Source organism: Daphnia pulicaria, chromosome 11 (assembly GCF_021234035.1).
Source record: "Daphnia pulicaria isolate SC F1-1A chromosome 11, SC_F0-13Bv2, whole genome shotgun sequence".
Lineage (NCBI taxonomy): Eukaryota > Metazoa > Arthropoda > Branchiopoda > Diplostraca > Daphniidae > Daphnia > Daphnia pulicaria.
The window spans coordinates 197849-724628 of record NC_060923.1 but is presented as its reverse complement, the minus strand read 5'-3'; the positions used below and the strand labels follow the sequence as shown (position 1 = coordinate 724628).

The 526780-nt window shown below is 41.4% G+C and overlaps 82 protein-coding genes, 17 long non-coding RNA genes and 1 pseudogene across 151 annotated transcripts; 60 read left to right on the top strand and 40 right to left on the bottom strand.

Annotated features, from left to right (window-relative positions):
• Window positions 1-3634: 3634 nt before the first annotated feature.
• LOC124315902 (aminopeptidase N-like) lies at window positions 3635-7216 on the top strand. The gene is made up of 15 exons (XM_046781640.1): window positions 3635-3877; window positions 3950-4158; window positions 4223-4378; window positions 4445-4612; window positions 4687-4796; window positions 4868-4901; window positions 4998-5117; window positions 5183-5246; window positions 5314-5552; window positions 5634-5755; window positions 5823-5881; window positions 5958-6156; window positions 6213-6497; window positions 6561-6751; window positions 6810-7216. The coding sequence occupies exons 1-13, from the start codon at window positions 3635-3637 to the stop codon at window positions 6308-6310; spliced, it is 1821 nt and encodes a 606-aa protein (XP_046637596.1). The 3' UTR covers window positions 6311-6497; window positions 6561-6751; window positions 6810-7216.
• A 1561-nt stretch (window positions 7217-8777) lies between these two features.
• Window positions 8778-9765, top strand: LOC124315936 (phosphatidylinositol 4-phosphate 5-kinase type-1 alpha-like). The gene is made up of 3 exons (XM_046781688.1): window positions 8778-9289; window positions 9376-9508; window positions 9581-9765. Exons 1-3 carry the CDS (start codon window positions 9030-9032, stop codon window positions 9671-9673), a joined length of 486 nt encoding a protein of 161 aa, XP_046637644.1. The 5' UTR covers window positions 8778-9029; the 3' UTR covers window positions 9674-9765.
• Window positions 9766-25105: 15340 nt separating this feature from the next.
• Window positions 25106-25716, bottom strand: LOC124315947 (46 kDa FK506-binding nuclear protein-like). Its single transcript, XM_046781699.1, has 2 exons — window positions 25549-25716; window positions 25106-25468 (listed from the first exon to the last, which is right to left on the bottom strand). The coding sequence occupies exons 1-2, from the start codon at window positions 25586-25588 to the stop codon at window positions 25116-25118; spliced, it is 393 nt and encodes a 130-aa protein (XP_046637655.1). The 5' UTR covers window positions 25589-25716; the 3' UTR covers window positions 25106-25115.
• Window positions 25717-25787: 71 nt separating this feature from the next.
• LOC124315874 (aminopeptidase N-like) lies at window positions 25788-32457 on the top strand. 4 transcript variants are annotated; one of them, XM_046781595.1, is made up of 19 exons: window positions 25788-25914; window positions 28076-28541; window positions 28613-28833; window positions 28941-29096; window positions 29181-29348; window positions 29429-29572; window positions 29631-29750; window positions 29812-29875; window positions 29940-30096; window positions 30165-30246; window positions 30321-30442; window positions 30547-30605; window positions 30663-30861; window positions 30920-31194; window positions 31265-31455; window positions 31517-31687; window positions 31770-31913; window positions 32017-32095; window positions 32158-32457. In XM_046781595.1, exons 2-19 carry the CDS (start codon window positions 28143-28145, stop codon window positions 32320-32322), a joined length of 2916 nt encoding a protein of 971 aa, XP_046637551.1. In that variant the 5' UTR covers window positions 25788-25914; window positions 28076-28142; the 3' UTR covers window positions 32323-32457. The 4 variants fall into 4 exon arrangements, with proteins under 4 accessions (XP_046637551.1, XP_046637547.1, XP_046637549.1 ...); XM_046781593.1 differs by lacking the exon at window positions 25788-25914 and adding an exon at window positions 27367-27711; XM_046781592.1 differs by lacking the exon at window positions 25788-25914 and adding an exon at window positions 27367-27751.
• Window positions 32458-33960: 1503 nt separating this feature from the next.
• Window positions 33961-40281, top strand: LOC124315878 (aminopeptidase N-like). Its single transcript, XM_046781599.1, has 18 exons — window positions 33961-34198; window positions 35668-36166; window positions 36249-36469; window positions 36588-36743; window positions 36900-37067; window positions 37156-37265; window positions 37344-37377; window positions 37440-37559; window positions 37642-37685; window positions 37749-38007; window positions 38076-38197; window positions 38265-38323; window positions 38385-38583; window positions 38643-39108; window positions 39175-39345; window positions 39405-39548; window positions 39613-39694; window positions 39770-40281. Exons 2-18 carry the CDS (start codon window positions 35762-35764, stop codon window positions 39914-39916), a joined length of 2907 nt encoding a protein of 968 aa, XP_046637555.1. The 5' UTR covers window positions 33961-34198; window positions 35668-35761; the 3' UTR covers window positions 39917-40281.
• A 122-nt stretch (window positions 40282-40403) lies between these two features.
• Window positions 40404-45045, bottom strand: LOC124315875 (aminopeptidase N-like). The gene is made up of 19 exons (XM_046781596.1): window positions 44470-45045; window positions 44203-44405; window positions 43967-44125; window positions 43719-43883; window positions 43538-43625; window positions 43445-43466; window positions 43308-43341; window positions 43123-43242; window positions 42980-43043; window positions 42736-42892; window positions 42586-42667; window positions 42295-42475; window positions 42026-42224; window positions 41678-41952; window positions 41410-41600; window positions 41193-41351; window positions 40969-41115; window positions 40821-40896; window positions 40404-40754 (listed from the first exon to the last, which is right to left on the bottom strand). Exons 1-19 carry the CDS (start codon window positions 44929-44931, stop codon window positions 40500-40502), a joined length of 3039 nt encoding a protein of 1012 aa, XP_046637552.1. The 5' UTR covers window positions 44932-45045; the 3' UTR covers window positions 40404-40499.
• Window positions 45046-45650: 605 nt separating this feature from the next.
• Window positions 45651-46682, top strand: LOC124315978. Its single transcript, XR_006911764.1, has 3 exons — window positions 45651-45711; window positions 45911-46016; window positions 46220-46682. It is a non-coding gene; the product is annotated as an uncharacterized LOC124315978 (long non-coding RNA).
• Window positions 46683-46739: 57 nt separating this feature from the next.
• On the bottom strand, window positions 46740-51528 carry LOC124315871 (annotated as a pseudogene).
• Window positions 51529-52885: 1357 nt separating this feature from the next.
• Window positions 52886-57230, bottom strand: LOC124315873 (aminopeptidase N-like). Its single transcript, XM_046781590.1, has 14 exons — window positions 56759-57230; window positions 56474-56676; window positions 56212-56367; window positions 55963-56130; window positions 55747-55890; window positions 55563-55679; window positions 55423-55486; window positions 55126-55352; window positions 54869-55052; window positions 54165-54811; window positions 53927-54085; window positions 53722-53862; window positions 53568-53643; window positions 52886-53485 (listed from the first exon to the last, which is right to left on the bottom strand). Exons 1-14 carry the CDS (start codon window positions 57128-57130, stop codon window positions 53060-53062), a joined length of 3084 nt encoding a protein of 1027 aa, XP_046637546.1. The 5' UTR covers window positions 57131-57230; the 3' UTR covers window positions 52886-53059.
• Window positions 57231-58723: 1493 nt separating this feature from the next.
• LOC124315959 lies at window positions 58724-60080 on the top strand. The gene is made up of 4 exons (XR_006911727.1): window positions 58724-58877; window positions 58942-59105; window positions 59174-59326; window positions 59571-60080. It is a non-coding gene; the product is annotated as an uncharacterized LOC124315959 (long non-coding RNA).
• A 3350-nt stretch (window positions 60081-63430) lies between these two features.
• Window positions 63431-69348, bottom strand: LOC124315867. The gene is made up of 9 exons (XM_046781584.1): window positions 69247-69348; window positions 68832-68945; window positions 68602-68769; window positions 67976-68122; window positions 67837-67914; window positions 66468-67770; window positions 65369-66402; window positions 63993-65194; window positions 63431-63919 (listed from the first exon to the last, which is right to left on the bottom strand). The coding sequence occupies exons 2-8, from the start codon at window positions 68943-68945 to the stop codon at window positions 64049-64051; spliced, it is 3990 nt and encodes a 1329-aa protein (XP_046637540.1). The 5' UTR covers window positions 69247-69348; the 3' UTR covers window positions 63431-63919; window positions 63993-64048.
• A 693-nt stretch (window positions 69349-70041) lies between these two features.
• LOC124315876 (aminopeptidase N-like) lies at window positions 70042-74767 on the bottom strand. Its single transcript, XM_046781597.1, has 21 exons — window positions 74650-74767; window positions 74221-74589; window positions 73946-74148; window positions 73726-73884; window positions 73578-73650; window positions 73376-73473; window positions 73180-73292; window positions 73071-73104; window positions 72851-72970; window positions 72757-72782; window positions 72653-72690; window positions 72434-72590; window positions 72268-72349; window positions 72010-72193; window positions 71739-71934; window positions 71399-71673; window positions 71128-71318; window positions 70898-71065; window positions 70662-70805; window positions 70509-70602; window positions 70042-70402 (listed from the first exon to the last, which is right to left on the bottom strand). The coding sequence occupies exons 2-21, from the start codon at window positions 74581-74583 to the stop codon at window positions 70103-70105; spliced, it is 3018 nt and encodes a 1005-aa protein (XP_046637553.1). The 5' UTR covers window positions 74584-74589; window positions 74650-74767; the 3' UTR covers window positions 70042-70102.
• A 619-nt stretch (window positions 74768-75386) lies between these two features.
• Window positions 75387-79900, top strand: LOC124315879 (aminopeptidase N-like). Its single transcript, XM_046781600.1, has 12 exons — window positions 75387-76539; window positions 76599-76754; window positions 76809-76973; window positions 77034-77294; window positions 77366-77429; window positions 77489-77727; window positions 77795-78171; window positions 78246-78523; window positions 78580-78947; window positions 79008-79151; window positions 79221-79293; window positions 79363-79900. Exons 1-12 carry the CDS (start codon window positions 76061-76063, stop codon window positions 79495-79497), a joined length of 2739 nt encoding a protein of 912 aa, XP_046637556.1. The 5' UTR covers window positions 75387-76060; the 3' UTR covers window positions 79498-79900.
• On the bottom strand, window positions 79791-84722 carry LOC124315909 (G1/S-specific cyclin-E1-like). Of its 3 annotated transcripts, none has more exons than XM_046781651.1 (9): window positions 84570-84722; window positions 82651-82733; window positions 82497-82590; window positions 82376-82432; window positions 82249-82316; window positions 81990-82191; window positions 81818-81929; window positions 81188-81756; window positions 79791-81122 (listed from the first exon to the last, which is right to left on the bottom strand). In XM_046781651.1, exons 2-9 carry the CDS (start codon window positions 82662-82664, stop codon window positions 80868-80870), a joined length of 1371 nt encoding a protein of 456 aa, XP_046637607.1. In that variant the 5' UTR covers window positions 82665-82733; window positions 84570-84722; the 3' UTR covers window positions 79791-80867. The 3 variants fall into 3 exon arrangements, with proteins under 3 accessions (XP_046637607.1, XP_046637608.1, XP_046637609.1); XM_046781652.1 differs by lacking the exon at window positions 84570-84722 and adding an exon at window positions 83332-83423; XM_046781653.1 differs by lacking the exon at window positions 84570-84722 and adding an exon at window positions 82974-83291.
• LOC124315880 (GPI ethanolamine phosphate transferase 1-like) lies at window positions 84588-90052 on the bottom strand. The gene is made up of 11 exons (XM_046781601.1): window positions 89730-90052; window positions 89544-89664; window positions 89375-89474; window positions 89080-89308; window positions 88896-89023; window positions 88651-88832; window positions 88353-88583; window positions 88048-88291; window positions 87618-87978; window positions 87347-87546; window positions 84588-87283 (listed from the first exon to the last, which is right to left on the bottom strand). The coding sequence occupies exons 1-11, from the start codon at window positions 89945-89947 to the stop codon at window positions 86625-86627; spliced, it is 2673 nt and encodes an 890-aa protein (XP_046637557.1). The 5' UTR covers window positions 89948-90052; the 3' UTR covers window positions 84588-86624.
• A 198-nt stretch (window positions 90053-90250) lies between these two features.
• LOC124315957 (transcription and mRNA export factor ENY2-like) lies at window positions 90251-91239 on the top strand. Its single transcript, XM_046781710.1, has 4 exons — window positions 90251-90361; window positions 90443-90499; window positions 90860-91005; window positions 91082-91239. Exons 1-4 carry the CDS (start codon window positions 90351-90353, stop codon window positions 91159-91161), a joined length of 294 nt encoding a protein of 97 aa, XP_046637666.1. The 5' UTR covers window positions 90251-90350; the 3' UTR covers window positions 91162-91239.
• A 105-nt stretch (window positions 91240-91344) lies between these two features.
• Window positions 91345-99691, top strand: LOC124315886 (protein CBFA2T1-like). Of its 2 annotated transcripts, none has more exons than XM_046781608.1 (6): window positions 91345-92316; window positions 95864-96280; window positions 96983-97159; window positions 97269-97558; window positions 97880-98171; window positions 98243-99691. In XM_046781608.1, the coding sequence occupies exons 1-6, from the start codon at window positions 92281-92283 to the stop codon at window positions 98999-99001; spliced, it is 1971 nt and encodes a 656-aa protein (XP_046637564.1). In that variant the 5' UTR covers window positions 91345-92280; the 3' UTR covers window positions 99002-99691. The 2 variants fall into 2 exon arrangements, with proteins under 2 accessions (XP_046637564.1, XP_046637565.1); XM_046781609.1 differs by lacking the exon at window positions 91345-92316 and adding an exon at window positions 93527-95323.
• Window positions 99692-101740: 2049 nt separating this feature from the next.
• Window positions 101741-103063, bottom strand: LOC124315962. 2 transcript variants are annotated; one of them, XR_006911735.1, is made up of 5 exons: window positions 102783-103063; window positions 102528-102716; window positions 102327-102461; window positions 102124-102253; window positions 101741-101798 (listed from the first exon to the last, which is right to left on the bottom strand). It is a non-coding gene; the product is annotated as an uncharacterized LOC124315962 (long non-coding RNA). The 2 variants fall into 2 exon arrangements; XR_006911734.1 differs by lacking the exon at window positions 101741-101798 and having other exon boundaries at window positions 101816-102253.
• Window positions 103064-104592: 1529 nt separating this feature from the next.
• Window positions 104593-106796, bottom strand: LOC124315889. Its single transcript, XM_046781617.1, has 4 exons — window positions 106250-106796; window positions 106028-106169; window positions 105780-105958; window positions 104593-105710 (listed from the first exon to the last, which is right to left on the bottom strand). Exons 1-4 carry the CDS (start codon window positions 106760-106762, stop codon window positions 104625-104627), a joined length of 1920 nt encoding a protein of 639 aa, XP_046637573.1. The 5' UTR covers window positions 106763-106796; the 3' UTR covers window positions 104593-104624.
• Window positions 106797-109548: 2752 nt separating this feature from the next.
• Window positions 109549-110796, top strand: LOC124315994 (E3 ubiquitin-protein ligase UBR3-like). The gene is made up of 5 exons (XM_046781729.1): window positions 109549-109664; window positions 109734-109867; window positions 109952-110094; window positions 110198-110300; window positions 110792-110796. Exons 1-5 carry the CDS (start codon window positions 109549-109551, stop codon window positions 110794-110796), a joined length of 501 nt encoding a protein of 166 aa, XP_046637685.1.
• Window positions 110797-115580: 4784 nt separating this feature from the next.
• On the bottom strand, window positions 115581-117860 carry LOC124315993. Its single transcript, XM_046781727.1, has one exon. It carries the CDS (start codon window positions 117858-117860, stop codon window positions 115581-115583), a length of 2280 nt encoding a protein of 759 aa, XP_046637683.1.
• Window positions 117861-118378: 518 nt separating this feature from the next.
• Window positions 118379-120697, bottom strand: LOC124315891 (nucleolar protein 9-like). The gene is made up of 7 exons (XM_046781621.1): window positions 120448-120697; window positions 120181-120377; window positions 119783-120125; window positions 119405-119721; window positions 119209-119337; window positions 118550-119147; window positions 118379-118489 (listed from the first exon to the last, which is right to left on the bottom strand). The coding sequence occupies exons 1-7, from the start codon at window positions 120641-120643 to the stop codon at window positions 118437-118439; spliced, it is 1833 nt and encodes a 610-aa protein (XP_046637577.1). The 5' UTR covers window positions 120644-120697; the 3' UTR covers window positions 118379-118436.
• A 120-nt stretch (window positions 120698-120817) lies between these two features.
• On the bottom strand, window positions 120818-121453 carry LOC124315956. Its single transcript, XM_046781709.1, has 2 exons — window positions 121365-121453; window positions 120818-121276 (listed from the first exon to the last, which is right to left on the bottom strand). The coding sequence occupies exons 1-2, from the start codon at window positions 121377-121379 to the stop codon at window positions 120971-120973; spliced, it is 321 nt and encodes a 106-aa protein (XP_046637665.1). The 5' UTR covers window positions 121380-121453; the 3' UTR covers window positions 120818-120970.
• Window positions 121454-122300: 847 nt separating this feature from the next.
• Window positions 122301-122957, top strand: LOC124315950. Of its 2 annotated transcripts, XM_046781702.1 has the most exons (3): window positions 122301-122441; window positions 122523-122546; window positions 122577-122957. In XM_046781702.1, the coding sequence occupies exons 1-3, from the start codon at window positions 122402-122404 to the stop codon at window positions 122870-122872; spliced, it is 360 nt and encodes a 119-aa protein (XP_046637658.1). In that variant the 5' UTR covers window positions 122301-122401; the 3' UTR covers window positions 122873-122957. The 2 variants fall into 2 exon arrangements, with proteins under 2 accessions (XP_046637658.1, XP_046637657.1); XM_046781701.1 differs by having other exon boundaries at window positions 122523-122957.
• Window positions 122958-123069: 112 nt separating this feature from the next.
• Window positions 123070-124302, bottom strand: LOC124315939 (regulator of G-protein signaling 18-like). Its single transcript, XM_046781690.1, has 3 exons — window positions 124044-124302; window positions 123591-123763; window positions 123070-123512 (listed from the first exon to the last, which is right to left on the bottom strand). Exons 1-3 carry the CDS (start codon window positions 124126-124128, stop codon window positions 123297-123299), a joined length of 474 nt encoding a protein of 157 aa, XP_046637646.1. The 5' UTR covers window positions 124129-124302; the 3' UTR covers window positions 123070-123296.
• A 4192-nt stretch (window positions 124303-128494) lies between these two features.
• Window positions 128495-137004, top strand: LOC124315868 (C-Maf-inducing protein-like). The gene is made up of 15 exons (XM_046781585.1): window positions 128495-128963; window positions 129978-131288; window positions 131363-131599; window positions 133300-133350; window positions 133435-133506; window positions 133588-133683; window positions 133846-134085; window positions 134161-134264; window positions 134345-134686; window positions 134784-134876; window positions 134966-135122; window positions 135203-135511; window positions 135576-135773; window positions 135850-135955; window positions 136035-137004. Exons 2-15 carry the CDS (start codon window positions 130041-130043, stop codon window positions 136157-136159), a joined length of 3378 nt encoding a protein of 1125 aa, XP_046637541.1. The 5' UTR covers window positions 128495-128963; window positions 129978-130040; the 3' UTR covers window positions 136160-137004.
• Window positions 137005-137065: 61 nt separating this feature from the next.
• On the bottom strand, window positions 137066-139319 carry LOC124315907 (unconventional prefoldin RPB5 interactor-like). Its single transcript, XM_046781649.1, has 5 exons — window positions 139043-139319; window positions 138665-138914; window positions 138451-138591; window positions 138227-138383; window positions 137066-138144 (listed from the first exon to the last, which is right to left on the bottom strand). The coding sequence occupies exons 1-5, from the start codon at window positions 139127-139129 to the stop codon at window positions 137373-137375; spliced, it is 1407 nt and encodes a 468-aa protein (XP_046637605.1). The 5' UTR covers window positions 139130-139319; the 3' UTR covers window positions 137066-137372.
• A 362-nt stretch (window positions 139320-139681) lies between these two features.
• Window positions 139682-153501, top strand: LOC124315882 (BMP-binding endothelial regulator protein-like). Its single transcript, XM_046781602.1, has 9 exons — window positions 139682-141446; window positions 146146-146246; window positions 148579-148684; window positions 149204-149271; window positions 149530-150369; window positions 151092-151589; window positions 151676-151814; window positions 151907-152459; window positions 152551-153501. Exons 1-9 carry the CDS (start codon window positions 141350-141352, stop codon window positions 152750-152752), a joined length of 2604 nt encoding a protein of 867 aa, XP_046637558.1. The 5' UTR covers window positions 139682-141349; the 3' UTR covers window positions 152753-153501.
• Window positions 153502-156415: 2914 nt separating this feature from the next.
• On the top strand, window positions 156416-160795 carry LOC124315887 (WD repeat-containing protein 26-like). 7 transcript variants are annotated; one of them, XM_046781613.1, is made up of 14 exons: window positions 156416-156810; window positions 157136-157392; window positions 157482-157615; window positions 157682-157926; window positions 157989-158417; window positions 158479-158598; window positions 158667-158805; window positions 158897-159157; window positions 159231-159376; window positions 159446-159548; window positions 159612-159717; window positions 159780-160094; window positions 160337-160383; window positions 160466-160795. In XM_046781613.1, exons 3-13 carry the CDS (start codon window positions 157592-157594, stop codon window positions 160375-160377), a joined length of 1929 nt encoding a protein of 642 aa, XP_046637569.1. In that variant the 5' UTR covers window positions 156416-156810; window positions 157136-157392; window positions 157482-157591; the 3' UTR covers window positions 160378-160383; window positions 160466-160795. The 7 variants fall into 7 exon arrangements, with proteins under 7 accessions (XP_046637569.1, XP_046637572.1, XP_046637570.1 ...); XM_046781614.1 differs by having other exon boundaries at window positions 156417-156612; window positions 156754-156810; window positions 157139-157392; window positions 160337-160795; XM_046781612.1 differs by having other exon boundaries at window positions 156417-156612; window positions 156754-156810; window positions 160337-160795.
• A 5-nt stretch (window positions 160796-160800) lies between these two features.
• Window positions 160801-162835, bottom strand: LOC124315900 (RNA polymerase II-associated factor 1 homolog). Its single transcript, XM_046781634.1, has 5 exons — window positions 162566-162835; window positions 162242-162433; window positions 161906-162185; window positions 161046-161833; window positions 160801-160974 (listed from the first exon to the last, which is right to left on the bottom strand). The coding sequence occupies exons 1-5, from the start codon at window positions 162739-162741 to the stop codon at window positions 160887-160889; spliced, it is 1524 nt and encodes a 507-aa protein (XP_046637590.1). The 5' UTR covers window positions 162742-162835; the 3' UTR covers window positions 160801-160886.
• Window positions 162836-163872: 1037 nt separating this feature from the next.
• LOC124315911 (transcription factor kayak-like) lies at window positions 163873-166424 on the top strand. Of its 2 annotated transcripts, none has more exons than XM_046781654.1 (6): window positions 163873-164121; window positions 164260-164366; window positions 164435-164654; window positions 164727-164941; window positions 165008-165112; window positions 165180-166424. In XM_046781654.1, exons 1-6 carry the CDS (start codon window positions 164106-164108, stop codon window positions 165816-165818), a joined length of 1302 nt encoding a protein of 433 aa, XP_046637610.1. In that variant the 5' UTR covers window positions 163873-164105; the 3' UTR covers window positions 165819-166424. The 2 variants fall into 2 exon arrangements, with proteins under 2 accessions (XP_046637610.1, XP_046637611.1); XM_046781655.1 differs by having other exon boundaries at window positions 163877-164061.
• A 158-nt stretch (window positions 166425-166582) lies between these two features.
• On the top strand, window positions 166583-169805 carry LOC124315883 (tetratricopeptide repeat protein 27-like). Its single transcript, XM_046781603.1, has 11 exons — window positions 166583-166770; window positions 166845-166998; window positions 167058-167292; window positions 167355-167619; window positions 167685-167922; window positions 167983-168049; window positions 168110-168442; window positions 168498-168671; window positions 168739-168891; window positions 168955-169116; window positions 169177-169805. Exons 1-11 carry the CDS (start codon window positions 166674-166676, stop codon window positions 169738-169740), a joined length of 2442 nt encoding a protein of 813 aa, XP_046637559.1. The 5' UTR covers window positions 166583-166673; the 3' UTR covers window positions 169741-169805.
• Window positions 169794-170500, bottom strand: LOC124315955 (signal recognition particle 14 kDa protein-like). The gene is made up of 4 exons (XM_046781708.1): window positions 170361-170500; window positions 170224-170296; window positions 170047-170159; window positions 169794-169980 (listed from the first exon to the last, which is right to left on the bottom strand). The coding sequence occupies exons 1-4, from the start codon at window positions 170382-170384 to the stop codon at window positions 169852-169854; spliced, it is 339 nt and encodes a 112-aa protein (XP_046637664.1). The 5' UTR covers window positions 170385-170500; the 3' UTR covers window positions 169794-169851.
• A 75-nt stretch (window positions 170501-170575) lies between these two features.
• Window positions 170576-172813, top strand: LOC124315893 (chloride channel CLIC-like protein 1). The gene is made up of 5 exons (XM_046781624.1): window positions 170576-171197; window positions 171261-171497; window positions 171561-171707; window positions 171773-172055; window positions 172121-172813. The coding sequence occupies exons 1-5, from the start codon at window positions 170769-170771 to the stop codon at window positions 172693-172695; spliced, it is 1671 nt and encodes a 556-aa protein (XP_046637580.1). The 5' UTR covers window positions 170576-170768; the 3' UTR covers window positions 172696-172813.
• Window positions 172814-172830: 17 nt separating this feature from the next.
• Window positions 172831-174597, bottom strand: LOC124315914 (uncharacterized protein C19orf47-like). Its single transcript, XM_046781659.1, has 8 exons — window positions 174458-174597; window positions 174190-174386; window positions 174076-174127; window positions 173934-174008; window positions 173577-173872; window positions 173362-173512; window positions 173140-173300; window positions 172831-173077 (listed from the first exon to the last, which is right to left on the bottom strand). Exons 1-8 carry the CDS (start codon window positions 174477-174479, stop codon window positions 172910-172912), a joined length of 1122 nt encoding a protein of 373 aa, XP_046637615.1. The 5' UTR covers window positions 174480-174597; the 3' UTR covers window positions 172831-172909.
• A 1217-nt stretch (window positions 174598-175814) lies between these two features.
• Window positions 175815-182092, top strand: LOC124315866 (centrosomin-like). The gene is made up of 9 exons (XM_046781583.1): window positions 175815-176213; window positions 177228-177289; window positions 177368-177726; window positions 177787-178038; window positions 178110-180222; window positions 180283-181244; window positions 181308-181479; window positions 181545-181771; window positions 181833-182092. The coding sequence occupies exons 1-9, from the start codon at window positions 176137-176139 to the stop codon at window positions 181872-181874; spliced, it is 4266 nt and encodes a 1421-aa protein (XP_046637539.1). The 5' UTR covers window positions 175815-176136; the 3' UTR covers window positions 181875-182092.
• Window positions 182093-182104: 12 nt separating this feature from the next.
• LOC124315926 (DNA repair protein XRCC2-like) lies at window positions 182105-183085 on the bottom strand. Its single transcript, XM_046781676.1, has 2 exons — window positions 182487-183085; window positions 182105-182431 (listed from the first exon to the last, which is right to left on the bottom strand). The coding sequence occupies exons 1-2, from the start codon at window positions 182987-182989 to the stop codon at window positions 182125-182127; spliced, it is 810 nt and encodes a 269-aa protein (XP_046637632.1). The 5' UTR covers window positions 182990-183085; the 3' UTR covers window positions 182105-182124.
• Window positions 183086-183293: 208 nt separating this feature from the next.
• LOC124315968 lies at window positions 183294-185007 on the top strand. The gene is made up of 5 exons (XR_006911745.1): window positions 183294-183369; window positions 183438-183696; window positions 184115-184275; window positions 184342-184473; window positions 184538-185007. It is a non-coding gene; the product is annotated as an uncharacterized LOC124315968 (long non-coding RNA).
• A 257-nt stretch (window positions 185008-185264) lies between these two features.
• Window positions 185265-187303, top strand: LOC124315965. 2 transcript variants are annotated; one of them, XR_006911739.1, is made up of 5 exons: window positions 185265-185456; window positions 185518-185721; window positions 185787-185883; window positions 185952-186178; window positions 186996-187303. It is a non-coding gene; the product is annotated as an uncharacterized LOC124315965 (long non-coding RNA). The 2 variants fall into 2 exon arrangements; XR_006911738.1 differs by having other exon boundaries at window positions 185267-185452.
• A 237-nt stretch (window positions 187304-187540) lies between these two features.
• LOC124315960 lies at window positions 187541-193361 on the bottom strand. Its single transcript, XR_006911728.1, has 16 exons — window positions 193279-193361; window positions 193005-193179; window positions 192588-192862; window positions 192144-192523; window positions 191983-192081; window positions 191641-191920; window positions 191084-191251; window positions 190868-191019; window positions 190668-190810; window positions 190522-190601; window positions 189670-190167; window positions 189437-189562; window positions 189028-189256; window positions 188820-188963; window positions 188484-188664; window positions 187541-188377 (listed from the first exon to the last, which is right to left on the bottom strand). It is a non-coding gene; the product is annotated as an uncharacterized LOC124315960 (long non-coding RNA).
• A 1230-nt stretch (window positions 193362-194591) lies between these two features.
• LOC124315877 (aminopeptidase N-like) lies at window positions 194592-199141 on the top strand. The gene is made up of 18 exons (XM_046781598.1): window positions 194592-194657; window positions 194737-195183; window positions 195264-195478; window positions 195596-195751; window positions 195867-196034; window positions 196119-196228; window positions 196296-196329; window positions 196398-196517; window positions 196575-196618; window positions 196697-196955; window positions 197035-197156; window positions 197218-197276; window positions 197338-197536; window positions 197596-198061; window positions 198129-198299; window positions 198360-198503; window positions 198564-198639; window positions 198705-199141. The coding sequence occupies exons 1-18, from the start codon at window positions 194643-194645 to the stop codon at window positions 198849-198851; spliced, it is 2952 nt and encodes a 983-aa protein (XP_046637554.1). The 5' UTR covers window positions 194592-194642; the 3' UTR covers window positions 198852-199141.
• LOC124315970 lies at window positions 197969-200038 on the bottom strand. Of its 2 annotated transcripts, none has more exons than XR_006911749.1 (4): window positions 199680-200038; window positions 199364-199545; window positions 198145-198284; window positions 197969-198048 (listed from the first exon to the last, which is right to left on the bottom strand). It is a non-coding gene; the product is annotated as an uncharacterized LOC124315970 (long non-coding RNA). The 2 variants fall into 2 exon arrangements; XR_006911748.1 differs by having other exon boundaries at window positions 199364-199531; window positions 199680-200032.
• A 92-nt stretch (window positions 200039-200130) lies between these two features.
• On the top strand, window positions 200131-202815 carry LOC124315892 (beta-hexosaminidase subunit alpha-like). Of its 2 annotated transcripts, XM_046781623.1 has the most exons (10): window positions 200131-200300; window positions 200570-200643; window positions 200703-200919; window positions 201042-201172; window positions 201238-201559; window positions 201629-201842; window positions 201913-202061; window positions 202126-202220; window positions 202280-202414; window positions 202475-202815. In XM_046781623.1, the coding sequence occupies exons 2-10, from the start codon at window positions 200629-200631 to the stop codon at window positions 202709-202711; spliced, it is 1515 nt and encodes a 504-aa protein (XP_046637579.1). In that variant the 5' UTR covers window positions 200131-200300; window positions 200570-200628; the 3' UTR covers window positions 202712-202815. The 2 variants fall into 2 exon arrangements, with proteins under 2 accessions (XP_046637579.1, XP_046637578.1); XM_046781622.1 differs by having other exon boundaries at window positions 200131-200643.
• Window positions 202816-203642: 827 nt separating this feature from the next.
• Window positions 203643-207073, top strand: LOC124315890. 2 transcript variants are annotated; one of them, XM_046781620.1, is made up of 9 exons: window positions 203643-203876; window positions 203948-204361; window positions 204437-204500; window positions 204534-204896; window positions 204969-205128; window positions 205219-205406; window positions 205491-206329; window positions 206400-206522; window positions 206627-207073. In XM_046781620.1, the coding sequence occupies exons 1-7, from the start codon at window positions 203749-203751 to the stop codon at window positions 205998-206000; spliced, it is 1827 nt and encodes a 608-aa protein (XP_046637576.1). In that variant the 5' UTR covers window positions 203643-203748; the 3' UTR covers window positions 206001-206329; window positions 206400-206522; window positions 206627-207073. The 2 variants fall into 2 exon arrangements, with proteins under 2 accessions (XP_046637576.1, XP_046637574.1); XM_046781618.1 differs by having other exon boundaries at window positions 204437-204896.
• Window positions 207074-207701: 628 nt separating this feature from the next.
• Window positions 207702-210853, top strand: LOC124315935. 2 transcript variants are annotated; one of them, XM_046781687.1, is made up of 3 exons: window positions 207702-207809; window positions 207904-208329; window positions 210659-210853. In XM_046781687.1, the coding sequence occupies exons 1-2, from the start codon at window positions 207717-207719 to the stop codon at window positions 208321-208323; spliced, it is 513 nt and encodes a 170-aa protein (XP_046637643.1). In that variant the 5' UTR covers window positions 207702-207716; the 3' UTR covers window positions 208324-208329; window positions 210659-210853. The 2 variants fall into 2 exon arrangements, with proteins under 2 accessions (XP_046637643.1, XP_046637642.1); XM_046781686.1 differs by lacking the exon at window positions 210659-210853 and having other exon boundaries at window positions 207904-208526.
• LOC124315948 lies at window positions 209398-212456 on the bottom strand. 2 transcript variants are annotated; one of them, XR_006911726.1, is made up of 3 exons: window positions 212348-212456; window positions 211799-212245; window positions 209398-209524 (listed from the first exon to the last, which is right to left on the bottom strand). XR_006911726.1 is itself a non-coding variant. In XM_046781700.1 (2 exons), the coding sequence occupies exons 1-2, from the start codon at window positions 212360-212362 to the stop codon at window positions 211871-211873; spliced, it is 390 nt and encodes a 129-aa protein (XP_046637656.1). In that variant the 5' UTR covers window positions 212363-212456; the 3' UTR covers window positions 211661-211870. The 2 variants fall into 2 exon arrangements, 1 of the variants encoding a protein (XP_046637656.1); XM_046781700.1 differs by lacking the exon at window positions 209398-209524 and having other exon boundaries at window positions 211661-212245.
• On the top strand, window positions 210098-210652 carry LOC124315952. Its single transcript, XM_046781705.1, has 2 exons — window positions 210098-210185; window positions 210290-210652. The coding sequence occupies exons 1-2, from the start codon at window positions 210177-210179 to the stop codon at window positions 210650-210652; spliced, it is 372 nt and encodes a 123-aa protein (XP_046637661.1). The 5' UTR covers window positions 210098-210176.
• Window positions 212457-214324: 1868 nt separating the features above from the next.
• On the top strand, window positions 214325-215117 carry LOC124315951. The gene is made up of 2 exons (XM_046781703.1): window positions 214325-214435; window positions 214548-215117. Exons 1-2 carry the CDS (start codon window positions 214421-214423, stop codon window positions 214905-214907), a joined length of 375 nt encoding a protein of 124 aa, XP_046637659.1. The 5' UTR covers window positions 214325-214420; the 3' UTR covers window positions 214908-215117.
• A 570-nt stretch (window positions 215118-215687) lies between these two features.
• Window positions 215688-216412, top strand: LOC124315992. Its single transcript, XM_046781726.1, has 2 exons — window positions 215688-215875; window positions 215960-216412. The coding sequence occupies exons 1-2, from the start codon at window positions 215858-215860 to the stop codon at window positions 216410-216412; spliced, it is 471 nt and encodes a 156-aa protein (XP_046637682.1). The 5' UTR covers window positions 215688-215857.
• A 1131-nt stretch (window positions 216413-217543) lies between these two features.
• LOC124315862 (unconventional myosin-XVIIIa-like) lies at window positions 217544-243228 on the top strand. Of its 2 annotated transcripts, XM_046781573.1 has the most exons (22): window positions 217544-217668; window positions 218375-219605; window positions 219755-219938; window positions 221047-221181; window positions 229996-230388; window positions 230464-231142; window positions 231245-232350; window positions 232458-232604; window positions 232760-232993; window positions 235452-235580; window positions 235659-235802; window positions 235935-236024; window positions 238816-238935; window positions 239010-239573; window positions 240432-240581; window positions 240657-240822; window positions 240909-241324; window positions 241398-241544; window positions 241649-241786; window positions 241917-242251; window positions 242322-242471; window positions 242583-243228. In XM_046781573.1, exons 2-22 carry the CDS (start codon window positions 218386-218388, stop codon window positions 242620-242622), a joined length of 6687 nt encoding a protein of 2228 aa, XP_046637529.1. In that variant the 5' UTR covers window positions 217544-217668; window positions 218375-218385; the 3' UTR covers window positions 242623-243228. The 2 variants fall into 2 exon arrangements, with proteins under 2 accessions (XP_046637529.1, XP_046637530.1); XM_046781574.1 differs by lacking the exons at window positions 217544-217668; window positions 218375-219605; window positions 219755-219938; window positions 221047-221181 and adding an exon at window positions 224506-226660.
• A 708-nt stretch (window positions 243229-243936) lies between these two features.
• Window positions 243937-244446, top strand: LOC124315964. Its single transcript, XR_006911737.1, has 2 exons — window positions 243937-244127; window positions 244192-244446. It is a non-coding gene; the product is annotated as an uncharacterized LOC124315964 (long non-coding RNA).
• A 2712-nt stretch (window positions 244447-247158) lies between these two features.
• LOC124315927 (aminopeptidase N-like) lies at window positions 247159-248683 on the bottom strand. Its single transcript, XM_046781677.1, has 6 exons — window positions 248546-248683; window positions 248275-248465; window positions 248045-248212; window positions 247809-247952; window positions 247656-247749; window positions 247159-247549 (listed from the first exon to the last, which is right to left on the bottom strand). Exons 2-6 carry the CDS (start codon window positions 248292-248294, stop codon window positions 247250-247252), a joined length of 726 nt encoding a protein of 241 aa, XP_046637633.1. The 5' UTR covers window positions 248295-248465; window positions 248546-248683; the 3' UTR covers window positions 247159-247249.
• Window positions 248684-250456: 1773 nt separating this feature from the next.
• LOC124315966 lies at window positions 250457-253651 on the bottom strand. 5 transcript variants are annotated; one of them, XR_006911744.1, is made up of 6 exons: window positions 253615-253651; window positions 253409-253541; window positions 252630-253347; window positions 252195-252575; window positions 251018-251203; window positions 250457-250874 (listed from the first exon to the last, which is right to left on the bottom strand). It is a non-coding gene; the product is annotated as an uncharacterized LOC124315966 (long non-coding RNA). The 5 variants fall into 5 exon arrangements; XR_006911741.1 differs by having other exon boundaries at window positions 252195-252777; window positions 252971-253347; XR_006911740.1 differs by having other exon boundaries at window positions 252195-253347.
• A 65-nt stretch (window positions 253652-253716) lies between these two features.
• LOC124315977 lies at window positions 253717-254455 on the bottom strand. The gene is made up of 3 exons (XR_006911763.1): window positions 254118-254455; window positions 253891-254040; window positions 253717-253816 (listed from the first exon to the last, which is right to left on the bottom strand). It is a non-coding gene; the product is annotated as an uncharacterized LOC124315977 (long non-coding RNA).
• Window positions 254456-254786: 331 nt separating this feature from the next.
• On the top strand, window positions 254787-255915 carry LOC124315945 (fatty acid-binding protein-like). The gene is made up of 4 exons (XM_046781697.1): window positions 254787-255198; window positions 255270-255442; window positions 255508-255609; window positions 255690-255915. The coding sequence occupies exons 1-4, from the start codon at window positions 255120-255122 to the stop codon at window positions 255738-255740; spliced, it is 405 nt and encodes a 134-aa protein (XP_046637653.1). The 5' UTR covers window positions 254787-255119; the 3' UTR covers window positions 255741-255915.
• A 279-nt stretch (window positions 255916-256194) lies between these two features.
• Window positions 256195-257180, top strand: LOC124315940 (14 kDa fatty acid-binding protein-like). Its single transcript, XM_046781691.1, has 4 exons — window positions 256195-256490; window positions 256550-256725; window positions 256798-256920; window positions 257010-257180. The coding sequence occupies exons 1-4, from the start codon at window positions 256373-256375 to the stop codon at window positions 257058-257060; spliced, it is 468 nt and encodes a 155-aa protein (XP_046637647.1). The 5' UTR covers window positions 256195-256372; the 3' UTR covers window positions 257061-257180.
• A 2299-nt stretch (window positions 257181-259479) lies between these two features.
• Window positions 259480-260842, top strand: LOC124315946 (fatty acid-binding protein, heart-like). Its single transcript, XM_046781698.1, has 4 exons — window positions 259480-259634; window positions 260254-260272; window positions 260353-260608; window positions 260678-260842. The coding sequence occupies exons 1-4, from the start codon at window positions 259568-259570 to the stop codon at window positions 260726-260728; spliced, it is 393 nt and encodes a 130-aa protein (XP_046637654.1). The 5' UTR covers window positions 259480-259567; the 3' UTR covers window positions 260729-260842.
• A 1589-nt stretch (window positions 260843-262431) lies between these two features.
• Window positions 262432-263309, top strand: LOC124315941 (fatty acid-binding protein, muscle-like). Its single transcript, XM_046781692.1, has 4 exons — window positions 262432-262590; window positions 262671-262846; window positions 262926-263033; window positions 263114-263309. Exons 1-4 carry the CDS (start codon window positions 262512-262514, stop codon window positions 263162-263164), a joined length of 414 nt encoding a protein of 137 aa, XP_046637648.1. The 5' UTR covers window positions 262432-262511; the 3' UTR covers window positions 263165-263309.
• A 1038-nt stretch (window positions 263310-264347) lies between these two features.
• Window positions 264348-265202, top strand: LOC124315943 (fatty acid-binding protein, muscle-like). Its single transcript, XM_046781695.1, has 4 exons — window positions 264348-264506; window positions 264590-264765; window positions 264838-264942; window positions 265012-265202. The coding sequence occupies exons 1-4, from the start codon at window positions 264428-264430 to the stop codon at window positions 265060-265062; spliced, it is 411 nt and encodes a 136-aa protein (XP_046637651.1). The 5' UTR covers window positions 264348-264427; the 3' UTR covers window positions 265063-265202.
• Window positions 265203-266212: 1010 nt separating this feature from the next.
• Window positions 266213-267071, top strand: LOC124315942 (fatty acid-binding protein, muscle-like). The gene is made up of 4 exons (XM_046781694.1): window positions 266213-266374; window positions 266450-266625; window positions 266706-266810; window positions 266905-267071. The coding sequence occupies exons 1-4, from the start codon at window positions 266296-266298 to the stop codon at window positions 266953-266955; spliced, it is 411 nt and encodes a 136-aa protein (XP_046637650.1). The 5' UTR covers window positions 266213-266295; the 3' UTR covers window positions 266956-267071.
• An 897-nt stretch (window positions 267072-267968) lies between these two features.
• On the top strand, window positions 267969-268846 carry LOC124315944 (fatty acid-binding protein-like). Its single transcript, XM_046781696.1, has 4 exons — window positions 267969-268128; window positions 268217-268392; window positions 268484-268588; window positions 268660-268846. The coding sequence occupies exons 1-4, from the start codon at window positions 268053-268055 to the stop codon at window positions 268708-268710; spliced, it is 408 nt and encodes a 135-aa protein (XP_046637652.1). The 5' UTR covers window positions 267969-268052; the 3' UTR covers window positions 268711-268846.
• A 983-nt stretch (window positions 268847-269829) lies between these two features.
• On the top strand, window positions 269830-270850 carry LOC124315991 (coronin-6-like). The gene is made up of 5 exons (XM_046781725.1): window positions 269830-269889; window positions 269969-270084; window positions 270155-270278; window positions 270342-270453; window positions 270515-270850. The coding sequence occupies exons 3-5, from the start codon at window positions 270184-270186 to the stop codon at window positions 270848-270850; spliced, it is 543 nt and encodes a 180-aa protein (XP_046637681.1). The 5' UTR covers window positions 269830-269889; window positions 269969-270084; window positions 270155-270183.
• Window positions 270851-270994: 144 nt separating this feature from the next.
• LOC124315990 lies at window positions 270995-273060 on the top strand. The gene is made up of 5 exons (XM_046781724.1): window positions 270995-271159; window positions 271224-271468; window positions 271532-271749; window positions 271816-272387; window positions 272506-273060. The coding sequence occupies exons 1-4, from the start codon at window positions 270995-270997 to the stop codon at window positions 272010-272012; spliced, it is 825 nt and encodes a 274-aa protein (XP_046637680.1). The 3' UTR covers window positions 272013-272387; window positions 272506-273060.
• Window positions 273061-274751: 1691 nt separating this feature from the next.
• Window positions 274752-276783, top strand: LOC124315894. 2 transcript variants are annotated; one of them, XM_046781626.1, is made up of 4 exons: window positions 274752-275138; window positions 275204-275334; window positions 275408-275547; window positions 275606-276783. In XM_046781626.1, the coding sequence occupies exons 1-4, from the start codon at window positions 274988-274990 to the stop codon at window positions 276747-276749; spliced, it is 1566 nt and encodes a 521-aa protein (XP_046637582.1). In that variant the 5' UTR covers window positions 274752-274987; the 3' UTR covers window positions 276750-276783. The 2 variants fall into 2 exon arrangements, with proteins under 2 accessions (XP_046637582.1, XP_046637581.1); XM_046781625.1 differs by having other exon boundaries at window positions 274754-275138; window positions 275195-275334.
• Window positions 276784-277340: 557 nt separating this feature from the next.
• LOC124315961 lies at window positions 277341-281362 on the top strand. 5 transcript variants are annotated; one of them, XR_006911730.1, is made up of 10 exons: window positions 277341-277528; window positions 277830-277956; window positions 278298-278601; window positions 278740-278804; window positions 278886-279051; window positions 279417-279865; window positions 279932-280044; window positions 280116-280252; window positions 280357-280479; window positions 281095-281362. It is a non-coding gene; the product is annotated as an uncharacterized LOC124315961 (long non-coding RNA). The 5 variants fall into 5 exon arrangements; XR_006911732.1 differs by having other exon boundaries at window positions 277341-277681; window positions 278740-278799; XR_006911729.1 differs by having other exon boundaries at window positions 277341-277681.
• A 1535-nt stretch (window positions 281363-282897) lies between these two features.
• Window positions 282898-284319, top strand: LOC124315928 (peroxiredoxin-2-like). The gene is made up of 7 exons (XM_046781678.1): window positions 282898-283037; window positions 283102-283171; window positions 283385-283526; window positions 283589-283724; window positions 283783-283911; window positions 283981-284086; window positions 284151-284319. Exons 1-7 carry the CDS (start codon window positions 283014-283016, stop codon window positions 284234-284236), a joined length of 693 nt encoding a protein of 230 aa, XP_046637634.1. The 5' UTR covers window positions 282898-283013; the 3' UTR covers window positions 284237-284319.
• Window positions 284320-284401: 82 nt separating this feature from the next.
• Window positions 284402-285816, bottom strand: LOC124315922. The gene is made up of 3 exons (XM_046781671.1): window positions 285554-285816; window positions 285358-285473; window positions 284402-285282 (listed from the first exon to the last, which is right to left on the bottom strand). The coding sequence occupies exons 1-3, from the start codon at window positions 285671-285673 to the stop codon at window positions 284592-284594; spliced, it is 927 nt and encodes a 308-aa protein (XP_046637627.1). The 5' UTR covers window positions 285674-285816; the 3' UTR covers window positions 284402-284591.
• A 410-nt stretch (window positions 285817-286226) lies between these two features.
• Window positions 286227-287518, top strand: LOC124315933. The gene is made up of 5 exons (XM_046781684.1): window positions 286227-286379; window positions 286476-286522; window positions 286732-286919; window positions 286995-287132; window positions 287202-287518. Exons 2-5 carry the CDS (start codon window positions 286495-286497, stop codon window positions 287472-287474), a joined length of 627 nt encoding a protein of 208 aa, XP_046637640.1. The 5' UTR covers window positions 286227-286379; window positions 286476-286494; the 3' UTR covers window positions 287475-287518.
• Window positions 287519-288016: 498 nt separating this feature from the next.
• On the top strand, window positions 288017-289280 carry LOC124315932. Its single transcript, XM_046781683.1, has 5 exons — window positions 288017-288158; window positions 288221-288280; window positions 288522-288712; window positions 288781-288918; window positions 288978-289280. Exons 2-5 carry the CDS (start codon window positions 288259-288261, stop codon window positions 289260-289262), a joined length of 636 nt encoding a protein of 211 aa, XP_046637639.1. The 5' UTR covers window positions 288017-288158; window positions 288221-288258; the 3' UTR covers window positions 289263-289280.
• A 590-nt stretch (window positions 289281-289870) lies between these two features.
• On the top strand, window positions 289871-292808 carry LOC124315919. The gene is made up of 6 exons (XM_046781666.1): window positions 289871-289949; window positions 290023-290045; window positions 290850-291156; window positions 291223-291714; window positions 291775-292312; window positions 292389-292808. Exons 3-6 carry the CDS (start codon window positions 290884-290886, stop codon window positions 292544-292546), a joined length of 1461 nt encoding a protein of 486 aa, XP_046637622.1. The 5' UTR covers window positions 289871-289949; window positions 290023-290045; window positions 290850-290883; the 3' UTR covers window positions 292547-292808.
• A 579-nt stretch (window positions 292809-293387) lies between these two features.
• LOC124315974 lies at window positions 293388-294899 on the top strand. Its single transcript, XR_006911759.1, has 7 exons — window positions 293388-293470; window positions 293541-293727; window positions 293810-293891; window positions 293966-294111; window positions 294183-294316; window positions 294411-294497; window positions 294565-294899. It is a non-coding gene; the product is annotated as an uncharacterized LOC124315974 (long non-coding RNA).
• Window positions 294900-296370: 1471 nt separating this feature from the next.
• LOC124315901 lies at window positions 296371-345990 on the bottom strand. Of its 5 annotated transcripts, none has more exons than XM_046781636.1 (10): window positions 345907-345990; window positions 345588-345673; window positions 345219-345369; window positions 299774-299930; window positions 299313-299623; window positions 298732-299223; window positions 298144-298663; window positions 297559-298061; window positions 296911-297018; window positions 296371-296568 (listed from the first exon to the last, which is right to left on the bottom strand). In XM_046781636.1, the coding sequence occupies exons 5-8, from the start codon at window positions 299598-299600 to the stop codon at window positions 297904-297906; spliced, it is 1458 nt and encodes a 485-aa protein (XP_046637592.1). In that variant the 5' UTR covers window positions 299601-299623; window positions 299774-299930; window positions 345219-345369; window positions 345588-345673; window positions 345907-345990; the 3' UTR covers window positions 296371-296568; window positions 296911-297018; window positions 297559-297903. The 5 variants fall into 5 exon arrangements, with proteins under 5 accessions (XP_046637592.1, XP_046637593.1, XP_046637591.1 ...); XM_046781637.1 differs by having other exon boundaries at window positions 345903-345928; XM_046781635.1 differs by having other exon boundaries at window positions 297529-298061; window positions 345903-345920.
• Window positions 306805-312855, bottom strand: LOC124315863. Its single transcript, XM_046781575.1, has 2 exons — window positions 312735-312855; window positions 306805-312676 (listed from the first exon to the last, which is right to left on the bottom strand). The coding sequence occupies exons 1-2, from the start codon at window positions 312807-312809 to the stop codon at window positions 306824-306826; spliced, it is 5928 nt and encodes a 1975-aa protein (XP_046637531.1). The 5' UTR covers window positions 312810-312855; the 3' UTR covers window positions 306805-306823.
• Window positions 335005-344316, top strand: LOC124315861. Its single transcript, XM_046781572.1, has 3 exons — window positions 335005-338075; window positions 338159-338296; window positions 338358-344316. The coding sequence occupies exons 1-3, from the start codon at window positions 335046-335048 to the stop codon at window positions 344193-344195; spliced, it is 9006 nt and encodes a 3001-aa protein (XP_046637528.1). The 5' UTR covers window positions 335005-335045; the 3' UTR covers window positions 344196-344316.
• An 8988-nt stretch (window positions 345991-354978) lies between the features above and the next one.
• On the bottom strand, window positions 354979-356808 carry LOC124315989 (translation initiation factor IF-2-like). The gene has a single exon (XM_046781723.1). It carries the CDS (start codon window positions 356806-356808, stop codon window positions 354979-354981), a length of 1830 nt encoding a protein of 609 aa, XP_046637679.1.
• A 780-nt stretch (window positions 356809-357588) lies between these two features.
• LOC124315913 lies at window positions 357589-359201 on the top strand. The gene is made up of 4 exons (XM_046781658.1): window positions 357589-357807; window positions 357877-358368; window positions 358427-358913; window positions 358980-359201. Exons 1-4 carry the CDS (start codon window positions 357718-357720, stop codon window positions 359138-359140), a joined length of 1230 nt encoding a protein of 409 aa, XP_046637614.1. The 5' UTR covers window positions 357589-357717; the 3' UTR covers window positions 359141-359201.
• An 878-nt stretch (window positions 359202-360079) lies between these two features.
• On the top strand, window positions 360080-362548 carry LOC124315898 (F-box/WD repeat-containing protein 11-like). Its single transcript, XM_046781631.1, has 9 exons — window positions 360080-360223; window positions 360297-360436; window positions 360511-360666; window positions 360742-360921; window positions 360989-361138; window positions 361200-361322; window positions 361389-361726; window positions 361785-361856; window positions 361934-362548. The coding sequence occupies exons 1-9, from the start codon at window positions 360184-360186 to the stop codon at window positions 362277-362279; spliced, it is 1545 nt and encodes a 514-aa protein (XP_046637587.1). The 5' UTR covers window positions 360080-360183; the 3' UTR covers window positions 362280-362548.
• LOC124315979 lies at window positions 362330-378614 on the bottom strand. Its single transcript, XR_006911765.1, has 2 exons — window positions 378472-378614; window positions 362330-362455 (listed from the first exon to the last, which is right to left on the bottom strand). It is a non-coding gene; the product is annotated as an uncharacterized LOC124315979 (long non-coding RNA).
• On the top strand, window positions 363031-365419 carry LOC124315904. 2 transcript variants are annotated; one of them, XM_046781642.1, is made up of 5 exons: window positions 363031-363210; window positions 363280-363608; window positions 363917-364408; window positions 364473-364968; window positions 365083-365419. In XM_046781642.1, the coding sequence occupies exons 2-5, from the start codon at window positions 363330-363332 to the stop codon at window positions 365241-365243; spliced, it is 1428 nt and encodes a 475-aa protein (XP_046637598.1). In that variant the 5' UTR covers window positions 363031-363210; window positions 363280-363329; the 3' UTR covers window positions 365244-365419. The 2 variants fall into 2 exon arrangements, with proteins under 2 accessions (XP_046637598.1, XP_046637597.1); XM_046781641.1 differs by having other exon boundaries at window positions 363032-363210; window positions 363295-363608.
• On the top strand, window positions 365855-368097 carry LOC124315906. 2 transcript variants are annotated; one of them, XM_046781648.1, is made up of 5 exons: window positions 365855-366107; window positions 366209-366506; window positions 366580-367071; window positions 367136-367622; window positions 367682-368097. In XM_046781648.1, exons 2-5 carry the CDS (start codon window positions 366225-366227, stop codon window positions 367840-367842), a joined length of 1422 nt encoding a protein of 473 aa, XP_046637604.1. In that variant the 5' UTR covers window positions 365855-366107; window positions 366209-366224; the 3' UTR covers window positions 367843-368097. The 2 variants fall into 2 exon arrangements, with proteins under 2 accessions (XP_046637604.1, XP_046637603.1); XM_046781647.1 differs by having other exon boundaries at window positions 365855-366506.
• Window positions 368427-375442, top strand: LOC124315975. 3 transcript variants are annotated; one of them, XR_006911761.1, is made up of 7 exons: window positions 368428-368642; window positions 368712-368814; window positions 369032-369249; window positions 374590-374729; window positions 374793-374902; window positions 374990-375140; window positions 375202-375442. It is a non-coding gene; the product is annotated as an uncharacterized LOC124315975 (long non-coding RNA). The 3 variants fall into 3 exon arrangements; XR_006911762.1 differs by having other exon boundaries at window positions 368427-368642; window positions 374799-374902; window positions 374990-375442; XR_006911760.1 differs by having other exon boundaries at window positions 374990-375442.
• Window positions 370099-370891, bottom strand: LOC124315954 (cuticle protein 2-like). Its single transcript, XM_046781707.1, has 3 exons — window positions 370779-370891; window positions 370508-370714; window positions 370099-370427 (listed from the first exon to the last, which is right to left on the bottom strand). Exons 1-3 carry the CDS (start codon window positions 370788-370790, stop codon window positions 370281-370283), a joined length of 366 nt encoding a protein of 121 aa, XP_046637663.1. The 5' UTR covers window positions 370791-370891; the 3' UTR covers window positions 370099-370280.
• LOC124315930 lies at window positions 371877-373017 on the bottom strand. Its single transcript, XM_046781679.1, has 4 exons — window positions 372737-373017; window positions 372528-372665; window positions 372196-372466; window positions 371877-372107 (listed from the first exon to the last, which is right to left on the bottom strand). The coding sequence occupies exons 1-4, from the start codon at window positions 372917-372919 to the stop codon at window positions 372007-372009; spliced, it is 693 nt and encodes a 230-aa protein (XP_046637635.1). The 5' UTR covers window positions 372920-373017; the 3' UTR covers window positions 371877-372006.
• On the top strand, window positions 376047-378408 carry LOC124315899 (F-box/WD repeat-containing protein 11-like). The gene is made up of 9 exons (XM_046781633.1): window positions 376047-376181; window positions 376250-376389; window positions 376470-376622; window positions 376696-376875; window positions 376943-377080; window positions 377137-377259; window positions 377326-377672; window positions 377729-377800; window positions 377878-378408. The coding sequence occupies exons 1-9, from the start codon at window positions 376142-376144 to the stop codon at window positions 378218-378220; spliced, it is 1536 nt and encodes a 511-aa protein (XP_046637589.1). The 5' UTR covers window positions 376047-376141; the 3' UTR covers window positions 378221-378408.
• A 150-nt stretch (window positions 378615-378764) lies between the features above and the next one.
• LOC124315931 lies at window positions 378765-380277 on the bottom strand. 2 transcript variants are annotated; one of them, XM_046781681.1, is made up of 5 exons: window positions 379888-380277; window positions 379674-379808; window positions 379347-379593; window positions 379146-379260; window positions 378765-379112 (listed from the first exon to the last, which is right to left on the bottom strand). In XM_046781681.1, the coding sequence occupies exons 1-4, from the start codon at window positions 380080-380082 to the stop codon at window positions 379166-379168; spliced, it is 672 nt and encodes a 223-aa protein (XP_046637637.1). In that variant the 5' UTR covers window positions 380083-380277; the 3' UTR covers window positions 378765-379112; window positions 379146-379165. The 2 variants fall into 2 exon arrangements, with proteins under 2 accessions (XP_046637637.1, XP_046637636.1); XM_046781680.1 differs by having other exon boundaries at window positions 378765-379260.
• A 380-nt stretch (window positions 380278-380657) lies between these two features.
• On the bottom strand, window positions 380658-382442 carry LOC124315912 (UPF0415 protein C7orf25 homolog). The gene is made up of 5 exons (XM_046781656.1): window positions 382209-382442; window positions 382017-382133; window positions 381746-381961; window positions 381019-381675; window positions 380658-380960 (listed from the first exon to the last, which is right to left on the bottom strand). The coding sequence occupies exons 1-5, from the start codon at window positions 382362-382364 to the stop codon at window positions 380856-380858; spliced, it is 1251 nt and encodes a 416-aa protein (XP_046637612.1). The 5' UTR covers window positions 382365-382442; the 3' UTR covers window positions 380658-380855.
• A 594-nt stretch (window positions 382443-383036) lies between these two features.
• LOC124315916 (putative E3 ubiquitin-protein ligase UBR7) lies at window positions 383037-385300 on the top strand. 2 transcript variants are annotated; one of them, XM_046781662.1, is made up of 7 exons: window positions 383037-383412; window positions 383558-383764; window positions 383824-383963; window positions 384024-384084; window positions 384153-384302; window positions 384356-384589; window positions 384662-385300. In XM_046781662.1, the coding sequence occupies exons 2-7, from the start codon at window positions 383588-383590 to the stop codon at window positions 384995-384997; spliced, it is 1098 nt and encodes a 365-aa protein (XP_046637618.1). In that variant the 5' UTR covers window positions 383037-383412; window positions 383558-383587; the 3' UTR covers window positions 384998-385300. The 2 variants fall into 2 exon arrangements, with proteins under 2 accessions (XP_046637618.1, XP_046637617.1); XM_046781661.1 differs by having other exon boundaries at window positions 383039-383412; window positions 383541-383764.
• Window positions 385301-385608: 308 nt separating this feature from the next.
• On the top strand, window positions 385609-398757 carry LOC124315860 (E3 ubiquitin-protein ligase Ufd4-like). Its single transcript, XM_046781571.1, has 9 exons — window positions 385609-386112; window positions 387200-387453; window positions 387522-387756; window positions 387852-388919; window positions 388999-391461; window positions 391554-393454; window positions 393570-395261; window positions 395348-396602; window positions 396683-398757. The coding sequence occupies exons 2-9, from the start codon at window positions 387302-387304 to the stop codon at window positions 397226-397228; spliced, it is 9312 nt and encodes a 3103-aa protein (XP_046637527.1). The 5' UTR covers window positions 385609-386112; window positions 387200-387301; the 3' UTR covers window positions 397229-398757.
• A 460-nt stretch (window positions 398758-399217) lies between these two features.
• On the top strand, window positions 399218-401251 carry LOC124315971. 3 transcript variants are annotated; one of them, XR_006911751.1, is made up of 6 exons: window positions 399218-399315; window positions 399788-399907; window positions 399999-400155; window positions 400228-400497; window positions 400896-401061; window positions 401127-401251. It is a non-coding gene; the product is annotated as an uncharacterized LOC124315971 (long non-coding RNA). The 3 variants fall into 3 exon arrangements; XR_006911750.1 differs by having other exon boundaries at window positions 399788-400155; XR_006911752.1 differs by lacking the exon at window positions 399218-399315 and adding an exon at window positions 399322-399455 and having other exon boundaries at window positions 399788-400155.
• A 2555-nt stretch (window positions 401252-403806) lies between these two features.
• On the bottom strand, window positions 403807-405088 carry LOC124316070. Its single transcript, XR_006911788.1, has 4 exons — window positions 404828-405088; window positions 404666-404759; window positions 404265-404343; window positions 403807-404202 (listed from the first exon to the last, which is right to left on the bottom strand). It is a non-coding gene; the product is annotated as an uncharacterized LOC124316070 (long non-coding RNA).
• A 1846-nt stretch (window positions 405089-406934) lies between these two features.
• Window positions 406935-408104, bottom strand: LOC124316062. 3 transcript variants are annotated; one of them, XR_006911782.1, is made up of 3 exons: window positions 407996-408088; window positions 407189-407691; window positions 406935-406986 (listed from the first exon to the last, which is right to left on the bottom strand). It is a non-coding gene; the product is annotated as an uncharacterized LOC124316062 (long non-coding RNA). The 3 variants fall into 3 exon arrangements; XR_006911783.1 differs by having other exon boundaries at window positions 406940-407111; window positions 407189-407679; window positions 407996-408104; XR_006911781.1 differs by having other exon boundaries at window positions 406940-407111.
• Window positions 408105-410633: 2529 nt separating this feature from the next.
• Window positions 410634-411910, top strand: LOC124316079 (diphthine methyl ester synthase-like). Its single transcript, XM_046781819.1, has 6 exons — window positions 410634-410847; window positions 410926-411031; window positions 411097-411224; window positions 411292-411412; window positions 411478-411612; window positions 411665-411910. The coding sequence occupies exons 1-6, from the start codon at window positions 410713-410715 to the stop codon at window positions 411868-411870; spliced, it is 831 nt and encodes a 276-aa protein (XP_046637775.1). The 5' UTR covers window positions 410634-410712; the 3' UTR covers window positions 411871-411910.
• Window positions 411911-411986: 76 nt separating this feature from the next.
• Window positions 411987-414996, bottom strand: LOC124316075 (eukaryotic translation initiation factor 4E-binding protein Mextli-like). Of its 2 annotated transcripts, XM_046781814.1 has the most exons (11): window positions 414838-414996; window positions 414527-414668; window positions 414321-414461; window positions 414088-414254; window positions 413807-414014; window positions 413647-413718; window positions 413366-413426; window positions 413072-413300; window positions 412929-413005; window positions 412666-412852; window positions 411987-412165 (listed from the first exon to the last, which is right to left on the bottom strand). In XM_046781814.1, exons 2-11 carry the CDS (start codon window positions 414645-414647, stop codon window positions 412049-412051), a joined length of 1380 nt encoding a protein of 459 aa, XP_046637770.1. In that variant the 5' UTR covers window positions 414648-414668; window positions 414838-414996; the 3' UTR covers window positions 411987-412048. The 2 variants fall into 2 exon arrangements, with proteins under 2 accessions (XP_046637770.1, XP_046637771.1); XM_046781815.1 differs by lacking the exon at window positions 413647-413718.
• Window positions 414997-415306: 310 nt separating this feature from the next.
• LOC124316080 lies at window positions 415307-416716 on the top strand. Its single transcript, XM_046781820.1, has 3 exons — window positions 415307-415629; window positions 415716-416473; window positions 416542-416716. Exons 1-3 carry the CDS (start codon window positions 415606-415608, stop codon window positions 416558-416560), a joined length of 801 nt encoding a protein of 266 aa, XP_046637776.1. The 5' UTR covers window positions 415307-415605; the 3' UTR covers window positions 416561-416716.
• A 3-nt stretch (window positions 416717-416719) lies between these two features.
• LOC124316074 (coiled-coil domain-containing protein 102A-like) lies at window positions 416720-419642 on the bottom strand. The gene is made up of 9 exons (XM_046781813.1): window positions 419149-419642; window positions 418890-419086; window positions 418483-418820; window positions 418127-418417; window positions 417717-418062; window positions 417412-417639; window positions 417261-417349; window positions 417113-417190; window positions 416720-417048 (listed from the first exon to the last, which is right to left on the bottom strand). The coding sequence occupies exons 1-9, from the start codon at window positions 419186-419188 to the stop codon at window positions 416952-416954; spliced, it is 1704 nt and encodes a 567-aa protein (XP_046637769.1). The 5' UTR covers window positions 419189-419642; the 3' UTR covers window positions 416720-416951.
• LOC124316081 lies at window positions 417205-436672 on the top strand. 5 transcript variants are annotated; one of them, XR_006911793.1, is made up of 7 exons: window positions 433365-433436; window positions 434282-434428; window positions 434505-434611; window positions 434687-434885; window positions 434945-436043; window positions 436155-436257; window positions 436339-436672. XR_006911793.1 is itself a non-coding variant. In XM_046781821.1 (4 exons), exons 2-4 carry the CDS (start codon window positions 436026-436028, stop codon window positions 436518-436520), a joined length of 303 nt encoding a protein of 100 aa, XP_046637777.1. In that variant the 5' UTR covers window positions 417205-417215; window positions 434945-436025; the 3' UTR covers window positions 436521-436672. The 5 variants fall into 5 exon arrangements, 1 of the variants encoding a protein (XP_046637777.1); XR_006911791.1 differs by lacking the exon at window positions 433365-433436 and having other exon boundaries at window positions 433818-434428; window positions 434945-435251; window positions 435346-436043; XR_006911792.1 differs by lacking the exon at window positions 433365-433436 and having other exon boundaries at window positions 433818-434428; window positions 434945-435814; window positions 435905-436043.
• LOC124316073 (low-density lipoprotein receptor-related protein 12-like) lies at window positions 419652-422608 on the top strand. Of its 3 annotated transcripts, none has more exons than XM_046781811.1 (8): window positions 419652-419758; window positions 419828-419868; window positions 420093-420300; window positions 420372-420643; window positions 420717-420965; window positions 421036-421277; window positions 421343-421491; window positions 421559-422608. In XM_046781811.1, the coding sequence occupies exons 1-8, from the start codon at window positions 419742-419744 to the stop codon at window positions 422208-422210; spliced, it is 1830 nt and encodes a 609-aa protein (XP_046637767.1). In that variant the 5' UTR covers window positions 419652-419741; the 3' UTR covers window positions 422211-422608. The 3 variants fall into 3 exon arrangements, with proteins under 3 accessions (XP_046637767.1, XP_046637766.1, XP_046637768.1); XM_046781810.1 differs by having other exon boundaries at window positions 421556-422608; XM_046781812.1 differs by having other exon boundaries at window positions 419668-419753; window positions 421556-422608.
• Window positions 422810-425411, bottom strand: LOC124316077. Its single transcript, XM_046781816.1, has 7 exons — window positions 424708-425411; window positions 424465-424643; window positions 424318-424400; window positions 424066-424255; window positions 423886-423998; window positions 423544-423812; window positions 422810-423467 (listed from the first exon to the last, which is right to left on the bottom strand). Exons 1-7 carry the CDS (start codon window positions 424954-424956, stop codon window positions 423306-423308), a joined length of 1245 nt encoding a protein of 414 aa, XP_046637772.1. The 5' UTR covers window positions 424957-425411; the 3' UTR covers window positions 422810-423305.
• On the top strand, window positions 427165-432045 carry LOC124316072 (putative mediator of RNA polymerase II transcription subunit 26). Its single transcript, XM_046781809.1, has 6 exons — window positions 427165-427431; window positions 427500-427616; window positions 427676-427813; window positions 427878-428036; window positions 428104-428194; window positions 428251-432045. Exons 2-6 carry the CDS (start codon window positions 427509-427511, stop codon window positions 431736-431738), a joined length of 3984 nt encoding a protein of 1327 aa, XP_046637765.1. The 5' UTR covers window positions 427165-427431; window positions 427500-427508; the 3' UTR covers window positions 431739-432045.
• Window positions 432051-433795, bottom strand: LOC124316078. The gene is made up of 4 exons (XM_046781817.1): window positions 433285-433795; window positions 432780-433220; window positions 432671-432724; window positions 432051-432601 (listed from the first exon to the last, which is right to left on the bottom strand). Exons 1-4 carry the CDS (start codon window positions 433497-433499, stop codon window positions 432397-432399), a joined length of 915 nt encoding a protein of 304 aa, XP_046637773.1. The 5' UTR covers window positions 433500-433795; the 3' UTR covers window positions 432051-432396.
• Window positions 436673-526780: the final 90108 nt, after the last annotated feature.

Genomic DNA, 526780 nt, shown 5'->3' with positions numbered 1-526780 from the left:
CTTTATTGAGGTTTCACGTTGCCTCTTTAAAGGTTCTAGGCTGTCAGCTTGAAGAGCAAGTATTCAGTGCGCAATGTTTTTATGAATATTTAATATTTAGACATCTTCAATTTCATATTTATTTATTTAGTTAATTTAAGAATTTTTTTTCACATATATTTCAAAAAGAAAATTTTAATTTAAATAATTTCATTAGCACTTTTTGTTTATTTTAGTAACGTTCGTTATCAGAATGGAAAGGCTTGCGGTTTTTTGGTGGCGAGACCACAACTTCTGCGTTTCATATATGTATACGAGTAACCTGAGCCCCGTTCAAATCCGGGGAACTTTTGTCTAGCGTAAAGATGGAAAGAAAATGATGGATCTTACTTGCTTCCTTGCTACTGGTGGAGATTTTCATTTGGATTTTCACAGGATCCTTTTGGCATGGAATGAACGAGCGATCCTGGATGGGCTTAATGGTCTGCACTTATGCTTTGACGGATCTCAGTTGGATGATCCTGTACATGCCACAAAGTCGGCTAAATATTCGATCGGCCTTTAACGCGTACAGCTGGATTTATCTCGTCAGTTTTGGAATAACTTCTTTCATGACTGGTCTTTCGTCTTACTTACAAGCGCTGCACGCAATGAACTTCATCGAAGAAATCAACTTCTCTCCAACTCCCAGTCCTAACCATCTTCATAGGGTAAAACAGCGAACTGGGACAGCGTTTTTCCTAATAGACTTTCTTATGGCATTTACGTGTATCGACGAAATGCGAATTATGGGACAAAACGTGTAATCATGGGACAAAAAATGCTAATTGGGACAGACTTATTTTAAAAAACTAATTATTTCATTCGACGCAGAATTTTTTTCTGAATCGAATTGCTTAAGACACTAAGTATGGTGCAATAGAAAAATATTAAGATATTCTGATTTAAAAAATCAAAATATTGAGCTGTCAAAAAGTTTTTCAGTCTGCTAAACAATTTCGATCGTGTTTCAAAACTGTTCAACAGCACAAAAATGTGATTTTGAAAATCTTATGAACTTATTAGCTTAATCTAAAAGGTATAACATACGATTTACAAAATAAAAAACTTAACTAAATTCTGTTGTTCATTTATCGAGAAATTCGATTGGGAAGTTGGACGTCCGTGTTGCGAATGTCCCAAACTTACGCAAAACGAGGTTTAGCTTTACCTTAAATTTCATCAATATTTAATGGCGTAGCGGTATAATCACGGCGAACGAAGAAGATTGTTGTGAGTTCGATACTCATAAATGACCAAACAATTAATTGTGTTATCGGCAACAATTATTATTCTCTTTGATAATTGCGATCATTTGAAATGAAATCGCGATATAAAATGAAAATAGATATGAAATTGGGTGGTTGGCTTAGGTTTCGCTAATCAGATGTTAACATGTTATGATTAAAAAAATTGTTATTGGTGGTCTAGTGGATAAGGTAGTAGATTGCTACTACAAAGGTCGTAGGTTCAAGTCTTGAATCTGTTGAAGATCTTACTAGTGATTTATGGCGGGATCAGAGCGGGAATTCTTACCGAATAACTTTTTCAAAAAATTCATTTGACAATGGACGTTAATCAGGAATTTTTTAAAGATATAAATACAATTGGAATTAAACCACGAATTAATTATTTTTTTTTTACCGGATATGTGATTCGAACCTCATACCCCAAGGATACCGCGCATTCCAATCTAGCATTAAACCTCGGAGCTACGATTTGTTTCGAAGATGTCTGCGATAGAGTATTGTATAGTATAGACAAAGTCCCCCATTCGGCTGTCCCAATTAGCATCATAGCACCTTATGGCAGCAAAACTGCAACTATTTTTTCAAAAAAATATCGGTTTTTCGTTCTTTTAGCATTTTTTAAAGCGAATCCCAAACATTTTATGAAAGTGTAAGGGATTAATTAAAAAAGTTAAGAATTAAATAATATTGCCAATAAAATAATAAGGGGCTATAGTTTGGGACATAAGATAGGGCACTATGAGAAAGAAAAGCCATTATCTAATTCAAATATTGACATAAAATTCAAACATTTTCGCGAAAATTCCTGAAACCCTATTCGCTTTCAATGCCATTTTATGAAAAGAATAAAAAACAAATAAGTTGAAATGACAATTTTCTTGAACCTGGATAGAATCGATCCTGAGTCCCTGAAATATTATTTTTCAAAAAATGCTTAAATGACAAAATGAAACCCTAAACCTTATACATCAATCGATTCGCCTTCAAATTCTGCGTCGATTGATGTACAGACATGGCGAAATAACGAAAAAAAAAATTTTTTCAAAATTTTTTGTCCCAATTCGCGTCTGCTGTCCCAAATTCGCATTTTTCTTCCATTTCCTGGTAATGAAATATTTCGATAAATATTCAAAATACTGACAAAACCTTTTACAATATTGTAGAACTTTTCATTCTCTATCTTTTGATATAATTATTTAAGGGATTACTTCACTTATACTCTAGATATTCCTTATGCCGTAACTATTTTTGCTAACAGCCAACACAGAGCCCAAATTTCTTGGCCGTAAGCAAAATTCTGAAATTTCAATTAACGATATCTCGTTTAATTCTGAATATTATATGACGCCCTTTTGCTTAATTGCGTATCCCCCCCCCCCAATATTTTAAATTTAATTAATTAGATTTTGCAATAAACCTCAAAATTTTTTGTATTTTACTTTAAGAAAAAAAAGTCGATTTGTGTCCCAATTCGCGTTTTCGCCGGCCGTGTCCCAGTTCGCTGTTTTACCCTATTTGTTTCGTCTGCGCTAAGATAAGCAACTACGTCTACTGGAAGCTTAAAAAGTATTACATGACCAGGAATGTAACTGTTGAAACGCAAATAAATCAAAACACGATCATTTTCGACGACGGCGTGTGCGCAATTTGCATGGGTCCGCACGACAACGCGTCGCGGCCTCACTGCGGCCACACCTTTTGCTTCAGTTGCCTCTGAAGTTGGTGCCGCATCAAGTTTGCGTGCCCTATCTGAGCGTACACCAAATTATGTCGACGGCGATGACCTCCGATTCGACACACCTCGTCTGTTTAATTTCAACGTTGATCAGACTTTACTAAATCATGAAATGTTCGAGATTGTCTGCGACGTAATTGTGTTTGTGCAAATGATCATAAGTGTTTGGATACCCTGTATTGTGTGGGTTTATTCAACTGCTTGGCTGAGCGGCTTGGATTTCTAATCAGGCAATAAGCCAATAAACAATTCAATTTTTTTTTTCACCGCAACACATTTAAATGGAATCGATCGTCTATAACCGACAAATAAATACACAGATTTGTGATAAATATTTAAAGCGCATTATTTTTTCTAAAATATTAAAACTTCATTTAATTCTCTCGTAATGATATCTCTTATAATCCAAAAGCAGAGATTTGGGACGAAATCCAATTTAAATAGAAAAATAAAAGTACCCCAAGGCTACAACATCCTATTGGCAAGATTCGCTTTAATCTGATCGAATGTGAATAAACTCACAATTCATTCTTCCCGTCGCACAATGCGTGTTGTTTTCTGGATAACGGTACTTGGTGGTTGGTATATATACTCGTCCCGACTCGTTCGCACTGCACAAAGCGCTATAACAATGAACGCACCAGTATTTCTGGCTTCCTTGTTATTTGTGGCACATCAAACTCTTTCTGGTGCTGATGTCCGTCTACCCCAAACAGTTTCCCCTCGCCATTATGACGTTCGCCTTTTTCCCATATTGGACAAAGGCAATTTCTCCATTTTAGGGCAAGTTTCCATTGACTTGGAATGCAGCGAGGACACCAACCGTATCGAGTTACACAGTGCAGACATTGTCGTCGATCCACAATCAGTTCAGGTACAGTTTTATAATATCTTGAATCATCTAATTGCAGTTGCATAACATCAAATTTAATTCTATGATTTATAGGTAATTGAGCGATGCAAAACCGACAAGCTTCTCGAAGTCGAAGGGATTGAATACGACACTAAATTGGAATTCCTTATCGTCCATCTGAATCCCAAAGTCAAGTTAACTGCAGGGTCCAATTACACGCTCTCTATGAGTTTCGTCGGGAATCTAACGGACCAAATGAGGGGATTTTATCGTTCGGTTTACACTGAAGATGGTACAGAAAGGTATGCAAGCTAGAAGCTGATGTTTATTCGCTACTTTATTTAGAATTAAATAATTGCCAAACAGATACATGGCCTCGTCGCAAATGCAGCCGACGGATGCCCGCCGAGCATTCCCGTGCTTCGATGAGCCGAATTTGAAGGCTACTTTCACCGTCACTTTGGGCCGCCATGGAGACATGATTTCTCTTTCCAATATGCCGTTGATCGACACGACTCCAATGTAAAAAAGCATTCCATTATTTTGTTTATCTATTTGCTTCAAATTTTGAGTTGTTGTTCTTATAAGGATCGGCATGGAGAATTTCTTCTGGGATCATTTTCAACCGTCCGTGCCAATGTCGACGTACCTTTTGGCGTTCGCTGTGGCCAACTACGCTCAAGTTCCATCGGTGAAAACGAAAGGCAAATGGAATTTTAATATTTATTCCCGTCCATCGGCCTATAATCAGACTCGGTAGGTTATAAAAGAACTGACAAATTTCACCAAGAAACATTTTTTTGTTATTATTATCTTTTATGCGACAAAAGATACGCCAGTGATATAGGCCCAAGAATTCTGTCGTTCTTTGAAGATTATTTCAATATTTCATTCCCACTACCCAAACAAGACATGATCGCCGTTCCAGAATTTGCATTGGGTTTGTTTCCTTGATGACTATTATCTTTAATCCATCAGTTTTATAGTTTTATGATTCATTTTCTAAATCAGGTGCCATGGAGAACTGGGGGCTGATCACTTACAGGTACCATCGGGTACCATAATCAAATTCGCTAATTAATCTCATAAAATCGAATGCAGACCTGGGGAAATTAGTGTTTTATTTTCCGATTATTTGCAGAGAAAAGTATTTGTTGTACGACGAAACAGTTTCCTCGTTTGATCACAAAGAATTAGTGATTAAGGTAATCGCTCACGAGCTATCCCATCAGTGGTTCGGCAATCTCGTCACTATGCAATGGTTAGCAATTTTTTCTTATTTAGAAAATAGCGACTTGTTGTATTCATATTTGAAATATTTGAAAGGTGGACTGATTTGTGGTTGAACGAAGGATTCGCATCGTATGCAGAACATATTGGAGCCGACCACGTAAGAATTCGCAATCTGGCTTATTAAATTTTTCCTATAGTGATTATTACCCGAATCAATTATCCAGGTTGAACCGGGCTTCAAGTTTCTTGAGCAGATAGTAACGTTCGCATTGCATCAAGCCATGAATCTCGACGCACTAGAATCCAGCCATCCCGTAAGTGTAGTGGTACACCACCCGTCCGAAATCGCAGAGATATTCGACGTTATCTCGTACCAGAAAGGAGCGGCGATTATACGCATGCTGGCCAGCTTCATTGGTGAAGACAATTTTAAAAAGGCGCTCTTCAATTTTTTGGATAAACGGTATGTTAAAATGACGAATAACAAATATCCTTTTCCGTCAACGATTTTCCTTTTACATTTATTGTTCGTCTCATTGTCAAGTCAATACGGCAATGCGGTGCAGGACGATTTGTGGAACGCGTTCGACAACCAAGCCAAAGTCGATCATATCATACTGCCCGCCAATGTCAAAACGATTATGGACACTTGGACTCTCAAGATGGGTATAACGACTACTTTTTTGTAAAAACCTATCAACTAAAACTCAGTAGGATGTTTTCTTCCTTATAGGTTTTCCCGTCGTTACAATTCGGCGCGATTATCAAAGTCTGAACGTTTCAATTAGCCAGGTGATTGTCGCTTATTATTTCCTTTTAAAAGTTTTCACCGATTAAGTTTAGAATTGGTGCTATCTTCTTAATTCAGGAACGATTCTTGCTCCACAAGTCTGAAAAAGCCACCGATGATCCGACCGTCTACCTTTGGTGGGTTCCCCTGACCTATACGACTGACTACAAGACAATTGGATCCACCTGGTTGGCAGACAGCCAGCCCTCAAAAAATCTCACGCTAGAATCTGAAATCGGAATGAATGACTGGATCATCTTTAACGTCGACGAAACTGGTAAGTTCAGATTTCTTGTACCTGGATCTAATATTACTAATCTATAACGTGAACAGGCTACTATCGGGTCAATTACGACGCGCACAATTGGAAGTTGATTGGCCAACAACTGATGACGAACGATGACGAATCACTCGGCCATTTCAGTTATTAATCGAGCTCAAATTATGGACGATTCGCTTAATTTGGCCAGAGTTGGATTGGTCGATTATGAAACTGCTTTCAATTTAACTGAATACCTGAAATTCGAAGGCGAGGTCCTGCCATGGGAATCCACATTTGCAGCCCTAACGTACATTGACTCGATGATGTGGCAGAAACCTGGTTACGACCTTCTTAAAGTAGGCTAATGGTTTTCCTTTTTAACACGGCGAGAAATATTTTTGGCCTTTTCTTTTTTATAGAAACACTTCCGTAATATTTTGTCGCCGATTTTCTCCTCGTTGGGATTCCGCCAAAATACCGAGGATTCTCCCTTGACAAGCAAACTGCGTCTTCTCATTTCAAAATGGGCCTGTTATTATGGCAACGAAGAATGTATTCGACAAGCCATTGAATTGTATCGCCAATGGATGGCCGATCCTGAAAATCCCACGTTAGATTGCCATTTTATTATTTAGCCAAGATTTTATACTGACTCGTTTTTTAAACAGGATTGTCCCGATTGACGTGAAATCGGTCGTTGTCTCCACGGCTATCCGCGAAGGTGGTGAAAGAGAATGGAAATTCGCGTTCGATCGCAATTAATAGTCCTATTTCGCTCAATACAAAATGGCTAACAATTCCATTTATAGTGCTGACGAGATTGCCAAATCACTGATGGAATCACCAATAGACTACTTTTTGTGATCATCCATGTGGGGAAAATAACTGTTATTTCGTTGTTAGAACAAAACATTTTATCCATGCAAATTAAACGGAAAATGCTGAACAACTGATTTTCCCAGGTTATTTATATGTTATTCGAATCAATCAAAGCGAAGGTTGGCAAGAGAGGATTATTAAATAGCCTTAAGGGAATTTTGTTTTTATGTTAAATTCAATTTCATCTCAAATAAAACTGATTGCTGCTTGTTATATTGTAATATGATATTTCATATGATATAGGATTTACGCCTGCGAGAGAATGAAATGATGAAACTGTTAGTATATATATGTGTGAAAAGAAATCTGTGATGTATTATTCATTTGCGACATTTGAACATTTGATTGTGATGCGCGCGGTAACATTTGTATTAATTAATTGATGCTGATGAAAATCCAATTAAGCCAAGCCGTCAACTTCGTTCATTAACTTCAACAACGCCAAACAAAAAACCACAGTTGAGCATAATATCAGCTTGTAGGCCATGACGCTTTCGACAATTTCATAGAATTCTCGTTCTAGAACATCCCAATCCTCGTCCGCATGTCGGTCGAAATCAAATAGAGCTTCAGCTGGAACAAGCAGATCTTCTGCACTCGGTGTTCGGTCGTATAATACTTTAGTAACGGGCCTTCTGCACACGGGACACGTTGCTGACCGTACGCGGCACCAGGTATGAATGCAATGACAGCAAAAGACATGACCGCAAAAGGGCTTCGTCGGGTTTCTATGAGGGCCCATGCAAATTGGGCATTCACCGTCGTCCGGCATGTTGGCGAACTGGGCTAAAAATCGATTTTTTTCTTCCTCGTATTCAAAGTGGCTGACGGTTACTGCGGGGTTTCTTGTTTGTCTTGAAAAGAATTGGTAGTGGGAAAATGCATAGCAGACGTCGAGACAGCAAAAAACCAGATGGATATTATTAGAGATGGTAAGTCTGTAGATCTGCTGTAATATCGCCATTATTAGGTTCAAAGCTTTTAGCGCTTGGAAGCGAGACGAAAGTCCTGCTATCAGTGATGTCGGTGCCCAATAGCCGAGGTAGGCCCAACTAAAGGCGTTGAATAACCATCGTATGTCTGGTCGGATAGCCGAAATAGTCGTGAAAGTGAGGCATATAGTTAGGAAAGACAATATGCATTCAACGAAGGCAATGACACCGGTCCAGGAAAACTCCAGGCGACACACTCCATGCCAAAAGACAGCTGAGATTACCAACGTGAAAATCTGTGTCACGAGAAGGGTGAAAGTGTTTTTTTCTATCATTATGTTGCTGGATTTCGAACATGCAAGCTCTACGGAATATTGTTTTCGCCACATCCTTGTATAAATTGCCTTTATATAAATGCTTTAGACTTTTGGTTGCACTGCAAACCTCCCATCTTCTGATTTTTCGTCATTTACGATCAAAATCTCAAATGGAAATTAGCAAGAGATGACATTTTCAGTCAATCAGTAATTTTACGCATTTTATTCAAAATTAATTTCACACATAATTTGAAAAACAAAATATGCAAAATCGAATTGAAAAAAAAGCTATAGTCTATCTATAGTATTCCTAATATGCGTGCATGGACCAATGTTGCGCCATCTTGTGTTGTTGCTTCATTGTCATTTCGACTGATGATGCAAGCGATCGTCGAAGGGCAAAAGCATTTGGGGCGTGGGGCCGTTTGGGGGCTTCGTATAGGGGTGTTAAAATAATTAAATTTAATTAATTAATAATTGAATTAAAAAATAATTTCGTACCCCTCCATGATGACGTATCGGCTATAGCTATTACGTAACACGTATTACTTGGCCTTTTGAGGATAACGGCCGAAGCCAAGCCCTTGTCTGGGCTTGTCTAGACTTGCAAAACACGAATTGGCGGGAACTCTATAATAGCGGATAAGATAGAAAAGCAAGCTTATCAGCTCGCCGAAGGGATATACAGGAAGCGGAGATATACAACGCGCTGATTAATTCCATCCAGCGAGACTGCCGTGTTTTGGAAAGCTTCAAAATTATGGACTACAGTCTTTTGGTTGCCATCCACAATCTCGATTTGGCGGCTAAAGACGATGCCGAGCATCGGCGCAACAATTCGATTGACGGAGAAAACAGTGCGGGAACTAAAACTTCGTTTCGGACAGCCAAAACTAGTCAATCGCCAATTATTCTTCGAAAGGGTTCCATCGTCAGTCGACGAAAACTAGTGGCCCATTCAACTACGCTAGAAAGTATCCAGATGAGAAATGAACCCAGTGGCAAGGGAGATTATAGTCGGTAACTATTTAAGGCTTTTCAATTTTCCACATAACAGATTATTTAATATATTTATTGGGTTTTCTTTCGATTTGGCAACTAAACAGACTTGACGGTATACCAGCTCGTAACGCCAAGGGCGACAGATTGATTGTGTTTCTAGGCATCATCGACATTTTGCAGAACTATCGACTGGCGAAAAAAATTGAACATGCGCTAAAGGCAACCATTCACGATGGAGTACGTTTGGCTTTAAATAAATTTTTTTGGAAAAGGGCAAATAGCTTAACTCTTCATTTGTGAATTATATAGGATTCGATATCGGTTCACCATCCTGCTTTGTACTCCCAGCGTTTCCAAAACTTCATGGCAAATCAGGTCTTTCGAAAAATTTCCTCGTGTTAATCAAAATGGATAAATTATTTGTCATTCCATGCCAAAAGTTCGTTCGATCTGGCGTTTTGATATTATCAAACCTTGAAAATACATTTGTTGTTTACATGGAATTTAGTTGTTTCCACTTTGACTTCATTCAAGCACCTTTCTCGGATCGGTTTTCTTTTTTTAAGTCGCTGTGTGGCAGTTTCGTGCCGTTCCGAAAATAGCCTAAATGATTCTGGTTATGAAATAAAAAATTATTAATTAATATAGGGATTTTAGTGATTTGCCATTTTACCAAGGGGTCCGCAACTCAAATTTACTACAATAAAAAAGGTAAAAAAGCAAAAAAAAGTGAAAAAAGGAAAAAAAAAGGAAATTTACTTTACGTGCTAAAAGAAGGGCGCGCGCGAACGAACCCCCCCTCCTCCCCATCCCCTCCCTACCCTTTTATTTTCGCTTGAAGGAAAGCCTATCTCAAAAGTAAAAAAGGAAAAATAAAGCAAGGAAAAAGTAAAAAAAATAAAAAGTAAATTTGAGTTGCGGACCCCTTGCATTTTACCGCAATGGCGCGTATTCCTGTCACCTGGCGTCGGTTACAGAAGCTTATGAATAGTCCATCTGTAGACGACGTTTTTTTTTTTAAGTGTGTTCAACTGTTTCAAAACAATCACATCCGTGGAGTCGCTCGATTATTCCGGCTAATAAAATGGAACCTATACAATGAGGCGAAATAAACGGAGGGACGTGATGCTGGACAGCAGCAGGATTCCGATCTAGAAAAAGCAGTTGAGTTTGATAAGCTATAGACTATATAGAATATTGTTAGTTCATCAACGGTTTGAGGAGAGCCGAGAGCGCGTGCCGAGACGGGCGCGGCGGGCTGCTGTGGGACACAAATAACCGGCGAAGATATCGGCCGGCCATGTAGCTTCGCCCTTCGGGCTCGCAATCATCATAATCATTTTTCAGATGGCATAAAATGATCCCTTTCTTATCATCACAATCCACCATAAGAGTTTTTATATGCATACTACTGCTGTATGGCGATGAGAAATCATAAACAGCTTTGGAAATGTGGAAAGACCGTTCAACAGTGAAGGAATATGTGGTACCGGTTGGATAATCATACCTTGATATATGTTGTTTTTTTAAATCACTTACCCCAGAATGACTTTTCTTTTGGGTTATTTGTCATTTTGATGGAAAACTATCAAGGCTATCAAATCGAAAAACGGATTATTTCAAGACACAGTGGTGAAACGTCCTGTGTTAAGATTGTGCTCTGCGCTAGCTTGTTGCTTACTTGCTTGATTGATAGACGATAGTAAATAGTTGGTAATCGCCAGTACCGCATTCCCGATGTTGCCTGATATCAGTCAACTCCCTACCAATATGGCAATACCAAAACCAACCAAAGCTTCTTCTCAAAAGCGCTTTCTGTTTATTAAAAATTAAGACATGGTCCTAATTTTACCACTTCGAAAAAATTCTGGATTAGAGAATCGAGCTTTTCTTTACTGTAGAGTCTGGTTGCTTTTTCACGGCTGTGTTGGCTTCCCTATCCCGGTTTCAGGGTAAACGTTCAAAATTCTATCTTTCTTACTTCTCTTGACGGGGGCAAATATTGCTGCCGGACAGAGTTCTGAAAGTTGACTGTCAGAACCCTTTTAACCCTTTTAAACCCAGAACGTGAATTATGATTTTGAAAAAAACGAGCGCTCTTGTACAAATATTTCAAAGCTCTGTCCAGGATGATTAATGCCCAGTAAATAAGATAGCCGGGACGATCTGGCTTTGCTGATGACTTAATCTGTCATCAGATGAAATCTCGTTGGAATGACGCAGCAGTAGTTAGTTACATACGTCGCAGCAGCAGCAGCCCAGGTGGAATCAGTGCGCGGACAGACGGAATTATTAATAGAAACGAGCCACAACTAGTCGACAAATCGTTCCCCCCCCCCAACCCCACCAAATAAATTCGATCGCAGGGGAAAAAGGGAGGGAGATGGTGGGTAGTAACTACACACACACACAAGTCTAATCTGATTACAACTCCTAGAGAGAGTCCGGTGCAGCTTTGATTAGAGATCAACGACTAAATAGGGCCGGGCTTCCTCGTCATGGTTCCAGCAGCTCTTCGTGTTTTCTCTAGCTCTTTTCTGGTGCAGATTATGCACCGCAGTGGTAGGCCATGCACGAATCATGAGCCCCTCCCCACCGCCAAGCATTTGTGACGTTGTGGCCGTGTAACAGTAGTAGTTGGGAAAAGTCATTATCGACTTGATAAGACACGCGGTAATTTGAGAGAATTGATCATCATTCCCCTCCCATTTCCAAGACTTCCAAGCGCGAATAAATAAATTCAAATATTATTACGCAGTAAATCATTTCCCCGGTCACAAATAAAAAAAGAAAGAAATGCGAAACTCAAATTTCTCTTCCCCAATTTCAAATTCGTAAGCCGCTTATTTTTGTTTCTACCCGAGCGAATCGTACACAACATTATTCGACAGACGATATAAACTACCGAATCCAAATACAAATTTTTAGTTTAAAAAAAATTAAATTAAACGAATAAAATAGTGTCCGCTCAGCCGGATCTCATCCCTCCAAAAAGGAATCTCTCAACGAAAAATGACTCATTATTCAAAATGGGACCCCCACGCTCGGCCTCTATTATAGACAGAAACAGAAGTGTCTTTCTCTCTTTTTGAACTAAAAAAGACCACACAATCACCGAAAACCAAAATGAATTCAAATAAATTTGAACTAAAATGACCACACAATGACCAAAAAAGAAATAGATGAACCCATTGATACCTTTCCAGGAATCCAGTCTTGGTAAACTACTAGCATGTGGAAATCCCAACAATTTCAATTTCGAACATTTAGTAGGAAGAGACAGAGCCATTCAATCACAAACTTCGACATGGTTTTCAAATGCAAATAATATTACTTGGAATGATGTTTGGAACACACAACCAAAGTGGAGAAAAAAAAACCACAAATTTAATTTTTTTTTTTTTTTTTTTAAATTCTTTCATATGCAAGTAAGATTGCTTAGATTGATGTCTGCCCTATTAACACACTACCGAGAGTGGGGAAATAAACTGTTTCCAACAAGTCACGAAGCAACAGGTAACTTGATGAAACCAAAAAGCAAATCTGAAGATACGACCTAGACAATGTAGGTTGTTGTCAGCTAACTCACACAACCACCGAAAAAATATTGAATAACTGAAATTCAAATTGGTACCTTGCTAGTCTTGCGAACACACTACCAGAGTGGGGGAAAACCCCACAATTTCAATTTTGAAAAACAATTGGTAGGAAACAAGTTACAAAGAGCCATTCAATCACAAACGTTGGCAACGTTTTCATATGCAAAGAAGATTGCTTAGATTGATCATAAACTATAAACCATCACCAGTTTATAGACCCAAGGATATGGTGTTTGGAACACACCAAAGTGAAGCAAAAACCCACAAATTGAATTTCAAACATACATCGTTGGAAATAAATGATTTTAATGACTTATCTGATTGAATCCAATTTTTTCGGCTTCCAGCAAGTCATGAGGCAACAGGCAACTCGATGAAAGAAGTCAAAGAACACCAATGGCTGTTTAATCAGAAGAAACAACAACCGAGACAACAACAGCTGTAAATGATTGACGAAGTTCGTCTGAATTTTTTCAATTTTTGTCGACGTTGCAAATTTTACTAATTGCAACCGGGGGCGGATTCAACACAGAATCAAATCTTTTCAAATTAAACATTGAAAATCCAACATAATTATTTTAAATTTCTAGAGAGATTCTGAAAATCTTCCAAGAGACAATTTCGGATGATGACGTCAGCCGAGTCTATCTATCTCCAATCAAGCTTTTAAAAACGAGAGTCTATAATGAATTTGAATCCATTAGCACCTGCCGAAGTAAAGAATCGCTGAATTCTTCATCATGTTGAGGTTTTTCACCTCCGCGTTTAAGGTAAAAGTCAATATTTGAATTTTGATTTTTACCATGATAAATGGATTTTTCATGTGTAATCTGCCGAAGACAAACAGATGCCACCAATATTATTATAGAGAATCAGAGAGCCCACCACAAACAAGACTCGTATATCTATTCATTCTTGATAGATTCTCCTTCATTGGGTTTCCCGCGCCGTCTGTGACACACGCACAACATGGCCCCTTTTTATTCACTACTAAATCTATTGGGAGGGGGATGGGAGGGGTTCCATCCATTCCGGATGAAGAAACTAAGACAGACTATAGAGCACTCGGCTCTTTTCTGTACATGTGCTGCTGACATGAAAGTTGCTATCGTTAACCACCCAAAGTCATTTTGAAACGGCTTCAACCGCTTCATCCCCGGAATTGTGTTAAAACAACCTTACTTGACCCCATAATGGAAGAGTAGCTTCTCTACTCATCTTCTTTATATTACCCTATTTATTTATTTATTTTTTTCCCGGCGGCTGATGACTCCTGCGGGAATCGATGGCGTTTGAAAGAGCCATTACAGTATAAAGAGGGGGAGCGCCTGCTACTGGTGCTTTGACAGCCGCATTATCATGCGACACTCTGCCCCATTGCACCTCGAAGACTCACTCAATAATAGCGAGTTATAGAGACGTATACAGACGACACACACATACACACACCAGAGCATACGGTTGTTTTGTGTGTGCGCCCATTTGGAGGACCCAAAGCCCCTGATGGCTTTCAACTTCATTATTCCCCGACTAGACGCAGCCAGAAAGAACTCTCTCCCACATAATATAGCTGCGCTTTATTTATAGATAAAGACCCCCCCCCCCCTTTAATACCCTATTACGTACTGTATATAGTATGACTTGACTGGATAGATCTTCGACTCTCTCTCTCTTTTACAACATTCTACACGTAAACCCGCAACGGGAGAAAATGGCGGCGCCTATATCGACACTCGCCAGAATATTCAAGTTGTTTGATTGGGTCTCTCCCTCACTGGCATAATAGCAAGACACATTTTTTCGTCTCCAGATATTTCGTGACGGTGAAAATCTCCTATTTGCAGCCGTACGAAGTTACATACGCAACACGGCGGTGTCATACCCCCCCCCCCCCCTCTACCATATTTAACCTCAATCCTTTTGCTAATCATCATGTCACATTTTTTTGTCGCCCAGCTCCCAGACTAATAGGCAAAAATGTTTTCAAAGAGAAGAAAGGGATGGTGCCCCATCTACTTAAGGATTGTTGGCATGCATTAGCCATTCTAGGTGATCCTGTACACATTTGGAGAGAGAGAGAGAGGTGGAAATGGATGGAGCTGGGACGAAATGGTATTAAGGGGACAGGACAAAATGATCAAGTCTCAGTCGAGAGTTTTTGATCGTTTTTCGGGATTTGCTGTCGCTTAGTTAGAAGACCCAACTGTGTCCAAGCTTTTCTTTGACATCCAGCGACTGTCCGGCGCTAATAATACTCTAGACCCCCTCTGAATTCCCTACTCTGACCCCAAAACAGTTAAAAGTTTCTTTCAACACTTGTTTTCTGTTTTAAAGAATTTTTTTTGGGGGGTGTTTTAAAAACTATTCATTTTCGGATAGAAAAAACAACAGTAAAATCACAGATAAAGACCTTTATCTTATCAATTTGGTCAATTGAATTTTGTGACGGACAGCCCTATTGTAAGGATCCGTCAACCGTGCTCTGACCCCCCCACCTACGTATATCGACACTCGCCGGAATAATTATTCAAGGCGCGGTGTTTGATTGCGTATTATTTTTTATTTAAATGACCCCCCGACAAAAATGTGAAATCCCCCCCCCCCACGGTTAAAGTCTATTTTAACCAGCCCCAAAACAGCAAAAAAATTTTTTGCAATGTTTTATAATTTTTTTTTGGAAGGGTTGGAAAAGTATTAAAACCTTTTTGGGGTATTGTTCAGGTTACCCCCGAACGGCTGACAATAGCAGCTGCGATCCCATTTGTGGCCAGTAGTGCCTGCACGGAACTTGGTAAAATAACACAACCACTATATAATACTATATAATATAATATATTAAATGACCCCCCGACTTAAATGTCAAATCCCCCCCCCCCTCCCGTAATACGATAACTGCTGCCCCCCCCCCCTTTCTCTCCGTACAAAACAGAAGAAGAAAATTTGATTTTTCTATATTCTTTCAGCTTTTATATGTGTGTGTATGCTCATTCGTTTCCGTTCTATTTGCCGCGACTGTATACAGTAATGTCCCATATATGTGTCATTATTATTTCCCTCGGGGTTTGTATTTTGTAACTATTAGGCCTAAGTTTTGGTGATTCTTCTTTCTTAACATTGTAGTTTCCGAAATTTCCCAACCATCTCAACACGCTGCTCACGCTGCTACTGAAAAAGCGGATGATAGCCCCAAAACGGCTAAAAGTTTTTTTTCAAAACTTGTTTTCTGCAATAAATTTTTTTTTTTTTGGTTGGGGGAGGGGGGGGGGGGTTTAATCACTAAAGGCAATTTTTGGATAGCCTAAACAACAAACAACAGCCCAGGTATTCCGACCTAAAAGTGAAAAAGTAGTCACAGCCGCCGATTGGCTTTACGACTATCCCTTCGGCGAGCTGATAAGCTTGCTTTTCTATCTTATTATGGCCACACCATAAATGACCCCCCGACTTAAATGTTAAATCCCCCCCTCCCGTTATCCCTACAAGTTAAAATTCCCTTCCCCCAATCCGAACCGCAAAAACCCTCTTGGAAGCCAAGAGGGAATTATAAAGTTGGCTAACGTTCAAAGTTGCCAGTTCGATGAAATTGTGATTGATACTGGTTCGGTGTCCAATCGAATATCAATTATCAATTGATCACCGAACCAGTAGCAATACCCAAATGGAGCAGTTGGTGATCCTGCGTTGCCAGGTCTGGAAAACAATTTTGTGTCCAATAGAGCCGATCAGCGTACAGCCTCTTTAAAACGCTGTACGCTGATTGGCCTTATTGGACACAGAATTAATTTCTAGACCCCATGTCCAACTGCTCCATTCCCATTGCCAGCGAATATGAAAACATCGGTCATGTCCGGCAATGAACTCAAATCGCAGCAAGTGCAGAAAATTCTTCCGCACTTGCTGCGACTTGCCTCGTTCACCGACATCCACCGACTGTTCTGAATCGTTTATCCGTTCAACAAGCCAATATATAACACTCGAACGGCGTCTAACCGCAATACGATAACTGCTGCCCCCCTCCCCACCCTTAGTTACACACTCACACCCGTGAACGAAATCGGAGCGCCTGTAGCTAGGCTACTGATGCTGTTGGGACGACGTGGGTTTTTCTCGAGTTTCTCGTTTCACAAACGAAGAAAAGCGAAACTCATTCATCAGTTCGTGCCACGAGAAATTGGATCCACCCCGTCGATTCCCGTTCGCTTGAAATTGGGATCCAATTTAATTAATTGGCAATGGTATCCTACCGAATTGTCGACATGTTTGTAAAATATAATGACGTTTGAAAATTATTTCCTTTTTTGTATTTGTTTATCCATTTCCATTTGGTGGGAATATTTTATATTATGGCCACAGTCAATGATGCGAGGGTATTTAGACAGCACGGCATTAATAATAAGTAGAGTGACACACGCTGATGGAGAGAATAAAAAAAGATTCAAAATAATACGGCCAATGGAATGACGACAAACGGAGAGAATCAAGGACGAGACACATTTCCTTTTTTTAAAAATGAGCGAATATTTAGCACAACCGACCGAATAAGATTAAATTTTGTATTAAATTAAGAAAATGGAAGAAAAACGACAACATTCAACAATGGAAAAGAGACCCGACCATACGGACACACAACAAAAAACGGCTAAGATTTAACGCAATTGTAATTAAGTATCAACGCGGTGGGGAATGAAATTAAGTTAAAAAAGATTCCGCACAATCGACCGAAATCAAAGCGTTTTTCATTTTGATAATTTTTTTTTTTCAAAACAAAACGGGACGATGCAAATGACTAAATGCGCCAAACTCAATTTTAATCAAATAAACCCTCAAGCGATATTAGCGCAACTTTTGCTGATGTACAGCAGATCAAATAAACCGTTATAGCGGCTCATCCTGTGACGACGCTGCCGCTGTGAGGGTTTTGAACCAATCAGACCATTCCCGTGAGTGGAGATCGTGACGAATTGCCGGCGGCTGCCGGTCCGTGATGCGGGTTGTGCTGGTGATGGGGGAGATGGTGAACGCCCCCAACCTGATTGGTCGATGAAGACATTGAGCCCACGCTGCTGCTGCTACTGCTCCCGCTCCCGCTGCTGTTGCTGTAGAGCGACGCGGCTGCCGCGGCCGCCGCTGCCGCCGCCGCGTGAGTGTAGAACAGCGACGAGAACGGGAGTTGCGCAGACGCGCCCGATGAAGTCACTGACGAAGGAGCCGCCATGTTGCCCCCACTGTTGTTGTTATTCCCGTTTTGCTGCTGCTGTTGTTGCTGTTGTTGTTGAGGGGATAATAGCGGAGAGGTTTTGTTGTTGTTGCCTCCGCTGTAATTGACCTGCTGGTTGCCGGAAGAGTTTGTGGGCGGAGCTCCGCTGGAGCTGCATGGTCGGAGTGTTGGGACCGATGGGGTGGCGGAGGTGATTCAGAGAGGAAGAAGATTCGGAAGTCGACGTAGTCATGTTGGATGAAACGCCGGAATTGTTGTTGGGAAAGTTCTCGTGGTAGGGGATGGAACGCGGACGATGCGCTGGTGTCCAGCAGCAGCGGCCGCTGCCATGTTGGCCGCCATATTATTGAGGGGAGCTGATTTTTTTTTTCTACCAAATCGTAATTTAATTGCGTTGCCTATTGCGAAGAGTGGGTTTTCCCCTTGCAACCGTGAGGGAAAAACCCTTGGTTGAATCGTTAAAAAAACAAATTCTAAGATTTCTAGCGGCTAAATTCTTAACCATAAAACGTGTTGGTTGCGTAACATTGGTCCACGCAGCATAACATCCCCCATCCCTCAATTACGTGGTAGAACTGTAACTGTTTTTCCATTTAGATTTTTTATTTTTTTTAAATTGTGTGTGATTAATATTGAATTATATGCGTAAAACTACTAGTTAACTGAAAATATCATCACTTGCTAACTGCTTTTTGAGATTTTGATCGTAAATTACGAAAAATCAGATGATGGAGGGTTTGCTCATATCGCAGTGCAACAAAACGTCTATATTAAGGGAACAGCGAGGTGACGTAAATAACACGATATCTTGAAGCATTTTCATTCACAAAAGAAAATGATTAAAGTAAATATTTCCCCATTGATTGTTTTGGAAATGTTGATTTGGATTATGACAGGAGTCTTTTGGCACGGAATTTTCGTATTTTCCTGGATCGGCTCAATTGCCGGAATTTGTGCTTTAATGGCTATCAGTCATATATTTTTTTTTATACCGATAAGTCGGCCGATAATTCGATGGATGTTTAACGCCTATAGTTGGAATTATCTTGCCTATTGCGGAATGACCCTTTTCACCACTGGCCTGTCGTCTTTGGCACAAGCGCTAAACGATATGAGAATAATCGAAGGATTCATCCCGCTGATGACGTTCATTTTCAGCCCTTTAATCTTCCATGCATGTGCTGTCTTGCAAATGACAATCAGAAAAATGTACTCGAAGATAAGAATTTTGTATTGGCATTACACGACCAGTAATCAACATGGAGCAATTTTTTCCAACAACTCCGATTGCACAATTTGTGTAGGGCCGGCTGTCAACGCGTCGTGGCCTGACTGCGACCACATCACGTTTTGTTTCGATTGCTTCTGGACGTGCTGGCCACATATAAAGACAGCATGCCCTGCATGCAAAGGAGAAGTCACCACCATCAAGGCAGAGCGTACACTAAACGGCGATTACAATGGCTTTCCTATCGTAAAGATCGATTTTGATGAGACTTTATTGAAAGAAGAAATCAATTACATCATCAACTGCATCATTGGCTACGTGCTCAATTGTACCACTTGTTTTTGCTGTTTTTTATGTATCAACCTGGCAGAGGCAATAATAAACTGAAAATGTTATTAGCCTACGGCCTACCACATACAGACCACATAATAATAATAAGATGGATCAATCGTCAATGAATACACAGATTTCTGTTCACAATTACATTTCACATTTTCTTTAATTTTCTGACCCGATTCTACAATTGACTCGTAAAACCGTTTGAAGATAAAGTTCCACGACTAACGCTCGCATCATTTCGTATAAATCATTTGATTCATAATCATATTTTAATAATAAATAAGGCGAATAATTTTTGCCTGCGTACCATTTCTTAAGTTATAAACGAAATGAAGGGCATTTTGGTGAAGGTTTTACTGTATTTTAATTTCTTGATTATTAGAATTTGTGTGTAAACAAACAATAGGTCTCTGTAGTAATTAATACCCATTACAACAGCGTGCTAGAGAGTAATCTCATATAACCCGACAAATGGATTGTTAACGTTTGGTAGCGATAAAGCTAGAGATATAGAGAAACACAAAAAACATGTTTATTGGATCGTCGGCTTTGAACCATTTAGTGCCGGTGTTTGGTGTTAGTCTTTGTTGTGTCAATCTGTGTCATCTGTTTAACGATTGTTAAACCGAAACAAATCGAAAGCAGACGACACAAAGTAATGCGCAATCAAAAACGGCGCCTTGTTGGTTGTGTTTTGAATCAATACCTGACAAGCAGACGCAGGTGCCGTTGACGGGGTCGCAATGGGTATCGTTCTTGCAAGTGCAGACGTTTCGACAGCCCAAACCAAATATGTGTAGGTTGGACACAGGGCCTCGAGCACGTTTAGCCGTCCCAGCCGGCCTTACAAATGCATTCACCAGTCCACGGATGGCACCTTATAAGAAAAAAAAAAAAAAAAAGAGAAAAGTGAATTTTCAGACGAAAAAAATCAAGAAAAAGATGAAAACACAAATAACAAAACAATCAAAAAAGAATAGAAATACTCGAGACAGACAATAAAAAGCAAACTTACAATTCAGTATTGTTTGTTTGGCACGGACAGATCTGAGTGCATCCAGGGCCGTAAAGCTTCCTATAACTGGTAAAAAAAAAAACGCACTATCAAAGGTCATCAAACTTAAACCTGATTTAACAATGACGAAATAAAAAAAAATAAAAATGTCGTTACCAGATTCTTGTCCAGACAAGATTTGATCATATTCCTAATGCTAGCGATTGTCTGGACTTGTTTGATCTGTTTCGTCATACCCATTAAAGATACACAAGCAGACATGAAGAACAAACCAATTAAAGTTACATGCAACGATGACAAAATTAACTACCCGATTGTAGCCTATACAGAAGCGCTCGCTCGCAAATTGAAATGTTTACACATGTAACGTGTCAAATGTTTGCCAGCATGTTATTAACCTTCATATTGAAAATAATAAGCCGATCAGAAAAGAAATCAATCATACGTTATTTCGGTTATTTCTTTAGATGCTATGGATTTTTATCGTTAATTACTGGATCAGTTTTTGTATGGCTATGGGTGGACAACGGCCCCACTGAAACGTTGGCTCCCAACTTCCTAGCAGCCTGCAAACCTCATGGGTTTGATCTCCTTTGCAGTCCCGACAGCCATCCTGAAGATTGGAACCAGGTTGTTTGGGTGACATGTACAACGCCTCCTGAAATGTGGATTCCAGCCCTATCCAATGCGCTGCCCCCTTGGGCTGCAATACAAGCTTACATGACATTTGCATTGGTAATTCATAACATTTACAACTGGAAGTGGAAGGGGCTGGCAATTAAATTTATTAATATGCTTTTCTCTTTGCTCTCAATTTTATTCTTCGGGTCAATTGTATTCAACCTCATCACAGATAATTTTGTAAATTTCGACAAAGAATTTGTTTCCGGCTACCTAAAATGCTTCGTTGTAGCTTGTGTGTGGTTAGCAGTGGATAGTTTTTGGCAGAAAACTAAAAAAGAACCAAAACTTCCACGTTACTGGAATGACACCACACCCCAAGGTGGCCAAATTCAAACTAACGTGACACCTTCGTTGCACGAACCTCCTGCGGCAACAGAATCAACAACGCGAGATACTACGGAAAATGTATATCAAACCATTTACCCGGTTCTGCCGCCGGAATATGAATATCCCCCCAGTTACGGAGCCTCGGTCACCGCCCGATACTAAACGTTTGAGACGGGACAGCTACTATCCATTTGTCATTAAAAACATGTTATTGTCTGGATTAAAATGCATGACGATCGAATTCAATAAAATAAATTTCAAACTGTTCATTTCATTTGTTATTTCGAAATTATTTAAATGAAACTTAGTATCATAAGTTCGACTTAATATCAATTATTCTTATTTCTTTTTTGTGTGTTTGAACAGTTTATCAAGTTCCGGAATGAACAACTCGAGTCGGTACAGAGTGTGACTCAAACCGTCCAGCAATCTTTGGATGTAATCGCTTGTAACATTAACTGGATTACGTTCCGTCGTCAAAACGTTGTCGACCGGCTCCAGCGTCAAGATTAGACATCCTTACAGTTTATGACGATCCTATAGACAACAATGCAAGATCAAATAATAATTATTGGGTCCTCATATTTGTTTTGTTATTTGCATCGGTTATGAAAGAAATTTAATAGATTTGGGTTTTAAACTTTGACATTTGTGTTAAAAAACTTTGACATTCGGCTTTCGCGAAAATACGCCCATTATTCACAAATTCATATCCTGACAGATGGATTCTTGGTGTGAGTGGTGGGTTCATAGGATGAGCCACCCCATCAGGGTAAAGTACTGCAGTATAAAGGGTTAGTTCTTGTCCAACACGAAAGTGTACGTCTAGGTCGGCTTCGGGCTTCAACATTTTTGTACTATCGTATCTCTGAAGATTGCATAAGATGATCCCTTTTTTATCATCACAGTCCACTATAAGACTTGCTACACTGGATTGAGTTCTTTCTGGCGATGAGAAATCAATTTCGCTTTGGAAATGTGGAAAGACCGTTCGACAGTGAAGGAATATGTGTTACACGGATGGATAACCATACCTTGGTAGAAGAATCCTAAAAATAAGTATAAACGCGCATGCAGTCGTAAATGTTTTGGTCACTTACTCCAGAATGACTTTTCTTTATGACCATTTGTCATTTTGATGGGAAATTCTCAAGGCTACAGAAATTAATTTGAAAAACGGATTGTTTCAAGAAATTATGTTGAAACGCCCTGCCGGGCTGCCCCTGCCTTATTAAGATTGTGCTACTGCTTGGTAGTTGATAATCGGCTGCAATAGTACCGCATTCCCGATGTTGCCTGATATTAATCAACCTCCCGCAATACCGAAAATTCTTCTCAGAATCACTTCCTACTTATTAAAAATTAATACGCACCGTTAATTTTACCATCTTGAAGAAAGTGTGGATTAGAAATTGAGCCTTTATTTAAAATTGTATTTGTGTTTCAGTTAACAGTGAACTACGTTAATTTATACGTATTTTAGCGTCGTTAACCCGCTAACTTTTCTAATTTTCTTTGATTTCCCGAACCGATTATACAAGGACTTGTAGCATAAAACCGTTTGAAGATGAAGTTCCACGATCCGTCTGCGTCTGTCGCTCCTCTTTTCTTCCTTATTGACTTATGCTGATCATTCGATCCCTTTACTACTTCCTTTTCGTTCCCATTAACTGTGATTTTTTTTTACTGTTGCAAAAAAAAACTTAAAAATAACGAGACATATTGTAATTTTAATGGCGTCGGCTATTGCGAACGAGTGGGTTTTTTCCTTGCAACCGTGAGGGGAAAACCCTTGGTTGAATCGTTAAAAAAAACAAATTCTAGCGGCTAAATTCTTAACCATAATATTTGTTGGTTGCGCAACATTGGTCCACGCAGCATAACATTCCGTCCTTTACCTGGTAGAACTGTAGTCTTTTTTTCCATTAAGATTTTTTATTTGTTTTAAATTGGATGTGATTAATATTGAATAATATGCGTAAAACAACTAGTTAACTGAAAAATCATCACTTGCTAATTGCTTTTTGAGATTTTGATCGTAAATTACGAAAAATCAGACGATGGAGGGTTTGCTCATCATGCAGCGCAACACAACGTCTATATTAAGGGAACAGCGAGGTGACGTAAATAACACGATATCTTGAAGCATTTTCATCTAAAAACGAAAATGATTCAAATAAGTACTTTCACATTGCTTGTGATGAAGATTTTGATTTCGATTATCGCCGGAGTCTTTTGGCACGGGCTCTACGAAATTGTCTACGAATTTTCTTGGATCGGCTCAATGGCCTACATTCTTGCTTTAATGACTCTTGGTCTGACTTTCATTTTCATTCCACTTAGTCGTCCAGTAATTCGATCTGTGTTTGACGCCTACAGTTGGATTTTTGACTTTTATTTCCCAATCATTACATCTATAACTTGCCTGACGTCTTTGTTACTAAGGTTGAATATCGTCGAAGGAATAACGTGGTCTCTAAAAAGTCCTTACCATATTCACGTTTGGTTCGTCTGCCTTCTCATAAACGAAAACTGCTTCAAAAAGATTAAATCGTATTACATGAACAGAAATTTAAATCAAGAAGCGAAAGAGAAAAACGCGATCATTTTCGACGACGGAGTATGCTCTATATGCCTGGGTCCCCATGTCAACGCGTCGCGACCTCGCTGTGGCCACACTTATTGCTACAGTTGCCTCTGGAATTGGATTCAGCTCAAATCATCCTGTCCTTTATGTAAGGAACCAACAACCGCTTCCGCTATAACATCGGAGCAGAAACCAAAAGATGACTTCCCATTCAATTCCCCTTTGTTTAATTTCAATATTGACGAGGATGAACAACTACACCAAGAACTTCTTGAGATTGGGAACAGCATTAATGTCTATACGCACAAATTGTTCTCAACTTTGGTTTTCTGCCTTTGCTGTTTAGCACCGTTTCTTGTGTTGGATTTACACACTTTTCAGGATTTGCACAAATTGGCCTCAACTTTGGTTTTCTGCTTTTTCTGTGTTGTAGTCCCCAATGTGTTTGATTTTCTGCAACCCGCCACAGGGAATTAACGAAAAACCACATCACATAAAAAAATTGGATCAATCGTTGCCGAAAAATGAATAAACAGATTAATGTTCAAAAATATTTCACAATTTTCTTTAATTTTCTGAACCAATTCTACAATGACTCGTAAAACCGTTTGAAGATAAAGTTCCTTGATTGACGCTCGAATCATTTGGTAAATAATTTGATTCATAATCAGATTTTAATAATACATAAGGCGAATAATTTTTGCCTGTGTACCCTTTCTTACTATAAACGAAATGAAATGCATTTTGGTAAAGGTTTTAAGTTGTATTTTAATTTCTTGATTATTAGAATTTGTGTGTAAACAAACAATAGGTCTCTGTAGTAATTAATACCCATTACAGCAGCGTGCTAGAGAGTAATCTCATAACCCGACAAATGGATTGTTAACGTTTGGTAGAGATTATTAGTGGACTCGTCGGGGTGAAGTTTGGCGGAATAAAGTGTGATTTCCTGCCCAGTTTGAAAGTGTACGTCTAGGTCAGCTTCTGGCCTCAGCATTTTCTTGGTTTCTTGATTGCCAAGATTGCAAAGGATGATTCCCTTTTGATCCCCACAGTCCACCACTAGACTTGTCATGGCGGAATGAAGGTAAACCCCGTAATTATCGCGAGGGCGTGACGAGAAATCAATAACAGCTTTGGAAATGTGGAAAGACCGTTCAACAGTGAACGAATACTTGTTCTTCGGTTTGATGACCATACCTTGGGGCAAGAATTTAATTAAGGAAACGCGCAAAGTCATATAAAAGTCGATAAAAGTTTTGTTTTTAAAAATCACTTACTCCAAAATGACTTTGGAGAACAAGTGTTAATGCACGACATTTTGATGGGGAGATGTTAGGGTTTTAGACAACGAGGTTGTTAAACTGAAAGCGCCAAGAAATGCCGTTAAGACTGTACTCAACTGCTGTACTGCGCTCCGATGAGACGACGAGTGACCATAAAAATTGAGATGCGCGTCGTATTATAGGGAAATCAACGTCGATAAGATGAGAGAAAAGCGAGACAAACAAGGTCGGTCTAGGTCATTACAATTAATAACAGTTGATTTCCACGTAAAAGTGGAGGAATGAAAGGTTGAAAATCCAAGATTTGTGCAACGCGACTGTAAGCATTAATGCGGACCGCTGCTGTGTTCAACAGAATAGGTGAGCAAATTTTACCTGGTTTAGCTTTAAAAATATTTAACCGTATTTAGCCTATACTCTGCAGTTTGAGGTGAAACATTCTTTCGCCGACCGTTTTCTGTTGCTGAATCGATAATTATTGTTTGCGCTAGATATTTCTGTCACTCTAAACGACTGGTGGATTAAAGACACAATAATAGAAAGTATCAAATTCTATAGCGACAACTTCTTTGAAGAAACCCCTTATTTATTTTTCAAAGGTAATATGATTTTGTTGTTTAAAAAGGAATGAGAGTTGGTGGAGGGGGGGGGGCGGATGCCTTTTCCTTTTGCATTTTCTAGGAATAAAAAGGTATACTTTATGGCTTTATGAGCTGTCTAGAAGGAATGTTCAATGGATAGGCAAGTAAGGTTTTAAAGTATTTTAAAATTCAGCTGCTGAACTCGACAGGTAGTGACAATAAACACGGAGATATTGATTTAGAGGGAGAAATTGTAAATTTAGTCAAAGACATTCTCAGAGAAAATGTCAAGTGAAACTATCATTGAAACATGTCAGGGATATAACTAGGGTCTCGTCCTTGAATTTACCTTGAATTTACCGAAATAAACGTTCCATCCTGTTTACCTGAGGAGGTTTTCACTGCGCCTAGTACGACTCACGCTTAATTGGAAGTTGAATGGCCGTAGTCTGACAGTCAGAAACCGCACCCAGATCGTGACAACGATGCCTCCCAAATTTGGCAAAAGTTTGGCTTGTTTGAACTCGGGAAAACAGGAAAACGACGATCTGTCTTATAAGTTAAACTATAGGAGCCAATGCAAATAGCGTTGACGTCCATCGATTGAGAAAATAATTTGACAAGACAGCTGGCTGGTCACGTCTCCATCCAACCATTATAAAGATTGCGTAAGAATAATAAAACGCAATCACGGTCCAAGAATTTGTTTTGGATCGTCCGCCAACTGATGGAAAGGCGATATCACCGATGAAAAACTATCCGAATGAGTTGCAAAAGAACAGTGACCAAATGTGGAGAGGCGCCTGACTCGAATTCTCCTTATTTATACATATTCACGATTATTCATCACAGCTGCTGAAACCTGACCAAAGTTAATTAGAAAGTCAAATACGTTTAATTAGAAAATTTCGCGGAATGGATTGAGTGTTGCTCCCGTTTTTTAATGCAACTGCTCAGACATTCAGCACGTCACTTGTTGAGTTATTAATGGCAGTGCGATTCATCAACGACAGTCTGAGAAGCTTTTGTTTTTCCCCTTGGGCCGTTATAGCCTGCTGTGAGTGTATACGATGGGAACGTTTTCATCGAACTGGGCGGGCCCAAACTTGGAGATTCAAATGGAACTAGCGATGAGGCAAGTCTTAAAGAGAAAGAAAGAACCCAATGTCTCTTTTCCAGCACTATATATACGCTGTATAACCTGTAACTCAAGTTTTAGTCGCCCAAAGGCACTTTTGTACTACCAGAAGACACACACACGGAACCGCAAAGAGTTGGGTCCGGTCCGAGTTGCCCACTAGTTGAATCGGTTTCCAAGCCAGCACACAGTGCAGCTAGCAGCCAATGGTGTATTGGTACACAGTTTCTACCAAAACATCCGCCAGTGTGGAACTATACACGGCCATAATATAGACGTGATTTAATAACCCTCTCACTTTTGTTTTTCAAATTGCTCTTGTTCATTTCTTATTATTCTGGCTGCTGGGCAACCAACAATTCTATTTATTCAATCTCGCGGGGTCCTTGGCATCACCGACGGCCTTCAAAACTTGTGGAAATTCACCTCGACAGTCAGGTGTGTAAACACTACACAGCAATCACAGTTGCTAGGAAACGTGAGTATCTCCTTGAATTCAAAAGTGTCGAACGTGCGAGGAATTTCTCCGTCGTGACCCTTGTGCTTATCGTCTGGTCGTAAATCAGTCCCATGATTTGCCAAATTTGAACAAAAAAAAATTAAATCAAAAAAGAAAACTGGAAATATTGTGTACAGAGAAATAAAGAAAGAGAAGCTGGTGACTTTTCCTTTTCTTCTTGCCAGTCCACTTTCTTATTGTTTCGAGTCGCACAAAACCTTGGATGGAAGAAGAGAAAAAAGCAGAAAGACGTGACGCTGCTGCTGCAACAGTTGTAGTTTTCACTTTCGTGCGTGATTGCAGGCGTGCTGCTGCCACACCGGGACGACGACGACAACGTTTGGAGACTATTGACGTGAACGACGAAGCGATGTCTGATGGTGGTCCTCGCTTGACTGTGACCAAATGTCGAGCCCTGGCAGTCATCCTCTTCTTCGTCGGCTGTGTGATGGCCGTTGGTCTTTCCGTCTACTTTCTTGCCCGCCCTCATTACCCGACGGCCAACAGCTGTTCAACGGCGCCCACCAAGAGGCAGCCGCTTTCTCAATCGTTCCTCGGGGCTGGCGCTTTATCTCAGCTCGTACAAAACGTCACCAGACTACCCCGCACCGTTTTGCCTCGCCATTATGACGTCCGTCTATTGCCCATCTTGGAAAAGGGCAACTTTACCGTGCTGGGCCGAGTGTCTATCGACGTCCAATGTTTGCAATCGACCGACCGCATAGTTCTCCACAGTTCAGACATTAAAGTTGATCTCAAATCTGTACAGGTATTATAATTCCGCGACCACATCTTTTGGCGATTAAATTCTATAATGATGACATTTTCTTTTGTCGATAGGTAATTGAACGTGGAGCGAACAAGACGCTTTCAATCGAGCGGATCGATTACGAAACAATGGCGGAATTCCTCGTCATCCGCTTAAATGTCGGCCAGCAGCAGGGTAAAGCCAATCTTACCAAAGGAAGCAACTACACGGTGTCGATGAATTTCGTGGCCAATCTAACAGAGACGTCGGCTGGATTCTTCCGCTCTGTTTACATGGAAGATGGCGTGGAGAGGTGAGCGCCTTTTTTCAAATTTGTGTGACAGATGTTATTCCAACAAGATCAGCCGTGCGTCCGTGACCTCATCTAGTTGATGCATGTGTCTACTTGGATTTATTCAGGTACATGGCCGTGTCCCAGATGGAGCCAACGGACGCCAGACGAGTTTTCCCATGCTTCGACGAGCCCAACATGAAGGCTATTTTTACTGTCACTCTCGGACGTCATCGCGACATGATGGCCCTGTCCAACATGCCGTTGATCAACACAACTCAAATGTACATACAGTATTAATCCAAGTGGAGAGAAATTCCAAATGAAACCATAAACAACTTTCTTGTTTTTATTGGACGCTTTTATAGTGACGGAATGGACGATTTCTATTGGGATCATTTTGCTCCATCCTTGCTAATGTCAACTTATCTCGTGGCGTTCGCGGTGGCCAATTTCACCAAAATCGAGGCCGATGTCGCCCACGGAAAATGGAAATTCAACATCTATGTCCGTACGTCAGCCATCAGCCAAGCTCAGTAGAAAAACTAGAAACCAAATCCGTTTTGACATTTGGCATCGATGATTATATACATTTCTCCTTCATTGCGAAAATTAGGTACGCCAAAGTCATAGGACCCAAGACACAGGCCTTTTATGAGGATTATTTCCAAGTGCCATTTCCTTTGCCTAAGCAAGACTTGATGGCCATACCTAGCGCATTCGTTGGAGCCATGGAGAACTGGGGCCTATTGACTTTCGGGTATTCAATTTCCATTGAGCATAATCGACTATACTTATTTGATATTTGGGTTTTTTAGAGAGTCCGTTCTATTATATGATGAGGATGTGTCGTCATTGGACGATCGTCAAACCGTGGTTGAATTGGTAACTCACGAATTAGCACACCAGTGGTTCGGGAACTTGGTTACGATGGACTGGTAAGACTATATAGCGTATTAAAGAAAAATTGCGTCATATTTATCCGCTTGATTTTTAAAGGTGGACAGAGTTGTGGTTAAAGGAGGGGTTCACTTCTTATGTTGAATGCCTTGGAGCGGATTTTGTAAGTTATCACATTGAAATGTAGAAGTGAATTTATTAAATTACGATTGTGAATAAATTAATAGGTGGATCCTAGTCTTGAGAGGCTTCAGCAGTTTGTGACTAGTGGACTCCAAACAGTCATGAGACTGGACGCGCTAGAATCAAGTCATCCAATCAGCGTACTAGTCAATCATCCCGATGAAATTGGCGAATTATTTGATGACATCTCGTACAAAAAAGGTGTTGAATTATTGCCGAATACAAAATAAGGGCATTAATTAAAAACGGTCCGATTGACAAATGCGCAGGAGCCGCCATAACTCGTATGCTGGCCAGTTTCATCGGCGACAAGTCCTTCAGAGATGGACTCACAAACTACTTGAGAATACAGTAAAAAACGAGACGCCAATAACGAACGTTACCAACGATTTGCTTTACACAGTATTTCTTCTCATATTGTCAAGTCAATACGGCAATGCGGTGCAAGACGATCTGTGGAACGCGTTCGACAAACAAGCCAAAGTCGACCAGGTTTTCCTGCCCACCAAAGTCGAAACGATTATGGACGCTTGGACGGCCAAGATGGGTTAGCGCTAAGCTCTGCAATAATTGATTTTACTACCTTACCTTAATAAGACTGATTTAAATTAAATTTAAAACTAAACGAGCGTTTGACACTATTATAATTAGGTTTTCCGGTAATAACAGTTCAGCGGGACTACAAGAGTCGCAACATTTTAGTTACTCAGGTAGATTTTCGCTCGTTTTTAACTTCACTTTATTAATTTATTTTTACACCTTTACAGAAACGATTCTTGATTCGAAAATCCAATTCATCTACAGCCGATACGACCGTTTACCTTTGGTGGGTCCCCCTTACCTACACGACTGATTTCCAAACAATTTGGTCCACTTGGTTGGCGGATAATCAAACTTCAAAAAATTTAACGTTGGAATTTGAAGTAGAGGACAATCAGTGGATCATCTTTAATGTTGACGAAACTGGTAAGTTCAGATTTCTGGATTCTGGATCTAAAAAATTACTAATCTATAATGTGAACAGGCTATTATCGGGTCAATTACGACGCGCACAATTGGAAGTTGATTGGCCAACAACTGATGACGAATCACACGGCCATTTCAGTCATCAATCGAGCTCAAATTATGAACGACGCGCTCAACTTGGCGAGAGCTGGCCTGTTGGATTACGAAACGCCACTCAATTTGACGGAATACCTGGAACGAGAAGAGGAATTTCTGCCGTGGGAATCGACGCTGACTGCGCTATCTTATCTCAATTCAATGATGCAGCGGACACCAGGCTACGGCCTTCTCAAGGTGAACAGCAAGAAATCCAATCATTTAATTGACACCCAGCATCAATCAGTGTGACCTTTTCTTTCTCCAGAATTACGTCATGAAGATTTTGATGCCACTTTACAATTCCTTGGGATTCGTGCACAGATCAACCGATTCCCACTTGACGGGCAAACTGCGTCGCAAAGTTGTCGAGCGTTGTTGTTTTATGGGCCACAAGGACTGCGTCACAAAGGCTATCCAGTCTTACAGTCAATGGATGGCTGATCCTGGAAACACCACGTAATAATTACGTCGTCGCATCTTTAATTCTGCCAATTCATTTAGATTTTGTTTTCTACAGGATCGTTCCTTCCGTCCTGAAAGGAGTTGTCGCTTGCACGGCAATCCGACACGGTGGCGAACTGGAATGGAATTTTGCTTTCAAACGCTTCCGGCAAAGCAATGTGGCCAGTGAGAAAGCCACACTTCTTTCTTCGTTGACTTGCACCCAAGAGTCCTGGATTTTGGCTCGGTTGGTTTTGCCGATTTCTAATCTAAATTTAATATGTTATCTGCCATTATACACATTTCGTGATTGCGTGGGGTATATTTAGATTGCTGGAAATGTGCCTGAATCCGGCTGTGGGATTCCGCACGCAAGACGCTCTCGACGTAATCAAGACGCTGGCCGAAAATCCGATTGGTCGCTTCATGACTTTCAATTTCGTGCGTGAAAAATGGACGGAAATGACGAAAATGTAAGACGAGCCAATTTTATTCCCCTCCCCGCGGGCAATCAAATCCAATACGACAGCCGGAATCCCATTACTATAATGTTGTTTTTTTTCTTTCTCCGTGTAGTTTCAATTCGATCCACAGTTTGGCCCACGTCTTTGAATCGGTGACGAAATCGTTCAACACCGACATGGAATTGAAAGAGGTGAGTTCTAAAAACAGAAATATTTAACGGTCCGTACCTGACGATTATGGCTTCATTTTTAGCTGTCAGATTTCGTCGGAAAGAACAAGGAACTGCTGGTCAACGCCATGACACGTTCCACTCAACAGTCCATCGATCGGGTTAGAAGTAATGTGAGCTGGATGAGACTAAACTATCGGCAGGTAGTCAACTGGCTCCAGCAAAACAATCCTGCCACCTCTCAGTAAAGTATAGTACCTGATCAGCTGTTTCCCATTTCTCAACGCAATAAAACACAATACATGTTGTGACGTGTGGGATGGCGTGAGATTGTTGACACAGCTGCACGGAATGATTCATAAAATAAATGTTGAAAAAACAAACATGTGGTTCCGGCATTATTAATGTATCTATAGCTACTCATCAACGACGCGGGATTGCCGCTCTCAAAGTTATTTTCGAAAATACTGTTCAGTCCGTTAGTCGTTCATTTGTTGCAGTGTCAACAGATTTGTTAATCGCTGCACGTCATGTGACCTTGTTCCATATTTGTGGTTGCACTGGCAAGTTTTTTGAAAAATAAGTCGAGTCCGATTGACACAGCTGGACACGCGCCAGCAGCCTTTACTCTCGGCCGTGTTGCGTTGAACCGCATGCTTGCTGCTGGCAACTCCCGACTATATTGTTGACAATTCACCGGCTGCTTAACTCTTTAAGAACGCACAAAAAAGATACAGATGATCACCGTCAAACATAAAATGTATCTTCTTTGCGGGGGTTTTTGTTGAATAGAAAAAAGGTCGTGTAGGAAAAACCCGGCGCATTGGGAAAACCTAGGAAGAAAAAATCAGTAGGGGAACATAGGAAAGGTGAAACAGGTAAAGAAAAATGAAATTTTATTTAAAAGAATTGGACTGAAACAAGAGAGAAAGTAGAAACAAAAATGGTAGTGAAAATTGTTGGAGAAATGGTTAGAATCACCCATATCCTTTAGAACAAATTTTTGGTGTGGGTATACAATATTATGTTACCCTCTCCCATAAAAATGAATTAAGGACACACAAAAAACAAAGCATTATTTCACCAAATAAAAAAAAACCGCCTGTTAGCTAACTAATAGCCTCAGGTGGCAGGTCTTTTGAACTGTTGATAAAAGTAATTTCACAAGCAATTAAAAACAACTGCGCATATAATCTATTTGAATGATTTCTTTCGATTGAAAAGAAAAGTCCAAAAAGCAGTGGTCCCCCCGAAGCCATTATAAACCTTTTAAAACCCGAACAAAGGCTACAGATACAAAATGTATCGACTCAAATAAAGATTTAAAAAAAGCGCAGTCCTCTGGGAAAGTTGACCCGGTGCCCTGATTCTGTACAGCAGCGACTGCTGCCAGTCAATCTATGCCAACACACACTTTTGTCGTTTCTTTGTGCTCATATGAGATGATGTTGCCTTATTTTCTTTTGCGCTGCTTACGGACAGAGTGAAGGAATTATGTTGAATTACAAGATGGGCGGTGGGCCAAGGTCGACCACACCTGTCAAACCTTTTTATTTGGCATACAAGAGGAGGACGACAGGTCTAAGAGTGCTCATAGTACTCAATAAAAAAAACGAGTCTTATAATTTCATCGTGATGCCCTGTAAGTACCTGTTTAGTTGGCCCACTCTCCAAATAGTCGGTCGACTATATTTGCGATATCGTTAAGGAGAGAAAGCCAGCCGAAAGTAGCGAGGTGACAGTAAAAAAAAATCCAAAAGAGATTACATAACAACCTTAAGGCTTATGTAGTATGTATACCATGCGCATGGGATATGGCGATATAGTGATGTTATGATGATACGTGGCTCCACCGTACCGCGTAGCTGAGGATGTAAACACCCCGTTCGCGTGTCTAACCGACACCCAGTCCGTCGCTAGCGCTCGCTGCAAGTGGACGCGCGCCTTTTGCGTTCCACGGTAAATTACATTTTCTCCCCCACTCTCTCTCTCTCATTCTCTCTTGTTTGTTTCTTTTTTTTTCACCGCGAGCTTTTCTCTATTCATCACTTTCTCCTTGATCGTTTTCCCGTTACGTATTGTTGGCGCTTCTCTCTCTCTCATCGGCATCTATACATTTTCCAGGTAACGTTTTCTTTTATTCTTTGCCACTTTCATCTCTTTACTTTTCAATTGGCTTTATTGTGCGGCGAATACGTTTCATCGTTTCGACTAGAAACAAATTTAAAAGATGTGGGAAAGGACAATCAGATTGATGGGAAAATGGCGACTATAAAAGAGTGGGTTGACGTTTGCAATTGTTTATGACGTTGTACATCTTTCTCTCTACGTCCGAGTGTTGAGAGAGCACTCTCATTTAGCATCGCAGTGTATATATGTGTTTGTTGTCTTGTCTCATGTCGTGGGTGGTGGGGGTTTCTTTCCGCTCCCAAAGACAAGAGGGGGGAAAACCTATTTTAAGAAAAATGGCTTGCGCGTTTCCCGCGTGATGGACGAGATTGTTTATTTGCACCGAGCCCATCTATAGCGAGCGCTTGGTAGTTTCTTGCATGTGCTTTCTTTCTTTGACTCTTATCATCAAACCGTTTTGGAAAAAGACAAAACAAACAGACCAACGACTCGAGAATCTTTCCGTTCTTAATATAGCTGACGCCATACCGTCCAAAAAACGGGGGTGGTTTAAATAGTGCGGAGCGAAAATAATAGCATTTTGATTTTGAATGACGTAGGCACTAGAAATTTATGTGGAAATGTCGGAGGTACAGGCCCTTGAATCTTGCGGGGGTGAAATATTGCGCTGCGGACTGAATTTCAAATTTGTTTGATTGCGAGCCGCGCGTTCAAGTGAACCGTTTCCAACCCGATGGCAATCGTCGAGTTTTGGGAGGAACCCATTCAATAACAAGTTCATCTTGCACCACTCCACTTTGGGCCGATAGGAGATATATTTTTTATTTTTCATCCAGTACATGAGCAGTTCATGCAGCGCAGTCATGGCCTCGAGTCTCGTAGTACTTAAATAGAGGGCCGTATCGCTCTATTGAAATCCGATCGCTGCTCTCTCTCTAGCCCACGGCCAGATATTTCAATTATAAAAGAGTCAACTTGTTCGCATTGCATTGATAATGGCACTTGTCGTGTAATCTAAACGTCTGGCGTGTGTGGGCCTGACCGACTTTGAATGATGGAACAATATGCCAGCGGCAGCCAGACGGATTTGAATTGCGACTCGGAATTCCATTCGACGTCAAAGTCACTGGATCGGACAAAGACAAATTCATCCCCGAGAATGCGGACGACAATGGCCTATAGTACTACCCCCCCCCCCCCTCCGTACCGTACCGTACGTGAGTTTTGGAATGTTATTTCCTATTCACCGTCGTAGTTGCGCAGAGCGCGCACATACGCGCAGAGATGATTTGTTTGGAACAATAGCCCCGGGAAAAATGCATATCGTATTCCATTACATGCCAGGCAGCGAGCGATATACGTGTACAGTTTCCTTTTGTCTAACTTTTGTTTGTTCTTCGTTTGTATAACATCAATTCCGTTTTGTTATTTTTACTTCCTTTAACATTGTATAAATGTGATAGAGATTGGAGAGCGGACGAGCCCATTATTCTGACCACCCCGCAGGGAAAAGCACTTTGAAAGACGAAAACATTTGAAATATAATAACAATCGACAATGAAAACGACCAGTGGTGGTTACGTGGTGTCCAAATGCCGGGCGCTCCTACTACTTTTTGCTTTCATCGGCTCGCTCATTGCCGTCGGTGTATTGGTCTACTTTCTGGCCGATCGCCCGTACCCGGCGGCCGCCCTTACCAACGGCAATGGAGCCGCTGCTTCCGCTTCATCTTCGTCTGGTAGCGGCAAAAAAGACCAGCCTCACGACATGGCTAGCAATAAGAACGTCCGTTTGCCGCGGGCCGTCCTGCCTATTCATTATGATGTCCGACTCTTCCCCGTCTTGGAGAAAGGCAACTTTTCCATTTTGGGTCACGTGTCTATCGATATCCAATGCAAAATGGAAACGGACCGCATTGTCCTCCACAGCGCCGACATTGTCGTCGATCCCAAATCCGTCAAGGTATTTAGACGGCCCAGTATATCCAGCAGCATCTAGAAGATAATGAGGGTTATAATTGGAACATTTTGTTTTTCTCTCCCAGGTATTTGAACAGGGAAAACCTGGAAAAACCCTAATGGTGGCTAGCGACGGGATCCATTATGATACGGATATGGAGTTTCTAGTCATTCGTCTCTGCCCCAAACATAAGGACAAGCTGGCCAAAGGAGCCAACTACACATTGTCGATGAATTACGTCGGCAACCTGACCGATCAGCTGCGGGGCTTGTACCGTTCCACTTATAAGGAGGATGGAGTTGAAAAGTAAACACTCACAAACTACTATTACCTTGTCTTCAGCCTCGCTCAGACCCCATCCAATCAATTCCCCCATTTCCTTGATGGGTGAAAGCGTTGATATTGATTTACTCTTCGACATTAGGTACATTGCCGTGTCTCAGATGGAGCCAACGGATGCCCGCCGAGCATTCCCGTGCTTTGACGAACCCAACATGAAGGCAACTTTCACCGTCACTTTGGGCCGTCATCGCGACATGATTGCTCTTTCCAACATGCCGTTGATCAACACAACGCAAATGCAAGTCACGCTGTATCTCATTATCTAGACGTTATTCAACAATTTTATATTTTCAATTGGCATCCGTTGGTGATTGCATTTCAGTTTGACGGCAGTTTCACTTGCATTCACGCCTAGATGATTATGAATATCCTTTTTAAAAATTTGACTCGACAGGGAAAGTATGGAAGGATTTTATTGGGACCATTTTGCCCCTTCAGTTCCGATGTCAACTTATTTGGTCGCCTTCGTTGTGGCCAATTTCACGCAAGTCGAGGCCGACGTCGGCAACGCAACGTGGAAGTTCAACATTTATGCACGCCCTTCGGCTCGCAACCAAGCCCAGTGAGTTTATTCCTTCCTCCTTATGTTGACTAATCAAATTTTAACTCCCGAATTTTGAAATTAAAATTTCATTTGTGCGTATTCAAAGATACGCGAGCGAAATTGGGCCGAAAATCCAAGCCTTCTTTGAAGACTATTTTCAGATTCCGTTTCCGTTGCCGAAACAGGATATGATTGCCATTCCCGACTTTGCTGCAGGTCTTTTTTCATTTCATTCAATTTGTTTCGACTCTTTGGGTTTTTAACTGAGATTCGTTTGCATTTCTCCGAGTTCAGGTGCCATGGAGAATTGGGGATTGATTACCTACAGGTTTTAAAGGAAGATTCTTTGGCATTTTGACAACATAATTCTCATTTCTGTTTTGGTACCAGAGAAACTGCGTTGCTGTATGATGAAAAGAAATCGTCGGTTAGCAACAAAGAAAGAGTGTGCGAGGTTGTCGCTCACGAATTGGCCCATCAGTGGTTCGGAAATCTCGTCACAATGGACTGGTAAAAATTGGATATTTTCCATTTGTATTATTGCTTGAACACAATATCACCATTGTTTTATTTTTAATTAATAATTTTAAAGGTGGACGGACTTGTGGTTGAACGAGGGTTTCGCAAGCTACGCAGGTACATTTTAATTTGCTATTTATTTGCTATTGTTCAATTATTGAATGTTTTAATTTGATGCAGAGTACCTCGGCTCCCAACATGTCGAACCAGGGCTGAAATGGCTGCAGCAGTTCGTGACTAGAGATCTGCAGGACGTGATGAGCTTGGACGCCCTTGAATCAAGTCACCCAATCAGCGTCGTCGTTCACCACCCGAATGAAATCAACGAAATTTTCGATCGCATTTCTTATGGAAAAGGTGCCACCATCATCCGGATGTTGGCCGCTTTCCTCGGCGAAAAAACTTTCAGACAGGGTCTTACAAACTATTTAAAATCACGGTAAGTGATGTGTAATAAAACACCGAAACCTGTTTGCTGTTTAAGCTGATTCTATTTGTCGCCAACAGCCAATACGGTAACGCCGTTCAAGACGATCTCTGGGACGCGCTAACTAAACAAGCCAAAGTCAACAAGGTCTCACTGCCCACTGGTGTGAAACAAATTATGGACACCTGGACTTTGAAGATGGGTAATTGGGCGTGAAACTCTCGAATGTACATCAATCTAATCTTGTTATCTAAATTGTGGTGTTGCAGGTTTCCCGGTCGTCACGGTGACTCGAGAATACGAAAATAGTTCCGTTTCCCTCAGCCAGGTAATACTAATGGCGCATAAGATTTGGACAGGGAATAAAATGTTTATCAAATGGAAATCAGGAACGCTTCTTGATGCAACGCTCCAACGCCAGCAGCCAGGACAAAACGGTTTACCTTTGGTGGGTGCCACTGACCTACACGACAGACTTCCAGACGGTAGGATCCACCTGGTTGGCTGACGGACAGACTGGCAAGAAACACGAACTGAGCATTCCAGCCGATAAAAATCAATGGGTCATTTTCAACGTTGACCAGATGGGTAATAAGGCTTCCGCAAATAATCCGTCCGGATTCATTACTAACGCGCATTAATTCCAGGTTATTATCGCATCAACTACGATTCGAAAAATTGGCAGATGATTGGCCAGCAGTTGATGACTAACCACTCAGCCATTTCCGTCATCAACCGAGCTCAAATTATGGACGATTCACTGAATTTGGCCGAAGCCGGCCTGTTGGATTACGAAACTGCGCTGAACCTGACGCGCTACCTGGAACAAGAAACCGATTACGTTCCATGGGATGCCGCCCTTTCCAGTCTGGGTTACATTTCCTCAATGATGTCTCGCACTTCCGGTTACGGGTTGCTGAAGAAACATTTCCGCACAATCATCACGCCGCTGTACAACCTGGTGGGATTCGACCAAAAGGTCGGCGAGGATCTTCTAATGACCAAATTGCGTACCAACGCCGTTTCATGGGCTTGTTCCATGGGCAACAAGGACTGCATCAGCCGTGCTGTCAATTCCTACGCTCAATGGATGGCCGATCCTGAGAATATTGAGTAAATAAGAATTAGAATAATTATAGTCTTGATTTACTTATAGCTTTTTGTTTCCCTTTTGTTTAGTATTATTTCGCCTAACCTGAAAGGCACTGTGACGTGCACAGCCATCAGGGAAGGCGATGAAGTCGAATGGGAATTCGCTTTGAACCGCTACATGGCCAGCAACGTGGCCAGCGAACAGGCCGTTCTTCTTTCTTCCATGTCGTGTTCAGAAAAGCCCTGGATTTTAGCAAAGTAAACTATAAAGTAGGATTTAATTTACTTGATTTTTAAATTGTTTGAGTGTATGTTAGGATGTTGGAGATGAGTCTCAACTCGACCTCAGGAATCCGAAAACAAGACGCTGCTCGCGTCATCAGCCAAGTTGCTTACAATTCACTTGGCCGCTACATGTCTTTCAACTTTATTCGTGACAAGTGGACAGAATTGCGCAAAGTGTAAGTGCTTACTACTGCTTAAATCTTTCCTGAGCAATAATTACAATTTACCGTCTTTTGATAGGTTCCCGTCCACGTTTAGCTCAATGTCTGGCATCATCAAAGCAGTGGCGACGTCGTTCAACACCGAACTTGAACTGAAAGAAGTAAATCAAGTTGCAAAAAAAATTTTACTCACTGATCAATGTTAAAAATCATTTCCTGTTTGATGTGCGCAATAGTTGATTCAGTTCCGGGAGGAAAAGAGTGAAGGGCTTAGCGGTGCGGAACGAGCTACTCAGCAGTCGATCGACCGGGCCAAGAACAATCTCAACTGGATGAGACAAAATTACCAGAAAGTGGTGGACTGGCTTCAACGTGTCTACTAATCGAGTTGACAACACAAAAAATCCTGATAAATTTCTACAGTATAAATCTCCTCACTTTTTGCCTTTTCTCTTTTTGGTTCCCCGCAACATTTCACACCCCCAACTAATAATGATGACGAATCAGGTCATTACCGATTTCCAGAGGTGATTCCTTCTGGAAATTCTTAAGGAAATCAGGAATTCCCTTTGGTTGATTACCTGTCGTCAATGAAACACCAATAAGCTCTATATGAATTATCGATAATCGATTGATAAAAAAAATAGGTCACGAGCACAGCCGGAGAGAAATTGAAATTTCACTCTAGGTTCGAGTGCCAAAATTATATGTATGAATCGATGAACGGCAGTAAACAGTTTTCGTGTTATTATGGCCAATTTTTTTTTATGTTTCTCATCGCTAATTTAAAATCTAAGTACAGGTTTATTTTGGGTGCATATTTTGAGGATCGAGCAGCTACAGGAAAGCCAACAACAAAAAATAATAACTAAATATTTGCTTTATCTTTTTGCGGATGACACCCCTTTTATGGTTAAGGATTGGGTATTATCTCAACTACCGGTGGACAAAAATCTGTTGAATTATTCAAGGCTTGAAAAACATTCCGAAAAATATCACCGCTAACATGAAAGCAGCATTCATTTTTGCATTTCCGTTGGCGAAAGAGGGAGTTGCTTGGGTAGTTGTTGTGGCAGGCGGGATGTTGTCCGCCAACCAATTTCCAATTTCATTTTGATGCAGTTCCATCCACTTGATGTTCTCGACAACGACGTCAATACCTTGTTGGACGGTGTTGGAACTTCCAAGGATGTCGACATGAGTGTTGCGCAATTCCAGCAACTGAAAGGTTAAATAACCCAATTTAGGTTAGTGTATTGGATATTGCCAAAGACGAGATTCACTCACCCTGTCGAGTTGCGCTTGCGTGTTCTGACGGTTGCACACGTAACGGAAGAAACTGACGAAATAGCCAGTCCCCAACCTAACCATTTTTATTCGCGTTACAAATTCTCTTATTATTAGTTCTCAACAGGTTGTCATGTAGTGAACTTACCAGGATTGTTCAATAGCGTCCCACTGATTCACAAGGAAATCGGTGGCCACTGCGTTACCCACCGGATTGGACGCTACGTTATTGAACAAATTGTTGACGTCTCCCAGACGGATACCGGACTCGCTGTCCAGCATCTTGTTCAGCAAACTAGCGGATAAAATCATTTTAATCAGACAAAAATTATGCACTACTAATGGCTAATAAATAATAAATGATGCGCATACCTGTTCAGTCGCGAAACATTTTTGCTGCTGGCTGCAGCGATGAGGAAGGAAGTGTCATATTTGCTTGTGTACTGAGTGAACGCGAAATCATATTCGGCCTGGCCGCCATTTTCCACACCTGTTTTAAGGATGGTGCTCTTCTGGTTCGGCGACAAAATTCTGAATGAACCAGACATGAGTTTTTGTTAATTGAATAAATGGTAGGCAATTGAATTACAAGCTGTTGTCTGGCTCTTTCATCAGCTCCGCGTATTTGGCTTTGGAGTTGTCGACACAGTCTGCGATTTGTAATTTACAAGCCCAGCTCATTGCGTCACTGCGAGCGAAAACCGTCAAATGCGCATCCAATGTCGACTCTTGGAAACCGACGTGGCTGTAGTATGGCGTCACCAAATTCATCATGTGAGTCTACGACAAAAACAAATGATAAAAAAAGAATTAATGCTCAAATTTCAATAATCCCAAATCGTTTTGACGGTATGTACAAGCCAGTGCGAGTATTGTGGCTGGCTGTACAGCATGGAATCGATGTAGCTGAGCTCAGAAAGGACAGCATTCCAAGGCACGTATTCCTTCTCATATTTCAGATAGAGAGACAAGTCCAGGGCGGATTTGTAGGGAAGCAAATGGACAGAGGCCAGCACGAAAGCGTCGTCCAGTAGCTGGGCACGGTTGTTGTCCAAGATTCGTTCATGATCGACCATGAGTTGTTGGGCAATCAAACGATAGTTTTCACTGTCGTAAGCTACGCGGTATAAATCTATACGTACAACCAAAAAGTAGAACGTGTGCTGAGAGTCTGGCAATTCATTCAACAACTTAATTGCGCTTACTTTGCTGGTCATAATTGAAAATAACCCAGTTATCTGAACTAGCTCCGAGATTGCCAATCGTTGTGGATGGTTGGTCTTTGGAAATCCATTCTGTTTTGCGCACCAGCAAATCGCCTCCGTTGGTGTGAGTCAACGGTACCCACCAGCTGTAGACGTGGGTATCGGTCGAGTTGGGATTTCTGCGGATCAAAAATCGATCCTGAATGACAAATCAGAAACGGAGTTAATAATGGCACACTGGATACCAAATTTTCTATCCAGATTTTTACCTGCGATACCGAAGCACCGCCAGTGGTGTAATCTCGAGTCACGGTAATGAGCGGGAAACCCATTTGTAAGGTCCAAGTTTCCATAATGTCCTTGACGGTGGTAGGGAGGCTAATTCCGTCTTCGTCGACTTGCTGCTGCAACGCCAACCATAGGTCATCTTCCACGGCATTTTTATAAGACCTATTACCGTTACGTGTAAATGTGGTGTTCGTTATACCACGTCATTATCGTATAGATTTGATTCATGATCGGAATCCATTAATAATCTCATAGTGCTTATTGATTGCTACCTGGCGTTGAGATAGCGAGTGAGACCCCGATTGAACGTCTCCAACCCAATGAAATCAGCGGCCATTCGGATGATGCAGGATCCTATGACAAGGGAATAAAGAGCCATTGAAAAGGTTAAATTATAATGAAATGAAAAATATGTCAAATGCCTTTGTCATAGGAAATGGCGTCAAACATTCGAGTGATCTCATCCGGAGTAGTCGCTGGGTAATTAATGGGTCTGGACGTCTCCAGGGCGTCAACACCGAAGACATAGTGCAGTTCACGGACGACAAACTGATCGAGCATTCTGAAATCAGGTTCCACCTATGCGAACCATAGCCATCAAGCGTCAAATCATTCAGCTCGACAGCAGTTCATTCATTTCTACGGATTTTAATTTAAGAAATTTACCGCGTTCGTGCCAAGAAATTCTACATAAGTAGCAAAGCCTTCGTTCAACCAAATAATACTCCACCTATGAAATTCAAACATCAAATGTGATTAGCAGTATTTTTTAAAGGGATCATTCTTTTTTTTTACAAGAAGTTATTTACCAGTCGGTTGTCACCAAGTCGCCAAACCATTGGTGAGCTAATTCGTGAGCGTTGATATCAGCTACGCTCTGCTTCCGGCTTCTGCTCTCGCGTGGGACATCAATAAGCAAGGCGCTTTCCCTATATTACATATTACATTTTTATTACGCGAAGTTACGTGAATTATACATGTTTATGTAACTGACCTGTATGTCACCAATCCCCAGTTTTCCATAGCCCCTGCCAAGAGATATAGATAAACAAACAGTGTAAGTAAATGCCACCAGCATATGACCTATCTACTGATAGTGCTGAATAAATAAAGAGACAGATAAACATGTACCTGCTGAAAAGTCTGGAATCGCCTAAAAATACACAAGAGAAACATGATGATTGTATAACCTAAAAGAGAATCATATTGTCATGTCTAAATTACGGCCAAATCTTGTTTAGGTAGCGGATAGGCTATTTTGAAGTAGCTCTCGTAGAATTCTTGCATACCAGGAGCAACGCTCAAGCTATATCTATTAAAATATATTTGAAAAATAATTAACAACATGTATCATAACGCACAGGAGCATAAACAGCTTATATAATTTTGGTCAAGAAATATCTACCCAGCAAGATCGCGAGATTCTGGCTTCACCCAGAGACGGAACGGAACTCGGTGGGACGTAGTTGTTGCAACATCCTCAAATTCCGACACCAAACAGGCCACCAAATAGGACGACATTTTCAAAGTTGTTTCATAGTAGTCCCAAACGTAGTCGGGCATTCCCTCACTGCGTATACAAAAAAACATAATAGGGGTATAAATAAAGAACCTAGAATAAAGAATTATATAGACTATATTAGAATGACAGACATTGGGGTGGAGGAAATAATGTTCATATTGCTTGCAGTCCTCATGGTTGTCTTCCGTCCGAGAATGATGGAAAACTCGGCTTTCATATTCGGTTCGTCGAAGCAAGGAAATGCTCGACGGGTGTTTGATGGGGCTTCCATTTGAGTTACAGCCAACCACCTGAGCACACATAAGGAAAACAGAAAAAGTTCAGATATGCACGAGACCACCCAATCTGATTTACATTGGAAACATACTTCCGGACACCGTTCTCCATGTAAGAAGAGCGATAGAAGCCGCGGAGTTCGTCGTTCAAAATGGAAACAAAGTCCATCGAGATCTTGTAACGTTTGCCAGCCATCAACTTTTCAGCCGTACGAATGGTGACGATTTCTCGAGTGCTCTGCTCGTCAATAAAATCGACCATCGTCAGTGGATTATTGTTGGAGAGGTCCAGCACCTTAAATCGGAAGTCGAGCCATTGAGAAAATACAAAGAAGGGACGGTTTTAGTCGTATTTTTACCGAAATAGACAACTTTTTAAAAGTGATATCAGCCGCGTTCATGGAAATGCTATTGGTATCTCGAACGCAGTCAACGAAGATGTCGATATGGCCATCGGTGGTAAAATTTCCTTCTTCGATAAACGGTAGCAACCGAATGGTGTAGTTGCTTGGCAAGACGTCGCTAGGAAGGCGCAAATCTTCGTCGACTTTGTTGGACAGCATCAGACTTTGCATCAATCGGCTTTTGGATTTGCCGGAATGGATGTGAGCTTTGCGCGATGGAGTGTACCACCACCGGCCACCGTCTTCCGGTTCGGGCACGATGGCCGGCTCCATCAGACTTAACCCATCTTCAGACAATTCCAGTGTTGATGGATACTGCTGAGCGGAAGATAATACTGGTCGTGATTTGGGCGACGAGCTTTCTACTTGCAGTAAACAAGCCACAGCCAAAAGGAACACGAAGCTTCGTTGCTGCATGTCGGGGAAACCAAAATTTGCTGGTACGATTAATTGACGACGTAAAAACGACAATGATCTGCCACTTTGTCAAAGTCGAGTGAGAGTCACTTTCACTCGAATAAATTTTAAACGTCAATTGTTTAGCCTTATAAGTTTTCCTTTATCACTTGACGAAACGGAAAGATAAAAATGATCCCGACGAAGATGACAATGAGCTTATTTGTTTGCCATCGAAAAAGCATATGCTGGTCTGAAATCTATATGGCTTTGTCTAAATTTTTAAGTAATCCTAGCTGTCAAATGTGCATTAAAAGTCATCAGCTGTCACCATTTAAAAAAATATCCGTTGCCATCTTATTGTTTGGTTTTCCTATCGCGAACAAATACATTATATTGCATAACAGCATCAGCATGATGGTGCTGACAATAAATTTTCCGAAAGTTGCTCAACATGATTAAGTGCATGCATTAAGTGACTTTTATTTGCTTGATCTCGAACTTTCGATCGTCGTGTTGGATTCGATCGATTAAACTTCGCTACGCTAGTGGCCTTGGGCCTAGGGAACTGCCTCTACTGGGAATTATACACCAAACAGAAATGGTATTAAATTAAACTAAAACTTATTCCCTCAACTTATTCCCTATTATCGTTTTTGAACGATTTGAATAAAATTTGTATAAATTTCTATCGATATCGTAACTTCGTAAAGTGTCGTCTGCTCTGCTTTCGAAACAGTCAGAGACAAAGTTCAAGATTTTTGATAACCGTGTTCTTCATGCTGTTTAAGTGTTTAGCGGGTAAATAACACTACAAAACTATAAATAAAAGAATACAAATAGAATGATTGTGGGAGCTATAGATGAGTTAAACCTAGTCCAAATCTGAAATATTAGGACACAAGGTCCTGACTAGCATTTATATATTATGGCATTTGCCCTGTCGATTCATGGCAGTTTGTTTGTACTACCGGTATGTAACATTTTTCTTTTTTTGCAGATTTAAGGCCAGGGCCTGCCATCATAACCACACAGTATGCAAGTTGTTTTTGTGCAGGTATTAATAACCTGTCATCAGCAACAATCTCAGGATCATCGCTTCCAGGGTAATGATTTCCTTTACTTTTATTGACCTGTGATCTACTAGATATTTTAATGCTGCATTACCTGCATCAATGCAGTGCATTACATGTAAACCTTTGATTCTCCCATTTATTTACAATTAGGGTTTACCCAGTGTCTCATTTTCAACTTTTCCTGACGTTTCTGTCAATATTTTTTTGTAACTCATTTTCTATTTTTCATTTAGATAAAAAACACCCCATTGCATTGGAATGCAATCGAATTACGAATCTCTTCCTTCCTCTCCCTTTCTTTCAATGTCCTCGTGTACGCCCATGTGAATGTGGGTGTATTCACGAGGACACCCTTTTTACCCTATCCTGCCTGGTGGATTCGACTTTTCAGCGGATGGATGGAGCACCTGGATCAGTGGATGCCTGGCTGTATTTCCCAGGCATAAAGGTAGGAAAAAATTGATCTCTATTCTTCTTTTATTTGATAGTTTTTGGTGGCGTTGATTTGAAATCGTTACGTAGTCACGGGGTACGCGAGAGTACGTTTATTCCTGAGATAGGCGGTTGACTGCAACTGTTTTCTCTCTCCGTTTTGGTTTTATCTCGGTAAGGGATCACTTAAAATCTCATTTGTCGAACGACTGAAGATCAGGCCTGTTTTATGTTTTTTGAACCCCACAACTTTTTCTGTGGGTCACGTTCGAAATACTTGAACTTTTAAACTTTATATTTGAACTTTTTAAACACTTGAAGCAAAGTGCAACAAGACAATTTATTGACCAAGAGGGACCTGCCGCCACACCGGCACCTACTCGTTGTAGCACTTTTTTAATTGGTTTAATGCACAATAAATTTCCCTAGTAACATCACGGCAAAAATGAAAGCAGCGTTCATTTTTACGATTCCACTGGCGGCTGAAGGAGTGGTTGTTGCTTGGGTAGTTGTTGTAGGTGAGGCAGTTGTACTGGATACTGTCGATTGTGTTGTTGAAGAAGTTGTCGGGATAACAGTAGTTGATGGGGTTTTAGTCGGAGTAGTTGTTGGGATAGTAGTCGGAGTAGTTTCTACGGTAGGTGACGAGGGTTCTGTCGCTGACGGATCGGCCAACCAGTTTCCGATTTCGTCTTGATGCAGATCCATCCAGACAATGTTCTCTGTGACGATGTCTAAGCCTTGTTGGACTGTTTTGGAATTTCCCAGAATATCGAAATGGTCAGCTCGCAACTTCAATAACTGTAAAATGAACAACCGTCAATAATGTGAACGTTATTCATTGGATAGGATTTGCCTTGTAAGTTCAAACTCACCGTATCCAATTGCTTCTGCGTGTTTTGTCGGTTGCAAACGTCGCGGAAGAAATTTACGAAATAATTGGTTCCCAACCTAGTCAAAAGTTCCAGTTTAAATAACCGGGGAATTTTCATTTTTCAAGTCATACACTTACCAAGAATTCTCTATGTCATTCCATCGATTGACAAGGAAATCAGTAGCGATGAGGTTTCCCAACGGATTAGACGCGACGTTATTAAACAAAGTGTTGACGTCGCTGAGCCGAATACCAGATTCACTGTCTAACATTTTCTCCAGCAAACTGAGAGTCAAAATTAGATTTCGATATTTTTAAAAAAAGTTATTGATTTTTTTCATACTTGTTAAGACGGGAAGAATCTTTGCTGCTAGTTGCAGCGATGAGGAAGGACGTATCATATTTGCTTGTGTATTGATTGAATGCGAAATCATATTCGGCCTGGCCGCCGTTTTCCACACCTGTTTTAAGGATGACGCTCTTCTGGTTGGCTGACAAAATCCTATAAATGAAACAATAATTTTTGGTTCTTTGTCGAATATTTCATTCCAATCATATTTGCTTACGTGTTATTGTCTGGGTCTCTCATAAGCTCTGCGTATTTGGCTTTGGAGTTATCGACACAGTCTGCGATTTTCAGTCTACAGGCCCAGCTCATTGCGTCAGTGCGAGCGTAGAGGGTGAGCTGTGCATCCGTCTTGGATTCTTGAAATCCGACGTGTTCGTAATACGGAGTCACCAATTTGGTCAAGTGAATCTACGTAGAAAAATGTAATTAAAAGAATAATCATTGAAAATAACTTCATTCGTATTATTACAGTCCAATCGGGAAACTGTGCTTGATTGTGCAACATTGAGTCAATGTAGTTGAATTCAGCCAGGACAGCGTTCCAGGGAACGTATTCCTTTTCTTGCGCTAAATACAACGACAAGTCCAAGGCTCTTTTGTAAGGGACCGTGTGAACTGACGCAAGGATGAAAGTGTCGTCTAGCAGCTGGGCTCGATTGTTGGGGACGATTTGTTCGTGATCTTCCATAAGCTGCTCAGTGATTAGACGGTAATTATCCTTGTCATAGGCGACGCGGTAGTAGTCTAAGATTTGAAATAATCGAATGAGCAAATAAATGTCGAATATTTGCATTTGAAATAATAGGACAAACTTTGTTGGTCGGCGTTGAAAATGACCCATTGATCGGCACTTGCCCCAAGGTTGCTCAGCGAAACACTGATTTCGTCTTTCGACATCCATTCGCTCAACTTTTCAGCAACGTTAACTTTGGAGTTGATGTAAGTGAGAGGAACCCACCACTGATAGACGGTCGGGTCGACCTCCGGTGTGTTGCTTTTTCTCAACAAAAATCTTTCCTGTAAACGTTAAATAAATTTTTGTAACGCTCCTCTACAGACTACAGAGTAAACATAGAATATGAGATATTGTGTCGTCATATACCTGAGTTACCAGTGCACCTCCAGTTGCGTAATCTCTCGTCACTGTGACGACTGGGTATCCCATTTTATAAGTCCATGTGTCAAGGATCTCTTTGACGGTAGCGGGTAAAACGATGCCTTCTTCGTCAGCCTGTTCTTGCATTGCTTGCCAGAGATCATCTTGTTGGGCGTTACCATAAGCACTAGGGAAAATCAATCATCCAATACAAAATTCCGTTCCGCTAAATATGATATTTTTACGGTAATAATCGTACTTGGTACTGAGATAGCGATTCAGTCCGCGTTTGAAAGTCTCAATGCCCAACATATCGGCGCACATTCTAACAACACACGATCCTATAGTTGAAGTTAAAAATGAAATGATTCTACCAATTGAACTGCAATTAATGATTTGCTTATTTTTATCATGTACCTTTTTCGTAAGAAATGGCATCGAAGAGCGATGAAATTTCTTCCGGTGTGTTCACTTCGATGTTAATCGGTCTAGACGTTTCCAAGGCATCGATTCCGAAAACGTATTGCAGATTTTCTATGACAAATTGGTCGTTCATTTTGAAGTCGGGCTCCACCTTTTGTTCGTAAAAATGTTAGATGATTTTGATGTTCTGAGTACTACCGTAGTTCACATTTGATAGTCGATTATACCGAATCAGTGCCGATGAACTCCATGTAAGATGCCTTTGCAAGTGAAAATTGTAAGATATCTATATTACTACCATAGGAACTTTTGACTTGTATAAGGTATAATTACGAAGCCTTCGTTGAGCCAAATTGCGTTCCACCACTCCATGGTCACCAAATCACCAAACCATTGGTGAGCCAACTCGTGAGCCATCACAATTGCCACTCGCTGTTTCTGTCGGGCACTGGCCGTCTCAGTATCGATGAGTAAATCCTGCTCTCTTTAAGGATGAAAATCGAATACGCGAAATGTTAACGCATTTGAAAATGGTGACGCTTTAATTCAATTACCTGTATGTAATCAATCCCCAATTCTCCATAGCACCTATACAGTGAAAGATAAAGATGTCAAATGTACCCATTAATTGGGATATTTAAAAAATTACCAGCTGCAAAATCAGGAATGGCGGCCATATCTTGTTTCGCTAATGGATAGTCGATGCTGAAATAGCTTTCGTAATATTCTAAAATTCTGGGTCCAATGTCGATGGCGTACCTTTTAAAACCATTAACACAAAATAACTTATTGAAATCGAATAAGCTCATTTTTATTCGCAAAATAATAAAAACGTACTAAGTGATGTTTGCAGCGTTTGCTCGAGCCCAGATGCGGAATTGCACATTACTGACTCCCGGCTTGGCTGGAATGTTAATGAAGTCAGATACCAAAAAGGCGACCAAATAGGAAGACATTTTAACGGAAGGGGCAAAATAATCCCAGACGTATCCGGTCATTCCAGCTCTGCAAAAAAAAAAATTTGTTTCAGTACCAACTTGTTTGATATAATTTCTGTTTTGGGCGTATACAAGTGAATCAATTCTCAACTCACATGGGCCCACTTTTGGTTTGAGGCATGTTGCTGACAGACGTCATTGTATCCTTCCGACCCAGGGTAACTGTGAAATTGGCTTTCATACTCGGTTCGTCGAAACAGGGAAACGCTCGACGAGCGTCGGTTGATTCGAACTGAGTTACGGCCAACCACCTTCAATTCAAATTGATTAAGAACTTATTAACATTCACAATATTGAGAATAAATTGTTGCCTACTTTCTTTCTCCTTCCTCTACGTAAGAGGAGCGATAGAAGCCTCGCAATTCGTTATTGAGAGTCGAAAGGAAACTCATGGAAATTTTGTACCGTTTACCAACAGCGAGTGGAACGGCCGTCTGAATAGTTACGATTTCACGAGACGATTGCTCGTCAATGAAATTGACCATCGCAATCGGACTATTGCTTTCCATGTCCAAGATCTGAATTTTTTAAAAGAAATTGTGTTTATTAGAGCTATTTTATTTAAATTTTTATTAACGCAGTTAAAATAACGTACGGAAATGGTTCCTATTTTAATGTCAAGATCAGCGCTGTTGATGGAAATGTTACTGGTCGCTGTGACGCACTCGGCGACGATTTCGACGTAGCCGTCGGTAGTGAAATTTCCGGATGCAATTAATTCAACGAACGGGAGCATTCGAATATTGTACGTGATGGGAATGATATCGCCAGGCAAGCGCATGTCTTCACCTTGCTTGCTATTGGTTCTCTTTTTGTTATATTCCTGTTGCAAGTTCCTAATGGCTTTGCTGTACCGGTGCTTGTGAATATGAGCCTTTCTCGATGGAGTGTACCACCAAGTACTTCCGTCTTCCGGTTCAGGTACAATTTGTGGCTCCATCATCTCAATTTCATCATCAATTAAGTTAGCCGTTCTCACAATAGTTTCATCTCCCCATTGCTGCTTAATAGATCCATTTGACACCGTCAAACAAAAGGCCAAGACGAGAGCAATAAGACCGCGTTGGAATGCCGCCATTTCTCTTCTAATAAGAATTAATGTCGTATATTGAAATTAAATGTGCAATCAAAACTGATGGACTAATAAATAAGTGAATAACTGAAAATGTTATTATATGGTGGTTACGAGATGCGTAAATTGTTAGCATGTCTTTGAGTGAGGAAATACTAAAATTCGTAAAGAAAACCGAACGAATGTCTTACCTAAAATGTAGAGGAGCAGAAGACGTCCAAGAGTGATCAGTCCCGCTATCGATCTTACTGCACTCATTTTCACAGCGGCTGCGTTCATATAACCGACATGACGATTGTCACGTGAAAAACTTGTGCTTGATTATTTGAGGCTACATTTCTTATCAGTGTCAGGAATGAATCCAATAGACGTAATCACCGGCTAAATGAACGACCCTGTACAAAATGAAAGAATGGGAAGAGGGAGAAAATGCACGAATAGGGGAAGATGCTATACAATCATGATGTGTCGGATTTTTCATTGTCCAAATGGCCGGTGCTTTGAGCATTGGCCAAACGCGGGGCTAAACGTCGTAATATATTTTCAAGAATCCTCCTCTGTTTTAATCAAAACTTTAATGAGGAAATAATTGAAGAAATTGAGTCACAATGCATTTCATCTTATTAGTGTACACTAGACTCTTGCTTTAAAAAATACCTACATCGAATCTATTACAGTTCACCTTTGACGCAGGCCAATATGTTTAGCGATAACAGTAAAGTTCTGTAATCTTGAGTGGACCGGTGGACCTGTACAAGTATCGAGATGGTGCCAGTCGTGTGGTATATAATGCTGCGACGCCAAGACGGAACTTGTTCAATAATACAGGATGTTGAAGTATATATTATCAATTCATGATACAAACATCTATTAGATATCCAGGTCAGCGCTTGACTCGATAAACTCATGCAAACCCAAAGGGAAATTTATTATTTGCTTCCTTCTTGTCTCAATTTAAAAAAGAATTAAAAATAAAGCTGAAATTTCCTCGAATCACTCGCAACAAACAACAGCGAAAACAGCCTTATCGCAAGTTCCTTTAATAAAGTCTAGTCATTGGTTAACTTAACATAACTAACAAACAGTTCAAACTTCCCGCGCCAAAGTCTACATACATTAATAACCAAAGATCGTATAGATAGATCACAACAACAGATCCGGGTTCATCGCTCATTATGAAGGCTCAGACCGGTATTGCTTAATTAAGTGATAATAATGTGATGCAACGCTGTCATTCGAATGGGAAAGGAACTTTTTCATGGACAAATTTAGGCAAAAATTAGTTATATTTTTTTTTCAGCAGTCTCTTCTCCCTAATAAATTGAGGTGAATGTATCCAGATCATAAATTTGTAATAATCTGTGTACCAAATCCAAAAGTTTTATGGCTTTACGAAGCGCATTTATATCGACTTGGATTACTTTCAGCACTACCTAGCTTTTGTGTCCAACCTTGAAAGTCTAAGATATAATACTTGTACACCAGGCAATATTTTATCGCGTTGATAGCCTATTATTGTACACGGTTACGTTGCATGTATATCCTAATAATGCAGGGGTTTTTGGAGGTTCATGTTACGCATTATTTTCTTTAGAAACACTTGATATTTTCGCTGTTTTATTATTTATTATGAATAGAGACGAAGATAGAAAATCTCTGATTGGAACGTAGTATATTGGATTATTGGTATACTCAATCGTCTATCGTAATCTTTTTATTTTCCCCTCAATCGTTTAATGAGGAAAAATGGCACAAGTAAATTTGCTGGATTTTTCCGTTGCAAGAGTTCGATAAAAAAATTTACTCTTCATAGTAGTTATTCCAAAAGCTTAGTTATGGAGAATCCAACGACCAAAGACAGCAAATAGGAGTGTAAGACACAAGTAGGGTTGAATAGTGGCACCAGATGATGATGGTGCCGCGGTAGTGGTTGGTGCTGTGGTAGTGGTTGGTGCCGGGGTAGTAGTGGTCGGTGCTGGGGTAGTGGTCGAGGAGGCCGTGGAAGAAGCGGTCGATGTAGTAGTGTCTTCAGTTCCAGGTTCTACCGTAGTTGTCACTATCACGATCTCCGTTGTGGTCACGGTGGTTGGCTCAGTTGTAGGCAATGCCGTCGCTGTCGAAGGGTTTTTGAGCCATCCGCCGATTTCCTCTTGGTTTAGAGTCATCCATTCAACGTTAGCTCGGACAATATCAAGGCCTTGCTCGACCGTAGTCGAATTCAGAATATCGATGTGATCGTCGCGCAATTTGATCATCTAAAAATTCCATTCAAGGGTTATTTAAGTGAATTGTCTATATTCAGGATGAATTCACAATCTGACTCTGACGAATTTATACCTGATCGTATTGGGCTGGTGTGTTAAGGCGGTCACACAGCGATCGGAAGAAGTAAACAAAATGGCTTGTTCCCAATCTGTGGATGAAAGACACATAGTTTGACTTTTGTTATTCGCGCCACTTTTTTCGAAATAGTATTTATAGACTAGCGTACGCTTTTTCGATATCATTCCAGCGCCGAGTTAAGAAATCCAGAGCCATGGTGTTTCCAATCGGATTAGCGGCCAAATTGCCAAAAAGCGTGTCGACATCCTCGGATCGAATCGAGTTGGGATCCAACATCTTGCTCAGCAAACTGTATACAACACCCAAAATCAATCAGTTTAATAGCTACACAATAAAAAACAAAAGTTTCGTACTCGTAGATGATGCTGCTCTCTCTGGTGCACGTCATGGCGACAAGGAAATTGCCATTGTCTGTTGAGCGATACTGATCATATGCGAAATTCCACTCGGGTTGACGGCCGTTTTCTACTCCGGCGCACAAGATAAAGTTTCTCTGATTCGGCGACAACCTCCTGTTGTTTTCATTTTTACAAGAAGCCGTTTTAACTATTGTTTGTCTGAGAATTCAATAATAAATAGATGTATACGTACATGTCTGGTTCTTGCATCAAAGCGGCGTATTGGCTTTGTACGTTGGTGACACAGTCGGCAATCTTCAGTTTGCAGGCCCAGTTCAAAGCGTCGTTTCGGGACAAAATGGTCAAATGAGCGTCCGATTCCGTCTCTTGGAATCCGACAAATTCGTAATAGGGTTTCACCAACGAGGTCATGTAAATCTTCCAATCGGCATACTGGGATTCCTTGTAGAACATGGTGTCGATGTAGTTGAGCTCATCGAGGACAGCGCGCCATGGAACGTATTCCCGCTCGTATTTCAAAAAGAGGGTCAAATCAAAAGCGATGGTGTAGGAAATCTTTTCGACTTTGGCCAGCACGAAGGCGTCGTCGAGCAGCTGGGCGCGGTTCATGATGGAGATGCGCCTGTGATCGGCGATCAGTTGGTCGGCAATCAGTCCGTAGTTGGTTTCGTCGTAGGCCACACGATAGAAACCTGACTGGTCAACGTTGAAGATGACCCACTGGTCTTTTGTGGCTGCCAGAGAAACCAGCTGTCTGGTTTTGGTTGACATCCAGGCGGTGGTAGGACGAAGGCTGAAGTCGTGAGTATAGGTCAACGGCACCCACCAAACGGTCTCTTCATCCTCGATATTATCTTCGATTGGCAATAAGAAACGACTCTAGAATAAAAATTCAGAATTAATACGAGTATTTTCTAGGTAGAATTCGGGACAAACCTGCAGGACCAGAGCTCCATCTCCTTCGATGTAGGTTCGTTTGACCGTGATCAGCGGGTAATTTTCAGTTTGGGTCCATGAGGCCATAATAGTGGCAAGAGAATCCGGTAGGATAACGCCATCAATGTTGGCTTGCTCTTCCAGAGTGTTCCAGAGATCTTCTTCCATTGTATTGCTGTAGGAGCTGTATAGATGTTGCAACATTAATATTACTCTGGCCGATATCAAATACAAGAGTTTTGTGTGTTTTATTATACTGTTTAGTGAGGTAGCGGTTGAGGCCACGGCGGAAAGTGTCTATGCCAAGGAAGTGAGCGGACATCCGGATCACGCTAGCGCCTTTGTCGTATTCAATGGTGTCGAAAACGTGACTTTTCAACTCTGGATCGCTCATCGGGTGAGTTGTGCTGAGGGAATCAGTAACAAACACTTTCTGCAATGTGTTGACAACGAATTGCTCGTGCAAGCGGTAGCTGGGCTCAACCTGGCATTGTAGAAAATCGGAAGCATAAACAAGACAACGTCATTGATTCAAATTTTTTGTGACATTGTACCGAATCGGCGCCGAAATACTGCAGGTATCTTGCAAACCCTTCGTTCAGCCATATGTTTGTCCACCTAGTTAATAAAAATTATATTTTTTATAGTTTTATTTGTATACTGAATTAAACTATCAAGACTTGAGATATTATACCATTCCATAGTTACAAGATCACCGAACCACATGTGAGCTAATTCATGTGCAATGACTTCCGGAACGCGTTGTTTGCTAGCAGCTGTCGTATTCTCATCAATAATCAGATAACTCTCTCTAAATAAAAAAATAATCTTGATCAATAACAGAGAAGTAAATATTGAAATGCTAATATGATACGCACTTGAAATTAATATGCCCCCAGTTTTCCATGGCGCCAGGTCCAAAATCCGGAATGGCGGCTAAATCTTCTTTGGCCAAAGGATAATCAACGCCCAAAAAGGACTCGAAGAATTCCAAAATCCTTGGTCCAACATTGGCCGCATATCTATGCATTGAGATAAGAAAAATCAATAGCAGAGTTATACAAGGCTTTGAATAAATAAAAAATAATAATTACGCAGCATTTTCTTGGAGTTCTGGCCTCGTCAAAACACGGAACTTGACGTTGCTCAACGAAGGATCGGAAGGAGTGCTGACAAATTCAGAGACCATCATGGCCACCAAATAGGTTGACATGACGGGTGTCGTGTCGAAGTAGTCCCACACATAGCCAGGCATGCCATCACTGTTTATCCAGATTAATAAAATAAAAAAATAATTCATAAGTTGTATAGCACAGTCGACAAATGAATATAGAATGACTTACATTGGATTCGTTCCTATTTTTTCCATGTTACTGGAAGCAGCCCAAGATGCTTTGCGACCCAAAATGATGGAGAAACGAGCTTTCATGTCGGGCTCATCGAAACAAGGGAAGGCGACACGGGCGTCAGCTGGCTCCATGTCAGATGTGGCCATAAACCTATCACACAAAAATTTATTCTCAATCTACCTTTTTTTGTGTGTAAATAGATTTTATTCGACTATAACCGTTCTTATAATATTTAGATTTAAAAAAATGGTCTTACTTAGTGACACCGTCTTCGACGTAGGACGAGCGGTAGAATCCAATCAGCTTATCGTTGAGGATGGATGTGAATCCCATGGAGATTTTGTAGCGATTACCAGATTTCAAACTGTCGGCTGTTTTAATAACGATTTTCTGGAGAGTCGACTGCAAGTCTTCAAGACCGACTACAGCCAACGGACTGTTGGTATCTAAATCTAGTACCTTTAATTTAAAAAAAAGAAACCGGTTTAGTTGGTAGCTCCTAACCAAAAAGTACTGTAAATGAGATTTTTTTAAAAATTACCGTGATTGTCGCTTTATGAATGTCAATGTCGATGCTGTTCAACACAATGTTTTTCGTATCGTTGACGCAGTCGACGAAGATTGTAACGTGGCCATCGGTGGTGAAATTGCCTTCTTCTATGAAAGGCAGAAGTCGTAAGGTGTAGACGCTGGGCAGAAGATCGCCTGGTAGTCGGTATACTTCATCGTTCCAGTCAACCGCCGAAGGTCCGTTGTCGGCTCTCCAAGAAGGCAGATCCGGGTCGAAAGGATCATAACTACCTTGTTTACCGTTGGCCAAGACTTTACCTTTTACCGACAAGGTCGAGGAAATAGCAACCAGGCTCGTTAAAACAACGGCCGCTATTAAAAAGGCGTTTACAAGTCGATTCATCCCGAGCGGAGTTTTAGTTTATCTAATTGGCCCGCCGAGATGTGTAATCCTGGCGATCAATAAAACTAGAATGAGAACAGATGGATTGTCAACCTAGAGTCTAGTCTCAAATATACGACTTCTTATCATTATTTGTCGTTGAGAATTGTTTGATGACTCGGAGCAGTAAATATGCACGAGTGCCTATTGCATCTCGAATCTCCAATGCTCTGAAATTGTGTAACTTGCTAGCTATTTGGTCCACATCTCGAAACGAGAGATATCACAAGTTTGATGGACAGGACGTGCCCTGTAAGCTGTAAGAGATTTTTATCGTCTTTGCCAATCATTCCTGAAGGCTTTTCCGTCCAACGTTCGTCAAAAACTTGACACTGCTCTGCTAGCTAATAAGTCTAACGCTGTCGTCACGTCAAATATAAAACAAAAAGGATATCTATTTAACGGAAAAATGTGTGTGTGTATGACGTGAGGTTCACATGATTCCGTCATGAAGACATTCTATTGTTTGTTCAGTTTTGAGTTTAACCTCGGACATTGCATCAATGAGGCAACCTTTAGTAACTGCTTGGAAATGTGACAAGGCCTTTTCAAGTTAAAGAGATTATAATTTAAAGATTAAAGCATTGCAAAGTGCAGTCACACACATCAGTTGACAGTTGACAGTTGACTGTATTTATTTTATTACTCTCTTCATGGGCTTAGAGAGAATCTCTCTTGCAAATTGAAATTAAAATGTAATGAAAATGTGAGAGAGCAGTCAAGCAGCACCATGTTAATATGCCGTGATGCTATTTAAGCACGCACTATGTATTTGAAATTTGAACTAAACCTTATTGAAAAGGATAATTTTAGATTAAAGATAGTGTATTTTTTTCAGACATTTGAAGGTTATATCCTGTTTTGCACGGCAAACAATCATCAGTCATATCCTGTTTTGCCATGTTTTGCATCGCAAACAACCCTTCGGGGGGTACCTTGCTAAATGCTAACGCAGGTATCTGACAATGGTTATGGCTTGGTCACTGGGGACATCTGTGGCGGCTGCGACCAGTACTTCATGTACGACTACCAGAAATTTTGGAATGATTACTTCGTGCAATCTGCAAACTGCATAGTGAACTACTGGTCTCTGATGGTGCGCCAGTACGTTCCCTACCACACGTTCTTTTATTTGACTTGCATTTGTGATTTTTCACTAGCCCGGTCGAATTTTAGCTGCGTGACGATAAAGAAAAATCCCAAACAACTTATCTTTTATCGCTTTTATCCTGTCTCTTGGTTTGTAATTCTTTTTTCTGTATAAAAAGTAAACAAAAAAAAAAAAACAGTCTATCGGAACCGGAGCATTAATAAAGATAAGGTGTGCTGAAGTGTTTTCTTAATCATGGAGATTCTATAGACTTGTCACTGTTGATCTCGGATCTGGAACGGGTTTTTCTTTATTAAAGATTCTAACACAATTTTATTTTTAAATTAGTCGTCAAGCCCAGCCGGTTATGATGCTGAACAGAGAACATTTTATATTCACAGTTCACACTTCACACAGTCAAACTTTTGGCGCTTTGGCTAATTGGCTCTTAGCAGGGATGCCAGGTGCGGAGTGTTTAATTGTAAAACTGATAATGGCAATGTTGCGCCTTGCTTTCAAGATGGCTGCTGACAGTCTGACAGCCTCGACCGGCCTCGACGATCTGAGTGACTGAGTCATCGCAACTTATTTTCCCTGACATTATTCGTCATAAAAATGGTAACTTATGCTTGTATTCATTTAAGGCTATTAAATGCAAATTTTTTGTGTTGTGCATTTACAGATAAAATAGCCTACAATTTAAACTTGCCAATTCCATCTGTTCATGTGGCCTGAAACTGCTGTTTCCCAAAATGTCGTCTCTTGCTGCACGTACCAGCTGTGTGTTTCGTCACATGTAGAAATACTTCACAACAGTAACAGTGATCATGTTGGTGTAACCCTAAGGTTACATGTTTTGTTATTTGATGAGTTTGTTTCCGATAATAATTGAGTTTTTATTTTTCTACTAACAGCATGGTGAAGTCTGAGCTTCTTCATGGCATTCCAATGTGCTGTGCAGTGTGATTTGTTGCAGCCAGCTGTTGAAAGGTGTTCCTCTTGCAGTCTTGCTACCTCTACCGTTTGTAGCTTTCGTCACATGCAGAAACACTTCCGAACTATTCAAAGTAATTAAGTTGATCAACTTTTTTACAGTAAGGCTACACATGTACTTAGTTGATGACTATCTCTTTGCTTCATATCTGTTGACTTTTCAGTTAAGACTGTATTAAAAGCTTGCCAACTGTTGATTCCTTTGTTATGTTTTCAAAAGTAATTCTTAGAGATTGCTTAGTTTAACTATGCTTCTGTTATTTTCTTGTGTTACATGTCCCTTTGTTTTCTGATAGTAATTGATTTTTTTTCTCCTAGTAGGATTAACAGCCTCTTGAGATCTGAGCCTCTTTGTTGCAGTCCAATGAGTACATGAATTTTGTGCAGCCAGCTAGTGAACGGTGAGGTGAGCTGTTGCATGCAGACTGAGGTGCTGGTGTCGGTCATTCGAGTTATGCTGTTGCTGTTCTTTGGTGCCGGACTGCTGGTGTTGTGCACAAGAGTTGCATCCAGTTTTAATTGTAATTTGTGTCTATGCAGTTAACCGTTTTTATGTTGAAAAGGAACAGAAAAGTTCCTTGGTGTTGAATCGCTGGTGTTGTGCTACATAAGTTACATCCAGTATTTTGTTTAATTGCTATTTGCGTCTATGAAGTTAACCGTTTATATGTTGAGAATGAAAAAAATAGTAATACGGGGAATTTTTACGTTGTACAAATAATAAACATGCCTTCGCGATTGGGAAACCAGCGAGGAGGAGATTGGGGGGGGGGGGGTGTAAATGATTTTCATTAACTAGAAGAAGTTGTGGTTTGTTTTAATAAGGTAAAAATTAAATCCTTTGTCTTATCACATCCATATACCTACCTATATAACCGCATCTATTTCTCAAACCCCATAACTTCCACCAACATCCATTCCTTAAATCCTATAACTCCCAACAACATCCATTCCTTAAACTCCCAACAACATCTATTCCTTAAACTCCCATTTCCCAACAAATATCTGTAATATGTAAAATTTATTATTGAATAAATAAACTGGTAATTCATTTATATGTAAAACTCATTTTTATTCTGGAAAACTTACAAAATAAATAATTCATTAAACAGAGCGTCCGGTTCGAGACAATTTTTTTTTGTGCGAGGCGTTTTAGCAAGTAATCCGCCACCCAATTTGACAAAAAAGTGATAGTTTGTTTTCACGAATTGCGTCAGACGGTTAAAAAATTTCTAGTTCAACAATCTCAAGTAGAAATTTGCATCTAGTCTACTGGTGAAAATTGCGATTCTTTAAGCTTGATTATTTAGGAGATGTGTTAGAAAAATTGTAAGTAGCCAATAAATTGAACTAATTCGCTTTTTCAGAATATTTTGAAGATAGATCACAAGAAAATCTAAAAACAACAAAGTGATCTAAAACCAAAATATCCAGAAAAAATGGATTAGTTCAATTGTTAAGCTACCCAGAATTGCTTTCTAACACATCAACTAAATTAATCAAGCTTAAAGAATCACAATTTACATCAGTAGACTAGATGCAAATTTCAACATGAGGTTGTTGAATTAGAAATTTTGTAACCGTCTGACGAAATTTCCGTGAAAACAAACTATCACTTTTTTGTCAAATTGGGTGGCGGATACTTGCTAAAACTCGCACATGCAGTGTCGGCGTAGATCCAGGGAGATTACCTGGAAATGGAAGAAGAGAGAAGAGTGCGAGGCAAGTTTTACTGGGGAGCGATTAGTCATAATAGGCTTCCGGGTTAGACTCATGACCCTCTAAAAGTTTTCGTCGGATCATGCGCCTTCCAAGTCCCCGTTCAACCAGAGCCCTCCCCTCCTCCTGGTTTCACAGCGGGTGAGTGACCACCGGCGGGCGTTGGTTAGTGGTTAGTTAGGGAAACGGGGCCACAGAAAAGAAGGGAGCCCAGAAATGCACTTGTAATTTAATCTAACTACACAATTTATCAGTCTTGGATTACAGCATTCTCTCGTCGGTTTTCAGTTTCACCAAAGAAGTCCATGATCAGTAGCGAAGGATTACCCTGTAAGCAGAATGAACATTTAATTGGATGACAATAATTTTCTATAAGATTGTAGCGACAAAAACCAATACCTCAAACCAAGAGGTATTGGTACAAACTGTGTAAGGAGCTAAATAGGGAGATTCAAGGGTAGCAGCCATTGGATTAGCACACAAGGGATAAGGGACCTCGTTGACTTTCTTGAAAGAACATTACTTTTCATATGTAGGAACCTGAAGGTTAGAACCTGTAAATGAAAAAAAAAAAAAAAAAAAAAAAAAAACATTTTTAAAATAAGTAAAAGAATAATTAAACAGTTTTAAGTATATAACTCACGCAATCTTTTTCTCGCCAAAATCATCATCTCGTCCAAGGAAACGCCATCACACATCGCGAACAGCCAAAAATCTAACAGTAAAACTCCGTGCTGTGTTCATGAGAGCAGGGTAGTAGAACCCGGTTGGGTAGTCGAATGATGCTGGCCGCCTAAATGATGTTCATGTAGGCCGCATCTTCTCGGTCATTACCTAAATGGCTAAATCAAGAAACAAAATGTAAACAAAATTTAAATTCAGTGACATGACAATGAAGTTACACAGGTAACACCAATCAGCTTTCCTAAGCAATCCAGAAGATGGAATGAGTCAAGTTCGATGACACCACACATTTGGTCTTATAGGCAACATCTAAATAAGAAACCAAACAATCGTTAAAATTGCTATTAGTATGACAACTTCTCTAAATTCAATGTAAACACAACTTACAATGATGGTAGTATGATCACAATATTTAACCTCTTTTTTTGTTGTTGACAAATAGGGAGATTCATGGGTAGCAGCCAACAGGTTAGCAAACAAGGAATCTTGTTGACTGTAAGTCCTTTTCTTGGAAGGACATAACTTCTCATATAGTCAGTCATGCCAATTTAGAAACCTGTAAATAAAACAAAAATGCATATTAGACTGCAATTAATAAAGTTCAGTAACATGACAAGTGAACTTTTATACATATGAAACCACAAATCAGTTATCCAAGATTCTCTATAAGATGGAATGAGAGATTGTTCCATGCTGGGGTCGGTGATCTAGCAAGTTCAATAGAAACAGCCGATAATTAAGATTAATCCTAATAAAACTAGTGTTGGTTTTTACCTGTATCATTTCGATCACATTCAGTACAGTACTGGTCCACTTATAGAACCGGCCTGTGCGCGGTTCTATAACCGGGTGGTTCGATATGCGAGCACTTGATCCCATCGCCATCTACCTTCGATTTTGTCCATACGTAAAAGCTTATTGAGTAAAAGTAACATCAAGTAACATCGAGTTATTCAATGTGCCGTGGGTGGCGCTGAAACACGGCAGAGCCATTTCACTCTGACTGAGTTGATGAAAAACATTAAAGTTATCCAACATATACACGGAATAGAATACATCACCGACAAGTTATTACAGACGAAATCACTCGAGTTTACCTAAGAATCATTGGTAATTTTCGAAGCTAGCTTAACGTTGATTGTTGACTCAAGATGAAGTGATTTTACAACTTCTCACGTGGGGAAGGGAATTTTGCATGCAGTTCTATATTTGACCGCTAGATAGCGTGGCGAAACTTTTTTTTTAAATTTAAACATTTTGTTTGGGACTCTTTCGGCGTGCCATAAATTATGAAGAAATTCACAAAGGAAGACGTACCGAATGATCAACCACCATCAAGGCATCAACCTAGACAAATGCTGGCATCCCGTTCCGGTTTGCGAGGTTCCCGTAGGAAATAATATCAATTAAAAATTAAAAAAAGCAAAAGTAAAGTAAACATGAAATTCAAAATTAATTACATGAATCTATCGGTATGGTGAATGGGGGGGGGGGGGACGGGGGTTGGCGGGCGAAGCCCGCCACCCCCGTCCCCCCCCCCCCCTTCTTGCTTCGTTAATCGCTTAAATTACTGTTATACTTTTACATTAAATAGTATCAATCAAACATAAGCCTATCGGAACATCAAAAAAATATCTGTGAATCATAAGGGGTGCTTAAGCTTAAGTAACAACAAAATTTATTATTTTCATAAGCAATATGAAATAAAAAATTATTAGTTATAGTTACAGATTAATCTATAAACAGTTAGAACAAACCAAACCACAACACCCACCAACCCTTGCACCAACCCCCACCCCCTCTTACGCTTCGTTTTTCGTTTAAGTTATTTTGATATTTTTACTTGAAATCGTATACTTATAAAAAATAATACATATCGAAATCAATTAAAACATATCGAAACATTCAAAAGTTATGTCAAACATTGGGGTGTGACTTGGGGTGTGGGTGGCGGAGCCTCTAAGCCGCCTAGAGCCTAGATAGATGCCAGTTAACTTTTACTTTTGGTCGCTAGAGCCTAGATGCCAGTTTCTACGAGCGCAGTTCAAACTGTTTTTCATTTTCGAGGCGCGCAGTTCAAACCGTTTTCCAATTTCTACGCGCGCAGTTCAAAATTCCAAAAAGCCATCTATTGGCGAAATTTGAACTATCAGGATCTTGATGAGAATCTTCAGTTTCCTGTTCTGTCGTAAATAGCATGTCCACTGATGTTTTATCAGAAGGCAAATTGTTGATATATCCGATTCTTCGACGTCCTGGAAAAACTGCAAAAGAAACAGAAAAAAAATAGAAGGTAATGGATGAGACGTTATTTTAAGGCAATATTGTTGTGCATACCGACTTCAGCTTGCACGTTTCCTGACTACCAACAAATTGCCAATAATTCATTCCATTCAATCAGTCCCGTGTTTGTTAATCGAAGCCGTCAGCTGTTCTCCTTGGACGAATGCCCTGGCTTGCGTTAGTGGAAGAATAGCTATTTCATGTGACATCTCAAAAAGGTCATTTCCTAGAGCACAAAATGCAGCCACCGGTGCTCCAACAGTTTCACCGTTTGTTGCTGCCCGGGCTCCCGACATTAGACGTCCAAATCCAATGGAAGCATCTGATCTTGCAGGATTGTTGTCTGAGACGACATGCAGATCAGCCTCCTTTTCAATCTCATCCGCTACTTGTTGTTCTTTGAGAAGTCTTCGTTCTTCATATGCATTTAATGAACGCATAAGTTCAGCTAAGGCCTTTCCGTTTTCGGAACTGTACTTGGAAGCATAGGCGCCATAGTAAAGACTGATTTTCTGATTCTCTACGTAACGCGTGCAGTTGTTACAACCCAAAACAGCCATCACTGATGGATTACAATCAGTCATGAACATGAAAACGGCACGTTTCTTCAGGCTGATGTTAAGATACACGATTTCTTTAGACGCTGATGACAGAGTCGGATCCTCGTCTTCCGTCCGATTCGTAGATTTTGCATAAACAGGAGTGACGTTTGTTTCTTGCACTGTGTCGTGAGGCGTGTTGTAACGACAGAACAGTCTGCCGTTCTTAAAACAACTGCTGCGATGCTTCCAGTCATGCATGTTCACGAGCACTTGAATCGAAGCGAAATGTAACAGCCACCGATCGAAAGCGTTAACGTCTTCTGCGTTGGGTTGCAGTGGCATGCCCAACCAGATTAAATCAATAACTTCTTTTTTCGTCAATTGCTCTTTTCCAAAACACCTTCTGTATCCACTTTGAAGTGCAGCGTCTATGCGACTGGTTACAGTGTAGGTAACTTGGCAGATTGGACACTTTAAACCATGCGGTTCAATGTCGATGTTTTTTGGACGGCTTCTTAACATGTCTTGAGCGGCGCTACTGGCTAATTCTAATTCCCCAGGACAATTGTACACTGGGCATTTCGTTATCAACGCCATTTCCGTTTCAGGTAGCCGTAGCTCGCCAGTTGAAAAGCTTTCAATATTTTTGGCCAACAATTGCAATACTTTGGCAAGGTGGGTCAAGTGGTCTTCGTCATTCGCACCAACAGTTCTCTGGGGCGAAAAAATGGCACATACAAAAATTAGTTTCGACTTCATCCAGTACTTATTTTTATAGCATATTTTACAATTCTGGTATTATTAAACCATAAATTACGTAAAAAAATTATGATCTTTTTGTCTTTTGGATGCAAAAAAAAATTAGAAATAAAAATTAAGGAAATTAACCTGGAATAATTCGTGCATGTTGTGGGATACATCATTCGCTTTGCGTTCTTCTTCGTCCAGTCTAGACGCGCGGAGCAGTTGTCGTTCTATATTCTCATGGCCGTAAAGCCATATAAGAAAATGAGCGTGCAGTGTGAGCCTCGATTGTTCTTCAACGAGATACAGGTAACCTTTAGGAACACCAAACACACCTCCCGATCTGTATGGCAATAGCTGGCTTCGATTCCAACCCAAGACTTTTTTTATAACCATCTTCAAAATACGTTGAAAATGAAGGGCAGCTGCAACGGGATGTTTGGCCAACAGTTTGAATCGCTTTTCCCCTGTTGGAACGGGATTTTCGAAATTAACTGCTTGAGATCCCAGTGCGTTCACAACGATCTTGAATGATTGAGTGTCGTCGGGACTCACGGTAAACCATATTTGAGCTTTTCCCAGTGAATTGTGTGCTGCATACACCTTTTGGCGATTTCGATTTGCTGCTGCCTGTGAATGCTGCATGGGTTGCGTAGAAATTCCGATGTCCGTGAAGAAATCTATTGCTAATCCGTTTAAACTCGCTGGAGGCAAGGGAAACCGGCAGTCTTGACTTGCTGCTTCGGCGCAGGTAACTTTATAACCATGGGCAGCTCTCAAATCTTCCATCGAAACTCGTCCATACACTTCTCCTTTGGAATTTGTAGTGCCCCTCTCTGATCCTGACAATCGAGAAGGAAGAATGGAACGTACATACGCCATATTGGACACTTGCTGGCGTGTCACCATGTCGTAAATGGGTAAAACAAAATCCACTTGCTGGAATTGTCTTGAACTTAAATTAAGGAGGTGCTGAACTAATGCTTTTCTCGAAATTGGATTCTTCCGTTGCTCTCCGAATCCACCACATCCAAATGGGAATAAATCCGGATAATGGAGCTCAAGGTAATCAGGGTTGGAATCCGACATGAATTCCTTTTCTGGGCGAACAACATAAGTAGACGAACTTTTATTCGTTCCCAGATCATCTTTGCTAGTCACCTCATTTGAAGATGTGCCTTTAAATGCATATAAATATAATTTTAATATAATATTTAACGCCAAACCAATAATAATCAATTACCTTCGTCAAGTATCGTGTGTAATACACGAGCTATTTTCCCATGATCGTTGATCTCTTCCGGTTCTACAGTTCCAATTGTAACAGTTGCGGATTCAAAAACCCCGTCAAGAAATTCTTCATTTGATCTAGACAGAGAAGGTCCACCTGTACCGTTGTCGAATTCAACTGATTGAACTAAATCAGGATCTTGATGAGAATCTTCAGTTTCCTGTTCTGTCGTAAATAGCATGTCCACTGATGTTTTATCAGAAGGCAAATTGTTGATTGCATCTTGATCTATTTCAACGTTTTTCATGACTTTGTTACCAACATCTCGGAAAAAGCGTAAAGAACTAGCAATCTTTTCGGGTTCAATAATATAATCGGACTTCACTGATGCCATCTTCCCTCTTGATACAGCTGTTTGGTCGGAAGCCATTGGGGAAACGATCAATACCCGAATTGCTGTAGTTGCAGGGGCCATCGGAAGCTTCTGCCTTACTAGGGCTGTATTTAGACGGTTTGAATAAACATGACCTGTTAGCCGCGTTCCACTAGTATCAGAGTAACAAGCCATTCGACCGAATGAAGTTATTGGCCGAATTAAGGATCTAGAGGCAAATGTCATTTCTCGTATCGCTTCCGGAAGTTGACCAATATAGTTGCCATGAGCAATCGCAAACTTGGGGATCTTGTTGTGTTGAAGGGCTGTTAAACATCCGTTAGTAACGCAAATGTAAAGTTGACATTCACAACAGTTCTGATTTTTCACTAAGCAGTTTTTGCGGTGAATTTCCAGACCTCGAGGTGATATTAATACTCCCTGGAACCGTGGATCAGCTGGAAAGTAATGACTAACATCATATTGCTGTAGAAGAAGTGGATGTAAAGCTGGGACTTCATTAGGCGATCCAGAAGGTTTACGTAAAACACTGAAAAAACCGTTAGGAAGATCCTCTGCACTGAGAAGTTTGGTTTCTGAATAACTAAACATTTCATCACAAACAGCACAGACGACGATTTCGGAATGATATTCTTTGTAAATTGCTTCTGTAATAGATACTAATCGCTCAGTCGTAATTGGATGCGGAATCCCAGCATTTTCTAAGCAAGCAAGTTCTTCGGGAGTGAACAATTCGTCATTTAATCTCAATGTGTGTCTGCTCTCAGATGACTCAAAACTTTTTTCTGTTCTTCGCTGTGGCTTTCCAACACCTTTTCGAGCGTTTAGGATTATCCGGGATAGTGGAACACGTCTCTTCAATTCAATATTTTCGCTTATTTCATTATCGTCTGAGTTAGGAATATTTTTAACACCAATAGTCTACAAAAATGGCAATGTTAGGAGAAGAAAAGAACTAAATTGTGTAAAAAATATTTTTTAAATTACCTGATCAATCATTTCAACACTTTCGCTTATTATATTATCATCAGCATCTATTTCAGACAGATTTTTAGCTCCAAATGTCTAAAAAAAACAATTAAATATTATATTGACTTAATTAGAAATATACTGCCGTTATTATTACTTGTTTACGCTTCGAAAGTTTCGCAGGTTTTGTACTTGTGTTTCCAATACCTTCTTGTAGAACTTCAGCAACATCCTCATCAGAATCCATATCATTTAAAATAACACAGACTTCATCTTTTTCAGGTAGATTGTTAGCTCCAAATGTCTTAGAAAAAACAAAAAAATTAATTGATTTTGAATAAAATTATACTGCCGTTATTATTAGGGGAGACCGGGGCTATGTGGGACATGGGGCTACATGGGACATCGCAGTTTTGAGCATGTTCCCGTAATTTTTTTAAAATAATTTTTTTACTATATTTGAGCATTAACCATGCCCCATGTTGGGTAAAAAAATTATTTAAAAAAAATTACGGGAACATGCTCAAAACTGCGATGTCCCATGTAGCCCCATGTCCCACATAGCCCCGGTCTCCCCTACTTGTTTACGCTTCGAAAGTTTCGCAGGTTTTGTACTTGTGTTTCCAATACCTTCTTGTAGAACTGCAACACCCTCATTAGAATCCATATGATTAAAAATAACACAGACTTCATCTTTTTCAGGTAGATTGTTAGCTCCAAATGCCTTAAAAAAACAAAAAAATTAATTGATTTTGAATAAAATTATACTGTCGTTATTATTACTTGTTTACTCTTCGAACGTTTTGCAGGTTTTATATTTGTAGGCCTATTTGTATTTCCAATACATTCTTGGACACATTCCTTTATAGGTTCACGTGAAATTTCAGCAACAGCCTCACTAAAATCCACACAGACTTCATCTATTTCAGGCAGATTGTTAGCCCCAAATGTCTTTAAAAAACAAATAAATTAGACATTGATTTTCATAAGAATTATCCTGTCATTATTTATACTTGTTTACGCTTCGAACGTTTCGCAGGATTTTTATTTGTATTTCCATTATATTCATGGACATATTCTTGTATAGGTACACGTGAAACTTCAGCAACAGCCTCTTTAGAATCCATCTGATTAAAAATAACACAGACCATGAAACTTTAGGTTATATCAAATGAATTAACCACATGATGAATGTCCGAATACACAGCAATTTAACAAAGAATTCTCATTCCATTTTCATTGAACCCATTATTATATCAGATGAACCCATTAGATAAAACATACACTGTACTGTAGGCTCTATAAAATTCACTTTACCAGATTAAGCCTTTTAATTTTTTTTTTATACATTGAGATGTACATTAGTCAACAGGGCTGTATGCAAAAACCCCTAAATGAAATACAGAAATAGAAATCAGTCATATTCACCTGATTAGAGAGACAGTGGATTACTAAAAATAATGTTATTGACAATCCATTTTAGGAGACCCTGCAACCCAAAAAAGCATAAAAAATCTCAGAACAAAATCCTATATCTGATAAAACAAACAAATATTATAAATGGAACATGACAGGCAAGACTGCAAAAAAACCTTAAACTACGCGCGCAGTTCAAACCGTTTTCCATTTTCTACGCGCGCAGTTCAAAATTCCAAAAAGCCATCTATTGGCGAAAATTTGAACTAATCCTCCCGTATGCCAAAAAACCTGTACAGAATCCCTACGGGAAACAGGAAGTCACGCGTTATGCGTGAAGAAAGCAGACGACAGAATAAACTGGATTCCATAAAGTAGTACCAAATTTCTCTACCAGGTGCCTCTGATAAAGAAAACAAATTGTGCGGTTTTTTTTTTCAAAAACGGTGAGTAGCCTAGTTTCAGCTTTTAGCATTTCACTTCCGAGTTTCGAAAAAAATAGTGCGGCATTTGTATCGTGATGAATGATGCAGATAAAGCAAATTATGGCTAACGTTGAAGGCCCTTCGGCTTAGTTACGTTGTCAGAGTTAAGAGAAAGCTTGTAAGCTTTCGCAATTGGCGACCTTACTAATATCCAATTGGTGCAAGTTGCGAAAAAGTGGAAAAGTGAAAAAAAAAAAAAACAAAAAACAGGTGACTTTGGTCGGAGTATATCACGAGATTCCGGCTTACCAATTTTAGACTGTACCACTAGACTATCTATCAGGTAACGTGGAACACAAGCGCGGGAATACAGTTTAATCAATCATTTGTAAAATTTATTGTTTCGCAAATTTGCATCTCCCTCTTTTATAGTCTCCTAAGTTTCATGGAAAAGAACAAAAACGCGTCAAACTCCAGAATCCAGCCAATACGACCATTATCAAAGTGGAAAAGTTGTCAAGGTAAACACTGGAAGCTGTCGAAGGAGTGGTGGCAACTGTCGAAGGAGTCGTGGCAACTGTTGGTTGTGTGGTCGCCGCAGATTGTTGGCTCTTGAGCCAATTGACGATGGTATCGTAATGTTGTTGAACCCACAGGACGTTGGCCTCAGCCACTTCCATTCCTTGGCTAACTGATTTGGAAGAACCCAATTCAGCCGGGTGATCGCTCCGCAACTTCTTCAACTACACGATGGAGACGATAACGAACATGAAAACGTGATTGATATAAATATCTTGATAAACAAATAAGAGCATCAACTAAATTTTGATTCAAATGAAAAGGCTATACCTGATTCAGCTTCGCTTGAGTGTTGACTCGATTGCAAAGAGAGCGGAACAGTCTCGCCATGGTCCCTCCGCCGAAGCCTTGAAAGCCGCCGAAACTGTGGACAATAATTGTTATTTAAAAGAGTCGCACTTTCGTAAATGTCGATGTGCTTACTAAGCGGAGGTTTCATTCCAACGATTGGTCAAGAAATCCATCGCCACTTGATGTCCCACTGGATTGGCAGCAATGTTGCTGAAAAGGGTACTGGCATCTTGAAGTCTTATATCCGAGTTGTTAGTTATCATCATAACAAGCATTCTGTGTCATCCAACGCATCCAGTGGAAGGATAGTTTTAATTTGAATAAATTCAAGTGAAATAGTCATTGGAAAATTATTGTTGATTATTTACTCGTTGAGAATGGTGACATTCACGGTGCAAGTGATGGCTCGGAGCAGTTCAGTTTTCTCGTTGGGCAAAGTCGAATTCACGTATTTATCGAAGCCAAATTTCCATTCGGGTCGACTTCCGTCAGCGATGGCCGTGCAGGAAATCAATCGGCGTAAATTCGGCGACAGTCTGCGGTAAAGATTCAACACATGAATTGTCCGCCAAATTTAGCTTTTTAGAAATGAATATACTCATTGGCGTCGTTGGCCATCCAGGCATGGTAATCTCTATCGGCGTTCTGGACACAGTCGGATATGTTTAATTTGCCGCAAGCCCAATAGACGGCTTGAGACCGTGTGAAAACTGTCAAGTGAACGTCGCTGGCACTCTCGGTATATTTTACGTGATTGTATAGAGGAATCACCAAACCGGTCATGTAATCCTGGATAAATGGAAATTGGTAAAAGATTAATCAGCTGTAAAGGCAGGTATTTTAAAATTCCAAATAATTATGAAGCATACCTTCCAGTCTTTTTCATCAAGTAAACCATAAAACATGACGTCAATATAATCGAGAGCCACAGAAGCAGCTGTCCACGGTGCGTAGTCGTGTTCGTTGGTGAGATAGCGGGTCAGTTCCATGGCGGATACGTAGGACGTCAGATTCGCCCGGGCCATGTTCAAATAATCGTCCAAAATTTGAGCTCGATTCTTCTTCGAAATGACAGTGTGGCTCTTCATCAGTTGCTCTCGGATCATATTTAAGTTTCGTTCATCGTAAATCACCCGGTAATAGCCTGTGAATTCAATTGAGATATTTTCACCAATTACATTTGATTTATATAGACGGGTATTAAAGAACCTTCTTGACCGACGTTAAATATAATCCAATCTGATGATGAGCCAGGGAGTCTTGAAATCTGAATCGATTCAGCACTACCGGGCAACCAAGAGCTCTCTGCTGGAGCTGAAAAGTTGTTGGTGTAGGTGAGCGGTACCCACCATTTGTAGACGTTTGTGTCAGTGGAATTTGGATTCTTGCGCAACAAAAATCTTTGCTGCAAATCAAAAGAATAAAGGAGAACGAATTACAATAACAGCTAATTATTAAAAATAGAAACCAACTGTCTCACCTGTGAGGCGGTAGCACCATTGTTCGCATTGTATGACCTAGTGACGTTGATAACAGGGAAACCCATCTGTCTAGTCCATGTTTCCATAATTTTTTCAACAGTGTCCGGAAGAACAATTTTATCGATACCCGCTTGCTCCTGCAGTGCTTTCCACAGATCTTGTTGTACCGTATTACCATAAGCGCTAGAAATTAAAACCATGAACACCGCATTATTACAAATAGATTTGCAGTAAAGGAAAGGTATAATCAGACATACTGAGCGTTTAGGTAGCGTGTCACGCCACGTCTAAAAACTGGTTCTCCCAAAAAGTTGGCGCACATGCGGATGATACAGCTGCCTGTTTTTTAAGTGATTAAAGTTGGTTAACTAAACCATTAATTCTGTGATTCGAAATGAACAAATGATGTTCTTGTATTTTTACCTTTTTCGTATGAAATGGCGTCAAACATTTGATTGATTTCGTCGGGCGTGTTAACTTGGAAATCGATGGGCCGTGACGACTCCAATGCGTCGATGCCGAACACGTAATGCAAATCAGTCACGGTGAATTGTTCGTTCATTTCAAATCCAGGCTCAACCTGCATAATTTTGCCAATAATAAATAGACATGTAAAATATAGCTTAATTAAATTTGATTTACATATTCGGTGCCAGGATACTCCATATAAGATGCAAAACCTAAAATTTAACATTGACCAAACGTGAATTACGCAATAAATTCAGGAATTTTTATAATTAGCTAACCTTCATTTAGCCAAAGGACGTTCCACCTGTAAAATTTAATGGTGAATAAAGCTTTACTTTTCTCCTATGACGTACAAGCCAATAACATTAATACCAGTCCATTGTTACGTAATCACCGAACCACTGGTGAGCTAATTCGTGGGCGATGATGGCGGCCACCCTTTGCTTTGCCGAAGCCGAAGACCGTTTTGGATCGTATAACAAATCTGCTTCTCTGTAAAACGAGATATTTCGGTTTCATTGTTCTATATATATCTTAACGACCCTCAAGTGATCTCACAGGATTCTATAAGCTTTATGTCTTTTGTTCATACCTGTAGGTGACCAGACCCCAGTTCTCCATGGCACCTACAAGCGAAAAACAAACAATACATTGAAACTATAATTATAAAAAAATAAGTTTAAGAACTTGATGAAACGAACCTGCGGCAAAATCAGGAATAGCGGCCATGTCCATTTTTGGAAGAGGGAAGTCAATCAGGAAATAGTTTTTGGCGTAATCGGTCAAAATTTTCGGACCGATATCGGCGGAATATCTATAAGTCAATTCAATCAAGATATTAACATCACGCGTACATTAAACTGGAAGAAAAAAAAATCGTTTTTTACAAATACTTACGCTGTTTGGTTGCGGAAACTTGGTCTTGCCCAGATCTTGTATACAATTCCAGGACTAAATGAAGAATTGGAAGTTTCGCTCACAAACTCGGAGACCATCTAAATGATAAAATGAGAATTTTGAAAATAAGTGCTGATGGATACGGATATGGATATGGATGGGCAAAGAGCTTCAAAATTTTTTAAAAATCTTTTCGGCGTACCATTGCAACGAGGTAAGATGACATTTTCACAGACGGATCAAAATGGTTCCACATGTAGCCCGGCATATTTTCACTGAAATATCAATTTAAATATTTAACTTAATTATTAAAAGCATCCTATTGATGAACATATTCGAATTGTGCTCACATGGGTTCCGTTTTATTGACAGGCATGTTGCTGATGGCCGACATTGTATCATTTTTGTAACCGACAATGATGGTGAACACAGCCTTCATGTTGGGTTCGTCAAAGCAAGGAAAAGCACGACGTGCATCGGGCGCCTCCATTTGTGAAATTGCCAAGTACCTGTACACACAAATTTAAAATGCTGCAGGAAAAAACCAAGCAAATGATTTACTCTTTTTACTTTGTAACGCCGTTCTCTTCATAAGTTGACCGATAAAATCCGCGCAATTCGTCGTTCAAGATGGAAACAAATTTCATCGAGATCTTGTACGTTTTGCCGTCAACCAATGATGTTTTCAAATTAATTGTAATGATTTCCCGTTCAGTCTGTTGGTCAATCAAGCTAACCACTTCAAACGGCGTGTTGTTCTCATTATCCACGACCTAAATGTGGAAGTATATCAGCAATAGCCCTTACTTAAACTTAACTCATGGTTATTAATATGTGGCGCTTACGGTAATTGATTCGGTATCAATGGTGAGGGCGGCAGCGTTCATGGATATACTGGAAGTGGCCTTTTTACATTCGACCAATATTTCGATATAGCCATCCGTGGTGAAATTGCCCACTTCAATAAAAGGTAGCAATCGAATGGTGTACGATGTGGGCAAGACATCTGTGGGTAGTCGCATGTCCTCTCCTTGTCTAGCGGCCGCTCTTACCAACTGGTTCCGAATCCCTTGGTATTTGTGTTCGTAGAGCGGAGCCTTCCGTGACGGAGCGTACCACCAACGGCCGCCTTCCTCAGTTTTTAGCTCTTCGACGGCCATCCCAATGGCCGCAATCAACAGCAGCCCGAATAAAACGACGACTCTCATTTCTTCCTGAAATGTTTAAATCAAATAAATGTCAATTCATATTTTTTTTAATGTACTGTAATATACCTGTTGGGTGTGTCAAGTTGGAGACGGCGGGTAGCGTGAGCACTCTCTCGAGTGAGAATAACTCAGAATAGTGTTGAACATCCGTTTAAAATACATTGATAGCCCCACGTAGCGTTTGGTTATTCGGTGCATTTATTTTAATCTTTCCTGCTTATTTTTTTCGTATCTAAAGCTTTTAAATGTAATTTATAAGCTTGTAAGGAAGTTTTAGTTATGATTTTTATCAAGGGGTGCTACTAGGAGTATAATTCGACAAACAACATAGTTATTTATTTACGATGACGCTATTTAAGAGCCCAGGATAGAAAGTCTCGGTTTCACACATCACAGAGCATTAGATAATCTTTCACATAAGCCCCACGAGTATGGTGAGCTACTTATATTTATGACACTAGTCGGTGCCCTCCAATAACATTTTGTTTTTTTCATTTAACACAAAACCTTTTGCAATTTCACGGTGCAATACGTAAAATACAACGACGGTGTAAAAAATGTTCTATAGACCAGAGAAACTTTAGGATTCTGCACTGGCACAAACTGGGTTAGTACTGAAGCAATTTGCCAATAGCTCTTCACACGACCGTGTAGTTGGTTATGTAATGATCACCAAACTTTTCTGTTTCTACCTGCATCGACCTTACGTCATTCCAGGGAATGACAATAAATCGACTGTGGGGGTTAGAAACGATAAAAAAACAAAGGATCTTGCCGTCGTATTTTCTAACTATATCGAGAAATTGAGTTCAAAAATATACCGAAATAAATGGAAAATAATGCGCCGAAACGGTTGGTGTTAACCGACACGATTGTGTAAGCACGTCAACAAAGTTGACTGATTGATCATCGTGAAAAATTATTAAGGTTTCGAGAGCAACGCGCTGTAACACTTTTTGAAGCAACACGGAATGGGGGCCTTACTCCGCCATCATATTATTCAACCGGAACAATCCACCGCCAATACCACAACAACAACAGTGAATCCAACATTATACCGTTGACCTTATTGTTGGTTTATTGCAAAAGTTGTTTCATCCTTTTCTTCTTCCTGGAATCGTCCATCATTCTGTCGATTGGTGTAAATAAGACACTTGGTGAGGACACGGTGCATATCGGACGCGTGACAAAATAACAAGTGGTCTTTGATGTGCACCTGCCGGCCCGCGCTGTGACACATTCCCAATACGACTTACTGCTGGTCTACGTCTTTATACAGCTGTATGATTCACCACCATGGCTCCGCCTTTTAAAATTTCATTAAATTCTCTATTGATTCGTGTACACCATCACCTATATATCGGGTCGGTCGCTACACAAGTTTCCTTATGCGTCGCCTCTTTCTGCTATAAAAACTCGCAGTCGCTAGACAAGCACCAACCAGTCGGCTTGACATTTTCTTCGCAGTAAAGTAAAGATGCAGCCTCAGTGGTGTCGTGTGCTTGTGATTTTGTCAACGGTGCTGATAACTGTCACTGCCAATAATACACTTCAGGGTGGAGGGATGAGATTGTCACGAAATCTCATACCTCGTCACTACACGCTCCGGTTGCTGCCACACGTCCTCGACGAGAGCGAAAACGCCATCATTGACGGTTTCGTTCAAATCGACGTCCGCTGCACTAAAAGTACTCGGCAGATCGTTTTGAACGCTGATGATGTCCGCGTCAACTTGGAATCCATCAAAGTGTACGATCGTGCATCGAGAGAGCGTTTCTCCGTTGAAAACATCACGCAAGATGTTGACAACCAGTTCGTGATCCTCCACTTGAGACGCAAGACCCTGATTAAAGGAGCCAATTACGTGATTGCCATGAATTTCATCAGTCAACTCAACAGTCAGGAAAAATCTCGAGGGTTTTACCGCTTAAAGTACACGGAAGCTGGCCAGCCAAGGTATATTCGATTTTAGATATTTGACGTGTATCGCAATATTTATTGATTTTGATCATTAGCGTGATGGCGTTGACTCAAATGGAACCTGTCGATGCTCGGAAAGTGTTTCCGTGTTTTGACGAGCCGAATATGAAAGCTGATTTCACCATTATCGTCGGCAGACCCGCCAATATGATTTCTGTCAGTAACATGCCTCTCTACAAATCGTCACCTGTGTAAGTCAATTGTCACTTTCTAATCAAACAAAAGGCTGAAATCATTATTGACAGGGAGGAGAAACCTGGATACGAATGGGATTTTTTCCATCGATCCTTTTCCATGTCGACCTATTTGGTCTCGATTGCCATTTTAGACGGTCCGTCTTGGCTCAGTTTGTCGGACGGTAATGTCAAATTGAGACTTTGGGCTCGCCCGTCACTTCTCAATCAGACAAGGTACTTGAATTCAATTACAACATCCATTCGTGAATAATCAATTCTTCTTCTTTAAAAAAGGTACTTTTTAAAAGTGGCTAGAAAAATGCTGGATTTCTATCAAAGCTATTTGGCGCTGGATTTCCCGCTGCCCAAGCAGGATTTGATCGCTGTCCCGAATATCGAAACAGCCATGGAAAACTGGGGCCTCATGATTTTCGGAGAGCAATTCCTAACCTATGAAAACGGAATCACGTCATCGGATAAAGTAGAATTCAACACTTTGGCGATGGCTCACGAAACGGCGCATCAATGGTTCGGCAACTTGGTCACCTTGGACTGGTGTGGACTTTTACCAACATCGACTTAACTGCTCAAATAATACTAACTCGCATTTGTTTCCTAATTTACAGGTGGGCAGAATTGTGGTTAAACGAAGGGCTGGCAACTTTTCTATCTTACGTCGCAGTCGATCAGGTACGCACAGGTTACTTTTATCTTATAAAGTCATAATCATCTGATGATTAAAAACGTAGGTCTTTCCCGAGTACAAAATGGAAGAAACATTCGTCCTTAATGAGATGCAAAAAGTGATGCAAGACGACGCGTCCCTAACTTCTCATCCCATTTCTCAGCAAGTCAACCAACCAGAGGAAATCATTTCGGTTTTCGATGCAATTTCGTACAAGAAAGGCGCATCCATTTTACGGATGTTGAACGAGTTTCTCGGTCACAAGACTTTCAAACAAGGACTAACGCGTTATCTAAAAAAGCTGTAATATACCTTAATTGGTTTACTGTTTTCAATTCCGTTATTATCGCGGGTTCCTGGGCATTTTTAGAGAATACGGGAACGCCGTCCAGGACGATTTATGGGCAGCGTTTACTCGGCAGGCGGCCATCAACAAAGTGAAACTCCCCTACGATATCAAGTTCATTATGCAAACGTGGACGCATAACGTGGGATATCCAGTCGTGACAATCGCCCGCAATTATTCGGCTCGAACGGCCACTGCATCGCAGTCACGTTTTCTGGTTTACCCAGGCAAAAATTTCTCCCAGGACGAGAACGACCTTTGGGTAATTCCTCTCACTTTTATTACGCCATTATCGAAAGAAACAAAACTGAGGTGGTTGCCACCGTCGAGCCGCGCTGAGAACATGACGGATTTAAATGTTGATGCCGACCAGTGGCTTATCTCCAATGTGAATCGTTCAGGTATTATTTTACAATCGCCCTATCTGCTATAGATAAAATGTTTACCCGTGTCTTATTTTTTAAATTGGTGCAAGGATTTTACCGAGTGAATTACGACGAGCGCAACTGGAACTTAATCTGGGCTCAATTACTTCACGACCCAAAACAAATCCCCACCATCAGCCGGGCTGAACTGATCGACGATGCGTTTCATTTAGCAAGAGCTGACCTCTTGCCGTACCGAACGGCACTAAACTTGGCCAATTATTTGAGAAAGGAAACGGAATATTTGCCGTGGAGATCGGCTTTCGACGTCTTCCAATACATCGACGCCATGTTGACTCGCATGCCGTCGACCTACGAAGCTTTCAAGGTGATGAAACTTTATTACTTTGAAAATGCAATCGTAATCTGACTTGTTATTTACAGCAATTCATCGTCGGAATTCTTGCACCTTTGTACGAACAATTGACAGTTATTGGCCAGACTGACGGCGACGATTTAACGACTCTGCGACTTCTTTCGGAAGCGACTAAATGGGCTTGTCGTTGGGATCAAAAAGATTGCGTCGAAATGGCGTTGGTCGTTTATCGGGAGTGGATGGCACGACCAAACGACCCGGAAGTGATAGTCCCGGCCGATTTGAAAAGGGTAATCACTTGCACGGCAGTACGTCATTTGAACTGGACTGAATGGCAATTCGCTTGGACCAAATTTCAAGAGTCCAACATTCAAACAGAAAAGAGCGATTTGTTGAACGGAATGGCTTGCACAACCAACACTTCTCTACTTTCAACGTAATATCGGCGATAGCTATCGAATGAATTTAAATTATTAGCTAATCTGTTTGCAATTAGAATGTTGGACTGGACGCTGTCCTCTTCGAATGAGGAAAATATTTACTTCCACGGTGTCATAAAGAGCATCGCATCCGAGTCCTTGGTGGGCAGAGATCTCGCCTTTAACTTTCTAAAATCTCATTGGGGTGCGCTAAAACAAAGGTTCGTTTAAAATGCAATTTTTTTAAAAGGATTTTCGTTTAAAAGTGGGAATCTATATTCTATACGCAGATATAACGGAAGACCTGACTCTGCATTGGAGGGTGTCACTTCATCTTTCAATAATTTATCCGATTTGGAAAAGGTATACGTCAACAAATGTCAATCATTATCAGTTTTTTAGGCGATAACGATTGATTTTCAAATGATGCAGTTGGAATCTTTCCAAAGCGAAAATGGAGAAGAGGATTTAATCTCTTACCTTAACGGAATCACCGAAGCCAATGTCCTGTGGATGGCAAAGCACTACCAATCCATCGATGAGTGGCTGCATCAGTTGTTGGTTTAACCTATTTTTAAAATAATTTATTGTGAGCTGTTAAATTATAAGCGTTGTTGATTTAAGAAAATACAATTTGAGACACTAATTTCGTTAAATAATCAAGGTAAAACGGATGTGAAACAGATTACCTGGAGAATGAATTCCCTAGTCCAAAGGGTCCAAGAAATTGCTGCATCACTCATGACGCAATGCAGACAGATGAAAGTGTTATCTCACCGGATGCCAAAATCCTTGAAGGTCAGCCAACAGACACAGAGACGTGTAGCACATCATCCATGCAGTGTTTAAAAGTACTGGTATAATTGAAATATAGTTTATTTATTAACCTCAGGGAGACAAAAAGGGAATCAAGAGACTGATGTGATGGCATGACAAAATCATAATGGGAAAATCCAGAAAAATGGAAAAAGAAATGGATAAGAAATGGATGATGAAAATGTACAAAAATGGCAGGTAAAATATGCTGAATTCAAGAATTGAAGAGAGAAACACACAAAAACGAAGAAGGAATGAATGTCTAGATGTCAATCCAAGTCCGCAAACTTTTCAACTTTCTTCTGTTCAAGTCTTTTACTGACACGTTCGATGTCTGTGCACATTTTCGTTGAATTTGGCGAATCAATACGAATACAGGTATGAGGCACGGCATGGGCAAATACAGGGGTGAATTGGTCGTCGGCAAACACTTAACACTTACCACAGACAATTATTATACGACATTGAGGCTGTTGGAAGTTCAATAGCAATGGCGTCAGTCGCATAAAATACACTGCGCTTTCAGACGATAGGCTCAGGCAGTTGTTTTAAAACGAAACCGTTAAAAAAAGAGAAAAATGAATTAAAAATGAAACGGCTCATAAAAAGAAATCAAATGCAAAGGACGTCCTTGAGATGTGAACTGTACGGCGTTATGAAGTTGAGAATGGCTTCAACCCCACCTAACCCAAGGCATTATTGCAACTGAAAGGACTAGACTATCATGCGAGCTTCGTTAATTCTCTGATGAACCAAAAATGAAAGAAATTAAGTAAAATCCTCAAATCAGGTTTTCATTAAGAAAAGATGAATTGTTTTTTGTAAAAATAATGCCTTTCCCTGAACAAAAAAAGATTATCAAAAAGCTTGTGGAACCATTGATCCTGTCAAATAATTACCGGTGACATGGAAATTCTTCAAACTCTTTTGTAAAACAAGGAAAAGGGAGGGGAGGAATGGCACTCTTATTGCGGTCGTCCAGCTTCCAACAACAAAAAAGAAGAATTGAAAAGAACGTTTGTAGCCATGTCCTGTGTCGAACAACGAACGATAACGCGCGCAAAATGACGCCGTTTGAAATGATGATCGAATTTAAAACGAAGAAGAAAGGAAATTTTGTTTTACGAATACGAAATGGCTGACTGAGCATCGTCATTCCACTCGGATGTTATGGTCGAACAACGAGGGCTTTCAGAGTTCAGAGTGGAAGGTGTCAGTACTACGGCATTGGCAGTGGTGTTATTATTGACGGGTGAAAGGGGAGCGCTCGTCCGGCCCTTGTTTTTGCTTTGCGGAGGCGTCAGCATACCCAGAGGGCCCAGCGCTGGACTGGGTGGCGACGCGGCAGACTCTGTTAACCGGCTTTGAGCAGCTTCCTTAAGGTGCAAACAATTAATTAATAGTGAACCTTAAAATTTTAAAAGAAATTCAAATAAAATACCAGTATGCTGAGGTCGATGTTGTGCGTCTGTATGTTATGCGTGTCCTCGATGGGAATCTGTGAAAAGGTCTTAATTTCCACAGGTCCGGCTTCGCGCAAGGTCAGTGCAAATGGTGCCATCCAATAAATGCACGATGAAATTTCCTCCCAAGAATACCCAGAGCATTGAAGCGCCACCCGCTCGCCCACGATGTGGTAGACGGCGGCTGCGGCGATGGCGCTGTACGTATAGCGAAGACTGAGAATATCCATTGTGGAAAGGTCGAGCAGACGGGCAGCTTGAACAAAGGTGTGACTGGAAAACTGTTTAGTCTCCATCTTGCTGCCGCTATTCTCCTTGGATTCCAATTCTTCCTTGTCACCAAGTGCGTTGGCCAATTGCATGTAAATTCCCAGCCAACAGTTGGCAGTGGCGGGCGACAGTTCCCAATTTAAGCTCTTCATGATAACAAGCTCCTTCATCATGATCTCGGCCTCGCTACAGGCACCGTCAGTGACGTAGGCAAACTCGTTCAACTTGGGAGGATAAATCTCTTCGATCTTGGCAGCGATAAACAAAGCGGCGATACCTAGAAATCCAAGTGTAATCATTACGATCTGTTTAACATCAATTAAATATCAAAAACGTACCAATCAACTGAAGTTGCTGTTTGGGTATGTCGGTCTGGGTGGCCAAGTAACGGTCGACAAAGTCCAGCGCCAGATGGTAGGTCTCACGATGCAACCGGTACACTTCACACACCTTGAAATCAAAATTATTAGTCGCCATTCAAAGCAAAATTGAAGTAGAAATGGAACATACCTCAACAAGCCAGTCGAGGAGGATGGCCCGCATTCTTGGTTGCAGAGATGGATGAGCAAGGATGTAGTCGTGATTCCGCTTGTAAAGGCGATCCTTACGACACAAAGAATTCCAAACCTCATCCGGATCTGCCCAGTTGAACTTGGGGAAAGGGCTGAGTCGCGATGTTAAAATTTGCGACGAGACAGCCAGTCGGCGGAAGCTGTGAAATCAAAATATTAAAATCTATTCTTGTTACATTAATGAAACAAATACGTACTCTGAAGTAGAATTGCTGACAGATGATGACTGACTTGATGTCTCCCATCCTACATTCTCCTCCCAAGCCTGCAAGAAACAAAGATGCTGAGGACATTCGATAAAATTCAGAATGAAAGTGAAGCTACCTGTTGCTGATGGTACGGCTGCCTTGCCCTCATGTCCCTCACATCATTCTCGTAATCCTACATCAAGAAAAATTAGCTGAGTAATCAAAGACACCACACTATCAGTGAACTAGTTATTTACCTGCACATGAGTTTCAGATTTTCGCTTGCGGTTAAGGATGACAGGAAGTAGTTTCTGTCCTGGCAGCGATTCCCTCTTGTTAGTCACTCTGCATCTGCAAGGAAATGATGGAATATAAATAATTGCAATAAATCGAAAGTAAAAGAAATCATACCCTCTCCTGGACATTTTCCAGTAAATTCAGACAGAGTGAGATAAGTTGAGGGCAGTCAGTTCTTTCTACACCTCTGGTGAAACCTGCAACAAATGTAGTGAGATGATGAATCTCTCCAAGAAAGAAAAAACGATTGCGAAAGTGGGAGCAAGTTCAACGAAAGCGAATTCGCTTTCTTATTAACATGAAACAAAAAGTGAAACGCCACCGGCTTCTGACACGAGAAGAGGCCATGGCCACGTCCAAGGCTGGGGGATTTAGAGGCCAACGAGTAAAACCCCGTGAAATGGAAACAAGTAATGGTGGAATTGGAATAAACTTACAGTTTTCGATAGAGGAATGAAAATGGCACACATTGGTATCAATCACTTAAAAATGTGAAGCCATCAAGTTGGGAAACTAAGGCGTCAAAGATTTGACATATTCATCGTGGGGGATAAGAGCAGCGGTGGCGGGGCCCACTTGGCGCCCAATATGGGACAATGGGAAAAAACGCGCGCGGGGACCAACAGGTCGCACTTAATGGTGGGTTTTCAAATCCGTCCGAAATTAAAACGAATAGGCCGATTGATGAAATTTTTACACGGTCGTGGAGCTCAGCATGTCAACTTTCGATTGGTGCAATCAAATGTCCATTGCGATGAACGTGGGTGAATAAAACGAGTTGGATACGAGTGTTACCTTTTGGTGTGAACGGGTCGGCGTTGGTGGATACGAGTGCCCGTTCGCAGTGGGCGCGGGGAATTGACAAGTAAAGAGGGGCAGGGAAAAAATGGGAACTGGGGCGCAGCGCCGCCAGTCGGTGGTCCGTCTCTACTTTTTTCCAAATATCCAGCGGGGGCGCATCCGGTGCTGCCATCCGCAACTTTTTGACAATTTCAATAGCTTTATCTTCTTCTTCTTCAGAGCATTTATCAAACATGATAAATGATGATGATAAAAAGGACAACCATCGGTGTATGACTACAATTTCACAATTTTTAGAAAAGAAAGAGAATGGCCTGTCGGAGTAGAAAGAAGCCGGACGCAAAAGATTCGCCAATAAATGAACTGTAAAGTTAAACAACAACATGTTTGTTGGGACTTTTTTTTCCTAACGTATAAATCACAATAAGAAGTGAGCGGCATTGACCAGAAAAATGTGAGTGCAGAAATTGTTGATTCACGCGGAATGGACCGCGTCTCGACCAGCATTGCAATAACCCAGAGGGGATTCACATCGAAATAATAAATCTCAGTGTAAAAGAAGATGGAAAGAAGAGCGAACTGCAGGAATGTCATCAACATAATCATCATCTGCCCCAGCAGTCTGAAAACGCAATCTGTTTCGAGCCGGCTGAGCCTATTCATTGGACGCCAGTGGTCCCCCCCCCCCCACCCTTCGATATCAAATCGACATGGGGTTGGACAACAACTGCAGCAGCTCTATATTGAATGATAGCACATACGTATATAATAATAGTACCACCGATGAAAATGCATTCAAACGTTTTGATATTGAGTGAGTTTCACAGAGGCTTTGAGGGGGTGCTGCTAGGCTAACAGGGGGGACACACAGAGAAGGGGAGAATGGAGGGAAAAATGAACAAAAGGTGCATCTAGGATATCTCTCTCTCTAGCTGCGTTAGATTCCACCCTCCGGGCGCCCGGTTTTTTCCACCCTCGACACACACACACACTGTACACACCCGAATTCTAAGTTAAGTCGATGATAAAAAAGAGAAACGCGCGCCAAATCTTTTTTCATCAGTGAAAGCAATTTTGTCTCTCTCTCTCAAGAGTGGTTTAGACTTCATTTGGAGATTTATAATCAATTCTGCAAATCTTTTTGATGGACTTTTTCGAGCAAATCAGTTTGGGGAGACATAAGGATTGGGAACAAGAAATATTTTTGGGAAAGAGGAAGACACCAATAATACCTGTGATGGTTGAATGAGTTCAAATCCAGTTTGTGTATGGAAAAGCGTATAAAAAGACAAAAATCACTGAAATAATAAAACTAAAATATCGAGTAGGTGGTAGATGAAGCAAGTGAGAAAACAGAATCCGTGTCGTCGAGGAAGTACAGTGAAACTGGGAAGAAGAATCTCTTTCATGGTCAAGATCGAGAGCGAGCGCCCTCTCCATTTGAAAAATTGTCAGCGGCTCCACCTAGGATCCAGCGGGAAAGGAGGACTCTGATTGGTCCAACTCGAGATATGGGCGGAGTCGAGCCACAAAAGACTCACGTGGGGAGCTACTAGTCGATCAGCTGTTTCCGACTATTTTCGCGGCAAAAACAGGTGACTGAGACTGACTGGGCGGGAAATGAAAACAAACGGGACTCGAACAAGGGATAGAGTAGACGTAACCCACCGGTGTCGATTTCACGTAGACTAGACAAGATAAAAAAATTCTTTCCATCGTCTTGAATAACGCATCAATTCCCATCTGGTTCTTTTTTTGATGGGCCTGGAAAAAATAAAAGTATTGAACCAGAAAAAAGGAAAACGATTAAATTTCAACCAAGTTTTTGGAACGGGGAAAAGCCCGCGCGCGCTCTTTTTTTACTCTTCTTCCGGAAATGGAAAAACTGGTTACGGCAACCTTGATCAGACTGTTCTTTTTTGGGGGGGGGCTAGTCTTTTGATTGTTATCGTTCACTGTCATTTTCTTTTTTTGTTATTCTTGTCATTTGAACTTTGTAACTTGAAACTATTCAAAATTGAATATCCTGTTCAAGAGGGGGGGACTACCAATGCAAGTAGAATATCAGCTAAAAGACCATCTGAATCTATTGGTTTCGGATGGGAAACCGAGTTTGTTTGCTGTCATTTCTTGATAGTTGCCGAACCCGATCGAGTGGCTCTGCTTGGCATTTTGGACACAATAAAAAGGAAGAAAGAAGAAGAGGCGCGCGCTAAAGAAGAAAAACTTAAATGAGAATTCACCCTCGAGTGACGAAGAAGAGAAGAGGGGTTGGTATAGTTGGATGGACTCTTTTCCCAGAATGCCTGGACCTTCACTGGGGGTGAACTGGACAAGAGTAAATTTATTTTTTATTTTTTCGAAATCTGTTGTTTCCAACATTTATCAATTTTTCCCAGAATAAATATTAATTAACCTTAATGCGCTACCCAGAATATTTCGTCTGATTAAGAGCCAAAACAGGGTGGGGTTAAAAGACGTGACTGTAATATTAAAATGACTGGTGACAAGTGTACAAAACGTATTGAGAAACGTCCAGTCACGCTTAAGACGTGTTTATAAACTCAGACGTTCTTATAGCTTGATGGTCAATTATTATTTGATGGTTCTTTCTTCTCCCCCCCGAAATGCCCTCAAATGGCAAAGTCAACATATCATGAATGCCAAGGTCATTTTTAAAACAGCAGAGGAACACGAAAGACAACGGCCAAAAGAGTTGGCGAGTTTGAACTCTGCCGTGTTCAAATCTAATAATCCCAAGGTTTTATGCGTTCCTCCAAGCTAAAATAATAAAAGAAGCCAACCCCCCGGTTCTGCTGAATAATTCACGAGAGAGAAAGGAGTTGGTTAAAGATAACACAGTGGCATAATCTGCAACAAAAGGAAAATGTAGCGCCTTTGGACTGACCAATCGCGCGGTTCTCTCGGCGGCCCTGTATCCACGTGTATATTTTTACATGAGAAGACTGTGTCCTCCACCTGATCTCTCCCTAAAGGGGACAGGTAAAATACCTGTGCGCGGCCGCTGCTGCCCACGTATAGCGCACAAAAGAGGAAACCCCACAAGGAAAAAAATAGAAAGGGAAATCAAAAGAAAAGAAACAGCAGCAGGTGAATGAACTGCGGCATGGGGATTGGCCAGTTTCAACTCATTAGACGGCCGAAACATTTTTCCCATTTTATTGTTGTTGTGTGTGCGCGAATTATTTCAAAAGGAGGAGGAGTAAATGAACTAGAATTTCCACTGGATTTTGGTGGATGCCATTCTTCTCGTCGTCGTCGGCAGCTCAGTCTTTGTCGTATTTACTGGCGGTGGGTCGTGTGGCGTGGAAATAGATGGGGCCGTGTGTCAGGAACTGGACGACGGAACGGAGGAGCATCACAAAGACAACGGTGAATTGAACGATAACGTAGTGAGACAGGGAGGTGCCAATGTCTAGCCAACTGCCGCGCGAGGTCACCCAGTGGAAGAACTGGACGGCCATGGCTGCCGATAGCAACAGAATCATCAGGTAAACATTCTTCATCGACAGTTGGTGCTGGACTGTAATTGCCCAAAGGGCCGACGAGACGGCAATGAACGGCACGGTAATCTTCCACAGGAGAAGGCCGGCCATGGTGAAGGGTGAGAAGGTCGTGACGAAACAGCGGACGCTGCTAGGATCGAAACTGTTGAGACTGGCCAAATTGCCCAGTCCAAAGAAGGAGAGAAACGTGAGAAAGAGGAAAAAATACGAGCGCCGAAGTTGAGTCCAAAAGGAATCCGTGGCCGGAATGGCGGCCTCCAATCTGATCCAAATGGCCAACGCCACGACTAGAACGGCGAAAAAGATTCCCTCGTAAGACAATGACAAGAGCAGAAAGGACGGTGTCAACGTGATGACGATGCCAATCAAACGAGGCCAAACTAAAGACGGACCAATCAGAGGTAATGTCAATGGCAAACCTGCAATAAGTTTTCAAATGATTAGAGATTAATTTAGGAATAAATTGCATTTAAATGTGTTACAGAGAAGAATCCAAGAAAGGGCTTGTTCCAGTACTGGGAGTCCTTGCCCTTGGACCAGACTATCGCTGACACTGTGGCGGACGTAGAGTGTGATTGGAATGGCAATCGTGTAGCAAACTAGAACCGTTCGATCACGGTCGTGGTGCATGACCAATGAACTCCAGAAGGCCATGACCGTCAAAATCATTCCTCCGATATCTCTGATCAATTCAATTCCAAATCAGTCAAGTGAGTATACAAAAGGCCATTTTAACCTACGTAACAAACTTACACGAGGATTGGGACGGAATGTTTTCCAACAGGAGGAAAGACGGGAAACATGGCCAAAATGAGGAAAGTGAACATCCATAAACTCTTGAACGTTTCGTGGTGTCGCCATCGGCTGGATGAGTGTTGGTCCCAGTGCGGCCAAAGTGACATGAAAACCAGTCCGACAGAGAGAAACCACCGGTAAAAGAACCCGGCCACAATGAATTCAAGTCCACCGAGAATGAAGGTGGTCCATACAAAATGGCGGATGCGGATTAGACGGATAGTTTGGCGGAGCATCTGTTTCGACTGCCGTAAGCAATACCACCACAACATCAAAGGCAGTAAGTGATAGGCGTAATAGAGAAACGGGACTCCCTCCACTGTCAATTTAAAAGAATCAAAGATTGGCATGACATCCCAACAAAATGGAATTTATAATTATTATGTACCCGTTAGAACGATGAAGATGACCACAGATAATCCGAAAACGATTTGATCAATTAGCCGGAACTGATGACCAGTTTTCTTTTTAGATGTCGTGACTAGTCGTTCTTGAATAATAAACACGGCGAGGATGCCAGCCCATCCGATGTAAGCCAACGTGATAAACATTTTCAGTTGAAACTCGTCGTAGCGATAAAAATAATCCATGCCTTGAAGGCAAAGGTCCATTAAATTGAGACTTTGCTGGATCTATTGAAATAAAAATTGTCAAAAAGATGAATCACATTTTATAAAACTTTAGTAGGCCTACCGATTCATTGTAGTAACCAGAGCGGATTGACGCTTCAATCTGTTGAAGATTATGGGCGCTCACTTGGTTGGATTCCAGCGGCCAGAAAGGCCGGAACCGCAACGAAAGACTCCGGTCTTGCTGACGTTGAGAAAGAGCTTGAAAAGATCGGCTCAGTTGTTGGACATTGGCTAAGGCACAGTGTGACTTCCAAAGCATTTCGTCGGCCAGATAAGCTAAAGGTAGTTTTCCCTAATAAGATAAACAAGTATTAGTTAGTTATTAGTTTATGAAAATGACAATGATTTCCATTTTTTACCACAGAATTGACTGGAAAATTGATTCCCAGTAATGCAGCCATCAAAGGTGCAACATCAGCTTGTTCCATGTCGTTTCTGTTATTCTCCCAGTGTATGGCATCAATGTTTTTCGTATTGATTCCAGCGCCCCATGCCACTACCGGGGTTTGTGTTTCGGACGGATGACCCGCTCCATGAGATCCTATGATTAGAAATTTGTATCAGTCAAGTTTTATTTATTTAGATTTATAAGTTGAAAACGTACCCCAATCGGTCATTCCGTGATCGGCAGTAAAAATAAAGGCAGTTTGATTGTCTTTGAAATATTCGTTGATTAACCCTTCAATTTTGGCAATCCCTTGGTCCACGTACCGAAGATTATCGGTATAAAATCTAAACAAATTGCAAATTAAAATACAAACTTATGAAATGAAAGAAGCTGGAATTACGTAGAGTGGGGTTTGTTCGTATGGCCGTTGGTGTCCAATCCCAGAAGGTGGATGAAAAATATCAACTTTCGCTCTTGCAACATGCTCGAAAGTGTGGCGTTATGAGGAGCCATTTTAATGAATCGCTCAAAATGTTCAAATACCCATTCGTCTAGTTTGTAGGCGTCATGCCCAGTAAATTGTTCACTCTCTGACGAATAAGTATATGACATAACATTACCCTTTGTTCCTGTAGAAATTGATATTTTTTAATATTTCCTGATTAAAAACTAAGAAAATTCTGTAAATTACAAACCTTTTGAAAACATGGAAAGAATATCTGGGCTACCCCAGCCAAATGTGTAACTGCTTTGATTGAAAACAGAGTCAAATTCAACTGGGTTCTCTTTCCAGCCCTGAAAATAATCACATTTTTATTCGGATTTCCCAAATTTATTTTAAGTTTAAGTTTTCTAATAATTTACTCTGAAAACGGCAGAAGGATCTTCATACAATCCAGCGATCATGGCTACATGTCCAGGACGGGATTCAGTTGGCACTCTAGTGTTGGACAATCCCCATTTTCCTCTACTGCTCGCTATTGATCTGTAGTGAAATATTATCAACATATTAAATTTTGAGGATTTCCCCTCTTGAATACAAAATCAAACCTGAGAAATTTCGCATTTGGTTCTCGATCGTTGCCGTAACTGAGAAATGTGTCGAATCTTAATCCATCAGCTGAGAAAAGTACCAATCTTTTGGCCGGTGCCGGGATAGGGTTAGCATACGGAGTCATTCCCTTTACTATCGGTGAATGAAAATGAATATCAAACACTGAAAGAAGAAAGACTATTTGCACGAAAACGGCGCTCAAAATAATCCACATTTTGGCGTGTTTTTAAACGGATACTTAAAATCACAACATGATCTCGGGAAATGCTAACTTAAATGTTGTTTGACGTAAACAACAATTTGACGTCTACTGCTATTGTCTCGTTGACAGCGATGCCGTCAACAATAAACAATAACTTTCTTATGTGACACTTCGGGCATTATTGGAGTTCTGCGCAAATAAATTAAGAAAATTACATTATAATACCTTTAAATCATCATTTTCCTAATTTATAAGGCCTAATTTAAACTCTGAAGTAAATTATTTTCAAAATTCATATTGACCGACAATGTTGCCAACACCATTAGCAGACGACGTGCATTGAAATTCAAGAAAAGAAATCTCGTTCTGTGTGACGTTTCGCTCTTCACTAAGCTCATGCTTTTAACGTTTTAAAATGTCTAATGAGTAAGTTTTTACATTTATACATTGCTTTCTAAAGCTGTAAAAAAAATGAAATCAATTACAATATTTTTGGATTTATTTTAGCGACAGAGAGTACGCCATCATCAACCAAAGATTGGTGGAAAAAGGAGACAAAGAAAGGTATGATGCTTACTTAATTGCTTAGTCAATCTAAAATCAAATTAAGGATTGTTTATGTGACATTTGACATTATCCCTTTGGTTGTTTACTTTTAAATGTTCTCAACCATTTCTACAGTAATACGATGCTGGTGGATTGAAAAGATTACATTATTCCGCAGTGACATCTCACTTTGAGAAATAAGCCTATACATGCCATTAAACTTGTAGATGAAAAAGCTTGGTTATAGTTGAGTCCACCTTTAACCAAATTGCCTGTTACTTTTGCTTAGATGTTTACACCCAAAATGGCAAAGTGTCTTGTAAACATTATGTACCCAATGACAGTTTATTGTAATTCTATTCATTTGAATATTGACAGATTAAGAGCCGTGCTGCGTGAGCAGTTGATCAAATCGGGTTGGCGAGATGCTCTGAAGCTGGAATGCCGCAAAGTCGTCCAGGAACAAGGTCTGGACAACATCAGCGTGGACGAGATTATCAAACAGGTGACGCCACACGCACGGGGTAAGTCCTCACCTACCAATTATCTTTTGACGTGGACTAGTTGTTGTTGATTTTGGCCTTGTTTGGTTTCATGCAGCCACGATTCCTAGCGACGTCAAACAAGATTTGCTGAACCGCATCAAAGAAATTGTCCAGAACGAGTCTGATTCATTCTGAACGAAGCAAGTTAACGTGAATCGTGATGTTTTCTATGAAAATCGAATAATAAAAATTGCTCCCATTTGACGAAAAAAAGGGCCTTTCTTGTTCCGAATGCGTGTGTGTGGGTGGTCGCCTTGGTAACAGATCGTGGCGTGAAACGTTTGTCGAATTCTCACGAGTCGATGGGGGGAGGGACATGCACAATGGCCCTCGCCTGCAGTGTGTGGGAGACGCGTCGATGACGGATCATCCCGGGAGAAGAAGAAGAAATAGTCAGGAGAAGAAGAAGGTTCTCAGCAGTGCTGGGCGCCCGTTGCATTCATTCACACGCATCAGCATGTCTCTGTATAAATACACAGAGTGAGCGACTACATCATTCGCAGGTAATAAGAAGGGCGCGCCAGCCGAGGAAATAAGTAATAGGAAAAAGCGCATCTGCTTTTGGGGGGGGCTCGGTACTTTTATTTTTCTCTTCTTGTTGGCCAAGAGAGAAAATGGCGATGGCAGGTGTCGTCATTCTCTTGAGAAAAGGACCAGACGACGTCGTCGCGTAACAACCGAAGGAAAAAACGGAAATTGGAATGACGACAAGATGGAACAAATCAAAAAAATTGGAATTAGAAAGAGCACAAATGACAATATCAGCTGTCAAAAAACGGGTGAGGGGGGGGAAGGAGAGCAGATGGCACTTGGTTATTGATAAAAACGCCATGCAGCACACACAACTGGGATAGGAAGAAAAGAAAATGGGAAACACCTGGAACAGCTAGGAGGAACTAGCTGCTGAAGCATCTGACCCATTTGTACTGCTACGTGTGCACGCGCGCGCTTGTCGCTTGTGATACAATTGTGAAACGATTGAATAGATTCGAGCGACGATCAAGAGGGGCCATCACGATAAGGGGGGTGACTAGAGAGAAGGAGGCAGGTGGCCATGAAACCACTTTCCAGTTTGTGTTTGCTCCGCTAAACCCCTATATTACAATGGGATTCGAGTGTTGGGTTGGGGGGGATTCCATATGAACATCTGTCGTGTATACTGCGCCTTTTTCGGTCCATTTGAGTCCCAATTTTTTTGCGCCAGTTTGTGTCGGCATTCGCTGGTGAACGGACCGCCAAAAAATCGACTCTTGAATGTTTTTACCGAGTCATCCGATCGTTCGAATGAAGGTGAGTCCCGATTTCCCTATTTTGTTTGTGCGTTTAGCTAAGAAAAAAAGGGGAAAGTTTTATTTTATTTTTTAATATTTCGGGTTCACGCGGGGGGAGATTGAGAGTCGTGAGTGTTGTTGAGCGGCTGGGCGGTCGGGTGTCAACGACACTAGTTACACGGTCGGTGTTTGGTGATGGCGTGTTGATAATGAAAAAAGACGAGCGCGAATATAAGCCGCTGCTGCTGCCGAGCTCTGGATAAAATGAAATAAATAATAAAGAAGAAGGGAAAGGCCAAGTTGAAAGGATCGAGAGAGAAGAAAGAAAAAACGTGATTCGTGATGGCTCCAGACTGCGTTGAAGGAGCAGCAGCAGCAGCGACTGGAAAGGAGATTTGCTGCTGGGCAGTCTCTGCTCTGCTGTGCTTTAGAGCTCTGCTGCTGCTGTTTGTGTATGAAGGAGGGCTGGGCTGTGCAGACGTTTTCGAGTAGTCTTTCTGTCACGACCAGATGTGCTGACTGCCTGCCTGCGTGAGCCCTTCCTTACTACTGTGAAAAGCGTTCACCACCACTGTTGAACTGTCTGCAGCACTCGGCCGTCACCTTCTTCTTTCTTGTTGTTGTTTTCTTTTATCACGTTCAAATCTCTCAGACGTTTTTTCCCCTGGGTGAATTGCCCTCGTCTGTGATTGACACGACTCTCAGAGTCCACGACTGGGCTGGGCACTAGTGAAATATCTCGGCTGGCTATGATGGATCCTTCTTCTTCTTATTTCTAGTCGATTTATCATTTGATTTCTCGTCGCCCAGTTCAACCCGAAATAGTCGTCGTCGCGTCCCTGCTGTAGTGCGTTGCGCCATTAAACGTACCTATCGCATCATGTCGTAGTACTAGTATCTCTAATAATAATAAGCTGTGCAGTTGGCGGTGCGGGAAAGGAACGGAACGCGGGCGATCCAGGTGCGATTCGGCTGAGAACGGAGGCATCTGCCGACGGTGTAGATATTCTATTATCCCCCCCCCCCTGTCCTCCCTATACGTGTGGCCGCGATGCCTGTTGTAGAGCTGCACAGTGCGGATATGTATAGGTTGTAGTAGTAACTCTTGTATGGGATAAGTCCCGTCTCTCTCTCTCTGCTTTTCCCAGGTTATGAATCCTCCGTTCTCACTATTTCATCTTCTTCTCGGTGCCTCAAGAGTCCGGCAGAACACCCAAACAGTCCCGACTGGCCGGGAAAAAAGAATATCTCTGTGAAAGGAAACAAACTGGAATGATCCAATGATATTACGTTTACATCCCCACCCACCCACCCCATACTAAAACTCCCCATGTGAATCTGGATGTCTGTCGGCAATCATTTCTTCTTCCTTTTTTTATTTTTATCTTTCCGCTCAAACGGTGTCTGTCGTCGTGAGGGATGTTCGTTTCGTTTTTCAGATGATGAGTTGTTGTCGATCGATGGCAACAACAACAACGACACAAGTTGCCACCGCCGCTGATGTGATATGACACGTGTGGATTGTCCCACATTAGGATTTCCTTCTCCCCTTTTTCTTATTTTTTCCTCGCGCAAAACTCGAACGGGACTACTTTTGTGATATCACGAAGGGGGCTGTCTTGTCCCGGCGTCATCGCACCATGTGATATGGGACTGGACCCCTTTCGTCGTCGTTTTTCCGTGAGAAAGTGAATCGAGTCGAGCAGCAGCCGCAGGAAGAAGAAGAAGATGCACACAGTCGGCGTTCACGTGCTGCTGTTTGTTGTCTCACGCTCCTAGTCCTTCATCTGAATGGGGCGGAGCGATTTTGATGGATGGGATTCGGATGTGCTGAACGATTGCCTCGTTTCACAACCGCACCAGAGACAAAGTTGCGCTGCTGCTGCTGGCCGTTTCAACAAGAAGATTCGATTGTGTTTTCTCTACATCAGCAGATGAGGAGGAGGTTATTATCGTCCGTCCGGCGTCTATTCCATTGGCGTTAAGCCTCGGATCGGATGGAATGAAGAGGAGGCGCAGCTGTGCGGATTTTTCAGCTTCGCGTAATGATATCAGTTCACACACACGACGGGCGGGCGGGTGGTAGTAGTTGCGACGCAAACACCTTGACGGACGCCCGAGCTCAACAGTTTTAGAGTTTCTGTCCGTGTGTGACATGGCAGCGACGATGGCGACGACAGTTGGTCCACCTGGCGTCCGTCCGTCCCGTTGACAAGACACCGACAGCCGTCGTCGACCCACCAAACCAAAGAGAAACGACAAACTACACACAAAAGAAATAGAAGGAAAACAAACCAATTTAGAAACTCGGTCCCACCGCTATAGGCGGTGCTGGGGTCGGTACATTTCCGCCAAAAATGATGTCGATCAGAAATTTCGAATTTTTTTAAAAATGGTCCGTCATCACCAACTCTTATTGTGTGGCGATGATATGTTGTCCGTCTTCTTTTCCCCCTCATCAGGGCAACTTTTCGAAAAATATTGGAAAAGAAAATAAATACGTCCGCCATACGTAGAGGCCAACGTATTATTATTATTATTATTACTTATAGCTTTCCATCTTGTTTCTCTGGCCGGGAGACTCTGAGCTGTGAAAACCATTCCGGCCGCTCTTTTTATTTTTGATCCTGTGGCACCTTCTGGTGCCGGCTGATACTGAGCCCATGTAACACAAAAACCTTTGCAGATCCTCCTTTTTTTATTTTTGTTGATGTATCGTAAAAAATAATGATGGTCGCCTTTAAATCAAAGACATTAGCAGAAATGTCATTTTGCCAAAATCGCCAAATTTTTCGGTGGCGGGTGCGCGCGCAGCTCCCGCACAATTCTTTCCTTTTAAAAAGTGGAGGAGATGTGTGTTATAGCTGGGCTTATTTGGTGCCAAGCCCAGCAGTTCCTCTACGACCATCCGTCCGTCCAGTTGCTGGGGAAAGACGCTCGTCAGAAAGAGACACACACAGCTCATTTCTCCGTGTGTTTATTTGGATAATTTCTCAAGTTGTTGATTGTTGATTCATCATCAAAAGGTAAGTCGATGATATTTAAAGAATAGTCGCCATTTCATTTGCTCCCAATCGAGAAGCAATGCCATAAAAAGGTTGTCAGATATGTGGAGCAGAGGTGTCACATCATGCGGGTCGGCCTCGATGCCAACCATTTCGATTTATTATTTTTATTCGTCTGCTGTGTACACACAGACGTGGAAAATTCTTTTTTTCTTTTTTTCTGTCCGTCTGTTTTATATATATGCCTCCGTTTTTTGTTCCCCTCCTCCATATGGGATGTCAGCATGTGTTTGCGCTGAGCGCATGTGGCGGATGAATGGCGCAGCTCGGTCGCAACAGCTGGGCCACCACCCATCCCGCCCTGTCGTTGAGAGGAAAAAGAGAGTAGTATCTGGCATATCGCACATGTGTTACTTACACACCGCAGCAGAGTCCACAGTGCAACTTATTAGTAGCCAGCCCCCACTATTACACCACTGTGCACTTATATAAGAGTCTCTGCGATTCCATTTTAAACTTGAATTACGGATCAATGATTGAATTGCTAATTGATCCTGACAGGTCGCCATCAAGAAAAAGAGAATGCCGGATGAGAATTTATCACCAGAGTGTCAGGAAGAAGAAGAATCTGTCGGCATCAGTGGCGGCGAAGAAGAAGAATCTTCGGCCACCAGGAGGAAACGGTCGGGAAGATATTCCCCCCACAGCACGACGACTACGGGAACGACTCCGCCCAGCCGGAAGAGACATCCAGTGACGCCCAAAACCGAAGAAGAAGAAGATGAAGAAGTTGCTGCTGTCCATGCCGGAAGTTCAGCCGCTTCCGATTCGGATGTGGACACGTCAGCCGACAAGAATCTGGAAGCGGAAGCGACGACGATCCCTTTGAAACAAATTTTGGTGGCCGCCATCAAATTGTCCGGCTCCATTTCCCGGCAGCATTGCGACAGGGCCCTTCAGATCATCACCGATCTTCTGGTCAGTCCATTTTTTAAATTTATTTTATCACCAAATGTTGCACGACCTCACATAAAAGCGCCTATTTTGATCAACATTTTCCATCTGTTGGGGTTGGGGGGATAATTTCGTGTTATTTGGGGTGGGGGAAAAGAGCCTACACCGCCGATTTTGACACGTACGGCATCGTGAGCCGAGGGTGGGATATAGTGAAGAACAGCTGCGTTCATCCGGCCACAACTGCTGCTCCTTATATTCCCGTCCGTCCGCGTTTCTTGCCTTTTCATTCGTCGTCATCTATATAGGCTCCTGATTCCTCGGGGCTATATATCCCGGCTCCTTCCTCTCTCTCTATGGGCCGCCCATAGAGGCCAACGACCATTATAACCCCCGTCTGTGCCGACGCTACAATATAATTCCCCCTCCCACAAGTCTATCTGCGTGCAGACTGGGAAAAGGAAAAAGAGTTGGCCAGTCAGTCAGTCAGTCTGAGGAGGAGGAGATGCGAGATCAGCAGCGGTGACGTGCTAACAACATCTGTTTCGCCACCAACTTTTTCTCTCTAGGGGCGACGGACGGCGTCGTCACAGCAGAGGCCGTCCGTTTTTATTTTCTTCTTTTTCCGGCTGGGCTTTTTTCTCTTTCTGTTGCATCCAGCAGTCGCCTCGTTCTTCTCTGATTCTGAATTTCCTCCCTTTTATTTTTTGGGGTGGCCGTGAGTAGATTGGAGCCATCGATTCGACGGAATTTCAACAACGGATGACTCAGCTCGTCCATCTGCCGTTCCGGCCGCTCGTCTTGCCTCTGCTGGACAAACATCTCAATTGGCTGCGCAGGGAATTGGCTGCCAGACTTCATCCTGTCCGTCTGCTAGCCCAGCACAGTTCCGGACAACAACAGGTATAATAGGCCTACACACTACGCGTTTTAAATATTAAGAATGAAGAAGAAGAAGATGTCAATTTCAAGTAATTTGATTTTTATTTTTATTATCCCCGCGGTTGCCTAGACGACGACACACTTCGTCAAGGAGCATGTGAAAGCCCTGCTGTCGCTGGACCGTCAGCTGCTCCAAGATTCGACCGAATCCTCAGCCTCGTCGCAGCACCAGCCCCAACTCGGCGTCTGGCAGGTGTTCCAACCAGGTGTAGGAGCCGAAGGAAGCCCCAGGACTCCTCCTTCTGGGGGAAGTGGCACGGCTGCTCCTGCATCGCTGATCATGGCGGAGGCCACGCAACTGCAGCAACAACCGCACAACAACAACAACAATAATACGAGGAAACGTCGGGCTTCGGCCAGGTTGGTGACACACTTGATGTAGCGTGCATTATGAAGACTCCCGCCTGTTGTTTGAATTGTTGATGATGTAACCGAACGATCCAGCACGCCCAAAAGGCTCATCATTTATGAAGAGTGGACTTCTTGTTGACTTGGTCCCGTGTCCCGATGTGAATAATTGAGCAACGGAATTGGGAGTGGTGCTCAATCACTGGCTTGGATTGCATCGTTCAATTTTGATCGAGTTCGTGATCCCGCGTGCAACTCAGCCGGAGAGAGATGGGAGGGAAAATGATGTCCGCGATTATTGACGTTTTTCTTGTTTATTTGATGATGACGCAGTTTGGTGGAAAATGGTGGAGGATCGGGAGGAGATGACGCGGTGGAAGAGACGAGGAAAAGAGTCGCCTTGTATTCGACTCATCCGCCCGTTTGGCCCATTCCGCCCAAAGGCAACAGCCAACCACAACAACAACAAGAATATCCAGCCACCAACGGCCAGCAACGTCAACACGATCGGGAAATGTCATCGACCAAAAGTTCATCCTCTTCTTCGTTTTCTGCTTATCCATCGACGTTGATGACGTCATTTCAACCGAAACAAGGCGACGAGGAATGGGCAAACATTCACACGGTCCGTCTTTCATCCATCGTTACTTATTTCACAAAATCGTAAATTAATTGTAAATTTAATGATGTGTTTAGATGCTAAATTGTATCCTGTCGATGGTGGAAAAGACGAGACGGGCGCTGGGCATTCTCCAGCAACGGGCCAGCAACGACAAACAAGTGCAGCAACAAAAGCGCCGGGATTCTTCATCGTCGTCGTCGTCTCTCATCCACCATCAGCAAGTGACGTACGAGGCGTCGGAATTGCGTCGCCAGGCCGGCGAGTTGATCGCCCAAACGCTCAAAGCCACCGAGGATCGCGTCAGTCAAGTCAAACGCAAAGCGGAGGAGGCCGTTCACGACGTGAGACGGGCGGCCATGGCCGAACTGCAAAGGGCCCTGTCGGCCGAGCGGCTCAGAGCCGAGCGATTGGCGGCGGAAGCGCGTCGCCAGGGAGCGGAAGAAGCTCTTTCGGCACTCGGCCAACACGCCATGATGGGCGCTGGAAGTCACCACCATCATCCAACATCATCGCCAGCCAATAAGGAAGTGTGCTGGAATTGCGGGAGACGGGCCAACGAGACCTGCAGCGGCTGCAACGTGGCCCGTTATTGCTCCACGTTTTGTCAGCACAAACATTGGGAGATCCACCACAAAATCTGCGGAAGGGTTTCACAGGTGATGCTGGCGGCCGCCGCAGCTCCTTCGACAGGATCGTCGATGGATCACCAAAGTGAATCCGGTGGCAGTCCGTCCTCTTCGTCGCAGCAGCACGGCCATCGGCACAGTTCGAAAACCCCTAGCCCAGTCCAGCAGCAGACAAATGGATCGGGTCCTGCTTCATATGTTCACTGATTGATAGTTGAGTTAAATTATTGTTCGACACTTCAGATTTCCTTAATTATTAAGCTCCCACCTAATTGTCCCTTTTTTAAAATAGAATTGCTAGTCACCTCTTAACCATGTAATTCAATGTTTGTTTTTGTGTGTTTTATGCCCATAACCCACCCAGGATCCTACGATTGATATTATTATTATATTGTATTAACAGTTCCATAATTATTGGTCATCATGTCACACACGATCTCACCCCTATTATTAATCTCGTTTCTTTTTATGGTGCACTCACTGGCGGTTCCTATTTGAAATAATCTCACTCACCTTTTCTTTTTTTTTACTAATCACCACAAACGATTTCTGGTCACAGTCACTTAAATGTCATTTTCTCTATCATTATTATTATTTATTTTTTCCTGTTTTTAAAAACCGTGTATTGTGACCGAAACCAATCGAGTTCCTAGTCAATAACCCAAAATGCAGAATGCAATGGAACGTATATCCTCTTTGACAGGCAGCGAGTTTCGTTCAAATGTTTAGTCAAATTATTCGTCAAACATGAGCTGTCCTATCTGTACTATTGAAAATCACCATCAGTGACAGAAATAATCAAACGGTATAATATTTAACCATTCAAAAGTCTTTTTCATTCGAGCAGGAAGAAATATCGAGCTTAATTTTAAAATAAACACTATAAACTAATATTGACATGGAATGTTATTCGGTTTATTGTTATCATCATATCGGTTAGACTACACCATACTTTTGTATGAGAATTGTTCGGATTGAATTTTAGTAATGGGGTCGTATTCGTGTTGCAAATACGTGGACCAATCGACCACGTCCTCCTCTTCTTCTTCCTCCTCGTTAATCGGGTATCCAAACCATTGACGCAATCGGATCATTTTCGGCCAGTGAAATCGCCAATGGGCTACAATCAAGTACAGGGCGTACAAAATGGCGACGCAAAGTGGCGCTAGAAAAGATTCTTCGACCAAGTGAGCGACTGATTTATTGCTGCCCATTTGAATGATCCGGTAGCCGAGCAATGCCGAAGGCGAAAAAATGGATAAGCAAATCACCTGGTCGATCGGCTCCCTGTGCAATTCGGGACTCGTGTTGTAGAGCCTTTTCCTCCTTCTCCTTCTCCTTCTCCTTCTCCTTCTCCTTCTCCTTCTCCTTCTCCTTCTCCTTCTCCTTCTCCTTCCGTCCCGTTCCATTCCTTTCAATTCCATTCCTTCCATTTCTCCAATTTCTTATAGACACATTATTTTGTAATACTTTTTTTTAAGAACAAGTTGAGTTTGGATTCAAGATCAAGTTCAAAATCAAGATCAAAAATATCAAAAATATCAAAATTGCAGAAATCTCACCACCATAGCAGCAGTCTGGCCACACTTTACAGCAAAAGATGAAAACGATTATCAACAAGACTGATAAAACCGAAAGTGCTGCAATGCCCAATGCATCAATTGTGCTTTTGTGCGAAATGATGACTTCGGGTTCAACGGGAATTATAGTTCTCGTGATATTGGGTTGGGAGTTTATAGACTCCGATTGGGAAATGGTTTCAGAAATTGTTTTCGAATAAGTTGTTGCTTCTTCAATAACAATATTATTTTCTTGTATGTCAGGTAAGTTAACGTCCGTATTCGTGGGGCACGGACTTCGGGTAAGGCATGCTATGGTAGGTTGGTGTGTAGCCAACATAACTATGAAACCAATCAAAAAGCCAATAGCAACAATAGATGAAAAGAACGCAACACATTTGGCAGGGTTCAAGGTGTGTCCTTCCATTTTGATGTAGGCCGATTTAATAGCTTTTTGATTCTTACCCTCGAACAGCATCCCCCTTTATGCATTCGTGCAGCGAGTAAGCGCGTTCGCAGATCTCATTTCACCTGATTTAAAGTAGTTTTACCCCAATTTAATTATTAATTCAACATTTTTTTTAACTTGAATCGATTCCTTTGATTTATTCCAACATTTTTCAGTAGTAATATTGAAGTAAAGTGTAATACTTTTTTTTAAAACCAAGTTTGAAATAATTTTGTACAGGAATTCCCAACAGTTTTGACTTAGCAACTAGCGGTCAAAAAGAGAACTAGCGCTATCATTGGTTATTGTGAAACCGGTGTTACTATGGAGTTGAACGAAAAACTTGTGATTAGATTTAGTCGGATTTAGTATTGCATTTGAAGACTGTTCCAAATCAATCTCAGACAAAAAAAATTAGATGTTTTGTAAACTACTACAAACAAGGGTTATCTGGAAGTTGCTTCCGTGGATGCCTCAAAAGTACTGGGCCATCCGAAAATCGGTTTGCTCATCACCCACGGTGGACTCAATAGCAAACAAGAGGCCGTCCGTTCATCGCTTTGCCCGTCTTTGCCGACCAGCCCATCAACGCCCAAAAGGTCCACGACGACGGGTACGCCGTACGCCATTCGACTCGTTTGGGACCATTTGACGGAAGAAATTCTTTTCGGCGACATCTAAGGTTTGGTGTTGGTCAATGAATTATTAGTTTATTATTATAGTCCAATATTTTATCCGGCTTTATCCATTACAGTTACATTGAAAGAATGAATCAAGTAATCGGCTGTGATGCGTGACTAAACAGACCGTCTTCTAGACCAAGCCATCTACTGGATCGAGTAAGTCGTCATCAAGGAGCGCCTCATCTCTGTTTGGTTTGGCGCAAGCTTTCCCTTTTCCAGCGCTGCCTCATCGATGTTTCGCTTTTTACTTTGTTTCTTCTGATTTCTCTGTTAATTTCAATCTTACTCCTCTGCTTTTTATTCGGCCACCAAAACTGCAAAAAGTTCATCACGAAACCTCTACAAACCTCCACTCTAAAAAAATTTAACAATCTCCTAGACAAACGTTGCGCATTATTAGCAGTTATTAAAATTGGATTAAAATCACCCTCCTTTAATCAATTAAGATTCATATGAACGTATATTATTATTACCTAATGTTATGTTATAACAAATACAAGACCCAACATGTTTCAACAAGTCAGAATTAAAATTTCTGAGTAATTTCTGAGTAAAATTTCAGTAGTATGTATAACCGATGATGATAATAATAAACCGAATAAAATTCCATGTAAACATTTTTATTTTTGGTTGTTATACCTTTATATTCATCTGGTGGTTCAGGACCTGGAAGACTTTCTAGAGACTTTTCATACATCCTTTGTGCCTCTTTCATAAACTGAGCATATTCTGAATCACCTGAAGGGACTTCAGTTAGGTGAGCATAAAGCTGTGTAAAGATACAATCACAGTAATTAGTACAAATGAATTGATTTTATTCAAAAAATAACAATTGATCATACTTGTGGGCTAATTAGTGCTGATGTCATGACATGTCTCATAGCTGCTCCCATTCCACTATATAGTCATGCAACATAGTGATGAAACAGTCTGCATCTTGAACAGATTGGAGTTGATCTTCCAAAATGTCTGTTATACTGGAAAAAAAGATGAATATGTATAAACAGTCTGTGAACACAGAGAAAGGATTAAACAATTCTTACCTGTGTGATCTCAAATGTTGAAGCAATTGTAAAATAATTAGTGGCATTACAGCTTGAGAAATAGCAAGCAGTTCAGGTGGCAGAATGGGTTTCCCTACATGAGCATGGGGACCATGATGACGTTCACAAAAACCAGCTTCTTTCATGACACTAGTATCACCACAATCACATGCACCTCCAACCTGTGACCTAGATTTTTGAAATAATTACTTAATGAAGGAAGTAATGGGAGTACAAAAATTTTAATGTACATACCTGAACATGTTGAAATCATGACCTTCATGATTTCCTTTTTGAAAACATTCAGCACATAGAGTCATACATGGAGATATTACTCGTAAACTAATAATTCATTGACCAACACCAAACCTTAGATGTCGCCGAAAAGAATTTCTTCCGTCAAATGGTCCCAAACGAGTCGAATGGCGTACGGCGTACCCGTCGTCGTGGGCCTTTTGGGCGTTGATGGGCTGGTCGGCAAAGACGGGCAAAGCGATGAACGGAACCCCGTGGTAGACGGCCTCTTGTTTGCTGTTGAGTCCACCGTGGGTGATGAGCAAACGGATTTTTGGATGGCCCAGTAAATCCTGTTGAGGCATCCACGGAAGCAATTTAACGTTGGACGGAATAGAATCTCTTTCGAGTTTATCTTCTTCCAGATAACCCTTGTTTGTAGTAGTTTACAAAACATCTCATTTTTTTTTGTCTGAGATTGATTTGGAACAGTCTTCAAATGCAATACTAAATCCGACTAAATCTAATCACAAGTTTTTCGTTCAACTCCATAGTAACACCGGTTACACAATAACCAATGATAGCGCTAGTTCTCTTTTTGACCGCTAGTTGCTAAGTCAAAACTGTTGGGAATTCCTGTACAAAATTATTTCAAACTAGGTTTTAAAAAAAAGTATTACACTTTACTTCAATATTACTACTGAAAAATGTTGGAATAAATCAAAGGAATCGATTCAAATTTAAAAAAATGTTGAATTAATATTTAAATTGGGGTAAAACTACTTTAAATCAGGTGAAATGAGATCTGCGAACGCGCTGACTCGCTGCACGAATGCATAAAAGGGGATGCTGTTCAAGGGTAAGAATCAAAAAGCTATTACAAAATCAAAATGGAAGGACATACCTTGAACCCTGCCAAATGTGTTGCGTTCTTTTCATCTATTGTTGCTATTGGCTTTTTGATTGGTTTCATAGTTATGTTGGCTACACACCAACCTACCATATCAGCATGCCCAACCCGAAGTCCGTGCCCCACGAATACGGACGTTAACTTACCTGACATACAAGAAAATAATATTGTTATTGAAGACGCGAATTCGATAACAATTTCTGAAACCATTCCCCAATCGGAGTCTATAAACTCCCAACCCAATATCACGAGAACTATAATTCCCGTTGAACCCGAAGTCATCATTTCGCACAATAGCACAATTAATGCATTTGGCATTGCAGCACTTTCGGTTATATCAATCTCGTTGATAATCGGTTGCATCTATTGCTGTATACAGGCCGTGGCCGCACCTTATGAAGTGCGGCCAGACAGCTGCGCTGATTGTATGGCCAAGGTTTTTGCTTCATTTTTGGTAACTGTAATCCCGTTTTTGATTGTGATGATTTCAAACTTGTTTTAAAAAAAAAGTATTACACTTTACTTCAATATTACTACTACTAGATTCAAGAAATGAAGATCGAAACTTAGATTCATAGAAACGAACATGTAATGCCGGAGGCGATTTCCCAGAAATGTAAATGGTGTATTGCTTTAAAAAAAGGAGTGAGTACATACCAAAAATAGGAAGAGAAAGGGAAGAACACTCACAGCAACTGGATTGATATTGGCTAATCTCTAACTACTACTACCGAATATTACTACATTGCCAAACCGAAACGCTTGAAAAAGATGAAACTAAATAATACGAAAAGGGTATTTTTTGTTTTTTTAAATAATCTCAAGTGTTTTCAAAAATTTTAGCAAAATCTGGAAAATGGCCACATGGCCAGACATACTGAAAATAGCCAAAATGGCCAAAAATAGCCACTTGTGGACGCACTGCCGTCTGCGGATGTATAATTGAATTCTTTTTATGGGAAAATCATGTAATGCGAAAAGTTGAGAGTAGCGATGCGGAGAGCGATGTACCCACCAAATCCAGGCTGACCTTTGTGATAGATACCGATTCCTGTCAACCAGGTTGATGGTTGATTGGTTACAGGAGTAGATTCTATAAATGGCACCGTATTTTGAGAAACGTCCTTTTCCAATGATGAGTCCTGGAATTCAACGAACTGATTGGAAGCTGAATCTGGAACTGAAGGCTTTAAGGAACGAGTGGGCACATCAGGGGACAAAAGAGCAAGTTTTGTACGCGGATTTAATTCTGGAGAGACTGGAGTGTTGTCGTTGGATACCCAAATGGCCCGTTCGTTGTCGATTGCTCCAGTCGTAAAATCGATGGGCGACGCTTCAACTTCCAAATTCAAGTGTCCACCCAGTTTTCGGAAACGCAAGCCAGTAACGACGTGGCCTTTCGGAGCAACTAAATCATCCAGGTCAATTGCTCGTTCTTCATAGCGCAAAGTGGCATAGCCAAGCCCATCTTCTACCGATTCTTCTTGACCCTTTAATACAGTGAGAGGCGGTGTAGGCAGCCATTGGACCGTTGATTCGTTAATTGAACCTCTTGGTAGGGCTTCGCCTTCTTGTATTTGGATGTGAAGAATGCGGTTAATTTTTACGAACCGCACTCCCGTTACTAGTCGGTTTCTGGAAGTAGATGCCATTGTCCATTGTAGGCTAACGTAGCGGTCGGAATGTAGCCCTGGTTGATCACACAGGCACATATAGTAGGAGCAGTGGTAGAGAAAGCGCCACCACGAATCGACTTTGTGATTCTTGTTGCTGGGCGCCTTGCATTCCGACTTTTGACCGATTACTTTCCCACTTTTGTATTTGATCCAATCGTACCTTCTTCCGGGCGAATTGTTGACGCAAATGTTTGAATCGGCTTCGATGACATCGCAATTGTAAATGCGGCCGCTGGAGCATCTGCGTGAACTAGCACAAATTGTTTTGTCGAAGCAACCTTTTTCTTGGGTATTTGTGTAAGCGGAGCAGCTGTCTTTGCAAGTGTTGTCTTGATTGAGATCCACCTCGTTGACAACGTAACCCTGAGGGAAAAAAAAGAGGAAAGCATCAGTAGGCGGAGTTATTAACTTTTCTCGTCTCAATGGCCTTACTTGCAATAATTCTTTGAATCGAATGTAGGTTTCGTTCTCGATCTGGTCGTTTGTGGGTGGATCGCATTTCCACATCCAAGTGGATAGCTGTGATAACACTTTTTGTGCAGCTTCAGCCTTTTCAGTCATGCGCTTTTCGAAATCGACTCGAGCTTTTTCTGTCTCGTTGGAATTATTTCCTGGAAAAACCCCCAAAATCCAGCTTAGAATCGCTGGTTAGGCCTATGTCTGTTTGACTTAAACAGTACCTCTTCCGTATAGACGCAAAATCATCCAAGAGAACTGCATCATTGCGTAACCCTTGGCGTCAGTCAAAGTTAAAAGGGCATAAAGGTCATAGACGAGTTGGTGCGTAGATTTGGGCAAAGAGCAGATAAAGCTATCGTTGGCCTGTTGATTTCAAAATATAAACAAATCCTTGATTAGTTTGAAACTGCTCTTGACATAGTAAAAATACTGAACATTCGAACCCGAGTTATATCCGTTTGCAAAGTCTCCAGAACTCCTCCGCGACAGATATCTGTGCTGTTATTTTCGCTTTCCGTGTAATCGTCGTAGGCGTCGTCCATGCTGAACGGGCAGACAGCCTTGTGGATTGAAATCAAAGCTTGACCAATGGTTAGCCCATCCGTGCTATGAACGGTGTCAGCATAGTCGCTCAAAGTACGTCTGTTGACGACAGTAGCGTTACGTTGGAAGCGGTCGAACAAGTCGTGTAGATTACCGACTGTGTGTATCAATGTTTGCAATTGCGGCCAGATACGAGTCCACGTTGTCATCGATGTGTTTAGAGCAGCCAGCTCGTTGAGTTGCTCTTCGATACCTCCATCTTGTCCTTGGTTGAGTCTCTTTTCCAGTGAGGCAAAGTGAGGTCGCATTTCCGCGAATCGTTTTAGAATCTCACGGTCACCACCAAGAGCTCGCAGCATGGCCTGCCAATTTCGTATATTCATCTCTCGATTCAAGGCATCTGTTACGTGCATGACTGCAATTTGTAACGACAACGGCTGAGCGAACTCTGTTCCTTCTAGTTCTCCTTCTAGTTCGAACAAACGCTGTTCTGCTTGAGCTTGATGAATCAATTCTATGACTTTTTCACGAGCCACGATGGCTGACCAGGCGGGTTGCAAAAACACCAAAAGTAGTAAACAGGAACCGAGTAACTTGTTATTGATTAACGGCTTCATCGTCTTATCTGCTTTGCGTCTTCTGTTTCCAATAAACTTAGTTCTACAACTGTGAAACTGTGAAAGTAGGCCTAAATGAAAATGAATCAAACAATTACACATACATCAATATAAACCAATCGAAAGTAACTAGTTACAGATAGGATATTCACTATTCAGAAGCAAAATGGCGTCTTAAACCTTTAAAGTAAAGAATCATGAGCATGATCCCCACATGGTACGTGGATTACTACTAGGTAGGCTTAAAACCTCAGAAAATAAGAAAAAGCTCAGGTCTCAGGTCTCAGCTTACTAGCGACATCTGCGAGGGAAATTTTCATAAAAGGATTTGGATTTGATTTGGATTTTAGACAATATTTCAAATCAAATCCAAATCCAAATCCATGCATAAAAAATCTTTTAAAATCAAAATCAAAATCCGGAAGGAAACCAGCTGATGGGTCAATCCATGCGAAATCGACCAAAGTGGGTTGCGACCAAGTCGCCAATTTTGTTTAAAATTTTACCAGTTATAGGTCTATATGTTAAGTTTAATATGTGTAAAGGATTTTTTTTAAATTAAATACAACAAAAGTTATGGAATATTTAATTTTTAATGTTTTTATTTTTCCGCGTTTTGCGCGTTTTCTTTTTTTCAGTTTAATTTCCTCAATTATCGTTGTATATTTTTAAAAATTTGTTGAAAGTGAAATTGTAGTGTTAGAAACAAAGTTCACTTTTTAAAACAGAAAATTTAATTACAATTAAGTTTTTTTTTAAGAATTAAGTGTAAAATGGGCCCTTAAGTGTAATTTAGATTGCTAGAAACCTCCCTGAAATTTAAGAGATCCGATTATGCGAAATGAAAGTTGATATCGTCAACTATATTCCTTGAAAGAATCGCCGAGGTTTTTTTAAAATTGATCATGCTGTGTGCCCTTGGCGGTATTTGAAGACGCGCACTCTAGGAAAAATGGCCGAGAAAAGACGAAACAATCCTAAAAATGGCTAATCTTTGAATGGACACAGCATGATCAATTTTAAAAATGGCCGAGAAAAGACGAAACAATCCTAAAAATGGCTAATGGATGGATGGATGGATGGATGGCTAATGGACACAGCATGATCAATTTTAAAAAAACCTCGGTGATTCTTTCAAGGAATATAGTTGACGATATCAACTTTCATTTCGCATAATCGGATCTCTAAAATTTCAGGGAGGTTTCTAGCAATCTAAATTACACTTAAGGGCCCATTTTACACTTAATTCTTTAAAAAAAACTTAATTGTAATTAAATTTTTTGTTTTAAAAAGTGAACTTTGTTTCTAACACTACAATTTCACTTTCAACAAATTTTTAAAAATATATGACGATAATTGAGGAAATTAAACTGAAAAAAAGAAAACGCGCAAAACGCAGAAAAATAAAAACATTAAAAATTAAATATTCCATAACTTTTGTTGTATTTAATGAAAAAAAAAATCCTTTACACATATTAAACGTAACATATAGACCTATAACTGGTAAAATTTTAAACAAAATCAGCGACTTGGTCGCAACCATCTTTGGTCGATTTCGCAGCGATTGACCCTACACTAAATAATAACGAACGTAGAAATGCCGGAGGCGACTTCCCCAAAATGTAAATGGTGTAGGCCTATTGGTTTTAAAAAGGAAGTGAGTACATACCAAATATAGGAAGAGAAAAGGGAAGAACACTGGATTGATATTAGCTATTCTCAACTGACAGTTCTAACTATAACTCAGGTCTGGTCTCGGAATAGCAATGCCAATACTAACTTAAAACATCAGCTTTTATGCCCAAACATTTCTATTGCCACGTAGTTGACGTCTAACTACGCAGTTCTAGAAATGATTAGGTTACATTTTATGACACGTATACGGAAATGCAATTACAATAAAGTAACGCACTATGAACTCATGGATCCTCCATACGAGTCCCACAAGACGCCAAACGTTCAATCAGCACGTTCGGAACACCTGCAGAGCTCAGAAATACGAACAACACGACATCATTAATCAATATAAATCTGGTGCAACATGATCCGTTACAGTTGCCAGAGGGAATTGTTAAGGCCTTGACGATGAAGGGGGGAGTAAGTCGAACTGCTGCTTCCATCTGAGATCTTCCCTTCCTGTTATTGCCGTATTTTTTCGTCGTCCCTAAACTTTGTTATGAATAAAACCAAAATTCTGAAAATTATATGAAGGCTGTTAACAAAATGGCCCTAGCAATAACGGATTTAGTCGATGCAATCGTCCAGTTTTCTTATTTAACTATTTTAATTAGTATTTTAAAAGATTTACTGAAAATTCAAATTCTACTACACTAGAGATGAAAAATATAAATATTTATTTATTTTCGCTTCATTACGTAACCAACCAATGCCGATTGAGCAAACTGGTTCAACCCTTAATTCTTATTTTATTTCAAACTAAATTAATTTAAAAAAAAAATCTGCTTGTTCTTTTTTCTATAAAGTAGGCTAATAACATTTTGTAATTTTTTTTATAGGCTGCTTTCTATGAAATTCTTTCTGGTTTGTGGGTACGAAATGGATTGCAAATCAAGGGACAAGCAATGTCTTACACCCACTGTCATTTTGGCAACTCGATGGTGAATGCGGATATTTATCTCCTTCAAATTTGCGCAACACAGTTGTCTCCCACCTTAGTCTTACCAACAATTTTCGAGAGGTAAGTTGGACAACTAAAATCATGTTTTCCGTGCGTTTTGCTTTAATTATTATGTCTCTGTCGTTTCAGATTTCACGTCATGGAGCTTCTCTCCATGAATCCTCTGCTGAAATCGAATTTTCTAGAAGGAGAACAAGAATCCACTATGCTAGAAAGCTGCCTAATGTTTATTGCTAGCCTCATGTCTATCAGGACCAACATCGGTATAAAAAACATTACTGAATGTTATGTTGGCACAAGTTGCGAACGCCAGTTTTCTTACAACGTATTTTCATGAATTTTTTCAGGTGCAAATGAATCTGATCTTGATCGATTAGAAATGGTATCGCTGTTGTGTATGAGTGACCGCACGCATAGCCAGCTCATGGAATTGCTACCCAAAAAATGCTGGGCACCCCAAAACAAAGATTTTGACGCAATTCTTGCTCAGGTATTTATTCCAACTTGAAGCTGAACCTTTTGCCATATGGATTTGTTAATTTACTGAAGCTCAAGCTGAAGCTATAAAACGTTGTCGTGCGATTTTTTCCTAGGTCGCTGATTACAAGGCTCGCAATTTCGAAGCTAGTGGATCAAAGCAGCAGGGAATGTATGCACCGAAAGCTGTCGTCTGGGAACAAATACGATCCCGTATACGTATAAATTCCTTCCTTCCTTCCTTCCTTCCTTCCTTCCTTCCTTCCTTCCTTCCTTCCTTCCTTCCTTCCTTCCTTCCTTCCTTCCTTCCTTCCTTCCTTCCTTCCTTCCTTCCTTCCTTCCTTCCTTCCTTCCTTCCTTCCTTCCTTCCTTCCTTCCTTCCTTCCTTCCTTCCTTCCTTCCTTCCTTCCTTCCTTCCTTCCTTCCTTCCTTCCTTCCTTCCTTCCTTCCTTCCTTCCTTCCTTCCTTCCTTCCTTCCTTCCTTCCTTCCTTCCTTCCTTCCTTCCTTCCTTCCTTCCTTCCTTCCTTCCTTCCTTCCTTCCTTCCTTCCTTCCTTCCTTCCTTCCTTCCTTCCTTCCTTCCTTCCTTCCTTCCTTCCTTCCTTCCTTCCTTCCTTCCTTCCTTCCTTCCTTCCTTCCTTCCTTCCTTCCTTCCTTCCTTCCTTCCTTCCCTCCCTTCCTTCCCTTCCTTCTCATTCCTTCCTTCACTAGCTTGACTAATTAAACAAAAAAAAGTCGTAGAAAAGAAAATAATATTTGTATTTTATTTTATATTTTTACTTTTCAAATAAATATCAAATAAATATTAAATACTGTGTTTTATTTGGTATTTTATTTTATTTTATCGGTCGGTTTCTCGTACAACCTGTAAAAAGTCTGTAGAACCCAAGTGACTATGGTATACACTAGTACGCCTACGCGTACACTTACCCTCCTTTATATTTACCTCCACGTCAATACAAGCTTTTCCCACTGGATTGTGAGACTTGTCGTATAATTGCATCCGAATGATGCCCGAGTGCTTTCGCGTGATGTCGATCAAGTTGGTCACGGGAGTTTCAACGAAACCGACCAAGGTACCAAGACGAAACCGTGATTTCGAAAAAGTTTTTAGTTTGATGGTCAGGGACAACTTTTCTTGACTCATTGAGTCGATGATGAAGTCATCATTCCACTCGGGATTGCTATTAGGTAAATTGTTGATTGGTTTTTCGTAGAATTCAATTTTACTTTTCACGCCTAACCAATTGACTTTATGGAGCTGCATGGTAAGGAAATACTTGTCAGAATTCTTCACATCCGGAAGGTTTACTGCTCTCAGAACTCTGATTTCGACATGCTTTCGCCTCTTGTCAACCACAATCGGGAGTTTAAGTCTGGGTTGACTATCTTTCTTGTCAAATAAATAGAATTTTTCTTGATTTTTAAGCAATACATGTGCTGTGTGTTCTGGTTTAAGTCGTGGTTGATTATCTTTATCTTCCAAATAATCAGATTTTTCTGAATTTTGGGGCAAAACATTTCTTTCTTCTGGTATATGTTGGGGTTCATTATATTTCTTCTCACACAAATCAGATTTTTCGGGATTTTTAGGCAATGTATGTGGGTCTTCCGGTTTGAGTCGGGGTTGATTTTCTTTCTTCTCCAAATAATCAGATTTTTCTGGATTTTTGGGCAAAACATTTCCTTCTTCTGGTATATGTTGGGGTTCATTATATTTCTTCTCACACAAATCAGATTTTTCAGGGTTTGTTGGGTCTTCTGGTTTAGGATGAGTGTCTTTTGTCTCCAACAAATCAGATTTTTCTTGATTTTGAGGCAATGCATGTTGGTCTTCTGGTTGAAGTCGGGGTTGTTTGATTTTCTTCTCAAACGAATCAATTTTGTCGGCATTTAAGTGCAGTAGCTGTGGATCTTCTGGCTTAAGACGGAATTCATCTGATGTCTGTAGGTCTTCCACTAAATCAGGTTTTTCTGGATTGAATGATTCGAGAAAACGCCGTTGTTTCCATGGTTTTTTTTTAGACGTTATTTGATTTGATGATCTAACTTCTCGTAGAAGCGACCACGGATATAACAATTCATTTGAATCTTTCTCATCCGTGTATCTAAGCAAATCCTTGGCCTTTTCCGCATAGGGAGGGTGTTGAGATCTAACTAACTCTGCTGTGTTCGAATAATGCTGTACATCACAATCAGATTCAAATAACGTCCGATGAGGTGTAAATTGGACGGGATCTTCCTCAGATTCTTGAAAATACGTCCAGTGAGGAGCTGAAGGCCTCAAAGCAATCACCCGACTGGATTGGACACTTTCCTTTTTTTTGAGTTCGCTGCTTTTGATGACTGCTAATTCATCACGTACGTTCTGAAGCATTTGCAGCTTGGAGTTGGATTCTGTCAGTTGGGAATAAAGCAGACTTAACTCATTCGTCAAACGTTCTGTTTTCAATAAAATCAGTTTTTTCTCATCCATCACTTTCGCCATCAAACGAAGAAAAATTTTTTGGGTCATGTCATCTTCGCTGGTAGTCGAAATTCCATCGTTAATTACATCAGGTTTGGTTACGCAAAGACCTTCCGGTTCAATCTTCTTTGGATTAACAGCTGAAAGCTGTCTATCCCTGTCTTCAATGTTTCGCCTTAACAGCGAATCATCATTTTTCAAGCGGATATTTATCTCTGTGATGTCAGTAATGACACTTTTCTCTTTTTCGAGTTCGCTTTTGGTGATTTCTAATTCATCGTGTACATTCTGCAGCACTTGCAGCTTGGAGTTGGAGTCTGTCAGTTGGGATTTAAGCAGACTTAACTCATTCGCCAAGTGTTCTTTTTCTAATAAAATCAGGTTTTTCTCATCCATCACTTTCGCCATCAAACGAAGAAAACTTTGTTGGGTCAAGTCTTCTCCGCTGGTAGTCGAAATTCCATCGTTGATTACAGATTCAGTTACGTAATTAACGTCAGGTTCAATCTTCTTTTGGTTGACAGCTAAAAGCTGAATTCGTGTTTCGTTGGATTGAATTGAATCCATGATCCAGCAGCTTCAAGCAAAAGGCAAAATCAAAATAGTGACTGCCAAAATGTCTATAATTTTCACCACAGTTAGATTGGGTTTTTACAATTCAAAATTGCTATGTAAGCTTTTGCCGTTGGGGTTGGCTTTATAGACTTGCCAGGGGAAATCCTTTCTTGCAGGGTGCATTTCCGCTGTTTTAATCAGATTTCTAGTTAAGTTTATGCTATTTAACTTTTTGCATCGAATTGTTCTCATAGTTTAAGGTGTAAAGAACATTGTTCAATTTGTTCAGAATAAATTTTAACAAGATTCCTTCGGTAATGTCCTTCGGGAATTTTTTTAAACGTTAAAGAGACAGAAATTCAATATTAAATAGTAGAAAGTAAATAGTAAACATACTATTATGTTTGGAAAATCCTGTTTCCCTTTATTCTCTTAAATGATTTGATTCTTATTACTTATTGACTAATAATCTGTCAATATTATGAGTGGTGCGACTTAGGTGTGGCGGAGGCTTCGCCCCGCCACCCCACGTCGCACTTCATGTTTAGATTAAGTTAAAGTAACACTTATTACTATAGTAACAATACAATTATATCATGCGGTCACATGTTGCATTACATGAATCTTGGCTAATAGATAGCGAGCTACCATCATTTTTTCCCTTCCAATTATAACAATGATGGTCTAATGGTCATCATCCCAGGCTGCTATTCGCATGGTTGGCGGTTCAAATCTCGATCAAGTCGGAAAGGAAAACTAAGTTTGTAATTTTGAAAAATTCCTCTTAATAAGCTTTCGGAGGTAAATGGAAGTGGAAGATCGGTGGTAACTCTTCACGACCGCAAGAAGATCTTGATGACCGAGGAGAGGACAGAGGAAGAAGGGAGAGATTACCCAGAGCTTCAAAATGAATATAATATAACATTTTTCAAATGTTCCTCAACTTCTTGGTTGATGACCAACTGTTAAAAAAGGAGGCATAGAAATTTTACTGACAACCAAATTTATTAAAATCAAGATAAAAAATAGTAAACAAAAAGAGGTAATAATAAAACAAAAAAGGTTAAAAAAATAAGAGTGTGAAAATACAAAGTAAAAAGAAGAATAAAGACGAAATCGAAATCAAACATAAAAACCAAATCAAATAATTAATACTCTCCACTCCCATAGCAGAAAACTTGTCTTGCTAGGGAAGATCCAAACTGTTTTTTTCTTTTTGTTTACACTGCTGAGCATGCACTGACAGTTGGAAGGTTACGCAAAAAAAGCGAATTCACTGCCTAGGATTCGGCAACCAGCTAGGTAACAAGTACGCAAATTAAATTTTTAAAACAGTAATGAAAACAAATGAAAACCCCACTACGCAATGTATCAAATTTTGACAGAATTATGTACAAAATTTGGTGACGATTTGTCATTCAGGGAAGAAACGTATAAAGGATTACCAAATGGACATTAAACCCTCTGAATTTCACTACTAGCTACTACTACCCTACCCCCTATACCCCACACCCTATATTGTTAAGGACCTTCGTATATAAATATACCTCAGGGATAAACTTTAATCTTTTATTTGCATTTTGAAATCAATTCAATGTTCCCGATCTGGAAAACGGCAGGGCGCTCATAGCGGTAAGTTCGCAAACTAAGAAGAAGGAAATTGAAGAATTAAAACTTTAAATGTCAATTTCAAACTTTAATGTCATTCCGTTTGCAATAAACCAATAATCTCCATTCAAATTTTAGCATTTTGTAACCGTCACAATGTTTTCAAAATTCGCCGAAAAAAAAATATTTGCCGCTATGGTTCCTAAAAACGCCGCCGCATACATAGTGCGTTTAGTGCGCAACCTTGTTAAAAATATTTGTGATTCAATCAAAAATCAGAATAAGCAATATGCGTTTGAACTTTTGTCGTCTTTGCAGCGAGCCATATGTTTTTTTCCGTGTTTTGTTTGTTTGTATGTTTCTATTTTATTTTATGACAAGTGCGGATGTAAAATTTGAAGAAATTTTAAGCCTGAAAACATTTTGGCCAATCAAATTATTGAATGTCACCCAGCAAAGATGGACATTCTTGTTCCACCATTTTCCATTTGAATTCTTTTATTATACATGGATGATGATATTTTATGATTGTAAAAAACGTTGTAATGTGACCAAAGCCAATCGAGTTCCAGTCAATGACACAATATACAGAATTCGGCAGAATTCAATGGAACGTATATCCTCTTTGACAGGCAGCGAGTTTCGTTCAAATGTTTAGTCAAAGGATTCGTCAAACATGAGCTGTCGTATCTGTGCTATTGAAGGTCACCATCAGTGACAGAAATAATCAAACGGTATAATATTTAATCATTCAAAAGTCTTTTTCATTCGAGCAGGAAGAAATACCGAGCTTAATTTTAAAATAAACACTATAAACTAATATTGACATGGAATGTTATTCGGTTTATTATTATCATCATATCGGTTAGATTACACCATACTTTTGTATGAGAATTGTTCGGATTGAATTTTAGTAATGGGGTCGTATTCGTGTTGCAAATACGTGGACCAATCGACCACGTCCTCCTCTTCTTCTTCCTCCTCGTTAATCGGGTATCCAAACCATTGACGCAATCGGATCATTTTCGGCCAGTGAAATCGCCAATGGGCTACAATCAAGTACAGGGCGTACAAAATGGCGACGCAAAGTGGCGCTAGAAAAGATTCTTCGACCAAGTGAGCGACTGATTTGCTGCCCATTTGAATGATCCGGTAGCCGAGCAATGCCAAAGGCGAAAAAATGGATAAGCAAATCACCTGGTCGATCGGCTCCCTGTGCAATTCGGGACTCGTGTTGCTGATGGCGTACATCTCCATCAGGGCGGCCCTATCGCTTAAAAATCGACAAATGCCACAGACCCACGACACCACTCCGATGACCGGGAACATGATGAAAATGAGCATCGTCAGGCCAAAATTACTAGTCAATTCCGCGTAATTGGCCGCAAAGTCAAACTCGAGACGGTAGTTCCTCCTCCAGGTGATCTGCTCCGCGTTCGACCGAAAAGTGAACCATTTCAATAGGTAACTTGTCAGAAATTCTAATCGAACGTGATTCATTAAAATCCCACTTGCAGTGTTGACAATGATGGCGCAAGTGATGAAACTACCATGTTCCGGGAAAAATAGGCACGCCCAGCTAATATCCCCATAAGTGAATCTTCCAATGAATAATTCCGCCAGCGGTTTTGTCGCCATCATCCGGATCAAGTAGAGGATGGCCGATAGATTGCATATTGATCGAAATCTACCCAATTCGATGCTGGAAACAAACTGGTGATGTCGGTACATGTCGATGTTGGTCACTAACTCGGTCAGTTTGCTGGTGAAGAAAGACGCCAGGGTGGGCAAAATGAAGACATTCCACGATACAGAAAAATGATCCGATCCATGTCCTACCAAATGTAACAATTCGACAATGTATCCGGGTGCGGCCAATAGAACAATGTAGAGAAAATATGTGGCTGCTAAAATTAGCAAGACGACCAAGGTCTTCCAAAGCGGACGTGGTTCTTTCAATTGCGACCAATTGATCTGCGAGCCGGGAGGGGCGTATTCGACGGACCATTTGGAAGGCCGGAATTCCTGGTTTTCCACCACATCATTCCAGAATCTAGCGGATTGCTGGAGTTTTCGCAGTTCCTTTTTGGTAGCCTTGGCATCGGCCGGACTGTTGAACCGGACAAAAGCTGTTCCGGTGAATTTTCGGTTACTTAACATTTCGTCCTTCCGGGCCAATAGAATTGCTTCTCTTTCGCTGTAGAACTTCATAGCGTCGACGTTGTCGTATTTGCTGGTAATTAGGGAACTGGGATGTAGGACTCGTCCGCTCTCAACGGCTTCAGTTAATCCATCGCTGTAAAAGAAATCCATTAAGCGATTCTGAATCACTTCCGGTCCGGAAGTCGCCAATGTTTGTTTTACTTCTCGTAAGAATTTCAATTCGTCCAACACGGGCTGCAGTTTGGTGAGATCGTAGGCAAGTTTGATTTCTTCACGGGAAATTCCTTTCGATTTGAATCTGCCCTTCAAGTAATCAAACAAGGAATCAGCCGTAGTGGTAAGCGGCAATCCTGAAATCATTAGCCAACGTCTGTTGCGAAATCTGTTTGGGATGCTGGGACTAGCCAAAGACCTGATGTTCCGTTCTTGCCCGTGTAGGTACATCAACAGGCCCAAAACGCCCAAAACGGTCAAGGAGAAAACGGGGTGGATGCCATTCACTCCGATGTTACTAAGAGTTGTAGAGCTTAGATGTTGGTCTGATCCTTGCTTTTCACCAAACATGTGTAACACGATGAGAACAACGCTGACGATCATAATCCAACTGTTGACGACCATTTTTCGGGCTTGAAACCATAGGTAAGTGGCTCCATCTTGGCCGACTGCTTGCTCGTCGATCCAACCGGAACAACTCTTATTCTTCTTATTCTGCTCGGAAGGCTCGGCATGGCCGACAAATCTTTCGGTAAGCCATTGCCAACTGAATATCCGACGGAGTGAATAGATAATTGCAAAGAATAGGAGTGCAATTATAAGCCAATAAACAACGTGAAAGGCGATTCCGCCTTCCCAGACTATCCACTGGTCAAAAAAGCCGAAATTTGTAGCATTTTTTTCGAAATTGAAATCGAAATTATCCTGGCTTTTGCACAGTGAAGTATCTACGCTTGAGTACGAATCGCTGATGAGACGCGTATCCACACTCATTTTTGGGAATTTTAATCATCAAAGTTTTACCCTCCTTATATCAACATCTGACCATCACCATGGCGTGGCAAGTGCCGATCAGGCACCTAAAACCCTGTTAATATAATTACTTTGAATGATAATGAATTACCTATTGGTTAAAAATGAGTAAAATAATATTACGAATATTATTCAATAAAAAATTCGACCAAAAGTATTAATTTTAACCTTAACACGTTAAGTTAAATAATGACAAGCTTTAAAGGGCAATCTACTACGCAGTAGATTTAAAGATTTCCTCATTGCACCACCTCACCTGTAGATGATGCAACTACATCCGGGATTGCGTCACAAAAATTTAAAAAAAAATTAAAATAAATAAATTTAATTTAAAATTAAATTTAAAAAAAGTTTAAAGTTAATAAAAAACCTTTTGGTTAAAAATGCGTTAATTAATATTACGAATATAGTTCAATTAAAATATTCGACGAAAAGGATTAATTTTAACCTTAACACGTTAAGTAAAGTACAAGCTAACGTGAATTGTCCACGCTGTATTGGAAAATTATCAAACGGTGATAATAATAACTTTTGAATTTATGCCTTCTTCTTTTTCTTGACTCGATCGGAATTGGAGCTCTCGCCGCCATCTATTGATATCCGTCATTAAATAATAATTCGAAACGGGGAAATAATAAATTCAAACTCACCGGCAAGTGGATCGACGATACCTGCAAACAGTTTCCTCTTTTTGCTCTCCTTGTCCTGTATCGTCTTCCAGTCGGACTTTTGTCTCTTGAGAAGAGGCAACGCGTAATTCTCGAAGATGATACGGCCGAAATAATTGCCCTGCAAGGCCGTTTCTTTCTGCAAAAGTTCTTCGCCAATCGCTATCCTCGTCTTGACAGGGCTTGATCGCCAAACGGAGTCCAGGGAGCGAGAACCAAATTTGGTCGTGGCCAGGGAATAGAAACTTCCTTGAAGCTTCTGAATGAGTTTGTCGTGGCTCTTTTCACCGACAAATTCGGCGCTGAAGAAAGCGTCCATGATTCGACTACCAAATGTGTCGCTCAGCAAGTCCCTCAACTGGCTCGTCTCCATTTCGAGCAGACTTTGGACGATTTTGATGGGTTTCCCAAAGTGAAGCAACGTCTGGACAATTTGCGAGCCAATAATGTGGCAATTAAAAGACGGTTTGTCATCACCTGGCTGCTCAGCCACTTCGTAAGTGATAAGTCGAGAAACCAAAGGCACAATCTTCATCTGGCGGGTTTCGGGAGTGAAACAATGGAAAGTTTCCATCAAATGCTATCGTACAACAGAAATATTAACATCATTGTTATTTACACACAAAAAACATTAAATTCACCTGTAAAAACTTGGCCTGTAGTGTGGAAAGGCGTTTGCATGCGTTTGCCAAACCCAAAACGACTGTTCCGCAGCCGGCAGCGAATATGTCTTCCATGAATGGAGCCAGTTCTTCAAATATCTCTGTAAACTGTACGACAAGAACATGAATTCATTGTAAAATAAATATGTCAGATGTCAATTTCAAATATAATTACCAGTTCTTTATCCTTGACGGCTTCCAATAGTTTCAGAACGGAGAATTTAAGATCAAAATTCTCTGCCAAAGTCTTCAATCGACCTTTGAAGTAAGTTTGATAAAGCTGTTGGAAGATTTCTTCGTCACTGACAGTCAAGCACGTTTCTAGGGTGTGAACGATAGCAGCACTGGAGAAGATGTCATCAACTTGCATAGCTGACAGAATTTCTTTGACAATAAAGTCCAATAACTTCTTGCAAAGATCAGGAGCAGTTTTGTGCAAGCAAAATAAAACCGTTTGGATAACAGCAGAAGAATCTTGGGAAAGCACCATGTCTAATCGTTCAAATAAATTGTAAGTATAAACGAAGAATGGATTACAATATGAATGGATTACCGTGAAGCTGGGGCCAGCTGGAAAATCGTTCGCCAAAATCCCTCAACATAGTGACGAATTCCTCCGATTCGTATTTGGGTATGGAGCTTGAAGCCTCGGTGTGATCCAGATGTCTTCTAGACCGATAGCTTTTCATCAGCAAGGTGTCTAGTTCAATGCCACTGAGACATTGCAATGATGTCCGTAGAATGTGGCTGGCATAAATATCTGAAATAAATTCTTCAACATTGTTGAAGGCGTAGCGGCTGACAGAGGAGAGCCACTTGAGGCAGAAAGCTGAATGTTCATCTTTGCCGTCAGTTGGATTGGTTTTAGAGATGGTCTCCAAACAAATTCGCATGACCTATGTAAATGAAAAGTAAGCATCCTTGTGGTACATGCAAAAATAAGTAGCATACTTTTTCCAAAACGTGGCTGGCATAAGGGTCTGTACAAATAATTCGCATGTCATTCAACATCAAATCAGCAAAGTGTTGGAGATTTTCACTGTTGGCGAGTGGCAGAAGCTTCTCCATGATTTTTGACACAACTTGATTGCAAATCAGATCCATTTCTTTTCCTTTGGTCTGTTCAAAAACGTTGACGACAAACATTTCTGTGTGGCAAAAGAATTCGCCGTAAATTGATTTAAATTTAAATGAAAACATTAAAAAACAAAAGTGTACCTTTTTCTTCTTCATCCTCAAATTCATCTTTGAGTCTTTCCATGACACGGACGAAATAGTTGTAGGTTTCTTCATCAATATTTTTTCCTCTGCCATATAATCCTTTACTTGCGTATTTTCGAGCTTTGGTAAGAAAAGAATGTTTCTTTTTTACACGACCTCCTCCTCGTCCACCTCTAGAAAATCTTGACGCCATGCTCGAAAAGTCAATAGTCAACTCAATGCTTTTATTTTTTGAAAATTTGTCTGCTCAATCACTGCTAGTTAAGTCTGGGAAAGGCAAGCCTCTTCTCACTAGACGATGAAAAAGAACCAAATAATTTTTTAAAAATTCGAATGCGAAATAATTTGAAATTTGAATACAGTAGAATAATATGCAACTAAATTTATTTTTTTTAAGCATTATTCCAAAGTGTAACAAACAAAAGTCATCATGAAAATTGGGAAAATTAAAAGTGACAGAGCATTCAACATGAGCACAGCTCAGTTTTAATAGCTCATCAACTTTAATCAAAGAACGTATTTAGGCCTTTTTGGCAGGAGTGGCTTCGGGAACGGGAGCGACGTAAGGGATAGCGCCATAAGGGTAAGCACCGTAAGCGTAAGGGTAGGGGGCGTAAGGATAGGCTACATTCTTAACTCCGGCGACGGCAGCTGGATAACCGGTGAAAGGGTAGCCGGGGAAGGCGCGGACTCCGTTGAAAGCGATACCATATGGGTACCACGATGGGTAGAAACCATGGATGCGGTAGTACTGCTCAGCAGATTCCTGATCCTGGGCCTCCATGGCGAAAGCGCAAGCGGCCAAAGCCACCAAAACCAAAAGGGTCTGCGCAATAATATTAAATACGATTAGACAGAATTCATAGCAAACCAGGGATTTAATAAAACAATGTTATATTTAAAAGAATATTTACCATTGACTTGTACATGTTGAAGAAGAGGAGGGTTGCTGTTGAGCTGATACTTGGTGATCAAGTGTGCCTTTCCACCGTCCAGCTGGATCAATTTATACCCCATCATCTCCCATCATGCGAATATTTAATTGCACGATCCACCTTTCTCTCTAATCACAACCACACCCAAAGTCACATTTCTTCCACGTTCACAACCAGTTTCGATCGCATTGCTTCTGTATTATCACGACATTGAAATTGTTCGTTAGGATCATGATGGTAACTCCACCCTAAGTGACTTTTTTTTCGACATTGTCCTTGAAATAATAACATAACAGCGAATGTGTAGCTCTCGGTTGAGGGGCGTTGGTTATATTTTTATTTTTGCTAAACTTGCTTTGGCAGAAGATTACACAATAGTCGTGTGAATCTTTGGTGAATTCAGTATCTAAGCGGATTTCTTCCACGTATGTTACTAACTCAGTTTTAAGGAAAAATGTGATTTCAACATCTTTCAATCTTAATAGAAATATTAAAGTCAAAATTGAAGCTCAAAGAAATTCGGATTTGAGTTAATTTAACATTGATGTGATTTTTTTTAGCAGCAGCATCGTGATACTTTTATGCAAGTTTGGCGTTACAACTTTTACAAGGAAGGCTCTCGAATCTGTCGAAAAATATTCTCCACACTTAACTTCATTTAACTTAATTTTAATCTCTCTTGATTCACCCCTCTCCTTCCGTGTTGCTCAACTCCCTCCTTTGTCTTCAACACCCTCTAGCTATAACAGATTCGCCTATCGTCTTTTGTTTTCACCACATTTCTTTCTCACCCCCTTCTTCTCCCCCCCCCCCTAATTGTTCAGCTTCAGTTCGCAGTTTTGCACCCTCGTTTCGACAACGAACAGTCGCACTATTCTGATCTCCCATCTCTAGATTTTACTTTTACGACATCGTCTTATCGGAGCGCAGTACAGTACAGTACTTTCATTTCTTGGCACAATCAGTTTTACAAATTAAAACCTCGTTTTCTAAAACCCTGACAACTCCACATCAAAATGTCGTGCATTAACACTTGTTCTCCAAAGTCATTCTGGAGTAAGTGATTTCAAGCAAAACATTACTTTTGCGTCTTGCATGTTTACTTTCAGCATTTTCTAAATTTTCTTATATCCATAGGTATGATTATCGATCCGAACTGCACTATCAATCATCTTCATTTCGACTGCCATCTGAAAAAGTTCACTGTTGAACGGTCTTTCCACATTTCCAAAGCCGTTCTTGATTGGCCATATCCTAGGGATGAGAGTCCAATTACACGTCTCATGGTGGATTGTGATGATAAAAAAGGGATTATCTTGTGCGAACTAATGAAAAATGATCCCGAGAAATCATTGAAGCACGAAGCTGACCTAGACGTACACTTCCGTGTTGGACAGAAGATAACACTTTATTCCGAATTTGTTGGGATTGGAGTTGGTGGAACACCAATAAGAATCCATCTGTCAGGATATGAATTTTTAGTTTAGCGCACCAATAGGCGTAGTGATCTACCCCTATTCACTGTAATTTCTTTTACAACCAAAGGTGTAAAATACAATACAAATGATATGACGGCCATGATTGTTATTTTTATAGATTCGTCATATTATATGATGCTAGCAAAAGGATGTATCCTTAAGGGAATTTTTTTTTTTAAATCTGAATTGAGATCTGTTGTCTTGGGTGTTTAATATCAATTGTATTCGAATAGACTAGATCTATCGTGATTCAGCGAAATAATTCAAACATCTGATGCTGTGATCCATCATCCGGAAACAATTTGAATTTGTACGTGTGTCAATGAGAATTTCCTGTTACACATGTTATTAAATTTTGGCCAGCGTATATAATCGAGTCCAATTTGCACCTAATAAACTTCAATGAAATTACATAATAATATGAGAGGTATATTTAGGGTAGAGAAGATGACAAGGAAAGGAATCTTTTCCAATTGCTGGCTCCATTGACACGTCCGAGATAGGCTTCGGACTTGAGGAAACGTTGGTAAGAATCCCGTTCCATCATGTGCTGGATCCTCCTCTGGGCCCGATCGAAGGCGTGCTGGTCAGGATTGTTGCACTGGATGTTGGCCAGCGTGATGGATCTCGTCTCCGCGTCCAGATTGACCTACAACGAATATAGTAAGATGAACAATCAACCCAAATAAGGGAATACCCCCAAAAAAGGGGTTGACTTTTGGTGTACTTGTTGCTTTTTGGATGATTGATTGACAGTCAAAAAGTCCTTGTAAATCTGCTGGGCTTTAGCGGCCATATCTTTGGGTTTGCTGTTCTTGTAGTCCTCGACGGCCTGCCAAAATTCCAAATTTTCGTTGCTGAATTCCAGCTGTAGGAATTCGTGGTAGAGCGCCGATCCCTCTGCAACAAAATAACGTGAGTTCTTAAATTTATTTGTGTGTTGTTTTCCACCCAAAAGAAAATTCCTCTGTAACGGTAAAAAAGCCAACAAAAGCCCTGGGGCCATGATTCATCGAAGTTGCAGCAGCACTGCTGGGCGTCTATGATTCGACATTGGGCCATCAACTTGTACAACACGTCGAAAAAGAATAAACTTGCCCGACTATATAAACACGTACGAAACTAAAAATAGTTTTGCGCTTGTGATCACGAGAGATGACGTAATGAAAAAACAACTCACGTTTGGAAGCCATGAGAACCGTGAACGATTCCGCCCATTTTTGCGCCTCTTCCGACCCTGGCGATAATTTGATCCTGGCCAGCATTTTTGATTCACTCGAGCGACTAATTGTTCGTCAATGTGTTTCTACCCCCCGTAAAAGGTGGAACGAGCGAACTTTAGTCACAGGTGGAAAATCTGACGGAATCACACGTCCCTGCCAGACGACGCCGCACGGCATACTGCTGCTGCGTGTGAACCAGCAGCAGACACGTTGTGCTGCTGCTGGAGCTTCGTGAATAGCAGTTCTTTTGTTGTGTGTGTGCGGTCGTTTCCTTTTTAGCTCATGGGCAGCGGCGACCTTGAAAGACACGGATGATTTGCATGTTTAGATGTTTATGTGCAGAGCTGAACGCTTGTGCTGTATACTTGCAATGGGCGTACCATCATCGTTTGTCGTGTGCTGTTGACTCACTCCCGGAGGGTAAAAAAAACAAACAAATTCACGTTCTTTTTTTGCGCATATAACACCGGAAGTCTGCATTGGAAGTTGTTATCCTCGAATATCCGGACGACTATAGACGAGATTTCAAAAAATATAAAACGAGTTATTCGACCTCTTCCGTTTTGACCATAATTTTCAGCCAATGTCGATCCTTTCACTTGCGACGAGAAATTGTCGCCGCGCTAGAATTGGCAGGTGTATAGCCAAATTTATGCACGTCCATATACACAGCACGTGTGTATGGTCTATAAAAAGAGCAGTTGCTGCCAACAAGGAACGAGATGTGAATTCATTTCTCACGCGACATTGAAATTTTCAGTCAAAGTCAATTTCAGTTTTGGACATTTCCTCGTGTGCACAACGGCGTGTACACCTTGAAAATGCAGGGGAGGAAGTAGTCATATCCGGTGCTTCGTATAATATGAAAAGACTTTTGGCAGGAAACGGGAAATTCCCTTTAATTAGACGTACCCGCTAAAAAATGTTGAAGAATAACTTTAACGGAATCCTATACAATTTATTTATTATTTTACGCCAATAAGACGACGTGCAAAAGAAATTGCGCATCGTCAAAGGTTTCGGCGAAAACGGACGCACATAAAATCCCGTGGGGGGGAGGGAATAAATAGTTGCAGCTGCTATTCACGGAGTTATATGTATAGCGACGTAGTACAAATTGTGTTTGTTTGTTCAAAATTTTAAAAAAAGACACTAGAGAGCAGCACTGTGTGTATATAATCTCCTTCCGCCTTATTCATCTCTCGGCCAACCCAAATCTGAATTCGAGCGACATCACAGCACAGCAGCAGCTTATAAGGTCGTCGCCACACACAATGATCCGACTCTAAGGATCGTGACTATGAGAATCTCTCGTTTTAATAACCATTAAGGGCCGATGAAGGCCATTAAATGACGCAGCAACAATCATCCCAGCATGGCAAACATTTCTGATGATGCCAAGATGAAACATTCAATGGCCGGATATTCGCTTCTATTCTTTTTTGAATGGTATATTAACTAATCATTGTGCTGCTGCTGTCCTATCAGTTAAAAATACTTGCCTTAATATTATACATCCGCCCGGTGGAAGCGCAGCTGCCAAGGATCGGCCGCGTTCAGAACCGATCAAAGGCATCGGCAGGATCAAACGACACATCTGCCAAATCTTTTTTTTTTCCATTTTTATTTTAAAAGAAAGAAAAGAATTTTTGGCGAAAAGTGAGCGGCGTCACGCACGATTCTGCCAAATCATTTGACCCGAACGTAAAAAAACCAACGTCCGCCATGGATGTCGTGCATAATAATACAAGACGGACGCCGACTCGAATGTCATCATTGCATGTTCAGTTTTATGTTTCCCGTGATGTGTACAGAAAAACGTATTATTACTGCTGCACATACATCCTTTGTGAATGCTGTTGGCCATTTGTTCATGCGTAGACGTGAAATGACGAAAGCTCCGGCGACTATATAAGATTGTAAACATAAAAGCCACCTAACGCTTGGACCGCTCACTACTTTTATGGCCCATATCTTATACCCTAGCTCTTTCTTAATCGGCGGCTACTATTTTCGTATCGTCAAATGTAAATCGACGCAATTCATTAATATTTAAAAACGGAATTTCAACCGACTTTGAATGTATTATTAAGATTACTGGACAGATTTTATGTCGATGTTTCGTAATTGAATTAGGCCCCTAGACGGCCCCCCTATACTGCCTATATGGGCCGATCTTTTTCTAAGGTTTCTATAACCCTCATATTAAATAATCCCGTATACATATTTATCAGTTTGAAGGCGATGATTTAATTATTCATAATTTTAAATCCTATCGACTTACACACCGTGTATTTCTTTTTTTAAATCCCCCAAAAAAGATATGGTGGGTTTTTACAATAGGAAAGCTGACTCGTTCAACCGGATTTACCTCCGAGTTTGTCCAAGCAATTTGCACTTCATCACCTGGGACTGAACACCTTATCGGTGCTGCGAATTACGACATAAGCAATTACAGGGGGGGAACCCCGTTTCTCCAAAGATTAGACACCGACGTCGTAGATAGAATAAGATTGTAAACACCCGACGAGTCGTATAACAATTCCACGACGTATTGACAAGAGTCACACGATGATTGAAATAAAGGCGATCATTGGCGAAAGTTGTCTGTGATGCCAGTAGCAAATATTATCGTGAAAACTTAGACGAGGCCACACAGAGCAGCACAGAGAAACTGCTGTGAGAATGTAATCCCTGAAAATATATTAATGGAGGAACAGATAGGAGCAGCTGCTGTTAAGGGCATAACACAACTTTGTCCGTCTGTTCGTCCGGCAGGCGTCCCTGGCCTACTTGTGCGGTCGAGTCATAGTGCAGTCATCACACAGCAACAACAATATCACCAAGTTGACTTGACACACTACCGGGTTATTTCTTATAGGCACAGCACATGATCTGTCTGCTGCTGTGCCATCGGAACCCAATTCGAGGACGGCCTTGCTGTCGTGACTGTTGGACGTTTCGCAGAAAAGAGATAACAGCCGCTAGGCCATGCATATAAATTGCATAACAGAATAGGGAACGAAACTAGGTTGATGTTGTTGTTGTTGTTCTACGGCATTGGGGGATGACGAAAACTGACAATTATGAAGCACCTGATCCTGCCAACGTTTTCACTGCGCCTTTTGCTGGGTCGTGACACGCGTGATCGAGTAGCGCTTATCCCCACGTGATGTAATTCATTTGATTTATTTCGTGACGGCAGCAGCAGCAGTCTGTGACCTCGAACGTTTCCCTTTTTTCTTCTCCCGCAAGAGTGTACAAACCGGTCTGCCCCGATGATTAGCATCATTATAGTATGCACACACAAGAGCTGGAATCAAACTAGGCCAACAGTCCCACCGGTGAGGGGAAAAATAGAGCGAAAAGGAAGTGATCGATTGGTCGAGTCTGTTGTGTTATGCAGTACTACCTCAGTTTATATTGCGGTCCATATTTTCTAGGATGATGATTGGCGAGTCTCTTAAGTTGAACAGGAAGTGAAATTTCCTGATTGTTGCCGATGGGAAATTGGGTCGGAATTATTCACGACGAATGTCTATTTGAGCTAATTATTCTCAACCGCAGCAGCAGCTGAGAGAGACTCATCTTCCTGCATGACAAGCAAATTGTGCAAGTCTATAGCAGCAACCAAGGTTATCGTGCGTCTATATTAGAGAGAGACGGGCGGCGGCCAATCGACATTTTCGTGACCCAATCAACATTTATGGCGGAAATTTCCAATTGCATCAACTGGGATCATGTTTATTATTCAATTCAACATTGACGCACTTGACGCCAACCCCACCAAGATATTTTCTGTTCTGGTGTGATGACGACAACAACGTTCCCTCCCGTCGTGAGGGATTTTCGACGAAAAGTCACGCGGCCGTGAACCGAGCGAGTCTAAACCTTGAAACCTTTTAGTGATGTGTGCAATATGTTGTGCCCTAGTCTAAATAGGTTTTGACAAGAAAAAGAGTCTTATGTATAGTTAAGACCAAGTATATGATGAAAGCCTTGATAATAATAATGCAATTTGCATACATCAAAGTCACACACAAAAGGAGAGAAAAGTGTGTGGGGGTGGCACTGGGTCCTTGTCATCGCTAGACACATTGCCAACAGGATCAAATGGTAGTGAAAATCCTCTTTTTGCTGCAGGGCTTCTTCTGATTTGATTATGAGCTCCGGTTATTATTATCTATTATTCCTTAGGAAAAAGCCTCGCTCGCTTTTCTTCTAATAGCCTCTAGATATAGTATATTATAGAGTAGGTCTACAAAACATCAATGGCGGCCGAATGACGTCACGGGGCTCGTTTTCCTTCCAAGCCGCCGGGAACGCCACTACCGCCTCCAGGCACTACTAGGCCACACCCCCTTTAAAAAAAGGATGGGAGAGAATACCCCCTACAGGGTCCACAGTAGCCAGTCAGTCGTCCATGCGTTCGGTTCTCTTCATCTCCTCTGGTTATTTCTCTCGATGGTGAAAATCAAATTCTATTCTCCAGTGTGTGTGTGAAATGGATTTCGTGTGTTGTTGAAAAAGAATGGCCATTTTTTTGCTAGTCCGAGTGTGTCGGACGTGAAACAATCGCGTGTACAGTTGGAGAGTAAAGTGACGAGTGTATAACGATCGATTAAGTTTTTGGGTATATTTATATCCAACACTCATATAACCCCCACCGTCCGGTTTTTTACACCCGGATCTAAAATTAGGTCGTCGGCTCTACTGCACTGCCGATCGTTTCGTTTTCGTTCATTTCTGTGTTGTGTGTGCACAGCTGTTATTCGTGTTGTTGTTGCAGTGCTGCCCCATTCCAGTCCAACAGCCCAAAAAGTTTTCAACGAGAAACTGGCTGATTATGTCTCTGTTGTTGCATAGTTTCCATCAAGGTAAATATTGCGTTTTTTGGGTGGTTTAATTATTGTGTTTTTGAATTGGCAAAGTCGTGAGCTCAGTGGAGAGTGTCGTGAGCAGTGCGTCGCCGCCATGGCGGACATGGCCAGAGTATTGATCCGCTTCTTCTACACACACACACACTGCAGTCTCTGTCGTATATAAGAGTTAAACACACACAAGTTAATAATATTAAGTACTACACACAAAGTATAGGCGTGTGATTTCCAGGGAATGTCAATGCCGTTGATCTCCAGTTATAATTCTGTTGGAGAAAAGAGAAAACCTTGGCTGGGCCCTGTACAAGGCGATGGCCGACTTTCTATTGTTCATTCATACATGTAGATTCTCCCTTTTTTGTTTTATTTTTATTTTTTATTTTGGATGTTGTTGGCGAGTGGTGGGAGAGAAACGGGACGGAACAATCCGGACGCCATCACCGCAACCACAATGAAAATATTGTTTTGTTTTTCCACTATTTTTATGAGCATTTTCTCTTTTTTCGCTTGGCAAAGATTCTTGTGTCATCCAATTGTCAATTGAACCACAGCTGCACGCCAAAACAGTTGGCACACAACAATTAGTAAAAAATCCGTTCCGCGACCCCGAGTCTCACAACGTCGCCGGAAGGGCTGGAAAAATAATAATAATAATAATAAAAAGGGAATTTCCCTTTGCCAGAAAATATGGCACAGCCTAATCAATAACAAAAAAAAAGGGAAGTCCCCTTCTTGCTCCCAGGCATTCCGCAATTATTAGGAAACAGAATTTTTAACTTTTTGAGCAGATTCATCCACTTCCGTGTAAACTTTGTTGACTTTGGAAGCCAACGGACGGAATTTGCTGGTCCAGTCCTCCTATTTCTAGACCGGGCCAATGTCGTCATCCGATTACATTTGAAAGAAAAAACAGTCCAGGATGTGGCGCAATTCCCACCCAATGTGCACACATGATTCCGCCTTTTTCCTGTCCGTTTCATTGATTCCGCTTTTCTCTTTTTCTCCCCACAGGCACAGAGGGAAGCAGAGTCGTCGGATGCGGCCGTTTCGTCTTGTCGTAAACTCCCGACCGACATGAAGTGCTGCGATTTACTGGTCAGCGCCAGCCGACTGCTCCTGACTCCTTCCCAGGATTCGACGGCCATCATGTCGTCGTCGTCATCGACTCCGCCGACGACGGCCAAGGAATCCATCAAAAGTCAACAGTCGACCATTTGGTTGAATCAGCCAACGTCGACGATGAAACGTCGAAGTCAAACGCTTCCCGATTTGTATTCAAATGGCAACAACAACACGACGGCCTCGGCCGCTGCTCTCGAACGACGACTGTCGAGTCACGGGGGCGTCACCCCGACCCACAGGAGGCGTCGCCGGAAAGACGTCGTCGCCACCGCTGGAAGTACCCAGGAACAGGTGATGGAGAAAGACGAGTCGTCGGCTGGTACAATCATCAGTGACGTCGTCGTTGACGGCCCTACGGCGGTGGCACAAGGCACAAGTTTTATCAGTGACAAGGGGCCGGTAGTGAAGCAAGAGCAACAGATACCGCAGGTCCATTGCTCGTTTATCGGCGGGAGTAGACGGGACGAGCTTAAAAAAGTGGCGGCCACCACCACAAAATCGTTGGACTTGTTTATCCGATCCGGTCGCCATTCCAGTTGGTCATCCAAGACGTCGCTCCTGTCCATCCACCGTTGCTACAGCCAATCGGCGCTCGTCTTGACTGGCCACAATCCCGAAACGGTTCTCGTTCGTTCGTCTTCTTCCGCCTCGACAGGGGATGATGGAGGTCTTGTTGATTTTGTGACATTGATGGACGATGACAAACGATCCGGCAGCAGCAGCAGCGAGACCGTTCATCATCATCCGGCGAGCTCGACAGGGCGACGATTGCTAGGCACTTGCAATTCCGCACCAACCACTCCGCATTTGCAGCCGCGCTGCCATCAACAGCAACTAAGAAATTCGAAATCTTCTTACGGATTCAACGATCCAGTGGCAGTCGTGGCGGCCAGCGCCACGATGGCCGTCGAGGACCAAACGACGACCAATTCACCGACGACGCATAATGGCCAAGACCCAAAATCTTGTTCTTCTTTAGTTGTCCCTCCTCATTCCTCCGAGACTCCAGCGGAATCGTTTCCTGGACCTCCGCCCGTCCTCCATCGGCGCTTCCTCAAACTCTTGTCGGAAGGCGACATCCAGCTCTGCCGCGTCACCCATTCCGGCACCGTCATCGGCAAGATTCTGAGCTCGAAATTCTTGCGACGCTGGGAGACGCACCACCTCTACCTCAACGACGCTCAAATCTCGTCGAAAACGGTACCGTCCATTTATCTCATTTTTTGAATTAAATAATTGAATGACATTTTTTAATATTCATTCGGGTGTAATAGCCGTCGGGTTTCATGGAAGAGTCGACGCCTTATTCTTCCATGAAGGAAATTAGTCTTGTCGTATCATCTTCCTCTTCCTTGACTTCATCCGGTTACTTGTGGGATCGCAGCTACTCGGATGCGGCCGTCGGTCCGGCAACGGTTGAAACCCAAAATTCTCTTCTGACGGCGGCCAATAATTCGCCGCAGCACTGCCTGATCCGCATCGTCTTGCCGGAAGGATGTCTCCTCCTTCAGGTAGTACTACTACGCACTTATTGCCAACGCTCCTTCGATTGATTTCGGCGTGATACCCTCGTCTATTTTTAGTTGTAACCCATTACACCCCTACGTTATATCCGACAGGATCTCTCACGTGTTTGACTCAAAAAAATCCACCCCGGGTTGCAGATGTAATGGCGTCAAAACAAAACTTTGCCATTTCCAGACATAGAGAAAGAGATAGAGGGAAGACATTTTGTCTTTTTTTTTTATTATTCCCGGGATATTTTCGTTCATGCAGTTTCCATGGAAATTACCAGTGTGGGTGGGACGCCGCGCCGTTTGACGTCGGAAGAAATGACGCTGGCGGTTTGGGAGTTGCTGGTGTAGTAGGATCTGTTCTAGACGAAGCCTCTTTTGATAGCTCTTTGATCTTTTTGATTGAGTTGCTGCACCAGGAGCAAGAAAGACGTAGGAATAAATATAGAGACAGGCAGGCAGGCAGGCCGTGTGTGACCTGTTGGTCTCGTGTGCAATCTTGGGGTTGGCTGGTAGCGGGAATAGAATCACGGGTGGTGGGTGGAGGGGCTATTAGTAGTCAGAGTCCATAGCTTCTTATATAGATTCGCTGCTGGGCGTGTTCTCTCTGCCTAGTATTTATAGAGTACGACGTGGTGTTTAGTTCCATCCACTCACGAGCATGATTATTATAACACGACGCGCATCATTTCATCTTCTTTTTTATTGACTTTCGACGGCCCGAGAAAAAATTCGTCGGATGGCGTGGCAATCGAATAGATTAAACGCCCAGTGCAATATGCGACAGAGAGATAATAATAATAAAAAAGGGAAAAAAACAAGTTGGGACTGTTTATCAGCTGCTGTAGACGTCAACTCGTGGCGAGAGCATAGCACACACACATCATCTCTCGAACCGGATATGAACCAACACAGGACAAAAGGGTCTGCGCCCGTAAATGCTCCGCCCGTCGAAAAATGTCTGTGCACATTCGGTGATGAAGGGGGTGACGCAAGGTGGCCGACAACCAAGACAACACGCCAGGATATTTAATATATATAAGAAGATGAAACGAACAAAACGACCAGGAAAAAGATGGCGTCGGCTCTTAAATATACATTGGCCGGGCGACGTCACGGCACACGCGAGATGCATTGACGTCAGAGAGGAACCAAAGTTGAGCTGCTCCCCTTTTCATATCACGACGGACGACAAATCTTTTTTTTTTTTATTTCGTGAGTGAGAAACCCGTGGGCACGTTTCACATTTCGTCCACCACCGCAAATTCAATTTGCCTTTTCCTTGGAAATGATTTGTTACTGTGTCCGACTTGTCAATCAACAACTACCCCGAGCTCACAAATGAAATGTTACGTGAGTGTCTGCGTGTGTGGAAAGGTCGAACGTTGGGGAGGATATCGATTTCCGATGGAATCCACCGGGGTAAAATAAACGGCCCGGATCGATTTAGTTTTTTCGGTACTTTGGCGACCAGTTTGTGATTTTCAAACACACGCCCATTTTACAATCCCTTTGCAGGGCGACCGGAATAAATAAATAAATAAAAAATAAAAATAATAAAAAAAAAGATGTCGGATCAATAATTTCCTTCCAGCCCTCCTTTACGTGTGTAATATCCCCAACAATTTTCAACTCTCTCTCCACCAGCCCGCCCCAATCTAAATTCTAATGATTTTTTTCCTTTTTCTTTTATCCAGGCCAACAACGCTTACGTGCGCGATCAGTGGTACCACTCCATCATTTGGAAGGTATTTCCCAGCAGCTTATTTTTAATACGTTTTCTTAATGAGAAATTATTTTTTTCTTTAATGTCTTTATCTTTTTTATTAAAGAAAAATCTGTTTCGGTACCATCAAATTACGCGAAGGACAACCAGACAGGAAGTGTTACTTAAAGAAGTCAAGGTATTACAATTATTGTAGAGAGAAGATAATGCCCAACAGGACATGACAATGTGTTTTTTTCCCTTCCATTTTGTCAATTAGAGCATGGTGGAATTGGCGACTTCTACCCCGTTACAGGATCACTGCATCGCTCAGGCGCCATTCCAAGTCATTTCGTCGCTGCTCTCCACCGTCAGCGTGAGTGCCACCGCTCATACATATCAAAATATATATAGCGCGGCCAATGACGTCAATGGGCGCAACCTTCAAATGCTTTTTCCATAGAAAAGCGATAAAAATGAAAAGAAAAAAAAAGATGAAAATGTTTTGATCTTTTCCTCCGCTCGCGGTTTAATATAGGAAGAAAAATCTGCACATCATCAGCAAAGTCGTGTCTGCATCGGCATGCCCGGCGGCTGTTATTATTCTCAAACGGTCCTAGAGGATTTGCTGTTGACCTTGTCGCCTCTGCTGGAACGCCAACCGCCATCGCGGGAAATGTGCACAGCCTTCAGCCGACACTGTCGACTCCACCCGAGGTCCTCGCTCGTTCGCGGATTGTTCACTTCCGTCGTCCATCGCATCCTCAAACACAACGTCGTCAGTCATTTCTAAATCCCTTTTTTTAGCCAGTTTTTAATTTTATTCAAATTTATTAATTCCATTTTGACGCAGGATTTCGGGAAAAATCCGTTTATGCGCCGATTCGTTCACGACTACATCCGGGTCCTCTACGCCCACAACGACGGCCCACAAGCCGTCCGCGACTTTGTTCGCAAGTGCGTCACACGAAATTTTGTTTTTCATTCGAATTATGAATCCTTATAATAAATTCGATGATTTGCATTTGATTTGACAGCGCCCACGGCGAAGGAAGCGCCTGCCCCCATCCTCGAGTCCTTCCCAATTTGGTGGCCGTTTGTTTGGCCGCCGTTTTCAGCATTTACGAGTATCGACGCCGACGTCAGCGCCATCCATCCGACTGGGTCAATATCCAAGCCAATCATCCCGTCGATCACAATGAAGACAAAATGACGCAATCGTCGCCCGTTCTCCCGGATGAGCGACCAACGTCATCCGCCAGCAGCCAAGACCATCGCCAGAAAATTAACAATAAAACCAGCAACATTGGCAGCAGCAGCAGCAGCAACAACAACAACATCTGGGATATGCAGTGTTACCTGGCCATCATCAAGACTGCGTCAGTTGCCCATTTTCTAAATATTTTATTGTCCTTATGAAAAACCTTTTTCAGCTTTTGTTACGACGTTTTCTTTATGGCAATTGACGTCATTTAGTTGCGAGTTTGAAGACTGGCGTCCCGGATTAGCCCAACTGTTGCAGCCGGTTCCGTTCCCGGACGAAGCCCTGGTGGACGACGTTTTCATCAAGTAAAAGTTTCCCATCTCGAATTGTTTCCCCCTTTTAGAAATTGGGGACAAATAATTTAAATTTGTAATTGGATTTGCCAACGTCACAGGGGAATGGGGATTGTGGTCGGGGCCATAGGTAACGACCCTCGATGTGCCGTCCATCAGTGCGTGCTGGGCATCCGCGAGGGCAAAGAAGGCTGGTTCCACGTCATTTGTCCTTCATCCGCCGCCTGCTCCGACGACGGATCCCTTTGGGCTTCCATCGTAACCAATTAGAAATAAATACGACAACCATTTTGACGATTCGGGAAATGATGAAAAATTCTTTTTTTCCATTTTGACAGTTGAAGACGTTGCTGAACTGCTGTTGTCGCCGCAAAGCATTTTTGGCTTCGATGACGAAATTGGTGGGCGCTTGCCAATTGCTGGCCCTCAGGGATCACTCGTCTGCCCAGGAAACCCTGTGCCTCATGCTCGAATGGAATCTACTTGAAGTCGCCGACGAGAATAATTCCAGCCATCCATCTGGCGGATGCGGTGCCGAAGAACGCAATTCGCTTCCGCTTCAAATTGCCACGACATTGCAGAGCACCGAGTCCGGCCGGCGACTCTATTTCGAACTCTGCGATCGCCAACTTCACTTGAAAGAATTGGTAATTTTAAATATTCAAATGTTTGTTATTTATTTATTTTTCAACTTTTGGCAATGACAAATAGCAACAAAAAGGTGGACCGAAAAAGTTGACATTACCCAACCGATCGACGGACGAGGATTTATCGAAATTGCTTCTCAATTGCGGCTCGCTGGGTAACCTCGAATGTCTGAGTTTGGCCTTCACTCAGGTGACTAGCGCCTGCGCCCAGCATCTCATCAAATTGCCGTCGTTGCGTTACCTCAATCTCTGGTCCACCCAGGTAACGTTTTAATCACACCAACACCTTCGTTTTCCAAATTGATCCAGACGGCCGCAACAATTGATTTTATTTACAGTTTGGTGATGCTGGCCTTCAGCTGATTAGCGAACACCTCCACAAATTGCAGGTGCTCAACCTGTGCGAGACGCCCGTCACCGACAAAGGCCTCGCATGTCTGGCCAGTAAGTCGTCAATAATTCGTGAATTTCACTAGTCGTATAGTATTTCTTAATTTTTATTTCCAATTGTCCACCGAAAAAGGCATGAAGAGTTTGCGCAAGTTGAATTTGAACAGCACGACCCTGTCCGTGTCGACATTCGAGAAGTTGAAGCAGAAACTGCCGTCCCTTCAAGAATGCGACGTCCGCTACACGGACGCCTGGTGACAAGATGGGCCGAGGGAACAACATCAGTCAGGAGGTGGACAACAGTCCACTCCAATTCCCTCGAATGCCCAGTCTTTCTTCTGCATCCGACCACCACAACAACATCCATCGTCGTCGATGACGTCATCGGCCGCCAATCCCAACCGCAACGCCAATCTCTTTTTCTGCACTCGATATCATTCGACACGTCAAGCACCGGCCAACTTCCTCGAATTGGCCGATCAATTCCGTTGAATTGCGTCAAGAAGAGAATTCTTATTTATTTTGGTTGGATGCCACCGCTAGTCCAGCTTGTCCGTCGCTAATAATGTGAGAACTAGCCCAGACAACTATACTTCTTCCCGCCCTACTTTTTTTGTGTATCACCAAAAAACAGAAAAATCTCGTCATTTCTTATTATCAAATCCATTTTTCCTACCAGCGGCAGCTGTTTTGCAGTTATAAATATTTTATTTATATATATATATATAACTAAATTGGTGCGTTTATATATGATCATGTCAAAAAGGGAAATTTCTTGTTTGGCTCTTTTTATTTTTTAAATGTTTGGTCCTCTTTCAATTTTTGATTCGCCCCCGAAAGTGTAAGCCCTCAGTGATGGGCATCATCGCGTACAGCCTTTTTAGCTGATGTGTTATATATTATATAATTCTTTATGATTTCTCTAAATTTACTTTTCTGTGCGAGCTTTTCATTTCCTTGTTCATCATCTCCTTTTGTGCGAGCCTCTCTGAATTTATATACTCTCTCCAATGACAAGTCAGTCCCCCTATCTCTCTCCTTTTATCACGTATTCTAATATTTAACGTCATCTAAGAAAAAAAAAAGCCACCAACCGATTGCAAGAAAAACAAGATTTTGTTATCTCTATTTTTTGATTGGAGGAAGGAAAAAAAGATTCGTGGGAAATGTGAAAAATGAATCTATTTTGGTTGATCTTCTGAACGCGTTGCTGTACCGATTCACTTCGGCACTCAATACAATTTGGTACAACAAAACAAGCAAAGATTCCGCAAACATTTTCTTTGTTCATCTTTCACGCCATCACTCACTCGTCGCCCGCCGAGATAGAAAAAAAGTAGTCGACTGCATCCGCAATAACACAACAACAGACATCCGTCATTTATCCGTTAGATGGCGGCGTAGATTGTGTGATTATTATTGTGTTTTTTTTTTCGAGGGCACAGAGATATGTTGTTGTTTCTTGCCCATCTCAGAGTTTCTTGCCCATCCGGGCGGCCCTGAAGCGACTGACGGGTCGGTGGGTGTTGACAGATTCGTCTCCTCCTCCTTCTGCTGCTGCTCCGACTTGTGAGGATGCTGTTTCTCCTCTCTCCTTGACCTCATCACCAACGGCCGTTATTTGTTGTTGTTGTAAAAGGCTCGACCGATCTGGATCTGCAGCTGGACCGCTCGCGTCTGGTCCCTCCTCCAGCAGCTTCTGCTTTTGTTTCTGTCTCTGCACAATCTCAATCACCGGCGTCGTCGATTTTTTCACTTTCAATATCGATTTGGGCTCGCTGCTGCTGCTGCTGCTCGGCTCCCCACCGGAAGGCTCCGTCGTGTGGCTCCTAAACTTGCGAAAGATTTCAGACGGACTGGACACCACCGACGACGACGACGACGACGACGACGGATCGGCCTCGGCGATAAAAGAGGCAAACTTGGCTTTTCTCTTGTTTGAACTGGCCGCTGCTGACGACGACGACACGGGCGAATGTTTAAAGGTGATTTTCAACGTGTCTTGGTTCTTGTCCTCTTCGTGGCCGTCGTGGGCGGCACCAGGAAGGATCAGCTCGTCACGCCGAAACTGTTTGACAGCGTCAGGACTCTCTGACCATCTCACGCTCTTCTTTTTATTTTCTTCTTCCTGTGGTTCTTCTTCTTCTGGTGGTTCTTCGACGCTAATGGCTTCGTCTTCTTCTTCTTCTTCTTCTTCTACCAACTCATCCCCCCAGTCGATATCGCCATTTCCCACACCTAACCTTGATATAAAGTCACGCAGAAACAAGATTCATTTGGCAATCGTTAAGAGAGAAAGTGATTAAAAGACGTTCAAAATCGTACTTGGCCAGCTCGTCTTGCAGCTCCTCTTCCATTTCCAGCTCGTCCAACCTCCTAAACAATTCCTCCTCTTCGGACCTTTCTTGAGATTCCTCGGCTGATGCTTGTTTCAGTGCGGCCATCTTCTGCTTGTATTCTCGGACTCGCTTTCGGTGCTCCTCTGTGACAAGGCAAATAATCAGTGTGACTCACTGCCACGTCTAGACAGCAACAACAACAAATCATACCTCTCCATTGTTCGTCCTCTTCCTCTGTCTCCAATATGTTGAGTCCCTGATTGAGGTCCTTTTTGTACTTGTTGGCCTGATCACACCAGCTGTTCACCGATTTCAGCTCAGCGTCAAACCTTTTCAGAGATTCATTGCAGCCTAAGTTCAAAGTAATGAGCAGTTGGTTTAATTAGATTGGGACTCTTGGGATTCAGATGATCTGGGGGGTTACCTTGTATCCTCCGCTCCACAATCTTGGCGGCCTGCTTGGCAGATCTCTCGACAAACCAGTTGTCACCCAGCAGACAGAGGATCTCGTTTGTGTGCTTGACTCTGCCAGGTACGAAGGCCAGGCTTCCAAAAGGGACCATGACTTGGTGTGAGACTTTGTCAGGCAGTGATTCCAATCTGGCTTTGAGGGCTTCATAGTCTTCCTTGAACTTTGTCAATTTCTTCACCTTCTCCTTGACGATATCCGCTGCCTGTGGGGATCAACAAGATTAATCGGAATCATCAGACTTGCGTCAGTGGAGACGACGACGGGTATAATGTAAACATCAAAGAGATACCAATGTTAATGGATGTCGTCACCCAAACATATTCGACTCACTTTGGTTTGGTGTTGAAGCAATTGGACGAGAGGATTACTACTACCGGATGTGACTGGCGAAACCTGCACATCGTCGGCCGTCGCCATTGTTTTTATTTTATTAATTAATCTATGTTATAATGTCTCTCGTGGCTCTTTTTTATTATTTCAAATCCGATTCTCCAGCAGAAGAAAAAAGTGTGACACACACACCGAGAGCGACGAGTGGCAGTCAGGCGTTGCCGCACCGGATTCCCGACCGCAACGAACGTTCGAGGAAATTGAAATTACAACACGTCATTCTCTGCCTGCGATTCCGTCATGTGCTTGCGGAATGATGAATCACGCGTTTCAATATATATATCATTTCACGATCAATAATAAGCACATCAGCAACTTTGTTCATTTGGATGAGTCACAGTGCCAAATGTGGACGCTAGATGACACTCTTGCCAATTGGCGCAATCGGAAATATTTTGGCTGGACGGATTCGGACAGGAAGAAACGACGTTTTTTGGTCGAGCCGACCAAATTCGCGCACAGGGAATTAATCGCAACCACCAGATACATACCACAGTAGTAGAAAATAGAGACGACTGCAAACACACACACACACACACACATTGTGTGTGGTGTGTCAGCCAAATCCAATTGGGTGGCGCGCGGTCTTTTTGAATGGGAAGAAGAATAAAAATAGAAATAAGCTCGGGCGGCAGCGCCTAATAATATAATACAGGACAAATAAATCTATACACTAAACACAGAGAGAAAAGAAAGAAAAAGGAATATAATAAAAAAAGAACAATTTTTAAAGCGGGGACTTGAAGGGAGTGTGCCGATCGACTCTGGAGACTGTCGCGACGTCCATCCGCGAGACTCTGAAAAACAAATTCCCGTCGCCTTTTTCATTGTGTTGTGTGTCCACCTTTTCTATTTCTTTCCTTCTGCTACCAAGGCACACCGCTACTGTCAACTCTAATCAAGTGGAAAAAAAAAAGTTGGAAAATTGATTCATCTGAGGGGAATAGAGGAATGCGCGTCCGATACAAAGTTGTGGCTTCTTTTTTATTTTCTAATAATATTCCAAATCTGCGCTGAAAAGTTCAAAAGGTTAGAGCCCCAAATGGAAATAGTTCGTGTTACATATTCGTAGAAAACAACACGACGACTCGTGTCCATCGATAATGGCGACGGAGCAATTGGTGGTGAACGGATTAACGACGCTAATCCCCCTTCATTCGCTAATCCTGGGCTGGTTAACATGCGTGGTTAGCAGCTTGTTTGCAGTTATTGACGATGACCAAGCAAATTTGAGTTCAATTCGCTCAACTCTAGTTTAAATAGAGAGATAGTAGACAGATAGAGAAACAAGGAGCTTGTGTGCAGTTACGGCGGTTAAGTTGGTGGTGGGCAAAAGGGACTGTGAGGGGGTTAAGCGGCTTTTATTTGGTCGACGGCCAATGAGAGGAAGGCGGAGCTTGTTAAGAGAGAAAGGAGGCGGAGCTTATAGACTCTCTCTCTCTCGTGTGTGTGTGTGTGTTAAGTTTAGGCAGCAGCCAAAAGACTAGCAGCAGCAGCAGCAGCTCTTTGGGTGTGTATACGTAGTGGCCGTCTCTCTCTCTTTTACTTTTGGGTTGGACTGGTGGTCGGTTGGTCCTTGTCCGTCAGTTGGGGCTCAACATTGTCGGCCATCGGACGGGACACGTCTCTCCCACCCAGCACAGCACACACGAACTCTCTCTCAATCATTCCCCCCCCCCTCCAGCTTCGTTCAAACATTTTTTCATTTCACTTTTGGTCCAAACGAATCGATCGTAATGAAGTTCACGTCGTGATTGTGCCACCGCGTTCCAGTTGTTGTCTCGTCCCGTGTGTTGTGTCCCGTGTTTTTTTCTTGTTCGACATTTTGTGCGGGTGATCAACAACATGCGACAATTCTTCCTGTTGTAACAACAACAACAACAACATCGACAACAAGTTGAATGTTGGGTGAAAGTTTCGTCAGCGATGAACGACGGGCAGTGCCAGTGCCAGCCAATCCCGTTTTGAACTGAGAAAAACTTGAAATTCACGATCGTTTTTTTGTTGTTGTGTTGTTGTGTGTGTTGTTGTGTTACCGAGAAAATAAAAAACCTGAAAACTCGTTGGCCAGCACTCTGAATTTCGTGTAAACTTTGAATTCAGAAATTTCGACTGGGGCCAGAAGATTATCGGATTAAATTGTCGTCGTCGTGTCCGGCCGTTGGATTCCAAAGTGAAAAGAAAGAAAAGTGTGTGTGTCTCGTTTCGTGTTGTGTGTTTTGATATTTTCACGACGAAATAATAATAATGGTGATGGCCGTGAACGCCGGTCGCTGGTTGGTGTTGGCCGTTGTGTTGGCGACGTCGTTGATCGGCGGCAAACCGTCCGACGCCTTTCAAATCGGTCAGTTTTGTCTTTACTTTTTCGTTTTCTTTTGTTATTTGGTTGGTTGGTGGGCCTACATATTTTGGCTGGCCCTGCCGCCCGTCTGCTGCTGGGATATGTTGTTGTGATTTTCAAAAGGGGTCAGGTGATATTCATCACGGAGCACAAACAACAAGGCCGGCGGCGACCTTTTTCTTTTCGTGAGCTGCTGCTGCTGCTGGGCTGTTCCATCAAAGAGCAACAGCACAGCACAGACTCTCTTCATCATCATCTTATCTCCTTTTTTTCTTCTTCTTCTTCTTACTCTTCGTCTCCCATCTCCCAAGGTTTTGGTTACCTTGGCAACCGGCCGCCTTTTGATTGCCAAAGCTTTCGCCCGACTGCAGTCCAGTCGGTACTACTTTGCTTGTTTGTGTTTTCTTCTTCTTCTTCTTCTTCTCCTTCTTCTGCTTTATTCGTCCAGCAGCAGCACAGCAGTATACAGCAGACACAGGAGCAGCATCAATCAAAAGGCATCGCTTTTGGCTGTGCTGTGCTGACGTTGCAGCCGCAGCAGCAGCACAACGGCGGCGGCGGACGGACAGACGGACTTGATTTTTTGGCGAAATAGACTTTTACTCGGCGTGAGCGAATAATCGAATTGCGTCGGCCGGCTAGCAATCGGCAAGGGCGCCTGGTTGCGCAATTGGGCGCAGAAATAAAAAGAGAGAAAGAATAGGAAAGAGAATAAGAATAATCAGACGGGCAGGAATAATGGATGACGTCCCAGCGCCAAGGTCCGCGGCGTGAATCAATCAGTGCGACGTGCTGGCCAGTGGGAGATGCTGGGCAACCAAACGTCTAACTGTAAACCACTTTTTTCTCTTCTTCATCTTCATCTTTTTCTTTTTGTCGGGCAAAAGGAAAAAGTTGGTCGGTCGGTCGGTCGGTGGTGGCTGGGCGGACTGTGTGGCTCTTATTAGTGGCTGCTGCTGCTGGCCTCCAGCAGGAGTTGGTATAAATGCACACGAGAAGTAAGAACGAAAGAAGAAGGAACAAGTTTTCTCTTCTTCTTTTTCCAGCCCAAGTCCAGCAGCAGCAGCAGCGGCGGCTATGCAAATTGCAGCCCGAATAACACACACATCGACACGGAGCTGCTGCTGCTGCTGCTGGCCGGGATAGGAGAGGATAGAGGAGGTGGGCAATAAATACAGGTGGGCAGAGAAGGAGAAGGAGAAGGAGAGAGAGTTGAGCGAAAGAGGAGAGAATGGAGGAATAGAATGGCGCTAGCTGTTCTCTCTCTTTCCTCCCGACCAACTCCCGACAGTCCCGTCTGCACAAGACACGACCCACAACAACAACAACACCAACAACCCTCATATAACCATCTTCTTCAACCCGGCCAAGCAACTTCCTATATATCCATTGTGTCCAGCTACAAGCAGCAGTCTTAGCCTGGCCAGCAGAGAGCGGCTGATGGCGGCCAATAAGCCAACAGATCGCGGGAGGACGGGGGGACGGGGGTGAGAAAACTCACGTGTGTGACGTCAATGGGCTCCCGGCCAATAACAAGAAGAAGAAGAAGAAGAAGAAGAAGAAATTTGTTTTCTTCTTTATTATTCTCCCGCCGGCATTCACGAATGAATCTGATTAGAATTTCAGTTTTTGTATTTTTATTTATTTTCGGTTACAAAACAATTCCGGCCTAAAATAATTTTTCCGATGTTATCAAACGGATGCAGATGTCTTTATATATTGAGAAAAGAAAAGAGAAAGAAAGAAGAAAAATGTGTTTTTTTAGTGTTTTCGATGATGCGGTGGTGATGTGATGGAATTCACGCGGGAGTGTTATAAACTTTGGCTGGCCCGTCGGCTGCTGCTGCTGCTGTCATCGGATCCGGGTCAAGTCGAAAAAACTTTTATACGAGAAAAAATTTGTATTTCTTCTTCTTCTCGTCTGTTTGGAGAAAAGGAAAAAATCCGATCGGGAAAATTCCCAATGAACTTTGACAGGAAAAAATTTAAAAAGAAAAAGAAGAAAAAAAGGGAAAAAAATTCAATTCGTATCGTTCGTTCGTTGCTATGAGAGACGCTGACACGAGGACGACATGTGACTACTCCCGCCGACGTGTCGACACCAATTTCTTTTTCTTCTTCTTTTCCCTTTAAAAGGACTTCCGCTTTTGGCGGGCGGCTGTGACGTCATCGCCGCCCGCCATTCCGCCAATTGAAATTCCTCCTTTTACCGAAATTTTGTCGCAGCTAATCGTTCGGCGTCCGCTGTCACTTTTTTTTTTCTTTTTTCCTTTTTTTTTTTGTAAACGGGACAAGAAACAAAACAAAAAAATCAGCTGCTGCTGCTGCTGCTGTGCGTTGCCCGCCAGCTATTTCGGGAGTCGCATTTTTTTTTTCTTCTGCCGGGATGCCCAGCTGTTGCAGCCAAAAAAAGTTTCTTCTTCTTCTTCTTCATTTTGGCATATCTCCGTCGGTCGGTTTCGGGACCTGAATGTCTGATCAGCTTCTCTCTCGTCTCTCTCAGCGGGAACTTTTTTGCCCGTTTTTTTTTCGTGAAAAAACGGGCAGCCGCAAAAAAAAAGTCAACGCGCACGCGCGGGACTGGAGATCTGAAGAAGAAGAAAAAAATGTTTGGGTTTTTGCTGGCCGGCTGCGGAATGCGGCGGGAGCCACACGTCGCGGGTTTTTATTTTATTTATTTTTTCTTTTCATTTGACACGAGAATTTCGCCAAAAATAAGAAAAAGAAGAAAAATAAGAAAAGGGAGAAATTTGAATAGGCAAATAGGCGCGGGCGAAGGAGAGGAAGTTGTTGTTATTGCACACAAGATCCGTGTGTCGCACATTTGCATGGCGTCGTTAATTTTTCTTCTTATTTGCGATAAGAGCCTGTTTACGAGATTCGGCCCGCCGTGACTTATCGGCCATAAAAAGACGGACGCTGGAAAAACGAGAAAAATGTCCGGCCAGTCGACATTTATTCAAATGAGGTGGTGGTGGTGGTGGTGGTGGTGGTGGGGGAGAGCGTCGGCCGGCCAGCCAGGCGCCGCCTGCTTGTAAGAAAAAGTTAGGCAACCGGCAGCTCAACAATTACGTTGATGGATTCGCGGCCGTTGAGTCTAGAGGCGCCAGTTGGCTGACGTCAGCCGCCGTGGCCATTTGTATATTGGCGGGACCGAGCGGCGATTCAAATTCAAATTCATCATCGGCCGCCCTGCGCACCGACTGCGCCGGACTGCCCGGACCGAGAGGCAATTTAATGACGACGGCGACCGCGGGAATAAAGCAAGAAAAAAAACCAACAACAACAACAACCAGTTATTTTATTTTTTTTCGGTTTGGCACGTCCTTGCGCCTCTCAGTTTTGTGTTGTATAAGACGGTCGTCGGTGTAACCTCTCAAGGCCGTCACCTGATGGACGACGACACCTTTGTGTCCGTTTCCTCGTCCGTCGGTTGGTGTGCTGGGTCGGCGGCGGCGTCCGGTCGGTCCGTAGAGAATGTGATTATTTATCCATCCATTCAATTGGCGTGACACGCGAGGGGCGCCGGCCTCTGCCGCTGCTGCTGCTGCTGCCCAGTCGCGCTGTTTGGCTGTTGCAGTTTGTCATCGACGGGGTTGCCGGCCTGCTGTCGTCCCACGCGCCTCACGGCACGGCTGGATGGTCGTGAAATATCCTGGTCGATGCATCATCATCATCTTCTTCTTCTACCACTACCAGCACCTTCCACATTCCACATTCGCCAATCATTGATTGATTGTGATTAACCAAACTCGGTCCGTTTTATTTCATTATTTGGAGATGATGTGATTTGAGCGAGAATAGCTCCGCCCAGCTGGAACAAGGCAGGAACAAAAAGTTGCAGGTTTTTCCAGGGGGGTTCAATTAGTTGTGGAATTTTGATTCTGCTGGGCGTGAAAATTGTTTTTTGTTTTTCGCGGAAGAAGAAGACGGACAAAATGTCTATACGCCGATTATTGGGTCCTGTTTTTTGTTTGATGGGAAATTGTTGGTTGTTGGAGGTTGTTGGAGGTTGTTGGAGGTCGGCTCCTTTTTGATTATTTCGGAAAAGAGAAGAAACAAAAACGGGAGGGGGTGAGTGTGGGGGGGTTGCGTGCATACCACAACTAAAAAGAAGAGGAAGAAGAAGAAGAAGATTTTTTTTTCCCAGGCACCGCGGGATGACGTGCGTGCACGCCATCTATCAGCTCAAAGAGCCGACACATGATTGAAAAAAAGAAAAAGGGGCCCAGGCAAAGAAGAAAAGACAATAAGTCTCTTCCCCCTCCTCCTACTCATCGTCAAACGGTTGAAACGACCGAAACAAAACCGTGAAACCTGCAAAGAAAACCAACCGATGAGATGGAGAGACGAGTAGGGGGTGGATCAGTGGGTTCGACCTTTTTTAAATTTTTCTTTTCCCTGGAAAATTGACTCGTTTTACCGTAAAGGTAAAAAGAAGCGGCGGCTCCTTGATTGTTTTTCCCCCTCTTTCTCTCTTATGTAATAATAATAACCAAATATAATAAAAAGAGTTACCTTTCTTTACCCTCTCCCCCCTCTGTGTCTGTGTGTGTGTCTAGCGGTGAAATTTATTTTGTGTGCGCATGCGGTTTTTCTCTTTTGAGAAAAGAAAAAGAAGGGCGGAGCCGCCCTGGAAGTAAAAATGGAAATTGATTTTTGTTTTCTTAACGTTTTTCTTTTTCTTTTGTTTTTCCCATAGCGAGTTTGACGGCGACCAATCAGAACTGCACCAACGAGGGCCAAACGGTGGTCGTGAAAATCGTCGAGGAATTCATTCCCTGCATGACCTGCATGTGCAAGGTAAAAGAAGAGCCCTGGCCGGCCCGTTTGAAAATCTTTTGTCTTGTTGCCCAGTTATTGTTGATTGAGATTTGGGTGGTCCCATTTTTTTGGCCCCTGGGCGGCGGCTGTGGCGGCGGCGGCGTGAGGGAACATTAGAAAAAGGAAAAAATTTGACCGACGACAAAATCATCCGGGGCGTCCGCCTCATTCCTCCCGGATGAATCAATGCGGAGCAGCTGCTGCTCCTGCTGCTGCCCTTGGGCCATCGTCTCCTGGTGGGGGTCTTTGTGGGTTTTTCAGTGGTTGTTTGGCGGTCGTGACTGTGACCTCTTTTATCTCCCGCCGCCCCTTGTGTTTGCCAGTCTAAAAGTCACGCTTCTTCTTCTTCTTCTTCTTTTTTAATATTATTTTTGGGGGAAATTTTATAATTTGGTTGTTGTTGTTGTTGTTTGTGGTTGTTGTTCCGGGATGTTGTCACTAAATGGTCGCAACGCCTCCCTGATTAGTTTTTTCCGAGTCGAGTCGAGGGATTGTCGAGGGGGGAGGTGAAATGAGACTTGATGAATTTGATTTTTTAAAAAATATCCGGGCTCTTTATTTAGACTCTGGTCGATTTGAAATAGTTTTGAGTCGTGTGTTGTGTGTGGGGGGCTTGAATGAATGAGGGATAGGTATAGGCTTGGCTAGGCCGGAGTGGATTTAAAAAAATAAATCAGGTGTGTCTAAGCGCCTATAGCTTCTCTTTTTCTTATTCTTTTTTTTTTAAAATAAGAAGAAATAGAAAAAGGGGAGAATTTGTGTGTGCGGTCGGTGCTGGGTGGATTGGATGAGCCCCCCATCCATCCATCCATTTCTCTTCCATTCTCCGTGTGTGTTTAAGTGTAGAGATGAGCCGTCAGAGGAATGAGCCGAGCCAAAGGAATCAGAGAGAAGAAGAAGCCCCACCATTTCTTCCTCTATAGACTCGGACACCCAACAACATGGTCGAAAGGGAAGATGGAAAACCCATTAAAAACACTCTTCTTCTTCTTTTTTACTCTTCCATTTCTTCTTCTGGTGATAGATAGCCATCGACCAGAAGAACACAGGACCCCTGAGTGGGTGGGGAAGGGGAGGAAAGGAAAAAAGGGGAAAACTAAAAGCAGAAAATCATATCCAATTCACCTTCTTTTTTAATTCTTTCTTTGAGTTTCTGCTCATCTCTACTCGCTGATGAATGAGCAACCGATTGCGTCATTCCGATCGGATGACTCCCACGTCGTCATTCCTTCGAATTGCGCCATCGACCGAAACTCGTCCAACACCACCACGTCCACCACCACGTCCACCACCACGTCCACCAGTGTCCAATTGAACATATAGAGCCCCCAATGACACGCCGATTAGATGAATCATATACCTGACTCTCTCCCTGTGTGTTATTGGATATACAAGAAAATAAAAATTAAAAAAAGGAAAGAGAAAAAAGGGGCTCAAGGGCGGCGTGTTTCCGCATTTCAACCGTTTCCCTTTTTTCTTCTTTTCTTTTCTTCTAAACTCCAAACTGTCAACTGAGCAAATAGACACACAGAGACACAATAACCGCCCAGGCTGCTACCCTCCCCCACCCCCAGCAGCCCAGCTCAGCTCAGCCTCAAAGTCTTTTATTTAAACCGTCTTAAGAGTTATTGGCCGGCCTGCTGCTGAGCACTGCTGGCCACAGTCGAGATAGAGAGAGCCTTTAACCCCCTGCCAACACACACACACAACACGCACAGCCTATAGCTGGAAAATCATCAATTCATATTCCACCTGCTGGGAAAGAGAGGCATGTGAATAGAGGGGGGAGAAAACAAAAAGAAAAGAGATGGAATTTCAATACAAAAGAAAAAGAAGAAGAAGAAGTAAAACGATACACAGATAATGTAAATAAAACACACACACAAATATCTGATGATTTTGGAATTCCTTTTGTGCTGTGGGTTCGATCCACTTTTTGGGTGTGCGTTCCTTATTTCTTCTTCCCCTTATTGAAAATGGTTTGGTTCTTTTCAAATCCGGTTTTCTGTTTCAACAATCCGGATCGAATGTTGTTCGGGTAGTACTAGTAGATTATATACCTTGAAGGATTGACCATCCGGTGATGGCCGGCAGAAATAGATAGATAGAAGGACGACGTACGTACAAGGGCCCGCCGCCCGTTTCAATCAGATGAAATTACCAACCACCGCCGCCGCCCCATTTGTGATGAACTGGATCTCCTGTTTTTTATTCAGTGTGTCCTTGTGTGTGCTCAGAAAACTCTGCTAATGGAAAAAGACTCTAATGTTCTTCTATTTTTTTCTATTTTATTTATGCGATTGTGAAACAGGATGGCCACGTCCAGTGCAAGAAGGAGATTTGTCCCAGCACGGGCAACTGTTACGTGTTGCAACAGAACAAGAGCGCCGCCGCCAAGTGCTGCCAAGTTTGCAAAGGTAAAAACAACAACAACATTTTAAAAGCTTCGCGACCACTTATAGACATCTCTAACCACTTTTTCTCCTTATGTTCTATAAATAATTGGATTGGATATATAAATCCCAATGTCTTTTTTTCGGTTTTAACTTTTAAGTTGCACAATTTCGGTTGAAAAATTGGTTTGTTTTTACAACCTTTTTGGGGTGGTGGTGGTGGAGGGGGGGATTGTTTTGTTACGCCTTTGTTGATTGTTTCCCATGGCATTCCACGACTAGAGCGGATGACCTTTTTTGTCTTTTAGCTCCGTCCTGCTGGATGGATGGATGGAATTTTTTTGGGTTTGTTTTCTATAGTCGAGAGCGACAACTAATTAGAGACGAATTGAAAGTTATTGTCGGGTCGTGTGGTTTTATTGGATCGGCTCCTCGTTTGATTTACGACCGTCTGCACTCAGACATTGAGACGCAAACCCCAGAAAATGAAACTAAAAATTTGTTTTTTTTCCCTTTTTGATTTTGCCGCCCGTCTGATTGCAGGTTGCCATTACCAAGGTGTTCATTACCAGAGTGGCAGCCAATGGAACGATCCCGACGATCCTTGTCAGGTAAATTTCATTGATTTTTTCTTTTCTTCTTTTATAACCGAATAAGAGCAAAAAGTGGACGGGCCACTTTTTTTTATTTGACTCGTTTTGGCTGGGCAAAAAGAAGAAAATGAGTCACCGACGGGACTGGTGACTCATTTCAATTTCCTTTCCCCCGAGTCAAATAAGCATAAATTAGCATAAAATTGCACGCAGACAGACAAAAAAGACAAATAAAAATGTAATCTAATGTGACTCGCTTTGATCCAATTATTGTAGACGATGACGTGCCAGGGCGGCGTGGTGACCCTGTCCCGTCAAACGTGTCGCTGGAATTGGCCAGCAGACGGACAACAAATGGCCAGCAGCGGGTCCGAGCCGACCAGCAGCCAGGACGGGACTTGCCATCATCTCTTACCGCCCAGGACGGGCGAGTGCTGCCCGCGATGCAAAACCTGCAAGTGGAACGGCGGCGGACGCAATAACGTGACAACAACCGACAACGGCCAAGGCCCAGTCAGTCCCGACCCGCAAAAGGAGCCGTGCACTCTATGCCAATGTCTGCCAAACGGACAAGGCATGACGTGCACCCGCCAAACTTGCCCAGTCTTGCCCTGCCCGGCTAATAAAGCCCTCCTACAACCGGGCGCCTGTTGCCCAGTCTGCCAGGGCGTCCGCAAGGAGATTGTCCCGTCTCCGCCGTCGGCCATCAGCAGCAATTGTCACATTGGCAAAAAGACGTTTGAATTGGGCGCCAAATTTCGGCCGGACCCTTGCACCAATTGCACGTGCCAGGCCAATTCGACGACGGTGTGCGTGCGGGACAACAGCCGACGGCTGGGCGGCGGCGTCGGTTCCTGTCCCAACGTCCACCCGGCCACCATCACCGTGGCTCCTCCTCCAGCAGCAGCCAGGACGGGCGATGACACGACGACGGAGCCGTCGGCCTTGCCCGTCGTCGATTCCTTCCAGCGGCAACAAGAAGCAACTTCGTCGTCTATTCCGGCTGGTAGTGGTAAAGCCATTGGGACGGCGGGAGTAGCAGCTGCGATGGCGACGCCGACGGCCCTGCCGGCCTCACGACCTCTGACCTGCGCCTACCGCGGCGTCACTTACCAGGTACGAGCCGGCGTCTCTTTTTTAATAATAATTATTATTATTATTCTTCTTCTTCTCATGGACGGGCGGTGGAATTTGTTGGGTGGGTGGCGTGTAGAACGCGGGACGGACCACCCGGTGGTGGTGGTGGTGGGGAGTCGATGACGTCGTTAAGAGAAGAAGATCAAAAACTGGGGCCCGTTTGTCTTTTTCTCGTTTGTTTTGTCTTTTCATCCTCGCCGCCTTCCATTTTATTTTTATTTTTCTGTACAGTCACAAATGGGTTGTTGGGTTGTTGGGTTGTTGTTGCTCCTTTTACGAGACGATGATTATCCACCACCACCACCTAGCGTGAGAGGGGGGATTTCTTCTTCTTGTTCCGTGTGCTTGTGGACAATTATCCACGGCGGTACTGCTGGGCTGGGCTGGGCCCCCTCCTGTCCATTGTTTTCCCTTTTGTGTAAACAGCCGAGTATAAGTCGACTGGCGCGGTCGTCGTTCATTTCTCTCTCCCCACATTTTTCCAAATCATAATAATAATGACTCTCTTCTTTCCTATACCCCCCCTACACGCCGACACACACACACACAAAAGACAATCGTGGGCAGCAAACGCCGAACAAATATTTGACCTTTACCTAACCAGAAACAATTGACTCGACACAACCCCTAAAACTACAATTCCCCCAACCAACCGAAACTCAATTTCCTCAATTTTCTTTATTTAAAATAAAAATAAAAAGGACGGAGCTGGTTGGTCGCTGGATCCGTGCACTCAATGCAGCTGCGCCCAGGGTGAAGTCCGCTGCGCTGTCCAGCAATGCCCAGTCTACCGGCCCAAGGATCACAACCCGAACCGGCGCAAACACAAATCCTCGTCGTCGTCGGCCGATTCTCCTTCCGACTCGTCCGCATCCGCATCTTCTTCTTCTCATTCCGGCAACAACAACAACGTCCAGCCGACTCTGCAAGGGGGAGGTAGCAGCCAACCTTGTCCGCCTGGGCGTCATCCCGTCAAGGAGCCGGGCCAGTGCTGCCCCAAATGCGTGGAGGACGACGCCGTGTGCACCGTGTTTGGCGACCCGCACTACCGGACGTTCGACGGGCGGGTTTTTAATTTCCAGGGGGCCTGCAAGTACCTGCTGACTTCCGACTGCCGCAACGACAGTTTCTCCGTCCGGGTCACCAACGACGCCCGTTCCTCACGCTCCTTCTCCTGGACAAAGACCGTCACTCTCACGGTAATTTTAAAAATTTCAAATTTCCCGCCGCTTACATTCGACTGGCAGCTCATTTTAATTTTGTTTTTTATTTATTAATTTGAAAGATTGAAGATTTGAAAGTGACGCTGGGCCAGAATATGAAAGTCAAAGTCAACCACAAACGAGTGTCGCTGCCGTTCGTCAGCCTGGGCGTCCTCTCCGTCGTCCAGGAGGGTTACAGCGTCGTCGTCCGGACGAATCTCGGTGAGTTTAGGCTCCTCCTTTTTTTCTGTCCATCCGCGTTGTATCCATTTGGGAATTTGTGTCTAAAATCGGTTGTCATCCAATTTGTCCAGGAGTGAAATTGCTGTGGGACGGCGAGAGCTTCCTGGAAGTGACGGTGCCGCCGGCGTTCAAGCGCCGACTCTGCGGCCTCTGCGGCAACTTCAACGGCCGCCGGCGCGACGACCTCCGCATGCGATCCGGCCAATTGGCCCAAACCGTCGAACAGTTTGGCGCCTCCTGGAAAGTGGGCGGACCCAAATCTTGTAGTCCCAGCGCCACTTCCAGTTCTTCATCTTCTCCTCACCAACGGATAGAACAGCCGTCGCCTTCCTCCTCCCTGGAACACAACCAGCGGCGACTGCAACTCCAACAACAACAACAACAACAACAACATCCCAACCAATTGGCCAGTTCCTCTTCTTCTTCTTCTTCCGCCATCCGGAAAAAGACGACAGTAGCGGCGGCAGCGGCAGTGGCGGCGGCGACGGTAGTGACACCGGCGGAAGAGCCGCTGTGCCAGAGGCAATGGCACATTCGCATCCGGGCCGTCCGGGAGTGCAGCGTCCTCAAAGCCGCCACGTTCGCCCAGTGCCACCCTCAAGTCAGTCCCGTTCGGTTTTTCAAGTAAGTCCTATTTTTATTTTTAAAATTTTTAATTCAATTTGGTTCAATTTTAATTCATTTATTCATTTTTTAAATTTAAATTTGAAAACAGATCGTGTCTATTGGACATGTGCGAGTGCCCGTCGGGAAAGCAGTGCTACTGCGAGGCTCTGACGGCCTACGCTCACGAATGCGCCCGTCACGGCGTCACGCAGATCGACCCCAAATGGCGGGAGGTGACGGCCTGCACCGGCCACCACCACCACTCCTCCTCCTCCTCCTCAACGACCAGCGCCCTCGTCACTCAACTCTGAAAAAATTAAACAAAAATTAAACAAAAATAATTAATAATAATTAATAATTAAAATAATAATAAAAAACGACAAATTTTTGTTCATTTTTTCAAAAAATGCCAAAACTCGTTCTCCTCCTCCTCCTCCCCCGAGCGCCATCTTTTCTTGTCTGTCCAATTTCAGATTGGAAAATTGTTTTTCTCTTTTCTCTCTCTCTCTCTCACCCAGTGGCCATCAGCAAATTGTTTTGACAAACGGACAAAAAAAAGTTTCACGATTTTACCCGATTCAATTTTAAGAAAAGAAAAGAAATATAATCATAATCCGATCAATTGTTTTTTAAAAATCCCCGAAAAGAAAAAGAGAAAAATTATCGGTCCAATGCGTTTTTATCATTCTATACTAATTATAATTTGATTGTCCATATGAATATAAAAAAATTGGCCAATCAGCTCCTCCTCCTGTGTCTGATGAATCAAGTCAACTGCGTGTGGCTCTCGTCGCGATCTCTTCCCTCCCCCCTCCCGCCCCCTCCTCCTCCTCTTATTCTTAATTATTATTTCATTATTGATGATGTAATATCATTTTATTATTTTTGGCTTTTTTTTTTTTCAATTTTTTTGTTCCAGCCCCCAACATTATTTGTTTTGTTCGTCGTCGTCATTCTCATAATTTGTGCGTGTCTTTTTTGCTGGGGATGTTCCACATTCAAGTGCTGTAAATAACTAGGCCTCTTTTTATATATATTATATATATCAATTCAACCAACATTTTCTTGGTGTTTTCTCCAATTATTTCATCTTATTTCCTTTTGTTTCTCAAATTTTTTCTTTTCCTTTTCGCCTGGGAGGGTCTTTTTTATTTTTGGTCCTTTTTGGGTTTTTAATTTTTTCCAAAAATCGAAAAAAGAAAAAAGAAATCCGCCCATTTTCTTTTTTCTTTGGACAAAACAATTTTGAATTTGACGCAATTTGATAATAATAACGATTGGATTTCTCCTTTGTTGTCTCAGTGATGTGTGTGCTCTTCTCCTAATAATTCTATTTGGCTGCGCTGTAAATACTTTGATATATCTCTATCAATATATCTTAACCGAGCTCTGTACAATTAAAAAAGGAAAGACAAACAAACAAACAGACCGACCCAAATTGCCTCGTTCAATTAAGCGACGTGTCGCCTACAGAATCGGGAGAAATAAGAAGACGGACTGACAGACGGGCGGGTGTGATGAATGAAACATTGGGTGCCGTTTTCTTGCGCTGGATGTGTCCGGAGCTGAGCGACGCGTCTCTTATCGAATTCATAACAACAACAAGAGAAGAAGAAGAAGAAGGAAATGATCAAAGGAATAGGGGGGGGGGGCCCATCTACTAGACGAGACGAAACCAGACGAGACCGGAGACGAGGTCGAACAAGAAGAAGAAGAAGAAGAAGAAAAGACATTACCAAATCATCGGCGTGGACGATTATTTTAATGGATGGGTGGAGAGAAAAAGAATAAGAAAAAAGACACTTAACTTTTTCTTTTTCTTTCTATGTGTGTGCAGAGAGGACGACCCCCCTCACATCTATAGGAAAAAGGAAAAAATGTCCGTCTCTTTTTTGTGTGTTGGCCGGGCAAGAGCACTTAAGTGGGGTCTAGAGTCTCTAGCTGCTTTTAATTGGTCGGAAGAGAGTCACACACGTCGAGAAAAAGAGAAAAAAAAGACAAGAGATTGAGTGAGAGAGAAGAAGAGAAAAAGGTCACCCACAAAAAGTGGCCACTCTGCCACTGGAATGTTGTCGCCGCCCTTAACTTTTTTTTTATTTTTCTCTCTTGTCCTTTTTTATTTTAATTTTTTATCTTCTTCTCCACGGCATACTGCTGCTGCTCCTGCTGTTGGCCAGCACTAATAATAACGAGTTCAAGTGAACAACAACAACAACAACAACAGTTGATCCACGTTCGAGATTCTTTCTTGGGTAGTGGTGTTATTGTCTTATTGGCCAGCAGCCCCGGTTTATTATTATTATCCACCAACCCTCATATCCTCTTCAGGCTGACTGGCTGGCCACTGTACACCTTAAAGACACAAAATAATAAGAAAAAAGGTCATCCGGAAGGGGTCAGCTATTCCTGCGACCGACCGATGATGATGGCGGTGGTGCTGGGCCCACCATCTGTCGTTATTTGGAAAAGTTGAAGGGTCTCTCCTCTCACAGTTCAAAACTCTTAACCTGAAAAAGGGACGCCAGCCTACATATAATCATATCAACCAACTGCTGGGCATTATTTAGTCACGATGCCAATGTTCATAAAGACAAGGGGGAAAAAAATCTCGTCCAAACAGCACGGAATAATTTCTATTTTGTCCGTCCATGTCATTTTTGAGGGAAACGACATTGGCACGTCAGACGGACAAACAGAAAAACACGTAACCATTTTCTCTTTTTAATTTTTTAAAATTTACTCCGTCCGATTACCGAATTTTTCCATTTTTCCAGTTTCGTATCGCCGCTTTTGTTTGGCTGGAAAATAAAGAAAAAGAAAAAAGAGTCTTTTATTATTATTTGTTCACGCTGCTGCTGCTGCTGCTGCTGCTGCGACGCGACATCTGCTCCTCTCTCTCTCCTTTTCGTCTTTTTGCGCCGGCTGGATCGTGTCGGCCCGCACGTCTCGTCGAACGGGAGAACGTGACTCGAGCCCAGCTGCCGACATTCTACACGCTCGATCAAATATCAAAAACCTGCACCGGGCCAGTGCCAGCCTCTCTTTTTCTACTAGAATTAAAAGAATTTTGAAAAAAAACAAAATGACTTTTTTTTTTCCCGCGTGAAAAATTATTTTTAAAAATTTTATTTTATTTAAAAGAATAAGAAAAAGAAATGTCTGGGTGAAATGGATTCAGTCGGATGCTGATGAACATTCCGACAATTTCAAGTTGGGGCGTGACACATTAGATGGCGATGACTGGGGTGTCGATTGCACACGCGGGACCGGTAAGCGTCTCTCGTCGCTCAGACCCGTCCGTCCGTCCGTCGCAGCAGCCGCCGCCCAGTCAAAACTTCACGAACCAACGCACCGACGTCCGACGCATGTGCTGATGGGGCGCGGCTTCATTTCACTTCTTGCTGCCCGCCATCTCGTCTGACTCATTTCAAAGTCCTTGGACCAAACTTTTTTTTTATTTTTTCAATTTTATTTTATTTTCGCTTTTTATTTATTTGGTTTTAGTTTTGTTGTTGGTTGGCTCATTACATTGACCGCGCGTCTCTCCAGCAACTCTCGGGCCGCGCATCTCCATTTCCATCCATCACCGACTTTGTTTCCTAGTCGCATTTTCGCTGATTATTCGGAATTTTCAGCTTTTCCTTTTCTCCCTTGTCTTATTTTTCATTTTCGTTTAGTGGAGCGGATCTTGAACCCCGTTTGACAAGCCTCTGCCCAGAGCAGTCGGATGGCCCGTCCTTCCTCCCCCGGTGCACATTGAAACGGGAGAAGGCGTCTGGTTGCAATTGAGTTTCGTAATACTTATTCCATAACTGCTGCTCATTGCCTCATTACGACGTTCATTTCGTCTTTTTTTGATGACTTTTCAAATATTTCGCCACTTTTTTTTGTTTTCGTGCTCATCCGCATCGATAGATGGCGTTGTACTTGTAGTTATGGAAACGACCGCTAGGTAGCGGGCGCAGCTTGGCGTTTTCCAAGGGGAAAAGAAGAAAGCTCTCAGCTCTCTGCTGGGTTTTTTCAGAGTTTTTGATCAAAACATCTTGGTCAGCTGTTCAGCTTTTCCTGTTTTTTTTTCTTTTTCGTTTCCACTTCGCCATATCTTTTGGGTGGGAAGAAAAGGGAAAAGGACAAGCAGTGCCACCCTCCCATTAGCACCGAGACGACCCCAGTGAGTCTCCTCTCTCTCTCTTGTCTGTTTTGTGTGTACACAGTTTTTTGGCAACAAGGGCTCGCTCGCTCCACCATCATTCGACTCTGATCGCCCGTTTAACCTACGTATTTTATTTCGCCCCGTGCTACCACCAATTAGGCACGAACGGAAATTTATTTAACGTCGCAGACGAGGTCGAGGAATCGTGTTACAAAGGTATACACGTAAAAGCTATTCTCATCGAAATTCGATGTTGCTTTGTTTGGGGTCACTCTCTCCCCCCCCTCTTTGTCCTTGACGGCTGCACTTGCACAGACACGAGTAATGAACAGTGGCGAAACGTTCGATTTCTTTTCGAATCGGCACTTTTCTCTCTCTCTATTTTGATGTGCGTTGCAAATTCGTCCTCGTTCTCTGATTTTGCAACCCATTTTGATTGGACTTGATTGATTTCTGCTTTGTATCCTTGACCAATTGACAATCATCTGTTGTGTTGGCCATTTCTCTAGTGACATTTTCTCTTTTTTTTTCTTCAATTCAGCAGGTGTGTGAGTGTCTCTTGTGTGTGGAAAAAGTGTTGTGGTGGACATGCAGCCTGCTCCCCGAAGAAGTTGAAGACCTACAACACCACCCCCTACTTACCAGGGAGAAGAGATTGACGGTGGCTCCTCAACTTGGGCAAGATTCCGCGTAAGGTGTCTGGCATCCCGCCGTCTCTTGAAGGAAGAGCAGCGTGGATTGGTGAGCAACAGCAACTTGGTGGGGAGGCGCAGTTGGCCGGTCATCTGGCCTCACTAGGTCTCATTACTTGGCCCCAGTTGCATCAGCCCTGGCCTCTGTTCTAACCCCCCGTTTCTCTCTTTGTTTTCTTTTGCCTTCCTGTTCAGGCCACGCCATACTGGCCTCGAACAGTGAAGAATCCGATGAAGGTGGAGCAGCCCAGCCACCCAAAAAGAAGCTCCGCTCCTCACCCTGCTCAGCTCTACCCAGCACCAATATGCAGCAGCAGCAAGCTACAGCAGTACGATATATATGAAAATCAATAGGCTCACTGCCTGCGTTCCTAATCATCTCTCTTTTCATGCAGGCCAAGAATGGCTGTTCATCAAAAGATGCCAATAATGGCAATAAAAACGAAGACGGAATCGAGTCGCTCTACGGATTGAAGGAAGTCGACGGCGTCGTGGGAGGCATCAAGCATGGATTACTTCATTCCGACGCCGATCCCAGTTTCGCCGAATTGGATGGGCTCATTCAGCCCAAAAACGTTTCGAAAACTGACCAGGAGATTGTGCGCATCATCGGCCAGCATTTGACCTCGATAGGACTCCAGTGAGTTTCCCTTAGTAACGTGTCAATGTCGATTGATTTTATAAAACTATTTTCCCATCCAGTCGGAGCGCAGAGGTGCTCATGCAAGAGTCGGGGTGCAGATTGGACCACCCGGCCGCCGCCAAGTTCTGCCAGCACGTCATGGATGGCGATTGGAATAAGGCCGAGATGGATCTGAGCGAATTGAAGAATGTCCTGGTTTGCCCTCAGAATTTGGTGGAAATGAAATTTCTGCTCCAGGAGCAGAAATACCTCGAGTGCCTGGAAGACGGTCGTGTTATGGAGGCGCTGAACGTTCTGCGCCACGAGTTGACGCCTCTCGGACACAATGTGGTACGCGTTCACGAGCTCTCCGGTTTTATGATGTGCTCCACTGGCGAAGAGCTGCGCGAAATTGCCCGATGGCAGGGCAAAGGACACGTGTCACGCGGAGCTCTCATGGAGAGACTTCAGCGCTTCTTGCCCGCCTCAATCATGTTACCTCCTAGAAGGTGAGTGTTTCTATGCCATTCAAGTCTTATTGATCTCATGTGGGTCGATTGATTGATTCAGGCTCCAGACTTTGCTGACGCAAGCCGTGGATTCCCAGAAGGAGCGCTGTCCCTATCATAATGTGAAATCTAATGCCCCTTTTGACAACGTCTCTCTGTTGAGTGATCACCTGTGCTCCAAGTAAGAGGAATATTGTCTTTGTTGCCGTTTGACGTGCGCTAATCGTTTCATCTCGTTTCCTTTTTCAGGGATCAGCTTCCATTGGAGACGTGGCAAGTTCTCAACGATCACTGTGATGAAGTTTGGTTCTGTCGCTTCTCCCCCGACGGCACCAAACTTGCTACCGGATCTAAAGACACCACTGTGATGATTTGGAATGTTGATCCGGTTCGTTCAATTCTCATAAATATCTCAAACATCTGTCTGGCAGCAGCTTTTTTCTCATATTTATTTTCTTCTTTTTAAAATTTCATGACAGGAAAACTGTTCGCTGACGCATTTGAAGACGCTAGAAGGCCATTCGTACGGCGTGGCTTATTTATCGTGGAGCCCAGACAGCAGCCACCTGGCCGCGTGTGGTCCAGACGATTGTCCGGAACTGTGGGTTTGGCAAGTGGAGACGGGACAACTTCGGGTCAAACTGTCACACGCATCCGAGGACTCGCTGACGTCGTGCTCCTGGCACCCGGATGGAAGACGCTTTGTGGCCGGCGGTTGCCGTGGCCAATTTTATCTTTGCGTAAATGGGTTTTTCTTCTTTTATTGTCTCTTCACCTGACCATCTTCACATTTATTTTATTTTGTTATCAAAGGATTTGGAGGGCAACGTTCTGGAATCGTGGGAGGGAGTTCGCGTCCAGGCATTGGCCTGGAAGGCGGACGGCAAGACTGTGTTGGCCGCTGACACGCATCATCGCATTCGTGGTTACAATTTCGATGACCTGACCGACTGCAACATGTGAGGATTTCCTCCTTTCATTACTGCTCTTCTACATTTTATAATAATTATTATCTTCGCGTTAAATAGATTGCAGGAAGACCATCCCATCATGTCGTTCACGGTCAACAGTACAGGCCGTTTGGCTTTGCTCAACGTTGCCACTCAGGGTGTCCACCTGTGGGATCTTCAGGTTCGCATTTTCTTGTTATTTTATTCCCCCTACAAACGTCAATTTCTTCTTTTTTTTGTTCAGGATCGCATTTTGGTACGCAAGTACCAAGGCTTGACCCAAGGCTTTTACACGATCCACTCAGGTTTTGGTGGACTAGGACAAGAGTTCATTGCCAGCGGCAGCGAAGGTGACGGTTTCACATGAAATTGTCAAATGACATCCAACTAAAGTTTCAATTAATCAAAACAGATAACAAGGTCTTTGTATGGCACATACGTCGCGAATTACCTCTGGCAACACTGACGGGTCACTCCAGAACGGTCAATTGTGTTCACTGGAACCCGCGTTGGCCCCATCTCCTCGCTTCAGCTTCAGATGATGGTACAGTACGCCTGTGGGGCCCGTCACAGGAGTGCCGAACTGCTGCTGCTGCTGCTGCTGCTGCTGCTGCTGCCGCCGCCACCGCCGCCAGTACCCAAGCCACTACTAATAATTCGGCCGCTGCTCCAGGATCGGCCGTCACTAATCATTCGTCTGGTAGCCCCAAACCATCGTCTAACTCAGGTCCGTAATTCCTTCATGTCCTCGGGGGGGCCACGTTAAAAAAGCACGACTCTGAAATTGAAATAAAAGAATAATAATAATAATTTGCTATTATAAGAGAAAAAAGAAATCGGACTATTTTTTTTTTGTCTTTTTTTTTTGTTTATTCGTGAAAAAATAATAAAAAAAAAACCCTTAAAAATCAATCGACTGAGTGGCTTTTTTTTTCTCTTTTTGCATTGTTTTCTCTATCTGATGTACAGGTCACCCAACTTTTATTGGCGGTGCGTCGAATGGATCCTAGTTTAATGTATGCAAATGTTTCTGTCTGCAAAAAAAAAGGAGATAGTGTGGCGGGTTGCTAATAACCAGTTCTCTCCCTCCCGTTATAGATGTTTATGTACATACGACATTCGAGCGATTTGGCGATGGAAAGTGTATTGCAGAGAAAGTGATGCATTTCTGGGAAGGGGAGGGCCACCATTTTGCTTCACTTTCGATGGGCGTCCGTCAATTCTTAATAATAAAAGATAACTTGTTCATTTTTTTTCTGCTATTGCTAGGCGCGTCATTTTCTGTCCCCCATCACATCATTCAAAACAGTCAAGTCGAAAAATAGACAATTCGAAGTTCACTCATTTGGACGTCTTGTGTTTGAATGTCTTCGTTTATTTGACCGTTCATCCCCTTTGATGACAAATAAAAGTAATTTGGAAAACCAATGGGACAAAGTGAAAAAGTTGTTTTGTATTCAATGCCGATTTGTAAACAAAAAATTTGTGAAAAAAGGAAAAATCTCAATGTAGAGGAGGCTCACTCGCTGTCGCTGCTGCTTCCACTGCTACTTCCACTACTGCTGGCACTCGACGACGAGGACGAACTACCGCTGCCACTGCTGCTCCTGTTTTCCCATCAGAGAAAGAATTACATTACAACGTGAGAAGTAAAAAACGGGTAAAATCCTGAAAATACTTTTTGTCACGCGGTTGGTCCTCAACCTTAACTGGTACAGGTGAGGCAGATCGGTGAGAGGAGGCTGCACTAGATGACCGTGAGCGACTGCTGGAACCTCCGCTGCTGGCCGATCGGGGAGATTTGGACTTGGATCGGGAGCGAGATCGAGAGCGATCGCTTTGAGCGTCACTGTCTGCATCTTCTTTCCCTTCGTCTTCTTTGTCGTCGTCCTTGATGACTCTCTGGCCACCGACAGCTCCTCCTTCGTCTTCGTCAATTTCTTCGTCATCCTCTTCCATCTCCTCTTCATCTTCAGCTTGATTGGCTGGTTCCAGCTGCCTCTCTCTCTGGCGGAACATGCGATGCTCACGGGATGTCAGCGAACGATGTTTGAGAACCAGACGGGTGTTTGACGTGGCAGGCTCGCCAGGCTTGGGTCTCCTCTTGGTCAATCGAACGCGCGTCTCCAGCTCGTTGTAGTAGACGGCATCGTCCCGGAAAACGATAAAGTAATTCTCCTCGTAACCTTTGGACGCTTTGCTTTTGACGTTCCAGTGGTACTGTCGGGCCATTTTGTAGTCGTACTCGTCGTTGTCGTCGTAATCCACCGACTGGGAAGCGTCGCGAGCTCGCTTCGTCAATGTCTCCGAAGTTGGAAGGAAGTAGGCGACAAACTGTTCACCAGTTTCGTCCATTACACCTCGAATCATGGCCTGGGACATCTCCTCCACTTGTATATTGGATGGTCGATCTACAGGTGCCGGATTGGCGTCGAAGATGACCTGAGCGCACGGATACTTCCACAACTATTTAAGAAAAAAGAGACTCCACAGTTTAGCAACAAGTTTGAGGTAAGTTGTGATTAAGTCAAGGCAAACCTTGAAATCGGGAATGACAGGCAAGACTTCAACTGCAGTGACACCCTTTTTGGTTGAGTGTTCCAAGATGGGTTTCTTGGCATCAGCAAATGTCTTTTCAATGGCTTTGAGCTGGCTCTCATGATCCATGTAGGCATTCTCTTCCTTTAGAGCCTTCTTCATGCTGTATCCCACTTTAGCCTCAACCTTCTCAATTGACATGGGCTGGAAACGTGTGGCTTCAGTTGAAATGTACTCTGTGCGCCTCAACCAGGATACATTCTTGGCATGCTGTGCTTTCCTGAAGATGGAGTGAACATGAGCCTAATAACAACTGATTTAAAATATGGAAATTACCTTCTGGCATCTTGAGGTGCGTGGTGAGTATCTTCTTCAAGCAATCTTTCATCAGCCGGATCTAAATGGGCATTTTTCTCTTTGGCGTAGGCTTCAGGGTTAATAAGATCAATGGTAATGCCAAGATCATATTCAGCAAGTAACTCATACTTGTAGCTTTTTTCTAATGATGTAGCATTATAATTGATAAACCTAGGAATGAACATTAAACATCAATGTTTACCACTATAAGTTTGTTTGTAGTTTTAATCAAGAGCTTTTTCAGTAAGGATTTCGTTCTACCCCATCTAAAAAGAAGATCAATAATAATAAAACAACACATACCGATTAGAGTCGAACGGATAAGTTATGAATTTAGGATCGAACGGAATGTCAGGAAGAGTGTTGCAGTATTTCACTCGACAGACAAGATCAGTTCTCCTCTCTCCAGGTGCTGCTGCTGCTGCTGGGCGTCGTCGATCTCTATCCGCATTTTGCGGTGGATTTATCGTCGGAGGCATTCAATAACTTGTAAGTTTTATTCCTTGAAGAAAACGGGGAAGAAAAACAACTAGAGTGAAAAAATACAGCCGAATGAAATGAGCCGACAACAGCAATATACATACGGTTGCCAGATTGTAGTATTTGTTTATCAAAAATAGTTTTCGAGGTTAGTAAAGTCAGTTGTTATTATATATAGATGGTACACTTGAAGACTAAAAAATTGGACTTAATTATCTATAATTTTGTATTCATATCAATTATTCGTTAAAAAAATTATTTCGTTGAATATTATCATACGTTTTAGGAACAACAGATGGCGTATAGCATTAAGAGTTCACGACATCGCGTGGCACGCGTGCCAATCTAAAACATTGTCGCCGTCTCGCCACTATAAAAATTGACGTATAAGCTCTTTATCATTTAAAAACATTGAGAATTAGTGTGAGTGTAAATAAACAGAGGGGCATTGACGTAAGAATATCGTAATGGACGTCATAACAGACTGAAAAATGACTGGAACTACGCCCTTGATATGACTAGTTAAACTTAAAATAACTGTTTTGAAATACCGCCCAAAGTTTTATTTATACAACAAGATTTTTTAAATGAATATTCTACCCAGTCCGTTATTATGACTTGCAGCTCAGCAATCGCAACATGTCAGCAAAGCTGATGTTAGTGAGAAGTTGCTTTCGGAGCGAATCGCTTATCGAAATCTTTAAAATAATAATTCATTGGTTCCCAAGTTGTTAAGTTAAAACTAAATTATCATTCCTACAATAGTAGAATCAACTATAATTTATTGACTTTCAACACAGAGTTGTCTGGGCGGGGAGAATTTCGCTTTGACGTACTCTATTGGTCCCTATTTTCCCGCTACAATTTTTATTTTTAAAAAAACGTTCTCCAAGAAGAGAGAGTTGGTTTTTTCCAAATCCGGCTGACGTCACGATTCCTTGTAGTCACGTGACCTGCTCAGCGCGATGAGATCATCGCCAAACATAGTAAAAGGAAAAAAGAGAGGCAACTTTTCTGTGGCCCCTAGACGCAGCGGCTATTGCCTAGACTGGCGAGACGAAGTTGGAAAAATGACGAACGCATAGCGAAATACGACTCGGCCATTGCCTCCGGCACAGAGTTGTCGATGCTCTTTTATGCTTGACCAAAAGTGTACCCAGGGAAAATAGTGGAACGTATAAAGGCTTCCCCCAATCGTACGGAATTATGAGTCACCCTCTTGTGTTGCAGTAAAGTTTGTTGTGTGGATAACGAACAGAGTGTTTTTCCAACCATTCATACTAGTTTGAACTTCAGGGATTGTATCAAACATAAGCTGAGTAAGTAAATATACCAGACCTTCTGTTGAAAACCGTCGTGTTTCATGGCTGCCAGGAAGGGTATGATCATGGCCTTGAATTGTCTTATCGAAATAACCGTGCTAGGCGTCACTAACATCTGCGTCTTAATAATTAAACTTAGTCTTATCAAATAGAATATATCAGTTTTTTAAATGAAATGTTTGTGAATCTTTGCAGAAATCATGTATTCAGCACCTCACGAAAACCATGATGCCACCCGTCTGACTGTGGCAGACATCCTCTCCACAATGGCCAATTCTGTTGACGCAATGACACCTACTACGGTAAGACTGTCTCAACAATTCAATTTTGTGTGCAGGAAACATGATTGATGTTCCATTTATCTTCATAGCTGTCTTTACTGGATGGACTTACCGGTGTGCCTACTAGAACAACACCCACTTTAACACCTACAACACTTAGAAGCATTGAACAGACTTTCTTGGACATGGCAGCCAACCAGATGTCTCATGATAGGGAAGCTGGTTTTGTACCACCTATGGTGCCCTCAAATTCATTTTCGTCCACAGCTTCAAATTATACTGTGACTGTTACAACGTCAACTGAGCAAGGTATAATTTACCACAAAAAAAAAAAACATGAAACAAAACAGCCATTTTATTCTGACAAATTCAAACTTACAGATGTGAAACCCCAATGGCCTGGAGCCTCTTCTGTTCCTAATAATAATAATAGTGATTCACCACCAGCAGGACCAAGAAATACAGGAAGACGAATGAGTGTGGGCAGTAACAGCAGCAGTAGCAACAGTGGCTACAGCAGTACAGCAATGAGCTTCACTTCCGGTTCTGCACGTCGTGGTGGTGGTCGACGCAAAGAGGATCGTGACAGAGACGAGGTAATAATCGAGTTGATTTTCTATATCATTGAAATCAAAACTAAAATTACTTTCCATGTTCTTTAGCCCGGTGAGGACTCGGGCAAAAGGTTGATGCGGCGCGAACGAAATAAACAAGCTGCTGCCCGTTGCCGTAAACGACGTCTGGACCATACGATGGCTCTCCAACAGGTAATAATTATGCCAGCGTTATTTGTAGAAACAATTGCAAACTTTGTTTTCTTTATTCCGTCAATAGGAAACGGAGTTGTGGGAAGACAAGAAACAAATCTTGCAGAATGAGATCCGTCAGTTGCAAAAACACAAGGAAGAGCTGGAACAGCTTTTGGATTCTCATAGACCTCAGTGCAAGATGATGAGAAAGACGGGCCATTATCCGTCGAACAACAAAGCACCTCTACTTCCCGCTATGCCTAACCTAATGCCGATACCAAATGTCCAGCAACCCCAACAACAACAGCAGCAACAGCAACAACAACAACACTCCCACGTTCAGCAGCAACCAATCAAAGAGGAACGTCACGAAAGCGATGAATCTTCATCAGACGGCGTCGGCTTAATCGAGTTCACCCGACCTACCATAGCACCACGCCCTCGTCCTACAACGCTACCCGTCGCTTCCCCCTTTACAAATGCTCCACCGCGTAATTCTAGTTGGCATGAAATCGCCGGTATCGCAATCACTACACCTTCATCCGGAATCCCTGGATTCAACTTTGACTCGCTCATGGAGGGTGGGACAGGGCTCACTCCCGTTGTGCCTAGCCCATCGTGTGGCACTCAGCAACAACGTAGTAACGCAGGAAGTAATGGAACAACTCTGCCCGTTGATTTGTCCAGTCCTGAGGCTGTAAACCGAAAACTGGTTTCACTTTGATGCGTTTCTTAGTAGATAATTATAATCTGAAGTTACTTTTTTAGGGGAAAAACTGGGTAAAACTTATATGAGGTTGCAAATAGATTTGTATACCTTTTGCCCCCTATATTTATTTTTTAAACAACTGAAAGAAAACAATTGTAGTATGTTACATACTAAAAAAATTCTTCAAGCTCATTCAATCACTATCGATTGACCTATGCAAATCAATGTCTTTAAAAGCCTTAATAATTGCGGGAATCGCTTTTAAAAAATTTCTTCCTACTATTTCTAAGTTTAGTTTTTAATCCAACAGAAACTAACATTGGGTTGTTTGAATTCACACGTGGTTTACCCCTTTGCTCTCCCACAGGACCCTTTTGCATTCCCGTTGCTCCACTAGTCTCGAGCGACTCGATAACGAGCGCCGTTTCTTCTCCTTTTTTTTTGTTAGCTCCCGTCCCTTGGTTTTTTCCCTACGCAGAATTTATGTAGATTGGCTACAACGAAGTCTATTGCCAATCCATGCCTTTATTTGTTTTCAAATTGTATTTTGTCATAAAATCGAATGCCACCCTTGTATAATCCGCTTACATTGATGCAATAAACAACATTTGATAGCTTCAATTTTGAACGATTCTTTGTAATTACTTATTAAACTCAAATTGAGCTGAATTGAGTCGCTCTATTCGAATATATTTGGAAAACCTAGGTTAATGAGTCATCATGAAGCAAGCTGATCCAGTCATCCGCATTCCGCTGTTTAAGAGAAGTTTTAAAAAAATTATCGTCGTCTGCTAGTAGACATTTCCCACGTGTTGTTTCAATCTCTTCATCTGCGACATTTAGGATTACATTTTTCGAAGCCCACAGAAAATGCCAGAAGTGTGTCGAAAGCAAGTAACTCTTGAAGTAGAGCTATCCCTATTGGATCCTCAACTTAGATCAACAGATCTGACACATTTATGTGATGGTGAGTTTAATTAATGTGACAGTGTAGTACTCAGTTAAAAAATGACATGATTTGACAGCTGTAAAATTTCTTAGATCTCAAAGACCTGATTGAACACATCCAAAAAGGAAACTTTGAAGATGTTCTAAAGCACTGTCCAATTAGGATTTTTGGAGCAGGTATTCAACAATCGTCAATCAAAGAAGCAGTTGAACGATTTTGCCATGATAATTCAAGTGATGAAACCAGGTAGAATTGATATTATATAAATTGAACAGCAGTAATTCTTATATTATGATTTTGTTCAGTTTATTTCAGTTGCTTTGCATTGGGATATCTGCCTTGCAGCGGTTTATTCAAAGTAACTGGCTTGGATGCAACAAATGTGAAATGTCATCTGATGATGACATGATAGACAGTGCATCCAAAGAATGCTTAATTATTGATGCAGAATGCTTATTTCCCACCATTAAAGACCTACAATTGCTCTTGGCTGCAAAAACCATCTTATTTGACTTCAAGGAACAGTTCATGCACTTCAAGGTTATTTAAAGTTGTTTAACAAATTGAATAGCAAATTGATTCTCATTGTATTTTATGAAAAGCTTTCAGGTTGGTGGCTCATGAGGTATTTATATGTCCACCAACGAGTCTTAGAGGAGTCATCCCAATTGCTGCATTCTGCATTCCTTGAAAACATTATTGGCAAGATTGATCAGCTTGAAGAATCACTTGGAGGTAACTTGCTTTTCAACTCTCTGTTGCAGTTGGAGCTCGGTTACACCTACTTGCTGTATGGTGAAGTGCAAAAAACCAAACTTCATTTTGAAAAAGCTAATGAGATTGTTGGTTTTAGATGTGAATGGACAGGTAGGTTACAAAATTTAAAACATAAAAGACACCCCAAATATGTTGAAAATGTTTGTTTACTATAGGAGCAATGGGGAAAAGGACGCAGTATCAACAAACTCCGCTACCCCAATTAACTATCAGAGTTCATTTCAACATGGATGAGGCGCTGCTGACAGATACTACCGGACGAGCAAGTGATCTGCCAAGAGACGTGCGATTAGAGGATGACACCCGTTTGAATCAGATCGCCTTTATCAACAAAGATGACAATATTCTCCCTGATCTTCCTCCTCTGTACCAATCTCTTTTGATTGCTCATGCGTAAGGAAAATTCTAACTTTTTTTCAGTGGCGTAAATTAAATTTATGGATTCTGTTTTAGAACTCAAATTGAAAAATTCCATCCTAAAGATGACCTTCTTGGAGAAGAACTATCACCTTTACTAAACGTGAGACAAATATTTCCATTTTTTTTACAGTAACATTGAGTTGAAGAATATGTTTTACAGTGTATCTTAGGCTATCCAAAAATCTGGTCTTTTCATGTCAGCTCTTTGGTGATGCGCTCCAAGTTGGAGTCTACGCAGCGCCGCGCTGTTGAACGAGCTCTTTCTCAGTTGCAAGAGCTAGCAGATTCTCTAGCAAAAGTCAGCCCTGATGCACATCGTCGAATTGAATATTTTTATGTTTCGCGAATTCCGCTCGAGTGTGAACTTCAAAGCGAATTGGCCGAAGTTCTTAAAAGTCTTGGAGCAATCAGCAGTGCGTTAGACATTTATATTCGTCTCCAGCTGTGGGATGGTGTTATTGCTTGTTACCAACAACTCGACAGAAAACATAAGGTAAACTCGTGTTGTATCAATAAATCCTCAGTAGCTTGTAAAATTTAACATTTAGGCAGAGGAAATTGTCCGCCAAGAATTGGCAAAAGGTGAAACACCCAAGCTGTGGTGTCTACTTGGAAATTGCACTGATGATGTGACATATTACGAAAAAGCATGGGAATTGTCCAAGCACTCGAGCGCTAGAGCTCAACGAGATTGGGCAATGCACTTTTACAACAAAAAACAGGTCCGATTTTTTTTTAAATTTACTTTTACGAAGCTTTTTTACTTACATTAAATTTGTCTTTGAATAGCTTCGCGAAGCTATCCCCCACTTTCAAGAGTCCTTAAGAGTCAATGGATTACAGGAAAATATCTGGATTCGATTGGCCTTTTGTGCTATGGATATGGAAGACTGGGAAATTGCCGCCTCTGCATACCGTCGATATTGCGGTCTGAACTCTGAGGTATGTGCTCTAAACGTTCACAAAAAATTAATTAATAAATCGTCAACGTTTACATCTTCTTAGTCGTTTGAGGCTTGGAATAATGTAGCCAAATGTTATGCCAAACTGGGCCAGAAAACTCGGGCTTGGAGAGCTTTGCAGGAAGCCGTCAAGTGTAACTATGAAAATTGGAAGATTTGGGACAATCTAATGATCGTATCCATCGATTGCTGCGAATATGAAGAAGTAAGTTGCTTTAATCGTGTTGCATCTGCACAACATTTTATCGAATGATCATATTTATAGGCCATACGTTCATACAACCGTATCCTTGAACTGAAAGAAAAACATGTCGACGTTCAAGTGCTGAAAATATTGGTTCAAGCAATCGTGGAGAACAAAGAAGATAATTACGGCCAAGAAGTCAATCGACTCGGTGCAGTTGTTCAAAAACTTTTTGGCCGCTTAACTTCACAGGTGACCAATGACGCACAAGTTTGGGAAGTGTATGCCGACCTTTTGGCTGGCAACGGAAGTACGGAAACAACGACGGCCTTTCGAGTGGCTCAACTCATGCAAAAATCCTATCGAAGTGCCATCCAGGAAAAGAACTGGGAAAAGGATATTCAATCTTGTACGTTTACTCTTAGGTTGTGTAGAAAGTACGTAGAAAGTTGTCTAGACTTGATGAACAAGGATTCATCCAAAGAAAATTTTCAACTTGCTAGTTCTGCAAAACTAAGTTTAAGGTCTGCTATAAGCCAGGTTAAACTTTGCTATGAGTTGGACCTTCCAGAGGAAATTAAAGAAATTCTTGATGCCCTGGAAAATCTACAAAAAGATTTACAAAATAAATTAACTACTAACTAAATTTGCTACTACTGATATTGCAGTGATTGTATGTGAATAAACTTGAATAAAAATTTTATATAACACTTTTTATTTTCCACCACTGATTGGATATGGGAATGATTGGACAGGTCATTGGGTGGCTGTGGCTTTAGATTTACGTTTTCCCTTTGATTTTTTCTGCTTCTTCAAGCCATCCATGTTAGATCTAATGGTGGAACTGAAGGCAGCTTGAAATTCTGATAAAGCATTTGCAGTCACCTATATAAATGAATAAAAAATTTGAAGTTGTTCTAAATACATGTAAAATAAAAAGGACTTGTTTACAATTGTGCTGATTTTCTTGCTGGCTAGTGTAGCTCTGAAAATACAACTGTACTCTGGTTCCTCATTGTTGGCTGTAGCCTCAACTCTAGGCACTGGTTTTGTCCGTCCATCGTCTGAAAAAAATATGAATTTTGTTTTAGAATTTGGAAACTTAAACCCGATGTAAGTGATTGATACATCTTTTCAGTGTCACTCGCACAGATCCATGTAGCCTGGCTTTCTGGTACATCAAAGTGAGCGACGTCAAAAACTAGGAAGTTGAAGATTGAAAGAAAATCATTGGCATATACTTTAAATGTGATTATTTAACTCACGGCATCGTTTTCGAGAACAACCATGGCTTCAAAATACGGTTTCTACTTCAAAATTTCAAAGAATAAATTTACTGGAGCCAGCTGGACATGCAAAATCTATTTTCAGCAGACAACATGTCATTGTACGTGGTACTTGGTAGATATTTTCATCGCTAGGTGTCACATTTCGAGACCTGACACGATAGCAGACGAAATAAAAAATTCAGGTTTTCTTGCTTCAAAATGCGCGTTTTCCGATGTGATCGTTTGAATGTACACGCAAATAGCACTTGGATTAACAAGTATCAGTATACTCTTTATCAAGAAAGTGGTGCGAAGGGGTGCAGAAAAAGTAACCGACAAATTGGACCTAGCTGATGTGTTGCAGAAGACACGTGACCAGTGCACCCAATCTTGAAAGAAAAAAAAATGCATTTTTTTCGAATAACAATATCAGTTTTCGTGACTGTCCAGTTGTTTTTATTAGTCTGTTGTGATTTCGAAGATGACGATACATATCCGGAATTTGAGTTTACCAACATTGATCGATCTAATTATGTTGATCCTCATGATATGCTCAATTACGATAGACCCAAAATCAAAGCCACTTCAAAGGAAACAGCTGAATCAAGAACACATTGTGATGAATGTACTGCCATGGTGTGTAAACCAAGTGACCAAAACTTGGATTCCCAAGAAGAAACTGAACTTCCAGCTTTGGTTGTAGGTTCTGAAAATTCCACACAATTAAACCAAGAGGGCCAGGAAGCAGTTAACTGTTCAAAAAACACAACATTGATTGAGTTACCTTTTCTTGGACGATTTGTTAAAACTTTAACAGTAACACTACAAATAAAGGTTTGTTGCAATCTTATTGCTCTTTAATATCAATACTTTTCTTAAATTTTGAACATTGAACAGGATAAGCTTATGGAAGACAATGATGTTCTGTATGTACCTCTGCTAGCAGTTGTAAGTAAAAGAACACAGTTTATTCTAAATGAAATCATAAAGGAAGGAGAAGGTATCCAGCTCAAACACTTGGCTGATTTGGATGAAATTCTTACCAATCTTCTAATACTAAATGAAGAAAAACAAGATTCACCAGATCTTTTTTCTATTAAAAGCATTTTCAGCAGTGATTTACTCCAGCCTAAGGTACTCAGTTATGAGATGTGTTAAAATACTTTCATCTTTGATTAATGACAAATGTTATTGTAGGATTGGATTATGGTTATGTTTGTCTTTAGCCTTTGGTTTGTGTTGTGGCTGACGTTTAAGGGCTATTCGTATTCATATATCTTATCTCGATCGTTTCTGCCGTTCTTCACCGTATGTTGGTTCTGGCACTGGCACTACATGCAGCAGGTACTTCAACCATTTATTCAATCATCTATTTCAAACCATTTATTTATGATGTTAAACCTTCACAGGTGGTTTCTGCTAAACGACATTCAGACTTGTCAAAAAATGTCGATATTCCTGTAGAATGTAATCTGGAAAAATTAACAGCGTGGGATACAATGAGGCTATATATAAGTAAAAATGTTTTGAGAAATCCTGATCCGTGTGAAGAATATTACCGAGTTTTGATGACCGACCCCAGCTATGAAGTAAATCCGTTTGTCGCGCTGATTGACATGCTTGTGATTGGAGTATTTCAACCTTTGGAATACATCGGAACTAAAATTGGGAGCTTTTTCGATGGACTTCTTAGTAAGTAAAATTCAAACTCTTCGTAATTGTGTCTCTATTTTAATCCGAGTTTTTACTATTTTCAGCGTCAACAGGATGGCTGTACAAAATCCCAGTTTTAGTAGTCGTTCTTCTCATAATTCTCATGATTCTTCTAATGTGTTTTAATTATGAAATCCGTCTTCCATTTGTCAAATTGGCCCCCTCAGCCCCATTGCCTTTACGGCCTACAGAAGCTACTAAAAGTGTGCAGCAGTCTATAACAGGTTCTCATAATGTGCAACAGGTTCCAAGATTGGCGCCTGAACATCACCGAATAGTAAGTCATCCAGCACTAAATGTGGCTATGGGTGATCCCAGGCATCAGTACGTCTATGAAGAACAATCTGTTACAATAAAGCGAACATATTCGCAAGTGCAACCTGTTGAACAACGTGCGCAAGAATCAGTTGAGGATTCTCCAGAAGACTCTACTGTTCCCTCCGGAACTATAGAAGAGCTTGCCGGTAACACACTTCCCATCCTGAAGGCGAATGATGTAAATAATCGAAAACTCCCCCAACCTGACGAATTGGTGTCCGCAGATTTGGCAGAAGGGTCTGAAAAAATATCTGAGGATTTCACATCAACTGAAACAACTTGTAAAGGTATTGATCCCTGATTTCATTAAATCCGAAAACCATACGTTCAAAACTGCTTGCCTTTGTATCCGCTATAAGCAACTTCCAATCACAAATTTTTATATTCATGTAACTCAATAAATGCTTTTTACTCAATAATTATGTAGCTTAAAAAATAGAATGTGAAGATGAGTGTATTATCAATAGTCTTAACTGTTTATGATTAAGAAGAAAAGTAAAAAATCACAATCGATTTCATTTCTTATTAACGCCAAGTCGATTGAAAACGCTAGAAGACGTCGTCGATGAGCTGCTTTTAATAACAGCAACAGATCCTAAACGTTGTTTCACTCCACTTGACTGATGTTTTATTGATGACGATGATGATTGAGGTGGCCTGACAAGCCGTTTTTGTTGGATCTCCTGTTAAAAAAAAATTGTGGATGACTTAACACATAATTTAAATTAAGAATAAAAATAAAAACCTTGGGTGAGACTATAGTTCTTATGGGATTTTTTGGAGCCACCTTTGTAGAAACGACACTTATCTTGGAGCTGCTTGGCCTGTCAAGCCCAAGTCGCTCTCTTGCACTCTGTTTAATAGCTGAATTTTCGATGTCCATTCTGAGGAAAGACTTACTCGAATCTACGATAATATCACTAATTTATTATTATACTCATTGACAGAAAAAACCTAAGACAATTACCTGACGCTTTGCTTGGTTTCGTCGCGACTTTCTTAACCGTTTTGCCTGGTAAAGTACTGATCAGCGTTCTTGTGACGGCTTTGACGTCCATTGGAGATTCTTTCTTCTCTTGAATACCACCCAATCGGCGAAAAACTGAACTCGGTTGTATCTATTTAAATATAATGTTTCATGATTTGAATGCTAGATACGGATTTAATATTGCGATTAATTACCTTGGAGGCGGCAGTGGCATTAGTAGGAGAGTCTTGAATTTCAGGAGTGGTGCTTGTCACGTTGCTCTCTCCTAGGCGGTCAAAGACTGAAGTCTTTTTGACCACTTTAGTTGGATTCACAACTGGTGCAGCTTTTTTAGTAGGCAATTTGGGAGGGATGACTTTCCTCTTAAGTTCCTCAAACTCTTCTACCTCCTCTACCCATTCAATTTCTTCTGTATCCTTTAAGACTTCAGGTTTGGTGGTTTTTAATTTTTTAGGAGGAGAAGGCCTTGTCACTGTATTGATTTTCGGAACTGTCAAGGAAATAAAACCATGATTAAAAAGTTCAGAGCTGACCTTAAAGGATATTATTACCTGATATTTTAACATTATTAACTACCGATTTGGGTATATCATCTTTTAGCAGCATTTCATTCAAATGCTTTGTTGCTGAGGGAAACAAAATAAACATTATTTCTTTATGAAACAGGACATACAATTATAACTATATCATTACCTTTCATTACTGAAGTCTCTTTGTCAATAGCAAGAACTTTCTCTCTTGCAACCTAGGTAAAAAATTGTTGGTAAACTTTCCTCCCCTTCAATGTTTCTACACGTAAACAAATACCTTCTCATGGTAACGTTTGGAATGCTTGAGAATGGCAATTACATCCCCTAAGACAGTGATTCCCATATCTTTGAGGTATTCCTTGGTTAAATCGAGCAGCATGTGTTTTTGAATACGATTTTCTGTGAATATTATGGCGTAGTTTGCTGCAGCCGCTGGAGGTATTCCAGCTTCGACGAAAAATGAGATCCAGAATGCTGTGTAGGTTTCAAACATGTTATTTAACAAATGGTTTAATTTAACTAGAAAAGAAAATCTAGTTACTCACGAGCAGTTACTTCCTCGTCCATTTCGTGATAAAGTTGTAGAAAAGGGTGAAACGAACAACTTCTATTTTTAAAAACAAGCCTACCCGAGTTTACGTCTTCGTCAATTTTGCAGACGTCTGTAGATGGCCTTGTCTTCGGCGTCAGTTTTGAAAACGCTCAAAATCTAATTAATTTTAAAAAACAATTTAACAATGTGGATTCATAGAATTCTAATGTTAAAATAAATATTTATTACAAATTTATGTTTAAAAAAATAAATACAAATCGTTCATACAATTTCAACCCATTTCACCAACACCCAATATTACCGAACCGGCAACAGAGCAAATTCAATTTTGAAAATGAAGGATGAGAAATCATCTGTTGAGACAGACCAATTTTCACAAACGACACAACGGTTTAGCTCTTACAACTTTAAATACCTTTGATTTTATTACTCTGAAATAAATATTACATAATCTATCATTGCCGTTGTTTTAAAACAAGTTACATTTCTATCAGTGTTAATTTTTTCTATAATAAATCAGGTAATACTCAGTTTCCAGTGTCTCAAATTCTTTTGGCTAATTCAATCCACATCAATCTTTTATTCTATCAATTTTTTATTCTTTTATTTATTGTAAGCATTTGAATTCATATGCTGTACAGACATTCCTTATATAATTTACACAGAAAAACAAAATGAATAATATTTATCGAATCAGATTTCCTTGTCTTGACTTATTCTAGGTTTTATGGTTTTAAAATGGGATGTAACATTCAAGTTGACATTTATGCTTAACTTTTTTGATTAACTTTGTATAAAACGACTTAGTAATTCACATCTTGTTTTATTGTTACAGGAGACTCGTCCAGACAGAATGGACAATCTTAGTGTAAGGTGAGTCTTCCAGCCATGTTTGTTTTCTATTTATGGATGCTACTACTTGATTTTTTGAAAGGAGTCTGCTGTTGTGTTTTGAACAATTTTCACCTTAAAAAAAAGCGAAATGATAAAAGGCTTTGTTAAAGAATTTAGAATTTCACACCCAGTTAATTCTGTGTTTGGGGTTGTTTTGGGGTGGTCCACTCTTAGATTGTTAGATGAGACCATTAGTGATGTGTGGGAAGTTAGATTAAGAGTAGTTGAGTGATGCCCTGTTGTAGGACCAATGTTGAGCTTGAACGTTTCGGCCGATTACGTATTTGGGGGGGAACGAGAGATAAGCCTGGCTGGCCTATGTTCAATAGTCTTTAAGCAGCTGTAACAGTCGGGTGTTTTCCTCATGCTGGCCTTCCTCCCCACCCAACCCCGAGACTCACACATACCGATACTACTACTGCTGGTTTCTCTTATTTTGCCTCTCTTCCGCTAGCCCCTCCTCCCCACATCCGCGCGCATTCTCTAGGCGGCGTCGACGCAGATGCGGCCTCTGGGAAGTTGTAAACCGAGAGATGAGAGAGGGGAGAGTGCAAGATGAAAGACATCTGCTGCAGAAACAAGACGTCGAAACGCGAAGAACATTTGCTGCCACCATCGAGTGTAGATCGCGATAAACAGTTGTCTTCTTCTTGTTTTATATCAGTTGAAAAGTGCGAGTCTTTGCGATTGTGTCGCTCGGTATTTCTTGCGTGAAATGGATAAATTCGTCTTGACCACGTGACAGTTGAGAGCAAGTTAACTGAAAATTACTAACTGATGGCTTCATTCCGGCTTGGTCCGTTGAAAAGTCCGAATCGACGCTTGTTGAGTCATCAAAACACGCCGCCGTTTAGGTGAATTGAAAAATAACTATTTTTGCGGTTTGATTGTTTTTGTATTGTTCGTGCGCAGTTCAGCTTGACGTCACTCGTTTTCTGCACAAGTAGCAGATCGATAGCGGCCCAGCTGTGCTTTAATATGTGTGTGCTGGCCTAAATATTTTCCCGTGAGATGATGTGTGCAGCTCTTTCTTTTAAAAAATGTATGGGACTGCCAAGCCTGTCGGAAGTGGGAGAGGCCGACAAAAAAGAAGAGAAAACGGTCTGGGGGACTAGTAGTAGTAGTAGTAGGTGACATTTCTGGAACAAGACGCCCCAAACCTTCCCAATTTAAAACTCTCGCAAGGTCCTCTCTTTCTTTCTCTTTGGCACCCTATACTACACACCATGTGGCCTTCTCTTCCTGCTCCCAGTCCACTAGTATACTCGAGGGTATTTTTATAGTTTGGTGGGACCCACCATCTCTTCTTCACATGCTTCCAAGCATGAGGATGGTGCAACTCTTTTCCACAGCCGTCAAAGTTCGTCATCCCGACTAGCGGGAATGTCGCTATCATTCCTCACTCATCAAACGACACGATACACTTGATTCCCGTGGCATTTTTGGCAGCCCACATCTTCTTTGACACCTGATTTTTGCCACATCACGATATTATATGCGTTACGTTGCGGACCGGTTTGAAGTCTCACTTCAAAAATGTATTTCTCATCGTCTCCTCTGACGTGTTGTCCGGCGCAGCCCACCAAAAAACAAATAAAGATAGCTTGGGCGATAATGAACTCTAAGTATAGCTTCTCTGCCTTTTCTTTGCGATCGTCATGCGTAACGTGCGACACGCACAGCATTCTCTCGCGTAGACCGTAAATTGCAAAAATGGAAACAGACTAGGGCGTTTGAATCGGAGCCAGGTTACGTTAGATTTATTTATCTTGTCTCGAGAGAGAGAGAACCACAACAACTGCGTGTTTGTTTTTTCTTTGCTCAAAAGACTTTTAGTATTCATTTGGTTTTTTCGCTGTTTCTTTTAGCATCGATCCTTCGCAATTGCAAGTATCTCTGGAACAGACACAAGGTGCTCCCCCGACGCCTCGTAAGTTGTAACTTCTAGTTTCAACACGAATTTAATTTTGAAAAATTCTTCATCGCGTTCTTTGTTGTTTTTGTACAGAGGCCAATAGACAATCCTCTGGCAAGTCATCTCCGTTACGAGGTCGCTGTGTCAAAGAATACGAAGAGCAATTGCAGCAGCTGCAGCACGAGAATTTCAACTTGAAACTTCGCGTTTTCCTGTTGGAAGAAAGAGTGGGCAAAGCTTTGGGTAGGACCGATGCGGCCGATATTATCAAGAACAATATTGAATTGAAAGTTGAAAACGAGACATTGAAAAAGTCTCTTGCTGAGAAATGCCAGTTATTGGCTCAAGCTTCGGGCGCTATCGAAGAGCTCGAGAATCAACAGCGCGCCTCTCTAGCTTCTCATCAGGCGGAACAACGATCTCTACAGCAGCAACTGCAGCATCTTCAAAAGGTAAATAGTCACTAAAAATACCTTCTCATGTTAAATGCTTAAATTTCCTGAAATATTTAGGAGTTGGCTGAAGCTGAAGAAGCTCGCGTCAATGGTCGGATGAGTCTCATGCCGGATGAATCCAACGACTTGTATGCCCAAGCCTTTGGCTCCTTTCTATTGAATCCGAATCAGCCAACCTGCAACTACTCTGATCATCACAGCAAGAAGGAGATGGATGAGCTGCAAGAAAAAGTGGATCAGCTCGTCAGTGAGGCCACTGCCCGTGTGGAAGAAATGGACAAGTTGAGCAGCGAAGTGAGTCAGTCGCAGGTAACTCCATTATACATCTATTCTTGTGATTTTGTCAATTAATAGCCTTGATTGCCTTGACATATTTTTAGGGTCAATTGAAAGAGTTCCAGCAACGAGTCCAGGCTCTCGAGAATGACATCACTCAAATGGAGAACAATCGAGTTGAAAAGGACTTGAAAATAGCTAATTTAACTTCCCTGCTGGACAACCAGACTAAAGAAAGCAAAATCCGTCATCCGGCTGTCGAAAAAGACAAGATAATTGAAGAGAAACAACATCAACTGGAACAGCAAAACAAAATTCTTGTCGAAATTCAGATTACTTTGGACGAGAAACAAAAGCAAATAGCTGAACTGGAAGGATCCCTCAACGACAAGAAGAAAAAGGTTGTCGAGTTGGAAAAAAGCCTATCAAAAGCTGGCCGTACGCTCCAAGGTTTCGTGACAGACATCCAAAAGAAAGAAAAAGAACTGGAACATTTGAAGGTTGAAGGCCGCAAAAAAGATAAACGCGTCAAGGATTTGACGGCCGAACTCAAAGAAGCGCAAGAGTTATTCAACAAGACGAAATGGGAGACGGAGGTGTCCGGTAAAGAAGACAACATCAAAGCTATGGCTGAAGAAGAGAATGAGCGTTTATGGGCCGAATTGGAGGAGAAGAAGAAACTTTTGATTGCCGCCGAACAACAAAAAGCACGTCTACAGCTCGATGCCGATCAACTGGCTTCGTTACGGCTAGAAGTAGGCCAGAAGGAGCAAGCTGTTGCGGAAGCTGAGACGCAGATTGCCACCCTGAAGCGCCAGATGATGGATCTTCAGCAAGAGATGAATTCTCGAGCAGCTATTCCTTCAAGCCATCGATCAGAACTGAGATCTCGACATTCCTTGGATTCGACAGAACAACAACAACAACAACCTTCTGCCCTCGCTGCCCAGTTGGCAGCCTACGTCCGTGAGCGCCAGGATCTTACCGAGACTGTACAAAGTCTAAAAAACCAGCTGTTGGCCTATCAAAATGGCAATGGCGAACCTACAGAAGCCGCGTCATGGAAATTACGCTATGAAGAATCGCAAGAAAAGGCTGAGCGTATGGATAAGGAACTGCAGCGTCTCAAGGCGGAGATTCGCAGTTGGAAGAAACAAGCAGAAACGAGTTTCAACGGGTCTGTGCGGGCAGGTGATCATGAAGTGAGAAGCTACAAAAAGGAGTTGACTGCGTTACGACAACGTTTGGCAGATTCAACCAATGCCTGTGATTTGTTACGTACGCGTCTTGAAGAGATGGCTGACTTTTTGGAAGAGATTTTGTCGATGAGCCAACAAGAGCTGCTCAATCTGAGCAATTGGTCGGCTGCCAGTAAACGTCGACAAGCGTTGCAGCATTCCATCCTGCAAAGCAGAGAATTGTCTCGAACTCTTTCGCAATCGCTGATGATTGGCGTCGATCCCGACGACCAGCAACAACATTCGAGCAGTTCCCTCTCGACTACGAGCAGCAATTGGAGCTCTCATAGCAACGAACAGCAGCTGAAAATGAGTCGAGAAAAGTCTGTCGACAGTCTACCTCCGCCTTGCTTAGACACGGAAGAAATCGGTTGCCAAGTCCAGCTGGAACTCTCGGCGGCCAACGAACCGTCTCGTAAGATGTTGGTGGATCAATTGCGTGAAACGGTCAAGGAGTTGGAAGACCAGGTCAAGCAGCGCGATGAAGAAATTGCTCGAATGAAAATTACCAACAACACTGTGGCTAATAATAAATCCATGCAGACAGATCGACTTTCGTTAGCTACGCAACCTCAAAACAAAAACTTGCTGATCAGCAGCACGCCTTATCATCGCCCAGGGCAGTCTGGTGCCACGTTCTTATCTCCGGTGGCAATGACGAGAGGTAAAACGCAGCCGACAGCTTTCTCTGGCGGAGAACTTTTCCCTCCGGAACCAACAAATTCGATTAACTTTTCGGCAAAGGAAAGCATAAGTCCTCAGAAGGCGCCGTTGCAACCTCGTGACGTCGGGATGTCGGAATCTGAGGCTTGGTCGGAACCAGATCGAACTGTTTCATTCGCCCGTATTGGCTTACCTGTTCAGCATCAAATCGAAATCAATTCGATCGCCGCCCTCCTTTCGAACAAGAAACCCATCGCACATTCCAACGCCGGTCTCCTGACTACGGTCGACAGTAGTGATTCTTCCAAGCGGACAGGTAACACATGATAATTTGATAATCTAATGCAACTAATTTGATTTTATGTGTTCTCATTAGCGAGACGCTCGAGGTCTGATCCCTGCGAAGTCAAGCGCACCGGTAACCGACTACGATCGCTGGAGCAGGAAAACAGTAAACTTCGCTTGCAATTAGCGGAATTGGTCAACTGTCTGCGTTCCACCTATGACATCCAATTTTCCAAAGACGAGTCCGTTCTGTTAGAAGATTCGCAAGATAAGGAGGAATCGATCAATGCCAGTGAAAGGCGTAATTCCATCGATGATCTGGCTGGTGCTGGTGACCTGACTACAGCACAATACATCATTGATGCGCTGAAAAATCGTCTTCTGAAGATGAAGGAAGTCATTAAACGGAGAGAATCGCGATTGCGCGAAGCCAAGGATTTGAATACGCAACTTGAATTCAAAGTCAGGGAAAAGTACTACCGAGAGTGTGAAATTCAATTGCAGCTCAAAGAGGTACAGGAGAGACTTGGCGACAAAAACCGCGAAGTGGAGCTGCTGGAAGCTCGCTGGATTGAAGCGCAATCGCAATGGATGTCGACCACCGCCGCCAAGGATCGCCAAGCCGCTGAGCTCCGCAGCGCACTAGACGCCCGTGAAACTGAGCTCCGCACTGCTCTGATGAAAGCTCAACTGTGGGAGACGTCTTACAATGATGGACAGAAAACTATGCGTCAAGTGGAGAGTGAGCTGAAATCGCAGCAGGAGCGTTTGATACAATCCATGTCCTTGTTGGAACAGCAAGTCCGTGTGTTGAAAGAGGATTTGGAATCGGTCAGGGAAGATCGAAGTAGGCTGCAAAAGGAATTGGAGATGTTTAGAGAACAAGCTGCTAACGCTGAATTGTCGCAAAATTCTCCAATCCTCCATGCTGCTCTCCAGTCGACATCACGTCGGCGTAGTAGTCAAGGAATTCAACGTCAGGCTAGCCAAATGTCGGATTACGTGTCGGATCAAGCAGTTTCAGAAGATCAAGCCCCTAATCTCGTCATCCAGGTAGAACGAGTTTACCTTGCCTTGTTGAATGATGTGGCAATTAAAAGTATTTTACTTTGACAGGCTGGAAAGAATAATGAGTCCAACGCCAGTGCAAATGCTTCAAGACCTTCGGCACTTCATCTTTCACCAGATTTGGGAATTGATTCCGATCCTGGGCGGTTCTCCAGTTTGGAACATTCAGCTGTGGAGCATAAAGATGCTCATGGCTTTAATTCGTGGGCTACTAATAAAGGTAATTACTTTTTATTTAATCAACGATATTAGCGGCAATCTTACATTTAAACCATTATTCCGTAGTGAGTCCTAAGCAAAAAGAAGCGGTACTTCATAAGGATGGCCTTTCGCCTGATGTTTTGAACTCTTCCAGTTGTGTCAACTGTAACAGATGGGAAAATAAATATATCAAAGCTAAACAAACGTTGGCAGCTACGTTGGAAAAACTTCAAGCCGCCAATGTGCGCAAGGAAAAGGTTGATCGAGCTTTAAACAAAGAATTGGGCAAAACCCACAACATTCTCTGTCAGGTAAACGTTTATCGACTTAATTAATGTAAACACATGTAAACATTTCTTTTCTGTTTTGCAGGCTAGAGGCTTATTGGAACAGGCTAATCATGCCGGCAATTAATTTTTTTTTACGTACTTTTACATTTCGGAGAGCCTTTAAACATTGGAAGAATGTGCCTCATGTTTTAATGTGATTCTTGTAAATGATAATAATTCACCTTTTTTTTCTATTGTTCTATAAATTGGATCTAGGTATATAGAAATTCAGTCGATATTGAATACTTGTTTTACATCGCTTTCTTGTCTCGTTGTGCGGAATACAATCGGTATAATAACGTGCGCAAACAGTGGTTTATCAATTTAAAATATATTTATTTAATTAACAAATCTCCTTTCAGAATTTCAATTTTTTTTGAAAATTTTTTGGCATTTCTTCTGTCTTCTATGTGAATCATAGTTTGGGATTCGTTTTCTAGAGATAGGGAGTATATTAATAACTGATCTTCAGCACTCTCTCTTTCATGAGATTCCCTAAGGAATTGCTGGACAGTGTATATAATGGTAATGTTGGTTTGCTTCAATTTTTCAATAAGGCAGAGTAGAAGAGATTGGCAATATTTGTCAAGGCTTTGCATTGTAGAAGCTGACAGTCGGTCTTCCCAGTAGAATGCTGATAGACTATTAAAAGGTAGAATTAATAATACCCCTTAATGTTTCATGCTAAAAATATTACCTGTCAAGCATCACAACCGAAGACTTAGGGTGGGAGAGAATGTAGGTTTTTGTAGAACAGAAATTAAAGAGTAGCTCAGTCTTATTAAAACTTTCATACACAGAAAGTCTTTTGAGGGAATCCTTGACAATTTCTTCAACTATGGAAATCCCAGAAGCAGGTAATAATTCATGGTACTGACGAAGATTTCTTTTCAATGTCCTTTCAAGCACAGTGACTAAGTTTAGAAGTGAAAAGTGATGATCAGTAGAGAGGAAAACCACTCCCACTTCTAGTCCACCAATTTTTATTCCTTTCCATATTGATGGAAGAATACACCTTATGATCCATTGAGTCAACAAAACAGTTTTGAGGTTTGTATTCTTTTCAGAGATCTCTATCACGTCACCTGGTTGGGGTCCATTTTCGCCAAAGACTTCAGTTTGTAATCCTATGAGTTTAGGCCTGACAGAGAGCCTTTGCAATAGATCGATACCACTTTCTGTCTTGACAATATTTGCCATTTAATTCAAATTGCTAATTACAGAAAAAAGAAAAAGACCATTATTAACCCAATCAATCATTGTGCAATTAAGCAGACGACAAAATTCAAACAATAATAGAAGCAGCGGCTGTGCGACAGGATCGTGATTCGTGAAGTACAAACGTACATGACAAGCCATTCAATAACTATTTCCAGATAAGAATTTATTTTTTTTTTCATTCACGAATTCAGTGGATTTAATTTGTTTAAGAAAAAAACCACTTAACTCTATTTTTCTCTTTATCTAAAATGTGGCAACGTCGCCCTTTCCTCTTTTCTGGGCCTCTGGCATTCCGAATGGCGGAGCCCAGGTGAAATGTCGTTTGTTGCTGTCCTATTCCGTGGCGTTAAATCATAAAAGTTATTTCTTTTTGTTACAATCTTACATGCAATTTCAAAATCTAAAGTCACCTCCATTATCGTTTCAGGTTAACCTGTGCCGCTATTCCATGGACTGAATCCATTGGTGGAAACTGACGACAAATCAGTGACAACTGACTGACGTGATGTCATTCAGCAATACTTCTCACATGCGTGCCCAAAGAGGCAAAGACACGGGGGAGTTGTGCCTGCTTCAGCTACGAGGCCAGCATAATTCGACTACCCAACCGACGGCCTGGTGGGTCAACTCACCCATCACTGACTCCTACTACCCCTGCTCTCAACATAGCAAAGGACAACAATGTTGTGAGTTTTGTTTTTTGTGTGTGTCTTATTTTTTTTGTGGTTTGTAGTTGGGTGTTGATGAGCTAGAGCAGGGATGCTTTCATTTTAAACATATCTTCTTTTGACGGTAGATGTCTATAACATGGCCTTAGTTCATTTCTCAGCTGTCAGTTGCACCAGCTTCTTATTTTGCACTTTTCTAAAGACAATTATCAGAGTTACTGAAAGATAATTTTGGGTAATGTTTGAAAGTGTATTGTTCAAGTTTTTTTTAGTATTTAAAAGACTCATCTGCCCATACACCCACGATGTTTAAGAGACGAGTTTGAGTGTATACTAGTAATTCTTTAATTATTCTTTTAGATCATAGACGTCAAGCACATTGATCATTAACACAAATTAGAAACAAGGTGACTTATTTTTCTTTTTTTATTTACAGGTTCTAAACTACAGGTTTCTAAATCTGCATGACAGAATTTCTGAGAAGTCATGTCCTTTGAAGAGAAAGGACAAAAACTATACATTCAACAAGGTCCCTTATTTGGTAACCAGTTGGCTGCTACCATTAAATCTCCCTCTTTACTTCCTTCTCGATTTGAGGTATTGCTTTCTGTCGATACAATCTTATTCAAAATTATTGTCATCCAATGTTTATTCTGCTTACAGGGTAACTCCTTTGCTACTTATCATGGACTTCATCCATTGGTGAAAACGACAGAAGAGTGTTGTAATTCAAGACTGATAATTTCTATGCATTTTGTCGATATGTCGTCTCTTGCTACCTGTACCGCCGTTGAGGTAATGCTTGATGTACAGTCTCATTTAATTATTGTCTAGGTTAATATCTCCGTTTTCATTTCAGTTGATTCGTTCGTCGCCGTTCCTTAGACTTGATCCAGTGGTGAAACTATGAAGACGTTACTGAAATTCAAGATCGATATATCATATAAATGTTCATAAATTACAAGTGCATATCTGGGCTCCCTTCTTCAGTGGCCCCGTTTCCCTAAATAACCACTAACCAACGCCCGCCGGTGGTCACTCACTTGCTGCGACAACCAGGAGGAAGGGAGATGTTTGGTCGAACGGGGACTTGCAAGGCGCATGATTCGATGAAATCTGTTGGAGGGTCATGAGTCTAAGCCGGAAGCCTACTATGACACACTGCTCTCATAATAACTGCTCCTCAGCTCTCTTCGCTCTTTTTCCGGTTTCTCTTAACCATGGCCGGGTAATCTCCCTGGTCGAGTCAGTCGCGCAGTGTCTCCCCCTGCTCGACTGGCAGCAATTTGGACTGGACGGTCTGTTTAGTATATAAACCATGCACAAAAATTACAGTTTCCTCATTGTATAATTTATTTTTCATCATATAAATATACAGACTCATCAAATTTTTATAAAATAATTTATTAATCAGACCGTCGTAACGATGTAAACATGGGCGACATCTGTTGTATTGCCGCATTTTTTAAATAGTTTTTAAAAATTTCTTTGTATGCGACAGTAGAACTCCATTTTTAAAAATTATTAAAAATACCCGACAATAGAACTCCAGTGTCGACAGTAGAACTCCAATACGCGACAATATAACTCCGATAATTTGAGCTGCGAGTCTGCGACTGTGCAACCAACTTCAAAACTCATTTACCAGATGTCGCTAGTGTTACCATTGTTGTTTTTGCATCGTGAAACGAGGCAAAATAGGCGAAACAATTGGATGCTAATTAATACTTATATTCCTGTGATTTCATATACCAAATTGAACTTCGTAACTTATGTAGGTTTATCTTCACCTAATTTCCTTATTTTTATACTGTACCAACTTATTTCTTCAAATTCTAGATGCATACTGTCAGTCATTCCAAAAAGTTGACTTAGCGCTCAGTCACTTTCCATCCAATAGACCCATCATGTTGTCAAAAGCCTAAAACTAATGTGTGAAGCTCACATATCGTGGAATACAAATGTGTGGAGACAAGGTATTTCCCCATTACTGCTACCACACCAACCACACCAAACCAATCGCCTTACTAAATTCAGCACAAGGTAAGCATCAATATAACCTATCGCCACGCTACTGCAATACTTCATGACACTTTTTTTAACATCAGGAAATTTACCTCAACCTAAGGAGTAAGGCTGTTGGTTGCTGTGATTTCCATTCTTACGATTTTTATCATGAAAACTTCCGTGTGCTTGTTAGTATAGGTAAAGATTGAAATGCTTTATTAACTGTTATATTTTCAATTCATTAATGCAATACACTTTTTTTACAGAGCACATAATAGATCCTTAAGCCAATGCTGACCTTTGTCCATGAAGGAAGAGGGACATCAAGCAACGTTCTGCTCCATCCTTATCTTCCCAACGTACGCTCATCTAGCTTCACTGCTTTTGCTGCTACAACTTGTCTTATTACTTCACCGACGAGTTGGAACACTTCAGTGGTCGCTACCCTTTGCTGTTACACACCTGCAGTTACTCACCACGGGATTATGCCCAGGTAACCGACAATTGACTTACTTTCGTAGATTATCTACTAATAATCTAGTTGCGTTAAACTCTGTGTCTATGCAATAATTCCAAAATCAGGCCCTTCTTGCGCGCAAACAAAGTTTTACTTGGAGGTTTCTTTTTTCTAACGCTAGATGGCTTTTTGAAAATTTGCAGCTGTCAAAACAGTCAGTTTCAGTTACTTTGCACATCTTTTTAAACATTTATTGGCAGTTATTTTGTTGAAATATTTAGTTATAACTAACGATAACTAATCCCCCAACAAAGCTCATTTGGTAGATTTTTAAAAATGTGTTTTTTTTTCTACTTCCGGTTTTCTCATTTCTGTCAGTAGTTTAGTAAATATTCATCTGACGTATGAAAGAACCACAAATTCGTGATCCTCGTCAAATTTGTGGTAAAGTTCATGTTTTGTTTTTTACGTATTCGTACTTCCGGTTTCGAAAATTTTCCTGAACTATATATAGTTCAGGAAAATTCTCGATTTTGGCCAAATTTTGGATTTCGTTTAAATTACATCTAATCGACCCTAAATTTCATGGGGATCACGAATATGTGATTTAATTTGACGACAGCTCAATGGTTGAGGCGCTGTGGCTACTTCCGGTTTACTTCCGGAATTTTTTTTAAAGACTAGCAAGTGAGCTTTGTTCTGTTAACAGTTCTCAACATTGCAAGCTTGATTTAAACTTTAAAAAATTGCATATTTAAATCTTTGAGCTAAAAAACCTGATTATTGTTTCTTTCTGTATTATGTAACTTTCATTGACATGTCAGTAAATAAGAATTGTTGTCTCTTTATTCAGGTAATGCAGAGGAAATTTCGAGAAGATGGACACCATAACGTCGCCGGTATCTCCAAAGTGTCAGCGCGGATCATCATTTGTTGTTGGTAATATGTGTTCGTTTGTGTTAGTTAACCCGTTGTCTGCCACGCCTTTGTTCTCCCCTAGCTCCTTTGCACGGGCCGCGCTGGCCGGCCTCGTGGATTTCATGCCGCGAGGTCGGAGTGTCGCCAAGCCCAAAATTTGCCGCAAGGCAAGCCTGTTAGGAAATGCACCATAGGGACTTCCCCCTTGTCGATACGGTGATGGATTCTCCTGTCACCGTGTCAGCCCGGACTTGTCAGCAATGGCAAGTCCCACCTTGGCCATGGATCCTTCAGACGTGGCGCGTAGAGTAGTAGAGTACAACCTACGGGTTGTATGGCGTGGCAGCCAACGGGTTAACTTAAGTGTATGTATGTATGTGATTGTAAAATGTGGTGGAATTGTGGGTGGAGGTGGGACAATAAAGCAATTCCTTTTAATGTTTCTGTTGCTGTGTCTCATAACTTATAATAAAAAAATGTTTAGTTCACGACTTGTACATTTTTTACAACTTTGAAGTTTTACATGAGTTATGGGCAAGTGACTGATCAACTCCAGACCCTTCAAATAAACTTCTATGAGAAACCAAACACTATATACAACTCCTTTGTCCAAACACTAGAATACGTCGGAGCTTCAGTGTAGCTGGTCGGAGCAGCGTGAGTAGTGGTACTCAGGTGCCTTGGTAGCGTAGTACTTAGGTGCCTCGGTGTAGTAGCTAGGTGTAGCGTAGGTTGTGGTGTAGTAAACTGGAGCCTCGGTGTAGTATTCTGGTTCAACGTAGTACGAAGGAGCAGCAGCCGCTGTGTAGTAAGTCTGTGTAGCTTGAGGCAGAGTAATACTTCGGGGCTTCAGTGTAGTGGCTCGGGGAAGCATAAGTTGTGGTGTAATACTCTGGAGCCTTGGTGGTGTAGTATTTGGGCGGCTCGTTGTATATTCAGCCGCTTTGGTGGTGTAATAAGTTGGAGCTTCGGTGTAGTAGCGAGAACTGAGTAATACTTGGGAGCCTCGGTGTATAAGATGGGGCAACATACGTGTAGTACTCCGGTGACTTGGTGGTGTAGTACTTGGGAGCCTCGGTGTAGTACTCAGGATCTTTGGTGATTTAGCTCGGGGCAGCATTAGCTGCGGTGTAATACTCTAGAGCCTTGGTGGTGTAGTAATTGTGGTCCTCAGTGTAGTAACCAGTTGGTGCGAATGTTGTTGTTGTGTAGCAAGGCGGCGGCGTGGTGCTTTGGTATCCGCCTTACCCAGGAGCCACGAGTACAACAGTGATCGACCCAACCTTCAACGATACGACAAACGGCAACAGCACGACACTACAATCAAATAGGCGGTAATTGATTTGAACATTAATACTCAATATGGTACATTAACAGATAAAAACAAATAATTGATGCAAACTCCATGAAACAGAATATTTACCCGATTGCGTACTGATAATACGACGAAGAATGAACTTGGTGACAGTGCACTGCAGTTGTTCATCCATGTTTCGTTGCCAGTAGTGTTCTCTCCAGCAATCGCCCTGATACAACAGCAAAGTGATGATGTTCCGTACCACGCAGCCCAATTTGATATCACAAAAAGACGTAACATCTCCAGCCTAATAAAAAATAAAGTCCATACCCAATAATTAGAATCTAATTTAACAAGAACTTCATATACTATCTAACAACAACATCAGAGCAGTCAATGTTGGTTAAGTTTCAGTCACAAGTATTACAATTTATATGAAATAAAATGTTCAAGAATTCTTACTAACCAGACGTTCGATCGTGCTTCAAGCTCGGTATTGACTCGATAACCACCAAAATTGGAATCTATTTCCGAACCAGAAACGACAGCCAAATCCGTGAAGTTTGCGTCCCAATCGACAACAGCGACGTTATGGCCAGTTTAAATCTGCTGAAATGAATTCTAGATTTTAATTAACATCGCTATAACATGTACTGAAATAACTGTTTACCTTTTGACCATCGTTTAAAGTCAATGCGACCTTGTCTTCTTTCAAAATTGCACCCTCAACATTGGCTTTGGACAACACATTGACACCTTGCGCTTTCACCTTCTCGGAAGTCGATTGGCTCAAATATTTAGGGAGGACTCGGCCTATGTTACCGCCATCGATGTTGCGGAACAGCATTACGTGCTCGTGGACATCTTTGAGGGCACCGCTCAAAGATTTTTGTTACCACCTAACAAGAAAATAAAAGCCATTTTTAGAGTGATTCGTAACCACAGAAATAAATTGCTAGCAGTTTAAGTAGACTCTCCGATACTATCAAGCAGGAGATTGTCAAAGTTGTTCAACATTCCATAAAGGAGTAATCATTGAGACTTTTATAGATGAATTTCGTTTGGCATAAAATGTTTACCTGTGGCAATAAGGCACTTGTCGTAGACTTATGGCACGGCCATCGTCAAGTTCGGCTTTCCGACCGACAATGTCAAGTTTAACGACGCGGTGTACACGTACGAATGCTACGCCACCGTTATCTTTGCTATTCGATTAGACGGGATTGCAGTAAATTCGTCCGAAAAACAGACAAGGAAGGAAAACAAGTCATTAGTAAATGTTCCAAAAAAATTACAATAATAAAGAGCTCACCCTCACTCTTTGTCGTTCCACTGTTTGAAACGAATATTATTCGAAACTTCGGGGCTGCCGTGTTGCGTGTCGGAGAAGCTCACTTGACTGACTTCTATCGTACTTGGGCGCTCCAGTGTAGTATTCGACAGCTTTAGTGGTGTAATAAGCTGGAGCCTCGGTGTCATAGGTTGGGTCAGCATACGTAGTTGCGTAGTCTCAGTAGGTGCCTCGGTGGTGTAGTACTTAGGAGCCTCGGTGTAGTACTCTGCGCTTCGGTAGTGTAGCTAGGGGAGCGGCACAAGTTGTGGTGTAATAATCTGAATCCTTGGTGGTTTAACTGTAAACCCAACTGTGCAACCTCGGTGTAGTAACTGGTCGTTGCGTATGTTGTTGTGTAGTAAGGCGGCGGCGGCGTTGCGGTTTGGTATCCGCCTTATCCAGGAGACATCGGTACACCAGTGGTCGACCCAGCCATCAACGATACAACAACCAATAGCAGCACGACGGCATAGTTAACTAGACAATATTAAATATTCAACAATAACGGACATAAATGGAAATTGATACAAAATTCCACGTAGAAATACAGATTATTTACCCGTGATTGCGACCTGGTAATACGACGAAGAATGCAGTTGTTGCAGGGTCGGAGATGCTCACTCGATTGACTTCTGTTGCCTTTTCTCTTTCCTTTTTAAAGATTTTCTCTCGTGGTCGACATCAACGATACAACACCCAACAACAACACAATGCCATAATTACCTATGCAATAAACAATCGGAAATTATTTTTCGAAGGTAAACTAGTCCTATCAACAACTAATGACAAGATAGAATAGATTTACGACTCGAAATAAAAATGAACATTTACCCGTGATTGCGAACTGATATTACGACGAAATATGGAGTTGTTGCCGTGTCGGAGATGCTCACTCGACTGATCCCTGTCAACTTTTCTCTCGCCTTTTTATACAATTTCTTTCTCACCCCTCCTCTTAAGCCTAATAGTTATTTTACCTTCTTGATAATGAAGCAAAACGTCCCGTTCTCACCCAACCTTTACACCAATGCCTGACACCTTTTACGTAATGATATCCATGACCTTCGATTGAAATGCAAACTGGCCTTTCCTTCTGCAGGTGACTTTGCCGGGGATGGGTCTACAATAACCAATATCAAAATGAATACCAAATTGCTTACACTTGCGGCTATTGTACCTTTTAGATAATGAAGCAACACGTGTCATTCTCACCCAACCTCTACACCACTGCATGACACGTTTTACGTAATGATCTCCGTGACCTTCGAGCGTCAAGGTCATAGAAACTGACCTTTTTCTTTCTGCAGGTTGACGTTGCTGGGAATGGGTCTACAAAAACCAATATCAAAATAAATATCAAATCATAAATGATTATGACTTAAATTTTAGTTACTTTAAAAATACCACATTTGAGTCATTTGACTCGTGTCTTCGGTGAGTGAATTCCATTTCGAACCGTTTGAAGGACTGTCGTTATTTTTTTTTTTTTAATATTCTACCGTTCTACACTTTTCTAAGTTTCAAACACATAATCCTTGCACCTGCGGTCGGAGAAGAAAATCTAAAAAAAGGATAAAAAAAAGGTAAATTATTAATATAAAAAAATACAAATCAAAGCTTCTCATTAAACAGTTGAATAAAATCAATAAAATAAGAAATTAAGACGCAATTGCTTAAGCTCGATAGACTGTCAGAGTTCGTCCGCTACGTTCACAACGCATAACTAAAAAATTAACTTCAATGATCCTAAGTAAACACCCAGGAGAAGCGAGGGGGGGGGGATCGTATTTCCACAACTAATTTAGGAGCATCTAAAACGCAAATCAAATGATTGATTGACAATGCCTGAACTCTAGGGCTATGGATTTTGTAACCGCAAATCAACAATGAGATCCTACTAGCAGCTATTTAATAACATAAATGAATAGCATTTACAGGAGCTACCCTTACCCTGTCTTTTACATTGACAGGTCTATCATCTTGAATAGTTGATTACCGCCAGAACCTATCGCGTGTCGTTTGATGCTGCTTCAAAAAAAGGGAAAACAAATTTCACCCTGTTACATGACCAACGCGTTTCTGCCACAATAAAGTATGTACAAGTAAAACAATGTTTTGACACTCGCTTTGTTTTCGTTGCTAAGCAGTAAAATGTGTTAAATTCGGGTTTTGCTCTTCACACCGAATGTTGACGGAAAGGACTCGGCTCGGATGTATAAAGGATCGTTGGCTGCAAACAAATTCACATTATTTTCTGCAAAAGCAAAAGCTTCCTGTCGTATCTAGCATTACCTTTTTTAATATATATATATTTTTTTTCATTTGGTTTAGCGTTTCGTTCAGTGACTCCTTGTCACCAAAACTTCTCAATAGGAAACACCCCCGCGTCATCTGGTAATACAAACAATTGAATAAGTAGCTTTAGCAATTTGACTAACGTGTAATTACGTAACCTCGTTTAAGCCTCGATGGAATGGCAACCCTAAAGGTTTCAGGATAACCTAACCATAGTAGGCTTCCGGCTTAGAGAGACTCATGACCCTCCAACAGATTTCATCGAATCATGCGCCTTGCAAGTCCCCGTTCGACCAAACATCTCCTTTCCTCCTGGTTATCGCAGCGAGTGAGTGACCACCGGCGGGCGTTGGTTAGTCGTTGGTTAGTCGTTGGTTAGTGGTTAGTTAGGGAAACGGGGCCACTGAAGAAGGGAGCCCAGATATGCACTTGTAATTTATATACATCTACATAATTTATTGATCAATCTTGAATTTCAGCGACGTCTTCTTAGTTTCACCGGTGAATCAAGTCTAATGAACGGCGACGAACGAATCAACTGAAATGAAAACGGAGATATTAACTTAGGCAATAATTAAATGAGACTGTACATCAAGCATTACCTCGACGGAAGTACAGGTAGCAAGAGACGACATATCGACAAAATGCTGCCGATAAAATAAGCCCGACAGCCATAACGCAACATTGACTATTTTGCACAACAGTTCAACACTGCATGGACACCAAAATAGGAAAATGACACATTAAAGTATGATGTCCAACTGCAAGTCTGCACAAGCTCCATTTCAGCGCATCTCTCAACTGGAAAAATGTCTGCAAAACCACTGTACCCCAAACAGCAACACCGTAAACAGCTCGTAGAACTGCCCATGGAAATCTACAAAGCAAAAGAACATAAATGAACGGAATTTCTGTTATGTAACATCAACAAAAGTTTACAACTCTTTACAAAAGCACAAGCAGAAGCACAAAATTAGACGTCACTTGTCTTCGACATCAAGAACGAAATGTTAACCTACTTTGCCCCCTGGTGGACACAATTTAGGGTTCATAGTTAAATCATCTGGAGTGTTCCTGGATGTGACAAAAGCTACAACCGGTAGCAAGGTTGCAAGAGGAACACCTTTCGCCAGCTGGCTGCAACAAATCCATGTACACGTTGGACTGCAATGAAGAAGCTCAGACTTCACCATGCTGTTAATAGAAAAATAATTACTATTTAAAAAAAAAAACACCAAATAAGAAAATGTGTAACCTAAGGGTTAAAAAGTTAATCAACATAATTACTTTTACCTTTTACTGTTCTGAAGTATTTCCCCATGTGACGAACAAGAAACGTACAGCCGGTAATGCAGCAAGAGAAAAAGTTAATCAACATAATTACTTTTACCTTTTACTGTTCTGAAGTATTTCCCCATGTGACGAACAAGAAACGTACAGCCGGTAATGCAGCAAGATACGACATTTTGAGAAAATGTACAGCAGTTTCAGCCCAAAGGATCAGATGGAATTGCCAAGTAAATTGCAGGCTATGTTACCTGTAAATTCACCACACAAAAATGTATATTTGATAACCTTAAAGAATAATAGTAGGATTTACCATTAATATGAAGAAAAATGTCGGAAAAAAGTGTCCTCGTAATAACTAACGTGTACATTGTCGAACTTAAGAACAACAAGTCTCGTTAAGAAATGGCAGACTACATTTTCTAAAGAAGACACCCGCGCCGTCTAGCGGACTTAATTTTGGCCACCTAGTGACAGCCCATTTATTTTTTGAATTTTAAATCAAAATAGCACATGACTTATTATAGTCCGGAAAATTAAAAATATCATTACATGGTGCAATCAGCAAGCCATGTGCTATTTTGATTTATTAAAAAAAAATAAAAAACAGCCCTTCGGGTACCTCTCTAATGCAGGTAGATGACAATGGCGAATGGGAACAACAATAATGCGATTAGCGCCATCTTTTGGATGTTTCCATTAAAGGAGAAAATGTTAAATTTTAAATGATAAAATCAATGATGCAACGCATTTCACACTCAAATGAAATATTAATTTGCTAACAATTATAACGGCTGTTCACGAAAAGTATAAAATGTTTTATTCAATATTATTTTTCAATTTTTACAAAAAAATGTGTTTAGGGAACTTTTCGGTATTCATATGTCTTATTACCGAAACCCGTTCTTTAATACCGACTGCGCACCGCCTTGCAAATAATTTCTTTTTTAAGATTATAAATCAAAACTGAATACGAGCGAATCTTTGTAATTCATTATTCAATTCATACTTGGACCAAACCAACACCCCTTCGATCATGTGACGCATAAGTGACTGGAGCCTGCGGGAAAGGGAATTCCAGAGGGGCACCCCCGCGGACGTGAGAAGATGTGTTATTCCAATTTGGCCAGCGAAACTGAAAAACAGATTCAGTGTCGTGATAACACCAAACAAGTCGAAAGGAAATTGCGAAGGAGACAAGAAACAAGTTGGCTCATGCAAATTAATTCTTTGGGTGTGGACCATACAAGGTGAGGATCATGCGGTTTCAAACAACAACTTGAGGGTATAAAATGATTCACCCCAACGATGGAAAAGACACAGTTGATTGCAGTTGATCGTCAAGTATCACCTCAGCAACTCTCCTCAACATGTGCAAGTCAATGGTAATTATTCCAACTTATATATTCTCTTCTTACCAAAGAGTGTCATGCGATTAAAAATGTGCCATCTTATCCATTCCAGCCCCTTTTGGTTTTGGTGGCTTTGGCCACTTACGTATTCGCCATGGAGGGTCATCAGGATCAGGAAGCAGCTGAACAATACTACCACATCCATGGTGTCTACCCAACCTGGTCCTTGGCTGTTCCAGCTGCTGACGTGGGTAAATTGGTCTCCTTTCTGCCCAATCAACCTTATCCGGTGGCCGCTACCAATGGAGCCGCTGCTTCCGCTTCGTCTTCTTCTCGTGGCAGCAAGAAAGACAAGTCTCACGAAAAATCCAGCAATGATAACATTCGTTTGCCGCGGGACGTCCTGCCTATTCGTTATGATGTCCGACTCTTCCCCGTCTTGGAGAAAGGCAACTTTTCCATTTTGGGTCACGTGGCTATCGACATCCAATGCAAAATGGAAACGGACCGCATTGTCCTCCACAGCGCTGACATTGTCGTCGATCCCAAATCCGTCAAGGTAGAGACGGCCCAGTATATCCAGCAGCATCTAGAAGATAATGAGGGTTATAATTGGAACATTTTATTTTTCTCTCCCAGGTATTTGAACAGGGAAAGCCTGGAAAAACCCTAATGGTTGCTAGGGACGGCATCCACTATGATACGGATATGGAGTTTCTCGTCATTCGTCTTATAGATAAGGACAAGCTGGCCAAAGGAGCCAACTACACATTGTCGATGAATTACGTTGGTAACCTGACGGATGGGCTGCGGGGCTTGTACCGCTCTACTTATAAGGAGGATGGAGTTGAAAAGTAAACACACAAACTACTATTACCTTGTCTTCAGTCTGGCTCACCCAATTCAATTAATTCGTCCATTTCTTTGATGGGAAAAGAAAGCGTTGATTTTGATTTTCTCTTCGACGTCAGGTACATGGCCGTGTCTCAGATGCAGGCGACGGATGCCCGACGAGCATTCCCGTGCTTCGACGAACCCAACATGAAGGCAACTTTCACCGTCACTTTGGGCCGTCATCGGGACATGATTTCACTATCCAACATGCCGTTGGTTAACACAACATCAATGCAAGTCACGCTCCATAATTAGCCTACCTATTCAATATTTTTCTATTTTACGATCACGTTGTTCACGCCTAGATGATTAAGTAATAATATCCTTTTAAAATATTTGACTCGACAGGGAAGGCATGGAAGGATTTTATTGGGACCATTTCGCCCCTTCAGTTCCCATGTCAACTTACCTCATCGCCTTCGTTGTGGCCGATTTCACGAAATTTGAGGCCGACGTCGGCAACGCAACGTGGAAGTTCAACATTTACGCACGCCCTTCGGCTCGCAACCAAGCCCAGTGAGTTTATTCCTTCCTCTTTATGTTGACTAATCAAATTTTAACTCCCGAATTTTAAATAATCTCATTTGTCCGTACTCAAAGATACGCGAGCGAGATTGGGCCGAAAATACAAGCCTTCTTTGAAGACTATTTCCAGATTCCATATGCTTTGCCCAAACAGGATATGATTGCCATTCCCGACTTTGCTGCAGGTCTTTTTTCAATTGTTCGACTATTTGGGTTTTTGACTGAAATTCGTTTGCATTTCTCCGAGTTCAGGTGCCATGGAGAATTGGGGATTGATTACCTACAGGTTTTTAAATTGAGAAAATTCTTTGGCATTTTGACAACATAATTCTCATTTCTGTTTTGGTAACCCAGAGAAACTAGGTTGTTGTACGATGAAAAGAAATCGTCGGTTAGCGACAGAGAAAAAGTGGTCGAGGTTGTCGCTCACGAATTGGCCCATCAGTGGTTCGGAAATCTCGTCACAATGGACTGGTAAGGATTGGATATTTGCCATTTGAATTATTAATTATTAACTTAATAATTTAAAAGGTGGACGGACTTGTGGTTGAACGAAGGTTTCGCAAGCTACGCAGGTATACCTTAATTTGCTATTATTCCGTACTTACCCTATGATATTGTTTTTTAATTATTTAGTTTTTGATTTGATGCAGAGTATCTCGGTACCGATCACGCCGAACCAGGGTTGAAATGGCCGCAGCAGTTCGTGACTAGAGATCTGCAGAGCGCGATGAGATTGGACGCCCTTGAATCAAGTCACCCGATCAACGTTGTCGTTCACCATCCGGATGAAGTCACTGAGATTTCCAGCAAGGTTACTTACGAAAAAGGTGCCACCGTTATCCGGATGTTGGCCGCATTTCTTGGCGAAAAAACCTTCAGACAGGGACTTATAAACTATTTGAAATCACGGTAAGTGGCCTAATAGTGTAATAATAACCTGCTAGCTGTTTTAAGACCTTCTTTAGCTGATTCTGTTTGTCGTTAAAAGCCAATACGGTAACGCCGTTCAAGACGATCTCTGGGACGCGCTAACTAAACAAGCCAAAGTCGACAAGGTCCCACTGCCCACTGGTGTGAAACAAATTATGGACACTTGGACTTTAAAGATGGGTAATTTGGCGTCAAGCTCTCGAATGTACATCAATGTTGTTGTTAAATGGTGTTGTTGCAGGTTTCCCGGTCGTCACGGTGACTCGAGAATACGAAAATAGTTCCGTTTCCCTCAGCCAGGTAACACTAATGGCGCATAAGATTTGGACAGGCAATAAAATGTTTATCAAATGGAAATCAGGAACGCTTCTTGATGCAACGCTCCAACGCCAGCAGCCAGGACAAAACGGTTTACCTTTGGTGGGTCCCGCTGACCTACACGACAGACTTCCAGACGGTAGGATCCACCTGGTTGGCTGACGGACAGACTGGCAAAAAACACGAACTGAGCATTCCTGCCGATAAAAATCAATGGGTCATTTTCAACGTTGACCAGATGGGTAATAAGGCTTCCGCAAATAATCCGTCCGGATTCATTACTAACGCGCATTAATTCCAGGTTATTATCGCATCAACTACGATTCGAAAAATTGGCAGATGATTGGCCAGCAGCTGATGAGTAACCACTCGGCCATTTCCGTCATCAACCGAGCTCAAATTATGGACGATTCACTGAATTTGGCCGAAGCCGGCCTGCTGGATTACGAAACTGCGCTGAACCTGACGCGTTACCTGGAACACGAAACCGAATACGTTCCGTGGAATGCCGCCCTTTCCAGTATGGGTTACATTTCCTCAATGATGTCTCGCACTTCTGGCTACGGGTTGCTGAAGAAACATTTCCGCACAATCATCACGCCGCTGTACAACCTGGTAGGGTTCGACCAAAAGGTCGGCGAGGATCTTTTAATGACCATGTTGCGTACCAAAGCCGTTTCGTGGGCTTGTTCCATGGGCAACAAGGACTGCATCAGTCGCGCTGTCAAATCCTACGCTCAATGGATGGCCGATCCTGAGAATATTGAGTAAATAAGAATTATTTGAGTAATTTAGTCTTGATTAATTTTTATAATTAATTTTTTCCTTTTATAGTGTTATTTCACCTGACCTGAAAGGCACTGTGACGTGCATAGCCATCCGGGAAGGCGACGAAGTTGAATGGGAATTTGCTTTGAACCGCTACATGGCCAGCAACGTGGCCAGCGAACGAGACTTTCTCCTTTCTTCCATGTCGTGTTCAGAACAGCCCTGGATTTTAGCCAAGTAAATTCAGCCATAAAATAGAATTTGATTTGATTTTTAAATTGTTTGACTGTATGTTAGGATGTTGGAGATGAGTCTCGACCCGAACTCAGGAATCCGAAAACAAGACGCTGCTCGCGTCATCAGCCAAGTTGCTTCCCATTCACTTGGTCGCTACTTGTCTTTCAACTTTATTCGTGAAAAGTGGACGAAATTGCGCGAAATGTAAGTGCTTACTACTGCCAGTATCCTTCATCCTAAAAAATTTGTTTGATTTACCATCAGGGTTCCGACCAAGTTCTTTCCTGCCATCATCACAGCAGTGTCGACGTCGTTCAACACTGAACTTGAATTGAAAGAAGTAAATCAAGATGCAAAAATTACTCACTGATCAATTCTAAATTTCCTGTTTGATGTGCGCAATAGTTGATTCAGTTCCGGGAGGAAAAGAGTGACGTATTTAGCGGTGCGGAACGAGCTACTCGGCAATCGATCGAACAAGCCAATAACAATCTCAACTGGATGAGACAAAATTACCAGAAAGTGGTGGATTGGCTTCAACGCGTCTACTAGAGTTGGCAATAATCCTGATAAATTTCTACAGTATAAATCTTCTCACTTTTGGCCTTTTCTCTTTTTGGTTCCCCGCAACATTTCACACCTCCCAACTAATAATGATGACGGATCAAGTCATTGCCGATTTTCAGAGGTGATTCCTACTAGAAATTTTTAAGGAAATCAGGAATTCCCTTTGGTTGATTACCTGTCGTAAAAAAAATTTTGGAAAATGGAGAGAAATTTTACTCTAGGTTCCAAAGTTATATTTGAGAATCGAAGAACGGCAGTAAACGGTTTTCACGGTATTCTTGTTAAATTGTTTCCCTTAGCGTTAAAGACCAAAAAATAGGTTTATCTGGGACATTCGACGGTACTATGATAAATGACATATGATGGATAATGCAACAACAAAGGCAACTACTGAAACTATCAAACTGTTGATCCAAACCACAGTTGTGTTGTTGATATCATCCATAAGTGAGATGTAGAAAACACATGGTCTAAGCTATGTGCGATGATCAACTTACCCTGACTGAAGGTTTCCTTGGACCCAGAAGAGATGAGTAGAGGAGAGATAAGAATGCCCAGAGCAACACGAGATGAGATTAGAAGAAGAGAGCTGCACAGGATGGATCAGTGGAGATCAGAAGACTGGAGCATGATCCACTCATGATCCAATCGCTGTCAGGTGTAATCTGAAATGAAAATTCTGAAGTCAAATCCATATTACTTAAAAAAACATTTGACAGACAACAACCTGCACTCGCAGTACAATTCTAAAAAGTTATCAGTTGAATTATTTACAATAGGTATACTACTAGTATGATCTAAAAATATTCGTACCAAGCATCATACCCTGAGAATGGATAGAATGTTCAATGTTGGCAATTTTAATAATTGTTCAGTTTATCCAAACTTCCATGTGCACAGAAAATTCGACCATGGAAATCCGAGGCAGGGAAAGGCGGGAAATGTTAATGGCACTGAAGGAAGAAAGAGTTAACTGCCAAAGCCGAAGTCTTACAATTTGCAGTCCTGCGAGTTTATAGGCCTGAAATAACCTGCGTTACATATCATTTTCAAGTCACTTGCTATATACACGCCATTTTCTAACAAGAGTACAAGACACTAAGACAGGATAAGAAGAAAAATAATCACACAAGATACAGACCGCAACACCGCATCCGCATGCTATGGACCACGACAGCAATAAAGTAATGGCGGCAATTGGGCCAACCACACAGCAGACGACAAAATTCAACATTTCGTTAGTGAATGTAGCAAAACGAGGAAGCAGGAAAACGAGCTACTTCATTGAAAATAAATGCACAAAATGATTTCTATTAAGCCCTAATATCTGTCAAAATCCTAATCGGCTCTGACGTGATGTGGTCCATCATCGCTTCGTCTCTATTGAAATCTGAGATTACACCAGTGGGCGACACTCCATCATTTTTCAAACCTGTAAAGCAAATAACCTATCTCTGAAGATTTTTTGGTGGCAGATAGCATTTATTTGGACAATCCATATTTTCCTTTATTTGCATCATGATACCATTGGCATATCGGTTCATTTACCGTCTACCAATTGCCTTGTTTGGACATCACCATGCATCTTCGTTCCGTATTGTTGCTGGTGTTTTTGTGCATGGCCATGAAATGGGTTCCATCGAAATCTGTGCCATTTGTTATTCCATATTACGGCCGCTGGATCCTTCCAACCGTTGGACAAGTGTGGCCGAAACCACAGCAGCAAACATACAGTGAAACCTTCTTCGTGCTCAGGCCCACCATGTTCCAATTTCAAGTTAGTAGGCTCTATATTGTATTTGTTAAATTTTCTGGGTTTAAAACTTGAAATATTAGGTAGTCGGGGAGCGATGTGATATTATTGACGAGGCCGTCCAGCGTTATTATCAACTCATCTTTTATCCCGGAGCTGCTGCTAGTGCTCCGTTGGCTTATCCTCCGACACTGTCCGTCATCCAAGATAATCCACAATTTCGTGCATTCCTCGATTCAGTCGACATCGATTTGAAACAACCTTGTGAATACCTCCCGTCCGCTGACATGATTGAAAGCTGTAAGTATTTTTATTTATTTTTAGTACAATTAAAAAGACAGAAGAACAATCAAATTTAGATATGTAAATAGAGGAATGAAAATGTTCTAATCCTAATGTTGTTGTTGATTTTGTGTGAACAGATAATATCAAAATTGACACCCCTGATAACCCGCTGAAAGCCACCATCAGTAGCGATAGCGTCTGGGGTATTTTGAGAGGCCTGGAAAGTCTGAGTCAACTGGTCTACTCATCTACCGAGACTGGTGTGGCTGTAAGATCAATTGGAATAACAATAATAAGATTTTTTAAAATCATTCAACATTTTTCTTTATATAGTATCAAATAAATGCGACCGAAATAGTCGACTTTCCCCGATTTTCGTATCGCGGTTTGATGATGGACTCGGCTCGTCATTACATGCCATTAAAGACGATCAAAAAGATGACGGATTTGATGGCTCAGAACAAGATGAACGTCTTACACTGGCACTTGACCGATGACGCCTCTTTCCCGTACGAAAGTACACTCTTTCCCAACATCAGTCGGTACGGATCGTTCCAGCCCTTCAGTCACATTTACACGGCAAACGATGTTCGCGAAGTCATTGAATATGCACGAATGAGAGGCATCCGAGTCATCCCTGAATTTGACAGCCCAGGTAGCCTAAAACAGCTTTTACTTCCCACCAACATGCAAATGCGTTTAATATGCCTCTATATTTAATCAGATCATACCCAGTCTTGGGGTCGTGGACAGCCAAAATTATTGACCGAATGCTACGACGACAACGGAGTCCTTAAAGTGCCAGACGAGTACGGCGCTATTATGCCAATTCGAGAGGAGAATTACGTGTTTCTGCAACAATTTTTCGGCGAAATTTTTAACACGTTTCCTGATCCTTTTGTCCATCTTGGAGGAGACGAAGTTAGCTATTACTGCTGGTAATAATAAATGACTTGATTAAATATTTCATAAAAATAATAATAATTCTTTTATTTTTTACTATTAAAGGCAAAGGCATCCAGAGATCAAAGCTTTTATGGCCGCCAATGGATGGGGAACTGACTTTACAAAGTTGGAGCAATATTACTTTGATCGACTGACGGCTGCCACTCAAGAGATAACGCAGAATCAGATGCGCTACATCGTCTGGCAAGAACGTCTGTATTCCTTCCATGTAGAAATATTTATTCATTTCCTAATGTCGTTTCCCTTGCCCGTTAGTCCTCGACCTCAACATTACTCTACCGACGGGCACCATCGTCGAAGTATGGAAAGGAGCTAAAGAAGAATTGAATTTCTTGGACGAACTAGCAAGAGTATATTTAATTCAATTCAATTTAAAGCATCAAAATGAATCATATTTAAATTTAAACAGATTACTAAATACGGATATCAAACAATTCTATCTTCACCGTGGTACCTTAATTATATTTCCTACGGATTGGACTGGGAAAAATATTATCTAGCCGAACCGCTGGATTTCGACGGATCGGATGAGCAAAAGAAATTGGTATTACCATTTCTTATTCCGAATCAACGTCGTAATACGCTTATTATTATTCTGGTATAGGTTATCGGGGGCGAAGTGGCGATGTGGAGCGAATACGTCGACTCTGTCAGCGTGATCCCGCGCACATGGCCGAGAGCCTCTACCGTAGCCGAGCGACTTTGGTCGGACCGTAGCGTCAACGACACAACATTGGCCGCACTTCGTTTGGAAGAGCATCGTTGTCGATTACTCAAACGCGGATTCATGGTCGATCCCAGCAATGGTGTCAATTTTTGCGAACAAGAATGGGATATGTAAAAATGCTATTCGAATTCCAGCTTGACGATTGTATAGGAAATTTTCCTAAAATATGGACATAGATTATTAAAGCAACAAATATATATATAGTCATGCAATTCAAACAGTTTTTTTTTTTATTTTACGTTCTTTTCTTCGTTGTAGCCTTACATGGGATTTTCATTGTTCGATTGCGATTCATAAACAGTGTAAAGATAAAAGATTACCAGTAAAGCTGACTACGGTGCATCCGGGATCTAAAAACTAGGCAATAAAATTTAAAAACACATCCCATCCGCGCCGTCGTTAAATATGTTTCACATCGTAAAATTTTTCTAGAAACGACGTGAGAATATTAAAAAAAAAGCGTCCAACTTTGTCAAATAATGTGCCTGGTAACTGCTGCCACCTGGATGCTTTTCCCGTTTCAAGAAAACAAGCATCATGTGATTTATAGAACAGAATCGTGTACTCCATACATGGAACATCTCTTTTATAGGTTTTTCAGTGTTCCGCGTTTAACAAAGTCGGGAGATCGTGATCCCCGATAACGATGAACGTGTCTGATAAATTATGCAACAAGGCGGATCTATTCGGTCTGCACCGTACGGTTATAAAGTTGTTACCTCAAAGTTAAACGCTTTTTGATTTTCACGCTATTGAAATATTATTTTTGACAGTGAGGTGGAAAACGTAACTATATTACAAATAATATCCCTCAAGTATAAATTGTTTTCAAGTTGTATTGTACGACATTTCGAATTTTACCCGGAAGCTGGAACTAATTTTAAAAGTTGCCAAAAAAGAGAATGCATTAAGAAAAAACTAACTGCACAATATTTGGATAATACTTTCAGATTTTCGATTTTATTTGAATTTTAGAAAAAGAAAATTGTCGCAGAAATTTTTACACTTGAATGCTTGCAAGAATTCATCTGGCAACACTGTTTGTTTTGATTCTTAGAAGAATTTTAAAATATTGTGCCATTGTGCTTTTACCAATCTGAATGATGAAAAATTATTAAATTAACAACGTGTTAATCTATTACAAATTGAATATGGATAACATACACATACCAGATGACATATTTCATTATCTGGTTACATTTTTAACCCCGGTAGACTGTATGTCATTTTGTTTATCTGGCGTTTCTTCAGGCTTTACAGATTTTTATTCCAGGAGACGGTAACGAGAAAATACTTATGATTGATGCAATCTATTCTAAAATAGCTGAAATTTGATGTTCCCTCATTTAGGAATTGGAAACTAAGTCGGTGCTTTTGTTTAGAGCCAAATATTTTTCAGCAGTATTTTTCCAAATGTGTGGTGTCATCCAATGTCCGAGTTCTTGACATGAGCCACTGTTTCTGGCTTCCAGAGACTTCCCTATTAAATGGTTGTTTTTCTTCTAAATTAAACAACTTGACGGAGCTCAATGTACTTGATACAGAGCTATCATTAGTCTCTGTTATGATGCACGTTATGCCTAAATGCCAGGGGTTGACGAAGCTGTCTTGCAACATTGTGGAGCCAACATGGAAAGCTTTTCATGACAAAATTCAAGATCTTGCTGACACCTATACAGATAATTTTAAGAAGATAACAGATCTGAAATTATGTGCTAGTAGCAGATCACCTTATATTTGGATCCTTTTATTTAATGTTTTGGGGTGAGTTATTAAGAACAATGCAATATTTTGGCACAAATTTTTTATTTTCATGTTCACTTTTATTTACTGTCACAGATGGTGCAGAGATTGTGTTCAGCTACAGATAGAACTGTTCAAACCGAAAACTGTTCGGCGTGGTTCTCCATGCGAATGCCACGAGTCAAAAACGGCGATTCAATTGGCAAAGGAAAATCTCTACAAGGGTATGGAATGGATGATCTCTTTGAAAGGATTGTGTGTCCTGGCCAATCAACCGGACCAATGCTTTGACGATTTCTGCCGTTGGTTACTGCACGAAATAAATCCGCCCACCTTGGAGAAGCTTTGGATTCCATCCGTCCAGCTGAGTTCGCCACCCAGCACATTCGTGCCGGAACCTCCGCTCAGATTTCTCAATTTAGGCCGTTCAGTTTATCAGTGCAACTTTGCATCAAACGTGTTTACACAAGTGACTCATCTCGCCGGAATTCGAGTACAATCCGATTTGGTATTGCCGCAATTACGATTCTTTCGAGGGAACTTCCTATCAAGTTCGGTAAGTGTCTTGCCCATTCACTTTATTACCTCTAAAAGATAGATAACAACTATACTTTCATCGGTGATTTAGGTTTTAGATCAATTTTGTCGCAATCATCCTCAACTGGAACATTTGCATTTCAATGATAATTGCATCGCCAGCAGAAGCCAACAGACGCAAATCAAGTTTCAATGTCAATGGGCGTTGGCTCACTTGCGAACTTTGATTTTTGCCAACACCCCCCACTCAGGTTTGTTACTTTTGATATTCTTCTAAAACATGTGTCGAGTCAAAACAAAACATAAAGAAAACCGGCTTTATTTCTTTTTTCCGCATGCAGATATTCTGAACAAGTTTATGCAATCATGTTCAAAATTGGAAGAACTGCATATTGGGCAGGTAACCTCGAACATTTTCCTTGAGCAAGAACCGGCCCACGACGCTTATCGCTCCATATCAAAACAAACGCATCTGAGGAAGTTGACTTTCAGCGGTCTTGAATTCACTAGTGGATCCTTTCTCCAACAGGTACGCCTTTTGTTTCTCTAATGGCTTAAGCAGCTCCTATTCTAATTGCCATGGCAATCTTGTATTTATTATTCAAATGCGAAGGTGCTGGGCAGCTGCCAAAAGCTGGAAAGCCTCCACGTCGCCGGTCAATTTGAAGAAAGCGACGGTTTCTTTTCCGATTTATTAAATTATTTGCCCTTGACGAAGAACCTGCGTGATCTCCGAATCCAGAAAGCAGACATCTCGGAATCACTTTTGATGGACATGATCCACAGCATTGGATGTTGCTCGACTTTGGAGCGTTTGATGATTTACCAAGAAGAGTATGGCAGCGTCAGCTCACCCTTTCAACTGATATTGCCCGATTGTATAAAAAATCTGGTCGCCAATCGCTTGACTCGATTGGTGGCTTTCTGTTTTATCTATTCCGTTTATTCTGAGACGGAAGTGGACATTTCTCTGGCGCTAAAGGATTTTTCATCTTCCCGCCCGTCTTTTTGGTTTTACGTTGACGACAACGATCTGCCTCGGAGAGCTCGGGTCCCGCGTGTCCATCTCGATGAAATCGTTGATCCGTTTCATTACATCGATTCTTTTCCTGTATTTGGATAATCTCCGATTCCCGTACGTGCTAAATCAAGTCAAATCAAAATTGTGATTTCTGTGTTATTCTCGTAAATGGAAATGTTTGCGTCGAAATAAAATCAAGATTTTCTTATTATTTTAGTGTTTTTTTTTGGGGGGGGGCCACGCCCAGTTTAGATGAGTTGAGTTCAATGACTTCCCGAAAGTGGTTTCGTGCGGCTTCTGTTGCCATTGGAACAAGAAGGGCGAAGTCGATTCACGAGATCCGCAGGCGATGCTCGAGGAAAACGGGAAACCAAAGAACAAAGCAAAAAGTGAAACTATTCAAGGCCAATGTCACGGCAATGCCAAATGCGGTGAAAAGAACAAAGCGTGACGAGTCTTTGGACGATGTTGTTGTTATTCATATTTGGATGTTCATCAAAGACGGGGCTTTGGGTGTGGTGTGATGATTGCTGGGTATAAATACGGACCTTCTCGAGACCCCCAGACATACACACAGCAATCTCGTCGTGTAAAAGCTCCTCTCTCAACTTCGCCATGTACAAGGTAAACAGTCTTTTATATTTTCATTTTTATTGGCTTGCACAGTTTGATGTTTCTAGCGTAATTTTATAAGTAAATCATTTCTGTGGTTTCTGACAAACGTTTAGATTGTTTTGCTTCTGTTGGCTTTGGCTACTATCGTCTTCGCCATGGAGACCCAAGATCAGGAATCTGCTGAGCAATACTACCGCATCCATGGCGTCTACCCATCGTGGTACCCATATGGAGCCGTTCGCGCCTTCGGTGGCTTCCCATACGGTTACAACTACGGCGCTTATCCCTTTGGTTTCCGAAACTACTACGGAGCTGCTTACCCCGGCTATGGCTACGGCTACGGTTACGCTTATTAAATACCTGAAACATGTTCCCTCGATTTTTTTACTCTGTGCTGCCCCTCAATAATATCAAACAGCTCATCACTTGATATATGCCGTATACAGCCTTTCACTTATTCTCGATTTGATTTTATGATAGAATTCGAATTAAGCCTCTTTGTTAGTACAACATCAAAAACTGTCGAAACATTATGCAATACAGTGACAATGTAACTCTTTGACTTGTGCCTTTTTAATCATTTCTTTACAAAGCATGATAATTTACGAAGAAAATATCACAATAGCCTGCTCCACTGCTGGCAAAGTGAAAATCGATCAAAACATTATTTTTAATTATGATTAAGAGGCAAAATAAATCTGAGATTCAAGTGTTAAAACCGGTTTTACCAAAAAGCACTTTATTTCACCACAAATAATTCAGAATATGACTATTAAAAAATCATCATAAATCCAGAACCAATAATAAGTATTTATAATAGCAGAAAATACATTTTCCTGTTCAAAGTTCATAAAAGATTGCACTTTGATGCGCTTTCATGATAATCATTTAAAACAATAAAATAAAATGCTGCTCATTTTTAATGGTGAGCTGATAACGAATATTATTCAATTTGACTTTTAAAACAAGGGCTGGGTCCTTTATTATTTCAAGGTCAGATCGCCGCAATAAAATTAGGAGTTGAAAGATGATTCGACTTTTTTTCCAACGCGTTCCAGTTAGTATACGTGATCTCAGTCAAATCGGGAAACAAAACCAGTCTGTGACGGACGAAGATTGGGTGTGGTTAAAGAGGAACCTAATATTGTTATCACAACCATCCAACACGTGTGTTTATACAGTATACTATGTGGATGGTATAAAATGATCCAGCCGGACGGTGGAAAAGACACACTTGATCGCCAAGTGCCAGCTCAACAGCAACTGTTCCTCATCCTCAACATGTTCAAGTCAATGGTAAATATTCTTTTCTTAAAATGGTTCTGTAAATATCTCTGGCTTATTGCAATTAAATGTGTCTTTAATCGTATTTAAAATATTATTCCATCAGACCCTTTTGGTTTTTGTGGCTTTGGCCGCATGTGTCTTCGCCATGGATGCTGAAGTCCAGGATCAGGCGGCTGCTGAGCAATACTACCGCATCCATGGTGTCTATCCATCGTGGTACCAATACGGCGTCAATGCCTTCAACGGATTCCGCGGCTACCCCTTCGCCGGCTACCCCTACCCCGGCTACCCCATCACCGGTTACCCATCTGCCGTCTACCCCGCTGCCGCTGCCTCCACTGTTGTTAAGAACGTCGCCTATCCCTACGGTTACGGCTACAACACTTTCCAATATGGCACTTACGGAGCCGTCCCTTACGTCGAGCCTTACGTCGCCCCTCCCCACACTTCTGCCCGCAGAGCTGCTGACCCCGGCTGTGGCAAAGACCCTAACCCTGAATGCTGCTATGGCTCTTGCGGCTAAATTGACATTAACACAACGGCCAGCATCCACATCATTTACGTCAAACGAAACTCGATCGATTTAACCAACTGTCTATACTTTGAAAAATGTAACCTTCATCGTCACTGTAATAATATCTCACTTGAAAATGTTTCATTGAGTATAAGGACTAGCAGTGCTGCGGTTCCCAACTCAAAAGAAATACAAATTCGTCAACAGTAAAACCATCAGACATTTTTATTATTTTTATTACTGCGCATGATACTGATGTGCTTAGATCTGCTTACAAAAGCACACGCAATTTGATTTCAAATGGCATTCGAATTCAATTGTCAAGTGCAAGAACACAAAACATGAAATAATTCTGCAGCCTCTTCATAGTCATTACGCTGCAGCTTATGTTGTAGGCCTATTGTTGTATTGAGGTAATTGACGCGTATAGATTAATTTATTATATGAAGTGGATTGAGCTTGTATTGCCCACATGCATTAAACGGAAGATTATAACCATAATAACACCATTTTCACTAACGGTGTTCGTATTATAAAGACTTCAAAATTATGTTTTGTTATCCTGCAATAATTAAAACGAGGCACGGAAATTCTCCTCGGGAGTGGTCTCGCAATGAAAAACAAACATTTGTCTCTGGTTTTTAGTAATTAACTAGCGTAGTACCTATTTAACTATTTACCCTTAAAATATAACTTGATGAAAATTTTCAGTTCACCACAAACGGATGAATTATGCTAATAGGAACCACGTTTGTTCTCATTTCCTTTCAAATAGAACATCTGCCAAACACACGGAACTTATACGTAGTATATTTACGTATTACTTTCGGTACTTTATGTATAGTTTTGGGCTCGTTTTCAACGGTTTTCAACTCCATTCCTTTCTCCAATTTTGTCTGTAACTGTAACTGTAAACTTTACGTTTTGTTAACACTGCAGCCTTTGTGCCATTAACAATAACCCATAGACTACAGCACACAATTTTAAGCGACATGAATATGCGCATCACTGGTGAGCTTTTTTTCCATTCGACAAATCTATTATGCTCCTTGGTTTTAAAAAACCAAACAAGACAGCAAAGAGTTGAATTGATTGGTCTGATTTATTTGAAGACATTTTTGTTTAAACGACGTTTGTTGTTGTTCGTCTGATTTACAAATTCTCGCAAAAACGTTTCCAAAGTTCGAATTTCGTGGTCAACACGGGTGATTTCAAGTGAGTATATTCAATTTGAGCACAGCTCAGCTGCTCAGGTCGATTCTGGGTCGATTATATTGGCAGATTTAAATGGCAGCGAATGTAGGCCTTGGCGGGAGCGGCAGCTGGGGCAGCGGCGACGTATGGGACAGCTCCGTAAGTGCAGTATGGGTAAGTGTTGAAGCCGTAACCGTAGGCGGGGTAAGGATAGGCGACGTTCTTAACAACAGTGGAGGCAGCAGCGGCGGGGTAGACGGCAGATGGGTAACCAGTGTAAGGGTATAGCCGGCGTAGGGGTAGCCGGTGTAGCCGGGGTAGCCGCGGAATCCGTTGAAGGCCGTGACGCCGTATGATGGAACATTTGCATTTCAATGATAATTATGACTGCATCGCCAGAAGCCGAGAGAAACGAATCATGTTTCAATGTCAATGGGCGTTGGCTCACTTGCGAACTTTGATTTTTTCCAACACCCCCCACTCAGGTTTGTTACTTTTGATATTCTTCTACAGCATGTGTCGAGTCAAAAACATGGATGTTCAACAAAGATGGGCCTTTGGATGTGGTGTGTTGATTGCTGGGTATAAATACGGACCTTCTCGAGACCCCCACACATACACACCGCAATCTCGTCGTGTGAACCCGAAGCTCCTCTCTCAACTTCGCCATGTACAAGGTAAACAGTCTTTTATATTTTCATTTTTATTGGCTTGCACAATTTGATGTTTCGAGCGTAATTTTATAAGTAAATCATTTCTGTGGTTTCTGACAAATGTTTAGATTGTTTTGCTTCTGTTGGCTTTGGCCGCTATCGTCTTCGCCATGGAGACCCAAGATCAGGAATCTGCTGAGCAATACTACCGCATCCATGGCGTCTACCCATCGTGGTACCCATATGGAGCCGTTCGCGCTTTCGGTAGCTACCCATACGGTTACAACTACGGCGCTTATCCCTTTGGTGTCCGAAACTACTACGGAGCTGTAGTAGCCACAGCCACGCAGCCAGAGCCACGCACCCAGATCCACAGCTACCCTGGCTGTAGCTGTAGCCCATACTGTGGCCAAGCCTCTAACCCTGAATCTCGCCCTGAATGCTGCGAATATGGCTCTTGCCGCCCCACCCCCCCTCCCCCCAAGGCATAAATTGACATTAACACAACGGCCAGCATCCACATCAAATACGTCAAACGAAACTCTATCAATTTAACCAACTGTCTATACTTTGAAAAATGTAACCTTCATCGTCACTGTAATAATATCTCACTTGAAAATGTTTCATTGAGTATAAGGACTAGCAGTGCTTGTTCCCAACGCAAAAGAAATACAAATTCGTCAACAGTAAAACCAGACATTTTTATTATTTTTATTATACTGCGCATGATACTGATGTACTTAGATCTGCTTACAAAAGCACACGCAATTTGATTTCAAATGGCATTCGAATTAAATTGTCAAGTGCAAGAACACAAAACATGAAATAATTCTGCAGCCTCTTCATAGTCATTACGCTGCAGCTTATGTTGTATTGAGGTAATAGACGCGTATAGATTAATTTATTATATGAAGTGGATTGAGCTTGTATTGCCCACATGCATTAAACGGAAGATTATAACCATAATAACACCATTTTCACTAACGGTGTTCGTATTATAAAGACTTCAAAATTATGTTCTGTTATCCTACAATAATTAAAACGAGACACAGAAATTCTCCGCCCCGGGAATCGTCCCACAATGGAAAACAAACTTTTTTCTCTGGTTTTTAGTAATTAACTAGCGTATTATTTAACTATTTTCCCTTAAAACATAACTTGATGAAACATTTCAGTTCAACACAAACGGATGAATTGATAGAACGGTTGTTCTCCTTTTCTTTCAAATAGAACATTTGCCACACACCCGGATCTTACGTAGCAGACTTTATATTGAGTTCTTTTTCGATATACTCCATTTCTTTCTCCAATTATGTCTGTAATAACTGACCTTACGTGTTGTTAACTCTGCAGCCTTTGTGCCATTAACAATAAATATAACCCATAGACCACATCACACAAAAGCGACATGAATAACATATGTGCATGACTGGTGAGCATTTTTCCATTCGACAGACATATTAATCTTGGTTTAAAAATTCAAACAACACAGCAAAGAGTTGAATTGATTGTTCTGATTTATTTGAAGACATTTTTGTTTAAACGACGTCTGTTGTTGTTCGTCTGATGAGCAGCAACATTACAAATTCTCGCAAAAACGTTTCCAAAGTTCGAATTTCGTGGTCAACACGGGTGATTTCAAGTGAGTAAATATTCAATTTGAGCACAGCTCAGGTCGATGATGTTGGCAGCTTTAAACGGCAGCGAATCTAGGCCTTGGCGGGAGCAGCAGCTGCGGCAGCGGCGACGTATGGGACGGCTCCGTAAGTGGCATATGGGTAAGTGTTGAAGCCATAAGGGTAGCCGGGGTAAGGATAGGCGACGTTCTTAACAACAGTGGAGGCAGCAGCGGCGGGGTAGACGGCAGATGGGTAACCGGTGAAGGGGTAGCCGGTGTAAGGGTAGCCGGCGTAGGGGTAGCCGGTGAAGCCGGGGTAGCCACGGACTCCGTTGAAGGCATTGACGCCGTATTGGTACCAGGCTGGGTAGACACCATGAACGCGGTAGTATTGCTCAGCAGATTCCTGATCCTGGGTCTCCATGGCGAAAGCGCAAGCAGCCAAAGCCACCAAAACCAAAAGGGTCTGATGGAATAATATAAAATACGATTATTTTAGACATATTTTAAAATTGCAAGCCAATGATTTAATAGAACAATGTTATATTTAAAAGAAAAGAATATTTACCATTGACTTGTACATGTTGAGGATGAGTTGCTGCTGAGCTGATACTTGGCGTTCAAGTGTGTCTTTTCCATCGTCCAGCTGGATCAATTTATACCCCTGAAAGTTGCTGTCCGAAACCGCATGATCCTCCCCTTGAAATGGGCCACACCCAAAAGTCCCATCTCTAATACACACGTGCATCCGCATCAGCCATCAACTGGTTTCTCGTCTCGCTCGCCTTTCTTCTTTTTTTCTTTCTGACTTTGGCTTGTATGACCGTTGCACGACATTGAATTTATATTCTTCAACGTGTATACAGGAAGATGATGGTGGCTAGGTTTCCCACCCATCTTGGCGGTTACAGACATTGGCCTTGAAATCGTATATATCAAACCATTTCGCTGTCCATATCGGAAAATGTATGTGTAGCGCGGATTGTATAAGGGCGTTGGCCACTCTTGTTGCCATGGCGTCAGTTGTTGCTCCCTCAGCAGAAGATTTGGCAATTTACAATAAGCCAGTCCCTGCAACCATAATACTATTTATGGGACTTTCTTGAATTAGTTATTTTCGTGGAAATTGACTTGTGTGCTGTGACGATTCTTTCTGTTGAAATCCCTAACTATGGACGACTCGTGCTGCTGTTCCATCTCGACACCTCATCCCCTTGTCGCTCTCCAACGATCGTTCCGAAACTTCTTCCTTTTTTTAAAAACAGCAAACAAGTTCCTCAATTTTTTCTTGTGCTTTTGGCATTGCGCATTAAAAACAGTTATGGTAATAAATCTCGTCTTTATATTATTCTTATAGCAGAACTGGGACCAGTTGTCGTTTCGAAGAAACTATAGAGAAAAACTAGCTTGAAAACTAGTCGGAATGAGACGTTCATCTTCTAGACCAAGTTTCTATGTCGGGAGCCAACGAACATGAAGTGCTGCAGTCGAGTTCATATAAATTTTTGGTTTAGGCTAAATGATTATTCCGTTATTACAAAAATAATTGGCTATCAAAATCTAAAATGATTTTTGCGGATCATTGCTTTGAAGAAGAAAAAAAAATGTAGTCTAGAACGATAAAGGAATTGTTATCGCAATTCCCAAGTATAACATGCCTATAATAAGTAACAAAATGAAATTAATTTTATTAGAATAAAAGTAAACCATAGTAAATAATAAAGTTCAAAGTTCCTATTACTTCCTACGTTGAAGTTAAAGTTGTTTTCATTTTCAGAAAAAATAAAATGTCTTTTTGATCATGCGTCATATTTATTATGTGTATATAGCTAAACTGTTATTACGCACAAAATCAGACAAAAGCTATAGCGAAAGTATATCTCGCCACTTCCTTTCCACCTGCACATCTGCCACACACCTGTGGGGCAGACAGACTCAGCAGTTCATATAATGTCGTCCCTTTTTTCTCGAAATGTTTCTGTTTCTGTCCTTGTGTGCCGTAGGAAAAACGCCAGAACAAGGGGCGGTTGCGACAAAGGAATACACAAAAAAAAAACAAACAGAAAAGCGGGTTTCATTCCAATTAAAAAAACCAAAATGAATGATCTGTTTTTTTTAAATTTCGTTTTCGCCCTTATCCTTAACGATGCATCCAGCATCTCGACTAACGGTGCGGGTATACAGTACATAGAGCAAATGCTTGAGTGCTACATTTTCATATTGCGGAATTGTCGAATTATTATGGGAATGGCGATGTTGCGGATGGGACAACTATTTGATGCAATTTTACAGACACTTTCATCTTGTGTATTAATTTTGTTTGAAATAATAGCAAATTTGTTCTGACAGCAATTGACTTTATTTCTAAATTTTACTTTTTACAAGAAATGAAGGAAACAACGGCGATACTAAGAAATCAGCAGCTAATGATAAAAGTGAGAAAACAAGTGTGATCAACTTGATGCCCATGGAGTTGGGTGTGGTCGGTTGAGGGGCGCATGAATGTCGTAAAACCCGGTTAGCAACTAACAATATTAGCCATCAGCTAACTGGGGGGTATAAATTGAACAACCCAGACTGTGGAAAAGACACAACACTTGTTTGCCAAGTAAGCTCAACAGCACCTCTCCTCTTCCTCAACATGTACAAGTCAATGGTAAATTATTCATCCAACTGATATTTTTGTGTTTAAACTGCTGTGTATATAATTCTCAATCTATCACTTGCAACTAATTCTGTCTAATCGAATTTAAAATATTATTGCGCAGACCCTTTTGGTTTTGGTGGCTTTGGCCGCTTGCGCTTTCGCCATGGAGGCCCAGGATCAGGAGGCTGCTGAGCAATACTACCACATTCATGGTGTCTACCCATCGTGGTACCAATACGGCGTCAATGCCTTCAACGGAGTCCGCGCCTTCCCCGGCTACCCCGGCTACCCCTACCCCGGCTACCCCATCACCGGTTACCCATCTGCCGTCTACCCCGCCGCTGCTGCCTCCACTGTTGTTAAGAACGTCGCCTATCCTTACCCCGGCTACCCTTATGGCTTCAACACTTACCCTTATGGCACTTACGGAGCCGCCCCATACGTCGCCGCTGCCGCAGCTGCTGCTCCCGCAAAGGCCTAAATTAACACAAGACAAACGACCATCCCCATCATTATGCGTCTATAAGAAAAATTGATCAATTTAACCCACTGTGCTGTCAATATTTGGGAATAGTGTGATGTTGATTGTCACATGGTAGCTAATAATAATTCACCTGAAAATGTTTTCATTTAGAAAGAACAAGCAGAGCATGTTCGAAACTAAAGAAATACAAATTCGTCGACAGTATAACCTTATAAGACCTTAAAATTGAATGAGTTGAGAAGGCATTTAATCGTGTGACATAAAATTGCAACGGTAGGGGGGGGGGCCTATTCGACATTTTGCAAATAATGAAACGCGCAATTTCTTTCTTGCAGTAGGCAGTCTATCTATTGGCACTGCGCTCTATTGAATGGCAATGGAGGACGAATAGAGACATCAGCAGGAACCTATTGCATTGCTGTTCCGCAATGCCCTCGGCAATGCCTGGTGTATAGAAATGTAATTGCAGTAGTACAATACACTTGCAGCAAATCAGCAAATAGGATTGATATGTTGGGTTCGGTTGAGTTATACACAGAAATAAGTCGTAAAAAGAAATAGAGTATATTATACAAAACTGGATTTATATTGGGAACCATATGTGTTCCCAATTTCTTTCAATTGAACATTTGTCACACACATAGAACTTAGCAGACTGTTTTTGCTCGTATTCCTCCCTTTTTTCTTCAAAGTTATCTGTTTTTCATCTCCATGTCGTTAACCCTGCCTTTTACGTCAGCAGATATAGTAGCTCATGCCAGATACCACAGAGAAAAGCGACTTGAAAGGGGATGCATTCTCGTTGGTCGTGTGCCGCACGGAAATTCGCTCATCTCCGACGAAAAGGCATATAAATTGAACCCTTCAGAGGGTGGAAAAGACACACAACACCTGATCGCCAAGTATAAACTCAACAAATATTTACCTACTATCTCTTCTTCTTCAATATGCTGTACAAGTCAATGGTATGAATATTCTTTTCTTGTGTAAATATCCCTTGCTTATTGCAATTAAATGTGTCTAATCGAATTTAAAATATTATTGCGCAGACCCTTTTGGTTTTTGTGGATTTGGCCGCATGCGTCTTCGCCATCAATGATATCGTTCAGGAGGATCAGGCGGCTGCTGAGCAATCCTACCGCGTTCATGGTGTCTACCCATCGTGGTACCAATACGGCGTCAATGCCTTCCCCTTATTCGCCCGTTTTTCCCGTCCCTCCCTCTCCCCTCCTCCCGCTAAATACCTCCGATTGAATGCCGATCGCGTCGATTATTCAGCTGCTTCATACCCCTCTGATTTCTTCGTCGGAGTCAGGAATGTCGCCCATCCTTATGCCATTGAAGCAGCGGCAGAAAACCAATACGGCGCAGCCACTTACAGCAACGGAGTCCGCGGCTACTCCTTCGCCGGCTACCCCCACCCCGGTGGTTTCGGCTACAAAACTTACCCATATGGCACTTACGGAGCCGTCCCATACGTCGCCGCTCCCGCCAAGGCCTAAATTGGCAAAACAATAACGACCGAAATTCATTTCCTTATTTATATATTAACCTTATAACTAATAATTTAAAATACACACACAAGATTAACCTTCGAATGATCTTCGTAATGATTGCGTAATAGTTTTTCATTATAAGAAGTCTTTATTAAAGGCGTTTTCCGATCGGTGCCTTCAGTCAAGACAACAGCAGACACGGCTGCATCGTCCTTATATAATGGGGCCTATAAAAGAATAACATAACTCGTTTCTAGATACAATTTGTCCCCGCTTATGCACGTTCCTTTTTCTTGCGCTTGACCGTTGTTTCAGCAGTTGGCAACAGCGAGATCCAATGGTCACATATCCCGACCGAGAGAGTGGTAACACAAGTACCCCAATTCCTTTTGCATTCAATGTCAACATCTGTTGACTGCAAATAGAAAACACACACACGTATGGCAAGTCACTATACAAGCACTACTACACTTTAACGACAACATTTTTAAAATTAAAGCCACAATAACATTCCCCGTCTTCCTTATATTAAACCATCGCCATTTGCGTCTCTACTGGTTTTTGTGACTTGTATTAGCTTTTACCACGTGAAAATTGCCACCCAACGCGCGTACAGTTTGCATAATATATTTTCCAATTTGATGTCATTTTACAACTGCCCACAATATGGAACCTGTAATTCAAAATGACAGAAACAAATCAGCAAAACTATTTGATTACCTACAACTTTTTTTTTAAATATTTCTAGCTCGATTAAATTACAAAAATACATCTGATATGTTTGAACACGGCGTTGTTAATAACCGGAATAAATGGGCGTATTTACACTTGATTAAAGAAAAATAAATGTTGAAGAAAAAACCTGTTGGATCGTTTCGGATTCAATGCGCTGAGTCATTTGAATTTCAAGTTTTGTCTCCCTTTCTCAGTCTAAAACAGCGAGCCGTTTTGTTTCTCGAGACCCTCGAACCAATACAAGTTGTCAAGGATTACCGAAGAAAAACAGCGATGCATGTCATTTGAAATTGATTGTTGGCTAGTTTGAAAGCCCGCCCGCGAAATCAACAGAAACCAGTTCGCCACCTAGCGGTCGAAATAGAAATCTCTCGCCGCATTCCTGGTGACCAGACTGAGGCGCCTGTCATTTACGTCGACTCGGCCGAGACCTCTGCAGACGTCAAGCATTTGCTGGCGCCTAAAACTCATCAAACGCTTTCAAGTGAAATAGTTTGATTCCTTTCCACTGTTCGATGAGCTTTCAGGTGAGTCGTGCATTTGTTTACAGTCGGCCCTGACCATCTCTGACGGCGTTTCTCGGTGGATTTGCTTGGCATTCGACACGGAAGAGCAAGGGCCCTCGCAACAAGCCGTCGACCCTGTGTGGTGCTAGTTGGAACGGGTTCTCTCTTACCTAAATTCCATCTAAAATGTTGACTCATTAGCGTCCCGAATAGGTGTAGCCACGATTCCCCCTGGGCCTCGCTTCTCTGGCTCTGCTGTGATTGCCAAGTGCAAGCCCTGGCCATTTCTCATTCGCAAACTCCTGTGACGATGTCAAAACAACAAGCAGAAGGCCTCTCACTCTCTCTCCGAAGGCTTGGTCAATTCTCCCATGACCCGTTGCCAATGCAGTGAAGGAATGGGGGGAGAGAGAGAGAGAGACGTCTGTGAAATGTGCACATCAAGTTTCGATAATTGAAAGCCCACATGCAATGGCCAAGTTTTGAGGGTTTGTGAGACGTGAAAAGAGTTCCATGAACCTGCCAACCTCCCCCGTAATCAGTTTGAGGTTTCCTTAGCTCCTTCCTGCCTATTCTGGCTGCTCATGTTTCTTGTGGTTTCCCGATAAATGCCAACATCCTACACTGGCATGTGTGTCTGTGTCTGTGTGTGTGCATTGTGTTGACCATCGATGTAATGTTTCTTTCTTTTATTCTCTTTTTTTTCCATTGTTGTTTGCATGTGCAGGACTGGCCGCCATGTTCAGCTTTATGAAGAAGGACAAGGCGGACAAGAGGGAGAAAAAGGAGAGAAAAGAAACGAAAAAGCCTCCGACCAAAGATGCTGCTGCTGCCTCCCTTTTCCACCAGCAGTCGTCATCTGGCAGCGGAAGTGGCGGGGTGGTGTACGGAGCATCTGCCGCCGCCGGATCCTCATCGGCCAACGTCGACAAGCTGACGGCCGACGAGCTGCTGCGATTGGACGAAGTCAGACGGAGTCTCAAGATCCGCACGCGCCGCAAAGAGAAGGAGAAACTGCCCAGCGGCATCACGGCCGACTACACGGCCCATTTGGGTCTCCACTTGGTGGACGGCGGCCACGCCTCATCCGGACCCTGGCCGGAACTGCCACACAGTCCCATCAGCGACGGGGGCAGTTGCACCAGCGACGGGACGCCCAGTTTGAATTCCCTGACGTCGACGACAACAACGACGGCCATGATGATGATGAAACAGGAGACGTTGTCGGTTTCCTCCCCCATGCCCGTGCCGCCGGCCCGTGGGATCCTCAAGGGCAAGTCCTCGTACGGCCTGGAGTCTCCGCCGCTGCTGGAACTGGACGACGACAACAAATTGGTGGAGAACACGTTGAAAAACGAGTTGATTATTTACGAGAAGCCACCGGCTGTGTTGGGGGCCAAGAAATTGCTCTCGAGTCCGTCGGCTGCGGCCCAGCTGCTGCTGCTGCCTCCCCCTCTGCCCAAGTCACAGCCTCCGTCGTCGTCTGCCAATGGGCAGCTGGGCTTTCAGCGGGCGAGGGCAGCAGCAGGAGGAGGAATGCAAACAGAAGAAGAAGACGCGTTTACTTATAGCAGCCCGCGACCACATTTGGCACCGCTGGATGCGGCCACAGCTGCTGCCATCGCCGCCGCTGCCGGTCTCGTTCCGGCCGACAATTCCAGGCCGCCATCTGCCGCCACTGCCAAACCCACGACGACGACGACGGTGGTGGCAGCGGTCAAGGTTTTATGGAGCGAACCTCCTGGTGAAGGCTCTGGCTGGCTGGATCGCATCAAAACCCACAAGAGTCTCCATTCTTCCTCCTCATCCTCTTCATCTTCCCTGCCTCTTCCTGCTCTCGTTGAGCCGGCCCTGCCCGAACCCAGAGATCTGACGCTGCAGCGCAAAGAGACGGGCGATTTTGGTTTCTCGCTCCGGCGGAGCGTCGTGGTCGAGCGGTCGCCCAACGATCCGTCCAGGTATTAAAAATAATATCTTCTCGTTATGATTGCTGCGGGGGCGTTAATGACGGGCTCGACCCCGTTTCCCCCATTGATTTCCTCCTCCTCCCCCGCCCGTCTGATATAATAATTTAAAAAATGTCCGTTTGTTTGTTTGTTAATTTTAGGAATTCGGTCAAGAGGACGGTGATTTTCGCCGAGCCGGTGACTGGCAACACGAACAAGCAATTGGATGCGGCTCTTTTGCCCGGCGACCGGCTCCTGGAAGTCAACGGTCAAAACGTTCAGAACACGAACCGCGAGGACATCATCGACATCATTCGGAATTCAGGATCCACCGTCACGCTCAAGGTTGTCCACGGCCTTTATTTTCTAAATGTTTTATTATTTTCATTGATTTACGGCTCCTTATCTCTTTTTTTATTTTTTTATTTTTTCTTTCATTACGTTTTACGATTATGACTTGAATTTCAATTTAAACGATTGCGCCTTGGCCGTTCATTGGGGTAGATAAGGTTAGATGGCGCTAGGGATTAACTTTGATGGCGCATTCCCGGAGCTTACCTGGGCTAATAGACCAACCAGTTTTGTGTAGTTTTTTTGGTGGGGTGGGAGACGATCATGTCCAACCAGAGAAAGGCCACAACGGAAAAGAAGAGAAAGAAATTTTATTTTTTTACAAGCGAGTAGTAATGTGGCCGGCAGCGTGCGTCACGTACTGCATAATCATTACGGGGCAGGATGCGACTGTACGCGTGATTTATGGCCGCGTGATTTATTTTCACGTTTTTGAATGCGGCCGCTCGCGCCAGCTCAAACGTCTCGAGCCTCTTGGCCTTGCGTGAAACATTCTGCCCGCCCGTCCTGCCCGTCTCTCCTTGGCAGTTGAGTAGAACCGAACCAAAAACACCTGTGGCGATGGCGGCGGCGTGCCGATTATCGCACGAAGCCTTTAATCCGCTGCCACGCCACGACCCGATTAATCTCAGCTTGCCCAATGTTTGACTAATCGCCAAAAGTCAAAACGCCTGTGAAAACGGGCCAGCCCGTTGCGAAACGGTTTCACGGGGCGACGGCAGCAGTTGCGAAACGACCAAAACGAGTCGCTCACGACGCCGACTGAAACAAATAAATAAACGACGACCGCCGAATTTAAAAAGCGAACGCGAACCAAAAAGAGAAGAAAAAAAAATGACCTATTCCTAAATCGGTTCGTGTGTGGCATTTGATTCAGTCACGATCCCGTCCAAACCAGTTTTTTGTTTTATTTCTTTTTTTGTTATCTTGAATTTAAATAAAAATTAAATGCCGGTGGGAGAAACTGGTCGTGTCGTCGTCGGACGTCTCAGATATAAAGTGGCGGCGTTGCTGTTGTTGTTGTTGTTGTGTCTTTTTTTATTGTCTCGATTTATATTCGATGATTTGAATTTTTTGGGGGGGTTTTGTTTTAACGACACAGGTGCAGCCCGTGGCCGAATTGGTGGAGTTATCACGCCGCTGGGCGGCCGACGGCCGTCAAATTCGCCTCAACGACGTCATCGCTAAAGGTGGCACGTTGCGCCGCACCGGATCCTTACGCCACCGCCATACAAAGGTAAACGACAATCGGCTACTACTTGTTCTTCTATTCTATCCAGTTCTTTTGAATCTTCTTCTTCTTCTTTGCGGTCCGTCGAGAGTTGCCCGTCATAATCGTCCACTCCCTAAACGGTCACCATCTTGTTCCTTTTGTTGTTGTCTAAAGCGGCCGAACAAACAACTTTTTTGTTTTCCTTTTTCTTTTAAAAAAAAATGGGAAAAATGGCGAATGAGAAAATATAAGAGAGAGACGGAATGACGTGGACTTGTTGCGTGTCTGCGGTCCGTGTCGTCCGACTCTCTTTGGTCAGCCGATTATTGGGTCGTAAAACGACGAAATGGACTTGTGGGCCTTTGTGTGTCGCACAATAACAACTGGGCAGGAGGAGGACAATTGTCGTAAAAAGAAGTGCCTGGTCAGCAGAGATGACGACGATGATGATGATGTGTCGTCTTGTGTAAACCAAAGTTGTCCAGTTTTCCTCTTTTTTCTTCTTATCAAATTTATTCGAGCGGAGAATAAAAGAAGAAGAAAGAGAATAAAAGAAAAATGTGCTGATGACTTGTGAAGTGAGGGAGGGAATACATAATGCATCCGCCGTCTCTTTCTTTTGATCCTCGTGATTCCGGCGGCCATTGACGAGTCTCCTCCTGCCAGCCTTTTCTCTTTTCTCTGTAGTGTTTGGGGAGTTTGGGGTCGGATTTTTCCATATTTTAATGAAATGGCCGACGAGTTTCGATGCAGCACCCAACAATCTGTCGATTGATTCAACGCTGTGCGCGCAGCTCCATCTTCTTTTATGGGCCGCCTGTCTCTCCTCCTCCGAATCGGGAAGAAACAAAATAAAACAAAACAAAAAAGGGGGTGCGGTCAATTCCCTCCCGGAAGAAAAAGGAAAAAAAAATCTTTAGGAGAAAATTTTTCGACTTTCAGGTTTGACGTATCGATCGAAGCTTCTTCACTTGTATACCGACTGCATGTGCCATGATGATGATGATTATTTCGACTTTCTTTTTCTCTCTCTGCGTGTGACTCATTGGCAGTCATCAGTCAATTGGAGTTGTCACATTTGCTGGCCGAAACTGTTTGCTGTCAACTGGAAAACGAACGAGCCAAAAAGAGATTGGAGACCCAGTTGACATTGTTCTCGTTTGAGATTGTCCTGTTCTGCCGATGTTGGTTGGTTTGTTTATTCGAGTCGCCTTGACCATCTCATCGAGAAATGTTGTCTCTTTTTTCGGATGACCATATTTGCCGGGATTGGAGCGAGGACTCGATCCCAATTTCGATCCCCTTCCACCATAAAGTAAAAAACGTGTTTCTTTTCTAGTAGCAGCGACTTGAGAGAGATCCGATGGAGCGATAGGCATTCGCCGAGCATTTAACCCAAAAAGTGCGCACTCGCCGAGACGGAGAGAGAAAGAAAAAATGATTTGATTTTGCATATTCTCAAATGACTCTGGCCTGTTATTCTCTTTCTCTCTCTCTCTTCGTGTGTGTGTCCTGACGGCCTTGACCAGGCCGAGAGCAAAACAATGGAAGGAGAATGGCGTAGGAGGCGGTCGTTGTTATTACAGCATCCATCTCTCCGGCAAATAGAAAAGAGCCTCAGACCAAGTACAGCCAGTGAGACGAGGTACAACAACAACAACAACTCTGTCGGGTGATTGGCAAAAACGCGACCTCTCTTCTCTCTCTCTCCATATTTTCCACTTTTTTTTTCTTCTTCTTCTATCCCGTAAGTCGTGAACACACGACGGATCAAAACGGCCTTGCATTGCTGGCCCAACTCTCTCTCTCTCTCTCGGATCGATCGCACCATCTATGGGCAAGCGAAAAATCGTTTGGGAAATTTTTCGACTACCCGCGTCGTCAGTTTTTTTCTCTACTCGGTTCAAATCGTCGCTGAAAATGGCCTCAATTAAATGGCCCCGCATGCCACTCTCTCTCTCTTTCTCTGTCCGTCCGTTCAATTGCTCCTTTTGATTTCGGCTTCAGATGAAAAAGTGACGGACAAACGTCGTCAGATTGTCCACCACTCGCAAGGTCATAGTGGCTGTTGTTGCGCAACGACGCCGGGGCTGAATCGGCCGCCGTAAATGGCCCGGGCCGACCGTAACTCACACACCAACGGCCAGCCGGCCGGCTTTGGTCAGCATCTTTTGCCCATATTATTCTGATTTCTCCTCTCTCTTTTTTTCTTCTTGTTTCTCGATTCCGAATTCGTGTCCGGCTGAATAATAATCGACTGGTGGAATAATATCGTCCCGAATGGCCGAATGGACGACCCCCTCAACCACCCAAAAATGGTCGTCGTCTTTTTCTTATTCAAAACATTTTGTGCTGGCCATTTTTGGCGCATTCAACCAACTAACAAAATGACGAATAGAATAAATAATCAGAAGAAGATTCGGTTTTCTTGGTCAAACGTTTTAAATCACAAACGGACGGTGATCTTTTTCGTCGATTCCACTTTTTTTGTTTTCTCTCATCTTTGAGTTAAATGTGGAAGAAGAAGAAGGACGGGCAGACGCCCTTTTTTCTCTTTATCTTTTCTGGTTGTGTTGCTATTGGCGAGGCGTGTTCCTCTCTATCCTCTTCTTCTCACCTGTTTCTGCCGGATGAATTGCCCATCGCCTTTTCTTCTTCTTTTACAAAAAGTCGTCAGCTCGAGAGAGAAATAGAGAAACACCTGCTGCTGCTGCTGTTGCTGCTGGCCCGCGTTTGTGATTGTCCATCACGCCATTTCTGCTTATCCTTGGAAATGGCGTCGTCGTTTTGCTATTTTATCTCTTTTATTTTTCTCGGATTTTATTTAAAAATTGAAGCGCACGGACGGGCGAGCAAACACGTCCGTTTCGTCCACCAAAAAACAAACAAAAAGGCAAACACGATTTGGGGGGGAGAGATTTGTTATCATCGCCTCCCCTTAATTCGTCCCCCATTTGTATGTAGTTGTAGTTGTTGCCTTCAGTTATTGCTGCTGTTGTTGTCTGTTGTTATCTCGTTGGATGACGTGCCACAGTCCCTCGCCGGTATCATCATCTATAAATAAAATCATTCCGGTGGACTTTTGGACGATTTCGACAGCTGCTGCTCCCGTCCAGTTGAGTTCATTGTCGATTCGGGTTTTGTTTGTGCAATTTGATTTGTTTTTGAGAAGGTGACGTTGTTTTTTTCCTCCTCCCAGTCCAGTTGGGCTGGCCGGCTGGCCGCTGCTGCTGCTGCCCGGTGGCTGAGCAGCGCCACCACAGGCCGCCCGTTTTTCTTGTCCACCTGCAACCAACCACTCGGCAGGCAGGGACAGGGAGGGATAGGGAGAGAGAGACGTGAGAGAGTCGAGTCTAGTCACGACCGAGACGCGGCCGTGTCCTGTTAGTCTTGCGCCAACCGCCCGACCGAGTGGTACTACCCCACCCACTCTCTCTTTTCTTCTATTCTCTTCTCTTCTTTGATTTGATTTCATTTCATTTTGTAGATTTTTATTTCCAGTCGTAATTTTTTGTTTCTATTTTGTAAAATCGTTTTCTTTCTTTTACGGGTGCGTGCGACTTTTGTTTTGTTGTTTCTGTGTCAAATCGGGGCCGGTCGTTTTGTGCTCCGCTGCGCTGCGTTTATTTTGGGCCGTTTCTCTCTGTGTGTGTGTGTCGGTGGTTCGGTTCGCACGCGACCAATTCGGGACAATTGCAAGAAAAAGAAGATCGTCGTCGTGGATCATTGGGCCCGGAATTGATTGCAGCATCCGACAGTTACGACACACGTGTGTGTCTATATGTGCGGAGGGGTGCCGATGAGTCAGTTGGTGTGAGCCCCGTCCATCCAGTTGTTGCCACACACACAGCACCACAAACAGGTGGGCAAGAAATGACGCTCACCTCCGCCCAAGACAAAACCCCAACAACCGACACACAAACGCCCAAATAGGAAAAACTAAAACGACTGGCCCGGCCATCCGATCGGCCATCCTTCCATCGGAAAAGTTAAAAGTAAGAACAAGTTGAACAACATAAAAAAAAATAAATAAAAACGTGAGAAAATGGCGAAATCGTCGTCGTCGTCGATGGAAATGCATTTCCGCTCGTCGCTTCGTGACGCGGCCAACAACAAGTCGCCGCCGTGCAAACTCCACCGCGGATGCAGTGGCCACCTGCACGGCCAAGGAGTTTTAAAGGTCAAATCCAAAGTCGATCCGCCGCCCTGCCACAGGAGCCTGGCCACCGCCAGAGACTCGAGATCGTCCAGCCGTTCGCCCGTCTGCTACGACAGGGGAGTCGTCCCAGGCTACGAACTGCACCGCGGTTACAACAACCACCACAGCAGCCGGGAGACGGACGGGGGCGGCGGCCGAATGTCGTCCAATTCCTACGCCTACAACAACCACAACAACAGCAGCAGCCGGGAGACGGACGACAGTTGCTACAACAGCAGCAGCGACGTCGAGTCGTCGCCCGTCAGGAAAAAGTCGATGCTGGGACTGGGAAAAGTCTTGCCGGCCCCGGCCTCGGCCGAATGCAAATCGATCCTGCCGCCGCGCTCACCGCCCAAATTCCTGGCCTTTTCCAACCGCTCCCTGTCATCGTCCACTTGCTCGTCGGACCAGTCGTCGTCGTCCAGGTACTCGGGCAGCACTCCCTCGCCCGGCATCTACGACTACCCGTCGTACAGCAACCCGCTGCAGTGGCCGTTGGCTGCGGCCGCCTCGTCCGGCCTCTACCTGGAGGAGGTGAGCGAAGAACTGGACGACGACCTTGACCAATGGTCGGACCACCAGCACAACAACAACAACAACAGACGGCCGAGTCCTAGTCCGAGTCCGTGCTCCACTTTGGCCTCGTCCACTTATGAGTCTTCAATAGATCAAGGCCGTCGACTGGCAATGTCACCGCACCAGCTGAGACACTCGACCCCCAATCGGTCGCCATACACGGAGAGAAATCGCCCGTCCATTTCCAGCAGCAGCGGCCCAGCAACCACCACCACTAAGAAGGCGACGCCGTCAATGCTAAGGAGGTCGACCCTTAACAGCAACAACAACAACAATGGATCGCACAACAAAGGAGCGAACAGCAGCAACGGCCTGGACAGCGGCGTCGGTGGGAAGAAGAAATCGGCCGAGAGAATCGCAGCGACGCCGTTGATGAAGAACAAACGGGTGGCCGATTTGGCCAAAAGTGGAGGCCAGTCGTCGCCATCGTCGAGATGCTCGTCTCCTTCGCTGTCGCGACAAAACTCGGCCGGCAGTTCGTCCAGGAGTTCCTTGGTCAGCCAAAGGTCGACCCTGGACACTCTGCCGAAACGGCCGTCGCTGACGGCGTCTGGCAATCAGAAACAGCGGACGGTGGCGGTGGTGGCGGCCAAACCCAAATCTTCTTCTTCATCTTCGTCTGCGGCCATTAAGAAAACGGGCGGCCCAAATCGAAATTCGGGATCCAGCCAACAGCCGCCCACTCCCCAAGCCCAAAAGGAGGAGGAATCGAATGAGTCTGACCAGGAGGTAGTAGAAATAGAAGATGAAATTGACTTGGTTTTTATCCTCGTCTTTCTTTTGTTTTTTGGGGTTTTCTCTTCTCGTTTAAATTGTTGTCGGTTGTTGAAGAGTTCCGCCCTCCATCGAGTCGTCGATTGTTGATTGGCCAAGTTGTTGTTGGTTGTTTGTTTGTTTTTTCGTTGCTTGGCTCGCGACGGGTGGCCTGATTTGATGTCTCTGATTTCCTTATCGAGTCAAAAGTCAAAACAAACGGAGAAAAATTTGCCTTTTGCCCGTTGCGTTTGTTGCAACTCTTTTGTCTTTTGGGGCCGTTGATGATGATGAAAGATGATGATGATGATGGGCTGTGCAGTGGAGATTGGCAGCGGTGGTGGTCTCGGTCCAGCGGCCGGCCCTTCATCATCAACTTCCCTCAATCCAACCAAGAAAAAGCCGAAACGGGACCGAATGAATGGCGGAGCGAATTAAAGTTTTTTCCTGCCTGAGGTGACGGTGAGATATCGGCTGGAATGAAAAGAGAAAGAGAAAAGGGATATGCAAATGGAACGAGCGCCTCATCATCCCGACGACGACAGCGACGACTACGACGCAATTTCGACTTTTGTCGACTCGTCGTCACACGCAAATGCGTCAATTTGCCGTTCGCTTTTATTCCACGTTCCGCCGACGCCCAAAAGAAACAAAAAGAAAAAAACGTTTTTTTTTTGGGTTTTGTTTCTTTTGTTTCGTTTCAATTTTCTCCCGACTGCCGAGTTCACCGACGGCCCCACTTTACAAGTACATTGGCTGCCCGCCTTTGTCTTGACGTCGGCCGTTTTTTCGGCATTGGAAAAGTTAATTTCCTTTTGTTTTTGCACCGGCCCTTTTTTTGTTTTGTTTCTTTTGTTTTTCTTTTGGTTATGCCAAGACACGGACGCCCGTCTCTTTTTCTTCTTTTGGCCTTTTCAAACGAACGAACGAACGAACGAAAAGGATGTGAGACTAACGCGTCCTGACGGAAGACGGTGAGGGGGGGGGGGGGAGGAGGGAGTGGGAGGGACCACCCAACGATGCCCATCATCGTTGGCCAGCCAAAGACTCTTTACGTGGTTTTTCTTTGGTTGGCCTTGTTAAGGGCACCGACGGTCGACGTGCCGTGAAAACGGCCAGCAAAAGAAAGAAATTACAACCGGGACGAGAATTGTGGGAAAAATCAACTGACAGGAAATGCAACTCGGAAGAAAAGAAGAAAAGAAGAAAAAAGAGATTTTTCACTTTTTTTCTGTTTTTCTGTCGGTTGTTGTCGACCCCTACGGCGGCACGGCCCTGCCCAGCCGGCCGCCCGTCTCCTATGCACAACATCAACATCCCCTCAATGTAATGCAGTACAACACACACACAACTAGACACGACAGAAAATGCACGTTTTACTCGTTTGGAATGAGAGGGTCCAGTTGGGGCGAGTTGTGTGCAGGTGGTGCAGGTTTTGATGGTAGTCGTCGTCGTTCACCCCCTCGAGCTCTTTTACTTCTCCTCCTCTGCCTCTGCCACCGGTGGCTCGTGACTTTTTCCCCCTTTTTTCCCTTTTTGTTTTTAATTCCTTCGACTTCGGCTTCTCAGTTTCCCAGTCGGAGCCAAATGGAAATGAAGAATCGACGCGGTCGTGCCGATTGCTGGGCTGCTGGCCAAGGGTGGGGTACTCCTTTCTTATTGGTTCAAGTGGGTGGATGAGGGGTTGAAGGGTAGAGATGATGGGCCCAGTGGTACCTACGTAATTGTACGACGTACTCAACAACCCGCCAGAGTCAACAGGAAGCGCCGTCGACTTTGATTCCAGTCGTGACGTTTTATTTTTCGTGTCTTGCGGCGGAATGTTTTCCCTTTGATTTTTATTGCGGGTAGTGCGTAGTAGTAGTAGTACATCCCGCCCGAGTCCATTAGAGCCGATGGAATTGCCCCCGTGAGTTTTTGTCCAGGGGAATTTTTCTTCTTTTCTCGGTGTTGTTGTTGTTGTTTTTGACGTTGTCGTCGGGAGCGAGTCAACGGACGACGCGAGAGGGGGGGGGGGGGAAGTTGATAATTAAAAAAAGGAGGGAAAAAAGGCGACGAGCCGGCGGCTATGAGTCTCAGAAAGACACACGCGGGTGCTGCGGGATTGCGGGCGAGTTGAGGAGGGACGACGACGAGCAGACCACCGGCAGGTGAGCGCGGATGAGATTCTTTTTTGATTCGTCAAGAAAAGGAAAAGGAGAGAGAGAGAAAGGGGAATGAGACTTTTTGAGTTGGTGAATGGAATGGATGAAAAGAAAAAGAAGAAGATGATGATGGAGAGAGAGAAAGAGAGAAGACCTTCGAACAGGCAGAGAAGAAGAAGAACTTTCGATTGAGATTTTTATGGGTGACCCACTGCCAGATCATTCTACTTTTCCTCCCTTTTTGGGATTCCTTTTGACTTTTTATTCCCCGTCTATTTTGGGTGTTGAATGTGACGGGCATCGCCATTTTCCATTTCGTCTCTTGTGTCAACGCGACTGTCGCCCCCCTCCTTTTTTGGGCGTCGGTGCCACTTTCGCCACCCATTGACGACTCAAACGACGACTCAAACGACGACAATGGGCTGCTGTCTCTCCTCATTGTGTTGGCACGACAATGCGCCACTTGTGTCGCTCCCCCCTTTCACCTTTCCTTTTAGTTTTCCCTTTTGAGAGAATTCAGAAAAAAAGCGACAAGCGACTTTTCTCCTTTTTTCCTCCTTTTGGGTGTGGGTTGCCCCTCATCTCTTCTTTGGTGTCGAATTTTGGTTCTTTGGTTGACACAGCCATGGAAAGTGATGCCACTTCTCTTTCTGAGCTTCTTGTGTCTGCCAACCGGTGGGCGTTGTCGTGAGTGCCAGTTAAGAGCCACCACCGCAGCGGCGGCGACTGGCTCCTGACGCAACTCAAACAGGGTGGGAGATGTGGGTGGTGATAGAGTCGAGTGGAGAGTGGAGAGTGGAGTGGGGGCTACAACTACAAAGCCAAGTTCATTACGAGTTGCGTGAACAAATGCAAGTCGTGGCGTGTTCTTGATTTTTTGACTTTTTGTTCACTTTTTTACCTGTTTGGGATGGGTGGGATGTAGGAGGGGTTGGGTTTTCCTTGCTGGAATGAACGTGCAATCAAGTTCTTGATTCTCACGACTGGGGCGCCTCAGCCAATAACAATCTCATTATCAGATTGTCGTTTGACATGTTGCAAGTTCAGTCAAGACGAAAATGATCAAGATCAATCGAAAGAGACGGGCGGGAGAGGCATATCATTAACATTAACTGGACACATTGAATTAATTCATTTGCATTTTTTACGTTTGACCAATGATCGCAGGCCAAATCGGATGACGAATTGACCAAGGAGAAGGAATGGATCGAGTCTAGCAGAGTTTGGCTCCAGCACAAGGACGGATTCACCTCGGCCCGGCTCCACCCCACCATCGGCATCGGCAATGGCGGCGAGGAACCGGTCGAGGAGGAGGGACGGGTCCGGCTCAAGTTGGACGCCACCGGCGAACTCGTGTCGGTCGACGAGGACGAGGTCGTCAAAGCCAATCCGCCGCAGTTCGACCTGGCCGAAGATTTGGCCCAGTTGCGACACCTCAACGAGGCCTCGCTCCTCCACACGTTGCGCTGCCGCTACGCCGCCAGTTTACCGCACACCTACGCCGGCCAAAGTCTCGTCGTCATCAATCCCGTCACACCTCTGGCCGTCTACTCTGAACGGGTAAACTTATACATCCATGAAAATGGATTTCATCATCATTTTTAATTTCCAATTTCTTTCTTGTTGGTACGGCAGATGATCCAGCTGTTCCGCGGATGCAAAGCCGAGGACATGCCGCCGCACATTTACTCGTCGGCCCAGTCGGCCTACCGTTCCATGTTGGCCACTCGCTGCGACCAATCGCTCATCTTCGTCGGGCGCAGCGGGTCCGGCAAGTCGCACAACTTCCGCAATTCCCTCCACTACCTCTGCCTGGCCGCCGGCTGCCCGTCCAAAATCATCACCGTCGAAAAGCTCAACTCCATTTTCCTCCTGCTGGAAGCCTTCGGCAACTGCCGCACGGCCCTCAACACCAACGCCACCCGATTCACCAACATCTTCTCCCTGGACTTTGACCAGTCGGGACAAATCGCGGCCGCATCCATCCAGGTGCTGATGCCGGAGCGGGAGCGAGTAACACGCCGGCCCGATGGCGAACCTTCGTTCAACGTCTTTTACGAGCTGGTGGCCGGCGCCACGGGCGAGCTCAGACGCTACTTGCAGCTGGACAGTGTCAGCGGTGGCGGCTCTAACGCCGAGCCGTGCGCCTACATGACGCCGCTCCAGTCGGCCGAGGATCGCCAAAAGGCGGCCGTCAGTTACGCCCGTCTCGTCGCAGCTCTGGAATCTTTGGGCGTTGCCGAAACCGATAGTCGATGCATCTGGTCCATCTTGGCTGCCATCTACCATCTGGGTGTGGCCGGAGCCATGCGAGGTAGTACAACACTTGAGAAATATGGAAATTTTTAAAATAGTTATCGACTCATTAACACCTGGAAACTTTTTTTTTCTTTTTTTGATTTCATTTGCCCGGCAGGTGTTAGCAACAACAAGATCGTTTTCGCCCGACCGGCTGCCGCCCAGCGGGCCGCCATCCTTTTGGGAATTGGATCCCTGGAAGAACTGGCCCAGTTGGCCTTTTACGCCACGCCCGTCCAGGGCGCCATGATGAACGGCCGCTCGTCTTTCCGCACAGGCTCGCCCGTCCACAACGCCGACGGCGCCAAATTGTCGATGGTCGACAAACACCTGGATCCGTCCGAGGCCCTGGAAGGTTTCGCCCAGGGTCTCTACGTCGAAGCCTTTAGCGCTTTGGTGGCTCTCATCAACCGGTCCATCTCGTCGACGGCGCGGACCATCAGCTCCATCGTGGCCGTCGACACTCCTGGATTCCAGAATCCGGCCACCACCACCACCTCGACGTCGACGACGTCGTCGAAGGCGGCCACTTTCCAGGACCTGTGTCACAACTACACGCAGGAGCGTCTGCAGCTGCTCTTCCACGACACGCACATCACGGCCCAGCTCAACCGCTACGCTCAAGAGCACATCGACATCACCCTGGAAGGCGGAACCGGAGAGGAGGAAATGCCCTCGCCCGAGCCGCTGGTCGACCTGCTGGACAGGGCGCCGCAGAGCGCCGTCGCCCGCGCCCAATCGGCCACCAATTTGCGCGACGTTGAGCGACGAGGTTTCCTCTGGCTCCTGGACGACGAGGCCCTGGTCAGCACCACCAGCGAAGACGAACTGCTGGACAAGCTGTCGGCCATGTACAACGACCGGGTCTTTGAGAAACTCTTTACTCGGCCGGAAGGGACCGCCGGCTCCCGGAAGCAGTTGATGATCCACCACGGCCAGGGGACCAACAGCGTCCTGTACGACCTGGACGGCTGGCTGAAATCGGCCCGCGAGATGCCGACCACCCGCAACGCGGCCCTGGCCCTGACGGAGTCGACCAAGGAGGAAATGGCGTCGCTGTTCCGCTCGTGTCGCGGCCCTCTGCCGACGACGGTCAGCGGCTCGGTGGCCGGCATCGAAGGAAGCCAGTCACTGCGCAGGGCGTCGAGCATCCGACGCACTTTCACCTCCGGCACGGCCGGCATCAAGCGCAAATCGCTGGCCCTCCAGTTGAAGTTTCAAGTGGTCAGTTTTTTCTTTGGGATTTTTGGGATTTATTTTGTTATGTATCGATTTTGGCATTTGGCAAATAATTGGATTTGTTTTTTTGTTTTTTTCGTCCAAAAATGTAGGACGGGCTGATTGAGACGTTGCGCCGGACCAAGGCTCGTTTCGTTTATTGCTTTATCCCCAACCACCGGGCCGGTTTGGTGGACCTGAGTTCATCGACTTTCTCCGCCAACGACGACTCCCTTCAAGTGCCTCTGCTCCGCTCCCAGGTCTGTACAAATACCGAAACAAAACAAAATATCACAAATCAATCAAAATAAGCTGCTGCTGCTGCCCGGCCAACAAAAGGGACCCATGAAAAGGCATCGAATGACATTTTCTGCCCGTTTGTTTTTCTTTTTCTTTTTAAATTTCGGATTTGCAGCTGCGCGGATCTGAATTGCTTCCAGCCATCCGGCTGTACAGGCAAGGCTATCCGGATTACATGCCGCTTGGCGAATTTGTTCGCCGCTTCAACGTGTTGGTGCCACCGGATGCGTTGCCGGCCTCCCTCCTGACCGGACTCAACAGCTCGACGGCCAGCGAGAAACAAGCGGCCGAGATTCTTTTGCTTCACATCGACATGGAACGCTCGTCCTACCGTCTCGGCCTCAGTCAGGTGAGAGAGTCCAGTTGTGGCCGTCTGTTTTCTTTTTCCTTTTTTGGTTTGCGACCGCGGAAGCTGGGCAATTGTGAGGATATCAGACAAGGGGTCCATTAAAATGGGTTGGCCGTCGGTCCGTGTCCAAGTTGTCTGTTTGACTGTTTTGGAGTTAACGGAATTCCGGCGTCCATCGGCTCATCATCGTCAATTGCCTTTGTGATTGTGCGGTCGCATCCAATTCGGCCGGACAATTGATTGGCCGTCGTCTCTCTAATGGCGTTTTATTTTAAATGCCCTACGCCTAGTGGCTGGCTGGCTGGCTGGCCGGCCCTGGATGGGGTGGTCCAGCTGACAAAAATGGTAATGGAGCGTCGAATAACGTTGCGTCCATCCGTGACGTCCATTTTCTCTGGCGATTGACGAGTTTGAGAAGAGAAAAAAGAGAAACGACGGACGGAGATGGCCCGTTTTACTTTTCGGTTGTTTTGTGTTTATTTGTCCGTCTGTCGAGTTTGTTTCCATTTCCAAACTTTCGAATGAATGAAGGGGCCAATCGACAATCGACAATGGCTGTCTGAATCGTCTGCTGGGAAATGGGCGAATGGATTGCGATCCGGTTGACTAGCGGCCTTCCGGCTGACGCTGGTGGTGGTGGACATTAGTGTCACCCCGTTCCTCAATTTGAACGGCTCCTCCAATGACGTCATCCGCACGAGTGGAGCCGAAATGTGTGGCCGGTGCTGTCGGTCCGTACACCAAACACAAGAAATGGGCGATGGAAATGACGCGGAAAAAAGGATCCAGCCAAACGCCAGCCGGTTAGCGTCAGGCCAGCTCGAGTAGTGACGGACAACAATGGCCGAGTCGATTGCAGTTAGTCCAGCCCGCCCATTTCGTGATTGGCTTTTCTCACTTTTGCTTCTCTTTTGAGGCGAACAATTGGGAGGGGAAGAGAAAAGAAAGAAGAAGAAAAAGTTCCCACGTTGGCGCCCGTGAAGTCCAGTGAAGTCGTCCGGTCGACAACCCTTTCCTGGTGGCCGCTCACTCCACCACCACCACCACCACCACCAGCCGCCAGTAGTCGTTGTGCAAAAGAGAGAGAGAAACAAACAGCAGCAGCAGCCGGGCATTAAACGGAACGTGGCAACTACCTGTGGGGAGGGTACGTTACACAGTCGTGTGTCCAGTGCTGGGCAGCAGCCAGCAGAGTGCCCTTGAGGGCTGGAGGAAATGTGGAATTCGTACAGGAGGAGGAAAGAAATTAATGAGCCGCGACAAGGTGGAAGAAGAAAAAGAAGAAGAAGAGAACGGCCAGCGCGGCCCTGGTCACTTATTCGCCCAGTGTCGGATGGAATCGCCGATAGACAAGACGCGTCACCGTGTGCGCCGTGTGCCCAGTTTCTTCTTCTGCCCTCCTCCAGTTTGCATTGCCCCGTTTTGAAGAGCCGGAAGAGTTGAGCCGCCAGGGAAGATGAGGATCTCGACGTCCAGTTGGAACTTGACGGGCAATCCCATCCACGACCGCCGTCATCAATCGATGGAAATGGAACACAACCGCAAGGCCAGGGAAAAGGATCGCGGCGCCAGTACTACTCCGACGGTCGATCCGCTGGATTTGGCTCCGGCCGTGGCCGATCGGATCAAGGCCTTTGAGGATTTGATCCGTCGCTCCAGCCGGTTCGACGCCGCCTCCGCCAACGAGGACGACGAGAACGCGGGCAACAATCGGAAGAAGCGGAGCCAGTCGTGCCCGGCTCGCAACGGAATGCCCAACTCGGTCGACAGTCGATCCCTTCAATTGACGTTCCAGCAGGACCAGCAGACGACGATTCCGCACAAGCCACTTTTGCGACGCACCGGCCTGCTGGACCACAGCAGCGGCCGCAACAGCAGCAGCCATTTGAGTTTGTTTACGTGTGGCAGTTCGTCGTCCGGTTACACGTCGACGACTCCGCCCAGTCCCGAGCCGGAATTGTCGCCCAACCGCTACATTTTCTTGATGGCCCAGCCGGCCATTTCGGGCTGTTTCGACAAAGACGACGGACACGACGACGGGCAAGAAGAAGAGCTGGAAGACGAGGACAAGCAAATTGAGCTGGAAATCTTTAGCCGCCATCCGTCGAATGCGAGTCAGGCCGGTCAGATGGACCGTCGACTCTTCTCCGCCACCTCGAGCGACGACGAGGCGGACGTGGACGAGGAGGACATGGACGACATCCGCTGGAGCGACTTGGAGAGCGAAATGGATTTGGACCAAGTGGTCGACATTCTCATTCAATCGAAAACCTCCAACGAGGTTAGACTAGACGGACGGCCCCACACTTCCTGGGCGAATTTCTTTCCCCCCCACCTCCCTGGGATTATTTCAATTTGTTTTCTTCTTCTTTCGTTCTTTGATTGTTTTTATGGCAAACTTTTCTGTTTGTGAATTAATTCATTCATAATTGGAATTTTGGTTTGGTTTGCTTCACAGGTTTTCTTCCGGCCGGGTGTCTTGTCTCAACTGGAAGACCAGCGGGACGAGAAAATCACGAACCGCGTCATCAAATTCCAGGCCCAATGTCGCGGCTTCCTGGCCCGCAAACGCCTCAGCAAACTCAAGGTGAGCTGAATTGGACAAAAGAAAATGATTGAATTTTTGGTCTGACTAATTTCTTGGCTGTTGTGTGTGTTTTGGCAGGTGCAAGATGTTGCCATCCGCTGCATCCAGCGCAACGTGCGCAAACTGCAGGCCGTCCGAGTGTGGCCGTGGTGGCGCCTGATGCTCCGCTTGTCTCCTCTGCTCAACGTTCACCGGACCGAAGAGGAGCTCAAAGCGAGAACGGTAATTGAATGGCTGTGGGCAGGGCCAGGCCGGCGCTAATTGCTATTGTGCTGGCCATTGCCGTTGCCCACGGTGTCATTTCACATCATTCTGATTCCTTTTCTTCCCTTTTTGTTTGGCTGATTGACGCAGGAGGAAGCCGAGAGTCTGCGCAGTAGAGTCACCGCTCTTGAAAAAGAGCGAGCCGATCTCAAATACGTCGCCGATCGACTTGAAACCAAGGTAGTACACTAGTCATTCATTCACCGTTAAATCAACTACTTCCCCCCACCCCAACCCCAACCTCAAATCACTCGACAGTCGCTACCAACTAGCGCCGCTTTCCGGCTGACCGGGGACTGGCTGCTGGCCAGCCATGAATCCATCCCGGTTCGAAATGGAAATGTTTTAAAAAAAGGGCGACGACAAACTGGCAACCTGGGTCACATCTTTCTTTTTTCCCCCATGTTTCTTTGGGGGTTGGAATGGTTCGAATTTTCCCGCTTAGAAAATAGCCCGCCGGCCGCGCTGTGGTACACGACAACCAAAACAACAACATCTCGATCATCCCTGGTTGGGGCGGTTGGGGGGGGGGGGGGGGGATTCTTCTTTTTTCTTGTCACCGTCCCAAAGCGGAAATATCATGTCGCCCGCCCTCCTTGATAGGCCGCGTCTCACATCAATTCACATCCCACTAGAATGTCCTCTTCCTCTTCTTCCCCTTTAGAAAAATAAATAAAAACTCCAAAAAAGCGGAATGCTTCCACCCCGCCGTCCGCCCAGGGGGAAACGCTTGTAAATGTCGTTTGAAATGTCGTGAGAAAATGCGCTGAGCTCTGCACTTTGCCCGTCTCGTCAGAGAAGAAGGTGGAAAGAAAGAAAAATGAAAAGAGGGACGATGAAGAGCAGCAGCAGCCAGTGAGTGAGAGAGAAAGACCTGACACCTATAAATAGGGACCTTGCACCGCACAGTCAGTTGGGGTGAGGGACCGGGCAGGAGCGGCCGGAAAAAGGGACGACCAACAAGAAGAACAAAAAAGACGGGCAACGTCATCGCCACAGCAACGCAACGCAAAGTGGAGTTGAACGCCAGCCAATTCCGCACGTACACAAAAACAGAAAACTTTTTCTCTTTTCTTTTCTTCACTGGCGTTTCTCTCATTCCTCCTCGTCCATCCAGGACATCTTTGTAGCGGCTTGGCGTGCGCCTCTTTGCCCGTGTGTGTGTGTTTGTGTCGTCGTCGTCCAGGGCCCAGGCCCCTTTTAGTTGTTGCCCATGACTCGTGCCGTTCAAAGGTCTTTTCTCTCCTATTCTTTCCCCCCTTTCTCCTCCTCGGTTTGCATTTTGTGAATATTTCGCAGTGTGTGGTGTCTCTTGGTTTTGCCCTCCCTACCCCCCCACAACGAATTCCGGCGTAGGTATTGGCCCCGCCCATTTAATCGCATTTCCGCCAAATCAAATCGCATCGGCCGCCGCCGCTCCTGCCTCGACGATGAGCTCCTTGTCGTCGCACTTGTCGTCCAAACGTCGACTGGAAATCCAGGCCCAGCGCGACCACAGCCAGACGCAACTCTCGCTGGCCCTCTCGCCCGTCCTCACTTCCGGCTATTACAGCGAGACCCTCTCGCAGTCCGTCTCGGCCAGGCGATCCTCGTCCCATTCGTCCCACCAGCAGCAAAATCGACGCTCCACTCCGCCGCCGGCCCCACTGTCCGCCCGTGACGAAGGAGTCGTCATCCAGGCCGGCATGAGCTTCGTCCTGGGACACAAGGCCGTCCGATCGGCTTCCGTCTCGGCCATTGGACCAGTGGGCAGTGGCCAGCGCCCCAGTCGCTCCTCGACCACCACCACTTCAGCCGCTGCTACCACCGGCATCCGCCAACACTTTCGTCCGCTTCCGGCCCACACGATGGCCGACACGACGTCGTCGCTGCTGACGCGGGCCATTCGCGACTTCCTGGGCCGCACCGACCACGTCATGAACGAGTGGAAACATTTGGGCAAAGACGGCCCGGGAGGAGTGCAGCGTTCACGCTCGTCGACCCGATCCTACGTGCCACCCCGCTCCAGTGGCCAGCAGCAGCAGCGTCGCTTCTCTGCCCGCTCCCTGTCCAGCAGCCGCTACTCGTCGTCGGAGAGTCCGTCGTCGGGTGGAGCGGGCGGCGTCAACGAGTTCGTGGTGGTGAACGGCCCGTTTTCGCGAGTGCCCAGTTTCCAGTCGGTCCGATCGACGGCTGACACGGACTTTGGCTCCTGCCAAGATCTCAATGACTACGACGAGGTTTCCACTTTCATCTTCCCACCCATCCGCCCGTTTCATTTTTTTTGTCGGTTGTTGTTGTTGCCTGTTTGTCCGTCCCTGTTGTTTTTCTGGTTGTTTAAAAGTCGAATCGTTTGACACGCTCGGCTGGTGGTCGTTGATCCCCCCGGCCCGTCCGCTGCTGTGAGATTCACGATCTCTGCGGGATGTTTCTCGATGATCGGCCTCACGCTTCGTTAGTCTCCGTGTGTAAAAATTCCTTTCCCCTTCCCCCCTAACAACGACTAGGGCCTCCCTCCCTCCTGTTCTTAAAAATAGGCACCAGGGAAATGGAATTGAAAAGTAGAAAAGAAGAAAAGAAAAAGGAGGAAAGAAGAAGAAAATCCAATAAAAATCGGCCCGATCCGCCCGCCCACCCACGAGAGAGAAAGAACGTGAACGACGACACACCGACTGCCGATATGATTGCACGCGCGCGTGTGTGTAGTTTTGTAACCAACCAAAAAAAATGTTGTAGTTGCAATAGTTGCTCAACTTGACTTTTGCCCAACCAGCCTCTTCCTGGCTCCTGGCTCCTGGCTCCTTGCCCTTTTCCACTTGATCCCAGTGTGATTCCTAGTTGTTGCTCGTTCCTCTTTTGTTTCCTTTTTTTCGTGAATCTTGTTGCATTTTCGCCGGGAAAATGCGGGCGAAAAAAGCTGAGCGTTGGTTGTTGGCTTGCGGCTGTAAAAATAAACGCTGACGATGTTTTTGTTGTTTGTTTTTCCCAACAGGTCAGCGAATTGACTGCCGACTTGGCCGAGGAACACTCGACCGCAATCTTGGCCACGGAACGTCTCGAAGCCGAAACGGCCCAACGGATGAAGCTGGACAAGGATTTCAGCGAGTTGGAAGTACAGTTTTTTGTCATTCATTTGTCTAATTCATTCAACTTACGTCATTTTATTTGATTTAATTTGATTTAAAGGCGAAATTCCGCAAACTGTCTGGCGACCACGAGAAGATGGAAATGGAAGTGTTGCTGAACCGGTCGGCCGGCCTCAACGGCAGCGGCGGCGGCGGCAGCGAGTACAACATGATGATGAGCGGAGCTGAAGACGACGATGAGGAAGATGACGGGCAGCCCAACGTGTTCCGTCAAAAGTGCGAGCGTCTGTCGCGCGAGCTGGAGCTGGCCAAGCAGCGACTGGCCCAGCAGCACGAGGACGACCTGGAGCAGACGGTGACGCTCAAGAAGCAGCTGGAGAAGAAACTCAACGACGCCTACGAGGAGGTGGAGGAGCAGCGCCAAGTGGTGGCCCAGTGGAAGCGCAAGTCGCAGCGGCTGGCCGCCGAGCTGAGTGACACGCGGCTCCTGCACGAAGACCAGACCAACCGCAACGCCGTCCTCGAGAAGAAGCAGCGCAAGTTCGACACGGAGTTGCAGCTCCTGCACGACGAGCTGCGTCAGGAGCGGGGCAACAAGGAGCGGGCCATGAGGGATCGCGACGCCGCCATCACCGACAAACTCACCTCCGAACAGACACTCCAGGTCATCATCTTCTTTATTTCTCTCTGACACACATTTACAACAGCAGCCACTTTGGCATTTCAGACATTAGACTGTTGTTGTTGTTGTTGTTGTGGGCGTGTCAACCTCATTTTTTGTGGGGGGGGAATGAAAAAAGAGACGGACCGGTTGTTGCTGACGGCTCGTATGGCATTGCCCAAGAGTTTTTCCCACTTGAGAGAATGGACGTCGGCATCGGGCCTCGTAGAGCCCAACTGGAGAGCAGCACTACAGCCGACATTCCGAGGTCGAGTGCCACGGACATGATCAGACATAACACGTGTCAGCCAGCCAGAACAACATGAAGGGCAGAAACTACTTTGAATTGAACAAGTGAGAGAGGGAAACGAGTAGCCGAGGCTAATAAAGAAGGTATGCCGATCGGCTCCTTTTTTGGCTCGACTCGCAGTGTACCCACGGTCAGCCCCTGGGGGTGTTTCTTGCGGTACCTGACAACCAAACAGATAGGCCCTGCTCCTCCTGCCCTGTTGGTTGTTGTCGAAGAATCACAAGAGGGGGGAGGTGGGAAGAGGGGGAAAAACACACACACACAACTGGGCAATCCCCCACGAGTTCACAGGGGGTGGAATTCAGTTGGCTTCAGACGTTTGGAGGTTTAAGGGTGACGCGCTCAACTGTTGTAGTAGTCGGTTGTGTGTTGTTCCTGCTGGTGACACAACGGTTGCGTCTCGTTTGTTTGTTGTCTCTGTGCCACCACCACACATCATGCCTCAGTTTTACGTAGGAATAATAATGCTCGACGATTCTTTTTCCTCGCCTTTGGCCTTGACTCGTTGAATATTTAATAACGTTATTTGCGTTTTCCTCTTTCCCATGCAGAGTGTGCAGCTCGATTTGGAGATGAGGGGCGAACGGTTGGCAGCCCTCACCAAGGAATTGGACGAAATGACCACAGAAGGTCGATCCGATGCTGACATGACCGCCCTCAGAAGAGCCAAACACGAACTCGAGATGAAAGTCAAAGATCAGGTGAGATCTCTCTTCTCATTGCATACGATGGAAGTGTGCAGCAATCACCAACTTGTCGTTTTGTGTGTTTTTCAGGAGGAGGAACTTGACGAATTGGCTGGCCAAGTCCAGTTGCTGGAGTCTGCCAGGCTGCGACTTGAAATGGCCATGGAGCAGATGAGGAAGGAGAACAAGAAGGAGCTGGCCCAGAGGGAGGAGGAGATGGAGGACACTCGCTGCAGTGCCCAGAAGAAAGTCAAAGGTGTGTGCACACACTCACTGCGAGTCAACAGACATGACTCGCTCCCTTTACACAACCACTTTTATTTTGTTTTGTTGACATGACAGCGTTGGAGGCCCAGTTGGAGAGCGAGCATGAGGAGAGAACACTACTGGTCAGGGAGAAGCACGAACTGGAACGCCAGCTGCTCTCCATGGCCCAGCACGCGGCTCACGCAGCCGACGACGACACGATCCACAAGCTGAAACGCGACCTGAAACGCACCAAGGCCTTGCTGAAAGACGCCCACAGCCAATTGGAACGCTGCAGATCCGAGACGCCCAGCAAAGTCCTGCTGAGGCAGTTGAAAAATCAGCTGGAAGACTCGGAATTCGCCCGCACGGCCGCAGTCAAGGGTCGCCAACACGCCGAGCAAGAATTGCTCGAGGCCCAGCAGCAGCTGGACGAAGCGTTGAGACTGCGAGGTGAAACGGAAGACAAGTACTTGAGCTGCAACAGGGAGCGCAGCAATTATCAGAGTCAAGTCAGTTTTACCCCCCACCCATTCGTTCGCTGGATCAGATGAAATCAATTTAACTTTCAAAATCCATTTGCAGGTGGATGATTTAGAAGTGGAGTTGAACGAAGTGATGCGCAAGTACAAAGCTGCCGTGGCTCAACTCAGCGTTGACCAAATCACCCTTCAGGATCAGACTGCTCAACTGATGACCCTGGAACACGAGAAATCCACACTCAAGGAACAGGTACGACCGGTTTTGGGGCCTTCCCTCTCGCTCCATGGCATATAATCGTTTCGTTCTTATTTATCTTATTTTATTTATTTATTTTTGAACGGCTGAATCCACAGGTGGCCGAACTGAGCGCCCGACTCGAGTGCCTGGAGATTGACACAAAGTCGGTCCATACCCAGAAACGTATGGAATTGAAAGTCAAGGAACTGGAATCGAGAGTCGAACTGGAGCAGACGTCCAAGTCACGATTGGAGGTGAATAATGTCGTGATTGAACAAACAGCCGGCACCATTTTTGACATTTCCAAGCCGACTGACCTGTTTTTTTTCCTTCTCTTAACACAAAATTTTTTGTTTGTTTTTTCCCTCTTTTTTCGTCATTTAGACGCAAGTGTCACGACTGAAGGAAATGTTGGATAAGAGCAACCTGGAATTGGATTCGCTGCGCTGCAAGGAGCAACTGTCGCAGGAGAGCAGCAAACGCCTGCAGCGGCAGTTGCGTGACGTTCGCGAGGAGTTGACGGGGTCGGAGCAGAGAGACGCCGACACGTCGCAGCAATTGCGGGAATTTGAGCAACGCATCGAACTGCTGGAATCGGAGAACGCCACGCTGGTCAAGGATTTGTCGCTGGCCCTGCGCCGCATCGAAGACCTCCAGGTCGCCATGCAAGGCGAAATGGACACGTCCGATTCGGATCAAGACCCCCATTCTGTCGACAGGTTCGATTATTATTTCCCTAAATTAAAACTTTGGTTCATTTGGCTAATTCTTTTCTTTCAAATTGGGCAGCGACAGCGATGACGATTCAGACACGTCGTTCCACACATTCCTCAGTCAACGCAAGTACGGCAGTACTTCCGGTGTCAGTTCGGCCTCGGATGCCCGCCGCCAGTCGCCTACAGGTCTCGACAGTCCGTCCAGTAGTCGCGTTGATTTGACGTAAGCGAAAAACATTCTTTCTGACCATCCGGTCCAGCATGACCCCATTCCATTATCATTTTTTATTTGTTTTCCTATTGTGATTTGACATTTCGTTTTGTTTTTTCATAGGTCGTCGCTAGATAAACCAGAAGACGAATCTGTGGCGTAAACAAATGGGAAAAAGAGCGTCGCATCGGCCACATTTACCCGTATAATATAATAATTATAATATTATGGAATAATTTAGTTATTTACTTTCCCTCCTTGTTTCCCCCCTCCTCACTATCCTTTCCACCTTAACTGCCTTTTTTCAACTAGCGTCACTACGTGTGTATATATAATTAATTAATTATCGATGGGACAACTCGTTCTTCTCTTTATCCACCATCCGCCTTGATTAGCTTCATCGTTGATAGATTAACCTTGTTGGTCTTGTCGCCATTTTCTCTTCTAATTTTTCCCTCCCTTTATTTTTTTTGTTTCCTCTTGCACCTTTGTTGCTCCAGTATTCAGTTATTATTATTATTCATTATTCAACCAGCTGCCAATCAGCAATTCTGCCCCTTTCCTTCCCTAACCCAACACTTATGATTATTTGATCCGTGTATGATAGACAGACTTGCTCATACAAAACAAATTAATATAACGAAATCCCCCAACCCCAATCCCCCACCCCATACAAAAGTAAGAAAATAAATCCCGATTTTTTCTTTTATATCCTCTTGTTGTTTCAACGGTACCAAGAAAAAGAAATACAAACCAATCTAATATTTGATTGACGCGGCGGTTTCGCCTGGCATTCTTGAACGTCTCGGATACATCAGCACCTCTCATGTGCCCTGAAATTGGTATGAAGTTGATCCAATCGGCCATGAGACGATATGAAGTAACAAGAGTACAGAGTCTGTACTTGATCAGAGGGGGTTGTTGAGCTGTGTGGGAAACCGGGTGGAATTCTACTGTCGACATAATCCATCTGGCGGCTGCGACCAATACTTCATGTACGACTACCATAAATTTTTGATGATTACTTGGTGCAGTCTGCATAGTGAACTATTGGTCTCTGATGGCGCGCCAGTACGTTCCCTACCACACGTTCTTTTATTTGACTTGCATTTGTGATTTTTCACTAGCCCGGTCGAATTTTAGCTGCGTGACGATAAAGAAAAATCCCAAACAACTTATCTATTATCGCTTTTATCCTGTCTCTTGGTTTGTGATTCTTTTTTCTGTATAAAAAGTAAACATTTAAAAAAAAGTCTACCGGAACCGGAGCATTAATTAAGATAAGAAGATGTGCTGAACAGCTGAAGTGTTTTCTTAATCATAGAGATTCTATAGACTTGTCACTGTTGATCTCGGATCTGGAACGAGTTTTTCTTTATTAAAGATTCTAACACAATCTTTATTTTTAAATGAGTCGTCAAGCCCAGCCGGTTATAATGCTGGAACAGAGAATATTTTATATTCACAGTTCACACTTCACACAGTCAAACTTTTGGCGCTTTGGCTAATTGGCTCTTAGCAGGGATGCCAGATGCGGACGTTTTTAATTGTAAAACTAATAATGGCAATGTTGCGCCTTACTTTCAAGATGGCTGCTGACAGTCTGACAGCCTCGACGATCGAAGTCAACTCAACTGATTTTCCCTGACATTATTCGTCATAAAAATGGTAACTTCTGCTTGGATTCATTTAAGACTATTGAATGCAAATTTTTTGTGTGGTGCATTTACAGATAAAATAGCCTACAATTTAAACTTGCCAATTCCATCTGATCATGTGTCCTGAAACGGCTGTTTCTCAAAATGTCGTCTCTTGCTGCACGTACCAGCTGTGCGTTTCGTCACATGTAGAAACACTTCACAACAGTAACAGTGATCATGTTGGTGTAACCCTAAGGTTACATGTTTGGTTTTAGATCACTTTGTTGTTTTTAGATTTTCTTGTGATCTATCTTCAAAATATTCTGAAAAAGCGAATTAGTTCAATTTATTGGCTACTCACAATTTTTTTAACACATCTCCTAAATAATCAAGCTTAAAGAATCACAATTTGCACCAGTAGACTAGATGCAAATTTTTACATGAGATTGTTGAATTAGAAATTTTGTAACCGTCTGACGAAATTTCCGTGAAAACAAACTATCACTTTTTGTCAAATTGGGTGGCGGATTACTTGCTAAAACTCGCACATGCAGTGTCGGCGTAGATCCAGGGAGATTACCTGGAAATGGAAGAAGAGAGAAGAGTGCGAGGCAAGTTTTACTGGGGAGCGATTAGTCATAATAGGCTTCCGGGTTAGACTCATGACCCTCTAAAAGTTTTCGTCGGATCATGCGCCTTCCAAGTCCCCGTTCAACCAGAGCCCTCCCCTCCTCCTGGTTTCACAGCGGGTGAGTGACCACCGGCGGGCGTTGGTTAGTGGTTAGTTAGGGAAACGGGGCCGCAGAAAAGAAGGGAGCCCAGAAATGCACTTGTAATTTAATCTAACTACACAATTTATCAGTCTTGGATTACAGCATTCTCTCGTCGGTTTTCAGTTTCACCAATGGAGTCCATGATCAGTAGCGAAGGATTACCCTGTAAGTAGAATGAACATTTAATTGGATGACAATAATTTTCAATAAGATGGTAGCGACAAAAACCAATACCTCAAACCAAGAGGGACTGTGCAAGGAGCTAAATGGGGAGATTCAAGGGTAGCAGCCATTGGATTAGCACACAAGGGAGTAAGGGACCTCGTTGACTTTCTTGAAAGAACATTACTTTTCATATTTAGGAACCTGTAAATGAAAAAAAAAAAAAAAAAAACATTTTTAAAATAAGTAAAAGAATAATTAAACAGTTTTAAGTATACAACTCACGCAATATTTTTCTCGCCAAAATCATCATCTCGTCCAAGGAAACGCCATCACACATCGCGAACAGCCAAAAATCTAAGGGTAAAACTCCGTGCTGTGTTGAGAGCAGGGTAGTAGAAGCCGGTTGGGTAGTCGAATGATGCTGGCCGCCTAAATGATGTTCATGTAGGCCGCATCTTCTCGGTCATTACCTAAATGGCTAAATCAAGAAACAAAATGTAAACAAAATTTAAACTCAGTGACATGACAATGAAGTTACACAGGTAACACCAATCAGCTTTCCTAAGCAATCCAGAAGATGGAATGAGTCAAGTTCGATGACAAAGCGAATGATCCGCGTTGAACGTGTGGTCATTGCCTTATTTTGGAGGGATAACCAGATACCCCACATTTGGTCTTATAGGCAACATCTAAATAAGAAACCAAACAATCGTTAAAATTGCTATTAGTATGACAACTTCTCTAAATTCAATGTAAACACAACTTACAATGATGGTAGTATGATCACAATATTTAACCTCTTTTTTTGTTGTTGAAAAATAGGGAGATTCATGGGTAGCAGCCAACAAGCAATCATCATCATAGCAAACAAGGAATCTTGTTGACTGTAAGTCCTTTTCTTGGAAGGACATAACTTCTCGTATGGTCAGTCATGCCAATTTAGAAACCTGTAAATTAAAAAAAAATTCATATTAGACTGCAATTAATAAAGTTCAGTAACATGACAAGTGAACTTTTATACACATGAAACCACAAATCAGTTATCCAAGATTCTCTATAAGATGGAATGAGAGATTGTTCCATGCTGGGGTCGGTGATCTAGCAAGTTCAATAGAAACAGCCAATAATTAAGATTAATCCTAATAAAACATGAGAAGAATATATGTTTTAGCATGAAATAAAGCTAGTGTTGGTTTTTACCTGTATCATTTCGATCACATTCAGTAGAATACACTGAGTTTGAACAAAATAGTTGACGGTAGGTTGCACGACTTTCACGTTTACTCTGACTGTGAGTTGATGAAAAACATTAAGGTTATCCAACATATACACGGAATACAACACATCACCGACAAGTTATTACAGACGAAATCACTCGAGTTTACCTACGAAACATTGGTAATTTTCGAAGCTAGCTTAACGTTGATTGAATGATTGTTGACTCATCAGATGAAGTGATTTTACAACTTCTCACGTGGGGAAGGGAATTTTGCATGCAGTTCTATATTTGACCGCTAGATAGCGTGGCGAAACTTTTTTTTTTAATTTAAACATTTTGTTTGGGACTCTTTCGGCGTGCCATAAATTATGAAGAAATTCACAAAGGAAGACGTACCGAATGATCAACCACCATCAAGGCATCAACCTAAACAAACAGGAAGTCACGCGTGATGCGTGAAGAAGCAGACGACAGAATAAACTGGATTCCATAAGTAGTACCAAATTTCTTTACCAGGTGCCTCTGATAAAGAAAACAAATTGTGCGGTTTTTTTTCAAAAACGGTGAGTAGCTTAGTTTCAGCTTTTTGCATTTCACATCTGAGTTTCGAAAAAAATAGTGTGGCATTGGTATCGTGATGAATGACGCAGATAAAGCAAATTATGGCTAACGTTGAAGGCCCTTCGGCTTAGTTACGTTGTCAGAGTTAAGAGAAAGCTTACGTAAGCTTTCGCAATTAGCGACCTTACTAACATTCAATTGATGCAAGTTGCGAAAATGTGTGGAAAAGTGAAAAAAAAAAAAAAAAATAAACAGGTGACTTTGGTCGGAGTATATCACGAGATTCCGGCTTACCAATTTTAGACTGTACCACTAGACTATCGATCAGGTAATGTGGAATACAAGCGCGGGAATACAGTTTAATTAATCATTCATTTGTACAATTTATTGTTTCGCAAATTTGCATCTCCCTCTTTTATAGTCTCCTAAGTTTCATGGAAACAAACAAAAACGCGTCAAACTCCAGAATCCAGCCAATACGGCCATTATCAAAGCGGAAAAGTTGTCAAGGTAAACACTGGAAGCTGTCGAAGGAGTGGTGGCAACTGTCGAAGGAGTCGTGGCAACTGTTGGTTGTGTGGTCGCAGCAGATTGTTGGCTCTTGAGCCAATTGACGATGGTATCGTAATGTTGTTGAACCCACAGGACGTTGGCCTCAGCCACTTCCATTCCTTGGCTGACTGATTTGGAAGAACCCAATTCAGCCGGATGATCGCTCCGCAACTTCTTCAACTACACGATGGGGACGATAACAAACATGAAAACGTGATTGATATAAATATCTTAATAAACAAATAAGAGCATCAACTAAATTTTGATTCAAATGAAAAGGCTATACCTGATTCAGCTTCGCTTGAGTGTTGACTCGATTGCAAAGAGAGCGAAACAGTCTCGCCATGGTCCCTCCGCCGAAGCCTTGAAAGCCGCCGAAACTGTGGACAATAATTGTTATTTAACAGAGTCGCACTTTCGTAAATGTCGATGTGCTTACTAAGCGGAGGTTTCATTCCAACGATTGGTCAAGAAATCCATCGCCACTTGATGTCCCACTGGATTGGCAGCAATGTTGCTGAAAAGGGTACTGGCGTCTTGAAGTCTTATATCCGAGTTGTTAGTAATCATCATAACAAGCATTCTGTGTCATCCAACGCATCCAGTGGAAGGAAAGTTTTAATTTGAATAAATTCAAGTGAAATAGTCATTGGAAAATTATTGTTGATTATTTACTCGTTGAGAATGGTGACATTCACGGTGCAAGTGATGGCTCGGAGCAATTCAGTTTTCTCGTTGGGCAAAGTCGAATTCACGTATTTATCGAAGCCAAATTTCCATTCGGGTCGACTTCCGTCAGCAATGGCCGTGCAGGAAATCAATCGGCGTAAATTCGGCGACAGTCTGCGGTAAAGATTCAACACATGAATTGTCCGCCAAATTTAGCTTTTTAGAAATGAATATACTCATTGGCGTCGTTGGCCATCTACGCATGGTAATCTCTATCGGCGTTCTGGACACAGTCGGATATGTTTAATTTGCTGCAAGCCCAATAGACGGCTTGAGACCGTGTGAAAACTGTCAAGTGAATGTCGCTGGCACTCTCGGTATATTTTACGTGATTGTATAGAGGCGTCACCAAACCGGTCATGTAATCCTGGATAAATGGAAATCGGTAAAAGATTAATCAGCTGTAAAGGCAGGTATTTTAAAATTCCAAATAATTATGAAGCATACCTTCCAGTCTTTTTCATCGCGTAAACCATAAAACATGACGTCAATATAATCGAGAGCCACAGAAGCAGCTGTCCACGGTGCGTAGTCGTGTTCGTTGGTGAGATAGCGGGTTAGTTCCATGACGGATACGTAGGACGTCAGATTCGCCCGAGCCATGTTCAAATAATCGTCCAAAATTTGAACTCGATTCTTTTTCGAAATGACATGTGGCTCTTCATCAGTTGCTCTCGGATCATATTTAAGTTTCGTTCATCGTAAATCACCCGGTAATAGCCTGTGAATTCAATTGAGATATTTTCACCAATTACATTTGATTTATAGACGGGTATTAAAAGTACCTTCTTGACCAACGTTAAAGATAATCCAATTTGATGATGAGCCAGGGAGTCTTGAAATCTGAATCGAGTCATTACGAATTACGAGGAACAGATATCTGTCATGGGAGGGACATAACACATTTGCAAGGAGTATTGTTGAACTATGCAGTATCTCAAATCATGTGAAAAACTTTACTGAGATACTCAGTTGTCAAGATTTCCTATTTGTTAAAAAAAAAAAAACTTATGCTACTTAATATGGTTTCAATTAGAGATAACCCAAATATTTTGTGGCAACATTCCCTGATACAGTGATACTTATTGTTTAAACAAAATTTTACACACAACTAGATGACCCATTTAAGATTTAAACCCGATCTATCTTGTGTACAACAAATAATTTCACTTTTCACAACCCTAAACTAGATACATACAATTGAAACAAAGAGCTGTTGACTTGATGAAAACCTGAATTATTAAAACTAAACAACAATGGGAGCAATGCTTTGTTTCTGACAACTTCTTTAGTTTTGCTATCATCTCAACACTTAAACTTCAAAATAAACTGCATAAGATTGTCACCTTGGTGGTCTGTGTACATGTTATTGACATTCACATCTCACTAATGAGAATTCCACGCAGCCTGCATAATTGCATACAAGTCCTAGATTGGAAGCTTGAAGTGAAGTTCCATATTTTCAAAGGTGTCTGCAATCAAACATTACAAACATCATTATCAAAATTTGATTTAGTTTAATAAATGAATTTTACCATTCAGAACATTTCACATGTAAAATGTTACTCATCTTCTGGACGTGGGGAACAGCATGGTTTTCAAATCCTTAAGCTTCAAGATCCGTCTACAATAAAAAAAAAAGGGCACTTAACACTCTCGAGGTTACTCTGCGTCAAAACCAAAATTAATCACGCTCACCATCGCCATCCCAGCTCACCATCGCCATCCCATCACAGGTAGAAATACATCATCCAAGCAATGCAGCTAACATCAAAACCCCCCAACAAACGACAGTAGCGTCCCTTTCTCTCTGAACCATGGCCATCTATAGTTCACGGCCCATCATCGTACGCTTCTGTGTGGGACAAATTTTGGGTTCCCTGCCCCTTTCCTGTTGCCATAGTACATAGCCAGAGGGTCGTAAGTATCGGTTTTTGTTCCACATTTCCGCAGATTCTTTCCACCCTTTGGATGCCTGTGTGTCTGACTTGTATTGCGATATGGTCAGAATTGTTCGAAAATAAGCGATTGTTAATCTAGTGGTTAGAGCGGTGGACTCCCACAAGAGAAGCAATAGGTTCAAATCTGAGTAAATCATCTTCAATTTTTCATAATTTTTCCTTGTTTTTCTATATTTTTAAAGGGAATTAGATGGAATGCCTAGATTCTGTAAAAAATGCGAGTTTTTTCACATTTTTTTAACAAAATCTAAATTTGTTTTCTTTGGCAAGAACTTAGAAAAAAAAACAAATTCAGATTATTATAGGCATGATTATTATAGGATGATATTATAGGCAGCTTCATAATCTATGAAAGTAACTAACAACACATTGACTTGCTTACGAGAACTAGATCATTTACTTGTTCATTTAACCTTTAACTTTCAATGTAATTCACTCTTTTGAACATGAATTTTGATGAAAGATGTCATAAAATCAAAAACAATGTTTAAGGAATAGTTGGAATTGACAAGCAAAATTAAAAATTGTGCCCACACGACCCCTCCAACCGGAGCTGCCTCCAACCAACCGACTAAAATCTACTCTAGTCATACAGATGAATAAAATAACATAAAATGTTAGGGCTTTAAATGTAGTAAAAAGAGGGATACTTGTAATTATGAAGATATTCACAAAGGAAGACGTACCGAACGATCAACAACCAGTCCGATTAAACCATGAATCATTGTAGCCACGCAGCCCACGCTAAGAAGGAAGCAGACGACAGAATAAATTGGATTCCATAAAGCAGTACAAAATTTCTCTACCAGGTGCCTCTGATAAAGAAAACAAATTATGCGGGGTTTTTCAAAATGGTTTTACTAGTTTTATCATTTCACATGCACATGAGAGATTCGCAAGAAACAGGTGCGGCATTTTTATCGTGATGATAACACAGTTAAAACAAATTATGACTCACGTTGCAGGACCTTCGGGTAAGTTACGATGTCAGAGTTAAGAGAAAGCCTCTAAGCTTCGCAATACCACATATTGATATCCAATTGTTGGAAGTTGCGAAAATATTTGGAAAAATGGAACAATGGGTGACTTCAATCGGAGTTGAACCCGGGTCTCCGGCGTGCCATGCAGAGACTATACCACTAGACTATTGAGAAACAAAGAAGGAAGAAGATAAATTGTTAGATATGTAGCCAATACTTTTTGAGGATATGATCTATTTCCGGAAATAGTTAGATCAGGATATGCGACCATGATATAGTGGTTATAGCATCTAGTGTTGTACGCAAATGTCCCGGGTTCGATTCCCACTTCCTCCACATTGTCCTCCTGCCCCTCACATTGTCTCTCATTGATCTTCCCCATATCGCTTTGTATAAAATTAATATGTATGCATGTATGCTAACCCTCACTAACCACTACTACTAACTATTAATATGCGCTGCAGCATATTGAAAAAAAAAACACTTGAGATAAATTCGTTAGGGCAAGTCAGATCGATTATCATCGTAAGACGTGGGACACTCTTGTACGCCGTAGTACTCGAGGGTTGGCTACTGCTGTAATAGACCGGTATGAGAGCAGGCGAACCCTGAACGAAAAAATCCTTTTAATTCTAATTTGTTTTTAACTTTGTAGTAAAAATTGAACTGGTTTCTGCTGCACCAAATACATTCATTCTCGGCCAAAAATGGTTTGGCTGGTGACTTCTTTAGACAGTAGACAATCTGCACGCTAAATAAATATTGTTAAACACCTTTAGCTACCTTTAGCTTTTAACAAAAAGTATTGGTGAACTAGCTAGCTATATACAGTGAACGTAAATTTATGTACAGGTTACTGCAACGACTGCAGCTCTTTTTCCCATATTTTCTGATGAGGCACCCCAGAATGCGACAGATTACTTAGCATTTCGTCTGCTTGCTTTGACACATTCGCGTCATCTAGAAAAATAAAGATATTTTCGTAAGAAAGACTGGTTTTTAATTTTGAGTAAAGCTGGCCAGCTGTCACATAAAAACAAAACATGGACCTACTCCATTTATTGGGCCATGGCCTCCATGTTGGCAGTGTGTCAGTGAATTGCCTGACAGAATAACCGGACAAGGAATAACAAAACAAATGAAATCCAAGCTTACCATAAGCTGAAGATTAATTGGATTGGAATTCCGAAATGGGCCATTTTGACATGGATATAGCCTAGCTTAAGCATTTCAAGTGGGTAGGCTGAAACTTGACGTTTTAGCTCACTCCATCAGGTACTTTTTCTTCATTACTGGATTCCTGCCTGGAAATGTTGACAGTGGTGCACTTGTAGAGTGTAGATTGGAGTTCCTGTTATTTCAAGCAATAACATTATGGCAAGCCTCAGCAGTCCATTCCAGCAGTCCACTCAGCACTTAACACTTCACTTCACTTGTTCTTCACAACTGGATTCTTCATAGCCACTGGCATCATACCGCACTTTCTAGGCTTACACTTGTTGTGGCTGTTTTTTACGCTTCTTTTACCGACGTGATCTGGGAGACTAGGCAATTACCACAGGTTTGACTTTACTGTTTTGTTCCAACCACCTGTTGGGACTTCACTTGGGAGACCACAATTTCATACAGGCTCACACGATCGATGAAGCAGAAAACTTGGCACGAACACACATCCGTGACTGCAAACGTTGCGTCTTGAATAAGTCAATGAACCGTGACTGCAGCCATACCTATGTAACTTGAATATGTAACATTAAATTAAATTATGAAGCCAGTCACAAAGTAAGAACTACAATAGGAAACTAGGATACCAGTTTAAATATAAGTTGTATAAACTTGGATTTTAACACGAGACTCACACATAGCAGTCGAAGGCTATCCTACTTAGGTATTGTTTTGACTTAATACGATAAAAAAAATTAGAAAATCACCTTGACTCTCATTTAAGGCTATGATTTGCCTCCGGAAATAATTCAACCTGAATGTGCGACCATGGATATGGCGCCGAGTGTTGATACGACTCCCGGCCACCTTTCAAATCACTCCCCATATCCGTACATCCCAATACTGTTTTGCACTGTTTCCCATGTCCGTCTGTACTCTATGTCTGTATGATATTACCGACATACACGTAACCCACAGATCTACTAACACTAATGCACTGCATCTAAAAGAAAACAACATAAGATTAAGTTAACAGTTCGGGGGAGCCAGATCGATTATCATCGTAAGACGTGGGACAATCGTGTCACCGTAGTACTCGAGGGTTGGCTGCTGCTTTACAGCCCGGTATGAGATATGTCGAACCCTGAATGAATAACGTTTTTAATTTCTTATTATAAAAACATTAATTTTTTAAATAGACACACCCAGACTTTCTCCAGCGACAGTTGAACCATCGTTACTTGCGCCAATGATGTTTTTGGCTGGGCTTCGTTCGCAATGTGCCAATTGTCTACGCTGAAATCGAAGAACTCCAGTTGCTTCATCAAAGAAAAAAGACTGAAACAAACCAAATGTAAAAAATAAATACATGACACATATCAACTAATGGGGGGGAAAATTATTCTTTTACCTCATTACCAGAATGTGTTAAGTGTTTACTCTGCCAGTTCCAAACAAAAATAACCTGAAAAAAATAGGAAAATTGTTGTATTTAAATAAATTATTTGATCTTTAAAATATAATGAATTTTACAAAGTTCATGCCTCAGACTGGAGAGTGAAGAACTACTGGATGGTAGTAAAAATTCCATTCAGGTAGTGACAATAGTTTTGCTTTTGAGAGACATGAATGAAAACAAAGAAAATTCTAATTCTAATCGTTTGAATAAACACGAGAAAAGAAGCACCTCAATTTCACTGTGTTTGGTCCAAGGTATCCAAGGTATGAAATTGTTGAAAGTGGTAACCGGTAGTGATAGATAGGCCAACAGAATGTAATGATCTCTGAACAGAGATTTCAGCATTTCAACAGAATCTGAACATTAAGGTTCATCCAACTAAAAGAAAAGTTTTTCAAATAGTTTAATATTTCAAGCAACTCTACTGCACCTCAAATGCCCCTGCAATAGCTTACACTGTTCAATCTTAGAAACAAAGTGGTGGAAAAGTTTAGACGAACTCCTCTCCATCATCTATAAATCGAAAACTGTCGTGTTGGTACTGGCCACTTCATTTTTCATACCAGCAGCACCAAGTTGCAACGGCTCGCCCACACGAGGCCACAATAAATTCGATCACTTGATCAGGTTACAGGAACTTTTGATTTGACATTTGAAGAAAATGCGGATGGCCAGAAAAAGAAAATCGCGACACACTTGCTCCTCTACTAACAAAATAAAATGACATGACGAATGGCGACAAACGAGACATGACAATTAATGGCGGCCGACAGGACCCGGAGCCCAGACTGGAAAACCATGAAGTTCAATAGTTCAATCCCTAAACACACTCAAAATCAAATTTAATCTTCGTTAAGATAAAGAGATTTTTCGGAATGCGAAAGGAAGTTGTTTTACTTAGCTATTTGTAATAATTAAAAAACAAATTATTTACTTTTAAAAAAGTTTTCTTTTGTTCAAACAGTCCTTGCAATCTGTTACGTGCAGATGGCGTTTACGTTTCAAAACAAAATTGACAGCTGTCAGTTGATGATTTCGATTCGATTTCAAATATATTCGGTATAGACTCTAGTTGTGGTATAGGGTTTTTGATTTAATTATTGATTGAGGCGTGACTGGCTCTTTTATGAGCTGGGCAACAGCAGCCAGCAGGACATTTGATTGGTAGATAGGATATCTGACACAATCAAAATTTAATGAGTTGCCCGTCTCACATGAGAGGCATCCGCAACCAGTGGAAGCAGAGGAACGTCATGACAACGCGGGAGCATATCAAACCATTGCTACAACAAACCCTGGAATCATACAAAAGAGAGCAGCTAGTTGTATAGATCCTTTGGTTTAACATAACTCTGATATAAATTGAAGTCGGCCGTCAACTGTTCAGCTCAGTCAGACCCGGCAACTCGACCCACGACAACTTAATCTCTTCTTTATCCAATTATAGCCTTTGAAAAATGACTGGCGGCCAGCACTTTGTCGGTAAATACCAAATGATCAGCCAGGACAACCTGGACGACTATCTCAAAGCCATAGGTATAAATTACCATACTCCGTTTAATTGATTTGATTATAATTCATTTAATTTTGGTGGGTATAAAAAAAAGGCGTCAACGTTCCAATGAGGAACATGGCAACTAGTGTCAAAGCTCACATCGAATGTACCATCACCGACGACGTGTGGAACTTGACGATTCACATGGGCGCCCGTGACGTCACCATCAAATTCAAATTGGGCGTCGAGCAGGACATGCACACTCCCGACGGTCGCCAAATCAAGGTATAAATACGTCCCACTTCCGCCGAATAAATTAAATTTTCATTTTAACTGAACGGATAAATAAGGCGACGTACAATTTGGAAGGAGATAAATTGATTGCTCACGAGATTTGGGGTGACAAAGAAGCCACCGTCGTTCACGAAGTCAACGGAGAAGATTGGACAGCGGTAAAATTCAAAATCCAGTCGACATTTATTCCTGACGATGATGGGTGATTAACTAATATTTTTGTATTATTTAATTATAGACAATGACTTGCGGTGACGTCTGCTGCGTCCGTCGCTTCAAGCGTGAATAATCATCCGCACCCACCGGCGTCGACTTGGAGAAAAAATTGTTGTTTTAGCGCCAATTTTGATCATTCACGCGGCAGCACACCTATATGCTTTGATTGTTTCTCTGTGTGTTTAATTTGATGTATTACTCATCTCTGTCTCTCTAGTCGTATAAAATACACGTATTGATTCACCCAATGATTTATTATTGACTGATGGAGTATCGGCTCTTTATTGAGTCCGCCCTTTTGTGAGTCATCGCCCGGTGGCCGGCCGGCCGGCGCTCTCATCAATAGATAATGATGTAGTCGCTGGGAAGACGGGCCGTTGCCACCGGAAACTGCTGTCCCGTGTGTGTTCTGTTGTTGTTTGTTGTTGCAGAGTTGTATAGAATAGTATACGTGAGGTTGTCTTGTTGTTGCTAAACAACACAGCAGAGGTGCCTGAGCAGCACTGGCGTCGTCTATTTCATCGGTGCTGGACGTGCGCTGATGGTCGGGGCTAATGGATATATAAATCATAGACACGTAACAGGGGAATGGCCCAGTTGATAACGCCCAACTGTTCCATCGACACACTTGACCGGCAGTGTGCTGCGGTTACGTACAAGCCAATAATTATCGCCAGCACCACATAGGCCATCAATCTCAGCAGAATGGACGACAATAATCAACATGAGCATCAGCAGAAGCAAACGGATTTCATGGCTCAAGTCGTCGGCAAGTATCGACTAGTCGGACAAGTCAATTACGAAGAATTCCTCAGAGCCATCGGTAAGTTGCATCATCTTTGAATTAATAAATAATAATTGATAATTGCTTTTGATGGACAGGGTTGAGCATGGCCAAACGGGCCATTGCCATCAGTCAGGTGCCCCTGGTCGACTGTCGGATCGACGACGACGGCCAATGGATCGTCCAAGTGACGGGAATCAGCAAAGATTCCGATTTCAAGTTCCGGCTCGGCGTCGAAATGAAGCGGGTCACGATAGACGGACGTCACGTCAATGTCAGATGATCTAATAACTCACCATATTATAGAAAAATAAGAATGATTGAACGTACATTTAATGATTGACAGGATTTGTTCACCGTGGAAGAGGAAGGCGGCAAAATGAAATTAATTCAAAAAGAAATTTGGGGCAATAACCGCAGCTGCGAGGCCGTCATGGTGCACGAATTCGACGGAGACGATTGGAACATGGTAATAAAATTATACAACAAATTCAAATTTCTATAATCGTTTTATAAGGTAACGAGCGTATAATTTGTCATATTATTCCTGCTGGACAGACGATGACGTTTGGTGACGTCACCTGCGTCCGCCACTTCCGGCGTGAGTGAAACTGAAAATCGGTTGGGTATGAATTAGTTTTGGGTGATGATGATCTCTTATATAATAGATGTTGTTGAATTTTAAATGTTTGATTGTTTTATTGCGGCAATAATAATACACGCATTAGTGTCGAGTCTATAATGGCGACTGTTGATGCATTATTTCCTAGAAAACTAAAGCGATTGAAATGTGCAGATGGAGCTCAATAAAATGAGAACCCATCAGCCCATTGGAGATATTTATGACTCAACTTCCTGACAGCAGATAGCCTCCAACATGTAGCCCCAATAGCCTTGTATATAGCTATAGCTCTATATCGGCTTTTACAGATATGGACACAATCGATGGCCATCACGGAGGAATTCGACGAGTGCTGTTTTATATTTTCCCCTTCAAGTGTTTTCCAGTGTGGTTGCATATTCCATGGGTTGCATTGAGTCATCATCTTTCCCACCCCTTTTGGTAGTCTGAGACGAACCGGAAACCAAATAAGCCATTTGTCTAATCTCTCTTTTGGATATTGATGGACACATTTTCTAGACGGCCCCATATTGTAGCACAGTCGACTGATGGAAAGAATCAGCTGGACCCTGTCACTTGTTTCCCTTGCAATGGACATTGAATCGGTCCTATAAGTAACAATTGTTGTACTAATACTCAATTCATTTGGGTTGTCGATCAAACAAGTTAAGGATTTCATCGGTAGATGGGAGTCGGGAAAAAGGATGAGTCATCTTCATTGGTCGGTGGCGTGAATGCCGGGGGCATCGTGAAAATAGACTCGCGGCCAGCGCGCCACAATTGTTTATTCACACTCTGCAAATGATTCCGCGTCTAAGAAAATATAAAAGGGCCATCGCATTCCCAACTATTAAAAGTCTAAAATTCACGACGGGTGTTTTTGTGCGTGTTTTTTATTTTCACGCGAAATGGCGCGGGATCGAAATTCACCAGAGACCTTGAAACTTTGACGACGACGATGACGATTGAGCAAATAATCGCTGGCCGTTGGGTTATGGCCATCACGCGATCCGTCCGACAGGATGAACGACGGCATTTTTTCTGCTGATTCCCGATGAGGTCCCGACGATTTTTGATCTTTTTCTTTCCAAATGGAAAGAAATTTGATCTAGGCACCGCCACTCTTATTGTGTTGCTGCTGCTGTTGCGGACAGCCGCGCCCATCATCGTCGTCTCGGGTTGGCTCACCGTGACCGACTCTGCTGCTCGGTCCGCGGGATTGAAAACGGAAACTTCTTTTTCGAGGAGTTTGAAATTGGACTCGCCATTCTAGGCCAAAAGCAAAGCGCAGAATGAAATCAATCAATCCCATCATTCATTGAAATAAGTGAATTCCAACCAATTGGATTAATTATTGCTTTTATTATTGCGTTTTATAAATTGTTGAATAAAAGGGCAAGGAGCATAGGTAAAAGATTGTTTGCACGCGTGCAAGTATCAGTTAAAAGTCCAGTTAAACACAGAAAGTAACTCTTACCAATCTAATCTTATTGACATAAGATATTATCGTGATATTTGAAAATATCAAACGTTCTTTTTTTCTAAACTTATCGCCAAGATCAGCTGTTTTTAAAATGGACATGATCGAAATCAGAAGGGGATTCAGTTGGACCACAGCTTATAATAACTGCCAGCCACAGTTTAGAACGAGAGCGCAATGTCCGAGGATCACGGCCATATAACCACGCCCCAATAAAGATTGCGTGAAAAATAAACAAGGAGCGTGAGATCGAGCAGAGCAAAGAGAAATAATCCAGACGCGATTATATCGTGCCGTGTGCCAAATGCTACATATCGCACGTCTTTCGTACATCGTCACCTTGACTTTTATATTTATCTTTTCGGGGTTGTTTTTTAAATAAAAATAAAATGTTCGCCTTTGGCTGGGCATTAAAACCCAAACGAATCATCAACGTTTAAAAAACAAATCAAAACGACTTGTATTGTTGGCTTGTTGCTATACGCGACAATGTCAAGTCCATTTTGGTCTAAATTCCTTTTTCTTAATATTCAGGAAAGACTTTAATTTAATTATTTCCTCTTGTCCAAATTTTAGTTTTGTCTTTTTTTAAAAATTTTGTTTTGAAACGGAAAGCGGATATTTGGTATAACCTTGTAGAGTTGAAATGACGTCATTGTCAAACATGATTCATTTGAATATAGATGGATTAAAGATAATTGAATTTTCTCTATATTCTCATCCCCCTTTACAATATAAGCTCTAGAGTGGTGGGAGAGAGCCGAAATGAAACAGAAACAGAAAATAAACAATTCCAAACTTTAAAAGATACATAGAGCTAGGGGGATTACAGCTGTCAATATAGCTATAGCTATAGTACTATATACAAGGATGGGAGTGGAGCCTGGGGGAGGAGCAGTCGATCCTGGCTGACGGCTATAAGAGCTTCCAGAGACGTCAGTCAATTCCCGTTCAGTCTTGGTCGATTTCTGTGCTCAGCATCTTCTTCACATTCGTCCTTCCCAATTTATCGTCATGTCTTTCGTTGGAAAGTGGAAACTCACCACCCAGGAGAACTTTGATGACTACATGAAGGCTATCGGTATGATTTATCAATTTGATTTTATTATATCACGTCCAAAGGGCAGCAGTAGCAATTGTGGCCAAAAGTCGTAAAACTTGTTTTACGAGATAATTGGCTTGTAAAAAACAGTTAAGATCATACGGGCCGTTCATGAGAACAATTAACTAATAATATTATTATTATAGTGTCGTATATCTTTCCGTGTTTTTTATTGTGCCGCTTGATGAGTTGGTCAATCTTTTTATGATACAGCAGCGGTCAAAGAACAGAAAGTTAATTCCTTTTGCATTGAGACTGGCGGGTTTAATTATTTGCCTAGTCACTGGGAATGGAAAAAATACTGAAAATAGTTGAGTCATCACGTCGGATGAACGTATTTACAATGGGGCCGGCAGAGTATAATATAACAACCGGTCATAAATGGCAGCAAAGTCGGATAGTGTAAATATTAATCTCTTGGCCTTTGTACAACAGAATAAAATTGTCAGGCGACAAAGTATTATTTAATTTACTTTTTTTGAGAGGGGCCATGAAAATATTGTTTAAATTATTACGTGTGTTGTACCCTATGAACTCTGCTGGTGTTACTCACTAATTTATTTTTAATTTATTTTTCTTTTCATGACCTAATCATCAGGTGTTGGTATGGCCAACCGGTACGTTTTATTTAAATGTTTTCATTAATTGATTAACTTGTTTGATGTATAATTTTAAAATTACTGCGATTGCCGAATAGAATGCTGGCCAAGGCCGCCACTCCGCAGGTGGAATACACTGTGGCTGGTGACAACTGGACGATCGTGACGACCGGATTGAAGGATACGACGGCCAAATTCAAGGTGGGCGTCGAGCAGGACGACGAGACGACCGACGGCCGCAAAGTCAAGACCGTCTACACTCTTGAAAGTCCAACCAAATTGGTCCAGAAGGAGAAATGGGACGGCAAAGAGGCCACCCTCATCCGTGAAGTCAACGGTGACGAGCTCAAAGTGGTAAGATTTATTTTAATTTTATTATTATTATTTTCTCAATTCTAATCATTTTCTCTGTTTGTTTTATAGACCATCACTCTGGACGCTGTTGTTTGCACCCGCAACTACAAACGCGTTTAGATGTTCAACAGTTCAAGTTGGAAATTTGAATTTGAAAAAAGATTATCAGGATGCCGTTTGTGTGTATACAAAGATTTTAATACACTTGAAAAATACAGTGACGAAAACAAACAATTGCGCTTCTTTTTTTCCCTGTGTGTCTTTTGACTTTCTTCTCTTGCATGGATAAGGATATTATTCGTGAGCTGCCTGTCAGTTTTTATTATTTTCATCTTTTGAAAATAATAACTGTTTGCTTAAATTCTTATCATCTTTTAGTTTTCTACTGGTGGGGGGAAAAGAAACTTTCACCGTTTTTATTTGACAGTTAAGTCAACTTATACGTGCACAAACAACCGACCAGAGTTGTTTTAAAAAGTTCAATCGTTATCGTTTCTGTTGGTAAGGTACTGGTCAATCTTTCCTTATCTTTATAGATGAATTGAATTCATTTGAGTAAAGTTGATCAAATGGGTGGCTGAGTATAAACGATGGACTACATGATTTGATATAGTTTTAACTGCCAGATTATAATTAAAAAAGAGAGCAAAGTCCATTTGAATGTGGAAAAACGTCGACCTCGGATACGGTGCGGTAATAAGAGATGGCGCGCCCATTCAAATAAGGAAATTCAAACTCTTTTCGCGACTGTTGCTAGGTGCTATATAGTTGTTGTATTTGCTGGTTTCATTGGCAGCGATAAAACGACGTGCTGTACGTATCAGTTGCCACTGCCAATATTCAGCTCTGCTACACCACCACCCGAGTTTATTAGTGTTGGGGTCTGGCTGCTGCTGTTTTAGCTGTCTAGACAGTACATGCAGTATACATTGAACATATGAGAGACGACGAGATACTAGATGCAACACAAAACACAGCAGCAGTGCTGCAGAGCTGCTGATAATAAACAAGACATTGTATAAACGCAAGTCGAGTTGAAAATAAAACAACGGGGCCATCTCAGTTGAACGTTCGATAAAGAAAGTCGAGCACATCAATCAACCTGTTGGGTTTGGCACCACACGTCAATGATTGTTTCTCTAATAGCTATAGACATTTGATACGTGTCTGACAGAATAAGGAACCGTTTCTTCTATTATATCACAAGAGAAATGGAACAAGGAAAATACAACATGTCGACAAATAATTATTCTCAATGAATTCAACTTTGCATAGCACTTCCATTTTAGGACCTTTTTTAAATGATAATTTCAAGCGCATTTTAGCGGCCAATTCTTGATGAATTTCTGTATACAGACGACACTATAAGAAATTGGCTTATTGACGAGTGGCGCAGACTTTCTCTCGTTCATTTTTATTAGACAACCGCATAAAATAAATTTTAATATCCGATGAGGGATTAGACGGGGGGTGAGAGGGCAGAGTCATTCGAGCAAATATTGGACCCGAGACCACGGGACGAAAATCACAGAACAAACTTTGATGCTTCGGGTCGTACCCGCGTGCATGCTGCTGCTGCCCGGCTGACGTGCCCTGGCACCATTCGTCAATGGCAATACAAAAAAGAACCAATGGCCGGCCAAGGGACGAAAAAACAATCAGGTATAGAAACTGTCATTTTGCTGGCCAGTGATGATAAGCGACGTGAGGTCCCAATCATTCCCTTAAGCTGCCACCTGTCTGTTGTGAGATGATATGACGCGTGTCTATAGCCCAGCCGATTTGGTGCTGATCGATTTTTATTTTGTGTATAAATAAGGGCTTGCGTCTGTGGTGTCTTCACTCTGTGCTTTCCCGTTTCACCTTCTCCACACTCCATTCCGAATTCATCCGCAGTCTAAAAATGGTTTACGAATCGACCGGCAAGTTCCAACTGGTGGAAGGAGACGTCGACAATTTTGACAAGATGATGGAAGCCGTCGGTGAGCATTCCATTTCATTCGTCTTCTTCTTTCTATTAGTTAACGGATTATATTAATCAATGTGCTGGATGATTGGGCAGGTGTTTCGGCCGAGAAACGCCAAAAGGGCCGCACCTTGAAGCCCATCATCGAATTCTCGCACGATGGCGACAAGTACAAGGTGACCGGATCTGCCGAAGGCATTCCCGAACGCACCAAGGAATTCGTCTTGGACGTCGAGCAGGAAGAGACCACCATCGACGGACGCAAAGTCAAGGTATTAATTCATTATATTACGTCTGCTGTAGGCCGTTGCCATGGCAATTTGTTATCTCATCTTTTAAATTTGAAATCAGAGCACTTACAAGCGTGAGGCCAAGGGACTGATGATCCAACATGAAGTCCAGGAGAACGGCATGGTGGTCGTCTACCACCGTGAAATCAAGGGAGACCAAATGCATGTGGTACGTTTCAAATTCATTAATAGAGTTGATATTATATAAGTTGCCAATTATATTTTTAAATCATTTGATGCGATTTACAGAAAGTCACTTGCGGTGATCTCGTCGCCAACCGCCTCTACAAGAAAATGTAAATCACATCAAGAACCTTTTTGACGATCGGCTAATTCCATCGGCTGATTTGATTGTACATCGGAAATTGAATTGCAATTTATTCGATTATTGTTCAAAGAAAGGCTCAGGCGGTTGAAAAATGAATAAATCACACTGCACAACAAACACATTTCTTCCTTGTTTGTTTGTTCACAATTCAATTTAGACATCTTTTAAATTTCTAAAATTGTCGCAGAGTTTCCAGACACATTCGGATTCATTTTTATTGTCAAAAATAAGAAAACTGATTAGAAATCACTAAATCAGTTGCCATATATCTGAAGGTCCCCTGTCAATTGATGGGCATGGGCAATAATAGATATTAGATTCTCGTCGTTTCAAAATTCCCGCCGTCAATATTATTTTGTCGCTCGTGATTCCCTTCCTCGTTAAAATATTAATTTAACTACATAGTACAATGAACAGTGCAATATGTGTGGATTATTGAAAAGAGTATAGGCTAAATTGTGCATCACCACCATTGACGCAAAATCCCATCCATAAACTGGCCCAGTTTTTATGTAATTGACAGTAAAACGAATAAAGTCCAGAAACAGTAGCACAGCACATGTGGTGAACTCTCTGGGACTTTCCAGCGATTATTATTGCCGAGTCAGGTTACAAAGTACATTCAGGCTGATTATAACCCGGATAATATTCAAGACTATCCCGCATCATCGTGGTTCGGTTTGCTCTAATGGCGTGATGGTTCATAGGGCACATCACATGCTGTCCCACGTTAAAAAATTTCATCACTGGTATAGACTGTAGAGACGCTTTGTTGTACACCGATCAACTGGTAGCAAGCGGTTTAGTTAAATAATAATAAAATCATTAAGCCGTGCAGATGACAGATATACTGTATAGTAGCCAATGTCCTGTACACAATAGGAAGAGTACAAGTGGTGAGTGTTCTTGTTAGGATATGTTGAATTATGACACTTGAGCCCACATAATTAATAACCATCAACAGATTAATGACAAGGAAAATATCAGCAGTGGTAGTAAAAGGCTCGGTAAAAGGTAAAAGGCGATAGTGGATAAGGTTTTTCCCATAGTCAGCTGCATGGTTTGACGCCGGCGCGACTGATTTGTAGTAATTTTATTTGTAATCTATTATATGCCAGTATATACGGTCAACTGCTCACGTATATAAATAAAGTCGTTTTCCCTTTGTTTTGTCACCGGCAGTCTTGCATCTCCTCTTGTCCACTCGCTACTTCACAAGTACCCTCCAATCCAAAATGGTTTTCGAAACAACTGGCAAATTCCAATTGGTCGTCGGAGATGACGACAACTACGGCAAAATCATGGAGGCAGTCGGTAAAGAATCAAATTTCATTTCAGTTCAAATGATTTCATTCTGCGTAATATAATATAACGAAAAAGTCAATTCATTTTTGAAGGTATCCCACCGGAGAAGCGCCAAAAGGTGATCAGCCTGCGGCCCATTTGCGAATATTCCCACGATGGGGACCAATACAAAGTGTCGGGATCGGCCGAAGGATTTCCTGAACGCAGCAAGGATTTCGTTTTGAACGTCGAGCAAGAAGAGACAACCATGGATGGCCGCAAAGTCAAGGTAACATATTAATACAGATTAAGTTGTATCCCTTTATTCTCTAATACGAATCGCTTTGTATAACAAATGCAGAGCACTTACAAGCGCAATGGTAAGAGCATGGTCCAACACGAAGTGCAGGAAAATGGATCGACCATCGTTTACGAACGTGAGATCAAGGGAGACGACATGCATGTGGTATGTTTGATTATTATTTGATAATTATTTAGTCACTTCAATTCTATATTTTAATCTCGTGCCCAATAGAAAATCACTTATGGCAACCATGTCGCCAATCGCGTCTTCAAGAGATTGTAAATGCGCTTATAAGAACGCTGGGACATTGAAAACAAGGAAACTTTTGACTATAGACCGACAATGTTGTAGAGACGAAAACTTAAAATTCGATTGTAATAACCAATGACGATTGAGAATAAATATAATCACATAGCACAGTACCTCATATGTCTTCATTATTTAATTCCTTTACTCTAGTTTGAAACGTATTATTAATGCAGCCGATAATAATAGTGAAAGTTGCCTGATGTATAATGAAGAGGACTGAATTTCTCTATTAAGTTCCTGCCAGAAGGCCATTCATATGCTTCTAGTCTTGAATCTATTGCCTCTGCTGTGACCGTCTTACTATTTTAAGCGAACAAGTAAAAGATTCTGACATCGCAAACGACGGTGCTGTGCTCTCGATGAAAAATTTTATCGCTCTTATAATTTTCAACTATCAAATTGAATGTTCAATTCTGATGTTTGGCTTGTTTCTATTCAAGTTGAAGTCGTGTTGTATAAAATTCCTGATATCACAATGGGCGACGCCCTTATATCATATAGACTTTTCTCTGTATAGCATAATTAGACCGGACGATCGCATATTAGTCTTGTAATTTAGTTTCGTACCAACACCGAGATGCATAATAATCTTATTCATCACTGATGGTCTTGGGAATTCTTCGCAAGCGATTTAAATGGAATTGAGCATTTCATTCAAAAGGTTTTGCGCTTTTCAGCACATGATGTCCTGGTTTCTGTGGCAAATTCAAAAGACAAATCTAATAACGGTCGTGCTCGCGCTACGACGATTGCACAACCGATAATGCTGCTGATTACAATAACGAAATCCTGTCAATGTCTTTAGAGTTTTACAAGAAAAAACTATCGGAAGTATTACTATATAGATGAGATCATATATGCGCTTATCTAAACGAGCTTATTAGTTCTACACCGCCCCTCAAAAAGTCAGGTTAAAACCACCTCAGCAAATGGCCATTAGTTTTATTCTGAATCAAACCAATAATCGGCAAGTGAACTTTGTGTTTGGGGATGACGACATCACGCCTTGTAAATCACTAAGCAAAGCTAATGCAGAGTGGCCACGGTGACATAGTGATTCGTCATTGAGGTACCACTAAATAAGCAAATGCTGTGCCCAGCACGGAGTATAAATAAAAGGCAATTTCCCTCATTGGGTCGCCAACAGTCTTCTCTCTTCTCTTGTCAACAGCATACCGACAGCCTTTCTGACTAACAAAATCCAAAATGGTTTTCGAAACAACCGGCAAATTCCAACTGGTCGTCGGAGATGACGACAACTACGACAAAATCATGGAGGCAGTCGGTAAGGAATAGAATTTCATTTCAGTTCAAATTATTTTTCCATCTGTTTATAACAAAAGTGAATTAATTATTAAAGGTGTCCCACCGGAGAAACGCCAAAAGGTGCGCAGTCTGCGGCCCATTTGCGAATATTCCCACGACGGCGACCAGTACAAAGTGTCGGGATCGGCTGAAGGATTTCCTGAACGCAGCAAGGATTTCGTTTTGGATGTTGAGCAAGAAGAGACAACCATGGATGGACGCAAAGTCAAGGTACTATAGGATAAATAAATGTTTTATTCTTTTCTTTATATATACTAATAAGAATCTCCATGTAATAATATCAAATGCAGAGCACTTACAAGCGCAACGGCAAGAGCATGGTCCAACATGAAGTTCAGGAAAATGGATCGACCATCGTGTACGAACGTGAGATCAAGGGAGACGACATGCATGTGGTATGTTTGATTATTACTTGATAATTTTACAGTCTGTTAATTTCTATACAACATCATTTTAAACCAATGTTTGATGTCTTATTTTGCCCAACAGAAAATAAGTTACGGCAACCTCGTCGCTAACCGCGTCTTCAAGAGATTGTAAATGCGCGTACAAGAACGCTGGAACATTTAGAATTTATAGTTGTCAACAATTTCATGTCAACCCGAAATTCTAGAACAAACGGTTATATTGGGAAATGAATAAACTCTGATCGCATAGCCATATAATCTCCTTTCTCATTCGTTATTCGTTTTTAGTATATTTCAACAGCAGTAAAATATTGCGCTAGTTAACGTTTTCCTTCTTAGCGAAGTCTTGTTGTATAAAAAAACCTCGTCCGTGTTCGCATTTCTGCTGGCAACTTCAAAACTCACAGTAAAGATTAGAATAGAGTAGAGTAGTTGAGATTAAAGTCAGCTCATATTATTATATACTGTACGGAATTCAAACTTCCACCTTCCTTGTGCCAAATTCATATTTTTCAAATGTATCTATTAGTCCTGCCCATCACCGTTTTCAAGTTATCGTTTGCTGTAGTCCAGGTATACTCACTTAAATTTTACAAAATTTCGATACATTTACTCTTATCGCTAGAGCCAACAGTTATTTTTTTGTAACTGTTCACAGCTTATAGTACCGCATTATTGGTTACTAATTTGATAAACTCCTTGTTTTAATCCCGGACTGTAATTTATATAGTCGCTGCACTATCTTGACGTGGTAGTCCATTTTACTAAGTCGTCTCGAAAATTAAATTTGAAAGTAAAATATGGGTTAAAGTCTCATTTATTTCGCAAGTCGTCGGCATACAGAGCCCTTTAACTTGTCCATAACCGCTGGTGTAGAAAAATTCAAAGTGAAGTCGTAAAATTGCTCTTTTTGGAAAGATAAGAAACATAAAAGTAAATGTGATTGTTATGCCTTTATGGTTGCACACCACAACTGATAAAGCACATCATTTGGTCGAACAAACCAGCAACTCCGAAACACAAATTAACATTTTATGGTACGAAAATGAGATCAACTTTAATGGAATATTTTATTGTTTTACTATATGTAAAAGGCCCATTTGTTTTAACTTTATTATAGCGATTTGAAAACATATAAATTCGGCGCCCAGCTCATATAGTCAGCTCATTGCATCTCGACACCCACCAAAGTGACTTTGTTATCCTTATTTTCCTGCGTGCGCATATAAAATGGCTGAACTCTCTGGTAAATTTCAACTGAGCGATGCTGACGAAGACAATTTCGACAAGATCATGGAAGCCGTTGGTAATTAAATTCTTTTACTGGAAACCCCTTCCCCGACATATAATTATGGCACGAAGAGAATTCACTTTTTGAATTGGCATCGCATCAGGCGTGTCGGAAGAGAAACGGGCCCGAGGCCGAGCTATGCGGCCGACGATCCAATACTCACGCAACGGAGACGATTACACGATGACTTACATCACCGGCGATGGCAGGGAACTTGCCCACACTTTCCAGCTGGGCGTCGAACTGGACGAGACCACCATGGACGGACGCAAAGTCCTGGTATATTAATTAACAATTGAATCAATTAAATCTATACATCCCCTGTTTCACTAAATTTATGTAACGGGAATTGCATTATTGGTGACGACAGAGCACATACAAGCGCGATGGCAAGAACATGATCCAGCACGAGAAACAAGAAAACGGACTGGTGATTGTCTACGAACGCGAAATCACGGGCGACGAACTTCACGTGGTATAATGAAACATTGATTTTCAACTATAAATCTGATGTCCGCTCTAATTCAAATATTATTCATTGATTAGCAAATTTCATGTGGAGATCTCAAGGCCCACAGAGTCTTCAAGAAGCTGTAAAAAACGCTATTATTAAACCAGTCGTATAATAATAGCAAGACACATAGAAAATCATGTACCCTGCATAATTTTGGCGTTAGACGTTTTCAACTATTTTACATGCAAATAAATGAAATAATAAAACGTTTAGCGCTTAGTTTGTTGGAATTTTATTTTTGGTTTGTTGATTTTTCTTTTTTCTTCAAGTCAAACGAAAAGTGAAAGTGGCCGAAGGAAAAGTTTGTTTGTCGGGTCAATATATGACGCCCACGATGAGTTAAGACAAGAGCTTTTGAGTTAAGTCAATTTTGATAAAAATTCGAAATTGGGTAAACAGCAGGTAAGAAAGCTATTGGGTTCAAAGTGTATTACACAAACTGCTGGGAAGCGTCGTGAGAGAAATGTCCTCATTTCAATGTTTGAAAAACATGGCGGGTGGCGCCAACATTTGAAACGGCTGACAACGATAAGAAAAGCCCAGCCTTTCCCAATCTTTCTCTTCCACTCACGATTTAGCCTGAGGGTAATTTAGACGATAAGAAATTTAGAAAAGAAACACAGCTAGTGATGTAGATATAATAACGAACGATTATTGCCTCATAACGTTTTATTCCATCAGTAAAAGATAACTTTACTGGCACGAGATCCTCTAATAGATAAAACGTGCGTTCGTTTCTGATAAGGCTATAGGCACATGCATGTTATAATAAATTTATCTATAGTGCTACACTACCCAGGTTGACGAAAAATATTTAATGACAATGCGCAGAGTGTATAACGAAATATAAGCCATAAACAATTGTATTAATCTGAACGTCTACTATAGATTATTCCAACATGATAATCAAGGTTTTACTAAATATCCCAAAGAAATCAATTGGTTAAAAGAATACAGGGCATTCATAGTGATGTTATTTATGACATTTCCCGCTGGTGTCGGTCCAAATTGTGCCCATCTTGGTGTCGAGGAGGTTGCAAAGAAAGAAAAATATGGAATAACTATTATTTAAATATGCGTATTTTTCGATGAAAATGTATTGTGGAAATAATTAGGATTTAAATCCGTTTATTCCGTTTTTTGAAAAATCAAAATTGGGGTGAGAAAGGTCTTTGTTGTGGGCCCGTATTCGTTTTGAATCCGTGCACGACTGGTCGACTGCATTCAATGACCACTTTGAAAAGTTTTACCACAAAATAGAGGTAAATTTAATTAAACAGTAGAGTTTATAGTCATATATATGTTAGGCCTAGCTCATTAATCATGCATCAATCTTCACAGGTCGTTCGTGTGACTCGTGTCTCGTGTCAGCTGTCCACCATTGATACAGTGATTTTTAATTCTAGTGTTCATTTCTAGTATTGAGTACTGACAGTTGTATAACAACTTTATTTTAGGTAAGGTAAGGTTACTGTCGTACTCGATGTCGATGCCCTGTCTCATGTGTCTTATTTATATTCTATGTAGGTTAATAATTTATATCTAGCAACAGGAACATGTCGGCAATGGGCCACAGAGTTGTTCGTGTTTCAAAATTTAGAAATGTGTATGGCACATGTTGGAAGAGAGACTTGTGCTATGATGACATCAAGTAAATACCTAAATTTAAATTAAATCAAGTCATATGCTAAATGTGCCCTTCGACAATTCCCAGAGTCTCCAAATCGTCATCGGATTCAACTTTCTGTACTGTTAATCAGAAATTCCTTGCCGTCATTGCTGATTCAGCTGGTGGAGGAGCATTTGTTGTTTTACCCAATCCCAAGGTATTCAACACTGTTTCATATTATGTCTGATGCAATAATTAGTTGTTAAAATTTTCGACAGGAAAATGTTGGGAGAATGAAATCTGATTGTCCTGTTGTCAGTGGGCATAAAGGACCTGTCTTAGATATTGCTTTTTGCCCTCATAATGATCACCTGATCGCTTCCGGCAGTGTTCGGCAAAACTATGGATCATTCCAGACGGTGGTCTTACAACGTAAGAATAATTGCAGTGAAAAAAGTTATTCGCTATACGCGCCATTATCTTTTATCAAGTGGTCATTGAATGCAGTCGACCAGTCGTGCACGGATTCAAAACGAATACGGGCCCTTAACAAAGTCCTTTCTCACCCCAATTTTGATTTTTCAAAAAACGGAATAAACGGATTTAAATCCTAATTATTTCCACAATACATTTTCATCGAAAAATACGCATATTTAAATAATAGTTATTCCATATTTTTCTTTCTTTGCAACCTCCTCGACACCAAGATGGGCACAATTTGGACCGACACCAGCGGGAAATGTCATAAATATGCAGAAATGCAGATTTGCAAGCAAGCGGTGACAAACAACGAGTTTAATGATTCATGGCGACACTTGGCTATCCAAGTTATCATAACTTTGTCAAATACTGAACCGGAAGCTACTGCAGCATTGATGGAAGTCCTCGAGCAACGCCGGGAGTCTAGAAACGATTCTCCACATGTAAGAAACAATTTACAGATATAATTTAAATATTTAATGTAAATGTTTTATATTTCTTCATTAGGTCCAATTTGTAAGAAATTATTCTTACAAATTCCAACAGCAAAATCTTTATGGATTCATGACTAGCTTTGTTGGAACATCATTTACCCTAACCTGTCACAAAGAACACGAACTTTACCATGCGGTATTGACCGTTTATGGTGAGGACACACCAATTCACAGTCGTGAAGAACTAAAAACAAATGCTGAACATCTAGTGCTATTGCGTTATGTAAACGACCTTTACGGAAATCATTACATGACACGGTAAGTTAAATTTTTTAATTGTATATTATTCAAATAATAATCTTTTATTTGTATTATTTATAGGAGATACCAACCAGGATCAAGATTTGAGGAGTTCAAGAACAGAATTCAAATTGGCTTAGCAGAAATCGGAAACTACCATCCACACGTTGCCGTCCTGCAATTGGAAAAAACTTTTCGACGTCCGGCGTTGAGATGCGAGGAGTGGCCTAACGTGGGATTCCCGCTGGGGGCAGTACCACGCTACCAATGCAAGTTGACAATCAGACCACCAAACACTAGTAAGTCATATTTTAAAATTTAATTAATTAAAAGAATTAACTAATTAATGTTTTTTTTATTTTTAGATGATCAATACGAAGAGATTGCGTTTGCTCCACAGAAACAGGAAGCAAAGGTGGCGGCGTTCACAAGAATGGCCATCAAGCTTTTTCTAGCTGGAGTAATTGATGCATACAGCCCACTGTTAACAGAGGAAAAGGAATGTGTCGTCCTCGTGTGGCCGGCGACACATTTCGGGCATCTATACTCAAGCAGATATTGACAGCTGTAAAACCGCTGCTTGGAAGACCAGAACGCAGTACGCGTTTGGAAGCCGATAGGTGCATGGACAGCCTTGTCCGTCACTTGCCGGCCGAGGATCTACAAGCACTACTGCGAGAAGCAAGTGACGAAGATATCCGTGAAAATCCAGAGCTCATCTGGACTATCAACGAAGTTTTGTCGATTTTGTTGCATGCTGGACCTCGACCAATGCAACAGCGTCCTGCTGAACACCGAGCCGTACAACAGCGTCCTGCTGGACTCCAGGAAATTCAACAGCGTCCTGGACTACAAGCAATTCTACAGCGTCCTACTGGTCTTCTAAATGTACAGCAGCAGCGTCGCCGTAATGTTGTAACTAACCAATTTCCACAAGGTATGGCACAAAGATCTGGTACGCCACAGCAAACACGTCAACCCTAATCCCCCCTCTTATCCGTGTTGGTTGTGTTTCAGTTTCCTAATTAAGTTTTATTGTTTACTTTATATTGCAGGATACTAGTCGGCTGACGTTCTCTGGGATGATAGCAAGTTTCAGGCTAACGACATTCAGATGCTGACATATTACCTCTATTTACCCGATGCACTCGCTCTGTGTCGTATCAAGCCCCATGCTATTATTCAAATCTTGTTGCTTTCCGTGGACGCCAGTAGTATGATAATTAAGAAATCTGTATAACCTTTTTTTTAAAACTGAAAGAAATCGTGAAGCTGTGTCTTCAACTGCTCTGCAGACACATATCGATTCAAACCCGGAATTTGAGTTTCATCTTTTTTCGATTAGACTTAAACTAGTCGCTTATTTTCCTTTTCACAAGTTAATTTTCATATTAACTTTTAGTAATTTCTCACATTTTGGTGTGAACGAATTAACAATCAAGATTAAGATTTAATTTTTTTGAAACCGCTTAACAGTTTTCTTTTTTGTGATTACCATGCTTATCCTGTTGAATATGTTGATCAAGACTTTTGTAATGGTTGTCTATTTTTGATCTCATGAGAGAAAACGTGTTCAACAAATCTGAAGTTCAATAAATAATCAAGCTTAATTTTTTATGTGTAATTAAAGTTACAAGTTTCGTTTATTTTTTCTGAACATTGAAAACGACGAAAGTTTGAGAGAAATTGTGTAATGAAATTTCGTAGACGAAGTTTGGTTCAAGATTTAAGGGGATCAACTGTCATTGGCAACCTGTTTTTGAATCTTCTGAAGACAATGTCACAACACATTGGGTGTGAGGCATATTTTTGCTATGCTTCTTACAAAATAATTCAAATTTGAGCGTCCACGAGGTGGCGCTCAAATTTGAATTATTTTGTCTACATGTGTATTATAAGAGAAATATAATTAGAGAAACTTATGTTAACTTCGAGAAACTTAAATTAAATTACGAGAAACTTAATTTAATTAAGAGAAACTTTATTTTATCTTCGAGAAACTTAATTTAAATTAAGAGAAACTGCATTCATTTAAGAGAAACATCATTCATTTAAGAGAAACTGCAATCATTTACGAGAAACTTAATTCAAATTAAGAGAAACTTAATACAAATTAAGAGAAACTTTATTCAAATTAAGAGAAACTTTATTCTATCTTCGAGAAACTTAATTCAAAACACGAGAAACTTAATACAATTAAGAGAAATTGCATTCATTTAAGAGAAACTGCAATCATTTAAGAGAAACTTAATTCAATTAAAAGAAACTTTATTCTATCTACGAGAAACTTAATTTAATTAAGAGAAACTTTATTCTATCTTCGAGAAACTTAATTTAATTAAGAGAAACTTAAAATAAATTAAGAGAAACTTGAAATAAATTAAGAGAAACTTAATTAAAATCACGAGAAACTTAATTCATTGACGAGAAACATAACTCATTTAAGAGAAACTTAATTCAAATTACGAGAAACTGCATTCAAATTACGAGAAACTGCATTCATTTAAGAGAAACTGCATTCAAATTACGAGAAACTTATGTACGTATGTAAATTGAAATATTTATCCAATATGACATCTTTTAAGCATAATAACATCGTCAACGTTACCCACTATTTGGTTTTTCGTTGGGTACTATTTAACGAGCTGCGCGTCTGGTACGTGTGGAGTACACCACATACCGTCGGACGCACTCGACGATTTTCGACATGTTCTCCCGCAGCGACGACGACAAACATTCATCGACGATGACGCTGGCGTTGACCGTCTTGGAAACGGCGTCGCAAATGACCTCGCCACTCTCCGTCACGATGGTGATGTACACGTAGGCGCTGTTGGATGTGTCGGGTTCGAATTTGAAGAAATAATTGGGGGCAATCTTGGTGAAGCCGCGATCTTCGGGCATCATTTCTCCCAAACGTTTTTCCCGTTCTTGATCCCGTAACCCGCGATGCTCACGCCAATATCTTCCTCCAGGTACCTCATGTCAGCCGTAACCTTAACGTGAAGGTTTTCGGTGTAAGCATTTTCGACGTGCGTTACTCGACTGGCTTTGAATAGTTTGTCTTCGGCCCATTTCAACCACGCCATTTCGACACTTTGATTCACTCACTTGCAATTACTACAGGAATGAATAACTGATTGCTTTCTCGTAATGAATTCCAACCACTTGCTAGATGATTGCATCAACAACTTTACAAGCACTCTTCTAGTCCGTTAATACTTTTTTTGTTGCTAACTAGCTGGCCCTCTGGTGGCCCGTTGGCGAAATAAGATTTTAGTTTTGCTTGACCAGGGTTGCCATGGGCGACCATCGCGAGCAGTAAACAGCCTATTTGACAGTTGACACTATAGAGCACTCCACGGACTCCGGTTTGCAATAGCTTTTACCTTGAGAAAATTGATAAAACCAACAATTAGTGACCAGCCGAGAGTCACTGACGCTTATTGAATCTTTCTTCTCGCTGTTACTGTAAAATTCAGGTTTTTAATTATCTCAACTGACTTAAGGACTTTAACTGAACTTCAACAAGTAGAAATGCCACGAGTGAAATGTAACACTCCAAAATCTCTAGTAAAAGGATGTGTTGAATTTATTGCAAATAACTTTGATATATGGTGTAAACAATCACCAATTGAACTATATGAAATTGGTCCCGAAATAGGCAGCAATCCCTTTGATCAATTACGTAAGTTGATAATATTGTTTCATTAATGATTCTTATTTAAAGTCAAATTTCTCTAGCCTGTACAGTTTTAGAACATATTGTTAAAGCAAACAGAAACATAGACAATATAGTTTTGCAGCATCTACTTACTCCACAACTCACTAGGGTAGTTCTGTGTGGCCAAGAACTTCTTGAACTTGCTTCAAATAGATGCCCTGTAAGTAAAAGTGTATAACTTACATGTTAACTTGCTTTGTTCTTAATATTTTTTTTTTCTAAAACTATTACAGCAGCTGAAACATTTGAGAATAAATGGTTGTAAATTGAATTTCTGGCCAAAATTTGAAAAACTGCAAGTATTACAATTTTCTTCAGGTGGAGCTGAAGATAGCTTTTTACATACTATTGGAACTTACTGTACCGATTTAAGGTACTACATTTTTTTTTCTGTAAATAGTTGTTGACTCATTTATTTCTCCTTTTGTCAGGGAATTGGATCTTAGACGCTGCCATCGTGTGACTGATTATGGCATTCAAGGACTGTGTGTCAGTGTGGATAATCTGGGTAGAAATTGTGAAACTCTGGGACAATGTAAATCCATTCAGTTATTAAGTCTTGAGCGCACAGTAAGGGTGACGAAGAAGGGTTTACAAATGGCGCTCAATAACATGCCTATCTTGAGAAACCTACATCATGACGCTACTGTTGAAGCCTTGGTAGAAATTGCAAACAATTCATTAAATGGCAGACTCCTGGATCCCCCCGAATTCGCCTTGTCCGTGCTACGTATGCCCTTCAACTCACCTGATTATGAAAGTGGTAACTTAAGATTAGCATTGTCCTTGTGCCCTTCCGTTACGGTGTTACGTATCGTAGAGGCAGAGGGATTTTCTAATATAGACCTTATAGGGCTATCCTTAATGGCCCTTAAAAGCATACGCGAGCTCTCTATATATGGAGATTTGAAATTACAAAATCACATCCACAGTAAATTGACTTTTAATGGGGGTGTGGTTCCACTTCTGAAAGCTATTGGAATTATGCTTAAGAGGCTTAAACTAGAAAATTTAAAAAATGTCAATATTGAAACTGTAGTAGAATTTTGTCCAAATCTTTTAAAATTTTGTCTAATTGACAATCTTAGTTATACTACAACTTGTCAAAAAGTGCAAAAATCTGTGATATTCCAACAAAGCAAAGAAATTTCAATGTTTCAAAAGCTTAGGATTTTGAACATAGAAATACTTCAATTTGAAGAATTCATTTTAACTGGACTTAGCAGCAGTGATCATTTGATGAAGTTGGAAACATTAGTTCTTCTATTGTCTTCTCCCTTGTTGAGTAATATTACTATTTTAAGTTGTGATTCTCTCACTGATCACGTTTTCTTTGCGGCCGCTAAGCTCCACCACTTTCAGAATCTCGAGATATTGTTCCTACAAAATTGCCATTATGTTACCAAATTGGGTATCGATATTTTAATGCAAGATGGCAACGTTCTGGAAAGAGTCGAATTGAACGACTGCATGAATGTATCTTCTGAAAAAAATATGCAGGATTGGGTTGGCCAAGCAAAGAAGAAAAATTGGATATTAGCAGTCGATTGTGATGAGAAGTCGATGTGGAACTGATAAAATTTGAAAATAAATGTGTGATTTCTTCGGATCTTTTGTCTTCACTGAAACGAGGGATTAAAAAAAAATGCCATGCGGGTTTATTAAAATTTGTTTTCGCACGATAACTGTTTTCATTTTCTATTTGCAGTGGTTAAAATAGTTCACATTCAAAGTTGGGGGTAATAAAAAGGAAGAAACACTTATAAAAATACTTAAATTGCACTTGACGCGCACTTCTTTATAGTCGCTCTAAAATTGTATGTAATAAAAATTGTTTTGCTCATCTATTTGCTATTTTCATCATTTGTTTTTTCCTCATCTTTTACCAGCTCCACGCTTATATAAGCATCTTTCATATTCTAAACGTAGATTCTAAACGGAGTTCTGTGAGTCACGTAAGCAGAGCCATTGGAACCTTAATGGCTCTTAATAGTCTATTAATGTAATATCCTAATAAATGAATCCTCTTATCTCCAATATTCATGCCATAGTGACGCCACGCGTCTTTATTTATTTATATATCTATTTTCAACTAAACCGCGATTCGCCAAAATCTACAAATTACGGCCATGTTGAAATTGGCAACGGTGCCATTGGATCTGTCAGGTTTATGAAGATAGTAGAAATTGCACGTTTGACTTTTAGTTAATCAACCGACATAGCCAAGGAGAAAAAGAGAAAAGGAAATATTGTGATTTCTTGCGATTATTTCGAGGAAACTCCCCCTTTTTCCTTTGAACTTATTCGACATTTTTTTCTGACAGCTGCATTGAATAGACTCGACGAGAGACAGGGTCAGAAAAAACCTTTTTTTGTTCTTCTTTCGTTACCATTACCCTGAAATTGCTGTCAGTTCTTGCTTCTTGGGCCAGAAATGAGAAAATGGTTTAGTCTGATTCCGGCAAATTTTTCGGGATGCACGTGCTCAATGAATCGTTAAATTATAGGTAGACCAAATCTAAATTGCTTTAAGATTGTGTCCACTGTATTTCATAAGTGTGAAGGGCTGTTGGATAAACCTTATGCTCGATCCTGTTAGTCTGACCAAGTTGTGATTTATGTGATCTTCTTATGTATGTTTATGTATTTCCACAGAGACATTTTTCTGTTAACGACTTAACGGATCTGCTCGTGTGCTGGCGTGCTGGACAACTGCTGTGGTTATTTTCCACCTGTTCAGCACTGAATGTGTGGTCCTACTACGAACTTCATCAAATGAAAGGTAAATTGGCCAACTGTTTTATTACTATTATGATTTGAAAATGAATTGGTAATTGGTAGAGGTGCAAAAGTCATGAACATGGGTTGAGCCATTTGACTAGGTTAAGGGAAGGCAATGATGTAGATTCTCTTGATGTTAATTATTGTACTGTTTAACATTTATTTTCTACCGGTTTAAAATATTGGCCTAGTACTAATAGTGAGAGACAGTTTATTTTGCATGCAGTTATACAAATGTTATTGCAAGTAATTGAAATGTTCAATTATATTTTCTTTTCTAGACATTATTACGAAATTTATTTTGAGCAATGCGTCGTTTATAATTCCTATATTTTCTGTTAGCTAAAATCTTGTTCGGCACTGCCCGGTGGCCTCGTTAAATTGAAAAGATGGGCTGCAACTGGTTGCACGATTGTCATTCACGCACTGTCCTCCAGCTTGCAAGAAGCTCCCGTTTCTCGGGCAGGTGAATGCCGGACTAACCGGTGGCCGCGTTTGTCCTGCAATGCTCAAATCTGGCCTGGATATCAAACGAATAATTTAACAAATAGGGAAAGACAATTTAGTTTCATCTCGACTTACACTAATGGATTTGCGCATTTATGGTTGACGCCTTGCCGAGCTCCAGTCCGACAGGGTTGTAAAAGTAAATCAATTTTCGCTGACACGTTAGATCCTGGGAATTGAAATATCCCACCGTTGTCCTGTCGGCGTCTTTCTTCTGTTTTACTTTTTGTATTTATTAAAACGTTTTCTTGATCCAACTTTAATTGAACTTTTCTAGAAGAATGCAGTGGGTTACGTGATTCAGAGGCCCTTTTATTGGACGATCCGTTTTGTTTTGGTGAGGTAATAAGGCTGATGATGTTGACGCACTGCAACTGGCGTTTGAAAATATCGTAACCCAGGACTTGTGAATTGTTTGCACAGAATCCCTGCGATCCTAATGCGTAGCAATCTCCTTTCACGGTCGGAACCAGTTGCTGCATTGGACTTTTGAAGCATTGACACTCGGCTGGGCCACAGAATAATCGACCCCCTTGACTTATCGTCACCACCTGTTTATCTGGACAGGGACCTTTTCACGACATTTCAGGTAAATTAATTTGTATGTGATATTCGATGGGTTTATTTTTACCTTGCTTAAAGAGTGAGACACAATCGTCTTGTGTGCTGTTGGGAAAAGGATATTGTCCGACTGGACAGTCGCAAATGGAATCGCCATACGCCGTAGTGTAAAGACGTCGTCCTCCTTGGCATTCATCGGGATCGTTGATGTCGTGACAAAGTCCAGTGCGACCCACGAAAACTCTTTGGTCGTCTCTGCAAAGACGAGGACTGCATTTTCCCTATAAAGGAATTATTACAATCTCATTTTTAGTTACAACAATAATGGAGAAATTGATTTAAACCTGTAACGATATGGGGTCGATGGTAACCCAGTGGTTTGTTTCATTGCAGGGTCCTCTGCTCAAAACAGGGTAACAGTTACCATCGGAAAATCGCACAGAATTGTCATCGCATCCATCTTTTGGGAAATCTAATCCAGTTACGGGAAACGGCAAACTATTGACAGGTATTTGATTGATGACACTCTGTTGGTTGTTGTTGTTTTGTTGATTTTCATTATTCTGTTGGTTGTTGTTTTGTTGGTTGTTGCTGTTTAAACTGACCACTGCAGCAATAATGGCCATTCCGGCCGATAATGCTCCGGAGACTCCCGCAGCTATTTCACCTGACCGTCCTGCGGCGACAATGGCAGACGATGCCATACAATTTGCTTCCAGTTTCTCACAATCCTTTTCATTGCTGACATAAATAGACCGACCAATATCTCGACCATCATCATCTGATGGTGCTGGAGAAGATGATGGAAAAGGTGGCGGATTAACTGCCTGCGTGGAATTGAGGTAAACGCAATTTTCAAAAATGGAAGTACGTGTGCAATAGCCACCACATAATATTTCTGATGACAGGCAAGTGGTTGTACAGTCCCCACTGGCAGTGACACAAGTGTATCCCGCATCCTGTCGCCGAAACCCAAAAGGACTCTGCTGCAATTCCAAGTTGATTGAACCTTCTATGTCTGGTAGTTTGATCCTTTCGTTTAATTCTGTTGAAGTCCTTTTGTGATGTTTTACATTGTTTTTCGGTTTCCAGAGCATCCTGTTCATCAGTTGCTGTAGCCATTCTGTCACCGTCACTTTGCTATTCAACGAGCGTGAAAGCTCTTCAGGATGGTCGGTAAGCTCGTGAGTTTGGTGCCTCTTTACATCGACATAGTTTTGTAATAAATCGTAAGTTGATTTTACTTTTCTTTTATTGCGTATCGCTTGATAAAATTCTGGTGTTGGTTGGTATTCTTCAGATTGATTCTTTTCCTTTGATTTCATCCCTACAGCCATCGCTAATGCAATACTCCCGATTCCAATTCCCGCCGATAAGGCAACAGCGGTCCCAACAGCTATTGCACCCGATTTTCTAGCCTCGGCTAATGCGGAAGAAACGACACATTCACTTTCAAGTATGGCGCAAGATGTTTCATCAATTTGTTCAAATTTCTTTGTCACTGTAGTCGAAATGAGATTCGACGTTCCATCTAAAGTTTCGAGTCCTAAAAAACGAGTGAAGAGAGCCGTGAAAGTGGTAGTGCGGGTGCAAATCTGTCCATTACATAATGTCTTGACAGTTGTACAGGTGGTGCTACAAATTCTCCCGTAATAAGCCGATTCCTGGGTTGTTAAATTTGGGTTTGGGTCAGCACACGAGCAAAGGCTTAAGCTGCTTTGTAAATTGAGATATTTTGGCTGGTCCAAACTGTCGTCAATTGATTGGGTTATTGAACTTTCTAATAGTGGAAAGTCATTTATCTTTTCATGTTTGTTTAATCGGCTCTTTGAAAGGGTTTCCCATTTTGAATTTTTGCTTTGCGTACTGCCATCCAAAACAATTAGCCATGACGTTAGTTTTCTGATCAAGGATTTTAAAAATCCCACCGGTTGATTCTCTATCGATCTGCGACGTTTGCGACTAAAAATTCGATTTTTGCCATTATCGATTAGTTTTCCGTAAAAAGGAATATTTTGTTCTTGATAATATTCTTCTGTTTCATTCTGGTTTATTTCTCTTGTTTTCACAGGTGTTGGCGCCAATGCAAATGCCACGGCTCCAGCGGCTATTGCTGCCGATATTGCACCTGTCACTACGGCGGATCCCGCTCCCGATTTGGCTGCAGCGACGATGGCTGACGAACCGATGCAGTCGACTTGCAGTTTATCACAATCACTTTTATCGACTGTCAGGAAAGTGCGAGTAGTTACGACGCTTGTTGAAGAAATGAGATGCACAACAGCCTGGAAAACGGCCGTTCGAGTACAAAAGCGACCGCTGATCTGCTCCGGTGACAGGCAAGTAGTAGAACATTCCTGTTGACCCCATAATGGAATGCTTACTTCACATGTACATTCCGTGTTTTGGCGCTTCATCTTAAGAAATGTTGGGACTTCCAGTTGTTCTTCAATCGAACTTTTTAATGCTGATTCAACTAATAGACTCCGCTTTATCCTGTTTTGTTTATCCGTGTCAATTTCCACCTCACTTGTGTTGAAATATTTTTGTTTTTGCGAGGTTGCAGCTAGTCCTATGGCCCCGACAGCTATTCCGGCGGATAGAGCGACAGCGGCTGCAGCTAATTGACTTGCCTTAGCCAATGCGGATGACACGATGCATTCACTTTCCAGTTTCTCGCATTCCTTTCCAACGACCTGGGAATATTTGGATGTGATGACAACTGAAAGAGGAACTGTACTGTCCCATTGCCACTGCTCACCGGAAAAGAGTGAAAAGATGGCAGCGTATGTAGTCAAACGAGCACAAGACCGTCCACAATGCGTTTCTGATGTTGTACAAGTTGCGCTACAAGATCGTCGCACAGTTCCTGCGTCTGGACTTGGATCAGAACACAAACATTCGGTATTTTGTCTTCCAATATTTAAAAAACTGGGCACACTCAAATTTTCCTCTGGAATCATCGAACCTTCCAGCGCAGCTGTTGTCGATATTTCTCCAAATATTTGGCCAACATCGGGTTCCATTTTTCCAATTAAATTTGTTGTTGTGGGTTTTCTTCTGCTCAACAGTTTGAGCAAGGATCCGTGTGGTCTTGCGTGATTGTTTGATGGAAATAATTGTGTATTGTTTGAGCCGGGATTGAGTTCACTAATCGAGATGAAATTGGCTATTGAGAATAACAAAACAGAAACAAGTCCTTCTTGGCGAATAATATGCATTTTGGCTAACAAGTGTACCTTTCGCTTTGGTTCCGAAGATGCAACTAACTAGTAGATTGTTATTTTTACTCTACATTTTTGGGCTTTGACAGTTGCTAGTTATTATGTAACAGTTCTCAGATAATTTATACACATAAAACCATGTAACATACGTAACACGAAACAAACTCGGGTAAAATGTAGCTAATGATTTTCTGTTTCTAGGTAACAGTGAAGACATGTTAAAATCTATGTAGCGGGTACCACGATTTATTTTTTGTTTGTTTGAAAATGACTGGAGTAACGAAACAATTAGCTGTGGGATTACTTTTCGTGGTGGATGGGCTTCAACACTACAGCGCCCAAGTGATTTAGACATATTACTGTTATACTCCAGTGAGCCAGACAATTACTAGTAGTTTTCTAATTTCGAGTTTGTGGGGAACATTACGGGAAAAGAACCGTCCGGTCTGTCTAACACAAACCAAGTCGTTTTTAACTAAACTTTCAGGTATATTCTAATCCTAGGTTTTAAATCATTTAAAATAAATTATTCACAAACAAGATATTTTTTCAGAACGAGCAAACATACTCATTACTCATTTTAATTCTAATCTATGGAAAATTGGAAACGCATTATATAACTGCTGGTCTGGAATGGCAATGCTGTCTCTTGTTGTTGTTAAAGTCTAAGCAGACGAATTCAAGTTATCTTATTCGTTTGCGAACACTCGAGTAGTCGCAACGAATTATTTTTCAGCTTGGATTCAATTTTGCTGTCAACCTAAACATGAATTCCGCACTTCGTACTCTGGTAAATCTGAAATATTCTTTTACTTTTAAACATCAAGTAACTTTTGGTGCCAATTGTAATATAGGGATTTGCTTTGTCTCGCCGAGCTGCTTTGCCAGTCAATGCCAGTTTGCCTCAACGCTTCCTACACACCGGTAAAATATTTCTATAATGCATTTTATATGTTGTCTTTGTCTTTGATAGTGACCGAAACTTTAAAGTTGCATATAGTTATGATTGATTTTCTTAAATAGTTGCTTTCTACTTCTTGCTTACTTGCAGGAAATAGGTTTAAGCAAGGCATTTTTGAATTATAGCATAGTGATTAACACAATGGACAAAAATATAAATTTATATTCACTCAACAGGATCTAGATTATTGGCAGCTCAGGTACAACTTCCAGCACCTGACTTCAAGGCCACTGCTGTTGTTGACTCAGCCTTCAAGGAAATCAGTCTCTCGGACTACAAGGGAAAATATCTAGTACTATTTTTCTACCCCCTTGACTTGTAAGTTGCACTTTATAAATTAAAACAATTATTTGTTTATTTAATTTTAATTTTTTACCCAGCACCTTTGTTTGCCCTACTGAGATTATTGCATTCAGCGACAGAATTCAGGACTTTAAGGCTCTGAATGCTGAAGTAGTTGGTGTCTCCACAGACTCGCATTTTAGTCATCTTGCCTGGATCAACACTTCCCGAAAGGTAGCCTCTTTCAAGTTATCCATTGAGCAATATAAACATACTATTTCTGCTAAATTAGGAAGGAGGTTTGGGTGGTTTGAACTATCCATTGCTAGCCGATTTCCACAAAACAATCTCTCGTGATTATGGTGTCTTGATTGAGAAAGCTGGCATTGCTCTTCGAGGACTCTTTATCATCGACCCTACGGTTAGTAATTCCTTTCAACAAATTTGAATCAAAAGGTATTCGAATAAATGACATTTCTTTCCATCTCAGGGTGTTGTCCGTCAAGTGACGATCAACGATCTGCCAGTTGGCCGCTCTGTCGACGAAACTCTGCGATTGATTAAAGCTTTTCAATTCGTCGAGAAACACGGCGAAGGTTTTTAAAACAAGAAATGTATAACAGAAGAAGACAGATTTTTAATTCTTTTGTTTTTAAATAGTTTGCCCAGCCAATTGGACTCCTGAATCACCTACTATCAAACCCGATCCCGTTGGCTCAAAAGACTATTTTAACAAGGTGAACTGAAAGGAATTTTGTTAGTTAATTGTTTTTGGTAACAAGGATCTTAGATACATTTATCTGAAAAAATATAATCAATAACGGGTTAACAATGGATTTGTGTTCCTTCACCGACTGTTTCATTAGGCCGTATACCCCTTTTCTTTCGTAAAGGGCATTAGCAGTACGGAACCGTTTTCTTTTATTTTTATCTCTTTAGCGCAGCAGACCAGAAAAATATTTCTACAAATTTATTCCGGGATACATGCGTACAGAAAAATGCAAGTATATCTGCGTTAATAGCCTGAAATTCGTTTTTTTTTTTTCGCATCGAAGATGAAGATCAATTTTTTAAAGATACAAAATTATGTTGGGCCTTTTTTCACGAAACAAGGTTACAAATTGAGGTAGCATTTGAAGTAAAGCCGTGAAAGGAATCGTCTGAAAGAAAGTAGTTGTTCAAAAACATTGAAAAAAGAAACCATATCAAGGTAGAAAGAATCTTGAATGAATTTGAGATAAATACAAATACAGTTGACCAACGTGAAGGACGATTCAAAATAATGGGGTCATTGGGGGTAAAGAAACAGTGGATGAAGAAAAAAAACAATGCATTGTTAAATATCATCAAGTTTGCAGTAAACCTTTGATAATAAATCACCATGGCAAATTTCTCAATAGTCCATTTGCACATGCTTACAATTGGCCAAGAATAATCTAGGGAACAAACCAATTGAAAAGGAAGTTCGTTTTCAACAGTAAATTCAATAACTTCTTCAAAGCTCAATTTTTGTGCTGATATTATGACTTCAAATTGTAACACTTTGAATGCTTTGACACTTAAACTGTTTTTGGCAAAAGAACCCATTAGGGAAACAAATTTGGTATTAAGAGATTTTTTCCATTCCACAACATAAGAATTATTCATGGACACACCATCTAGTACATCGCAGGGGGCACTGTTAAACTTTGAGATGCCACTGAGACTGTGTAGTGAAAAATTTATCCATGAGATAGCCATGCTACACGTTGCAATAACTGCAAGTAAATGTAATGCAGTGGGATTATTATACCTGATACCCCCAAAATAAAAAATAAATGTTAACTGATTTTGATAAAAGATAACTTTATAAACTTTATGCACTCACTGCTTTATCAAGAAGAATAGAAATGAATAAGCCAGGTGAACATTTTTCAAGAATTCAATCCAGTCAAAAGTTGCCTCGGAAACACTAGGAATTGGAAACTGTGACACTTTTGCAAACTGAAGATAAAAACAGAAAATAATTGTTTAATATTAATATATTTAAAAAAACACAGAAGATGTAAGATGATCGTACTTACATGAAAGCATAACTGAACTTGCAACAGTACAAGCAACAAGTTTCCAATCAGAAAACAATCCTTGATTTCTTTTTTCAAAATCCAATACTTATCTGGAACTCTTCCATTCTCAACATCCATTTTGATTGATGCTCTTAATCAAATTAATTTGCTAATAAGGAAGACTTTCGTAACGCGACTCTCTACTCCGCAACCAAATTTTCAACTGATTTCATAACGAACCACGAGGTTACAGCAGCCAATCAGGGGGGACTTCCCTCCCTTTCTGCTTCTCCAGGATTTCGAAATACATAAAACTAGGCACTAGGCAGACTTAAGTTTGTTTGGATAACAAGTAAATGGTCATTGGGAATTATTAATTTAAAATTTCCAATAAATAAAACGAAGAGGTTGAAAAAATACAGGATTTCGACATTTCCCGATTCCGCCGTGACCCGTGAGAGCGTTATTTAAGCGTCTGTTCTCCACCATCTGTGCGTTAGAGGATGTTAAATCTTACACACACGTGTAGCTAATTAAATGATTGACCACTTTGTACACTGCAGTCCCTATTCTTATTGTATTTTTCAATGATATCCGGGCCTCTTACTCACTTTAAAATTGACCTTGTAAACTGGTAGCTCTTTTTGGGGGATAGGAATGGGGGAGGTGACGCCATCATTACCTACTGGAGGCTATGGATGGACGCCATATTTGAAAAAGGAGGGGAATGATTGTTAACAGTTGAACTGGTCGGCAGTCGGACATCTTTCCCAGACAGAAGAAGAAGAAGTACTGGAAAGTGGAAGGAAGTTAATTAAAAATTTCAAAACGATTACATTCGCAGGTAAGACAGTCAAGGAAATAAAAATGCAAAGTTGTATGAAAAGTTTTGATTTATTATTTCTTGAAATCTGTAACTAATTTATGTTAATTGATTTAGTGGAGAAATTTTCATCACCATGGCATCCAAAGGGAAGCAGTTGTTGGGTAAAAGCCAAAAATCTTAATGTTTGCTTTCAATATTTGCTTAAAGGAAAAATTATTTCTGTTTTCTATCGTGTATATTTGTTGCACACAAATATTTTTCCATGTTTTCTCCTTTTGCATAAAGTGTTATGAAGTATAGCTGTTCAAATTCTTATTCATGTTGCTCTACACATTTTCTGTGCTAATAATCTATTTAAATTGTGTTGTAGCTATGGAAGACCAAAATGGTGTTGCTGAAGCTGTAAATGCACTTGGACCCAACAAACGACCAGCAGATACATCCTTTATGGCCCTTGCTGGACCATCAGCTAAAGTCAAGAAAGATACTCCTGCAGCTCCTCCTGATGCTAATGCTGCTCCTAATAAGGCTTGTGCTGTTCCCAGAAGTGGAAAGAAAGTATAATTTTCATATAACTGCAAATACTTATTGCCATCACCTTTATTTTAACTTGGTGTTTTTATTTTAATTTAGACCATCCCAATTGATGTTGTTGGAAAGCTTGCCGAGTTTCTTGCAACCATTAGGGGTCAAGAAGAAAGAGATGAGGCTTACAACAAAATGATACTTGAAGAAGTCAAGAAATATTTGGACACCTTGAGCAGACCCAATGTAATATACCTATAATACAACTGAAAGTTTTCATAATATTTTCCAATTTTCATCCACAATATTTTATAGATAATGAAAGCAGTTCCTGATTGTGTTCTGTCTGAAGATGCCCCAAGCATTTTAAATTTGCTATTGGATGGATTGGGGGAGAGTACGAAGCACGGCAATAAAATGGTGTTTGCAGTGATGAAGGCCATCGTCAAAAACATGGGAGACAGTGAAGCTGTGCCAAAAGAAAAATTCTCAAGCATTCATAAGGTTATCTATGTTCATAATCAATGTCAACTGACTATGAAGCAGCATTTTGAAATAATTGGCCTGTTATTTGCATTGAGGCGTTAATGTGCGCACTATACTGCCGAAAAATAAACTACGAGGTCATTTTATTTTTATTTGTGCGTTTATAAATAGCTAGCAGTATTTAAACCCAGCAAACTGTAAAATTAGAGTATTAGACTTTAAAATCTTTTAAAAAACACGCGTACTTTCTTTGTCTAAGCTCCTTGCATAATTATAATCCGACTGGGTATTTATGATAATCTAGGTTAAAACTTGAAATTACGAAATTATTATAAAGAATGTTAATGATTGTCTAATGATACCTATTAGCTTAATCTTTTTAAAAATTATGGCTAATGATTGCAAAGTAAATTAGCATTTTGACAAGTGCTGCCTCTTTCGGGTTTCGGGACTGTAGGTTTTTCCTTTGTTGCCAATTTAAAGCATTCGAATTCAAATAATTGAAGCAAATGATAACGAAATATTCACTATTTAGTAGTTATAGTTATGTATATTTGGGATTTCATTTACATGATGTGTTAGTATTAGTTTATTATCAACGTTATAAATTTTTTTCAAGAAGGCGTGGGGGCGTGGGTGGGACTAGAACGAAGCAGGCAGCCATCTTGTTTTTGAGTAAAAATGTGTTGGTAGGTTGGACTGCTTGATTTGCTTTCCTTATTTAGTCAGTTTTCCATTTGGAACAGCAGTTAGAGACAAGAAGAAAAAACAACAATAAACAAAAGGGTAAGGTAATATTTTAAACGTGGATACAAGTTTATTTTCATTCACACTTCTCTTCTTTATAGTCCCAAAGCTGCCAATCCTGCCATAAGTTAGTCAACAAATGGCGCCTACAAAGAAAAAAGGTGAGGGCATTTCTAGTTTGGTGCCGTGTGGAATTCCGTTAGTTTCGCTAATTTTTACCAAATTTAGATTAGTGTGATTCTGAAAGTTTACCATAATTATCATTAATTTGTCTCGGCATGTGCTCGAGTTATTATTTACGTTTACCACGTGTTCGTATCATTGTAACTATACATGGTGCCATTGCTGATGTAATGCTTACTTGATTGTTTTAAATTTCAACTAAAATGTATTATCTTTTAGTGAAAGAAGAAGAGTATGCTGTCCCATCTGTGTCAAGGAAAAGAACAGCAACTGCTGGCCCAGCACCCAAAGTTAAAAGAAGTGTCGAGTCACTTGCACCTTCTACTTCTAACAATAAGGATGCTGTTTCATCCAAGAATGCTGCGTCTAAGACTTTTAAGGCTGCCACCACTCTCAGAGTTGGGAAAACTGTAAGTTTGATTCTCGTGAAATTTTTAGTAATGCTTATCTTGAAAGCAATAATTTTATTTTTTTTAAGATGGAACCTGAGGTTGTTGTGAGAAAATTTGTAGAGTTTCTTGAAACAGTTCGATCAAAACAAGAAAGGGATGATAACTACAACAAACTAAAACTTCAAGAAGTGACTGCAACCTTGGACACGATGAGCAGACCTACTGTAAATAGCTAATGGAGTTCTATCAAATATGTTTAATCAGCACACTTATCAATCAACAGGTCATGAAAGCTGTGCCTGAATTTGTCCATTCCGACGATGCTCCAAACCTTTTGAACATGCTCTTGGATGGATTGGGGGAGAGTACGAAGCACGGCAACAAAATGGTATTTGCTGTAATGAAGTCGGCTATCACTGAGTTGCGTGACAATGATCATGTGTCGAAAGCCCACGCCTCAAGAATCGTTAAGGTCCTTAATATTCAAAGTGAGTGTCAGTTAAATTCTAGACAGATTGAAGTAACCACGGAGCTCACAAGATTATTGATGCATCGTAAATGGAAATAAATCTTGGGTTAACTTTTATTAAATTTTTTTATTTTATTGGGTTTCAATTATTTTAAACGATTTGGTGTGCGCCTTTCTCAATATTTCCTTATTAAAACTTGTTTTAGCACTTAACACTTTTTTAAGACGGTGTGTATTACAACTACGAATTTTAATTACTTTTGTGTTCCCCAAAAATGACCTGGTTGTGGTATTTACTGGACTCTTTACGGTACTTTAGGTTAGGCTAGCCGTGGACCTCGGAAAAATCCACAGGGAAAACCAGTCGTGTATTGGGTTTTTCTCGTTTTCTAGTGTTTGAATTACTCGCAATTCAATCGATAATTTCCAATGACGTTTCATTTTCAGTTACTGGGGGAGTTTGTTTTCCTTTGGTCATCTGACTCAGTTGCTCTGGGTTTTTACTGATTGTCTTGATTGACAAAGATATTTTCTCGTTTTTGTGTTTGAATTACTCGCAATTCAATCGATAATTTCCAATGACGTTTTGACATTTTCAGTTACTGGGGGAGTTTGTTTTCCTTTGGTCATCTGACTCAGTTGCTCTGAGTTTTTACTGATTGTCTTGATTGACCAAGATAACAAATTGTAATATAGACTCTGGATTTGTTTTTAACTTTGTCGGAGCACATACAACGCCTTCACTTCATATCGCTTCCCTTCATTCATTATCCACTCTCAATTGAGGTAATACCATAAATGTTTCATCTCAATGTATTGTGTTATTAATCTTTGCTTCTTTGTCACTTATATTGTTCAGTTATTTTATCTAAATATTTTTTATCCCTGAGAGATTTTCAACTTGATTGAAAATCTAGAAGGCTTTTAGCGGCATAAATGGGCGGGGAGGAACACAGGGCCAAAAACTATTATTTAAACCCAAGGGAATCAATGGCGCTCTGTGATTGGCTGAATAACAGTTTACAAACTGTGGCACAGGTGTGGCTCGCATGAATTGACGTGAGCCCTTGGCGTTAACTTTATTCGATTCCTTAGACGTTTGTCCAACTAACGCGCAAAAGTTTATAACGATAAGTCAAGTTGTTAATTAGTTACGAATTGTTGAAGGTGCAAAAGGGGCGGGAAAAAACGTTTTTTAAAGCTGCGACTCATATTCCAAGTTTGTTTGTTGTTGCGTGAATTCCTACCGATTCCCCATCAAATTCTTCAAATAATGTGCTAGATTTTATCTCAACATCTGATTTGGTTGATTTTACAAGAATATTTATATCTGTGAAATGGGAGGAGTTTCGTGAAATGGGAGGAGTTTCATTCACAGAGTGTGATACGGACTATTTCGTGATCTGGCAATGCAGGATATTACATCTCAAAAAAGAAACAGGACAATTACGCCTGCTAGTTTCGCAGTACCTACGAATCATTTAGCCGAATAGCCGGTGTTATTATCGCTACTAGTATTATGGAAAAATCAATAGATGAATTGGATTTATTTCATTTTGGACAATCGGAGATATGTAGTAAAATAATCTTTTTCAAGTCTATAGAATCATCAGTGAATAGTAATTTTTTAAATACGAACGACCCTCACAACAATAAAATCTCGAAGGCCGACACGCAGTGGCATTTTTCTCTTTACGAATTCATTGAGAATCCTGAAGAAATGACTCGTCCTAATAACGTGATGAGCCTGTTGGAGCAGCAGCTGTTCTGGAAAACACTCTTTGAAGAGAAGAAATTTGCCTCGCAATTACCTTCGCTAGCAGCAAATCACGTTGATGGCGTCACTTACGACGATTTACCAAAATATGGCAAAGTGCAAATCGTTGTTCAGGCAGCATCTAGTCTAGGCGATAACTTTATGAGCGACACCTTCACCATTTCGGCTAAAGTGACGCGATGCGACACGATCGAAACCTTGCAAGCATTCACAAAGGTATTTGTTTTATCTCTATTTGGTTCTCTTTGTGAAGATCTATTGAATATATTTTCCGTTTACCAGGTGCTTCCATCAAATCTGATGCTTCGCCTTGCGGCTTACGAATCCCGAACTCATCACCACGAGATGCACATGTACCTTCATTTCTTCAGTCTCTTGCAAGGAATGCACGCTGGACAACAGATCCCATTAGATATTCCGGACATCTACTACGTTAACATTGAAGAACTCATCCCTGGCGAGACGGACGGATCGGGTACTTGTATCGTCCTCGAGGATCTTTCAACGCAGGGCTATTGCATGTCGGATAAATTTGGCGGTGCTGATTATCGACACTGTCACTTGGCTCTGACTTCACTTGCTCATTACCATGCCATGACAATGAGTGCCGTGAGAAAATGGAAGGATCCATCGACAGACGAGTTGTCCAACTTGCCAGAATCAGTCAAGTTTCTTGTGAAGGAGAAAACAGTCTATGAAGTCAGCGCCGTCCAAATTGCCAGAGATTTTTCCAAGAAGATGATTGAGTTCGCGCAAGATGTCAAGCGGCCTGATGTAAGTGTTTTCTATTGATTTAATCATTTTTGATCCTGTTTTTCTTTTTTTGGCCACCAGCTTGCAGAATGGCTTACACAATTGATTGATGAACGTTTGTCCGAGGTTATTCTTGTCGACACGGTAAAAAGTTGCGGTCCAATGGCTTGCATTCTCCATGGCGATTTTTGGAACAACAACATGCTCTTCAAATACGCGGACGTTGAGGGAAATGAGACCGAATCGGCCGCTTCTTCTTCCATTCCAGTGTCCTTGAAGCTGATTGACTTTCAAATGTCAAGGATCGGCCATCCGCTCACCGACATCCTTTACTTTATGAACGCTAGTGCCAAGCCGGAAGTTAGAGAGCGGCGCATGATAAGATTGTTACGCCACTACTATGACACGTTGACTGCTGATTTGCGACTTCTCGGCATTCCTCTCGATAATTGCTCTTTGCAAGACTTCCTGAGCGAGTACAAGAGAAGGTCGTTGATGGGTTTGTTCTTTGGCGGCCTGATCATGTCGATGGGACTAGCCAAAGCTGTCGTCTCTACGATGCAACAGTTGGACGAAGAGGAGCAACTGAAAGAACCAGTCAACCGCACAAGTAAACAAGGTGAATTATATTTTAATTTGAGTGGATTGATTAGTGAAAACATAATAATAATTGCCATCTTTATAAACTTATTTAGTTGTGAAAACTGATTCAGAAGATTTCAGCGGGAAGAGTGCATCGTTTGAAGAGACTATCAAGAACATGATGGCCTCACACAAGTTGAGCGAAAATCCAATCCTAACTGACCGCCTCCTAAGACTCATCATCCAAGTTCACACCTTGAACACCTCATAAATAAGAGATAATTATTTTTCATTTACTTTTAAGGTGTTTGCTAGCCTTGGAAGCGGTTGAAACCAGTCTCCACCAGTATCGCACCCCACCTAATTTGTTATCATTCTTTATTGATAAGGACCAGGATGCGTTATATAATGTAGTTTCCTAATTCGTCAAGTGTTTTTAAGCCTGGACGAATTGTATAGATTTTACATCGATTTTGTATGGTGAAATTCATGAGTAACTATATATTAATTCAATTATATGTGCCGATCGATAATCGATAATAACTACTTGAAAATGAAATATGATGAAGGAATTTACGCTACTGTTCTTTGATGAATATTCTATACTGACTAGTAGGGCGATATTTACAGAAAACGATCACATGCATGATAAGAGTGATTGATTACTGGATCACGATAACAATTGAAATAACAAAAATAAACAGACGGACATGTAGAACTGACGGTTTATTTTAGGAAGAGTGAAAACAGATTGATTGTTACCGGCATCATCTGAGTGATGACGGCTGTTGATGCCTGATTTATTCCGCGCACCCTTATGTAACCTGCAAAGCTAGAAACATTTATAATACAAACCTCACTTGATAATTTATGCATATTTTCCGGAAGAATGGATAATTCCTTAACTTTGAGCTGCCATAGATTTTCCGGTCAATCAAGTTGACCCAAAATTTGATGAAGATCTCGATTACTTGAACTAAAAATCTATGACAAACGTGAATTAAATCGTGAATAAACGGTGAAGTTACTTAATCTACCGCCCGATGTCATGTTGACTTTGTATTTAATCAACCGCTAGATGTCCTATATTTCCTTTGAAAAATGTCTGCTACCAAGCCTACCATCACGGTTGCTGTGTTATCGAGTTACTTTGGATTTCGGTTACTTGGACAAATAAAAAAACACGTATTCCCATGTAAGTTCATCTGCAATATTTAAAACCACCATAGTTAATATTTAGACCCATATTTTACTCAAAATTTTAGATAAGTGTAGACCAAAACAGAACAGCAGATCTTGATGTTATTAAGCAAGCATGGGTATGCTACGTGAAAACCAGAGCAAAATTGTCTACCATAATGCTGAATCATGAATGTGCCTTTTAGTCACATATTCTGCTGAAAAAATGCATCTCCGTTGCTCGAAAATTATGGAATCACATGTATAGTACAGGTTAGAGTGATAAATTTTTGATTTACCACAACACAGTGGCACATTGATCAAATTTGACTCATTATTGTAATTTTTTGTACAGATTTATTCAGACCGTGGATGATGAATGCTTCTGTCATGCATATTTCAGTATACCTCCTCAGGAGATGGAGGTTGTTTGGGAGGTAAAGTAAAAGTGGAAATTTAAGTTTTGTTTTGGGGGGTTCTTGCTAATGCTTTCCGATTATATGCAATTTAGATTTTGATGACTCTACCTGACCCTACAAAGTGAGTGTCATGATTGTTCTTCAAGGCTGCCCTGCACAAATTTTACTCCACAAATTTTAGATAGGTGTAGACCAAAACAGAACAGCAAGTTTTCAAGGCTGCCATGCACAAACAAAAGTAAGCTGTTTTATAATCTACAAGTTTTTTAAAAATTAATTTTACTCTTATTGTTGTCATTTATTGTACAGGTTCATTCATGCCTGTGAATGATTGATGCTTCTGTATCATGCATATCTCGGTGTGTGTGGAAGTAGTTGTGATTGTGAAATTCTAAGTACCATACCATGCACTGTCATTAGAAGCCTTCCCTCAGCAGATGGAGGTAAAGTATAAAAAGTGGGATTGAGTTGTGTTTAGGTATTGCTAATGCTTTGCACTTAAATGCAATTTTGTTATTCTATGTTCTGTGTTTTCAGAGAGGAAATTGACGACCCAACATGAGCGAGACTGAGAGAGCGTCGTGATTGTTCTTCAGAATTAAACTGCACCAACGCCTATCAAAAGTAAGTTGTTTTTTACCATTTTTAATGTATTAACAGCTGTTTTAATTATTGGTTATTTCATATTTAGATTATGGAATGAGACTGAACGAGACTTTGCTTCCGGAAGAAAAACTGCGATGACAGGGGCCAGGCCTACAACACATTCAACGCGGATCATCTATTTTTGTTCTTGGTAATATGTTTGTTTGTTTGTGTTAACCCGTTGGCTGCCACGCCTTTGTTCTCCCTTGTATTAGCTCCTTAGCACGGGCCCACGCTGTCTGGTCTCATGGTTTACATGCCGTGGGGTCGGGCAGTCGTACCAGCCCCAGATTTCGCCGAAAGGCCCTGTTAGGCAATGCACCATAGGGACTTCCCCCTTGTCGATACGGTGACGGATTCTAGAGGTTGTGCATTCCATCTTCTCCTGTCACCGTGTCAGCCCGGACTTGTCAGCAATGGCAAGTCCCACCTTGGCCATGGATCCTTAAGACGTGGCGCGTAGAGTAGTAGAGAGCAACCTACGGGTTGTATGGCGTGGCAGCCAACGGGTTAACTATGTGTGTATTGTGTGTATGTATGTATGTTGTAATATGAAACAGTGGTGGAATTGTGGGTGGAGGTGGGACAATAAATAACAATTCCATTTTTAATTTCGTCTTTACTTTATTTTGTAATCTCATCTATAACATTAAGTATACACACATACACAACTAAGAATTATCACAAAATACTGTCTGATTGTTATTTTATTTTTCAAGCAATACTAACATTGTTGTACCCAAAAGCAAAAGAATACGTCTTCTGAGAGAACCTCCAATACATCACCAGAATACCTCACATTTGCAGATGACTACAAGAGACTGTCAAATGAACTGATGCCCAAGTGACTAAAACAAAACCTATTTTTCTTCTCTGTTGCACTCTGCAGGAATCTTTTACGTCAAAATTACTTTCGATCTAACAAACTGTAATTTAGTAAAAGAATCTACAAACATTTAATTGCGTAAAAGAAAACTGTTATTTCCTTTTTAGATTTCCCATTTCCGAAAACAAAACCTAAACTGGTGATAAAAACCCTTTCTTTTATTGTTTGACGCAAGTTCGCAAAACTCGGAACTTGAAATTAAATCAAAATCTATCCTCACTTTTTCCGACGACTAATATTATACGACATCGAAGAATTAAAAAAGGCAAATCTTGTAACTTTGATTTTTCACAAAAGAAGGATCTTAGCGTCAAATGCAAAATACTTGACGATTGTCGACTATGATGAAAACGACGGTCTGTTCACACTTGGAGAAACTGAAATGAACAAATTAAGAATTAAGGGGCATAAATTGATTATACATAACAATTTGTGAAAAACCTTCGGTAAAACAAGGTTGCAGAACCACGAAATGGTATAAAAACTCGAATATCCTAATTTTTAACCATGCTGTCAACATACTAAGCTTGCTGTAATTTACTAGAATTGCAACTGCTTTTATAAATGACCTTAAAACACTAAAAATTGTGATGGAATTTTCTGAGTTTTGAGCGAGGTTACACAATAAAGATCAAAAATTTAGAAATGGAGTATCAAAGTGCTCTCACTAACTCTCGGTAAAATCGAAAAACGTTTGGAAGAATTTTCAGCTTATTTTTATGAAACTAATCTTGAATAACGGTTTTCTTTTCTTTTGCAAGAAAGTTCACAGAAGGTTAACCATAATTACCAAAAGCCCAAGTTGATAAAGTTTTGCTGATGAAGGCCATGAGCAGCATTCTTTTTTCGAACAAATTACCCCTTCTGCGGCACATGGAAGATGTATGCTGAGAAACGATTTTTCTGAAAAGTAAATCATAGATATTATGAGAAAATCTTTTTGGGTATGATAAACAATTCCGTCACTTGGATCTGTTGTCAGCCTGATGGATCGGTTAGAGGAACGCGCAATCGAGAGTTGAACGAATTAGTTGCAAGTTGAAAAGTGGTACAGGTGCTTGATCTTTCGACTTCATTTTCAGACGGGATGTGCTGAAAATATTAATCAATGCGTACTCCACGTGCCGAGACATAAAACGATTCGATACCTCAGTGCATCTCCATCTGAAATACATAAGTTGTGATTAGATTGCGACAATTGTACGTTAACACATACATTTTGAATGCCTTCACGATGACTGACAAGAATTTTTTAAAAAAAAAGCTCAAACTATTGAAATAATATTAAATACATCCAAGACGAAATCTAAATTAATGGACTTAATTATAGGTCTTTAAGAAATAGAAAACTAATCGAAGCAGTTTACTAATCCTCCACGACATGCCGGTGCAGACACAGCAGTGGATATCAACGTCACATAGTGACTCATCATTACATGAATGAGTTACTTCGTGTCAACATTTTCCTAATCTACCTGCAAATCAACTCAACAACTCACAGCATACCTTAAATTCACCATTAGAAAATGAGTGCAAGGGCAACATCAATACAGCAAGAAATTGGAAACCAATTAGAACATCGAAGCTCCACACATTTGTAAAAGGAATCAGAACCTGTATGAGGGAAATTATATTGCTATTATTAAGGATAAAAATATGTACCGTCAGTCTAGTACCATTCCCTAGCAAACATCATGAGTTTTGAAGTCTTTTTAAAAACTAAATTTAACCAATCAACCAGCGTAATCATTTACATTTCCTTCAACCTCAAAGTCTTCAGCTTAATAACTAACCAATCACATTTAAAATACCTAAATCTCCAAGCTCTCATACAACTTGTCACAAAACAAAATGAAGTTTACTTGCCTATGCTTCTTTCACCCAACCCCCCTCATTAAAAAGTAACTAATAACAATGTAGAAAAGTAGACTAGCAAAACAGGAGATATCTGCTGAGCAAGTAGTTTGAATTAAACGCAACATAACTTAAGCAAAGTTTGATTTCAAGCTTTTACAAGGTCAGGATTCAGGATCCAATCAATATTTGGTTGGCCATTAAAACACAATTGAGTTTTGATCAGTTTAACTTAATACGCAAAATTCTTCTATGAACCTTTTTACGTACATGATCGTTTACAATAAATTCGTGAAATACCGTCTGTAAAACGAGTTGATTTAAACAAGCAGCCATTTTAATTTTAACCACAGCAAACCACGCGACGCGACTGAATGAACTGAAAACGTGAAAAAGGCCCGTTGGCTTTCCAGTGGTGGCACTGCTGTTCACAACGTAAGTACACACAGCTAGCGCCATGGCGAGTTATCGTTAAGTTATTTTGAATGGTTTTGTTTTGTTTTTTTAAAACTTTCTTGTTGTATGGTTAAGTTAACAACGAAAAAAGTGTTGCAAACTTTGAACGTAACAATACGGCATTTAACAATTTAATAGAATAAGCGAAATTGTAACCGTCTAGGATGAAATTTCAAATTTCTAGGATTATCAGCAGTTTAAGGCTTTGACTTCATCCATGAGTTTAAGAATTCGATCGGACAAAATTGAACTGTCACTCAATTTGTATGACGCCATTGAGGTCTTCATCGTTTCTTCCAATTCAAGGCTTATTCCCATTTCTCCCTTGATCGGCTCCACGTCCGTCTCTGAATTGGATTTTAAGAACAAAATTTTTATGTTAATAATCATACCCCATATAAAAAATATAGCAGAAAATAAGGCATTCACTTGGTGTTGGTCCCTTAAGCTTCTCCTCTGCGTCTAGGTCTTGTAAATTACTAATGGCTTTCTTGTTTAGGACTGCCGACAAAACAATGGTGCCCATAAACATCCACATCAAGGATCTTTTCTTATAATCAGCCAAGAAATCTTCCCAGGAGTAATCGTCGAGGGAGATGCCAAGGAGTCGCAAGTCCGTCGTCAACGTGTCGAAATAATATCGAAGCAAACCCGGCAGGTACTTTTGTCTCGTTTCCGGCTTGGTGCTCGTGTACAAGAAGTACAGGACGTCGCTGAGTGGATGGCCGATCCTCGACACTTGAAAGTCAATCATTTTCAGAGAAACGGGGATGGAAGGAGATTTTTCGCCGAGTTGGGTTTGACTTTCATCGTCGTATTTGAACAGCATATTGTTGATCCAATAATCTCCATGCAAAATGCAAGCCAACGGACCGCTGCTCTCCAGTGTGTCGACGAGGATGATCTCGGCTGGACGTTGCTGCACTAATTCTGCTATCCATTCGGTTAGCTGGTAAATATCAAGTTTTATAAGGTTATCCAAGATATTATTTTTAAATAATTTATTCAAGTACTCACGTCAGGTCTTTCTACTTCTTGGGTAAATTCGACGATACATTTGGAAAAATTTTCAACGTATTTTACCATCCCATACTCGAAAAATGTTTTCTCGTCTACAAGAAACTTGGCCGGTGGAGGAATATTGGATAATTCGCCAGTTGCCGGATCCTTCCACTTTCTCACCGCACTAATCGTCAAGGCGTGGAAATGGGCCAGTGAAGTCAGGGCCATGTGACAGTGTCGATAATCGGCGCCTTCGACTTTATCGGCCATGACGTAACCCTCAGCTTTGAGATCCTCGAGGAGAGTACAAATTCCTGATCCGTCCGTCTCTCCTGGGACTATTTCCTCGATATGGGTGTAGTAAACATCGGGAACATCCAGCGGAATCGGCTGGTCGACGTGCATTTCCCGGATGAGTCTAAAGAAATTGTGGTACATGTTGATTTCGCGGTGGTGAGTGCGGGCTTCGTAAGCCGCTTGGCGCAGAAAAGAGTTTGATGGCAGCACCTGCAAAGGTAAAAACAAATCAATTTAGTAAATTATTACTTGGTATTTCATCCGACTAATGTTGATGCAATTGAATAAGGATATTATACTTTGACGAAAGTACTCCAAGTGTATGTGCAAGTGTCGTCTTCGGCATTAGGTCGCGTATTTTGAACCGTCACAATGAAAGTGTCACTCTGAAAATTATCACCAAGGGCAAGGGATGAGCCGGATTCCACCTTGACGTGTAAATGCCCGTACTGCGGCAGGTCATCGTACGTGATGCCATCGACATGTTCAGCCGCTAGCGAGGCAAGTTGGGACGACAACTTCTTTTCCTTGAAAAGTGTCGTCCAGAATTGTTGCTTTTGCGCCAGACTCGTCATTCCGTTGGCCATTTAAGTGTCGTTCTGGGTTTCACCTTGAACACAGAACGCTATATTAGTTTCTAACATTATTCAAGGATAGGAGATAAATAGACTTGAAAATTCTGAATCGACAGTGACAAAATGAAATTGAATTTTATTACGTTTTGAACTTAAATTTTACGTTGTTTTGTGTTGCATCTTACCTTCCACTGGCGAATAATAGTTGTAGAGTTGAACGAACGTCGCTTCTTGATGAAAATCCAAAATGATACTGAAATGAAATACCCACAACACAACGGGGCTTTGTGTAAAGAACCGTAAAGAACGGATGAGAAAGTCGGCAACAGCCTGTCGAGTGTCCTGAGGGTTAAACAGAATTTTTAGGTGCTGTCATAAGTGCTGACATAGTTTCACACAGAACTTTCTTTTCGTTTTATTTAGTAATTCGTTCCGACGTTCCCTCCCCTTGAAGCTCAACTCAAAACTGAGCGACGAAAAAACCCACATAGTAGCTTGTCTACAGTATAACGCACTGAATTAAAGAAATGCGTGAGGACATAGTGACACATCCTTTTTAACAGGACTAAACGCAGCAAATTGTGACATCATTTCCTTTTCATTAATAAAGCTCATGACAAATGGGGTCAAACCTGCGACTTGTTGGTTGCAGCTTGCTGACTACATACATTGACGTCAATGTTAATTCTATTAACAGCACGACGACGAACAAGTGAAAAAAGTTGCGGGTGGCCTGGCTTAAAATGTCGATGGTAATCTAGATTCATGACTAGTTCGTACAGTAGATCCAGATTACTAAACAGTATTTAGGCCGTCGTCTGATGGAATTAAATTTATTCGAGCCGTCCCTGCTCTTAGTTTCTGATTCTCTTTTTTTCAAAAACGTTAAACAAATAAAACTATTTTTCTTTGTATTCCTTTATTAGAAGAAATAATACAAATTACCAGATTTTTTAAAATAAATCCAGCACTATTTGTCAAGATGGTCAAGATATGTAGGGGAAACAATGTCAAGACGGGCCCGGTCTCCTCTTCTATGTATAATTTTACTTATATTCCTGGTTCGGTGCACGTTCGTGAGTGAATTCAGTTGTTTACTGTCTAGTTTAATGCTGTGGACGGGCAACTGGCAGGCATGTTTTATAGTCGAGTTTGTTTGGGTTTCGTATCGACTATTATTAGACTCTTAAACGATCGATTTTCCCCGTGAAACGTGAAAGAGACTCACAACATCATCGGTGTAAGACGGCGAAGAGACGGTAAGCGAACTTTTTCCAATTAATTTTGGTGTGTTATAATATCATAATTCTTTCAAATTTAATTGATGATCATTTTCATTCAACTGTTTTTTTTTTTAAAGCTTGGCGTTTAATGACGCGATGAGTGACGTGTGTTTGCCCCAAAAAGCTTTTAAAGCGCAAACAAATAATTTCATGGCTAAAAATGAACATCAAAAGGCTAATCTGCTATGTCGGCTATAAACTGACAAACAATTTAAAACGTTCAATAATTTTAAGTACACAAATGTGAAATCCAAAATTTGCCACAGATGAGTAGATAACGTCCGATTAAAGCGTGCTAATACACTTTCATTTCAGGGCCTGTCTACCTTCATTGCTGCACTGAAGCGGACAAAATGGAAATAAAAACTGAAGAACAACTGACTGCTCCTCGCGTAATCATTGTTATCCTAGTGCTCTTACTTCTCCTGCTGCTTCTACTACTCGTACTGCGATCCTTACGCTCCTTAAAGTAATTCAAAAGAATATTTTGATGCTATAAAACATGTTTCCTCTTCTAACAATATATTTGTTTTCCCGATAATTCCCGTCATTTGAAGAATCTACTGCACGAAAGCGGAAAATACTTTGGATGAGATAAAGACTGAAAGATTACAGACTCGCAACATCGATCCAGAACGGGACCGATATCGCCTGCAAGACAATTTACAGAAAATTTGTTCCGAGTTTAATGTCGATTCATGTCGCACCTGGACAGCATATTTCTGTGATTGATTCACTTGCTACCCGTTTGATTCAAAACGAGTCGACTCGATACGACAGCAGATTACGAAATTATTTGTTCAATGTTTTCACAATTTAATGCAGTGATTAACTCCTTTTTTTATCATCAATAAAGTATTAGGCCTACCATAGACACAACTTAATTGATGCTTAGCACATGCAGTAGTGCCTTGCATACATTCAAATGATAGCGGCAAAAAGAAAACTCTGTAAACCAGGCAAGTCCGACTTTAGGGCCTACTGTTAATAGTCTAACTCGACGCCATAACGGTTCGAGAAATTACTAGAAATTTCGGCAATTTAAATTTCAAGAGCAGTGTAACAGCTTTTTGGAGTAATTGCATCTAATTTTCTCCATAACAACAACGAAAAAAAAAGCTACACTAGTCTTTGGAGCGAGTATTTGAGTGACGACAAACGAAAATATACCGCGTACCAAAGTTGGCCTTAAATAAGGTGTCGTATGTTATGCTGCCAAGAACAGTCGATCAAATCGCATAACAGCCAGTATTCGGGAGGTGTTGTAACGAAAAATGAACACCACCAAATAGTAGGAAAATAAAGGGAAAATTCGGAAAATGTTTCTTGGGAATTACAACCTGGCATCTCCTAGTGCTCCATCTCTATCCGCAGGAAGTTGAACACGCCAGGCGGAATAAGAGGAAGGACGTCCTCGTGAATACACACATGAGTGTACACAGAAACAGAGGAGATTCAAAGGATTCCGGGGGAAGAAGCGATAAACTGCAAGCAGAATGATGGTTATTGGTTACCTACTTTAAACAAATTATACACAAGTTAGAAAATATTTATGGTCACGAGTAAGTTTCAAATGAGACGGCTAAGTATACATTCATTTTTTACAAACAAGAGAATGTACAGTTTCCATAGCGCATACTGTGCATAATCAAGTCATGCAAATAATAATTTAAATACGGTAAGACTGCAAGATCATGGTAAGATTATAAAAAATGAATACTCTACCGCTGAGGCTGGCATTATTACTGCTAATGACAGGTTGAATGGTGAAAAGCAAACATTGATGTTGATTATGATGGCCAGACTCAGGTCTGAATTCCAGAAAACGGGAAACATGTGCTAGTATTGCAAACATAAACATAGTAATGGCAAAATTATGAACGTATGAACTAGTTTGATTCTTTTTCCACTTTTAATTACAGCCCTCATTTTTTAGCTATTTTTGACGTTTTTAAGTTATTAACCTGCTGAACAGATATTAAAGTTAAACTACTGAAAAGTGAGATTGACTACGAGGCACGACGACATATTATGGGCACTGTACTGTCAGGCGTCAGCGCTGTCAGACGTGTCAGTATATTTTTCGAGCAGCCATTAATTTAACGCTGTTGCCAAATGTAATTAAAGAAGTTGATCCATCAGGAGAATAACGAACATGGTGTATTAGTATGGTGGGGGAACTTCGGCTATCTCGGCTGAAGCCAGTGGTCACCTATGATCAGCACTGCCTGGTGGACAATTTGGAGAATTGAACCAATGACATGCCAAAGAATTGAACCAAGAATAGGTGACCAGCCCTGCAATTGGCTTGCCTTTGTCACTAAGCTCCGCCTCTTGTCCGGAAACTGGCTTCATTCGAGATAGCCGATTCCAACAAAAGTTCCCCCACCATACTAATACACCATGTAACGATTAACGAATGTAACCAGAGCTATAGAATCCCTGGTCGGTTCTCGGCTGTGTTGGCTTCCCCATCTCGATTTTAGGGTAAACGTAAGCCGATTTTCAGGGGGTTTTAGGGCGGGGCCTGTCATTGGAAACTGGAAACAGAGCCATCTAGGCTCTCAAAAGTAGCTGAGCGTAGTAGCTGACACACTCACTAGAGCGCTCATTCCAGTTTCCAAATCGGCTTACGTTTACCCTGAAACCGGGATAGGGAAGCCAACACAGCCGAGAACCGACCAGGGATTCTATAGCTCTGATGTAACCACACAATTAGTCAATAGACCTCTTGCACAAAGCGGATAGCAGGATTCTTGTAGTCCGACAACGCTGCAATCCGCCATCTTAATAAAACCACACCCTTTTTTTACATGGTCTCTTATGGAAGTATTTTTTCCAAGTGTTTTTCTCTGAGCTGGATAACAACTTCGACCAAAGAAAAATATAGAAAAATACTACATCATTCAGGTAATCCGTAGCATGTAAGTTTTCCACTATTGAAGTAGTGGAAGTTATACTAATTAAATGTTTTGTACAGGGCATCCCCTAAAATTTCAAAGTTGGTTTTATCACAAGTGTGTTGTCAAAGGGTGTCCTTCTTCTTTTCTCCGCCCTGCGATCAATTTTAAGAGCTCATTAATGGGCTGATCTCCTGATTGAATAGCCAGTACCGTGTTTATATGTATTTTTTATGATTTCATATTCTCATTATTCTGAGGTCGACACTTTCAACTCAATTGCTGTTTCTGATCTAGGCCCTGGCTGTTGCACATGAATATAACAGTTATTAAACCCACAGCCAAATTGATACTTCTATTGAAATTCATTACTTTTTCTTTAATGCAATCCTAACATATTCAAATTTTTTTAGTTACAGGCTAGGGATAAACTCACAGCATTGGAGGTTTCACAGGAATTCCAAATATCGATTGTGTTGGCACAAGAACGTCTTTATTTCATGGAAACAAATGGATTGATTTGTAGAGATGATACTGTTAGAGGCCTTGTCTTTTATCCTAATCTCTTCTCAAGTTCTGCTTTTAAATAAACATTTAAAAATTGTATTAAACAAGTAGTGCACGTCTAATAATTCACACAGAAGGAACTCTATGGGTTAACTCTTGAATGTAATAGTTATAACAACAATCCGATATGCTGTACATATTTGTTGTGGATTGAAATGCACACAAAATGGAATGGAGAACCTGATAGATTAATGTAAAAGATGAGATGTTAGGCAATGAACAGCCAAATGGCAATTGTATTTTCAATCACAGCATTGTCCCTCAAGAGAGATCAAACGAGAAGTTTTTCAATTTCTTGTTGTAAAGACTGAATCTGTGGTTTCAGTTATGATCCCTCATGTACAGTCACAGAACAAGCTGCAATAACAGAACGGGAGACTCCACAAGCACGTCCAAGTGCTAAATAAAGAATGAGTTTATTATAGCACATCTAAACTAATAATTTTATAAAATTACCTTGCTTTGAACGGACAAACACATATGACATATGGAACGTTTTTGTCTTCACAATCACACAGCAATGGCAGATGCAACAAAATCTCCAGTTCAAAATCTCCAATTCGCAACATTAACTTGTTTTCCGTATCGTGTTTCAGTGTAAAATTGACACACACACACACATGACAATCTAAATAATAAGGAAAAATCAATTACCAAGTGTTTCAGTGGGAAAATGTTAAAAATTGTAAGTATACTATACATGTTTGGGTCCTACATATGTAAACAATGCCCATATGCCCTGTACAAAACATTTAATTAGTATGACTTCCACTACTTCAATAGTGGAAAACTTACATGCTACGGATTACCTGAATGATGTAGTATTTTTATATATTTTTCTTTGGTCGAAGTTGTTATCCAGCTAAGAGAAAAAGCACTTGGAAAAAATACTTCCATAAGAGACCATGTAAAAAAAGGGTGTGGTTTTATTAAGATGGCGGATTGCAGCGTTGTCGGACTACAAGAATCCTGCTATCCGCTTTGTGCAAGAGGTCTATTAGCAGCCGTGAGTCTGTGACAACTTCCAAGTGTTAACAACGGTTGACATAGAGCATATACAGTAGCTACACAAAGTTTCCGCACAGCTGAGAGAAGCTTATGGGAAAACGGGTATTTTGAAAATTCGCCAAAAATCGAGTTTTCGTCGGACGAAAACGATTTTTGGACAGGGGGTTCTTAGACTTAAGGTTTATAGCATATATTTTTTGGGTATTTTTTCGTTCACGCGAACGTCCCTTTTAAATTGGAAGTAAAAGTTTCCGCACAGTCGAGAGGGCCAATAGTAAATCGTACTACTTTGGCTCTCTTGTACTGGACGGAAAATAGGGCTAGGAGAGTTCTTTAGGGCTTAAAAAAAAGAATATCGTTAGCTCTATAACCTCATCTGCAATGTTGACCCCCATGCCATTTGAAAAATCACTTTAATTTCGATGTGAAAATGAAAAGTTTTCATTTCTCAGTTATTTTCCGTGTGATCCCCCCTCCCGTAGTTGCCGGTTTTTCCAAATACCAAGATTTTAAATGTTAGGGGCAGGGGGAGAAAAAAGACAGGCCATCTCTAGGACCTTTTTTTTAGACTTGGTTTTTGGAAAACCGGCAACTACGGGAGGGGGGAACAAAGGGAAAATAACTGAGAAATGAAAACTTTTCATTTTCACATCGAAATTAAAGTGATTTTTCAAATGGCATGGGGGTCAACATTGCAGATGAGGTTATAGAGCTAACGATGCTCTTTTTTTTAAGCCCTAAAGAACTCTCCTAGCCCTATTTTCCGTCCAGTACAAGAGAGCCAAAGTAGTACGATTTACTATTGGCCCTCTCGACTGTGCGGAAACTTTTACTTCCAATTTAAAAGGGACGTTCGCGTGAACGAAAAAATACCCAAAAAATATATGCTATAAACCTTAAGTCTAAGAACCCCCTGTCCAAAAATCGTTTTCGTCCGACGAAAACTCGATTTTTGGCGAATTTTCAAAATACCCGTTTTCCCATAAGCTTCTCTCAGCTGTGCGGAAACTTTGTGTAGCTACTGTAGACATACGAGTAAAAATAATAGAATTCGACCACAGTAATAACTGCAAGAGGGCCGGTAGTTACTTCACTAAAAGTATTTGCATTTCAATTTCACTGAGATTTTGCGATTCGAATTAATCGGACTAGGAAACCTCGACCCATACCTTACATCACTAAAAGAAATTAGTCAAATTACTAATTTATTCAAAAATGTTATTAATATTAAATCATTGAAAATGTTTAGTGTTACAAAATTGCAATCAATTATTGTCCTCCACTCCAGAACGGGGGTATATTGTGTGTTTCACTTTAATCTACTAGTAAAAAGCTTCAAAGGGGCATTTGTTTGATATGCGATGTATTATGAAGTAAAGCAGCTCAATAGCGCATTAAAAGACTTTAATGCATGTACAGTAAAACACGATCAGTAGAAATTTTGCACGAGTCATTTGTTTTAACAAATGGTAAATGATTATTCATGCTGATGTCGTCTTTTTACTTGATACTCAGTGTTTGAGAAGTCAGCAGCTGTGTTTTGGTAAGATTGCGAATCTCTTGGTTTCTGAGGAGGGTCGATAGGAGTAGGCTTACTTTCAATCGGTTTTCTTGGTGTTGCCTTCTTTTTGCTCTCAGGCGGGTATTTTATGTTTGAAGGCAACAACGATCCTTTGAACTTGGTGTCTTCCGTCTCTTCGGTCCCTTTGGCGTAAATAGACCGGATATTGGTGACGTTCGACGATGCTACCGGCTGAGCCACTAAGATGGGTTTTTCAGGAGGTTTGGGATTGTTACCAACCTCGATCTGTTGATTCCGTTGATTCTCAAAATGATCCCCCTGAAAATATTCATCTCGTTCAGCTCTGGGCGTATCTTTGTATTCTTGTACACCCTCTTTCGTGTTCTTCAATAGAGGGCTTCTGTAGACCGTCTTTCCATCATCCGAAGCAAAACGGATACGAAAATGAACAGGATTCAAAGCATCGACGTCCTTTGATGGGATGTTTTCGTCTACGTCAACATTGACGTGAACTGGACCACTCGAAACTTCGAGGAATTTGCGCAATTCATTTTCTACTTCCTTGTATGGTCCCAAATTGAGTTGAGCTAACATATTTACTACGTTGTTTTCTTTTCGGCCACCTCTCCCACCAATTTCAAAGCCAATTACGTGTCCAGCGTGTTTTCTCTGCTGGTCATTTTGATCTGTATTCCCATCATTCCCATCAGCCGTCGTATTGGGTTCTCCCCTTCTTCCTGCATCGTTCAAAGCTTTGTACATGGAATTGGTAACATTACTGCCACCACCGATGTTCTCTTTCGTTATGGTTGTTACGTAAGTACGAATCGTACCCTCTTCATCACGATGGTGGTAAATGTCAGACGGTTTGCTACCTTCTTTCCTTGTTCTGTTGCCCACTCTTAATCCCGGACAAGCTTCGCCCACTTTTTCGTCGTACAAATAACGAGCCATTTTGTTGCCAGTGGCGTGGGTTTTAACTTGATTCAATAGCTGGTCAGTCGAACAATTCTGGAATTTGGCGACAGCATCGTAAAGGCATCGGTTGGGTGGGGCAGGCTTGCCGTTGGCGTCAACTGCGGGCGGTATTTCAATTTCTTTCCCATCAGGTCCGATTAAGGTGACATGTTTGGTACCGTCTTCGTTGGCAGTGTACTTGACTTGAATTGTTCCAGTCGCCTTGCCTTCCGGATCGATTTCGAATGATCCACTTCCGTTTTTGGCAAAGTCGCCCACTGTGTCGACGATTTCAAGTTTGCAATTCAGGGCATCGGCAATCATTTGCATTTCGAGAAGGCCGGCCGTTTTGCCACCGCCTATGCCGTCGACCACTTCTTCGTATGTTTTCGGCTCGACAATGGCATTGCCATTGCGATCCTTTTGAATTTCGCACCCGTCCTCACCGAGCGAATCTTTGAGTTTCTCGGCATCGGCCTCCGCTTTCCCAGCGCTGGCCGTTTGCTGGTCTCCTTTATTGTTTCCCTGGTCAGCAGAATTGCTCGTTCCCTTGATGTCTGAGCCCTGGCACATTGAGCCGATTGCCTGGAAAGTCTTTTTGCCGTAGTGCTCGACCACGCCTTCAATTTTGCTTTGGAGCCACGGTTGAACCCAGGCTCTTGTGACGCTGTCAACCATGTACTTGGAAATGTCTCCTTCGACTCGTCCCTTGACTTTTTCCTTGAACTCGTTAAAGTTTCTCCTCTCCGTTGCAGCAGTACTGAGCATAGTCGATTCAGTCGCATCGTCGTCGTCAGATTCCACTTCATCCTCCGATTCGAAACTTTCACTGTCACTTGTTATTATTTGGTATTGGACTGCAGCAGTGGATCGCTTTTTCTCCTCTTCAATCTCAATTTCATCCTCTAGCTTTCTTATCTTTGCATCCAGCGTCTGATTGACATTGTTGACATATTCTGGAGCAAAGCTGACCAGACCAACAACTTCTGCTCCGTTTTTCAGATATTTGACAACTGTCTTGGCTTTTTGGGCGTACTCGACGAATTTAAAAGATGTCTTCTTGCTGTTTATTCCTACCGCATCGTTCGCTTTAAATTCTTCTGTGCCCTGAGCTTTCCAAACACCTCCTGACTCGGCGAAACAACCGCCGATGGAACTGGTTAGTGAAGCAACTTGGCCGACAACACGCCGGCCCCAAAGTGTGCTCAAGTCTGAAGTGCTAGCTTTTTCCAGGACGGCATCAATCAGTCCGATGGCCTCGCCAACTTGACGTCCGAGTTTCTTCATCAATGCCCATATTTGCTCCAGCTTCTCTGCCAATGTATCGAACAACGGGAAGAGCAGTTTGCTGATGAGGAACTTGATGTGGACGATGATGTTTTCGATGATGAATGTTTTGAGCCAGGTGAGAAACTTGTCGACACCCAAACCGGTCAAATACGAGAGGATGGCTTTGCCGCATTTGGCCAGCGCATATTTAGCTGCGGCAAAGAAGAGGGATAATCCAGCTCTACCCTGGAAACCAGTCATAGCCGCCTTGCCCGCCATCGCTCCTTTAGTCAAGTAGGAACTTAATCCAGCAGTGAGAATAGTCATCCCAACGCTCCACAACTTGTGCCAGCCGTAACTTGACCAGCTAAAAGACCCGGACACACCGTTCTGGATGGCGAACATCATATCTCCGACACCTTCAGCTATTAACGCTCCACCTAAAGTAGACAAAGTTCCACCGGAAAACGTGATGACGGCCACGCCGGCTGAGATTTGCGCAACGGCGAACATGGCGACGAAGAAAACTCGCCAATCCCAATAATCTCCCCATGATTTAACTGCCTTCAAGGTGATGACCCCGTCGAACGTCTTGTCTTGGAAGCTCTGGATCTCTTCGGCCGGGAAACGTTTCGTATTGGGATCAGACATGAAATACTTGGACAATGGCTGGAAAGAGGCCGTCACCCTCGGAATGGTCTTGAGTTGCCCGATGCTTTTTTCCAAGGCCATATTCACTTCGGCGCGGTAAGCATCCAGATGTTGCTTCGTCTGTCGCTCTGTCTTCCATTTTTTCATGTTCTCTTTTTCACGATTAAACAGTTCTTTCATAGCAAATGGATTTATGGATTCGAAGGCAGTGGTAATGGCTGACATCTTATTATCGGCCAAGTAAGCTGGGATATCGGTGTAGGACACTTCCGTCACGGGTTCTGGGACAGGGCGGTGTCTCCTACAAATGTCATCAATCACAGAGGACAATGAGGTATCGAGAGTTGTTTTTATCTGATTTTTCCGCTCTTCAATTTTGTCCTTGTCGGATCTCAGTCCATGAGAGAATACGATTTTGCTCTCTTTGATGACGCCCTGCTCGATCAGGTAATTCCATAATTGGTCGACTGCTTCCCTACTGTCCTTCGGGCACGGAAGGTCTTCTCTAGACACGTCGTCGTCGATTTCCATTCGAGCTCCGTCAACTGATAGTGTCCAGGCTGACAAGAGACAGTAATGTTTTCTCAGTTTTTCTGGTAGGACGCTATCGGATTTGAAATTTAACATCTTCAAAAGTTTCCCATGACGTTCATCCACGTACAACAGGATCTTGTTGGTTTTCAAAAATTCTTCTAGTACTGACGAATGTTCAGGGCTAAGTCCCAATGTCCCCACTGCTGTTGCATAGTCTTCACCCTCGTGACTTTGAAGCCAATTCACCAGGAGTCCATTGTAACCAATCAGTTCTTTAGGTAAATTGTCCAGTAGTTTCTTGGCTGATTCATCGTCCACCTGTTGGTCCGCCCAACGAATGATATGCTGCTGAATAACTTTCTCTTGACCGACAAAACCTTCTTTAATAAGCGTTTCCCACAATTGATCTCTAGTCACGATGACACTTTCCAGTTCCTTTTTCTCGATTGCGTAAGATTTCTTTTCGCTTTTTTCCTTGATGAGGTGAATGGTTTGCGTCTGGCAGTGGTCTAGACATGACGGCCATTTGACAGTCTTTTGAGTCTGGTGGTTTCTTTTGATACAAATGGTTTCATCATCGTTGTCTGTTTTGAAGAAATTAATTTTCTTGGTCAAGCGATACGGTTTGCATAAACCTGCACCTGCCTCGATGACATTCAACAAATCACGAAATTCCTCTTCTTTCTGGAACTGCATGCCCAGCACCTGACGAACTGGTCGGCCGAGAATGTCCTCCACCGCCGTCAGATGAATTTGTAAAAGACTCAACTGGTTGGTGATTTGTTCTTCGAAACGATTTTCGCTCGGGACTGCACCACCGGTCTTCTGATTAGCTTGGGATGTGAGTTTGACAAGTTCGCTCGTGGACGTTAGGAACTCCATTTTCTGTTTTATTAAAGTCTTGACTCGTTTCAATAAAACTTTTGCTTCTTTCTTTGGATCTAAAGTGGCCTCCTGCAATATCAGTTTAGCCTTTCGGATCAAGGCGCCTTCACAGGCATTGGGTTCATCTTTTATGACCTTATCATAGCACAAGCCACTTTTGGTTACATCAGTTTTTACTTTTGGAGAAGTTTCGTAGAAATCTCCCAGCAACATTAGCTCCGATGGTGTCAGTGCGAATGCAAGGGGAAGAAGGCGAAGGCCCTGACATTCTTTCTTGAAATTTTGAAAATTCTGCTCGACCACATTATCAGTCTTTTTCAGGTGAACGTTGTTGATGTGCTCGGCGTTCTCGTCGAGCCACAAAGCCCAGCGATTTGTCAAAAATTTCATCTGCATTTCGCAGTCAGGGTTGGTATCCAATTCATTTGTCATTTTGTTGTAAATTTCTTGATGAAATCGATCAAAGAGCTTCTCCTCCAGGTAAATCTTTTCAAGTCCGCGGTTGCGAATCGTTTCCAATCGGCGACATTCTTTATCGTCTCTTTTCACTTTGAGTCGAAGGAGCTCAGATATCGAATCTTCTTTGCTCTTGACGCTGGAATGGCAGAGGACAAATTGAAAGCTGCCCGGTTGCCCGGCTCTTGCCACTCGTCCTTCAATTTGGGCCTCGACTCGAGCGTTTGGCGGCATGTACCCGATGACGACATGCAGACCGCCGTTTTTGGCCAGTTGCTCATTGATTTTTAAATCGGTTCCCCGTCCGGCCAAATTAGTAGCCACAATCACGTCACCAGGACCCAAAGCGGAAACGTGTTGCTTCTTCTGGAACTCTGTGTCGAAGGAACTCACGTACATGACAATCTTGGACGTCTTTGCCTTGTCATCGCTTTGTAGTAGCTTTTGGTAGATTGCTTCGGCTGCTGCAATGTTCTCGGAGACAATCAGAACAGCTCGTCCCTGATCCAGTTGAGTCTGAGTCGCTTTGTTGATGTTTGTCAACCATTTACCTTTGGAAGAAGCCAAAAGGGGATCTTCCTCGAGGCAGAAGCGTCGCTTGAATCGTGGCATCTTGAAGAAATCGACGTTGAACACGTCGTGGAGCAACTGGCATTCGGCGGTCGAGCCCAGCGTGCCCGTCATGCCGTACAGGGCCGCTCCTTCGTGCTGTTTGAAGAAGCCAATGTTGGACATGAAAACGGCTTTCAGTGAGACTGGACTCAGTTTGAGGGTGTGTTTCAGCTGGATGAATTGGTGCAGCCCTTGGGACCAGTGCATTGAGGCCTGTTCCACGCCCGTCTCTTTGTCCATAATGACAATCTGTTGGCCACGGCCGTCGCCGACATCGTCCACTTTGTAGGAATCTTTGGTAGTCACCAGGTTTTTGGCACGGAAAGCGTTGCGGGTCCATGCCAAAAGATGGCGATGGACATAAGTGTCCAGACATTTCGGGATCGCAATTTCGCCTTCTTCTAGTCGCAATTTCATGTAACGGTAGACTTTGGCTTGGGCGCTCTAGGAATGGGAATAACATCATTATATTAATTGATGGAAATATTTATCTTGGAAATACCTCATCGCTCATGGCCACGTCAGGTGCGTGAACGGCATTCCAAATTTCCACAAACACCTGGGTCAGATCGTCCATTTCTGGGATTTTATGCGACAAGTAGAGGATGTTTTCGCCCTTGTCTAGCAGCATGCTGTCAACCTTTTAAATAAAAAAGAACCTCAGTAACTTTATCATATCAATCAGCATAAAAATGTGTAAAGAAAAGTTATTGCCTCGTCGACGACGATGGCTCCAGTTTTTCGACCGCCGGTGATTTTTCGTTCGGAGAAGAAATTACTTAACAAGATGTCGCGCTGGAAGCTGGACATGTCGCCATAAATGACGTCACTGTTGTAACGTTTACAGCGAAGGCTCTCGTCCCCGGTGCAAGCTGCATCGCAGTTGTTTGCCACCACAATCCCAAAAAGGTCAAAGAACCATTGCATCTCTTTCACATTTGCCTCGGCTAAAACCGACGAGCTGGTGATGATGTCGACAAATCGCCGGCCGTTTGACCAGTTGTCCAGCACGTGATACACAACCAATAAGGCAGTGATGAGCGTCTTCCCTTCGCCAGTCGAAATCTGGGCCATTCTACGTCCGATTTCAGATCTACTTTGCTGGTTAGCCGAAGAGACGAAGATCAAAATTGCCAAAAGTTGAGCGTCACGCAAATGATGTTTTTCCTTCAACTGTACAGCCAGAAAAGCGACGGACAAGAAATCGGCAGGATCCAACCGTTCGGATTTTGAAACTTTCTTTCGATTTTCACTCCATTCTTTGATTTTTGGGTTATCCCACGACTTCCGCTCTTCCAATGCTAAACGTTTGATTTCTTTCACCTGCTCGATGAGCTTTTTTTGTTGTTGGAGGCCACCAACGATGGCACTGCTACCACTAATGTCGTTCTTCATCATGTCGATGATTTGACAGGCGTCTAAATTAGCCTTCGAAGCCTTTTCCTTGTCCATTTCAATCAGTGTCCGATTTTGAATAAATTCCCATAGGTGCTGGTCGTCCTGTTCACCAACTTCTTCGTTTGCCAAGGCAAAAAACTGATCAACAATCCAAGGGTATTTGGATAGGTTCTTGAGCATATCGTCTAGAATCTTTTCGTGGTTCCGTCCATTGGCATTTCCTGACAGACTTTCACAAAATTTTGAATTGAACCGCTGGAGGAAACGGTCGGTTTTGTCATGGCCCAAGCGCCGATCGAGGATAGTCGTCAATTGATCAGTCAAAGAAGACGGCCAATCGTCGGCAAGACGGGCGTGCCGAATCAGCCTCACCCATTGTCTGAGAGAAGTTTCCTGGAATCGTCCAATGTCGTCGATGCGCTGCAGAGCTTTTATATCAGCGACCATTCTAGTCACGAATGATAAATCGATGGGATCACCCGCTGAATGCAGCTTAGCCTCTTGTTCCAACTTGCGGAGGAAAATTTTGAGAACGGTCCTTCCTTTCTGTTGATGGGATTTCAAGCAACATTGCAAATCAGACTTGAGCGAATCTATTAGTTGATTGCCACCAGCAGCATTTCTTGTCGGCGGTTTTGTCTTCAACTGGACTGTGGAGTTGATGATGGAATTGACCAAGGCGTCGTCGATCCAGCGGTGGGGTCGGCTCATCGTCGTCCAACTGAAAAGTTGCTCGGGTGTGAACTCGATTGAGGACAAAAGGATTTCGGTTACCAGAGCCAATCCCACTTGGTCCCGAGTCGAAATGATGGACCTCAACACGGTTTCTTGCAACCAAATGAGCCACTCGAATTCAACACCTTCTCGTTTGGCAAAGAAATGAGCTCTATTGAATGCTCGCTGGAATTCGTCAATGCAATTTTGCTTGTCTTGCGAATCCATCGGCTCATTTGACTTTGGGTTCTGTGCCTCTGCGGTGCTGGGTTGACGATCTAGCTGGTCTATACTCTGTTCATAGAAGTGTCGTAAAAAGCTTTGGTAGATCTTTTGAACGGCCCTCTCTTTCAAGACATGCATGTAAGACAAAGGCTGTTGGGTTCGTAGCAACTCCTCTGCGACATTTCTGCCTACGATGACAATGTACCTCTTCTCTTCTCTGGTAAATAGTTCGAAGCCCACCGAAGAAAAAAGGCGATTTTCATTCGTCTTCACTGCTCCCTTCTTAACGGATTGAAGTTGCTCATAGAGATCTCGGATACGGTCGTTACTTTGGAAGCAGGACTTGGTCTGAAGCCAGCGCTCTACGTAAGCCTTTTCCAGAGTAGTGAAAACTGGCTCTTGCTGCTGATTAACCTTGTCGCCGTCGTCCGAATAAACAACTTGGATAATATTTTGCTTTTTTAGTCCGTAAGTTTTGATCGCCCCTTTGTCACTATACAAGTGTCGAATGTATTGAGCCACGAATTGCAATGAATTAAGCTCGTCTATAACGGCATCCGTGTTGGTTTTAGCCAAGTGCATTAGGCCACCAAAAACGAGCAGGTTGGCTTGAACCTCGGTCCGGCCGAGAAAATGGGCAGCGACACTCAATTGATTAATTATCTCCTTGTACTTGAATTCAATGGACTTTTTCACTTTTTTCTGCTTAAGCCATCGTCCTATGAATGCTGTAAGGTGACGAATGAGGCAGATTTCAACAGCTACCAGCCGACTGATGATTTCTTCATGAGTTTGGACTTCCGACCAAGTCGAAATTGTTGCTATTAGTCCAGACCAACGTTCCAGCAAGGCCATATCCTCCAAAGGTTTCATATGCTGGTCCAAAAGTTGGGTCACAACAGCCAATCGCAGTTGGAGCATCGAATGAGACGACGAAGTTAGAAGCACCTCCACAAATGCAGCAGCGCTCTTGATAGTCGAAGAAACGTTTATTTTGTTTGGAATTTTTTCTTTCCAACTATCCATCTTCAGCAATTGAAATTTTTTCTTGGGAATCAACTCACTGCTGTCAATCGTCGGCAAATGAAATTTTTTCTCGGTAACACATTCTTGCCAAATGTCAATCTGCTTGTCCACCAGTAATTGCTGATCTTCCTTATCCTGTTTTTTGCCAAAGGCGAGACGCCAAGGGCTAAGGTCTTGGCCGTCTTTCAAGACGAGGACGGTCGCTCTGCAGATGTCCAATTTCTCAATTTCATTGGCCATAAACAAGTGGCCAATAAAAGATTCAAGTGAGGCAGTTGCCCTTTCCACTTCTTGTCGATTCTGCTGATCTTTGTAAGTCAGCTCTTCAATTAAATACTCATCGTCAGTGACGGACCAAAGAACAAGGTGCAGCATTTTAGACAAGCTCTTGCAAATATCGTCTTTTGGGTTTTCTGCACTAGTTCGGTGCTTTCCCATAATGTTGATTGTTTCCTTCCAATCTTCAAGTTGAGAGACGATGTTGGACGTCCGTGCTGGGTCGCTGCCGTCCAGCTCGACTTGGCATAGAATTAGCAATTCCACATCGGGCATCAAAGTGGAGAGACGCTTTTCATTTTCTGATCCTTCAGCACATTTTGTAGCAACAGTCACGAGTGAATCCAATGCTTGTAGCAAGTTCTTTTCTGATTCTTGATAGTTTTCTGCTGTAATCTGTAGTGTAATCTGCTGATTTTCGGACTCTAGCTTTAGGGCAATTGAAAGTTGATTGATTTTCGTCACGACATCATCCATTAGTTGTCTGAAAATTGGCGAGAAATCTTGCCATATTCGCGTTTTGATGAGATGCTCCAAGTTTTCTGGTGGCTCTTCACTAAGAGACTGCCATTGCTTGACAGATTCTGTTGGTGACAAGAATAGACTGGTAAGGAAGTTGTACCTGTTCAGGAGCACGTCCATTTGTCGAATAGCTTTTGTTGGTTCGGCAACCAAATCCGCGTTGATACAGTTTTCCTTCCAAATTTCCAGAAGTTTCTTTCGAATCCGATCGATTTCAGCGTAGCAGTCTGTCCAGCGCAAAAAGTAACGCTCTTTCCAGTTGAGTAAATATTCTGCTCGCAAATCGGCCTCATCTCGACAGAAGGAATCGTCTCGAACAAGACCAAAACGGCTTTTATCAAATAACTTATTTAATAAAGTTACTTCAGCTGCCGTAAATGAGACGATTCGATTGTGATGGAGAAAGTGCAGAGCTCTTTTAAGCTGCGGCCTCATCAAATTGACGTCCACTTTTTTCGGTTCCACTTCCAAAAGTCGTTCGACAAACTCCACGAAGGATGCCTTGTCAGATTTTTCGCCTTGATCTTTGAAGGAGCCAATGACGTCGATCTCTCGTTTCTTAATCCACTCGATTGATTGCACTGCGAAAACAATGTAATGTTACGTCATCATGTTTTTGAATATTTTGATTAAAATACTGGATACTTACAAAAACGAACAGTTTTCTCGATAGAAAATTTTTGTCCTTTTCCCAGGACAACTTTAACTAAATCTTTCCAACCAGTATTCTTGAATTTTTTTCTCAGTTCGCTGCAAATGTCAAGCTTTTGTTGGTAGGATTTGCGGCAGTAGGTCCACGTAAGAGCCACTTTGAGTCGATCCACTGAATCCTGAAAAGCGTCCCTCTCCATCGCAGCTTCTTTTGAAATCGGCGCAGCATCAGTTGATTGGCGCTGAATCTTTTCTCTAAATCTGACCAACATCTTTTGAATTTCGCTCCATTCATGATTCCAGTAAAACTGTTCAAATGCCTTTTCAATGAGCAATAAGACTGATTTGAAAGATTCTTTCTCTTCAACCTTTTCCTTTTCTAATAATGTTGTGACACGCGAACGGATGTCGTCCAAATCTTTGACATCAGTTTTTACGTTGTATAATAAGAAAGCCAGCTTATCTAGTTGCTCTATGCTGATGGCTCTCATTTTTGACGGCAGCAAGTCTTTCACGTGACGAACAGCCAATTTCTCCTGGATAAATTGGTTCAAGGTAGTCTCCTTCGCTTGATTGGATGACGTATTGGTCGTTAATGCCCTCACCAGATTGTTGAAAAAGGTTCCGAATAGTACAGGGGATGAACTGTTGCGGCGACAGCACTGTAGGAGATTTGTTAAAACAGTTTCTTGATTGATGCCCGGTAGTTTTAATTCTTGATTGGTAGTTTTAATTGGACCTGGTAGTTTTAACGCAACAACAGAAACTAGTCGATTGCCGAGAATTTCGACCAGCTGTTTCCAAGCATTCGATTCGCTCTTTTCTGGTGAAGAAACACTTTCCAGAGGCCTCAATAAGGTTACAAGTTCGTCGTAGGTCCAATCCAATTGTTGGAAATAATAAATTGTAGCCAGAGTGCTTTTCTTTTTATCAACATCATCGTTAAATAGGTTAAATCCCAAAGTTTTATCTTGGACAGCTCGTTGGAGATCATTCAGGTGTTGTTCTTCCTTGTTGAACGCAAACAGTTGCGCCAGTTCGATATCTTGATTGATGTACTTGAGGGACTGAATTAAATTATCGACGCAGTCGACGTGACGCCGGACAATAGTCGTCACTTCAATCCACAAATGTTGATGGCGGATTTGCAAAACCAAAGACTGGGTCAACATCGATAATGTTTGAGACTTTTCTGTGTCGTCGGAGAATTTGTCAATAAGAGCATCCAATAATGAAACGCCTTCAAGCGAATCCCACTCGTCGCTGGATGTTATCTGCATCGTCCGAATTGTACTATCGGTGATGATGGAGTCAAATTCTTCAGCTTCTTCTTTTGTTTTAGTTTCATTGGGAAGTTGGTCGGTAATTCTATTCGTCCGCTGTGATTGCATCGATTGAGCTGTGCACATCTTTTTGGCCTTTTGAAATTCCTTCTTAATCCGCTCTTCCATCTCCTTGGCGTGTTTCAATTTCTGCTTGTTGGCTTCTTCTTCTTCCGCGGCTGCTCTAACACGTTTCTCATTCTCCGCTGAGGTTTTTGACAATTCTTCGTGTCGATTGGCTGCAACTTCAGCGGATTGAAGGGAGGCGGCGTCAGCACGAATGGATTGCTCGAGATCAGCCAGTGATGCGGCGGTCGATTCCTCCTTCTTCCAATCGGCATTCACTCTGGTCATGGCTTTCTTGCGTACGGCCGTGTTTTTTTCGCTCTTCTGTGATCGTTGCCCGTCTTGGCCGTGCTGGCCATCGGCAGCTGTTCCTTTGCCGTTTCTTTTTTTCACGATTTTACATCCGAGAACCGCATTGTTGCTGGTACAGTGGACGTCTTCTATTAGCAAATCGCCCTTGTCTTCCACCCAGTTTCCTGAAATGTAAAACCACGGATCCAATTTGTTTGGAGTGAAGACTCGAGCCGCGTCCCATCCATTCCGGCCTCCTTTTCCACCAGTTGCTCCTTTGCCTGGGCTTCCGTTTTGACCATCGTCTCCATCTTCGGCCACTACTGGATCGATAAGGTGTTTCCCGGATTGACACTGGATGTCGATTTGACCTCGCAAACCGCCTTGACCTGCACTTCCACCTGATCCGCCACATCCCCCGGCAATACCTGGCTCTCCTTTTTTACCCTTCTCTAAGTATTTGATTGCGTATTCTGAACCTTGAAAATAGTGAACGACACTACGTGCAGCCTCATATACACTCCATACCGGAACAAAGTACTTGAGAAGTGTGAGGGGAATGTAACTGAAATTCTGATCGACTTCCTTTGGCGGACGTAACTTTGCGTCCTCTCCGTCTTTACCATCCGATCCTGGCATTCCATTGCCGCCATTCTGGCCGTCTGCTCCATCGCCTCCACGTGCAATTATGCTCAATTTTAAACCATGAAAAGTGTCACAGTTTATTTGAACATGTCCCGCGCTTTGTCCTGCTCCGCCATTCATTCCGTCTTCACCGCTAACTCCCGGTCCAACTCCGTCTCTAGCATCCTTATTTTCCATCTTCTGGGCGTGACGACCCGACGTGTCGATGGTATGTTTCTCTAGTCCAACTGTTTCAATGCGAGGCGCCGAAATGGCCAAACTGATGCCCGGCGTGACCCAGTCGCAATCAATGTAGATGACACTGGCGGCGCAGATGTGAATCTCTTCGCAAGTCAACGGCATCTTCGGTTTGACTTTGTCTAAAATTTGACTCAGGACGAGGGCGTTTCCATCGAATTTCCACGTCGGGTTGGTGGTGCTCTGCATCGGTTCTTTCACCATCTCCTCCAAAAGGCGAATGATCTCGCATTTGGCATCAGATGTGTTGTGTTGAATAAACGACATCAAATTCGATAGGTCGCCTCCCTCCTTTAAAAAGGATTCCTTCAAGACAAATTCAGTGATGACGTCATCTGCGAAATCTGTCACGTTGCTGTAATTGCCACTGATAAGTCTATGGTGACGTCGTTGACGGACGAGTTCGTATGGCGCCCGTGATCTACCCAATAGAGAAAGAAATCGATCCCACGCCAATTTCTCCTTCTTCCTCCGCAGTTTATCCCTTTTCTGTTGGACGAGCATAGCTGCACGACTCGGTTGAGTCCCGGGCACATTTCCCATCGCGTCGGCTTGCTCTCCCTCGAGCTCTCGTTCCATTTCAGCAATTTCTCTTTCGCTGGCTTTAATCTGAGAATTCAAACGACGTTTCTGTCTCTCAGCTTCGTCTTTTTTCTCAATGGCCTCCAAACGGGCTTTTTCGTAAGACTCGAGGCGCTCGATTTGAATTTCTTCCGTGGCCTTTTCCAGACTCTCGATGAATTCTTTTCTTAATTCCTTTTCAATCTCGTCTCGCCTATTATTACCTTCAACAAAATTGGGATTGAGTAGCTCTTTCATCAGGATCAATAACCCATCATCGGAGCAATTCCATTGTAGCAGCAGTGCTTCGTGATCTTCGATTTGTTTCCCGCAATTTGTCAAGTTTTCGAGGCAGCAGGTGATTCGCGTCACCAGCTCGTCATCGTCCGGATTGCCTTTGTTCAACATCAGACGAAAAAAGTTCTTTAAGCTCTGAACCAGCTGGCACATAAGCGCTAGACGGTACACCTGTGGATCTGCGAATGTTTGACTCCATTTTGCGATGCCGTTGAAAACTTCCGTCTCTTTGTCGTACCAAATGAAACGTTTGGCCACGTCCGAAGAGTTTCCATGCTCTTCTTCGAGTTGAATTTTCGATTTGCCAGTAAACAGAGTGAAGTCGATGTTACGACTGGATGGTAGCTGAAACCATTTGAATTCGCCAAGGACTTTTATGACTTCATCAACTACTTTTTCCAAGTCAAGTCTTGAGAGTGTCAGTATCTCTTGGCGTTTCTTTTCCAGTTGAACGCGAAATCGGATCCAATCTTCTTCTTTGGTTTCGGTGCTGGAGACCACCGAATCCCAAGCCTCGTCCAAGTTGGAGATGCCGTCGTATCGATTCGACGCGTGTTGAATCAAGCAGACAGCCAGCGAATCAATGGCGGAAATTTGCTGTCCAACTGCGGCGTGAATCGACGTCAGGCTCAAACCTTTTTCTTGTAAATTTTCTTGCAGGCGATATCGGTTCCATTCGGGATCGATGCAAGTTTGTCGTCCTTCAAAATCAACTTCCATTTTCAACTCGAGTCTTGAGCTTTAGCTCTAGACAAAATACATAAAAAAAGTCGTTAAGATCTGTTAGCAAGATTTATGTTGGAAACTTACATTAGGCCTACTGACGATAGGTTCAAGTTACCAGACCAAGGCCAGGCCAAATGTGTCACTTAAAAAAAAAATAAAAAAAAAAAAAAAAAGGAGAAAAAGAGTTGTAACTCTTTTATATTGCGACGGTCTTATCTGGATGCTGCGACCATAAAGGAAAGGTTGTTAAACGTCAAAGCTTTCAAGGATAAAGTTTAAAAATACAATCTTTTAGAAATAGGGAAAAGTAAAGGGAGAGGCTTAATGACAAAATACGTTTTAATGGTAAAAACCTTAACATTTAAAGAAAAGTGTTTTTCACAATAAGTTCTTACTGCTGTTTGTTAATTGCTGATTACACAGGCAATATCAATACCAATACCACCCTACATTTAAAATTTGCGAAGACTTTGAATAGAAAACTTTTTCTAACTAAAATTACTTATAATTAACTAACTACTTTATCTATAAATAAAGTAGAGTTTTCTTACGGAAAAAATGAAATTATTTAGAATAAAGTAAATTTTACCTTTCCACGGTTCTCTTCCAATAGAAAAACTTCAACATCAAAATAGTTTCTTGAAAAATAATAGTCGCGATCGACTTGGCAGCTGTTTCCCTTTCAGATGGTAACACTCAACTGAGAGAAAATAAATAAAATTCACTCACGACGATTTCGGCTGTCAAGGTCGAGGGGTGGGTACATGCACGGTCCGACACATATCCTCACTGATGTGGGAGAAACTCACTAAAAATGGGTGTGATTTGGAACTAAAATGGCGATAACAGTACGTCACACATATAGTGTTATTAAAATTTATTTGAATACCAATTCGAAATGGGACACAGCTCGTCACCTCTTTACAGCCATCTTATGGACCCGACTTGGTGAGGACGTAAGAACCAGTAAACAATTTCCCGAGCAATTTCCGTACTTGCGAAAATATATACTGATGTTTTTTTTCGTTGATGGATAGCAAATATCTACTATATGCATATATTTTAATTGGTTAAAAGTTTGTGCATAAAAAAACAAAAAAAAAATTAATTTCAACAATAACAGTGGAGCGTTAATTTGATTCCAACGTTGAAATACTCGTCATAAAATCAGGGAGGTTGCCTGCAGGAAATGAAAACCACGCAATAACCTATTGGCCATAAAATGTATTACCAAAAGGACAAACCCTATTTTTTATGACAAAAAGTTTTTCTCCGTCAATTTATTAGTTTTCAGTGTTACCGGAGGGCACCATACATAAAATTTACCTCGATTGCATAAAATCACGCATCGATTGATACTAAAAAAAAACTCTCGCGCGATTCTATACTTTGTCGTCACAGCGCTAATGTACAAACAAGAAATTTTACCATAAACATCAAGGACGATGTATAGGGTAAGCGTAATAATTAACATGTTGCGTGTTTCAGCTGAACAGTTGATACACACACGTCCACATCCGCTGATAAATATTATTAATAAAGAGCTATGAGTATTCATTATTATAGGATAACTCTAACTAGCAAAGATTGCATTTAGAAAAAATTACTGACAAATTTAACACTTGGCGACATTTGGTAAACGATTACATTTTTCTGTAAACGCCCATTTAGATTTTAAACATACTGGAGTAAAATAAAAGTAGAAAAATGCTGCCATATTGTAATTAGAATTTCAATTTGCGAAGAATCTTGAAATGGCTAACAAATAATTTCAATTCAGTTTAAGCATCACCCAAACTTAGTCGTAGAACAAGCAACATTGTCCCCTCCATTAGTGCTTGCGACCTTGAAAAAGTCGTAACACGCTCCAGGATGCACGCTCGTGAGTTGTTTACTGTCTAGTCTAGTGCTGTGACCACTTCGACGGGCAACTGGCAGCATGTTTTATAGTCTTGTTTGGGTTTCGTATCGACTATTATTAGACTTGCAGGAATTATCAAGTTTCACTGTGAGAGAGACTCAAAGCACATCGGTGTAGGACTTCGAAGAGACGGTAAAGGAACTTTTTCTACTTTTTCCAATTAATGTTAACGTCGATGTGTTCCAACAAGACGATACTTTTACATATTGCACCTTTAAAAAATATTCTATTTTGTGTCCCCCTTTTTAAAAGAGGAACAATTTTTTCAATCCAAAATCCATGCAAATAATTTCACGGCTAAAAAACTGGACATCACGTAATCTTCTATCTCGACTAAGCTGACAAGCAATTCAACCGTTAAGTTAAAAATTTACGAGTACACGTATGTATATAGGATCCGAGATTGGCGGCAATTAGGCTAAACCACAAACTAGAGATTAAAGTTGCTTATACATTTGTTTATGGCCCCCTCACCTTTCTTAATTCTTACTGCCGGAAAAAATGGAAGTCGACATCGACTGATGCTTCTTATGGGATCATTGATATCCTGGTACTCCTCCCTATACTTCTCTTGTCCTGTTCATATACTACTCAAACAACGATTCACAAACTCCTTTATAAGTAATATTCAAAAGAATTCACTTGAATTGCAGAAAATGATTTCGGCCTTTAACTCAACCTTTGTCTTTAACCCAATAATTTACGTCGTTTCTAGAAGCTGCTGCACTAAAACGGGACACATGGAAATGTAAAAATTAATATTGAAAGACAAAGGACTCACAACATCGCTCCAGAATGAATCGCCCGTAGAATAAATTACAGAAAATTGGTTCGAGTCTTATGTTGATTCCTGCCGCAGTTGGAAAGCAAATTTTTGGTATAGTTTGATTGCCTGGCTACCTGCTTGATTTAACCCGCGTCGAATCGATACGACGGCATCTTCAATTCAAGAGAGTGCAGAAACTTTTCTGTCGTGGGTTATATTTAGTAAGACAAAGAGTCGGCATTATCAACGGAATCACAAAATGAGGTCAAACATCCACCACAGACTCTCATGTGTACCGCCTAGCGCTAATGTGTCAGATGGTTCAGAGCTTAAAGTACTTTTTTTTCGTATTTTTTTGAACGAAGCCAACACGAACGGTAATGCGAATCATCGGTCAACTAAAAGAATTTGCGGACAAAAAACAGTAGATCACGAAGCTCTGTTTGTTCAATTCTTATGCTTTCACAATGTATAGAACTAATAGAAGCGATAAACTTTTATGGGTCATCACATTAGTGTTACTATAAAACACGACTCAATTACGGCTTAGCCCATTTTTCAATTCTGTGGAAGTATAGACTGAATTTACTGGGATCGCACTTTTCTCTTTGCAAATATACTGATTGAGTGATTTCTGCGTAAATTACATGGTCATTATTTTATCATTATTGCATCACGAGTTATAATTGAGTTATTATTAGTTCAGTGTCTCCAATGGCATAAAGCCACATGTGAATAAAGGCAAGGTGATTTTAAACGTAACGGATCATCATAGGCTACTCTAGAACTCTAAATTAGCAAAAATGAACTAACGTACTGCTGTTGATTTGTAACGAAAATCAACGTCACGAAACCGTAGAAAAGAGAAAATTTTGTAAATTTTTCCTACCTTGCAGCCTGGAAATAACAGCCAGGTATCTCTAATAAGTTCTCCATTCGCACAATAGTTAAGGGAAGACAGGAATGCATCTGTGAATTCTCCAGCAAACAGGATGCTATGTATAGTTGTTTACCTACACTAAAACAAATAACACAAGTTAGGAAAATATTTATCGAAGCCACAAGTAAGGACAAGTTTCAAATGAGATGGGTAGGCAAAGGCGCAAATATTTTTGATAAACAAGAGGATGTAAAGTTGTCATAGAGCACACTGTGCATATAAGCAAGTCATGCAAATAATTTAACTACATAAAAGACAAAATAAGTAAGAGTATCACACAATGAATAATGCTGACGATGAGACTGCTCCCGATTGTAGGTAGGCTAGAATTATCACAAGCTAACATGTTGATGCTGGTGAGCAGAGGCCAGCAGCTGAGAATCCACATCTGCACAATGAAGAAAAGGGGATACATAAATGCATTACACACAAATTAAATGGTAAAAGCATACCATGCTGCATTAATGCTGGGGGCTTATCATATTACATGTCTTTTGGAACCCAAATTGTACAAGTTTGAAACACTTCACTTGCTTTGACCTTTGACTAAAACCTTCATTTAATTATGCTGTTTTTAAGTTTTCATGTTATTTAATATTTACCTGCTAAACAGGATTAAGTGTTAAAATTAAGTTACATTACAGTGATTACACTACTGGAAGAGTGAAGAGAAATGAGACACGGCGATCACATTTTGGAAGGGTAAAATCTGTTGGCCAGGTATTATTCTCCCAGAAAGGCAATACCCTCATCTAGCGGTGGTCGAACTGCATCTGAAATTTTTGAAATTACGATACAGTTTTACATGATGTACTACCTACTAAATGTTCGGTGAGTATTTATACACAGTAGGAATATGAATCACACTCTTCTGCCTTTGCGTTTCATTTTATTTGTTTTTCGTGTCCAATAGGCAGCGAGTTGCTGCCTAGCCCGAGTTGCTGCCTAGCCCGAGTTTCCCCTTCTATAAAATCTACCCGATTTTGATGGGGAAATGGATTTGGCAATTTACCTGGGTAAAAAAACAAAGAGCGAACAAAATTAAAAACAGGAATTCAGTGGTTTACTGTCTAGTTTAATGCTGTGAGGGCAGCAAGCATGTCTTATAGTCTAGCTTGTTAGGGTTTCGTATCGACTATAATTAGACTCAGAAACGATCGATTTCTCCCGTGAAACGTGAAAGAGACTCAAAACATCATTGGTGTAACTAAGACGGCGAATAGACGGTAAGCGAACTTTTTCCTATTAATGTTGGTGTTGGGTGGGTTATAATATCATAATTCTTTGAAATTTAATTGATGATCATTTTATTTACCTGTTTTTTTAAAAAGCTTGGTGTTTAATGACGCGCTGAGTGACGTATTTATGCAAAAAAAAAATTTAAAGCGCCAACAAATAATTTCATGGCTTAAAATGAACATCAAAAGGCTAATCTGCTATGTCGGCTATAAACTGACAAACAATTTAAAACGTTCAATAATTTTAAGTACACAAATGTGAAATCCAAAATTTGCCACAGATGAGTATACATATAACGTCCGATTAAAGCGTGCTAATACACTTTCATTTCAAGGTCTGTCTACCTTCATTGCTGCACTGAAGCGGACAAAATGGAAATCAAACCTGAAGAACAACTGACTGCTCCTCACGTAATCTTTGTTATCCTAGTGCTTTTACTTCTCCTGCTGCTGCTACTCCTCGTACTGCGATCCTTACGCTCCTTAACGTAATTCAAAAGAATATGTTGATGCTGTAAAAATGTTTCACTCTCCTAACACTATTCATTTAATCATTTCCATCCGATAATTCACGCCATTTGAAGAAACTGGAGCACGAAAGCGAGGAACATGAAAATAAATATTGACAGAAGACGGACTCAATACAACATCGATCCCGAATGGAATCGATCTCGACTGCAAGAAAATTTAGAGATAATTGGTTCGAGTTTAATGTCGATTCATCCCTCAAGTGGACGGCCAGTTTTTTACATTGATTCAATGGCTACCAATTTGATTCAACACGAATCGAATCGATACGACGGTAACTACAACTTAGAAGAGTTCGGAAACTCTTTTGTCGCGGTCAAGTATTTTATTTGGTACGACAAAGAGGAGTGGCTTTCAACGGAATCACAAAATGGGGTCAAACAGATTACAGGTGTACCGCGCGCCTAGTACTAATGTGTCAGATGGTTCGAAGATTAAAGTACTTTTTTCGTATTTTGTTGAACGAAGCCAATACGAACGGGGACGCAAATCATCGGTTACCAAAGATTTTGCGAACAAAAAATAGTACCTAGATCATGTTGCTCTGTTCAATTCTCTCACAATAAATAGCATCAATCAACTACTTTATTGTCATATACTTTATTGGTCCCTATAGAGTAAAAGTTTTCTTACACTTAAACGATTCAACGGATACGACTATACGAATACTCTTCAGAAACTGATGTAAGTATAAATTTCACTGTTGTTGTTTTATTATGCCACGGAAAATTATTATCGGCTACGTTAGTATGTCGGAAGAGCCGAAAAAGTTTCTGATTACCTGCTGAAACATAAGTGCTGGCAGTCTCTTAAAAATTTCTACACTGTTCTGATTGACTGATTTCAAAGTTTTATAGAGTATAACAAAAACATGCCATTGCAAAAACATATCTGTCCGGACCTATAACCATCCAGATTACGAATATACCCAATATACCATCAGATAAACTAACCAAGAATAACAGTATCATAAATATATTGGTTTAAGCCTGTTACCTTTATTGCTAACATATAGCATTTCTTTTTGACGGATTATGAAAGACGTAAAGGGCCTAAAAGGCCTATAGTTGAGGCACCTGATTTAAATGAGAAATGCTCCGTGGACTCCATGAACGAGGCTATTGATAAAAGGCTTTACAAACAAAATTAGTTATTTGTCAGAGACTATACTGTACGTAGCATGAAATTTTACATGAGTGATGAGCTTACAGTTCGAGTTTAAAGAACCGCCCAATTTTGGTCGTTTTATCTTTATGGCTTTACATCGGATTGTGCAACAGGAAAGTCCTCCCTGCTTTCGACTTTGTTATATTGGTAAGGACATTCAGGTGGTAACCGTTTAGTTGATTGTGATCACCTGAACAGACAGCTAGCAGCCTGCTTTATTGTCTTGCTTAGATTTCGCGTCAACTATTATTAGGCTTCCAGAAAACATCACCCATTTAAAACAGCTAATAATCGGTAAGCGAATTTATTCGAATTTAGTACTAGGTGTTATTAGAACACATCAGGAAAAATATAAACATCCCCAAATTAAATGTCGTATTAAAATTGAAGTGAAACGCATAAACAACAATTTTTTAAAAAATTATTGACATTGAATTCGTAATGAAAAGAAATTGTCAACCTGTGTTCAATACTGCAATCTAAAAAAAGTAGTTAAACTGTGGCAAAAAGCTAATTTCTCGCAAACTTCAATAGGGTTTTGTTATCTTTGGCGAATGAAATTTTTTGTTGATGCAGATTAAATTTAGTCTCGTTTAGTTAATTGGAAAATAAATCGGAAAAGTTCAGGTTAAAAAAATGAACATTGACGAAATACGATGCACGATGGACTTTTATTCCGTCGGCTCAGAAATGAGGGAAAGATCCAATGGCGCAATCTCTAATACACGATAAAATTTACTCATAGTTGGCTACAGTTCTCATATTTTGTTATACTGAGTTCTATTTCTATCAAATATCTTGTACATTACAAAAAGAACTTTAGCTGTGTTTTCCATTTTCATTTTACAACATGTTTCACTCAATATAAAAAAATCACCATTATACACCATGATAGTGGACAGAGCAAAGAAGAGAATGCAGTAACTTTCTCCTATTTGTTTTCAAATTGAGGTGTCAGTAATCGGATAGGATTCGGTTGCAAATGCTTCACATAAAATGGTACCTCTGTCCTATTTATCTTATTTGTTTTGAGATTTTTCATGGAGGATTTTGAGTTCGTATTTGTGCTGTTAATCTAAAAATCAAATAAAAACGTCCTGAGTAAACTGTATAAATATTTCATACTGCGACATTTGATTTACAGCAGATAAGCATATCATTTCAAATGAATTGTCATCTAGTATATCTTACATTGGGATCAAATGTGAATAATGTAGATGAAAAATGGACTTAAATTAGGATCACTAGATTCCGAGGCCCTTTATTATGGAACGCCATAGTGATAATGCATTAAGTGCTCGAAAATTTAGTGCTCGGTCCTTTTCGCCTGCTAGGCGGCGGGCCTATTTTTGTCGTTTCTCCTCCCCTTGGAGGGGGAGATCGGAGATATTGATTTAAATGCAATCGTTTTTAAACAATTGATTAACAGACGAAGTTTCCCGGTGTGTCACGCAGTCCGTCCTGTGGTCCGTGAGTTGTCGTGGACATTTACTGTGTTGTTTCTCATTTGCAATTCTTGCTTATCATTTCTATTCCGGTAAATTGAACAAGTGTTTTTCTTCTAATCGCCAATTGCTTAACTAATTTCGTTCTTTTACCAGATCCTGAGCCTATTTTAGAATTTTTTGTTAAATTCTGTTAAAATCTCTGAGCAGATTAGCATCCCAAAAAGAATTTAACCAAAATTTCCAAAGATAGACTCACGATCTGGTAAAAGAACGAAATTAGTTAAGCAATTGGCGATTAGAAGAAAAACACTTGTTCAACTTACCGGAATAGAAATGATAAGCAAGAATTGCAAATGAGAAACAACACAATATAAAAGTTCACGACAACTCGCGGACCACAGGACTGACAGCGTGACACATCGGGAAACTTCGTCTGTTAATCAATTGTTTCAAATATTGCATTTAAATCAATATCACCGATCTCCTCCTCCAAGGGGAGGAGAAACGACAAAAATAGGCCCGCCCCCTAGCAGGCGAAAAGGACCGAGCACTAAATTTTCGAGCACTTAATTCATTATCACTATGGCGTTCCATACTATATTGCTTTCAAAAATCAGTAAATGTATGAGCAGAGGCTATTTCTAAATTATTAAAAATAAATTCATAGTCTCCTTAGCACACTAAGTTTATCCAAATATAACTAGCATTATCTATAGAAATACTGCACTGAATTGGGAATATGGACATCAACGTTGAAGGACGACGGATTTCCATCGATCCCGAATGGAGCCGATATCGTTTGCAAGAAAATTTACAGAAAATTGGTTTGAGCCTGACGTCGATTCACGCCGCAGTTGGACAGCAAATTTCCGCCATTGATTCACTGGCTGTCTGCTTGATTCAACACGCGTCGAATCGATACGACGGCATCTCCAACTTGGACGAGGCTTGGGATTCGGTGGTCTCCAGCACCGAAACTAAAGAAGAAGATTGGATCCGATTTCGCGTTCAACTGGAAAAGAAACGCCAAGAGCTACTGGCAATCTCAAGACTTGACTTGGAAAAAGTAGTTCATGAAGTCATAAAAGTACTTGGCGAATTCAAATGGTTTCAGCTACCATCCAGTCGTAACATCGACTTCACTCTGTTTACTGGCAAATCGAAAATTCAACTCGAAGAAGAGCATGGAGACTCTTCTGCCGTGGCCAAACGTTTCATTTGGTACGACAAAGAGACGGAAGTTTTCAACGGCATCACAAAATGGAGTCAAACATTCGCAGATCCTCAGGTGTACCGTCTAGCGCTGATGTGCCAGCTGGTTCAGAGCTTAAAGAACTTTTTTCGTCTGATGTTGAACAAAGGCAATCCGGACGATGACGAGCTGGTGACGCGAATCACCTGCTGCCTCGAAAACTTGACAAATTGCGGGAAACAAATCGAAGATCACGAAGCACTGCTGCTACAATGGAATTGCTCCGATGATGGGTTATTGATCCTGATGAAAGAGCTACTCAATCCCAATTTTGTTGAAGGTAATAATAGGCGAGACGAGATTGAAAAGGAATTAAGAAAAGAATTCTTCGAGAGTCTGGAAAAGGCCACGGAAGAAATTCAAATCGAGCGCCTCGAGTCTTACGAAAAAGCCCGTTTGGAGGCCATTGAGAAAAAAGAAGAAGCTGAGAGACAGAAACGTCGTTTGAATTCTCAGATTGAAGCCAGCGAAAGAGAAATTGCTGAAATGGAACGAGAGCTCGACCAAGAGCAAATCGGCACTCCGTCACATCAGCCCGGCTCTCAACCGAGTCGTGCAGCTATGCTCGTCCAACAGAAAATGGAAAACCTGCAGAGGAAGAAGGAGAAATTGGCGTGGGATCGATTTCTTTCTCTATTGGGTAAATCACTGCCAGGATACCAGCTCGTCCGTCAACGACGTAACCATAGACTTTTCAGTGGCCAGCACGGCAAAGTGACACATTTCGCAAATGATGTCATCACTGAATTTGCCTTGAAGAAATCCTTTTTTAAGGAGGGAGGCGACCTATCGAATTTGATGTCGTTTATTCAACACAACGCGTCCGTTGTCAAGAGCGAGATCATTCGCCTTTTGGAGGAGATGGTGAAAGAACCGATGCAGAGCACCACCAACCCGACGTGGAAATTCGATGGAAACGCCCTCGTCCTGAGTCAAATTTTAGACAAAGTCAAACCGAAGATGCCGTTGACTTGCGAAGAGATTCACATCTGCGCCGCCAGTGTCATCTACATTGATTGCGACTGGGTCGTACCGGGCATCAGTCTTGCCATTTCGGCGCCTCGCATTGAAACAGTTGGACTAGAGAAACGAACCATCGACACGTCGGGTCGTCACGCCCAAAAGATTGAAAATAAAGACGCCAGAAACGGAGTTGGACCGGGAGTGAGCGGTGAAGACGGACTGAATGGCGGAGCAGGACAAAGCGCAGGACATGTTAAAATAAACTGTGAAACTTTTCATGGTTTAAAATTGAGTATAATTGCACGTGGAGGCGATGGAGCAGACGGCCAGAATGGCGGCAATGGAATGCCTGGATCGGATGGTAAAGACGGAAAAGACGCAAAGAAACGTAAGAAAAAGGAAGTCGATCAGAATTTCAGTTACATTCCCCTCACACTTCTCAAGTACTTTGTTCCGGTATGGAATGTCTATGAGATGTCACGTAGTGTCGTTCACTATTTTCAAGGTTCAGAATTCGCAATCAAATACTTGGAGAAGGGTATAAAAGGAGAGCCAGGAATCGCCGGGGGATGTGGCGGATCAGGTGGAAGTGGAGGTCAAAGCGGTTTGCGAGGTGAAATCGACATCCAGTGTCAATCCGGTAAACACCTTATCGATCCAGTAGTGGCCGAAGATGGAGACGACGGTCGAAATGGAACCCCAGGCAAAGGAGCAACTGGTGGAAAAGGAGGCCGGAATGGATGGGACGCAGCTCGAGTTTTCACTCCGGACGATTTGAATCCATGGTTTTACATTTCAGGAAACTGGGAGAAAGACAAGGGCGATTTGCTGATAGAAGACGTCTACTGTAAAAATAACAAGAAGGTTCTTGGATGTAAAATCATTAAAAAAAGAAACGGCAAAGGATCAGCTGCCGATGGCCAGCATGGCCAAGACGGGCAACGATCACAGAAGAGCGAAAAGAACACGGCTGTACGCAAGAAAGCCATGTCCAAAGTGAATGCCGATTGGAAGAAGGAGGAATCGACTGCCGCATCACTGGCTGATCTCGAGCGATCAATTCTTGCTGACGCCGCCTCCCTTCAATCCGCTGAAGCTGCAGCCAATCGGCACGAAGAACTGTCAAAAGTCTCAGCGGAAAATGAGAAACGTGTGAGAGCAGCCGCTGAAGAAGAAGAAGCAAACAAGCAGAAATTCAAACACGCCAAGGAGTTGGAACAGCGTATTAAGAAGGAATTTCAAATGGCCAAAAAGATGTGCGCAGCTCAATCGATGATGCAATCACAGCGGACGAATAGAATTACCGACCAACTTCCCAATGAAACTGAAACAAAAGAAGAAGCTGAAGAATTTGACTCCACCGATACTACAATTCAAACGATGCAGATAACATCCAGCGACGAGTGGGATTCGCTTGAAGGCGTTCCATTATTGGATGCCCTGATTGAAAAATTCTCCGACGACACAGAAAAGTCTCAAACATTATCGATGTTGACCCAGTCTTTGGTTTTGCAAATTCGCCAACAAGATTTGTGGGTTGAAGTGACGACTATTGTCCGGCGTCACGTCGACTGCGTCGATGATTTGATTCAGTCCCTCAAGTACATCAATCAAGATATCGAACTGGCGCAACTGTTTGTGTTCAACAAGGAAGAACAACACTTGAATGATCTCCAACGAGCTGTCCAAGATAAAACTTCGGGATTTAACCTATTTAATGATGATGTTGATAAAAAGAAAAGCACACTGGCTACAATTTATTATTTCCAACAATTGGTTTGGACCTACGACGAACTTGTGACTTTATTGAAGCCCCTGGAAAGTGTTTCTTCGCCAGAAAAGAGCGAATCAAATGCCCGGAAACAGCTGGTCGGAATTCTCGGCAATCGACTAGTTTCTGTTGTTGCATTAAAACTACCGGGTATCAATCAAGAAACAGTTTTAACAAATCTCCTACAGTGCTGTCGCCGCAACAATTCATCACCTGTACTATTCGGAACCTTTTTCAACAGTCTGTTCAAGGCATTAACGACCAATAGTACATCATCCGATCAAGAGAAGGAAACTACTTTGAACAAATTCATACAGGAGAAATTGGCTGTTCGTGATGTGAAAGAATTGCTGCCGTCAAAAATGAGAGCCATCAGCACAGAGCAACTAGATAAGCTGGCTTTCTTATTATACAACGTAAAAACTGATGTCAAAGATTTGGATGACATTCGTTCGCGTGTCACAACATTATTAGAAAAGGATAAGGTTGAAGAGAAAGAAACTTTCAAATCAGTCTTGTTGCTGATTGAAAAGGCATTTGAACAGTTTTACTGGAATCAGGAATGGAGCGAAATTCAAAAGATGTTGGTCAGATTTAGAGAAAAGATTCAGCGCCAATCAACTGATGCTGCGCCGATTTCAAAAGAAGCTGCGATGGAGAGGGACGCTTTTCAGGATTCAGTGGATCGACTTAAAGTGGCTCTTACGTGGACCTACTGCCGCAAATCTTACCAAGAAAAGCTTGACATTTGCAGCGAACTCAAAAAAAGATTTCAGAATACTGGTAGGAAGGATTTAGTTAAAATTGCCCTGAAAAAACAAAGAGAATTTTCCATGGAGAAAATTGTCAGTTTTTGTAAGTATCCAGTATGAATATTAAAAATAGCAGAAACATTATTCACATGATTTTTTTTTTTTTAATTTTGTGCAGTGCAGTCGATCGATTGGATTAAGAAACGAGAGATCGACATCATTGGCTCCTTCAAAGATCAAGGCGAAAAATCTGAAAAGGCATCCTTCGTGGAGTTTGTCGAACGACTTTTGGAGGTGGAACCGAAAAAAGTGGACGTCAATTTGATGAGGCCGCAACTTCAAAGAGCCCTGCACTTTCTCTATCACAATCGAATCGTCTCGTTTACGGCAGCTGAAGTAACTTTATTAAATAAGTTATTTTATAAAAGCCGTTTTGGTCTTGTTCGAGACGATTCCTTCTGTCGAGACGAGGCCGATTTGCGAGCAGAATATTTACTCAACTGGAAAGAGCGTTACTTTTTGCGCTGGACAGACTGCTATGTTGAAATCGATCGGATTCGGAAGAAACTTCGTGAAAATTGGAAGGAAAACTGTATCAACGCGGACCTGGTTGCCGAACCAACCAAAGTTATCCGACAGATGGACGTGCTCCTGAACAGGTACAAATTTCTTACCAGTCTATTCTTGTCGCCAACAGAATCTGTCAAACAATGGCAGTCTCTTGATGAAGAGCCACCTGAAAACTTGGAGCAGCTCATCAAAACGCGAATATGGCAAGATTTCTCGCCAATTTTCAGACAACTCACGAATGATGTCGTGACGGAAATCAAACAACTTTCAATTGCTCTAAAGCTAGGTAGCGCTAATCAAATTCAGCAGATTACTCCCGAAAACTATCAGCAATCAGAAAAGAACCTGCTGCAAGCATTAGAATTACTCGTGACTGTTGCTGCACAATGTGAGGGATCAGAAAATGAAAAGCGTCTCTCCACTTTCTTACCCGATGTGGAATTGCTGATTCTATGCCAAGTGGAGCTGAACGGGAGCAACCCTGCGCGGACGTCCAACATTGTCTCTCAACTTGAAGATTGGAAGGAAACAATCAAACTGATGGGAAAGCACCGAACTAGCACCGAAAACAAAAAAGACGATATTTGCAAGAGCTTATCAAAAATGCTGCACCTCGTTCTTTGGTCCGTCACTGACGATGAGTATTTAATTGAAGAGCTGATTCTCAAAGACCAACAGAATCGACAAGAAGTGGAAAGGGCAACTGCCTCACTTGAATCTTTTATTGGCCACTTGTTTATGGCCAATGAAATTGAGAAATTGGACATCTGCAGAGCGACCGTCCTCGTCTTGAAAGACGGAGAAGACCTTAGCCCTTGGCGTCTCGCCTTTGGCAAAAAACAGGATCAGCAATTATTGGTGGATAAGCAGATTGACATTTGGCAAGAATGTGTTTCAGAGAAAAAATTTCATTTGCCGAAAATGGACAGTTGGAAAGAAAAATTTCAGAAGAAAAAAATTTCTTCCAATAGCAAGAGCGCTGCTGCATTTGTGGAGGTGCTTTTAACTACGTCGTCTCATTCGATGCTCCAACTGCGATTGGCTGTTGCGACCCAACTTTTGGACCAGCATATGAAACCTTTGGAGGATAAGGCCATGCTGGAACGTTGGTCTGGACTAATAGCAACAATTTCGACTTGGTCGGAAGTCCAAACTAATGAAGAAATAACCAGTCGGCTGGTAGCTGTTGAAATCTGCCTCATTCGTCACCTTGCAGCATTCATAGGACGATGGCTTAAGCAGAAAAAAGTGAAAAAATCGATTGAATTCAATTTCAAGGAGATAATTAATCAATTGAGTGTCGCTGCCAATTTCCTCGGCCGGACCGAGGTTCAAGCCAACCTCCTGGTTTTTGGTGGCCTAATGCACTTGGCAAAAACCAGCAGCACGGATACAGTTATAGACGAACTAAATCCATTGCATTTCGTGGCCCAATACATTCAACACTTGATAAATAGTGTCAGTAAGAAAGAGGCGACCAAAATTTACGGATTAAAGAAGCAACCTATTATCCAAGTTCTTTATTCGAACGACGACAAGGATCAACAGCAACAAGAGCAAGTTTTCACTACTCTGGAAAAGGCTTACGTAGAGCGCTGGCTTCAGACCAAGACCTGCTTCCAAAGCAACGACCGTATCCGAGATCTCTATGAGAAAATTCAATCCGTTAAGAAGGGAAGAACGAAAGAAAATCGCCTTTTTTCTTCGGTAGGGTTCGAATTATTTACCAGAGAAGAGAAGAGGTACATTGTCATCGTAGGCAGAGATGTCGCAGAGGAGTTGCTACGAACCCAACAGCCTTTGTCTTACATGCATGTCTTGAAAGAGAGGGCAGTTCAAAAAATCTACCAGAGTTTTTTAAAACACTTTTATCCGGAACAGAGTACAGAACTGCTAGATCGTCAACCCAACACCGCAGAGGCACAGAACCCACAGTCAAATGAGCCGATGGATCCGCATGACAAGCAAAATTGCATTGACGAATTCCAGCGAGCATTCAATAGAGCTCATTTCTTTGCCAAACGAGAAGGTGTTGAATTCGAGTGGCTCATTTGGTTGCAAGAAACCGTGTTGAGGTCCATCATTTCGACTCGGGACCAAGTGGGATTGGCTCTGGTAACCGAAATCCTTTTGTCCTCAATCGAGTTCACGCCCGAGCAACTTTTCAGTTGGACGACGATGAGCCGACCCCACCGCTGGATCGACGACGCCTTGGTCAATTCCATCATCAACGCCACAGCCCAGTTGAAGACAAAACCGCCGACAAGAAATGCTGCTGGTGGCAATCAACTAATAGATTCGCTCAAGTCTGATTTGCAATGTTGCTTGAAATCCCATCAACAGAAAGGAAGGACCGTTCTCAAAATTTTCCTCCGCAAGTTGGAACAAGAGGCTAAGCTGCATTCGGCGGGTGATCACATCGATTTGTTATTCGTGACTCGAATCGTTGCCGAAATAAAAGCTCTACAACGCATCGACGACATTGGGCGATTCCAGGAAACTTCTCTCAGGCAATGGATGAGGCTGATTCGACACGCTCGTCTTGCCGACGATTGGCCGTCTTCTTTGACTGATCAATTGACCACTATCCTCGATCGACGCTTGGGCCATGACAAAACCGACCGTTTCCTCCAGCGGTTCAATTCAAAATTTTGTGAAATTCTGTCAGGAAATGCGAGCAATGAACGGAACCACGAAAAGATTTTGGACGATATGCTCAAGAACCTATCTAAATACCCTTGGATTGTTGATCAGTTTTTTGCCTTGGCAAACGAAGAAGTTGGTCAACAGGACGACCACCTATGGGAATTCATCCAAAATCGGACACTAATTGAAATGGACAAGGAAAATGCTTCGAAAGCTAATTTAGACGCCAACCAAATCATCGACATGATGAAGAACGACATTGGCAGCAGTGCCATCGTTGGTGGCCTCCACAAACAAAAAAAGCTCATCGAGCAGGTGAGAGAAATCAAACGTTTAGCATTGGAAGAGCGGAAGTCGTGGGATAACCCCAAAATCAAAGAATGGAGTGAAAATCGAAAGAAAGTTTCAAAATCCGTACGACTGGATCCTGCCGATTTCTTGTCCGTCGCTTTTCTGGCTGTCGAATTAAAAGAAAAACATCATTTGCGTGACGCTCAACTCTTGGCAGTCTTGATCTTCGTCTCTTCGGCTAACCAGCAAAGTGGGTCTCAAATCGGACGTAGAATGGCCCAGATTTCGACTGGTGAAGGGAAAACGCTCATCACTGCCTTATTGGTTGTGTATCACGTGCTGAACAACTGGTCCAACGGCCGGCGTTTCGTCGACATCATCACCAGCTCGTCGGTTTTAGCCGAGGAAAATGTGAAAGAGATGCAATGGTTCTTTGACCTTTTTGGGATTGTGGTGGCAAACAACTGCGATGCAGCTTGCACCGGGGACGAGAGCCTTCGCTGTAAACGTTACAACAGTGACGTCATTTATGGCGACATGTCCAGCTTCCAGCGCGACATCTTGTTAAGTAATTTCTTCTCCGAACGAAAAATCACCGGCGGTCGAAAAACTGGAGCCATCGTCGTCGACGAGGTAAAAACTTTCCTTATAACTTAATTCTACACTTTAGGCTCATTGAAATGATAAAGTTACTCAAGTTTATATTGATTTCCAAGGTTGACAGTATGCTGCTGGACAAGGGTGAAAACATCCTCTACTTGTCGCACAAAATACCAGAAATGGACGATCTGACCCAGGTGTTTGTGGAAATTTGGAATGCCGTTCACGCACCTGACGTGGCCATGAGCGATGAGGTATTTCCAAGATAATAAATATTTCCATCAATTATGATAATGATGGTATTCCCATTCCTAGAGCGCCCAAGCCAAAGTCTACCGTTACATGAAATTGCGACTAGAAGAAGGCGAAATTGCGATCCCGAAATGTCTGGACACTTATGTCCATCGCCATCTTTTGGCATGGACGCGCAATGCTTTCCGTGCCAAAAACCTGGTGACGACCAAAGATTCCTACAAAGTGGACGATGTCGGCGACGGCCGTGGCCAACAGATTGTCATTATGGACAAAGAGACGGGCGTGGAACAGGCCTCAATGCACTGGTCCCAAGGACTGCACCAATTCATCCAGCTGAAACACACCCTCAAACTGAGTCCAGTCTCACTCAAAGCCATTTTCATGTCCAACATTGGCTTCTTCAAACAGCACGAAGGAGCGGCCCTGTACGGCATGACGGGCACGCTGGGCTCGACCGCCGAATGCCAGTTGCTCCACGACGTGTTCAACGTCGATTTCTTCAAGATGCCACGATTCAAGCGACGCTTCTGCCTCGAGGAAGATCCCCTTTTGGCTTCTTCCAAAGGTAAATGGCTGACAAACATCGGTGAAGCGACCCAGACTCAACTGGATCAGGGACGAGCTGTTCTGATTGTCTGCGAGAACATTGCAGCAGCCGAAGCAATCTACAAAAAACTACTACTACAAAGCGATGATAAGACAAAGGCGTCCAAGATTGTCAAGTACGTAAGTTCCTTTGACACAGAGTTTCAGACGAAGCAACGCAATACAGCGTTGGGTCCTGGTGACGTGATTGTGGCTACCAATTTGGCCGGACGGGGAACAGATTTTAAAATCAATGAGCAACTGGCCAAAAATGGCGGTCTGCACGTCGTCATCGGGTACATGCCGCCAAACGCTCGAGTCGAGGCCCAAATCGAAGGACGAGTGGCAAGAGCTGGGCAACCGGGCAGCTTTCAGTTTGTCCTCTGCCATTCCAGTGTCAAGAGCAAAGAGGATTCGATATCTGAGCTCCTTCGACTCAAAGTGAAAAGAGACGATAAAGAATGTCGCCGATTGGAAACGATTCGCAACCGCGGACTTGAAAAGATTTACCTGGAGGAGAAGCTGTTTGATCGATTCCATCAAGAAATTTACAACAAAATGAAAAAGGAATTTGCCGACCGCCCTGACTGCGAAATGCAAATGAAATTTTTGACAAATCGCTGGGCTTTGTGGCTCGACGAGAACGCCGAGCACATCAACAACGTTCACCTGAAAAAGACTGATAATGTGGTCGAGAAGAATTTTCAGAATTTCAAGAAAGAATGTCAGGGTCTTCGCCTTCTTCCCCTTGCATTCGCACTGACACCATCGGAGCTAATGTTGCTGGGAGATTTCTACGAAACTTCTCCAAAAGTAAAAACTGATGTAACCAAAAGTGGCTTGTGCTATGATAAGGTCATAAAAGATGAACCCAATGCCTGTGAAGAAGCCCTGATGCGGAAGGTTAAACTGATATTGCAGAAGGCCACTTTTGATCAAAAGAAAGAAGCAAAAGTTTTATTGAAACAAGTCAAGAGTTTGATCAAACAGAAAATGGAGTTCCTAACGTCCACGAGCGAACTTGTCAAACTCACATCCCAAACGAATCAGAAGGCCGGCGGTGCAGTCCCGAGCGAAAATCGTTTCGAAGAACAAATCACCAACCAGTTGAGTCTTTTACAAATTCATCTGACGGCGGTGGAGGACATTCTAGGACGGCCAGTTCGTCAGATGTTGGGCATGTACTTCCATAAAGAAGAGGAATTCCGTGAATTGTTAAATGTCATCGAGGCAGGCGCAGGTTTATGCACACCGTATCGCTTGACCAAGAAAATTAATTTCTTCAAAACAGACAACGATGATGAAGCCATTTGTATCAAAATAAACCACCAGACTCAAAAGAAGGTCAAATGGCCGTCATGTCTAGACCACTGCCAGACGCAAACCATTCACCTCTTCAAGGCAAAACACCAAAAGAAATCTTACGCAATCGAGAAAAAGGAACTGGAAAGTGTCATCGTGACTAGAGATCAATTGTGGGAAACGCTTATTGAAGAAGGATTCGTCGGTCAAGAGGAAATGATCGAACAGCAAATTATCTGTTGGGCGAACAAAGAGATGGACGATGAATCAGTCAAGAAACTACTGGACAATTTACCTAAAGAACTGATTGAGTACAATGGCCTCCTGGTGAATTGGCTTCAAAGTCACGAGGGTGAAGACTATGCAACAGCAGTGGGGACATTGGGACTCGGCCCTGAACATTCGTCTGTACTAGAAGAATTTTTGAAAACCAACAAGATCCTGTTGTACGTGGATGAACGCCATGGGAAACTTTTGAAGACGCTAAACTTCAAATCCGATACCGATCTGCCTGCTAAACTGAGAAAACATTACTGTCTCTTGTCAGCCTGGACACTATCAGTCGACGGAGCTCAAATGGAAATCGACGACGACGTGTCCAGAGAAGATCTTCCGTGCCCGAAGGACAGTAGGGAAGCAGTCGACCAATTATGGAATTACCTGATCGAGCAGGGCGTCATCAAAGAAAGCAAAATCGTATTCTCTCATGGACTGAGATCCGACAAGGATAAAATTGAAGAGCGGAAAAATCAGATAAAAACAACTCTCGATACCTCATTGTCCTCTGTGATTGATGACATTTGTAGGAGACACCGCCCTGTCCCAGAACCCGTGACGGAAGTGTCCTACACCGATATCCCAGCTTACTTGGCCGATAATAAGATGTCAGCCATTACCACTGCCTTCGAATCCACAAATCCATTTGCTATGAAAGAACTGTTTAATCGTGAAAAAGAAAACATGAAAAAATGGTTGACAGAGCAACAGAAGAAGCAACATCTGGATGCTTACCGCGCCGAAGTGAATATGGCCTTGGAAAAAAGCATCGGGCAACTCAAGACCATTCCGAGGGTGACGGCCTCTTTCCAGCCATTGTCCAAGTATTTCATGTCTGATCCCAATACGAAACGTTTCCCGGCCGAAGAGATCCAGAGCTTCCAAGACAAGACGTTCGACGGGGTCATCACCTTGAAGGCAGTTAAATCATGGGGAGATTATTGGGATTGGCGAGTTTTCTTCGTCGCCATGTTCGCCGTTGCGCAAATCTCAGCTGGCGCAGCCGTAATTGCGTTATCCGGTGGAACTATGTCTGTTTTAGGTGGAGCGTTAATAGCCGAAGGTGTCGGAGATATGTTGTTCGCCATCCAGAACGGCGTGTCTGGATCTTTTAGCTGGTCAAGTTACGGCTCGCACAAGTTGTGGAGCGTTGGTGTGACTATTGCTACTGCTGGATTAAGCTCCTACTTGACTAAAGGAGCAATTGCGGGCAAGGCGGCTATGACCGGTTTCCAGGGTAGAGCAGGATTATCCCTCTTCTTTGCTGCAGCCAAAAAAGGTCTGGCCAAATGCGGCAAAGCCATTCTCTCGTATTTGACCAGTTTGGGTGTCGACAAGTTTCTCACCTGGCTCAAAACATTCATCATCGAAAACATAATTGTTCACATCAAGTTCCTCATCAGCAAACTGTTGTACCCGATGTTTGACACATTAGCGGCGAAGCTAGAGAAAATATGGGCATTGATGAAGAAACTGGGACGTCAAGTGGGCGAGGCCATCGGATTGATTAACGCCGACCTGGATAAAGCTAGCACTTCAGAATTGTACACAATTTGGGGCAAGCGTGTTGTCGGCCAAGTTACTTCGTTAACCAGTTCCATCGGTGGTTGTTTCGCCGAGTCAGGGGATGTTTGGAAAGCTCAGGGCACAGAAGAATTTAAAGCGAACGATGCGGTAGGAATAAACAGCAAGAAAACATCTTTTAAATTCGTCGAGTACGCCAAAAAAGCCACGACAGTCGTCAAATATCTGAAAAACGGAGCAGAAATTCTTGGTCTCGTCAGCTACGCTCCAGAATACGTCAACAATGTCAACCAGACGCTGGATGCAAAGATAAGGAAATTGGAGGATGAGATTGAGATTGAAGAGGAGAAAAAGAAATCCACTGCTGCAGTCCAATACCATCAAATAATAACAAGTGATAGTGAAAGTTTCGAATCGGAGGATGAAGTGGAATCTGACGACGACGATGCGACTGAATCTACTATGCTCAGTACTGCTGCAACGGAGAGGAGTACCTTTAACCAGTTCAAGGAAAAAGTCAAGGGACGAGTTGAAGGAGACATTTCCAAGTTCATGGTTGACAGCGTCACAAGAGCCTGGGTTCAACCGTGGCTCCAAAGCAAAATTGAAGGCATGGTCGAGCACTACGGCAAAAAGACTTTCCAGGCAATCGGCTCAATGTGGCAGGGCTCAGGAACGATCAATTCTGCTGACCAGGGAAACAATAAAGGAGACCAGCAAACGGCCAGTGCAGAGAATGCGGAGGCTGATGCCGAGAAACTCAAAGATTTGCTCGGCGAGGACGGTTGCGAAATCCAAAAGGATCGCAATGGCAATGCCGTTGTTGAACCAAAAACATTCGAAGAAGTGGTCGACGGTATAGGCAGTGGTAAAACAGCCGGCCTTCTTGAAATGCAAATGATTGCCGATGCCCTGAATTGCAAACTTGAAATCGTCGACACAGTGGGCGACTTTGCCAAAAACGGAAGTGGATCATTCGAAATCGATCCGGAAGGCAAGGCGACTGGAACAATTCAAGTCAAGTACACTGCCAACGAAGACGGTACCAAACATGTCACCTTAATCGGACCTGATGGGAAAGAAATTGAAATACCGCCCGCAGTTGACGCCAACGGCCAACCTGCCCCACCCAACAGATGCCTTTACGACGCTGTCGCCAAATCCCAGAATTGTTCGACTGACCAGCTATTGAATCAAGTTAAAACCCACGCCACTGGCAACAAAATGGCTCGTTATTTGTACGACGAAAAAGTGGGCGAAGCTTGTCCGGGATTAAGAGTCGGCAACAGAACAAGAAAAGAAGGTAGCAAACCGGCTGAAATCTACCTCCATCGGGATGAAGAGGGTAAGGTGCGTACTGTTGCAGCTTCCGTAACGAAAGAGAACATCGGTGGTGGCAGTAATGTTACCAATTCCATGTACAAAGCTTTGAACGACGCAGGAAGAAAGGGAGAACCCAATCCTACGACGACTGATGGGAATAATACAGATCAAAATGACCAGCAGAAATATCACGCTGGACACGTAATTGGCTTTGAAAGTGGTGGAAAAGGTGGCCTAAAAGAAAACAACGTAGTAAATATGGCGCCTGAACTCAATTTGGGACCATACAAGGAATTAGAAACGGAATTCCGCAAACTCGTCGAAGTTTCGGATGGTCCAGTTCACATCAATATTGACATAGACGAAGACATCCTATCAAAGGACGTCGATCCCTTGAATCCCAAACATTTTCGTATCCGTTGGTCTTCGGATGATGGAGAGACGATCTACAGAAGTCCTCTATTGAAGAACACGAAAGAGGGTGTACAAGAATACAAAGATACACCCCGAGCTGAACGAGATGAATATTTTCAAGGGGATCATTATAAGGATCAACGGAGTCAACAGAATGCAGTTAAAAACTATCCCAAACCTCCTGAAAAACCCATCTTAGTGGCTCAGCCGGGAGAATCGCCGAACGACACCATTATACGATCTATTTACTCCAAAGGGAAAAAAGAGACGGAAGACACCAAATTCAAAGGATCATTGTTGCGTTCAAACATAAAATACCCGCAGCCTGTTAACACGACCAAATCAGGGACAGGGAAAAACACTAAGCCTATTGGTGCTGCTTCGTCAACATCAGATGAATCGCTTAAGGCAACTCCACAGAAACGACGCGACATGCAACCAGAGGAAGATGGAGTCAAGAGGCTTCAACAGTAGCCAATCAATAATCATTCCCATTTCCAACGCAATAAATAGTGTAGCATTTTGAAATGCCGACCGTATTTTAACTTGACTTAATAAATGACATAGCATATATAAACCAAACAAACAATTAAAATTACGTGTATCCATGGTAATCAATCAGCGACAATGTACAGCTAACCATTTCCCTTGAGTTTCCTATGGACTCGCATGGACTTTGATTGAGCTATATCGGTTAAGCTATAGCCAAGCTGACAAGCTACTCATTTAAACTTGTTCTTATATTTTCAGTACCGCCGCCGAAGCCAAACAAATTAAAATATAAAACATCCGAGAATTAATGCAATCAAATAACTTCATTTCTTCGAACTGTCACTAAACCAAAATAGGGAATCAATAAGTTTAAAAAAATTAAAAATTAAACATTTCATTTCCTGTAGGCTCTTTAAGTAGGCTGTAGAAATTTTGATTTCAAAATTTCTAATCTTGGCTATTCGATGGCAAAAAGGAAATAAAAAGTTAACTCAAGCTTTGGAGCGAGTATTTGCAGAGACGACAAACAAAAATGTCGTCAAAATCTGCTTGAATTTTCGGACAAAAGTTTTGAAGAAAAAGTGAGCAAGGCTTTACACGTTTTGAAATGCGTGTCCAAAAATCTCAGAGGTGCAAAGTAAAAATAACTGCGCTGTCTCAGGCTCACGGCAAAATGTTTCCTATAAATCTTCGTGGTCATGTTTAGTGGGCCTGAAGTGGCAAGACAGTTTTGTTGAACCCAAGTGATGAACGAAGAATATCGTGTTGAGGTTAGAGTTCGCCCACTTCGGGTGAGAGACCCAATTTAAGACTCGCGAATAATCGCAAAAAAAAACTCAAATTTTGATACTCATTTATATGAGTTTGCTCTGCGTGTTTTACTGCCAAGGGCAGTTGAGCAACTTAAATAACAGTCAGCAGTAGGGAGTGGGTGGGGATGTTTTAACGAAAATCTACGACGCCAGCAGATAGCAGAGAATAGGAAAATATGACAAATTTTCCTACCTTGGAGCCTGGGAATTACAGCCAGACATCTATTTCTCCAAGAGCTCCATCCACAGAAGAGTTGAACTTGAACACTCCAGGCGGAATAAGAGGAAGGGCATCCTTTGGGAGGAAGAAGAGATAAACTGCAATCAGGACGGGATGATGTTTCCTACAATAAACAAACAGCACATGTTAGTGAGAATATTTAATGGAAACCACAAACGGCTAAAAGTAAGGACAAGTTTTGAATGAGACTGCTACGTAAACATTAAATTTTAATGAACACACTGGACACATGGGCACACTGTGCATAAGCAGGTCATGCAAATCATTTACATACAAATACAGATATAATGAGTAAGAGTATATCATAAAATGATACCATACCAACGAGGCTGACACTGCTGCTAAGCAGCTAAGGGTAGGTTCAATGGTCACAAGGTTGATGATGTTGGGCGGCTAATGACTCAAATCTGCCAAAGAATCAAAGAGGAAACATGAACTATAGCATAGCTAACAAAGTAAATGGTAAAAGCATGCCATTTATTTAATAGGGTCTTAATGTTGGCTCACATGTGCTCAGCATGTGTTTCTCACACCCAAGACCAAATTTTACAAGATAAACTAATTATTCTATTTGATTTAGCATTAAAGCCCAAATTTTATAAAGCCTATTGAATTCTTAGTTTTTAAGTTATTTACCTACCGTTGCAGTTAATAAAACATATAGTTATACTATTGAATTGAAGAGAAAAGAAAAGAGAGTACGAGAAAACGAGACACGACCAAACAAAGACCACTTCAGTCTGCTTCGATCATTTAATTTTTTCGTGCAGTCAGCCATTAATTTAACGGAGTTGCCAAATGTATTCCTTTGACAGTTTTTTATTGTTTTTGACATTGCAAATTTAATCAGATTAATTTTCAGAAAAGATCGTGTGAAAGTGCGAAGCGAGTTAGCGCGTGAAACTTGAAATCACGAAAATGAAATGAACGTATATAAATCGTGGGGGAAACTTACTGGGGCGTGATGAAAACGTCCATACGTACGATTTTATCGGACCGAACCCTGAAAGTCGAAAGAAATCGAAGAATTCAAACTCCTAAATATAAATCCTAAACACAAAGCTGATTTTCCCTGCGTGAGTAGTTTCTCGTACTCTTTGGGCTGGGACTTTTGACATTGTATGTTATCTTTAATTGGGAAAATTCTACCATGTGTGTAATAGGAGTATAATAAATAATAGGTTAGCTTTTGAAAGAAAGGATATATTCTACTGAAATGACGATACAATGTCACATATTTTGTATCAAATGTTCGATGAGTAATGAGCAGACACATAACTTTTAACATTTCTTTTTGCGTTTCATTTGTTCTGGTCTTCGTGTCCAGTATAACGCAGCGAGTTGATGGGAAAGTGGATTCAACCATTTGGCTGGGTATATAATTAAAACAACGAAAACAAAAATCACAGGAATTATACCAAACACAAAAACAAAATCCCAAGCAGTGAGAAATATCATAATTTTATTATTTACGAATTACGACATCAGTCCTTCATTTCTTTTAAGCTCATCGGAAGACGAATAACAAAATAAGATCTATCGAACGTCTCTCGTGATTTACAACTGTCGACATTAGACGGTTTTATCTTTAGTCTTGTGATAAGGAGAGGCTATATTAATATAAGAAAAATTGGACCGTGGGGACAACAGTATGTAACCGTATGGCGTATTACATATTACTGTGCGTGTGTGACTATCAATCTATACTTATACTCTCTCCAAGATCTAATTCCGATCAATTTAAAGGTTCTCAATACTTACACAATTTTTCCGTAAACGAAGGCAGAACTTTAAAGGTATAAACATACTTAAACAGGCACCGGAGGGTTAATTTGCTTGTCAATTAAACATTTTTATGCGATTCAGGCGATAGCATGGGAGACCGATTCAAGAGTCTGGCCGAACGGCAGTTATTCTGGAAGACACTTTTCGAAGTGTAAGGCTCGTTCCAGCCTTACTTTACTTGTAAGAAATGGAGACGCAACGACTTGTACGAGGATGACGTTTGTATTTGAATACACGAGATTAAACATAAAAGTACACGAATGCGACTATTCAATATCAGAATAATAAGAGAGAAGGAGTTTACCAGCGTGAAGGCCTGCTCGGAGAAGACTGGTTATACGAGGGAAACAAGGGGGCTTTTATACTGGTCAAGGCGGAAGTCAGCGTCGTAGATTGATCTCTTTATTGCCGTTATTGCCGTGTTGGGATTGATACTCTGGCTGATGTCGATATCACGGTGTTGGGAATGGATTCCTCCCGTGTGTCGACATCAGGGTGTCAGCAAGGGATACTTCCCGTGAGTCAGCCTCACGGTGTCGGCACTGGATACCTTCCGTGAGTCAGCCTCACGGTGTCGGCACTGGATACTTCCCGTGAGTCAGCATCACGGTGTCCGTGAGCGGATCCTATTTGCTCAACGGACTCGTTTGTGCAGACGTCTTTTGAATTGCGCGCTTATGGCTGACTGTGCTATAGATGCGCCGCTTGTTTGCTGGTTGCGGGTGCCCTCCCGTGGCTGGGTTCGGGTACTACTCTCTGCCAGAGCGGTGAGTTAACCCGATCCTTACACACTCCCCCCCTTTAAATTTGCACTCCCGGGCAAATAAAATATTAAGCTAAGCTAAGGATCGGTTAATAGAATGCATTGAAAAAACATTTAAACAGGTAATGTACGATAATTTCACAGCTTTTACGGCGCTGTACAATACATATGCATGGGGTGGCCTTGAAACTTTCATCGGAATTTATCTGCCCGCCGGCTACTGCAGTGTCACGTATGCGCGACTGGTACGCGTTGGTTACACTGGCTCGTCGTCGGCTCTTTTGTTTCTTTTTCTTGCGCGTTTTTTCAATAATTCGCCTTTGATTAAATGACATCGCCTTCTTTTTTTTTTTTTTTGTTCCTTCACCTTTGATGGTTTCAAGATTTTTCGACTTTCTATAATGGCATCATGGGGCATAACATGGATATCATGGGACATAACATGGTTATCATGGGACATAACATGGTTATCATGGGACATAACATGGTCGTAATGGAAAAATAGGTTAATTATTGAAGCTAAAAATGTAGCGTAAACAATTTGAAATACAATGTGCTCTATATTGTCATCCTCTTTGGTTAATATTTCTACTTCTTAAGCTTTGTAGTAGGACAAAATACACATTTTTTTTTTTTTCTTTTAGCATTGTGTTACATGTTATTGGTGTGCGTCCTGTTTCTTGGATATATATGTATATAGGGGGAAGCATAGTGTAAATGTATTCTTTTTTTTTTTTGTTTGGTCTTTATACGATCTTTTAGCTACTTGAAACGAGAATTTGGTGGGTGTCCTTACTTGCTGACGATGGTTTAACGGGTGGTCCTTTTATTTTCGTCAGAGATTTCACTATTTCTGTTCATTGCCTATTTCGCCTCGCCCTAGTGCGCATCTATCGTTCTTTTACTTTGAGTGAAAAAGTTGCACCTCTGTGTTCTAACTTTAAAAATGGTGCGCCCCAAAAGATTTAAGCGCGTCGCTTATGCGGAGTCCTCCGCTAGTTCTACTGTGGGGATTCCCCAGTTGCCCTCCACTTCGGTAGTTCCCCCCCTCGTCATTCGGGTTCGTCCCGAATCACCTCGAATTGTTCCGTCCGCTGGCCCTTCTGGATTCGTTCAGCCGCCGTCTCGAAGCCAAGCTGGCTCCGTTGTGCCTCCGGCGGCTTGTCGTTCCGGCCCATTTCGGCCGACGGCTAGGAAAAGTTGTGCGGTGCCTTTGCGTGTCCCGGCGGGTGGCCTTTCCGGCCCATCCGTTGTCGAGTCGTTTGTGCGACCGACCAGCCCGGCCCGCTCGGCTTTCCGGGCGTTTGTAGCCACCCCGGATCCTTGTTATCAGCTCGTTTATAACATTTTGTTGCTCGAATTCGCTCGTTTCGTAGGCTTTGTGTTGCAGTAGTTGATACTCCAGCTCGTTGTCATCGAGATCTGGGAACTTTTGTTGTAAGTTGATCGTTGCCAGGTGGTAGGTTGGATATACTCTTGTATAATTCTCAGATGTGCTATTCCAGGAATACGAATGACCATTTAAATTAATTATCTGATCCTTCCAGAAGCATTCTTGGAATGGGTGGAGCGAATAGCCATCCCGACCGACAGTATAATTGTCGAATCGAGGCTCGAAACCGCACTTCGTTTTCTGTCCTCGAATGGTGACATTCTTCGCTTCACATTGTTGAATTATCAAGTGTACTCCGTTTGGTTTCAATCGACTACAAATAGGTAAGTTGTTAGCCATAGCTGCCTGCAATCCATTATTTTCTGCCAGTAGTTGTGTCGTATATTTTCTGAGCTGTAAGTTGCCGCAGTATATTTCTTTTATTTCCTTCAGCAGTGCGTTTTCTCGTTCTAGTGTTTTATCTTCGATATATTGATGATGTTGAGCCAATAGTGGTCCAATTTCTTCTGTTTTGCCACTTGTTTTCCTCCTCTCGGGTTCGAATATCCACTGCTGGTTTGTTTTTGTGGGTGAGCAATTTACCGCCTTTACTCGCTTGTCTTCGTAGGCCTCCAAACAATAAACACCGTCTGTTAGTGCTTTCGTTTGTGGATTCCAAACAAGGGGTATTATTGGTCTGTAGTTCTTGTGTCCTGAATCGCCTATGGTGGGCAACTTTTGTTTATCGCAACTTTCTTTTATTCTTTGTAACTTGTGGTCGAAAAAGCCCATGCAAAAAGTTGGATTTTTAAAATATTGCACGACTAGCGTTTGGGAGATTTTATACCATTGCTCATCCACCGGCCTGCACTGATCCAATTCTAGTGTCTGAAAGCTCAAACACATTCCGTGTTGACGGTTAAATAATTGCATGCCCTCTTTTTTCGCTCTGTTGGGCAGCTCGATATATCCGTTTTTTAAGTTTGCTAATTTGTGAAACGTGTGATTGCAGAATTCATACGTTTTGTCTTCATAGTGAAATTCCAATTGGTTTATTTCATCTACTAGCTTGAAAGATCCGTCGTCTTGTTTTGTCGCGGTCCCTGTTGCGCATATTACTTTCTTTAATTTACATTTTTCGTCTTTTTGTAGGGTCGGTGTCTCCCAGATGATGGTGACGTCGCGGGATACTACTGATGTCTCGTCCGTTTTGTTTGTCAACACGCCGAACGGAGACATCACAGGGCAGGTAAGACAATCTCTATGTAGTTTTATCTTCTTTGTTGCGCAGTTCTTTTTAGTTTCGACTACCTCTTGCATCCAGGTGCCTTTTTGTGTAGGGTTTCCTTTGAATTCGTAAGCATTTTCGTTTAGCTCTGTCATCTTGTTGCCATCGCAAACATGACTTTTAACTAGTTGCCTACACTCGTCTGCCGTAGTCACGGACGTGACCATGGTGTCGATTGTGTCGAATGAGCCAAAAAAATATCCAGACGTTGTCCTTGTTTTTCGCCATGTCATGCATAAATCTGCGCTCCACACGGTGTGTGGTTCTTCCGTTACATAAAAATCATACGCTTCTATCACCGATTGGGTTGAAGTGATGTTATCGTCGCAATACGAGGGTAGGTTGATGTCCATCAAGCCGATTACTTCTGCGCGTCCGCAGTCGCATACGGTAATGTTGTTTCCTCCCGTCGTTTGAGAACTCGCTCCAATGATGAGTAGTACGAAGAACATCTGTAAGGGAAGGCGTTGCAGATTTGTATTGATTGGTGAAATACTTGTTCAACACTAAAGGTACAGAGAGGAGGGATGTGATCCGTTTTTTTTTTTTTGTTTTTTTTGTTTTTTTTTTTTTTTTTTTTATATATCCTTCCTTCTGTTGTTCCTCTAGTTTCTTCTTGTTTGTACGACGAAATCCTTGTATTTTCTTGGGAAGATGACTTCTCGCGTGAGTATTCTTCTTGGCGCTGCGACCTTAGTACCAGCATTTGTCACAGCAGTTTTTGAAGCTGTGACTCTTGCTTGTGTTACAGTCGCTGTCGCCGCTGAATCTCCTTTGCTCTCTTGTGCTTCATTCCCTATTATAGGTTGCGGATTTTTGGTGGCTGCTGCTCGAGCATCAGATTTTTCCTTAGCATTCGATGACGCTAAGGTCATCTCTTTTGCTCCCGTCGCGGCCGCCGTTGAATCTCCTTTGCTCTTTTGTGCTGCATTCTCTTTTACAGGTGGCGGGTTTTTGGTGGCCGTTACTCGAGCATTAGATTTTGCCGTAGCCTTTGTTGACGCTACGGTCATCTCTTCTGCTCCCGTCGCGGCCGCCGTTGCAGCTTCTTGATTCTGATTTTCGTTTGTGTGTATCCTGTTGTTTGGGTTGTTGTCAACTGGCGCTCGAGTGCGTGATTCCACGACAGTCAATTTTTTATCAGCTGTGAGGGTTTCACTCACTCTCGTTCCGGTTGCTTCTGAAGCTGCTTCTTCCATGCTGTCTGTTCGTTTTTCACTGTTACACTTTTTCATTCGATCCACATGTGTCACGTATTCTTTTCCTTTCGGCGTCAGCAATTTATAGTTCACTTCCGATTTCTTTTCTAGTACTGTATACGGTCCTTTCCACCTCATGTTGAATTTTCCTGGGATATCTTCGTCCACTTTTATCATTACTTTGGTGCCTACGTCGTATGTCTTTGCTGCTTTCACTTTTCTGTCGTAGTATTGTTTTTGAATTTCTTGGGCTTCCATTAGGCGGTCTCTTGCCGTTGATTTTGCCAAGGTCCACATTTTGGCGAACGCCATATTTGGATCCGTTATTAGTTCGTTTCTTACCGGTGCTAGAACGTCTCCTGGTTCTCTTGCATCTCTTCCATACATTAAGTAATGCGGTGTATATCCGGTGCTGGCGTGTACCGACGTGTTGTACGCGAATGTCGCATGTGAAATGTAGTCGTCCCAATTCGTCCGTCCTTTTGACAGATAGCTGGCCAACATGTCTGTCAAAGTACGGTTGAATCTTTCGACTAATCCGTCACAGCAGGGTCTGTACGCAGTCGTTTTCTTTCTTTTTACACCAAGTTGACTGTAGAAATCGTCCATTGTTTTTGATAAGAAATTTGTACCTTGGTCCGTCAGTACTTCTTCTGGTACTCCATGCGTTAAGATGATTTTATCTCTGAACGCTTCATGGACACTATCCGCCGTTTGATCTTTCATAGCTGCTGCTATCATATACCTTGTTGAATACTCGCCCATCACGAGTATATACTTATTTCCTTTTTCTGTGAGGTCCATTGGTCCTTGAATGTCCATTGCCATTAGTTGCCATGGCTTATCCGGAGGTGTTATGGGATTAAGTGGTGCTTTACTTGACCCTAAAGCTTTTCTCTTTTCGCAGATTGCACATTTCTTTACGTACGTTTTTATCTCTTTAATCATTCCAGGCCAGAAATACCTGCAGCGTATTCTGCCTATTGTTTTCTTTGTTCCTAAATGGCCAGCCAATGGGTCGTCGTGATATCTGAATAGGATTTTTTCTCTTAGCGCTTCTGGGGCTAGTATCTTTCCGTAACTGGTTGCTAATAATCCGTTGTTTAACACCGTAAATTGCTCTTCTTCTGAATCCGATTCTTGCGGGTCTGTTGCCAAATCGTAATTGGGTGGGCTGAGGGTACGTCTTTTACCAGATTTCTTTTCTTTATTGTTGCCTTGTATTTTGTGATACACTTCCTCCCTTACTGCGAGTCTCTTGACTTGTCTGTCGTACGTCTCCCGGGCTGCCTTGCAGTAAGCATCTTTTCCTTGTTCTGTTGTAAGACTCTCCACGATGAGACAGATTGGCGCCGTTGTCACATGTGGAGGGAGATACGTTTTTGTAGGGAGTGGAATTCGACTTAATCCGTCTGCGTTTGCGTTTGCCGATCCTGGGCGAAACTTCACTTCCAGATTATACTTTTGTGCTTGTAGGACCCACCGTGTTACTTTGGCCGTTTCGTTTTTTAATGGGTTTTTAAATATCTTCACCAATGCCTGACAATCAGTATATACTGTAAACTTTGGACCGTAAAGGTATGTGTGGAATTTTTCTAGCGCGTAAATTATTGCATATAGTTCTTTGTCGAGTGTGCTCCATCTTGCCTGAGTGTCAGTCAGATGTTTGGATCCGTATGCAATTACTACGTCTCTTCTCTTGCCTTCCACCCATTGGGTTTGTCCCAATACTACTCCAACGCCGTATCCTGACGCGTCGGTTTGCACTATATATTCCTCCGTGAAATCCGGGTGTGCTAAGATGGGTGCCGTAGTCAATTTGAGCTTAAGTTTTTGGAACGCGTTTTCTTGTTCCGTGCCCCACACAAAATCGACGTCGTTTTTAGTCAGTTCTGTGAGTGGGTGGGCGATTTTGCCGAAATTTCTTATGTACTTTCTGTAAAATCCAACAAATCCTAGAAAGCTTTTTACATGCTGTTTATTTTCTGGTACAGGGTAATTTTTTACTGCCTCAATTTTCTTTGGGTCTGTCGCGGAACCCTCTTCTGAGATTATGTGTCCTAGGTATAGTACACTTAATTCGAAGAAACAGCACTTGGAGAGTTTTAGTTTCATCCCTGATTTTGCGATGAGGGAAAATATTTCTTCGATATGCTTGATGTGTTCTTCTTCTGTTTTCGAGAATATGATCACATCATCCAAGTACACTAATGCAAATTTCCCAATAACTTTCCTCAGAATTCCAGTCATAATTCTTTGGAAGCAAGGAGGTGCATTGGTCAAACCAAATGGCATTCTTTTGAATTGGTAATGACCATTTTGCGTTGTGAAGGCTGTCTTGTGCCTATCCTCCTTCTTTATTGGTATTTGCCAGTATCCACTGATGAAATCAAGCGTCGAGAAATATTTTGCTCCCTTCAAGTCGTCTTTTATTGCTTCGATACTAGGGATTGGAAATTTGTCCTTGATTGTTACATCATTTACGAATCTGAAATCGACACAGAATCGTATTGTTCCATCCTTCTTTTTCACTAATAGGATTGGTGAACTGTACGGACTTTTACTTTCTTCAATCACATCGTTTGCTAACATCATTTCTACATGTTTTTCTATAACCGGCAACATCACTCGCGGCTGGCGTCTTGGTGGTATATATACTGGAGGGCCCACTGTCGGAATACTATGTTCTTCTCCAATGGCTTCGCCGAAGTCCGAATCTGAAGTGGCGAATATGTGTTTATTTCTTTCCAGTACTTTTCGAAGGTCTTCTTTTCTGATTTCTGTTTTTCCGATCAATTCTTTTATTTCTTCTTCGAGTTTTTGATGTATAATGACGCATACTTGACATGGTTGAATTTCTGATACTTTGGCCACGATGTGGTACTGTTTGCCGTTATTTGTGTATGATATCCGCCTGCTGGCGGTGTTTATTCGAAACTCTAGATTTGTTATGAAATCCATTCCTAGGATGCAACTAACTGCTAAATTTGGTACTACGTGGAAGTTGTTTTTAATCGGGTCGCTATCCACCGAATGTAATTTCACTTGCAGTTCTACTGTTTTAACTTTTGGCATTGGATCCCCACATGCTGTAATGAGATTGAGGTTCTCTATTGATCTTTCCTTCTTTGCTGTTTGCGGTATCTGTTTTTCGAAGTCGGAAGAGATTACACTCGTCGTGGAGCCCGTGTCTATTAAAGCTGCTACTCGTCTGCTGCCTACTGTCACTAATATTGTAAATGGCTTATACTGTATTTTACACTGGGATGGGTCGCATTGTTTTGTTGATACATGTCCGAATGCGATTATTTCCGTACGTTCTTGTGGTTGTTGAACGGTCTCCTGGTTGGGTCTCTGGGAGCTTGATTTCTTCTCACATTTTCTTCGCGCCATCTTTGGTATTTGCGACAGGCTCTTTTTATGTGTCCTTTATTCTTGCAAAAGAAACAGGTTCTGTCTTCTAGTCCTCCCGGGAATCCTCCGTTCCTTTGGTTATCCCAATTTCCTGGAGTACGATTTAGCGAATTACTCCTTTGTGGTTGTGTTTCTTGTGCTCCTTGACGGCGATTCTGTCTCCAGTCGTTATCACTTTGCGATCTTTGTCCCAGCGGGTAATACCGCGTGCGTCCGTCCACGTCCTCCGGGTTTTGCCTTTCTCTATATCTTGGGCTATAACTTCTGCTCCTTCCGGAAAAACGGACTTGTTTCTCTCCCTCTTGCTTCTGTTCGGATATGTGTGCTACCGTTCCTGCTGCTACACCTGCGGGGCCAGCAGACAACTGTATGTTAGCTATAGCTTGCATAATCTGTTGCAATTCGGGGTTTTTGTTTTTCTCGTTTTCTTGTTGCTCCGCTTTTTTATGGGCTTCTGATTCCTCTGTCAGGCGTCGCAAGTCCACGACTTGTTCGCATACTTGTGCTTTTTCCACTACTTCTTCGTACGTATCCGTTGCTTTCAAGCTATTCCATAGGCTTGTCCTGATGGTTAGGCGCATTCCTTTCAACAAAGCCTCCTTTTTAACAGCGTTTCTTAGTTGAATTACTTCAGCGTCCTGGCTTTCTGCGGCTGCCCTTCCGTAGGCCGATTTGTATAGCTCATCGATGCGGTGTCTGTATTCTCTTATACGTTCGTTGAATTTCTGCTCTATCTTGCTGAGTTGTGCTCTTCTCATATCTTGTATCGTCGCGTCATCGAATCCCGCTTCCATGGCTGCTGTCCACGCTGCAAGATTCGCTTTGATATTTACTCCTAGCGAATTATTAAATGCAGCTGCTGCTCTCCTTAGTTTGGACTGGAAAAATTTCAACTTCTGCTCTTCGGTCCATCCAGCTTCTACGCCAACTCTGTTTGCTTTCTTTAGCCAGCTTTCAAATGTAGTGTTGTCGTCGAGGTCGCCACTGAATTCTGGAATATCTTTTCTATAATTGACGGCTGCTAGATTTAGCATTCCCGTTGTCATGGCTGCTGAAAATGTTCGGAAATCTCCTGGATCGATTCCTCCGGCGCCTACTTGTCCCATAGGTCCTTGGGGTCCAGGTGGGCCTTGGGGTCCTGGTGGTCCTTGGTTGCCTGGAGGTCCTTGGTTGCCTGGAGGTCCTTGCTGGCCAACTTGCCCTGGAGCGCCTTGTTGTCCTGGTTGTCCATCTTGCCCCGGCTGGCCATCTTGCCCCGGTTGTCCCGGTGGTCCTTGTTGGCCTGGTGGCCCTTGTTGGCCTGGTGGCCCTGGCGACGGTGTTGGGGTATTAGGCATTTCCTCTTCTGTATCCGTCTGTTCGGATGAGTAATCTTCTTGGGTTGATGAAAGGCTTTTGTCGAATGCCGGGATTTCTGTTTTGTTTCTTTCGAATATGTCGATGAATTCTTTATCGACGCCAGCTATTTCTTTTTCTAGTTTAGTGATCTTTGCTTCTCTTTTATCGTTTTTTGGCTTTTCTTTAAGCTTTAGTACTTTGTGTTTGAGTTCGAAACTTCTCGTACTTAATTGCTGTAGACGTCCTGCAATTTGGCTTGGCCTTTGTGATCTCCGCAGTTCTGTCTCTGGTTTTGTTTCTACGCTGTCTTTCGGGACCACTTGGTTTGAAGGTGAGTCTGATTTTATATTTACCTCCAATTTGGGTTGTCTGTTGTCGGTCATGTGGGTCCTCGATGTTCCGTTTCTGGGTCGAACTGTCGTTGTCTCCAGATAGTTCACCAAATGTTCAGATTTGCACAATAGAGTTAAGACACTTGTACAAATTGAAAGGTTCAATATTTTGGCACGTTCACCACTTGTAAGGCTCGTTCCAGCCTTACTTTACTTGTAAGAAATGGAGACGCAACGACTTGTACGAGGATGACGTTTGTATTTGAATACACGAGATTAAACATAAAAGTACACGAATGCGACTATTCAATATCAGAATAATAAGAGAGAAGGAGTTTACCAGCGTGAAGGCCTGCTCGGAGAAGACTGGTTATACGAGGGAAACAAGGGGGCTTTTATACTGGTCAAGGCGGAAGTCAGCGTCGTAGATTGATCTCTTTATTGCCGTTATTGCCGTGTTGGGATTGATACTCTGGCTGATGTCGATATCACGGTGTTGGGAATGGATTCCTCCCGTGTGTCGACATCAGGGTGTCAGCAAGGGATACTTCCCGTGAGTCAGCCTCACGGTGTCGGCACTGGATACCTTCCGTGAGTCAGCCTCACGGTGTCGGCACTGGATACTTCCCGTGAGTCAGCATCACGGTGTCCGTGAGCGGATCCTATTTGCTCAACGGACTCGTTTGTGCAGACGTCTTTTGAATTGCGCGCTTATGGCTGACTGTGCTATAGATGCGCCGCTTGTTTGCTGGTTGCGGGTGCCCTCCCGTGGCTGGGTTCGGGTACTACTCTCTGCCAGAGCGGTGAGTTAACCCGATCCTTACAGAAGAGAAGAAAATAGCGAAACAATTGCCCGTGCTGGCGACGGATCACGTTGATGGAGTCACCTACGATGACCTGCCACAATACGGTAAAGTGCATATTGTTGCCCAATCCGCTTCCAATCCGGGTGACAATTTCATGAGCGACACTTTTATTGTGACGGCTCAATTGATAAAACAAGATGACTTTGGAAACGAAACTAAACATACCTTGAGTGCTTTCATCAAGGTGATTGGTTGGAATTATCTTTAATTTATTTTAAATGTTTTAACTTTTGTAGTACCTTATTGCGTATAGGTCTTACCATCGAACACAATGCTGCGCGTCATTGCTTACGAGGCACGGACTCACCACCGCGAGATGGACGTCTACCAAAACTTCTTTGGACTTTTGCGAGAGATGCACACAGGGCAACCGATTCCGCTGGATGTCCCAGATGTCTACTACACTCATATGGAGGAAATGGTTCAAGGCGGAGCGGATGGATCGGGAACTTGTACTCTTCTCGAGGATCTCAAGGCTGAGGGTTACGTCATGGCCGATAAAGTCGAAGGCGCTGATTATCGACACTGTCAAATTGCACTGACGTCACTGGCCCATTACCACGCCTTGACACTGAGTGCAGTGAGAAAGTGGACAGACCCATCGACGGGAGAACTCTCCAAAATTCCAACTGCAGCCAAACCCATCACGGATGGGAATAAAATGCATGACACAAGCCTTTTTCAGATGATCAAAGACAACATCCAAAGTGTGATCGAATTTGGCAAAGATGTTGAAAGGCTCGATGTGATTTCTTATTATTTATCTGAATATTACCGGGTTGGCCTACTGGGTTACCGTGCAGTTAGTTGAATGGATAGCTGGTTTTATGGAACGTCTACCGGAGATTGTCCAAATTGATACGGTGGAGAGCTGCGGTCCATTGGCCTGCATCTTGCATGGGGATTACTGGAACAATAACATGTTGTTTAAATATGCCGACGATGGGAAGACACCAATTGCCTTGAAAATGATCGACTTTCAAGTTGTAAGGATCGGCCATCCACTCAGCGACGTCCTGTATTTCCTTTACATAAGCGCCAAGCCGGAAATAAGGGTTAGGTACATGACTGATTTGTTACGTCACTACTATGACACGCTGACGGCCGATTTGCGACTGCTTGGCATCTCTCTCAATTACTACACCTGGGAAGATTTTTTGGCTGATTATAAGAAACGATCCTTGATGTGGATGTTTATGGGAATAATCGTCCTGCCGTTTGTCTTGAACAAGAAAGTTCTCGACAGGTTGGATGAAATGGATGCTGCAGAGAGGCAGAAAGAACCAAAAGGTAACTGTTATCAAATTAAATTTTAATTACTAATGATTTTATCGGATTTTATCATTTCTTTTCTAGTCGCTGACGGGGAAATAGTCAAAGGGGCCAGTGGAATGAGTGTGGAAGCGGAGGAATTGATGAAGACTACGATGTTGTCAAAAAAGTTGAGTGACAATGAAGTTCTAACCGACCGTCTCATCAAACTCATTGACGAAGTTAAAGCCTTGCATGATTCTTAAACGTAATTTTTCATACAGCTATTCAACGATTTTACCATACCTAATGCCCACATTGTGTTTATCAGGCCTTGAATACTGTTTATTAATAAATCAGTTAAAAGAATAATCCATGCTTAATGCTTTTTACTTTCAATGGGGATGTCTGCAAATTGGATTAACTTTGGCATCATCACTCTTCATGGGATTCTGCATCAAATTTAAAATCCCCCTAAAATGATTCTGCTTTGAATTTTTGTTCTTTTACCTTCCTACCGTTATGTTTGAATCTTTGCTGCACTTAAGAGGAGAATATGAAAACCGATGAAAACCAACATTGAAAAAAACTGATTGCTCTAAGTTAAACATGATTGCTAGATCCTAGTGCTCCTACTTCATGGCGCAACTGAACAGCAAATTTCTTTCAGTGATTCTCTGGCTACCTGACTTGATTCGTGTGTGTCCTAGTGCTGCTTGTGTGACAGCTGACCCAGTTGGTTATTCACTTGGTTATTCAGAGCTTCAAGAACTTTTTATTTTATTTTGTCGAACAGAGGCAATCCGAATGAGAATACGAATCGGGCCGGTTACCTCCAGGACTCTGCAGAAAATAATTTTCATTTTTATTATTTAATTATTCAACTGGGTCAAAAATTGTATACGGAATGAAATGCAATTTATACTGACCTAGTTGCTTTGTGCTTCACAATCATTTTACGTGTTCTATTATTATTATTTTTTAATTGGAATTATATTTTAAATTAATAATTAACCAACAATCACGCGTTCCGGTGTTCGTCACAAAAATGAATCAAGCCTTTTTATCACATATGAAATTTGTTTTGAATCCCAAATACGTTAGAAATCAAATTAGCTTTTAGGGCCATGCGATGATTTCTCCTCCAGCCAATCAGATTACAGAAAGGGAAGGGTTAGAAAAGGTGAGGACGCCATTTTGTTTAGAACTTGTTGCATTTGACACTTTGGCGCCAAGTTAGTCGGTTGTGCTGTTTACTCCTCGGATAATTAAGTTTTCTTTTCGTCAGATAAAAATAACACCAATCACCATGGAGAAATTGAAATTGGACTTAATTGAAAGCCTGCATTGTATGAACAATTAATTACTGTTTGCATTTAGAAAAAGAAATTTTAAATTGATTGAACTGTGCAATTTGTATAGGTCAATGCCTGGATTTCATATGTGATCATATTTTTGCATATTTGGATTACGATTCTTTGATGAATTCAAAAATGGTGTCAGCTGTTTGGAATAAGATCGTTTCCAAAGGGGAGTTCTGGAAGGTAATGGTGGAAAGAAAGGTAAAGTGTTTTCTTTTTATCTAAGTAGGAGATGTTGTAGTGTTAATATCAACAGTTTTGTTATCTCTTCCTAGAAAAAAGTGTTGCCGTATTGGAAAAAAGTGTTTGATGCTGTAAAAGTATTTAAAGATCAAGAGCTGCTGAGTCGTGGAAATGCTGATGCTTCTGAACGTCATTGTGATGAGTACTACCACACAATGTATTGTCTAGTGGAAGATGAAATTCAAAAGGTAATGTGTTTAAGTAAATAAGAGTGTTACAGGATCAACTTTGTAAATTTTAAATAATTTTGTGTCCATTTCTAGAGTGTGGATTCAAACTGGAGAGCTGGAGGAAAACATCAGTGTGTTAGATATGAAAGCTTTGGAAATCACTCTTTCGAGGTTCATGGCTGTGAATGTGAAGTGGATTCACAATGGATCGTTCAAATACAGCGGGATTGTCGCATATTTCTTCGTAATCGCTGGACCCTCGAAATCGAAAAGGTTAATATTTGTACAAAATGTGAAAATTTACTTTTGTACATAAAACCTTTGTGGTAATATCCTTCAGGTTCTTGAAATTCCGTTAACTGAAATCAACATGAATGGAAGGGATCGTGAATTTAAATTGAATCGCTTGAAGATTAATTCGAATTTCATCACAGCATCCTTTGACGTCCACCCAGAAATTTGCGTTTGGGATGCCAAATCTCATGAACTGGTAAGCACATTCTATGTGGTGTCACACAATGTTGATTGCTATTAAATTGCCTTTTTAATAGTTGAGAGTCTTGAAACCCGTTCCGGAGCAAGGAAACCAAGTCGAAGGAGAGTACGGAGAATTCTATGTGAAAGGCCATTGCCTATGGAATGATTTGCTTCTATCTTGCCACGCAAGATTATCGGTAAGTTCCAACTCAGGCTCCTTCGCCGTCATAGTTGACTTATTTTGAGTAATGGGTTATTTTTAGCGAACAGATGAATCGTACATTGTGACACTGCGCAGAATTCCCCTGAATGGCGACGGAGAAGTGACTTTACTTTATTACCAGAAAGTTCTGCCAAGACCCATATTGTTTCTGGAAGTGGCAATGGATGACGATTATATCGTCTTATTTTTCGCCAGACATGAGCAACGATTGTACATGCCTAGTATGGCAGCAACTTTCGAGATAGAAATTCGAAGTGCAGTTTCCTATGACGTCGTCCATAAAATTTCGATTCCGACGTCTTCACCATTCCAATTCTACCAATTCCATTATCTAAATGGATTTATTGTTATGGGCCAAACGGAAGACAAATTTCTAAGGTTTTATTTGACGTAATTTTTTTTTTTATCGGTCATTAACTCATTTCACTGTTATTAGCATCTGGAGTGCTGCTGTTGGTCGTTGTGTCAAAACCATTTGCCATGGCGACAAAGGATTATGTGCAATCAGGTAAGTTAACCAGATTAAATCTTACCGCATTCCTACAGAAATTACTTCAACTTTGTTTCTTTGATTATTTCCATTAGAATCATTTCGGACAAATACATTGTCACTTGCGATAAAGAAGGTGTGTTGAAGATCTGGGATTTCCAAGGAACTCTTGTTCGCCCGGAGCCATCCAGCTCTAATTTCCTGATCAGGAAAATCTCCCACCTGAAAGCTGTCTCCTGTTCGGCTTCGGCTAAACCATCTGCAGTATCCTCGAAGGTGAAGAGGATCGATGCCCGCAAGAAAACGCCGCGCGTTCCGCCAATTGAATACGTGGGATCTACCTGCATGGTGGCCGACGAATTGCAAATGATCCTTGTGTCCCATTCGGACGATGGTTCTTCTTATTTGCACGTTGAAACCTTTTTGAACGCTGCCCAATGAGAAAGCCAGTCGTGTAAGTCTTCCACCCTGCCTGCTTTAAAGTCTTAACCATTCTCTTTTGTCTTGTTGATTGCGTTTAAACGCGCGTTTAAAAGTGACGTCGTGCGTTAGAAGTTTCTCGGAAATTCGCATTTGTTTCAAACTCAGACCCCAGTTTGCTATATCGTTCCAGTTACCTTACTGAAAATATTTTGAAATTCATTTGATGAGTACAAGAAAATGTACAAATACAATCGGTGCGGTAGTATACCGATTAAGTTTTGTCCATATATTAATAACCTTCTCTTGACTCATTTTCGCAATGTACCTTTTTTCTGTCCAACAAACTCATATACAATTTTATATCAGCCTTGACCCTTGTGAGTGATAAAATAACAAACCCAATGACCGTCAGCAGCCCTTATTTCTATTGGATACTGTTTAAACTCGATAAGAACAAAATCCGAACAAACATAGTTTTAGTTATGCACCACAAATGCTGCGCTCAGTTGCTAGGCTCTGACCATTAAACGGGGCAAAACGCATTGGAAGCTAAACTTTTAATTTCATTGGTCATCTTGTTTAATCACCTGAATGCTTCACAGGTGAGATACAGTTTTTACAGTCTATACAGCTGAGCATATTGTATTGTGATTATTGATGATCGACCTTCCATTCCGTTGGGTAACAACATTAGGAGATAAGAGACTAGCACACAACAATAATCATGGGAGTGACGTGACTGGCGATAGATAAAATACTGCGCTGAGGTAGTATAATGTTGTCAATTCTCGCACTGCTGTTTGGATTCATCATCTCTCAACATTGGACCTTAAAAAATTTTTCCTTGCATTTTTAAATCTTAATTATTTTTTATCGTCTTTCTTATTCCTCCTGCAATAGCTATAGCCTACATCGTTTCCTCAATTTATTTTCCTGCTTAAACTATAAGGTATGTAAAATAAAGGCATTTTATAATCTTATTTTTTTTTTCGTTCTAGCCATAAATTGTGTCTATAAGCTCTCATTTATGTAGCATTCAGGTGTTGATTGCCCAACACCAGCAACAAGATGATCTACGAAATTAAAAGTTTGGCTGGTCGCCAGCTGTTTTGGAAGACCCTTTTTGAAGAGAAGATGTTGGCACCTCAACTTGCCACGCTAGCGACTGATCATGTCGATGGCATCACGTACGATGACATACCAAAGTACGGCAAATTGCACGTCAAAGTGGAATCCGGCTCAACTTTGGGCGATAATTTCCAAAGCGACACCTTTATTGTAACGGCACGGTTGTTGATGCAACGTGATGGCGAGGACATTCCAAATACACTGAGTACCTTCATCAAGGTAACATTTAATAACTCGTTTGGTTTCGGTTGTAGGGGAGACCGGGGCTGTGTGGGACATGGGGCTACATGGGACATCGCAGTTTTGAGCATGTTCCCGTAATTTTTTTTTAATAATTTTTTTACTATATTTGAGCATTTACCATGCCCCATGTTGGGTAAAAAAATTATTTAAAAAAAATTACGGGAACATGCTCAAAACTGCGATGTCCCATGTAGCCCCATGTCCCACACAGCCCCGGTCTCCCCTATATCCGACGCCAATGATTTTGGAAATGCATGTCTAAAATTCTTGTCATTACAACGCAGGTGCTGCCGTCGAATTTCTTACTTCGGAAATCAGTTCACGAATCACGCGTCCATCATCGGGAAATCAACATGTATCACCATTTCTTCAATTCACTGAGAGAAATGCACGCCGACCACCCGATTCCGCTGGATGTTCCCGATGTTTACTACACTCATATGGAGGAAATGGTTCAAGGCGGAGCGGATGGATCGGGAACTTGTACTCTCCTCGAGGATCTTAAAGCTGAGGGTTATCGTATGGCCGATAAAGTGGAAGGCGCCGATTATCGACACTGTCACATGGCCTTGACTTCACTGGCCCATTTCCACGCATTGACGATCAGTGCGGTGAGAAAGTGGAAGGATCCGGCGACTGGCAAACTATCCAATATTCCCCCGATGGCCAAATTTCTTGTCGAAGAGAAAACTATGTACGATGTGGGAATAATCAAAATCATTTCAGACTTTTCCGTGTCTATCGTCGATTTTCTAAAAGATATCAAAAGGCCCGATGTGAGTATTAAACATTTTTCTGTTCAAAATTCGCATCTCAACTAATTGGTTTTATTGTTATCAGCTAGTTGAGTGGGTGTCGAAATTTACATCTCAAATGTCTGAGGTCGTCCTAGTCGATACGTTGGAGAGCAGCGGCCCATTGGCTTGTGTCGTTCACGGAGATTATTGGAACAATAACATGTTGTTCAAATACGCAGATGGTCTGACTAATATTCCAGTCTCACTGCGAATGCTCGACTTTCAAATCTCGAGGATCGGCCATCCACTTAGCGACGTTCTCTATTTCCTGTACACGAGCACCTTGCCGGAAACGAGACAAAAGTACATGCTGATTTTGCTTCGTTACTATTTCGACACGTTGACAACCGATTTGCGACTCCTTGGCATCCCCCTCGAAGATTACAACTGGGAAGATTTCTTGGCTGATTATAAGAAACGATCCTTGATGTGGATGTTCATGTCCACCATGGTCGTGTCCATGACACAGAACAAAAAAGTTGTTACCAGTTTGAAGGATTTGGATGCAGAGGAACAACTAAAAGATCCCAAACCAGAAGGTAACAAAACTTCATTCATTTCTTACTTCTCTGCATCTGTATAGGACTAGGGATGTGATTGTTTTGTAGTCGACTATATTTAATTGGGTGTGTTGTCTTTTTGAAATTTTTCAGACGAGGTCGTGGAACCGCCAGTCATTGGTGAAAGCGGAATGAGCGTCGAAATGGAGGAAACTTACAAGAATATGATGAAAACGTTCGTATTGAGTGACAGTCCAATTTTATCGGACCGTATAATGAAACTCATCGATGAAGTTTACCATCTAAATAATTAATGGGTCGTTTTGGAGTACTCCTTGTTCAAGAGACTTTTTTTTCTTTCGTTGGGACAAACCATTTTATTAGATTATTATGTCACCTTTTTAAAGAAAGGATAAGGTATTGGAAATGACGATGCAGTTTTAAATTGTGTACCAAATGTTTGGTGAGCTTATACATCACTTTCTCTTTGCTGGTCTACGTGTCCGATAGTCCCTCTAATTTATTCTATAGCTCACTTTGGATGGGAATATGGATTCAAGCCTCTATACAATTTGATATAAGCCTTTTGATTATTGATAAAGAAACACACCTAATGACCACCAACAGCCCATATTTCTTTTGGTTCAAATTTGACAATAAAGACAATTCGAACTAGACATAGTTATGTAACGATTAGGTGAAGTTCAGTTGCTAGGCTCTAACCCATTTACTTGATGTGAGTAAAAAAAACAAAAAGTAAACGCAACAGAATGAGTCGACACTTTTCAGTTGCAACAGAAAAAAACAAATCACAAGCACTAGTATAATATCTTTGTTTTATTATTGACGATATCAAAGTCCTTTATCGCTTATAAGCTCATCGTCAACCACATAACAAGGCCGTCGTCTATCGAACGTGGCCACCGTCTCGTGGTTAACGTTTGTCGCCTCATCAAGGTTTTATTTTTAGTCTTGCCTACATTTATTGATAAGGAATGGCTATTAGAAGAGAACTTGGACCATGGAGACAACAGCTAGTGTATTACCATATGCCATATAAGATATATTACTGTACGTGTGACTATCTGTAAGTTACTCTCTCCGAGATCTGTTTCGATCAGTTTAAAGGTTTTCTCAACACTTCCGCGATCTTTTCTTACGTGGCCAGAACTTAAAAGGTATAACCATACTTACACCGGCGCCGGAGGATTGATTCGCTCGTTTGTTTTAGATTGAATTAATTCGAGAAGTAATTAAACCTTTTGGTGCGATCCGACAGGCGACAAAACCACACAATGGCAAACCGATTCAAAAGTCTGGCCGAACGGCAGTTGTTCTGGAAGACACTTTTTGAAGAGAAACAAATAGCAAAACAATTGCCCGTGCTGGCGACGGATCACGTTGATGGAGTCACCTACGATGACCTACCACAATACGGTCAAGTGCATATTGTGGCCCAATCCGCTTCCAGTCTCGGTGACAATTTCATGAGTGACACTTTTATTGTGACGGCTCAATTGATAAAACGTGATGCCTTTGGGAACGAAACAAAAAATACCTTGAGTACTTTCATCAAGGTATTAAAAATTTTCTAATCAAATAAAATTTAGTCAAAGTTTTTGGTTTTCATTTGATACGTTTTTTGCACAGGTGCTCCCTTCAAACGCGATGCTGCGCATCGCTGCCTACGAGGCACGGACTCATCACCGCGAGATGGACGTCTACCAAAACTTCTTTGGACTCTTGCAACAAATGCACCCAGGGCAACCGATTCCGCTGGATGTCCCAGATGTTTACTACTCCCATATGGAGGAAATTGTTCAAGGCGGAGCGGATGGATCGGGAACTTGTACTCTCCTCGAGGATCTCAAGGCTGAGGGTTATCGCATGACCGATAAAGTGGAAGGCGCTGATTATCGACACTGTTTAATTGCACTGACGTCACTGGCCCATTACCACGCCTTGACACTGAGTGCAGTGAGAAAGTGGAAGGATCCATCCACGGGCGAACTCTCCAAAATTCCCCAAGGATCCAAATTTATCGTGGAAGGGACAACAATGTACGACATTGGTACTATTCAAATGATGCAGGACAGTTCCAAAAACGTGATCCAATTCGCCATAGATGTCGAAAGACCCGATGTAATTCTTATTTACTCAACTTCAATATTACCTGATTGACCTAATTTTGTATTCATTATACCAGTTAGTTGAATGGATAACTGGCTTGGTGGAACGTCTACCGGAGATTGTTCAAAGTGATACGGTGGAGAGCTGTGGTCCATTGGCCTGCATCTTGCATGGAGATTACTGGAACAACAACATGTTGTTCAAATACGACGATGATGGGAAGAAACCAATTGCCTTAAAAATGATCGACTTTCAAATTGTGAGAATCGGCCATCCACTCAGCGACGTCCTGTATTTCCTGTACACGAGCACCAGGCCGGAAATAAGGGCCAGGTACATGAAGTTTTTGTTACGTCACTACTATGACACGCTGACGGCCGATTTGCGACTGCTCGGCATCTCACTCAATTACTACACCTGGGAAGATTTCTTGGCTGATTATAAGAAAAGATCCTTGATGTGGATGTTTATGGGTTGCGTGGTTTTGTCGTTTGTCTTGGACAAGAAAGTTCTCGACAAGTTGGGTGAAATGGACGTAGAGGAGAGGAAGAAAGAACCAAAAGGTAATAACTATTATTAAATTATATTAAAATTCCTTTTGATTAAATCATTTCTTTTCCAGCCGCTGACGAGGAAATAGTCAAAGGTGTCAGTGGAATGAGCCTCGAAGCTGAGGAATCGATGAGAAATATGATGGCATCGCAGAAGTGGAGCGACAATAAACTTTTAACGGGTCGGCTTCTCAAACTCATCGACGAAGTCAAAGCCTTGCAAGATTCTTAAACGAAATTTCATCCAAATAGTCTATTGGTAAAATCAATTGCTGATTATATACCACAGACCTTATGTCCACAAGGCTGTTAAGCATATTAGGTCTTGAATATAGTTTGTTAATAAATCAAATAATTCATTATTTTGTACGTATTCCACATTTTGAGTCGCGTTTAAAATCGAGCAGTTGGCTGAGTTAACTTGTTTGAGATGGGCAGAACACGCTGATGGCCATTTGAAAACTTAAAATCTCAGCATTTGCTTTGTGTCACAATCTCATACAACAAAAGATGAAATTCACGAATTATGGTAAACGTCGCCCACGACCCATTCGCTTTCAAGAGGGTCTTGGACTGCCTTAAATTGTGGCGATTTCGGCCTTAAAGTAATTATCTGCGGATTTCGTGCAGATTTTGCGATTGGGGGGGCTCAACTATTACTGTAACTTGATAAGAAAGAACCATGAGATACTATAAAACAATAATCTCGATCCGTTCAGCGGATGAGAAAACCGAGCTTTTTTAAAGTTTTTTAGCGGTTTGAATTTAGGGAGATCCTGGTGATCGATTTTTAATCATTTCTATCGATATCTTTTGAGTAGAATAGAAAAGTCGTCTGCTTTCGAAATTAAATGACAAAAATGTGGTCGTCGTGTTCGTGTTGATTCTGTTCGTTTATCTTTATGGAGTAGCTTAATGCATTTTAGCAGGCAAATAAAGCTAAAAATACAAATAGAATGATTGTGGGAGATTGAATAGAAGACCTAGCAGTTCAAAGTTCGTGAAATGTTAGTTCCTGACATTATTCGTCACGTAAGTTTCCCTTGTCGATGCACATGATAGCAGTTTGTTTGTTCTGTTATAACATTTTCTTCTGTATAGATTCGAGGCCTGAGCCATCTTCCATAACTACAAGATTTATGCCAGTTTCTGCTTGTGCTGGCATTGACCTGTCGTCACCCACAATCTCAGGATCATCACTTGGGTAACATAATGATTTTCAATATTTTTGTTAACCTGTTACCTTTTAGATATTCTATAATGCTGCATGACTTGCATCATTGCAGAGTGTTACATTAAAACCTGATATTTTCCTGGTTATCAACAATTACCGGTTTAGTTTACCCACTTATTTTTAACTTTTCTTTACTTGTTTTTCTGTCAATGTTTTTTCGTAACCCATTTTTTTATTTTGTATTTAGATAGACACAGTGTCCAGTTTGTTTGGAGAGACTATATACCGATGTCGGCCGAGTTCTTGCCCTTTTTTTAAATTCCCTCTGTCCTCGTGTACACCCATGCGAGTGTGGGGGTATTCACGAGGACTCCCTTTTGCAGATCCTGCTGTGTTCAACTTTCCTATGGATGGAGGTAGCACTCTTATGGATGCCTGCCCTGGCCGTATTTCCTAGGCTTAAAGGTAGGAACAATGTATCTCTATTCTTCCTCATTTGACTGTTTGGTGCTTGTTTATAAATCTTTACATAGAACCTGGGATTATTGCTGAGCTACTAGGCAGTTGACTGAAACTCTTTTCCCTTGCTGTTTTTGTTGACTCAGTCAGGATTTATTAAAATAACTCATTTTTAGAACGACTGCAGATCAGGCCTGTTTTGTTTTTAAACCTCACAACTTTTGTTCTGTGGGTAAACAATTGAATTACAAAAATATTTAAACTTTAAACACTTCAAGCAAAGTGTAATCAGACCAGACGACCGAACCGGCACCTCCTCGTACAGTTGGCCGACGGCAGATGATAAGCGAAAACTTTTCAGAATCTTGAAGTCGAGAACAATCGAGAATAAAAACAAAGCCAAACTATTGACTGGTGCGAAACCCAAATTTCAAACTCAGATTTTTCACTATCTAGGACTTCTTTCTATCGTACTTGTTGCATCTGCGTCCGTGCTGAACCTGTCGTCGTTGTTGTGCCACAGATAATCTCGTGGCAAAGGTATCAGGGAACCATTTGAAACCAAAAATTCGAATGTTTTTCTTTTTATTCGCACTCCGCCCCCAGTCATCTCATTATCTCGAAAAGCAAATAAGACGTTGGGTTATTCCTTTGTAGCCTTTGCAGTGTTGGAAAATGTGACGCAATTTCCACGTCAGTTGCAGATTTCTAAGTTAGAAAATTTTTGACTCAATAAACTTTAGTCCAGATCACATCAACTATAAGCCAGCAGAACAAATCGAATTCATTTTGATTTGATGCGCGTGTCACATTTTGTTTTGGTTTCTTTGAGGCACATATCAAATGTCGAGACGATATGTAAGAAAGTAATTGTATTTGAGTTGAGGGCACCGATTTGAACATGAACGTTGTACATTCAAAGTCTTATCGTCCCTTTTGCTTGACAACAAAATCGGTCGGGATCAGTCGAAAGTTGCGTGCGGGGCTTTGATAAACCAAAAAAAGTCGTCGAGTATAAAAGAAATGGGCAAATTCGGTTATCCACGGGCGGCAGCGTGAGCGCGGAAGTGGGCCTGTTTGGCCTCCCAAACTTCCGGGGTGTCGGGAATGGCCTGGAAATAATAAGGCTGCAGGGAAGGAAGGGAGGCGACGACTCCGTTGGCAGCTGCAGCTGTTGCGTAAGCCTGTCGGAAAATATAACAGCAAAATTGTATTTGCGGGAATATTCACCATTAGAAATATATACTTGAGAGATGATGATTACCTTGTAGTGGTCGGCTCTAGCGGCCCAGACTTCGGGAGTATCTTGAACGGCCTGTTCCAGGTAAATCGGGCTGGCCGCCGGTGGCAGAGCGTTGAGTGCGCGTGCAGTAGCGTGAGCTGCGTTGTGAGCGGCGCGGGCGGCAGCCACTTCGGGAGTCTCCAGGACGGGACTACCGTAGACGGTGCACGCCAACAACAAAATAGCAACCTATTTCATTTTCCATTTAATTACTGTTATATTCCATTTTTAAAATTTAGTTCTAAAAACTTACAAAGGATTTCATGTCGACTCGCTTGAGATGATTGGGAGAGCAGCTGAAGAAGTCGGTTGACTGATGCCTTAACCAACATTTCAACGGGGTTTATATACCCCGTGACACAGGGATAGGAAACTATTATACTAGAAGATTTTGGCCAAATGCCGAAATGCTGCTAGCAAGGCCACTCATCTGGGCTGCTGGGATCCTCTTCTCCTTCCGTATTTCAAACGAGTCAGAAAATTAAAAAAAGAAAAAATTCAATTTTGACAGGACGAGCGACCGCGCCCTAGAGCTGCTGCATGATCTTCATTTTTCAGACTGACTAACAAGGAATATACTATACGAGTCGACCTTGCAAGCAACAATTGAAATTTGCATTTTATTTTAAAAATAAAGAAAAGAATATAGTAATATTAGATCAGCAGCCACAAGCGTGTACATACAAATAAGCACATCCGTATTTGGACGGATGAAGCGGATTTGACTCGATTTTTCGAATTGGAATCGACCTTGATGCTGGAACCAAATCGTTTCCTTTTCCTAACGTATAGAATTAATATAACTGGGTGGCTTGTTTATTCATTTCACTTTTCTTTCTTTCTCTCGTCGATTGCCGAGCAGTTTTGTGGTGTAGCATTGGCACGAGCTCCGTTAAGAGCCCACCACATGTTTAGCGACAGAATTGCTGGGATTTCTCAAGGTTTTTCTTGAGAAGACTATAATACGGTGCACAACTACACCCTGTCGGAGTAGAGTAGATTAATGTTAGCGATTATTTGATCTGATCGAAAAAGAGACTGTGTGTGATTAATCAACGTCATCCTCAGTTCGTGTTGAATTCACCAACGATTTCTGCCTTAATGGAAGACTGAAATCGATCGCATATACAATTGATAATCTGGGAATCGCCTTGTAAGAATTCAAACGAGAAAAGTGTCCCAAGTATGGCTGTCGGTAAAGATATCGAAACAAGATACAATTGGGTTCTGAAACCGGAATCAAGCTACAATAATAATGTGTCTAGATTTATGTCAAAAAAGGTTTTGAATATCTCAAGTATTACTCCTGTTTCTAGCGAAATAGAACTCTGTGTGGTTATCAGCGATCACGTCGTGTTACATTTAATTTATTCAAATTTTCGTTTGGTAATTTCTATTAAAATCACAAAAGGCACAATTAAAATATAGGAATATCGATTTCATTACGTAATACATTTTCTTTGAGCGAATGTTTGGCTGGATTAGGCACGCGCCGGAAGAATGGAAACATCTGCGCAGTTGACGAACGATTCCTGGTAACAGTAGCCACTGCCTCCGTTGGGGCACAGCCCTGGGCTATTGGCTGCACGACACGTATAGCGAAATAATTATAGTAAAGCCGACGATTTTTTAAAAATAAATGAATATAACCGGGATTTCTGTATACGCACCTACAGTCCAAAACCATTGCAGTACACAATGTTCACAACTGACGCCAGCCGGTAACCGGACGCTGGGGAAGTACAGGCCGGTGGTGCTGCCGATGTGGAAATTAATTCCGTCGACTACCCCGTCACCTTGTCCCGGCATTTCCACCAGTTGAAGCGGGTAGCGATCCAGACACTCCTGGGTGACCAACTCGTTGGCTGTTTGTTTGGGACACAGACGGAAAACGAAGGTGCCGAAATGATTGGCTGTAACGTTCACAGTTAGCCGGACGACCTGGGGGATAATATTAAGAGCTTATCATAGACTATACCCTTAATTGTACAGCTCTATATACCGATCCTTCTGTGTAAGTCTGTGAAATAATGCCAGTGTCGTAGATCCCACCTTCGTCGTTGGGTCTCGGCCGGGCCAATTTCCACTCGTCTCCGCACTCGCCGCAACGGCCTTGATTGACTTCGTCGAAATGCTGGGCCTTTTTAAATCCATCACGTTAAAAATATTAGTATTCATTCAATACTTTTAAAAGTTGAATTTGACTTATACTTCTCTACCGCCGCAGTTGAGTTCCATGTCGTTGTAATTTTTCTGATCTTCGGGGACGTTGAAACCGAATCGCCACACGGAGGATCGACTGGGTGGGTCGTACATGTAACCGTGTCCTTCGCTTAGGTGAACGAGGCAATTGCAGACGGCCAGGCAAAACAGGATCGATGATGAGACAGTCATGTCAATATAGATGTATTTTTTGAAAAACTAAAAAAGAATAAGAAACTATTGCGTTTAATAATTTCAAAGCGCTAATGTGTCCAAGTGTCTAATATAAACCTGCTGTTGCGCTTTTATATAGGTCACGCTATACGTGATAATCAACAGTCGTTAAGTCAACAAATCAAGAAATCAAGAGATATAGGACGTCGGGTGAGAGAGATACGGGACGTGCCGCTATGTTTTCTTTTTTTTATCGGCCCAGTGGGGAAACTGCAATTATCTTTTAATATTTGCCCTCTTATATTAACGCCATCGTGAAATGTCAAATTGCGACAGGTTTTGTTTTTCCTTTTTATTTATGGAGTTATTATATAATTTGACGTAACTGAATGTTATTACAGAGAGCTGATATGAGAGCAACATCGGCATAATGTCGACAGCGTAATTGAATTGATTTGAATTTAACGTTTGAAATGCGACGTCATTGGGACCAATTGGGACGTGAGCAGAGACGGACGAGATGTGATACGACGAATGACGGGTGATGGTTATTCTGCCATGTGTCAAAATGCCATTCACTTGTTGACGAAACCAACGTCACATTGCAACACGAACAACAAATCAAATGCGATAGGAAAGTGCGCGTCCATCAAAACAAACAGCACGATGTTGTCATCAGTTGGTCAGTTGGCAGGGAAAGAGATAAAGAAACGGTTCGGTTGTCACGGAAGGAAAATCGGAAGCGGAGAATCGCATTCCGTTGGCGTTGGGTCAAATTTTATAGTGACATCAACGGGAACGAATTGATGGATGACGATCCCCTCCAACTTCTCCATCGGCGTGCCTAATCTGCTATTTCTACAGCCATTCGAAAGAAATGTCAAAAAGCTTCGTCAATGTCAATGTCAATAAGGGAGAACCTTTAAACCGGATGGAAAGTAAATGCAGAGTGCCAACAACGTATATTTTTATGATGAGGTAATCAGAGCGAGTGTGAAGCTGATGCTGGGAAAAGGGGAATTTTTCTCTTTGGAAAGATACGATGGTCTGTACTTGATGACATGCAAATTGGATCAAGACTATAATCACACCTGATAGTTTATAAATCGATAGTCAACTCTTGCTCGCAACCTTTTTATGAGCCGGAGGATTACAGGGGATTGTCAGGGTACGCACAATAATCTCCAGAGATTTCACAGTTGGTCGACAATTTGTTTTTCTGGGTTTTCCATTTCGAAACGAGTTGCAATCGTCCAACGGGAAATTATACGGGCACTGTGTATCGCACTCAAAGTCCCCGACTTTAACTCAACTTGTAAATTTATCGACGTCTTTCACCAGCATCTCTTTACTGATCCTTGTACGTTCTGTCGAAAAAGACTGTCGAGTAATTTATTGGACTTGTTGAAAGAGAACTTGGCTGAGGATTTATTTAGTCTAGTCTGAACTCGTTTGCATCCGTCTGCACCAATTCAATGCAGATATAGAATGGAAATTAAGTACGCAATGAAATGTTTGATTGATATCGCTTCGACCGTTTACCAATGGAATAAGGTATAACTATTTCTGAATTTCATTTGTATCGTATTCCTTCACCGAATCACATAACCCATAAATTTATTGGCGCATTTTTATTATTGTATAATACTAGAGCTGTTTTTGTATTAAAGTCATTTTCATTTTTGTAGAGGAGTGATACATCTGCGCAATTGACGAAGGATTTCTGGTAGCACAGGTTGCTGCCTCCACCAGGACACATTCCCGGACTATTCCCTGCATTGAGTGAAACAACATTAGAGTATAGTTACAGGCCAGATTTATCCACATGGTAGGCTACATAAAATTCAAAGAATATTTGTACATGACAAATGACGTAATACCTGTTGTCCAGTTGCAGAACGCAGTTTTCGCAAGTGACACCCATTGTGTCACTTGATGGTTGGGAAAAATTTGCCAGTTGTGCCGCCGATATACCTTGTCCCGGCATCTCCACCAGTTCAAGTAAATTACGATCGAGACATTCCTAAGGAAATGAATTGATTTGACTAATTATTTATTTATTTTTTTATTTGTTAATTATTTTGTTAGATACCTGAGTCACAAGTTCCTCAGCCGACTGCTTCGGACACAAGCGAAACTCAAAGTAGCCCGGGTGACCTCAATTGTCACTCGTACAAACTAAATTAAAGTCAATTAAAAGTTATAGTAAAAACGGACCATATCAACTATACCCTATCTTGTAATGAATCAATGTAATTGATTACCGATCCTTGTTTGCCCAAATCTTTCCCGTTCCATAGAGTCCACCTTCGTCGTTGGGTCTCGGCCGGGCCAATTCGTCTCCGCACTCGCCGCAACGGCCCTGATTGACTTCGTCAAAATGCTGGGCCTGTACAACAGTTCATTCAGTATACCAAACCGTACCAAACATAAAACCGATAAGCATTAGAGTAATAAAATAAATGTAGTTCAAGGCTATTTGAAATCTAAATTTTGGTACTTTAATGGACTCATTGAAATACAGATAAAACATATCATCGGTGTACGTGTTGTGAGACTTTGTATATTACCCAATTGTTGGCCGCCACAGTTGAGACTGGCGGCGTCGTAATTTGAAGGAACGTCAAATCCGAATTGGGACATGTACGATCGGCCCGGCGGGTCGAATAATATCCCGTGTCCGTTAACGAGGCTCAAGATCGACACTAATAGTAAAATGATGACAGGCATCGCTCGAACACTTGGAAAAGATTTGCCACCAACCATTTCGGTGTGTACGCGGGTATGTATAATTCGATGTGATTTGTTTTGTCTGGCCCAGCTTTCCAAAGTTAGTTCTAATTTATACAAAGCCTGACAGATTGCTGATGATGGCGCTCCTAAATGATAACAGTCGACCGCTATAGAGTAGAGACTAGTGAACATTTTTAGATTATTTTCCGTAGGTCATCAAGGGGGGAAAACCAAGGCCGTGATTGCTTACAGTTATTGCTGCTAGGATGAATATAGTAATATAGCTTAATTAATAGTGAAGGATTAGCTTTGGGGGGTCATGGCCGTCGTGCGCTGATTTCTCCTTCAGCCAATCAGATTATAGAAAGGGAAGGGTCAGAAAAGGTGAGGACGCCATTTTGTTTACAACTTGTTTTGGCTTTGGCATATGTCAGTTTCGCAGTTGTCGTGTGATTTACTCCTCTGATAGTTTGATGGTTCTCTTTTCGTCAAATCACAACAATCGCCATGGAGGAATTTAAATTTGACTTAATTGAAAGCCTGCATAGTAAACACCAATAACTATTTGCATTAAGAAAATGAAAGTTGATTGAATTGTGTAATTTGTGTATACAGGTCAATACCTAGATTTCATTTGTGATCAGATTTTTGCATATTTGGATTACAATTCTTTGACGAATTCAGAAATGGTCTCAGTTGTTTGGAAAAAGATCATATCCAAAGGGGAGTTCTGGAAGGTGATGGTGGAAAGAAAGGTAAAGCGATATCTTTTTATCTTAGCATGTGTTTGAGTAGGAGATGCTATGGTGTTAACAGCAATGGTTATGTTACCTAGAAAAAAGTGTTGCCGTATTGGAAAAAAGTGTTTGATGCTGTTAAAGTATTCAAAGATCAAGAGCTGCTGAGTCGTGGAAATGCTGATGCTTCTGAACGTCATTGTGAGTACTACCACACAATGTATTGTCTGGTGGAAGATGAAATTCAAAAGGTAATGTGTTCAAGTAAAAAAATGTTTCAGTATCAGTTTTGTTCATTTTAAATAATTCGATATCCATTTCTAGAGTGTGGATTCAAACTGGAGAGCTGGAGGAAAATATCAGCGTGTAAAATATGCAAGCTTTGGAAATCAAACTTTTGGGGTTCATGGCTGTGAATGTGAAGTGGATTCACAATGGATCGTTCAACTACAGCAGCATTGTCGTATACTTGTTCGTAATCGCTGGACCCTCAAACTGGAAAAGGTTTTAATTGAACTATAATGTAGAAATTTGCTATTGTGTATGTTAACTTTGTTGTAATATCCTTCAGGTTCTTGAAATCCCGTTAACTGAAATCAATGGAAGTTATCCTAAACTGACTCGTTTGAAGATTAATTCAAATTTCATCACAGCATCCTTTTGTGTCCACCCAGAAATTTGCGTTTGGGATGCAAAATCACATGAACTGGTAAGCACATTCTATATGGTGTCACACAACGTTGATTGTTAATAAATTGCTTTTAGTTGAGAGTCTTGAAACCTGTTCCGGAGCAAGGAAACCAAGTCGAAGGAGAGTACGAACAATTCTATGTGAAAGGCCATTGCCTATGGAATGATTTGCTACTGTCGTGTTACGCAAGGATTTCGGTATTAAATGCAAACTCAGGTTCCTTTGAGTCAGTTTACTTATGTTGAGTAATTGGTTATTTTTAGGAAACCGATGAGTCGTTCATTGTGACACTACGTAGAATTCCCCTGAATGGCGACGGAGATGTGACTTTACTTTATTACCAGAAAGTTCTACCGAAACCCATATCCTCTCTGGAAGTTGCAATGGATGACGACTATATCGTCTTATTTGTTCCCAAATATCCAAATTTCTACGAGCCCATGCCCAACTTCAACATGGACGCAACTTTCGAAATAGAAATTCGATGTGCAGTTTCGTATGATGTCCTCCATAACATATCGATTCCAACGTCGTCACCATTTCAACGCTTCCAATTCCATTATCTTAATGGATTTATTGTTATGGGACACACAGAAGATAATTTTGTTAGGTTTGATTTTACTTCGCTTTTATGTCGGTCACATTAACTATTTTCCCTCTTATTAGGATTTGGAGTGCTGGTGATGGTCGTTGTGTCAAAACCATTTGCTATGGCGACAAGGGATTATGTGCAATCAGGTTAGTTAATCGGATTAAATTCAACCGTATTTTTTCAGAAATTACTACAACCTTGTTTCTTTGATTATTTTTATTAGAATCATCTCGGACAAATACATCGTCACTTGTGATGACGACGGTGTATTGAAGATCTGGGATTTCCAAGCAGCTCTCATTCACCCGGAGCCATTCAACTCTAATTTCCTGATCAGACAAAACTCCCACCTGAGAGCCATCCCCCGTGCAGCTTCGGTTAAACCATCTGTGGTATCTTCGAAGGTGAAGAGGATCGATGCCCGCAAGAAAACGCCGCGTGTTCCGCCAATTGAATACATGGGATCTACCTGCATGGTGGCCGACGAACTGCAAACGATCCTTGTTTCTCATTCGGAGGATGGTTCTTCCTATTTGCACGTTGAAACCTTCTTGAACGCAGCCTAATGGGAAAGCCAGTAATGTAAGTCTTCCACCCTGCCTGCTTTATAGTCTTTACCATTCTCTTTTGTCTTTTTAATGCGTTAAAATTCCCGTTTAAAAGTGACGTAACATTTTTAAAAATTCGCATTTGTTTCTCACTCAAAACTCCACTTTGCTATCGTTCCACTAACCTTACCGAAAATATTTTGAAATTCATTTGATTTGAGTTACAAGAAAATGTAGAAATACTAAATACAATCGATGCACTACCGTACCGATTAAGTTTTGTCAAATACCGTCCTCTCTTGACTTTTTCTCTCTTGACCCAACCAACCATTTCGGTATATTTCAATTTGAATGATGCGTCTGGCCGCGCTTTCCAAAGTTGGTTCCGATTCATACAAAGGCACAGATTCCTGATGATTACTATTCATGTCATGCAGAACTTAACGAACGAAACGACTGCTGTTATCATTTTGATTAAAGTGCCACTTTACCCTCTGCAGTCTGCACGTATCGGTGTGCGACACACGCAGAGAAAACATTTTGACACGTCGAGAGAGCGGGATAAGATCAAGGAATTCTCAACTTTTATTTGATTATCTCGTTAAAATCTCGAATCATATTTTAACTTTTGATAGGCAGCTAAAGTTTATAACTTTAGACATGCAACAACAGGTATGAACCGACTGTTAATGGACATGAGGGAGTGTTAGATTGTAGATTGTGCGCATCAATCAATCTCTGAATTGCGTAATGCGTATATTACCGTATATTACTGCAGCATAGGAAACTGACAACGACGAGATGTAAAACAAGATATAACAAGAATTTTCAAAACTGTGTCACTAACAAAACAAGTAAATAATTTTTGAATATAGGAACGCGTATAGATAAATACACACAGGGAAATTGCTCAGTATCACTTACTGGCACCAAGTCAATCGGCACTGATATTTGATTGTCGGACTAGGCTGTGATGGCCACATCTGCGCAGTTGACAAAAGTCTCTTGATTGCAATCAACCGAATTGGCTACACCATTGCACACCGTTGGGCTGTTGCCTGTTTTGTATTTTTTCGTGATTAAAAATTTAAAAAAGAGAAAATGTTACGAGTTCGATCAAGAAAAATGGGAAATCAAAAATTACCAGTAGAGTATGTCCACTGAATGACGCAATCATCGCACGTTATCCCGCTCGGTAGTTTGACCATCATATCGTACCAAGTAGTGGTAAAATCCGTCACCTGATAACGAGTCGATCCGTTGCTTAACTGAAGCAAATGTCTGTCGAGACACTCTTGCGTCACCAGCTCTCCGGCCGACTGTTTAGGGCACAGGCGGAATTCGAAATAGCCCAAATGGCTCGAAGTTAATTCCACCGACACACGGATGTACTATTATACAATGCGCACAGAAATATAAAAGTTGAAAGACAAAAGGACTTTAGTCAGTTGGTTATAAATAATTGACTTACGGAGCCGGATTTGTAAGTCTGGCCGATAGTTCCCGTTCCGTAATAGCCGCCCTCGTCGTTGGGTCTCGGACGGGCCAAACTCCACTCGTCGCCACATTCACCGCAACGCCCTTGATTGATGCTGTTGTACTGTGCCTGTTTAAATCGAAACGAAATCAATCAAAGTTAAGGTTTTGTCAGGTCTGCGAGGAACAATTTTGGGACGTTATATTACCGATCTGCCTCCGCAGTTGAGGCCGTTGTCGTCGTAATTCTTTGGCGTTGGGAAGCCAAGTCGCCACATGGAGGACCGTGCTGGTGGATCCAGTAGTCTACCATGACCGTCTACTTGGTTTAGACCCCCCAGAACGACTGTCAACGCCATCAACACCCACAAAGAAGCTGCCGAGCAAGAAATTCTATTCGCCATTCTTTTTCCCGACAGCCAATAATTTGCTAACCCAATTGAAATGAAACTACAGAGTTTATGTAATTACAGACTGACAAGTAAACTCGTTGCGGGTTAATTAAACACGAAAGAATTGAGTGAATTAAGCGCTCTGAGCGACTATACTGATGAACCCAATTATTGTCTGACAACGGTGTCATCACCAATCGAGACGGGCGTATTTATACTGGAGACGAGTCGAATGTCATAACTCATAACCAACTAGCCGCACACGTCATTGCGCTCACATCGACATCCAACACAATCAGAGAGGATTTTCCAAACTTATCATAAGTTATGTTGATTCTATAAGACCTCCAGCAGCGCTCACTAAATCAATGCGATAGCGGCAGTTCTAGATTCCAAATTGAATTCCGGGCTTAGTTCAGCCTTCACCTGTCAAAGACACATCTCCCCGTGTTTACCTAATTACGCCATGGGAATTAAGGGGAGGGAATTAAGACTCGTCACTTTTCATTTTAATCCCGTTGGAAATTTGTTAAGCAAATAACATTTCAGGTGGTCTTTGCTCCCTTCCACTCGATACAAATCCAAAATCCCGTGCGTTGTTATCGTGTATTGGAGTCCAGACACAACAACAACGCCAGTTGCCGAATGTTGACAAAAATTTTAACAGCAGTTCCAATACTGAACTGGTAGGAAGAAAAGAGCATCTTACTCTTTGGAATAGGTGAGGCACTCACGAAGGTAAACGAGATAATGTCAATTCAATTCGTCAAATCGTCTTGGTAGTATTATGAGGCATTTTCGGTTGTCGGCGGATGGAGGGGAGTTGAAAAACGCTCCTGCTGCTCTGTCAAAACTCGAGGCTCGTGGACATAATGTGCGATTTCTATTCCCTAAAGACACGAATTGATTGTTAGATTAAATTTAATTCAATACGGAGGTGTCGATTACTTGACTGGCTGCTGATCGGACGAATCCCGTGTTGGCTGTGACGATCACGATGCCCAATTGGTCGGCTGTACAGAAAATCAATCTACTCCTGGTCTTCACATTGCTCGTCAGTTGGAGGTGGGACACTCTTCCGCAGGGCGAATCGTCGACAATATCCAACCGGCTGATGAGATCCTGCGTTCGTTGCTTCTCTCCAGGGCCGCCCATTCGCTCCACTAGCGTTTGGAAATCGATGAGAGCTTCGCGGCAAGTCACTAGCTGTTTATCTCCAAACAGAGCGTCCAATTTGGGCTTGGCGGGCGACAAACGCTCCCACTCGGCCTGCTGATTGTAGATCGTTTTGGGGAAACGATAGTTTGCTCCGCCGTTGGTCATTGATGAGACGTAGGCCACCATGCAAGTGATGTCAAGAAAGAGTTTGTCACTTTGTTGGACCATGTTGCAGTGATTGGAATGAGGCAAAGTTGCCATTCCGTTATTCTCTTCGTCGTCTTCTTCGTAATCTTCGCTGTCGTCCTCATCGCTATCCCAGCCACTGCTCGTGTCACTTAATTCGTCTTCCATTACTGGTCTGACGTCACCTTCCACATCGACTCCTAGTTTCCTCAGTTTGACAGCAATAGTCAAGCTGATACTGTTGAAAAAGTGGAACACAACCTGTTTTGATTGACACAATAATAGATGAGTTAGTTGTTATAGAGAGTTGTTGAATATTGTTTGGATTTACCTTGGGTGGGTTGAAAAGGTGTGGATGCAGTCTTGCACATTTGATGTAATCTGATGCTTGGTCAATTACTGACTTTTGGCCACACGAGGTCCTGCCTTTCGATATGTCTTCCAGCGCTTCTGCTTTGCGAGCTATGGCTTTGTGCCAGACTGCCCCTCCCTTGGAGACCACATCCACTTCAATTCGACTTATGGGGCCGTTCTCTAGGCTGAAAGGCTACTGAACAACAGCTATAAATTTCAAGGCATGTTAAATTTAAACAATATCTCACTTTAAAGACAGCAGCAGGGCTTTCGCATTGATGAAGAATTTCAACCACTGCAGCCAAAGATCCTAAATTGCTTGACAGTATGTGTTCCTTTTTTACTCCTGTTTTGGCCTCCAACAACTACACCATCAGAAATCAAATTATTAAATTTCAAAAATGAGCTCATTAGTGCGTAATTGAGCTTGCGAAATTTACCTTTTGAAGGAATTTCATTTCAGAGCGGATTCGCCTTTCGAGTTTCTTGCTCCCTTCAACGGCTGTGAAATGAGATTGCACTTGCTGCAAAAGATTTTCTCCATCTTGGACTTTATTCAGTACAAGATGTTTTAAGTCTTCAATGTCAGTTTCCATTTTGAGATATTCTAGCGATTGAAATAATGAAAATGAATGTTACTGTAATTTCTTACGCCACTTATTTACGTCACTCATGGAATTCGCGGTACACGTTGTCAATTCGTCTGCTAATCAAAACATTGACGACTACCACCTAGCGATAGAAAACGCAAACAAACTAGACCTAATATATAAATTTTAAAAATACCCTTGTTTTCTGATTAAATACGTCTAAAACAATGATCCCGATTTTTCAAGAATCCAGAGCAGGCCCCGCAAGCATTCATTTAAATTAGGGAAAATCCTTCGGGAGAAATTGAAGTTGCCTAACTTTCTAGTTTTCCATTCATCCAGCAGTTGCAGTTGATTAATTAAAAAATTTACTATCTTGCCAAGAGAGCATGAATAATTGAAGTGCATTCTTGTTCGGAATGTAGTTTTTCAAAAAAAAAAAAACTTTACTCTGAGTCTGGCACAGCTGACTATGATGGAGAAATGCCAACGTCAGACGAACAGACGGAAGGCACATCACTTTGTTTTGCAGGTGCGGTTCCATTTTAATAGCAAGCCCCAAAGCCTCTGATTTGGACCATTAAGAAGCCAGTGGCCCATAAACATGTTTTACCAGGTTTCTATTAAAGCATGGTAATTTGCATTGAATTACAAAATCAGAAAAAAGAACAAAAAACAAGTAGCCGGTTCAGTTTTCTAGAGGCAGTAAAAACCTAATCCTAATTTGCTGAAATTTTTTTTAGACCATCGCCTGATCAGAAGCTTTTGCTAATCTGTTGGTGAACATCCCTTCAAATATCAAATTGATAATGCTATAAAAAAAAAAAAGCTTTCTCAAACTTATTGCGCAATACCTTTGTTTGCGCTAACCCATATCGCCACCTAGGAGTAATGATAAGCACCAATTGCTCGAATCTTTTCCCGCTCTGACATTGATCAGGTAGTTTTCACGTCACGAATAATCCGAGCTTTCATTGTCTCTTTGTGATTTCCCGTCAATTTCAAGCACTCTTCAAGTCTTCAAAAAGTCTTCAAATCATCATAATCTCCATTGGTACTGAACCATTTGATATGAGGAAAATTTCATAATTATTGATAGCTTGCTTCAGTTTATCCATCACTTCTTCATCACATCATAAAAAAGACTTTCTTCTAACTATTAATATCTTATCTTTTGTTTAGGATTGTTTAATCAACAGACATTTTAAATTTTAATTCTTCCTTGACCAATGGCTTGCCCCGAGAACAAAGAGCCCAATACCAGCTCTGATGCTGGAAAACACACCGATGATGAAGAAGACAATGGTGTCACGCTGGTTGAAATTTTAGAAGAGGAAGCACAACTTGAAGAGGATGCCAATGCTGTTTTGGGTGGATCTGATGATGCTAACTGCACTTACCGTCTGGTAATTTCCCCTTAATTTGACCAGATGTGATATACTGTTCTAATGCAAAATTGTTTCAGGGTTATGTCAATCGCCAGGCTCTCTATGCTTGTGTGACGTGCAGACAGCAATCTGGAAATACCCAGTTAGCTGGCATTTGCTTGGCTTGTAGTTATCATTGTCATGATGGCCATGAGCTGATTGAATTGTACACGAAAAGGTAAACTATTGCATGCATAACTTAATTCATGTACTATAAAAATACAATTTCTCATTTCAGAAATTTCTGTTGTGACTGTGGAAATTCAAAGTTCCCATCTAACAAATGTACACTAGCTACAGTAAGAACATTAAAAAAAAATTCAAGATTGATTGAAAAAATAATCAAAAATGTATTGTTCTTTAAAAGGGAAAATCTGGCGTGAATGAAAACAATGTTTACAACCACAACTTTATGGGGAAATACTGCACCTGTGAAAAGCCATACCCTGACCCAGAGGACACAAATCCTGATGAAATGGTTCAGTGCATCATGTGTGAAGACTGGCATCACAACAAGGTTGTGTTACGCAACAATTTGATTAGAACATGCATTAACTTTGATATATTTAGCATTTGGGCAAGACACCGCCACCGGATTCGGATTATTCTGAGATGATCTGTGATGCTTGCATGGAGAAGCACCCTTTTCTTAACGCTTATTTTTCGCTGGTTGATTCTGCCCAGACGGCATCGTCCTGCAAACTGGAGAGTGAAACCATTGATACAAATCAACTGAACTCTAATAAAGCAACTTTTTGGCCGGAGGGATGGCGAAATAGACTTTGCAGATGCGAAAAGTGTTTGGTAAAGTCTGACAAGTCTCCCAACTTTGCGCCGAAACCTTAAAATTATCAATTGTTAATGTTCAAATCATAGGCAATGTACGAGGAAAAGAAGATCAAGTATCTTACAGACGACCAGGACACCGTGGAACATTACGAACAAAAGGGCAAAATGGCCTGCGTCAACCGTCCGTCAAGCAACGAGCGACTGATGGAAGCTCTTTCGTCCCTCGATCGAATCCAGCAAGTGGAAGCCATCACCGAGTACCAAAGTTTCGCAGCGGAACTAAAGGACTATTTGAAGACTTTTGCCGACAACAAGCGAGTCGTCAGGGAGGAAGACATTACCGAATTTTTCGGCCGTTTGAAGGAACGTAAACGACGTCGTCTTGACGACGGCCCTGATGGGATGCCTCACTTTTGCCGCTAAATGAAACAGCCAATTTGATATCTTGTACTCGCCTCCAATCCGCCGTTTCCTTTCTACCTAAATTTTGTCGTGGATGGCTGTGATTGAACCTTTGTCATTTTTTCCTCCCCTCTCTTCCATTTTGGCGGTCATATTTGAAAAAAGATGAAAGCGGATTGATCCAAAAGAAAAGGAACAATTGCGGTGAAAGTGTAATCGTTTTCCCAATTTCTGGCAACCCAAAAGTAAAGTGGTAAATGCCCTAGATCCTAGTTTTCTACATTTTCATACACGTGTCGCAAATATACAACACTCCACACGCGACGACGTTTCATGTGTGCGTGGATAACTTTTTATACGATATTACACAAGACATTTCGGATGACCTGAATTACACAATCCACTTCCATTTTTGATGACGACCATTGGCCCTCTGCGCTTCGTTTGCTGATTGGAAAAATGAGCATTAATGAAAAGAAGTCATATTCTCCGCCCTTGTAGAAAAAGAAGAAGAAGAAGAAAAAAATAGGTGCAATAAATCTAATAATGGCTGTTGCGAGATGTGAATGGAAATGAGGCCGCGGCCGAAGCAACGGTACCTGCGCCGGTGGAGCTCCAAGCGGTGTGCGATGTAACTAGTATGGCCGTACACCCAGCTGGTTTCGCCTGGCTCACTGGCTGCTGCTGCTCTGTTCGTTCTGTTCAGTGTGTCCATCCAGTTATCAGGGAGAGCAGCCAGGAAACGGAGACAAGCACACACCAGAGCCAGTTTGAGTGAAATTGTTTCGTGCAGGATTAAAAACGAGTCAAGTTTCGGTCGAGTTGAAAAGTCAAAACTGTCGAAATGAAGTGTAACAATTGACCTGAAAGATTTGCTCTCTCGCATCTCTTGGTATAGTCTTTTTCGTCGTGTGTGTGTGTGTGGTTCTGTGTGGGATTCCCAAGGCCACTGCACAGTGTGTGTGTGTGTATTGTGTTGAGGAAAAAAGATATTTCTGAACTCGATCCAATTGTATGAAAGACCTCGCGTGGTTTTGTTTCTCTTTGTGGGGGGTTGGCCCACTTTTTCCCCCTTCATTTGGACAACCACTTGTCTCACCATCTCCAAAGAACCCGAAAGACATCTTGATCACAGGGTAAGATTGGGCCAGCGAATTTGATTCCTTTGTTTCATCATCCATCTTTCATGTTCCATCAATCTGCCCCTGTATGGCTGTAATGACTTTCTCATTTTCCCCGTCCAACTGCTCACAGGTCCTGCACACAAAGGTAATGTCGCCTGGATGGCTTGCTGCATGGGGGTGCTGAAGGGCCCACGATAGTGAGGAAAGGGAAAGAAAGTTCATCCATTATTCACTAAGGCCACTGATATGTATCGAGACTTGATTGATGGCCAGGACTCATCGAATTGCCATTTCAAGTCAAAAGGGCTGACAATATGTAGGGATAATCAATAAGGAATGGACATGCAAACACGCCGTGTGTCGCGTGTCGTTGCTACGTCGATACTTGCAACAAACACACACACACAGTGGCAGAGCTGTGAAAAGATAGAAGCAAGAAACACAAGAGACAGTGGGAAAAGGGCCAAAAAAGATTGGTGGTGTAAAGGGTTGTTTGGGGGCTACCAAGTTTAACGTTAGGGAGAGATGCGCGGATTTATTAATAGCACATCAAAATGGCGTTTGTTGGAGTCTTGCCCGAGTCCGGCCGAATTCCAAAACGTTGTCAAAATGCTACGAGCAAAAGGGTGGAAAAAAGGAAAAGATTTTCGTTGTTTGAGTCGAAGCATGTCAATTGTGTTGCTGCCTCCCCGTAGGTCTCTCTCGCACCCCACACACCAGCAGAGGCCAAACTGCGTCGTCCCCATCGATTCGTCAACAACAATCGAAAGAAACGAGGCAAAAGAAGTAAAGTTGATTTTCGTTCCTTTTGAATGGGCCGAAGAGAAACAAAAACATTTCGACTGGTGGTAGTATTGAGTTAAAGGTAGTTTGTAGTGGCGCCAATGAGAAAGAGGCCGGAACACGAGAGTTTGTGTTGTTTCTTTTTTCCATGTGATTGCATTGGATGCGCCATAAGGCCAAGTCGAGGGAATTGGAACAGCACCAGTAGAGAGAAGACTGGCAGAAGTAGAAAGACAAGCATGAAGAAGAAGAAGAAGACAGTTAAATGACCTCAATCGTCTCATGTTCTTGTTTTCTTTCTTTCTCTCCTGAACAGGTTCTCGGGGCCCGAGGAGTAGCCCTCACGAAGAAGAAGAAGACCAAACAAACAACCCTAGACAGTTTTGCTTGCATCTTCTAAATTAAAAAAATATTGAAAATGGCAGACGTGGATCCCGAAACGCTGCTCGAATGGCTAACGATGGGCCTCGGCCAAGAGGAGCTGGCCGAGAGAGACATGCAGCTGGTGGCGTTGGAGCAACTCTGCATGCTCCTCCTCATGTCCGACAATGTCGACCGATGCTTTGAAAGGTAAACACCCTATTCTCAATTACATTTGATTCAACCGTTCCATCATTTTTCCCCTTGGCAAACAACAGCTGTCCACCTCGGACGTTTCTGCCGGCCTTGTGCCGTATCCTTTTGGACAAGACGGCGCCCGATTCGGTGCTGGAAGTGACGGCCCGCGCCATCACTTATTACCTGGACGTATCGGCCGAATGCACTCGGCGCGTCGTAGCCGTCGACGGAGCTGTCAAGGCCTTGTGCGGACGCCTGGGCACGGCCGACCTCCAGCAACGCACTTCCCGCGACTTGGCCGAGCAATGCGTCAAGGTGAATTACACAGAACTGAATTTCCAAATTCAGTCAAAACTTTTTTTTGATCCAACGCCATCAAAACTTATTTGTCTAATTTTCCCATCAAAAAGGTCATGGAATTGATTTGCACACGGGAAGCTGGCGCTGTTTTCGAGGCCGGCGGTTTGCAGTGCGTCTTGTCGTTTATTCGCGACGCCGGAACTCTGGTCCACAAGGATACACTTCACTCGGCCATGGTGGTCGTCTCTCGGCTCTGCTCAAAAGTGGAGCCCCACGACCAGGGATTGGCCGCTTGCGTCGACGCCTTGTCGACTCTACTCCAGCACGAAGACGGACACGTCGCTGACGGAGCTCTCAGATGTTTCGCCTCGTTGGCCGACCGTTTCACTCGACGCGGCATCGACCCTGGACCCCTGGCCGAGCACGGACTCGTCTCTGCTCTCCTTTTCCGTCTGTCGAACGCGGCCGGCACTGCGACGACGACGACGACATCACAACAATCGACAAATTCTCCCGCAGCTGCGGCCGCCGGAAGCGCCGGCTCGGCCACGGCCTCCGCAGCCACGACTTCCAATCCGGTGGAAGCGACGGGAACGAAATCGGCCACTTGCAGTTCCTCCATTTCGACCGTCATCAGTTTACTGTCGACTCTGTGCCGAGGATCGCCCGGAATCACCCACGACCTTCTCCGCAGTGAACTGCCGGACGCCATCGAACGGGCCGTCAACGGCGAGGAGCGATGCATTTTGGATACGATGAGACTCGTCGACTTGCTCCTGGTTCTCCTCTTCGAAGGGCGAAAAGCTCTGCCCCGCAGCGGAGGAGGAGGACTGGCCAACGCGGCCAGCAGTTCGGCGGCGCCAACGACGCCAGGCTCGACGATCCGCGGCGGAAGCAGCGGCAGCAGCAGCGGCAGCACAACGGGATCTATGCTGCGCCGACTGGACAGCGCAGGAGAGCGGACGCACCGTCAGCTGATTGACTGCATCCGCAGCAAAGACACGGACGCCCTTATCGATGCCATCGATTCGGGCGGCATTGAAGTCAACTTTATGGACGACGTGGGCCAGACTCTGCTCAACTGGGCCTCGGCTTTTGGCACCCAGGAGATGGTGGAATTCCTCTGCGAACGTTGCGCCGATGTCAACAAGGGCCAGCGATCCTCGTCTCTCCATTACGTAATTATTGTCCAATTCTCCCAATTCATTCCACGTAGTTCGATTGCTCATTTCTTTTATTTTTCTCTCATTGATCCAGGCGGCTTGTTTCGGCCGCCCAGCCATCGCCAAAGTCCTTTTGCGCTACGGAGCCAATCCCGACCTGCGCGACGAGGACGGAAAGACGCCGCTGGACAAGGCGCGCGAACGCAACGACGAGGGGCACCGCGAAGTGGCGGCCATTTTGCAATCGCCCGGCGAATGGATGATCACGCCCACCTCGTCGACTCCGCCGAATCCGTCATCGATGGCCGACGCTTCGGGCTCGTTCACTTCCAGCGGACTCGGCCGCCGAGGCGACGGTTTGACGCCCAACTCGACGGCCGTGGCCGAGGACTCTTCCATTCTGCTGGACGGGACGACGACTTCGACGGAGCCCAAAGGCGACCCGGACATGGCCCCCGTTTACCTGCGCCGACTGCTGCCCGTCTTTTGCCACACGTTTCAGAGCAGCATGATCGTCAGCGTGCGCAAGGCCAGCCTGACCATCATCAAGAAGATGGTGCACTACACCCAGCCGGCCCTGCTCCACTCGCTCTGCTCTCACGAGTCGAACGTGTTCATTTCGACCCTGGTCGAAGTGGTGGCCGCTGTCCTGGACAACGAAGAGGACGAAGACGGCCACTTGGTCTGCATGCACATCATTCAGGATCTGATGAACAAGTCGGCCGACACTTTTCTTGACCATTTCGCCCGCCTGGGCATCTTCAGCAAAGTCCAAATGCTGGCCAACGGTGACGGACAGGAGAATAACGGAGAGAATTCCTCTGGGCAGTCAGTCGAGGGGGAACAACTGCAACAACAACAACAACAGGAGGAAGAAGAAGATGCGGCCGCTTGTTTGGAATCGGCCGACACCGAAGACAAAGGCAATGCGGAACTGCAGTTTGTTGACTCGACCGCCACCGCTGGCCAACAGCCGACCAAACCGCAAGGAGAAACTACCGCCACTGCCACCCCTACCGCATCGACCACCAGCGCTCAAGTGGACGTGGTCAAGGAGTTGATGGCCGGGCGACCGTATCACTGGCGGGACTGGTGCATCGCCCGCGGTCGCGATTGCCTCTACATTTGGAGCGACGCCGCGGCTTTGGAATTGTCCAACGGATCCAACGGATGGTTCCGCTTCATCTTGGACGGCAAACTGGCCACCATGTACTCGTCGGGAAGCCCCGAGGGCGGGTCAGACAGTTCGGAGAATCGAGGCGAATTTCTCGACAAGTTGCAACGCGTCCGCACCCAAATCAAACCGGGAACGATGAGCCAGGCCGTTTTCCCGCCCGGCGTCAAAATACCCGACGCCCTCCGACTGACGGTCGGCAACTGGTCCCTGTCGTCGGCCAAAGACGGAGAATTGGTCATCCAGAACTCTGACGGGCAGCAGCAGGCCACCATTTTGCGCGAGGATCTGCCCGGCTTCCTCTTTGAATCCAATCGAGGAACCAAACACACTTTCACGGCCGAAACGGCCCTGGGACCAGAGTTGGCGGCCGGTTGGGCTCCCGTTCACTGCCCGGGATCGGGCGGAAGACGCAGCGTCGGCGGAAATGGAACCGGACGCTCGGGCCTGGTCAGCGGCGGACGTTTCCGATCGTCGCAAGTGGAGGCCACCAAGCAGAAGGTGCGGGCTCAAGCCCAGGAGATTTACCAGCGCTACTTCCAGGTGGCTCAGGCTCAGCCCAGGGGTGTGGTGGCCCGTCTGGCCGCCATCGTCGTCCACATTGAGCGCGGATGCGCCGCCCAGGAGAACAACCGGGAACAGCAGAGCCGCGACCACTCGTCGTCGCAAGGAGGAGGCGGAGCCTGGCGCGATCTCCTCCGCTCGTCCCTCAACGACTTCCGCTCTCTCCTGGAAGGAGAAGACACAACTTTATCGGCTTTTGAACTGCAATCCAGCGGCCTGGTTCAGGCACTCCACCGCCTCCTGTCACCGGCCGGACTGGACGATTACCTGCAGGGAACTCGACGCGGCAACCGACTGCTGCGACAGCGTGTGGCCATCTTCCGCGAATGTTTCCAATCGGCCGACTACCTCTACCAGAACGGGCCAAAGGGACCGGCCACTTGCCTCGTCCGCAAGTTGGTTTCCGTCCTGGAATCGATCGAGAAACTGCCCGTCTACTTGTACGACGCTGCCGGCGGCTCGACCAACGGCCTGCAGACGCTGACACGACGACTCCGCTTCCGACTGGAGCGAAGTCCAGGTGAAACTGGGCTGACGGACCGCACTGGCCGTGCTTTGAAAACGGAGCCGCTGACGACGGTTGGGCAGCTGGAAAAGTACCTGCTCAAAATGGTGGCCAAGCAGTGGTACGACTACGAGCGATCGACTTTGGCTTTCGTCCGCAAAATCCAGGCGGCCACAGCCCCGCCGACGGTGACCGGCTGTCCGTCGGCTTCTCCTCTGGTGTTCCGCCACACCCGCGATTTCGACGAGGGCGGCATCATCTATTGGCTGGGCACCAACGGCAAAACGGTTCCCGATTGGGTCAATCCCGCTCAGGTAATTTGATCATTCTTCATTACTACTCATTATCGGTTGATTGGTTTTGACTCGATTAATTAATGGACGATTTGATCAATTGGAATGTGCAGGTGGGTCTGGTAGTTGTGACGTGCTCCGAAGGACGCAACTTGCCCTACGGCCATTTGGAAGACATCCTGTCGCGTGACAGCGCGGCCCTCAATTGCCACACCAACGACGACAAGCGCTCGTGGTTCGCCCTGGATCTCGGCCTCCATCTCCTGCCCACGGCCTACACACTGAGACACGCCCGCGGCTACGGCAAATCGGCCCTACGTCACTGGCTCCTCCAAGTCTCCAAGGACGGACTCTCGTGGACGACCCTCTTCACCCACGTCGACGACTGCTCCCTCAACGAGCCCGGATCGACGGCCACTTGGCCCCTGGAGCCGCCCGGCGGCGAAACACAAGGATGGAGACACATCCGCATCCAGCAGATGGGCAAAAACGCCTCGGGACAGACGCACTACCTCAGCGTCAGCGGATTGGAACTCTACGGCACGGTGACGGGCGTCTGCCAGGATCTGGGCCGAGCGGCCAGAGAGGCCGAGGCCAATCTGAGGCGACAGCGGCGAATGGTCCGCCATCAAATGCTGCGTCACTTGGTGCCGGGCGCTCGAGTCGTCCGAGGACTCGACTGGAAGTGGCGCGATCAGGACGGATCCACCACCACTGCGGCGGCGGCCAGTGCCGGAGGTTTGGCCCAGCCGGCCGAAGGCCTGGTGACGGGAGAGCTGCACAACGGCTGGATTGACGTCCAGTGGGATCACGGCGGATCCAATTCCTACCGTATGGGAGCAGAAGGCAAATACGATCTGAGGTTGGCGCCTTCGTACGATCCCGACGCCGCCCAGCAACAACAACATCCAACGACAGCCGCCGCCGCTTCGTCGTCGACAGCGGGCAAAACATCTTCTGCCCTCAAGACCATCAACTTGGACAAATCGTGCACTTCGCTGGCCACGGGCGTCAAATCTTCGACCCCGACGTCAACTTTGACCAGCACCGGACCCGGCAACGCCCTGACTGGCAGCCGCAAATCCAGTTCCACCCCAAGTTTGCCGGAAGCCACCGGAGTGGTGAAACCCTCTGTGGCTTCGACGGAGCAGGCCACCTCGGTGGATAATCTCTTGACCTCGTCGTCTTCGTCAACGGCCGCCGCTTCGGCCGTGGCCGAAAGCGTTTTGAGTCTGGCCAGCGCCGAAGCCGGCCTGGTGTCGTTCGAGCGCGTCCGCGGCGACAGCACGGGAACGCAGAGCACAGACGACGACGAAGCGACTTCGACGGCCGTCGCCGCCCTGGTGGGGGCCCTCAGTCTGATGGATCCCAGCGGCTCTTCCGCCGAAGGAGCAGCCGGCGAGTCTCAAGTCTCCGACAGTCACAAGAACGCCAAGAACACTTATTTGGCTGGACAATCGACTGCGACGGCCACGGGAGCTGCAGCCACTCAACTCATGGATCACTCGAGTCTCTTGACCTCTTCCGGCGCTGCCACTGGATCATCGGCCGCATCCATCAGCTTGTCGGCGGCCAGTCAAGCGGCCGCAGTCGCCGCATTGGACGGCATCGTCGTCGACGATTCGCTCATGGCCGACGTGACGGAAGAAATGCTGGAAATCAACGCGTTCGATCTGCTCCGCAGCCTGGAACGACAGGCCAGTCAATTGCAGGCCGAAGCCGAAACGATGGCCGCCGCCTCGTCGGCCCTTTCTCACGTCGAATTAGCCGGGCAACAACAACAGCAACAACAACAACAGGCGGATGACGAACAGGACGACATGTCGTCGCCTCCTTCGCCTCCCTCCCAGTCGGTCAAAGTGGCTTCCGGCGCCGCTTCTGGCGTTCGCACGTCTGGTTCCATGAGCGTCAGCGTCCCCAATTTGACGACGACGTCATCAGAGCCGGAACGAGAAGTGGGCGGCGGACCCACGCCAGCTGCTTTCCTCGAAAGCTTCGCTAATGTGGCCCGAAGGTAAGACATGAGTTTGACTATTATTATTCAAAATTAACAGCCACTTACAAGTTGCATCCATGCGGAATGAATCATTCAACTCATTTCGATTTCTCTTTTGTGTTTTGTGTGACAGACGCCACCAAGCGGGCAATGCTGCCAACAGTGGAAGCAGCGGAGCATCGGGAGGAAACGCTTCCGGCTCACCCGTCGACCTGTCGAATGCCAATCGATCCAGCGGATCCAACAGCGGAGCGGGCGCAATGGCGGGCGGCGGCGGCCACGGCGCTAGCGGAACCAACGCCGTCAACGTTTCGTCTTCCTCGTCATCGAACGCCTCGGCGTCGCTGCTCTTCCCGCGCGGCCCCAATTCCGTGTCCAGTCTGGTCCGTCTGGCCCTGTCCTCCAACTTCCCCGGCGGACTGCTCAGCACGGCCCAGAGCTACCCGAGTCTGAGCAACACGCTGAGTAGCCTCTCGTCGGTGGCCAGCCACGCCGTTTCCATGGCGGGCGCCTCTTCCACCAACTTGCACCACGCCCACGGCGGCGCTGGTGCCGGCCAGGGACACCAGCAGACGAGCAGCAGCAGCAGCCACGGATTGAGCCAGGCGCTGTCGATGAGTCTGACGGGCTCGAGCGACTCTGAGCAAGTCAGTTTGGAGGACTTTTTGGAGAGTTGCCGGGCCGGCACTTTGCTGGCCGAGCTGGAAGACGACGACGAGTTGCCCGAGCCGGATGAGGACGACAACGAAGACGACGATGAAAACGAAGACGACGAAGATTTCGAGGAAGTGACGGAAGAGGACGGAGGAGGCGGAGTCAGCAGTCTGGTGGGCGGGGCGGGCGACGGCAGCGGAGCCGGATCTCGACACGTGACCGGCAACACGAAGCGACGCAGTTGGGACGACGAATTCGTCCTCAAGAGGCAATTTTCCGCCTTGATTCCGGCCTTTGATCCCCGTCCGGGCCGCACCAACGTTCACCAAACGTCCGATCTTGAAATTCCACCACCCGGAGCCGCCGAAGGAGCGCAAGGAGCCGAAGCCGTCATCACTACTTCTTCGTCTCCGTCCTCGTCCGGCCTCTCGGCCACCGGCCAGCAACTGCAGCAGCAGTCCGTCATTCAATCGATGGACGTGGAAGCCGACGCCGATCTGGTGCCGCAACCCAAGTTGCACCTGGTCCTGCGCGGTCCCTGTCTGCCCAACATCCCCGACGTGGAGATTGAGCTGACGGACAGCGACTGGACCGTGTTCAAAGCCGTGCAGAAGCTGATCCAGTCCTCGGCCCTGGGCACCCGCCAGGAGAAATTGCGCCGCATCTGGGAGCCGACCTACACGCTCGTCTACAAGGAGCTCAAGGACGAGGCTGGAGCCGTCGTCGTCGTCGGTCCCTCGACGGGTGGAGCGATGGGCGACGCGGCCGGACAGCGCCGACTGATGGACGACGAACTCTTTTTGCCCGACTTTGACGTCAACACGCAGACGAGCAACACGGTGGGCTCGTGCAGCGTCGGCGACGTCCTCCTTTTGCTGCGGCAACTCTACGTGCTGAGCAGCCGGCCACCGGCCGCCGGCGAGCAGTCGGATGTGGAGCAGCAGCAGCTGCAGCATCAATCGCACCACAGTCCGACCATTTTTATTCCGCTGGAGGAGTTTAGCAGCAAGAAAGTGACCAACAAGTTGATGCAACAACTTTCTGACCCTCTGGTCGTGTCGTCGGGCGCCCTGCCCGCCTGGTGCGAGCAGCTCCTGACCGTCTGCCCCATTTTGATTCCGTTCGAGACGCGCCAGATGTACTTTCACGCCAACGCTTTCGGCACTTCTCGGTAATTTTTGAATTGGTCCATTCGGTTTGGCCGTCCGTTCGTCTTGTTAACCAAAAATTTGTTTTGTCTTTTCTTTGGCATTTCAGATCGATCGTTTGGCTGCAGAGTCAACGTGATTCGGCCGTCGAGAGGCAGAGAAACACAGGCGCCGTTCCCAGACGGGACGACCCGCACGAATTCCGCGTCGGCCGGCTGAAACACGAGCGTGTGCGAGTGCCCCGCGGTGAGCGGCTCCTGGACTGGGCCCAGCAGGTGATGAAGGTCCACGCCGACCGCAAAGCCATTTTGGAGGTTGAATTCCAGGACGAGGAAGGGACGGGCCTGGGTCCGTCGCTCGAGTTTTACGCTCTGGTGGCGGCCGAGAGTCAGCGACGCGATTTGGCCCTTTGGATCTGCGACGACGAGGACGAAAACGAGTTGACGGCGTCTGAAACGGCGGCCTCCGTGGCGGATTCAGGAGTCAAACCGCCCGGCTATTACGTGGTGCGACCGTCGGGTCTCTTCCCGGCCCCGCTGCCCCAGGACTCCCCCATCTGTGATCACGCCGAGCAGCTCTACTGGTTCCTGGGAGTTTTCCTGGCCAAGGCCCTCCAGGACGGCCGCCTTGTCGATTTGCCTCTCTCGACCCCTTTCCTCAAATTATTGTGCCAGGGCGACGTCTCATGCCCGGCCCAGCAGCCCGTTGTCGTCAGCGACAGCAAACGGAATAAAAACTACCGGGCTGGATCTCACCCGCCGCCGCAGCAGCCACCGCCCCCACCTCCTCCCCAACAACAACAGCAGCAACAACAACAGCAACAAGAAGCGGAAGACCCCATGACGTCGTCCGTTTTCTCGCAGGACGGCGACGTGCTGGGCGGCAACGGCAAACCGTTGACGGGCAGCAGCAGCCCTCGAGATCCGTCGCTGCCCTGGTTCTCCGGCATCCTCTCGCACGAAGATTTGGCCGTGGTGGATCCGACCCGCGGCCGATTCCTCCTCCAGTTGCGAGCCCTGGCCACTCGTCGCCGTCAGATCCTGACGGACCCGACGCTCAGCCACGAGGATCGCTGCCGCCAGGCCGACAACTTGGCCCTGGCCCAGCCCAATCTGTTGAACAGCAACACGACGACGACCGTGTCGAGCGTGTCGAGTCAGAGCCACAGCAACATGTCGCAGAAGCCGGCCACCATCGTCCCGCCGCAATCTCAAAAGATTCAGAGCGCCGCCCAGGGGCAAGGGCAGGGAGTCGGAGGTGGAGTCCGCCTCGAGGATTTGGCGCTGACGTTCCAGTTTGCCCCGTCGTCCAAAGTCTTTGGATTCACCGACGTTGAATTGCGTTCCGGCGGTGCCGATTTCGAGGTGGGAAATTTAATTATTTTTCTATTTTCTATTTACTGGAAATGGAATTTTGAATTAATTTGAAAATTGAAAATGTCAAGGTGACGCTGGAAAATGTCGAGGATTACGTGGAACAGATGGCGGAATTTTGCCTGGAACGAGGCATCCGCCGCCAGATGGAAGCTCTTCGCCAGGGATTCGACCGCGTTTTCCCCATGTCGCGATTGGCCGGCTTCAGCCCGTCTGAGCTGCGGCTGCTCCTGTGCGGCGACCAGAGCCCCAGCTGGACGCGTGAGGACATCCTCAACTACACGGAGCCGAAGCTGGGCTACACCCGCGACAGCCCGGGCTTCCAACGGTTCGTCAACGTCCTGACGGGCATGAACGCCGAGGAGCGCAAGGCCTTCCTCCAGTTCACGACGGGCTGCTCGTCGCTGCCGCCCGGCGGACTGGCCAATCTCTACCCGCGTCTGACGGTCGTCCGCAAAGTGGACGGCGTCAGCGACCGCAGCGGATGCGTCAACGGCAGCTACCCGTCCGTCAACACGTGCGTCCATTACCTCAAATTGCCCGAGTACGACTCTGAGGAGATTTTGCGCGAGCGGCTCCTGGCCGCCACTCGCGAAAAGGGTTTCCACCTCAACTGAAACCATCCGAAAGTAAAACCTTTTTTTCGTTGCCTAAACATAATTTTTTGGAATTTGAATTTTTGTTTAATCCTTAACCCTTTTGGCGGGCTTTTTTTCATTGTGCGTGCATCCACACCATTTTTTTAATTCATTCATATTTCTTGGTTCGCCTCAATTTCCCCCCTGGAATTATTAATTTTTTTTTTCTTGTTGGAGTTTGACTTTTGTCACCATTTCACCGTTTTTTTTTTTTTGGCTCTCTCGTGTACCCCCCAAATTGTTTCCCCCCTAAAATGCCCACCAGCCACTACACCCGATGTGAAAAAACCAAAGTTTTTGCGATTTTCAGAGGAGAAAAACAGACAGACAAAGAGGAAAGGAAAAAAAGTAGCGCTAGTGTCATTTGATCCCAGTTGGAAGTTGGAAGGCGGGGTGTGGATCAGCTGATGAAGGTAAAGAAAAGAAGAAAATGAAGGCAGCAGCTTATTTGTTTGTTTTTATTATTTTCCCTCCCCCAGTCCCTGCAACGTGAACATTTTTCTTTTGTTTTTCGATTGGCTTGTTTTTTGTTCCAAACTGCAGGATACATAAAGATGAAACGTAAATCAACGACTACTTGCTCCCCCCCCTGATGATGATGATGAAAATTGTGTGTCCTTTCCCCATGTAATCCCTTTGATACAATTTAGGGCTCAATCAACGGCCAGCTCTCCTCTATTTTTTAATTTTAACTTGTCGCCTAGATCTAAAAGAATTCTAAACAGAAATTTGCCATTTCCTTTGCTAATCTTTGACTCGCCGGTAACAGGAAAAACAAAAGAGAAACAGGAAAAGAGAAAACGAGTGCGCAATTGGTTTTCTTGTTACCTCCCCTCAGCTCCCTGATATCACCGCGCCCCCTATTGATGGCATCCACTAAAAAAATAGACTAAAAACGGAAAAATTCTTTTGCGAGAACTTGCGGAAATCTCGCAAGTCGGTAGTGAATCGATGGTAGGACACCAGCAGAGAGTGGGGGAAAATAAAAGTTACACACGAGCCTCTTATTATCGGCATTTGGAAATCTTCAAACGTGTGTGATTGCGTGTCGGTTAATGAGGTGGGACTCTTGTCCACATTTCGACCGCTGCACTTTACTTCTCATTTAGCGCGCCATCCATCCCCCCCACCACCACATTTATTGTGAAATTTCAACTCGCATCTTTATAATAAAAACAAAAATTTATTGTGCCCTCATCATCCCCACCCCCTCACACACACACACATATGATGTAATCTTTCTCGCATCGATTGATTGATTTCATTAATTATGATTCAATTTATGTTCGTCTCACTCCCATCCCGGCTACACCCCTTTCTATTCTCGCCCTCTCCAAAGAACTACTATCGGGATTTTGTCTTGTTTTGTTTATCTCTTCTCTTCTTCAATATATTCTGCTCCTCCTTATTCAAATATTTCATGTTTGTCATTTGGTCATGCCGGATTTACTCTTGCACATGATGGTGTAGTAACTACTACTTTAATCAAGTATACGTTTCAACGATAATTCTTAACCTGAATCACCAATCTCCGTCCTCCGTCCAAACTCTTTGGCCGACGATTTATTCACGACGTTTGATTTATTTAAAAAAAAAGACCAAATTGGCTTGCTGAGACGTTGAAAAGCAAACCCCAGAACAATGCGGATCAATAGGAACCTGCGATTTTGATCGGCGGTTGTTGGCCAAACGAAATTTAATTGTCATTTAGAGTTGAACTTGTGCCATCGTGTGACGACTGACGAGAAATCCAGGGCCTCGTAGACTGTAAGTATTTCTTCAGAATCGTTAAGCATAAACGTACATGACAAGCCATCCAATAACTATTTCAAAATAAGAATTTTGTTTTTTTTTCATTCACGAATTCAGTGGATTTAATTTGTTTAAGAAAAAAAAACCCACTTAACTCTATTTTTCTTTTTATAAAAAAATGGCAACGTCGCCCTTTTCTGGCATTCCAAATGGCGGCGCCCAGTGAAATGTCTTTTGTCGCTGTCCTCTTCCATGGCGTTTAATAATCGTTAATAATTCAAGTTCTCTGACGTGCTTATTTCATTGTTCATACTGTAAGTAAGGTCCACTTAATGCATGATCTTTAAGATAAACGGCTGTGGTACCAAGTATGTGTGATGGTAATGGCTGCCAAGGTCTATGCTGTTATTCACTCGTGTACCTTATTGTCAACATTGGCTGTGTCACAATGTCAGTGAGTTACTGAGTTGCCTGAAAAACTAACCAAGGATAACAAGTCAATGGAAATCCTAGTGAACAGCTTACCATTCTTACTTATTTTTAAAAGAAAATGTTCAAATTTGGTTTAATTAACATTGTTCATTTGATCGAGTGTAATTTTTCCACAGTAAACTTTCAAATCGCAACATCTCAGTATCAAGCTTTTTGCTTTAGTGAATCGACTTTCCGTAAATTTTCCTACCCGGTCTTTCATCAACTCCAATTGTTACCCTATTAGTTATTTTGACTTAGAATTTATAGAATTCAACCTGTTGAGTGCAGGAGTTTTGATTTTTTGATTTTTAGATTGTGTCAATCACTGAAAGAGAATCAGCATCCTGGTGATCTCTTCCATGAGGAAAATGACTACACAGTACATAATAGGGTGAAGAAAATGACAACAAATTCTATTAAAGGGGTCATCAAGTTAAGTTTACATAGAATCTTGAGAATCATCATGTTGAGTGCAGTAGTTTTAATTATTTTTTGATTATTTCTAATTTAAATTTTGAAATAGGCAAAATAAAACCATCTTGTTAATTGTTATCTATAAGGAAAAGGCAAACACCACCAACATGGTCAACAAGTTTGTTAACCCATTGAATGTTACCGGGCAGCAGTAACCCTTGAATCCCTCTCCTTAGTTCCTTGAAATGGGCCCACTCTTATTTTGAGTTATTGCTTGCTGTCGTAAACAATCTTACATGCAATTTTAAAATCTAAAGTCACCTCCATTCTCGTTTCAGGTTAACCTGTGCCGCTATTCCATGGACTGAATCCATTGGTGGAAACTGACGACAAATCAGTGGCAACTGACTAACGGGCTGTCATTCAGCAATACTTTTCACATGCGTGCCATCCTTCCGTCGCCCAAAGGCACGGGGGAGTTGTGCCTGCTCCAGCTTTACGAGGCCAGGATAATTTGACTACCCAGCAACCGACAGTCTGGTAGGCCAACTCACCCATCACTGACTCCTACTACCCCTGCTCTCAAATGACCAAAGGACGACGATGTTGTGTTGTGAGTTTCGTTTTTTTTTTTTGTCTTATTTTTGTTGTTGGGTGTTGATGAGCTAGGACGCTTTCATTTTAAACATATCTTCTTTTGACGGTAGATGGCCATAACATGGCCTTAGATCATTTCTCAGCTGTCAGTTGCACCAACTTCTTATTTTTCACTTTTCTAAAGACAATTATCAAAGTTACTGTAAGAAAATTTGGGATGATGTTTGAAAGTGTATTGTTCAAGTTTTTTAGTATTTAAAAGACTCATCATGCCCATGTAATGTTTAAGAGACGAGTTTGAGTGTATACTAGTAACTCTTTAATTATTCTTTTAGATCTAGACGTCTAGCACATTGATCATTAACGCAAATTATAAATAATGTGACTTATTTTTCTTTTTTATTTATAGGTTCTAAACTACAGATTTCTAAATTTGCATGACAGACATTCTGAGAAGTCATGTCCTTTGAAGAGAAAGGACAAAAAGTCAAAAACTATACAGTCAACAAGGTCTCTTGTTTGGTAACCCGTGGGCTGCCACCATATCTCCCTTTTTACTTCCTTCTCGATTTGAGGTATTGCTTTCTGTCGCTCCATCTTATTGAAATTTTTTGTCATCCAATGTTTATTCTACTTACAGGGTAACTCCTTTGCTACTTATCGTGGACTTCATCCATTGGTGAAAACTGACAGAAGAATGTTGTAATTCAAGACTGATCATTTGTATGCGTTTTGTCGATATGTCGTCTCTTGCTACCTGTACCGCCTTTGAGGTAATGCTCGATGTACAGTCTCATTTAATTATTGACTAAGTTAATATCTCCGTTTTCATTTCAGTTGATTCGTTCGTCGCCGTTCCTTAGACTTGATCCAGCGGTGAACCTAAGAAGACGTTGCTGAAATTCAAGATCGATATATTATATAAATGTATATAAATTACAAGTGCATATCTGGGCTCCCTTCTTTAGTGGCCCCGTTTCCCTAAATAACCACTAACCAACGCCCGCCGGTGGTCACTCACTCGCTGCGACAACCAGGAGGAAGGGAGATGTTTGGTCGAACGGGGACTTGCAAGGCGCATGATTCGATGAAATCTGTTGGAGGGTCATGAGTCTAAACCGGAAGCCTACTATGACACACTGCTCTCATAATAACTGCTCCTCAGCTCTCTTCGCTCTTTTTCCGGTTTCTCTTAACCATGTCCGGGTAATCTCCCTGGTCGAGTCAGTCGGGCAGTGTCTCCCCCTGCTCGACTGGCAGCAGTTTGAACCGGACGGTCTGTTTAATAAATTATTTTATATAAATTTGTTGCTCAATTAAGATGAATCTGTATATTTATACGATGAAAAATAAATGATACAATGAGGTAATTGCAATTTTTTGTGCATGGTTTATTCACTGAACAGACGGTCCGGAAAAAAAAATGCCATGTCACTTTGTATGTATGTATGCAACGATCCATAGCTCGGGCGTTTCACGACAGATTTCGCACTTTTTGGTCTTGAAAATTAGACAAAAAATATGCGGTGCGACCAGAATAAATAAAGTTCCGTTTACTTAATTACTTTTCCCATAATTAATGAAAAACTGTTTAAATGACTGAAAAACGACTAGTGACATCTGGCGGTTGCGACTACCACTTTTTACTTTAGGTCAAAATAAATCACCACCAGATGTCCATAGCATCGCCGTGATGACGCAATCTTTGATTTGATAAAAGTGCACCTCTGTCGTGCAAATTTACCGCCGGAGGCTATGCGTGAAATCCTCTATCCTGCAAATATATCGCCGGAAAACATTTTGCTCTTGCAAGAAGGTGCCATATTTTTTTAATGCTTGAGAGGGAGTGGCAACGTAATATCACAGACTAAGAGGGTAAAGACTACGATCGGGGATAGGGCTAAGAGGAATGCTTGAAGCGATGCTCGTCCTATGCCGTGTGGTGGCGCGTCGAGCACACTCTACCAAAGCCATTATTTTTCCTTTTTCCCTACTGATATGAGTCTTCACACACCGTAAATTTGTAAGTGAACCATTAACATTTCAATAGTGAATTTTTGTGTAAATATAGCTTAGATATCCACCATGTTGTGTGAATTTTTTTAAATTTATATGTGATCTCTAGACACAATCTATAAATTCATTTATTAAACCCCCTTTTTGCCCATTTTCAGGGCCAGGAAACAGCGTTTCACGATTTTCAGGCCCATTTCAGAAAATCTTGAAACGCTGTTTCCTGGGCTTGAAAATGGGCAAAAAGGGGGTTTAATAAATGAATTTATAGATTGTAGAAGGAGAAGGAGAAGGAGAAGGAGAAGGAGAAGGAGAAGGAGAAGGAGAAGGAGAAGGAGAAGGAGAAGGAGAAGGAGAAGGAGAAGGAGAAGGAGAAGGAGAAGGAGAAGGAGAAGGAGAAGGAGAAGGAGAAGGAGAAGGAGAAGGAGAAGGAGAAGGAGAAGGAGAAGGAGAAGGAGAAGGAGAAGGAGAAGGAGAAGGAGAAGGAGAAGGAGAAGGAGAAGGAGAAGGAGAAGGAGAAGGAGAAGGAGAAGGAGAAGGAGAAGGAGAAGGAGAAGGAGAAGGAGAAGGAGAAGGAGAAGGAGAAGGAGAAGGAGAAGGAGAAGGAGAAGGAGAAGGAGAAGGAGAAGGAGAAGGAGAAGGAGAAGGAGGAGAAGGAGAAGGAGAAGGAAATAAAATTAAAAAAACTACTTGCATTATTTAAACTGGACGAAAATTGTTCCATGGCCCAAGTTAAAAGGGCTTATAAAGACAAGGCCTTAAAGTACCATCCTGATCGACATATGGAGTTGACCAAATCAGACAGACAGCTGTTAGAAGATCTTTTTAAGAGTTATAAGGAGGTTTACGACCTCATAATTGAATGTTGGCCTTAAATTGAAAAAATGCAGCAGAGTAGTTGAATTGACTGCTGTCACTGAGAGAGTCAGACGTGCGAGTCAGTGCTCTGTCATGTTTTTTTCAAGCAAGAAAGCGTTTACTATTTAGTGTCCAGAAGAAGCTGGATCCTCATGAATGGAATGGAAGTAGAAGAAGGAGCAGGAGCAGGATAAAGAGAAGGAGATAAGAAGGAGAAGATTACTTCACTTCAGACGTTCGTCGTCTTTAGCTTTGGGGGAGGAGCCTGTGTTGACACATTATCCGTAAATAAACCGTAAATAAACTTTTAAAATTTATTTTGTATGTGAATTAACGTAAAATCAAAATGAATATAATGGTTAAAATTTATTTTACATATAAAATTTTATTTACTGAACAGACCGTCCGGTCCAAACTGCTGCAAGTCGAGCAGGGGGAGACACTGCCCGACTGACTCGACCAGGGAGATTACCCGGACATGGTTAAGAGAAACCGGAAAAAGAGCGAAGAGAGCTGAGGAGCAGTTATTATGAGAGCAGTGTATCATAGTAGGCTTCCGGCTTAGACTCATAACCCTCCAACAGATTTCATCGAATCATGCGCCTTGCAAGTCCCCGTTCGACCAAACATCTCCCTTCCTCCTGGTTGTCGCAGCGAGTGAAAGACCACCGGCGGGCGTTGGTTAGTGGTTATTTAGGGAAACGGGGCCACTGAAGAAGGGAGCCCAGATATGCACTTGTAATTTATATACATCTACATAATATATCGATCTTGAATTTCAGCGCGGCCGACCACTTTTCATTTTCCGCCAATTGATAGTCTATCGAACAGCAGCGAGGGTAATCCTGAAAGAGAATTAAGAAATTAATTACGAATGCAATAAATTAATAAAATCAAGGCAAGATACCGGGAACAAATCTGCCATAATTGTTGGAGGAATGAGATCCTTGAAGTATTTTCTCCTTACTTTCTCTTCAAATGTAAACCTGGAATAAAAATTAATATTCTCATTAGATCGTAATAACAATAACACAATACCATTTCTATCACTTATGATTATGAAGGACATCTACAACATTATTACCAATGTAAAAAATTTGAATCCAGCACAGACTTAAACGGATGGGAAACAAATTGAAAGGAGTGCCAATTTTGAACAGCAAAAATTCCCTGAATAAACTAAAACCCTCCCATCCTGGTTATCACAGTGGAAGCATAACTAACAGCTGGATTATTAGGAGCTTAGGGGAAATAGCAACAGAAAACAGGGAAGCCCAGGTGTCACATTAATTTATCATATCATATTACCAAATTATGATCTTGCACCAAGTGTTCTCTTCCGTTCATGGCAAGATCAGAATCGTCAAATGTTGCCTTGTTGATTGTTGGCCAATGAGAAATACTAAGAGAATACAAAGACTTTATCTATTAATGCTTAATTATCTATGCAAAAAATGTCACACAACTTACAATTTAGAGAATTTCAGGCGGTTCAGTGTTAAGTTCAGATACTTCAGAAGTGATATATCTCCAAATTCTCGACCCTCCCAACATTTTTTCGTTTTCCATCTTGTCACACTAAAGTTATCTTTTCTCTCCTTCTTCCTTATTACGAATTTTGATTGAACTGTGTATCAGCTGGAGTTTTCTGTAATAGCTTCGCGTAAAGTAAAGAACGATGATTTCTAGAAAAGTGACTGCCTTCTGTCCAGAACAAAATGACGTGTAATAGGGTGTTCCTAAACTATGGACTTGGACAGTCCATTTTGGACTACTAAACTATGGACTTCGATCGAAAACTATGGACTTCACCAGATGGCGCTGCCTGTCCGAAACTATGGACTTAGGGACCTAAAATATGGACTTTAACCTGCAGAAACTATGGACTCCATCAGATGGCGTTATATCCGAAACACTGGACTTGGCGTCTAAAGTATGGACTTTAAATGTATAAACTTGGCTTAGATTCGAATATTTTCGCTTAAGCTTTAAACGGTTAAATGAATATATCTTTTAATTAAATTTAAGCAAACCACAAATTCATTCTGAATGGTGTATTGCGAATATTAATACACGATTTACAAGGTACATTTTGAACATTTCAAAAAAGTTTTTATTATTCTTGATTTGACATTTGAGAAAAGAAATAAAACAAAGTCATTTAACGTTTAAATGCAAGATGAGCAATACCAGAGCACTTTTTTGCACTTGATGGCAGATTCGGGTATGTTCTCGCATTCTGGATGGAAATATTCTTTGCAAATGTTGCACTGTACCATAACGTGAAATTTTTTAGGAAGGAGTTTATGAAATCCAAAGTCGGGCATCCGACACACACAGAAGAGGGGAATGGAAATGTGTTTCTTTGGTCTCCAATTTGAACGCGTTCGGAGTCCTTTGGTTGGAAAAGGAATGATTGCGCCGTCGGAAATGCATTTCATTAGATGGGAGCGCATTTGTGACCCATCAAACCTCAATTCAGATGGATTAAATGAAAATGCCAAGGCTGTCGCAAATGCGATGGCATATAATCCGCAACTTCCGCTTTCTTTTTTGCTTTCGTATTACCCATTATACCCATTATTTTTATCCCTTTATTTTTTTAAGATATGGTAGTGGTTTTGTTAATAATGGAGCTTGATCTTTTAGGTACACAGTATAAACACATTTCTCAAAAGAGGGAATTAATTTTAAATGTGCTGCAGAACCGCTTATGTCTCTAAAGACTGTTCTTGCCCTATACGTTGTTTTATATAAAAGCAAAAGGCAATAAAAAAAAATGAGATCTTAAGTAGGCCTATGAATCGAAGATATAAAAAGCATAGCTCATCATCTGATATAGAAAGCTTAAACCTATTAATTAAGCAAAAAAGATATGTAGCTCATGCTTCTCTTGCAATTGGTGCTTTATACTTGGACAACCCGAATTTTCAATTTTATCTTTAGAACCGGGTAAACTTAGTGAGAGTTATGTGGATATTTAGAGGAGGAAGGAATATTAGTTAAATTCGCAAATAGAAGCTTAAAAATATATAAGAGATTTTGCCTTTAATTAACACGGAAAAACATCTTGTATTTAAACCGTTTTATAGATCGGATAAAGCAAGACAGCGAATTAATAAAAAATAATACTTTAGAAGAAATTAACAAAAAAATATAATATTTTACAAAAATATATCCTACCGCCGACGGAATTCTACCAAGCAGTGTTCTGGCATTTGATACTATTATTATAATAAAAAACTATGAACCAAACAAATTTTGGCTTTAAAAAAGTAAGTGTCCCGCCAGCTCTAGAAAGCTCGTGGCTTCTTGTAGTTTATTGAACGAACGTTAAATATGTCAAACAAAAAAATGATAGAACGATTCGTAGTTTATGTTTTATGTTAAATTTGGATAAAGTCCATACTTTTCAGGAAAAGTCCATAGTTTAGTATGGCCATTGGTGGAGCGTTCAGGTTCTAAAATATGGACTTTGACAGGCAGCGCCATCTGGTGAAGTCCATAGTTTTCGATCGAAGTCCATAGTTTAGTAGTCCAAAATGGACTGTCCAAGTCCATAGTTTAGGGACACCCCGTGTAATATGCTGTCTGCTATCAGTGGCTGAAACTTATTCGCCATGCGCCATCTAGGGACAAATAAAAAAATTATCGTAAATTGTCAGCTCCCTGCGTAAGCAAGGTAACCCCAAGGGATGTTTCATGTTTGTGATTTTTTGTTTCATTTAAAAAAAAAAATCAAAATAGCAATGACCTATAAGAGTTTGGAAAAAAAATTATATTTAATCTACAAATATATTTTTTATTAAAGCTTAGTTCAAATTCAAATACCTAGTTCTACGCTACACCTTGGTCTCTGAATTTCGAATTCAAAAAAAGCCAACACTCACAATAGTACTGCGTCACTGCTTGTTAACAACTAGAAGGATAAATCGGATTGTCTATTAGCATTTAGCAACACGAATGAAGTTTAGATTTTTTTTTCCCCGGAAGTTTTCATCATCTTGTGTGGTGCTTCCACGCTGATCGACGATCGATTAGAAATTGTGATTTGTTAGTTGACGTCGGTAGTCACTGGATTTTCTTTATTTGCTAGGTCTCGATTACTATACTTGGACGGTGGCATTAGGAGTAGCAGATGCAATTAGGATTAGGTCTATGCCTTGTTCGACACGAGATCTTTTCTCTTCTGACACCTCGCTCACCAATTCGACTGCTTGTTTTCGATTTTGGTATCTTGTCAGTTGTCCTCCACCAGTTTGCTGGAAGCATAGCCTATAAGTTCCCTTTTACTTGTCCGCACAACCTCACACAATTCAATTCTTCGGTCAAGTCTAAATAAAAAATAACAGAATCATTAGAAAACAACTTATGGATATTTGTGGTGGAAAAATCCTAAAATTCTACATGTACAAATATCCCATTAACCTAAACCATTGATCGGACACGAACAAAAAGACCCAATAACGTCAGGGTATCACCATGCATATTCATGCTAAATATTCATACCACATATACACAATAAAAAGAACCTGATTCATAAATTTGTCTCTACTTATGGGGGTTACTCTAATGGGTAGGCTAAGATTCACCATGTTTTACCAGTTGGTTAAATATAACTTGATTTGACTTTATTACCTAGGTGCAAAATTTACATCGACTAAACCTAACAATAAAGAGACAAATTGAGAACACTAAGAATTGCTGGAATCTTGGAAAGCACGAGAAAACAAACGAAACCTTTCCAAGTTTCCAACCATTTTCCAACGACCAAAACAATGATCATGGGAACAATAATAATGCGATTAGCGACATCTAGTTTCGTGTTTCTATTAAAGACGAAAATGTTAAATTTTGAATAACATAAATGATGCAACGCATTTCACACTCAAATTAAATTTTCTAAAATTATAAAGGCTTTTCTGGAAAAGTATAAAGCCACAAAGGGTTTAATTCAATACTGTTTTTCAGTTTTTACAAAAAATGTGGCCAGTGGCCAAAATGTGTTTAGGGAACTTTCCGAAAATGGTACTTCTGATTGCCAAACCCTATATATTTCTCCGTAGCCAGTATTCGGTCTCTTTCTCCTTCCGTCTCTGGAGCTGCGAGGTTGTCTACACGACCGGATGGTGTGGTGAAATGCTGGTTGTTCTGAATCTGAAACTGGAACTTCTGTATTTTAATGTTTTCTATTCATTTCTGTTTCTTTTCATCTTAAGGGAATTTTTTTTTCAACTTGTTACAGCTGTTTTATTTTTATTCGCAGGTGATTCGGTTATGGTATCGGTTGATGTTTCGCCTCGTGTCGCTAGCCTTGGGTCGTCGAATGGGCCGTGTACTCCGGGTCCGAGAGAATATTGCAGCATTTAAAAAGTTAAATAATCTATAATAGCATAGTTTCTAAAGTTTTTTCTATTCGTTTTGAATATATATCTTTTTAACACTTTCAGGAACATCGCTGGATAAGTTGCATTCATTTCTGTCGTAACGAAACTTGAAAACAATAAATATGGGAAAAGAGAGTGAAATATGAATGTCAGTAATTTGGATACCTTGATACTTATTTGGAAAATTGTGTATCGGGAGATTGGGCCCTTCCGATACCTTGATTGAAATTAAATGATATTGTAGTCGGAAACTAGTCACTTCTGATACATTTAATGAAAGTATCAAGCAAATAAAGATAGATAAAATTAAAAACTGCGTTGCTTAAAATTACTAAATTCAAAATTATTTTGTTAAAAAAGCAATTGAAATATATTACTTTAAAATACTTTACAAACAATTCGTAGTACAATTTACAAACACTTACATATTTATTGCTTGCTTGTATAAAAAATTACCCGTTAAAGTTTATTAAAGTAAAGCAAACTAATTACATAGCATTTTTAACTTTCTTTCAATATCATCACTACCTAGCCTAATCCACAGCTATTTACTACCAACCTTAACAAATTACTGTAATAAATTAGAAACATTTCTATAAAAAATACAGACATGAATGATTTCAGCTTAGCAAAACAAAGCTTATAACATCACAAGTTAATAAAAGTTTTTATAAAAACCAAAATTTAATTATGTAATTTTACGAGTCTATTAAAAATACGGTTGAAATTGTTGGTGAAAATAACTCACGATTCAAGTGGACGAAAAATTTTATTTGTCACATGACACTTGGATCAAATTGTTAGAATATAAGATAGAAATACAAGATATTTATCTATCCGTGTTTAACACCATATGACTTTAAAATTTTCATATCAATGGAATTGTTTCTAACTAGACTTTTCCTAGTATAAAATCTTAAAATATAGACCTCTTTCAATGTATCAACAATAATGAATATCATTTAGCTGCTCAAATTATAACTTTAAATATACAACACTATAAGCTGCTACGACACAAAAATAAATAAGAACTTCTAGAACGATCAGCCACATATATTATTAAGTACACGATCCACTTCCGGAGATCGTTCATACCGAATGTGCGACCACGGTATATTGGTTATGTGCTTTAGTGTTGATTGCTTAAATTAATATAAAATAACCAAACTTGTTTGTACTGCTAGAGGCTGAAAGACGATACTGGTAATAAAGGAGTAAGAAGAATATTAAAAATACCGGTACAATAACAGTGTAACTTGAATAACTTTGTTGTCAATGAGAACAATCAAACATGGCGTCCAACAAGCTGCCACTTCTCTCCGAACGCCGAAACAAACAAAAAGCACAAAACACGTGTAAACCACAAACCAAATGAGAATTCCCGACTGCTGAGTAACTTACTTGTTAAATAACAAGATGCATTGACGTCACAACCTAAAAAAACAGATTCAGCTCAATGCTCCTCCAACATAGTTGACATTAAAACGTGTTCCGCTCGAGCTCGACAACAAACTGACGAAAGTGGATAACGAACACTCCCTGTCCAGGAGAAAGAGAAACAGACGAGAACCAGCTAATATTTTGATGTTTTTCAATTGACAACTAATACTCATTAGACGCGAATCGTAACCAACACCCTTCATCGCTAAATTTTCTTTTTAAAGTGACTGTCATTTGGCGTGAGTCCGTGACAAAGAAAACGGAACTAACAGGGTTGACAGTTTGCTGTTATGCCAAAAAGTTATTCCACTTTTCAAATCATGTAAAATGTCACTGTAATAGTTTAATTCATAAAATATTTACTTCATTATCATTTATCTTTAGTTAAAATTTATTTTAAAAAAATTATTTCATTTGTTGGGCGTGGATCGTGGAGCGTGTTTAGACGGGAGCATGTTGTTTTGAATCGAAAAATCGTCTGCTGATACACGTTTTGGTTTTTACTTTGCTCGGTGAAATTATTGCAAAATGCTGTATTTGGTTGGTTTAGGTTTAGGAGACCCTAAAGATATTACAGTCAGAGGTCTAGAAATAGTAAAAGCAGCAGATGAAGTATATCTGGAAGCCTATACATCTATATTAACAGTTGGAAAGGAGGCCTTGGTAAGTTTATTATAGTACACTGTATAGATATGAAAATGAAAAATAAGTTATTCACTTGTCATCTGAATATTTATACAGGAAAAATTTTATGGCCGAGAAGTTATTTTGGCTGACAGAGAGTTTGTGGAACAAAAGGCTGAATCGTTTATTGAATCAGCTAGAAACAGCAATATCGCTTTCTTAGGTATCAAGTTACTCATTTAAAATATTGGTTCAGTGATTGCACTTTCAAAAAACATTTCATTGTAGTTGTCGGGGATCCATTTGGTGCTACAACTCACACAGACCTTGTGTTGAGAGCCAAAGAAGTTGGAGTTCCCTTCCAAGTGGTACACAACACTTCCATTCTCAATGCAGTGGGTTGTTGTGGACTTCAGGTAAAATATATTAAAATAAATAATGGAGATTTTTTTTCTGTTGACAACAAACCATTCTGAGTTTTAGTTGTACAGTTTTGGAGAAACTGTGTCAATACCATTTTGGACAGATACATGGAAACCAGATAGTTTCTTTGAGAAAATTGAAGGAAACTTGGATAGAGGGTTGCACACCTTGTGTTTACTTGGTAAGAAACCTTGCTAATAAGCTAGTAATGTTTCTAATATACTGTGATTACTTCTTGTTTTCCAGATATCAAGGTGAAAGAACAGACAATTGAGAATATGATGAAGAATAGACCAATCTTCGAACCCCCACGATTTATGAGCAATCAGCAAGCCGCCGAACAGCTGATTCAAGTCGTCAATTCCAAAGACAACGCGTCAAGTAATTCCGTAGCCATTTTGACGTTTGATTTTTCTTAATATTTCTTTTGCAGAATTGACTGGAGACACTTTATGTGTTGGTGTGGCACGAGTTGGCTGGCCAGACCAGAAGATTAGTGTTTGTACGCTGAATGAAATGTTGAATTGTGAATTGGGCCAACCACTTCACTCTTTGGTCATCGTGGGAAAAATCCATCCTCTCGAATTGGACTTTTTACGCATGTTCAATCCCGATATCACCCTGCCCGACAGTTCCTAACGGAATACGGTAATAAATTTACCATTGATTTTCAAAATGATTTGATCTCGGTTTCAGCATTTAAATGTATTTCCCCAGAAATCGATTAACTGCCGGTAAAAAGTGTGTAATTGATGAGAGTTGAGACTTTTGCTGCAAACTTTTCCAAAAATGGGTTGAGAAGTTGAAAATGCTGTGCTTAGAAATCATCGGAGACGTCGTAATGCCGCACAATTATGTCTTCAGAGGCATTCAACCGATCGGGGTGTTTTTCCAAATACGCCGTCGCGTTAAAAAACGATTCACTATGCGGATCCTAATGACACACCATTTTTTAATTGATTGGTATAAGGAATGTGACGGGATTTAGGGTCAATCATGCACACACACACCATCAAATCACTCGTGGAGGGGTTTGTTAGTCAACGCTGACATTCTGTGTATTGTTATTATCGATCATTAGTATCAAAAACAATCAAATGGGCATAACATATTAGATTAATTTCGAGTGAAACAGAACAGGTGTGATGAAATTAGGTAGCTGAGTTAATTTCTTTGAAAAGACTCGAATGAAACGTTTGGTATAGTTCTGAGACTCGTTTTCGAGATTAAAAAACCAAAAAAAGGAGAAAAAAGGGAATAATAATACGGTAGTGACTTCCACCCAACACACAAAAAACAAGTAGGCACATGTGGTAATTTTTGCAAGGCCACAATAGGAACTTCCCTATATATATATATAAATGTGTGCATTTTGGTTTTCAAAAATAACATGCTGCCAACTTGACGCTCAACGTCCGCTTTCTTTTTTCAAACCTTTCTCGCTATGTCCGGAGCATTTTGGAAAACCAAGTCAAAATTAGCAGGCGGCTGACGACACAGGGGCGATTTTGACCAGAGTAACAAACTTTCGCGATTGTACTTCAATATTTTCTTGATTGACGGGGCACCATCTCTTGGACTTTCCTGCGACGGGCAATACATGCCGACACCGTCATCCATGCTGCACAGCAAAAGTTGAATATATTAGAACCGTATTACCAAAAATGAGTTTTGTTTAAAGAAATATTTAAACTTGCCTGCTGCAGACACTGTAATTACGTGGGCGTTTGTTGGCTAGACCAGCAAAGTATTCATCCAAAACCAACTTGGCCGTCTAAAAAGAGCGTGGTTATTTTCACTAAATGGTTTTGAACGGTTTTAAGATAATACTATTTCATACCTGAACCAAATCGAGACTCTGGCCTGTAATTTTAATGCATTGATCTCCAACGACAACCGAATGCTGATAGTCTTCCAAAGCAGAATCCATCAACGATAGTTTACGAGATTCGTGGCAAGACGGAAGATCTTGATTATTTGATGTCGCTTGCGCAGAAATAATCGACTCCAACTGTGGGACGGGACTGGCATTTCTTTGGATAGTCTGTTCAATCAGCTGCCTAGCTCTCCTGCAATATTGTTCAATTTCATTAAACCTTTCCAGTTCGTCCATAGTAAAATTATTAATCCGTACTCGATATTATCTGGAGCAGCTCCCGTGATTTGTACTAGTCGTTCGGAAGCTCCAGGATTCACTGTAAAATGAAATCACGTATTTTAATACAGCCCCTTTATAACGCGCTAATGTCGACGGCATTCCAAGAAGGAGAACGAATAAATACGATAGATCCGTGCAGTTATTTTTTTTTTAGAAATCGAGCTTTAGTTAAAAGAGTTATTTCTAAATAAATGTAGTTTGGGGTTTTAATGTAATTTGTTTGTTTCCAAGCGGGCAGGCAAAATGTTGGAGAATACCTCGCTGGAACGAAATGACCGTGTCGCTTATCTCCTCGATCAAGTGCACCCGCCTTCCCTTGATACCCATCACTGGCGAAGCGAAATAGCCGTTTTGGGAGGCCCATATTATGTCAGACAGTTCATTTCAAATAGTCATGAGATTCTACTCGTTTTGTACCTTTTCCAGAATCGGCGTTCCTGATGACTACTTCGTCTTTGATAGAGTTCTTGGCCGGGGGGACACTGCCGCTATTCGTGATGTTATATTTGCCAGAGGACTTGACCACTTCACCAGGTAACAGCAGTGGCAAGGGACTAACCGGAGGCGAAGATGGCTCGTTCTGCCCCGTATTCTGGCCGACACTATCTATAGTGCCAGGGGCTTGCTATTACGATATGCAAAACAAGGCTATAAGTAGGGCAGAGCATCAATCAAATAACATTATAAGTAAGACATACCACCAACTCATTGAACTTTGATTGATAGTAGTTATTAACTTGCTCTTGGGCTGACCAACGTCCAGCTCTCAGCTCTACCACCTCCAAAAGGTGCAAACGAGAAACTTTATCCAAGCTGTCATCCCTGCCTGCATTACGCAGATGAATGAAGACGCGATCCAGTTGATCTGAAAACACAAATATGTAACTTAAAGAGTTCAAGATGGGTGAAATATGGAGAAGAACTAAATTACCTTTACAGTTAATTTCTAATTGAGCTCCAAAATTCTTGAGATTTGCACAAAGAGTGAGGACAGCAGGACGAAGATCTTTATCAGACGAATTTGACTGTGCCAATTCAATGAAGTTTTCCATGAATTGGACAACCTCTGAAACTAAATCAACCATATCGTTGTAATACGTTGAAGGGAAAATGTAATAAAATGAATGTTTGACTTACTATTTTGAAAAATTCCACTAGCTCCTTGTGTAACATCTTTGTTCTTGAGCAGAAGTTGTGGGTTCTTGGTTCTCACATTCCTGGGAGCTCTGGCAAAAGGCGTTCCTATCACAGACGTCATGTTGACTAAGGCAAGTTACTCCTGTTTACGAGAGAAAACCAAATTCGTTGTTAAAATGTGCCACGACTATGTCTAAACGTCGAGGTAAACTTTGGGACTTGAATTTCCCCTTCTTTCTTCGTATAACGTGGTCGTGCACACCTCATAACAGGACGAATAATTTTGTTGTTTACTTGAATTGTATATTTACCTTTGACTTTTTGAGTAACTTAAAAGCAGCTGTGAAGCTCGCCCAAAATATTTGACGACGCCCTTAAACAAAACCACGTCTTCTTCTCACATCTGCTGTCCTCACTGGCTGTGTAAGACGAATTCGACCGTGTATAATAACGTTGGCACGACACGATTATAGTTACACAACCAAGTAATTATTTTGATCGACAGATGTCGCGGGACTTCTTTTAACACAGTTCAAATTCTTCTTTTTTTAAATGAAAACCGGAAAACTAAAACTATAATAACTAAATAGAATTTTTCTTTTATTTCCTTTCTTTATTTGCGCCATAAAATATAAACGCGGATTTAAATTTGAAGAAAATCAATTTGGCACAGATAATGTTGCTTTTCTCAAGTTCCCCAAGACAAAAGGAATTTCCTGTTCGCGGTTTTATAGCTACAGGGGATCAAATGTACATGGTCTCGAAGCCGCTTCGATTTTCTCATGTTGAATGGACTCCAATCAAAATCAGCCAATACCGCTGGATTATTAACACCTTTGAAGTTCCAGGGCGTGGCAATTAGTTCCACGATAGCGATCATCCTCGTTATACAAGTCCTTTGTTTGAAGTTTCCTCCGCTAAAATGGACTCTACTGTAACGCCGCTTCGAAATTGACTCATCTGTCCTTTTAAAAGATGTTCGTTATGTCAGTTTCATTTTTCTGTTCAATTGCAAATCTGTATTGAAAGGGTGCAGTGAATTTTAAGTCAAATTGGACGTCACACCCATTTTTCAGAAAATGGAATCTAGTTCATCTAAAGAGGTAAAATTTAATTGTGGATAAGAGAACAACAACTACACATAATACTTATTCAATAAATAATTTGAATTGATTGATCCTTTTTCAAGTTGCCTTCGAAAGAATTATTTTCAAAGCTCCAATGGGAAAGTGCAGAGATGATCAAAATACCCGACAAACATTACACCGATACATATCATCTATTCCACCGACGAGTTGGCGATGTTAGCTCAAAACTGTTGGCAAATTCATCCGATTTGGCAGGAGATAAAACGGTACAAGTTTCTGCTAGTAGTCCTACGACGTTTCCTGGAATTGGATCCTTCATATCTGGTGGAGTGGGTCATGTATTGAATTATTTCTCTCCGGCAGAGCAATATCCTCTTCCTGATCACGAGCAAGTTCGTTCTCTGGACACTACGTCTTTCAAAGATATGACTGAAATTATTGTTCAAAATTGTAAACCAAGTCATTCAGAAACTTTTTCCAAGACAACCAAAGCGACCAATTTAAAGTCTTTAAAGAAATTTGTTAAGGATGCCACAGAATCTATCGCTGAAAACTTTGGGGTCACCCCTCCGACAATTTATTTAAATTTGTTAAAATCCATCATATCCATTCTGGATGATGCGGAATTGCTAGAAAGTGAGGAAGAAACGAAAATGGAAAAAGAGAACAATTCAATTGAAGTTCACAAAACGGGCCTCGTCGTTATCGCTTACTACCGCTACGAGTTCCATGGTAAAATCACGCAAAACTGCTGTTCTACTACCCACGACGCTAATGTGGCGATTGAAGTGAAAGTCTGGAAGTTTTCCTCTACTGCCGACTTGGAGAAAGAATACGACAAAATCACACATCAGAATGGGTAAACTTTAAGTTGAATTGGTTTTTAATGAATGAGTAAATCTTACAGTTGCTATTTTCTCTGCACAGAGATGCCCCTGCTCCTTAAGTGCTGCACTAAATTCCAATGGCTGGTGTAGGAGACCTATTTTCAACTTAAAAATTCTTGATTAATTAAATGTTTAATTCTTCAATCGCAAGGCAACAGTGATCCAATAGAGTGCGGCTCCCTTTCAAAATAAAATTAGAAATGTTGAAACAGAAACTGTCTAAGCAAAAAACATTCTTTATAAAGCGTTTTCTTACATCTCTTACAAAAGATAACAAAACCAAGTGCAAGAGAAAGAACCAATAGAGATTCATCTACTTTCAACTGAAAGCAAGTACTGATTGTAAATGATGAGGGGGAAATTGAGTATACTGTGTGTAAGTTATAACTTATTAAAACTTGGGTCTCAATACTGCATGGCAACAACTCGAAAAGCTGGTCGTCGTTCTTATTAGAATTCATTATTTTCATCCTCGCTGAGAGTGTCCTGTAAAAGTTCACACTCTCGATGGAGAAGAAAACTGCTACCATTATTGCTGCTTCTCAACCTGTCAACAAGTCAACATTATAAGACCCAAGTAGTGCAGTTAACAGAAACTGAATTCAACTCACCTGGTTTGCAAATGAGTAGCTTGAATCTGAAGACTATCAACCTGCTCTTGCAATTCTTCATTTGTCCGTTGAAGCTTACTACAAAAATAACAATAATGAATTGGTGAATTGCTCCAATGATCATTTTAACGATAAAATTTTCGTTTACCGGACGTTATTAGTCGCTGCATCGAGTTCATCTTGAGCTGCTGCAACTTCTCGTTTCAATTCCTCGATCCTGGATCGCAATCGACGGACCTGGCCATAAAAAAACTGATTGTCAGATATTTCGAAAACAATTAAACAAAATATAATTTTACTTCAGCTTCTGAATGTTCAGCTCGTCGTAGCCCGTGACCGAGTTCAACGGAGCGATCCTGCAATGCCTTTTTGAGTTTATTGTGGGCGTGTCTTAATTCGAGCAATTCTTTGTTCCTTTCTTCCAGTTCTTCGTGAATTTTGGTCATTTCAGAGTCTGGCCCAGATCCCGAATGGCCTCCACCACCCGAACTCGATGAAGAGTTGAAACATTTCTTTTCCAAACGTTCCTGATTCAATCCGACGAGATAAAATATTTCAGGTGAAAATCGTCAATCAAGAAAGCTATCTAGCTGATCTAGTGTACCTGCAAATCGGAGATAGCCGTCCGGAGTTTCTTGTTTTCTCGCTCTAAAGCCTGGCGCTCAGTTTCAACTCGTTCCCGCCGACCCCATTCCGCGGCGTTCTCGGTCTGAAGGCGTTCCAATTCGCCACGGAGTTCCGCCAACCGTCTGTCGAGTGTTTCTCGCGTGCTGGCCTCATCACGTCGATCCTGTTGCAAACTGATGACCTGCTGGCGATGAATTTCTTGCGACGAAATCAGCTGTCGTTCCGCTTCTTGTTTCGTGCATTTCAATTCTTCCAAACGGCCACGCAAATCCAACAACTCCAGCTGCATCGACTCCATTGCCTTGTGTAAACTGCCCTTTTCTCTGTTGGTATGAGAAAAACGATCAAAATACATCCGATTGCACTTAAAACACTTGTACAACTCACTCTCTCTCGGCTTGGATGGTTTTGGCCGCTTCGTCTAGTCTCAACTTGAGATGTGTCAATTTCTGCTGTAAGTACTCGACATCGTCCGTCTCGAGCGAATCGACGGGATTGCGCAAGATCTGCTTTGGCACAGCGCCGCTAAAGTGAGAAGGAACAATCTCGGCATCGAAACCATTGCTCATAAAACTGGAGGGAGTCGATCGGTTTCGAGGACTGAGCAACACTGGGATAGGATCGTTGTTATCGATGGGAGTACTCGTAGCTTCCCTCGACAGTTCCGGCGTTCCCAATCTGTTGGAGAACACAAGTATATCTTTAATCTAGGAGTGCAAAACTTATATAACACCAAAACTAACCTAGAAGTATCTTGTTGGTGGTGATGTGGAATGAAGGAATGACAACTCTTTCGCTCAGATTGGCTGTCCTCTTCCTGCTGTTGTTGGGCCATTCGCTCCAACTCGCTCCGCAGGAACTCGTTCTCGTGTTCGATGGATTGCTTTTCTCTCCGCACTGCGGAACTGTCTTTCAAGGCCATTTCCAGTTTGGTTCTTAGTACTTTGGCCTCTTCTCTCGATCGGTTTCGTTCCGTTCTTACTTTACTCCATTTTTCACGCCAATTGGCGGTGCAATCCGACCACCAGCGCATCGTCTTTTCCATTTGAGCAGCTCGTGCACGAGCTTCTTCTAATTCTCTCTGTGTAAAATCGGAAATTTAATTCATGCTAATTATTAAACTGGCTATAAAATAGTTGTAGTTTCTCACCTCTTTAGCTTCCCAATCAATGTCAAATCTGCACGATGAAAGATGAGAAGCCGACTCCAATTCGGCGTGGATATGACCGTGAACATGATTGCTACCGCTGCTTCTGTGAATCTGTGAAGAGTGAATGTGTCCGTGAGAATGATTTACATGATGCCCAGCCATGGGCGACGGAGCGGGACGACGCGGCAATGGTTGGCCTATAAACATTTGGGTTTTATTAGCTTAAAAATTGAGTTGTTTTATTGGGCAATTTATTTACCCGGTGGCCCATTTGAGGAAGGAATAGGAGGTTGTGACATTTCTCCAGTGTTTGAATAGGTTTTAAAGATTATCAACCCATTTTCAACACAACATGCAGACTCACAGCACGTTTTCTGCCCTTGTCATTAAACAAAGTGATGTGTTGATGTGAACCAGGTATAAAATGTTACCCACAAAGTTAGACAGGTGTGTAATGTTTAAATTCTGCAGAATGCTGTAAGTAATAATGAGTTGAAAGTACTGCAGTTTATCAAAAATTCGTGTGAGAATGCATTCGATGGATTTGAGACACGACACACAATTTTACAACATGGTTTTACCAAGTCGAAAGTAACGAACTGAAACGTTTCTCAACTCAACAAAAAATAATGAATTTTAGATCTTTTTGACAAGAATTTCAGTGCTCTGAACTGTTACGATAAACAGTTATTCGTCCTACCTAATAAATGATCAACTGTTTTTAATAACGTTGGCAAAAAAAAATAAGCAGAAACTCTTCCATGACAGTTGTGACGTTGCCAAGTTGTGGACAAATTAACCGACTTGCGACGCCTTTTTTCTCTTGTTTCTTTGCGTGATTCTGATTCGTGAATGGCAGTGAAGGCAAGGTTATCATCAGAGAAAATGTTATGAAACATAATAATAATAAATACGCCATTATTTTCGACCTTGTGCAGGTGGAAGATGCTGTCGTCTTTTAGGATTCTCTTCTTCCACAGTAAATATTTACAATTCTCGTATTTTGTTTCAAGGGGAAATCCAGTTATTGTGAAACTTTTGTGTGCACTTGTGTAAAGTCATGCTCAAAGTATGCCATTTCATTTGTAGTGCACAGGATATGGTTGAACAGATAACTTGTATATCCAGCTAATGAACTTTGAGTCTTTTTTGTCAAAAGTAGAATGTTTTGTCCGCCACCTACACTTGTGTTTTCCTTTACAGTTCTTCCCGTCTTGCTAAGCAGTTCCACAGTTAGCTGCACCGCACTCAAAACCCAGCACTCTTGTGACAAAATTAACCTAATTGAGAGTTCAGCTGGGCAGATCCTTAGTCCTTCTAGAGATTATGGCAATGGAAATATTTCTTATCCATCCAGAGTGAATTGTGCCTGGTACATCAAGATTCAACCAGGTTTGGTCATCACGTTAAGGTGAGAGGGATTCTCCAACAGATGTACTACGACTCCTGACCGACCATCTAATATTCTTTTTTCGATTACAGTTTCTCAATGTTTGACCTGGAAGAAGGGAGGCATTTGTGCAGCGCCAAACCCTGTTGTGGTGATACGTGGCTCTCAATATTGAGCATTCCGTCTCACTCTGCCCAGCTTGTTCCAATGTTTAATTTTCCTGTCCAAGACACAGTCAATTTTCTCTACTGTGGTTCCTTGTCACTGCCTCCATTAGTCTTCTCAGGCTCCGGGCTAATTTTGACGTTTAAAACGGGCGATATAATTAGCGGAGGAAGAGGTTTTGTTCTCGATTTCACAATTGGTAAGTTCCACTATTTCTGGATCTTAAAAAAGACGAATTTGTATCAATTGAAAGAAAATATTTGTTTTTATAGATAAGCCGATGAGAAATTATTGCGAAGACGGCCACTTCCACTGCGCCAATGGTAAATGTATTCTCAAGTCTTGGTTATGCAATGGCTGGGATGAATGCGGAGACTCCTCCGACGAGCAAAACTGCACAGTGGCATGCAAAACTGGTTACTCTCACTGCAGTTCAAACAGTTCCCTCTGCTACGACTTTATTCACGGAAGATGTAACGGAATTCTAGACTGTCCAGGTGGAGAAGACGAAATAGCGTGTGGTATGTTCTCTGTTCGATTGCCATTCATTCTGTCAGTCTAATTGGCGATTGGTTATTCGTTTTTTTTCAGCCTTAACTTGTGGAAATCAACTCTCTTGTCGGACTCGAGGCGGTTGCTACAGATCAACTCAGCGTTGTGACGGAATGAACGATTGCCCGGACGGATCTGATGAAGATGGTTGCGACGCAGCCCTTTGCGGGCCTCATCGTGACGGATTCCTGTGTCGGAATCGTCACTGTGTCACGGCCTCTGCTCGTTGCGACGGAGTCAAAGATTGTGGCGATTTCAGTGATGAAGAGACTTGCATGAAGGTAAACATTTTTTTCAATCTAATTGTTTTTTTCAGTGTTTTATTATTTATTACGAAAAAATGTAGATGTCTGTCATAACTGCCGTCATTCTGGGCTCTTTGATCTGCGGACTTTTACTCGTCATCGCTGCCGGTTGTGGATTGCGTCTCTATCACTTGAGAGTGGCCCTTGAGCAGCGATGGTCCACCATTCGCCTTCAACAGCGCACCGTCCAGTAATGATTACCCGGATCTGGATGTTGTCCCTTTTACTAATTTGACTAATTTGATTTATTCCAGTAGTCAAGATTTCGACGAATTTGGACACAGACGCCCAGTGATGGGTCGATTGCCACCGCCCAGCTACGCTCAAGCCACCGGTGCTGTTGATCTTTCCTCGTCTTCCCACCGAAATATCTCATCGCCGGGCGCGTATGTCCCGTCTCAACGTCAGCGGCAATCGAATCGCGTCCGCCGTCCTGCCCCGCCGTTACCCGAACCGCCAACGCCTTTACCATTGCGGCTCTCCACTTCCGGTCCGTCCAGCGTTGAGGTGGAATTGCACACATCACAAATGCCTGGCCATGAAATCATCGATCCACCACCACAGTCGTCATCGCAATCGCCGCGGTTCGTCCCTGGCAATTTCTTGTCCCGTCTGGTCCGGCGGGTCTGGCGAAAAGATTCCGCCAACGACGACGGCGGCGGCAATGGTGGTGGTGGATCCGGTGACGGAGTGTCTTCCTCGTCCAGTGCATCCGGTCCTCACGATCTGCAGATCCCTTCCGCACAAGACGGGCACGTCACTAGCGGTCTGACAACAACCAACAACAACAACAACTATAATTTCTCTGCCTTTGTAGTAGCTACTCCCAACCGGTCGGACGATTTCGACGACGCTGCAGATGACGACGATGTCGACACGGAACCTCTCATCGAGTCTCATGGTCCCTAACTTTGGTCTGAACGATTTGTTGTACATTTTATCCTCCTCGTCTGCCCCTTTTCCAAACTGTCAAAGAAAAATATCATATTTAATCTCATTTATGGAAGGGAAAAATCAATCAAGAAATCAACTCCTCAAAAAATTTACCTCCTCATTTAGCGGAGGGTCTTACATGGTCAACGCCAAAAATCAGCGAAAGAAGAAAAAATCTTAACAAACATTTGAAGAAGAGAAAAGCTTTATAAATATAGAAAAATGAAAATAGGGTCTGGAACAATTTCTTTCTTTTCTCACGTGTTTTACTCGTTACATTGGTGCGCCTGTTTTGTTCCGTGTGTGTGTGTGTGCGTGTGTATTTGCTAAGTGTACAGCCTTATTTTTTACAAAAGATAAAAGTGTTCTGTTAGAGTGACAACTTGCCTCACTTTCTCCTGGAAAATCGTCTCGCATCTTTGTTTGTTTTGTCTGATGGTAACCCGAGCCCCCATGACCCGATTCGAATCCCCCCATCGACAGTCGTGACATCCTTTCACAGAGGCCTCGATGAATAATTCACAGCAACCAACAAAAGTCTATAATATGGGGGTGGTTCAAAGTGAACACTGAGGTTACCGCGCTGAGTTGTTTTTATTTACATTATTTAAAGACATTTGAATCAGGTGAGAGAGAGGAAACAACACCGGGCTGGAAACCGAACATACACATACAATTGGGCAACAAAATAATAAAAGGTAAGAAAAAAAAATGGGATCCTGGAAAGTGTTGACGACTGCCGTAGTGTCCAGCCACGGGGGGGATATGGAAGCGAAATGAATTGCAGTTTTAGAAAATAGTTGAGAGTGAAAGAGACACAAGTGGAAGGGAGACACGTAAATGTAATAGTTTTTAGTATGTTATTTTTGAACGATATTGAGAACGAAAGCAAAAGGGAATGAAGGACTTGAGGGCCCTAATGTACGACGGCAACTACTTCAGTCCTTTTCTTTCATCTTGACAAACGACGACGACTAAGCTGCCTGCCTGCCTGCCGAGTCTGCAGCATCTGCTCCGACCGAAACACAACTAATTAATTACACTCTACATGACATCATGTCACTTGACGATTCAACAAGGTCGACGGACGTCGTTCATGGCGTATTTGCTCGTCCAGTTACGGGCGACGGCGTTGAAACGGGCCCGCTGGTTTGTGTACATCTCGGCTACGTCCGTCTCCATGGCAACGGCGCAAAACGGATCAGTCAATAAGCTCTGAATAGATATAAGCACCTGCAAAATATTCAAAAGAATTTTAGTTTTGATTTTCAAATCGTCTTTTTCAGCTCTTTAACTAAACTCAACTTACTTTGGCGATAGTCAGAGCGAGACTCCAGTTGTGCTGGATACAATCCAGCCCGATATCACCGTGACGCGAGATGTTGGGATGGAAAATCTTGGTAGCAAATCGAACAGACGGCGGCCGGATCGGGTAGCTGTGAGGGATCTGAACGTGAAGGTAAAAGACGCCTCCTTCGTAAGGACTGCTATGAGGTCCAGTGATGGATGCTTGCCAGTGGCTCCACGCCCGATCCAACGGAGTGGCTCGGATGCCTTCTGGAGGGTCCGTACAAAAGACTAGACGAAGCGCAAAAGAATTATATGTCTGTGCTGATTTGTGTTGGCTTTTTTTAGTTAAATGTCGACTCACTTCTCCACTCGTTGCATAGCCGATTGTTGCGCCAGTGATTCGAAGGCTCCCAGGCGCCTTCCTCTTCGACATTGGAACGATGTAAACAATACAGACAAGGGGAACTATCCACTCTGCAATGGAAATACATACTCAATCAGTAAATGCTGCAAGAAACGTTTAAAAAAAAAGGAATTTTACAAATTAGCAAAGACTCCGGCCCATTCTGCCACCGTGTAGTTGGGTCGAAAGAGCGGCCATCTTCGGAAGGTAAACTGATTCCATTGATCATTGGTGACGCATTCCTCCACAAGCTGCTGCCACCTCTTGCAGACTTTAGAGGCGCTCCACAATGAAATGTCGTCCAGGTGGGAAAACACTTGGATCAACACTGCCAAAGAAAATACACTCATTAAGCATTCTTCTATACAGCCAATCAGATGCATGACTCACACTCTGGTGGTAAGGCCTGTACTGCAGTCAATGTGGAGTCTGTCAGTCTCGGAGTGGAAAGGAGTGACAACTGCTCAGCAAGCCTTGACAATCACCAATGAAATGATTTGTAGTGGGAAATTGGAAACTTATATAGAGGACGAATACCTGTCAATTTTAAGAGGTGCTACTGGCCATCGAAATGGTTCTGCCCTCCTAGGCGCAGCAGGTGAAAGGGCTGGGTGGGAACTGTTTTGGCCATGGAATCCACAGAAACCAATGTCTTTGAAATCTGTAGGCAGATCGCTCGGTTCATCATTCCCAGAGTCGTCATCATCTGTCTTGTGCTGAGTGAGAGTAAAAGACAGTTAAACCGAATGTAAACGTGATATTTACCATCAAAATGCTTACTTCGCTAAAATTGGCCTCTGGAGGCTGGTTGATGTTGTCTGGGAAGAGGAAAAGATGGCAGGTGGTGCAAGTGTGCTGACCAAAACAGGGACCGTAGTAACCATCGCAGTGACTGCAGACTTGGTTTGGGAAGTTGAAAGAGTCATCCACTGGTTCTTCGACGGTCAGGGCATCAGCAAGAATATCTCCCTCGTCGACCCAGGCAAGATCGTCCTGTCCTTCGTCATCGACGTCATTCCTCTCAGCCATAGTATTTCAAGTCACAAAGATGTTTTCTTCATTCGCCAAGTAGGATTCGGCAGCATGTCACAGCTCTTTAAGTATTCCGGTTCCCTGGTATAAATAAACGGCTAAATATTTATATTCCGTGGAGATGGGTCTTGGTAAACTGGACTCGGGCTAAATTACGAAACAACAACATTTGGTTATTTTTATGGCATGAGGCAACTTTTGATTTAATTTTCAGGATTTTTTAGGAAATGTGTGGTGGAATATGAACGTGAACTGCAATGGAGTTGTCATCGGCTGGTGATGAACTCAAAGGGAATTATTCTTCCGCTAGATGTCGCTAGAATCATGTAAACAAACTCATTTTACACCTGATTTCGTCCAAAATTGTCGCGGTTTTCATTTTTCAAGTGGGAACAATGGAAAGAAGACGTATCAGTGTTGAAATATTTCTGGAATCAACGTGTTGTGGACCCTAAAGAAGTAAAAATAAGATAAAGATATTCAAACAACTTTCTAGCCAATTGTCGAAAGAATTTGCAGTAACAAGATTACAATCTTTCATACGGTTTCGACAAAAGGCACACGTTATGTAAGATTCCAATCACAACGAGATTGTTTGCCACGTGCCAAACCTTAAACATGGATTTAGAAAGTAATTCTCCCAAGTACGTCTCAGTTTTCCATTCCATAAATCGGAATATTCTAGGCCTTTTTATCGAGATCATTTATGTCGATTAATGCCCCGCCATAATTGCATAAAATCGCGGTAAAATCTCATTGAGATAGGCAGTAGTAAAATGTGTCTTTTATCTTTTGATTTCTTGGCCTGAACGTCTAAACTCTAGAGGAAGTGTATCTTTTGGTATTAACACAAATCAAACAACAGCCTTATTTCTTGTTATATATTTTATTGATAGAGAATAGGATAAAGTCCACGTTGCATGGGCGTCACTGCTTATCTCGTCGTTTTGGTTTTCCAGTATGATGACGAAGTGCTGCACCCATCAAAAAGCCAACCCAATGGATTTCTCTGGACGGCGACGTGATTCTTTGATTGACTGACCTCGGGATCATATCGACATGTTGTACATACGAGACGTTGGGTTTCAATTCTCCTTTTTCATCCACTCTCACGACGATGATTTCGATTTCTTCACTTAATTTCCGAGAGTTTCGCATTTGGAAACACAAATCTACTGGCCAAGTTTCAAGGTCCTGCATCTGTTTATAGGCTACGATATGGCATATATAAAATGTTATTTTTGTATTCGTGTATAGGAGATGTTTACGACATTGGCACATCCCAGACAGCGCCATATCATCGCGGCTTGGTCCAATAATCTAGATCAAGCTGGTTGAGCGCGCGTGCTGTTGAAGGACGTCTATCCCAATCAACAGGACTAGGATCTCTATACTTAAAATGAAATGCTGCCAATTCTCACCTTTACATCTCTACATGATTTGGGTTGGTATAGCTACGCTTTTGTGATTGACAGGGGCAGTTAATGTCAGAGAAATTGGATTGGGGGAACCATTTTCAGAATTATTGAGGCCATTTTGTAGACTAAGGGTGGCCTTGACACACAAGCGAGTTGACATTAATCGAAGAAAATCATATCTGTAGACGAGATGTATCAAATGTTGTATGGTCGACGATGGCTGTAGGGTTTCAACGGCCCGACCTTTCATCAGATGGGTCGCATTATGTAGAGATCCGAGAGAATATTTTCAAGGCTCTTGTCCACTTCTTTGATTCTTCTAGACTTTTATTAATAGGTCACATCAAATCAAGGGATCTTTTTGTTGACAATTTCGTTGAAAGATTTTCGAGTTCAATGCAATGGGCAGGAAAAACCTCGAGATAGTTACGACATCACTAGTCGAGAAAATATGCGCAGCATCCGAGTGATAATCAGCAGAATGAAGCAATGCTTGGTGGAAATGGAAACACGTCAGAGATATAGTTCAATCCCCCGATAGACCTCATCAAAATTTGAATTCCAGATAATACTCGTTCAATTCTACTCCAAATGCCAGTAGGAATCGAATTTGGCCGCCGCCAACTCTTATTTCATCATCATTTTGTTGCTGATGTTTAAAATGACGCGCCAGTACACAGATGCAATGCAATATCGCGCTAGGTCAGCTCGACCTCCTCAGCCACACACTGGGCTAATATTTATGATTATATAAATACGATGTGTTCCGTCTGCCCCGTTGAAAAGCAACAGTCGATATCAAGCGGCGGCATCAGCCACTGGCGTCCTCCTCCTTCTCCTTGACTTTTGATATTTTATAGACAACATACGTCAACAAAATTTCGTTTCCCCGCAGTCGTTCGTCCATCATTTCATTGAATTGAAGCAACTGCTGTCGCTGCATACCGTCGCCGAGTCTCAAACTGCGCAGTTGCAGCAGAAAATTACTGGCCACTATTTCTGTGTTCTCTGAGTGAATTTCCCCATCACCTATTGCGCTCATTATTTTCTTCTGGTGCGGATATTTTTATTTAAAAAAGGTTCATTTCTATTTGAATTCAATCATTTTTCTTATTTTCCCAGGTTAGTAAAATGACGAGGGGTAATAGACCTCAGAATGGTCTCCTCTTGGCCGGCCTTATCGGCTTGGCGATCTTGGCCACAGTTGCGGCGGAAGTAGCAAATTCATTGCCTAATGAGGTATAGCCCTTTATTAATGATTCAAACGAATTTTTAAATAATAATAATTGACTTTGCAGATGATGACCATTCACAAAGTCGGTCGTAAAAGGATTCCCGTCCGAGTGATCATCAATCACGAGGAAGAAACAATTTGGTCCATCCCAGTCACGAAAGGAGAACATCACGAATTGGAAACACTTTACGATTTCAAAGCCGTAAAATTTATTTTTCAATCCCGTTTTGTTGTGCAATTCATTTGATATTTTTTTATTGTCGCAGGGAATTGCAATTTACCGGGCAGAGGGAGACAAGATCTGCTACGTCGAACAGTTGGTCGACTTGAGTTTCGATCAAGTCCTCAAGGCCGTCAAGGATCAATCGCTGCACGAAGTGTTTGTCCGACAGCCACCGCGCACTCTGTTTGTCGTCAATGCCACTGTAAATTGATATTTAATTATCTTGACTTAATTTGTTATCTCGTGATTCAAATGATTTACAATTTCAGATGGAACCGACCGACGAGCGATTGAACGCCATCTGCCAGGGGCGAGAGATCCACATGCTCATAAGCGATCCTGAACAACAAGCCACTGAAGGTATCGTCACAGCCATTTTTTAAAAATTAACTTTGAATAAACTCTTATTGATTCAGAAAACGAATCGGGAAAAGTGAGGTCCAAAAGATCTCCCAACTGGCAACCGACTTCGAGTTCCGCCTGGGCCAAAGCTACCCTGGACTCGGCCGAATCGCGTACCGATGGAAACGGATACGCCCAGGCTTACAGCAATTTAGGTGAAGATCAACAACAGTCCAGGTATGCGCCGACCAAGAACCACAGGCGATTGGAAGCCACCAGCGCTTCCGGCACTTTTGCTCGAAGACCAGACACGCGATCCCTGGAATCCGCTGGTCACACCAATGACGCCCAACTGCAGCAAGGAAGGCAAATGTCTCAATTCAGTTTCCAGCAATCGGCCGGGTTCCAGTCACCCGAGAAGGGCGTCAACATGCCGCCGGCATTCCCCGCCCCTTTGATGGCCACCGGAAGCAAAGCATTCATGATGCCACCACCGTCTGAACGCTCCGGCCTCTCCAACAGTTTCAGCAGTTCCAGCTCCTTCGCCAGCTCCTCCTCCATGGGGGCGGCCGATTTGCAATCGATGATGATGCCCGTCGGACGTCACATCCCGCAAGGCAACAGCAAGGGACCCGGTATGGGACCCGTGGCCTGGACTGGCCCCATTCCTCGTGACGCCACCGTCACCCAGGAGGCTGGATCTTCCCAATTGACTTACACGTGGAAAGTGCAGGACGCTAATGGCTACTCGACGACTCACTGGTACACTGGACCATTGGGACCCGACAGGACCCCCGTCCGAGTCCAAATTCCGACTGAGCTCAACTTGGCTGCCCCAAGTTCCATTTTGGGTGGTGGTCGTCGTCCAGTTGGTTCCTGGACTGGCCCCATTCCACGTGATGCCACCGTCACCCAAACGGCCGGCTCGACTCAAAAGACTTACACCTGGAAGGTGACGGACGCCAACGGCTACACCACCACTCATTGGTATTCGGGACCTTTGGGACCCGACCGAGTCCCCATTTCATTGGGTTTCGATTCCGACATGACCGCAGCCATTCCCCAACAACCACAACAACCGCAACACCCGCAACAACCCGCACAACCGGCTCACCGACGAGTAGCCGAATCTCGAACTGTCCAACAGCAACAACAACAACAACAATCGATCATTCAACAACAGCAGCAACAGCAATCGATTGTTCAACAACAACAGCGAGTCAGCCAAACACAACAACAACCACAACAACCACAACAGCCCCGCCGCGTCGTTTACCAGCAGCCCCAACAGCCCCAGCAGCCGCAACAACCTCAACCCGATTTCCAGCACATGGTCGGCCAGGTGGAAAGACAACAACCCAACCAGCAAGTGGTGCAACAACAACGCCAACAACAATTCTCCACTTCTGAAACTGTCCACCGCGTCTCTCAGGCGCAGAAGCAGCAGGAGCAACGGAGACTGGCCCTGGAGGAGCAACAACGTCGCGTCGCTCTAGAAGAACAACAACGACAACAACAGGCCGCCCAGGAAGAAGAGGAGCGTCAACTGGAATTGGCCCGTCAGAGGGAAGAAGAGCTGGCAGAAGAAAGGCGCCGATTGGCTCTGGAAGAACAGGAAAGACGTTTAGCCCTGGAAGAGCAGAAACGTCGGGCCGCCCAGGAGGAACAACAACGTCGGGCCGCCGCCGAGGAGCAACAACGCCGTGAGGAACAGCAGCGCCGTGCGGCTTTGGAGGAACAACAACGCCGGGCTGCCCAGGAAGAGAAACTACGTCGTGAGGAGCAACAGCGTCGGGCCGCCAAGGAGGAACAGGAGCGCAAACAAGCGCAGATCCGCCAACGGGAGCAACAGATGCAACAACAACGACTGGAACAGCAGCGCGTCGAGCAGCAGCGTCGGTCGGAGCTGGAAGAATACAACCGCCAGGAGCTGAAGCGTCAGCAAATCAAACAGCAACAAGAAGAGGAGCACCGATTGGCCATGGAGGAGTACGAGAGACAACAGGAGCTGTACCACCAACAACAAGAGTCGCAGTCGACGCAGACGTCGTCCCGCCAGTCTTCTGAGCAGGTGGTCCATCAGGAGCAAGTCTCACCTGGCGACATGATGGAAGAGTCGACCATGTTGAAGATTATGGAGGAGCAACAACAGGAGGAGAATCACCAGTCGGCGGCCGAGGAGGAGCACCACCACCGCGAGCATCACTGGACAGTGGGCAACCGCAACGGCAACGGCAACGGCAACGGCCGCCAATCGGTCACCCAGCACAAGGAGTCGCAGCAGCAGAGCAGCAGTCACGGCAGCAGCAGCAGCCTCAACAGTCAACGGGAATTCGCCAGAAGGACCCACAGGGATTCGACTCAATCCTTTGTCGATCGCGGTCAAACCAATGGCAACGGTTTGAACGGACATTCAGCCACCAACGGCCATTCTGCCCCCAATGGCCGTAACGGCCGCAATGGCAATGGCAATGGCAATGGCAATGTACCGACGGAAGAAGCGGCTGCTCCTTGCGACAAGTGCAAGAAACTTGGCCAACTGGAAGACGACATCAAGGATCTGTTTAGCCGACCTTCGTTGACTACGTCGGGACGGGCCGACATTCCCATCGAACACGACAACGAACCCGAGCTTCAGCTGCCGGAGCCCGAGGAGCCCCAACCGGAAATGAGAGAACCGGAAACGGAAGTTGATTCGGGCCGACCTGGTTACGCCCCCGTTCAGCCAGTCCGTCCGGCTGAACCAGAGCCGGAGCCCTACGTTCCCGAACCTGAGCCCTATGTTCCCGAGCCGCTGCCCGAAACGGAGCCGGCCTACGTTCCCGAGCCGATTGACAGCGGCGCAGGCGGCGAGCCGGTCGAGTACGAAGAAACGGATCAAATCATTTGCGAGGAGGACGAACAACAGAATCCGACTGGCGATCAGGACTACGTCGGAGGCGGATGTGGTGGCAGCCCGTCCATGACGGCCACTTCTTCCATCTTTGAGCACCAGGTCTCGATGATCAGCGTCCCCATTCCGGCCATGATTGATCACGTGTCCAGCAGCAACAGCAATGCTGGCTCTTTCATGTCGACTCACCACCAATTAATGCAGCAGCAGCAGCAGCCCAGTCAACCCATTCCGGCCCGTCAGCAACCCCAACCCATTCCGGCCCGTCAACAACCCCAACCCGGTCCAGCCATGGTTGGGCCGCAACCGAAATTGATGAGCGGAAGCAAACACGTGACGAGCAGCAGCTATTCCAAGACTTATATTAGCAGCGGATTCGTGCCCATGGGCAGTCAGCCGGCCAATGTCCAGCAGCCGACCATCATCATGCCTTCCCTTCCATCTTCTCCCGGTGGTGGTTCCATGTCTTCTTCCAGTTCCAGCATGTCGTCCATGTCATCATCGTCCATGTCTTCCTCCATGTCCTCATCCAATAAAGGATCGAGCGGCGGATGCCAAGCTTCCGGCTACACTTACAAGTGCCAGATTGTCTACGGGCCAGTCAAAAGGACGAAAATTTGCGAAACTGTCCCCATCGAATCGACCGGAAGTTGCTGTTCCATTTGCTAAATTTTAGTTACGACATTTTTATTTTTCATTTCTTATTGTTGATATAAAATTTGCATTACTTTAAGGTTTCTCTTATTCCTTTAATCTAATCTTTTTATCTTTTTATCTTTTACTCGCCACATGTGTGTCACGTTATTCATTCATTTCAAATGGCCTGTCAAAATGTGACAAATGTCGATGGTCGAGCGGATCTTGTCGTCCGCCGAGTTGACTAAATTTTTTTTATGTAACCAGTGCACGCGAACCATATTTCTCCAAGAAATCTGCCCTGTCAAGGCCTTAACAAAAAATATACAACTTCCGGTAACGTGTTTGAGTGACGTGTCGATTGTATTTGACTTGGATCTCTTGTACGTACAGCAGAATATCGGCCATTATTATTGTGCTGGATATTACGAGATGAGAGTCTATGTGCAATTCCTATCCAAATATTCAGTTTTCATCTGTGCATGTATAACAATCAGTTGGCGGCATTTTGCTAAAGGGTTGAGGATCTATTTCTTAACGTAACAAACGAAATGATTCCTTTTTCTTTAAATTTGTAAAAAAAGATTTCCTTAAGGCATTAAGATTTTGAATTCAAAATATTAATCTGAAAAAGCAAAATAGATCCTGCCATTTTCAAAAATGCCGCATTGAAATATAAGATTGTGCTCATCTAATGGCCCAGGCAGATCCATGTCGAAGCGAAATCCGGGCCTAATTTGGTGAGGTCGACCAAATCTTTGACGGTGACAAATTTGCATTGACAGGCGTAAGCGCGGCAGAATTTGGCCGTCGAGAGTTTGACGCGCACTCGGTCGAATTCCGGCATGTTGTTGCGTAAGAAAAGGTAATCCGTCCCGGGTCGCCAACGGTAATGCCTAATGTGTTTGCCTTTTTATTATTATTTTTAAAAAAATTTGATTTAAACATAAAATGAATAAACTTACGCGAATTGACTCACGCGAAAGTCACAGCCGGTGCACCGCAAACTGCTGCACACCCTGTTATGGACGATAATGCAATTATTTGTGACGTAATTGAAATATTTAATAATACCTGACGCTTTGGCTGTTGTCGATGCTGTCGATGACGCCACTGACGTAAATGGGATAACATTTTTGTTTCTCAACGACGACGGCGTCGATTGAAACGTGAGTGGTGCGTGACCCACTGACGTTGATGTGATGGTGAACGAACGGCGGGGCCGACCGCACTCCTCCCGTCAGCGACAATTTGTTCGAAGCGGCAGCGTCGACAGCAGCGCTCACCTTATTGGCGAATTCTTGGCGTTTCTCAGCTGTCGCGTGATGGTTCTGAAATTTGCTAACGCCCGGCGGATCCATCACGGACGATGTAAAAGATTTTCCAACCATCAATTCCCGTGCGCTGGCACTGCGGCGTGGGCTGCGCTTGCAACGCAATCCGACCGCGGCCGCGTCCGACAACCCACCGGCCTCGTCCAGTAAATCCGACAGCTCATCTTCCAGTTCGCGACATCTTTGGTCGAATAATCAAAATGATAAATTTTTAAAATAAATAAAAAGTGAATTAAATTTCATACACAATGTCAGAAGAATGAGCTCTAGTTGTAGTTTTGGGCGCCACCGATAGATCGCGTTGTTTCTCTGCTGTTTGGACGGGCGGATTATTGCTGGTCTTTGATGGATTCATCGGATTGCTGCTGCTGGGATTCTTTTCTTGGGGCCTCGGCAGGTATTTCTCTTCCACTTCACGCAGCAAATCCTCAATGTCGTCAGCCATGTCTTTGAATTCCATTCAGTTGGACGAGAGACTTTAGTTGGCGGTTGCAACTTTCGCCATTTTCAAACGGGATAACAGAACAGCTGATTTTGCTATGTGAAAATAATTCACGCCAACCACAACCAGTTATTCACACAAATCCAATTTGCATTCGATCTAGTAGTTGTTTTTGTTAATTTTGGTTCGCACAGTTTTGAATAATAAGGAAAGAAACTGTGACTGAGATTTGCACAGTCTGTCCTCCTGAATCACACCACTTGAATTCACCAACTGAGCCGGCTGTTTGACGGTTTGTTTTCACATTGTCATCACCTTGGCGACGAGAATTCATTTTTTAAAATCTCTATAACATCGATGAACGGACACACGAAGGGAGTGTGTAGAGCGGGTGCCGATGTGTGTTTAATCGATCGCCCGGCAACACACATTGCACTATTGCAGCAACTCGATTCCTATCATCAGTCATAGATGGCGTAGACCCGCTCAAATTCAACAAAGGAAATAAATAACAAAGCCATTTTTTTTATTGTTTTTAACTAGATATTATACTAGACGTCAGTAAACAATGAAAGGTTTAAATGTATGTAAATTCAAGTGTGGTGGAGGTAGGGAGTGAAAATGAATTTCAAGATGGCCGATTTCTTGCCTTCTTTCCTCCCGTTTCTATTTGATTCTCGTTGGCAAGGGGGAGCGTCTTTCGGTGTTTGTTATGATTTTGTGTCGTCTCGGTCAAATGTTTCAAGTTCTTGCCAATTGTTCTATCCTATCTGTTATTTCTTTCTTTCCTTCTTTCTTAGCAGCCTGTGTGTGACGTGTGACTGCCAGGACTTTTATATCACGAAGCAAAGAAAAGGCATTTGCTGGAGGAGAGCTGTCATCAACATTCATTTTGCTTCTACATTTTTTAGGATCATGTGACGTCAATGCTTCTTGTTTTCCAACCAGTAGGTAACTCGGCATTCAGAAATTCTCACTGACAATCATCTGGTTTGTGGTTTACAAATATTCTCTGCTTTTCAGCTGTTGAGGCGTTCCGATGGCAGCCTGTCACACATTCAATTGGTTCAAGGACAATGTGGGACAACAGTGCTGGCCACAACTTGGGGAGACTACTAACAGTTGTCCAGGTAATATTTAGTTATTCATATTTTGGTTAAATTCCATCATTGGACGATTGGAGTGATTCAATTTCATTCTTCCAGGGTGGTCAACACAACACTTGCTGGTCAAATCTGATCTTCTGTTCAAATGTTAAAAGAAGATTGGCCAGTTGATGGCAGCCTGCACCAATGCTGCCGAGACAAGTTCATTCACCAACACCTACTACGTTCCTCTAAATGATGAAAGAGAAAACAAATCCTCAGAAGCAAGAGTGTATGTATTGGACCAGAAAATGAATTGGTAAATTGATTAAATTTTCTGTGCTTATGTTTCAAACTCAAATAATTTGGAGATTTTAGTTGCTGGAAGCTCAAATAGTTTGTGCCATTTTCCAAAACAATGCCCTTAAACTGTGCAGCGAACTGAGCGACAATGTGGTCCAGCAATTCGCTCAGTGCATCGAGACCACACGCCGTCACGTGGAATATCTCCCCTTTCTGCCAACGATCGTGAAAGCGGAAGGCCAAATCATCCGTAAGAACTGGTCGGGGAGGAAGTACTCTTCTTTTACAACGTCAATAAGGCCTTGTTCTACGACTTTCTCGACATGATGAGTGCCGAACGGTACCGGCTGGAACTCAGCACTGGAAGCAGCGGAGCTCTCAAGTAAAACCAAAAGAAACCTAATTCCCTAAAAGCTTCGAACTTATTCCGTCTTTTTTAGTTACCACATTAAAGTTGAATTTCTATTTCATTGAAGGTGGATTAAACATACTGAACGACAGCGTGAGTCGTGGCGACAATGAGTACGCTGAAAGGATCCTAGCGTCCAGAATTTTTTTTTTTTTTAATCACGTCGTGCACATCGTTTGCAATCGCCTTCCATTCTTTTTTGCTGTCCGTTGAGCGTTGCAGTAGGAATTTTACTGTTCAAGCAATGTTGTGTCCACACTAACATATGCGCTCAGCAATTCAATTAGCGATTGACCTGAATATCAATTACAACACGTGTTATTGACTCCGCAGCCGTGGTTTAGTATTTTTATTTTTGTTTGCGCTGCCAGCGTTGTGCTCGAGAAACACTGCTGTGATGTCAATAACATTGGTTTTAATATTGATATCCAGGTCAATCCTTCATGAAAACCGACTGCGCATTTTTTTTTTTAATAAATAGGATGCAAGGATAGTGATCGCCACTATTAAGAAATACTGTTACCTGTATATAAAAGGTGAATGACTGATTGGCATATCTATCTGAATTCGTTCGATCAACAAACACGATACAGATGCAACAATTTGTACTTGTTAAATAAATATAGCCGGAACCTGGTTGTCGAATTCCTTATAAAAGCGTCTAATGTTCCCATTCGCTTTATTGTTCGTGATCAACATTCATTTAAAAGTAGATTCTGAATAAAATTGTCTTTAGTACGAGCCGCCATGAATCCCGCACTACTGGTAAGTTGTACACTTGTCTTACATTCAACTAATAGCTCGTTTCAAATCAAACTATTAAAAGCGACAAAAGGCGATTCTATTATTTGTGATTTCCGTCATTGCTTTTAACAGGTCAATGTGATATTCGTTCTTGTCATTGCCTCTCCTGTGGCTAGATCGCAACCTTTACGTCCGAATGGAAACCACTCTGATCTCCCTGATTCAATATCATTCGGTAAACTTCGTTTTTTAAATTGTCTTTGGACTGTTGTGATTTTACATGATAGGTATTCACGTATTCACGGCCATTTCATAGCCGTATCAGAAGTACATGAAGTTGCCCCCATTGCTGAAGCTGCGACAGATGCCGTTCCTGAAATTGCAGTTGTCGCCGAAGAAGAAGTTCTGGTCGTTGTTCCGGAAACGGAGCCTGTCGTCGAGCAAGTCGTCGTCGTTCCAGAACCGGAAGCTGTTGTCGAGCAAGTTGTCGTAACCTAGAAGCCAGCAGCAGTTGAAGAGTTGTCTCTTGAATATCTTCCTCCAGTCGTTTCCATCGCCGAAGTGAAACCAGAAGTTAAATTTTGTTGGTTTGGGGAAAAGTGGACATCAATAATTTTTAATCATTAAAATAAAATGACAGTTTGACTGTGTCCTTTCTTATATTGTAACAAACTCTAAGAAACAATTAGACCATAAAATAGTCATAAGAAGATCAAAGCAATCTCAAGAAACTGTTCTTTTTCCATTACCAACAATCCTACACCGCGTCACACACCGAATGATAGCAATGCACAAGCCACATCAATGCAGTTATGCAGACGACAATCACGCATGATAAAGTTTTAAGCAGCGCCATCTTTTTAAAATAAAAAGACCTTAAAAACTTGCCAAAATGTACTCAAAAAATAAAATTGATCCGGGGAACACGAATATAGGATTTAAAAAATTATCTGACCAGTAAGAAGTGCTTTAAAACTCAATTCAAAGTTTTCTATATCAGCGCCATCTATAGACAACTAGTGGCAACATGAAAAAAGCCCAGGATTGATTGCATCTCGTTCTCCTTGACCTGCGAAACAAGAATATACTGTTTTTAAAATGATCCGACCAGTAGAAGTGCGTTAAAATGCAATTTTAAAGTTTCAACATCAGCGCCATCTATTGACAACTAGTGGCAACATAAAAAAACCCATAATTGATTGCATCTAGTTCTCCTTGACCTGGGGAACAAAAAATACTGTTTTCAAAATGGTTCCGACCAGAACAAGTGGTATTTTCAAACACACGACATCATTGCCACCTGGTGGCAAGTTTTGGAACTAAATTTTATTTTGATCGCATCGTGTTCAGCGTTAAATTCTGATCAAGAATATGTTTGTTTCAAATGGTTCTGAGCAGTAGAAGTGCCTTTTTCTAAGTATTGAAATCAGCGCCACCAAGTGGCAAGTTTTGGAACTAAATTTTATTATGATCGCATCGTGTTCAGCGTGAAATGCTGATCAAGAATATATCCTAGATTGCATGTTTCTGAGCAGAAGAAGTGGTTTTTCTAAGTATTGAAATCAGCGCCACCTGGTGGCAAGTTTTGGAACTAAATTTTATTATGATCGCATCGTGTTCAGCGTGAAATGCTGATCAAGAATATGTTTGTTTCAAATGGTTCTGAGCAGTAGAAGTGCCTTTTTCTAAGTATTGAAATCAGCGCCACCAAGTGGCAAGTTTTGGAACTAAATTTTATTATGATCGCATCGTGTTCAGCGTGAAATGCTGATCAAGAATATGTTTGTTTCAAATGGTTCTGAGCAGTAGAAGTGCCTTTTTCTAAGTATTGAAATCAGCGCCACCAAGTGGCAAGTTTTGGAACTAAATTTTATTATGATCGCATCGTGTTCAGCGTGAAATGCTGATCAAGAATATACCCTAGATTGCATGTTTCTGAGCAGTAGAAGTGGTTTGTCTAAGTATTGAAATCAGCGCCACTTGGTGGCAAGTTTTGGAACTAAATTTTATTATGATCGCATCGTTTTCAGCGTTAAATTCTGATCAAGAATATGTTTGTTTCAAATGGTTCTGAGCAGTAGAAGTGCCTTTTTCTAAGTATTGAAATCAGCGCCACCAAGTGGAAAGTTTTGGAACTAAATTTTATTATGATCGCATCGTCTTCAACGTGAAATTCTGATCAAGAATATGTTTGTTTCAAATGGTTCTGAGCAGTAGAAGTGCTTTTTTCTAAGTATTGAAATCAGCGCCACCTGGTGGCAAGTTTTGGAACTAAATTTTATTATGATCGCATCGTCTTCAACGTGAAATTCTGATCAAGAATATGTTTGTTTCAAATGGTTCTGAGCAGTAGAAGTGCTTTTTTCTAAGTATTGAAATAAGCGCCACCTGGTGGCAAGTTTTGGAACTAAATTTTATTATGATCGCATCGTGTTCAGCGTGAAATGCTGATCAAGAATATATCCTAGATTGCATGTTTCTGAGCAGAAGAAGTGGTTTTTCTAAGTATTGAAATCAGCGCCACCTGGTGGCAAGTTTTGGAACTAAATTTTATTATGATCGCATCGTGTTCAGCGTTAAATTCTGATCAAGAATATGTTTGTTTCAAATGGTTCTGAGCAGTAGAAGTGCCTTTTTCTAAGTATTGAAATCAGCGCCACCAAGTGGCAAGTTTTGGAACTAAATTTTATTATGATCGCATCGTGTTCAGCGTCAAATGCTGATCAAGAATATACCCTAGATTGCATGTTTCTGAGCAGTAGAAGTGGTTTTTCTAAGTATTGAAATCAGCGCCACCTGGTGGCAAGTTTTGGAACTAAATTTTATTATGATCGCATCGTGTTCAGCGTGAAATGCTGATCAAGAATATATCCTAGATTGCATGTTTCTGAGCAGAAGAAGTGGTTTTTCTAAGTATTGAAATCAGCGCCACCTGGTGGCAAGTTTTGGAACTAAATTTTATTATGATCGCATCGTGTTCAGCGTTAAATTCTGATCAAGAATATGTTTGTTTCAAATGGTTCTGAGCAGTAGAAGTGCCTTTTTCTAAGTATTGAAATCAGCGCCACCAAGTGGCAAGTTTTGGAACTAAATTTTATTATGATCGCATCGTGTTCAGCGTGAAATGCTGATCAAGAATATGTTTGTTTCAAATGGTTCTGAGCAGTAGAAGTGCCTTTTTCTAAGTATTGAAATCAGCGCCACCAAGTGGCAAGTTTTGGAACTAAATTTTATTATGATCGCATCGTGTTCAGCGTGAAATGCTGATCAAGAATATGTTTGTTTCAAATGGTTCTGAGCAGTAGAAGTGCCTTTTTCTAAGTATTGAAATCAGCGCCACCAAGTGGCAAGTTTTGGAACTAAATTTTATTATGATCGCATCGTTTTCAGCGTTGAATTCTGATCAAGAATATGTTTGTTTCAAATGGTTCTGAGCAGTAGAAGTGCCTTTTTCTAAGTATTGAAATCAGCGCCACCAAGTGGAAAGTTTTGGAACTAAATTTTATTATGATCGCATCGTCTTCAACGTGAAATTCTGATCAAGAATATGTTTGTTTCAAATGGTTCTGAGCAGTAGAAGTGCTTTTTTCTAAGTATTGAAATAAGCGCCACCTGGTGGCAAGTTTTGGAACTAAATTTTATTATGATCGCATCGTGTTCAGCGTGAAATGCTGATCAAGAATATATCCTAGATTGCATGTTTCTGAGCAGAAGAAGTGGTTTTTCTAAGTATTGAAATCAGCGCCACCTGGTGGCAAGTTTTGGAACTAAATTTTATTATGATCGCATCGTGTTCAGCGTTAAATTCTGATCAAGAATATGTTTGTTTCAAATGGTTCTGAGCAGTAGAAGTGCCTTTTTCTAAGTATTGAAATCAGCGCCACCAAGTGGCAAGTTTTGGAACTAAATTTTATTATGATCGCATCGTCTTCAACGTGAAATTCTGATCAAGAATATGTTTGTTTCAAATGGTTCTGAGCAGTAGAAGTGGTTTGTCTAAGTATTGAAATCAGCGCCACCTGGTGGCAAGTTTTGGAACTAAATTTTATTATGATCGCATCGTTTTCAGCGTTAAATTCTGATCAAGAATATGTTTGTTTCAAATGGTTCTGAGCAGTAGAAGTGCCTTTTTCTAAGTATTGAAATCAGCGCCACCAAGTGGCAAGTTTTGGAACTAAATTTTATTATGATCGCATCGTCTTCAACGTGAAATTCTGATCAAGAATATGTTTGTTTCAAATGGTTCTGAGCAGTAGAAGTGCTTTTTTCTAAGTATTGAAATCAGCGCCACCTGGTGGCAAGTTTTGGAACTAAATTTTATTATGATCGCATCGTGTTCAGCGTTAAATTCTGATGAAGAATATGTTTGTTTCAAATGGTTCTGAGCAGTAGAAGTGCCTTTTTCTAAGTATTGAAATCAGCGCCACCAAGTGGCAAGTTTTGGAACTAAATTTTGTTATGATCGCATCGTGTTCAGCGTGAAATGCTGATCAAGAATATACCCTAGACTGCATGTTTCTGAGCAGTAGAAGTGGTTTTTCTAAGTATTGAAATAAGCGCCACCTGGTGGCAAGTTTTGGAACTAAATTTTATTATGATCGCATCGTGTTCAGCGTGAAATGCTGATCAAGAATATATCCTAGATTGCATGTTTCTGAGCAGAAGAAGTGGTTTTTCTAAGTATTGAAATCAGCGCCACCAAGTGGCAAGTTTTGGAACTAAATTTTATTATGATCGCATCGTGTTCAGCGTGAAATGCTGATCAAGAATATGTTTGTTTCAAATGGTTCTGAGCAGTAGAAGTGCCTTTTTCTAAGTATTGAAATCAGCGCCACCAAGTGGCAAGTTTTGGAACTAAATTTTATTATGATCGCATCGTGTTCAGCGTGAAATGCTGATCAAGAATATGTTTGTTTCAAATGGTTCTGAGCAGTAGAAGTGCCTTTTTCTAAGTATTGAAATCAGCGCCACCAAGTGGCAAGTTTTGGAACTAAATTTTATTATGATCGCATCGTTTTCAGCGTTGAATTCTGATCAAGAATATGTTTGTTTCAAATGGTTCTGAGCAGTAGAAGTGCCTTTTTCTAAGTATTGAAATCAGCGCCACCAAGTGGAAAGTTTTGGAACTAAATTTTATTATGATCGCATCGTCTTCAACGTGAAATTCTGATCAAGAATATGTTTGTTTCAAATGGTTCTGAGCAGTAGAAGTGCTTTTTTCTAAGTATTGAAATAAGCGCCACCTGGTGGCAAGTTTTGGAACTAAATTTTATTATGATCGCATCGTGTTCAGCGTGAAATGCTGATCAAGAATATATCCTAGATTGCATGTTTCTGAGCAGAAGAAGTGGTTTTTCTAAGTATTGAAATCAGCGCCACCTGGTGGCAAGTTTTGGAACTAAATTTTATTATGATCGCATCGTGTTCAGCGTTAAATTCTGATCAAGAATATGTTTGTTTCAAATGGTTCTGAGCAGTAGAAGTGCCTTTTTCTAAGTATTGAAATCAGCGCCACCAAGTGGCAAGTTTTGGAACTAAATTTTATTATGATCGCATCGTGTTCAGCGTGAAATGCTGATCAAGAATATGTTTGTTTCAAATGGTTCTGAGCAGTAGAAGTGCCTTTTTCTAAGTATTGAAATCAGCGCCACCAAGTGGCAAGTTTTGGAACTAAATTTTATTATGATCGCATCGTGTTCAGCGTGAAATGCTGATCAAGAATATGTTTGTTTCAAATGGTTCTGAGCAGTAGAAGTGCCTTTTTCTAAGTATTGAAATCAGCGCCACCAAGTGGCAAGTTTTGGAACTAAATTTTGTTATGATCGCATCGTGTTCAGCGTGAAATGCTGATCAAGAATATACCCTAGACTGCATGTTTCTGAGCAGTAGAAGTGGTTTTTCTAAGTATTGAAATAAGCGCCACCTGGTGGCAAGTTTTGGAACTAAATTTTATTATGATCGCATCGTGTTCAGCGTGAAATGCTGATCAAGAATATATCCTAGATTGCATGTTTCTGAGCAGAAGAAGTGGTTTTTCTAAGTATTGAAATCAGCGCCACCTGGTGGCAAGTTTTGGAACTAAATTTTATTATGATCGCATCGTGTTCAGCGTTAAATTCTGATGAAGAATATGTTTGTTTCAAATGGTTCTGAGCAGTAGAAGTGCCTTTTTCTAAGTATTGAAATCAGCGCCACCAAGTGGCAAGTTTTGGAACTAAATTTTATTATGATCGCATCGTGTTCAGCGTGAAATGCTGATCAAGAATATACCCTAGATTGCATGTTTCTGAGCAGTAGAAGTGGTTTGTCTAAGTATTGAAATCAGCGCCACCTGGTGGAAAGTTTTGGAACTAAATTTTATTATGATCGCATCGTCTTCAACGTGAAATTCTGATCAAGAATATGTTTGTTTCAAATGGTTCTGAGCAGTAGAAGTGGTTTGTCTAAGTATTGAAATCAGCGCCACCTGGTGGCAAGTTTTGGAACTAAATTTTATTATGATCGCATCGTGTTCAGCGTGAAATGCTGATCAAGAATATACCCTAGATTGCATGTTTCTGAGCAGTAGAAGTGGTTTGTCTAAGTATTGAAATCAGCGCCACCTGGTGGCAAGTTTTGGAACTAAATTTTATTATGATCGCATCGTTTTCAGCGTTAAATTCTGATCAAGAATATGTTTGTTTCAAATGGTTCTGAGCAGTAGAAGTGCCTTTTTCTAAGTATTGAAATCAGCGCCACCTGGTGGCAAGTTTTGGAACTAAATTTTATTATGATCGCATCGTTTTCAGCGTTAAATTCTGATCAAGAATATGTTTGTTTCAAATGGTTCTGAGCAGTAGAAGTGCCTTTTTCTAAGTATTGAAATCAGCGCCACCAAGTGGCAAGTTTTGGAACTAAATTTTATTATGATCGCATCGTCTTCAACGTGAAATTCTGATCAAGAATATGTTTGTTTCAAATGGTTCTGAGCAGTAGAAGTGCTTTTTTCTAAGTATTGAAATCAGCGCCACCTGGTGGCAAGTTTTGGAACTAAATTTTATTATGATCGCATCGTGTTCAGCGTTAAATTCTGATGAAGAATATGTTTGTTTCAAATGGTTCTGAGCAGTAGAAGTGCCTTTTTCTAAGTATTGAAATCAGCGCCACCAAGTGGCAAGTTTTGGAACTAAATTTTGTTATGATCGCATCGTGTTCAGCGTGAAATGCTGATCAAGAATATACCCTAGACTGCATGTTTCTGAGCAGTAGAAGTGGTTTTTCTAAGTATTGAAATCAGCGCCACCTGGTGGCAAGTTTTGGAACTAAATTTTATTATGATCGCATCGTTTTCAGCGTTAAATTCTGATCAAGAATATGTTTGTTTCAAATGGTTCTGAGCAGTAGAAGTGCCTTTTTCTAAGTATTGAAATCAGCGCCACCAAGTGGCAAGTTTTGGAACTAAATTTTATTATGATCGCATCGTCTTCAACGTGAAATTCTGATCAAGAATATGTTTGTTTCAAATGGTTCTGAGCAGTAGAAGTGCTTTTTTCTAAGTATTGAAATCAGCGCCACCTGGTGGCAAGTTTTGGAACTAAATTTTATTATGATCGCATCGTGTTCAGCGTTAAATTCTGATGAAGAATATGTTTGTTTCAAATGGTTCTGAGCAGTAGAAGTGCCTTTTTCTAAGTATTGAAATCAGCGCCACCAAGTGGCAAGTTTTGGAACTAAATTTTGTTATGATCGCATCGTGTTCAGCGTGAAATGCTGATCAAGAATATACCCTAGACTGCATGTTTCTGAGCAGTAGAAGTGGTTTTTCTAAGTATTGAAATCAGCGCCACCTGGTGGCAAGTTTTGGAACTAAATTTTATTATGATCGCATCGTTTTCAGCGTTGAATTCTGATCAAGACTATGTTTGTTTCAAATGGTTCTGAGCAGTAGAAGTGCCTTTTTCTAAGTATTGAAATCAGCGCCACCAAGTGGAAAGTTTTGGAACTAAATTTTATTATGATCGCATCGTCTTCAACGTGAAATTCTGATCAAGAATATGTTTGTTTCAAATGGTTCTGAGCAGTAGAAGTGGTTTGTCTAAGTATTGAAATCAGCGCCACCTGGTGGCAAGTTTTGGAACTAAATTTTATTATGATCGCATCGTTTTCAGCGTTAAATTCTGATCAAGAATATGTTTGTTTCAAATGGTTCTGAGCAGTAGAAGTGCCTTTTTCTAAGTATTGAAATCAGCGCCACCAAGTGGCAAGTTTTGGAACTAAATTTTATTATGATCGCATCGTCTTCAACGTGAAATTCTGATCAAGAATATGTTTGTTTCAAATGGTTCTGAGCAGTAGAAGTGCTTTTTTCTAAGTATTGAAATCAGCCCCACCTGGTGGCAAGTTTTGGAACTAAATTTTATTATGATCGCATCGTGTTCAGCGTTAAATTCTGATGAAGAATATGTTTGTTTCAAATGGTTCTGAGCAGTAGAAGTGCCTTTTTCTAAGTATTGAAATCAGCGCCACCAAGTGGCAAGTTTTGGAACTAAATTTTGTTATGATCGCATCGTGTTCAGCGTGAAATGCTGATCAAGAATATACCCTAGACTGCATGTTTCTGAGCAGTAGAAGTGGTTTTTCTAAGTATTGAAATCAGCGCCACCTGGTGGCAAGTTTTGGAACTAAATTTTATTATGATCGCATCGTTTTCAGCGTTGAATTCTGATCAAGAATATGTTTGTTTCAAATGGTTCTGAGCAGTAGAAGTGCCTTTTTCTAAGTATTGAAATCAGCGCCACCAAGTGGAAAGTTTTGGAACTAAATTTTATTATGATCGCATCGTCTTCAACGTGAAATTCTGATCAAGAATATGTTTGTTTCAAATGGTTCTGAGCAGTAGAAGTGCTTTTTTCTAAGTATTGAAATCAGCGCCACCTGGTGGCAAGTTTTGGAACTAAATTTTATTATGATCGCATCGTGTTCAGCGTTAAATTCTGATGAAGAATATGTTTGTTTCAAATGGTTCTGAGCAGTAGAAGTGCCTTTTTCTAAGTATTGAAATCAGCGCCACCAAGTGGCAAGTTTTGGAACTAAATTTTGTTATGATCGCATCGTGTTCAGCGTGAAATGCTGATCAAGAATATACCCTAGACTGCATGTTTCTGAGCAGTAGAAGTGGTTTTTCTAAGTATTGAAATCAGCGCCACCTGGTGGCAAGTTTTGGAACTAAATTTTATTATGATCGCATCGTTTTCAGCGTTGAATTCTGATCAAGAATATGTTTGTTTCAAATGGTTCTGAGCAGTAGAAGTGCCTTTTTCTAAGTATTGAAATCAGCGCCACCAAGTGGAAAGTTTTGGAACTAAATTTTATTATGATCGCATCGTCTTCAACGTGAAATTCTGATCAAGAATATGTTTGTTTCAAATGGTTCTGAGCAGTAGAAGTGCTTTTTTCTAAGTATTGAAATAAGCGCCACCTGGTGGCAAGTTTTGGAACTAAATTTTATTATGATCGCATCGTGTTCAGCGTGAAATGCTGATCAAGAATATATCCTAGATTGCATGTTTCTGAGCAGAAGAAGTGGTTTTTCTAAGTATTGAAATCAGCGCCACCTGGTGGCAAGTTTTGGAACTAAATTTTATTATGATCGCATCGTGTTCAGCGTTAAATTCTGATGAAGAATATGTTTGTTTCAAATGGTTCTGAGCAGTAGAAGTGCCTTTTTCTAAGTATTGAAATCAGCGCCACCAAGTGGCAAGTTTTGGAACTAAATTTTATTATGATCGCATCGTGTTCAGCGTGAAATGCTGATCAAGAATATACCCTAGATTGCATGTTTCTGAGCAGTAGAAGTGGTTTGTCTAAGTATTGAAATCAGCGCCACCTGGTGGAAAGTTTTGGAACTAAATTTTATTATGATCGCATCGTCTTCAACGTGAAATTCTGATCAAGAATATGTTTGTTTCAAATGGTTCTGAGCAGTAGAAGTGGTTTGTCTAAGTATTGAAATCAGCGCCACATGGTGGCAAGTTTTGGAACTAAATTTTATTATGATCGCATCGTGTTCAGCGTGAAATGCTGATCAAGAATATACCCTAGATTGCATGTTTCTGAGCAGTAGAAGTGGTTTGTCTAAGTATTGAAATCAGCGCCACCTGGTGGCAAGTTTTGGAACTAAATTTTATTATGATCGCATCGTTTTCAGCGTTAAATTCTGATCAAGAATATGTTTGTTTCAAATGGTTCTGAGCAGTAGAAGTGCCTTTTTCTAAGTATTGAAATCAGCGCCACCTGGTGGCAAGTTTTGGAACTAAATTTTATTATGATCGCATCGTTTTCAGCGTTAAATTCTGATCAAGAATATGTTTGTTTCAAATGGTTCTGAGCAGTAGAAGTGCCTTTTTCTAAGTATTGAAATCAGCGCCACCAAGTGGCAAGTTTTGGAACTAAATTTTATTATGATCGCATCGTCTTCAACGTGAAATTCTGATCAAGAATATGTTTGTTTCAAATGGTTCTGAGCAGTAGAAGTGCTTTTTTCTAAGTATTGAAATCAGCGCCACCTGGTGGCAAGTTTTGGAACTAAATTTTATTATGATCGCATCGTGTTCAGCGTTAAATTCTGATGAAGAATATGTTTGTTTCAAATGGTTCTGAGCAGTAGAAGTGCCTTTTTCTAAGTATTGAAATCAGCGCCACCAAGTGGCAAGTTTTGGAACTAAATTTTGTTATGATCGCATCGTGTTCAGCGTGAAATGCTGATCAAGAATATACCCTAGACTGCATGTTTCTGAGCAGTAGAAGTGGTTTTTCTAAGTATTGAAATCAGCGCCACCTGGTGGCAAGTTTTGGAACTAAATTTTATTATGATCGCATCGTTTTCAGCGTTAAATTCTGATCAAGAATATGTTTGTTTCAAATGGTTCTGAGCAGTAGAAGTGCCTTTTTCTAAGTATTGAAATCAGCGCCACCAAGTGGAAAGTTTTGGAACTAAATTTTATTATGATCGCATCGTCTTCAACGTGAAATTCTGATCAAGAATATGTTTGTTTCAAATGGTTCTGAGCAGTAGAAGTGCTTTTTTCTAAGTATTGAAATCAGCCCCACCTGGTGGCAAGTTTTGGAACTAAATTTTATTATGATCGCATCGTGTTCAGCGTTAAATTCTGATGAAGAATATGTTTGTTTCAAATGGTTCTGAGCAGTAGAAGTGCCTTTTTCTAAGTATTGAAATCAGCGCCACCAAGTGGCAAGTTTTGGAACTAAATTTTGTTATGATCGCATCGTGTTCAGCGTGAAATGCTGATCAAGAATATACCCTAGACTGCATGTTTCTGAGCAGTAGAAGTGGTTTTTCTAAGTATTGAAATCAGCGCCACCTGGTGGCAAGTTTTGGAACTAAATTTTATTATGATCGCATCGTTTTCAGCGTTGAATTCTGATCAAGAATATGTTTGTTTCAAATGGTTCTGAGCAGTAGAAGTGCCTTTTTCTAAGTATTGAAATCAGCGCCACCAAGTGGAAAGTTTTGGAACTAAATTTTATTATGATCGCATCGTCTTCAACGTGAAATTCTGATCAAGAATATGTTTGTTTCAAATGGTTCTGAGCAGTAGAAGTGCTTTTTTCTAAGTATTGAAATCAGCGCCACCTGGTGGCAAGTTTTGGAACTAAATTTTATTATGATCGCATCGTGTTCAGCGTTAAATTCTGATGAAGAATATGTTTGTTTCAAATGGTTCTGAGCAGTAGAAGTGCCTTTTTCTAAGTATTGAAATCAGCGCCACCAAGTGGCAAGTTTTGGAACTAAATTTTGTTATGATCGCATCGTGTTCAGCGTGAAATGCTGATCAAGAATATACCCTAGACTGCATGTTTCTGAGCAGTAGAAGTGGTTTTTCTAAGTATTGAAATCAGCGCCACCTGGTGGCAAGTTTTGGAACTAAATTTTATTATGATCGCATCGTTTTCAGCGTTGAATTCTGATCAAGAATATGTTTGTTTCAAATGGTTCTGAGCAGTAGAAGTGCCTTTTTCTAAGTATTGAAATCAGCGCCACCAAGTGGAAAGTTTTGGAACTAAATTTTATTATGATCGCATCGTCTTCAACGTGAAATTCTGATCAAGAATATGTTTGTTTCAAATGGTTCTGAGCAGTAGAAGTGCTTTTTTCTAAGTATTGAAATAAGCGCCACCTGGTGGCAAGTTTTGGAACTAAATTTTATTATGATCGCATCGTGTTCAGCGTGAAATGCTGATCAAGAATATATCCTAGATTGCATGTTTCTGAGCAGAAGAAGTGGTTTTTCTAAGTATTGAAATCAGCGCCACCTGGTGGCAAGTTTTGGAACTAAATTTTATTATGATCGCATCGTGTTCAGCGTTAAATTCTGATGAAGAATATGTTTGTTTCAAATGGTTCTGAGCAGTAGAAGTGCCTTTTTCTAAGTATTGAAATCAGCGCCACCAAGTGGCAAGTTTTGGAACTAAATTTTATTATGATCGCATCGTGTTCAGCGTGAAATGCTGATCAAGAATATACCCTAGATTGCATGTTTCTGAGCAGTAGAAGTGGTTTGTCTAAGTATTGAAATCAGCGCCACCTGGTGGAAAGTTTTGGAACTAAATTTTATTATGATCGCATCGTCTTCAACGTGAAATTCTGATCAAGAATATGTTTGTTTCAAATGGTTCTGAGCAGTAGAAGTGGTTTGTCTAAGTATTGAAATCAGCGCCACATGGTGGCAAGTTTTGGAACTAAATTTTATTATGATCGCATCGTGTTCAGCGTGAAATGCTGATCAAGAATATACCCTAGATTGCATGTTTCTGAGCAGTAGAAGTGGTTTGTCTAAGTATTGAAATCAGCGCCACCTGGTGGCAAGTTTTGGAACTAAATTTTATTATGATCGCATCGTTTTCAGCGTTAAATTCTGATCAAGAATATGTTTGTTTCAAATGGTTCTGAGCAGTAGAAGTGCCTTTTTCTAAGTATTGAAATCAGCGCCACCTGGTGGCAAGTTTTGGAACTAAATTTTATTATGATCGCATCGTTTTCAGCGTTAAATTCTGATCAAGAATATGTTTGTTTCAAATGGTTCTGAGCAGTAGAAGTGCCTTTTTCTAAGTATTGAAATCAGCGCCACCAAGTGGCAAGTTTTGGAACTAAATTTTATTATGATCGCATCGTCTTCAACGTGAAATTCTGATCAAGAATATGTTTGTTTCAAATGGTTCTGAGCAGTAGAAGTGCTTTTTTCTAAGTATTGAAATCAGCGCCACCTGGTGGCAAGTTTTGGAACTAAATTTTATTATGATCGCATCGTGTTCAGCGTTAAATTCTGATGAAGAATATGTTTGTTTCAAATGGTTCTGAGCAGTAGAAGTGCCTTTTTCTAAGTATTGAAATCAGCGCCACCAAGTGGCAAGTTTTGGAACTAAATTTTGTTATGATCGCATCGTGTTCAGCGTGAAATGCTGATCAAGAATATACCCTAGACTGCATGTTTCTGAGCAGTAGAAGTGGTTTTTCTAAGTATTGAAATCAGCGCCACCTGGTGGCAAGTTTTGGAACTAAATTTTATTATGATCGCATCGTTTTCAGCGTTAAATTCTGATCAAGAATATGTTTGTTTCAAATGGTTCTGAGCAGTAGAAGTGCCTTTTTCTAAGTATTGAAATCAGCGCCACCAAGTGGAAAGTTTTGGAACTAAATTTTATTATGATCGCATCGTCTTCAACGTGAAATTCTGATCAAGAATATGTTTGTTTCAAATGGTTCTGAGCAGTAGAAGTGCTTTTTTCTAAGTATTGAAATAAGCGCCACCTGGTGGCAAGTTTTGGAACTAAATTTTATTATGATCGCATCGTGTTCAGCGTGAAATGCTGATCAAGAATATATCCTAGATTGCATGTTTCTGAGCAGAAGAAGTGGTTTTTCTAAGTATTGAAATCAGCGCCACCTGGTGGCAAGTTTTGGAACTAAATTTTATTATGATCGCATCGTGTTCAGCGTTAAATTCTGATGAAGAATATGTTTGTTTCAAATGGTTCTGAGCAGTAGAAGTGCCTTTTTCTAAGTATTGAAATCAGCGCCACCAAGTGGCAAGTTTTGGAACTAAATTTTATTATGATCGCATCGTGTTCAGCGTGAAATGCTGATCAAGAATATACCCTAGATTGCATGTTTCTGAGCAGTAGAAGTGGTTTGTCTAAGTATTGAAATCAGCGCCACCTGGTGGAAAGTTTTGGAACTAAATTTTATTATGATCGCATCGTCTTCAACGTGAAATTCTGATCAAGAATATGTTTGTTTCAAATGGTTCTGAGCAGTAGAAGTGGTTTGTCTAAGTATTGAAATCAGCGCCACCTGGTGGCAAGTTTTGGAACTAAATTTTATTATGATCGCATCGTGTTCAGCGTGAAATGCTGATCAAGAATATACCCTAGATTGCATGTTTCTGAGCAGTAGAAGTGGTTTGTCTAAGTATTGAAATCAGCGCCACCTGGTGGCAAGTTTTGGAACTAAATTTTATTATGATCGCATCGTTTTCAGCGTTAAATTCTGATCAAGAATATGTTTGTTTCAAATGGTTCTGAGCAGTAGAAGTGCCTTTTTCTAAGTATTGAAATCAGCGCCACCTGGTGGCAAGTTTTGGAACTAAATTTTATTATGATCGCATCGTTTTCAGCGTTAAATTCTGATCAAGAATATGTTTGTTTCAAATGGTTCTGAGCAGTAGAAGTGCCTTTTTCTAAGTATTGAAATCAGCGCCACCAAGTGGCAAGTTTTGGAACTAAATTTTATTATGATCGCATCGTCTTCAACGTGAAATTCTGATCAAGAATATGTTTGTTTCAAATGGTTCTGAGCAGTAGAAGTGCTTTTTTCTAAGTATTGAAATCAGCGCCACCTGGTGGCAAGTTTTGGAACTAAATTTTATTATGATCGCATCGTGTTCAGCGTTAAATTCTGATGAAGAATATGTTTGTTTCAAATGGTTCTGAGCAGTAGAAGTGCCTTTTTCTAAGTATTGAAATCAGCGCCACCAAGTGGCAAGTTTTGGAACTAAATTTTGTTATGATCGCATCGTGTTCAGCGTGAAATGCTGATCAAGAATATACCCTAGACTGCATGTTTCTGAGCAGTAGAAGTGGTTTTTCTAAGTATTGAAATCAGCGCCACCTGGTGGCAAGTTTTGGAACTAAATTTTATTATGATCGCATCGTTTTCAGCGTTAAATTCTGATCAAGAATATGTTTGTTTCAAATGGTTCTGAGCAGTAGAAGTGCCTTTTTCTAAGTATTGAAATCAGCGCCACCAAGTGGCAAGTTTTGGAACTAAATTTTATTATGATCGCATCGTCTTCAACGTGAAATTCTGATCAAGAATATGTTTGTTTCAAATGGTTCTGAGCAGTAGAAGTGCTTTTTTCTAAGTATTGAAATCAGCGCCACCTGGTGGCAAGTTTTGGAACTAAATTTTATTATGATCGCATCGTGTTCAGCGTTAAATTCTGATGAAGAATATGTTTGTTTCAAATGGTTCTGAGCAGTAGAAGTGCCTTTTTCTAAGTATTGAAATCAGCGCCACCAAGTGGCAAGTTTTGGAACTAAATTTTGTTATGATCGCATCGTGTTCAGCGTGAAATGCTGATCAAGAATATACCCTAGACTGCATGTTTCTGAGCAGTAGAAGTGGTTTTTCTAAGTATTGAAATCAGCGCCACCTGGTGGCAAGTTTTGGAACTAAATTTTATTATGATCGCATCGTTTTCAGCGTTGAATTCTGATCAAGACTATGTTTGTTTCAAATGGTTCTGAGCAGTAGAAGTGCCTTTTTCTAAGTATTGAAATCAGCGCCACCAAGTGGAAAGTTTTGGAACTAAATTTTATTATGATCGCATCGTCTTCAACGTGAAATTCTGATCAAGAATATGTTTGTTTCAAATGGTTCTGAGCAGTAGAAGTGCTTTTTTCTAAGTATTGAAATAAGCGCCACCTGGTGGCAAGTTTTGGAACTAAATTTTATTATGATCGCATCGTGTTCAGCGTGAAATGCTGATCAAGAATATATCCTAGATTGCATGTTTCTGAGCAGAAGAAGTGGTTTTTCTAAGTATTGAAATCAGCGCCACCTGGTGGCAAGTTTTGGAACTAAATTTTATTATGATCGCATCGTGTTCAGCGTTAAATTCTGATCAAGAATATGTTTGTTTCAAATGGTTCTGAGCAGTAGAAGTGCCTTTTTCTAAGTATTGAAATCAGCGCCACCAAGTGGCAAGTTTTGGAACTAAATTTTATTATGATCGCATCGTCTTCAACGTGAAATTCTGATCAAGAATATGTTTGTTTCAAATGGTTCTGAGCAGTAGAAGTGGTTTGTCTAAGTATTGAAATCAGCGCCACCTGGTGGCAAGTTTTGGAACTAAATTTTATTATGATCGCATCGTTTTCAGCGTTAAATTCTGATCAAGAATATGTTTGTTTCAAATGGTTCTGAGCAGTAGAAGTGCCTTTTTCTAAGTATTGAAATCAGCGCCACCAAGTGGCAAGTTTTGGAACTAAATTTTATTATGATCGCATCGTCTTCAACGTGAAATTCTGATCAAGAATATGTTTGTTTCAAATGGTTCTGAGCAGTAGAAGTGCTTTTTTCTAAGTATTGAAATCAGCGCCACCTGGTGGCAAGTTTTGGAACTAAATTTTATTATGATCGCATCGTGTTCAGCGTTAAATTCTGATGAAGAATATGTTTGTTTCAAATGGTTCTGAGCAGTAGAAGTGCCTTTTTCTAAGTATTGAAATCAGCGCCACCAAGTGGCAAGTTTTGGAACTAAATTTTGTTATGATCGCATCGTGTTCAGCGTGAAATGCTGATCAAGAATATACCCTAGACTGCATGTTTCTGAGCAGTAGAAGTGGTTTTTCTAAGTATTGAAATCAGCGCCACCTGGTGGCAAGTTTTGGAACTAAATTTTATTATGATCGCATCGTTTTCAGCGTTGAATTCTGATCAAGAATATGTTTGTTTCAAATGGTTCTGAGCAGTAGAAGTGCCTTTTTCTAAGTATTGAAATCAGCGCCACCAAGTGGAAAGTTTTGGAACTAAATTTTATTATGATCGCATCGTCTTCAACGTGAAATTCTGATCAAGAATATGTTTGTTTCAAATGGTTCTGAGCAGTAGAAGTGCTTTTTTCTAAGTATTGAAATCAGCGCCACCTGGTGGCAAGTTTTGGAACTAAATTTTATTATGATCGCATCGTGTTCAGCGTTAAATTCTGATGAAGAATATGTTTGTTTCAAATGGTTCTGAGCAGTAGAAGTGCCTTTTTCTAAGTATTGAAATCAGCGCCACCAAGTGGCAAGTTTTGGAACTAAATTTTGTTATGATCGCATCGTGTTCAGCGTGAAATGCTGATCAAGAATATACCCTAGACTGCATGTTTCTGAGCAGTAGAAGTGGTTTTTCTAAGTATTGAAATCAGCGCCACCTGGTGGCAAGTTTTGGAACTAAATTTTATTATGATCGCATCGTTTTCAGCGTTGAATTCTGATCAAGAATATGTTTGTTTCAAATGGTTCTGAGCAGTAGAAGTGCCTTTTTCTAAGTATTGAAATCAGCGCCACCAAGTGGAAAGTTTTGGAACTAAATTTTATTATGATCGCATCGTCTTCAACGTGAAATTCTGATCAAGAATATGTTTGTTTCAAATGGTTCTGAGCAGTAGAAGTGCTTTTTTCTAAGTATTGAAATAAGCGCCACCTGGTGGCAAGTTTTTGAACTAAATTTTATTATGATCGCATCGTGTTCAGCGTGAAATGCTGATCAAGAATATACCCTAGATTGCATGTTTCTGAGCAGTAGAAGTGGTTTGTCTAAGTATTGAAATCAGCGCCACCTGGTGGCAAGTTTTGGAACTAAATTTTATTATGATCGCATCGTTTTCAGCGTTAAATTCTGATGAAGAATATGTTTGTTTCAAATGGTTCTGAGCAGTAGAAGTGCCTTTTTCTAAGTATTGAAATCAGCGCCACCAAGTGGCAAGTTTTGGAACTAAATTTTGTTATGATCGCATCGTGTTCAGCGTGAAATGCTGATCAAGAATATACCCTAGACTGCATGTTTCTGAGCAGTAGAAGTGGTTTTTCTAAGTATTGAAATCAGCGCCACCTGGTGGCAAGTTTTGGAACTAAATTTTATTATGATCGCATCGTTTTCAGCGTTGAATTCTGATCAAGAATATGTTTGTTTCAAATGGTTCTGAGCAGTAGAAGTGCCTTTTTCTAAGTATTGAAATCAGCGCCACCAAGTGGAAAGTTTTGGAACTAAATTTTATTATGATCGCATCGTCTTCAACGTGAAATTCTGATCAAGAATATGTTTGTTTCAAATGGTTCTGAGCAGTAGAAGTGCTTTTTTCTAAGTATTGAAATCAGCGCCACCTGGTGGCAAGTTTTGGAACTAAATTTTATTATGATCGCATCGTGTTCAGCGTTAAATTCTGATGAAGAATATGTTTGTTTCAAATGGTTCTGAGCAGTAGAAGTGCCTTTTTCTAAGTATTGAAATCAGCGCCACCAAGTGGCAAGTTTTGGAACTAAATTTTGTTATGATCGCATCGTGTTCAGCGTGAAATGCTGATCAAGAATATACCCTAGACTGCATGTTTCTGAGCAGTAGAAGTGGTTTTTCTAAGTATTGAAATCAGCGCCACCTGGTGGCAAGTTTTGGAACTAAATTTTATTATGATCGCATCGTTTTCAGCGTTGAATTCTGATCAAGAATATGTTTGTTTCAAATGGTTCTGAGCAGTAGAAGTGCCTTTTTCTAAGTATTGAAATCAGCGCCACCAAGTGGAAAGTTTTGGAACTAAATTTTATTATGATCGCATCGTCTTCAACGTGAAATTCTGATCAAGAATATGTTTGTTTCAAATGGTTCTGAGCAGTAGAAGTGCTTTTTTCTAAGTATTGAAATAAGCGCCACCTGGTGGCAAGTTTTTGAACTAAATTTTATTATGATCGCATCGTGTTCAGCGTGAAATGCTGATCAAGAATATACCCTAGATTGCATGTTTCTGAGCAGTAGAAGTGGTTTGTCTAAGTATTGAAATCAGCGCCACCTGGTGGCAAGTTTTGGAACTAAATTTTATTATGATCGCATCGTTTTCAGCGTTAAATTCTGATCAAGAATATGTTTGTTTCAAATGGTTCTGAGCAGTAGAAGTGCCTTTTTCTAAGTATTGAAATCAGCGCCACCTGGTGGCAAGTTTTGGAACTAAATTTTATTATGATCGCATCGTTTTCAGCGTTAAATTCTGATCAAGAATATGTTTGTTTCAAATGGTTCTGAGCAGTAGAAGTGCCTTTTTCTAAGTATTGAAATCAGCGCCACCAAGTGGCAAGTTTTGGAACTAAATTTTATTATGATCGCATCGTCTTCAACGTGAAATTCTGATCAAGAATATGTTTGTTTCAAATGGTTCTGAGCAGTAGAAGTGCTTTTTTCTAAGTATTGAAATCAGCGCCACCTGGTGGCAAGTTTTGGAACTAAATTTTATTATGATCGCATCGTGTTCAGCGTTAAATTCTGATGAAGAATATGTTTGTTTCAAATGGTTCTGAGCAGTAGAAGTGCCTTTTTCTAAGTATTGAAATCAGCGCCACCAAGTGGCAAGTTTTGGAACTAAATTTTGTTATGATCGCATCGTGTTCAGCGTGAAATGCTGATCAAGAATATACCCTAGACTGCATGTTTCTGAGCAGTAGAAGTGGTTTTTCTAAGTATTGAAATCAGCGCCACCTGGTGGCAAGTTTTGGAACTAAATTTTATTATGATCGCATCGTTTTCAGCGTTAAATTCTGATCAAGAATATGTTTGTTTCAAATGGTTCTGAGCAGTAGAAGTGCCTTTTTCTAAGTATTGAAATCAGCGCCACCAAGTGGCAAGTTTTGGAACTAAATTTTATTATGATCGCATCGTCTTCAACGTGAAATTCTGATCAAGAATATGTTTGTTTCAAATGGTTCTGAGCAGTAGAAGTGCTTTTTTCTAAGTATTGAAATCAGCGCCACCTGGTGGCAAGTTTTGGAACTAAATTTTATTATGATCGCATCGTGTTCAGCGTTAAATTCTGATGAAGAATATGTTTGTTTCAAATGGTTCTGAGCAGTAGAAGTGCCTTTTTCTAAGTATTGAAATCAGCGCCACCAAGTGGCAAGTTTTGGAACTAAATTTTGTTATGATCGCATCGTGTTCAGCGTGAAATGCTGATCAAGAATATACCCTAGACTGCATGTTTCTGAGCAGTAGAAGTGGTTTTTCTAAGTATTGAAATCAGCGCCACCTGGTGGCAAGTTTTGGAACTAAATTTTATTATGATCGCATCGTTTTCAGCGTTGAATTCTGATCAAGACTATGTTTGTTTCAAATGGTTCTGAGCAGTAGAAGTGCCTTTTTCTAAGTATTGAAATCAGCGCCACCAAGTGGAAAGTTTTGGAACTAAATTTTATTATGATCGCATCGTCTTCAACGTGAAATTCTGATCAAGAATATGTTTGTTTCAAATGGTTCTGAGCAGTAGAAGTGCTTTTTTCTAAGTATTGAAATAAGCGCCACCTGGTGGCAAGTTTTGGAACTAAATTTTATTATGATCGCATCGTGTTCAGCGTGAAATGCTGATCAAGAATATATCCTAGATTGCATGTTTCTGAGCAGAAGAAGTGGTTTTTCTAAGTATTGAAATCAGCGCCACCTGGTGGCAAGTTTTGGAACTAAATTTTATTATGATCGCATCGTGTTCAGCGTTAAATTCTGATCAAGAATATGTTTGTTTCAAATGGTTCTGAGCAGTAGAAGTGCCTTTTTCTAAGTATTGAAATCAGCGCCACCAAGTGGCAAGTTTTGGAACTAAATTTTATTATGATCGCATCGTCTTCAACGTGAAATTCTGATCAAGAATATGTTTGTTTCAAATGGTTCTGAGCAGTAGAAGTGGTTTGTCTAAGTATTGAAATCAGCGCCACCTGGTGGCAAGTTTTGGAACTAAATTTTATTATGATCGCATCGTTTTCAGCGTTAAATTCTGATCAAGAATATGTTTGTTTCAAATGGTTCTGAGCAGTAGAAGTGCCTTTTTCTAAGTATTGAAATCAGCGCCACCAAGTGGCAAGTTTTGGAACTAAATTTTATTATGATCGCATCGTCTTCAACGTGAAATTCTGATCAAGAATATGTTTGTTTCAAATGGTTCTGAGCAGTAGAAGTGCTTTTTTCTAAGTATTGAAATCAGCGCCACCTGGTGGCAAGTTTTGGAACTAAATTTTATTATGATCGCATCGTGTTCAGCGTTAAATTCTGATGAAGAATATGTTTGTTTCAAATGGTTCTGAGCAGTAGAAGTGCCTTTTTCTAAGTATTGAAATCAGCGCCACCAAGTGGCAAGTTTTGGAACTAAATTTTGTTATGATCGCATCGTGTTCAGCGTGAAATGCTGATCAAGAATATACCCTAGACTGCATGTTTCTGAGCAGTAGAAGTGGTTTTTCTAAGTATTGAAATCAGCGCCACCTGGTGGCAAGTTTTGGAACTAAATTTTATTATGATCGCATCGTTTTCAGCGTTGAATTCTGATCAAGAATATGTTTGTTTCAAATGGTTCTGAGCAGTAGAAGTGCCTTTTTCTAAGTATTGAAATCAGCGCCACCAAGTGGAAAGTTTTGGAACTAAATTTTATTATGATCGCATCGTCTTCAACGTGAAATTCTGATCAAGAATATGTTTGTTTCAAATGGTTCTGAGCAGTAGAAGTGCTTTTTTCTAAGTATTGAAATCAGCGCCACCTGGTGGCAAGTTTTGGAACTAAATTTTATTATGATCGCATCGTGTTCAGCGTTAAATTCTGATGAAGAATATGTTTGTTTCAAATGGTTCTGAGCAGTAGAAGTGCCTTTTTCTAAGTATTGAAATCAGCGCCACCAAGTGGCAAGTTTTGGAACTAAATTTTGTTATGATCGCATCGTGTTCAGCGTGAAATGCTGATCAAGAATATACCCTAGACTGCATGTTTCTGAGCAGTAGAAGTGGTTTTTCTAAGTATTGAAATCAGCGCCACCTGGTGGCAAGTTTTGGAACTAAATTTTATTATGATCGCATCGTTTTCAGCGTTGAATTCTGATCAAGAATATGTTTGTTTCAAATGGTTCTGAGCAGTAGAAGTGCCTTTTTCTAAGTATTGAAATCAGCGCCACCAAGTGGAAAGTTTTGGAACTAAATTTTATTATGATCGCATCGTCTTCAACGTGAAATTCTGATCAAGAATATGTTTGTTTCAAATGGTTCTGAGCAGTAGAAGTGCTTTTTTCTAAGTATTGAAATAAGCGCCACCTGGTGGCAAGTTTTTGAACTAAATTTTATTATGATCGCATCGTGTTCAGCGTGAAATGCTGATCAAGAATATATCCTAGATTGCATGTTTCTGAGCAGAAGAAGTGGTTTTTCTAAGTATTGAAATCAGCGCCACCTGGTGGCAAGTTTTGGAACTAAATTTTATTATGATCGCATCGTGTTCAGCGTTAAATTCTGATGAAGAATATGTTTGTTTCAAATGGTTCTGAGCAGTAGAAGTGCCTTTTTCTAAGTATTGAAATCAGCGCCACCAAGTGGCAAGTTTTGGAACTAAATTTTATTATGATCGCATCGTGTTCAGCGTGAAATGCTGATCAAGAATATACCCTAGATTGCATGTTTCTGAGCAGTAGAAGTGGTTTGTCTAAGTATTGAAATCAGCGCCACCTGGTGGAAAGTTTTGGAACTAAATTTTATTATGATCGCATCGTCTTCAACGTGAAATTCTGATCAAGAATATGTTTGTTTCAAATGGTTCTGAGCAGTAGAAGTGGTTTGTCTAAGTATTGAAATCAGCGCCACCTGGTGGCAAGTTTTGGAACTAAATTTTATTATGATCGCATCGTGTTCAGCGTGAAATGCTGATCAAGAATATACCCTAGATTGCATGTTTCTGAGCAGTAGAAGTGGTTTGTCTAAGTATTGAAATCAGCGCCACCTGGTGGCAAGTTTTGGAACTAAATTTTATTATGATCGCATCGTTTTCAGCGTTAAATTCTGATCAAGAATATGTTTGTTTCAAATGGTTCTGAGCAGTAGAAGTGCCTTTTTCTAAGTATTGAAATCAGCGCCACCTGGTGGCAAGTTTTGGAACTAAATTTTATTATGATCGCATCGTTTTCAGCGTTAAATTCTGATCAAGAATATGTTTGTTTCAAATGGTTCTGAGCAGTAGAAGTGCCTTTTTCTAAGTATTGAAATCAGCGCCACCAAGTGGCAAGTTTTGGAACTAAATTTTATTATGATCGCATCGTCTTCAACGTGAAATTCTGATCAAGAATATGTTTGTTTCAAATGGTTCTGAGCAGTAGAAGTGCTTTTTTCTAAGTATTGAAATCAGCGCCACCTGGTGGCAAGTTTTGGAACTAAATTTTATTATGATCGCATCGTGTTCAGCGTTAAATTCTGATGAAGAATATGTTTGTTTCAAATGGTTCTGAGCAGTAGAAGTGCCTTTTTCTAAGTATTGAAATCAGCGCCACCAAGTGGCAAGTTTTGGAACTAAATTTTGTTATGATCGCATCGTGTTCAGCGTGAAATGCTGATCAAGAATATACCCTAGACTGCATGTTTCTGAGCAGTAGAAGTGGTTTTTCTAAGTATTGAAATCAGCGCCACCTGGTGGCAAGTTTTGGAACTAAATTTTATTATGATCGCATCGTTTTCAGCGTTAAATTCTGATCAAGAATATGTTTGTTTCAAATGGTTCTGAGCAGTAGAAGTGCCTTTTTCTAAGTATTGAAATCAGCGCCACCAAGTGGAAAGTTTTGGAACTAAATTTTATTATGATCGCATCGTCTTCAACGTGAAATTCTGATCAAGAATATGTTTGTTTCAAATGGTTCTGAGCAGTAGAAGTGGTTTGTCTAAGTATTGAAATCAGCGCCACCTGGTGGCAAGTTTTGGAACTAAATTTTATTATGATCGCATCGTTTTCAGCGTTAAATTCTGATCAAGAATATGTTTGTTTCAAATGGTTCTGAGCAGTAGAAGTGCCTTTTTCTAAGTATTGAAATCAGCGCCACCAAGTGGCAAGTTTTGGAACTAAATTTTATTATGATCGCATCGTCTTCAACGTGAAATTCTGATCAAGAATATGTTTGTTTCAAATGGTTCTGAGCAGTAGAAGTGCTTTTTTCTAAGTATTGAAATCAGCGCCACCTGGTGGCAAGTTTTGGAACTAAATTTTATTATGATCGCATCGTGTTCAGCGTTAAATTCTGATGAAGAATATGTTTGTTTCAAATGGTTCTGAGCAGTAGAAGTGCCTTTTTCTAAGTATTGAAATCAGCGCCACCAAGTGGCAAGTTTTGGAACTAAATTTTGTTATGATCGCATCGTGTTCAGCGTGAAATGCTGATCAAGAATATACCCTAGACTGCATGTTTCTGAGCAGTAGAAGTGGTTTTTCTAAGTATTGAAATCAGCGCCACCTGGTGGCAAGTTTTGGAACTAAATTTTATTATGATCGCATCGTTTTCAGCGTTGAATTCTGATCAAGAATATGTTTGTTTCAAATGGTTCTGAGCAGTAGAAGTGCCTTTTTCTAAGTATTGAAATCAGCGCCACCAAGTGGAAAGTTTTGGAACTAAATTTTATTATGATCGCATCGTCTTCAACGTGAAATTCTGATCAAGAATATGTTTGTTTCAAATGGTTCTGAGCAGTAGAAGTGCTTTTTTCTAAGTATTGAAATCAGCGCCACCTGGTGGCAAGTTTTGGAACTAAATTTTATTATGATCGCATCGTGTTCAGCGTTAAATTCTGATGAAGAATATGTTTGTTTCAAATGGTTCTGAGCAGTAGAAGTGCCTTTTTCTAAGTATTGAAATCAGCGCCACCAAGTGGCAAGTTTTGGAACTAAATTTTGTTATGATCGCATCGTGTTCAGCGTGAAATGCTGATCAAGAATATACCCTAGACTGCATGTTTCTGAGCAGTAGAAGTGGTTTTTCTAAGTATTGAAATCAGCGCCACCTGGTGGCAAGTTTTGGAACTAAATTTTATTATGATCGCATCGTTTTCAGCGTTGAATTCTGATCAAGAATATGTTTGTTTCAAATGGTTCTGAGCAGTAGAAGTGCCTTTTTCTAAGTATTGAAATCAGCGCCACCAAGTGGAAAGTTTTGGAACTAAATTTTATTATGATCGCATCGTCTTCAACGTGAAATTCTGATCAAGAATATGTTTGTTTCAAATGGTTCTGAGCAGTAGAAGTGCTTTTTTCTAAGTATTGAAATAAGCGCCACCTGGTGGCAAGTTTTTGAACTAAATTTTATTATGATCGCATCGTGTTCAGCGTGAAATGCTGATCAAGAATATATCCTAGATTGCATGTTTCTGAGCAGAAGAAGTGGTTTTTCTAAGTATTGAAATCAGCGCCACCTGGTGGCAAGTTTTGGAACTAAATTTTATTATGATCGCATCGTGTTCAGCGTTAAATTCTGATGAAGAATATGTTTGTTTCAAATGGTTCTGAGCAGTAGAAGTGCCTTTTTCTAAGTATTGAAATCAGCGCCACCAAGTGGCAAGTTTTGGAACTAAATTTTATTATGATCGCATCGTGTTCAGCGTGAAATGCTGATCAAGAATATACCCTAGATTGCATGTTTCTGAGCAGTAGAAGTGGTTTGTCTAAGTATTGAAATCAGCGCCACCTGGTGGAAAGTTTTGGAACTAAATTTTATTATGATCGCATCGTCTTCAACGTGAAATTCTGATCAAGAATATGTTTGTTTCAAATGGTTCTGAGCAGTAGAAGTGGTTTGTCTAAGTATTGAAATCAGCGCCACCTGGTGGCAAGTTTTGGAACTAAATTTTATTATGATCGCATCGTGTTCAGCGTGAAATGCTGATCAAGAATATACCCTAGATTGCATGTTTCTGAGCAGTAGAAGTGGTTTGTCTAAGTATTGAAATCAGCGCCACCTGGTGGCAAGTTTTGGAACTAAATTTTATTATGATCGCATCGTTTTCAGCGTTAAATTCTGATCAAGAATATGTTTGTTTCAAATGGTTCTGAGCAGTAGAAGTGCCTTTTTCTAAGTATTGAAATCAGCGCCACCTGGTGGCAAGTTTTGGAACTAAATTTTATTATGATCGCATCGTTTTCAGCGTTAAATTCTGATCAAGAATATGTTTGTTTCAAATGGTTCTGAGCAGTAGAAGTGCCTTTTTCTAAGTATTGAAATCAGCGCCACCAAGTGGCAAGTTTTGGAACTAAATTTTATTATGATCGCATCGTCTTCAACGTGAAATTCTGATCAAGAATATGTTTGTTTCAAATGGTTCTGAGCAGTAGAAGTGCTTTTTTCTAAGTATTGAAATCAGCGCCACCTGGTGGCAAGTTTTGGAACTAAATTTTATTATGATCGCATCGTGTTCAGCGTTAAATTCTGATGAAGAATATGTTTGTTTCAAATGGTTCTGAGCAGTAGAAGTGCCTTTTTCTAAGTATTGAAATCAGCGCCACCAAGTGGCAAGTTTTGGAACTAAATTTTGTTATGATCGCATCGTGTTCAGCGTGAAATGCTGATCAAGAATATACCCTAGACTGCATGTTTCTGAGCAGTAGAAGTGGTTTTTCTAAGTATTGAAATCAGCGCCACCTGGTGGCAAGTTTTGGAACTAAATTTTATTATGATCGCATCGTTTTCAGCGTTAAATTCTGATCAAGAATATGTTTGTTTCAAATGGTTCTGAGCAGTAGAAGTGCCTTTTTCTAAGTATTGAAATCAGCGCCACCAAGTGGAAAGTTTTGGAACTAAATTTTATTATGATCGCATCGTCTTCAACGTGAAATTCTGATCAAGAATATGTTTGTTTCAAATGGTTCTGAGCAGTAGAAGTGCTTTTTTCTAAGTATTGAAATAAGCGCCACCTGGTGGCAAGTTTTGGAACTAAATTTTATTATGATCGCATCGTGTTCAGCGTGAAATGCTGATCAAGAATATATCCTAGATTGCATGTTTCTGAGCAGAAGAAGTGGTTTTTCTAAGTATTGAAATCAGCGCCACCTGGTGGCAAGTTTTGGAACTAAATTTTATTATGATCGCATCGTGTTCAGCGTTAAATTCTGATGAAGAATATGTTTGTTTCAAATGGTTCTGAGCAGTAGAAGTGCCTTTTTCTAAGTATTGAAATCAGCGCCACCAAGTGGCAAGTTTTGGAACTAAATTTTATTATGATCGCATCGTGTTCAGCGTGAAATGCTGATCAAGAATATACCCTAGATTGCATGTTTCTGAGCAGTAGAAGTGGTTTGTCTAAGTATTGAAATCAGCGCCACCTGGTGGAAAGTTTTGGAACTAAATTTTATTATGATCGCATCGTCTTCAACGTGAAATTCTGATCAAGAATATGTTTGTTTCAAATGGTTCTGAGCAGTAGAAGTGGTTTGTCTAAGTATTGAAATCAGCGCCACCTGGTGGCAAGTTTTGGAACTAAATTTTATTATGATCGCATCGTGTTCAGCGTGAAATGCTGATCAAGAATATACCCTAGATTGCATGTTTCTGAGCAGTAGAAGTGGTTTGTCTAAGTATTGAAATCAGCGCCACCTGGTGGCAAGTTTTGGAACTAAATTTTATTATGATCGCATCGTTTTCAGCGTTAAATTCTGATCAAGAATATGTTTGTTTCAAATGGTTCTGAGCAGTAGAAGTGCCTTTTTCTAAGTATTGAAATCAGCGCCACCTGGTGGCAAGTTTTGGAACTAAATTTTATTATGATCGCATCGTTTTCAGCGTTAAATTCTGATCAAGAATATGTTTGTTTCAAATGGTTCTGAGCAGTAGAAGTGCCTTTTTCTAAGTATTGAAATCAGCGCCACCAAGTGGCAAGTTTTGGAACTAAATTTTATTATGATCGCATCGTCTTCAACGTGAAATTCTGATCAAGAATATGTTTGTTTCAAATGGTTCTGAGCAGTAGAAGTGCTTTTTTCTAAGTATTGAAATCAGCGCCACCTGGTGGCAAGTTTTGGAACTAAATTTTATTATGATCGCATCGTTTTCAGCGTTAAATTCTGATCAAGAATATGTTTGTTTCAAATGGTTCTGAGCAGTAGAAGTGCCTTTTTCTAAGTATTGAAATCAGCGCCACCAAGTGGAAAGTTTTGGAACTAAATTTTATTATGATCGCATCGTCTTCAACGTGAAATTCTGATCAATAATATGTTTGTTTCAAATGGTTCTGAGCAGTAGAAGTGGTTTGTCTAAGTATTGAAATCAGCGCCACCTGGTGGCAAGTTTTGGAACTAAATTTTATTATGATCGCATCGTTTTCAGCGTTAAATTCTGATCAAGAATATGTTTGTTTCAAATGGTTCTGAGCAGTAGAAGTGCCTTTTTCTAAGTATTGAAATCAGCGCCACCAAGTGGAAAGTTTTGGAACTAAATTTTATTATGATCGCATCGTCTTCAACGTGAAATTCTGATCAAGAATATGTTTGTTTCAAATGGTTCTGAGCAGTAGAAGTGGTTTGTCTAAGTATTGAAATCAGCGCCACCTGGTGGCAAGTTTTGGAACTAAATTTTATTATGATCGCATCGTTTTCAGCGTTAAATTCTGATCAAGAATATGTTTGTTTCAAATGGTTCTGAGCAGTAGAAGTGCCTTTTTCTAAGTATTGAAATCAGCGCCACCAAGTGGCAAGTTTTGGAACTAAATTTTATTATGATCGCATCGTCTTCAACGTGAAATTCTGATCAAGAATATGTTTGTTTCAAATGGTTCTGAGCAGTAGAAGTGGTTTGTCTAAGTATTGAAATCAGCGCCACCTGGTGGCAAGTTTTGGAACTAAATTTTATTATGATCGCATCGTTTTCAGCGTTAAATTCTGATCAAGAATATGTTTGTTTCAAATGGTTCTGAGCAGTAGAAGTGCCTTTTTCTAAGTATTGAAATCAGCGCCACCAAGTGGCAAGTTTTGGAACTAAATTTTATTATGATCGCATCGTCTTCAACGTGAAATTCTGATCAAGAATATGTTTGTTTCAAATGGTTCTGAGCAGTAGAAGTGCTTTTTTCTAAGTATTGAAATCAGCGCCACCTGGTGGCAAGTTTTGGAACTAAATTTTATTATGATCGCATCGTGTTCAGCGTTAAATTCTGATGAAGAATATGTTTGTTTCAAATGGTTCTGAGCAGTAGAAGTGCCTTTTTCTAAGTATTGAAATCAGCGCCACCAAGTGGCAAGTTTTGGAACTAAATTTTGTTATGATCGCATCGTGTTCAGCGTGAAATGCTGATCAAGAATATACCCTAGACTGCATGTTTCTGAGCAGTAGAAGTGGTTTTTCTAAGTATTGAAATCAGCGCCACCTGGTGGCAAGTTTTGGAACTAAATTTTATTATGATCGCATCGTTTTCAGCGTTGAATTCTGATCAAGAATATGTTTGTTTCAAATGGTTCTGAGCAGTAGAAGTGCCTTTTTCTAAGTATTGAAATCAGCGCCACCAAGTGGAAAGTTTTGGAACTAAATTTTATTATGATCGCATCGTCTTCAACGTGAAATTCTGATCAAGAATATGTTTGTTTCAAATGGTTCTGAGCAGTAGAAGTGCTTTTTTCTAAGTATTGAAATAAGCGCCACCTGGTGGCAAGTTTTGGAACTAAATTTTATTATGATCGCATCGTGTTCAGCGTGAAATGCTGATCAAGAATATATCCTAGATTGCATGTTTCTGAGCAGAAGAAGTGGTTTTTCTAAGTATTGAAATCAGCGCCACCTGGTGGCAAGTTTTGGAACTAAATTTTATTATGATCGCATCGTGTTCAGCGTTAAATTCTGATCAAGAATATGTTTGTTTCAAATGGTTCTGAGCAGTAGAAGTGCCTTTTTCTAAGTATTGAAATCAGCGCCACCAAGTGGCAAGTTTTGGAACTAAATTTTATTATGATCGCATCGTGTTCAGCGTGAAATGCTGATCAAGAATATACCCTAGATTGCATGTTTCTGAGCAGTAGAAGTGGTTTGTCTAAGTATTGAAATCAGCGCCACCTGGTGGAAAGTTTTGGAACTAAATTTTATTATGATCGCATCGTCTTCAACGTGAAATTCTGATCAAGAATATGTTTGTTTCAAATGGTTCTGAGCAGTAGAAGTGGTTTGTCTAAGTATTGAAATCAGCGCCACCTGGTGGCAAGTTTTGGAACTAAATTTTATTATGATCGCATCGTGTTCAGCGTGAAATGCTGATCAAGAATATACCCTAGATTGCATGTTTCTGAGCAGTAGAAGTGGTTTGTCTAAGTATTGAAATCAGCGCCACCTGGTGGCAAGTTTTGGAACTAAATTTTATTATGATCGCATCGTTTTCAGCGTTAAATTCTGATCAAGAATATGTTTGTTTCAAATGGTTCTGAGCAGTAGAAGTGCCTTTTTCTAAGTATTGAAATCAGCGCCACCTGGTGGCAAGTTTTGGAACTAAATTTTATTATGATCGCATCGTTTTCAGCGTTAAATTCTGATCAAGAATATGTTTGTTTCAAATGGTTCTGAGCAGTAGAAGTGCCTTTTTCTAAGTATTGAAATCAGCGCCACCAAGTGGCAAGTTTTGGAACTAAATTTTATTATGATCGCATCGTCTTCAACGTGAAATTCTGATCAAGAATATGTTTGTTTCAAATGGTTCTGAGCAGTAGAAGTGCTTTTTTCTAAGTATTGAAATCAGCGCCACCTGGTGGCAAGTTTTGGAACTAAATTTTATTATGATCGCATCGTGTTCAGCGTTAAATTCTGATGAAGAATATGTTTGTTTCAAATGGTTCTGAGCAGTAGAAGTGCCTTTTTCTAAGTATTGAAATCAGCGCCACCAAGTGGCAAGTTTTGGAACTAAATTTTGTTATGATCGCATCGTGTTCAGCGTGAAATGCTGATCAAGAATATACCCTAGACTGCATGTTTCTGAGCAGTAGAAGTGGTTTTTCTAAGTATTGAAATCAGCGCCACCTGGTGGCAAGTTTTGGAACTAAATTTTATTATGATCGCATCGTTTTCAGCGTTGAATTCTGATCAAGAATATGTTTGTTTCAAATGGTTCTGAGCAGTAGAAGTGCCTTTTTCTAAGTATTGAAATCAGCGCCACCAAGTGGCAAGTTTTGGAACTAAATTTTATTATGATCGCATCGTCTTCAACGTGAAATTCTGATCAAGAATATGTTTGTTTCAAATGGTTCTGAGCAGTAGAAGTGCTTTTTTCTAAGTATTGAAATCAGCGCCACCTGGTGGCAAGTTTTGGAACTAAATTTTATTATGATCGCATCGTGTTCAGCGTTAAATTCTGATGAAGAATATGTTTGTTTCAAATGGTTCTGAGCAGTAGAAGTGCCTTTTTCTAAGTATTGAAATCAGCGCCACCAAGTGGCAAGTTTTGGAACTAAATTTTGTTATGATCGCATCGTGTTCAGCGTGAAATGCTGATCAAGAATATACCCTAGACTGCATGTTTCTGAGCAGTAGAAGTGGTTTTTCTAAGTATTGAAATCAGCGCCACCTGGTGGCAAGTTTTGGAACTAAATTTTATTATGATCGCATCGTTTTCAGCGTTGAATTCTGATCAAGAATATGTTTGTTTCAAATGGTTCTGAGCAGTAGAAGTGCCTTTTTCTAAGTATTGAAATCAGCGCCACCAAGTGGAAAGTTTTGGAACTAAATTTTATTATGATCGCATCGTCTTCAACGTGAAATTCTGATCAAGAATATGTTTGTTTCAAATGGTTCTGAGCAGTAGAAGTGCTTTTTTCTAAGTATTGAAATAAGCGCCACCTGGTGGCAAGTTTTGGAACTAAATTTTATTATGATCGCATCGTGTTCAGCGTGAAATGCTGATCAAGAATATATCCTAGATTGCATGTTTCTGAGCAGAAGAAGTGGTTTTTCTAAGTATTGAAATCAGCGCCACCTGGTGGCAAGTTTTGGAACTAAATTTTATTATGATCGCATCGTGTTCAGCGTTAAATTCTGATCAAGAATATACCCTAGATTGCATGTTTCTGAGCAGTAGAAGTGGTTTGTCTAAGTATTGAAATCAGCGCCACCTGGTGGCAAGTTTTGGAACTAAATTTTATTATGATCGCATCGTTTTCAGCGTTAAATTCTGATCAAGAATATGTTTGTTTCAAATGGTTCTGAGCAGTAGAAGTGCCTTTTTCTAAGTATTGAAATCAGCGCCACCAAGTGGAAAGTTTTGGAACTAAATTTTATTATGATCGCATCGTCTTCAACGTGAAATTCTGATCAAGAATATGTTTGTTTCAAATGGTTCTGAGCAGTAGAAGTGCTTTTTTCTAAGTATTGAAATAAGCGCCACCTGGTGGCAAGTTTTGGAACTAAATTTTATTATGATCGCATCGTGTTCAGCGTGAAATGCTGATCAAGAATATATCCTAGATTGCATGTTTCTGAGCAGAAGAAGTGGTTTTTCTAAGTATTGAAATCAGCGCCACCTGGTGGCAAGTTTTGGAACTAAATTTTATTATGATCGCATCGTGTTCAGCGTTAAATTCTGATGAAGAATATGTTTGTTTCAAATGGTTCTGAGCAGTAGAAGTGCCTTTTTCTAAGTATTGAAATCAGCGCCACCAAGTGGCAAGTTTTGGAACTAAATTTTATTATGATCGCATCGTGTTCAGCGTGAAATGCTGATCAAGAATATACCCTAGATTGCATGTTTCTGAGCAGTAGAAGTGGTTTGTCTAAGTATTGAAATCAGCGCCACCTGGTGGAAAGTTTTGGAACTAAATTTTATTATGATCGCATCGTCTTCAACGTGAAATTCTGATCAAGAATATGTTTGTTTCAAATGGTTCTGAGCAGTAGAAGTGGTTTGTCTAAGTATTGAAATCAGCGCCACCTGGTGGCAAGTTTTGGAACTAAATTTTATTATGATCGCATCGTGTTCAGCGTGAAATGCTGATCAAGAATATACCCTAGATTGCATGTTTCTGAGCAGTAGAAGTGGTTTGTCTAAGTATTGAAATCAGCGCCACCTGGTGGCAAGTTTTGGAACTAAATTTTATTATGATCGCATCGTTTTCAGCGTTAAATTCTGATCAAGAATATGTTTGTTTCAAATGGTTCTGAGCAGTAGAAGTGCCTTTTTCTAAGTATTGAAATCAGCGCCACCTGGTGGCAAGTTTTGGAACTAAATTTTATTATGATCGCATCGTTTTCAGCGTTAAATTCTGATCAAGAATATGTTTGTTTCAAATGGTTCTGAGCAGTAGAAGTGCCTTTTTCTAAGTATTGAAATCAGCGCCACCAAGTGGCAAGTTTTGGAACTAAATTTTATTATGATCGCATCGTCTTCAACGTGAAATTCTGATCAAGAATATGTTTGTTTCAAATGGTTCTGAGCAGTAGAAGTGCTTTTTTCTAAGTATTGAAATCAGCGCCACCTGGTGGCAAGTTTTGGAACTAAATTTTATTATGATCGCATCGTGTTCAGCGTTAAATTCTGATGAAGAATATGTTTGTTTCAAATGGTTCTGAGCAGTAGAAGTGCCTTTTTCTAAGTATTGAAATCAGCGCCACCAAGTGGCAAGTTTTGGAACTAAATTTTGTTATGATCGCATCGTGTTCAGCGTGAAATGCTGATCAAGAATATACCCTAGACTGCATGTTTCTGAGCAGTAGAAGTGGTTTTTCTAAGTATTGAAATCAGCGCCACCTGGTGGCAAGTTTTGGAACTAAATTTTATTATGATCGCATCGTTTTCAGCGTTGAATTCTGATCAAGACTATGTTTGTTTCAAATGGTTCTGAGCAGTAGAAGTGCCTTTTTCTAAGTATTGAAATCAGCGCCACCAAGTGGAAAGTTTTGGAACTAAATTTTATTATGATCGCATCGTCTTCAACGTGAAATTCTGATCAAGAATATGTTTGTTTCAAATGGTTCTGAGCAGTAGAAGTGCTTTTTTCTAAGTATTGAAATAAGCGCCACCTGGTGGCAAGTTTTGGAACTAAATTTTATTATGATCGCATCGTGTTCAGCGTGAAATGCTGATCAAGAATATATCCTAGATTGCATGTTTCTGAGCAGAAGAAGTGGTTTTTCTAAGTATTGAAATCAGCGCCACCTGGTGGCAAGTTTTGGAACTAAATTTTATTATGATCGCATCGTGTTCAGCGTTAAATTCTGATCAAGAATATGTTTGTTTCAAATGGTTCTGAGCAGTAGAAGTGCCTTTTTCTAAGTATTGAAATCAGCGCCACCAAGTGGCAAGTTTTGGAACTAAATTTTATTATGATCGCATCGTCTTCAACGTGAAATTCTGATCAAGAATATGTTTGTTTCAAATGGTTCTGAGCAGTAGAAGTGGTTTGTCTAAGTATTGAAATCAGCGCCACCTGGTGGCAAGTTTTGGAACTAAATTTTATTATGATCGCATCGTTTTCAGCGTTAAATTCTGATCAAGAATATGTTTGTTTCAAATGGTTCTGAGCAGTAGAAGTGCCTTTTTCTAAGTATTGAAATCAGCGCCACCAAGTGGCAAGTTTTGGAACTAAATTTTATTATGATCGCATCGTCTTCAACGTGAAATTCTGATCAAGAATATGTTTGTTTCAAATGGTTCTGAGCAGTAGAAGTGCTTTTTTCTAAGTATTGAAATCAGCGCCACCTGGTGGCAAGTTTTGGAACTAAATTTTATTATGATCGCATCGTGTTCAGCGTTAAATTCTGATGAAGAATATGTTTGTTTCAAATGGTTCTGAGCAGTAGAAGTGCCTTTTTCTAAGTATTGAAATCAGCGCCACCAAGTGGCAAGTTTTGGAACTAAATTTTGTTATGATCGCATCGTGTTCAGCGTGAAATGCTGATCAAGAATATACCCTAGACTGCATGTTTCTGAGCAGTAGAAGTGGTTTTTCTAAGTATTGAAATCAGCGCCACCTGGTGGCAAGTTTTGGAACTAAATTTTATTATGATCGCATCGTTTTCAGCGTTGAATTCTGATCAAGAATATGTTTGTTTCAAATGGTTCTGAGCAGTAGAAGTGCCTTTTTCTAAGTATTGAAATCAGCGCCACCAAGTGGAAAGTTTTGGAACTAAATTTTATTATGATCGCATCGTCTTCAACGTGAAATTCTGATCAAGAATATGTTTGTTTCAAATGGTTCTGAGCAGTAGAAGTGCTTTTTTCTAAGTATTGAAATAAGCGCCACCTGGTGGCAAGTTTTGGAACTAAATTTTATTATGATCGCATCGTGTTCAGCGTGAAATGCTGATCAAGAATATATCCTAGATTGCATGTTTCTGAGCAGAAGAAGTGGTTTTTCTAAGTATTGAAATCAGCGCCACCTGGTGGCAAGTTTTGGAACTAAATTTTATTATGATCGTATCGTGTTCAGCGTTAAATTCTGATGAAGAATATGTTTGTTTCAAATGGTTCTGAGCAGTAGAAGTGCCTTTTTCTAAGTATTGAAATCAGCGCCACCAAGTGGCAAGTTTTGGAACTAAATTTTATTATGATCGCATCGTGTTCAGCGTGAAATGCTGATCAAGAATATACCCTAGATTGCATGTTTCTGAGCAGTAGAAGTGGTTTGTCTAAGTATTGAAATCAGCGCCACCTGGTGGAAAGTTTTGGAACTAAATTTTATTATGATCGCATCGTCTTCAACGTGAAATTCTGATCAAGAATATGTTTGTTTCAAATGGTTCTGAGCAGTAGAAGTGGTTTGTCTAAGTATTGAAATCAGCGCCACCTGGTGGCAAGTTTTGGAACTAAATTTTATTATGATCGCATCGTGTTCAGCGTGAAATGCTGATCAAGAATATACCCTAGATTGCATGTTTCTGAGCAGTAGAAGTGGTTTGTCTAAGTATTGAAATCAGCGCCACCTGGTGGCAAGTTTTGGAACTAAATTTTATTATGATCGCATCGTTTTCAGCGTTAAATTCTGATCAAGAATATGTTTGTTTCAAATGGTTCTGAGCAGTAGAAGTGCCTTTTTCTAAGTATTGAAATCAGCGCCACCTGGTGGCAAGTTTTGGAACTAAATTTTATTATGATCGCATCGTTTTCAGCGTTAAATTCTGATCAAGAATATGTTTGTTTCAAATGGTTCTGAGCAGTAGAAGTGCCTTTTTCTAAGTATTGAAATCAGCGCCACCAAGTGGCAAGTTTTGGAACTAAATTTTATTATGATCGCATCGTGTTCAGCGTTAAATTCTGATGAAGAATATGTTTGTTTCAAATGGTTCTGAGCAGTAGAAGTGCCTTTTTCTAAGTATTGAAATCAGCGCCACCAAGTGGCAAGTTTTGGAACTAAATTTTGTTATGATCGCATCGTGTTCAGCGTGAAATGCTGATCAAGAATATATCCTAGATTGCATGTTTCTGAGCAGAAGAAGTGGTTTTTCTAAGTATTGAAATCAGCGCCACCTGGTGGCAAGTTTTGGAACTAAATTTTATTATGATCGCATCGTGTTCAGCGTTAAATTCTGATCAAGAATATGTTTGTTTCAAATGGTTCTGAGCAGTAGAAGTGCCTTTTTCTAAGTATTGAAATCAGCGCCACCAAGTGGCAAGTTTTGGAACTAAATTTTATTATGATCGCATCGTGTTCAGCGTGAAATGCTGATCAAGAATATACCCTAGATTGCATGTTTCTGAGCAGTAGAAGTGGTTTGTCTAAGTATTGAAATCAGCGCCACCTGGTGGCAAGTTTTGGAACTAAATTTTATTATGATCGCATCGTTTTCAGCGTTAAATTCTGATCAAGAATATGTTTGTTTCAAATGGTTCTGAGCAGTAGAAGTGCCTTTTTCTAAGTATTGAAATCAGCGCCACCAAGTGGAAAGTTTTGGAACTAAATTTTATTATGATCGCATCGTCTTCAACGTGAAATTCTGATCAAGAATATGTTTGTTTCAAATGGTTCTGAGCAGTAGAAGTGGTTTGTCTAAGTATTGAAATCAGCGCCACCTGGTGGCAAGTTTTGGAACTAAATTTTATTATGATCGCATCGTTTTCAGCGTTAAATTCTGATCAAGAATATGTTTGTTTCAAATGGTTCTGAGCAGTAGAAGTGCCTTTTTCTAAGTATTGAAATCAGCGCCACCAAGTGGCAAGTTTTGGAACTAAATTTTATTATGATCGCATCGTCTTCAACGTGAAATTCTGATCAAGAATATGTTTGTTTCAAATGGTTCTGAGCAGTAGAAGTGCTTTTTTCTAAGTATTGAAATCAGCGCCACCTGGTGGCAAGTTTTGGAACTAAATTTTATTATGATCGCATCGTGTTCAGCGTTAAATTCTGATGAAGAATATGTTTGTTTCAAATGGTTCTGAGCAGTAGAAGTGCCTTTTTCTAAGTATTGAAATCAGCGCCACCAAGTGGCAAGTTTTGGAACTAAATTTTGTTATGATCGCATCGTGTTCAGCGTGAAATGCTGATCAAGAATATACCCTAGACTGCATGTTTCTGAGCAGTAGAAGTGGTTTTTCTAAGTATTGAAATCAGCGCCACCTGGTGGCAAGTTTTGGAACTAAATTTTATTATGATCGCATCGTTTTCAGCGTTGAATTCTGATCAAGAATATGTTTGTTTCAAATGGTTCTGAGCAGTAGAAGTGCCTTTTTCTAAGTATTGAAATCAGCGCCACCAAGTGGAAAGTTTTGGAACTAAATTTTATTATGATCGCATCGTCTTCAACGTGAAATTCTGATCAAGAATATGTTTGTTTCAAATGGTTCTGAGCAGTAGAAGTGCTTTTTTCTAAGTATTGAAATAAGCGCCACCTGGTGGCAAGTTTTGGAACTAAATTTTATTATGATCGCATCGTGTTCAGCGTGAAATGCTGATCAAGAATATATCCTAGATTGCATGTTTCTGAGCAGAAGAAGTGGTTTTTCTAAGTATTGAAATCAGCGCCACCTGGTGGCAAGTTTTGGAACTAAATTTTATTATGATCGCATCGTGTTCAGCGTTAAATTCTGATCAAGAATATGTTTGTTTCAAATGGTTCTGAGCAGTAGAAGTGCCTTTTTCTAAGTATTGAAATCAGCGCCACCAAGTGGCAAGTTTTGGAACTAAATTTTGTTATGATCGCATCGTGTTCAGCGTGAAATGCTGATCAAGAATATATCCTAGATTGCATGTTTCTGAGCAGAAGAAGTGGTTTTTCTAAGTATTGAAATCAGCGCCACCTGGTGGCAAGTTTTGGAACTAAATTTTATTATGATCGCATCGTGTTCAGCGTTAAATTCTGATCAAGAATATGTTTGTTTCAAATGGTTCTGAGCAGTAGAAGTGCCTTTTTCTAAGTATTGAAATCAGCGCCACCAAGTGGCAAGTTTTGGAACTAAATTTTATTATGATCGCATCGTGTTCAGCGTGAAATGCTGATCAAGAATATACCCTAGATTGCATGTTTCTGAGCAGTAGAAGTGGTTTGTCTAAGTATTGAAATCAGCGCCACCTGGTGGCAAGTTTTGGAACTAAATTTTATTATGATCGCATCGTTTTCAGCGTTAAATTCTGATCAAGAATATGTTTGTTTCAAATGGTTCTGAGCAGTAGAAGTGCCTTTTTCTAAGTATTGAAATCAGCGCCACCAAGTGGAAAGTTTTGGAACTAAATTTTATTATGATCGCATCGTCTTCAACGTGAAATTCTGATCAAGAATATGTTTGTTTCAAATGGTTCTGAGCAGTAGAAGTGGTTTGTCTAAGTATTGAAATCAGCGCCACCTGGTGGCAAGTTTTGGAACTAAATTTTATTATGATCGCATCGTTTTCAGCGTTAAATTCTGATCAAGAATATGTTTGTTTCAAATGGTTCTGAGCAGTAGAAGTGCCTTTTTCTAAGTATTGAAATCAGCGCCACCAAGTGGCAAGTTTTGGAACTAAATTTTATTATGATCGCATCGTCTTCAACGTGAAATTCTGATCAAGAATATGTTTGTTTCAAATGGTTCTGAGCAGTAGAAGTGCTTTTTTCTAAGTATTGAAATCAGCGCCACCTGGTGGCAAGTTTTGGAACTAAATTTTATTATGATCGCATCGTGTTCAGCGTTAAATTCTGATGAAGAATATGTTTGTTTCAAATGGTTCTGAGCAGTAGAAGTGCCTTTTTCTAAGTATTGAAATCAGCGCCACCAAGTGGCAAGTTTTGGAACTAAATTTTGTTATGATCGCATCGTGTTCAGCGTGAAATGCTGATCAAGAATATACCCTAGACTGCATGTTTCTGAGCAGTAGAAGTGGTTTTTCTAAGTATTGAAATCAGCGCCACCTGGTGGCAAGTTTTGGAACTAAATTTTATTATGATCGCATCGTTTTCAGCGTTGAATTCTGATCAAGAATATGTTTGTTTCAAATGGTTCTGAGCAGTAGAAGTGCCTTTTTCTAAGTATTGAAATCAGCGCCACCAAGTGGAAAGTTTTGGAACTAAATTTTATTATGATCGCATCGTCTTCAACGTGAAATTCTGATCAAGAATATGTTTGTTTCAAATGGTTCTGAGCAGTAGAAGTGCTTTTTTCTAAGTATTGAAATAAGCGCCACCTGGTGGCAAGTTTTGGAACTAAATTTTATTATGATCGCATCGTGTTCAGCGTGAAATGCTGATCAAGAATATATCCTAGATTGCATGTTTCTGAGCAGAAGAAGTGGTTTTTCTAAGTATTGAAATCAGCGCCACCTGGTGGCAAGTTTTGGAACTAAATTTTATTATGATCGCATCGTGTTCAGCGTTAAATTCTGATCAAGAATATGTTTGTTTCAAATGGTTCTGAGCAGTAGAAGTGCCTTTTTCTAAGTATTGAAATCAGCGCCACCAAGTGGCAAGTTTTGGAACTAAATTTTATTATGATCGCATCGTGTTCAGCGTGAAATGCTGATCAAGAATATACCCTAGATTGCATGTTTCTGAGCAGTAGAAGTGGTTTGTCTAAGTATTGAAATCAGCGCCACCTGGTGGCAAGTTTTGGAACTAAATTTTATTATGATCGCATCGTTTTCAGCGTTAAATTCTGATCAAGAATATGTTTGTTTCAAATGGTTCTGAGCAGTAGAAGTGCCTTTTTCTAAGTATTGAAATCAGCGCCACCAAGTGGAAAGTTTTGGAACTAAATTTTATTATGATCGCATCGTCTTCAACGTGAAATTCTGATCAATAATATGTTTGTTTCAAATGGTTCTGAGCAGTAGAAGTGGTTTGTCTAAGTATTGAAATCAGCGCCACCTGGTGGCAAGTTTTGGAACTAAATTTTATTATGATCGCATCGTTTTCAGCGTTAAATTCTGATCAAGAATATGTTTGTTTCAAATGGTTCTGAGCAGTAGAAGTGCCTTTTTCTAAGTATTGAAATCAGCGCCACCAAGTGGCAAGTTTTGGAACTAAATTTTATTATGATCGCATCGTCTTCAACGTGAAATTCTGATCAAGAATATGTTTGTTTCAAATGGTTCTGAGCAGTAGAAGTGGTTTGTCTAAGTATTGAAATCAGCGCCACCTGGTGGCAAGTTTTGGAACTAAATTTTATTATGATCGCATCGTTTTCAGCGTTAAATTCTGATCAAGAATATGTTTGTTTCAAATGGTTCTGAGCAGTAGAAGTGCCTTTTTCTAAGTATTGAAATCAGCGCCACCAAGTGGCAAGTTTTGGAACTAAATTTTATTATGATCGCATCGTCTTCAACGTGAAATTCTGATCAAGAATATGTTTGTTTCAAATGGTTCTGAGCAGTAGAAGTGCTTTTTTCTAAGTATTGAAATCAGCGCCACCTGGTGGCAAGTTTTGGAACTAAATTTTATTATGATCGCATCGTGTTCAGCGTTAAATTCTGATGAAGAATATGTTTGTTTCAAATGGTTCTGAGCAGTAGAAGTGCCTTTTTCTAAGTATTGAAATCAGCGCCACCAAGTGGCAAGTTTTGGAACTAAATTTTGTTATGATCGCATCGTGTTCAGCGTGAAATGCTGATCAAGAATATACCCTAGACTGCATGTTTCTGAGCAGTAGAAGTGGTTTTTCTAAGTATTGAAATCAGCGCCACCTGGTGGCAAGTTTTGGAACTAAATTTTATTATGATCGCATCGTTTTCAGCGTTGAATTCTGATCAAGAATATGTTTGTTTCAAATGGTTCTGAGCAGTAGAAGTGCCTTTTTCTAAGTATTGAAATCAGCGCCACCAAGTGGAAAGTTTTGGAACTAAATTTTATTATGATCGCATCGTCTTCAACGTGAAATTCTGATCAAGAATATGTTTGTTTCAAATGGTTCTGAGCAGTAGAAGTGCTTTTTTCTAAGTATTGAAATAAGCGCCACCTGGTGGCAAGTTTTGGAACTAAATTTTATTATGATCGCATCGTGTTCAGCGTGAAATGCTGATCAAGAATATATCCTAGATTGCATGTTTCTGAGCAGAAGAAGTGGTTTTTCTAAGTATTGAAATCAGCGCCACCTGGTGGCAAGTTTTGGAACTAAATTTTATTATGATCGCATCGTGTTCAGCGTTAAATTCTGATCAAGAATATGTTTGTTTCAAATGGTTCTGAGCAGTAGAAGTGCCTTTTTCTAAGTATTGAAATCAGCGCCACCAAGTGGCAAGTTTTGGAACTAAATTTTATTATGATCGCATCGTGTTCAGCGTGAAATGCTGATCAAGAATATACCCTAGATTGCATGTTTCTGAGCAGTAGAAGTGGTTTGTCTAAGTATTGAAATCAGCGCCACCTGGTGGAAAGTTTTGGAACTAAATTTTATTATGATCGCATCGTTTTCAGCGTTGAATTCTGATCAAGAATATGTTTGTTTCAAATGGTTCTGAGCAGTAGAAGTGCTTTTTTCTAAGTATTGAAATCAGCGCCACCTGGTGGCAAGTTTTGGAACTAAATTTTATTATGATCGCATCGTTTTCAGCGTTGAATTCTGATCAAGAATATGTTTGTTTCAAATGGTTCTGAGCAGTAGAAGTGCCTTTTTCTAAGTATTGAAATCAGCGCCACCAAGTGGAAAGTTTTGGAACTAAATTTTATTATGATCGCATCGTCTTCAACGTGAAATTCTGATCAAGAATATGTTTGTTTCAAATGGTTCTGAGCAGTAGAAGTGCTTTTTTCTAAGTATTGAAATAAGCGCCACCTGGTGGCAAGTTTTGGAACTAAATTTTATTATGATCGCATCGTGTTCAGCGTGAAATGCTGATCAAGAATATATCCTAGATTGCATGTTTCTGAGCAGAAGAAGTGGTTTTTCTAAGTATTGAAATCAGCGCCACCTGGTGGCAAGTTTTGGAACTAAATTTTATTATGATCGCATCGTGTTCAGCGTTAAATTCTGATCAAGAATATGTTTGTTTCAAATGGTTCTGAGCAGTAGAAGTGCCTTTTTCTAAGTATTGAAATCAGCGCCACCAAGTGGCAAGTTTTGGAACTAAATTTTATTATGATCGCATCGTGTTCAGCGTGAAATGCTGATCAAGAATATACCCTAGATTGCATGTTTCTGAGCAGTAGAAGTGGTTTGTCTAAGTATTGAAATCAGCGCCACCTGGTGGCAAGTTTTGGAACTAAATTTTATTATGATCGCATCGTTTTCAGCGTTAAATTCTGATCAAGAATATGTTTGTTTCAAATGGTTCTGAGCAGTAGAAGTGCCTTTTTCTAAGTATTGAAATCAGCGCCACCAAGTGGAAAGTTTTGGAACTAAATTTTATTATGATCGCATCGTCTTCAACGTGAAATTCTGATCAAGAATATGTTTGTTTCAAATGGTTCTGAGCAGTAGAAGTGGTTTGTCTAAGTATTGAAATCAGCGCCACCTGGTGGCAAGTTTTGGAACTAAATTTTATTATGATCGCATCGTTTTCAGCGTTAAATTCTGATCAAGAATATGTTTGTTTCAAATGGTTCTGAGCAGTAGAAGTGCCTTTTTCTAAGTATTGAAATCAGCGCCACCAAGTGGCAAGTTTTGGAACTAAATTTTATTATGATCGCATCGTCTTCAACGTGAAATTCTGATCAAGAATATGTTTGTTTCAAATGGTTCTGAGCAGTAGAAGTGGTTTGTCTAAGTATTGAAATCAGCGCCACCTGGTGGCAAGTTTTGGAACTAAATTTTATTATGATCGCATCGTTTTCAGCGTTAAATTCTGATCAAGAATATGTTTGTTTCAAATGGTTCTGAGCAGTAGAAGTGCCTTTTTCTAAGTATTGAAATCAGCGCCACCAAGTGGCAAGTTTTGGAACTAAATTTTATTATGATCGCATCGTCTTCAACGTGAAATTCTGATCAAGAATATGTTTGTTTCAAATGGTTCTGAGCAGTAGAAGTGCTTTTTTCTAAGTATTGAAATCAGCGCCACCTGGTGGCAAGTTTTGGAACTAAATTTTATTATGATCGCATCGTGTTCAGCGTTAAATTCTGATGAAGAATATGTTTGTTTCAAATGGTTCTGAGCAGTAGAAGTGCCTTTTTCTAAGTATTGAAATCAGCGCCACCAAGTGGCAAGTTTTGGAACTAAATTTTGTTATGATCGCATCGTGTTCAGCGTGAAATGCTGATCAAGAATATACCCTAGACTGCATGTTTCTGAGCAGTAGAAGTGGTTTTTCTAAGTATTGAAATCAGCGCCACCTGGTGGCAAGTTTTGGAACTAAATTTTATTATGATCGCATCGTTTTCAGCGTTGAATTCTGATCAAGAATATGTTTGTTTCAAATGGTTCTGAGCAGTAGAAGTGCCTTTTTCTAAGTATTGAAATCAGCGCCACCAAGTGGAAAGTTTTGGAACTAAATTTTATTATGATCGCATCGTCTTCAACGTGAAATTCTGATCAAGAATATGTTTGTTTCAAATGGTTCTGAGCAGTAGAAGTGCTTTTTTCTAAGTATTGAAATAAGCGCCACCTGGTGGCAAGTTTTGGAACTAAATTTTATTATGATCGCATCGTGTTCAGCGTGAAATGCTGATCAAGAATATATCCTAGATTGCATGTTTCTGAGCAGAAGAAGTGGTTTTTCTAAGTATTGAAATCAGCGCCACCTGGTGGCAAGTTTTGGAACTAAATTTTATTATGATCGCATCGTGTTCAGCGTTAAATTCTGATCAAGAATATGTTTGTTTCAAATGGTTCTGAGCAGTAGAAGTGCCTTTTTCTAAGTATTGAAATCAGCGCCACCAAGTGGCAAGTTTTGGAACTAAATTTTATTATGATCGCATCGTGTTCAGCGTGAAATGCTGATCAAGAATATACCCTAGATTGCATGTTTCTGAGCAGTAGAAGTGGTTTGTCTAAGTATTGAAATCAGCGCCACCTGGTGGAAAGTTTTGGAACTAAATTTTATTATGATCGCATCGTCTTCAACGTGAAATTCTGATCAAGAATATGTTTGTTTCAAATGGTTCTGAGCAGTAGAAGTGGTTTGTCTAAGTATTGAAATCAGCGCCACCTGGTGGCAAGTTTTGGAACTAAATTTTATTATGATCGCATCGTGTTCAGCGTGAAATGCTGATCAAGAATATACCCTAGATTGCATGTTTCTGAGCAGTAGAAGTGGTTTGTCTAAGTATTGAAATCAGCGCCACCTGGTGGCAAGTTTTGGAACTAAATTTTATTATGATCGCATCGTTTTCAGCGTTAAATTCTGATCAAGAATATGTTTGTTTCAAATGGTTCTGAGCAGTAGAAGTGCCTTTTTCTAAGTATTGAAATCAGCGCCACCTGGTGGCAAGTTTTGGAACTAAATTTTATTATGATCGCATCGTTTTCAGCGTTAAATTCTGATCAAGAATATGTTTGTTTCAAATGGTTCTGAGCAGTAGAAGTGCCTTTTTCTAAGTATTGAAATCAGCGCCACCAAGTGGCAAGTTTTGGAACTAAATTTTATTATGATCGCATCGTCTTCAACGTGAAATTCTGATCAAGAATATGTTTGTTTCAAATGGTTCTGAGCAGTAGAAGTGCTTTTTTCTAAGTATTGAAATCAGCGCCACCTGGTGGCAAGTTTTGGAACTAAATTTTATTATGATCGCATCGTGTTCAGCGTTAAATTCTGATGAAGAATATGTTTGTTTCAAATGGTTCTGAGCAGTAGAAGTGCCTTTTTCTAAGTATTGAAATCAGCGCCACCAAGTGGCAAGTTTTGGAACTAAATTTTGTTATGATCGCATCGTGTTCAGCGTGAAATGCTGATCAAGAATATACCCTAGACTGCATGTTTCTGAGCAGTAGAAGTGGTTTTTCTAAGTATTGAAATCAGCGCCACCTGGTGGCAAGTTTTGGAACTAAATTTTATTATGATCGCATCGTTTTCAGCGTTGAATTCTGATCAAGAATATGTTTGTTTCAAATGGTTCTGAGCAGTAGAAGTGCCTTTTTCTAAGTATTGAAATCAGCGCCACCAAGTGGCAAGTTTTGGAACTAAATTTTATTATGATCGCATCGTCTTCAACGTGAAATTCTGATCAAGAATATGTTTGTTTCAAATGGTTCTGAGCAGTAGAAGTGCTTTTTTCTAAGTATTGAAATCAGCGCCACCTGGTGGCAAGTTTTGGAACTAAATTTTATTATGATCGCATCGTGTTCAGCGTTAAATTCTGATGAAGAATATGTTTGTTTCAAATGGTTCTGAGCAGTAGAAGTGCCTTTTTCTAAGTATTGAAATCAGCGCCACCAAGTGGCAAGTTTTGGAACTAAATTTTGTTATGATCGCATCGTGTTCAGCGTGAAATGCTGATCAAGAATATACCCTAGACTGCATGTTTCTGAGCAGTAGAAGTGGTTTTTCTAAGTATTGAAATCAGCGCCACCTGGTGGCAAGTTTTGGAACTAAATTTTATTATGATCGCATCGTTTTCAGCGTTGAATTCTGATCAAGAATATGTTTGTTTCAAATGGTTCTGAGCAGTAGAAGTGCCTTTTTCTAAGTATTGAAATCAGCGCCACCAAGTGGAAAGTTTTGGAACTAAATTTTATTATGATCGCATCGTCTTCAACGTGAAATTCTGATCAAGAATATGTTTGTTTCAAATGGTTCTGAGCAGTAGAAGTGCTTTTTTCTAAGTATTGAAATAAGCGCCACCTGGTGGCAAGTTTTGGAACTAAATTTTATTATGATCGCATCGTGTTCAGCGTGAAATGCTGATCAAGAATATATCCTAGATTGCATGTTTCTGAGCAGAAGAAGTGGTTTTTCTAAGTATTGAAATCAGCGCCACCTGGTGGCAAGTTTTGGAACTAAATTTTATTATGATCGCATCGTGTTCAGCGTTAAATTCTGATCAAGAATATACCCTAGATTGCATGTTTCTGAGCAGTAGAAGTGGTTTGTCTAAGTATTGAAATCAGCGCCACCTGGTGGCAAGTTTTGGAACTAAATTTTATTATGATCGCATCGTTTTCAGCGTTAAATTCTGATCAAGAATATGTTTGTTTCAAATGGTTCTGAGCAGTAGAAGTGCCTTTTTCTAAGTATTGAAATCAGCGCCACCAAGTGGAAAGTTTTGGAACTAAATTTTATTATGATCGCATCGTCTTCAACGTGAAATTCTGATCAAGAATATGTTTGTTTCAAATGGTTCTGAGCAGTAGAAGTGGTTTGTCTAAGTATTGAAATCAGCGCCACCTGGTGGCAAGTTTTGGAACTAAATTTTATTATGATCGCATCGTTTTCAGCGTTAAATTCTGATCAAGAATATGTTTGTTTCAAATGGTTCTGAGCAGTAGAAGTGCCTTTTTCTAAGTATTGAAATCAGCGCCACCAAGTGGCAAGTTTTGGAACTAAATTTTATTATGATCGCATCGTCTTCAACGTGAAATTCTGATCAAGAATATGTTTGTTTCAAATGGTTCTGAGCAGTAGAAGTGCTTTTTTCTAAGTATTGAAATCAGCGCCACCTGGTGGCAAGTTTTGGAACTAAATTTTATTATGATCGCATCGTGTTCAGCGTTAAATTCTGATGAAGAATATGTTTGTTTCAAATGGTTCTGAGCAGTAGAAGTGCCTTTTTCTAAGTATTGAAATCAGCGCCACCAAGTGGCAAGTTTTGGAACTAAATTTTGTTATGATCGCATCGTGTTCAGCGTGAAATGCTGATCAAGAATATACCCTAGACTGCATGTTTCTGAGCAGTAGAAGTGGTTTTTCTAAGTATTGAAATCAGCGCCACCTGGTGGCAAGTTTTGGAACTAAATTTTATTATGATCGCATCGTTTTCAGCGTTGAATTCTGATCAAGAATATGTTTGTTTCAAATGGTTCTGAGCAGTAGAAGTGCCTTTTTCTAAGTATTGAAATCAGCGCCACCAAGTGGAAAGTTTTGGAACTAAATTTTATTATGATCGCATCGTCTTCAACGTGAAATTCTGATCAAGAATATGTTTGTTTCAAATGGTTCTGAGCAGTAGAAGTGCTTTTTTCTAAGTATTGAAATAAGCGCCACCTGGTGGCAAGTTTTGGAACTAAATTTTATTATGATCGCATCGTGTTCAGCGTGAAATGCTGATCAAGAATATATCCTAGATTGCATGTTTCTGAGCAGAAGAAGTGGTTTTTCTAAGTATTGAAATCAGCGCCACCTGGTGGCAAGTTTTGGAACTAAATTTTATTATGATCGCATCGTGTTCAGCGTTAAATTCTGATCAAGAATATGTTTGTTTCAAATGGTTCTGAGCAGTAGAAGTGCCTTTTTCTAAGTATTGAAATCAGCGCCACCAAGTGGCAAGTTTTGGAACTAAATTTTATTATGATCGCATCGTGTTCAGCGTGAAATGCTGATCAAGAATATACCCTAGATTGCATGTTTCTGAGCAGTAGAAGTGGTTTGTCTAAGTATTGAAATCAGCGCCACCTGGTGGCAAGTTTTGGAACTAAATTTTATTATGATCGCATCGTTTTCAGCGTTAAATTCTGATCAAGAATATGTTTGTTTCAAATGGTTCTGAGCAGTAGAAGTGCCTTTTTCTAAGTATTGAAATCAGCGCCACCAAGTGGAAAGTTTTGGAACTAAATTTTATTATGATCGCATCGTCTTCAACGTGAAATTCTGATCAAGAATATGTTTGTTTCAAATGGTTCTGAGCAGTAGAAGTGGTTTGTCTAAGTATTGAAATCAGCGCCACCTGGTGGCAAGTTTTGGAACTAAATTTTATTATGATCGCATCGTTTTCAGCGTTAAATTCTGATCAAGAATATGTTTGTTTCAAATGGTTCTGAGCAGTAGAAGTGCTTTTTTCTAAGTATTGAAATCAGCGCCACCTGGTGGCAAGTTTTGGAACTAAATTTTATTATGATCGCATCGTGTTCAGCGTTAAATTCTGATGAAGAATATGTTTGTTTCAAATGGTTCTGAGCAGTAGAAGTGCCTTTTTCTAAGTATTGAAATCAGCGCCACCAAGTGGCAAGTTTTGGAACTAAATTTTGTTATGATCGCATCGTGTTCAGCGTGAAATGCTGATCAAGAATATACCCTAGACTGCATGTTTCTGAGCAGTAGAAGTGGTTTTTCTAAGTATTGAAATCAGCGCCACCAAGTGGAAAGTTTTGGAACTAAATTTTATTATGATCGCATCGTCTTCAACGTGAAATTCTGATCAAGAATATGTTTGTTTCAAATGGTTCTGAGCAGTAGAAGTGCTTTTTTCTAAGTATTGAAATAAGCGCCACCTGGTGGCAAGTTTTGGAACTAAATTTTATTATGATCGCATCGTGTTCAGCGTGAAATGCTGATCAAGAATATATCCTAGATTGCATGTTTCTGAGCAGAAGAAGTGGTTTTTCTAAGTATTGAAATCAGCGCCACCTGGTGGCAAGTTTTGGAACTAAATTTTATTATGATCGCATCGTGTTCAGCGTTAAATTCTGATCAAGAATATGTTTGTTTCAAATGGTTCTGAGCAGTAGAAGTGCCTTTTTCTAAGTATTGAAATCAGCGCCACCAAGTGGCAAGTTTTGGAACTAAATTTTATTATGATCGCATCGTGTTCAGCGTGAAATGCTGATCAAGAATATACCCTAGATTGCATGTTTCTGAGCAGTAGAAGTGGTTTGTCTAAGTATTGAAATCAGCGCCACCTGGTGGCAAGTTTTGGAACTAAATTTTATTATGATCGCATCGTTTTCAGCGTTAAATTCTGATCAAGAATATGTTTGTTTCAAATGGTTCTGAGCAGTAGAAGTGCTTTTTTCTAAGTATTGAAATCAGCGCCACCTGGTGGCAAGTTTTGGAACTAAATTTTATTATGATCGCATCGTTTTCAGCGTTGAATTCTGATCAAGAATATGTTTGTTTCAAATGGTTCTGAGCAGTAGAAGTGCCTTTTTCTAAGTATTGAAATCAGCGCCACCAAGTGGAAAGTTTTGGAACTAAATTTTATTATGATCGCATCGTCTTCAACGTGAAATTCTGATCAAGAATATGTTTGTTTCAAATGGTTCTGAGCAGTAGAAGTGCTTTTTTCTAAGTATTGAAATAAGCGCCACCTGGTGGCAAGTTTTGGAACTAAATTTTATTATGATCGCATCGTGTTCAGCGTGAAATGCTGATCAAGAATATATCCTAGATTGCATGTTTCTGAGCAGAAGAAGTGGTTTTTCTAAGTATTGAAATCAGCGCCACCTGGTGGCAAGTTTTGGAACTAAATTTTATTATGATCGCATCGTGTTCAGCGTTAAATTCTGATCAAGAATATGTTTGTTTCAAATGGTTCTGAGCAGTAGAAGTGCCTTTTTCTAAGTATTGAAATCAGCGCCACCAAGTGGCAAGTTTTGGAACTAAATTTTATTATGATCGCATCGTGTTCAGCGTGAAATGCTGATCAAGAATATACCCTAGATTGCATGTTTCTGAGCAGTAGAAGTGGTTTGTCTAAGTATTGAAATCAGCGCCACCTGGTGGAAAGTTTTGGAACTAAATTTTATTATGATCGCATCGTCTTCAACGTGAAATTCTGATCAAGAATATGTTTGTTTCAAATGGTTCTGAGCAGTAGAAGTGGTTTGTCTAAGTATTGAAATCAGCGCCACCTGGTGGCAAGTTTTGGAACTAAATTTTATTATGATCGCATCGTGTTCAGCGTGAAATGCTGATCAAGAATATACCCTAGATTGCATGTTTCTGAGCAGTAGAAGTGGTTTGTCTAAGTATTGAAATCAGCGCCACCTGGTGGCAAGTTTTGGAACTAAATTTTATTATGATCGCATCGTTTTCAGCGTTAAATTCTGATCAAGAATATGTTTGTTTCAAATGGTTCTGAGCAGTAGAAGTGCCTTTTTCTAAGTATTGAAATCAGCGCCACCTGGTGGCAAGTTTTGGAACTAAATTTTATTATGATCGCATCGTTTTCAGCGTTAAATTCTGATCAAGAATATGTTTGTTTCAAATGGTTCTGAGCAGTAGAAGTGCCTTTTTCTAAGTATTGAAATCAGCGCCACCAAGTGGCAAGTTTTGGAACTAAATTTTATTATGATCGCATCGTCTTCAACGTGAAATTCTGATCAAGAATATGTTTGTTTCAAATGGTTCTGAGCAGTAGAAGTGCTTTTTTCTAAGTATTGAAATCAGCGCCACCTGGTGGCAAGTTTTGGAACTAAATTTTATTATGATCGCATCGTTTTCAGCGTTGAATTCTGATCAAGAATATGTTTGTTTCAAATGGTTCTGAGCAGTAGAAGTGCCTTTTTCTAAGTATTGAAATCAGCGCCACCAAGTGGAAAGTTTTGGAACTAAATTTTATTATGATCGCATCGTCTTCAACGTGAAATTCTGATCAAGAATATGTTTGTTTCAAATGGTTCTGAGCAGTAGAAGTGCTTTTTTCTAAGTATTGAAATAAGCGCCACCTGGTGGCAAGTTTTGGAACTAAATTTTATTATGATCGCATCGTGTTCAGCGTGAAATGCTGATCAAGAATATATCCTAGATTGCATGTTTCTGAGCAGAAGAAGTGGTTTTTCTAAGTATTGAAATCAGCGCCACCTGGTGGCAAGTTTTGGAACTAAATTTTATTATGATCGCATCGTGTTCAGCGTTAAATTCTGATCAAGAATATGTTTGTTTCAAATGGTTCTGAGCAGTAGAAGTGCCTTTTTCTAAGTATTGAAATCAGCGCCACCAAGTGGCAAGTTTTGGAACTAAATTTTATTATGATCGCATCGTCTTCAACGTGAAATTCTGATCAAGAATATGTTTGTTTCAAATGGTTCTGAGCAGTAGAAGTGCCTTTTTCTAAGTATTGAAATCAGCGCCACCAAGTGGCAAGTTTTGGAACTAAATTTTATTATGATCGCATCGTCTTCAACGTGAAATTCTGATCAAGAATATGTTTGTTTCAAATGGTTCTGAGCAGTAGAAGTGCTTTTTTCTAAGTATTGAAATCAGCGCCACCTGGTGGCAAGTTTTGGAACTAAATTTTATTATGATCGCATCGTTTTCAGCGTTGAATTCTGATCAAGAATATGTTTGTTTCAAATGGTTCTGAGCAGTAGAAGTGCCTTTTTCTAAGTATTGAAATCAGCGCCACCAAGTGGAAAGTTTTGGAACTAAATTTTATTATGATCGCATCGTCTTCAACGTGAAATTCTGATCAAGAATATGTTTGTTTCAAATGGTTCTGAGCAGTAGAAGTGCTTTTTTCTAAGTATTGAAATCAGCGCCACCTGGTGGCAAGTTTTGGAACTAAATTTTATTATGATCGCATCGTTTTCAGCGTTGAATTCTGATCAAGAATATGTTTGTTTCAAATGGTTCTGAGCAGTAGAAGTGGTTTGTCTAAGTATTGAAATCAGCGCCACCTGGTGGCAAGTTTTGGAACTAAATTTTATTATGATCGCATCGTGTTCAGCGTGAAATGCTGATCAAGAATATACCCTAGATTGCATGTTTCTGAGCAGTAGAAGTGGTTTGTCTAAGTATTGAAATCAGCGCCACCTGGTGGCAAGTTTTGGAACTAAATTTTATTATGATCGCATCGTTTTCAGCGTTAAATTCTGATCAAGAATATGTTTGTTTCAAATGGTTCTGAGCAGTAGAAGTGCCTTTTTCTAAGTATTGAAATCAGCGCCACCTGGTGGCAAGTTTTGGAACTAAATTTTATTATGATCGCATCGTTTTCAGCGTTAAATTCTGATCAAGAATATGTTTGTTTCAAATGGTTCTGAGCAGTAGAAGTGCCTTTTTCTAAGTATTGAAATCAGCGCCACCAAGTGGCAAGTTTTGGAACTAAATTTTATTATGATCGCATCGTCTTCAACGTGAAATTCTGATCAAGAATATGTTTGTTTCAAATGGTTCTGAGCAGTAGAAGTGCTTTTTTCTAAGTATTGAAATCAGCGCCACCTGGTGGCAAGTTTTGGAACTAAATTTTATTATGATCGCATCGTGTTCAGCGTTAAATTCTGATGAAGAATATGTTTGTTTCAAATGGTTCTGAGCAGTAGAAGTGCCTTTTTCTAAGTATTGAAATAAGCGCCACCTGGTGGCAAGTTTTGGAACTAAATTTTATTATGATCGCATCGTGTTCAGCGTGAAATGCTGATCAAGAATATATCCTAGATTGCATGTTTCTGAGCAGAAGAAGTGGTTTTTCTAAGTATTGAAATCAGCGCCACCTGGTGGCAAGTTTTGGAACTAAATTTTATTATGATCGCATCGTGTTCAGCGTTAAATTCTGATCAAGAATATGTTTGTTTCAAATGGTTCTGAGCAGTAGAAGTGCCTTTTTCTAAGTATTGAAATCAGCGCCACCAAGTGGCAAGTTTTGGAACTAAATTTTATTATGATCGCATCGTCTTCAACGTGAAATTCTGATCAAGAATATGTTTGTTTCAAATGGTTCTGAGCAGTAGAAGTGCCTTTTTCTAAGTATTGAAATCAGCGCCACCAAGTGGCAAGTTTTGGAACTAAATTTTATTATGATCGCATCGTCTTCAACGTGAAATTCTGATCAAGAATATGTTTGTTTCAAATGGTTCTGAGCAGTAGAAGTGCTTTTTTCTAAGTATTGAAATCAGCGCCACCTGGTGGCAAGTTTTGGAACTAAATTTTATTATGATCGCATCGTTTTCAGCGTTGAATTCTGATCAAGAATATGTTTGTTTCAAATGGTTCTGAGCAGTAGAAGTGCCTTTTTCTAAGTATTGAAATCAGCGCCACCAAGTGGAAAGTTTTGGAACTAAATTTTATTATGATCGCATCGTCTTCAACGTGAAATTCTGATCAAGAATATGTTTGTTTCAAATGGTTCTGAGCAGTAGAAGTGCTTTTTTCTAAGTATTGAAATCAGCGCCACCTGGTGGCAAGTTTTGGAACTAAATTTTATTATGATCGCATCGTTTTCAGCGTTGAATTCTGATCAAGAATATGTTTGTTTCAAATGGTTCTGAGCAGTAGAAGTGGTTTGTCTAAGTATTGAAATCAGCGCCACCTGGTGGCAAGTTTTGGAACTAAATTTTATTATGATCGCATCGTGTTCAGCGTGAAATGCTGATCAAGAATATACCCTAGATTGCATGTTTCTGAGCAGTAGAAGTGGTTTGTCTAAGTATTGAAATCAGCGCCACCTGGTGGCAAGTTTTGGAACTAAATTTTATTATGATCGCATCGTTTTCAGCGTTAAATTCTGATCAAGAATATGTTTGTTTCAAATGGTTCTGAGCAGTAGAAGTGCCTTTTTCTAAGTATTGAAATCAGCGCCACCTGGTGGCAAGTTTTGGAACTAAATTTTATTATGATCGCATCGTTTTCAGCGTTAAATTCTGATCAAGAATATGTTTGTTTCAAATGGTTCTGAGCAGTAGAAGTGCCTTTTTCTAAGTATTGAAATCAGCGCCACCAAGTGGCAAGTTTTGGAACTAAATTTTATTATGATCGCATCGTCTTCAACGTGAAATTCTGATCAAGAATATGTTTGTTTCAAATGGTTCTGAGCAGTAGAAGTGCTTTTTTCTAAGTATTGAAATCAGCGCCACCTGGTGGCAAGTTTTGGAACTAAATTTTATTATGATCGCATCGTGTTCAGCGTTAAATTCTGATGAAGAATATGTTTGTTTCAAATGGTTCTGAGCAGTAGAAGTGCCTTTTTCTAAGTATTGAAATCAGCGCCACCAAGTGGCAAGTTTTGGAACTAAATTTTGTTATGATCGCATCGTGTTCAGCGTGAAATGCTGATCAAGAATATACCCTAGACTGCATGTTTCTGAGCAGTAGAAGTGGTTTTTCTAAGTATTGAAATCAGCGCCACCTGGTGGCAAGTTTTGGAACTAAATTTTATTATGATCGCATCGTTTTCAGCGTTGAATTCTGATCAAGAATATGTTTGTTTCAAATGGTTCTGAGCAGTAGAAGTGCCTTTTTCTAAGTATTGAAATCAGCGCCACCAAGTGGAAAGTTTTGGAACTAAATTTTATTATGATCGCATCGTCTTCAACGTGAAATTCTGATCAAGAATATGTTTGTTTCAAATGGTTCTGAGCAGTAGAAGTGCTTTTTTCTAAGTATTGAAATAAGCGCCACCTGGTGGCAAGTTTTGGAACTAAATTTTATTATGATCGCATCGTGTTCAGCGTGAAATGCTGATCAAGAATATATCCTAGATTGCATGTTTCTGAGCAGAAGAAGTGGTTTTTCTAAGTATTGAAATCAGCGCCACCTGGTGGCAAGTTTTGGAACTAAATTTTATTATGATCGCATCGTGTTCAGCGTTAAATTCTGATCAAGAATATGTTTGTTTCAAATGGTTCTGAGCAGTAGAAGTGCCTTTTTCTAAGTATTGAAATCAGCGCCACCAAGTGGCAAGTTTTGGAACTAAATTTTATTATGATCGCATCGTGTTCAGCGTGAAATGCTGATCAAGAATATACCCTAGATTGCATGTTTCTGAGCAGTAGAAGTGGTTTGTCTAAGTATTGAAATCAGCGCCACCTGGTGGCAAGTTTTGGAACTAAATTTTATTATGATCGCATCGTTTTCAGCGTTAAATTCTGATCAAGAATATGTTTGTTTCAAATGGTTCTGAGCAGTAGAAGTGCCTTTTTCTAAGTATTGAAATCAGCGCCACCAAGTGGAAAGTTTTGGAACTAAATTTTATTATGATCGCATCGTCTTCAACGTGAAATTCTGATCAAGAATATGTTTGTTTCAAATGGTTCTGAGCAGTAGAAGTGGTTTGTCTAAGTATTGAAATCAGCGCCACCTGGTGGCAAGTTTTGGAACTAAATTTTATTATGATCGCATCGTTTTCAGCGTTAAATTCTGATCAAGAATATGTTTGTTTCAAATGGTTCTGAGCAGTAGAAGTGCCTTTTTCTAAGTATTGAAATCAGCGCCACCAAGTGGCAAGTTTTGGAACTAAATTTTATTATGATCGCATCGTCTTCAACGTGAAATTCTGATCAAGAATATGTTTGTTTCAAATGGTTCTGAGCAGTAGAAGTGCTTTTTTCTAAGTATTGAAATCAGCGCCACCTGGTGGCAAGTTTTGGAACTAAATTTTATTATGATCGCATCGTGTTCAGCGTTAAATTCTGATGAAGAATATGTTTGTTTCAAATGGTTCTGAGCAGTAGAAGTGCCTTTTTCTAAGTATTGAAATCAGCGCCACCAAGTGGCAAGTTTTGGAACTAAATTTTGTTATGATCGCATCGTGTTCAGCGTGAAATGCTGATCAAGAATATACCCTAGACTGCATGTTTCTGAGCAGTAGAAGTGGTTTTTCTAAGTATTGAAATCAGCGCCACCTGGTGGCAAGTTTTGGAACTAAATTTTATTATGATCGCATCGTTTTCAGCGTTGAATTCTGATCAAGAATATGTTTGTTTCAAATGGTTCTGAGCAGTAGAAGTGCCTTTTTCTAAGTATTGAAATCAGCGCCACCAAGTGGCAAGTTTTGGAACTAAATTTTATTATGATCGCATCGTCTTCAACGTGAAATTCTGATCAAGAATATGTTTGTTTCAAATGGTTCTGAGCAGTAGAAGTGCTTTTTTCTAAGTATTGAAATCAGCGCCACCTGGTGGCAAGTTTTGGAACTAAATTTTATTATGATCGCATCGTGTTCAGCGTTAAATTCTGATGAAGAATATGTTTGTTTCAAATGGTTCTGAGCAGTAGAAGTGCCTTTTTCTAAGTATTGAAATCAGCGCCACCAAGTGGCAAGTTTTGGAACTAAATTTTGTTATGATCGCATCGTGTTCAGCGTGAAATGCTGATCAAGAATATACCCTAGACTGCATGTTTCTGAGCAGTAGAAGTGGTTTTTCTAAGTATTGAAATCAGCGCCACCAAGTGGAAAGTTTTGGAACTAAATTTTATTATGATCGCATCGTCTTCAACGTGAAATTCTGATCAAGAATATGTTTGTTTCAAATGGTTCTGAGCAGTAGAAGTGCTTTTTTCTAAGTATTGAAATAAGCGCCACCTGGTGGCAAGTTTTGGAACTAAATTTTATTATGATCGCATCGTGTTCAGCGTGAAATGCTGATCAAGAATATATCCTAGATTGCATGTTTCTGAGCAGAAGAAGTGGTTTTTCTAAGTATTGAAATCAGCGCCACCTGGTGGCAAGTTTTGGAACTAAATTTTATTATGATCGCATCGTGTTCAGCGTTAAATTCTGATCAAGAATATGTTTGTTTCAAATGGTTCTGAGCAGTAGAAGTGCCTTTTTCTAAGTATTGAAATCAGCGCCACCAAGTGGCAAGTTTTGGAACTAAATTTTATTATGATCGCATCGTGTTCAGCGTGAAATGCTGATCAAGAATATACCCTAGATTGCATGTTTCTGAGCAGTAGAAGTGGTTTGTCTAAGTATTGAAATCAGCGCCACCTGGTGGCAAGTTTTGGAACTAAATTTTATTATGATCGCATCGTTTTCAGCGTTAAATTCTGATCAAGAATATGTTTGTTTCAAATGGTTCTGAGCAGTAGAAGTGCTTTTTTCTAAGTATTGAAATCAGCGCCACCTGGTGGCAAGTTTTGGAACTAAATTTTATTATGATCGCATCGTTTTCAGCGTTGAATTCTGATCAAGAATATGTTTGTTTCAAATGGTTCTGAGCAGTAGAAGTGCCTTTTTCTAAGTATTGAAATCAGCGCCACCAAGTGGAAAGTTTTGGAACTAAATTTTATTATGATCGCATCGTCTTCAACGTGAAATTCTGATCAAGAATATGTTTGTTTCAAATGGTTCTGAGCAGTAGAAGTGCTTTTTTCTAAGTATTGAAATAAGCGCCACCTGGTGGCAAGTTTTGGAACTAAATTTTATTATGATCGCATCGTGTTCAGCGTGAAATGCTGATCAAGAATATATCCTAGATTGCATGTTTCTGAGCAGAAGAAGTGGTTTTTCTAAGTATTGAAATCAGCGCCACCTGGTGGCAAGTTTTGGAACTAAATTTTATTATGATCGCATCGTGTTCAGCGTTAAATTCTGATCAAGAATATGTTTGTTTCAAATGGTTCTGAGCAGTAGAAGTGCCTTTTTCTAAGTATTGAAATCAGCGCCACCAAGTGGCAAGTTTTGGAACTAAATTTTATTATGATCGCATCGTGTTCAGCGTGAAATGCTGATCAAGAATATACCCTAGATTGCATGTTTCTGAGCAGTAGAAGTGGTTTGTCTAAGTATTGAAATCAGCGCCACCTGGTGGAAAGTTTTGGAACTAAATTTTATTATGATCGCATCGTCTTCAACGTGAAATTCTGATCAAGAATATGTTTGTTTCAAATGGTTCTGAGCAGTAGAAGTGGTTTGTCTAAGTATTGAAATCAGCGCCACCTGGTGGCAAGTTTTGGAACTAAATTTTATTATGATCGCATCGTGTTCAGCGTGAAATGCTGATCAAGAATATACCCTAGATTGCATGTTTCTGAGCAGTAGAAGTGGTTTGTCTAAGTATTGAAATCAGCGCCACCTGGTGGCAAGTTTTGGAACTAAATTTTATTATGATCGCATCGTTTTCAGCGTTAAATTCTGATCAAGAATATGTTTGTTTCAAATGGTTCTGAGCAGTAGAAGTGCCTTTTTCTAAGTATTGAAATCAGCGCCACCTGGTGGCAAGTTTTGGAACTAAATTTTATTATGATCGCATCGTTTTCAGCGTTAAATTCTGATCAAGAATATGTTTGTTTCAAATGGTTCTGAGCAGTAGAAGTGCCTTTTTCTAAGTATTGAAATCAGCGCCACCAAGTGGCAAGTTTTGGAACTAAATTTTATTATGATCGCATCGTCTTCAACGTGAAATTCTGATCAAGAATATGTTTGTTTCAAATGGTTCTGAGCAGTAGAAGTGCTTTTTTCTAAGTATTGAAATCAGCGCCACCTGGTGGCAAGTTTTGGAACTAAATTTTATTATGATCGCATCGTTTTCAGCGTTGAATTCTGATCAAGAATATGTTTGTTTCAAATGGTTCTGAGCAGTAGAAGTGCCTTTTTCTAAGTATTGAAATCAGCGCCACCAAGTGGAAAGTTTTGGAACTAAATTTTATTATGATCGCATCGTCTTCAACGTGAAATTCTGATCAAGAATATGTTTGTTTCAAATGGTTCTGAGCAGTAGAAGTGCTTTTTTCTAAGTATTGAAATAAGCGCCACCTGGTGGCAAGTTTTGGAACTAAATTTTATTATGATCGCATCGTGTTCAGCGTGAAATGCTGATCAAGAATATATCCTAGATTGCATGTTTCTGAGCAGAAGAAGTGGTTTTTCTAAGTATTGAAATCAGCGCCACCTGGTGGCAAGTTTTGGAACTAAATTTTATTATGATCGCATCGTGTTCAGCGTTAAATTCTGATCAAGAATATGTTTGTTTCAAATGGTTCTGAGCAGTAGAAGTGCCTTTTTCTAAGTATTGAAATCAGCGCCACCAAGTGGCAAGTTTTGGAACTAAATTTTATTATGATCGCATCGTCTTCAACGTGAAATTCTGATCAAGAATATGTTTGTTTCAAATGGTTCTGAGCAGTAGAAGTGCCTTTTTCTAAGTATTGAAATCAGCGCCACCAAGTGGCAAGTTTTGGAACTAAATTTTATTATGATCGCATCGTCTTCAACGTGAAATTCTGATCAAGAATATGTTTGTTTCAAATGGTTCTGAGCAGTAGAAGTGCTTTTTTCTAAGTATTGAAATCAGCGCCACCTGGTGGCAAGTTTTGGAACTAAATTTTATTATGATCGCATCGTTTTCAGCGTTGAATTCTGATCAAGAATATGTTTGTTTCAAATGGTTCTGAGCAGTAGAAGTGCCTTTTTCTAAGTATTGAAATCAGCGCCACCAAGTGGAAAGTTTTGGAACTAAATTTTATTATGATCGCATCGTCTTCAACGTGAAATTCTGATCAAGAATATGTTTGTTTCAAATGGTTCTGAGCAGTAGAAGTGCTTTTTTCTAAGTATTGAAATCAGCGCCACCTGGTGGCAAGTTTTGGAACTAAATTTTATTATGATCGCATCGTTTTCAGCGTTGAATTCTGATCAAGAATATGTTTGTTTCAAATGGTTCTGAGCAGTAGAAGTGGTTTGTCTAAGTATTGAAATCAGCGCCACCTGGTGGCAAGTTTTGGAACTAAATTTTATTATGATCGCATCGTGTTCAGCGTGAAATGCTGATCAAGAATATACCCTAGATTGCATGTTTCTGAGCAGTAGAAGTGGTTTGTCTAAGTATTGAAATCAGCGCCACCTGGTGGCAAGTTTTGGAACTAAATTTTATTATGATCGCATCGTTTTCAGCGTTAAATTCTGATCAAGAATATGTTTGTTTCAAATGGTTCTGAGCAGTAGAAGTGCCTTTTTCTAAGTATTGAAATCAGCGCCACCTGGTGGCAAGTTTTGGAACTAAATTTTATTATGATCGCATCGTTTTCAGCGTTAAATTCTGATCAAGAATATGTTTGTTTCAAATGGTTCTGAGCAGTAGAAGTGCCTTTTTCTAAGTATTGAAATCAGCGCCACCAAGTGGCAAGTTTTGGAACTAAATTTTATTATGATCGCATCGTCTTCAACGTGAAATTCTGATCAAGAATATGTTTGTTTCAAATGGTTCTGAGCAGTAGAAGTGCTTTTTTCTAAGTATTGAAATCAGCGCCACCTGGTGGCAAGTTTTGGAACTAAATTTTATTATGATCGCATCGTGTTCAGCGTTAAATTCTGATGAAGAATATGTTTGTTTCAAATGGTTCTGAGCAGTAGAAGTGCCTTTTTCTAAGTATTGAAATCAGCGCCACCAAGTGGCAAGTTTTGGAACTAAATTTTGTTATGATCGCATCGTGTTCAGCGTGAAATGCTGATCAAGAATATACCCTAGACTGCATGTTTCTGAGCAGTAGAAGTGGTTTTTCTAAGTATTGAAATCAGCGCCACCTGGTGGCAAGTTTTGGAACTAAATTTTATTATGATCGCATCGTTTTCAGCGTTGAATTCTGATCAAGAATATGTTTGTTTCAAATGGTTCTGAGCAGTAGAAGTGCCTTTTTCTAAGTATTGAAATCAGCGCCACCAAGTGGAAAGTTTTGGAACTAAATTTTATTATGATCGCATCGTCTTCAACGTGAAATTCTGATCAAGAATATGTTTGTTTCAAATGGTTCTGAGCAGTAGAAGTGCTTTTTTCTAAGTATTGAAATAAGCGCCACCTGGTGGCAAGTTTTGGAACTAAATTTTATTATGATCGCATCGTGTTCAGCGTGAAATGCTGATCAAGAATATATCCTAGATTGCATGTTTCTGAGCAGAAGAAGTGGTTTTTCTAAGTATTGAAATCAGCGCCACCTGGTGGCAAGTTTTGGAACTAAATTTTATTATGATCGCATCGTGTTCAGCGTTAAATTCTGATCAAGAATATGTTTGTTTCAAATGGTTCTGAGCAGTAGAAGTGCCTTTTTCTAAGTATTGAAATCAGCGCCACCAAGTGGCAAGTTTTGGAACTAAATTTTATTATGATCGCATCGTGTTCAGCGTGAAATGCTGATCAAGAATATACCCTAGATTGCATGTTTCTGAGCAGTAGAAGTGGTTTGTCTAAGTATTGAAATCAGCGCCACCTGGTGGCAAGTTTTGGAACTAAATTTTATTATGATCGCATCGTTTTCAGCGTTAAATTCTGATCAAGAATATGTTTGTTTCAAATGGTTCTGAGCAGTAGAAGTGCCTTTTTCTAAGTATTGAAATCAGCGCCACCAAGTGGAAAGTTTTGGAACTAAATTTTATTATGATCGCATCGTCTTCAACGTGAAATTCTGATCAAGAATATGTTTGTTTCAAATGGTTCTGAGCAGTAGAAGTGGTTTGTCTAAGTATTGAAATCAGCGCCACCTGGTGGCAAGTTTTGGAACTAAATTTTATTATGATCGCATCGTTTTCAGCGTTAAATTCTGATCAAGAATATGTTTGTTTCAAATGGTTCTGAGCAGTAGAAGTGCCTTTTTCTAAGTATTGAAATCAGCGCCACCAAGTGGCAAGTTTTGGAACTAAATTTTATTATGATCGCATCGTCTTCAACGTGAAATTCTGATCAAGAATATGTTTGTTTCAAATGGTTCTGAGCAGTAGAAGTGCTTTTTTCTAAGTATTGAAATCAGCGCCACCTGGTGGCAAGTTTTGGAACTAAATTTTATTATGATCGCATCGTGTTCAGCGTTAAATTCTGATGAAGAATATGTTTGTTTCAAATGGTTCTGAGCAGTAGAAGTGCCTTTTTCTAAGTATTGAAATCAGCGCCACCAAGTGGCAAGTTTTGGAACTAAATTTTGTTATGATCGCATCGTGTTCAGCGTGAAATGCTGATCAAGAATATACCCTAGACTGCATGTTTCTGAGCAGTAGAAGTGGTTTTTCTAAGTATTGAAATCAGCGCCACCTGGTGGCAAGTTTTGGAACTAAATTTTATTATGATCGCATCGTTTTCAGCGTTGAATTCTGATCAAGAATATGTTTGTTTCAAATGGTTCTGAGCAGTAGAAGTGCCTTTTTCTAAGTATTGAAATCAGCGCCACCAAGTGGCAAGTTTTGGAACTAAATTTTATTATGATCGCATCGTCTTCAACGTGAAATTCTGATCAAGAATATGTTTGTTTCAAATGGTTCTGAGCAGTAGAAGTGCTTTTTTCTAAGTATTGAAATCAGCGCCACCTGGTGGCAAGTTTTGGAACTAAATTTTATTATGATCGCATCGTGTTCAGCGTTAAATTCTGATGAAGAATATGTTTGTTTCAAATGGTTCTGAGCAGTAGAAGTGCCTTTTTCTAAGTATTGAAATCAGCGCCACCAAGTGGCAAGTTTTGGAACTAAATTTTGTTATGATCGCATCGTGTTCAGCGTGAAATGCTGATCAAGAATATACCCTAGACTGCATGTTTCTGAGCAGTAGAAGTGGTTTTTCTAAGTATTGAAATCAGCGCCACCTGGTGGCAAGTTTTGGAACTAAATTTTATTATGATCGCATCGTTTTCAGCGTTGAATTCTGATCAAGAATATGTTTGTTTCAAATGGTTCTGAGCAGTAGAAGTGCCTTTTTCTAAGTATTGAAATCAGCGCCACCAAGTGGCAAGTTTTGGAACTAAATTTTATTATGATCGCATCGTCTTCAACGTGAAATTCTGATCAAGAATATGTTTGTTTCAAATGGTTCTGAGCAGTAGAAGTGCTTTTTTCTAAGTATTGAAATCAGCGCCACCTGGTGGCAAGTTTTGGAACTAAATTTTATTATGATCGCATCGTGTTCAGCGTTAAATTCTGATGAAGAATATGTTTGTTTCAAATGGTTCTGAGCAGTAGAAGTGCCTTTTTCTAAGTATTGAAATCAGCGCCACCAAGTGGCAAGTTTTGGAACTAAATTTTGTTATGATCGCATCGTGTTCAGCGTGAAATGCTGATCAAGAATATACCCTAGACTGCATGTTTCTGAGCAGTAGAAGTGGTTTTTCTAAGTATTGAAATCAGCGCCACCTGGTGGCAAGTTTTGGAACTAAATTTTATTATGATCGCATCGTTTTCAGCGTTGAATTCTGATCAAGAATATGTTTGTTTCAAATGGTTCTGAGCAGTAGAAGTGCCTTTTTCTAAGTATTGAAATCAGCGCCACCAAGTGGAAAGTTTTGGAACTAAATTTTATTATGATCGCATCGTCTTCAACGTGAAATTCTGATCAAGAATATGTTTGTTTCAAATGGTTCTGAGCAGTAGAAGTGCTTTTTTCTAAGTATTGAAATAAGCGCCACCTGGTGGCAAGTTTTGGAACTAAATTTTATTATGATCGCATCGTGTTCAGCGTGAAATGCTGATCAAGAATATATCCTAGATTGCATGTTTCTGAGCAGAAGAAGTGGTTTTTCTAAGTATTGAAATCAGCGCCACCTGGTGGCAAGTTTTGGAACTAAATTTTATTATGATCGCATCGTGTTCAGCGTTAAATTCTGATCAAGAATATACCCTAGATTGCATGTTTCTGAGCAGTAGAAGTGGTTTGTCTAAGTATTGAAATCAGCGCCACCTGGTGGCAAGTTTTGGAACTAAATTTTATTATGATCGCATCGTTTTCAGCGTTAAATTCTGATCAAGAATATGTTTGTTTCAAATGGTTCTGAGCAGTAGAAGTGCCTTTTTCTAAGTATTGAAATCAGCGCCACCAAGTGGAAAGTTTTGGAACTAAATTTTATTATGATCGCATCGTGTTCAGCGTGAAATGCTGATCAAGAATATATCCTAGATTGCATGTTTCTGAGCAGAAGAAGTGGTTTTTCTAAGTATTGAAATCAGCGCCACCTGGTGGCAAGTTTTGGAACTAAATTTTATTATGATCGCATCGTGTTCAGCGTTAAATTCTGATCAAGAATATGTTTGTTTCAAATGGTTCTGAGCAGTAGAAGTGCCTTTTTCTAAGTATTGAAATCAGCGCCACCAAGTGGCAAGTTTTGGAACTAAATTTTATTATGATCGCATCGTGTTCAGCGTGAAATGCTGATCAAGAATATACCCTAGATTGCATGTTTCTGAGCAGTAGAAGTGGTTTGTCTAAGTATTGAAATCAGCGCCACCTGGTGGCAAGTTTTGGAACTAAATTTTATTATGATCGCATCGTTTTCAGCGTTAAATTCTGATCAAGAATATGTTTGTTTCAAATGGTTCTGAGCAGTAGAAGTGCCTTTTTCTAAGTATTGAAATCAGCGCCACCAAGTGGAAAGTTTTGGAACTAAATTTTATTATGATCGCATCGTCTTCAACGTGAAATTCTGATCAAGAATATGTTTGTTTCAAATGGTTCTGAGCAGTAGAAGTGGTTTGTCTAAGTATTGAAATCAGCGCCACCTGGTGGCAAGTTTTGGAACTAAATTTTATTATGATCGCATCGTTTTCAGCGTTAAATTCTGATCAAGAATATGTTTGTTTCAAATGGTTCTGAGCAGTAGAAGTGCCTTTTTCTAAGTATTGAAATCAGCGCCACCAAGTGGCAAGTTTTGGAACTAAATTTTATTATGATCGCATCGTCTTCAACGTGAAATTCTGATCAAGAATATGTTTGTTTCAAATGGTTCTGAGCAGTAGAAGTGCTTTTTTCTAAGTATTGAAATCAGCGCCACCTGGTGGCAAGTTTTGGAACTAAATTTTATTATGATCGCATCGTGTTCAGCGTTAAATTCTGATGAAGAATATGTTTGTTTCAAATGGTTCTGAGCAGTAGAAGTGCCTTTTTCTAAGTATTGAAATCAGCGCCACCAAGTGGCAAGTTTTGGAACTAAATTTTGTTATGATCGCATCGTGTTCAGCGTGAAATGCTGATCAAGAATATACCCTAGACTGCATGTTTCTGAGCAGTAGAAGTGGTTTTTCTAAGTATTGAAATCAGCGCCACCTGGTGGCAAGTTTTGGAACTAAATTTTATTATGATCGCATCGTTTTCAGCGTTGAATTCTGATCAAGAATATGTTTGTTTCAAATGGTTCTGAGCAGTAGAAGTGCCTTTTTCTAAGTATTGAAATCAGCGCCACCAAGTGGCAAGTTTTGGAACTAAATTTTATTATGATCGCATCGTCTTCAACGTGAAATTCTGATCAAGAATATGTTTGTTTCAAATGGTTCTGAGCAGTAGAAGTGCTTTTTTCTAAGTATTGAAATCAGCGCCACCTGGTGGCAAGTTTTGGAACTAAATTTTATTATGATCGCATCGTGTTCAGCGTTAAATTCTGATGAAGAATATGTTTGTTTCAAATGGTTCTGAGCAGTAGAAGTGCCTTTTTCTAAGTATTGAAATCAGCGCCACCAAGTGGCAAGTTTTGGAACTAAATTTTGTTATGATCGCATCGTGTTCAGCGTGAAATGCTGATCAAGAATATACCCTAGACTGCATGTTTCTGAGCAGTAGAAGTGGTTTTTCTAAGTATTGAAATCAGCGCCACCTGGTGGCAAGTTTTGGAACTAAATTTTATTATGATCGCATCGTTTTCAGCGTTGAATTCTGATCAAGAATATGTTTGTTTCAAATGGTTCTGAGCAGTAGAAGTGCCTTTTTCTAAGTATTGAAATCAGCGCCACCAAGTGGCAAGTTTTGGAACTAAATTTTATTATGATCGCATCGTCTTCAACGTGAAATTCTGATCAAGAATATGTTTGTTTCAAATGGTTCTGAGCAGTAGAAGTGCTTTTTTCTAAGTATTGAAATCAGCGCCACCTGGTGGCAAGTTTTGGAACTAAATTTTATTATGATCGCATCGTGTTCAGCGTTAAATTCTGATGAAGAATATGTTTGTTTCAAATGGTTCTGAGCAGTAGAAGTGCCTTTTTCTAAGTATTGAAATCAGCGCCACCAAGTGGCAAGTTTTGGAACTAAATTTTGTTATGATCGCATCGTGTTCAGCGTGAAATGCTGATCAAGAATATACCCTAGACTGCATGTTTCTGAGCAGTAGAAGTGGTTTTTCTAAGTATTGAAATCAGCGCCACCTGGTGGCAAGTTTTGGAACTAAATTTTATTATGATCGCATCGTTTTCAGCGTTGAATTCTGATCAAGAATATGTTTGTTTCAAATGGTTCTGAGCAGTAGAAGTGCCTTTTTCTAAGTATTGAAATCAGCGCCACCAAGTGGAAAGTTTTGGAACTAAATTTTATTATGATCGCATCGTCTTCAACGTGAAATTCTGATCAAGAATATGTTTGTTTCAAATGGTTCTGAGCAGTAGAAGTGCTTTTTTCTAAGTATTGAAATAAGCGCCACCTGGTGGCAAGTTTTGGAACTAAATTTTATTATGATCGCATCGTGTTCAGCGTGAAATGCTGATCAAGAATATATCCTAGATTGCATGTTTCTGAGCAGAAGAAGTGGTTTTTCTAAGTATTGAAATCAGCGCCACCTGGTGGCAAGTTTTGGAACTAAATTTTATTATGATCGCATCGTGTTCAGCGTTAAATTCTGATCAAGAATATACCCTAGATTGCATGTTTCTGAGCAGTAGAAGTGGTTTGTCTAAGTATTGAAATCAGCGCCACCTGGTGGCAAGTTTTGGAACTAAATTTTATTATGATCGCATCGTTTTCAGCGTTAAATTCTGATCAAGAATATGTTTGTTTCAAATGGTTCTGAGCAGTAGAAGTGCCTTTTTCTAAGTATTGAAATCAGCGCCACCAAGTGGAAAGTTTTGGAACTAAATTTTATTATGATCGCATCGTCTTCAACGTGAAATTCTGATCAAGAATATGTTTGTTTCAAATGGTTCTGAGCAGTAGAAGTGGTTTGTCTAAGTATTGAAATCAGCGCCACCTGGTGGCAAGTTTTGGAACTAAATTTTATTATGATCGCATCGTTTTCAGCGTTAAATTCTGATCAAGAATATGTTTGTTTCAAATGGTTCTGAGCAGTAGAAGTGCCTTTTTCTAAGTATTGAAATCAGCGCCACCAAGTGGCAAGTTTTGGAACTAAATTTTATTATGATCGCATCGTCTTCAACGTGAAATTCTGATCAAGAATATGTTTGTTTCAAATGGTTCTGAGCAGTAGAAGTGCTTTTTTCTAAGTATTGAAATCAGCGCCACCTGGTGGCAAGTTTTGGAACTAAATTTTATTATGATCGCATCGTGTTCAGCGTTAAATTCTGATGAAGAATATGTTTGTTTCAAATGGTTCTGAGCAGTAGAAGTGCCTTTTTCTAAGTATTGAAATCAGCGCCACCAAGTGGCAAGTTTTGGAACTAAATTTTGTTATGATCGCATCGTGTTCAGCGTGAAATGCTGATCAAGAATATACCCTAGACTGCATGTTTCTGAGCAGTAGAAGTGGTTTTTCTAAGTATTGAAATCAGCGCCACCTGGTGGCAAGTTTTGGAACTAAATTTTATTATGATCGCATCGTTTTCAGCGTTGAATTCTGATCAAGAATATGTTTGTTTCAAATGGTTCTGAGCAGTAGAAGTGCCTTTTTCTAAGTATTGAAATCAGCGCCACCAAGTGGAAAGTTTTGGAACTAAATTTTATTATGATCGCATCGTCTTCAACGTGAAATTCTGATCAAGAATATGTTTGTTTCAAATGGTTCTGAGCAGTAGAAGTGCTTTTTTCTAAGTATTGAAATAAGCGCCACCTGGTGGCAAGTTTTGGAACTAAATTTTATTATGATCGCATCGTGTTCAGCGTGAAATGCTGATCAAGAATATATCCTAGATTGCATGTTTCTGAGCAGAAGAAGTGGTTTTTCTAAGTATTGAAATCAGCGCCACCTGGTGGCAAGTTTTGGAACTAAATTTTATTATGATCGCATCGTGTTCAGCGTTAAATTCTGATCAAGAATATGTTTGTTTCAAATGGTTCTGAGCAGTAGAAGTGCCTTTTTCTAAGTATTGAAATCAGCGCCACCAAGTGGCAAGTTTTGGAACTAAATTTTATTATGATCGCATCGTGTTCAGCGTGAAATGCTGATCAAGAATATACCCTAGATTGCATGTTTCTGAGCAGTAGAAGTGGTTTGTCTAAGTATTGAAATCAGCGCCACCTGGTGGCAAGTTTTGGAACTAAATTTTATTATGATCGCATCGTTTTCAGCGTTAAATTCTGATCAAGAATATGTTTGTTTCAAATGGTTCTGAGCAGTAGAAGTGCCTTTTTCTAAGTATTGAAATCAGCGCCACCAAGTGGAAAGTTTTGGAACTAAATTTTATTATGATCGCATCGTCTTCAACGTGAAATTCTGATCAAGAATATGTTTGTTTCAAATGGTTCTGAGCAGTAGAAGTGGTTTGTCTAAGTATTGAAATCAGCGCCACCTGGTGGCAAGTTTTGGAACTAAATTTTATTATGATCGCATCGTGTTCAGCGTTAAATTCTGATCAAGAATATGTTTGTTTCAAATGGTTCTGAGCAGTAGAAGTGCCTTTTTCTAAGTATTGAAATCAGCGCCACCAAGTGGCAAGTTTTGGAACTAAATTTTATTATGATCGCATCGTGTTCAGCGTGAAATGCTGATCAAGAATATACCCTAGATTGCATGTTTCTGAGCAGAAGAAGTGGTTTTTCTAAGTATTGAAATCAGCGCCACCTGGTGGCAAGTTTAGGAACTAAATTTTATTATGATCGCATCGTGTTCAGCGTTAAATTCTGATCAAGAATATGTTTGTTTCAAATGGTTCTGAGCAGTAGAAGTGCCTTTTTCTAAGTATTGAAATCAGCGCCACCAAGTGGCAAGTTTTGGAACTAAATTTTGTTATGATCGCATCGTGTTCAGCGTGAAATGCTGATCAAGAATATACCCTAGATTGCATGTTTCTGAGCAGAAGAAGTGGTTTTTCTAAGTATTGAAATCAGCGCCACCTGGTGGCAAGTTTAGGAACTAAATTTTATTATGATCGCATCGTGTTCAGCGTTAAATTCTGATCAAGAATATGTTTGTTTCAAATGGTTCTGAGCAGTAGAAGTGCCTTTTTCTAAGTATTGAAATCAGCGCCACCAAGTGGCAAGTTTTGGAACTAAATTTTGTTATGATCGCATCGTGTTCAGCGTGAAATGCTGATCAAGAATATACCCTAGATTGCATGTTTCTGAGCAGTAGAAGTGGTTTTTCTAAGTATTGAAATCAGCGCCACCTGGTGGCAAGTTTTGGAACTAAATTTTATTATGATCGCATCGTGTTCAGCGTTAAATTCTGATCAAGAATATGTTTGTTTCAAATGGTTCTGAGCAGTAGAAGTGCCTTTTTCTAAGTATTGAAATCAGCGCCACCACGTGGCAAGTTTTGGAACTAAATTTTATTATGATCGCATCGTGTTCAGCGTGAAATGCTGATCAAGAATATACCCTAGATTGCATGTTTCTGAGCAGTAGAAGTGGTTTGTCTAAGTATTGAAATCAGCGCCACCTGGTGGCAAGTTTTGGAACTAAATTTTATTATGATCGCATCGTTTTCAGCGTTGAATTCTGATCAAGAATATGTTTGTTTCAAATGGTTCTGAGCAGTAGAAGTGCCTTTTTCTAAGTATTGAAATCAGCGCCACCAAGTGGCAAGTTTTGGAACTAAACTTTATTATGATCGCATCGTGTTCAGCGTGAAATGCTGATCAAGAATATACCCTAGATTGCATGTTTCTGAGCAGTAGAAGTGGTTTGTCTAAGTATTGAAATCAGCGCCACCTGGTGGCAAGTTTTGGAACTAAATTTTATTATGATCGCATCGTGTTCAGCGTTAAATTCTGATCAAGAATATGTTTGTTTCAAATGGTTCTGAGCAGTAGAAGTGCCTTTTTCTAAGTATTGAAATCAGCGCCACCAAGTGGCAAGTTTTGGAACTAAATTTTATTATGATCGCATCGTGTTCAGCGTGAAATGCTGATCAAGAATACACCCTAAATTGCATGTTTCTGAGCAGTAGAAGTGGTTTGTCTAAGTATTGAAATCAGCGCCACCTGGTGGCAAGTTTTGGAACTAAATTTTATTATGATCGCATCGTTTTCAGCGTTGAATTCTGATCAAGAATATGTTTGTTTCAAATGGTTCTGAGCAGTAGAAGTGCCTTTTTCTAAGTATTGAAATCAGCGCCACCAAGTGGAAAGTTTTGGAACTAAATTTTATTATGATCGCATCGTCTTCAACGTGAAATTCTGATCAAGAATATGTTTGTTTCAAATGGTTCTGAGCAGTAGAAGTGCTTTTTTCTAAGTATTGAAATAAGCGCCACCTGGTGGCAAGTTTTGGAACTAAATTTTATTATGATCGCATCGTGTTCAGCGTGAAATGCTGATCAAGAATATATCCTAGATTGCATGTTTCTGAGCAGAAGAAGTGGTTTTTCTAAGTATTGAAATCAGCGCCACCTGGTGGCAAGTTTTGGAACTAAATTTTATTATGATCGCATCGTGTTCAGCGTTAAATTCTGATCAAGAATATGTTTGTTTCAAATGGTTCTGAGCAGTAGAAGTGCCTTTTTCTAAGTATTGAAATCAGCGCCACCAAGTGGCAAGTTTTGGAACTAAATTTTATTATGATCGCATCGTGTTCAGCGTGAAATGCTGATCAAGAATATACCCTAGATTGCATGTTTCTGAGCAGTAGAAGTGGTTTGTCTAAGTATTGAAATCAGCGCCACCTGGTGGCAAGTTTTGGAACTAAATTTTATTATGATCGCATCGTTTTCAGCGTTGAATTCTGATCAAGAATATGTTTGTTTCAAATGGTTCTGAGCAGTAGAAGTGCCTTTTTCTAAGTATTGAAATCAGCGCCACCAAGTGGAAAGTTTTGGAACTAAATTTTATTATGATCGCATCGTCTTCAACGTGAAATTCTGATCAAGAATATGTTTGTTTCAAATGGTTCTGAGCAGTAGAAGTGCTTTTTTCTAAGTATTGAAATCAGCGCCACCAAGTGGCAAGTTTTGGAACTAAATTTTATTATGATCGCATCGTGTTCAGCGTGAAATGCTGATCAAGAATATACCCTAGATTGCATGTTTCTGTCTAAGTATTGAAATCAGCGCCACCTGGTGGCAAGTTTTGGAACTAAATTTTATTATGATCGCATCGTGTTCAGCGTTAAATTCTGATCAAGAATATGTTTGTTTCAAATGGTTCTGAGCAGTAGAAGTGCCTTTTTCTAAGTATTGAAATCAGCGCCACCAAGTGGCAAGTTTTGGAACTAAATTTTATTATGATCGCATCGTGTTCAGCGTGAAATGCTGATAAAGAATATACCCTAGATTGCATGTTTCTGAGCAGTAGAAGTGGTTTGTCTAAGTATTGAAATCAGCGCCACCTGGTGGCAAGTTTTGGAACTAAATTTTATTATGATCGCATCGTTTTCAGCGTTGAATTCTGATCAAGAATATGTTTGTTTCAAATGGTTCTGAGCAGTAGAAGTGCCTTTTTCTAAGTATTGAAATCAGCGCCACCAAGTGGAAAGTTTTGGAACTAAATTTTATTATGATCGCATCGTCTTCAACGTGAAATTCTGATCAAGAATATGTTTGTTTCAAATGGTTCTGAGCAGTAGAAGTGCTTTTTTCTAAGTATTGAAATCAGCGCCACCTGGTGGCAAGTTTTGGAACTAAATTTTATTATGATCGCATCGTGTTCAGCGTGAAATGCTGATCAAGAATATGTTTGTTTCAAATGGTTCTGAGCAGTAGAAGTGCCTTTTTCTAAGTATTGAAATCAGCGCCACCAAGTGGCAAGTTTTGGAACTAAACTTTATTATGATCGCATCGTGTTCAGCGTGAAATGCTGATCAAGAATATACCCTAGATTGCATGTTTCTGAGCAGAAGAAGTGGTTTTTCTAAGTATTGAAATCAGCGCCACCTGGTGGCAAGTTTAGGAACTAAATTTTATTATGATCGCATCGTGTTCAGCGTTAAATTCTGATCAAGAATATGTTTGTTTCAAATGGTTCTGAGCAGTAGAAGTGCCTTTTTCTAAGTATTGAAATCAGCGCCACCAAGTGGCAAGTTTTGGAACTAAATTTTGTTATGATCGCATCGTGTTCAGCGTGAAATGCTGATCAAGAATATACCCTAGATTGCATGTTTCTGAGCAGTAGAAGTGGTTTTTCTAAGTATTGAAATCAGCGCCACCTGGTGGCAAGTTTTGGAACTAAATTTTATTATGATCGCATCGTGTTCAGCGTTAAATTCTGATCAAGAATATGTTTGTTTCAAATGGTTCTGAGCAGTAGAAGTGCCTTTTTCTAAGTATTGAAATCAGCGCCACCACGTGGCAAGTTTTGGAACTAAATTTTATTATGATCGCATCGTGTTCAGCGTGAAATGCTGATCAAGAATATACCCTAGATTGCATGTTTCTGAGCAGTAGAAGTGGTTTGTCTAAGTATTGAAATCAGCGCCACCTGGTGGCAAGTTTTGGAACTAAATTTTATTATGATCGCATCGTGTTCAGCGTGAAATGCTGATCAAGAATATGTTTGTTTCAAATGGTTCTGAGCAGTAGAAGTGCTTTTTTCTAAGTATTGAAATCAGCGCCACCAAGTGGCAAGTTTAGGAACTAAATTTTATTATGATCGCATCGTGTTCAGCGTGAAATGCTGATCAAGAATATACCCTAGATTGCATGTTTCTGAGCAGTAGAAGTGGTTTGTCTAAGTATTGAAATCAGCGCCACCTGGTGGCAAGTTTTGGAACTAAATTTTATTATGATCGCATCGTTTTCAGCGTTGAATTCTGATCAAGAATATGTTTGTTTCAAATGGTTCTGAGCAGTAGAAGTGCCTTTTTCTAAGTATTGAAATCAGCGCCACCAAGTGGAAAGTTTTGGAACTAAATTTGATTATGATCGCATCGTCTTCAACGTGAAATTCTGATCAAGAATATGTTTGTTTCAAATGGTTCTGAGCAGTAGAAGTGCTTTTTTCTAAGTATTGAAATCAGCGCCACCAAGTGGCAAGTTTTGGAACTAAATTTTATTATGATCGCATCGTGTTCAGCGTGAAATGCTGATCAAGAATATACCCTAGATTGCATGTTTCTGTCTAAGTATTGAAATCAGCGCCACCTGGTGGCAAGTTTTGGAACTAAATTTTATTATGATCGCATCGTGTTCAGCGTTAAATTCTGATCAAGAATATGTTTGTTTCAAATGGTTCTGAGCAGTAGAAGTGCCTTTTTCTAAGTATTGAAATCAGCGCCACCAAGTGGCAAGTTTTGGAACTAAATTTTATTATGATCGCATCGTGTTCAGCGTGAAATGCTGATCAAGAATATACCCTAGATTGCATGTTTCTGAGCAGTAGAAGTGGTTTGTCTAAGTATTGAAATCAGCGCCACCTGGTGGCAAGTTTTGGAACTAAATTTTATTATGATCGCATCGTTTTCAGCGTTGAATTCTGATCAAGAATATGTTTGTTTCAAATGGTTCTGAGCAGTAGAAGTGCCTTTTTCTAAGTATTGAAATCAGCGCCACCAAGTGGAAAGTTTTGGAACTAAATTTTATTATGATCGCATCGTCTTCAACGTGAAATTCTGATCAAGAATATGTTTGTTTCAAATGGTTCTGAGCAGTAGAAGTGCTTTTTTCTAAGTATTGAAATCAGCGCCACCTGGTGGCAAGTTTTGGAACTAAATTTTATTATGATCGCATCGTGTTCAGCGTGAAATGCTGATCAAGAATATGTTTGTTTCAAATGGTTCTGAGCAGTAGAAGTGCCTTTTTCTAAGTATTGAAATCAGCGCCACCAAGTGGCAAGTTTTGGAACTAAACTTTATTATGATCGCATCGTGTTCAGCGTGAAATGCTGATCAAGAATATACCCTAGATTGCATGTTTCTGAGCAGAAGAAGTGGTTTTTCTAAGTATTGAAATCAGCGCCACCTGGTGGCAAGTTTAGGAACTAAATTTTATTATGATCGCATCGTGTTCAGCGTTAAATTCTGATCAAGAATATGTTTGTTTCAAATGGTTCTGAGCAGTAGAAGTGCCTTTTTCTAAGTATTGAAATCAGCGCCACCAAGTGGCAAGTTTTGGAACTAAATTTTGTTATGATCGCATCGTGTTCAGCGTGAAATGCTGATCAAGAATATACCCTAGATTGCATGTTTCTGAGCAGTAGAAGTGGTTTTTCTAAGTATTGAAATCAGCGCCACCTGGTGGCAAGTTTTGGAACTAAATTTTATTATGATCGCATCGTGTTCAGCGTTAAATTCTGATCAAGAATATGTTTGTTTCAAATGGTTCTGAGCAGTAGAAGTGCCTTTTTCTAAGTATTGAAATCAGCGCCACCACGTGGCAAGTTTTGGAACTAAATTTTATTATGATCGCATCGTGTTCAGCGTGAAATGCTGATCAAGAATATACCCTAGATTGCATGTTTCTGAGCAGTAGAAGTGGTTTGTCTAAGTATTGAAATCAGCGCCACCTGGTGGCAAGTTTTGGAACTAAATTTTATTATGATCGCATCGTGTTCAGCGTGAAATGCTGATCAAGAATATGTTTGTTTCAAATGGTTCTGAGCAGTAGAAGTGCTTTTTTCTAAGTATTGAAATCAGCGCCACCAAGTGGCAAGTTTAGGAACTAAATTTTATTATGATCGCATCGTGTTCAGCGTGAAATGCTGATCAAGAATATACCCTAGATTGCATGTTTCTGAGCAGTAGAAGTGGTTTGTCTAAGTATTGAAATCAGCGCCACCTGGTGGCAAGTTTTGGAACTAAATTTTATTATGATCGCATCGTTTTCAGCGTTGAATTCTGATCAAGAATATGTTTGTTTCAAATGGTTCTGAGCAGTAGAAGTGCCTTTTTCTAAGTATTGAAATCAGCGCCACCAAGTGGAAAGTTTTGGAACTAAATTTGATTATGATCGCATCGTCTTCAACGTGAAATTCTGATCAAGAATATGTTTGTTTCAAATGGTTCTGAGCAGTAGAAGTGCTTTTTTCTAAGTATTGAAATCAGCGCCACCAAGTGGCAAGTTTTGGAACTAAATTTTATTATGATCGCATCGTGTTCAGCGTGAAATGCTGATCAAGAATATACCCTAGATTGCATGTTTCTGTCTAAGTATTGAAATCAGCGCCACCTGGTGGCAAGTTTTGGAACTAAATTTTATTATGATCGCATCGTGTTCAGCGTTAAATTCTGATCAAGAATATGTTTGTTTCAAATGGTTCTGAGCAGTAGAAGTGCCTTTTTCTAAGTATTGAAATCAGCGCCACCAAGTGGCAAGTTTTGGAACTAAATTTTATTATGATCGCATCGTGTTCAGCGTGAAATGCTGATCAAGAATATACCCTAGATTGCATGTTTCTGAGCAGTAGAAGTGGTTTGTCTAAGTATTGAAATCAGCGCCACCTGGTGGCAAGTTTTGGAACTAAATTTTATTATGATCGCATCGTTTTCAGCGTTGAATTCTGATCAAGAATATGTTTGTTTCAAATGGTTCTGAGCAGTAGAAGTGCCTTTTTCTAAGTATTGAAATCAGCGCCACCAAGTGGAAAGTTTTGGAACTAAATTTTATTATGATCGCATCGTCTTCAACGTGAAATTCTGATCAAGAATATGTTTGTTTCAAATGGTTCTGAGCAGTAGAAGTGCTTTTTTCTAAGTATTGAAATAAGCGCCACCTGGTGGCAAGTTTTGGAACTAAATTTTATTATGATCGCATCGTGTTCAGCGTGAAATGCTGATCAAGAATATATCCTAGATTGCATGTTTCTGAGCAGAAGAAGTGGTTTTTCTAAGTATTGAAATCAGCGCCACCTGGTGGCAAGTTTTGGAACTAAATTTTATTATGATCGCATCGTGTTCAGCGTTAAATTCTGATCAAGAATATGTTTGTTTCAAATGGTTCTGAGCAGTAGAAGTGCCTTTTTCTAAGTATTGAAATCAGCGCCACCAAGTGGAAAGTTTTGGAACTAAATTTTATTATGATCGCATCGTCTTCAACGTGAAATTCTGATCAAGAATATGTTTGTTTCAAATGGTTCTGAGCAGTAGAAGTGCTTTTTTCTAAGTATTGAAATCAGCGCCACCTGGTGGCAAGTTTTGGAACTAAATTTTATTATGATCGCATCGTGTTCAGCGTTAAATTCTGATCAAGAATATGTTTGTTTCAAATGGTTCTGAGCAGTAGAAGTGCCTTTTTCTAAGTATTGAAATCAGCGCCACCAAGTGGCAAGTTTTGGAACTAAATTTTGTTATGATCGCATCGTGTTCAGCGTGAAATGCTGATCAAGAATATACCCTAGATTGCATGTTTCTGAGCAGTAGAAGTGGTTTTTCTAAGTATTGAAATCAGCGCCACCTGGTGGCAAGTTTTGGAACTAAATTTTATTATGATCGCATCGTGTTCAGCGTTAAATTCTGATCAAGAATATGTTTGTTTCAAATGGTTCTGAGCAGTAGAAGTGCCTTTTTCTAAGTATTGAAATCAGCGCCACCACGTGGCAAGTTTTGGAACTAAATTTTATTATGATCGCATCGTGTTCAGCGTGAAATGCTGATCAAGAATATACCCTAGATTGCATGTTTCTGAGCAGTAGAAGTGGTTTGTCTAAGTATTGAAATCAGCGCCACCTGGTGGCAAGTTTTGGAACTAAATTTTATTATGATCGCATCGTGTTCAGCGTGAAATGCTGATCAAGAATATGTTTGTTTCAAATGGTTCTGAGCAGTAGAAGTGCTTTTTTCTAAGTATTGAAATCAGCGCCACCAAGTGGCAAGTTTAGGAACTAAATTTTATTATGATCGCATCGTGTTCAGCGTGAAATGCTGATCAAGAATATACCCTAGATTGCATGTTTCTGAGCAGTAGAAGTGGTTTGTCTAAGTATTGAAATCAGCGCCACCTGGTGGCAAGTTTTGGAACTAAATTTTATTATGATCGCATCGTTTTCAGCGTTGAATTCTGATCAAGAATATGTTTGTTTCAAATGGTTCTGAGCAGTAGAAGTGCCTTTTTCTAAGTATTGAAATCAGCGCCACCAAGTGGAAAGTTTTGGAACTAAATTTGATTATGATCGCATCGTCTTCAACGTGAAATTCTGATCAAGAATATGTTTGTTTCAAATGGTTCTGAGCAGTAGAAGTGCTTTTTTCTAAGTATTGAAATCAGCGCCACCAAGTGGCAAGTTTTGGAACTAAATTTTATTATGATCGCATCGTGTTCAGCGTGAAATGCTGATCAAGAATATACCCTAGATTGCATGTTTCTGTCTAAGTATTGAAATCAGCGCCACCTGGTGGCAAGTTTTGGAACTAAATTTTATTATGATCGCATCGTGTTCAGCGTTAAATTCTGATCAAGAATATGTTTGTTTCAAATGGTTCTGAGCAGTAGAAGTGCCTTTTTCTAAGTATTGAAATCAGCGCCACCAAGTGGCAAGTTTTGGAACTAAATTTTATTATGATCGCATCGTGTTCAGCGTGAAATGCTGATCAAGAATATACCCTAGATTGCATGTTTCTGAGCAGTAGAAGTGGTTTGTCTAAGTATTGAAATCAGCGCCACCTGGTGGCAAGTTTTGGAACTAAATTTTATTATGATCGCATCGTTTTCAGCGTTGAATTCTGATCAAGAATATGTTTGTTTCAAATGGTTCTGAGCAGTAGAAGTGCCTTTTTCTAAGTATTGAAATCAGCGCCACCAAGTGGAAAGTTTTGGAACTAAATTTTATTATGATCGCATCGTCTTCAACGTGAAATTCTGATCAAGAATATGTTTGTTTCAAATGGTTCTGAGCAGTAGAAGTGCTTTTTTCTAAGTATTGAAATAAGCGCCACCTGGTGGCAAGTTTTGGAACTAAATTTTATTATGATCGCATCGTGTTCAGCGTGAAATGCTGATCAAGAATATATCCTAGATTGCATGTTTCTGAGCAGAAGAAGTGGTTTTTCTAAGTATTGAAATCAGCGCCACCTGGTGGCAAGTTTTGGAACTAAATTTTATTATGATCGCATCGTGTTCAGCGTTAAATTCTGATCAAGAATATGTTTGTTTCAAATGGTTCTGAGCAGTAGAAGTGCCTTTTTCTAAGTATTGAAATCAGCGCCACCAAGTGGAAAGTTTTGGAACTAAATTTTATTATGATCGCATCGTCTTCAACGTGAAATTCTGATCAAGAATATGTTTGTTTCAAATGGTTCTGAGCAGTAGAAGTGCTTTTTTCTAAGTATTGAAATCAGCGCCACCTGGTGGCAAGTTTTGGAACTAAATTTTATTATGATCGCATCGTGTTCAGCGTTAAATTCTGATGAAGAATATGTTTGTTTCAAATGGTTCTGAGCAGTAGAAGTGCCTTTTTCTAAGTATTGAAATCAGCGCCACCAAGTGGCAAGTTTTGGAACTAAATTTTATTATGATCGCATCGTGTTCAGCGTGAAATGCTGATCAAGAATATACCCTAGATTGCATGTTTCTGAGCAGAAGAAGTGGTTTGTCTAAGTATTGAAATCAGCGCCACCTGGTGGCAAGTTTTGGAACTAAATTTTATTATGATCGCATCGTGTTCAGCGTTAAATTCTGATCAAGAATATGTTTGTTTCAAATGGTTCTGAGCAGTAGAAGTGCCTTTTTCTAAGTATTGAAATCAGCGCCACCAAGTGGCAAGTTTTGGAACTAAATTTTATTATGATCGCATCGTGTTCAGCGTGAAATGCTGATCAAGAATATACCCTAGATTGCATGTTTCTGAGCAGTAGAAGTGGTTTGTCTAAGTATTGAAATCAGCGCCACCTGGTGGCAAGTTTTGGAACTAAATTTTATTATGATCGCATCGTTTTCAGCGTTGAATTCTGATCAAGAATATGTTTGTTTCAAATGGTTCTGAGCAGTAGAAGTGCCTTTTTCTAAGTATTGAAATCAGCGCCACCAAGTGGCAAGTTTTGGAACTAAATTTTATTATGATCGCATCGTCTTCAACGTGAAATTCTGATCAAGAATATGTTTGTTTCAAATGGTTCTGAGCAGTAGAAGTGCTTTTTTCTAAGTATTGAAATCAGCGCCACCTGGTGGCAAGTTTTGGAACTAAATTTTATTATGATCGCATCGTGTTCAGCGTTAAATTCTGATGAAGAATATGTTTGTTTCAAATGGTTCTGAGCAGTAGAAGTGCCTTTTTCTAAGTATTGAAATCAGCGCCACCAAGTGGCAAGTTTTGGAACTAAATTTTGTTATGATCGCATCGTGTTCAGCGTGAAATGCTGATCAAGAATATACCCTAGACTGCATGTTTCTGAGCAGTAGAAGTGGTTTTTCTAAGTATTGAAATCAGCGCCACCTGGTGGCAAGTTTTGGAACTAAATTTTATTATGATCGCATCGTTTTCAGCGTTGAATTCTGATCAAGAATATGTTTGTTTCAAATGGTTCTGAGCAGTAGAAGTGCCTTTTTCTAAGTATTGAAATCAGCGCCACCAAGTGGAAAGTTTTGGAACTAAATTTTATTATGATCGCATCGTCTTCAACGTGAAATTCTGATCAAGAATATGTTTGTTTCAAATGGTTCTGAGCAGTAGAAGTGCTTTTTTCTAAGTATTGAAATAAGCGCCACCTGGTGGCAAGTTTTGGAACTAAATTTTATTATGATCGCATCGTGTTCAGCGTGAAATGCTGATCAAGAATATATCCTAGATTGCATGTTTCTGAGCAGAAGAAGTGGTTTTTCTAAGTATTGAAATCAGCGCCACCTGGTGGCAAGTTTTGGAACTAAATTTTATTATGATCGCATCGTGTTCAGCGTTAAATTCTGATCAAGAATATACCCTAGATTGCATGTTTCTGAGCAGTAGAAGTGGTTTGTCTAAGTATTGAAATCAGCGCCACCTGGTGGCAAGTTTTGGAACTAAATTTTATTATGATCGCATCGTTTTCAGCGTTAAATTCTGATCAAGAATATGTTTGTTTCAAATGGTTCTGAGCAGTAGAAGTGCCTTTTTCTAAGTATTGAAATCAGCGCCACCAAGTGGAAAGTTTTGGAACTAAATTTTATTATGATCGCATCGTCTTCAACGTGAAATTCTGATCAAGAATATGTTTGTTTCAAATGGTTCTGAGCAGTAGAAGTGGTTTGTCTAAGTATTGAAATCAGCGCCACCTGGTGGCAAGTTTTGGAACTAAATTTTATTATGATCGCATCGTTTTCAGCGTTAAATTCTGATCAAGAATATGTTTGTTTCAAATGGTTCTGAGCAGTAGAAGTGCTTTTTTCTAAGTATTGAAATCAGCGCCACCTGGTGGCAAGTTTTGGAACTAAATTTTATTATGATCGCATCGTGTTCAGCGTTAAATTCTGATGAAGAATATGTTTGTTTCAAATGGTTCTGAGCAGTAGAAGTGCCTTTTTCTAAGTATTGAAATCAGCGCCACCAAGTGGCAAGTTTTGGAACTAAATTTTATTATGATCGCATCGTGTTCAGCGTGAAATGCTGATCAAGAATATACCCTAGATTGCATGTTTCTGAGCAGTAGAAGTGGTTTGTCTAAGTATTGAAATCAGCGCCACCTGGTGGCAAGTTTTGGAACTAAATTTTATTATGATCGCATCGTGTTCAGCGTTAAATTCTGATCAAGAATATGTTTGTTTCAAATGGTTCTGAGCAGTAGAAGTGCCTTTTTCTAAGTATTGAAATCAGCGCCACCAAGTGGCAAGTTTTGGAACTAAATTTTATTATGATCGCATCGTGTTCAGCGTGAAATGCTGATCAAGAATATACCCTAGATTGCATGTTTCTGAGCAGTAGAAGTGGTTTGTCTAAGTATTGAAATCAGCGCCACCTGGTGGCAAGTTTTGGAACTAAATTTTATTATGATCGCATCGTTTTCAGCGTTGAATTCTGATCAAGAATATGTTTGTTTCAAATGGTTCTGAGCAGTAGAAGTGCCTTTTTCTAAGTATTGAAATCAGCGCCACCAAGTGGCAAGTTTTGGAACTAAATTTTATTATGATCGCATCGTGTTCAACGTGAAATTCTGATCAAGAATATGTTTGTTTCAAATGGTTCTGAGCAGTAGAAGTGCTTTTTTCTAAGTATTGAAATCAGCGCCACCTGGTGGCAAGTTTTGGAACTAAATTTTATTATGATCGCATCGTGTTCAGCGTTAAATTCTGATGAAGAATATGTTTGTTTCAAATGGTTCTGAGCAGTAGAAGTGCCTTTTTCTAAGTATTGAAATCAGCGCCACCAAGTGGCAAGTTTTGGAACTAAATTTTGTTATGATCGCATCGTGTTCAGCGTGAAATGCTGATCAAGAATATACCCTAGACTGCATGTTTCTGAGCAGTAGAAGTGGTTTTTCTAAGTATTGAAATCAGCGCCACCTGGTGGCAAGTTTTGGAACTAAATTTTATTATGATCGCATCGTTTTCAGCGTTGAATTCTGATCAAGAATATGTTTGTTTCAAATGGTTCTGAGCAGTAGAAGTGCCTTTTTCTAAGTATTGAAATCAGCGCCACCAAGTGGCAAGTTTTGGAACTAAATTTTATTATGATCGCATCGTCTTCAACGTGAAATTCTGATCAAGAATATGTTTGTTTCAAATGGTTCTGAGCAGTAGAAGTGCTTTTTTCTAAGTATTGAAATCAGCGCCACCTGGTGGCAAGTTTTGGAACTAAATTTTATTATGATCGCATCGTGTTCAGCGTTAAATTCTGATGAAGAATATGTTTGTTTCAAATGGTTCTGAGCAGTAGAAGTGCCTTTTTCTAAGTATTGAAATCAGCGCCACCAAGTGGCAAGTTTTGGAACTAAATTTTGTTATGATCGCATCGTGTTCAGCGTGAAATGCTGATCAAGAATATACCCTAGACTGCATGTTTCTGAGCAGTAGAAGTGGTTTTTCTAAGTATTGAAATCAGCGCCACCTGGTGGCAAGTTTTGGAACTAAATTTTATTATGATCGCATCGTTTTCAGCGTTGAATTCTGATCAAGAATATGTTTGTTTCAAATGGTTCTGAGCAGTAGAAGTGCCTTTTTCTAAGTATTGAAATCAGCGCCACCAAGTGGAAAGTTTTGGAACTAAATTTTATTATGATCGCATCGTCTTCAACGTGAAATTCTGATCAAGAATATGTTTGTTTCAAATGGTTCTGAGCAGTAGAAGTGCTTTTTTCTAAGTATTGAAATAAGCGCCACCTGGTGGCAAGTTTTGGAACTAAATTTTATTATGATCGCATCGTGTTCAGCGTGAAATGCTGATCAAGAATATATCCTAGATTGCATGTTTCTGAGCAGAAGAAGTGGTTTTTCTAAGTATTGAAATCAGCGCCACCTGGTGGCAAGTTTTGGAACTAAATTTTATTATGATCGCATCGTGTTCAGCGTTAAATTCTGATCAAGAATATACCCTAGATTGCATGTTTCTGAGCAGTAGAAGTGGTTTGTCTAAGTATTGAAATCAGCGCCACCTGGTGGCAAGTTTTGGAACTAAATTTTATTATGATCGCATCGTTTTCAGCGTTAAATTCTGATCAAGAATATGTTTGTTTCAAATGGTTCTGAGCAGTAGAAGTGCCTTTTTCTAAGTATTGAAATCAGCGCCACCAAGTGGAAAGTTTTGGAACTAAATTTGATTATGATCGCATCGTCTTCAACGTGAAATTCTGATCAAGAATATGTTTGTTTCAAATGGTTCTGAGCAGTAGAAGTGCTTTTTTCTAAGTATTGAAATCAGCGCCACCAAGTGGCAAGTTTTGGAACTAAATTTTATTATGATCGCATCGTGTTCAGCGTGAAATGCTGATCAAGAATATACCCTAGATTGCATGTTTCTGTCTAAGTATTGAAATCAGCGCCACCTGGTGGCAAGTTTTGGAACTAAATTTTATTATGATCGCATCGTGTTCAGCGTTAAATTCTGATCAAGAATATGTTTGTTTCAAATGGTTCTGAGCAGTAGAAGTGCCTTTTTCTAAGTATTGAAATCAGCGCCACCAAGTGGCAAGTTTTGGAACTAAATTTTATTATGATCGCATCGTGTTCAGCGTGAAATGCTGATCAAGAATATACCCTAGATTGCATGTTTCTGAGCAGTAGAAGTGGTTTGTCTAAGTATTGAAATCAGCGCCACCTGGTGGCAAGTTTTGGAACTAAATTTTATTATGATCGCATCGTTTTCAGCGTTGAATTCTGATCAAGAATATGTTTGTTTCAAATGGTTCTGAGCAGTAGAAGTGCCTTTTTCTAAGTATTGAAATCAGCGCCACCAAGTGGAAAGTTTTGGAACTAAATTTTATTATGATCGCATCGTCTTCAACGTGAAATTCTGATCAAGAATATGTTTGTTTCAAATGGTTCTGAGCAGTAGAAGTGCTTTTTTCTAAGTATTGAAATAAGCGCCACCTGGTGGCAAGTTTTGGAACTAAATTTTATTATGATCGCATCGTGTTCAGCGTGAAATGCTGATCAAGAATATATCCTAGATTGCATGTTTCTGAGCAGAAGAAGTGGTTTTTCTAAGTATTGAAATCAGCGCCACCTGGTGGCAAGTTTTGGAACTAAATTTTATTATGATCGCATCGTGTTCAGCGTTAAATTCTGATCAAGAATATGTTTGTTTCAAATGGTTCTGAGCAGTAGAAGTGCCTTTTTCTAAGTATTGAAATCAGCGCCACCAAGTGGAAAGTTTTGGAACTAAATTTTATTATGATCGCATCGTCTTCAACGTGAAATTCTGATCAAGAATATGTTTGTTTCAAATGGTTCTGAGCAGTAGAAGTGCTTTTTTCTAAGTATTGAAATCAGCGCCACCTGGTGGCAAGTTTTGGAACTAAATTTTATTATGATCGCATCGTGTTCAGCGTTAAATTCTGATGAAGAATATGTTTGTTTCAAATGGTTCTGAGCAGTAGAAGTGCCTTTTTCTAAGTATTGAAATCAGCGCCACCAAGTGGCAAGTTTTGGAACTAAATTTTATTATGATCGCATCGTGTTCAGCGTGAAATGCTGATCAAGAATATACCCTAGATTGCATGTTTCTGAGCAGTAGAAGTGGTTTGTCTAAGTATTGAAATCAGCGCCACCTGGTGGCAAGTTTTGGAACTAAATTTTATTATGATCGCATCGTGTTCAGCGTTAAATTCTGATCAAGAATATGTTTGTTTCAAATGGTTCTGAGCAGTAGAAGTGCCTTTTTCTAAGTATTGAAATCAGCGCCACCAAGTGGCAAGTTTTGGAACTAAATTTTATTATGATCGCATCGTGTTCAGCGTGAAATGCTGATCAAGAATATACCCTAGATTGCATGTTTCTGAGCAGTAGAAGTGGTTTGTCTAAGTATTGAAATCAGCGCCACCTGGTGGCAAGTTTTGGAACTAAATTTTATTATGATCGCATCGTGTTCAGCGTTAAATTCTGATCAAGAATATGTTTGTTTCAAATGGTTCTGAGCAGTAGAAGTGCCTTTTTCTAAGTATTGAAATCAGCGCCACCAAGTGGCAAGTTTTGGAACTAAATTTTATTATGATCGCATCGTGTTCAGCGTGAAATGCTGATCAAGAATATACCCTAGATTGCATGTTTCTGAGCAGTAGAAGTGGTTTGTCTAAGTATTGAAATCAGCGCCACCTGGTGGCAAGTTTTGGAACTAAATTTTATTATGATCGCATCGTGTTCAGCGTTAAATTCTGATGAAGAATATGTTTGTTTCAAATGGTTCTGAGCAGTAGAAGTGCCTTTTTCTAAGTATTGAAATCAGCGCCACCAAGTGGCAAGTTTTGGAACTAAATTTTGTTATGATCGCATCGTGTTCAGCGTGAAATGCTGATCAAGAATATACCCTAGACTGCATGTTTCTGAGCAGTAGAAGTGGTTTTTCTAAGTATTGAAATCAGCGCCACCTGGTGGCAAGTTTTGGAACTAAATTTTATTATGATCGCATCGTTTTCAGCGTTGAATTCTGATCAAGAATATGTTTGTTTCAAATGGTTCTGAGCAGTAGAAGTGCCTTTTTCTAAGTATTGAAATCAGCGCCACCAAGTGGAAAGTTTTGGAACTAAATTTTATTATGATCGCATCGTCTTCAACGTGAAATTCTGATCAAGAATATGTTTGTTTCAAATGGTTCTGAGCAGTAGAAGTGCTTTTTTCTAAGTATTGAAATAAGCGCCACCTGGTGGCAAGTTTTGGAACTAAATTTTATTATGATCGCATCGTGTTCAGCGTGAAATGCTGATCAAGAATATATCCTAGATTGCATGTTTCTGAGCAGAAGAAGTGGTTTTTCTAAGTATTGAAATCAGCGCCACCTGGTGGCAAGTTTTGGAACTAAATTTTATTATGATCGCATCGTGTTCAGCGTTAAATTCTGATCAAGAATATACCCTAGATTGCATGTTTCTGAGCAGTAGAAGTGGTTTGTCTAAGTATTGAAATCAGCGCCACCTGGTGGCAAGTTTTGGAACTAAATTTTATTATGATCGCATCGTTTTCAGCGTTAAATTCTGATCAAGAATATGTTTGTTTCAAATGGTTCTGAGCAGTAGAAGTGCCTTTTTCTAAGTATTGAAATCAGCGCCACCAAGTGGAAAGTTTTGGAACTAAATTTTATTATGATCGCATCGTCTTCAACGTGAAATTCTGATCAAGAATATGTTTGTTTCAAATGGTTCTGAGCAGTAGAAGTGGTTTGTCTAAGTATTGAAATCAGCGCCACCTGGTGGCAAGTTTTGGAACTAAATTTTATTATGATCGCATCGTTTTCAGCGTTAAATTCTGATCAAGAATATGTTTGTTTCAAATGGTTCTGAGCAGTAGAAGTGCTTTTTTCTAAGTATTGAAATCAGCGCCACCTGGTGGCAAGTTTTGGAACTAAATTTTATTATGATCGCATCGTGTTCAGCGTTAAATTCTGATGAAGAATATGTTTGTTTCAAATGGTTCTGAGCAGTAGAAGTGCCTTTTTCTAAGTATTGAAATCAGCGCCACCAAGTGGCAAGTTTTGGAACTAAATTTTATTATGATCGCATCGTGTTCAGCGTGAAATGCTGATCAAGAATATACCCTAGATTGCATGTTTCTGAGCAGTAGAAGTGGTTTGTCTAAGTATTGAAATCAGCGCCACCTGGTGGCAAGTTTTGGAACTAAATTTTATTATGATCGCATCGTGTTCAGCGTTAAATTCTGATCAAGAATATGTTTGTTTCAAATGGTTCTGAGCAGTAGAAGTGCCTTTTTCTAAGTATTGAAATCAGCGCCACCAAGTGGCAAGTTTTGGAACTAAATTTTATTATGATCGCATCGTGTTCAGCGTGAAATGCTGATCAAGAATATACCCTAGATTGCATGTTTCTGAGCAGTAGAAGTGGTTTGTCTAAGTATTGAAATCAGCGCCACCTGGTGGCAAGTTTTGGAACTAAATTTTATTATGATCGCATCGTTTTCAGCGTTGAATTCTGATCAAGAATATGTTTGTTTCAAATGGTTCTGAGCAGTAGAAGTGCCTTTTTCTAAGTATTGAAATCAGCGCCACCAAGTGGCAAGTTTTGGAACTAAATTTTATTATGATCGCATCGTCTTCAACGTGAAATTCTGATCAAGAATATGTTTGTTTCAAATGGTTCTGAGCAGTAGAAGTGCTTTTTTCTAAGTATTGAAATCAGCGCCACCTGGTGGCAAGTTTTGGAACTAAATTTTATTATGATCGCATCGTGTTCAGCGTTAAATTCTGATGAAGAATATGTTTGTTTCAAATGGTTCTGAGCAGTAGAAGTGCCTTTTTCTAAGTATTGAAATCAGCGCCACCAAGTGGCAAGTTTTGGAACTAAATTTTGTTATGATCGCATCGTGTTCAGCGTGAAATGCTGATCAAGAATATACCCTAGACTGCATGTTTCTGAGCAGTAGAAGTGGTTTTTCTAAGTATTGAAATCAGCGCCACCTGGTGGCAAGTTTTGGAACTAAATTTTATTATGATCGCATCGTTTTCAGCGTTGAATTCTGATCAAGAATATGTTTGTTTCAAATGGTTCTGAGCAGTAGAAGTGCCTTTTTCTAAGTATTGAAATCAGCGCCACCAAGTGGAAAGTTTTGGAACTAAATTTTATTATGATCGCATCGTCTTCAACGTGAAATTCTGATCAAGAATATGTTTGTTTCAAATGGTTCTGAGCAGTAGAAGTGCTTTTTTCTAAGTATTGAAATAAGCGCCACCTGGTGGCAAGTTTTGGAACTAAATTTTATTATGATCGCATCGTGTTCAGCGTGAAATGCTGATCAAGAATATATCCTAGATTGCATGTTTCTGAGCAGAAGAAGTGGTTTTTCTAAGTATTGAAATCAGCGCCACCTGGTGGCAAGTTTTGGAACTAAATTTTATTATGATCGCATCGTGTTCAGCGTTAAATTCTGATCAAGAATATACCCTAGATTGCATGTTTCTGAGCAGTAGAAGTGGTTTGTCTAAGTATTGAAATCAGCGCCACCTGGTGGCAAGTTTTGGAACTAAATTTTATTATGATCGCATCGTTTTCAGCGTTAAATTCTGATCAAGAATATGTTTGTTTCAAATGGTTCTGAGCAGTAGAAGTGCCTTTTTCTAAGTATTGAAATCAGCGCCACCAAGTGGAAAGTTTTGGAACTAAATTTGATTATGATCGCATCGTCTTCAACGTGAAATTCTGATCAAGAATATGTTTGTTTCAAATGGTTCTGAGCAGTAGAAGTGCTTTTTTCTAAGTATTGAAATCAGCGCCACCAAGTGGCAAGTTTTGGAACTAAATTTTATTATGATCGCATCGTGTTCAGCGTGAAATGCTGATCAAGAATATACCCTAGATTGCATGTTTCTGTCTAAGTATTGAAATCAGCGCCACCTGGTGGCAAGTTTTGGAACTAAATTTTATTATGATCGCATCGTGTTCAGCGTTAAATTCTGATCAAGAATATGTTTGTTTCAAATGGTTCTGAGCAGTAGAAGTGCCTTTTTCTAAGTATTGAAATCAGCGCCACCAAGTGGCAAGTTTTGGAACTAAATTTTATTATGATCGCATCGTGTTCAGCGTGAAATGCTGATCAAGAATATACCCTAGATTGCATGTTTCTGAGCAGTAGAAGTGGTTTGTCTAAGTATTGAAATCAGCGCCACCTGGTGGCAAGTTTTGGAACTAAATTTTATTATGATCGCATCGTTTTCAGCGTTGAATTCTGATCAAGAATATGTTTGTTTCAAATGGTTCTGAGCAGTAGAAGTGCCTTTTTCTAAGTATTGAAATCAGCGCCACCAAGTGGAAAGTTTTGGAACTAAATTTTATTATGATCGCATCGTCTTCAACGTGAAATTCTGATCAAGAATATGTTTGTTTCAAATGGTTCTGAGCAGTAGAAGTGCTTTTTTCTAAGTATTGAAATAAGCGCCACCTGGTGGCAAGTTTTGGAACTAAATTTTATTATGATCGCATCGTGTTCAGCGTGAAATGCTGATCAAGAATATATCCTAGATTGCATGTTTCTGAGCAGAAGAAGTGGTTTTTCTAAGTATTGAAATCAGCGCCACCTGGTGGCAAGTTTTGGAACTAAATTTTATTATGATCGCATCGTGTTCAGCGTTAAATTCTGATCAAGAATATGTTTGTTTCAAATGGTTCTGAGCAGTAGAAGTGCCTTTTTCTAAGTATTGAAATCAGCGCCACCAAGTGGAAAGTTTTGGAACTAAATTTTATTATGATCGCATCGTCTTCAACGTGAAATTCTGATCAAGAATATGTTTGTTTCAAATGGTTCTGAGCAGTAGAAGTGCTTTTTTCTAAGTATTGAAATCAGCGCCACCTGGTGGCAAGTTTTGGAACTAAATTTTATTATGATCGCATCGTGTTCAGCGTTAAATTCTGATGAAGAATATGTTTGTTTCAAATGGTTCTGAGCAGTAGAAGTGCCTTTTTCTAAGTATTGAAATCAGCGCCACCAAGTGGCAAGTTTTGGAACTAAATTTTATTATGATCGCATCGTGTTCAGCGTGAAATGCTGATCAAGAATATACCCTAGATTGCATGTTTCTGAGCAGTAGAAGTGGTTTGTCTAAGTATTGAAATCAGCGCCACCTGGTGGCAAGTTTTGGAACTAAATTTTATTATGATCGCATCGTGTTCAGCGTTAAATTCTGATCAAGAATATGTTTGTTTCAAATGGTTCTGAGCAGTAGAAGTGCCTTTTTCTAAGTATTGAAATCAGCGCCACCAAGTGGCAAGTTTTGGAACTAAATTTTATTATGATCGCATCGTGTTCAGCGTGAAATGCTGATCAAGAATATACCCTAGATTGCATGTTTCTGAGCAGTAGAAGTGGTTTGTCTAAGTATTGAAATCAGCGCCACCTGGTGGCAAGTTTTGGAACTAAATTTTATTATGATCGCATCGTGTTCAGCGTTAAATTCTGATCAAGAATATGTTTGTTTCAAATGGTTCTGAGCAGTAGAAGTGCCTTTTTCTAAGTATTGAAATCAGCGCCACCAAGTGGCAAGTTTTGGAACTAAATTTTATTATGATCGCATCGTGTTCAGCGTGAAATGCTGATCAAGAATATACCCTAGATTGCATGTTTCTGAGCAGTAGAAGTGGTTTGTCTAAGTATTGAAATCAGCGCCACCTGGTGGCAAGTTTTGGAACTAAATTTTATTATGATCGCATCGTGTTCAGCGTTAAATTCTGATGAAGAATATGTTTGTTTCAAATGGTTCTGAGCAGTAGAAGTGCCTTTTTCTAAGTATTGAAATCAGCGCCACCAAGTGGCAAGTTTTGGAACTAAATTTTGTTATGATCGCATCGTGTTCAGCGTGAAATGCTGATCAAGAATATACCCTAGACTGCATGTTTCTGAGCAGTAGAAGTGGTTTTTCTAAGTATTGAAATCAGCGCCACCTGGTGGCAAGTTTTGGAACTAAATTTTATTATGATCGCATCGTTTTCAGCGTTGAATTCTGATCAAGAATATGTTTGTTTCAAATGGTTCTGAGCAGTAGAAGTGCCTTTTTCTAAGTATTGAAATCAGCGCCACCAAGTGGAAAGTTTTGGAACTAAATTTTATTATGATCGCATCGTCTTCAACGTGAAATTCTGATCAAGAATATGTTTGTTTCAAATGGTTCTGAGCAGTAGAAGTGCTTTTTTCTAAGTATTGAAATAAGCGCCACCTGGTGGCAAGTTTTGGAACTAAATTTTATTATGATCGCATCGTGTTCAGCGTGAAATGCTGATCAAGAATATATCCTAGATTGCATGTTTCTGAGCAGAAGAAGTGGTTTTTCTAAGTATTGAAATCAGCGCCACCTGGTGGCAAGTTTTGGAACTAAATTTTATTATGATCGCATCGTGTTCAGCGTTAAATTCTGATCAAGAATATACCCTAGATTGCATGTTTCTGAGCAGTAGAAGTGGTTTGTCTAAGTATTGAAATCAGCGCCACCTGGTGGCAAGTTTTGGAACTAAATTTTATTATGATCGCATCGTTTTCAGCGTTAAATTCTGATCAAGAATATGTTTGTTTCAAATGGTTCTGAGCAGTAGAAGTGCCTTTTTCTAAGTATTGAAATCAGCGCCACCAAGTGGAAAGTTTTGGAACTAAATTTTATTATGATCGCATCGTCTTCAACGTGAAATTCTGATCAAGAATATGTTTGTTTCAAATGGTTCTGAGCAGTAGAAGTGGTTTGTCTAAGTATTGAAATCAGCGCCACCTGGTGGCAAGTTTTGGAACTAAATTTTATTATGATCGCATCGTTTTCAGCGTTAAATTCTGATCAAGAATATGTTTGTTTCAAATGGTTCTGAGCAGTAGAAGTGCTTTTTTCTAAGT

Bases quoted from the DNA above. Each gene is read 5' to 3' on its own strand.
- LOC124315882 (XM_046781602.1), top strand. From the start codon at position 141,350: ATGGTGATGGCCGTGAACGCCGGTCGCTGGTTGGTGTTGGCCGTTGTG. The intron at 149,272-149,529 runs GTAAATTTCATT...CAATTATTGTAG, and splicing joins ATCCCGACGATCCTTGTCAG to ACGATGACGTGCCAGGGCGG. The intron at 152,460-152,550 runs GTAAGTCCTATT...ATTTGAAAACAG, and splicing joins AGTCCCGTTCGGTTTTTCAA to ATCGTGTCTATTGGACATGT.
- LOC124315954 (XM_046781707.1), bottom strand. The intron at 370,428-370,507 runs GTAATCATCATC...ATTTTCCGACAG, and splicing joins CTAGAGCCGACCACTACAAG to GCTTACGCAACAGCTGCAGC.
- LOC124315912 (XM_046781656.1), bottom strand. From the start codon at position 382,364: ATGGAAACTGACATTGAAGACTTAAAACATCTTGTACTGAATAAAGTC. The intron at 382,134-382,208 runs GTAAATTTCGCA...CTGATGGTGTAG, and splicing joins AAATGAAATTCCTTCAAAAG to TTGTTGGAGGCCAAAACAGG. The intron at 381,676-381,745 runs GTAAATCCAAAC...CAATCAAAACAG, and splicing joins ACCTTTTCAACCCACCCAAG to GTTGTGTTCCACTTTTTCAA.
- LOC124316073 (XM_046781810.1), top strand. The intron at 420,966-421,035 runs GTATGTTCTCTG...GTTTTTTTTCAG, and splicing joins AGAAGACGAAATAGCGTGTG to CCTTAACTTGTGGAAATCAA. The intron at 421,492-421,555 runs GTAATGATTACC...GATTTATTCCAG, and splicing joins CTTCAACAGCGCACCGTCCA to TAGTCAAGATTTCGACGAAT.
- LOC124315939 (XM_046781690.1), bottom strand. From the start codon at position 124,128: ATGCTGGCCAGGATCAAATTATCGCCAGGGTCGGAAGAGGCGCAAAAA. The intron at 123,764-124,043 runs GTGAGTTGTTTT...ATTTTGTTGCAG, and splicing joins GGTTCTCATGGCTTCCAAAC to AGGGATCGGCGCTCTACCAC. The intron at 123,513-123,590 runs GTACACCAAAAG...TATTCGTTGTAG, and splicing joins AATCATCCAAAAAGCAACAA to GTCAATCTGGACGCGGAGAC.
- LOC124315890 (XM_046781618.1), top strand. From the start codon at position 203,749: ATGGATAACATACACATACCAGATGACATATTTCATTATCTGGTTACA. The intron at 204,362-204,436 runs GTGAGTTATTAA...TTACTGTCACAG, and splicing joins CTTTTATTTAATGTTTTGGG to ATGGTGCAGAGATTGTGTTC. The intron at 205,407-205,490 runs GTACGCCTTTTG...TCAAATGCGAAG, and splicing joins GTGGATCCTTTCTCCAACAG to GTGCTGGGCAGCTGCCAAAA.
- LOC124315932 (XM_046781683.1), top strand. From the start codon at position 288,259: ATGGCGCCTACAAAGAAAAAAG. The intron at 288,281-288,521 runs GTGAGGGCATTT...ATTATCTTTTAG, and splicing joins GGCGCCTACAAAGAAAAAAG to TGAAAGAAGAAGAGTATGCT. The intron at 288,713-288,780 runs GTAAGTTTGATT...ATTTTTTTTAAG, and splicing joins CTCTCAGAGTTGGGAAAACT to ATGGAACCTGAGGTTGTTGT.
- LOC124315922 (XM_046781671.1), bottom strand. From the start codon at position 285,673: ATGGATGTTGAGAATGGAAGAGTTCCAGATAAGTATTGGATTTTGAAA. The intron at 285,474-285,553 runs GTAAGTACGATC...TTTTATCTTCAG, and splicing joins AAGTTCAGTTATGCTTTCAT to TTTGCAAAAGTGTCACAGTT. The intron at 285,283-285,357 runs GTGAGTGCATAA...TGGGGGTATCAG, and splicing joins CTATTCTTCTTGATAAAGCA to GTATAATAATCCCACTGCAT.
- LOC124315950 (XM_046781701.1), top strand. From the start codon at position 122,402: ATGTCGTGCATTAACACTTGTTCTCCAAAGTCATTCTGGA. The intron at 122,442-122,522 runs GTAAGTGATTTC...TTATATCCATAG, and splicing joins TTCTCCAAAGTCATTCTGGA to GTATGATTATCGATCCGAAC.
- LOC124315930 (XM_046781679.1), bottom strand. From the start codon at position 372,919: ATGACTGTCTCATCATCGATCCTGTTTTGCCTGGCCGTCTGCAATTGC. The intron at 372,666-372,736 runs GTATAAGTCAAA...GGATTTAAAAAG, and splicing joins TCAACTGCGGCGGTAGAGAA to GCCCAGCATTTCGACGAAGT. The intron at 372,108-372,195 runs GTGCGTATACAG...CGTGTCGTGCAG, and splicing joins GCAATGGTTTTGGACTGTAG to CCAATAGCCCAGGGCTGTGC.
- LOC124315933 (XM_046781684.1), top strand. From the start codon at position 286,495: ATGGCATCCAAAGGGAAGCAGTTGTTGG. The intron at 286,920-286,994 runs GTATAATTTTCA...ATTTTAATTTAG, and splicing joins TTCCCAGAAGTGGAAAGAAA to ACCATCCCAATTGATGTTGT. The intron at 287,133-287,201 runs GTAATATACCTA...AATATTTTATAG, and splicing joins ACACCTTGAGCAGACCCAAT to ATAATGAAAGCAGTTCCTGA.
- LOC124315878 (XM_046781599.1), top strand. From the start codon at position 35,762: ATGAAAACGACCAGTGGTGGTTACGTGGTGTCCAAATGCCGGGCGCTC. The intron at 36,470-36,587 runs GTAAACACTCAC...CTTCGACATTAG, and splicing joins AAGGAGGATGGAGTTGAAAA to GTACATTGCCGTGTCTCAGA. The intron at 36,744-36,899 runs GCAAGTCACGCT...TTGACTCGACAG, and splicing joins TTGATCAACACAACGCAAAT to GGAAAGTATGGAAGGATTTT.
- LOC124315907 (XM_046781649.1), bottom strand. From the start codon at position 139,129: ATGGCGACGGCCGACGATGTGCAGGTTTCGCCAGTCACATCCGGTAGT. The intron at 138,915-139,042 runs GTGAGTCGAATA...TGATCCCCACAG, and splicing joins TGCTTCAACACCAAACCAAA to GCAGCGGATATCGTCAAGGA. The intron at 138,384-138,450 runs GTATGATTTGTT...GCCTTGTCACAG, and splicing joins AGAGGACGAACAATGGAGAG to AGGAGCACCGAAAGCGAGTC.
- LOC124316075 (XM_046781814.1), bottom strand. From the start codon at position 414,647: ATGACGTCTGTGATAGGAACGCCTTTTGCCAGAGCTCCCAGGAATGTG. The intron at 413,006-413,071 runs GTATGAAATAGT...CGCTCTTTTTAG, and splicing joins AGAGTCTCGATTTGGTTCAG to ACGGCCAAGTTGGTTTTGGA. The intron at 412,853-412,928 runs GCAAGTTTAAAT...TTTGCTGTGCAG, and splicing joins AATTACAGTGTCTGCAGCAG to CATGGATGACGGTGTCGGCA.
- LOC124315942 (XM_046781694.1), top strand. From the start codon at position 266,296: ATGGTTTTCGAAACAACCGGCAAATTCCAACTGGTCGTCGGAGATGAC. The intron at 266,375-266,449 runs GTAAGGAATAGA...TAATTATTAAAG, and splicing joins CAAAATCATGGAGGCAGTCG to GTGTCCCACCGGAGAAACGC. The intron at 266,811-266,904 runs GTATGTTTGATT...TTTGCCCAACAG, and splicing joins AGGGAGACGACATGCATGTG to AAAATAAGTTACGGCAACCT.
- LOC124315936 (XM_046781688.1), top strand. From the start codon at position 9,030: ATGGACTACAGTCTTTTGGTTGCCATCCACAATCTCGATTTGGCGGCT. The intron at 9,290-9,375 runs GTAACTATTTAA...GCAACTAAACAG, and splicing joins GGCAAGGGAGATTATAGTCG to ACTTGACGGTATACCAGCTC. The intron at 9,509-9,580 runs GTACGTTTGGCT...TGAATTATATAG, and splicing joins AGGCAACCATTCACGATGGA to GATTCGATATCGGTTCACCA.
- LOC124316080 (XM_046781820.1), top strand. From the start codon at position 415,606: ATGGAATCTAGTTCATCTAAAGAG. The intron at 415,630-415,715 runs GTAAAATTTAAT...TCCTTTTTCAAG, and splicing joins AATCTAGTTCATCTAAAGAG to TTGCCTTCGAAAGAATTATT.
- LOC124316078 (XM_046781817.1), bottom strand. From the start codon at position 433,499: ATGGAATTCAAAGACATGGCTGACGACATTGAGGATTTGCTGCGTGAA. The intron at 432,725-432,779 runs GTATTATTAAAT...CGTCCATAACAG, and splicing joins GACAACAGCCAAAGCGTCAG to GGTGTGCAGCAGTTTGCGGT. The intron at 432,602-432,670 runs GTAAGTTTATTC...CAAACACATTAG, and splicing joins TTTCGCGTGAGTCAATTCGC to GCATTACCGTTGGCGACCCG.
- LOC124315994 (XM_046781729.1), top strand. From the start codon at position 109,549: ATGTCTTACACCCACTGTCATTTTGGCAACTCGATGGTGAATGCGGAT. The intron at 109,665-109,733 runs GTAAGTTGGACA...CTGTCGTTTCAG, and splicing joins TTACCAACAATTTTCGAGAG to ATTTCACGTCATGGAGCTTC. The intron at 109,868-109,951 runs GTATAAAAAACA...GAATTTTTTCAG, and splicing joins GTCTATCAGGACCAACATCG to GTGCAAATGAATCTGATCTT.
- LOC124315945 (XM_046781697.1), top strand. From the start codon at position 255,120: ATGACTGGCGGCCAGCACTTTGTCGGTAAATACCAAATGATCAGCCAG. The intron at 255,199-255,269 runs GTATAAATTACC...TATAAAAAAAAG, and splicing joins CGACTATCTCAAAGCCATAG to GCGTCAACGTTCCAATGAGG. The intron at 255,610-255,689 runs GTAAAATTCAAA...ATTTAATTATAG, and splicing joins ACGGAGAAGATTGGACAGCG to ACAATGACTTGCGGTGACGT.
- LOC124315902 (XM_046781640.1), top strand. From the start codon at position 3,635: ATGAACGCACCAGTATTTCTGGCTTCCTTGTTATTTGTGGCACATCAA. The intron at 5,553-5,633 runs GTATGTTAAAAT...CTCATTGTCAAG, and splicing joins TTCAATTTTTTGGATAAACG to TCAATACGGCAATGCGGTGC. The intron at 5,882-5,957 runs GTGATTGTCGCT...TTCTTAATTCAG, and splicing joins TGAACGTTTCAATTAGCCAG to GAACGATTCTTGCTCCACAA.
- LOC124315879 (XM_046781600.1), top strand. From the start codon at position 76,061: ATGCAGCCTCAGTGGTGTCGTGTGCTTGTGATTTTGTCAACGGTGCTG. The intron at 77,295-77,365 runs GTGTGGACTTTT...CCTAATTTACAG, and splicing joins AACTTGGTCACCTTGGACTG to GTGGGCAGAATTGTGGTTAA. The intron at 79,152-79,220 runs GTTCGTTTAAAA...TTCTATACGCAG, and splicing joins TGGGGTGCGCTAAAACAAAG to ATATAACGGAAGACCTGACT.
- LOC124315990 (XM_046781724.1), top strand. From the start codon at position 270,995: ATGCAGATTTGCAAGCAAGCGGTGACAAACAACGAGTTTAATGATTCA. The intron at 271,160-271,223 runs GTAAGAAACAAT...TTTCTTCATTAG, and splicing joins CTAGAAACGATTCTCCACAT to GTCCAATTTGTAAGAAATTA. The intron at 271,469-271,531 runs GTAAGTTAAATT...TATTATTTATAG, and splicing joins GGAAATCATTACATGACACG to GAGATACCAACCAGGATCAA.
- LOC124316077 (XM_046781816.1), bottom strand. From the start codon at position 424,956: ATGGCTGAGAGGAATGACGTCGATGACGAAGGACAGGACGATCTTGCC. The intron at 424,644-424,707 runs GTAAGCATTTTG...ACTCTCACTCAG, and splicing joins CAGAGGCCAATTTTAGCGAA to CACAAGACAGATGATGACGA. The intron at 423,999-424,065 runs GTAAAATTCCTT...TTTCCATTGCAG, and splicing joins GCCGGAGTCTTTGCTAATTT to AGTGGATAGTTCCCCTTGTC.
- LOC124315898 (XM_046781631.1), top strand. From the start codon at position 360,184: ATGGAGAAATTGAAATTGGACTTAATTGAAAGCCTGCATT. The intron at 360,224-360,296 runs GTATGAACAATT...CAATTTGTATAG, and splicing joins CTTAATTGAAAGCCTGCATT to GTCAATGCCTGGATTTCATA. The intron at 360,667-360,741 runs GTAATGTGTTTA...GTCCATTTCTAG, and splicing joins TGGAAGATGAAATTCAAAAG to AGTGTGGATTCAAACTGGAG.
- LOC124315899 (XM_046781633.1), top strand. From the start codon at position 376,142: ATGGAGGAATTTAAATTTGACTTAATTGAAAGCCTGCATA. The intron at 376,182-376,249 runs GTAAACACCAAT...TTGTGTATACAG, and splicing joins CTTAATTGAAAGCCTGCATA to GTCAATACCTAGATTTCATT. The intron at 377,081-377,136 runs GTAAGCACATTC...AATTGCTTTTAG, and splicing joins ATGCAAAATCACATGAACTG to TTGAGAGTCTTGAAACCTGT.
- LOC124315880 (XM_046781601.1), bottom strand. From the start codon at position 89,947: ATGTGGATTATTTTGAGCGCCGTTTTCGTGCAAATAGTCTTTCTTCTT. The intron at 89,475-89,543 runs GTAAATTATTAG...GATTATTTTCAG, and splicing joins ATCCTTCTGCCGTTTTCAGA to GGCTGGAAAGAGAACCCAGT. The intron at 87,547-87,617 runs GTAAGTTTGTTA...TGAATTGATCAG, and splicing joins CATTCCGTCCCAATCCTCGT to AGATATCGGAGGAATGATTT.
- LOC124315916 (XM_046781662.1), top strand. From the start codon at position 383,588: ATGGCTTGCCCCGAGAACAAAGAGCCCAATACCAGCTCTGATGCTGGA. The intron at 383,765-383,823 runs GTAATTTCCCCT...AAATTGTTTCAG, and splicing joins CTAACTGCACTTACCGTCTG to GGTTATGTCAATCGCCAGGC. The intron at 384,085-384,152 runs GTAAGAACATTA...GTTCTTTAAAAG, and splicing joins ACAAATGTACACTAGCTACA to GGAAAATCTGGCGTGAATGA.
- LOC124315861 (XM_046781572.1), top strand. From the start codon at position 335,046: ATGGGAAAGCACCGAACTAGCACCGAAAACAAAAAAGACGATATTTGC. The intron at 338,076-338,158 runs GTAAAAACTTTC...TTGATTTCCAAG, and splicing joins GAGCCATCGTCGTCGACGAG to GTTGACAGTATGCTGCTGGA. The intron at 338,297-338,357 runs GTATTTCCAAGA...TCCCATTCCTAG, and splicing joins ACGTGGCCATGAGCGATGAG to AGCGCCCAAGCCAAAGTCTA.
- LOC124315874 (XM_046781591.1), top strand. From the start codon at position 27,996: ATGGAAGAAGAGAAAAAAGCAGAAAGACGTGACGCTGCTGCTGCAACA. The intron at 29,573-29,630 runs GTATTCAATTTC...TGGGTTTTTTAG, and splicing joins TGGGGCCTATTGACTTTCGG to AGAGTCCGTTCTATTATATG. The intron at 29,876-29,939 runs GTAAGTTATCAC...ATAAATTAATAG, and splicing joins AATGCCTTGGAGCGGATTTT to GTGGATCCTAGTCTTGAGAG.
- LOC124315911 (XM_046781654.1), top strand. The intron at 164,367-164,434 runs GTAAGACTGTCT...TTATCTTCATAG, and splicing joins ACGCAATGACACCTACTACG to CTGTCTTTACTGGATGGACT. The intron at 164,655-164,726 runs GTATAATTTACC...TCAAACTTACAG, and splicing joins TACAACGTCAACTGAGCAAG to ATGTGAAACCCCAATGGCCT.
- LOC124315900 (XM_046781634.1), bottom strand. From the start codon at position 162,741: ATGCCTCCGACGATAAATCCACCGCAAAATGCGGATAGAGATCGACGA. The intron at 162,434-162,565 runs GTATGTGTTGTT...GTTCATTCCTAG, and splicing joins TATCCGTTCGACTCTAATCG to GTTTATCAATTATAATGCTA. The intron at 160,975-161,045 runs GTATTTTCAGGA...ATGGGAAAACAG, and splicing joins GACCAACCGCGTGACAAAAA to GAGCAGCAGTGGCAGCGGTA.
- LOC124315876 (XM_046781597.1), bottom strand. From the start codon at position 74,583: ATGAGAGTCGTCGTTTTATTCGGGCTGCTGTTGATTGCGGCCATTGGG. The intron at 74,149-74,220 runs GTAAGCGCCACA...TTCCACATTTAG, and splicing joins TTGATACCGAATCAATTACC to GTCGTGGATAATGAGAACAA. The intron at 70,603-70,661 runs GTAAGCACATCG...TATTGTCCACAG, and splicing joins TGGAATGAAACCTCCGCTTA to TTTCGGCGGCTTTCAAGGCT.
- LOC124315931 (XM_046781680.1), bottom strand. From the start codon at position 380,082: ATGGCGAATAGAATTTCTTGCTCGGCAGCTTCTTTGTGGGTGTTGATG. The intron at 379,809-379,887 runs GTAATATAACGT...CGATTTAAACAG, and splicing joins TCAACTGCGGAGGCAGATCG to GCACAGTACAACAGCATCAA. The intron at 379,261-379,346 runs GTAATTTTTGAT...AATACAAAACAG, and splicing joins TCAGTGGACATACTCTACTG to GCAACAGCCCAACGGTGTGC.
- LOC124315867 (XM_046781584.1), bottom strand. From the start codon at position 68,945: ATGGATTCTAAAGAGGCTGTTGCTGAAGTTTCACGTGTACCTATACAA. The intron at 68,770-68,831 runs GTATAAATAATG...TGTTTTTTAAAG, and splicing joins AACGTTCGAAGCGTAAACAA to ACATTTGGGGCTAACAATCT. The intron at 68,123-68,601 runs GTAATAATAACG...GTTTTTTCTAAG, and splicing joins AACGTTCGAAGAGTAAACAA to ACATTTGGAGCTAACAATCT.
- LOC124315989 (XM_046781723.1), bottom strand. From the start codon at position 356,808: ATGACCGACAACAGACAACCCAAATTGGAGGTAAATATAAAATCAGAC.
- LOC124315860 (XM_046781571.1), top strand. From the start codon at position 387,302: ATGGCAGACGTGGATCCCGAAACGCTGCTCGAATGGCTAACGATGGGC. The intron at 391,462-391,553 runs GTAATTTGATCA...TGGAATGTGCAG, and splicing joins ATTGGGTCAATCCCGCTCAG to GTGGGTCTGGTAGTTGTGAC. The intron at 395,262-395,347 runs GTAATTTTTGAA...TTGGCATTTCAG, and splicing joins AACGCTTTCGGCACTTCTCG to ATCGATCGTTTGGCTGCAGA.
- LOC124316074 (XM_046781813.1), bottom strand. From the start codon at position 419,188: ATGTCACAACCTCCTATTCCTTCCTCAAATGGGCCACCGG. The intron at 419,087-419,148 runs GTAAATAAATTG...AAATGTTTATAG, and splicing joins TTCCTCAAATGGGCCACCGG to GCCAACCATTGCCGCGTCGT. The intron at 417,350-417,411 runs GTAAAATTATAT...TTTTATGGCCAG, and splicing joins CTGAACATTCAGAAGCTGAA to GTCCGTCGATTGCGATCCAG.
- LOC124315991 (XM_046781725.1), top strand. From the start codon at position 270,184: ATGTCGGCAATGGGCCACAGAGTTGTTCGTGTTTCAAAATTTAGAAAT. The intron at 270,279-270,341 runs GTAAATACCTAA...GACAATTCCCAG, and splicing joins TTGTGCTATGATGACATCAA to AGTCTCCAAATCGTCATCGG. The intron at 270,454-270,514 runs GTATTCAACACT...AATTTTCGACAG, and splicing joins TTGTTTTACCCAATCCCAAG to GAAAATGTTGGGAGAATGAA.
- LOC124315943 (XM_046781695.1), top strand. From the start codon at position 264,428: ATGGTTTTCGAAACAACTGGCAAATTCCAATTGGTCGTCGGAGATGAC. The intron at 264,766-264,837 runs GTAACATATTAA...TAACAAATGCAG, and splicing joins TGGATGGCCGCAAAGTCAAG to AGCACTTACAAGCGCAATGG. The intron at 264,943-265,011 runs GTATGTTTGATT...CGTGCCCAATAG, and splicing joins AGGGAGACGACATGCATGTG to AAAATCACTTATGGCAACCA.
- LOC124315877 (XM_046781598.1), top strand. The intron at 196,956-197,034 runs GTAAGTGGCCTA...TGTCGTTAAAAG, and splicing joins ATAAACTATTTGAAATCACG to CCAATACGGTAACGCCGTTC. The intron at 198,504-198,563 runs GTAAGTGCTTAC...ATTTACCATCAG, and splicing joins TGGACGAAATTGCGCGAAAT to GGTTCCGACCAAGTTCTTTC.
- LOC124315947 (XM_046781699.1), bottom strand. From the start codon at position 25,588: ATGTCGTGCATTAACACTTGTTCTCCAAAGTCATTTTGGA. The intron at 25,469-25,548 runs GTAAGTGATTTT...TCTTGCCCCAAG, and splicing joins TTCTCCAAAGTCATTTTGGA to GTATGGTCATCAAACCGAAG.
- LOC124315887 (XM_046781616.1), top strand. From the start codon at position 157,592: ATGCAGCAGCAGCAAGCTACAGCA. The intron at 159,718-159,779 runs GTGACGGTTTCA...TAATCAAAACAG, and splicing joins CATTGCCAGCGGCAGCGAAG to ATAACAAGGTCTTTGTATGG. The intron at 160,095-160,336 runs GTCCGTAATTCC...TCTGATGTACAG, and splicing joins CAAACCATCGTCTAACTCAG to GTCACCCAACTTTTATTGGC.
- LOC124315868 (XM_046781585.1), top strand. From the start codon at position 130,041: ATGAAGTGCTGCGATTTACTGGTCAGCGCCAGCCGACTGCTCCTGACT. The intron at 131,600-133,299 runs GTAGTACTACTA...TCTTTTATCCAG, and splicing joins AAGGATGTCTCCTCCTTCAG to GCCAACAACGCTTACGTGCG. The intron at 134,877-134,965 runs GTAAAAGTTTCC...CCAACGTCACAG, and splicing joins GTGGACGACGTTTTCATCAA to GGGAATGGGGATTGTGGTCG.
- LOC124315893 (XM_046781624.1), top strand. From the start codon at position 170,769: ATGCATTTTTTTCGAATAACAATATCAGTTTTCGTGACTGTCCAGTTG. The intron at 171,198-171,260 runs GTTTGTTGCAAT...AACATTGAACAG, and splicing joins CAGTAACACTACAAATAAAG to GATAAGCTTATGGAAGACAA. The intron at 171,498-171,560 runs GTACTCAGTTAT...ATGTTATTGTAG, and splicing joins GTGATTTACTCCAGCCTAAG to GATTGGATTATGGTTATGTT.
- LOC124315894 (XM_046781625.1), top strand. From the start codon at position 274,988: ATGCCACGAGTGAAATGTAACACTCCAAAATCTCTAGTAAAAGGATGT. The intron at 275,139-275,194 runs GTAAGTTGATAA...AAATTTCTCTAG, and splicing joins CAATCCCTTTGATCAATTAC to CCTGTACAGTTTTAGAACAT. The intron at 275,548-275,605 runs GTACTACATTTT...TCCTTTTGTCAG, and splicing joins ACTTACTGTACCGATTTAAG to GGAATTGGATCTTAGACGCT.
- LOC124315993 (XM_046781727.1), bottom strand. From the start codon at position 117,860: ATGAGTGTGGATACGCGTCTCATCAGCGATTCGTACTCAAGCGTAGAT.
- LOC124315913 (XM_046781658.1), top strand. From the start codon at position 357,718: ATGAGCGACACTTTTATTGTGACGGCTCAATTGATAAAACAAGATGAC. The intron at 357,808-357,876 runs GTGATTGGTTGG...TATTGCGTATAG, and splicing joins CCTTGAGTGCTTTCATCAAG to GTCTTACCATCGAACACAAT. The intron at 358,369-358,426 runs GTGATTTCTTAT...GTTACCGTGCAG, and splicing joins AAGATGTTGAAAGGCTCGAT to TTAGTTGAATGGATAGCTGG.
- LOC124315883 (XM_046781603.1), top strand. From the start codon at position 166,674: ATGCCAGAAGTGTGTCGAAAGCAAGTAACTCTTGAAGTAGAGCTATCC. The intron at 168,050-168,109 runs GTGAGACAAATA...TATGTTTTACAG, and splicing joins AACTATCACCTTTACTAAAC to TGTATCTTAGGCTATCCAAA. The intron at 169,117-169,176 runs GTAAGTTGCTTT...TCATATTTATAG, and splicing joins ATTGCTGCGAATATGAAGAA to GCCATACGTTCATACAACCG.
- LOC124315901 (XM_046781636.1), bottom strand. From the start codon at position 299,600: ATGGCCAACGGAATGACGAGTCTGGCGCAAAAGCAACAATTCTGGACG. The intron at 299,224-299,312 runs GTATAATATCCT...TTACCTTTGCAG, and splicing joins CTTGGAGTACTTTCGTCAAA to GTGCTGCCATCAAACTCTTT. The intron at 298,062-298,143 runs GTGAATGCCTTA...AATCCAATTCAG, and splicing joins GCTTAAGGGACCAACACCAA to AGACGGACGTGGAGCCGATC.
- LOC124315957 (XM_046781710.1), top strand. The intron at 90,500-90,859 runs GTATGATGCTTA...GAATATTGACAG, and splicing joins GAAAAAGGAGACAAAGAAAG to ATTAAGAGCCGTGCTGCGTG. The intron at 91,006-91,081 runs GTAAGTCCTCAC...GGTTTCATGCAG, and splicing joins GGTGACGCCACACGCACGGG to CCACGATTCCTAGCGACGTC.
- LOC124315935 (XM_046781687.1), top strand. From the start codon at position 207,717: ATGATCCAGCCGGACGGTGGAAAAGACACACTTGATCGCCAAGTGCCA. The intron at 207,810-207,903 runs GTAAATATTCTT...TTATTCCATCAG, and splicing joins TCAACATGTTCAAGTCAATG to ACCCTTTTGGTTTTTGTGGC.
- LOC124315926 (XM_046781676.1), bottom strand. From the start codon at position 182,989: ATGGCAAATATTGTCAAGACAGAAAGTGGTATCGATCTATTGCAAAGG. The intron at 182,432-182,486 runs GTAATATTTTTA...ACCTTTTAATAG, and splicing joins TCGGTTGTGATGCTTGACAG to TCTATCAGCATTCTACTGGG.
- LOC124316081 (XM_046781821.1), top strand. The intron at 436,258-436,338 runs GTAAACTTCGTT...GCCATTTCATAG, and splicing joins CCCTGATTCAATATCATTCG to CCGTATCAGAAGTACATGAA.
- LOC124315914 (XM_046781659.1), bottom strand. From the start codon at position 174,479: ATGGACGAGGAAGTAACTGCTC. The intron at 174,128-174,189 runs GTATTTGTTTAC...TTTTTTACCTAG, and splicing joins CCAAACGTTACCATGAGAAG to GTTGCAAGAGAGAAAGTTCT. The intron at 174,009-174,075 runs GTAATGATATAG...TGTTTCCCTCAG, and splicing joins AGAGACTTCAGTAATGAAAG to CAACAAAGCATTTGAATGAA.
- LOC124315891 (XM_046781621.1), bottom strand. From the start codon at position 120,643: ATGGCGTCAAGATTTTCTAGAGGTGGACGAGGAGGAGGTCGTGTAAAA. The intron at 119,148-119,208 runs GTGAATTTAATG...GTTGTACGATAG, and splicing joins TACAGGCCAAGTTTTTACAG to CATTTGATGGAAACTTTCCA. The intron at 118,490-118,549 runs GTGAGTTTGAAT...GGATATCAATAG, and splicing joins TATCGTCGATCCACTTGCCG to ATGGCGGCGAGAGCTCCAAT.
- LOC124315862 (XM_046781573.1), top strand. From the start codon at position 218,386: ATGTTCAGCTTTATGAAGAAGGACAAGGCGGACAAGAGGGAGAAAAAG. The intron at 232,605-232,759 runs GTCTGTACAAAT...TCGGATTTGCAG, and splicing joins TGCCTCTGCTCCGCTCCCAG to CTGCGCGGATCTGAATTGCT. The intron at 235,581-235,658 runs GTGAGCTGAATT...GTGTTTTGGCAG, and splicing joins AACGCCTCAGCAAACTCAAG to GTGCAAGATGTTGCCATCCG.
- LOC124315873 (XM_046781590.1), bottom strand. From the start codon at position 57,130: ATGAATCGACTTGTAAACGCCTTTTTAATAGCGGCCGTTGTTTTAACG. The intron at 55,353-55,422 runs GTACAATGTCAC...CTACAATGCCAG, and splicing joins AGTATTTCGGCGCCGATTCG to GTTGAGCCCAGCTACCGCTT. The intron at 53,863-53,926 runs GTACGAAACTTT...TGTTGTATACAG, and splicing joins GAGAGCAGCATCATCTACGA to TTTGCTGAGCAAGATGTTGG.
- LOC124315892 (XM_046781622.1), top strand. From the start codon at position 200,446: ATGCATCTTCGTTCCGTATTGTTGCTGGTGTTTTTGTGCATGGCCATG. The intron at 201,173-201,237 runs GTAAGATCAATT...TTCTTTATATAG, and splicing joins CTACCGAGACTGGTGTGGCT to TATCAAATAAATGCGACCGA. The intron at 202,415-202,474 runs GTATTACCATTT...ATTCTGGTATAG, and splicing joins CGGATGAGCAAAAGAAATTG to GTTATCGGGGGCGAAGTGGC.
- LOC124316079 (XM_046781819.1), top strand. From the start codon at position 410,713: ATGCTGTATTTGGTTGGTTTAGGTTTAGGAGACCCTAAAGATATTACA. The intron at 411,032-411,096 runs GTATCAAGTTAC...ATTTCATTGTAG, and splicing joins CAGCAATATCGCTTTCTTAG to TTGTCGGGGATCCATTTGGT. The intron at 411,413-411,477 runs GTAAGAAACCTT...CTTGTTTTCCAG, and splicing joins GCACACCTTGTGTTTACTTG to ATATCAAGGTGAAAGAACAG.
- LOC124315904 (XM_046781642.1), top strand. From the start codon at position 363,330: ATGATCTACGAAATTAAAAGTTTGGCTGGTCGCCAGCTGTTTTGGAAG. The intron at 363,609-363,916 runs GTAACATTTAAT...ATTACAACGCAG, and splicing joins CACTGAGTACCTTCATCAAG to GTGCTGCCGTCGAATTTCTT. The intron at 364,969-365,082 runs GTAACAAAACTT...GAAATTTTTCAG, and splicing joins AAAAGATCCCAAACCAGAAG to ACGAGGTCGTGGAACCGCCA.
- LOC124315889 (XM_046781617.1), bottom strand. From the start codon at position 106,762: ATGCACGTAACAGATGCCTTGAATCGAGAGATGAATATACGAAATTGG. The intron at 106,170-106,249 runs GTTCGAATGTTC...TGAAATCAACAG, and splicing joins TGCAAACGGATATAACTCGG to GCCAACGATAGCTTTATCTG. The intron at 105,711-105,779 runs GTAAGGCCATTG...TTTTTCCCTCAG, and splicing joins GATTCAAAGAATTATTGCAA to GGTTACGTTGTCAACGAGGT.
- LOC124315946 (XM_046781698.1), top strand. From the start codon at position 259,568: ATGTCTTTCGTTGGAAAGTGGAAACTCACCACCCAGGAGAACTTTGAT. The intron at 260,609-260,677 runs GTAAGATTTATT...TTTGTTTTATAG, and splicing joins ACGGTGACGAGCTCAAAGTG to ACCATCACTCTGGACGCTGT.
- LOC124315941 (XM_046781692.1), top strand. From the start codon at position 262,512: ATGGTTTACGAATCGACCGGCAAGTTCCAACTGGTGGAAGGAGACGTC. The intron at 262,847-262,925 runs GTATTAATTCAT...ATTTGAAATCAG, and splicing joins TCGACGGACGCAAAGTCAAG to AGCACTTACAAGCGTGAGGC. The intron at 263,034-263,113 runs GTACGTTTCAAA...TGCGATTTACAG, and splicing joins AGGGAGACCAAATGCATGTG to AAAGTCACTTGCGGTGATCT.
- LOC124315940 (XM_046781691.1), top strand. From the start codon at position 256,373: ATGGACGACAATAATCAACATGAGCATCAGCAGAAGCAAACGGATTTC. The intron at 256,491-256,549 runs GTAAGTTGCATC...TTTGATGGACAG, and splicing joins AGAATTCCTCAGAGCCATCG to GGTTGAGCATGGCCAAACGG. The intron at 256,726-256,797 runs GTCAGATGATCT...AATGATTGACAG, and splicing joins TAGACGGACGTCACGTCAAT to GATTTGTTCACCGTGGAAGA.
- LOC124315863 (XM_046781575.1), bottom strand. From the start codon at position 312,809: ATGGACGATCTGACCCAGGTGTTTGTGGAAATTTGGAATGCCGTTCAC. The intron at 312,677-312,734 runs GTATTTCCAAGA...TCCCATTCCTAG, and splicing joins ACGTGGCCATGAGCGATGAG to AGCGCCCAAGCCAAAGTCTA.
- LOC124315944 (XM_046781696.1), top strand. From the start codon at position 268,053: ATGGCTGAACTCTCTGGTAAATTTCAACTGAGCGATGCTGACGAAGAC. The intron at 268,129-268,216 runs GTAATTAAATTC...GCATCGCATCAG, and splicing joins CAAGATCATGGAAGCCGTTG to GCGTGTCGGAAGAGAAACGG. The intron at 268,393-268,483 runs GTATATTAATTA...TGGTGACGACAG, and splicing joins TGGACGGACGCAAAGTCCTG to AGCACATACAAGCGCGATGG.
- LOC124315909 (XM_046781651.1), bottom strand. The intron at 82,317-82,375 runs GTAGCTTCACTT...TGTTTCTTGCAG, and splicing joins AGCCGTACCATCAGCAACAG to GCTTGGGAGGAGAATGTAGG. The intron at 81,123-81,187 runs GTATTTTATTTG...TTGCACCTTAAG, and splicing joins ACATCGACCTCAGCATACTG to GAAGCTGCTCAAAGCCGGTT.
- LOC124315955 (XM_046781708.1), bottom strand. From the start codon at position 170,384: ATGGTTGTTCTCGAAAACGATGCC. The intron at 170,160-170,223 runs GTATCAATCACT...TATTTTTTTCAG, and splicing joins GCGAGTGACACTGAAAAGAT to ACGATGGACGGACAAAACCA. The intron at 169,981-170,046 runs GTAAACAAGTCC...TCATTTATATAG, and splicing joins GCAAGAAAATCAGCACAATT to GTGACTGCAAATGCTTTATC.
- LOC124315906 (XM_046781648.1), top strand. From the start codon at position 366,225: ATGGCAAACCGATTCAAAAGTCTGGCCGAACGGCAGTTGTTCTGGAAG. The intron at 367,072-367,135 runs GTAATTCTTATT...TCATTATACCAG, and splicing joins TAGATGTCGAAAGACCCGAT to TTAGTTGAATGGATAACTGG. The intron at 367,623-367,681 runs GTAATAACTATT...TTTCTTTTCCAG, and splicing joins GAGGAAGAAAGAACCAAAAG to CCGCTGACGAGGAAATAGTC.
- LOC124315886 (XM_046781608.1), top strand. From the start codon at position 92,281: ATGTTTTTACCGAGTCATCCGATCGTTCGAATGAAG. The intron at 97,559-97,879 runs GTTGGTGACACA...ATGATGACGCAG, and splicing joins AAACGTCGGGCTTCGGCCAG to TTTGGTGGAAAATGGTGGAG. The intron at 98,172-98,242 runs GTCCGTCTTTCA...TGATGTGTTTAG, and splicing joins AATGGGCAAACATTCACACG to ATGCTAAATTGTATCCTGTC.
- LOC124315875 (XM_046781596.1), bottom strand. From the start codon at position 44,931: ATGCAGCAACGAAGCTTCGTGTTCCTTTTGGCTGTGGCTTGTTTACTG. The intron at 43,467-43,537 runs GTAATTTAGACA...GTGTATTTTTAG, and splicing joins TACCTAAACAAGATTTGGCC to GCGATTCCAGACTTTTCAGC. The intron at 42,893-42,979 runs GTAAATTTCTTA...TGGTTCGCATAG, and splicing joins AATTTCTTGGCACGAACGCG to GTGGAACCTGATTTCAGAAT.
- LOC124315928 (XM_046781678.1), top strand. From the start codon at position 283,014: ATGAATTCCGCACTTCGTACTCTG. The intron at 283,038-283,101 runs GTAAATCTGAAA...ATTGTAATATAG, and splicing joins ATTCCGCACTTCGTACTCTG to GGATTTGCTTTGTCTCGCCG. The intron at 283,912-283,980 runs GTTAGTAATTCC...TTTCCATCTCAG, and splicing joins TCTTTATCATCGACCCTACG to GGTGTTGTCCGTCAAGTGAC.
- LOC124315866 (XM_046781583.1), top strand. From the start codon at position 176,137: ATGGCTTCATTCCGGCTTGGTCCGTTGAAAAGTCCGAATCGACGCTTG. The intron at 177,727-177,786 runs GTAAATAGTCAC...TGAAATATTTAG, and splicing joins AACTGCAGCATCTTCAAAAG to GAGTTGGCTGAAGCTGAAGA. The intron at 180,223-180,282 runs GTAACACATGAT...TGTTCTCATTAG, and splicing joins TGATTCTTCCAAGCGGACAG to CGAGACGCTCGAGGTCTGAT.
- LOC124315919 (XM_046781666.1), top strand. From the start codon at position 290,884: ATGACTCGTCCTAATAACGTGATGAGCCTGTTGGAGCAGCAGCTGTTC. The intron at 291,157-291,222 runs GTATTTGTTTTA...TCCGTTTACCAG, and splicing joins CCTTGCAAGCATTCACAAAG to GTGCTTCCATCAAATCTGAT. The intron at 291,715-291,774 runs GTAAGTGTTTTC...TTTGGCCACCAG, and splicing joins AAGATGTCAAGCGGCCTGAT to CTTGCAGAATGGCTTACACA.
- LOC124315927 (XM_046781677.1), bottom strand. From the start codon at position 248,294: ATGGCCAACGACGCCAATGA. The intron at 247,953-248,044 runs GTAAATAATCAA...TGGATGACACAG, and splicing joins AATGTCACCATTCTCAACGA to AATGCTTGTTATGATGATTA. The intron at 247,550-247,655 runs GTATAGCCTTTT...CCCATCGTGTAG, and splicing joins CTCAAGCGAAGCTGAATCAG to TTGAAGAAGTTGCGGAGCGA.
- LOC124316072 (XM_046781809.1), top strand. From the start codon at position 427,509: ATGACGAGGGGTAATAGACCTCAGAATGGTCTCCTCTTGGCCGGCCTT. The intron at 427,617-427,675 runs GTATAGCCCTTT...TTGACTTTGCAG, and splicing joins CAAATTCATTGCCTAATGAG to ATGATGACCATTCACAAAGT. The intron at 427,814-427,877 runs GTAAAATTTATT...TTATTGTCGCAG, and splicing joins CACTTTACGATTTCAAAGCC to GGAATTGCAATTTACCGGGC.